The following is a 576,716-nucleotide window of genomic DNA, read 5'->3' as shown; positions in this document are numbered from 1 at the left end:
GGTGCTGTTACGCTTTCTGGTTTTCCCTTGACCTGGGTGATGGTTACACAAGCAATATTTCCTTTGTGAAAATTCACCCAGCTGTACATTTCTTATTTGGGCACTTTGGGATTTGATATTATGCTCAACTAAAAGAAAGTTTACTTTTAAAATGTTCTTTAGTTATGAAATGTGTGATCATAAACTATTTCATGGCAATTCCAATTTTGGGAGGCCTCTGCTGTTTAAGCTCCTTCATAAACCATGTTTTGCCACCATTTCTTTATTCAGTCATCAACTATCTACTGACCTCCTGCTCTGTGCACAGGCCTAGTTTACACTTTAGGGGGACATCGGTAAAAGAAACCAACAGAAATGTCTTTAATCAAGGACCTTACATTTAATTGTAATGTGTGAGAATCTTAAGTATGGGGTTATTTCTAGTTGAAAAAGTTTTGAAAATTGTCCCTTTCTAACATCCTTCATGCTCCTCACGGGTATATAAACTCTTTTCTGCCAATACTTTGAGCAATATAGTTATTGCTCCTAGAAGTGACCCTAGGAAACAGAATCACTCTGGAACTGGATTCTGAAATTTAATTGATTACACATTTAACACATGAACCTTCACCAAGTCTCTTCACCAAGGAAAAATGGGACAGGGATGACTTGCTGTGTGCTGCTAAATCACGGACACTTGGATTGCCTCTGCAGCTCTGTGATATGTGCAGGTGGAAGGCAAGATGCTGATTTAGTAATTGGCCATACCACTTAGTAGCTGAGGTTGCTACATAGTTGGCAGCTCCTGACCTGCCTGGAGAGCATATCTAGATAAAATGACAGACTTAAAAGCCTTGAATTCTCTACACAGGTTACAGGTAGAAAACAAAAAAAAAATCTCCATGGCAATTCCAAAGGTATCCCCTTCCCCCTGTATTTGCAAGTCCGTCCGATGTGAATGTGATTACATCCAGAGGCTGTTTGTAAGGGTCACGGAATTACAGTGACAATTAGATAGATGAATCTGCAAGTCTCTTCTCTCATGCCAAGTCCAGGGAACGGAGGGGAAGAGAGACCTTAAAGCATGGAACATTTGGGTAAAGACAAGACTGAGAACTGCTGAACTCTGCAATCCCTCTGAATACCCCTTACCACAAAAGCAGTTCTTTATCATGTATGAAGGAACCAGCTTCTCCCTGCATTTAAAAAATTAAAAAATATTTAAATTAAAATGTAGATTATAGTGGCCGGGTACAGTGTTTCACGCCTGTAATCCCAGCACTTTGGGAGGCCGAGGCAGGCGGATCACCTGAGGTCGGGAACTTGAGACCAGCCTGACCAATATGGAGAAACCCTGTTTCTACTAAAAATACAAAATTAGCCAGGCATGGTGGTGCATGCCTGTAATCCCAGATACTCAGGGAGCTGAGGCAGGAGAATCACTTGAACCCGGGAGGTGGAGGTTGTGGTGAGCTGAGATCACACCACTGCACTCCAGCCCGGGCAACAAGAGTGAAACTCTGTCTCAAAAAATAAAATAAAATAAAATAAAATAAAATAAAATAAAATAAAATAAAGACTATAGTAACTAACATCATATTGTATTCTCAAAAATAGCCGAGAGTACATTTTAAGTGTTCTCACTACAAAAAAGATCAGTCTGTACCACTCCACAATGGGTACATATCAAAAGACCACAGTGTGCATGATAAATATGTACATTTGTTGTCAATTAAAAAATAAAATAACTTGGAAATATCTATTTGTTAAAACTTTTGAATGACCCCACAAAGGGTGGCTCATGCCTAGAGGGATGGCCCCTAATGCCCCTTGCCTCTGAGCTGAGAACAAGAGCTTTATTCCAGCAACGGCAGGAAAGGAATGGAGGCCTTGCTGTAGGAAATGTGCCTCTGTACACCGAGTTATAGTCTTTTAATTCCTTATTGACACAAGCCCGAGAAACATGAGTGGGAAAGTGGGTTCTAAGATTGTTAGACAGGGGGGATAAAATTTAACATTGGATTGTGCCTACACTATTGATGTGGGAGATGTACCAGTACTCGCTATTCAGTAAGTCGGATGAGGTACTAACCCTCTGCTTGGTTAGCAAACCAAATGCTTCACACAACGATGGTGAACACTCAACCCAGAGAAGCCAACATGCAGGACTAGCCCAGATACAATGTAAAAGGAGGCACTTAGTAGGCTTAGTTGGATGGGATTTTAATGAATCTACAACGTGTAACTTGCTTAGATATCTTCTAGCTACATGCCCCAGGACTGAGGAGACATTTAGACACACCCATGGGTGACAGGCACCAGTGTTCTTGAACAGCTCTGTGGTGCCAAAGATGATGGTGAGAGATGCTGCCTTGAAATCGAGCTCCCTGGTTTGAAAGGGATGATGGAAACAGAAATATTAGAGGCCATGTGGTGGGCCGTAATTACCAAAGATAAGGTTGTGAAACCAGAGAGTTCCCTTATTCCCCTCGCAGGACATGCAACAAGGGTGTGGCTGGCTCCTTCGCTCACCCTGCTGCTCAAACCCCATGGGGGAGCTTGCAGATGGGCAGGTGCAGAGGCTGTGGGGAGTGCTTTTGGGCTCTGGCCCCAGGGCAGCGTCCAGAGGTGGGTGTCTGTGACTCCCGAAGCCCGAGTGGGTGTGTGTTACAGTGTGCTCTTTCAGCTTCGTGGTCTGCAGACAGCTTGTCCAATCAACTCCATAGACCCTCTGCCTTATTGCAAGGGGAGGGGGCCAGTGTGACAGCTTTTCTGTATCCCAAACTCGTGTCCAGTGCACCAGAAAAATCGATCACATGTGGGCTCAAAGGATGAGTGGAAGGTTTTTTTGAGTGGTAGAGGTGGCTCTCAGCAAGATGGATGGGGAGCCGGAAGCAGGGGATGGAGGGGGAAGGTGGTCTTCCTCTGGAGTCCAGCTGTTCTTGGCCAATGTTCAGATGCCTCTTCCCTCCTTCTCTACTGTGCCACTCTGCTGGTCTCCGCCACACTCCGCCACTGTGTTCCTCTGCTCCTCTCGGTGTTCAGCCACTTGTATCTATGCCCACTAAGGTCTTGGATTTATATGGGCACAGGATGGGTGTGTGGAGGGCCAAAAGGCAACTTTGGGGCATGAAAACAAATTCCTGTCCTCGCTTAGGGCCACAGGTCTTCAGGCTTGAGGGTGGTGCCTTTGCTGGAGAACAGCCCTCTTCTACCCAGTATTTTTCTGTCTGCTGTTAGTAGGTACAATTACCACAATAAGCCATAAGGATGAAGATAACTGTTTTGAGAGGCAGGACAATGTGATAATGGTGACTTAATCATGGAGTTACTGGGACTTAATTGTGCAGCCTCTTATGGTGCTCCTGAAATAGATACCCGGAAACATTCCAGATCTGGCAGACACCCAGTTGTTTTTGAGTCACTGTAGTAGGGATGTGTGGCCCTTTACCCAATTCCCAGAAATGAGCCAGTTTAGACACCCATTCACAGAGTGGGAAGCCAGTTCCTTTGAGAAGGAACTTCAAAATGCAGCCACAAGTGTGTACTGCAAATTGTCACAGACCATCTTCTTAGGAGAAAGAGTCCAGCATTCAGAAACATGGTCATGGATGTGCTGTATTTAGGGGTTTGGTCTTTGTCTTGTGGGGTAGGGGATCCAGTTTGGCATTTTGAATGACAATGTGAAATAGCCCATCAATATCTTATAACAGGTATTCTTGAGCTCATTTAGAGTGGTGCTGAGATAAAACATACGGAGACTTGAACCAAAGCAAGGCTCCTAAATACGCAAAATAGGGGTTGCATTAAAGAGACATTTGAAGATGACAATTGTCAGGTTTTTGTGTTTGGTTGGATATGAGGCTTACAGAAGAAGCCAGAGACAAGCAATGAATTCAAAGATGAGATCCTAAAGTGTAAAGAGCTCTGCATACACTTAGTTGCTTGAAATTCAGAGAGCAAAAGAGAGCCACTGAAGAATTATAAATAGGACAATTCAATAATTAGAAGTGATATTTTACCCTAAAGATACATGTCAGCTCCTACAAAATACTTCTGTTGGCAGACTGTACCATGAATCTCCATTACAGTATGTTAAGGTCCTTGGCTTTTCAAAATGACGGGAAATGCTAACATATTTCTGCAAAAATGCAAAGATGGCTCAATATCAGGAAATCTGGTAATGAAATTCAACACATTTATATACTAAAGGAGTAAAAAAGAGTGAGCATTTTAGTGGAAAAGGAAAGAATTGAACAAATTTAAGCATCAGTAACAAATTTATTCATGAGCAACATCTCTCTCCAAAATAGGAATAAAAATAAATTTCTTAACTAGTTTGAGTAAAAATCATATGAGTTACACAGCAATAATTTACTAGGCCACATTTATAGACTTTAAAACATTTAAATATCTAAAACTGGAATAAGAATGTCTTTGTGAATGCAAAGCAATTCAGGATAGTGGTTCCTTTAAGGTAGGGAGGGATGAGAATGACGTTGAAGTAGGGCATGGAGAGAGGTCACCATCTATCTGCAGGACCACTCTGTGTGTGTATATTTTTTAAAAAAAGAAATTTGAAGCAAAAATGTATTAGCCCATTCTCACACTACTATAAAGAACTGCCCAAGACTGGGTAATTTATTTAAAAAAGAGGTTTAATTGACTCACAGTTCCCCAGGGCTTGGGAGGCCTCAGGAAACTTAACAATCACGGTGGAAGGCAAAGGACAAGCAAGTACCTTCTTTACAAGGCAGCAGCAAAGAGAAGAAAAGTGAAGGCAAAAGAGCCCCTTATAAAACCATCAGCTCTCGTGAGAACTCAATCACCATCACGAGAACAGCATGGGGGATGCCGGCCCCCATGATCCAATTGCCTCCCACCAGGTCCCTCCCTCAACACCTGGGGATTATGGGAATTACAATTCAAGATGAGATTTGGGTGGGGACACAGAGCCAAACTCTGTCAATGTCCAAAGGATAAAAGTTGTTACTGAATCCATTATATTATTTTTAGTAATATTCTATACATTTGAAATTCTGAAAAAGCAGTAACACACATCCAGGTTAAAGAAAATGTCTAAACAGCACATAAGAGCATACAGTACAAAGTGAGTTTTCTTCCCACCTCTAACCTCCAGTGTCCCCATCCGCATCCCCATCTTCCTCCCTAGCTGTTTGTAGAACTTTGCAGAGATGGTCTCTGTGTAGGTAAGCATTTTACTAAATGGAGTCATACAATGTGAACAGTTCTTCACCCCAATTTTTTTCCTCATTAGTCATTGAACCTCATGCATTTCAATATTCAAGCAATGCTTAGCAAGGAAGGATGGGCTCCTCTCTTTAGCAATCGAGGGACTCCCCTCCCTGGCAGCAGGCTTCTGCCTGGTCTCTCCTCTCTTCTTGTCTGCCCTCCACAACCCTGCCACGCTCCCTGCCCAAGTATTTCAGAAGGCAGGGATTGGAGTCAGGAGACCTGGGTTTGACCCCTTTCCAGCTGTGAAACCTTAAAGGGTCACATAAGATGACTCACTCCATTTCTTACTTGATAGGTTTGCTGCAAGGATGAAAGAAAATCAGGCAGGAAAGTGCTAAGAACAGTGACTGATGGTTTAGCATGCAATGTGAGTTTGCTGCTATTATTATGATTATTTGTTAGTTCCTGATGTCTACTTACAGACAAACCATAGATTGGCATCCAGGGCCTTTCAAAACATGGCCTCACTGACTGCCCCCATACAAGTGTGTGTCCCCTTTGACTGTCCACTGCCTTTCCCTGCATGAGTTCCTGGTCTCACTGCAGGGGTCTCTGCCTGCACCAGGGTGGTTCATGGGAAAGCCGCCTTTCACTTCCCTTCCCGAGCCCATCCAGCCTGACATCCGGGCTGCAGTGGACTTTGCCAGCCTATTTTTCTTTCTGGACAACCTGCTACTCCTGACTCCCGGTGGCTCTCCTCACCTGTCCTGTTCAGATTTGCCTGGCTGCTCTCCCTGGCCTCAACACCCTTAAATGCCAGAGCTCTTTGAGTCCTTTCTCACTTCTAACCTCTTCTCTAAGTTTATTCCAACCCACCGTGGAATGGTTTGTTTGCCTCTCTCTAGGAGAACTCTTACAGCCCTCTGGCCACAGTTCCCTGCTGTTCACTGATGACTCTCAGAGCCCCCACATGTCCCGCCTCACCAGGGCGGGGGCACAGGCTTGTCTGCTTCCTGGGCTGCCCCCTTCTTTCCCTGCAAACCTGTTGCCTGCCTCTGTGCCTGATTGCTGTGAACGGCCCCACCATGCTCCTCAGCTTTTATCCAGCCTATCACCTGTGAATTATACCACATCCTGTTAATGATGCCACAAAGATCTCTGTAATTACAATAAAGATATTACTAAGAGTTAACATTTAATCAATAGTTAAGTATTTGGTAGACATCATATTATGCACTTGATGTGCGTTGATTCATTTAGTAACCATCTTACGAAGTGGATGCTATTATTCCTACCATTTTACACATTGAGCTGCAGAGGAGAATGTGCAGAGGTTAAGCTGCTTGCCTAGTGCAATAAGTGAAGGCTCTTACTAATAAGTGTCTCCTCTCCATGTCCCTTACCGGCATCTGCATTGCAGTTGCCAAAATGAGCTTCCTAAGACAAATGAGAGCTCTGCTTCCCTAGTTAAGCTGTCGTCTGTGGTCAACAGGCATTCTCCAGCAAGGTATATGGATTATCCTTCATCACCTACATCCTGCCTACCTGACCCAGCCTCAGATCTTGCCACTGATGCCCCATTTTCATGCCCAGAAATTCTTCCCCGGGTGATGCCTTCATGGGCTGGCTGCAGGGATGAGTACAGCACGTGGAAAGCTCTTTGCTGCCACCTACTGGTCATCTAACACTATTAATGAGGCCAGTGACAGGAAACCCACACACACAGCTGTGTGGATCCTTGGGATGTTGTGGCCAGTGGTTTCCATGGATTTTTATTTTGCACAGGACTCTCCTGATGCAGTTTAGTTTAGTGTAACATTTTCAAAATCAGTATTCCCAGAGATGGGACCCTAAAATCTGTGACTGCAGTGAGTGCCTCGGTTCACTTCTGTTATCAGCCAACGTTAGAGAAATCCTGTATAATGGAAAAAGAGCCTGTAAAATAGAAAAAGAGTCCTTTGGGGCTCAGGAAGATGGATTCCAATCTCAGCTCTGCCTCTGCCCACTGGTCAGTCCATCATTTCTCTAAGCATTCTCTTTATTTGCAAGATGTGATTAATTGGTACTTAATTTGGGAAGTTTTTGTGGCATTTAAGATCGTGTTGGGCAATTAACTCTGGTTCCTTTCCGTTTTTATGTGTGGAAAGAAAAGAGAACAAATACTAAGCATAATCCAGAAACCATAGCAAAATAAAAAAAGAAAAATCATAAATTGCTTGGCCATTCTTAGTAATAGCTCAGACTGCTAGAATTCCTATCTTGGACCTGAGACGTTTTCTTCCTCCGTTGTTAGGCACACAGCTTCAGAAATGCCTCAACTGTTACCCAAGAAACACTCTCCTTTTCTAAAGAGTCCTCTACGGCAAAGCTGTGCTGCTTCATTCAGAGCCTTCCTGGGCCGCTTGACGGGAGGGTTGACATCCAGGGAAGCAGGATCCCTGCAAGGGAAAAAGAGGACACAATCCCGAATGACGAAAAGCCTGAGAAAGAGCTGAGGGCACTGAGGTGAGGACCCTGAACAGGGCTCTCCCACCTGCTATCACATCATCCTTCTGACCCCCAAGCACCTGGCTGTGGTCTCCTGAGCTCCTTCTACGACCCCTTCTTCCCTTCCCTCTCTGCTGACAAGGTCTGTCCCAACGGCCTGGATTAAATTCTGAGAAAATGACTTCACCTCCAGTGATGCCATCAGCACCTTGAAATGAGAATAAAATTGGCAAGGAGATGATACCAGTGGCCCTGCTGCTCGGTGCCGCAGAATGCCAGGCTCTCATTTTCAGCATTGAGATTGCTTCTCTGCACCTTGCTGATGCCCACACCATGGGTTCTCTCCCAGGGCAGAGGGGGACCAGCCCCTGGCTCCTTCCCTCTGCTCTCTGCCCTGGCTTTTCCACTTCCTTTTGCAGCAGGACAAGGATGCATGGTGCGACTCTTTTCTTCCCCAGAAAGGCAGGTTCTGTGCCTTATCAGGCCCAGGTCACTGCAGTCACTTCCCAGGGGATGTGGGGACATTTCTGAGCTGTGTTCTAGCCCCCTCTCTCTCCTGGCCCTGGGGCTGTGGGCTGGACACTGGCATAGGATCATCATTCCCTTCCTTCACCACTTACTCATGGGTCTCTAAACCTTCACCCGGCAGTGCCCCCCTTCTCACAGACCCCACCACCTGGTGTCATGGAATGCAAAGTCCAGAGCGCCTTCTGCACTGTGACCCCTTCTGCAGTCAACCCGCCTAGCCTCACCCTGGCCCAGCCTTCACCTCCTACCTTTAGAGCCACCTGAATTGCAAAGAAAGGCCAGTGGCTGTGAGATGTTTAGTTCTGGTTTTATTACCATTTATTGCCAAGTGAGCCTGAGTCTTACCCAAGGACAGCAGTTAATGTGTTCGTAATTTTGGTTATTGTTATCTCTATTGTTGTTATTTCCTCGAAGAACTGTATAGCTACCTCATCTGCATAATGGATACTGTTATAACTTCCCAAAATTTTTTCGATCAGAATTTAATAATTTGTTTCCATCTCTATTATATACATGCATCTCTATTTCTGTCTCTATTATATATGCACATCTGGCTTATAAGTGCTTATTATTATAGTGTTTATTATTGAAACAACCCTGATGACAGAAATCATTAACCCTATTTTACATATGACAAAGAAAAAAATTAGCTATGAAACACACAGGCACAAACAGCAGAAAACTCCTCTAGCCTGTGACTTGTGATGATCTCAGGTGCATCCTGCCATCTTCCTACACCAAAGGGCAGTGATAGCCAGTGGAGGCTAGAGATCTGAGGAACCGGGAGACTTTCCCAGCTAAATGCCTACTGGGGCCAAGTCAGTGGCCCCCTGAGAATCAGGCACCACCCAGAGATGGAAGAAGAGACCAATGACAATTGTTGAACAGATTTGTAATGAGTGTTCTGGAGAAACATGTGTGAGACTTGTTGGCTTCCACCACAAGTTCCTACTTCTGGACTTGGCTGTGACGGTGGCCACTTCCCCTCTTTCCTCATCGCTAGAATGGGAAGGTGGACAAGGGCTGTCTCACACTGCCTTTAGGGGGTCACGGTACTGCTAGTGGGTTGCCACTGATTTTTTTTAATGTCTGGTCCCTTGGGGCCAAGTTGTCTGGCAGTCCTTGCTTAGCACAGTTTTATTCTGCACACATTGATCAGCACAGCCTACTTGAATAAGACCAGTCCCCTCCCAACATGGTTCAAATTCCAGTAGCCCTGGTGCATGGATGGTGGGGAACTCCATAACACACAAGAATACTTGACTTTGGCAGGCTGCTGGGAAGGTGATGGAATATGGGGGTCCTGCTGCAGTCACCCCACAGGTGCAGTCTCAGGATTTCTAATGAGAGGAATTTGCTGTGAAGGTCCCAGGTCTGACCTTACAAGCTCAGTGACTCTAAGCAAATCTCTCTGATCATCAGGTTGCTTCCCTAAACATTCAAAAAGATAGCAGTAATATTTGTACCTGAAGGTTGTTATGCATATTTTTATTTGGCAAGAACTTTGGTGGAAAGTTAAGCTAGCCTGTGATTCAATGGGAAAAACATGCTTTGAAAAGTAGAGACTTGGCACACGCATTGGTTCATGTACACCGGTTGGTTCACGTACATTGGATGGTTCATTCTTCTTCTCTGACACTCTTGGATCCACGGGACACTGATGCTTAAAAGATGGTGGGAGATTTGACTCTTAAATTATAGAAAGGAATAAGCATTGTGAAAGGGTCTGGCAACCTGTGAAATGGGACGTTGGGAGGTTCCCAAGGCAACCTCCGGGGGCCCATCGTATGCCTCCTCCACTCACCAGCTTCTCTTCCTTCTTGTACTTATTTCCATTCTTTATTTTTTCTCCTTTTGCTTTTCTCCATGTCATCTTTTGTCTCCTTTCTGCTCTTTCTTTTCTGTCTCCTTTTATAGAATACCGACCATGCTGCCAGATACAGGACAAGGCCACGTGAGTAAATGAGACCTCATCCCTCCTTCAAGAACCATCTCATCTCCTGAAGTCGAAGGAGCATGAAGGAAAATAACCCAGAGAGAAAGAAGGGGGTGGTCAGTCCCAGCAGGGGCCCAGCTTTCACCCCTGCCCTAGGGGCATGAGCGCTGAGGATCTGCATAATATACGAAAATGCTTGACCCAGGCAGGCTGCTGTGACGGTGGTGGGCTGTGGGCTTGAACTGGATTCTAACATTTTCAAGACAGGAAATTGTCCTGAAAAATATGTAAATTATTTCTATACCCTAAGTGTAGACCAAATTTACCATTTTGGGGGGAAGACTAAATTTTGTGCCAGGAGAGTCTCTACATGATAATGCACACATAAAGCAGTTCTTATCCCCATGTCTTAGGAAAAAAAAATTTTAATTCAGCAAAGTAACCTGAACAAGTTCTCTGAGACAGAATGAGAAAATATGTGTTCTGCTTAGTTATGGGAATTAATTGGCTGTGGAATAAGAATTTCTACAGACGTTGTCGCTTCTGTTGGAGATACGTCACTTTTCTCTGCGTGGAGTTGGACGTAGCACTTCACTTACTTCTTGTTCTTACGGAGTTGTGTGACTTCTCCTAAAAGCAAAGGTGAGATGAGATCCTGAGGGCTCCAGGAAAAGCCAGCACACTTGAGATTCCCCTCATGCTGAAGGTGAAAGTAGGAGAGAAAAAAACACAGTGCTGAGTACTGTTACTTCAGGCTGAGCACCAGATCAGCAGGTCAGCAGATGTCTAAGGTCATCAAAGGCATTTTTCATTTTTAATTATCCACAAGCTCTACCCTCAACCCTAACCCGACAGATTGCAGGCACAGTTGACTCTACATTCCTTAGCATAGAATCCAGTGCTCATAACTACTTGGATGCAATCTTGTAGCTTAATTCCCCACCTCTGCCATAATATGTTCTATATTGTTCCAATCAGGACCACGACCCCCCATTGTAGCAAATGTCCTACTGGCTCTGCTGAGAATAACCGACCCGTCTCTGTTGCTCCTGGTTTTTCAAATGATAATGACATTCACATCTGTGAGTAGTTTTTCAGGCTCAGCCCGCGCTGCGGAGCTGCATGCTTCCTTTTGTTCCTGCATTTTTGCACACACTTCTGTAACAGCACATCCTATTTTAGAAAACAGCACAGAATGGAGGAGGCAGGTGAGGGAAGTGCTTCATAGAACCCACCCTGGAACAAAAGTACTAACATTAAAATCCAGATTTCACAACTTGCTAGCAGTGGGACATTGAACCATTTACTTACTCTCTCTAAACCTCAGTTTCCTCTAAGTTGGTTATGCAGGTAATCAACAGGCACTTCTTAAAGAGTTGTGAAGAGTATTTCAAAGTGTTTAAATATCTAAGCACAGTGCCTGGCAAAGAGGCTCTGCTCGATTCCTATCCACTCTCATCCACATCACTAGCATCTCCGTGATCAAGATACCATCATTCGCATCAGAAGCAGCAGCCCCAGCATCCTCATCAACATCACCGTCATCATCCTCACCATCGCATCATCCAGCTCCCATCACCCTCATCATTGCCATCAATGCCATCGTCATCCTCCTCTGTGTCACTATCCACACCCCCATCATCACCGTCAACATCACTATGTCATCATCTACAGGCCCAGGGCTAGTTGACTTCTTAGATTTGTAATGTTTTGAAAGCAGGTCGATGTTTTATTTACCTTTATGTCTGCTGTAATAACAGAAAATATCCAGCCCTATACACAAGAAGGTTACCTCATTTGGGAGAATGCAAGGTTTTGTAATTGATTGATCTCATTTTACAGATGGAGAAATTGAGGCCGTGAAGGGACTGACTTCCCTGAAGTCCACAAATCATGTATAGTGAGCTGGGGCTAGTATGCAGGGCCCTCTTATTACATCATTACACTGCAGGCATTGGCTTAAGAAAACAAAAGGAAGTAGAAACCCTTGGAACCACAATGCTTCTAGAAAGAACTCTTGGCAATTGGATTTTAACATTTTAGCCACAATAAGCTGCAACAGACTTGAGCTGTGGTTTTCCAGGAGAGAGACAGAATACACACATAGACCACGTCCACAGACGCCAACAGGACTCAACTCACAACTCCTGTAGCAACCAGCTGGGAAGCCAGACCACAGCCTCAGAGAACATTGGCCCAGAATGATCAGGACTTGGTCAACAACTGCCAGTTTCCCTTATTCTGCTCCACTTTCGACTCAGGACCACTCAGATAAAGCTAAATATGCTCCTTAAGCCAATGACATCAGATGCTCTTTCTCTTCAGCCAGCACCTTCCCCAATCAGCGCATACCCCTGCCTCTCTGTGTTCCTGTTTAAAACTCTTCCTGCCTTTGAGTCTCTGCCAGATGCAAGGGCTGAACTTTTTGCTACTGCAAACTCTGAAGAAATCACCTCTGTGTGTTCTCATTTGGGTGATTTTTGTTTATTTCTACACATTTGAGATAAGGAATGCTTTCATCAGGGCCAAACTAAGTCAGGGGCTAACATGAGGGCTATGATAACAGAAATGGCAGTTCACCTAATGAAGCCAGCTGACTCCTGCACACCAAGGACATAAGCCTCTCTGACCAAACCCACGGCAGATGTTCTTACTGTCCTTTCCTTATCTACCGCCTAGGGTTAGAATGATGGGAACATCCAGCCAGGCAGCTGAGGAAAACTCTAAATGCATTGCTTAATGCAGTAGCTACTGGCTACGTGTGACCACCGAACGCTTGACATGGGGCTGCCAGGAATTGAGTTGTCCTGGGAAATCCTTGCCAGATTTTAAAGACAATTTAAAAAAAATATGAACTATCTCATCTCATTAAAAATTTTATATTCATGATACGTTTAAATAGGTTCAACAAAATATATTATTAAAATTCATTTCAGCTGTTTCTTTTTACTTTTTAATATAAATAAAAGAAAATTGAAAATCACCCTGTGGCCCACGTTATATTTCTATTATTAGACGAGGTGATCTAGACCACAGCGAGCGTCAACGCTAAACGTCCCAGCTGGGACCACACAAGCATTGATGCTAAACTTCCCAGCTGAGACCACACGAGCATCGATGCTAAACGTCCCAGCTGGCCACCTAGATGTACCATCATGTGGGGTGAGTCCACCTGTTTACCCTCTGATTACTGCAGAGTCTCCGAACTTCAAACATTTTCATGCCCCAAACCTTGGCCTATACCTACAATCCTCAAGGTTGTGTTGCTGGGTCAGTGACGTCAACATCTCCTGGGAACACTGCAGAAGTGAAGGCTGAGATTCCAGGCCAGGGCCACCATCCTTCAGTGCATGGTGGCCTGCAGTCCTCTAACGAGCCGTCTGGATGAACCTGAGCTGCACAGAGGTGCTCTGTCCAAAGCACCCTGGCACAGACATTGATTTTTACCCAGCCATTAGTCACCCATGCCTCACCCCTTCATCCCTGCTAACAAAACCCTGGTATCTCTCAGGCGGTGGTGACCTTGATTTGAGCCCCCCCCTGCCCCGAGCTGAGGCCAGTTCCAGCCTCCCATTCTCCCTTCCCCAGTGCCGCTTTTCCACTTGCCTTGAGACTCAAACTAAGGGTAACCAGTTGCCAGGGCTCTGGGTGGGGGTGGCTGGGAAGCCTGCTACATCTCTTCTGTGACAGCTTTTCCTCCTCAGCAAAAGCAAAGCCTCCTTTTCTGCCTGACCCGCTTCTTTCCTTCCCGAGGAGCTTCTGCATGAGGGCAGGGTGCTGGACCAGCAGTGGCTTCCTGCAACATGGAGGGAAAAGCCCGGAGCCCTGGGATGGCCAAGCTGCTGGAACAAGCCTGGCATTGCTAGACCCAGCACCTCTCGTTAGGAGGGATAACCAGGCTTTCTCCTTAAGCCTCTCTGTTAATTGGATATTCTGTGACTAGCAGCTGAGCACATCCCAAGTCATATAAACCTCACACCTTCTACAGCTGCTGAAATTCTAACTATCTGTGAAGGCCCACGCCACAGCGCTGTCCACTGGCAATGCTGGCTTTTACCCCAGCCGTGATGCTGGAAGATGGACACGGCTAAGGAACCTCCCCGTCCCAGACTGTCTGAGCCAGGAAACCACTTATGGCAGGAAGCCCCCCTTCCCAAACAAGGCGCATGGATGCCTCCTCTTTACCTATGGCAAGGCCAGGCACAGACCTCCACATTCCCATTATTTGCCCCCTAAACAATTAGCAGAACTGCTTGTCCTCACTGATTAATTAAAAAAAAAAAAACACCTAACATTTTAACCAAACTCTGCTTGTTGCTCTTTCCCCGCAGACCCCAGACCCCAGCCTGAGCCCTCCCAAGGGCCTCCAGGGAACAGGCTGCCTGAGTACAAAACTCCCACACACACCCGTTTCTTTCTAGACTCTTTCACCCTGTCCTTCAAAAGACAAACTCTTCTGAGAGACTGACAGATATCATGGTCCTTCTCTCCCCTGGCAATTATCCCTGGGAGTCATGTCTCCTTTCCTAAGTGTTGATTTGCTTTATATTTGACACCACCATCACACACACACACACACACACACACACACACACACACACACTGTGATAGGTAACCTGGACGTGGCCCCCAACAATTCCCTCCTCCTGCTTCTCACCTCCTTGTGTCAGCCTCATCTTGAGTGTAGGGTGAACCTCGGGACTCAGCTCTAATGAATACAATGCAGCAGAAAGGAGGGCATGTCTGAGTTTCGGTTATAAAAAGACTGCAGTTTCCACGTGGGAGACTCGTACCCCCTCTCTCTGAGGACTCATGCTGGGGAGAGCCAGGTGCTGTGTCCTGCAGACCCTGAGGACATCCAGGGAGAAGTCCCCATGCCACAGCCAGGGAGCAGCTGCCCACAGCCTTGGGAGTGGACAATATATGGAAAGGCACCCATCGAGCCTCTAGGTGACTGAGCCATGGGTTTGAGGAGTGCCTCACAAGAGACTCTGAGCCAGGACCCCACTGGTAAGCCACTCCCAGATTCCTGACCCTCAGAAACTCTGAGCAAATGTTTCTTTTTCTCTTTTCCTGAGAGACAAAATAGCCTGTGATTTCCTTATTCTCTGCCAGTTGGAACCTATGGTGTGTCTATTCTTTTATTAATATCTTCATTTAAAAATAAATCTCTATATTTAATTTAGTTTGTTATTATTAACTATTTCTGTCAGTTTCTACTCTGCTAAGAACATTTGTACGTGTTAACGTCACTGAACGTCCTTCCCCATCATTTTGTTTTTAATTTAGCTTTACTTTTAAACCTAACATAAAATATACAGTAACCTGAATATTCTAACTCAAAATTAATTTTTGTACTGTTCCATACAGATAGTTTAACTGAAATGGGCAGTATTTTGGCTTATATTATTGATTTTGTTGGCACTCTCCGTTAGCTTTGGTGATCATTAGATTTTCTTTTTTTTTTTTTTTAAACTTCTTTTAATGAGAAGTTTCCTTCAATAAAAAGTAGGTCATTCTGATTTGGTGTAGCTTGATATGGTTTAGCTGTGTCCCCACACAAATCTCAACTTGAATTGTATCTCCCAGAATTCCCATGTGTTGTGGGAGGGACCCAGAGGGAGGTAATTGAATCATGGGGGCCAGTCTTTCCCATGCTATTCTCGTGATAGTGACTAAGTCTCCTGAGATCTAACGGGTTTATCAGGGGTTTCCACTTTTGCTTATTTGTAATTTTCTCTTGCCACCGCTATGTAAGAAGTGCCTTTCACCTCCTGCCATGATTCTGAGGCCTCCCCAGCCATATGGAACTGTAAGTCCAATTAAACTTCTTTTTCTTCCCAGTCACTGTATATCTTTAACAGCAGTGTGAAAACAGACTAATGCATAGCTCATTCTACATAAGTTTACAGTACTTGTGTTTTGCTCTTCTAAAAAGTCAACAGAAACGTATTCATCCTCCTGTTGGTTATTTTCTGCCTGTTAAGACATACGTAAGGCATTGTACACTGTGTCCATTTTCAATGTTGTTTGTCTTAATAATAGTACTTTTCAGATTACAGTTACATTTTCTCTCATTTGATCCATATAATCCTGGGAGAAAACTTTATGATCTTTGTCATAAATAAACTGTTCTTATTTCCAGTTTACAAAGAAGGGTATGGAAGTTCTAAGAAAGGAAGTAAAATGTGTAAGGTCACATGACCAGTAAGTAGTAGGATCCAGTTATTTCTGCAAATCCTTCCCACCGTGCAGTCCCCAAGGATTTCCACCCCAATATACCCGAGAAACAGGGTCCTGGCTCCCTCTCCAGGCTCCTGATGTCCAGCCCCTGGCCAGGTCCCCTTCACAGCCCCAGAATCCCTGCCCTGCGGTGCTGTGGATGGCACAGGTGCAGCTATGGAGCTAAGGCCAGCTCCTGCCTCTCCTGCTGGGCTTTTCCACACCCGTTCCTTACGATGTCCCAGAATTCCTAAGGAAGATTTAGACTCAGGCAACATGTTGGCGGTCTCTTTATTCGGCTTAATTCCCTGAGCATCAAGGAAGTGGGTATGGGAGTGAACCTATCAGTAAAAGATGCTGTGGGTGCCCCAGGAGGCATCTCCTCCCCCACTGTGGTTTCAGCCACACCTACAGATGAAAGAGACTTGTGAATAGCAACACACTTCATGCACTTGCTGCGAGTTTTTTGTTATCTGCCTTAGGACCTTCTCTGAAGCCATGGGAATTCACTCGGCATCTGTACAAAAGTGCAGTCAGGAGGTGTCTGTTGTCTTTTCGCTATTGATTTCTTAGTATTTTTTATATCATAATGCAAATTCTTTGTTAGATACACATTGCAAGTGTTTTCTCCCAATCTTCTGCTTACCTATGAATTCACTTAAAGGTATCATTTGATGATCACATTAAAAAAACAATTTGCTGACACCCATTATTTCTTTTTACTCTCTTTTAGGGTTAGTACTTTTGTGCCCTAAGAAACTTTTGTCTACACGAAGACTGTGTATTTGAGACAATACATGTTCTTCTGTAAGTTTTATTGTTCTAGTTTTTAAAACTAAGTCTATGATTCATTTCAAATTTACATTAAATGAATTACTGTCTAAGGCCGGGCATGGTGGCCGTAATCCCAGCACTTTGGGAGGCTGAGGTGGGCGGATCACTTGAGGTCAGGAGTTCGTGACCAGACTGGCCAACATGGTGAAACCCCATCTCTACTAAAAATACAGAAATTAGCCGGGCATTGTGGCACAAACCTGTGGTCCCAACTACTTGGGAGGCTGAGGCAGAAGAATTGCTTGAACCCAGGAGGCAGAGGTTGCAGTGAGCCAAAATTGTGCCACTGCACTCCAGCCTGGGTGACAGAGTGAGACTTGGTCTCAAAAAAAAAAAAAAAAGAATTGTATTGTCAGATAATATCATTAAAATTAAAATTGCTTGAACCCAGGAGGTGGAGGCCACAGTAAGCTAACATCATGCCACTGCATTCCAGCCTGGGCGACAGAGCAAGACTCCACCTCCAAAAAAAAAAAAAAAAAAAAAAATTGCTGTCTAGATGATTGAAATAGTGATGGAGATTTTAAAAATAGGGTTATCCAGTTGCTTGGCAAGTTAACCTTGCTAAATTTATTGATCAGTTCTAGCGTTCTAGCTTTCTTTTGTAGCTTCCTTAGATATTTCTACATATACAATCATGTGACCTGAGAATGCAGAAAGCTTGAGTTCTTCCTGTGTAATACTGATGCCTTCCCTGCTTCTGCATGCCTGTCGGTCTGCGGTCTAAGACTTTCAGTGCAATCGCATGTAAGTCGTACAAGTGGTCACGCATGCCCAGTACCCAGTGACGGCAGGAAAGCATTCAGTATTTAACAATTAAGTATGAGGTGGGCTGTAGTTTTCTGAGGACCCTTCCCATCAAATTCAGCGCATTGCCTTCTATTTCAGTTTGGTGTAGATTTTTATCCTTAATAGTTATTAGATTGTAACAAATAATTTTTATTCTTCTACTAAAGTGGTCCTATGGTTTGTCATCTTAATTTGGTGAATGCAATGATTCTAACACACAAAGCGACCCTTACCTTACTGAGACATGCCTCACTTCGTACACTCCATATATTTCTAGATTCGTTTTAGTAATATCTTGTTATGAATGTTGGCATCTCAATTTATGAGAAATGTTGGTCGCTAGTAGTTTTCTTTACTTTTAATATCCTCCTATGTTGTCGTTTTCAGGCTTAAGCCAACTTCATAGAGTAAGTTAATTGAAACATTCCCTCCTCCGTTTTGAAAGTTATGTTTGAAAGATTGGTATAATTTCTTATATGTTTGATGTAATTCTCCAGGGAAGCTATCTGAGTCTTAGGTTTTCTTTTTGAGGAAGTTTTTAAATTATAAATTTATTTTTTTAATATGAGATATGCAGATATCCCATTTTGCTTGTTTTATTTGTTTTAGAAAGTTGTGTTTTTGAGAAAAAAATTGTCAAATTTGGCCAGGTGCAGTGGCTCATGCCTGTAATCCTAGCACTGGGAGGCCAAGGCGGGCAGATTGCCTAAGGTCAGGAGTTCAAGACAGGCCTGGCCAACATGGTGAAGCCCCATCTCTACTAAAAATACAAAAAATTAGCTGGGCATAGTGGCACACACGGGTAATCTCAGCTACTCTGGAGGCTGAGACACAAGAATCTCTTGAACCCGGGAGGTGGAGGTTGCAGTGAGCTGACATCATGCCACTGCACTTCAGCCTGGGCAATAGAGCGAGACTCCATCTCAAAAAAAAAAAAAAAGTCAAAATTTTGGCTTAAAGTTTTTAAAAATGCCTCATTATCATTTTTGTGTTTGTTGAATATGTAGTAATGTACCTTTTTTCCTGCTATTAGAATTCATGTTTTCTCCTTACTAAACCATTTGAAAACATTCTTTCATAGATCTATTTTGCTTTATTTAAGATAAAATGCATTCATTCAACATGTACAATGCAGTGGTTTAAGTATATACACAAAACTGTGCAAGTACCACCACGGTTTAATTTTAGAACATTTCATCATCCCCAAAAGAAACCCTGCACCCTTTAGCAGCCACTCCTCATTTCTGCTCCCTCTCCCGCTGCTCCTGGTAACTACCCAGATATAATGTCTGGATATTTTCTCACTATATGGATTTGCCCATTCTCTAATTTTTTAAACTGAATATTTAATGTTGAATGTTTAGGTTGTTTCTACATTTTTACTATGATTAAGGCTTCATTAATACCAAATACATACAATACACGTTTAAATGTTTTGCCCTATTATATTTTTGAGGGAGAAACTAATGCATATTAAATGTCTGTTATGTATTGAGTGTCTTCATGGGCATATCTTAGCTATTAGTCGTTGTGTTTTTAAGAAGACAATATAAAAATCCTGCACTATTCTCTCTGTCCTATTTCTTCTTATTTTTATTGCGGTAAAATATGCATAATATAAAATGTATCATTTTAACCGTCTTTAAGTGGACCCTTGGGTGGCATTAAACACGCTCACATTGTTGTGCAGCTGTCACCAGCTTCCATCTCCAGAACTTTTTCATCTTCCCAAACTGAAACTTTTTCCCTATTCAACAACAATTTCCCAGCCAGGCATAGTGGCTCACGCCTGTAATTCCAGAACTTTGGGAGGTCAAGGCGGGCAGATCACGAGGTCAGAAGTTTGAGACCAACCTGGCCAAGATGGTGAAACCTGTCTCTACTAAAACTACAATAGTTAGCCGGGCATGGGGGCGAGTGCCTGTAGTCCCAGCTACTCGGGAAACTGAGGCAGGAGAACTGCTTGAACCCCAGAGGCAGAGGTTGCAGTGAGCTGAGATCGCACCACTGCACTCCAGCCTGGGTGATAGAGCAAGACTCCATCTCAAAACAAACTAACAAACAAATAAATTTTTTAAAAAAATAATTTCCCATTCCCTTCTTTCTTTTGTGTCTTGCTCGTTTCACTTAGTGTAATTCCTTTCAGATTCATCCCTGTTGTACCATGTGGCAGAATGTAATTCCTTTTTATGACTGAATAGTATTCCACTGTCTGTATGTACCACATTTGGCTTATCCATTCATATGTTGATGGGCATTTGGGTTGTTTTCAAATTTGGACTATTGTGAATGATGTCACTGTTAACAAGGGTGAACAAATTTCTGTTGGAGTCTCTGATTTTAATTCTTTCATTTATATAACCAAACATGGAATTTCTGAAGCACATGGTAATTCTATGTTTAACTTTTTTTGAGAAATTGCCAAACTGTTTTCCACAGCAGCCACATCATTTCATGTTCTCACCAGCAACACACAAGGGTTTCAACTGTGGAACAATTTTTGCATAATACTTGTTATTTTCTGTTTCTGTTTGTTTGTTTGTTTGTTTTTAATAGTAGCTATCCTAATGAGTTTGAAGTGACACCTCATTTGATTTGCATTTCCCCAGATTAGTGACACTGAGTATCTTTCCATGTGTTTGTTGGCCATTTATATAGCTTATTTGGAGAAATGTCTATTCAATATTTTTGTTCATATTTAACTTGTTTGTTGCTTGTTGTCGAGTTGTAGAAATTTTAATATATTCTAGATAGCAATCCTTTACCAGATATATGATTTGCAAATATTTCCTCCCATTCTGTGGATTACCTTTATACTCTGTTGATAACGTGCTTTGATGCACAAAACTTAGTTTTACTGAAGTTCAATTTATCTATTTTTTCTTCATTGTCTGTGCTGTTGGTGCCATATCTGAGAAATCATTGCCAAATCCAATGCCATGAAACTTTTCTCCTCCGTTTTCTTTTAAGAGTTTTGTAGTTTTAGCTCTTATGTTTAGATCTTTGATCCAATTTGAGTTCATTTTTGTATGTAATGTAAGCTAAGGGTCTAAATTTGTTCTTTTGCATATGGATATCCAGTTTTTCCAGTGCCATTGTTGAAAAAAACTGTCCTTTCTCCATTGATCTAGGTGTCCTAGTTGGAAATAAATGAACCACATATGTGATAATTTATTTCTGGGTCCTCTATTCTATTCCATTTGTCTGCATGTCTGTCTTTATGACAGTACCACACTCTAAATCATTGCAGCTTTGTAATAAGTTTTGAAATCAGAAACTGTGAGTACTCCAACTTTTTTCTTTTTCTTGCCTGTTCTTTTTTGTTCTCAGTAAATCTTGCAATGGAGTTACTAATTTTATTTTGTTAACTTTTTCAAATAACTAAATCTTGATTAAGATTTTGTTTTTATTATTCTCCTTCTACTTACATTGAATTTAGTTTTTTTTGTTTGTTTGTTTGTTTTTTGTTTTGTTTTGTTTTTTTCTGTGAGAGGGAGTCTCGCTCTGTCACCCAGGCTGGAGTGCAGTGGTGCAATCTCAGTTCACTGCAAGTTCTGCCTCCTACGTTCACACCATTCTCCTGCCTCAGCCTCCTGAGTAGCTGGGACTACAGGTGCCTGCCACCATGCCCAGCTAATTTTTTGTAGTTTTAGTAGAGATGGGGTTTCACCATGTTAGCCAGGATGGTCTCGATCTCCTGACCTTGTGATCCACCCGCCTTGGCCTCCCAAAGTCCTGGGATTACAGGCGTGAGCCACTGCGCCCGGCCACATTGAATTTAGTTTTTTATACATTTTTCATATTCCAAATGTGAAAGCTTAGTTAATTTGTTTTAAACCTTATTTCTTTTGTAATATTGGCATTTGGTGCTAGGTATTTCCTTCTAAGCATTGCTCTAGCTGCATCCCAACATTTTGAAATATTGATCTTTTGTTATGATCTATATGAAAGTATTTTCTAAGTTTTTAAGATTTATTCTTTGACCCATGGGTTATTTCAAAGTTTATAGAATAATTTCCAAATAGTTGGAGCTTTTGGATATATTATTGCATTGATTTTAAGTTGTATTTCATGTAGTCAGTAAATATACTCTGTATGATTCTCAGTTGTGTGACTTTCATTGAATCTTTTGTGGTCTGACATTTGGTCTGTTTTGGGAAATGTTCCAGGTGAACTTGAAAGAAAGGTTTTTTCTGCATTTGTTGGGTACTTTTTTTATAATATTAATTAAGCCAAATTATTGGTAGTGTTGCTCAGTCTATATTTGTTGCAAGCTGAAAAAGTGAGGGTCCTGATCAACTCAGTATACCACTGGAGGCTATACGAGTAAACAGCAAACTGTTCTCATAAAGGCAGAATGTTGGCAAACTGACAAACTGCGTCTGCCGCCCAGAAGGAATGCTGAGGGCCGTCACACCCTAAGTGCAGTGGTGCTTGTGATTAGACACATCTGAAGCCTGTTAGCAATAATGTGAACCTGTGATCAATGAAGCAGTTGACCAATCGTTACCTCCTGCTCCCTGCTGTTTCTACCCAATAAATACGAAGGGCTGTAGGCGATCAGGGGTGCTGCCTTTGCTCACTAGAAGCAAGGAGCTCTCTTTTTCTTCCCCTGACCCCTTCCTTAAAACAGTTTCTTTTGTTTTAAGTTTTCATTCCTGTGTTCCTCCCCCTTCCTTCAGTCCTGTAATGATGGTCTCAAGCAGTAACAGTAGTAACCGCAGACAGTGACAGTCTTAAGTAGTAATTGTGGCAGTCGGCCACATATATTCTAACTCATTTCTTCTGATTGCTAAATCAATTACTCGGCTCCTGAGAAAAGCATGTTAATTCTCCAACCACAATGATGGATTTATCTATTTGTCCCTTTAGTTCTGTTGTCTTCACAGCAGTTGAAGCTGTTGCTAGGTGGATATAATTTAAGATGGCTATGGCATTATGATGAATTGAGTTTTTCTCATTATTAAATGTTCTTTATCTCTGGTAATAGTCCTTATCTTGATGTCTCCTTTTTCATATTAATAAAACTCCTTCTGCTTTCTTATGTTTAGTGATTGCAAGGATATCCCTTCACATCCTTTCATTTTTAAACAGTTTAAGTCTTTTTTTTTTTTTTTTGAGTTGGAGCCTCTCTTTGTCACCCAGGCCAGAGTGCAGTGGTGTGATCTCTGCTTACTGCAGCCTCCGCCTCTCAGGTTCAAGTTATTCTCCTGCCTCTGCCTCCTGTGTAGCTAGAATTACAGGCGCCCACCACAACGCCCGGCTAATTTTTATATATATATTTTTTAGTAGATATGGGGTTTCACTACATTGGCCAGGCTGGTCTCGAACTCCTGGCCTCACTCAGGTGATCTGCCCACCTCAGCCTCTCAAAGTGCTGGGATTATAGGTGTGAACCACCGTGCCCGGCCTGTTTATGTCTTTAGATTTAAGTTATGTTATTTTAATCACGATCTACTTGGATCTTGTTTTTTCTTTACACAATTTTATAATTTGGACATTTCATGTGGTGAACTTATCCAATTGCATATAAGTGTCATAATCACTATTTTTAAGTTTAGGGCTTTCACTGGGGTATTTATTTTCTACTAGTCTCATCTGTTGTTATTCTGTTCCTTCTTTTACATTTTTGACTATTTCTTGATATCACATTATAACTGTGTTATGGGTTGAAAGTATCATTCAAAAAGATTTATTCATTACTTGTGAATGTGACCTTATATGGAAATACAGTTTTTGCAGATATAATCAAGTTAAGACGAAGTGATGTTGGATTTGTGTGGGCTCTGACCCAGTGCGTGATGTCCTTATAAGAAGAGGATATTTGGACAGAGACAGAGACACAGAGAGAGCACCATGTGAAGATGGAGGCCGAGAGTGGAATAGTGCATCTTCTCATCAAGGTGTACCAAGTATTGTCGACATTACTAGAAGTCAGAAAGAGACCAGGAGGGGTCCTCCCTTAGTCTTCAGAGAGAGCAGGGTCCCCTCAACACCTCAATTCCAGACTTCTACCTCCAGAACTGTCAGAGAAATACATTTCAGTTGCTTAACTCATCCTATTTGTGATAATTTGTTATGGCAGTTGTAGAAAACTGATACGATATCCTTTATTGTACTGCTTTTTTGGTTTTCTGGGTTTTTTTTTTTTTTTTTTTTTGAGATGGAATCTTGCTCTGTCACCCAGGCTGGAGTGCAGTGGCATGATCATGGCCCGCTGCAACCTCCACTCCCCAGGTTCAATCAATTCTCATACCTCAGCCTCCCAAGTAGCTGGGATTACAGGCTTGTGTCACCAAGTCCGGCTAATTTTTGTATGTTTTTTGGAGACAGGGTTTCACCAGGTTGGCCAGGCTGGTCTTGAACTCCTGGCCTCAAGTGATTTGCCCACCTGGGATTATAGGCATGAGCCACCATGCCCGGCCCCTTTATGTACTTTTAAATTCAATGTATTTATGATATATTTGAGATGTGCTCTAAAGATTATTCCAGATATAATTAATATCACAGTCTACCTTCAAACAATCATACACGTTAGAAAAAATGTGAGAATCTCACAAAAATATAATTCCATTTACTTCCTTTCTGCCCTTTGTGCTCTGTACTTATAGATTTTACAAACCCCAAAATACCTTGTTATTTTTGCTTTATACAGTCAACATCTTAAACAAAATTGTACATGATCATAAATAAGATTTTTAAATATACTTATGTGCATATTTATAAATCTAATGATCTTTTGTTTTTCTCATAGTTCCAAGCTCCCATCAGGTATCTAATCTCCCTATCATTTCTAGTAGATTTACTCACGTATTTTTCATAGTTATGTTAAAGTCTCATCTCCTCATTTCAAACTCTGGGCTATCTCTGCGTCTGTTTCTAGTTAATGTTGTGTCACTTAATTTTGGCTGCATTTTGTTTGGTTTGCCCTACACATATCTTTACACTTTTTACAAATTATATGTATGCATTATATGCAAGGATACAGGAGATCCAAAGAACATAACAATTATGCTTAGAAAGTTCTTAGGATCTGACTACTTGTTAAACTCTAAAAACTTCTTTATGCTTTACTACCCATCTGACAATTTTCTGAATCAAAAACTGTCTCTGTCTGATTGAAAGCCTAGTCACCAGGTTTTTGTTTTCGTTTTTTTTTTTTTTTTTAGACGAAGTCTCGCTCTTGTCCCCCAGGCTGGAGTGCGATGGCACGATCTTGGCTCACTGCAACTTCCGCCTCCTGGGTTCAAGCGATTCTCTTGCCTCAGTCTCCCAAGTAGCTGGGATTACAGGGGTGTGCCACCACACCCAGCTAATGTTTGTATTTTTAGTAGAGACAGGGTTTCACCATCTTGGCCAGGCTGGTCTCGAACTCCTGACCTCAGCTGATCCACCCGCCTCGGCCTCCTAAAGTGCTGGGATTACAGGCATAGTCACCAGGCTTTTGAGTCTCTTTTGTCCTGCTTCTAGCCTTTTTCTTTTGTGGAAATCCATTTCCTTCCTTCTTCCTTGTCCCAGCCTTCAGCCAGCTGCCACCTTATACTTAGTGAAGGCAATCTCTGTCACCTCTCCTGTCCGCCTCCAGACTTTGGAAGATTGCTACCTTCCATTCCTGGCAGGCCACTCTAGGAGCTTTTCTATGTTTTCTGCCCTGCCTCCATCCAAAAACAAGCATTCACATGCAGCGGGAAAGGCTCCATCCAACTTGGAAGTTCTCTTTTAGCTCTCCTGCCTTCCTCCAACCTCTAACATATCATACACACTTGGAAGGCCCCCAAGGAAAATGCTGGTAGGTGATTGCAACCAGCTTTGTGATGCAGGCACCTAGCATTCCACTCCATCCTATCCCCTCACACATGGCCATGAAACATTGTAAAAATGTACACTGGTTTATTCTTGGTTCTCCTATATCAGATTCACTTCTTCTGTCCCAATCCTGGGGATGAAAACATATGTGGATCCTTCTCTCCTAGGAAGACTTCATTCCTTTTGGGATTTTAATTCTGGCTTTTTTTTTTCTGTGTGTGCAGATTTCTGATTTTGTAAAATTATGATAATTGTGTTTATTCAGCTTGTCCTTGGTTTTTAGGGTGTTGAGGACAGTTGCTTGAGACTTTCAACATCATAGCTGGAAGAAGATGTGCTCAGACTGGCCGCATCTTTATCTTACTCTCTGTACTTCCCTTAAACTCTGAAGTAGTGTGGCTCTTTCTCTAATCAATAACTCAAAAAACTTAACCATGGTTACACTTTTGAGATAGTCAGGATTTCTCATGTAGGACTTGTTGAGTCACAAATAATAATGTGGGTTGGCAGAACTGAACAGACCCTCAGAAGCTGGCAAGACAACCCCCCTCATATTTTAGAGTATAAAAAACTAGTGCATAGAGGGTGCAGAGGACTAGCCAGGGTCACCCAGCAACAGGTGGTCAGAACTCCCACTCCCCACTCTTGGATCTTTCCACTTTTGTAGCACCTGACTCTTGGAGCTTCAGTTCCATCATTAATAAAACAAGCAAGTTGGATTAGATAAATGGATGGCTCCATTCAGCCTCATGAGTCAATTTTTTTTCCTTGCCTTGTGCCTGCTTAATCTTTCAAGGATGTCAAGGACATGATCCATGTGACATCATCAGAGGAGCTTTTCTATTTATGCTTAAAGGTTTGCCAGAGCATGTATAGATCACAATTCCTGGGGGAAAAACAATGAGAGCTTTTTGTTAAAAATAATTCAAAGCCAAATGACACAAATTTTTAAGAAATGTATTTTGAAAAAAATCCAAACATGTTCGTGTAAGATATTCTTAAGGTATTGCCAAGTGTAGTAGGAGTACTATACTTTCATAGTTATTTCACTGCCAGAGATGACCACCGTAAAGAGTTTACTATTTATTTCTTACAATTTGTATGGGCTTATGTTTGTTTTATGTTTGTGTCCCTTCAATATATATTTCTTCCCTGTGCTAGAATACCCTGCTGGATATCAGAGTATGACAAGAACAAGACAGACAAGGCCTCTCACAGACTTCACCTTCTAGTGATGGAGGCAGACAAGAGGCAAACAAATGAGTCAACAACGACATCCCACAAGAAGAGGCGACAGGGTGACCGGGAAAAGAACTACTCCAGAAAACGCATCTCTCTCAGTAACAAAGGTCCAAATCATACATAAGAATCAGACATTTTAAAATATGAAGTAAGAGGGAGATGGTGAGAAAAATGCAAAGGCCCTGAAAAGGATCAAGTCAGCGCATGAAGCCCCCGGCGAGAGTGGCTCGAGTGTGGAGAGCAGGAGGGTGGCAGGACATGCCAGGGAAGGGAAGGCAGGTGCCACAGCCTGCAGCCTCTGAAAGTGGGCTTCAATATTTTCCAAGTGCAGTGCAAAGTGATTGGAAGGCTTTAAGCAAAGGTTTCACAGATGAATTCCTAATTTAAAATATAGTTAAATATAGACACACATTTATAATGCATACCTAACTAAAATAGACAGCATACATTCATTCACACATACACATTTTTTACTGAAAGTATCCCTTATTGTTTCAGAAGATTTTTTTCATACACTCCTCTGACACATCTTTCAGTTAAAATATGAAACATTTTCACTTGTTGGCTTATTGAGAGTGCACACAGTTCTTTTCAACAGCATTGCACAATTTCTTATTATCTCCTCTTTGAACAAGAATGTTAATTGAAATGGTGATCCCATTTGTGTAATTTCAATTTGCTCATTTAAGGTTTTAATTATTCACTTCCTCATTCAATTATTCAGCCATTGAGCATTGTTTGAGTCTCTATAATGCCTACCATGCTAGGCATTCAGAGAAATATGAACGAGTTAAGGGTTCTGTCCTTAAGAGGCATAGTCTGGAGAAAGGAGATCAACTGTACATGACCAAGGACCATTCAGTTCTTTGAGAGTGGGAGGGAAGTTTGCACAGAGAACAAGAGAAACTCTTCCATGCTGAATGCTTCCCTGATCCCCAGTCTCCTGAAACTTGATCTCAAATTCGATCAGAGGACAGACCAAGCTTCAGGAGACTGGGGATCAAGGAAGCATTCAGCATCTCTGATGCTCAGGAAGAATTCTGAAAGATGAGGGGGAGTAGTCAGCAGGCAGAGGACAGGACATGTCCAGAGAGGCCAACAGGTGAATGCACAGGGCAGGATGCAGCCCAGCCTGTGACAAGTAAATGCACAGGGCAGGATGCAGCCCAGCCTGTGACAGGTGAGTGCACAGGGCAGGACACAGTGCAGACTGCGACAGGTGAATGCACAGGGCAGGATACAGCCCAGCCTGAGACAGATGGATGGATGCACAGGGCAGGATGCACCCCAGTCTGTGACAGATGGATGGATGCACAGGGTAGGATGCAACCCAGACTGCAACAGGTGAATGCACAGGGTAGGATGCAGCCCAGCATGCGACAGGTGAATGCACAGGGCAGGATGCAGCCCAGCCTGTGTCAGCCCCCCTCACTTAGCCACAAGAAGACATCGTGGTGAGGAGTAAGAACCATGACCCACGGGGTCGTGACACCAGGGCTTCCCACTTGCTTTTTCCACCAGCTCCCTTTGTCTTCATAGTTAAGACCCTGTACCTCTCTGTGTCTCAGCAGCCACACCTCAGAGAAGTCCTTGGGCTTTTGCATTCTGTGACTGTTAGTAAAAAGCCCGACATATTGTGGGGAAATTATTTGCTTTGACTGCTCCTGACTGCTCCTGAGCTCTGAAACCCAGCCAAGTCCTTTTCCCAGCAGACAATATTGAGACAATTAATGTAATGAGAAATGCTGATCTCAGTGAGGACATCTTCAGCAAAATAAGGGGAATAATTAAGTAACACTGTAGTGATAGATTCAAAGTAACAAGGAGGCAATTGGGTCCAACTGCCTTCTGATAATTTGCTAGACCCCAACAGCTCTGCCTGGTGGTCATTTGGCCTTGGCTTGATCATTTCCAGTGAAGGATCACTGACCATGATCAGAAAATGAACCTTCTCTCCTGGGTGGTCAAGACCAGATGCCACTATTCTAGAGAAGATCTGTGTGTTCTAGGAGATTCGGGGCTTGTTTGCAATCCCAGCCTAAGCTACAGAGGTGTTTAAGACTGAAAGGTTAATTCCATCCTTACTGTGGTTCACCTAGGCCTCTAGATGCTTGAAATTTCCCTTACCATAGTGGGTGGTTTATGAACTTGGGATTTTGCAGAGAATCCTGAGAAACAGACCCTTCTTCCTCTCAATTTGTGGCTGCAGATACAAGGCTTGGAACTTGAAATACTGCTGTGGTTTCCCCACTGTGAGGGAAAAAAAGGCGGCAGACATGGGGGAGGAGCAGAGCAAAGGGAGTTGCAGAGACAGGTCTATTAAACCAGCTCCAAACCCCGCCTCCTTTATTGTCTAAACCAGTTTGATTTGGAATTTCTGTTACCTATAAGAAGATGTATCCTAAAAGCTCTCAAAGAAACCAAGTTGAGTGTATGCACCACATCCCTGTGGGAGCCCAGTGTCCCTGAGTTCTTGCTGCTTGGGGGACCTGCTGGTCTGGATGAGGTCCTTGGGCTAACTGGAGTCCTGAGCATTCTGGACCTACGAAGTCTGCACATCTTTATCCTCCAAGTTGCGTTTGCCCCACAACCCTCTCTGGGGAGCCTCATTTCACAACATGCATCCAATCATAGCCTCTACCCTACACCTGCTGTAAGGCTCTGCTTGGTCTTGCCCAGAAGTTTATTCTCTAGTCATCTTGATTTATGTTACCTCCTTCTAGACCCTGACTGCGCTAATCCACTCCCACCATGCACCTTGCTTCAGGACCACCCCTTGTCTGTCACCAACTCCTGGTGGATCATGCAATTCTGCCAGTGGGCATGTTTCCCAGCCCCACAAGCGCGCATGCCAGATCTACTTTTGCTCACCATTGTCTTCAGTTCCTAACACAGAGGAGGTGGACTGGAAAATTATGGATAAATTAATGGATAAATAAATGGTTTTACATCATTAACTGAAAGGCCAGTCCTTGCTAGGCCAAGTCTCTGCAGTTAACTCTATCCATCCATCCATCCATCCATCCATCCATCCATCCATCCATCCATCCTATAATATAGAACCCCCAGAACCAATAAATCAAATCCAGAGGTTTGTCCAAATGTTGGATGCCTTCAGAGAGGGTGAGAGAGGCACATCTCTTCAGTGGACAGGATCAGGGCCCACTGCTCTGTGATGCCTGGGGAATTGGCAGGCTGTGGAGTTATTATCTGTCACACTGGATTTAGGGAGATGCTGCAGCTGACACACTCCTCTGCAGTTTAAGAAACGTATCTAATTGATTTCAGGGGCAGGGAGTGGTTTTTACAAAATGCATTGCCAAGCCCTTGAAATAGATATATGTATGAATTGCACATCTCTATATTGAAATGATGAAGTCTGCTGAGATTCTCAGGACAACTCTCATCGCCTGCCTGGAAGGACAGGGGTTGTGCTGAGGTGGCAGCAGTGGCTTGTCACTGAGCTGTGCATCCCAAATCCTGTGTCTAAACATCAGCTTTACTGCTTGGGAACACAGAGGCAGACTGGGAAACGGAATGAATGACTGACCAGCTGTGCATTGGATTCGCATCCTTCCTGAGTCACAGTGGAAGGTGTCTCAGCGTGGCAGGTTAGAGCTCAGGCTTTGCGTTCAACTTGTGTGGAACACTGACTCCACTAAATGTGTAGCCCGGGGCCCTGTGCCTAAACTCCAGTCCTATTTCCTGATCTTTAAATAGGGAATAGAGAGTTGCGGGCATTAAATAAAATGACCTAAACGCAGTTAGCAGAGTTAACTCAGCAGATAACAAGTACTCAATTCATCTCAATTACTCATCTCCTCAGGGAAATCAAACTCCACCTCACTGTCTTGTTACCCAGCCCAAGAATTCTGAGCCCCACACCATGGAGCAGTGACCTGCCTGGAAGCCCCACAGGAGGCGACAACCACAGGCAGAAGGAGCTCTGTTTGTTCTCATTAGAAAGTGGAAGGGGAGGTCACGCCAGTCACAGGAGAAGGTTCTGTGTGCTTTGCTGCCTCTGCTTGCCTGTAGACTGAAGAGGGACTTAGGAGGCAGAACCAGACCCAATTCCTTGTGTTGTCTGCAAGGTAAGCAGTTCAAGACCCAATGCCCATTCCCTAAGCTCTGATGGGCTGCTCCACTGGCTTTTCAAAGGAAGCAAGAATGGGGGATGGTATAGCTTAGTTTAGTTTCTAATAATTAAAGTCAGGTAGATAAGGGCAGAATGCTCTGTGATCTGGGGGAAACAGGCTCTTTGTGCCACCTAAATTGCAAAATATTAAATGTGAAAGGGACCTTAAGGAGATTTTCATATTTTATTAAGGCCAGAGAAGGAAAGTAACTTCCTCACTCAGTAAGCTGGAGGAATGACCAGGTGTGGAATATGCTCATTTTGGCTCCAAGCTGAGTTACGTTCCATCATTCCACATAGTTTTCACTTTCCACCCCAGATAATTTATATGGCATTTCTTTCTGAGAACTGAATGTTAGAAAAATTGCAGGCCGGGCGCGGTGGCTCAAGCCTGTAATCCCAGCACTTTGGGAGGCCGAGACGGGCGGATCACGAGGTCAGGAGATCGAGACCATCCTGGCTAACACGGTGAAACCCCGTCTCTACTAAAATATACAAAAAACTAGCCGGGCGCGGTGGCGGGCGCCTGTAGTCCCAGCTACTCGTGGAGGCTGAGGCAGGAGAATGGCGTGAACCCGGGAGGCGGAGCTTGCAGTGAGCTGAGATCCGGCCACTGCACTCCAGCCTGGGCGGCAGAGCGAGACGCCGTCTCTAGGCCAAGTCTCTGCAGTTAACTCTATCCATCAAAGAAAAATTGCAAAAGATTTGCAATAAGGAGACCTGAGTTCTAGTCCTGGCTCTGTCCTGAGCTGTGCGATGTGAATGGAGTCACCTGGCACGCTGAGAAAAATGCTAAACAAGGGCCAGGAAGTCTGGCCTCCAGTCCTGTCTCTGGGGAACTTTGGGGAACATCACTTTGGCTCTCTTGTTCTTCATTTCAGCATTCGTAAATTGAGAGAGATAGACTGGACATCGATTAATTGATCAAGACTTCATCAATTTTGAAATACATGTGGTCCAACTTCCTTAGTGGTCAAAGACCAAGCATATTATATCTCTCTATCTGGAGCAGTCCACTCTGGACATAGTAAGCACTTGAGAGATATTTGGGGATAAATTTATAGAGGAAAGAAAGGAGCTTTAAAAAATTACACTAAATGAAAGAAACCAGTCACACGTGCAAACAAACAAACAAACAAACAAAACACATATTGTAAGATTCCATTGACATAAAATGTCTAGGGTAGGTGAATCTATACAGAAAAAAAGTGGAACAGTGGATGCCAGGAAGAGGGGGCTAGAGTGGGATGGGGAGTGACAGCCAGTAGGTAAAGGTTTTCTTTTGAGATGATATAAATATTCCAAAATTAGATTGCGATGATGGTTGTACAACTCAGTGAATACATTACACAACCATTGAATTGTACCCCTGAAATGGGTGAATTGTGTTGTGTGTAGATTATATCCCAACAAACAATCGATTTCTCCAAAATAAGTGGTTCTCTCTTGGATCCATCCAGTCTCCTGGAGCCACAGCCTGTGGGCGACTAAATTCTTCTTCCTCCCAAGGACTTGAGATTCAGAGGCTGCCGCTCATGTCACGATCATAAAGTTTTGTCCCCCGAGGTGCCTGATGGAGATCTAGAGATCTAAGGACGTTGCAAGTGCAAAGCTGTGGCTGAAGGCCCCAGCAGGAGGGCACTATGGGGGGTGGGGTGGGCTTAGGGCTGAGGCCCTGAGCAGAAGAGACTCACTTCGGGCAGCTCAGAAGTTCTGATCCAGAGCGACTTAGCTGTGCCCCTAAAAAGTAAACGGCCAGCCTGCTGGGCCAGACTGAGTGCAGCTTGGTAACCTAGGTGTGGTGGATGGGAGGCTGCTCTTCACCTACTGGCTCCCGGGGCTTAGATGAGGCCATTCCATTGGTGGCATTTTGGCTTCCTCTGAGAGGTCACTCAGTGCAATGGATTCCTAGAAGGCTGTTGTAATGGGCTGAGTAATGACACCCGAAGATACCCAGACTCTAATCCCTAGAACCTGTGAGTGTTACCGTGTAAGGAAAAAGAGACTGCACATGTGTTTAAGCTAGGAATCTTGAGACGGGAGCGTACCCCAGATCATCTGGGTGGGCCCTAAATGCAGTCACAAGTGTCTTTTCAGAAGGGAAGCAGAGGATGATTTCACACAGAAGATGGCAAGGTGTCACTGAAGTGACATGCTGCTCACAGGCTTTGAGGATGGCAAAAAGAGGCCAGGAGCCAAGGAATGGGAGACATGCAGCTCTAGAAGCTGGAAAAGGGAAGGAAATGGATTATTTTCTAGGGAGGGCATGTGGCCCCAAGGACACAGTGATTTGGGGCCAAGAAAGCTGATTTTGGACTCCTGACCTACAGAACTGTAAGAATGAATTCATGTTGTTTAAAACACTAAGTTCGTGATGACTTTTTGCAGCAGCAATAGTAAACAAATACAGCTGCTGATGCCATCTTCCCATACTCTACAGTATTTTGGAGCAGGTCCCATGTTCTTAGGGGGTTGGGGGAGATGGAGAAAAAGAGGAATCATGAGCAGAACGCACTAAGGAAGAATCAGCTGCCTGGGTCTGCATCCTGGCTCTGCCATATAACCAGCCGCGTGCACTTAGGCGGGTGATTTGTCTTCCTTCTTCCTTTGTTTCCTCACCTGTAATGTGGTAGAAATGACGGTCTCTGCCTCAAAGGCTTGTGGTGAGGAGTAAAGGAGCTAATAGAGGTAAAGATCTTAGAACAGTGCTGCATCAAGTAAGTGCTGGATAAGCATAGTGAGTGTACTGTTAAGCTGAGAGACCAAGCTCATATGGGCAAAACAACTATGGGAGAACTAGGATAGAGCAACAGTGTGGACATCAGGAGTGCGTGAAATGCCTGGATTAGGATCAAGCATAAGTGGTTTTGAGTTCTCCTGAGAGAAACACCTCCCTTTTGCTGGAGGCTCACAGCCCACCCTTGTGTACTTGCACACTGTGAGTTCCAGACACCTGCTATCAGAACCCAGGCATTTGCCAAACATGAGACAAGGAAGCAAGCCTTCACTTATTTGCTAAATCACCAGGCACCAAGGAGCGCCTACACTGCACCTGCTGCTCTATGGGATACTGAGATTAAGAACATAACAACCAGTTCCTATTGTTGAGGGCCTTATAATCCACCAGGAAACAGAAGAAATATGTAGAATCATTGTAAACCAGGTGGTATCTTAGCACGGGATTCTCTGAAAGCCTACATGGTGGGGCTGGTTGATGGAAGGTCTTTTATACCATGTAGAAAATTGTAAACTTTGTTGCACAGGGAATGGGGAGAGACATCCAGGTTTGAGAAGAGGTGTGGTGTGCTTCCATTTGTATTTGTTTGCATGACTCTGTCGGAAGTGAGCTGGAAGCTTCAGAGAAGAAATATAAATGTCACTAATTTGTTTATTTAACACACGCCACTTCACATTAACTAAGCTCACTGGGTGCGGGTGCCATATGAGGTATGATGGCAAATTTTTTATGTCAACTTTACTGAGCCACAGGATGCCCAGATATTTGGGCAAACATTATCCTAGGTGTTTCAGTGAAGGTGTTTTTGGAAAAGATTAACATTTAAATCAGCAGAATGAGTAAGGCAGATTGCCCTCTCTAATGTGGTGGGCTTCATCCAGTCAGTTCAGAAAGAAAATTCTTCCCAGTTAGAGAGAATTCTTCCTGCCTGATGGCCTTTGAACTGAGACATCAGCTTTTTGCTGCCTTTGGATTAGAACTGAAACATCAGCTCTTTCTGGGTCTCCAGCTTGCTGGCCTTTGTGCTGGAGCTACACCGCTGGCTGCCATGGTGCCCAGGTCTTCAGACTCAGACTGGAACTACGACATCCGCTCTCTCCTCCAGCTGCGGGCACACCCTGCAGATCTTGGGACTTGACAGCCTCCATAATTATGTGAGTTGTTTCTTCATAATAAATCCCTTCATATAAATATGTAAATCTGTAGAGAACAATAGCAGACTTTGCCACTTCAAAATAGAGAAATGGCTTTTTGAAGACTCAGTTACAGCACCATGTGGGTGGTGATACCTTGCAAGGCTGGGGCACAGTTCTCTAGGAAGCTGTCTATGCTCTGAATCAAAATCCAACAGATGGTACCACATCTCCCATAGCCAGAATTCATGGGTCTAGAAATCAAGGGGTGGGAATGGGAGTGGCACCACTCACTATTACACCTGGTGACACACTAGCAAAAGTTTTGCTTCCTGTTTCTGTGACCTTATGCTCTGCTTGCCTAGAGGTCTAGAGGGAGGAATGCTTCCACCAGGAGACACAACAATGATTCCACTAAACCGGAAGTTAAGTTGCCACATGGCCACTGTGGCCTCCTTTATTGCTCTGAATAAACAGGCAAGAGGCAGAGTTACTGAGCTGGCTGGGGTGATTCATCCTGACTACTCAGCAGATATTGGACCATGACTCCTCAGTGGAGGTAAGGAAGGGCATGTCTGTAATAAGAGATCTCTTGGGTATCTCTTACTATTCATCTGCCCTATGTTTAAGGCTAATAGCAAACTACAATTCAATCCAGGAAAAACTACTGAAAACCTAGACCTTTTAGGAATGAAAATTTGGGTTGCCCCATCAGGTAAAGAGCTATGGCCAGCTGAGGTGCTTGCTAAAGGCAAAGGGAATATAGAATGGGTAGTGGATGAAGGTGATTATAAATATCTGCTATGGCCACATGACCTGTTATGGAACTGAGGACTGTAGTGGCCATGAATATTTCACCTCTCTCTCTCTCTCTCTCTGTGTATGTGTGTATATATATACACATATATATACACACATATACACATATATGTATATATACACACATATACATATATGTATATACACATATACACATATATGTATATACACATATGCATATGCATGTATATGTATATAGGTGTGTATATACATATGCATGTATATGTATATAGGTGTATATATGCATATATGTATATATGCATATATATGCATGTACTCTATATACATACATATATGCATATATATACGTATACATATATACATATACATGCATATATATACACATATATATATGTATACAGGCATATATGTATACATATACATGCATATATACATATACATATACATGCATATATATACATATATACATATACATGCATATGCATGTATATGTGTATATATATGTGTGTGTGTATATATATATACACACCTTTGTTTTGTTCCCTCTCTCACCTCCCTATTGTGTAACATAAGATGTATTAACTTCCTATCATTGTATTTAAGTTACAAGATAGCAAGAAGAGTAAACACCACTGGAGAACTTTACCTCCTCTTCTGGGAAAGTTTGAATGCATTGTTGGTTGTACATAGGACAGTTGTATTATGTTAGTTGGAATGACCTTGTTATTGCATTTATTTTTAGATTAAGCATGGTTTAAGGAGATGCATATGGGTGCCAAGCTGTCAAGGGGTGGACCCGTGGTGGTTAATTTTGTGTGTCAACTTTACTGGGCCATGAGTTTCCCAGATCATCCGACTGTTTCCTCAAGATAGCTTTACATGGTTGAGCTCTCTACTGCTCATTTGAACAAAAAGAAACAGAACTCACTTGACTCTGAATGTCCTTCTGGAAGTTGGTCTGCTTACTCAGACCTCTCGTGTTAGCAGGAGTTACCATGCTCAAAGCAATAGAAATTATAAAAGGGTTTTCACATATGTCACCTAATTGAAACCAGGAAAGGACAATGCATGAAATGACAATTGTCTCAGTTTCATCCCATAGGACTGAGGTCTAGAGAGGAGAAATGATGGGAAAGATGATTTACACACCTCCTAATGTGGCAGCAAGGGGAGAGGGATTCCTAGCTGCTCCTCAGTCACAGCCTTAATGCCATCCACCCAAACCAAGGTACTACTTAATGATATGAGCAATAAAATCATGACCAAACCCAAAAGCTGGTTTCAGCCCTAATCTTACAGGGCCTCTGAGCTGCCTTTGAAATGCTGTTCACTCAGCCTTCCTGGAAACTCTCTTTCCCTTGGCACCCCTGAGCCACACTTTTCCCTTTTCCTCATCCCTGCAGCCTCCCCTCTGCTTCCAACCCATGATGATGAGTGTTCCCAGCTTCTGGACTTGCCAAACTTATCCCCTGACCCTTCCTTGCACTGTCTCATTCTGCCTGGTGGTTTTCTTTTCCCACTGTGATGGGCTCTGTTTTCAGATTATCCCCCTTCATGATCTCCAGGGCACCATCCCATGGGCCTCCTGAATTTCAAAGGGTGGATATCCCACAATCATGTCAAACTCAAATGTATCAGCATCTTTTCTCATCTCTGATCTTCATTTGAAGGTGTAAAGAGATCAGAGGAAGAAAGCTGAGTTAATTGTTTTTCTCAGTTCATGATGTATAAACACTCCGAAACCCCCACCCCATTCTCTCTTATTTTGTTTGAATTCTTTTTCCCCCTCTTCTTTGAATATATTCCTCACTTCCCCAACAGGTCACTGCTACAATGTGTTTGAGAAGATTCCCTGTGTGTGTGGATATCCTTGTAAAATGTGTGCTATTGTTTCCAGTGTCTGTATTTTAAATTTATATTCATGATATTGTGCTGATATTCCACTTAGCATCTCCTCGTGTTGATCTCCTTGTGTTGCTTAAGATCTCCTCGTGTTGCAGCATGTTCTTCTACTTTCTTTTCTTTTTTTTTTTTTTTTTTTTTTTTGAGATAGAATCTCACTCTTGTCACTCAGGCTGGAGTGCAGTGGTGCGATCTTGGCTCACTGCAACCTCTGCCTCCCAGGTTCCAGCGATTCTCCTGCCTCAGCCTCCTGAGTAGCTGGAATTATAGGCACCCACCATGACGCCTGGCTAATTGTTGTACTTTTAGTAGAGATGGGGTTTCACCATCTTGGCCTCAAGTGATTTGCCTGCCTCAGCCTCCCAAAGTGCTGGGATTGCAGGCATGAGCCGCTGCGCCTGGCCCATGTTCTCCTAGTTTGCCACTTCTGCCTACTTCATAGCCCAGAGTGTGTGTGTGTGTTCACACATTTTATCCATCTATTGCACCACTGATGGGCACCCGGGTTTCTTCTCACACCTGCTACCGCAAACAAAGATGAATTGAACTTCCTTATATTTGCTCCTTGTAGAGCAGTTTCTCTCCTGGGTCATCAGCTATGCACCTTCTTATTTTCAAAAATTATACCTGTCTTCCCTCTAGCAGCTGTACTGGGCTAGCCTGGCTGAACCATCAGCAGTTCATCCACTTCCCCTATTCCACATCCCCTCCAACATTCTAAAGTATACTTCCTTGTCATTTTTGTCATGGTAAATAGAGTTGCACCTTTAATTGTTTGAATTAGCATTTTTAAATTACTGAGTTTGAACACTTTCAATAGACATGTTAGCAATTTAGACTTCTTTATCTGTCAGTAGGCTATGTATAGCCTCAGCTCCTATTTCTACTCCATTTATTTTTTTTTCGGGAATCCTATTTTTTATTACAGTTATAAATTATGTGTCAGTTTCAGAAAGTGTGGAAAACATTTTCCTGGCTCATGATTAATTTAACTGCTATTATCTTTAATAAATAGTGATACGGTTAGGCTTTGTGTCCCCACCCATATCTCATCTTGAATTGTAATCCCTATAATCTCTACATGTCAAGGGAAAGACTAGGTGGAGGTAATTGAATTGTGGGGTGGTTTCCCATTGCTGTCCTTGAGATAGTGAGTGAGTTCTCACGAGATCTGGTGGTTTACTGGAAGGGCCTCTTCCCCCTTCCCTCAGCACTTCTTCTTCCTGCTATCTTGTGAAGAAGATGCCTTGCTTCCTGATATAGTTTTGCTATGTCCCCACCCAAATCTCATATTGAATTCGCATGTGTTGTGGGAGGAACCCGGTGGGAGGTAATTGAATCATGGGAGCAGGTCTTTCCCATGCTACTCTTGTGATAGTGAATAAGTATCACAAGGTCTGATACTTTTAAAAAGAAGAGTTGGCCGGGCACGGTGGCTCAAGCCTGTAATCCCAGCACTTTGGGAGGCCGAGACGGGCGGATCACGAGGTCAGGAGATCGAGACCATCCTGGCTAACCCGGTGAAACCCCATCTCTACTAAAAAATACAAAAAACTAGCCGGGCGAGGTGGCGGGTGCCTGTAGTCCCAGCTACTCGGGAGGCTGAGGCAGGAGAATGGTGTGAACCCGGGAGGCGGAGCTTGCAATGAGCTGAGATCCGGCCACTGCACTCCAGCCTGGGTGACAGAGTGAGACTCCGTCTCAAAAACAAAAACAAAAACAAACAAAGAAGAGTTTCCCTGCACAAGTTCTCTTTGCTGTCTGCTGCCATATGAGATGCACCTTTTACCTTCCGCCATGATTGTGAGGCCTCCCCAGTCACGTGGCACTGTAAGTCCAATAAACCTCTTTCTTTTGTAAATTGCCCAGTCTCAGGTATGTTTTTATCAGCAGCATGAAAATAAACTAAAACAGTCACTGGTACCAGAAGTGGGGTGCTGCTGAAAACATGCCCAAAAATGTGGAAGCAACTTTGGAACTGAGTAACAGGCAGAGGTTGGAACAGTTTGGAGGGGTCAGAAGAAGACAGAAAAATGTGGGAAAGTTTGGAACTCCCTAGAGACTTGTTGAATGGCTTTGACCAAAATGCTGATAATGACATGGACAATGAAATCCGGGCTAAGGTGGTCTCAGATGGAGATGAGGAACTTGTCAGGAACTGGAGTAAAGGTGACTCTTGTTATGTTTTAGCAAAGACACTGGTGACATTTTGCCCCACTGCCCTAGAGATTTGTAGAAATTTGAAGTTGAGGGAGATGATTTAGGGTATCTGGTGGAAGAAATTCTAAGCAGCAAAGCATTCAAGATGTGATTTTTGTGTTGTTAAAAGCATTCAGTTGTAAAAGGGAAGTAGAGCATAAAAGTTTGAAAAATTTGCAGCCTGACAATGCAATAGAAAAGAAAATCCCATTTTCTGAGGAGAAATTCAAGCTGGCTGCAGAAATTTGCATAAGTAACGAGGAGCCAAATGTTAATCACCAAGACAATGGGGAGAATGTCTCCAGGGCATGTCAGAGGACTTCACTGCAGCCCCTCCCATCACAGGCCTGAGGCCTATGGGGAAAAAGTGATTTCATGGGCCTGGCCCAGGGTCCCCAAGCTGTGTGCAGCCTAGGGACTTGGTACCCTGTGTCCCAGCTGCTCCAGCTGTGGCTAAAAGGGGCCAACACAGAGTTCGGGCCATGGCTTCACAGGGGGCAAGCACCAAGCTTCCACGTGGTGTTGAGCTTGTGAGTGCACAGAAGTCAGCAATTGAGGTTTGGGAACCTCCACCTCGATTTCAGAGGATGTATGGAAACACTTAGATGTCCAGGCAGAAGTTTGCTGCAGGAGCAGGGTCCTCATGGAGAATGTCTACTAGTACAATGTGGAGGGAAAATGTAGGGTTGGAGCCCCCAAGCAGTGTCCCTACTGGAGCACTGCCTAATGGAGCTGTGAGAAGAGGGCCACCATCCTCCAGACTTCAGAATGGTAGATCCACTGACAGCTTGCACTGCATACCTGGAAAAATCACAGACACTCAATGCCAGCCCGCGAAGGCAGCCAAGAGGGAGGCTATACCCTGCAAAGCCACAGAGGCAGAGCTGCCCAAGATGATGGGAACCCACCTCTTGCATCAGCATGGCCTGGGTGTGAGACATGAAGTCAAAGGAGATTATTTTGGATCTTTAAGATTTGACTGCGCTGCTGGATTTTGAACTTGCATGGGGCCTGTAGCCCCTTTGTTTTGGCCAGTTTCTCCCATTTGGAACAAATGTATTTACCCAATGCCTGTACCCCCATTGTATCTAGGAAGTGACTAACTTGTTTTTTATTTTACAGGCTCATAGGCAGAAGGGACTTGCCTTGTCTCAGATGAGACTTTTGACTGTGGACTTTGGGGTTAATGCTGAAACAAGTTAAGATTTTAGGAGACTTTTGGAAAGGCATGATTTGCTTTGAAATGTAAGAACATGAGATTTGGGAGGGGCCATGGGCAGAATGATATGGTTTGGCTGTGTCCCCACCCAAATCTCAACTTCAATTCCCACATGTTGTGGAAAGGACCTGGTGGGAGGTAATTGAATCATGGGGACAGGTCTTTCTCATGCTGGTCTTGCGATAGTGAATAAGTCTCATGACATTGGATGATTTTAAAAAGGGGAGTTTTCCTGCACAACCTCTCTTCACATGTCTTCTGCCATGTGAGACATGCCTTTCACCTTCCACCGTGATTGTGAGGCCTCCCCAGCCATGTGGAATGTCCAATAAACCTCTTATTTTGTAAATTGCCCAGGTATATCTTTATCAGCACCATGAAAATGGACTAATACACTTCTGCTTTGCCTTCTGCCATGACTGGAAGTTTCCTGAGACCTCTCCAGCCATGTGGACTGTGAATCAATTACAACTCTTTCCTTTATAAATTACTCAGTCTTGGGCAGTTCTTTACAGCAGTGTGAAAACAGACTAATACAAATGGGAATTATTACTTTTCATGTAGTGAAAACAATACCTGTTTCCCCTGAGACTGGGGCTGTCTGCTGACCCGTGCTGTCCCTCTCCACCTTACTTGGCAGCCCCAATATGAACCATCTCACTTGAGTCAAAAGCCACTCGTCATCCTGGACTGCTCTCTCCCGTCTCTACCAAATTCCAGACACCAGCCCTGCCAATTGCATGGCCTGACTGCAATTGAGTCCATCTCCTCTCACCGTCACCGTGGCTGCCCTGGTGTGCCCCTTGTCAGTCCTTACCCAGATGGTCTGTGGCATAGCCTCTAACCAGTCTTCATGTTTCCAGCCTCCTCCTACACCATGCCCAAAATTACTGACTGAATGATCAATTCAGATGCCCAATCCAACTGTAACTTTCTCCTGCCAGGAATCCACCAGTGGATCCTGTTGGCTCACACTGTTTCCCCTAATACGGGTGATTATCAGAATCATTGAGTGAGGCTTTTTTTTCTTTTAAATCAGAATTCCTAGATTCTAACCCAGAATTACAGAATGAAAATATCTGGGGATATGCTTTGGGGAGCTATATTTTCAGCAGCAGATGCAGAACAAACTGTCTTTCTGCTACACTCCATACCCTCTATCCTCCAAATCCTGGAGATGGCATGCCCTGCCCCCTAAAAAGCAGTATCCTGCCAACATCTTCTACCAGGCCCAGTCTCAAGGCCATGGAGGTAATGCTGGGATATTTGTTCTTCCCTGCACTAACTTTTCTTGCTTTTCTGCATTTGCAAGCTTTGTGCTATCCTCTTGGGAATTCTTTCCCTTGTATTAAACTTAATTTAATTCTTCAAGGGTTTTCTGAGTCCACTGCTTCTTCAGGAAGTTTTTTCTTGACCACCCAGGTTCACACAGACATTGCCCCTCCTTGGTGTCCCTATAGAACTTCTTGCCTTCATCTGCTTCACATATTTTTGCTGGTTTTCTAACTATTTGTCTCTGCCTGTGCCTTCATCAAACTCTGAGCTCCTTGAGACAGAGTTGTTTGAATTATTGCTGCACCTGGAACAATAGGTCTAGGATTTCAGACCTGAAAAGGAGGATGAAATCAGGTTAACACAAGTCTTCAGAATATCTACAGAATTGTAAGCAAGAACATGGCCATTTCCTAGAGATCCTAACAACATATTTTATATGAGTATAAACTTCCCAGCCAAGGGCTTAATGCCTACAATTATCCATTACTACTTAACAAACCACCCCAATTTAGTCGCATAAGAAACTCAATAATTTATTATTATTTTTATTATTATCAATTATCACCTCTTGGAGTTCTAGGGGTCACCTGGACTCAGTTAAATGGCTCTCTCTGGAGGTCTTTCCATCATTTGCAATCAGATGGTGGCTGAGATGGGGTCATTCTAGAAGCTCTCTCCTTCTAGTCTATATTAGTGCTGGTTGTTGGTTAGGACCTTAGCTGGAAACTGTCAGCAGGAACACCTACACATGGCCTCTTCATGTGGTCTGGGCCTTGGAACCCATGGCGGCTGGGTTCCAAGAACAAGTGTCTCAAGAAAGAGGAGTCAGTGTCATGGACTCAATGTTTGTGTTCCCCACAAACTTTGAATGTTGAAATTTAATCCCCAATGTGATGGGACTTGGAGGTGGGGCCTTTGGCAGATGATTGGATCATGAGAGTGGGAGTCCTCATAATAGGACTAGTGCATTTAGAAGAAGGCACCAAGGAGTTGACTCCCTCCTTTCGCCGTGTGAGGATTAAAGATGTCAGTTGTCTGTGAGCTGGAAGAGAGCCCTCACCATCACCCAGCCACGTGGCACCATGACATTGAACTTCCAGTCTCCAGAACAGTGAAAAATAAATTTTTATTATTTATGCAACCCAGTCCATGGTATTTTGTTATAGCTGCCTGGACTAAGAAAGTCAGGAAGAAACTCTATTTCCTCTCATATCCAAAAGCCACAAGGTGTCACTTCCACTATACTTCATTGGTCAAGGCAGTCACAAAGGCATAGAATTTCATGGTGAGGGATTGTAGACTCCTCCTCTTGATGAAGGATTGGCAGGCCACATAATCAGAAGAGCACGTGGAGTATTGTGATGGAATTTGGGAACTACAACTTGCAATCGGTAAGCTACTTAACATCACTGAGACTCAGTTTACCCATCTATAACATATGGACATCAGTACTAACCTCATAGGAATGTCAGTGGTGAGGTTTAAATTTGATATCTGGCTTCTGTTCAGTAAATATTAAGCATCTACTAAGTAAAAGCAGAAACCGATTGAAATTCCTGAGGTACCTGGCTATAATGAGCCCACAATAAATTTGGCATCAAACTTCCTGTGAAAAATGGCATTATATAGTGTTCAAAGTTGGAACCTCCATCTGGGAATGGGCCGATATTCAAGGGCAGGAAGCATCCAGCACAGGAGAAAGATGAAGGCTGGAAGACCCAGCAAATCTGCTTCTTCCACCTTCTCCTGCCTGCTTTTTCTAGCTCCTCTGGCAGCCGACTGGATGGTGCCTACCCACATTGTAAGTGGGCCCTCCTGAGGGTGGGTCCTTCTCTCCCAGTCCCCTGACTCAAATGTTAATCTCCTCCAGGCAACACCCAGTAATACCCAGATACATCCAGAAAAAACACCCTATATCCTTTGATCCAATCAAGTTGACACTCAGTATCAACCATCACAAATACCATAGAAAAAAATATGACCTAATGCTACTGTGACATTTTCCATTATTGGACACACAAAAATATATTCCATCCCACACATTTTTTCTTACAGTGAGAGGTTGGCACTTCTCCATTGAGACGTGATTTTTTTTTTCACTTCTCATTAAACTGGGCAAAGCTTTGTAGTTGCTTTGACCGGTATAATGTAGTAGAAATGATACTGTGTGACTTTCAATCAGGAGGCTAAGTTGAAAAGGAGATATGACTCTTGCTTTTCTCTCTCACTCTCTCAATAAGCTCAATTTTGCAACCCAGGCACCATATCAGAAGGAAGCCCAACTCACATAGAGATCCCACATGTTGCAGCTGAAGTTTCAGTGTTCAGCCGGAATCAACCAGCAGACAGGTGAATGTAGAAGACTTTGAACATTTTAGCTGAGGCCTCAGATTGTGGTTTGTAGACAAATCCTCCACACTGTGACCTGTCCAAAGTCCTCAGTCCATAAGTATAATAAATGATTGTTTTATACTATTACATTTGGGGATGACTTGTTATATGGCTATTATAACTGGAACGATTACACACAAACAAGAATGAACCCCACAAACATAATGTTGAGTGAAAGAAGCCAACATAAATGAATACGTACTGGATTAGTCCATTGGTAGGAAGTTCAAAATCATGAAAACCAGTCTACAGTGGTAGAAGTCAAAAGGCTGGTTACATCCGGGGGTGTATTGACCAGGAGGAGACATGAAAGGGGATTCTAAAGGCATAAGTGATTTCCTCTATCTCAACCCAGGTGTTCATTTCATGAGTATGTTCACTTGAAAAAAATCATCAAGCCTTATACAGCAGATCCAGAACTATTTCTTAAAAATAGTTTTGTAAAAACAAACTTTACAAAAGCAAAAGCAGAGCTGTTCTGATTGAGGTGGGCATGGAGCTCCTGGTGTTCACTGGCTCTCCTACCTCTTATTCCACAAAGAACTACCAAAGAACGCCAAGAGCTTTGTATGGAATGTGTTTTGAAAGCCTTGTGACTAAAGTCCTTCTCATTTTCCACATTCCATTATTTTCGTATCTTTAGTGCCTAGCATAGTGTCTGGTATGCAACAGGTAGTTAGCAAGTGCTGAATTCATGATTAAATGAGTGAGTGAAAGATAGCTTTCATTTGTCTATGGCCCCTACAAGGGTACTTTCTGGTAGACTGAGAAGAAAATCTGTTGGAAAACTTCTGGAACTGCATTAATTATTTTAGAAATTTTGGGAACACTTTCAAAAGTGACAAATTACTTTTTGACAAATTACTGTCCATTTTGTAAATTACTGTCTATTTCGTAATTTTTGTTCTTCCAAATAGCCTCCCTCATTGTCTAATGGAAGCTTAGATTGTGGTTGTTTTGTCCCATTAGTCCCAATTACTATTTATACGATGATATTTGAGGCAACATCCTCAAAGGAGTGCTCAAAAGAGCCATCAGTCACATTTAGGGTGTTAATAAACACTTACGTTTGTACACACTTTTTCATTTGTTAAAAACCTACTTGTTTCTCAAGACTTGCATCAAATATTATATTCTTTTTAATTTTTAAAAAACTATTTGAACAGGATTGGTGATCTTTATTAAAGATTTTTATTAGAGATCTTTATTAAAGATATTCTGTTAGACGTGGGGTAAGAGACATTAAGGGGACCATCTACTGAATACCTCTTATGTCCCAAGTGTTGCATTAGAGAGGTTGAAAACATTATTTATTTTATTACTACTGGAAAAAAAATTTAATTTTGAGACAGAGTTTCACTCTTGTTGCCTAGGCTGGAGTACAATGGCACAATCTTGGCTCACTGCAACCTCTGCCTCCCGGGTTCAAGTGATTCTCCTGCCTCAGCCTCCCAAGTAGCTGAGATTATAGGTATATGCCACCACATCTGGCTAATTTTTTGTATTTTTTAGTAGAGACTGGGTTTCACCATGTTGGCCAGGCTGGTCTCGAACTCCTGATCTCAGGTGATCCGTCTTGGCCTCCCAAGGTGGTGGGATTACAGGTGTGAGCCACCGTGCCCAGCCACTACTGGAAAACTTTCAGGGTAGGCAAGGTTAGAACTGTTACACAGAAAAGAAAACAAGGCTATCAGATCAGGCCAAAACTCTAAAATCTGGGTAAAATATATAAAACAAACATTTACAAACATTTGGCACAAACAACACAGAGCCCTCATTTACCCACACTTTCTCCCTGGGAATGATTTCCAGATCATGGCACAGGTAGGTGAAGGCCAAGTTGGAAGGGGCAACCTCGCTGGACAGAGGGGGTTGAATCCAGAGGTAGGAGATAATAAGGCAGCTGAGATTGGAAAGGAGGGTGCCAGAGGAGCAACTAGAAGAGGAAGCCCTGGGAGTCTGCATGGAAGCTACCCCCAGGTCCTTGAATAAGTGACACATTGCTAAATACGGGGAGTGACTCTGAGTTACCTGGAAACAGCAGCTGCTGAAAGGCTGAGAGGTGAATGGAATTTCTGAACATCAAACACTGTTGAAAACAATGCTTTGGACCCAGCCAGAGTGCTAGGCATTTACCCAAGATAAATGAAAATGTATATCTGCACAAAGATTTGTGCACGAATGTTCACAGCAACTGTATTTATAACAGGCAAAAACTGGAAACAACCCAGATGAACGGAGAAACAGAATATGGAATAGCCACACAATATAATACTTTTTCAGCAATAAAACAGAACCAGCTACTAATGGGAAAAAAATAACATGGAAGACTCTCACAATTACTATGCTGAATGACTAAAGCAAGACACAAAAGAATGCATACTGTGTGGTTTCATTTACATGTGAGTCTAGAAATGTAAACTAAGCTATTGAGTCAAACAGTGTATGTCAGTGGTTGCCTGAGAAGGATGGAAAGTGGGGAGTGGATGGAAGGATAGTTAGCAAAGGGGTTTTGATAAATCTTTTGAAAATGGTTGAAATGTTCTGTGTTTTGGTTGTGTTGCATGTGAGTGTAAAAACTGTCAAAACTTATTAAATTGTACATTGTAAATGGTTATTTGTTCTGTGTAAATTTTATGTTAAGTTATTTAAAATAAAAAATAAGGAATAAAGGACAAAAGAACATATGAGACACATAGAAAATAATAATGGTAGATTTAAAACTAACTATATCAGTGACATGAAATACAAATAGACTAAACACTCCAAATAAAAATGAAATCTGTCTGCTGCAACATGGAAAACAAAGCCTGACTATAGGCTCTTTGCAAGAAACACACTTTAATACGAAGAGAAATATACATTGAAAGTAAAAGAACTCACAAAATTAAGCATACGGTCCCCACCGCAAAAAGTGTTGGAATAGGTATATTAATATTAGACAAAGCAGGTTTTGAAAACCAATGTATTATAAAAGACCAGAAAAATATTTCATAATATAAAAGGGTAAATTCAGCAGGATAGACATATGTCTGTAATAATAAATTTGTATGACTCTGATTGCATAACTTCAAATGTGTTTTTTAAAAGTGATAGAATTGTCGGCCGGGCGCGGTGGCTCAAGCCTGTAATCCCAGCACTTTGGGAGGCCGAGACGGGCGGATCACGAGGTCAGGAGATCGAGACCATCCTGGCTAACACGGTGAAACCCCGTCTCTACTAAAAATACAAAAAAACTAGCCGGGCGAGGTGGCGGGCGCCTGTAGTCCCAGCTACTCGGGAGGCTGAGGCAGGAGAATGGCGTAAACCCGGGGGGCAGAGCTTGCAGTGAGCGGAGATCCGGCCACTGCACTCCAGCCTGGGCGACAGAGCGAGACTCCGTCTCAAAAAAAAAAATAAAATAAAATAAAATAAAAGTGATAGAATTAAAAGGAGCAAGGACAAGTCTGCCATCATAGCTACACTGTAACGCACTGTCTCAGGAACCCATAGAACAAGAATCAGTAGAACAAAACGATCAGTAAATTCAGAGATTTCAGTAACACAATTAACTTAACTGACCTAAAGGATATTTATGAAATATGACACCTGCTGCGGTTTGGATATTTGATCCTTCCAATCCTCACACTGAAATTTTATTCCCAACATTGAAGGTGGGGCCTACTGGGAGATGTCTTGGTCATGGGGATGAATCTCTTATGAATGAGTTGGTGCTGTCCTGGTAGTGAGTGAATTCTCACTACGTTAGTTCTCATGAGCTGTGGCTGTTAAAAAGAGCCTGGCACCACCCTCCCCGCTCTTGGGCTTCCTCTCTCTCACCTCGTGATTTCTGCACAGTCCAGCTCAACTCTTTCTGATGTGAGTGGATGCAGCATGAAGCCCTCACCAGAAGCAGGTATTGGTGCCATGCCTCCTGTACAGACTGCAGAACTGTGAGCCAAATAAACTTCTTTTCCTTGTAAGTCACCCAGCCTCAGGTATTCCTTCATAGCAACACAATAAATGGATTAAGACAACATCTAATAACTGCGTTCCTTTCAGGGCCTCTTTACCAAAACATAATAATAGATATAGAACAAATTGCCCCAAGTTTTGAAAGATGAAATAATACAGTGTATGTTTTCTGATCACAGGTGAATATAATTATAATTTAAAAAAAGAGAGATGAGAAATTTCAAATAACTGAAACTTAAGCAACACAATTCCAAATAATTCACTAATCAAAACTGTAGCAATATGCCAGAAAATATTTTATATGATGATAAAAAATCAAATTTTAAAAAACTGTCAAATCAAAAAATCATGCTATTCACTTAAAGAAGGGCAAAGTGGGAAATCTATGGCTTCCAGTGTATAAATTAGAAAAGAAAACAGTATTGAAAACTAATAATCTAATATTGCAATGCAGAGTTCTAAAAAATGAACAGGAAATTAAACACAAAGGAAGAAGAAATAAGGAAACAATAGCAAATGAAAAGGTAAATAAGTTAAATAGCTATAAAAGAAAGAAATGGCCAGGTGCAGTGGCTCACACCTGCAATCTCAGCACTTTGAGAGGCTGAGGTGAGCAGATCACCTGAGATCAGGAGTTCTAGACCAGCCTGACCAACATTGTGAAACCTCATCTCTACTAAAACACAAAAATTAGCCAGGTGTGGTGGCATGCACCTGTAATTCCAGCTACTTGGGAGGCCGAGGCAGGAGAATTGCTTGAGCCTAGGAGGTGGAGGTTGCAGTTAGCTGAGATCACGCCACTGCACTGTAGCCTGGGTGACAGAGTTAGACTGTCTCCAAAAAAAAAAAAAAAAAGGAAAAAAGAAAGAAAGGAAAAAAGAAATGAACGATGGAGAAGATTAACAAAGTCAAAAGTTGGTTTTTGAAAAGATATATAAAATTGTTGTCTCCAGCAACACTGACCAAGAAAGGCAAAGAGGAAAACAATACCAATATCAGCAATTAAAATGAGGAAAGAACAACAGATCCTTTAGGCTTTGAAATGATAACAAAACAGATAATTGTGAAAAAATGTATTCTAATTATTTTGAAAATTTGGATAAAATAGACAAATTCCTTGGCAAACACAATTTACTCAAAATAGATGAAAAAGTAATAAAAACATAAAAGCTCTAAATTGGTTAAATATGTTAAATCTGAAATAAAAAATTTCCTCCAAAGAGCTAGAGGACCAGATTGCTTCACAGGTGAATATTCAAAACATTTATGGTAGAAATTGTTTTAATCTTATACAAAGTCTTTTAGAAAATAGAAAAAAGAAACATTTCCCAATTAATTTTATGCAATGAGCATAACCTTGATGTGAAAAACTAACAAGACTCTTACAAGAAAGGAAAATTACAGGTCACCATCTCTCATAAACTTTGATATTAGAATCCTACAAAAGATTTTGTCAAATAAAATCCAGTGATATATGAAGAGGGTAACACAATTTGACACAGTGGGACTTATTCCAGTAATGCAAGTTTGGCTTAATACTAAAATTCTAATCATTTTAATTTACACATGAACAGAATACAATTGGAACTTTTTATGACCTTTCCTGTAAATATATAAAAAGCACTTGACAAAATTCAATACCTGTCAATGATCAAAACTTACCAGTAAATGAGTTAAATGGAACTTTTAAAATCTGTTGTAACATATGAGCTAAAAACTTTCTGCTAACCTCATACTCAATGATTAAGTATATATGCTTTCCCTCTGAAAAAAGGAACAGAAAAAATGATGTCTACTATCCTCACCTTTAATTGGCTGTGTACAGGAGATACTAGCCAGGGCAGTCATGCACAAAAATTAAATTAAAATTATGAGAATTTATAAAGGGATAGATAAAGCCATTTTTCTCTGTAAATGCAACAATTATGGATGTAGAAATCACCTACTCTACAGTTGGAATTAATAAATCAATTTAGCAAAGATGTAAGAAACAAGGTCTGTATCAAAACAATTATGTCGGCTGGCGCAGTGCCTCAAGCCTATAATCCTAGCACTGTGGGAGGCCCAGGTGGGCGGATCACCTGAGGTCAGGAGTTCGAGACCAGCCTGGCCAATTGGCAAAACTCTGTCTCTACTGAAAAATACAAAAATTAGCCAGGCATGGTTGCATGTGCCTGTAATCCCAGCTACTCGGGAGGCTGAGGCAGGAGAGTTGCTTGAATCCAGGAGGTGGAGTTTGCAGTGAGCTGAGATTGTGCCACTGCACTCTAGCCTGGGAGACAGAGGAAGACTCTGTCTCAAAAAATAAAAAAATAAAAAACAAAAAAAAAAGATAGTTATGTTTATATATATTGGCAAGAAATAATAGAAAAATAAATTTGAAAATACTGTTTGCAGTTACATAAGAACATATTAAAAAAATAGGAATAAGTCCACGGAAATGTATATAATATTTAAGTAGCCAAATATCTAAGAATAAATCTAAGGAAAGATGTGTAAGAATTCCATATGGAACAACACAAAATACTGCTGACAAAAATTAAAGAATATCTAAACAAATTGACAGATATTCTATGTTCATGGATTGAGACATTTAATATTATTGAGATCTTAACTCTCCCCAATCCATCTAAGGACTCAATATAATTCTAATTAAAATTGCAGCAGGTCATTCTTTTCATGTTAGTGTTGTGGGTATTGATAAACAAATTCAAAAGTTTTGTGGAAATGCTGTGATTATAGAATAGCCAAGGCAATATTTAAAAAGAAGTTAGAGAATCCGTAAGTTTCAAGATGTAGTATGAAGCTGCAGTAATTAAGTCTGTGTGACTATTGACACAAAGATAAATAGAGCAATAGGTCAAAATAGATAGTCAGGAAATATGTATGGGAAAAAATGAACTTTCCACACTATCCCACAGTATGCAAAAAACAATAATAATTGGAGGAAAACCATAAACATAAGTCTTAAAGTGAAAAATGATCTTCAGAATAAAACAGTAGAATATCTTTATAATCTGGTTTTAGGCAAAGATTTCTTAAACAAGCTACAAAGAACTACTCATAAAGGAAAAACAAGATAACCTAAACCTGGTGATAATTAAGAACTTGTGTTCATTGAAAGCCAAAATTCTAAAAGGTCATTAGTTAAGCCATACCTTGGTGGAAGTCTTTGTGACACATTCTTGTCTTGTGTTTCCCAGTATCTATGTTATTGGTGCCTGACACTCAGAGGTTGCAGGGTGCTTTCTCCCCGCCGCTCTTCCTTCCCCCATCTGGTGGCCTTATGCTTGTCTTGCTGGCATGAATTTCTGTATCAGCAAAGGGATCAACGTTCCACTATGCTTGATGTAAAGACTTGAATAAAGGTTCACTGTCTAGTCATGGGTCCTTTCTTTTGCAAATGTTCTAAAGAACACCTAACAGAGAATAAGGATAGAAGATTTTTTTTTTGAATATTTATTTATTTTTATTTTTTATTTTTTTTAAATTTATTTATTATTATTATACTTTAAGTTCTTGGGGTACATGTGCTTAGTGCAGGTTTGTTATTTTATATATACCTTGTGCCATGTTGGTGTGCTGCACCCATCAACTCGTCATTTACATCAGGTATAACAATGAAATCCCTCCCCCTCCCCCATGATGGGCCCCGGTGTGTGATAGTACACGCCTGGAGTTGGTGGTCTCATTGTTCAGTTCCCACCTATGAGTGAGAACATCTTGATTGTTTGGTTTTCAGTTCTTGTGATGGTTTGCTTTAAGAATGATGGTTTCCAGCTGCATCCATGTCCCTACAAAGGGACACAAACTCATCCTTTTATGGCTGCATAGTATTCCATGGTGTATATGTGCCACATTTTCTTAATCAATCTGTCACTGATGGACATTTGGGTTGATTCCAAGTCTTTGCTATTGTGAATAGTGCTGCAATAAACATACATTGTGCATGTGTCTTTATAGCAGCATAATTTATAATCCTTTGGGTATATACCCAGTAATGGGATGAAGCTGGGTCATATAATTTTATCTAGTTCTAGATCCTTGAGGAATGTCCATACTGTTTTCCATATGGTTGAACTAGTTTACAATCCCACCAACAGTGTAAAAGCATTCCTATTCTCCCATCTTCTCCAGCACCTGTTGTTTCCTGACTTTTTAATGATTGCCATTCTAACTGGTGTGAGATGGTATCTCGATACTTAAAGAGCTTCTGCACAGCAAAAGAAAGAAACTACCATCCAGAGTGAACGGGCAACCTACAGAATGGGAGAGAAAATTTTTGCAATCTACTCATCTGACAAGGCTAATATCAGAACCACAAAGAACTCAAAACAAATTTACAAGAAAAAACAAACAACCCATCAAAAGTGGGCAAAGGATATGAACAGACATTTCTCAAAAGAAGACATTCATACAGCCAACAGACACATGAAAAAATGCTCATCATCACTGGCCATCAGAGAAATGCAAATCAAAACCACAATGAGGATAGAAGATTTAACTTGAACAGCCAAATACATGCACAAACCAAAACCCACGTGGATAACAAAGTACTTTCATCAGGAGCATCAGCTAGAGCCAGACAGTGTAGGTTTCAGTTCCAGAGATGGAATGTACTTGTTGACTTTGGACAAAACACCATGCCTCCTGAGTCTCATTTTTCTTATCTGTAATAAAATAACATAACTGTATAGTAGATTGTTTTTAATAATTAAAATACCAAAATTTATTCCATGAACTACCAATTCCCATGATATAAATAAGTTATCCCACATATAAACTATTTCATTATCAAATATGTTTTGACAGTTCTGAATATAATTTTTTTTAACTTCAAGACTCCTAAAAATAGAAAACTACAAAAAAGGGAATTTTTTTTTTCCTAGTGAACATTGTAATTCTCCAAGGGAGGCTAAAGTATTGAGTTTTCCAATGCATCTCTGACCTATGGGAGTATTTTTCATGATAAAGGACTAGTGTTATATGGACATACTTGGGGAAATGATGATGTAGAATATAGTAGACATTCCAAAATGCTATCTGCTATTATGATGATGATGATGATTACTACTACTATTATTGCAAATATAACTGATTATTAGTTTTCAGCAATAATAATAATGCAAGAGTCCTAAATCTAAGTCACATATTAAAATTTATGAAGCATCATTTTCCAAACAAAATTTTGCCTGTTGGATTTTCCTTGACTCATCTCTGAATTCTACTAGTTTTAGAATAGACAAATTGGAAATAGAAAAATCCCTTCTCCCCTTCCTAATTAGTATGATGGACTATTGAAATGAGACTGTTCCATCACAGTAGAGATGATGCCATTGCTTTTAATTAACCATACAGGGATTTGAGCTGGTGGAAAAAAAAAAAAAGAGAGAGCGCGAGAGAGAGAAATCCCTAACATATTCATTTGCCTGGCTTGATGACTAAAGAAGTCCAAGAAATAGCATAGCTTTGGGCTTACCTTTACTCTTGAGTTCCTAATACGACAACAGATTTATACATACCCCTTTGCATATTTATAATTGTGTTTTCATGACATGGGGCTGATGAAAACATGGACAGAAAATGTTAGAATAGAAAAATTCTGCAGCACCAACCTTGCTTCCACTGTCTTCTTGGATTATACCATTCATTCTTCAGAAAGTTTAAATCATAATGTTGGTAGGTGATGAGTAATTTTCCATTATTCATGAGTGCATTCTTGTAAGCAAACACCCTCAGTGTGCCAGCATTTATTTTACTTACTGTGATAGAGACCCCAGAGCACCACACTTCTGGCTCTAGGCCCTTCCAAAGCATTCCAAAATCTCCAGGATGCATGGAATACTAGCAATAACCTGGGTCTGGGGGCCTGCCTTTGGGTTGCTGTTTGGACTCTTTCCCAGGGAAAATTAGGGCTAGGCTCTTGCCATTCCTTTTCTCTTTCCTAACAGTAGGCCAAGATGGGCATGACACCTTTCAATTCCAACACCAGAAGACCCCGTGGGTTCAGTTCACATTAAAATGACACCGCTGGGTTGGATAAAAAATATGAGAATATTCCGTTTGTCACCAGCCCTGGCTATTTTACCTCTATCCAATAGGCATGTACTGAGTGCCTACCTACCCAGCCCTGGGCTAGATACCGGAGAAACAGAAAAGCTCACAATTATGTTGGGGAGAAAAAGATATACAAACTGACATAGTGTGACACACTCAGTGTTGATGTACACATAGCATACTGAGAGCTGAGTGACTGCAGCAACTTTACTGAAGAAGTTAACTTAAGCAGAGTTTGGAAGGTTGAATACAAGTTTGGCAGCTAGATCAGGTGTTAGGAAGGGCCCTCTGGGCAGAAAAGACAGCACTTGTGAAAGTGCTAAGAGGCTGAATATACAGATGGACAATGGCCGAACCATATACAAATATAAAGCTCTGACTTGCAATTGGCAGCAACCAGTCCAGAACGCCAACCAATTATCTGCAGCAACCAATCCAGAAAGCCAAATAACAACCCCTATAACTGTCAGTCTAAGCTGGCCAGGTTTTGATAAATAACTGATGGTTTCCCCAACTTCCAACAACTAGAGAAAGCCTAAATTCACTCCTAAGGAATCACATGGGTTGCCCTACTTGTAATTAGCCCAACTCCAGCTTCCTTGTGCCTTTAATCAGGAAATACCTAATGCCTTACCTTTTCTTCCATTATACAGCTTTCCACTCCTCTGTATGACAAATATAAGTGATGGTAGCTGACTCTTTGTTATAGCAAACTCAGAATAAATAGCCTTTGTTTTTTCTCATTTGGTGATATTCATTCTCACAGTACAGAGGCATACAACCTAGCACTTTCTGTAAGGAATTAGAAGTAGATACTTATTGTAGGTGGTGTGTTTGTGTGTGTGTTTCTGTGAATGTATGCATGCATGAATTGAAGGGAGGGCAATGCAGATGAATTTGGAGAAATAGGCAAGAACAAAGCCAAATAGACTTCTGTACAATGTAGTAGTTAACAATTTCTGTATGATAACATTACCACAATCTTAGCTGCTTAAGACAATACAAATTTACTATCTCAATTTCTGTATGTCAGGGGTCCAGGCATACCTTGGCTTCAATCCAGGTGTGAGCCAGGGTTGCAGTCTCCTTTGAGGACTGACTGGGGAAGGAACTATTTCTTAGCTCACGTGCCTGGTGTCAGCATTTGTTTCTTGTGGGTGGTTAGTCTGAGGGCCTCAATTTCTTCCTGGCTTTTGGTTGGAAGTCACTATAGTAGGCAAAACTAATGCCTCCCCAAAAATACCCATGCCCTAATCCCCAGAATCTGTTACCTTACATGGCAAAACAGACTTTGTGGATGTGATTAAGGTTGAGAAATGGGAAGAGAACTCTGTATTATCCAGCTGAGTACAATCTGAACATGTGAATCCTGAAAGTATAGAACCTCTCTCGGCTATTGTCAGTTAGAGAGAAATGTGACAACAACAAGGAAAAAAAGCAGTCAGGCTGTTGCTGGCTTTGAAGATGAAGGAAAGAGAAATGAGCAAAGAAATGCATGCAGCCTCTAAAAATGAAAAGGCAAGGATCAGATTCTCCTCTTGGGCATCCTGAAAGCCCACAGCCTAACCAACACTGATTTTAGTCCTATGAGACCTGTGTGGGACTTCTGACTTCCAGAACTGTGGAAGAATTAATTTGTGCTAAATCACTAAGTTTGTAGTAATTTGTTTTGGTGACCCTAGGAACTGGCACAGTCGCCTTCCATTCCTTGCCATGTGGTTCTCTGTATAGGGAGCTCACAAGATGGTGGTTTATTTCCTCAAAGCCAGCAAGGGAGAGAGTCTCCTTGCAAGACAGGAGTTACAATCGTATGCAACATAATCCTGTGCATCCCAACACCTATGCCAAATTCTATGGGTTAGAAGAAAGTCACAAATCCTGTCCGCACTCAGAGAAGTGGCTACACAAAGGCATCAACATCATGAGGTGAAGGGAAATGATTTCTGGGATACGACACCAAAAGCACAGGCGACAAAAACAAAAATAGACAAATAGGACTCTATGAAACTAAAAAGATTCTGCAGGGCAAAGGAAATAATCAACAAAGTGAAAAGTCAGCTTACACAATGGGAGAAAATATTTGCAAATCATATATCTCATAAAGAGTTAAAATCCAAAATATGTAAAGAACTCATACAATTCAATAGCAAAAAAAAGATAATTTAATTTTAAAAATGGGTAAAAAATCTGAATAGACCCTTCTCCAAAGAAGATACACAATAGGTACACAAAAATATGCTCAACATTACTAATCATCAGGGAAATGCAAATTAAAACCACAATGAGATATCCCCTCACATGTGTTAGGATGGCTGTTATCAAAAAAACAATAATAATAAGTGTTGGAAAGGATGTGAAGAAAAAGAAACTCTTGTATACTCTTGGTGGGAATGTAAATATATACAGCCATTATTGAAAACAGTGTACACGCTGTTTGAAAAACAAAATGTACCATACTATCTAGTCATTCCACTACTGGGCCTATATTGAAAAGAATTGAAATCAGAATCTCAAAGAGATATTCTACACGCCCACGTTCATTGCAGCGTTATTCACAATAGACAAGATATGGAATCAACCTAAGTGTCTGTCATCAGACGAATGGATAAAAAACTGTGGTATATACATACAATGAAATATTACTTAGCCTTTAAAAATATCCTGCAATTTGATACAACATGGATGAACTTGGATGACATCATGCAAAGTAAAATAAGCCAGACATGGAGAACAGATATTACATGATCTCACTTACATCAGGGATCTAAAGTAATCAAACTCATGGAGACGGACAGTAGAATGGTGGTTACCGGGGCTGAAGAGAGAGTGAATCAGGGAGATGTTGTTCAAAGGAAAAAAAGCTTCAATTTTGCAAGATGAATAAGTCCTAGGGATGTACAGTATATCAAAGTGCCTAGAGTTAACAATACTGTATCATATACTTGAAAATGTTTTATGAGGGTAGATTTTATGTTAAATGCTCTTGTCGTCAAAAAAGAGGGAGGGAGGAAACTTTTAGAGATGATAGTCATGTTTATGACATTGCTTGGAGTGGAAGTTTCGTGGCTGTATACTTACAAACTCATCAAGATGTATACATTAAAAATGTATATGTTTTTATGTCAATTATACCTTAATTTTTAAAATCTGCAAGATTTCGAATTTGAACACTGCCAATGTAAGCTCACAACTTCAAATCCCTGTAGTGTTATGTGTCAGTCATCCTCGCACCAAAAATAAATTCAGGGTGACACATTCCTTAGTTAGCTACCCCTTCAAAACAAAATCCACTGGATAAGGGCTGGGGGAACCATCACATCTGGAGTCTGTGTGCGAGGACAGAGAGTGAGAAATTCACTTGCTGGCTCATTCCATTCTCATCTTCCTTGTTGGTCAAAGTACACTGTTCAGTGGGTTAACTCCCTTATGTTTCTGGGATTGTTGCCTAGACCCTTGAGTAAGCGGCTTGGAAGCCAGAGCATCTGGTGGTCCAGCCTAACCCATGCTCAGGTGCAGCAATTTCTCCCTTATCAGGTGATGCTGCACACAAACCAGGGCTCCTAGGCCTGTGGGAACTTGTACTACTGCAGCTGTGAGTAGAGTTTTCAGCAGCACAAAGTACATAAGCCACAAGCAGGGCACCTCCTTCAAAGACGCAAGGCATGAAGCTGAGCCAGGAGAAAGGGGAGCAGAAGGGGAGGAGCTGATCTAGGGTAAAGTATAATCCAGATTCAGTTCAATCTGAACACCTAAATTGAAGAAATACGTAGAGATACAAGATGTTGTGAGTAATGTATTGAAACAATACAATAAAATGATACCCATTAATACCACATAAACAATACATCAGAGTCAGTTAGGTATGATAATTAGCAGCATTAGGCCTCTAATAACTTCAGATAATTAGTAGAGTTTATGGATGAGCACATTTAAAATAAACAAAGAAATAAAAGGAGGATTCAAAATCACAGGAAACTAGTAATATGCTAGTGAAAACACTCCTATAAACTACATAAAATTCATCAGAAATTAAGGGAAAGGGAGCGCTGAAAATACACTCAGCTTGCAACACATTCAGCATTGATCATCAAGTCAGCTTGCTGTCTGACCGGCTTCCTCATAGCTGTTTGGTGCCTATTGTCCTAGAATCAGATAGACCCCGCTACAAGATCCTAGTTCTACTTAACTGCTCTATCAACAGCCACTTGAACATTATGAAATGTTAACTTTTCCTTTTGAGATATTCTTTTAGGTCTTGCATACTGGTGAAACTACTGACGTCAGCTGGTCTAAAGGATGCCACTTACTCCAGCTGTCTGAAGGACCCGATGAAAAGCTGATTCACCAAAGAACACAGTTTCCACATCTTGATTATTTCATACCCCCTACCTTGACCAATCAATGACCCCAACTGTCCAGCCCCTTGCCCTCCATGGTCCCCTTAAAAACTCCAGCCTAGAATTCTTGGGGGAGATGGATTTGAGGGTCTCCTCCCATCTCCTCACTGGGTGCCCTGAAATCATTGAACTCTCTCTCTGTTGCAAACCCTGCTGCTTCAGCATAATGGATTTGTTACTGCACAAGGGGCATACAAACCTGCTGGCCCTCTAACACCAGGACTAGAACATCAAGTGAGTAGAACATCTAGAAATAAAAATATAATCATTAAAATTTTAAATAAAATTAGTGAATGGGTCAGAAATACACATATGAAGAAAGTGGCAATATAACATGTAAACCTGATATTAGATCTGATCATATTGCCATATTACTCTAAACATAATCCAGAGAGAAAGAGAATGAAAATTATGAAAGATGCAACTTTACAGGGATCTCAGAAAAGGAGACATTATACCCACTATAATAATAGAAACAAGACTATGACTGGGTCAATAGGTAATGAGGTAATGGCCAGAAAAATTGAGAAATTCCCAGACCTGTTGAAGGACATGAGTCCACAGACTCAGGAAGCACAGGAGCCCCAAGACAGGTGAATAAATAGAAAATCACACCTAGACATATTGTAGTTAGGTAAACTAACACCAAAGGCAGAGAAAAGATACAAAAACAAAAGGAACAAAAGCACACACAACCTTTCAAGAGAAGAGAGTGATGACCTACACTGGGATGACATTTAGATTAAATTACTAGATTTTAGGAAAAATATTTTATTCATTAAGATATTTGAAAATGCAGGAGGAAGTGGGGTTTTTCCATCCTCCCAGCCTAGAGAAAGAAGACAGATAAGGATAGAAGAGATGCTTAACTAAAGAGTGGAGAGGCCACATAGTACCAAATTGTCCAAGAACTCTACTGTTCTTTGTCCCTGTAAAGTTTCACCCTCCTTCTGACAATGATGTTGCAATAAAGAAAACCATGCAAGTTAGCAACCAGGGGTGGAATGACACGTAGTTAATGAGGTCTATTTGACAGGATTGGCTTGGGTAGAGTGAGCAGAGTTTGCAAAGATAAGGAAGAGTTAGGCTGGGCGCGGTGGCTCAAGCCTGTAATCCCAGCACTTTGGGAGGCCGCGACAGGCGGATCACGAGGTCAGGAGATCGAGACCATCTTGGCTAACATGGTGAAACCCCGTCTCTACTAAAAAATACAAAAAACTAGCCAGGCGAGGTGGCGGGCGCCTGTAGTCCCAGCTACTGGGGATGCTGAGGCAGGAGAATGGCATAAACCCGGGAGGCGGAGCTTGCAGTGAGGCGAGATCGTGCCACCGCACTCCGGCCTGGGCGACAGAGCGAGACTCCATCTCAAAAAAAAAAATAAATAAATAAGGAAGAGTCAGCTAACTGGGAATGCACAAGGCATATGGAGGACTCTGTTGATCCTGGATCCAGGCCCCACCACATAAACAAGCTATGAGATTCTAAAAATTTATGTTGGCTGCTTCACATTGCCTCTCACTGACAGTTCCTACCTGATGAGGGTAGGAGACCTGTCTCTGCTCTGCATGGGGCACTGGGTTAGGGACTGTGGCTCCCTCAGGGCAAGTGCTAAGGTCTTGGTGGCATTGGTTTTCCCACACATCCCAGGCTTTTCTTTATCCCCAGACAATTTGTCTAGGTTCTAGTCTGCTCCAAACATCCAGTTCTCCCTTGTTCGCATAGGCATATCCCACTTCTGTTACGAGTCCAAGGATTGTGACACTGGGTGAAAACAGTACAGCTATCTACACAGTGGAGTCCACAGAAAGGAAATGAGACTCTGAGACTAAGGCAAGAGCATATTTTCATGACTTTTTAAGATGTATTGAGAATGGTCAATCTCTAAGTACTTGGCAGAACATAAAAAAAAAAAATCAATCAACTAATAAAAAGACATACAGGCTGAGGCTGGGTGCGGTGGCTCACGCCTGTAATCCCAGCACTTTGGGAGGCTGAGGCAGGCAGATCACAAGGTCAGGAAATCGAGACCATCCTGGCTAACATGGTGAAACCCTGCTCTACTAAAAATACAAAAAATTAGCCAGGCATGGTGGTGGGCACCTGTAGTCCCAGCTACTCAGGAGGCTGAGGCAGGAAAATGGTGTGAACCCAGGAGTTGGAGCTTGCAGTGAGCCAAGATTGTGCCACTGCGCTCCAACCTGGGTGACAGAGCGAGACTCTCTGTCTCAAAAAAAAAAAAAAAAAAAAAAAAGAAAGAAATACAGGCTGAGTCATATCCACAGGCTAATTGCTTTCTTTCATAGTCATCTCTACCTGAGAAGAGGTCCTGTCTGGAAGCATTTTTGACAAAGACCTTTATAGAAACTGAAGGAGGTCAAGCCATACTCACCCTAGCTTTCCAGCTTAAATTCTTCCTCCTTAAGAGTCTTTCTGGCTGCTCATTTTAAAGAAACAGAAATAAATTTTTCAATATTCTTATTTGAAAAAGCAATCAGCAGGGACAAAATCTACCTAACCAGGTGGGGACTCAGTGTACTTTCAAGTGTGGGAAGGTCAAGTGTGAGATGGAGTCGGAACCTCTCTTTAGGGACTTGAAGGGCCCCCAAAGCATGGAAATAAAGGAAAATCTTGAGTTCCTTCAAGGGACATTGCAGGCACCTAGCTAGTCTTGGGAAGTAAATAAGCAAGCTGGTAAGCCAGAAGGTAATAGTAGCCTTAAACAATAGCCAACAAAGAGCCATAAGTTGTTTGGTTCCTCCATAGAGACTAAAAATAACATTTTAACATATGTCTCTGGGTTGTTTTTCAGAAACCTGGGTCCCCACCAAATGGATACTCTGGTACACAGACCTCAGATGAGGGGGAGCTGAGGACTGAACTCTGCCCACCCTTCTTTATTCAAAAATGTCTCCCTGGGGGCCTGGAGAAAGTCATGCCCATGGGCCAGACCTAGCATTTCTTTCTGTTGTCCCAAAAAATTTAAACAAAGCTACCCTTCCTTAACCAATTGTAAATCAAACTTTAAATCTAGGCTACCCTTCCTTAACCAATTGCAAATCAAACTTTAAATTTAGGCTGGGTGCTGTAGCTCATGTCTGTAATCCTAGCATTTTGGGAGGCCAAGGTGGGCGGATCATTTGAGGTCAGGAGTTTGAGACCAGCCTGGCCAACATGGTGAAACCTGGTCTCTACTGAAAATACAAAAATTAGCTGGGCGTGGTGGCACGCTCCTGTAATTCCAGCTGCTGGGGAGGCTGAGGCAGGAGAATCACTTGAAGCCAAGAGACAAAAGGTTGTAGCGAGCCGAGATCAGGCCACTGTACTCTAGCCTGGGTGACAGAGTGAGAATCTGTCTCAAAAAGAACCCCAAAAAACAAAATCAAAAACAAAACAAAACAAACAAGAAAAAACTTTAAATCTACCTGTGACCTACCCCACTGCAGGAAATCCCACCTTTTTATGCCAAACTAATATTTAGCCTCCACATGTTGATTTATGATTTTTGCCTGTAACTTGTTCTTTCCTGAAATTGACCCCTGCCTTTAAAACCCTTGCTCAGATGCCATCAGGAAGCCTGGGCCTTAAGCATGGGCTGCCGGATTCTCAATGCTCAGTGCTCCACAAATAAACACTGCGAATGTGCATGTGGATGTTTGGCTTTACTGTGCCGAGTGAGTGGAACCCAGTTCAGTTCAGTAATAAGTAGAGAAGATCAAGGTATCTGACCTTGTTTTCCTCTTTAGGTTTGTTTCATTTTTTTAATTGGAAAATAGCTTTTTTTTTTTATATTTATAGAGTACAAAGTGATGTTTCTATTCACACAGATATTGTGGAATGATCAAATCTGGCTAATCAATAAATCCATCTCCCCAAATATTTATCACTTCTATGTAACACCCCCCTGCTGTCCAAGTGTGAACTCAAGAGGACAGGAAGCAGCCTCTGACCTTGGTGAGCTGAGCTGGTGCCCTCAACCAGGCCTTGGTGCTGTCCTGCTGAATGCAAACAACCCATAGAGCATCAACATCAGACAAGACCACTCTGTGCCATGATGGAGCCAGATAAAACAACACCCCTCAGTAGTCATGAACACAAACTTTGTCCACACCACAAAAATGACCAAGCAACTCCCTCTCCTGGCTCATGTGAGTGACACTGCTGCTTGGCCAAGCATAACATTAGCCTCACTCTGATTGGCCCTCCCTATAGACAAGACACTCTGGCATGGTGATGCCCCTGTTTCTTGATCACATCCAATCCAGAGCAAAGCCCGCTTCCTGAAACTCTCCCCGGTGTCACCTAACACAGGCCTAAACCCTGCATTCACCTTCTGTAATGCATCCTTACTGACATGACCCACGGTGCCCCATTCTGTGTGTTCTCCCTGCTACGTCATGAACCCAATTTGTTCAATGACAGGTGTGTCCCTGGCAGAGTTGTGCTGCAGGATATTGACATTACAGCCTCATCAGAGACCTTTTCTCTGCCCTCATCCCAGGTGAGGCATGAGTGGTGGGTCAGGGAAGAGTGTGCGGTCTTTCTCTCTGCTTTCCTGGCACTCAGAGCAAAGGCGTCCCCCGCCTCTTACCACCCAGGTCCCTTTCTCCATGCACCCACCCTTCTCTCCCTTTAAAAACTGTAAAGTTATTGGGGCATAAGCATTTGCTGGAGGACAGCTTCCCCCACACAACCAGCCAACAAAGGGAGTTTTTAAACTCCATATTTGAGTTTAAAAAGTGATGTGGGAATGGGACAGGCCATGATGAAAGGGTGCAGAGGAAGCACATGTGAATGCAAGACCTCCAGACAATGGGGAAAGGGATTCCTCCTCTTTTTAAAACTCTGATTGCTCTCTTACAAACCAACATAGTGGTCATGCCCGTCATGTGCCCCTCTCCCCAGGCTCCCTCCCTCTGAAGGCAGACCCCACTTCTGATCCTTGTTCGTTGATGACATTATGCTCCCTATGCCTTGTGCAGTGCCTGGCACACATCAGGCACCCAGAAATATGATCCATGAAGGAAGTGGCCCATGGGGCTCTCCTTGCTTAACTAGAAAGCATTCATTGCCTCTCTTTCATTGCCTTTCTTGTCTCTAACTCAATGCACAGGACTTCTATTCACCTCTAGGACTCAATTCAAATGATACCTCTCATATGAAGCCTTTTCTAGAATTCACCATGAGAAGGATTCATTCCTTCCTCTGTACACCCTGGTGAAGAGAGTAAATCTCTATGGAAAAATAAAAACATGGAAATGAATGAAGACCAAACACACAGTATGGAAACAGCTCTAAAAAGTCACCTTGATTCTACCCATTCATTGCATCAAAGCTCAGAGTCCCAGAGGGTGAAGTCCAGTGGTAGGCTCTTCCCTTGCTGTTTGTCCATGTCACTGCTCCTCCTGCGGTACCTCCTCCCATCACCATCTGTAAGAACTGTCCCCATCCTTCCAATCCAGTCCGCCCTGCCATGGAGCTTTGTCTGACCTCTGCAGCCCCACGCAGCTCTCCCGACTCTGGACTCAGGGAGCCCATTAGCTGTTAGCTGTAACAAGGTGCTGACAACAGATGATCTTCTGCCCTCTGGGGTTGGCAAAGGCAGAAATGTAAACAAACGATTATAGTGAATTGTAGAAATTTGCTCAATGGCGATACGAAAATGAGTCATTCTGTATCTAAGCAAGGATCAATTAACCCTCAGATAGATGTGTGTGGAGGGGTGCTTTATTCAAAACAAAAATCAAATCAAAGACTCTTGAATGTTAGATGCTGCTAAGAGAGAGAAGAAAGACCACCTGCAAAGCACAGAAAGAAACAAAAGCTCAACTGGTCAACTGGTTTCAAATCCACAGAAAGGAATGTCACTCACGCTGCTGAGTGCATGGGGCAGCCGCTGCCCAGGGCACTGGAGGCAGGCCCTGGTACCTGGGAAGCTTTATGCTGGGGAGGATGACAACACAGCTTGGAGATGTTGGTCTGCATCCTGCCTCATATACATGCAGGCAGCAGTGGGGCTAATGAGTCACTGCTGCTGTGCTCTCCACCCCGGACCATGGCTCATGCTCAGTGGCCTGAGCAACCCAGGAGGCTGAGGACAGCCAGGTGGACCAGCAGCCAAAGAGGCTGCAGGGAGCAAGCAGATGTGAATGGCTCTGTGTTCCCACTGGGCTGGACCTTGGCCACTCTCGGAATTCACTTTAAAACTTTGCTGGAAAAGTATCAACTTTGTCAATCACTATAGACTTAAACAAGGGCCTGCAGGTGGCTCCAAAATGGAGGGATGGGGGCTGGCTAGAGCTTTGGAGAAAAGGAAATTATAACTAGGAACATCATAAGAGCAGCCAAACACTTGGCCAGCTCTACATCAGCCTTTCAGGGGCTCTATTACCTCTGAGGCTCTCTGCAGCCCCAAGTGCAAGCCAAGCCTTGCTCACCCCACTTTACAGCTGAAGCATTACAAATATGTATGGTCTACTGGCCCCGAGCGGTTATTGTACTAAGCCTGTGACATGCCAGCCTCATTTGATACTAGGCAGAGCCCCCCAAGGGAAGTCCTGTTGCAATCCCCATTTAGCGGATGAACGACCAAGCCTATGGACTTTTAGTATTTGTGCACAATCGCACGTCGTGAGATGGTTTTGAACCCACATCTAAGTGACTACAAATGATGGGTAGAAATTCTAGGGGAAAGAGTGTATGTCGGGAACCATGGAGAGCAAGGGGGCAGAAGGGGCAATGAAAACATTCCCGTAAAGTAATTTCAGTCCAAATTAGAGTTCATGCTGAGAGTCAGAAAAGCAGCTTCACTTTTCATGGTGGCCTTGAGCAAACCAGCTCATCTGTTAGGCCTCCCATTTCCAGAGTGGGAACAGCAGTGCCTCTTGTGTTTATTATAAAAGAGAAAGAAATAAAGTATGGTTAATCCACTTTTGAAAACGAATGTAATGCTGCTGTATGCTACAATATGAATGAACATTCATACAGCCAACAGACATGCTTGAAAAGTACTCACATCATCACTGGCCATCAGAGAAATGCAAATCAAAAGAACCACAATGAGATGCCATCTCACACCAGTTAGAATGGCGATCATTAAAAAGTCAAGGAAACAACAGGTGCTGGAGAGGGATGTGGAGAAATAGGAACACTTTTTACACTGTTGGTGGGATTGTAAAACTAGTTCGAAAAGCCATTATGGAAAACAGTATAGGCGATTCCTCAGGATCCTGAACTAGATGTACCATATGACCCAGCCATCCCATTACTGAGGATATACCCAAAAGTTATAGTATGCTGCTATAAGACACATGCACACGTCTTTTGAAAACGAATGTAATGCTGCTGTATGCTACAATATGAATGAACCTTGAAAACATTATGTTAAGTGTGTGAAAGGAAAAAAGCGGGGGGCGGGGGAGGGGGGCGGTGGGCGGCAATCACTGAGCTAAGGGGAAAATTCTACCTGGAAATTGCTCAAGGCAAATCTGCCTCTCATTCTATTCAAAGCCATCCGTCTGCTCACTGAGATAGATGGATACTCTGGTTGCCTCCTTTGGAAAGGCTTGTTAGAAGCTTAAAAGAATGCAACCATTTGTCTCTCACCTACCTGTGACCTGGAAGCCCCATCCCTGCTTCAAGTTACCCCTGCCTTGCTGGACAGAACCAAGGTACTTCTTACATATATTGATTGATGTCTCATGTCTCCCTAAAATGTATAAAACCAAGACGTGTCCTGACCACCTTGGGCGCATGTCGTCAGGACCTCCTGAGTCTGTGTCACGAGCACGTGTCCTTAACTTTGGCAAATAAACCTCCTAAATGATTGAGACTTTTCTCGTGATCTTTCTCAATTGACAAGTGAAAGAAACCAGACACAAAAGACCACATATCGTGTGATGCCATGCATATGAAATGCCCAGAAAAGGCAAATCTATAGACACAAAGGAGATTAATAATTGCCAGAAGTGGCCAATCGCAGTGGCTCATGCTTTTAGTTCCAGCACATTGGGAGGTCAAGGCAGGCGGATCACGAGGTCAGGAAATCAAGACCATCCAGGCCAACATGGTGAAACCCCATCTCTACTAAAAATATAAAGATTAGCCGGGCATGGTGTTGAGCGCCTGTAGCTCCAGCTACTTGGGAGGCTAAGGCAGGAGAATTGCTTGAACCCGAGGGGTGGAGGTTGTAGTGAGCCGAGATCGCGCCGCTGCACTCCAGCCTGGGTGCCAGAGCAAAACTCTGTCTCAAAAAATAATAACAATAATTGCCAGAGGCTGGGGGAAGGGGAAAGGGGGGGGTGACTTCTAATGGGCATGGGGTTTATTTTTGGAGGTGATGATATGTTCTGGAATTAGATAGTGGTGATCCTGCACAACTTTGTTAATACACTAAAAAACCAGGAATTAGATAGTGGTGATCCTGCACAGCTCTGTTAATACACTAAAAAATCACTGAATTGTACACTTTAAAATGATAACTTTTATGGCATGTAAATTATATTTTAGTACAAAAAAGTCCATTTATGTTGACGTCCAGGCTGTGTACCAGGCTCCAGATTTTTTTATACCCTGGAGAAATCTGTAAGTGAAGGAGGAGAGAGGGGGAGGGCATCACACTGTTTGAATCTGGAGTCGTGTCAGCACTTTCACATTCATAAAATCACGAAACCTTGGCCTCCCATCTTTGAGTGCATATGTTTGTTTTAATTTTACTTACAGGAAATGGAGACTGAGAAAGGAGTGATTTCAGTGGAAAGTAATGGGAATATTACGCACTTTGCAGCCCCAACAGAACAAGGAATGTCAAGGGAACAGGGTTGCCAATGACTGTTACCAGTAGTAAAATTAATGACAGGCCGGATGAAGATGCTGACTGCCAGGTATGGAGAGGCTACCACATCCTGGAGGCCCCGGTAAGCACTACATATGTATTACTTGAGTCTGAAACAACTGTAGAGGCAGGTGTTAATATTATCCTTACTGTCTTAGGCTGTTCAAGCTCCTGTAACAATCTACCATAGACTGGGTGTCTTAAGCAACAAACATCTATTCTGACAGTTCTGAAACCTGGGAAGTCCAAGACCCAGGCACTGGCAGACCCTGTGTCTGATGAGGGCTTCCTTTCTGGTCTGCAGATGGCGGCCTCTGTCTTCCTGCTGTGTCCTCACATGGTGGAGAGCAGAGAGCCTACCAGCCCCCTAAGTCTTCACTCATTCTAGCAACAATCCCAAAGTCTAGAGTTCAAAGTCACACCTAAATATCATCGAAATCAGATATGGGGGAAGCTAGAGGTATGATTCATCCTGAGGCAAAAATCCTCTCCAGCTTGAACCTGTGAAACCAAACAAGTTATGTGCTTCCAAAATACAATGGTGGGATAGGCATGTGAACCCAAAACATCCGAGACAGGTCTCAGTCAATTTAGAAAGTTTATTTTGCCAAGGTTAAGGACAGGCCCATGACATAGCCTCAGGAGGTCCTGAAAACATGTGCCCAAGGTCATCAGGGTACAGCTTATACATTTTTAGGGAGACATGAGACCTCAGTCAAAATGTGTAAGATGTACATTGGTTTGGTCCGGTAAGGTGGAACAACTCGAAGTGGGGGCTTCCAGGTTAGAAGTAGATAAAACACAAAAGGTTGCATTCTTTTGAGTCTTTGATGAGACTTCCACTGAATACACAATTTAGTCTGGCTCAGTGAATCTGCATTTTTACATAAACAATAGGGCAGAGAAAGCAATCCGATATGCATTTGTCTCAGGTGAGTCTCAGAAGGATGACTTTGAGTTCTGCCTGTCCTTTGTCCACAAGGAATTTCCTTGTGAACAAATTGTGAGGGAGGTATGTAGCTCCTTATCTTTGTAGCTGTCTTATTTAGGAATAAAATGGGAAGCAGGTTTGCCTGACGTAGTTCCCAGCTTGACCTTTCCCTTGGCTTAGTGATTTTGAAGTCCTGAGATTTATTTTTCTTTCACAAGCATAGGATAAATCTTCCCATTCCAAAGGGGAAAAATGGGAGAGAAGGAAGGGATGACTGTTCCCAAGCAACTCCAAAATCTAGCAAAGGCAAATCCCATGAGATCCTAAGGCTCAAGAATAATCCTCTGGCTCAATGCTCTGCCTCTTAGGCCCACTTGGGAGTCGATGTCACCCCTGGGATTCAGTGGGCAGCTTTCCACACCATGGCTGTCTGTAGTGGTCCCGCCCATGATGTGGCTCTCTTACTTTCCAGAAGAGGCTGGGAGAAGTTTAAGGTTGTGTGGCCACTTGAAACCTAGAGGAATCCAGCGTGGTGGGTGGTGCAGTGGGAGGATCCTGGCTTCCAACATCATGTCTTCCCACTGTCAGAGTTAAGACTGGGCTAGTCAGCTAAAAGGTAAAGCCAGCTGTTTGCATCATTTCCCTTCAGAAAAGACAGGAACTGGTTGTGCGTGATGGCTTGTGCCTGCAATCCCAGCACTTTTGGAGAGGTGAAGGCAGGAGAATCATTTGAGGCCGGGAGTTCAAGACCAGCCTGGCCAACATGGCAAAACCCCGTCTCTACTAAAAACACAAAAATTAGCCAGGCGTGGTGGTGCACACCTGTAGTCCGAGCTACCTGGGAGGCTGAGGGATGTGAATTGCTTGAGCCTGGGAGGCAGAGGTTGCAGTGAGCAGAAATAGCACCACTGCACTCCAGCCTGGGTGACAGAGCAAGACTCTGTCTAAAATAAGTAAATAAATAAATAAATAAATACAGGAATTGCATAGTCCAATGTGATGAGACACATTATTTCTTAAGGAAACCTGTGATTATGTTTCACAATAAAATGATAAACAGAGAACTGGATGGTGAATTTGCCAGTTGTTCTTTGTCCCTGTGGGCATCGGGTCCCTGTGACGGCAAGCTGTGTGTATAAATTCTCTAACTTTTCACCAGTGGCTAGATATAGTATTATATTGTGTCGGTCTTTCTACAGCTGGAAGGAAAATGAGTCCCAGCGGTCCCCTGCTGTCAGCCTAGCCTGGCACACACCCATGCCTGACTACTGCATCTGTTCCTTTGAGGTCTCTCTGGGGAAAGAGGTTTGGATGCAAACACTCACTGTCTTCCAAAAAGAGAAGGCACAAGGACAGCTACTTATTTGGGAAATAGCTGTCAAATCAGTTACATTGTGATTAAATTAGCAGCATCAGAATTCTCAGAGATAGCGTGTTTAGCCTGTATTCCTTGCCAGGATAGCATTTCAAAACCAAAGACATTGTGAGAAGAGGAAACAACAGGAGTTCACCAGTATCGCATATCTGCAAATTGCTCTCGTGTTTCTACAGTGTTTATGCTATTCCTTATTTGAGCATCTCATGCCTGCATTATCCATTACAGTAGCCCGTAGCCAACTGTGGATATTTAAATTAAAATTAAATAAAATTACAGATTCAGCCCCAGTCACATGAGCCATATTTTAAGTGCTCAGTAGCCACATGTGGCTAGTGGCTGCCACACTGGACAGTGTAGACGTAGAACATTTCCATCATTGCAGAACGATGCATTGGATAGCAGTGCAGAGCCCTTGATGTAGTCAGAGCAAGGCCCAGGGGTCCCACTGACAATGTCCGTGGGCTTAAATAGCAACCCATTCCCCAGCCCATTCATCCCCAGTGCTGGGGGATGAATTTAGAAATTCATTTAGAAAATGGTTCACTGCATCATTGTGGCCTGCCTTGTCTAGGGATGAGACCCCCAACTCAGCACACTTCATACCACAACCATTGCAACATGTGCACATGCATGGTCTGTACAGGTGGCTTCAGCTTGCTTGCCACCATCCTCTCCTCCCTCGGCGCTCCTCATGTCCTGGGCCCCACCATGCTCTTGGGACCTTTGGTCATTAAGTCCTCCGGCTGAGACAGCTTTTGCCCAGGTTCTTTGCAGACCTGGCTCCTCCTCAACCTTCGGACCTCACCTCACTTCCTAGGAAGGCCCCATCCTGTTCTAGTCCAAAGGCACCTGATCATTATTCTCTTATTTTCCCTTTTCTCCTTCTGAGCACATATCACAATTTGCCATGACATCATTTTCCATGGATATATGTATTCTTTCTCACTCCCATTTGAGTATAAGGCTGTGGGCAGAAACCAGGTATCATTTTCACCACTCTGTCCCCAGAACAATGTGGCATTGACTGGCAATGTGACTCTGGGTAGGTTCCCGTGATTCAGTTTCCTCATCTGTAAATTGAGAGTGATGAGACTACCTATGTCAGAGTTGTATTTGGAGGATGCAACCCTTTTTTAGACGAGTCTAGGAATTGCAAAAATTACTTGGGACCAAAGTAGCGAAGTGGAAAGGACAATGACTACAGATGCCCACTCTTCCTTTGAATGTAATGACATCACGTTTTCATTGTCTTTCATTTATCAAGTGTCACAGACATCACTGGCTATCTCTTGGCTTTAGCCTCCATGACCCTTGCGTGATGTCACTGGCCCCATTCTCCTCTGCCCTCCATGAGGCCACATCCTCTCAGCGAAGCTTTGCCACTGTGGGATGTTGCTGTTACCCATTCATGCCTCTTTTCTCTTCTGGACTGTGAGATTCTCAAAGGCAGGGATGATACCCAGTTAGTGTCCACATCCTCAGCGCCTACATGGTGGCCAGGTGCAGAGGGGAAAACGCATCATGGAATTTATGAGTTCCTTCCTGGCTGCAGTGAGGGAGAGAGAGTAAGGAGGTAGAGAGAGATGAGAAAAAAAATATCCCCAAGGATCTGTATTAGTTTTCTATTGCTGCTGTGACAAATGGCCACAAACTTAATGGCTTAAAATAGCACACATTTCTTATCGCATGGTTGTGGAAGTCAGAAGTCCCGGCTGGTCAGCAGGACTGTGCTTCTCCTAGAGGCTCTGGAGGAGAATCTGTTTTCTTATCCTTTCCAGTCCCTGCGCTCCTTGGCTTGTGGTCCCTTCCTTCAACTTCAAAGCCAGCAGCCTGGCATCTTCCAGTCTCTCTCCCACCTCTGCTTCTCTGGACACATCACCTTTCTGAAGCTGGCGCTTGTCTCTCTCTTATAAGGACAAGCTGGGATAAGCCAGGATAATCTTCCCATCTCAAGATCCCTAATTTACAAGATCCTTAATCACATCTACCAAGTCTCCTTTACCATGCAAGGTAACATATTCACAAGTTCAGGGGATTAGGATGCACACATTTTTAGGGTGTGTTACTTGGCTGAACACAGGGCCCATTCATCTTGGCTGGAGACAATCCCCCCTAAGAGCCCCTGAACACTGGCGCAATCCTCCATCTGCCCTTCAGTCTGTGGTTTTCCTAACTTTGGAAACTAGGTCCTAGTGGCTACTGTCAGAGGGAAGTCCTTGATTGCAGAACCTCCAGGCATCTGACTTTGAGGACGTCCCCTAGTACCTGGATGACTACAGCAGGTGAAGAAAATGGGACCCCGGTTCTGTGCTGTTCTCCTTGTGACACCTCTAGGGGGTCCTGACTCCTACTTTACTTAGCTTATTTCTGTCTGGCACTCTTTGCTTGGTGGACCCAAGCCATGTCCAACCAACCCTACGGAAGCTCAGAAACCGGAAAACATCTCCTACTGGCGATATAGCACTGCAGGAGGAGCTGGGAGCAGGCCATGAAGGTCCAGTGCTGGTTTTCCCACTCATAGTGTGTCCTGCTGGGTAAATCACTTACCTTCTCTGAACCCCAGTTTCTTGTTCTATAAAATGGAGATAATGGTGCTTGTTCTGTGGGTTGTTCTGATGGCTCATTGAGAACACACACACACACACAGACACACACCACATACACACAGACACACAGACACACACAGTCCCTTGCACATAACTTGAACCCAGTGAATTCCAAATACATTCTGAATTGCAAACCAAAAAGTATTTGAAACAGGTCTCAATCGAGCTAGAAGTTTATTTTGCCAAAGTTAAGGACATGCTCAGAAGAGAGGTTTGTGTCTTTCTCCAAAGATAATTTTGGGGGCTTCAATATTTAAAGGGGAAAAGTAGGCTGGAGCAGGGAAGAAGGAGGGTATGGTCACATTACTGAGTCCACGTGTTGCAAGAGAAAATGGGCAGGTAAGAGAACAGTCAGTCATGTATTCATTTCATGCTTGGCAAATTGGCACTTTACATAATGTAAGGTGAACATAGAGTAGCTACCTGGGGAGATATTTAATCATTGGTAGCACTCTCTTAGGAACAAAAAGAAAGGCAGTTCCTTGCATGACTCAGCTTTCAGCTTAATTTTTTGTTTGTTTGTTTTTTGTCTTGGCAGAGTGAATTGGGGTTTTGAGTCTTTATTTTCCTTTCACAGGTTGAATTTTATTTTGGCTCTGGCTTTCATTCTGCTTGATATTGTTGAGGCTTTTTCACTTCCATAGGTTAGTGAGTGGGAGGCAGTGGCACCCAGTGGCTTCTTTTCTACCATTGTTCAACGAGTGGGAGGGAGTGTTACAGCTCTTTTACTCCAACAGCCCACAGCTCAGTGAGCAGGAGCACTACAGCTCTTTTGCTCTCATAGTTCATTGACTTTTGGGTTTTTGTACCGTGACCAAGAGGAATAAGGTCTATGGACACTGGAGAGTGAGTAAGGCAGAGTAGAATTTTACAGAGTGACAGAAGGAAAGCTCTCAGCATCAAGAGGGGACCCAAAAGCAGACAGTTGCCTGTGAGGCTGAGTCCAGGATTTTTATGGGCTTAGAATGGTGCAGTGCATGCTGACTGGTCCATGGGTGGGCTTGGAAAAAGCACCATTCAATTAGTTAAAAGGCATCATTCAGAAGGAACCAATAGAGAGAGAGTAGGTAAGATGGGGACGGAAGTTCTCATTCCAGTTGTGGACTCTATCTGGAACTGGCAGCTCAGTTTTCAGGCTTTAAACCGTATTGGCTTGAAGGTCAGGTTTCACCGGGAACCCATCTCTGTCTGCCTAGGAATCTGTCTATCTCCTGTTGCTATCAGCATCAGGGTTGTTTCCCACTTCCCATCAAACTGCAGGCCATGTGCCAGATGCAGGTTACAACTGAAAGATAGGTTCCATCAGAAAACAGAAACCAGGCAGAAGGGATTTAAAGTAGGTGTATTTATATTTTAGGACCGTCATAACAAAGTACCACACATGAATGGCTTAACAAACATAAATTGATTCTCTCACAGTTCTGGAGGCCTGAAGTTCAAGATCGAGGTATCATCAGGGTTAGTTCCTTCTGGGGTTGCAACAGGGAATCTGTCCTAGGCCTCTCCCTAGCTCCTGAAGGTTTTTCTGGCCATCTTTGGTGTTCTTTGGGTTACAGAGGTGTCACTCTAATGTCTGCCCTCATCTTCACACAGTGTTCTTCCTGTCTCCATGTTTCTCCTTTTCATGAGGACACCAGTCCTTATTGGATTAGGGACCCACCCATTTCAGGGTAACCTCATCTTGACTAGTTACACCTGCAACTACCCACTCCCAGATAAGGTCACATTCTGAGGTCCTGGTGGAGTAGGGCTTCAACAAATGGCTTTTGCGGGGGACACAATTTAACTCCTGAGAGTAAGGAATGTATGACACAGACGACAGTTAGCTGAGGGGCCAAAGAGGAGAGAGATCAGCCCCCGCCAGAAGGTATTGCTATCTTTGTGGAGTCCTAATTAAAGAAAAAGAGACAGGCTGGCAGAACCAGGGGAAAGCAAAGAGATAAAGCAAATAAGCTATAGGTCTGCCTTTCTTGATGGCCCAGGATGTATAACGCTCCTGCACAGATAATGTACATAACTCACAAACTTTCTGCTTATCCTCAAACGCTTCATTTTATCATCAGACATCTCCTTGGTGAGCAGAAGAATGCAAGTTAGCTCCCTGCTGCCTTGGCATTATCAATCAACCCAAGAACCATCCTATAAAATCTCCAGCAAGTCTTTGTTTCCTGGCAGTCAGCTCCTCTTCTGCTGATTCTGCGCATTGCTCCCTGGCAACGTGCTTTCCTACTTTGTCTAATAAATTTGACTTTCTTTACCTACAGGAAGAATTTACAGGGGTAAATTCTTTTAACCCCTCACCACTGGCACAGATACTTGCTGCTTACCCACGACAACCTTGACCAAGAGGAACCAAAGAGGTGGTATTTGATGAACCTGGAGACTAGGGTTTCCTAGCAGCAGCTAAAACCACGGCAGCTGCCATGGATCTAGCACTGTGGAGGAGATGCAGTTCTGGCCAGAAAGGCTTCTCCCTTCCTGCTGCCTTCCAGTCTTCCTCTTGGCTTCATGTCAGAAGCCAGGGACCGGGGTGTCTGCGAAATGCAGTGCCCTGCAATGCCCTTGAGGATGTGAAGGGGAGGTTGTGGATCTGAGAGCAAGGAGACCACAGTCAGTGCCATGCTTTTGTGTGCGTGCTCTCATCACCCTTCCCAACGTCCACATGGGGAAGGAATCACAGCCTTCATTTTACACATGAGGAAACCAAGACTCAGAACTCTTGAATACTTTACCCAAGGTCCCAAAGCCAGAATTCTGCATCAAAGCAGAATTCAAACTCGTTTCTGGTTGGCTCCAAGGTTGTGCTTTTTCTACTGCACTGGATCAGTCAGTTGAATGGCGGGATTGCATGGAATTCACACCTTATCTTTCCCGGGACCTAGCACAATGTCTACCATATATCAGACATCAGTAAATAGTGACCAAAATATAAATGATAGTAGGTGATTCATTACCAAGTAAGTAGCAAAGATGACAGGTGGTTTGGAATTTAGGGAAGAGGGAGAATGGTGTTAGCCAGAGTGGTTTCTGGAGGCAGAATATGAAATTGGAGCTGGTCTTGTGGCATAAGACACCAGAAGGACGGTGTCAGTGCAAAGAGTCAAACTCGTAATATATTTGAAGAGATTGATTCTGAGCCAAATATGAGTGACCATGGCCTGTGACACAGCCCTCAGCAAGTCCTGAGAACATGTACCCATGAAGGTCAGGGTGCAGCTTGGTTTTATACATTTCAGGAAGTCATGAGACACCAATTAAGTACATTTAAGAAATACTATGTTGGTGTTGGCCGGGTGCGGTGGCTCACGCCTGTAATCCCAGCACTTTGGGAGGCGGAGGCGGGCAGATCACTAGGTCAGGAGATCGAGACCATCCTGGCTAACATGGTGAAACCCCGCCTCTACTAAAAATACAAAAAATTAGCCAGGCATAGCGGCGTGCACCTGTAGTCCCAGCTGCTGGAGAGGCTGAGGCAGGAGAATGGGGTGAACCCAGGAGGCGGAGCTTGCAGTGAGACGAGATGGCGCCGCGCCACTGCACTCCAGCCTGGATGACAGAGCCAGACTCTGTCTCAAAAAAAAAAAAAAAAAAAAAATTAGCTTGGTGAAAAACTAATTGCAGTTTTCACCATTACTTTTTATTTAATTTAACCTGAGAGACTGTTTTAATGGCAAAAGCTGCAATTACTTTTGCACCAACCTAATACATTGGGTTTGGTCCAGAAAGGCGGGACAACTTGGAGTGGTGGTGGGGTGGTTACAGGTAAATTTAAACATTTTCTGGTTGACAATTGGTTGAGTTTGTCTAAAGACCTGAGATCAAACAGAAAATAATGTCTGGGTTAGGATAAGAGGTGTAGAGACCAGAGTTTTATCATGCTAATGAAGCTTTTAGCTAGTGGGCTTCAGAGAGAATAGGCTGCAAAATGTTCCTTATCAGACTTAAAGTCTGTGTTGATGTTAATGCTGGAGGGGTATAATGAGGCAAGTGGGACCCCCATTTCCTGTCATGGCCTGAAATAGTCCCTCAGGTTAATTTTTTTTTTTTTTTTTTTTGAGACAAAGTCTGGTTCTGTCACCCAGGCTGGAGTGCCATGGCACCATCTCAGCTCACTGCAACCTTTGCCTCCCAGTTCAAGTAATTCTCCTGCCTCAGCCTGCCAAGTAGTTGGGATTACAGGTGCCCACCACCAGGCCCAGCTGATTTTTTATTTTTAGTAGAGACAGGGTTTCACCATGTTGGCCAGGCTGGTCTCGAACTCCTGACCTTCAGTGATCCACTCACTTTGTCCTCCCAAAGTGCTGGGATTACAGGCATGAGCCTCTCCACCCAGCCCCCTCAGGTTAGATTTCAAGAGCCCTGGTTTAGGAGGATGTCCATTCAGATGATTGGGGGCCCTATTTTATTTTTGGTTTACAACAGCGTTCTCTAGCTTGTGCAGTTGCACTGTTTTGACTCTGATGATGGCTTCAGTAAGTTCTTTCCTCAGTTTCCCTCCCAGGCCTCATTTGCTTTATCTAATAAATGAGGGCTGTTTTAAAGCAGAGGTTGTAAACTCAAATTTACAAATAGGCCAGCAGGTGTTTAAAGTGAGAAAGAGGCAATGACAGAAATGCCAGCGTGAGGATGGGGAGATGACAGGGGTGGAACTCACTGTGGCAAACTGTGATGCACCCTCCCTCCCAGGGGCGGCTCCTCAGTTCTAGCTGACTGTGGCTTGTGGAACGTGTGTGCTCATTGTGGCCTTATACACGGCTTCCTCCAGAGAAGCTGGGTATGTGAGTTTGAATGTGAAATTGCAACATCCTTCAGTGATGGTAATTGATTCAGATTTTTAAAATGCCATGTGAGCAATAATAACTGTAACGATATGAATGATCATCTTAAAGGCCAAGTGTGACCTGCAGGCTACTGGTTCTGCCCTTCTCTCCCCAAAACCTGACAGGGTGTCCTGCCAAGCAGGCCTTTTGGTGGCCCTCATCTCGCCACTGTGCCTTTGGGAGGGGCTGATATTTTGTGATTTAGCTTTCAGAGGGAGAGAGGAAGGGAGAGAAGTTTGCACTCCCTTCCCCTGAAGGTTGAGATGGGGCTGCCTGGAGCTGACGAGCTCTTGGCTGCCCCCAGCTCAGTTAGTCTTCAAAGGACTGCTTAATTGTTCTTGGGCTGGCTCCAGGGAGCATCTGGCTCTTTGCTGGTGTCTGTTTACAGATTTTCCACATATTCTAATTGTGTTGCTCAACCTCAGAAAAGTGGCTTCAGGCTCAGGCTGGACCTGCATCCTGCAGGGAAAGGGTCAGGAGCTGAAAGAGCCTATCAGAGCCCTGGTGAGGTAGGAGAGAAAAGGTTGAGTGGGGCAGGAGGGAAGGCCCTGACCACCTTTTCCTGCTTCAGACATCAGCAGCAATGACCACAGCAGCGTGCATTCCCTTATAGTGTGCCTGCCCCCCGCCAGGCCCCTCACCTACGTCATCCTAATTCATCCTCACAGTAACCCTGTGGTTGAGGCATTGCTATTCCCCCATTTTGCAAAGGATGAAATTACAGCATAGAGAGGTTAATGTCTTGCCTAAGGAAACTGGTTTTTAACTGTCAGGGCTGCCAAAGTGAGTCATCTTCTGGATTGTCCACGTGGCTTCCAGTGACAGGTAACGGATGACTTGGCCCTCACACTGCTCTGTATGGTCCTTCCTTTCAGCATCCCCAGGGTTTTAACTGCACCCATCCCCATGAGGCCTGAGTCCTCCCCACGTATCTCTTCGTGTCTCCTTCAGGCTGCTCAGTAATCTGTGGCTGAAGGGAGAGCACTTGTTCCAGCCTGGGGAAGAACTGGGATCCAGCCCTGACTCTGATCACTCACTGTGACATGGAGTTGCCCACTTTTCCTCTCTATTTGTCCTTTTTCCAGCTCACTGACTTTGGCTCCATCTTAAATTTCATTGTATTTTAATTACTTAATATTCAATTTGCTCTGAGTTTTTGAGCTTCTTAATATGGAAGCTTAGTTGACTGATTTTACAATTTTTCTCTAATGTTTGCATTGAAGCTGAAAATTTTCTAAGCACTGCTTAGTCTGTATCCTGTGATATTTTTCTTGTGCTTTCCTTAATACTCAGTGCACACTATTTTCTAATTTCCTTTGTGCTTTTTCTTTTTGGACCCACAGGCTACTTAGAAAAGCATTGCTAAGTTTATAATTATTTGGGGATTTTCTGGCTATCTTATTGTAATTGAATTTTATTTTGTTCAGACAACGTACTGCTTATATATATGTTCAATATTTTTAAAAATTATGTAGACTTTTCTTATGTCCTGGTATATGCGCTATATAAATGGTTCTCAACTAGGGGAGATTTGCCCTGCTCCTCCTCCACCCAATCATTTGGCAATGTCTGAAAATGTTCGGTTATCACAACCGGGGCAAGAGTGCTACTGACATCTAGTGTTGGAGGCTGGGATACATTCTACAATGCCCTGCTCCGCCTTCCCCATGACCCACCATCCCCACCCCATCACCATCGCCCCTATCACCACATTTTCATCCTGTTGAAAATGTGAGTAGTGCTGAGTTGTAAAACCCTGGGAAATATTGTTTCAATATTCTATAACGTGATTGATTTCTGTCTACTTGCTTTATTTTTTATTCAGAGAGCAGCACTAAAATTTCCAACTCTAATTGTGAATTCATCTCTTTTCCCCTTTAGTTCTGTTAGTTTTGTTTCATAGTTTTGTTACACATTATACAAAAGTATAAGATGGTGAGAAGCTCTGTTCTTAAATGCATATGTATGTTGAATTGTTATGTATTCTTGATAAATTGAAACTTTTATCGTTATAAAATGCCTCTTTATCTCTTTGTGTTCAACTTAGTACTTTTTCTAATACTAATATGACAACAATAGCTTTCTTAGACTTACTGTTTGCATGATATATCTCTTCCTACATTTTTCTTTCTGCTGTATCTCTGTATTTAAAATATGCATATTAGAAACAGAATGTAGTAAGTTATTGCTTTCTAAAAAATCTAGTTGAACAATCCTTGTCTTGTTTTTGAACTATTTAAGCTACTTATGTTTAGTGTAATTATTGGTTTGATTGTCTTAAAGTTTAGTATCTTGAAATTTGTCTTCTCTTTATCCCACAAGTTTTCCTTTAAAAAAAACTTTTCCTGAATTCTTTAATGCAAATCTATTGTGTTTCCTATATTGACTTTTTCAAGTTTGCTTTATTTTATAAATTTATGCTAGGAAGTTCTTATATAACAGAAAAGTTTTACATATACATTGTAAAGCACACTTAATTGTGTCTATATATCAGGGAATATACTTTCTCAAGCATGGATAATGACACATTATATAAAAGTATAAGATATAAAGTCATGAAGTCAACTTTTCCACTACTGCCTCCCATAAATATTTAAAATCAATTTCAGGAAAAGACAAAATCATAGGAACAGAAAGCACATCAGTGACTGCCAGGGACTAAGGATGGAGTGGAGGAGAGGGAATGACAATAAAGGAATAACATGAGGGAATTTTAAAGGGCAATGGTAATGTTCTGTATCTTGCTTGTAGTGGCGGAAACATGACTATGTGCATTTGTCTAAATGAACCTAATACCCAAAAGCATAGTTGTATTGCTTGTAAATAAAGTATATCTTTAAAAAGGCAGTATAAAAAAATAAAAATATTTTTTCTTAAATGGGGGCTGGAGAAGGCTGTTACATCAAGAGATCAAGGCACAGCAAGAACATTTGATAAATGGATAAGAATGTCCCAGAAAAAAAGTTTTGTTTTCCTTTTATTTTAAATAATAAAATTTGTAGAATAAACTTTTGATTTGAAGAAATCAAATTTTTAAAATTTAACAAAAATAAGTTTACTTTGTATTGACTTCTAAACTCCGGTTCTTTGTGTTATTTTTTAGCGGTTGCACTACAGATAAAGTCTATGTCTTTAAAACATAAGTCTGATTTCAAATAACATACTACTTTTAGAATAATGTAAGAACCATATGAGAGGTTTTTTGGATAGACCTATAATTCCATTTAGAATACCTTTTATCCTTTGTGCTCTTCTGATACTGTTTTTAAATTCTGAATATTTAAAATCCATGCTTACTTTTGCTTTTAACAGCCAGTTGCCTCTGCATGTGTGTGTGTACATACTTGTCAAAACAGACACCTATATGAATAAATAAAAAGGTGCCCTATCATTATTCATTTATTTTTCTTTTCTCATTTTCCTTATGTCTCCTTATAGATCTGGGCTTCTTCTGGCATCTTTTTCCATCAAGCTTAAGCACGTCTTTTTAGCATTCCTTATAGTGCAAATATGCTGGATGTGAATTCTCTCAGGTTTTACCTATCTGAAAATGATTTTGTTTTGCCTCAATTTATAAATAATATTTTGATGAATTTAGTGTTCTTAATTTGCAGTTATTTTTGTCTTTTAAATTTTCATTTATTTTTAATTGACACATGGTAATTGTAAATATTTATGGGGTGCAATTTATGTGTGTATACATTGCATAATGATCAAATCAGGGTAATTAGCATATTCATCACCTCATACAGTTCTAAGTTCTTTGTGGTGAGAACACTCAGAATCATCTCTTCTAGCTATTTTGAAATATACAATGCATTTTTTTTTTTTTTTTTTTTTTTTTTGCTGGAGACGGAGTCTCGCTCTGTCGCCCAGGCTGGAGTGCAGTGGCCGGATCTCAGCTCACTGCAAGCTCCGTCTCCCAGGTTCACGCCATTCTCCTGCCTCAGCCTCCCGAGTAGCTGGGACTACAGGCGCCCGCCACCTCGCCCGGCTAGTTTTTTGTATTTTTTAGTAGAGACGGGGTTTCACCGTGTTAGCCAGGATGGTCTCGATCTCCTGACCTCGTGATCCGCCCGTCTCGGCCTCCCAAAGTGCTGGGATTACAGGCTTGAGCCACCGCGCCCGGCCTTACAATGCATTATTGTTAACAATAATTGCCCTACTCTTCATTAATAGGACACCAGAACATATTCCTTCTAAGTGTAATTTTGTACCTGCGGATCAACCTCTTACCATCCTCCTTTCCTCTTTTCCTCTGGTTCTGGTAACCGTTGTTCTACTCTATATTTTTATGTGATCAACTTTTTTTTTTTTTGAGACAGAGTCTCACTCTATCACCCGGGCTGGAGTGCAGTGGTGAGATCTTGGCTCACCGCAACCTCAGCCTCCCAGGTTCAAGCGATGCTCCTGCTTCAGCCTCCCAAGTAGCTGGGATTATAGGTGTCTACCACTACACCCAGCTAATTTTTGTATTTTTAGTAGAGATGGGGTTTCACCATGTTGGCCAGTCTGGTCTCAAACTCCTGACCTGGTGATCCACCCTCTTCGGACTCCCAAAGTGCTGGGATTACAGGTGTGAGCCACCACAACTGGCCTGTGATCAATTTTTTAAGATTGTACTTTTAAGTGAGATCATGGGATTTCTTTCTTTCTGTGTCTGGATTATTTTGCTTAACATCATGTTTCACCCATGTTGCTGCAAATAACAGAATTTAACTTTTAATTGCAAATGACAGAAACTTAACCTCCAGTTTCACCCATGTTGTTGCACATGACAGAATTTCATTTTTTGTGGCTGAGTACTGTTCCATTGTGTGTGTGTATGTGTGTGTGTGTGTGTCACATAGTCTTCATCCACTCATTGGTCATTGGGCACTTAGCTTGATTCTATATCTTGGCTATTGTGAAAGAGTATTGCAACAAACACTAGAGTGCAGTATGTCTTCAATGTACTAATTTCGTTTCCTTTTGATGTACACCCAGTAGTGAGATTGCTGGATTGTTTTTAATTTTTTAGAAACCTCCATGCTGTTTTTCATAATGGTTGTACTAATTTACAAACCCAACAAAAGTGTGTAAGGGTTCCCTCATCTCCATATTTTCACCAACACTTCTTATCTTTCGTGTTTTTGATGTTAGCCATTCTTACTTGAGTGAGGTGGTATCTCATTATGACGTTGATTTGCATTTTTCTGACATTTAGAGATGCTGAGGAATTTTTCATACACCTGCTAGCCATTTGTATGTCTTCTTTTGAGAGATGTCTATTAAGGTCCTTTGCTCATGTTTTAATTTGGATATTTTTATTTATTTATTCATGCCGTTGAGTTGTCTAAGTTCCTTATAGATTCTGTATATTAACTCCTTGCCAAATGTATAGTTTGCAGATGTCATCTCCTGTTCTGTAAACTGCCTCTTTATGCTGTTGATTATTTTATTTGTTGTGAGGAACCTTTATAGTTTGATGTAATGCCATTTGTCTATATTTTTGCTTTTGTCACCTGTGCTTTAGAGGTAATATCCAAAAGTCCTTGCCCAGTCCAATGTTGTGAAGTATTTTCCTGATGTTTTTCTCTAGTAGTTTCACACTTCTAGCAGGTTTTTCTAATAGTTTCATAGTTTCAGGTTTCACAGTTAGGTCTTTAATCAATTTTGAGTTGATTTTTGTATATGGCGAGAGGCAGAGGTCTAGTTCCATTTCTATGTGGTTATCCAATTTTCTCAGCACCATTTATTGAAGAGAACGTCTTTTTTCCAATGTGTATTCTTGGCACCTTTGTTGAAAATCGGTTGGCTGTAGATGTGTAGATTTACTTCTGGGCTCTGTATCCTGTTCTGTTGGTGTATGCGTCTGTTTTTATGCCACTAACATGATGTTTTGGTTATTAGAAATATGTAATCTATTTTGGGTCAGGTAGTGTGGTTCCTCCAGCCTTTTTCTTTTTGCTCAAGATTTCTTTGGCTATTTGGAGTCTTTTGTAGTTTCATATACATTTTAGGATTGTTTTTTCTGTTTTTGTTACCACCATGTCATCGATATTTTGATAGAAATTGCGTTTAAAAGAATGAAGTAGAAACACTAGAAATGAAAAATATGAAAGAAACAATTGATAGAAATGGATCAGAGTTTGCCCAGTTGTTGGGTTTTAAGACTGTAAGACAGTGACTGTAAAAAAAAAAAAATATATATATATATAAAAACTATATCAAAGGTGAAAATTATAACAAATTTTTCAACTGTTCACATATATCATACTGTGTGTTCCTGTAGACAGGAACAGTTTTATTTTAAATATATTATCCTATTGTCTTTTGGTTTTTGTTGTTTCTAACGAGAAATCTGTCTTTTTTTTTTTTTTTTTTTGTATCAGTGTTCCCTTATATGTGATATATCTTTCCTAGGGCTTATTTGAAGATTTTGTCTTTCTGTTTTGTTTTCAGTGTTTTGACCGTGATGTGTCTAGATGTGTTTCCGTTTGTAGTAATTTCATTTGAAATTATCTTGCTTTTGTGGGTGGATAACTTTCGGCAATTCTAAAACGCCTCAGTCACTATTTATTTAAATATTTCTTCACCTTTATTCTCTCTCCTCTCCTTTACTTCCCCTTTGAATACCAACAATACACTTTTGACTACCTGATATTGTTCTCTATCAGGTTCTCTGTTCCTTTCTATATAATCCCCTTTTTCCTCTGTGTGTTTCAGCTTGATATTTGCAATTCACCTGTATTCAACTGTACTTTTCCTTTCCCCTGCTATGCTGCCATTAAGCCTTTCAAATAGATTTTTTATTTCTGGTGTTTCTACTTCATTCTTTTCAATGCAATCTCTGTCAAAATGTCAATTGCTTTCTCTCTTGACTATGGGTCAAGTTTCTTGCTTCTTTATGTGTTTTATAATTTTTGACACAATGTTAAACATTGTCTGAAAATGAATAGCAGGGATGGATTTAAATAATATTTACCTTCAGATAATGACATACTCTTTTTTTTTTTTTTTTTTTAACAGAGTCTTGCTCTGTCGCCCAGGCTGGAGTGCAGTGGCACGATCTTGGCTCACTGCAGCCTCCGCCTCCCAGATTCAAGCAATTCTCTGCCTCAGCCTCCCGAGTAGCTGGGATTAGAGGCGCTCCCCACCATGCCTGGCTAATTTTTGTATTTTTAGTAGAGACAGGGTTTCACCATGTTGGCCAGGCTGGTCTTGAACCCCTGACCTCGTGATCCACTTGCCTTGGCCTCCCAAGGTGCTGGGATTACAGGTGTGAGCCACCGCACCTGGCCCGATAATGGCATACTCTTCATGACTCACTGCCAGTGTGGGAGGAGGGGGTGCTGAGTCTACCTAATCTGTATGTTAAATGGCATTTTTTTTAACACTTTTATTTAGCTTTAGTGCACAATTCACTTCAATTATTTCAAAAGAAGTAAGGAAAGCTTTCCTTGGGATCTGGACACTGAAAAAAAAAATCTCTAGAAATTTCTTTATGCTTTACGGCCTAGCTGCCAAATTTTGATTGTGGTGCATGTATCTGTCTGTCTGTCTGTCTGTCTGTTTTCTCTCTCTCTCAGATTTTAGAGTCTGGGAGTTATTTTTTTTTTCATAACTCTTGTCCTTGGATTTCTATACCTCTGGAGATGCCTCTCTCTGACTTGCTACCTTGGTCTGAGCCTTCAAAAGCACTGCATTTAGTACACTCAGCAACACCTTGGACCACTTCAGCGGGGTTTCTTTCCGCTCTCTCGCCCTGCCTTCTGTCGTTGCAAGTCCCCATCCTCAACCTTAAGAAGGTCTCTGTAATACACGGTACGAAGACTTGGAGTAACACAAAAGGGTTTCGCCCTGCTCTCCTGTCCTGCTACTATGTATGTAGCAGAGAAAGCACCATATTAGCATGAGTTGTTACTGAAATGATGGATTGCTGCAGCCAGCCCTTGCACTACTGTTTTTTTCTGTCTGGTGCATCCTTCTCTCCACTGATACACCCTAGCCTTGTCACATAAAGGTTTAGTTTGGTTCTCAGTGAAATTTCTCATATACTCCCAGCCTGGGTAAAGAGGGTCTCCACAGCATTTTCATATCATCAGATACTTCTTTCAACTAGTTTTTCTATATCTTAATAATCTGTTTACTTTGATGTTTCTTCTCAAAGCTGTGCTCTTTAAAGAAAGGGGCCATGTCTCTTTGTCTATGTGCCCCCAATGCCTGGCACACGGTAGGTGTTCAGTACATGCAGAAGCCTCATCACTGGGAGTTTAGTGCCACACGAAGCCATCCAGGATGTCAGCGCTTCAGATTTGTGTATGCCGCTGACTCATCCTACCAAACTGGTTTAACAAAGTAGTTATCTTTGAGATTTCAAGTTAGATTAAATGTCCATTTTTTTATTGAGCAAGAAGGGGAGCGAACCATTATAATAATGACTAAGAAAATCTTGATGAGATGACATTTAAAGGGCATTGTCAGGAATCCAGATCCCAGGTCATTGTCTCTTCATGTGACATTATCAAATGTGTATCTGTATGACCTCACAGAACTAAATAAGGCCTTGAAGCTAGTTTTATTCAATCTCTTCTTCTTCTTCTTCTTCTTTTTTTTTTTTTTTTTTTTTTTGAGACATAGTCTGGCTCTGTTGCCCAGGCTAGAGTGCAGTGGTGCAATCTCGGCTCACTGCAAGCTCTGCCTCTCGGGTTCACACCATTCTCCTGCCTCAGTCTCCCGAGTAGCTGGCACTACAGGTGCCTGCCACCACGCCTGGCTAATTTTTTTGTATTTTTTTAGTAGAGACGGGGTTTCACCGTGTTAGCCAGGATGGTCTCGATCTGCTGACCTCGTGATCCGCCCGCCTTGGCCTCCCAAAGTGCTGGGATTACAGGCATGAGCCACCCTGCCCAGCCTCAATCTCTTCATCTTAAAGAGGAGGAAAACCAGAACCTAGAAAGGTTTCTGATTTTTTTTTTTTTTTTCAAAGAAATGCAGAAATTTGGTAGAAAATCTTGGCCTGGAAACTGGAATCCTATTTCTAGCCTATAAGACAATGCCTCAAAATATTTAGTGCAACAAGTATCCCCACCATACCCAAATTCCTGGCCACTCCCTAAACTCATGCCCTCCCAGCACAGGAGCCTCCTAGCATGCACACCTACCTGAGTCACACTCCTGCCACTCCACTCTTTGAACCAATTCCACCCATTCTCCATCATGAATGCCGTTTGCCACCTCTTCTGTGAAGCCTTCCCTGATAGCCCAGTTGTCAGTCCCTCCTCTGGAATCCCACAGCCCCTGCCCCTTACCCAGTCCTAGCGCACATCATATTGTATTGCACAGCCCTTTTTCACATCTGTTTCTGCCATAGAAAAAGAGCTCCTCATAGGCTGGGCACCGTTTTTTTGGTTTTTTTTTTTTAATCTCTGTATCTAGGGCCCAGATCTGGCCTGGCAGGCTCATGGTGGGGATTCAATAAATACTAAATCATAGAAGAATGTAACTGCTGTTCTGTGTTAGGGATTGCTCCAGGACCTCCACTTCCATCCTCTCTAATCCTCACGAAACTCCTACCAGGAAAGGATTACTATACCATGGTTACAGGGGAGGAAGCTGAAGCTAAGAGAGTTTAATGAACTTGCCTGAACGTCAAGCAGGTAAAAGAAAACCAGGATAGTAACTTGTTTAGTTTAATTCCATATCCATTGTTCTTTTGATTGTATATTAAGGGGCTGGGAGTGGGTACTAAGAGAATGTGAGACACTAATGTGATATATTGTATTTTTGTGTATTGATGCTCTATAGTCCATTTGCATACTGCTATAAAGAGATACCTGAGACTGGCCAGGTGTGGTGGCTCATGCCTGTAATCCCAGCACTTTGGGAGGCCGAGGCGGGCGAATCACGAGGTCAGGAGATCGAGACCATCCTGGTTAACACGGTGAAACCCCGTCTGTACTAAAAATACAAAAAATTAGCCTGGCGTGGTGGTGGGCGCCTGTAGTCCCAGCTACTTGGGAGGCTGAGGCAGGACAGTGTGAGACTCCGTGTCAAGAAAAAAAAAAAAAAGAGATACCTGAGACTAGATAATTTATAAAGAAAAGAGGTTTAATTGGCTCATGGTTCTGCAGACTGTGAGGAAGCCTCTCAAAGTGCTGGGATTACAAGTGGGAGCCACCATGCCCAGCTAATCTAGATATATATTAAAATTATTGGCCAGGCGTGGTGGCTCATACCTGTGATGCCAGCACTTTGGGAGGCCGAGGCAGGTGAATCACCTGAGGTCAGGAGTTCGAGACCAGCCTGGCCAACATGGCAAAACGCCTTCTCTACTAAAAATACAAAAAATTAGCCAGGTGGGCCGGGCGCGGTGGCTCACACCTGTAATCCCAGCACTTTGGGAGGCCGAGGCGGGTGGATCACAAGGTCAGGAGATTGAGACCATCTTGGCTAACCGGTGAAACCCCGTCTCTACTAAAAATACAAAAAATTAGCCGGGTGTAGTGGTGGGCACCTGTAGTCCCAGCTACTCGGGAGGCTGAGGTAGGAGAATGGTGTGAACCCGGGAGGCGGAGTTTGTAGTGAGCGGAGATGGAGCCGCTGCACTCCAGTCTGGGCCACAGAGTGAGACTCCATCTCAAAAAAAAAAAAAAAAAAAATTAGCCAGGTGTGGTGGCAGCTGCCTGTAATCCCAGCTACTTGGGAGGCTGAGGCAGGAGAATTGCTTGAACCTGGGAGGAGGAGGTTTGCAGTGAGCTGAGATCACATCATTGCACTCCAGCCTGGGCCACAGAGTGAGACTCTGTCTCAAAAAATATTAAATAAATAAATAAACAAATAAATAAATAAATAAAAATAAAACAAATTACACATGACTACACATGAAATATCAGCCCTATTTAGATGCCAAAAAGCCCTGAATCTTTCTGTTCTGTGGAGACTGCCCGAGCAGTACCTCCTGTGTACACGAGGTGGAAGGAGGACAGTAACACACTTCCAGAGTCCACCTGCCTAATCCATTTCGCGTTTTCTGTGGAGACCTGAGCTATGTTCACCCCCGCCTTTCTGGTCAGAAGCTGTTCTTGATCAGGGCTGAAGTCCTTTAGTTTGACCTTCTGTCCCAGCTGCCACAGCAGAAAGCCATTAACCTGAAGTGAAATTAAATGACTGGTCCAATTAGAATCGAGGGGAAAGTCAGTAAGCGGGGAAAGGGAGGCCAGGCGGGCGAGGCCATGGCCGGGCATTTGTCACGCTTTGTGTTGTGCATCACTGCACCCAGCAGAGGAGGCTTGCGGTGATTTCTCCAATGGGAAGTAACCCTCCACCTTTGGAGGATGGGAGTCTGCAGGGCTGGGTTTGCCCACAGACCCTTGGGGATGTATGAGGCCACCACAAAACAGCAAAGGGAGGCTCAGGGAGGCCAGGAGTCTCACTCCATCTGAGCAGCATGAAGAGGACACCAACCTGGAGTTTGAATTCCGGACTGTGGGCCCATCTCCCCATCCCCTCACGTTGCCTCCAGAGATACTGGGATCCACCACAGTCACCCTTTACTTTCTGTTGCAGAGTCTTTCAAGGACACTGGGAAAGCTTCTTTCTCCATCAAAGGGTCCAGATGTTACAAGACATCTGATACGTTCACAGATCTAGCTACATCTTCTTCGGGTCTTGCGTCAATGAACGTCTCCCTCTGTCTCAATCCTACTCTTTCAGGGTACAGGGATCAAAGATCTAGGGACAAAGATATAGCCCCATTCTCTTAGCCTGGGAAGGTATGCACAGGAGGCTGCCTGCAACTCTGTGCCAGGGAAGGAAGGGTCCTTGACCCGTGGAGGGCAGACCAAGAATCAGAAGATGAGCCACCACTCATAACCAGCAGAAGTAACCAGTGACTCCCTGATGGCCCCTTGACAGGCTTGAGGCTTGTGTGGTCCTAGGGCCCTTACATCAGCACGCCCTTAGCCCATCTCCTTCATCATCATCAGCAGCGGCAGCACTGCCCCACTCCCACCCGCCACAGGACACTCTATCTAAGACATCCTGCCCCTTGGGGTCACCTGGCTCACTCCTCCTTTAGGATTCGGCTTTTATGAAGCATGTCACATGATCTCTCACGTTTCTCACAGTAACCCCTGTGACACAGGAAAAGTTATCCTCCTTGGAAAGACGAGGAGATGGGAGTTTAGTGAGAAGAGTGACCTGTTCAAAGTTACACAGTGTAGGCTGGGCATGGTGGCTCATGCCTGTAATCCCAGCATTTTGGGAGGCCAAGGTGGGGGGATCACAAGGTCAAGAGATTGAGACCATCCTGGCTAACACGGTGAAACCTCGCCTCTACTAAAAAATACAAAAAATTAGCCAGATGTGGTGGCATGCACCTGTAATCCCAGCTACTAGGGAGGCTGAGACAGGAGAATCACTTGAACCCTGGAGGTGGAGGTTGCAGTGAGCCGAGATTGTGCCACTGCACTACAGGCTGGTGAAACAGAGCGAGACTCCATCTCAAAACAAACATCCACCCATACAAAACAAAAAACAAACTTAAAGTGAACTCCTCACTTGCTGCAGAGGAAATCCAGTCAGAATAATACTGCAGAAATCTTCATGTTTATTTAGAAGTCTGGAAACTGAGGTTTCACCTAATTGAGGGAGACCATACCCTACTCCCTTTTCCTGCCAATGGCAAGTCAGAACTACATGCAGGCACACACACACACGCCTACACACGCACACAGGGACATGCACTTATGTGCACATGCTCAGATAATCATATAACTCACACAGTCACATATATGCGCATACACACACATGGACACACACTCACAACATGGTGTTTTCATGCCACAGCCACGCTTACATACACCACGGTCCAACATCAGCTAAACACTACCAGGTTGAGAGATCTCAATTTCCTTGAATACATCAAAGACTATGCAAAAGATATTATAGTAATATTCAGTGGTAGTAATTCAGTGAAAAATAATTCAAACACACCATCTTAGAACACAATTCTTTTTTTTATTTTTTTTTATTATACTTTATGTTCTAGGGTACATGTGCACAATGTGCAGGTTTGTTACATATGTATACATGCGCCATGTTGGTGTGCTGCACCCATTAACTCATCATCTACATTAGTTATATCTCCTAATGCTATCCTCCCCCTTCCCCAAACACAATTCTTAATACGTATAAGATACTCAAAACTGTTTACAGCCTTTAGATCAGTAGTTCCACTACAGAGAATCACTCTTTAGAAAATAATGAATACAGAAAAAGGCTTGTGAACAAAGACGATTTTAGCGAGTAGTAATAATAATGATTGTCTTCCCAGCACCATCTCTAGTCTCTTTCTCCTTGGCTGCCTTCTCCCATATAGTGGATTTAGGTGGATGCAGCCTTTCCTGGCCTCCCCTACAGCCAGATGGTCACAGGACAGAGCAATTTCTAACAAGACCAAAGGAAGTGCCTGCTTAGCGCTGGGCCTGGGGTAGGGAGGGTGAGGGGTAGGGGGTGCGGGGGGGTGTGTGGATGGCATTTGGGAAATCGAGGAGAGCCCCATGTGGTGCTCTGGCGTCCTGCCATTTCTTGTTGGTCTTTTGAGGATGTGATCCCTGGACTTACAGAATTCCTCTTGCAATGCTGAGGGGAAAGGAAAGGTAAGAGAATGGCAGAAGAGCCAGCCCAAAGAGCGTCCACTGTGAAGCTGCAGGAACAGTTCTTTAACTACTACCTCTAAATGCCTTAGGAAAATGAGAATTGTCTTTTGGGTTGAGCCTTAGCTGCAGGAGAAAGCAATAAAATGATGCAATAATTTTGCAGGATGTTCCCAATATAAAAAAAGAAGAAACTAACCAAAATATTCAGTGTATGGAGAATAATTTACTAATATACTATTTACATAAAGTAGAATTCGCTATAGGGATTTAAAATAATATTTAGGATATGTTTGTAGTGATTTTGGTCAATATTTATGAAATTCAGTGATCAACCCAGGATATATTTACTTACTGTATATTCTCAATAATATTCAAAATAACTTTTTCTGAATTAAAAAAAGAGTCTGAGAGAAAAACACACCAAATTGCTTGTCCGCAGTGAATATTCATGAAGGTTAAGATTTGTGAAGATTTAAATTTTGATATTTAAACTTTTTGGTAGACCTCACGTTTCCTATAGAGTTTGTTTTGCATTAAGAGAAAAAACAGAAATGTATAATATGAGAAAACTGAAAGCAAACATACTCCTTTAGTCTCCACAAATTCCTGGATTTCTGCAGGAGACTTTATAACTATAATTATAAATATAAAACTGTATAAATAAATAAAGCAAATACATAAAAAATCCATTCGTATAATTATAAATATAAATCAAATAATTCTCAAAGTAGACTTTGTTATAAATATGAATATGGAAGAATCAAATTTCATGACTTCAAAATGGTATTAACGGTGCCTCCTGGTAGCTGAGAGAACAGAGATACCTTTTGCGATGGGAATCTTACACCGTCCGGATCACAAGGAAAGTCTCCTATACTTGTCGAGGGCTTGCCTCTCTGATCTCTCTGTATCCCCTCTAATTTATACCTGCCAAATTATTGTCAGATTTGATACACTATGCAGGAAGCAACTGATTTTCCCAAGGAAAAAAATCACCCTATAAAACCAAGTATCCATCATCACCAAGGCTCTGTGCCGATGCCTCCTCCCCAAAGACCTCTTCCTGACCACTCTGTCTCGTGCCCCTGTTTCATGTCATCTCACACATGCACATGGGAGACAGGATTCTGTGCATTTATTTACCCACCACTGACTACTTCTTTTTTTTTTTTTTTTTGAGACAGAGTCTCGCTCTGTTGCCCAGGCTGGAGTGCAGTGGCGCGATCTTGGCTCACTGCAAGCTCCACTTCCCAGGTTCACGCCATTCCCCTGCCTCAGCCTCCTGAGTAGCTGGGACTACAGGCGCCCGCGGCCACACCCGGCTAATTTTTCTTTTTTTCTTTTTCTTTTTTTTTTTTTTATACTTTTAGTAGGGATGGGGTTTCACTGTGTTAGCCAGGATGGTCTCCTGACCTCGTGATCCGCCTGCCTCGGCCTCCCAAAGTGCTGGGATTACAGGCGTGAGCCACCGCAACTGGCCTACCTACCACTGAATTCTGCCATCCAAATGGGGAGTCCAGTTAGAACTCTGCCTAGCAGATAATAGGTAGGTGCTCAATCAACATTTATTAAATGAATAATTTAATTCATTCATGTAATAATGGAGCCCCCTCTGTACCTGGACCCAGTGTTAGGTGCTGGGGATGAAAAGATAAACACACAACCCAAACCTTATTTAGCATGAGGTTGCCTGAGACTTCAAAATGTGAAGCATTTGGGTAGCGAGTAGTCACCAGATTGATGGGTTCACAGGTAATTTTGGAATTTAAGTTTTAATTTTATCCCTGGATAAACGAATACATCCATGTCATAAATGTACTGGCACATGTACACCTATGTTCACATGTGTGGATACCCACAAATTGTTACCCTGGTGATTTTAAAAGCACAAGGAAATCCCGTTGAACACACAACCTTGCGAATATAATGTTGAAAATTCAGACTGTGATGGATAAGGAGGAAGCACCGGACTTTCTGTGCCACACACAGAGAAAGCTCTGACCATTTCTGGCCTGAGTTCCCAAATACAGCTCTCACATCTTCCTTACATAATGCTTTTAATAAAGAAGTTATGAGTACTCATAACCAGGTGCTAAATAGCACTACCAATTAAGTGTTATCATCTTTGGCTTAATTATCCTGCAAAATCCTGAAACTGATCTTACAACCAGAAAAAAAAAAAAATGTGATTTGTTGAATGAAGTAGAGTGCCAGTAGAAATTGTGGAGGGAGGGAAAGAAAAAGAAGAAATATTTCTTTTTCTTTTTTTTTTGTTGAGACAGACTTTCGCTCGTGTTTCCCAGGTGCAATCTCGGCTCACTGCAACCTCTGTCCCCCAGCTTCAAGTGATTCTGTTGCCTCAGCCTCCTGAGTAGCTGAGATTATAGGCATATGCCACCATGCTTGGCTAATTGTGTATTTTTAGTAGAGACGGGGTTTCTCCATGTTGGTCTCTCTGGTCTCAAACTCCCAACCTCCGGTGATCCTCCCACCTTGGCCTCCCAAAGTGCTGGGATTACAGGTGTGAATCACCACACCAGGCCGAAATATTTCTTTTTTAAATGCTGGTGATAAAAGAAGTAGAAGAGACATCATCAGCCAGTGCATTGATCACAGTTTCTCTCCAGAGGAAATAGGATGTAGATATATCTCGAAAGAGATGTATTTTAAGAAATTGGCTGAAGCACTTAGAAATGCTGGCAAGTCCAGAATCTGTAGGGTGAGCCAGCAGGCTGGAGACCCAGGAGAGTCAGTGCTACAGTTTAAGTCCCAAGGCATCCATCTGCAGAATCCCCTGCCACTCCCAGAAAGTCAGTCTTTTGTTCTATTCAGGCCTTCACCTGATTGGACAAGGCCCACTCACATTAGCGAGGGCAATATGGTTTACTCAAAGTCCACCGATTTCAATGTTAATCTCATCCAAAAACGTCCTTACAGAAACATCCAGCATAATGTTTGATCAGATATCTGGGCACCATGGCCCAGCCAAATAGACACATAAATTTAACCACCATAACCCAGAAGTATAACCAACTTCATCTCAGTACCCTTTGCCTCTGGTGTACCCCTTCCCTCTCTACACAACCCTTCAATGTTGGTTCCAGCAGCCCCTTGCCATGTCCTTGCTGGGTCCCTGTGTAGTAGATAAGCAAATAGGCTAGTATATCTACTATGCCAGTGGCATTAGGTATAGGTTGCTGGCATTCTGCAGGTGGCTACACCCAGTTCAGGTACCCATCATGGCCAGTCAGTGTAGTTGGGGTGGCAGTCATGGTGGGTGGTGGGGGACGTGGGGCTCACTCCCTCTTCTGCTCAGACCACAGGCAGAAATGGTCTCTGAAGGGGGCAGGTGCAGGCGGCCATGCAGAGTCATGGGGGTCATGAAAACCAGGTGGCATTGGGGAGTTCTCAGAAAGAAAGTGATGCCCACCCCTGAGGGCATCAGTTCACTCATTGCCTCATCTTTGGAAAACAATGTGCCTGTCATCAGGCATTTTATGCCACACGCTCACGCAAGAGACAGTGAGTCAGTCATGGGCTACCTGCCAGATCTGCTGCCCCAGGACCTGGATGTGCCCTAAGCCCACTCATGACTCACCCGTTAGCATCAGAATCTAGGGCGCAGAGTGGGATGCCGGATGAGCGACAGGAATGAGGTGGCCCACGAGCCATAGTGGATTTCTGGTAAGAGTGGATAATGACTCCAAAGGCACGGGGTGGGAGTCCATTTGGGTCTCCAAAATAAAGCTCATTCACCTCCCTGACCACAATTCACTCTGGCTGAATGCACTTTTCCTCACCATTCATACTAATGCCTGTGCTTTGAGGTTTGCAACAAGGATGTCTGCAGACCTTAGACAGCAGTCCTGTGCTTAGGACCCAGGCTGGCTCAGAAAGGGGACAGAGCCCTGGGCAGGGACGTTACCCCCGCCGCCCACCAGAGGGCCCACTTCCGTCAGAAATCAGCCCCTGCAGAGGCGCCCGTTGCTGCCCCGAGGCCTGGAAATGCCCATTTTGTGGCTGCCTCTTGGAAAGCTCTTTGTCTTGCTGTCCGGCTCAGCCCATGTGTCCCCTTGGCACTTTCCTTGGCTTTTTGTGTGGGTCCCGGGAAAGAGCTCCATTCTGGGAGGCTGAGTCCCTGGGCCACAGTCCCAGATCAGCCTCTCCTGGGTGGCCAGGAGAGACCCCAGGGGCCCCGAAACAGGAACAATTCTCTGCCTGATGCCAGAGTCCCCTCCTCCACATCCTTCCTCAGCACTTACCTGGCCTTCCTGGGGCATCTCATTCCCTCTGGAGGCAGCGCCATTCACTGAAAAGTAATAGGAGTCGGCTTTTACTAGGCGCCTGTCATCTGCCACATGGCCTCAGGCACTTTCCTTGCAACAGCTTCACCCCTCGTGGGATGCTGCTGTTGATACCCGGTGCTCCTGTGTGTAGCAGAACAAACACTGCGAATTAATGATGATGGATGAATAAGCAAATTAACTGATTGCAATCTACATTTTACAGACAAGGACTGGAGGCTCAGAGTTGTTGAGTAAATTGCCCTCAGTTATACAGCTAAAAAGGTGAAAATGCTGGAATCCAGATAAAGATTGGTCAGACACTAAATCCAGGATTTGTGCCTAGCAGTCTGTGATCCTTTGCTCAAACCCTTCCCAGGACATCATAATGAGAAAGTGCTTTCTTCTTCTGAGCAGAAATCTGTCTCCCCAGAGGTTCCATTACTAGGTTCAAAGGTTCGCTACACTTAGTGACCAAGCCAAAGAAACAGCCCAGTGCTTTCCTGTGGCCTTATAGCGAAAGGGAGTGCCAACCTCTGGGACTTTGATTTTCTACATATTACAGAATCTAGCAGGGAGCTTTGAGAGGGTAGTAATCGCGTAAGATACTGCGGGTTCACGAGGTTTGGTGCCGAGGAACATGGGTGGCGCGGTTCCCTGGAGTTCCGCTGGAGAAGGAAGATTTGGTTTTGAGGCGGGTCTCGCGCGCCAGCGTCTCGAACAGATTACGGTGATGAAGCGCGATCTCTAAACCGCAGCTCCGCCCACCTGGGTTCCGCCAGTATCCCGCTCAGCTCCCGGTGGCTGTGGGGCTGCGAGCACGGCTATTTTTAGTAGGACGGGGTTTTCACGCGTGTTGTAGGATAGTCTCCTGACCTCGTGATCCACCCGCCTCGGCCTCCCAAAGTGCTGGGATTACAGGCTTGAGCCACCAGCGCCCGGCCGAAGGCGGAGTTTTGAAAAGAGGGATTCAGCGAATAGCGTTGCTGCAAAATCACCTAAATCCTTCCTGAGTAGCAGACCTTAAGGTTCTTTTTGTTGTGCTGTAGTACCTTCAAGAAGTTTGGGCGGTTCAGGAGTAGTTACTCCTCCTGCCCAGTGAGCAAGAGGAGATTTGGAGAGAATGGCTATGGCGTGCAATATACTTCACCTAAATCGCCTTCCTGGTATGTGAGCCTTGGGTTCTTTTTGTTGATAACAGTACCTTCCAAGAGAAGTTTGGGCGGTTCAGGAGTAGTTACTCCTCCTGCCCAGTGAGCAAGAGGAGATTTGGAGAGAATGGCTATGGCGTGCAATATACTGTTTGTGCATCCAACTCCTGGGGAAGCAGGGCTGCGTCCCAGGAGAGCCGGGAAGGCTGAAACATGAGATGTGATTGGCCTTGGGCAGTGGGCCTTTCTGGCTTCTATCAGAGGCATGGGCACTAGAAGTGGCCCCCCTGGAATGCCCTGCTGACTGTTGTGTTTCGTGTCTTTGCATGGCCTGGCTTCCGTGGAAGCTCAATGCCCATCTGCAACACGGCAGCAGGGAGGTGCGGCCTTTGGGCCAGCGTCCTTCCTCAGGAGCAGCTGCATGCACGTCTCCAACCCATGCCTTTGCCTTCTCATGGTCTCGAAGCCCTGGGTTCCTTCAAGAGGCACTGGAAGGAACTCGCAGCCCCCTCCTGCCCCTCTGCCTGGCAGTCACAAATACCACATCTACAGACCAGCACAGTCTCATCAAGGGATCTCCATGGTGTGTCAGAGATCAAACTGGGCTGTGCTCTGCCGTGCTTTATAGAAAACCAGCTCCCTCTTAAAATAGGGTGTGGGAAATGCTGCCTGGAGAGTGACATGCCTGGGCCTGTATTAATGATGCTGCATGTTCCATTATGAAGAACCTGTTGAAATGTGTTTAACTTGGTATTTCTCAAATCGTCATGTTGTTGTTATCGATTTTCTTCTCTCCTCCCCCTTCTCCCTCCTCCTTTTCCTCTCCCTCCGTTTCTTTTTCTTCCTTTCCTCCTCTTCCTTCTTTTTTCATGAAACATCTATTTATATCTCATAGGGAGATGGTATTTTTTTTTTTTTTTTTTTTTTTTTTTTTTTGAGACAGGTCCTCTGCTCATGGGCCTGGAGTGCAGTGGCCGGATCTCAGCTCACCAAGCTCCGCCTCCCAGGTTCATCTCTCCTGCCTCAGCCTCCCGAGTAGCTGGAGTACAGGCCTCCCACCACTCCTTGGCTAGTTTTGTATATTTTGTAGTAGGGCAGGGTTTTGCCTTGTAGCCAGGATAGTCTCGATCTCCTGACCTCGTGATCCAAGCGTCTCGGCCTCCCCTAAAGTGCTGGGATTACAGGCTTGAGCCCGGCCAGGAGGTGATTTTGAAGAAACATTTGCCTGACCCATTTCTGACCCAGAGACCAGGGCTGAGGTGGGGATAGACACTTTCTTTTCTTTCTTAATTTTTTTTTTTTTTAAGATGGAGTTTCACTCTTGTTGCCCAGAGCTGGAGTGCAATGGCGTGATCTTGGCTCACCGCAGCCTCTCAGGTTCAAGTGATTCTCCTGCCTCAGCCTCCTGAGTAACTGGGATTACAGGCGTGTGCCACCACCCTGGCTCATTTTTTGTATTTTTAGTAGAGACGGAGTTTCACCCTGTTGGCCAGACTGGTCTCGAACTCCTGACCTCAGGCCTCCCAAAGTGCTGTGTTTACAGGCTTGAGACACTACCCCCGGCTGGAGATGAACACTGACACCAGTACAGGAGTCTGGAAACCAACTGCCTCCTGCCTGGAACCTGGGACAGGGATGGAAGAGTGGGGATGGGGAGGAGGGGATGGAGACAGAGGAAGCCCAGGGTATCTGCATGCCAAATCCATGTCCTGTCACCTCCGTCTTGTTCAGAATCGGAATTTCTGCCTCGGTTGCCTGTTCAATACTTGAGTTCCTGTCTGGAACTGGAGGCTGTATGACTGCCTGACCCTGTTCTAAACCAAATATTTGGAAGCTCCTCTGCCCTGTGGACGCTGGGCATTTCTCCAGTCCATGACTCCTTGCTGTCTGTCACTCCTACCCATCTGGAGAGGATTTCTTATCATCTTATTAAAGTGAGAGCTGCAGTATGTTCTAGATATTTTAATTGAATGCAATCCTTGTAGAAATAATGACTATTTCCCAGTGCTAGCTTTATTTTCCAGATGAGGAAACGGAAGTTCAGAATGTGCAAGTCACTTGCCCCAAGTTGTCCAGCAGAGGTACATGTGTGAGTGCCTGCTGTATCAGCCTGCGAGGAAGGCTGTAGTTCAGCACTGGGAGTGACAGCAGGGTGGTCTCAAGGCCATCACACAGGGCTGCCCATGCCTGGAGGGTCCTCTTAGTTGGTTGAATACTCTGCCATCATTGTCTGGCGACGCTTACCAGTGTTGTCATTAAACTTGCATCTTGTGAGTGAAGTCGGCTAAGTCAATGGAGCATGCAGGTGAACACAGATCTGACCACTTTTCAGCCTCTCCCCTTGCTTTTTTTTTTTTTTTTTTTTTTTGAGACGGAGTCTGGCTCTGCCACCAGGCTGGAGTGCAGTGGCGCAATCTCAGCTCACTGCAGTGCAGCCTCCACTTCCCGGGTTCAAGTGATTCTCCTGCCTCAGCCTCCCGAGTAGCTGGGACTACAGGTGTGCACCACTACGCCCGGCTAATTTTTGTATTTTTAGTAGAGGCAGGGTTTCACCATGTTGGCCAGGATGGTTTCGATCTCTTGACCTTGTGATCTGCCTGCCTTGGCCTCCCAAAGTTCTGGGATTACAGGTGTGAGCCACTGCACCCGGCTCCCCTTGCTTTTCATTTGTATATTACTCAAGGCTCCATGAGCACAGCGCTGCAGTGGGTCCCTGAGCTCCAGGCGTGCGTGAGGCTGAAAGGCTGCACAAGCAAAGCACCCTACTTCTAGGACTGGGTACGGGAGGCACGGATGGCCCTGAGACACCACTTTTCCTTTGGAACCAGAACTGGCTCCAAACATGAAAAGAAGGCAATGGAAACATGAACAACCAAGGGACCCTATCATACCCTTTCTTGCTCTTGTTTCTTCTCTGTTGGGGTCACCTATTTATGCTGAAAATATGATACAGAAGTCAAAGAATAGATGAGGGAACCTGCAGTTCCTTTCCCGTCAGTCTTTCCTTGCTGGTCAGCAGGCCAGAAGTCAGAGGTGGAGAGTGTTATGGAATGCGTGCAGACTACAAAGGGAAATAAAAACAGCTGAGTTACTTTTGGGGAGCACTTCCACTGCTTGGGTCAGATCAAAATACATTCGCACAGAGTAGCACGCTACGAAATACAAACCGTGTGGTTTTGGTAATTCTGTGTATGAGTTAAAGGCTCTTATTTGCATTTAAAATTGGCATGACACGATATAATAATGGTCAATAAAACTTATGCTAGTAATGTAAAAATCTAATTTTTCTTTACTTAGAATAATATTAAATACCATATAAAAAGTCTGCTAACTTGAGAGAGAGATTGCAGAAGAAAGGAAAAAACTTGATATTTCAGTAACAGCACCTTTGTCCTGCTTTTTGAACAAGACACCCTGAATTTTCATTTTGCAGTAGATGCAGTATTTGCTTTATTTTCCAGATGAGGAAATGGACGTTCAGAATGTGCGAGCCACTTGCCCCGAGTCTGGGACTGGTTTGTAGCTGGTCTCAGAAAGAATATCTTAAAGCTGAAAGGGAACTTGGAGGGTTTTCCTCTAACACTCTCATTTTACAGATGTGGAAGCTGAGCCCAGGGGCGGGGAGCTGTGTGAATGAGTGACAGTTGCTCAGATATCCACCTTCCTGGCCCTGGCCCTGGCCCCATGTGGCCCTGATTCAGACTCTGCAGGGCTGGCAAGCCCCACACAGGAGGGGCTTTTCTCAGAGGCTGCCTTGGGCCCAGCATTCTCTAAGGGTCTGCTCTGAGGGCAGAGGCTGCCTTTTTCACTGTTTTCTGAGAAAGTCCCAGAAACCCTTGCCCCCTCCCCAACAAAGTGTCTTTAGCCATGTGAAGTCCCATGCTGGGAGGCCCGTGGCCCACCAAAGCCCCTCATTATGGCTGACACAATGCAAGAACGTCCCACTCAGCCTGGAATCCCGGTCGTATTCACTGTATTGTACCCGAGAAAGAAGGGCGCCTTTAAGTATGGGGAAAAGAAATGGGGCATGTCTTACCGTGAGCATGGGAGCCGGTGCCCACCCTTTGGTGCCTGGGGCCTCTGCTTTCCCACGGCTCCTACTCTCTGGCCTTGGCCTCCTCCTACTGGCTTTGGATCTGAAGGGTGTTTCCCGGGGTGACCTATTAGAGCATCTTGGGTGCATGAAAAAGAAAGGTGCTTATGGTGGAGAGGAAACCGGGCTGTGGGCACAGAAGGCTGAGCTGGGGTGGGCCGGGCCTTGGGAGGGGTGGGGAGCAGGTGGGGGCTGGGAGGGCAGCTGGCCTGGGAAATTCTCTCAAGGGCCCACTTTGGAGCAGAGCTGTTGACTTTCCTTCACAGAGATCTTTTCCAGCACTGCCTTTTCTCCCAGATTGGAAGCCTTTCATTTGTTCGACCCCTAACCAAATCTGTTTGATCATCCCTTAAAACTACCCCCTCTCCTTCTTTCTTTCTCCCCCATCTGATTGGCCCTCTGCTCTTGGTTGGGTCAGGACAGCAAGGAAGCATCCTCTGCCATTTTCCCCAGCCTGCCTCTTCTAGCCCCAATCTGTCTCTCCCATAGTCCCTGACCTCTGTGCAGCTCGGAATCAGCGCTGACGTGGAGTCTGCCGCTAACCTAAGACAGAAGGGATTTCAGCTCCAAAGGTGCCCAGATGCTCACTCACACTGAGACTTGGTCTTATCTGCTACTCCAGTGCTGACGCTGAGGCCAACCACTCTCAGGTGTCTTATAGCCACTTTTTTTGTTTGTTTGTTTTCTTTCCTTTTTTTTTTTTATCGAGATGGAGTCTTGCTCTGTCACCCAGGCTGGAGTGGCATGACCTCGGCTCACTGCAACCTCCACCTCCCAGATTCAAGTGATTCTCCTGCCTCAGCCTCCTGAGTAGCTGGGACTATAGGCACCCGCCATCACACCTGGCTCATTTATTTTTGTTGTTGTTGTTGTTTAGTAGAGGTGGGGTTTTACCATATGGGCCAGGGTGGTCTCAAACTCCTGACTTCAAGTGATCCATCCACCTCTGCCAAAGTATTGGGATTACAGGCGTGAGCCACTGCGCCTGGCTGACTTTTTTTTTTTTTTCTTTTAGTGAAACTCCCTCCTTATGGTGTGTGTGGCCTCCTGGTATATGAAAAGACTCAGAAGACTCAGATGCAAGCTTGAATTTTGGATTGGCCACTTTCCAGCTGTTGGAACTTGGGTGAGTGTCTTAACTCCTCTGAGCCTCCAAATTAGGGTTGTTGAGAGGATTAAGTAGATCTGATCTTCTAAATTGTAACCTCTGGGGTGGGGACTTGGAATCTCTCTGTAATGTTCCAAGGTGATTCTAAAGACCAGGCAAATTCTGGGACCACCAACAAAAGAGACACACAAATAAATAGCAAAGAACCTCAAAGTAGTGACAAGGGAGGGGGATAATTCCTTAAGTTTAGATCTTTGGTTATCAAGAAAGTTAATTTTTCATGAACAGTAGTTACACAGGAGGGAAAGACAGTCGATCCTCTGTGAACCATCAGTGGTGTCACTAAGGAGGATGCTTGAGAAGGCAAATGGCAGTAGGTTAGATAAGGGATACAGCCTGAAGGACATCCCAGGGTCACAGAGCTTGCAGAAAGGATGAAGGCCAGGGCCTTCCCTTTACAAACCCAGACAAAGCCCTGGTTCACAGTGTCAGGTGCTGTGGTCCGAGGACAAATGCTTCAGAACCACACAGAGACTTTGTCAAAGAATGGATGACTAGGCTTCACCCCAGACCTCTGCACCAGCACCTTTGGGGTGTCTCTGCCAAGTCCAAGATCTGCTAATGTTGGATGGTGAATTGCCTGTAGTCGCTAAGTTCTCCTCTAGCTCTGATGTTCCAGAACAGTGTTCTCCAAAAGATGCCTTATTTGTGTAGAAAAATATGGAGCGTATATCCCAATGAATGTATTTTATTTTATAAAGTACACATGAGTATGTCTCTAAATGCTAACATACTTTTTATAAGGCATACTCACAAATGAAAACTTGAAAGTTGTTATAAAAAATAAAAAGAAAGTCAAATGCAATAAAATAACTGTCATAAGGAGACCAGCTGGCGCTCAAAAATTTTGATCATGTAAAATATGGGGTCTTGTAAAAGTTAAAGAAAAGCAATTTTTAAATTGGTCTGAAATGTCATAAAAAGCAAAAGGAAAAAAGATAGTAAACTTACATTATATCCAAATGACCAAGCACAAACAGAAAGTCTAGACCTTCATGAGGCTGACAGTCATTTCTTAGCACACATCTAATCCCAGCCCCAAAGAGGGCAGGAATTGTAGGTGCTTTGTCTAAGGGCGGGGGCTGGGCTGAGTGGACACTGATCAGCCATCGAGTCGCCCTAGCACACGTGTTGGCTTGGGGTTGCCCTGCATTTTCTCTCTGCACCTGTGTGTATCTTCACCCCCTCTCCAAGGGTTGCATGCACCCCATATGCAGATCACTCTTCTAAGACTGTCTAGCTCTCTAAGAGAGCTGTAACTAACTGTTTCGAGCACTTACTAAGTGCCAGGACTTGTGGCTAATTTCCCATAGGAGATTCCATTTGTATTTGGAATCTACATTGTAAGAGTTAGCATCCTTGAACCCATGTTCCAGGTACCACGATATGGGCCCAGAGACAGTGGATATATTGTCTAAAGTCATACACCCAAGTAAATGGCAGCACAGGGATTCAAAAAGAAATCTCGTAACTCTCTATCCTGTATCCTTCAAGGGATGTTGTTCTGACTTAAACATTTCTCTCTGAGACTGTGTGGTGGCCCCTCCCAGATCCTTGGAAGCAGAGTGAGGCCCCTTCCAACCCCTGCCTAAGCCAGGTAGCCTGAGGTCTGGGATTATCCAGGGATTGCAGCCTCCCACCTGAGTTTACTTTCACTCTGCAAATATTTGTCGGGAGCGTTTCCCACCCCTCAGCAAAAGGTAGGTGACTGCAAAGCCAGGCCGGGCATGTGAGCACAGGCAGTTTGTCAAAATAACTGATACTGTGAAGCAGAGGGCTGGGACAATGGATGTTTGCAGAGCAGATGGGGGAGGACGTGTAATTCCTATAATACAGACAGAGGCATGTAATTTAGGAAAGTGGATTTGTTTTTCTTGAATAACAGGGACAGATAATGCCACTCCGTGTAGCCAGGGCTGTCTCTGGAAAGTTCAGACATTATTATTTCTCTGTCCTGCCTTTCCAGCTCTCACTCTACAGGTGTTCATCATAGGATGCAACCCTCCAAGCCTGTTCTCACTGGCCTCCTGGCCCCAGTCTCCTCACCCTCCAAGTTGCTGCTATGGACACAGATCAACCTCTGGGCGCGGTGCCCTGGGCAGAGGTGTCAAGCAAGCCTTCAACTTCTCCCCATATCGATTTTCTCACCTTGACATTGGGGATCAGAGGGCCTATCATGTATCCACTCATCCGTTCATTTCAAGCATGTTCATGGAGCACCCATCACATGTCTTCCAAGCAATGACAGAGGAGATGTGAGGACCGACTGTAACAAACTAAGAAAGCACTGAGCAAATGAGAGATGCTCCACTCGGCCGGGCGCGGTGGCTCAAGCCTATAATCCCAGCACTTTGGGAGGCCGAGACGGGCGGATCACGAGGTCAGGAGATCGGGACCATCCTGGCTAACACGGTGAAACCCCGTCTCTACTAAAAATTACAAAAAACTAGCCGGGCGAGATGGCAGGCGCCTGTAGTCCCAGCTACTCGGGAGGCTGAGGCAGGAGAATGGCGGGAACCCGGGAGGCGGAGCTTGCAGTGAGCTGAGATCCGGCCACTGCACCCCAGCCTGGGCCGCAGAGCAAGACTCCGTCTCAAAAAAAAAAAAGAAAAAAGAGAGATGCTCCACTCACGGGGCTCTTTCACTTCCTCTCCTTTCCCACAACACCGGTTTATAAATCAGCATCACAGCTCCAAAGCCTCTCTGTGGCTTTTCCCCTGCCAAGGATAAAGTCCATATTTCTTTGCTGACCTTTAACATTTAAGATCTCTAAGACAAATCTATCTATTTATCTATCAACATTTAAGCTGTGCACACCCTTTGACCCCCTGGGGCCACTTCTTGGAAGTCCCCCACCTCCCATTCCACCCCAATATACACAAACATGGATACACAGCAGAGTGATGTGTGTGTGTGTGTGTGTGTGTGTACATACAGTTGTTTATGGAAGCACATTTAAAGAAACGGGAACAACCATCTATCTGCTAAGCAATCGTGAAGAAAACTGCAGTACTTCCACATATCAAGCTTAGTGAAGCTCTGCCTAGCATGGTATCTGGCATAAGGCGGACACAGAATATCAGCAGAAAGAAAGTACAGACAAAGAGAATACCAGGTGACCATTAGCAGGATAAGGTAGATCTAAATGAACCAACATTGACAGGTGCCCAGGATATATTGTTAGGCATTAAAAAAAATCATGCTGCAGAATAGGATGATATAGACAGTCTGTCTCTATTTTACTCAAAAAGATGTGTCTGTGTCTGTACCACACTAAGCATCTTTGAATGCATAGAAAACGTCAAGAAAGCTACCAAAAAAAAAATTGCTTCAGCAAGGATTCTTGGAAAGATAAATGGAGGATCCTCCTTTATCAGTCTGCTTTGTTTTATTTTTTCCAACTTAACAATGTATCATGTACGTCTCTACATAGTCATGAATGTCATCCCTATGTCACAGTTTAAGTGATTTACCATCATTTGTTTAAGCAATCCCCTAGTGTTGGACATTTGATTATTGCCAGTTCTTACTCTTATAAACAGTGCTGAGCTGAATGTTCTTGGGAATGTATCTTTGCTCACAGATAATATATTCCTGAAAGTATCGTAGTTAATTTTAATGAAGTTACTTCTGGCTGTCTTTGATCACTGCACGCCATTTGATTGATTTTACCATCAGGGATTGATTTCAATATCTCAGCTTTTTCCTAGCTCTGAGACAGAATAAACTGACCTCTGATTTTCCTTCTCTGTGAAATGGAAGTTTATAAATTGAGGTGTTGCCAGCTAAGATGATGTGGGACAATGACAGGGAAGATCCCTTGGCATGAGCAGTCATGCCACCCCTAGGATGCCCCGGAATCGTAGAAGGAAGGGAATCAACAGGGGGAAGGAGTTGTTGATGTTGATGTAACTGATTCAACTTCAAAAATAGGGAAGCCCAGGGCATGGGAACCCCGTAGAAGGGAAGAACCTGACGGGAATTAAGTGGCCTCAGAGGGGTCACACCATCAGCTAATGGCACTGTCGTTTTGGCTGAATTATTTTAAATGCTACCTGGGGTGAGACCAAGTAGGAAGGAGATTCTGATTAGCCAGGAAACCAGAATTTGATTTCTCAGGCAGTAGTCACAACTAACTTTTCAGAAATCAGAGCATCTTAGTGCTAAAAAGGAAGATTTTTAAGTCATTTTTCAGGCTGAAATAGAGATGACAGTGCACTTCTCTAGAAAACAAGTGACTTAGATTTGAAATCAGATTCTCACCCTTCCAGCTGATCAACTCTGGAAAGTTCTTTAACCACCCCGAGCCTTCATTTCCATATTTGCAAAACAAGGATGTTATCATCATCCTACCAGGTATGGAGCACATTAGAAATAAGACACATGATGTCTGGAAATGTATCTGAAACTTAACCAGTGACTGGAATTATTCATATTATGATGTTGCTTTCTTTTCTTGAGAAGTTAAAGACTCCTAGGAGGAGACATAGGTTAATGATTAAATCTACGTCATACAACAGTTCTTTCTTTCTTTTTCTTTTTCCCTTTTTTGTTTTAGATGAAGTCTCGCTCTGTCGCCCAGGCTGGAGTGCAGTGGCATGATCTAGGCTCACTGCAACCTCCGCCTCCCAGGTTCAAGAGATTCTCCTGCCTCAGCCTCCTGAGTAGCTGGGATTACAGGCGCCCGCCACCACGTCTGCCTAATTTTGTATTTTTAGTAGAGATGGGGTTTCACCATCTTGGCCAGGCTGGTCTCGAACTCCTGACTTCGTGATCCACCCACCTTGGCCTCCCAAAGTGCTGGGATTACAGGCATAAGCCACCACGCCTGGAAACAGTTCTTTCTTACTCTGGGACAGGTGCTGTCCTGGGCACTGGGGACATGGAAGTGACAGAATTTCCTGCCCTGCTGGACCTTTTTCTGGTGGATGAGACAAATAATAAACACATATATATAAGATCCATAGTCAGACAGCTCTAAGGGCCTTGAAGAGCAGAAAACCCTGTAGGAAACCGAGAAAGAGGTGGGGCTAGTGTGCAGTGGGTGGCTGTGACGTTCTCCCTGAGGAAGGCCTTTGACCTCAGGGAGAGAACAGGACCCCTGAGGAGGGCTCCAGCCAGAGGGTTGGCAGCGGGAAACTCAGAACCAGAACCTGAAGTGAGTCTACCTGGTTGGAGGCAAGGTGAGGAGACCATGGCGACTGCAGCCCCATTGTGGGGGACCCACTACAGTTTTACCTTTTGAAGGTGTCCAGATTCTTGGCGTCTTGAACAAAGAATTGGACAAAACACACAAATGGAGGAAAAGCAAAAGCATAGATTTGTTTGAAATGAAAGTACCCGCCGCAGTGTGGGAGCGGCCTGAACACAGTGGCTGAAGAGCCCCAGTTACAGAATTTTCTGAAGTTTCCAGACTCTAGAGGTTTCCCATTGGTTCCTTGGTGTATGCTCTATGTAAATGAAGACACAGAAGTGAAGTTACAAAGTCTTTCACTCAGAATGCACGCCCTATTAAATGGAGAGGATGTTACCCGGTGTGTGTGGTCTATGTAAATAGAGAGGATGAAGTGACGTTACAAATCCATTTGCATTCCCATCATTGCTGAAGTGCTTCCATTTGCTTTAGTTCTAGGAAGTCAGTGTGGGTGGGCCTTCTGCTCCCTGCCTCCAGGCCTTATTCTCCTGCCTCAATAGATAGGCCTTCAGCTGAGGAACACTGAGGCCTGGGCTTCTCCATTTCATTCTAAGCACATGGGGTGGGGGTGGGGGTATGTGTGGTGGGGGAGTAGGGAAGGAGATTGGATTTACTTTTTCCAAGCATCTCTCTGGTGGGGGTGGTTGGGGGAGAATCGCCTGGGGTAGGAGAGGGAGGAGGTTGACCAGACTCCCTTTGAATAGATCTCCATTTCAAACGCACCACCCCCCCTCCCCGTGCTCTAAAGAAAACCGGGGTGACAGGGCTTTTAGGCAACTAAAGCCAAAGGCAGAGCAGACACCTTTATCTGAAAGCACTGAGGCTGAGGCGTCCATGCTTGCCCGGGCCCTCCTGTGGGACGCAGCTGTGGGAGGTTCCAGCTCAGGATGGCTGATACAGGCAGGCTGGGCTGACCCAGGCTGGCCGCCCAGGGCCCAGGTGCAGAACCAGGCCCAACTTTCCAAGACCAAATGTTTCAGGAAGCTGTGGTTATTTGCCCCACATGGGAGGAATCAGGTTTCCAAAAACCCAAGAAACATTGCAAACCTTATTTTATATTTTTGCTAGATATCGATGTGGCTACATGAGCGTATAGAAATAAATGAAGTATTACTATAAGTAATTTGTTCTACTCTTTAAAGGAATAATGCAACAAAACTGAAGGCAATTTCATCAAGTAAAATATCGTAGCATGTATATTATTTTAAAAAACAAAATGTCATGTTAGGGAAACCTACTGAAGTTTTCACCTCTGTGAAATGTGCGTGAGGGATGGTTTTGACAGATCTCTCAGAAGGTTAAAAACCACTTAATGATTTGATAGAAATAAATTCTTAGCACATATTAAGCTGCTTCTGTACACGTGGCAATTTTGCTAGAGGCTGTGGGAGATCCACATATGCCCTGCCCTGTGGAGTTGTATAATCAACTTGAGGCAAACAAAATCTAAACTCATAAAGAGCTAGTTGGAATTCCAGTGCTCTGCCACTGTCAAATGGGTAGGTGTAAAATCCGTTTCATGCATTCATACAACATATTTATAGCAAGGGAGGAGGCCACCCCTCATATTGTCTTATGCCCAGTTTTTGCCTCCAAAGAATGAAAAAGTAAAAACTAAAAGGCAGAAATGAAATCCACAAGCAGACAGCCCGGCGCCGTACCCTGGGCCTGGTAGTTAAAGATCGACCACTGACCTAATCAGTTATGTTATCTATAGATTACAGACACTGTATAGAAAAGCACTGTGAAAATCCCTATCCTGTTTTGTTCTGATCTAATTACCAGTGCATGCAGCCCCCAGTCACGTACCCCTGCCTGCTCAATCAATCACGACCCTCTCACGTGCACCCCCTTAGAGGTGTGAGCCCTTAAAAGGGACAGGAGTTGCTCACTCTGGGAACTCGGCTCTTGAGACAGGAGTCTTGCTGATGCCTCCGGCCGAATAAACCCCTTCCTTCTTTAACTCAGTGTCTGAGGAGTTTTGCCTGTGGCTCCTCCTGCTATACTAGGAGTGCGGAACAATTACCCACATTGTTCTAGGCATTTAACAGTGAGTAAAGCAGCAACAGTTCCTTCCTTCAGGGAACTTAACATTTCAGGTCAGGTTTAGGGTTGGGGGTTAGGAGACCACCATATAATTAATTAAAGAACTGTAATAGAAGGTGTACAGTTTTCTAGAGGCCACCTACCATTCACTGAGCACTTGCCTATGTCAGGCCCTGCATTGTGTGTGGGAAGTCCACGAGTCGAGAGAGGACCCATGGCTTCTAGAAGCTCCCAGACTTGTGGACACAAGGGCTGAAGGGATTCAGGGGAGGAGGACAAGGGCCATTGGTATGTTGTTGTGTTAAAATGTCCTGCATGCAAGAATGGAGAGATCAGAGATGGCAGGGGTGGTCTCGGGGGTGTGAACAGAGAGGAGTCAGGCCTTGAGGTCAAAGGGCCATGACTACATGAGGGAAATCTGACGCAGGGTGAGGTGTGGGTCTGGAGGGGAGGGGCCACTCACTCAGGGCCTTGGCGAAAGCGACTGGAAGCTGAGAGTTAGATCCATGTGGAGGCTCCATCCAACCTCTCTCTCTCCTCCTTAACCAGGTGCAGTTTGGTTGCCTGGAACATCCTCCAGGCTTTTGTAAGGACAACACGATGTGGAGCAGAAGAATTCTGTTCTCAAGACCCAGATCAGCATCCCACCCGAGAAGGGCCAGGCCCTTCTCTTTCCTTCTCCGTGTCCCTGGTTCTTCATGGGTAAAACAAGGGAATAAAACCTGGTGGCTCCTAATCTTCTCTCCAGATCCACAGCCTGTGGTTTCTGTGGGAACTTTACATTTGCTTCACCCCCAACCCAGCCTTCCCACTGGATTCGCTGGTTTGCAGCTGTCATGTGGTCTATCAGTCTTTGCAGTATTCCTCCCTGTCTTTCTTTGTAAACCCTTGTAAAACTTGTGCTTCCTAAGCTCCCTTCCCCTGCACTCTGTCAAGGATCTTCAATTCATCCTGGAGTTCCTTTCTGTCTTAGTCTGTTCTCACACTGCTAGTAAAGACATACCCAAGAATGGGTAATTTATAAAGGAAAGAGGTTTAATGGACTCACAGTTCTACGTGGCTGGGGAGGCCTCACGGTCATGGCAGAAGGCAAAGGAAAAACAAAGGCACTTTTCACATGGCAGCAGGCTAGAGAGCGTGTGCAGGGGAACTGCCCTTTATAAAGCCATCAGATCTCTTGAGACTTATTCACTGTCACGAGAATAGCATGGGAAAAACCTGCCCCCATGGTTCAGTTACTTCCCACTGGGTCCCTCACACAACACATGGGGATTATGGAGCTACAATTCAAGATAAGATTTGGGTAGGGACCCAGACAAAGCCATATCACTTTCCTAATAAGAGTGTGAATTGCTAACAACAGTACATGCCAGCGCCAGAAGATTATTTAATAATTGCCATCCATCCTTAGGGAAAATAAACATATATGATAAAAAGCTTGAGGGCAACATTGAAGGGAAAAGTGATATATATGGGTCATTTTTCTTAGTTACTTTTTAGTCATAGAAAACAATGTAGAAACATATATAGCAAGCCTAAACAATGATTTGCTTTTGGTAATAGTATTATGAGTATTTGTTTTACTTTTGCTTCTCAATATTTTCATGTATTTTTTTCCAATGAAAATATTTTAATTTTGAGTTAAAATAAAATGTCTCATGCTTCTAGGGAGCTTCTCCATCACTTGAGCCAACTTTCACCATTTTTTTTTCTTACAAATTCTTAGGCGCCCACAAGCAGTCTACCATGTCTGCCAATTGTGTATAATCTTAGCTTTCTCTGTTGTGTTTCATTGTGTTTATATCTTGTTTCTCCAAGTAGATTACAAGAATCTAAAGAACAGAGGGAGCAGTATTTATTTGGCTGCCTCTATTGTACTTGGCAGATCCATACAGAAACCATTTCATGAGCATCTTCTATCTGCCAGGTCTGGGGCACCTGTTACATCATGACTCTTTTAAAACAGATCCTTAAGGGTGGAAGGTTATAGCCTGCACTTTCAGATGTTAAAACTGAACCTCAGAGAAGTTAAGGAACTTTCCTAAGACCCTTAAGCTAATCCACAGTACATGGTTCCAACAAAGAGCTTGTCCCTGGTTCCACGCCCAGGTGGGCAGCTCATGAGTGTTTGGTATTTTGAAACCTCCTATCGTCCCTGTGGACTGTGTGTCTCCCAACCATGTCATGGTCCCATCACTGTTTTGTGGCTTTCATATAATCTATCAGTCCTGTGAATCTTAAAATGTCAATCTCATATCTGATTGAGAACCTATAGGCCAGCCCTGTGTGAATCATTTAGAGTGGGGCTTTCTCCCTGCCATTCATTCTTTGTTTGTTTGTTTGTTTTGAGACACAGTCTCACTCTGTCACCTAGGCTGGAGGGCAGTGGTGTGACTTTGGCTCACTGCAACCTCTGCCTCCCGGGTTCAAGCAATTCTCCTGCCTCAGCCTCCTGAGTAGGGATTACAGGCGCCCCCCACCATGCCTGGCTAATTTTTTGTATTTTTAGTAGAGACAGGGTTTCATCATGTTGGCCAGGCTGGTCTCGAACTCTTGACCTCAGGTGATCCACCCGCCTTGGCCTCCCAAAGTGCTGGGATTACCGTTGTGAGCCACTGCACCTGGCCATTCTTTTGCTCATTTATTCATACATTTCACAAATACTGTTAACATCTTTCATGTGCCAAGCACCGAGTAAGGTGTGAAGATATAGCAGTGAACAAGATGATGTATTTACTGTCTTCATAGAGATTAAAGTCGAATTCAAATGCAGAAAATATAGTTTTTTGTTTTTGTTTGTCTGTTTGTTTAAAGGAAGAGACCGGGCATGGTGGCTCACACCTGTAATTCCAGCACTTTGGGAGGCTGAGGTGGGTGGATCACCTGAGGTCAGGAGTTTGAGATCAGCCTGACCAACATGGAGAAACCCCGCCTCTACTAAAAAATACAAAATTAGCCAGGCATGGTGTCGAATGCCTGTAATCCCACTACTTGGGAGGCTGAGGCAAGAGAATCACTTGAATCAGGGAGGCGGAGGTTGCAGTGAGCCGAGATCGCGCCATTGCACTCCAGCCTGGGCAATAAGAGCAAAACTCCATCTCAAAAGTAAATAAATAAATAAATAAAGGAAGAAAAAGAAGAACACAAAAGTTCAATAAGTGAGAATTTTTTAAGAGGGTTGGCAGGCCCTCAGGGAATACCGTGTCCCAACCACCAGAATTTTAGAATGTACAGAGATTCCACCCTGCGATTGTGTTATGTTGTATGGCACAAGTGGCCTTAATATAGGGGGATTATCTGTGTAGGCAAAATCTAATCACGTGTCTCCCAAAAAGCTGAAAACTTTCTCTGGCTGGTGGTACAAGGCAGAAAAAGAAAAGAGAAGCCGGGAGCGGTGGCTCACGCCTGTAATCCCAGCACTTTGGGAGTTCGAGGCGGGTGGATCACAAGGTCAGAAACTCGAGACCAGCCTGGCCAATATGGTGAAACCCTGTCTCTACTAAAATGCAAAATGATCCAGGTGTGATGGCATGTGCCTGTAGTCCCAGCTACTCAGGAGGCTGAGGCAGGAGAATCGCTGGAACCCAGGAGGCAGAGGTTGCAGTGAACCGCGATTGCACTATTGCACTCCAGCCTGGGTGAAAGAGCAAGACTCTGTCTCAAAAAAAAAAAAAAAAAAAAATTAGAATAAATAAATAAATAATAAAAGAAAAGGAAAAGGGAAAGGGAAGACAGCAGCCTCCAGTGGCCCAGATGAGGGCACTGTCAGCTATCCTTGGGGCTGCTGCCGCAGGGCGGTGACTTCTGGAAGCTGAGACCAGCTCCTGGCTGACAAGTAGCAGGAAAACAGGGATCCTTGGTTCCCCAGAGGCAAGGAACTGGATGAGGTCCTCCAACAACCTAAGAAAGTTTGCCAGCAGATTCTTCCCCAGAGACTTCAGAAGGAGACTTAGCTGGGCCAACATTTGACTGTGGCCTTGGGAAACTCTGGAGAGGTGACTTATGATAGATACAGACAGGTTTCTATTCCCACAGAGAATATAAATCATGACTGGCAATTACCTGAAAGTTATTCTGCTATTTACCTGTGACATTAATTATCACAGTGATAGAACGAGTGATAGAAATGAAAAAAGAATTAAGTCATGTGGGGACATTTTCTTACTCTCTGTTGAATGCATATCCACATATTTGTGTGTGTAATGATATATATGCAGATTTTCTGTTCCTGTTGAATACATCTTGGAAATATGTCACCCTGGCAAAGAAACAGTCCAGAAGAGGAAGGAAGTGAGGCAGAGTGATTTTAGGAATTGTCTTTCCAGAACCCGTGCCCAACCTCGTGGTTGCTGGTTGCAGAGATGGAAGAACAAAGTGAATGCCTCTTAATGCCTTTCTTTGTGGCAGAGCGTGATGTCTCCAGAGCTACGGATCCGTGTTCATGAAGATTTGGTTTTGGGAAGCAGCAGAGAGAAGGGCTTGGGAGCCAGTGCTGTGTATGCACCCCCAGTCCTGCCACCTCCCTAAAGCTTGTGCACTCAGGTGTGAAGGCAGGTGCTGTCAGGTGGGGAGAGGCCCACCTGTCTACACAGGCTCACCTGCGCTTCTCCAACCAGTAGAGGCATTTATCCCTGTTTCTCGGCAGCAGCAGATGGGAAGACTAGGTATTGAGGGGTTGCCTGGAGTGGGGTGTGTGGTGGGGAAGATCTAGCCCTGTCCACCATGGTGGGTGGTTCAGATAGAGGCAGTACCAGCTCAGGCTGGGAGCTGCAGGGAACAGAGTGTGCTGGGCCATGGATAGTGGCAGTGCAGGGGCTCATGGTGGAGAGCAAATTCTGTTCCCAGAGCCAGAACCTGGGCTAAATCACAAGGGCCATCAGAGGGGAGAAGCTGTTTTGGGAACCTTATTGTGGCTGCCCCTCAAATGTGCCAAGCTCATTTTCTCCGTGAAGACTTTGCTCTGGCTGTTCCACCGTGGCACACTCCCTTTCAGTCCTCCCTGTGTCGTCTGCCCTCATTTATGTCTCTGTTGAGAGGACACCTCCCCCAAGAGGTCTTCCCAGACTCTGCCCCCACCTTGTCCAAAACAGGAGCAACCCAAGGCATCTCTTTTTAACCCTGTTCCTTGTAACTACCTGGATGTCTGTGACACAATGGTTTGTATAATCACTATCAGCTCCATGGGTGGTACACAAGCCCCATGAAGTTCCTGTCAGTTCCTCTTGTTGTCACATCCCCTGTGCCTGGCACATGTTAAATGACCACCACAGAGCCTGCTCCTCTCCAGTCATTGCTATAGCGCCCTGCATCCAGGGATAAAGCAGGCCATGTGGGAACTGAAAGAGCTGGCACTAGGCTGTAATGCTTTGGGGTCTATGGTAAACTGAACTCTAGCCTTCAAATATGCTCAGCTTCAAAATCCTGTGAATATGCGTGTTCCTTTACATGGCGAAAGGAACTTTACAGGTGACAGGGAGTGATCTGGAGATGGGGTATGCTCCTGGGTCCCAATCTCATCACCAGGGTTTTTGTAAGAAGGAGGGAGATGGAGATTTGACTGCAGTGGTGAGAGCTCTGGCAGCAGAAGCAAGAAGTCAGAGTGATGTAGGGAGGGGCCACAAGGAAAGGAAAGTGGGAAAATTCTGGAAGCTGGGCTGGGCGTGGTGGCTCATGCCTGTAATCCCAGCACTTTGGGAGGCTGAGGTGGGCAGATCACCTGAGGTCAGGAGTTCAAGGCCAGCCCGGCCAACATGGTGAAACCCCACCTCTACTAAAAATACAAAAATTAGCCAGGAGTGATGGTAGATGCCTGTAATCCCAGCTACTTAGGAGGCTGAGGCAGGAGAATCACTTGAACCCTGGAGGTGGAGACTGCAATGAGCCAAGATCGCACCATTACACTCCAGCCTCGGTGACAGAGCGAGACTCTGTCAAAAAAACAAAAACAAAAAAACAGAAACAAAAAGCAAATTCTAGAAGCTGGAAGAGGGGCCAGGAACAGATTCTCTCTTGTATCCTCCAGGAGGAACTCAGCCCTGTCAACACCTTGATCTCAACCCTGTAGGACTCATTCAGGGCTCCTGGCCTCCAGAACTGCAAGATAATACATTTATGTTGCTTCAAGCACACAAGTTTGGGGTAATTTTTTACAGTAGCAACAGAAAATGAAAACAAGGCCCGAGACTGCTCACTCTGGGTGCCCAACTGGGAGTCACACAGGGACAACTTTCTTCTTCTCACTGTGAAACCAGAGGTGAAGCTCTCACAGAGATATGTGATTTGAGAGCAGCTCACAGATTCCCAGGTCTTGTGACTTTGGCCAATGAAGGTAGCTTGGGTCAAAAAGAGCAGCTTAGTTGTGAAGAGGCCCTGTGGGAATCCACCTGGGTTTCACAGCCAAGTCCCTACCACCACCTTCCAGCCTACCAAGGAGTCCCAGAAAAACTGTAGAGGGGACTTCTGCAGAGGGATTTTATTTTATTTTTTACTGGGCTGGGAGCTCAGAGCCCTTGAGATTCCATTAGCCGTGGTAGGATGCCTGCAGTCCCGTTGCTGGAACAGTGGCCCATGTATATTTCCTTGGTTTTAAAAGCTGATTCTATCCCTCCAGACTTTTGTTTCCTTTAGGGTCTGGATTATATTCTATCCAGCTATGGACTCCAGTGTCTGACATTAGTAGGTTCTTAACAAATGTTAAAATAAGTGAAGAAAAAAAAAAAAGCCCTTGGGGTCAACCATGGCTGGAACTTCAATTTCCCTTCTGATATCCCTCTTCTTTAGAGACCTCATTTTACCCGTGTCCACAAGTATGGGCTGGTGAGGCTCTACCTTATACCTGGAGATCATGCTAGTTCTCTCTTTCTCTCTGATGTTCCAGAACTTATTCAACTGAGTAGTCTCCCAGCTCACCTCCCCTACCACCTCCCAACCATGCCGCTGGCAGCAGGCTCTGCAAGGCCCCGCCCTGGCCATGCTCCTGCCCCTCTAAAGCACTTCTGTGACTCCTGGTCCTCAGGACCAAGTCTGTCCCCTCAGCAGGCCTCACCAGCCCCCTCATCTGTGCCCTGCTCCCCACCCAGCCTTGTCCCTGACCATGGCCCTCCACAGGTCCCAGGGCACAGGGGACTCGACTCTCCATGAGCTCAAGTCTTTCCTAGGCCTAGTGAGCTCCCAGTTCCCCTTCCAGCCCTGACTCCAGGGCCTCCTCTGCATGGTGGCTTCGTTCATTCTTCAGTCCTTCACCTGCTCAGCACACCTCTCCTTAGTCCTGAATATAGGGTTTGCACCCCTCACTTTGTTCTCTGACTCAGCTTTTTTTTTTTTTCTTCATAGCACTTATTATAACTTATTGTAATTTAATGTGGTGGTCTCATCCCTCTTTTCTGTCTGTGTTCCCACTGGTGTTACTGGAAAAGATTCCCAATCCAGACTCCAGGAGAATAATTCAAGGCAAGTTCATAAAATGAAAGCAAATTGATTAGGGAAGTAGAGAAACAAAAGGATAGCTATTCCATAGGCAGGGCAGTGGCATGGGCTGCTTGACCAGATATACTTATAGTTCTTTCCTGATTATATGCTAAACAAGAGGTGGATTATTTGTGAGTTTTCTGGGAAAGGGGAGGGGATTTCCCAGAACTGAGGGAAACTTTTAGACCATATAGGGTAGCTTCTGGACGTTGTCATGACATTTGTAACCTGTCATGGCACTGGTGAGAGTATCTATTAGCATGGTAATGCATTATAATTAGCATATAATGAACAGTGAGAATGACCATAGGTCACCATCTTGGTTTTGGTGGGTTTTGGCCAGCCTCTTTATTGCATCCTGTTTTATCAGTGGGGTCTTTGTGGCCTGTGTCTTGTACCTACCTCCTATCTCATTCTGTGACAAGAACGCAGCCCAGTAGGTCTCAGTCTCATTTTACCCAGTCCCTATTCAAGATGGAGTTGCTTTGGTTCAATGCACTAGTATGCCCAAAGGCCCACACGCTGGGCTTTCGCAGGTGCAATCACTCTCTTCTCCGCCTCCCGCCCTCCTGGTAACCGACAAGCAGGGCACTCATCTCAGCCTCTCTCCTTTCTCCTGATAGGGCCAGCCCTCTCCTCTACTTGATGGGCACCAGACACGGAGGAGGGGGGGTTCAGTCAACACATGTGAAATGAATTTCCACAAGAGTGGCTAGAAAACAAGACCGGAGAGGGAGGAAGCAGCTGGATTTTTGAGAACTCCCTGGGTCACAGAGGAGCCCGATTCTGCCTGTTTATGAAATCGTTGCTACCCAGCAGGCAACCAAATAAAGACACCCCAGTGTTTAGGAGACAGAATGGGAGTTGGGGGTGGGGGAGGTCACACGGATTAAGCCATGTTCTCATCTAGTTCAAAATACTCCTGCCTGGCCCATTTTTAGGAACAGTGCTCAGAAAGAAAAAGTAGAAGGGTGCCCCGGGCCTGCACCTGTTCATGGTCTGCCTTTGGGGGCTGGGAAGCCCATTAGCCAGGCGAGCGTCCTCATCAGGCCAACGTGGGCCCACATCCCTGCTCTGCTGGGCGCGCTGGCAGGCGATAAAGGCTCTCTCAGAGGCTTCACTGTTCTCATCCCCAAAACAAGGACGCGATGACTCTGTCCTCAGAGCTGAAGTCACAGCCAGCGAACAGGGCTGCCTATAGGTGGAACCCCTGGCACAGAGGGGTGCGGGTTACCTGCTCTCACCTGCTCAGACAGGAGGGAGACTCTCAGGTCTGGACAAAGAGCCAAGCGCGCCCCCTCCCCAGGCCCCCTGGTGGCGCCAAACTTCCCAAAGTTTCGGGCAGCTGCAGCACTAGTCGGTGGTCTATTTCAGACCAGCTGGAAAAGGGAGCAGAGTATCAGTGGAGTCTATAACTGGACAGAAAGTTGTCAGCCCCTCTTTTGGGCTTCCCAGGGCAGCCTCGTTACTGCCTGGACCCTAACGCCGTCCAGTCCGCCACAGCCCTCCCGAGGTCCCTGCCCACCTTTCCCCGCAGCCCCCTCGCCACTGTCCGGGCCCTCGTCGGCCTCTCTCGTTTTCTCTGGGGTCCGCCCCTGCACCTCCGGCCCCTCCCCGCTCCCAGCCCCCTGATTTTCCTCCTCCTTCGCGGCTTGGCCCCCGCCCGCTCCCGCCCGGCGCTCCTAGGCCCGCCCCCGCCCCAGCTCCTCCCCAGCCCCGCGCTCTTAGCCGGGGAATCCCAGCGCTGAGGCCAGTTTGCCCCTGGGGAGGCTCCAGACAGCTTTGTTCCTGGGCAGTGGCGGGGCTGGCCGAGGCTGCGGCATTTCTCCCCAAGGAAGTGTCTTCCCCGCTTTCCCTATTCTTCTGTTTCTCACACACTTTCTATCTCATTCTGTAACTTTCAAGGCTTTCTTTCTAACTGTATGTATTTAGTTACTTGTTTTCAAGCTGGTTCTCTCTCTGGCCCCCTGGCCTGGGGAAAGCCTCCACACTTACTGCAAGTCTTGTTTAGAGTCTGAGTTTGTGAGATTATTGGGGGGAGAGTGGTCGAGTGGCTGACAGGTGACCTCCAGGAGGAGGCTTCCTGGAGCTGGTGTCTTCTCCCAGCTGCTGCTTCCAGTGGGCCTGGGCCCAGGACTGGACCTCCGCGGGCATCCCCTGAGTGCCTCCCTGCCAGGTAAGAACCGGGTTCTCTTCGTTGCTGCAGTGCTGAAGGTCACAGACTTCAGCTGACGCCCGTCTTCCCAGATGACAGTGAGGGACGAGAGGCGGTGGAGGGGTGGATGCCGGCTGGGGAGATTGTTCTCTCCAAATACAGACGCGTTTCCTTCTGAAGCCTGAGCACACTTTGCTCTTTAGGGACTGACCGTAGTTGGAAGCAGATGTGTCTGTGCCTTGACTTAACTTCAGAGTAAAATAGAGGCAAGTCCGTGAGAACACACCTGCTTGATTCTAGCTGAGCCGTCAGGAGCCCAGCGATGGCCGCCGAGCGTCAAATGCAAGAGTTTGTTTTCGGGTTGCTATAATACTTTAAAGTAGTTGAGATGTACCAGCTCTTAAAACTTTCAAGTAAGAAGTTTGCAGTAAATGGAGAAAAAGATGCGGGGGAAATGGAGCACGGGGTGGGGGAAGAACAGTCTTCCTCTGGTTTTACATTTACTGTCAAGGAACTTAGCTTTCTTGATCTAGATTTAGATCTCGTTCCTATTTGAGCATTTTATCCCCCCTCTCCCAGCCTTCTCTAGATCAGAGAGGCTTTTTTGTCCTTCCCCCAACCCCTGCGTATCATATTCTGTAGCAGACCAGGGTTTCGTGTGCCACTTTATCGAGCACAATTTGAATTAGTTGTGTTATTGGAAAATGAGTCCTCACTTCTCCCCACTCAAGGCAAGACTCAGGGATGACAGGTGGACATGCTTATCAAGCATCTGCAGAAGGAGGCGCCGCCTGCCGGCTTGTCCCAGAGCTGTGTGCTGGGTCCGCCTCCTCAGAACTTCATTCCAGGACTTGTCATCTTCCAGAGCCCCATCCTGACACTTTTTTTTTGAGACTGAGTTTCACTCTTGTTTCCCAGGCTGGAGTGCAATGGTGTGAGGTGCAATCTTGGCTTACTGCCACCTCTGTCTCCCCAGTTCAAGCGATTCTCCTCCTGCCTCAGCCTCCTGAGTAGCTGGGATTACAGGCATGAGCCACCACACCCGGCTAATTTTGGATTTTTAGTAGAGGCGGGGTTTCTCCATGTTGGTCAGGCTGGTCTCAGGTGATCCGCCCACCTCGGCCTCCCAAAGTGCATTACAGGCATGAGATACCATGTCCGGACCCATGCCAACACTTTTATGTCTACATGGGTCATTCTCACTCCTAATCTGTCTCTGATTATTTCTACCAGGCAAATCATGGAAAGCTGAAGGTCACATCTTCAGACTCCTCCTGGTTGAGTTCAAAGGTTCCAGGAAAATTTGAAATTGCAGGGCTTCATTTTTAGAGGCCTACTGCATGGGGTGTGCTGCCTAGCTGCATGCAAGGTGTAGCTGAAGGGTGTAAGCTTTGCTGCTAATCTTGTCTTCCAGTGCTAACTCTGTTGTTCTCTCTGGTTGCCCTGGGTCATGTGGCTATCCTCAGTGAGCCTCAGTTTTCTCTTTTGCCAATGGAGCTGATGGAAGAGATAGGGATAGATAACACAAGAGGTATCTGGTATGTGGTAAGCATGCAATATATCTTAGCTTGCTTCTGTTTCACAAACCTGGGAAGCTTCAGCAGGAAGCACCCCCACCTCATTCTAGATTTCCTTGTTGCTGTGCTATTGAGGCACTGCACAACTGCAGGAAATGGTCACTTTGATATTGTTGGGCCTGTCTTATTAGACAAGATGTTGCATCCAATGAGGATATTCTTTCCTGGGATCCAGGAGTGGCTCCCAGGGATCCGTGCATCCTTTCAAATGTTTGGAGCAGAAGTTTGTGTCTGGTTTTTCTGTGGTTTCGTCAAACTTTCATCCAATTCACAAAAGGTTTTGTACCTATAAAATGATTAAATAAATGGCCCCTAGACGGATGCAGTCCACAGACAGTTTTAAGACTTTGTGTGTGGTTTCAGTTGTTGCCAACATAAAATGATCAGGAGATTCCATGTTACAAATCTTAGTCTCTGGCTTCTCTTTTGGCTTGAATCCCTGCAAGGCTGTCAGTGACTGGGATGAGGATTAGCCACCCACTTTAGACAAGGCATGTGCCCACTGGTCATCCACTGTCATCTGTGTGACCTGTAGGGCCTCTGAAGACCTGGGAGCTTGCTTGCTCTGAGCTAGAAGATCAGGGTTATCTCTCTCTGATTTCATTGTAGGAGAGTCACAGATAAGTGAAAGTGCATTTAGAGGAGACAAATCAGGATTTCCTGGGAATAGAAGTCACAGCCTATGTGGAAGGATACTACCATAGGAAGGTCTTCTAGTGCAGAGAAGACAGTGGCCTCAGCCATTTGGAGGGCTGCCCTGTAGAAGAGGCAGCTGGTCTGCTGTCTTGGTCCGCAGAGGGTCCAGCTAAAAGGATGAGTGGAGGAGCTTCACTGGATGTTGGATTCCAGTTCAGTTGGAAGACCTTTCCAAAGACAAGAGGGAGTGGTTCATTAGGGAGTGAGTCCCCCACTACAGGAGGCATCCGAACAGATCCAAACTGATCCAAACAGGTTTAGATCAGTTGTAAGGAATGCTTGAGCTAGGTAAGCTTTTAAGGTCCTTCCTAGCTTGAGATACTGCAATTACCAAACGCTTCCCTTCCAGCCTTAAGAGTCTGCTAGTTCCCTCCTGCATCCCTCTCTTCCTTCGAAGGTGCTTATGATGTTTTTGATAGAGGTCAACACAGGTGGTGTGGTTACTATGGGCCAGGACCATGGACTAGGTGTGTGTCATTCATATCTCAGTTTTAGAAACAAGGAAATGAAAGATCAGAGTTTGAATGATTTACCTGGGAATAGGCAGAGGGAATAAAGAGGAAGTGGGATTCAAAGCTCATTTTTGTTTCAACAGAGGCCTTTTCGCACATGCTGGGAATGACGCAGGCCTTCCGAAGAAGACCAGAAAATGAGAAAGGCCCACAGGAATGTTTTAGGGTAGGAAAGTTCCCTGAGGATTTTTTTTAGCCAACCCCCTATTCAAGAATTCAAGACGTATTTATCAGGTTACCAGAAAAAGATAACTGCAAAATCGAGGAAGACCAACCCTAGTAAGATGGGAAAAGTGTCATTCTCCTATTTCGCAGACCAGGGAACAGAGAGTTCTGGAAAGTGGGAATGACCTGCCAGATCTGCATTTTGAGACAGAACTGAGTCTCAAACATAGGTCTCATGAGGTACCAGGACACGGAGGGATTGACCTGTCACTCTTCCCACCTAGGATCCAGCATTTGTGTGTGCCACTGTGGTTCTGTGTGTGTGTGTGTGTGTGTGTGTGTGTGTGTGTGTTGAGGGGAAGAGTTGGTGTCCGAGACGTCCAGCCCAAGGCCAGGTGACTAGACTGACATCTCTTTGCACTTTGCCTGAGGCCAGCATGAGGTTCATTGAATCAATGAGTGAGTGAATAAGTGGCTACATGAATGAATAATTGAATGAATAAATCATATGACATGACCATTCCTCAGCTTTCTTATTGAGTAAAGTCAGCCCCTTGCTTTATGGTGTTACCGAGTTTCATTTTGTGTTGCTTCTTCACATTCTGCAAGCGGATGGACCATGATAGGTGAACCAGTCCCTTCCTGCCGCTGTGGTGAGCATTTTTGTTTGTGTACAATATTTCCCCCATTGGGCAATGATGTATCTCAGATTATTCTTAAGGAATAGGATTTCTGGGTCAGAGGGCATCGGCATTTTGATGGTTCTCAGGAGTTATTAGTTATTAGGAGCACTCATGAGAGGCCGAAAGCAGGGCTAACATCCTGGCACAAGCAAAGGGAAGTCCTGGCAGATACCCAGAGAGTGTTTGAGGGTGGCCCTGCCAGCCCATTGTGGTTGTGAAGATGCCCTGCTGGAAGCAGCTCAGAGGCCTCCTGGGACAAACTCAGCCATGCCAGCTCCCTCCTGCTGTCCACTTGCCTTAACTTATACACTCCCAGTTACTGGAAGCTCACTACTAGTTAACCCTGGTTGTGTTCTGATAGAGATTAGGGTATCTTAATTTTTTTATTTTTTAAGTTTGGCTTATAGTAAAATTTTTCTAAAAAATCAGAATTGATACCATCTCTTGGTTGAAACTGTATCCTAAGGAGAAGCTTTTCCTTTAACTGCACACTGGCAGGTCCAGGCCAATTGGAGCTGGCCTCACCTGCCCCGTGGCTGAGTTGTCAGGGGCACATTCTGCTCTTGATGCTATAAAGACAGAAAAAAAAAAAAAAAAAAAAAAAAAAGGCAAGTCAGCCACAAGTATAAATAAGGAAAAAATAAAATGTCATTTTAAAAATTAGGCATAAAACTTCACTTATGCAAGAGGAATAAGTTCTGGAGGTCTGCTCTATAACATTGTGCCAATACATAGCAATGTTTTGTTGTAAACTTTGTTAGGAGAGTAGATCTCATGTTAAGTGTTATTACTATAATACAACAAAATAGAACACAAGTACAAATAAAACAGCCACGAGCTTCATTGTGATTTTGCATTAAGGATGATCACATATAATTTTGCCGAATAATTATGACTATGATAGGCCCTTTACATCTGCAGGCTGCAGGACGTCTATCACAGGCAGCCTGTCCAGCTTCCTCATCTGGTGACTGGATCCTATTACCTTTCTCCCAGGTTCTTGCCCACCTTCTTCTTGCCCACCTCCAGGGGCAGAGGGATTGCTACCTCCCAAGGCAACCTCCAGTGCTTTGTTGGATATCTGGTTTAAAATTCTTCCTCTTATTCAAATGAAAGTGCTCTTTCTGCCATTGCCATCTGTCTGACCTTATTCCATCTTTTTTGGGGTACTTAGAATAAATTATATCTTTTTTCCTATGATAGATTTTGAGCTCTGTAAAAGCAAAAATAATATGCCCCCAACCCCATGTGAGACTGAGTGCCAGTTGGTGCCAGGCGGTATGTCAGATATTATCACATAGATCCTTTCCTCCTGTGAATTAACTATGCTGTTACCCCCTTTACAGATGGACACATTGAGGCTTAGGAACATTTGGTCCCTTAGCTAGTAAATGGCAGAACTGGGATTTAAACCCAAGTCTTGGTACAGAGCCCATGCTCTTAAACAAAAATTACAAACTGCCATAAGTGAATAAGATAAATGTACATAATTCATATGAGAAAGCAGATGTACTATTTGGACAGTTTTTTCTTTGTTATTTCTTGTTAGAATGTTTTAAATTTAAAAAGTAACAAAAGCATGTTTTTACAAGTTCAACAGTATCTGCAACTCTCCTGAGTTCTTATCCCCCAACTTAACCAGTAGTAACATTCTGGCTAATATTCTTTCACAACCGATGTATATCCAAACATCTACATTAATCAAAATCCAGCATTTGAACAGTGTGGGAACAATAGCCAACGAATATTTAAAAACATGGGTACCTAGCACAGTGTCTGGCTTTTAGGAGGTGCTGCATAAATGACTGAAAGGTTGAACTGTCGCATTTTGTTTTGCCTGGTTTCATGCTTGCTGCAGACCCATTGGGAAGTAGGGCTGTGGTCCCCATTGTTTGTGGCATGAATGAGCCTTTGTGTGGGGGAGGGGGAAGGGAGGAAGAGCAGAAAGAAATGTCTGCGTGGACGGACAGGTGTTGCGATTTGAGTGTGTCTCCTGCGAGTTCCTGTGTTGGGAACTTCATCCCCAATGCAGCAGTGTTGGGAGATGCGGCCTAACAAGAGGTGATTAGGTCATGAGGGCAGACCCCTCATGGAAGGTCTACTATTGCTGTTGTAGGAACAGGTTAGTTCTTGTGAGAGTGGGTTCTTAAAAGGTGAATTTGGCCTCTGGGTCCTCTCTCTGTGTTTTACATGCTTGCTTCTGCCTTCTGCTGTGGGGTAACCCTGGCAGTGCACCATGCGCTGGGATTTCCCAGCCTGTAGAACTGTGAGGCAAATGCATCCCTTCTTTTAATAAATTACCCAGTCTGTATGATTAAAAGAGAATCATTTTCAGTGCTTCTGTCTTAAGACAGTGGGCTAACACAATGGGCAAGTGAGCAGATTACGGAAAGAATGAATGAGAAAGTAAATACGTGATAGGATAAATGTATGAATGAGTGAGTTAGTGGATTAATTTGCATCAACAAGTTTGATCAGCCATTCCTGGATGGTTTTTCAGATCAAGGGGAAAGAAGGTGGGATTGCAGTAGTCCTTTGCTCAGACAGAACCTTTCAAGAGGCTTTTCTTGTACCCTTCCTGCTGAATTCTCCCACCAATAAATGCTCACACTATTTAAAAGCCTGAATTTGCTAGACACTGCACAGCACAAGGGTAATAAGCAGAGCTCCCTCCCACAAGCTGCCCTTGTAGGGGAATAATCCTGGAAGCTCCTGTTCAGCTTTTGTCCTGAAGCCCCACCACAGTGGAGCCAAAGCCACAGACTCCCCTAGGAAAAGAGCTGGAGAGCCGCACACTGTGATGGCTGAGAAATCTCTTTTGGTCCCTCTGTGTTGGGCACATTTGTGAGTCAATTTCCTGGGAAGAGAATATCCCACAAAGCCTCCATTCCTGGCCCCTTCCTGATACACACCTCACCTCTGTGTGCTCTTATCCAGAGTGGCAGGGTCCTGGTAGCATCTAGGCCATTTCTTGGAAGAAAAGAAACGTCGTTGTTGATTAGTCAAAGAAAGTCAGTCTTGCCCGGGAGTGGTGGCTCACGCCTGTAGTCCCAGCACTTTGGGAGGCCGAGGCAGAAGGATCGCTTGAGGTCAGGAGTTTGAGACCAGCCTGGCCAACATGGCAAAACCCTGTCTCTACTAAAAATACAAAAATTAACTGGGTGTGGTGGCGGGTTCCTGTAATCCCAGCTACTTGGGAGGCTGAGGCAAGAGAATTGCTTGAATCCAGGAGGTAGAGGTTACAGTGAGCTGAGATTATACCATTGTACTCCAGCCTGGGTGACAGAGCCAGACTCTGTCTCAAAAGAAAAAAGAAAAAGAAAGTCAGTTTTGTGTCAGTCCACATGTTTTCTATCTTCTCAGGAAGTAAAAGTTTCAATTAAAAAATATAAGAAAGAGCTCCCTCTTACTAAGTTAAATATCCCATTGAATACCCAGTTTAGACACTTAACTCATGTATTTGTTTCTCTGTGTTACACTGATACATGATACTGCTCTGTGCCCATCACTGTTCCAGGCACAGAGGAAGAGAGACTAGATATATAATGTTTAGGTTTAAGCAGCTCAGTTGAGAAGACAGACCAATATGTAGGTAATTTTAATATTACTTGTAGAGTGCTAAAATCCATGAGTCTGTGGGAGCCTCTAAGGAACATCGTGGAACACTCCCTGCCTGGGAAATCAGGGAAGTCTTCACTGAGGAGAAGGCACATAAACTGGGTTTTGAAGGATGAATAGGAGTCTGCCTGGCAAGAAAAATAAATTCTCTCTAAGGTAACGACACAGACAATGTCAGGAGTTAGGAAAATAAAATGCAGGTGTTCGAGGAAGGGAGCAGAGTCTTTGAGGTTGAAGAATAAGGTTCATGAGGTGAAATGTGAGGTGAGGGATCAGGTTAATAAAAGGCCTAGAGGGGCCAAGAGGAGGCTTTAAGCTGGGATAGAACATGAATGAACCTGTCTTGTCCAATAGCATGGATGTTTAGGGCGAGTGAGGTCCTTTGCAAGTTCACAGAGTGCAGTAAAGGGGAATTTATAATCTGGCACAGAGGGAGGGGTCTCACTCTCAGAATGGGAACTCCTCAGAGGCTGTGTGGAGTGTGTCCACCAGGGGCACAAATGGGAGCTTGGCTTGGGGACTGCAGGGTCTCTTAAAGTAGGAGCTCTAAACAGCCTGGTTGCCTGAGGTTTCCTGGTATGGAACACAGCTCCAAACTGGGACAGGGGACCTAGGGCCCAGTCTGAGCTCAGCCACTGGCCTTTCCTTCAGCTAAGACAGCCAGCATCTCGGAAGTTCCAACACTTTAGAATTCTGAGATGCACTTAGCATCTTGGAAAGTGGTGAGTTTCTGGTCCCTGGAGATATCCAAGTTTAAATGGGTGTATAGGAGGTATCTAGAGGGGATTCGAGCATGGGCTAATGGAGGTGATTGGGGTAGATCACCCCCTCTGATAGAGTTTTCTGAGTGGAATTTATATGGTGGTGCAAAAAGTGTCGTCAGTGTGAAGGAAGCACTGAAAAAGATTATTTGGTAATGACAGCTTTTTTTTTTTTTAAATTAAGTGCTTACAGTTTGTCATGTATCTAATCTAGTTGTCTCTCTGTCTATCCATCCATCCATCCATCCATCCATTGATATATATGTTTTAATGCTGCTATTGACTGGGGACTCAGCAACTGATGAAGTAGATTAGTATCCCCTTTTTACAGATGAGGCAACCGAGGCTTAGAGATACTAGCTGAGGCCACGTGGCTGGAGAGTGGTGGAGACAGACACCAGGCTCAAGTCTATGGGTCTCATGGCCCATGGCCCTCCTGCTGTGCCATCTCACATCTCAAAGGGGAGGCGCTGCATGTGGCTTCTCATTATTGTCTCCCAGAAAAAGGGGAGCCTGCTGGGATGGCACCTCCAAACTCAGTGTGGATGCTGGAGCACTATTTATACATATTGCTTCACCAGACCAGACGCTGCTCAAAATAAATTAAACAGAAATATCTTTCTGTGTCCTCAAGACTCTGTAATCTGAGACAATCTCTTGTGAAATGAATGGAGACAGTGTACTCAGTGGGGGGCTGGCGGGGGGAGAGAAAAAAATTGGGAATAATTCAATACTGAAAACGTGAAAGAAATAAAAATGGGGTTATTACAGCTCTACCACGTTTGAAGAAATGAATCAAACAATAGAGAGTGGTTAAGGTTTGCTTGTACTGATGGGCAGGGCAGGCTGAGGGGAGGCTGAGAAGGGCTGTCCTATCCTCCCATATGCGTCCTGCCGTCTGTGCCGCCTCTTCAACCCCATAGACCCAGGGAGGCTGCAGGGGTTGGGTGGGAACGGTGGTAAGGGTGTGTGTGGGGGGGTCTCTGGATTGCTTTTGAAAGTTGGCCCTCGGAGAGGGAAGTTGAATGGGGTAATTCTGGAAAAGCATATCTAAACTGAGTTGTCAATCAAAGATGAAAGGAGAGGAAGAGAAAACAAGATATAGAGCCCAGAAAGCAGTTTAAGAAGCAGGGACTCCCCGTGTGAGCTCCGCGATGAGGTGGCAGTGTCTGCTGGGTCCTACTAAGAGCAACAAGTGCCTGTCTGTGGTTTTGGAGTGGAAGAACTCCAGCTCAAATTCGCTTAAACTTAAAAAGCGGGAGTAGGGAAATATGTGTCTCATGCAATACAGTAGCTCTGGGCACGTCTGGACTTTGGACAAAGCTGGGTGCAGGGGCTCTAGGGACGCATCTTGTCTTGTTCTCAGCATCCAGTCTGCATCAAGATCCCCCACACGCTGACACATGGCCGTCGGCCCCCCAAACTCAGCAGCTCCAGCCGACGTACGCCTCTTTACCCAGAAACTCTAGCAGAGGGCCTGGGGATGCTTGGCTCTTGTCAAATTCCAGCGTTCAGGGGGATGTGGGGCCCAAGCCAGCTCATTCTGGTCCCCTGCTACCGCCTAGCTGAAAAAGCAGGGTGCACTTCCATGAACCCCATCAACTGATAGGAGGAGAGAGGTTTTTACTGAAAGCAAAAGACTGGCTGTGCCTTCTGAAGGAGGGAGGCTTGGAAGACAAAAGCAATTGTGGGCCCAGGTAGAAAATAGTCACTGGTGTCAGGAGCCAAGCAGGGGCGCCAGGTGAAAATGGCCTCCAGATGCTGTTTCTGTTCTGCACAACAGGTTGAGGTGCCCGCTCTTCTCTCCAACTCCGCTTAAAGCCCATTAGACCTTTATGGGATGCAACATATGATTTAAAATGTATGAGCATGTTTGCGACATGTTACCCCAAGCATAAAACTCAAACCACAGGGCCGGGCGCGGTGGCTCAAGCCTGTAATCCCAGCACTTTGGGAGGCCGAGATGGGCGGATCACGAGGTCAGGAGATCGAGACCATCCTGGCTAACACGGTGAAACCCCGTCTCTACTAAAAAATACGAAAAACTAGCCGGGCGAGGTGGCGGGCGCCTGTAGTCCCAGCTACTCGGGAGGCTGAGGCAGGAGAATGGCATGAACCCGGGAGGCGGAGCTTGCAGTGAGCCGAGATCCGGCCACTGCACTCCAGCCTGGGCGACAGAGCCAGACTCCATCTCAAAAAAAAAAAAACAAACTCAAACCACAACACTGAAGGCCCCCCAGTCTGCCCTGAACTGTCCCTTTCCATGGTTATCTCTGTTTCCTTCAGGAAGCTGCTGGTGATCCTGGGGTCGAGTGGCCCAGAATGTGAATCCAGCCTCGTTCATTTAATAGCCACGTGACCTGGAGCAATGTCGTGGCCTCAGGGTTTCAGTCTGTGAAAGGGACAGTAACTCGCACATCAGGCTATGGTGGGGATCCCATGTGACTGAGTAGACACATGTCCCTGCTCCACATTTGCTGTGGGGTGGATGCTCAATAATTCGTAAGTTAATTCCTGGATAAATCCATTCATATGAGGATGGCTATAGACCTTGAGACAATTCGCAATAAGAAGGGAGCATTTTTCTTACTCACGTGTTAGGCCTGCCAGTCTGATCTATGGGTGATTAGTAGTATTAGGACTAAAGTAACCACCTTTGAACAACCAGGGGTGGATGACTATAAAAACTTCGTGTTTCTATGATCTCTGAGACCAACCATGTTTGGTCAAAGCCTCCTGTCCTGTGTCTTCACAAGCCTTGACCCCATCCCACAACTTCCTGTCCACTTTCAGGCATAACAGAGACCAGCCCAGTCAGTTCTAGTATAAAAGTGCAGGCCTTCATCACAGTGAAGTTCTCTGCCCTCGCATCATAGCCAATGCTAATGCTAAGCCATTGTCCTGAAGGACCTGGCTGGGGCCTTTTCTCTCTTCCTCTCTCTTTCTCTGGAGGGTTGGGGTAAGGATAAAGGGAAAGGAGAGGGGCAGTGGCCTCTGCTTTGATGGTCATGGTAGTAGCTCCTCTGGCCACGTTTGCCACGAAAGCTTCATTGTGTTTCGGGCATCCACGTGGTGCCTCTCTCACGGAGCGCCTCACCTCTCCCAACTTGGGAGGTCTCATCCAGTGGGAACTCCCCCATACCCCTTCCTCCCCTGCGCCTACAGCAACCTTCACAGTGTCTTACAGCTGGAGTCTCCTATTTGTGCAGTTATCTCTGCTGGGCACCAACCCAGTAACTCAAGCCTCACCTCCTCCTGTGATGTCCATTTGACTCATGGGGAGCCTGCTCACCATGTCTCAGGGAAGCAGGGGAGTGCAGATAGCCCCTCCTTCCCCAGCACAGCCCCTATCCCTATTGTCTTCTCCTTCATTCACATAGGTGCAAGCAGACATGTACTCAGGTGACACCGGAGAGGTAAGTGCAAGCCAGCCCATGAAGGTCTGCAGTGAGCACTTGGACTTTATCCAAAGGTGACGAGGGATGCAGCAGGGTTTGTCCATGAGTCTAACGATCATATTTATGTGTTAGGCACCTCATTTGGGTCTTGTGAGGATGTATAGGACAGTCCCAGTAAAGACCAGGCATGGTGGCTCATGCCTGCAATCCCAGCACTTTGGGAGGCTGAGGCAGGCAGATTGCCTGAACCCAGGAATTCGAGACCAGCCTAGGCAACATGGTGAAACCCTGTCTCTACAAAAAATACAAAAATTAGCTGGGCATGGTGGTATGCACCTGTAGTCTCAGCTACGTGGGAGGCTGACGTGGGAGGATCACCTGAGCCTGGGAGGTAGAGGCTGCAGTGAGCTGTGATCACACCACTGCACTCCAGCCTGGGCAACAGGAGTGGGACACTTGCCAAAAAAAAAAAAAAAAAAAAAAATCCCTCCCAGGCTAGGTACAGTGGCGCACACCTGTAATCCCAGCACTTTGGGAGGCCGAGGTGGGCAGATCACCTGAGGTCAGGAGTTTGAGACCAACCTGGCCAACATAGCGAAACCCTATCTCTACTGAAAATACATAAATTAGCTGGGTGTGGTGGTAGGCGCCTGTCATCCCAGCTATTCGGGAGGCTGAGGTATGAAAATCAACCCAAAAGGCGGAGATTGCAGTGACCTGAGATTGCGCCACTGCACTCTCGCCTAGGGGATAGAGCAAGAGACTGTCTCAAAAAAAAAAAAAAAAAAACAAAAAAAAACAAAAAAAAACCTGCCAGTAATGAGTGAATCTGAGGCTGGAGGCCACATCCGAGGCTGTTGGTGGCAGGGATTCAACAACTGCTGGAGGCTTTTCACTCCTCACCCCATTCCCCTTTCCAAAACGCTCCATCCCATTAATCAGATCTCAGTTCAAGTGTCCCCAACTAAGATGAGTCTTTCCTTTTTTTTTGGAAAGCAATGGTGCTTTTAATGAAATTTCTTTCAAATCTGTGAGCATGCTAGCTGTGAAGTAAATGCTTTTCCATAGGACGTATTTCCAAACAATGATCACAGTGTTATGGCTAATAAGATGCTGGACAGATGAGTAGCCAAAGAATATTATAAAATATTATAATATAATATTATAAAACAACAAAATCTCATCAGTGATATATCGAGGAGTCTTTCCTTTTACAGAGTATAAAAAATGCCCTACGCAAGTCACCTTCTATCACATGACCCTGTTTTTTTGTGTTCAAATCAACTATTACTCTCTAAAACCATCTCCTTTATTTATTTGTTACTTTGTTTACTTTCTCCCTACTCTCTCTAGAAAGTAAGCTGGATGGAGGCAGGAACACTGCCACATCTGGTGATTAAGACAATGCCTGGTACACAGTCTGGGACTCAGCAAATCCTTGTTGAAGTAATTGATCAATGACTCTAAAGACCACAAAGCAGAGTGAAGAAGTGGGCAATGGCTTTAGAATGAAAGTGACCATTCAAGTCACTTGGAGCCCAGGTTTAAGACATCTTCATTGTCTCAAGAATAGACAGATATGCTTCTGTATCATTTACAGTTTCTAGCAGCTGGGAGAGAAACAGAAGTGGCATGCAGCCTCTTCTTAGGGAAGTGATAAAAATAAAAAATATGACTGATAATATTTTTGAATTCTGTAGCATAAAGAAGGAGGTCTGGAAAACATGTCTCACTTTTTCCACCTCCTCCTCCAATCATCTGAGTCCATCTGCAAGTTGGCAGTGTAGGGCTGAAGCCAATTCCATTGAAATCATTGGGATGTCTGAGTGGACAGGCGGCAAGGACTGAATAGTTGCTGTTGCTCGTTAGAAGGACCAAACACTCCTGATGGCCAGAGCTCTTTTTTTTTTTTTATCTCTGCACCTGCCAGTTACCTGATCAAGCACTGCCATTCTATAGAGTGACAGAGATCAAGCCTTCCAGTTAAATGAAAAGACACAGAATCTAGGATCATAATGGCCTGGGACTAAATCCCTATTCTACCCCTTCCAGGTGGTATAGTCTTCAGCACGTTTTTTCACTGCCCAGAACATGAGGTTACTCAGCTGTAATAACTGCTTTGCTAGCCTCTTGTGAACAAATAAAGCAATGCCACAGAAACAGCCAGTACAGTCCTGGCTGCTATTTATATCATCTGCGTCATCATACCTTTGCCATATCTGGTACCCTACAGTCAACTGGATCAGCTGCCATTTTTATTTATTTACTCGTTCAACAAATATTTATTGAGCAACAACTTTGTGCCAACGGTTAAGTGTCAGGGATCGTGATAGGTAAGACCACTTTGCTCATCAAGAAACTTATGACCCAGTGGCTCACGCTTATAATCCTAGCACTTTGGGAGGCTGAGGTGGGTGGATCACCTGAGGTCAGGAGTTCAAGACCAGCCTGGCCAACATGGTGAAACCCCATCTTTACTAAAAATACAACAATTAGCTGGACACAGTGGTGCATGCCTGTAATCCCAGCTACTCAGGAGGCTGAGGCAGGAGAACTGCTTGAACCCGAGAGGCAGAGGCTGCAGTGAACTGAGATTGCCCCACTGCACTCCAGCCTGGCCAATAGAGTGAGACTCCATCTCAAAAAAAAATTATATATTATTTTATATAATAAAATATAAAAAGACATATTAATGCACACAAGTTCAAAATACCAACCAGCATAATAACACGAGAATCTATTAACCAGACAGCACTGACTGAACCCTTGAGTGTATTGTGTCTCCCCATCCCTGGATTTTCTTGGCTAAACCAGATCTTCTTATTTTCTGCCTCATGTCCCCATTTAAAGGTCCTAGGATTTTCTCAACCTTTGTTATCCATAAACTGGCTCTGAGTGAATATACTCTCTGTATTCATGTCTGACATGGTGAAAGGTGGCAGGGCATGGTTTTGGCACTTACAGGACTTACATTGTGATTGGACAACACAATGGACAAAAATAAATGAAGGATAAAAAGAGGGAGGATAGAAAAAGGAGAAAGGGGAGAATGAAGATGAGGGGGAAGAGGAAGAAGAGGAGAGAAAGCAGCAGGAATGGTGTTAGAATAAGGAGTAACATATGGGATTGATGTGAGCAGGTCACATTTCTTTTTTTTTTTTTTTTTTTTGAGATGGAGTCTGGCTCTGTCGCCCAGGCTGGAGTGCAATGGCGCAATCTCGGCTCACTGCAAGCTCCGCCTCCCGGGTTCACGCCATTCTCCTGCCTCAGCCTCCCGAGTAGCTGGGACTACAGGCGCCGCCTCCACGCCCAGCTAATTTTTTGTATTTTTAGTAGAGACGGGGTTTCACCGTGTTGGCCAGGATGGTCTCGATCTCCTGACCTCGTGATCCGCCCGTCTCGGCCTCCCAAAGTGCTGGGATTACAGGCTTGAGCCACCGCGCCCGGCCCAGCAGTCACATTTCTAATACATCCTTGCATCTGCAGCATGTGACTGAAGCTGTACCTGTAGCTGGGTGAAGAAAGAAATGAGAAAAAATGGAAATAATCTGTGACTAAGTATTAGGTTTTTTTTTGTATTTTTGTTTTCTTAAAGATGATGCTGCTTCCTTGTAGGGAATCTAGTGTAGAGGGAAATAAGAGAGCAAGGAAGGAGACCAGTTAGGAGGCTGTTGCTGTGCTCCAGGCAAGAGAGAAAGGAGGCTCGGTCTCCACCAGCATGAGTGGAGAAGGGGAGGTATTGGCAGACCTGAGGTGTACCGGGGTGGGAGAACTGATAGGGCTATAGAACATATGTTCTATATGGGCAGTTAGCTGAGCAACGGGAACAAAGCTTGTCTTCAGGGGCCTCAGGGTAGTCTTTACTCTTAGGGACCCATTTCACTAAGTTGGTCTTTGCTTTCCCTTTATCCCTGGGGGATATTTTTCCTGGATAGAAGATTGTGGGTTGACAGTTCTCTTTCAGCACTTGAAGAATGTTGTGCCATTTGCCCCTGGTTTCTTGGTTTCAAGTAAGAAATTGGCTGTCATTTGTGTTTCCACCATAGGCAATGTGTCATTTCTCTCTAGATTCTTTCAATATTTTTTACTTGTCTTTATTTGGTTGTCAGAAGTTTGATTATGATGTATTTGAGCATAAATTTCTTTGGGTTTATTCTGTTTGGGGATAAATAGGATCGACAACTTCTAGGATCTCAGCCAGTCTGAGAATTTATCATCCATTATTTCTTTGATGTTTTTGAGCTCCATACTCTTCTCTCCCTGGATTGCTGTGATATGAAAGTTATGCACATTGTTATTGTTTATAGATTCCTGGGGCTCTGCTCATTTTTTTTTTCCAGTCTGTTTTCTTGCCGTTGCTCAGATTGGGTAAATTCTATTGGTCTGTTGTTTCAGTTTGCTGATTTTTTTTAGTCAGTTGTCTCATTTCCAGTCTAGTTTTAGGCCTCTGCTGTATGTTTTCTAAATGTTGTTATTGTAATTTTTTTTAGCTCTTAAATTACTCTTTGTGTCTGTTTTACATCTCCTATTTTTTTTTGCTGAGAGTTTCTATTTTTTCACGTTTCAAGAGTGTTTGTTATGGTTTATTCAAGCATTTCTATGACTTCTGCTTTAAAAATGTTTGTGAGAAAATTTGGGTTATTTCAGCATTGGAATCAGTTGATTGAATTTTCTCATTCAAGCTGTAATTACCCTGGTTCTTAGTGTAATGAGTTACTTTCAGTTGTATCCTCAACACTGGCCATTATTCTGATAAACTCTGGATTCTATTTAATTTTATTGTTTGGTAAACAGTCACCTCATTTAGGTATAGTAAGATGGCCTAGGTGAGGATAGACGTTCAGCTCCTGGCTGGGCCTTGCTGATACCACCCCAGAAAAATACAGGTTTTTTTTTAAGAGACAGGTTCTTGCTCTATCACCCAGGCTAGAGTGCAGTGGTGTGTTCATAGCTCACTGCAGCTTCAATTTCCCGGGTTCAAGCAGTCCTTTTGCCTCTACCTCCTGAGTAGCTGGGACTACAGGTGTGTACCACTACACCAAACTAACCAGGTTTTTTGTGTGTTTGTTTTTTAAGGTAAAAATACACCATACAATACTCTTTACCATAAAAGTCACAGGAAAATATTGGATCGGGGAAGAAAATTGAAGATACAGAAGTACTGTAGCATGCTCACTTACATTACAAAGTGTAGTAATTGAAAGTGAAGCTAACACTAAGGTCAGAGATGGGACATATGGGGCTCCTCTCCCTCCTCTGACTCACCTAAACACTGATACCACCGAAAGCTCTGTTTTCTACTCCTTCTGTACTTTTCCAGGAGTATCTCCAGCTCCAGTTTCTCTTCTGAGCCATAGACTCAAGTGTCCATCTGCCTTTGAGCTCTCCTTCTGACTGTTTTACAGGTACCTCAAATTTACCTCAGTATTTCCAGCCTGCACTCTTCACCCAGTCCCCTCACTGACTGGCTCCCTGATGCTCAAACTGGAAATCTGGGCTTGCTTCCAGATGTTCTTCTCCCTCAATCTCCTGCTCCCTGCCAGTCACCAGTGTCATAGAATCTGCAGCTGGACCACTTTGCCCATGGATATGTTATGGAAGGTTGTTGGGATTTCTGTTTGAATCGTTGCACTAGAACTCCTCATTGGTCTCTTTAGTCCATCCTTGTCAACAGAGTTTCCTAAATCACATTGGTATATGCCACTCGCATACATGTAAACATCCACTGGCTCCAGGGGCTATCCAAGCATGTCTGAACCTTTTCTCTGGGTCACTGCACAAGTCTCTAGACTTTCTTATTAATGTTCTTTCCTTACACTTGAATGCCTTCCTCCCCATGAATTCCTACCTTCTGCTCCAGCCTGAACTTTCATTGTTTTCTGCATCTTTTCCTCCAAACCACTGTGCTCCTTGGCTCATTCTATGAGTAATAATGGACGGGAGGTGGCCTATTCCTGGTGAAGGCAGCCCTTGTCCTTTTGCCTACTTCCCACTCATCTTTCCAGACTCAGCTCAGCATCACCTCCTCCAGGAAGCCTTCCCTGACCTCCCAGGCCCAGGATAGGTACTTGTCCACTCAGCTCCCATGACACCATGTCCACTGACCATATGGAAATATAAGCATTTACTTCCTTGTCTGTCTCCACCATTAGGCTGCAAGCTCCTTGGACACTGTGTAATGTAAAATGCCTACCATGCATTTAGGGCATGATTGAATTAGAGACTAAAACAATGAAATACACGGTACCCCTATACAGTCAACATCAACCGAGTTCTCTGAAATGCTCAGGTGAACGCATCTCCCCTTGATAGCCAATTACAGTAATGGAAACCTTTTACTTTATAAAAATTATCACATCCATTGTCTCATGTAATCTCTTTCACAGATCGCTGAAGTAGGGGATATTGTTCCCATTTTATAGTTGAGGAACCTAAGGATCGGAAAGTAATAAAAGTAGTGTGGCTTCAGCACCATCTATGTCCAGGTATATTTTAGGCTTTTTATATATAGTAACTCATTTAATTAACCCCCTCCAAAAAAAAAAAAAACCTGTGAGATAAGTATTTGAATCCCCACTTCATACATCAAAGAGTTGACGTCCAGAGTGGTTAAGCGAATTCCCCTAGTTTGCACAGCTAGTAAGCAGCATAATTGGAATTTGAACACAGGGATGCTGATTGAAAAGCTTAGTCATTATGCTAGCTGCCCCAAGAGTCGTCAGACACCTGTGACAGTGCCTGGTCTGGCGTGTAGAAAGTACTCAGTCTGTATTTGTTGACTGAAGAGGACTTGCTCCAAGCTCCACAGAGTTGAGTTTCAAATCCAGGATGCAGGCAAGCTTGGTTGGGCTCCCAGGAAGCCCTCTTAAGACAGAAGCCGCCTGATTCTATCTTCCCCTCTCTGATCAGCAAGTGCAGTTTGCATCACAGACAGCTCAGCAGGACTGTGCCAGTGGTTCCGAGCTGGGTGTGTGATAGAAGGACACAGTTCAGTGGTCTGGACACAGACGTACTATGCGTTTATGTCCCAACCAGATTCCTGCCCAGAGCATTGCCCATCACCCCAGCAACACATCAGCAGTGCCTCATTCCCCCAGCCCCCACCTCAATGGGTAGAGGCCAGACCCTCTGACTCAGACAGAGCTCGAACTCTGCCCAGGCTGCCCTAGCAATCTGCCGAATCTCATTCTCTCTCGAAATTGCTTTCTGCTCAGTGTTCTTCCTCCTCCCTCCTCTGGGTCTCTGAATGGGAATGCTGGTTACTATGGCAATGGGCTGGCTTGTGGAAGGAACTCAGCTCAGTAAATTAATTGCTGGACTTTTGGGAGACTAATGGCAGAGCTCTGCCTCCCAGGGACAGGGGTGTGGCCTACATCCTGCCAGCTTGGCAGCTAATCCCTGAAAACAGCTCAGGGCTGGGTGAGAGAGAGAAGATGGAATAATGGTACCCCATGCATGCTGAGGCTGCAACCTGAGATGGGCTGGGGCGTGTGGAGGGGATGAAGTTCCAGAAACCTCATGTTTGGTGAACACCTACTCTGTGCCAGGGCCTGTGCTGCAGGATTTGCAGAAATCATTTATTGTAATCCGTACCATATCCCCTGATAGAGTAGAGATCATCCCTTTCTAATGGTTGAGGAAACTGAGTATAAGAAATGTTCATTCGTGCCACCAAGCGGCAAAGCTAGGATTCCATACCAGGGCTTCCTCACTCAGTAAACATTTTGTTATAAACACTCCATTTATTTCTGGGTAGAAAGCTATTCGCTTTTCCACAATCTCTTCCAGAAGATAGAAGCAAAGGGAATACTTCCTAACTCATTCTATGAGACCGGCATGGCCCTAATACCAAAACCAAATGAGGACATTACAAGAAACTACAGACCAGTAACTCTCATGAACACGGGTGTAAAGATCCTCAACAAAATATTCGCAAATAAATCAAGCAACATAGGAAAATAATTATGCATCACAACCAAGTGGGATATGTCCCAGGTATGCAAGGCTGCTTCAATATCTGAAAAGCGATTAATATTATTCATCACATCAACAGGATAAAGAAAGCCATGCTCTTCCCTCTCGGGGGTTAACTGAAAGTTTCTTCTGCAGCAAATTTTCCCTTTCTCTTTCAATGCTCTTGTCCTCTCCTTCTTGTGACCTGGGTGGTACATAGTTTGATGTTTGACTATATCCTTTGCTTTTTTCTCTATTGTTTCTGTACTTATGAAGTAAGTGTTGCTCCAGCCAGATTGCAAACATCCTGGGAGAAGCAATGCTGCTGAGTGACTTGAATACGGACCTATGGTTAGATTGTTTGGGATTGAATCCTTCCCATGACTCCTAGATGTGGGAGTCACGGGAGGATTACTTAAGCCCAAGTTCTTCAGTTTCTTACTCTGTACAATGGAGCTAATTATACCTACTGTTCAGATTAAATGAATTATTATTTATAAAGCCCTTAAAGTAGCTACTGTACTTATGAGCATATAATGTACGTTAATGGTTTAGTGCTGGAAAGAGCATGGGCTTTGGCGCCCTTCTGATCTGATGCCAAAACCAGCTGTCATTACTAGGGCTGTGTGCTTAGGGAAGTTGTCTATCCTTCCTGAACCCAGGTTCCTCACTGGTAAAGGGGGTGATGAGTACTAATTTGCAAGTCTGCTGTGATTACTCTATTTCTAGAACATTTTCATCACCCGAGACAGAACATCTGTCAACCATTAAGCAATAAGATGAGATATCTTTCTTCTTATTTAGGTCTTTAACTTTTGTCACTAGTGTTTCATAGTTTTCAGTGTACATGTCATTGTTGATTACATTTTTTCCTAACATTTTATCCTTTATGATGCTATCATAAATGAAATCATTTTCCTCGTTTTATTTTTGCATTGTTCATTACTGGTATACAGAAACACAATAAACTTTTTTTTTTTTTTTTTTTTTTTTTAGATGGAGTCTCACTCTGTCGCCAGGCTGGAGTACAGTGGCACGATCTCGGCTCACTGCAACCTCCGCCTCCAGGGTTCAAGCAATTATTCTGCTTCAGCCTCCTGAGTAGCTGGGACTACAGGCTCATGCTGCCACGCCCAGCTAGTTTGTTTTTTGTTTTTGTTTTTGTTTTGTTTTTGTTTTTTTTTTTGTATTTTCGCAGAGATGAGGTTTCACCATTTTGCCCATGCTGGTCTCGAACTCCTGAGCTCAGGCAGTCCTCCACCTTGGCCTCCCGAAGTTTTAGGATTACAGGCGTGAGCCACTGCGCCCAGCCCGCGACAAACTTTTGAGTGCTGGTTTTGTATCTTATACTTTGATGAATTTGTTTATTGGTTCTACCAGTTTTGGGGAGATTATTTGGGTTTTTGCACATATACGATCATGCCACCTGTAGCTGGACATGGTGATATGTGCCTGTAGTCACAGCTACTTGGGAGGCTGAGGCAGAAGGATTGCTTAAGCCCAGGAGTTTGAGGCTGCAGTGGGCTATCATTGTGCCACTGAACTGTAGCCTGTGTAACAGAGTGAAACCCCATCCCTAAAAAAAAGATAATGCCATCTGCAAATAGAGATAATTTTACCTCTTCCTTTCCAAGTTGAATGCCTTTTATTTCCTTTTCTTGCTAGTTGCTCTGGCCAGAACTTCCAGTAGCATGTTGAGTAGATATGGCAAAGAAGCATCCTTGTTTTGTTCTTGGAAAAAATTTCAGTCTTTCACCATTGAGGATGATGTTAGCTGTTTTTCATAGATGGCCTTTATTACGTTAAGGAAGTTTTTTTATGGTCTTAGTTTATTTATTTATTTTTTATCATGAAAGGATGCTGGATTTTGTCAAATGCTTTTTCTACATCAATTGGGTTCACTGTGTGGTATGTTACATTGATTGATTTTTGTATGTTGAACCACTCCTGCATTCCTGAGATAAATCTCACTTGGTCATGGTGTCTGTTACTTTTCATATGCTGCCCAAATTTGATTTGCATTTCTTTTGGTAAATATTTTTGCATCTATGTTTATAAAGGATATTGGTCTTTAGTTCTCTCTATTCTTGAGTATTTAGAAAGATATATGACAAAGATTTCTCTAAAAACTTGGAGATTACAACATTGATAAAGCCCGGTTTCTGCAATGAGGGAAATTATCAAATTTCTAGAACCCGGGAAAATACTGAACAATGATGGATGATCCATTTTATTCCCCGCCGTCACCAGCCACCATCTTTCTTATTTCATAAGACAACAGTGGCTCAGTAGTTGCAGCTAATATTTGGATTTGTTGTATCCATTGAGTTCAGGGAGAGAGTGTGGGTTTAGTGCCCAGAAGAGGCCTAAGTTTCAGCCCCAGTCCCTTCTTCCACCAACTGAGTGACCTGGGGAGAGACACATACCTTTTCTCCACCTCAGTGTCCTCCTTTACCCAGTGGAAATGATGATGCCTGCCCTGAAGGGTCACATGAGCTCATGCATTAACCAGATATTGCCTAGCACGTGGTAGATAATAAGTAATAATCAGTTACTTTCATAGTTCCTTGAAGATGTCTATGTTCTTCTAATGAATGACTTCTAGCTACCCCAATGTAATATGATACTATAACAGCATCAGATGCTGGCCGTTCATCATTCATTCTCAATCTAATGCTTATTTAGGTGACCACTACATGGTAGGAGCTGTTCTAGGTGCTGGGCAATAGAATGGACAAGTCCAACAAGTCCTTGTCTCCATACAGCTGTGAAGCATAACAGGCTGGGCGATCAGCTCTGACTTGCTAAGATTCTGTGCCTCTCCCCTGGACCATCTGACTCCTGACCTTGGAACTCTGACTGCCCTTATGTGTTCCATTTTTGGACAGTGCCTTTCTTCCTGTTCCTGTAGCTGCCTCCTGCTACTCTCTGAGTATTGTCATTCAGACTATTATACCCTGTGCTCTCACAAGTGGCCTGTAGTGCCCTAGTAAGATGAGTGTACTTTGTCCTGAAGGTGGTAGGAACCAGATTATACCTCTCCTGAGAGCAACCTGCATACCTGTTGTGCATGGGGGATGTTCCCTAAGTATCACGCTCTGGCCCCCTCTGGGGCCTAGCAGATGCCATTCCTTCTGCCTGAAATTATCACCTACTTTTTGTCTGGCTGAGTCCTGCTCAGCCTTCCAAACTCGCTTTGGAAGGAAGTTGGGAAGCCTGAACTTCCCCTAAAATAGTCAGGTGATGGACATCCCCGCCTCTCTGCCTTCCCCCACAACCCCTTGGGCTTCCTTCTACCAGCATTAACTTGATCCTCCCTCCCCCAGTGTGTGTCTTACCTGTGTCACAGGGTCATTGAGAACCTGTGCAGGGTAGGCTCAGTGTCATTTATCTGCCTATCCTCAGCACCTGGCACAGGAGGGCAACTTGTGAATATTTCCTAAATGAAGAAATCAATAGTGAAATGTATATTGTTTTCCCTATCCGGGACATTGGCTTTAACAATGAAAAATACCTTTAGAAATGTACAGCCACATGAAAATAAAATATACAGAAGGGAAAATACACTTAGCTAAGAAGCCTCATGGAACAAAGAAATGCATAGGAAACAAGCAACAATGCCTCTTCTGTTGAGTTACCAAAGATGGAAGGAGTGATAATACTCAATGCTCCCAAGTAGGTGGTGAGAGGGGCACCCGCACACTCACACATTGCTGGAGGCGGTGGACATTGGTACAACCTTTTTGGAAAGCAATTTGGCGATACGAGTCAGGATTCTTGCAAAACCCTTATGACCCCCTAAGTGTTTTACTAAAAATCTACCCTTAGAAAATAATTACACATAGGTAAGACTTAGGTGCAAAGATGTCCTCTGTAGCATATTCAATAAATAAAATGGCCTACTAAATGTCCCAAAGTAGAAATTGCAATTAAAACAATAGTGCTAGTGCCACAGGTATAGTTCTAGGTAGCCAATAATGGTGACATTTTTAAGGCATTTTTAATAGGCCAGACATTGCTCAAGTTACAATCTTAAGAGAGATTGGCTGGGCGTGGTGGCTTACGCCTGTAGTCCCAGCACTTTGGGAAGCCAAGGTGGGTGGATTACGAGGTGAAGACTTTAAGACCAGCCTGGCCAACATGGGTAAGCCCCATCTCTACTAAAAATACAAAAATTAGACAGGCGTGGTGGCGGGCACCTGTAATCCAAGCTACTCGGGAGACTGAGGCAGAGAATTGCTTGAACCTAGGAGGCAGAGGTTGCAGTGAGCTGAGATGGCACCACTGCACTCCAGCCTGGGTGACAGAGTAAGACTCCATCTAAAAAAAAAAAAAGAGAGACCAGAGTCTGGGAAGGATAGTAAGGGGGTGGGGAGAGGTGGGGACAGTTAACAGGTAAAAAAATAGAATGAATAAGACCTACTATTTGATAACATAATAGGGTGACTATAGTCAATAATAATTGTACATTTTAAAATAACTTAAAGAGTGTAGTTGGATTGCTCGTAACTCGAAAGATAAGTGCTTGAGGGGATGGATACCCCCTTCCCCATGATGTGGCTATTTCACATTGCAAGCCTCTATCAAAACATCTCATGTACCCCATAAATATATACACCCACTATGTACCCACAACAATTTAAAAAAGTAAAAAAAAAAAAATATATATATATATATACAAGAGAGAAAACATCCCCAGCATGGAAAGGGGATGGAGAACAGCCTGTGACCTGAGGTCAAATCCCAGCACGACCACTCACAGCTGAGACTTTAATCCCCCCATGCTGTACTTTTTTCATGAGATATTGGTACCTAGCTCATAGCATGAATGTGAGGCTCCAATAAGATAATATGTGGACAAAAACTGCTTAGCCCATTTCTTGAAGCAGACTCTTAATACTCTTTTCTATTAGTAATAGGCACCGAAGTAATCTTTTACTGTTGACAAAATCAAAAAAAGAGATCAGGTTTGGGTGCTAGTAAGTCCTAGGCAGAATAGAGACAGGAAATGTGCTTGGATGAGTCTATGCTCAGAAACTGCCAATAGTCCAGATTCTCTGAGTTCAGTATTTCTCTAAGGTAGCCGAGTCATCGGCCTCCCTTTCTTTCTTTCCTTTTTTTTTCTCTCCCTTCCTCCTTTCCCTCTTCTCTTCCCTTCTCTCTTCCTTCCCTTCAAATATGAACATTAACTGAGCACCAATTCTGTGCTGGGCTTTGCACCGGCCACCAGTACTACAGAAACCAGTAAGACACAGTCACTGCTTTCAAAGACCCTCCTCACTAGGCCACAGGGGAGCCAGGCCCTGGGCAGACGATCACAGCCTGGCATGACACAGGCTGTGCCTGGGACCCCTGGCAGATCCCATGGGAACAAATACATGTTTAACCCTCAAGTGAGAAATATGACTGGATGCATCCATCCAATCATTCATCAGGGAGGTGGCAAAGGACCAGAGGGGAGAAGGTGATATGCGGAATAATTTCTCCAGATGTAAGCATCCAGATATCAGCCCAAAAGCCTGCAGAGTGTACCAGGAGATGTGGGAAAAAAGATGGAAGTCTCTGGGCAAAATTTGGAGGATAGATATAACCTGAATGGGTTGTTGGAAAACAAAGGTTCCATACAAAATTTTTGAGGCATTTGATATAAGCCCAGTGCAGGGCCATAAATCTGTTTGGTGAGATGCATCTAAAAATGCTGTACTAACAGCTGTGTGAGACCGGGCATGGTGGCTTATGCCTGTAGTGCCAGTACTTTGGGAGGCCGAGGCAGGCAGATCACCTGAGGTTGGGAGTTCGAAACCAGCCTTACCAACATGGAGCAACGCCGTCTCTATTAAAAATACAAAATTAGCCAGGTGTGGTGGCACACGCCTGTAATCGCAGCTACTCAGGAGGCTGAGGCAGGAGAATTGCTTGAACCCAGGAGGTGGAGGTTGCGGTGAGCCTCCAGCCTGGGCAACAAGAGTGAAACTCCATTAAAAAAAAAAAAAAAAAAAAAAAAGCTGTGTGACACATTAGCATTTGGTGAATATAGTGGGTAGGAGGGATTTGAGGCAGGGGAGTATCTCTAGACTTAACCCTCCAGGGGCTAAGGGGTTGCAGGTGCAGCAGAGACACTTAGACTTGATGTAGAATGGGGGTCTGGCTTTCCTTGGAGTAATGCATCTGCTGCTTATAGGGTATCCAGTGCCTGCTCCACCACTTCCAGGAGTGTGACCTTGGGCAAGTTATGTGACCTGGCTGAGATCAGGTGTAACATGCAGAATGGGAATGGCCACAGCCACTCCATAGGGAGTTGGAAGAACTGATTGAGCATCTGGAGGTCAAGTGGAGTGGGGGCATTACAGCGTGGAGAAGCAGCCTGGATAGAGTGCAGGGTGAGAGCATGGTTGTGTCCTTGGAGCCACTAATAATTCCTAGTGGCGGCATGTGACTCCGGGCTGCAGTGGACATGACAGTTCATAGGATGTCATTTCATGGTTCTCTGCAGAATTATCTGCACAATTATCTGCACAAATATTTGTGTCCTTGGAGCCACAAATAATGCATCTGCTGCTCCTGCAGCAGATGAAGCCCGGTGGCTCATAATTTCAAATATGCATTCAGCTAGCTTATCCTGTGTGTGCGTGTGTGTGTGTGTGTGCGCGTGTGTGTGTGTGTGCATGCACATATGCACATGGGTGTATTTCAGGGGGATAATCCCACAAATTGATTTACCTATGCTTGTCATCAGGCACAGCCCTGTTGATATTTTCTTCACAGTTAATCCAGGTCTTTGGAGGTTCCCTTTTGATTCATTTTAACATTTTAGATTGTCACTGATGAAGAGTGGAAATGTCAACATAATTTAGAGAAAGATCAGCAACAGAAACATACATACAGACACCCACGAGCTCACTCCCCTGCCACATGTTTTTTCTGTTTCGATAAGCCCTCCTAGCCCTGGTCCAGGGTGCTGGTGGTGGCACGTGACTCCGGGCTGCAGCGGACATGCCTGTTTATAAGATGTTATTTCATGATTCTCTGCAGTCTTCCTTCTGGTCATTGTAAATACTGGCATCAGTTTGGTACTTTACAAAGGGTAAATGAGTTTGCTCCCGACGTACTCCCTTGCCACCATCTTAATATTTTTCTGTTTATTAGAGTCTTTTAAAAACTATTCACCAGGCCGGGCGCGGTGGCTCAAGCCTGTAATCCCAGCACTTTGGGAGGCCGAGACGGGCGGATCACGAGGTCAGGAGATCGAGACCATCCTGGCTAGCACGGTGAAACCCCGTCTCTACTAAAAAATACAAAAAACTAGCCGGGCGAGGTGGCGGGCGCCTGTAGTCCCAGCTACTCGGGAGGCTGAGGCAGGAGAATGGCGTAAACCCGGGAGGCGGAGCTTGCAGTGAGCTGAGATCCGGCCACTGCACTCCCGCCTGGGCGACAGAGCGAGACTCCGTCTCAAAAAAAAAAAAACAAAAACAAAAAACAAAAAACTATTCACCAATTATTTGAAGCAGAATAACCCTTATGAGGATGGTTTGCCCAACTGCCTTTGAGATAACTTCCTTACCATTGCAAACACTGAGGTTCAGGAATCCTTTGAAGAATTCTTCATTAGTTCTTTCCTTCATAGGTACTTACTGACCATGTGTAAATGCTCTAATCTTCCATGCCCAGTGAAGTTGGCCTGGCCTCAGCCTCTAGGGATCAAGCCGTCCAAAGGGCTGACAATGAAGCAAATGGAGAATTAGAGTCATAGTCACCTGCTGAGGAGCTCAGGGTTCACTTGCAGGCAGCTGAGCAGTGACCCCCTCAATCCATAGGGAAGTGAGGGGTCTGGGAAAAATTTTCCAGAAGGGGAGCATCCGAGCTGAGCATTGCCAGAGGCTCCCAGGGTAGGTGTGAGGATTTTAGTAGAGGGAAGCCCTCCCACGGGGGCAAAGGGAGGTGTGGTGCACCTGGAACCTGCAGGAAATGGCTAGAAAGTTCATGGCTACCAAGTGCGGCATGAGGGAGTGAGGCAAGGTGAGAGGCCAGGCTGGACAGGGGTGGGTGGAACATGGCAGGCCCCTGTGCCGTATTCAGATGAGGACAGTGATACTGAACGATTTTAGGTGGTATATTAGTCCATTTTCATGCTGCTAGAAAGAACTGCCCAAGACTAGGTAATTTATAAAGGAAAGAGGTTTCATTGACTCATTGTTCTGCATGGCTGGGGAGGCCCCAGGAAACTTACAGTTATGGAGGAAGGGGCAGCAGGTGCTTCTTACGTGGTGGCAGGCAGGGGAGCGAATATGTGAGAGAGCAGAAAAAACTACCATGTATAAAACCAGCAAATCTCCTGAGAACTCACTCAATATCACAAGAACAGCATGGGGGAAACTGCCCCCATGATCCAGTCACCTCCTATCATGTCCCTCCCTCGACACGTGGGGATTTCAGAGAGGGAGATATGGGTGGCAACACAGAGCCAAGCCATACCAGGCAGGATGTGGTGTGGAGTCCTCAGGCACAAGGCCCTCTCCTACTCCCTTCCGCAAGCCCATCTGCTAATTGGATGGCTGGGGGGACCCAGGCATACATCCCTGAAGGGAGGTCACACTTGGCTCTGCTCTGGAAGGTTACACATTGGCTGCCTGGAGTTGAATCCGGGAGGGAAGATGGGTTGGAAGGCTGGGCGTGGGGGAATCCCCCTGGGCGGGGCCCAGAGTTTGCCTCTCACAGACTTTCAGCTTGAGAGCCTTCTCTAAGGGTGTCTTTCTCCACACAGGCCATGCTGCAGTAGACCCTCACAGCGTCTCTTCCTGGCCAAGAGAAGCCTGTCCCCAAGAACAGGAGAGCCATGGTCGGCCTCCGAGGGAACGCTGTGGCTGGCCTCCTCTGGATGCTGCTGCTGTGGAGTGGGGGCGGCGGCTGCCAGGCTCAGCGGGCAGGTGGGGCCAGCATGGGCTGTGCCATGCTCTGCTGGGGACAGAGCAGACAGCATGTGTCTGTGAGCATGGGCTGTGGCGTGTGCATGCAAGTGAGCCCACAACTGACTGTGAGAGAGAGGGAGAGTCTGGAATCCAAGTGTGAGTCAGCTGCCCTCCAACCTAGGGACAGAAAATCACCAGCTGCTCAGCAAGGGCCTGTGTGTGTCAGAGTGTGTGTCTGAGTGTGTGAGGGTGTGAGGGCGATTGTGTGAGGGGGTGTGAAGGAATGTGGGGGAGTGTGTGTGGGACTTGGAAGTGTGTGAGGGGTGAAAATAATGTAAAGTTAAAAGAAAAATCATCTCAAAAGAATAAGTTAACTCAAAATAAGAGGAAGAGAAACAAAAGGGAAGAGTAATAAAGGGGGAAAGAAATGTAATTTAAAAAGTAAAAAGTAAAGAAAATCTCAGAAATGTAATAAAATAAAGAAATTTAAAAAGAAAAAGTAAATTTAAAGAGGTAAAATTAAAAATGAGTTTGAGGAGTGTGTGGGCCACGATGTGGTGATGTCAGTATGCATGTGAGTGTGAATGTTAGGGGATGGGTGTGTGTTCGTGTGAGAGGAGGAGAGAGCGTGACAGAGAGAGGGAATGAGTTGCTTTAACATGTCGTAATCAGTCACATCCTGGGTTGTGAGCCTGTCTCTATCAAGTGTGTGCAGGTTTGGAGCTCGGGGAGGAGGCCCGGGTGAGGACCTGGCTGTGTTGTCCTGTGGAGGTTCTGGGACACATTCTGGGGGACATGTACACACTGGAGCCCACTTAGCAAAGGCATCCAGGACAGTGAGAAAAGTGTGTTTATGTAGTAGACCCGGTAATTGGGGAAGTTGACTGGAGATGAGAAGGCCCGGGGCGGGAGGGGAGAGACATGGCAACATGGTTTTGCTAACCTGTGTGAGGGCCCCTGCCCTGGGGGAAGGCACAGGTCAGTGCTTAGTTGTGAAGGAGGGATCAGGGTCCACAACCTCGGCATGGAGCCTGCACACTAGGGTCCTCAATACACAGACAGGTGCGGTGTTTTGTGTACTGCCCACAAGGCGGCCAGGGAGACTGCCTGTCATTAGATCCAGGAAGCAAAACGCTGGGCCCATCTTACAGAAAGTGATATTCTAAGGCTTTTCTCCCTGGACTTAAAAAAGAAAGGTTGACATTATTTCTTTATTGAATTTACAGAGTCGTCTCATGCTTTTTTTTTTTTTTTTTTTTTTTTTCCCTGAGCCTCTCAAAGCCTGGCTAGCTGGAAGGGCAGTACTAACTGTAGACGTCCTGTTTTACATGCAGGGAACGTGAGATTTCTGCGCCCATCTAGCCAACGCCAAATGCATAGCCAATGCACAGGATTATCATATTTAAAAGCAAAAAGATCCTAGGGTGGTCTCCTCTGTGCCCTCATTTCAGAGTGGAAAATGGTGGGCCCAAGGAAAGCACTCACCTGCCAGCAGTGGCATAGCCCCTGCCTTAGCAGAGTCAAGGCCAGAAGCCAGGGCACCCGCCCCAGTTCAGATCTCTTCTCTCCACATCGCACTGCAGCCTCACCGGCACACAATCCCGCCTGTTCCCTGGCCTCTGGGAGAAAATATGCCCTGAGCTCAAAAGGGCCCCTTGGGGAGGCCTCCTGAACAAATGAAACTTCTGTAGCCTTCAAACAAATTTGCTCTAGGATTAAAGCCTGCAGGCCGGGTTCTGCCTGGCCCTCAGCAGCAATTATCCTGAACAGCCTGGGACATTATTGTCCCAAGCACAAAAGAATGACCTTTTGTGTCAAGGAGAAAAACTCCCCAGGAATCATCTCCAAGTCTGCACATCTGGTCAAACACACTCCAGAGTTCTAATCCTGTTAGGGATCAGTCCTGCTAAGGCTGGGATATAACTCAGTGCCTGACATGCAGATTGTCACTTGGATTTTTAAAACTAGAGGTAAAGGTAGGTGTGGAACATTCAAGGGTGGCATTGGCTCAGACCACATAGGGAAGCATTTGTGGGAGTATGTGTGTAAATACGTATAGCTTTATCGTTTTTCTGTTTTTTGAACTGTATTGCTTGCAAATATAAAAGCAAAAAATACAAAAAATAAAATTCACTCATAGCTCTGCTTGCCAGAGGTAAGCAAGTATTTCCTTCTCAGGTTCTGTCATGCATACATGCATATACAATCGTGTGTGCACACACACATGCATAGGTTTTCTTTCCAGAAATTCTATGTTATACATATAATTTTATAAACAACTTTTCACACCCAGTGCTATATTGGAAAAGTGTATCCATGCTGGTAAATAGGGATTCTTCTGCAGCCGTCACTGTCATGGCTGCCTAGCAATGAATACGTCATAATTTTTCTTTAAGTAATTTCTTTAATTCCACATAAGTGATTGTGTAATTATCTACAGCATTTTTTTTTTTTTTTTTGGCCATGCTGCTGTGAATTTCTTTATACATCTTTTTTTTTTTCCATTTATCTGATTGTTTTCTGGGGATAGATCACTAACTTTGGAATTGGTGGATAAAAAGATACCCTCCTTTATGAGGCTTCAAAGCCCCTGAGAAAGGGTGTGACAAATCCACGGTCACTTGCTGAGCAGGCAGGTGCATTCTCCTCCAACTCTCATGCGCCCAGGCCACTACCAGACCATTTTACCTTTTCCAATCTGGTATTTCAACAAAGTGGTTTTTTGTTTTGTTTTGTTCAGTTTTGTTTTCATAGCCAAATGTTTGTGCCTGGTGTTCCCAGAGGCCTGGTCAGCTGCTTCTGTTGGGATGGCCAAACCCCACCTTCTGGAAGAGTCAGACTAGGGCTTCTTTTTTTATTTTTTTTGAGACAGGGTCTCACTCTGTCACTCAGGCTGGAGGGCAGTGATATGATATTGGCTCACTGCAACCTCTACCTCCCGGCTCAAAGGATTCTTGTGCCTCAGTCTCCTGAGTAGCTGGGATTACAGTCATTAGCCACCATGTCTGGCTAATTTCTGTATTTTTAGTAGAGATGGGGTTTTGCCATGTTAGCCAGGCTGGTCTCAAACTCCTGGCCTCAAGTGATCTGCCCACCTTGACCTCCCAAATTGCTAGAATTATAGGCGTGAGCCACTGCGCCCAGCCTTAAGACCAGGGCTTCTTGATAGTTTCTTGTATATTTGTGCAGCGTTCTAGAGATTGGAAAACACTTCCCCTTGTATTATCTGATTTTAAAGGGCTGAGTCGTTAAATATCTAACGGGAGAGTGCTGGCTAAATCAATTATGTTCATCCCTGCAGAGGACTCTGTGCAGCCATGGAAACCGGCATGATCAAACTAGAAATGGATTTCTACCTTATAACTAAATGCAGGGAGAACAGCATAAGTGTCAGTGTGTCTGGTACAGTCCCATTCCTATTAATAATTATATGGAAATAAAAAATAATCAAGTATATATACCATGCTTTAATAGTGGTTATCTCTGTGTAAATGGGAATACGGCATTTAAAACATCTAAACATCTTTTTTTTTTTTTTTTTTTTTGAGACAGAGTCTTGCTCTGTCGCCCAGGCTGGAGTGCAATGGCGCAATCTCGGCTCACTGCAAGCTCCGCCTCCTGGGTTCACGCCATTCTCCTGCCTCAGCCTCCCTAGTAGCTGGGACTACAGGCACCCGCCCCCACGCCTGGCTGATTTTTTGTATTTTTTAGTAGAAACGGGGTTTCACTGTGTTAGCCAGGATGGTCTTGATCTCCTGACCTTTTGATCCGCCCGCCTCGGCCTCCCAAAGTGCTGGGATTACAGGCGTGAGCCACCGCGCCCGGCCATCTAAACATCTTTTGATTACATTTTCTGACTTCTCAGAAATGGGCATGCATTATTTGTGGTAGGTTGAAAAATAATGAAAAAATTGAGTTACCTTTTAAACAAAATAAAAGTGAAGAGATTGAGGCATAGTGCTGTGTGGTGGCTGTTAATCATTTTAATGTGATGCTACCTATTGTCAGTTGAGCCTCACAGTAGTCTTGGGGAAAACTCATCATTATTGCCAACTGAAAGTTTGGAAACTGAGGCTCAGGCCCTTCTGGCAGCCCAGGGCCCCTGGGTCATGAGAAACAGGGCAGGCAGGCATTTGAGCAGGTGTGTGTGACCCCAGTGACCTTTATGCCCCAGGACAGTGTCCTTTCCATGCCCATTTGCCCTATGCCACCCCTTCTCTCACCCCTGCAGGTTGCAAAAGTGTCCACTATGATCTGGTCTTCCTCCTGGACACCTCCTCCAGCGTGGGCAAGGAGGACTTTGAGAAGGTCCGGCAGTGGGTGGCCAACCTGGTGGATACCTTCGAGGTGGGCCCCGACCGCACCCGTGTGGGGGTCGTGCGCTACAGTGACCGGCCCACCACAGCCTTCGAGTTGGGCCTCTTCGGCTCGCGGGAGGAGGTCAAGGCAGCCGCCCGGCGCCTCTCCTACCATGGGGGCAACACTAACACGGGTGACGCGCTGCGCTACATCACGGCCCTCAGCTTCTCCCCGCGCGCCGGAGGCCGCCCCGGGGACCGCGCCTACAAGCAAGTGGCCATCCTGCTCACCGATGGCCGCAGCCAGGACCTGGTGCTGGACGCCGCGGCGGCCGCCCACCGCGCTGGCATCCGCATCTTCGCTGTGGGCGTGGGCGAGGCACTCAAGGAGGAGCTGGAGGAGATCGCTTCAGAGCCCAAGTCCGCCCACGTCTTCCACGTGTCCGACTTCAACGCCATCGACAAGATCCGGGGCAAGCTGCGGCGCCGTCTGTGTGAAAGTGAGTGCGCCCGGGCCCCACGCGGCCCCTGCCAAGAGTGACGCCACCTGCTGAGCCCACGGGAGGGGTCCTTGGGCAGATAGGGACCCTGCGGCCGGCTCCAGGAAGGCAGGGGAAGTAGCAGGTGCAGAGGCGGAGGGAACCCACATTCTTGGGTTTGGCCACACGGGGAACTTAGTAGCACGTGCACCCCCTGGACATCCCTGTTGTCAGGTAGATGCGATGTCTTCTTCCATCCAGAGACAGAGGTCGCCAGGGGAGGCAAGAAGGGGTTTGAAATAAAAGAGGGCTAGGTTCTAACCACCCTGCCACCTGGGAGATACCTGGTGTCTCATCTTTACCTCTGATATGGGAACATCCTCTACTTACTGCCGGGAGCTGTGAAAGCTAGAAACTGTGCATGCAAAGTCTGGCCTGAAGCACTGGGCATATAGCAGGGTCTCCCAAGGGGCTGTGATGAGGGATCATGCAAGAAAATGGGCACATACAGGCTCCATCAGCTGTTCCCAGCAGCCCAGAGTCAGTCATTTAGACACTGTCAGGAGCTGCTTATCCCACAGGCCAAGTGCTGTTGACCCGGTGCCCTCTGAGATAACCCAAGGCCTCTAGCTTATTTGTCTGGAATCTGTTGATTGTGGCTGGCGGTAGGGGGAGGGGAGGCAGAGAGCTGATGGTCCCCAGGGCTCTGACCTGGAAGCCTGACCTCCGGGATTTAGTGGGGGTCATTCTGAGGACAGCCCCCTCCCCAGGACAGGAAGGGTGAAGTGGGTTTCTCATGTTCCATACTGTCTCCAGCTTCTGCCTCTGCCTATTGCATCGGGGTGACATTTGTCCTTCTTGGGTCACAGTGGGTGCTGAGTAACCTTCTTCTCCAGGCCTAGCAGGAGCTGTGCTTTGAAGCTGGTCAGGTGGAGTGTGGAGCCTCAGCCTCTGTCTTTCTGATTACTGCAGGGGACTGAACAACCCCTGACTGGGAAGCCGTGGGTTATACGTTGGCCAGGGGCAGGGAAAGCCTTGGGGGGCTGGGGCAGCATGGAAGGTGCTGGCGGTGTGAGCAGCTGGGTGTGACTCAGCAGGGGAGGCAGCGGCCTGATCCTGAGGCTGTGCCTGGCTTGCAGCCCAGTGAGAACACAGCTAAACCATTTCTGAAACTGGGGTGGCTCTAGGCTGCTGTACCACAGTATGACCCTTTTCTCTGTGTTGGCTCTTTTAATCTCCACTTATTTCTTCAACAGATACTTATCAGATACTTATCTACTTACAGAAAAAGATAAGACACAGCACCCATTCTCAGGGTGCTCATAGTCTAGAAAGCAGGAAAGACACATAAAAGGGAATATGGTACTGTGCAGGTAAACTTGACTAAAGGCACAGGCAGCCAGGTCCATGTGTGACTATGGTATGTGTGAGGATACAGAGAATGAGGGAGGGCTCCCTGGACGAAGTGGTGCTTAGGTTATTTAGAGCAGGAGCATGAACTGCATGGGATTGAGAAGGATGAGATGGAGTGGGATTAAGGGATGCCATGACATGGTCAGTGAACCATGATGGGCCCATGCAGCTGGGGAAAAGGAGGGGATTAGGGCTGCTGGGTGTTGCCAGATTGTCAGGGTCCCCATAAAGGGGGGCCTTGTGTGCTAAGGTGAGGACATGCTGGAGGGTTTATGCAGGGGTGCGACATGGTCAGATCTCTGTGGGGAATGGAATGCGACTGAACAGCAGGACAAAGGGAGGCCTTTCACAAGACTGCTGGAGAAATTCAGAGAACTGTGGTTCAGGAGAGATCCAGCATTGATGACTTGGCCCATGTTACAGAGGTGGAAATCGATGCCCAGAAGGCTAAGTGAAGGTAATCTACCCTAGAGTATGCAAGGCATTGGCTGTGGACTTTCCATAAGTGACTTCACTGACCCGTATCACAACCTCATAGGATAAGGATTCTGTCTTTTGTATAGATAAGAGCACACAGGATGCTGAGATCATGGAAGGCACAGCTTCAAGGCATGTTGGGCCCTCAGTTGTAGGCCCGAGAGGGGATGGGTCAGGTGGGGAAAGAGGAGTGACAGGAGACAGCCCAGGCAGGGCTGGAGCTATGGGATTGATCCAGGTGCGTACTGGATGAATCAGAAATCTGTGCAGGTAAGATCTAGGCACAGGGTCACAGCCCCAGCTAAGAAGTAGAAATTCAATGTGGTAGCTCAGGAACAATGAATTCTACCTGTCATTCCAGAATCCAGAACCCCTTGATGCAGAGTGCTGGGAAACCAGGTTACTTCCAGATCCTTCCCACTGTTTTTTGTTTGTTTGTTTGTTTTTGCCGTCCTGACAGTTTTGGTTCAGAGTGGTTCTGGATCTCAGCAGAGACAACTCTAGACTTTGAAGCTCCTTCATGCCCAGGGATGGCTCTGAGAATGGCAGAGACAACCCCAGAGAGGTCAAGTCCCTGGGATGTACCGCACAGTTAATAGACACCAGGGGTGGGAGCAGAACCCAGGCCTTCAGACTCCAGGCCTCTCCCCCGTGCCTCCAGAACATGGGCTTCACCATCATTGACCTTGGTAAAGCAAATTTGTTAATATTGGGACTTTCAATTGAAATACCAGAGGTCAGGCAGCTTCAAGCGATAAAACCTCGATCCATTCATTCCACTCTCCGTTTCCGGGTTCCTCTGTCTTGGTGTTAACTCTGTTCTTGGCTTGACTTATGTATCAGAATTATACTGGTAAATGGGTTTCAGTGAAGAGACTCTGATGAAGGGTTTATTTAGAGGAGGGTGAGATCAACAAGGGATACTGAGGTACGCACGAACTAGTGATGGGAGAAGCCAGCTGAGAAGGGATGGAGTGTGTCACTAGAGTCCATGAGGGCTGAGATTGGGTGGCCCTGTAGGACCCTTAGTCATGAAGGCGTACAGTTCTCTTGTCAGACCACAACACACAGGCAGAGAGGGAGCAAGAAAGAAGCCCCTGCCCCTTATCTGCTCTTGCATGGCTGCTCCTTCCACTAGCCTGGCAAGCAAGGCCAAGTGATGCAGTCACAGTGGCTGGCCTCCTGGGCTATGGGCAGGGCAGAGGGAGAGAATGGACATGGGAGGGCAACCTGGGGACACCATGGCAAGACACCTCTCAGTGAACCTCAGAGCCATGTCTGCCTGCAAACCCGGGAGGAGAAGAGACTATTACCCAGCAGGCCTGGCGCTCAGTCTCATTGGACTAGGGTAGGTCATGTAACTGTCCCTACACCAATCACTAGTCTGGGAGTGGAAATAGGTTGAATATTTTGGGCCTGTCACAAGCCCTTGTTTAACATTTGGGAGTGAAGTTAGTTCCTAGCCCAGCTCCCTCAAGGAAAGGGATTTGATACATGAAGGAAAACCAGTGAGCTGTTACCAAGAGAAAGGGAAACCTACGCAGGCCAGCCCAGAACACACGTCCGCCCTGATCTCGTCAGGAAAAGCTCATGGATTCTGTGAAGACAGGGCTTCTCTCCAAAATCCTAAAATAGATGTAAGATTTAAGTGAATGCTCAGTCATCTAAAGGGAATCAGTTTTTGTAAATACAGCTGTGAGATGAAGAGGGCCTGGTCTATTCTGGCTACAAACGAAATGAAATCCCCTTACAATTGCTTCAATTAGAAACAAAGCAAAACAAAATAAAAGAGCTAATAGTAACATATTGGAAAGCAGCTAGTGCGATTGAATCAGGGAGCATGGCAGAATTTGAACACCAGAAATCTCTTGGTACACAGAGGATGCCTGTGGGGGACTTAACAGCCTGAGGAGGAACTAGTCTCAATAGGGGCCACTTATTGATGAGCTGGAAAATGGTAGACTAAAAATATCAGGATTTTTTTTTGATGTAGTAATCATTCAGTTAGATCCAACTCATTCATTCATTCAATAATCATGCATTAAAACAGCCATTTGATTCAATCTCATTTATCCATTCCTTCATTAACAGTCATGCATTGTAGTAAACATTCACTTCATTCATTCATTCATTCATTCATTCATTCATTCAAGCACATTGAGTGATTCCTCTGTGCTGGACACAGGCCAGGTGTCCATGATGCAGTAGTGAATCTGGCATCCTCTTTGTCCTTGAAAGGGAAACTCTTGTCTACTTGGGGCAGCAGGAAAATGGCAGACAATTACACAACAGAGTGTGTAATTTTATATATGCATTAGTTTACTTGCCTAGTGTATCTTCACACACAAGCATATAAGCTTCACAAGGGCAAAGGCTGTTCCTTGTGGTACCTCAGTGCTTAGAGCAGAGACTAGTATGTAGGATGAGCTCCTAAATATTGTTTAAAGGAAATCAAGGGCAGTGGCCTGACAGTTAATTCTGTGCTTGCTGTTGTGATGTGCACATTAGAAGTTCATGGGCAATGATCTATTTCACTCCCCACCCCACCCCCGCCAAAGAAAAGAATAAGAACATGAAGCAAATCTGAAATTATAGCCAACAATAGTGGAAATATTGAATGTGTTCACACTTTGGTGAACAGAGACAAATGGTTAGATTTTGAAGGCTGGTGCAGATTTAGAAAAGGCAGGCTGGCTGTTTTATGGTTGATGGCGCAGAGGCACACAGGGGCTGAGTGGCCTGTCCAGGATTGCAGGGGACAGGTGTGGAAGTCTTTCTTTGGTCAGAACCTACTGCCTAACAGTGAGTGCTTTCAACCATCCTTCTGGAATCTTACTGCATATCTAATAATCAAACTACACAGTGTCTAGAACAGATGTGGCTCAGACCTGGTGGCCAGTGGCTGTTTGTTGAATGAATGACTGAAACGAACTTGAAAAAAAATCATTATTCCCATTTTACAAATGAAAACAAGTATCAGCAGACTGAGGAGTGGAATAACAACAGTAACAACAGTAACACGTGGCCAGTGTTATTACAGGCACATTTCAGGCATCATCTCTGGCCTCCCTAGTGGCCTGACCTCCCCGGTGGCCTTCCCTAAGGTCTGCCATGATGCTGGTGGCCATGGAAGTGCCTCTGTGTCATGGCATCAACTCCTGCTTCTCCATCGCCTGACAGAGGCTCCCGGGGGATGCAATCTCAGCCTCAGCTTCCTGCAGTGTGTGGGGTGGAGGCCGAGGACAAGGCCAGCCCCAGAGCATCGGCTATAATTAAGAGTTTTCTCCACCCCAGGCTTTGTCGTGGCCACAAAACGAGCTTTATATAGCTTATCGGGTCACTGTAAGTGAGCCTGTGGAATGCCAGCTGGCGACGGCCGAGAAAGCCTCCACCTACTTCTATTTTGGGGGCATGCTATGGTGGTCCTCTCTCTCCTGTCCCCACAGCCAGGGAGTCCCTTGCTGCATCCTGTCTTTTGCGCTTGGACTTTTGGGCTGAGATGTTGGTCTGGATTAACGCAAAGAAGGAGCCTCTCCCATGCTCCCGTGGTGTTTTCTCTCTCCGGATGTGTGGTCATCCCCTCCCCTCTCCCACCCTGTTGTGAATATGTTCATAGTTAGCTCTATTCTTGTTTAATGAGAGTTTTGACTCCTGGGTGCTTACACTTGCCAATACGACTGAGGCTGGGAGTAGAGCGAGGCTTCTTTTGTGTGAGGAGATTAATTTTCCCATTTTATTGTTCACCTGTGGTTCTCCCTGGGAAAATGTCAGCATTGAAACTCCAGCTCTGCATTTTGATGAGAGTGTCATTCTGTGCGGTTGACTTAGCCCCCTGCGTCTCAGTTACCTGTAATGTGGAGTCAGTTCCTCCTTGCAGACGGGTTTGTGGCCATGATCAGGGAGATTAGTCTAGTGGGTGGGTGCTGACACTGATGGAGGGGCTCTGCTTTGCTTTCTATTGTAGTTAGCAGGCAGAGCACTTAACCTTTTAAATAAATTCATTATGAGGTTCACTTAAAAATCTATTGTGCACATTTTTTCTTTCTGTAGTTCAAAACACCTTTAGTAAATAATACAACTTATGTATATAGTTGGGAATGGACTAAATAAACATTTATAGGTAATATCTCACAACACTGGATGCTTTTACCCACTCTTTATACATATTATTGACTTATTTTTTCAATGCCTATTCATTGAGCTTCGGTTGTCTTTCAGATACTGTTCTGAAGTGTGAGAGTTACAGGGGTATGCAACATATATGATCCCACTTTTAAGGTGACACTTTCCAGAAGGGAAAGGAGAGGGGCAGTCTATCAAGTGATGGGTGAGGTCATTTCATGTGGGGATAAGTGCTTCAAAGCTGAGAAACCCAGGGAACTGGGTCTCCTGGAGGAGAGAAAAGTTGCCTTGATCTTGGAATGGTGTGAAACAACTGTGCAAGCCAAGATTGACAGGCTGAGTTCCAGGCCTGGGGAACAGGGACCGCAAAGGGACTGAGTGGGGGTGGACTCCACATGATGGAGGAGCCCAGTGGCTGGGGTGGAGGTGGGGTGGCAGCCAACAGTGCTTAGCAGGAGAGCGGGACTGTTCCCATCTGTAGGAGGCAGGACTGGAGCCTCAGCCATGTGGCTTACCTTTCCCTGTTCACACAGCTCGGAGGGGCATCCAGGGGGCAGCTCTGAGTCTTCCCTCAGCGGGAAGAGGGCCTACCTCAGAGCCCCTGCAATTATCTTTCCCTTTGAAGACACAGCCACACGTGTCCCAGGGGACGGCAGGGAGGCTGGCTGTTGGCAAGTCTGGGTGGCATGTCTGGCCTGGGAAATTCCAGGCACTGACTCCCTCTAAACAGGAGTGTTGTACAGGAATCAAAGTGGGCATGGCCCTGCTGGTGGCATCACCCCCTGTGACCGTGCCTTCCAGGCCACACTCCCACCTCTGTCCCCACATCCCTCTGCCTGGCCTGAGACTCCACGGTAAACTCAGGGTGCACCACACCCCACTCACACACACCCCCCCACACAAACACCATGCGTACTAGGCACATCACACACCCTAGATAGAAGCACATACACACACACCCCTCGCAAACCACACCCACTCACACCCACACCCACATATGCACACACCGCACACACTCTCCACACTACACATACCACACACACCATGCATGCTACATGCATACACACATACACAAACACTATGCACACCACACATACCACACACATGCCACATAGATATGAACCACACACCACATGCAAATACACGTTTTGCACGCTGCACATGAACACACTATGTATACCACAGACACTCCGTATACACATCACACACATACATGAACACATACACAAACACCATGTACACCCTGCACACCACATGCACCACATACACACTATATATAGGCACATGTGCACACACACCACACACGCCACACTCCCCACATACACACACTTCACATACACACCCATTCACCTATGCACACCACACACACTGCACACTATATATAGCACACACACCCCACAGAAACACAAACCATGCGTACCACACACACTGCACATAGGCCACACACAGCACACACACACCACATACACACTACACACCACACACCACATGTATACAGCTCACATTCTATATACACATGCTATACACCACATACACATACACAATTCACACACACCATATATACAAACAGCACCCATACAGACACCACGGATGCACCCACCCACCTACCTACATACAACGTACACAGCTCCACACACCGTTGGCCATGTACTCAACCCTCCACACACACACACAGGCACCCCATGCACATAAGACCCTCCACACAAACACAGATCACACACACGCTCCACGCACACCACATGCACACTCATCACACACACACATGCATATTGTATCCATGTGCCCACATACATAATACTCCACATATGGCCCCATGTGCCACCCTCCACATACATACCAGGCACATAACACCCCCCACACATATACACACTACTCATACACACATGCAGCACATATATCACACACACCACACACACATCTGGGAACATGTATGTGACCACAAAGTGACCCACCCAGCTGTTCCCTCTGGGTGGACCTGAAGGCTGGGAGGGATGGGCAGCAGTGTGGGTTGTGGGTTTGGAGCCGCCACGTAGAGGTCTGTGGCCTGGCACTTGGGACCATGTCAGCCTCAAGAAGTCAGTCAGTCCGGGCCCCGCCCTCCAGCTGCAGGTCACCAGGAGTTCCTCTTGGGAGGCTTATTAGGACTGAGGTCACCAAATAGAAATCGTAATTGAATGACTTAATTATGATTATGTGCTGTGAAATTTTATGTGAAAATTACTGAAAATGATGGAAAACTAAAACTCCCTCATCATTTATTCTAAATGTGTGTACTTCAAGGAAGAAGAATAGTCTTCCAACTCTGCCCAGCCAGACCTAAGCCTGGAGATGACCGCTAGAACCACTGGATTCATGTCACTGACTCCTGCCTCTGCCTAAAACTATACGACCCACGTATTAGAAGCAAGGAGCTTGTGTGACACAAGTGCTTCGCTGTCAGCGCATTTCAAACCAGGGCATGCAGTCCATCTCATTCTCAATGGCACAGGTCTCCTTTGGCTGGGGGAGCTTGCACCATCACCTCTTCAATCATTCCCAAATTGATGGTGATTTATCTTGCTTCCAGGTTATGGTTTCTTGCGACAATGCAATATGAGATTTTCTTGTACTGAGCTCCTTATGCACCTGGGGAGTTATTCCTGCAGGTAGATTCCTAGAAGAGGTTTCCACAGTCAAAATAGCTCCACCAGTGGCTGAAGCTGGTTAAGCCACAGCCTCTGGAGCCAGGTCACCCAGCTGGGTCTCCCAACTCTGTCTGCTTCCTCTCTGTTATTCTTAGGCCAGTTCCATAAGCTTTCTCTGCCTGGTCTCTTCATCTGTAAGAAAAGGATGCTGGGCTGGGCACCGTGGCTCATGCCTGTAATCCCAGCACTTTTGGAGGCTGAGGCAGGTGGATCACCTGAGGTCAGGAGTTCGATATCAGCCTGACCAATATGGTGAAACCCCATCTCTACTAAAAATACAAAAATTAGCCAGGCGTGGTGGCGGGTGCCTATAATCCCAGCTACTCAGGAAGCTGAAGCAGGAGAATTGCTTGAACCTGGAAGGCGGAGGTTACAGTGAGCCGAGATCGTGCCACTGCACTCCAGCCTGGGCGACAGAGTGAGACTCCGTCTCCAAAAAAAAAAAGAGGAGGACAATGTTGACACTCTCTACCTTGTGGTGTGTTAGGATCTATTGAGTCAATACCAGAGGAACTGCTGGTGCAGTGATGGCCCTGAGTGTGGACTCTTACTGTATACATTTACACACATGATGTATTTGTGTGTGTATTTATTATGTATATATACTTTCAGGAAGAAGATCGAGTTAAATATCTTTCACTTGGCACAGTGTTTCTCAACTTTTAAATTATTATTATCTACTCCCAAAGGAGCCTCTGTAAATACTTTTTTCCTAACTATCCCCCTTCTCTGAAACTGCAATAGCATACATGTATTATATACCCCTGTATGCTGTTGGGTAGGGTAGCACTTTGGAGGGCCTAAGGCTATTGTGATATCTAAGATTCTCTCCCACTCCTTCCCAAACTGAATTTTGCCCCCCTTGGAAGTGATGTTGCCCCCTTTGAGAACCCCTGACTTGGGATGTATGAGAAGATCACAGGATGAGAACTCAGGGAAGGCCTGAGGTTGGAATCCGTTCCTCTCTTCCTCGGAGGCTGTGATTTCATAACCTCATCTTCAGCAGGTGGACTCAGGTCTAAAAGCTTCAGTGAAATCCAGGCTTTCTTATTTATTTTGACAAATTAGTCTTTTGAACTTTAGTTTTCCACATAAAATAAAGACAATAGGCCAGGTGCGGTGGCTCACGCCTGTAATCCCAGCACTTTGGGATGCTGAGGTGGGCAGATCACGAGGTCAGGAGATCGAGACCATACTGACCAACATGGTGAAACCCCATGTGTACTAAAAATACAAATATTAGCTGGGCTTGGTTGCATGTGCCTATAATCCCAGCTACTCAGGAGGCTGAGGCAGAAGACTTGCTTGAACCAGGGAGTCAGAGGTTGCAGTGAGCCAAGATCGTGCCACTGAACTCCAGCCTGGCGACAGAGTGAGACTTTGTCTCAAAATAAATAAATAAATAAAGACAATAATAATACTACCTAGTCTCTAGAGCAGAGGGAACACACACATAAAATGCTCCCACTGCAGCCTGGCACATCAGTGCAAATCACAGGTTAACTCTTGTTATCACATGTCATTGCTAAGACTCGTGGTCTAATGTCAGTGGGGCTAGAGTGGAATCCCAGGTCTGCCATCTGCCAGCCAGGGATCTCAGACCTCAGTCAGGGACTTCACCTCACTGAGCCTCAGTTTCCTTGTCTGTAATCTGAAATGATAGTTACCAATCTGGTAGATAGTTACCAAGTTGTGGTTCTAACTGTGGTTCTTACTGTTATCCTACTTAATATTTTTATGGCAAGTCTATATAAAAAAGAACATGCCGCAAATCAAAGTGCTTGGCAATACCGTGACTGTATCTGAGCACCATGTCACAGGGAGGGAGTTGGGCAGAGTCGAGAAGTTCACCTGTCTTGAGTTCTGTATGGGAACTGGTCCATTCAAGAGCAGAAGACCCTACATGGTCGAAGTCAGAGGATAGCAAACTACAGCCCAAAGGCCAGATTACTGGCCAGAAACCAATTTTACAAATTGTGTTACTGGACAACAACCATGTCAACTTGTTAATGTACTGTTGATGGCTGCTGTCACACTGGGATGGCAGGTTAAGTTGTAACGACAGAGACCGCATGGTCCAAAGGCTAAAGTGTTTACTATCTGGCCCTTTACAGGAGTTTGCCAACATTTGATAATATACTCTGAGGTGATGACTGAGAATCTGGAGTTGCTGCCTCCAGCTCCTGAGGTGCCCTTGGCTAGGACATTTTGTGGGGGCCTCAGTTTCCTCCCTGGGGTGCTGAGTGGTGTGGCTCCTCTTAGAGGGTCCCTCTTCTCTTCCCTTCCATGTCTTGGTCAAAATGCATGACCAGCTGCCCACTCTGTGTGACATCTAATGACAGATACTTCCCTACCTCCCATTTTTAGGGGTTAGCCATGTATTCTCAAAAAGCATCACACCCTCCTAGGTTTTGGACACAGATTCATGTCCCAGTGGAACTAGAATTGGCTTGAGGTTTGATATGAATCAATGCTGCCTGGCCATGGGGCCTTGTGCCAGCCACATCACTCTGTCCTTGGTGCCATCCCAAGTAAAGTGGAGACTGCACCTTACAGGTGTGACGATCTCATCGACTAGGATCATGCCATGCCCAAGCCTTCAGCTCATGGAGACTCTGCATTTCACATGGGGGTTTTCATTTTGAGTTGAGAAAGAAATGAAATATAGAGTGGCTACAATTAAATAGGTAGTTGTAAAAGGACATATGCATAAACATAGACAATCCCTATATAAATACATGTCTCTATATAAATGTGCATATATATAATGAAAGTCATAGAGGAACTCTGCGCTTCTGAGTGCCTCTCATGTCCTGCAGCTAACCTTATCCTGGCAGAACTTGTTTTACACTTGTCAGAGAATGAGTAGGGATGTGGGGTTATGCGATGTCTTGGGGATTTCCAAGAAATGTGGTTGATTAATTGTGATGCTTCTGACACAACCTCGCAGTTACTGGAAGACTGAAGGAAAACAAGTGTCAGGAAATATGGGTTTTAGATTTGGGCTTGTTTTAACGGCGGATAATGATGGTTCTGTCTTTGATCACGGCACGGTTATGTTGGGCCGCAACAACGGTTGCCCCACCGCGGACGCATGCTGCAAGTACGCACGCTCGGCCTGGGCATGCGCGTCAACACGCTCACGGACGCCTGGAAGCATGCACGGATGGACGCACGGGCAATACCGACGCACCGCACACTCCGCATGGGCGTACAGGCATGCACGTACGTTCGCACGGGGCGTACAGGCATGCGACGCGCACGCCTATGCATCACGCACGGGCGTACGGAAGTAATGCGCACATGCTCATGCGTGGGCGTACAGGCAATACGCACGTACGCTCCGGACATGGGCAGCATGCACTGCGGCTCACGCACGGGCGTGCAGGCAATACTGCATGCTACCGCTCACGCACGGGCAGTGCAGACACAGAGCCGCACACGGACGTTCAGGCATGCACGGACAATGCCTGCGCGTACTGCGCTCTTGCCGCGGACGTGGACGCGCCTGATACCCATCGTAATGCGGACGTACAGACCGCGCACGCTCACGGACGTATGCGCACGGACGTGCAGACGTTCGCGTATGATGCGCACGGATCGACATGCGCATTACTGTACGCACCGGACGTGGAGCCTGGGCCGTTCACGCGGACGTACGTACGCATTACGCTCCGCACGGACGTGGGCAATGCCGCACGTAATATCACGCACCGGACGTACAGACGTACGTACGCATTACACGTGCGTACCAGACGTAAAACCAGGACCGCCGCATGCCTCACGCGGACGTACAGGCACGTGCGTATGGAGCGTACTGAATAGGACCGCACGTACGCTCACGCACGGATACCGGACGTACGCATGCGTGCGTACTGGGCATGGGCGGAGGACGTACATCACGCACGGACGTATAGACACACACATGCATACAAATATACACAAACAAGACATACACACATACACTCACACACGGGCATACAAACATACACACAGATACACATGTGCTCACATACATACTACACAGCCCCACTCATATACACATACTCAGATGCACACACACAGACAGCCAAACCTAGAAAGGGATGTTCAGGACAATAAAGACCACTTCCTTTTGCCCCTTACCCTGGAACAATCTACATGTACTTGCCCAGAAAAAAAAAAAAAAACTTTGTTAAAACTCTGTCTGCATTTTGAGTGTCTGTCTACTCTTGTGAAATGTCTACTTCCATTTTCTGGGAATCCAACCAGTCAATTTTGCTTGCTCTGTCATAGACACATGGGATGTCTATTAGTTTATAATAGGTTCTTATTTACATCAATCTAACAACAGATGTAAACATAAATGGCCGAAGGGGTGGAAGGTAATAAGAGGAGCTCATTGGCACTGCCCTGGGGTGCCACGACCCCCTGCAGGTGAGTTCTGGCTCCCCTGAGCACCCAATGCCATGTGTGTTTTCTACTGAAGACATTTTCTGTCTTGGACCCTAAATCTGGGGAATAGAAAGACATTTTCCTGCCTGTGCTCAGGTTGGGCTGAGAGTGAAACACCTCCCAGCTGAGAAGGACTGTGCTGGCTGGAGATGAGGTTGGAATGTGGAACTGAGCACCTCCATCCATTGCCTCTGCTCATCTGGGCTGAGAGGTCTGGGCTGCACCTGGCTCTGCCCTCAGATCAGCCCTAACCAGAGTAGCCTAGGGCAAGACAACAAAGGGAAGCTTACATATTATGTGCAGCTCCTATTTATATATTGTAGATCAAATTTTAAAAGTGTCCTGGAAAAATCACTTCTTTCCTTCTAACTTGACGAATTTGCCTGCACAAAAACCTGGGAGGTGGGTTTGAATTCAGCATCCTGGGACTCTTTAAAGTGACATGCAAAATCATGGTAGCCCAAGGAGAGTCACACCCAGGCTCCCAGCCCCAGTCCACGGCCTGGCCTCCTTCTGTTTGTATCTCCTGCTTGGTCTTGAGCCAACGACGGCTTCATCTGCATGTGTGAGGACCTCCTGATATATAAGATCAAGCTCTGTCCACAAACCTGACAGACAGCTGCCCCTTAAAGCCCCCTGGGCCCAGGAGACCCCAGGAATGGTCCAGTCCACCCTCAGGAATACAGATGGACAATGAGGCTGTACTTTAGAAGGAGAATGGGCCAGGTTCAGATCGTTTGGGTGGGGAGGTCCAAGGTCCAGATCCTGAAGTGTGGTCTAGAAGATGAGCATGGGGTCCAAATGGGAATGGTTCCCTGGTCCCTCCTCTTCCTCTGTGGCATGAAGTAAAACTGGAGGAGGTCCAGAGGAAGGCCCTAAACTCTTCTGTGCCCAAGAACGGCGTTGCTGTTTCTTTTTTTTCTGGGGAGGGGGAACAAATGGAATTGAAAGAATACAGTTTGTGAAATCCAATAGGCATAGGTTGTAAACCCTTTTCTGCTGTTCGCTGTGTGGATTTGGGCAGAAATCTGGAAAACAGCAAGCAAAAATCTCCCCCACAGATATGTTGCAAAGATTCAATGAGAGAGCATTTGTAGATTATCTATCATAAGTGAATCTAGACTCCACCTCACTACCTCCTGCATTGCCCACTTTAGAGAGGGGTTAACCAGAGCCCAGATAAGGCAGGAGAGCAGTCAAGTAAAACTGCAGGAGGCAGAGCACAGCCACGGAGCCCTGCAGGCTCCCTGCACTCACTGCTGTGTTGCGTTCTCACCCCTCCTTCCTGGCAGCCCTTGATGCAGAAATGTACCCTTAGGGAGTGAAGATGACTTGCTCGGCGCTATTGCTTTGTAGACTGGGATGTAGGTAAAATGAACCACAGAGACTTCGATCTATGTACCCCAGGCCCCCAACACTATCCCTGAGCAGAGATGGGGCTGGGATGGTTTTCCAGGCTGGAAGTCAGCTCCTTACCCTCCTCACTGTGTCACGTATAGTTGACAGCAGAGTCCACAACCAGGGAGGTAAGAGTAGAATTGTCTCATTGGGAACTCTGACCGAGCAACAGATTATTTCAATGTCAAAAAACAAACGGCCTGCGCAACGTGCTATGCTGTCACTAGATGGGCAGCAGGGACTGGGTTGAGGCATGTCCAAGGCTCCGTGGTCTACAAGGTTTTGCTGCTTGGAAGCCACAAGTGGCTTTAGGCATCTACAAGGAAAGAAACTGGGAGCCAGTAAGCCTTCACTGAGAAACATTAAAAATCTGGGCCAGCAGAGGACTTTATTTTATCTTTTAAACATCTTAACTCCTGAGACCCAGCAGTTTATATCCTGGTTAAACACTTGGAAGTTTAGACTGACAGACCTGGGCTTGAATTCTTGTGTTTGCCCTCTGTCCCCTCTTTACTTATGGCTGGTCCTCTGTGTGTTTAATTTCAGCATCTGTGAAATGGGTAGAACAAGCCCATGTATTACTGCGACGATTCAATGCATTAACACAGGAAAAGTGCACCAGGGGGCGCTGGGCACAAGTCTCCTCCTCTCTGATTGATGCCTGTGCGTCCTTGAGGACATTACAAGCGTTCTCTGACTCAGTTTCCTCACCTGAAAACATGAAAACAAAAACAAAAACAAAACACCTTGTATTTTTGCTGCAAACATTTTGTTCATTGATTCAGGAAATATTGATTAAAGGCTTACTAGAAACAGTATCTGCATGGGTCAAGGTAGTATAATAGTTAATATAAGGGAAAAAACAAGAGGAAAGACAGCACTTAAAATTATAGCTGACTGTTATAGCTGGAAGTTATAATAAGTGCTCTGTAGGACATAAACAACAGTGGGAGGGTAAGAAAAAGGAAGAAGGGTTCTGCTCGGGTCAGGGAATTAAGGGACCCCTCTGAGGACACAGCCAGGCAAAGGGCACTCCGGGTGGAGGAAACTCTATATAAAGGGACAGCAGTGACCTCAGCTCCAGCCTCCAGAAGCCAGTGCCCCACAGCTTCTGGAGTAAACACAAAAGCGGTGGAGGACAGGAGTGGGGCGTGGACAGAGGCCGACTTCCCTAGGGTGTTGTGGCCACGGGAAGAATTTGGAGTTCTATTGTGATTTGAATGGCAACCCATTGAAGACTTTGCTTTGTTTTACTTCAAACTATTTATGTATTTATTTTGAGACAGAGTCTCGCTCTGTCTTCCAGGCTGGAGTGCAGTGGTACTATCTTGGCTCACTGCAACCATCGCCTCCTGGGTTCAAGCAATTCTCCTGCTTTAGCCTCCTGAGTGGCTGGGACTACAGGCGTGTGCCACCACACCCGACTAATTTTCTTTCTTTTCTTTCTTTCTTTCTTTCTTTTTTTTTTAGTAGAGACAGGGTTTCAACATGTTGGCCAGGCTGGTCTTGAACTCCTGACCTCAAGTGATCTGCCCATCTTGGCCTCCCAAAGTGCTGGGATTCCAGGCGTGAGCCACCGCACCCCGCCTACTTTAAGCTTTTTAGTGAAGGATAGAAAACATCCAGATAGCTGAACACATCTTAAGTGTACGGCTTGATGAATTTCTCACAAACTGTACATCCCCTTCCGCCCAGTGGAGCAGTCTGAGCAAGAGAGGAGTACTGCTTTACTGTGCTTTAAGTTCACTTTGTTTTGTGTGGAAAGCAGGTTGCGGCCAGGAGACACAGAGGCAAGGAGAGAAGCTGGGAAAAGTCTTAGGCCAAGTGAGAGGTGCCTGTGGCAGGGTTTCTGTTCTGTTGTTTATTGTAAGGTCCAACCCCAAAGCAGCAAGAGTGAGGGGAAGAAGGCGAGGCCTGGGAACACGTACAGAGAGAGTGTTACAGAGATGGCAGTAGCTGCCCCAGAAAGCAGCGCTGTGCGTTGAATCCTACAGGACATCAGCATTGCACAGAGGCCAGCCTGCAGTGAGTGCTCTTGGAATAGTCTACCTGGATAGGGGATAGTGTGGATAACTGATTTGCCAGCTATCTTGTGTTTCTGGCTGGTTAAATTCCAGCCTGAGGAGTGTTAAGCCCTCTATAGTTCCAGGCTGTGTACCCAGTCCCTCTGTGCAGCTGTGGGGAAAGCCAGATTCCATGTCCCATGAGCTTCATGTGAGCTTGGAAGTGGCAAGTGGAGCTCTAACCTCCTTGGTCCAGTTGGTCTGCTTAGGACCCAAGACCCCCGAGGCCCCTGTCCCCAGCAGGAGTGATGGATGCCCTGTGGAAGTGCAGCCTCCTGGGTCAGGGCTGAGGATGCTGGTAGTGTGAGGAGTTTGCAAACCAGCAGAAGGGGTTGGGATCTCCGCTAAACAGATGAGGACCTGGGGGTGGGGTGGGGGGATGGCAGCAGGAGCTGAGCATATCTGGGGAGGTGCACGAGAGATGACAGGGCAGAGCCAAAGGGGAGGCAGTGGAGATGGAAGTTCGCAGAAGTAGTATCTGGAGAAAGAACATATGGATGGAAAGCAAACTCCTGGGTGCAGAGCCACCCTCATGGCACTTAAAGTTTGGGGGCAATAGAGGGAGAGAGGTACAGTGGTGCGGGAGAAAGTGAGTGGTCTTTTTGTTTTTTGGAGACAGGGTCTTGCTCCATTGCCCAGGCTGGAGTGCAGTGGTGCCATCATAGCTCACTGCAGCCTTGACCTCCTGGGCTCAGGTAATCCTCCTACCTCAGCCCCCGGAATAGCTGGGACTACAGGCACGCACCACCATGCCATGCTAATGTTTGCATTTTTGGTAGAGATAGGGTTTCACTATATTGCCCAGGCTGGTCTTGAACTTCTGGGATCAAGCAATTTGCTTGCTTTGGCCTCCCAAAGTGCTGGGATTACAAGCGTGAGTCCCCACACCTGGCGAGTTGTTGTCTTGAACTCATTGTATCATTGGTGGCTTTGAGGTCATGCATATAGAAAATTCAAATAAAGCTTGAGATCCAGAGAAGCAGAGCAAGATGAGAGGGCGAGAAGCACAATTTGAGGAGGTGCTGGGTCGCTTAGTCTGGGTGCAACATCAGGGTGGCCACCTGGAGTGAGGTCTCTATGCTGTGCCTCTGGACCCTCCCTGGCTTAGCCCAGTCCCGGCTCTGCCACGGAGAGGATACACGTGTGGGTACCTCTTACACAGAACTGAATGAGAAATCGACTAGATCAAGATAAAAGAAGTGAAAAGAGAGCCAGGGTGAGCCCAGAGGTCTTGTGATGTGTGGAGGTCTGATGGAGGAGGGTGAGCTAGCAGGAGGCTGGCAGAAACCTAGAGAGGTGGGGTAGAGAAGAGAGGGGAAGGGAAAGAGGGTTTAAGATCGGGGTGGGGTGGGTGAAGGGGTTGACTGGTTAGTTGGGAAATGTGAGCAGATAACTGATCAGAGAGCACAGCACATAGTAATGGTCTGATGAGGAAACGGAAGATGGAAAGAATGAGCAGCTTGTTCTCAGTCGTCCAGGGGGAAATGGAAAGGGAGCTGCTTGGAGGAGCTGAAGGTGAAAGCCTACAGCCACCGTTGCCTCACTCTCAGGGTGTGGGGATGGGCATGGCAGGGGTAGCAGAGCCCAGGATACAGTAGCAGCTCAGCCATGCAGGGATGCAAAGGTGGGAGGCCACACCCCTTTGCTTGCAGATCCTCAGAGGTGACCTCAGTCTACAATGGGAGGTATAGCGCCCCATTGGGTGCCCTGGAAGGAGGAGAGTAAGTGTGTGTGTTGGGGGGGTGGCGCCACCTCTAGATTGTATGCTATACCCCCTCACTTGCCTTCTCCAGGCCTCAGCCCTGTGCGCAGGGACAGCTCTGATTCATGGCTGGTTTTGTACTTGGGAAGGCTGCACCAGATGCCAGATGTTCCTCACGGACATCTGGCTGTCATTCCCCACAGCCTCACCAAAGCTGCCTCAGGGATGCACCAGTTCCCATTCCGGGAGCCCACCTCCACCAGCCTTCCAGGGAGGGCCATGGGCAGCCACGTCCAGTTCTGCCCTCTGACCTGAGGCCCAGTGAAGGGGTCCTGGTGTTGCCATCTGCCTCTACATGGTGTTCAGGGGACCTGACAAGGTGGAGGGCTGAGCCCAACCTCTTGCTCTTTCCTGGGGGCTCCATGCTCCTGTTCCTGTGGCCTGCCTTTGCCACTGGTACTGGTTTTGGGGTCATGACTGTGTGAGTTTGGACACAGACCACATGCCCAGGCTGTGTGCTAATGGAGAGAACGTGGCTGGAGGTAGCACAAATATATCACACCTTATCTTGTTCGCATGTCTTCCCTGAGAACCACAGACTAAAAGAGGCAGGATACGTGGGTGAGGAGGCATTCTGGGCTCATTCGGCTAGTCCCTTGTTTTCTGGGGACTGAGAAGGGAGATGGTTTATCCACAGACATGGAGTGACTTAGGGTCAATGCTGAGAGCAGGCTTAGCCTCCTGGGGCCCATCATACCATGTTTCTGACCTTCTCTCCTCTGACCTCTGCTAGGGAAGGCCTATCTCCTCTCCAGGGGCCGCGTGAAATATCTCTTCAGCCATCCTCTGGATTGACGTGATACTCTTGCAATGTGCCACTCCTTTGATTTTATGCAGCTCCTTCTATTCACAATCCATGTGGGGAAGCAGGGAGGTGTTTTGCTTTGTTTTGTTTGGTTTTTCCTCTCACCTGGGGTCGAGCGCTGCGTGATAAAGACCCTGGGGATCTTCAACTCCTCCTCTCTGAGCCTGTAGAAGCTTAGGGTTTGGAGGGTAATGGACTGACTAGGTTTGGGGAAATGTTTTGCTTGGCACCCTCAGGTTCCATGGTCAGAATCTCCAGGGGAAAGCTGGACGTGGTGGGCACGTGCCTGTAGTTCCAGCTACTCAGGAAGCTGAGAACGGGGGATCACTTGAGCCCAGGAGTTTGAGGCTGCAGTGAGCTGTGATTGCACCACTGCACTCCAGCCTGGATGATAAAGCAAGACCCAGCCTCTAAACAAAAAAAAAGAAAAAAGAAAAAAGAAAAAAAATTCCAGGAGGACTGTGCTCTGTGTGACTTGGAAGTCCTCCACATTGAACTTGGTGCTCTGTGCACCTTCTCTCTTCCAGTTCCCATTAGAACCCTGAAGAGCAGATATTGAGAGTTTCCTTTGGTTCTAAAATTGAGCAGAGTGAGCCTTGGAGGGTCTGAAAAGGCTGGAGGTGCCACACACATAAAGCACAAGGCTTTCTCTCTGTTAAGGAGCAAACAGAACAGAGGCAGCAAGGACGAAGCCTAAAGAGATGTTAGTTCACACTGTACTGATGACGTCACCACCCAGGGCCATGACCTTGGGTCAAAGGTTTGATCAAAGACAGAGGGCAAAGCCATGTGCTGTCATTCCAGGGCCAGTTTTCCTGTAAAAGCCAATTATAACTGGAGGAGCAGCTCATGAAGCTATACCCCTCAGCAGGCAACCTCTATGGGTTTGGGTTTATGGGAAGGAGGTACTGGGCCAAGTGCCTGGAGAGGAGGCCCAGTGCTGGCGCGGTCTGGTGGGAGCTGCACCGTGAGGCATCTCCTCTTTATTGACATCTGATGCCTTATCTGTAAAACAAGGGAGCTGGACCGCAGGGTCACTCAGACTTTCTCCTGATCCTGAAGCTGAGTCCGTGTTGTCAGAACATTGATTCCAGAGGGAACCACTGTTCCCGGTTGACTCCTTGCAGCTCAGCTCAGCTTTTGCCCTTTTTGTGGTTGTTCCTCTCCACCCACTCCCAAGATTTTCAGGATGGGGTGGCAGATTCAAGGGGCAGGAGGGGCCTGGACATGGTGGGCAGAGTCAGGAGCAGCTCCAGGCCCCAGGATTGGCTGATTCCCTCTAAGCCTCAGGTGCCTTGCTGTGAAATAGGGAGACCATAGGTGCCTGGGCACGGATCTGCCTCAGGGGCCAGGTCAGCCTTGAACGTCCAGGCGAAGCTGTGTCTGGCCAGGGCATGGAAGGTTGTGGTCATGCCAGGGGCCACACTGAAGTCCTGCTTGGCACTGACCCGTCCTCATGTCCATCTTCTGAAGCTTCTCCCCAGATCTAGGGCCCGTGGGGGCAGAGCTGTGGTGAGGGTGGGCTCTGAGTGCGAGCAGTGGCAGTGGACCTGGGCCCAATATCTCTGGGGCAGGAGGTGCGCAGGATGAGAGTGGGTAGGCGGCAAGCTGGAGGTGGGCATGGGGTCAGCAGATAGAGGTAGGGGCAAGTGTGGGCAGAGGCAGGAGTGCAGGCGGATTCAGCCTGGAGGAGAGGGGAGGAAGGGGGGATGCAGACAGCAAGGCCAGGAGGAGACAAGCAGGGAGAACCAGAGGGGCAAAGGTGGCCTTTCACCAAAGAAAGAGGGGCAGGCACAGGGTCAGGGAGAGTGGGATGGGGACATGCAGGACAGGTGAACACCCAGCTGTCCCAGGCACACCAGCAGGGCAGGGGAGCAGCCAGAGAGGTCACTGGGAGCCCGGGGCAGGCCTGGCCCTGCCTCCAGCCCTGGGCCTGTTGGCTGGGGTTTTCCATGTCTGCCAGGCTGGGGCCCTCTTCCTTGTCAGGAATGTGTCCCTGGCAGTATGCCCTAGAAGGCGCTGGCAAGAAGGGACCCACTGGGCCATCCTGGGAGTGTGTCCCACAGGCCGCCCACACAAAAACTCCTCTCTCTCTGTGTCTCTCTCACTGCCTCTGTCTCTCTCTCTCTCTGTCCCTCTCTCTTGCTGTCTCTACTCTGTCTCTCTTGCTGTCTCTCTGTCTCTCTTTTTTTCTCTTGCTTTCTCTGCTTCTCTCTCTGTCTCTCTTGCTGTCTCTCTCTTTGTCTCTCTCTCTGTCTCTCTCCCTCTCTTTCTCTTGCTGTCGCTGCTTCTCTCCCTCTCTGTTCCTCCAAGGCCAGCACCCCCCACTGTAGAAACGCCCAAAAGCATTCACACACAAATGCACACGGGGCACATGCACCTAATGGTTTCACACAGTGAACAGTGCAGCCCTGCACACACATGCAGAGACACGCAGAGTCTGCTGGGAGCGCTCACACACAGGTGCAGTGACGGGGCCACACCTTGACTGCCCTAGGGAAGCCTCGGGATGAGAGGCACAGCTGGCGGGTGCAGAATTGCCATGCCCTCTTCATTCCTTTGCCATTTGTAGTAACTTCTGGAGCTGCTAATGAGCAGGCCCCCCTCCGAAGCTCTAGGCATGGCCCCCTTTTCTGCAAGTCCCCCACCCCAGTCCCCCTGTCCAGCTCTGAGCTCCTTCCATCCTGCCCCTGCTTTGTTTAAAGTCTCCCTCTAAGAAAATCAAAGTCAGCCTGAGCTGTGATGGCTCCAAAGGCCTCTTCTTCCACAGAAGGGAGGGCCGGAGCAGATTGAAGGACCCACTGTCCCGCACCCTTGACAGTGGGTGGCTTGGGAACAGATCAGAAGCTATGTCGGTGGGGACAGGTGAAGTTGCTGAAGCAGCTCTGCCTGGGGGTGGGGTGGAGGCTCCTCCAGAGAAGGAATTAGTGTTGTTCATGGAGCCCTAATCTAATGAGTAAAGCTGGGCTGATTCATAAAATCCTTTCCGGGCACAATCCTGGCTCAGAGAACTCAAGGGCATTTCCTGCTCAGAAGGTAGGAAGCTCCTTGTTCCTGGGGAGATTCGAAAAGGGCCACTGCACAGGGGTTGTGAGTAGAAGGAAGGATTGCTTTGGGCAGGGAGTTTCCCAGCTGGCTTTGAAAGCTGTGGTGCTCCTGCTCCGATGCACAAGAGGCCCCACTGCACTCGAATGGGGAGGAGATGTTCAAATGAGGAGCTGAGAACACTCTGCCCCAGCCCAGCAGGCAGCAGCTAGGAGCATACAGGGCCCCTGGAGCCACACTGCTGCTGCTTGAGATCAAATGCTGGCTCTGTCGCCTACCCATCCTGTGACTTTGGATAAGGGGCTTTACCTCTTGGTGCTTTATTTCCCTCATTTATTCCAAACAAACAATAGCCATGAGAATTGCCACTTTATGGGGCTGTTAGAAGGATTCAGTTAATTGATATGTATGCAAAGTGAATTGAAAGATGGTTGTCACATAATAAGCACCATGTGGGCATCAGCTTCTGTGTGCCAGGCACCGTATTGGACATTTTTTCTTTTCTTTTATCCTATCCTTATCAAAATTCTGAGAGGTAGTTTATTATTTTATAATTGAGGAAGCTGAGACCCAGAAGGATGCTGGAGGCCATGCAAGGTCACACAGCAAGTGGATAGGAGAGCCAGCCTCTTGACTGCTGGCTACCTGAGTAGACCCATCCTCCCCTTCCACTATCACCGTCACCTCCTTCATCACCATCATCACCATTGCTACCACTGTTGCCATCACCACCACCTCCTCCATCATCACCACTGCTATCACCATCATCGTCACCATCACCACCATCACAATCACCACCACCTCTATCAAGCCATCTCTAGGAGAAGAGAAAGACATTAGAATCTGATGGGGTCTGGGAGGCCAAGGCTGGGGCAGAAGGCCTCTTAATGTAACTGGAATAGAAATAGGTAAGTATGAGAGCCAAAGGGATTGCTGTCCCTCTGGGGGCTCCAAAGGTGACATTTCTTGTTGGTGATCATCAGTCACGGCAGTGAGCAGAGACCCAAACAGTGTGCTGAGCAGGCCAAAGCAGAGTGCCATGGGAAGGGCTCCATCACCTTAGTTAGACCTGGCCTTGAGCCCTGCCTCTGCTACCTCCCAGGAGAGTAACCAGGAGCAGGTCACTCGTCCTCTTTGAGCCTCAGTGTGTTTGTGTCACTGGGAATGTCAAAACCCTTCAGGAAAGCTGTTGAGAGAATGAAATGGAATCCACTGAAATTTTGGGCTTCAGGAGGGCAGAAACTCTTGTTCTCTTGTCCTTTCTGTTCCCTGTGGCCTCCCTCGGATCCAGGTAGTGGTCATGTCCCAGCAGATAGTGGACACCCAGGATGTGTTCACGCCTTCACTCCTCTGCTGTTTAGTGAGGTCATCAGTCTAATGATCATAACCTCCCAACAGAACACGAGCATCCCACAGTCACAATGATGCCTTCCCTCTGTCCCCTGCACACACTGTCCTATGGCCAGACACCCTTGCACCATCATCCCTGCCCCTCACCTGCCATGTGACAGTCACAGGCACCATCTCTATCAAGCTACCACATCCTGCTCATTTAAGGAGTTCTTAAGGGTCTCCACACCCTTGCTCAACAGATGGATCATTCTACCCCACACTGGTCTTGTGGTTCACCCTTTCCCTTGGCCATCTCCGCAGGTCACACTGTTGTGCGAAGATGGGAGATTGGGTGTCAGACAGACTTGGGTTGGAATTCTGGGTATTAATGAGTTCTGTTACTTTGGAGCAGTCTCTTACTCTTGTAAGTGTTCGTCTTCCCCTCTGAGAAAATCAGAAGGGCTGTTGGAGGTCATGGTGCGTGAATGTGCTTGCTGAATCTAGGGATTCGGTAACTGACACGTCTTTCCTTTTTCTTTTCCTTCTTACACTACCACTGCCTTAATCCCAAATGTTTGGAGGTATTTTTCAACGCTGTTGAGCTCCTTGGAATAATGAACTTGTTGGTTTCGAGCTGAACCAGGTAACCATCAGTCCACGTGTTCTCTCAGGGTACCCCAACTTTGAAGTAGAGTAATTAGCATCTTGCTAATTTTCTTGGTGAAAATAATTTTTAAATCATTAAAGAGGGACTCTCTTCTAATACATTTTTAAAAAGAGAGAGACCTGTTGTGGAAGCATTGGGAGTAATGTGTGTTTTCCTGAAACTTCCCAAGACAGCTCCCTCAGGAGTCATTATTAGAGGACAGTATTAGAGGTTCAGACCGTCTCTGAAATGAGGAGTCAGGGGAAGAAGAGTATGGGTTTGACATAGTTGCTCTACCTGCTGTCTCCAGTTGCTGCCCAGCCATTCTCCCTGAACCTGCTCCAATGGGGCCCTTGTCCCATCATTCAGGGCACCAATGACCTGTAGGATGCCAAACCTCACCATAAATGCTGCCCCTTCTTTTTTGAGACCAGGTCTTGCTCTGTCACCCAGGCTGGAGTGCAGTGGTGTGATCTCTGCTCACAGTAGCCTCTCCCTTCTGGGTTCAAGTGATTCTCTGCCTCAGGCTCCCTAGTAGTTGGGACTACAGGCACGCATCACCACGCCCTGCTAATTTTTGTGTGTGTGTACACACACACACACACACACACACACACACATATATATATATATATATATTTTAGTAGAGATGGGGTTTCACCATATTGGCCAGGCTGATCTCAAACTCCTGGCCTCAAGTGATCCACCCGCCTCGGCCTCCCGAAGTGCTGGGATTATAGGCCTGAGCCACTGGGCACAGCCTGTTTCCCTTCTCACTTGACATTTAAGAACTGGTGCCTTGGACTGCTCCCTGCTGTATGAAACACTCCCTCCACACACCCTGCGGACCTCCCTCTCCCTGGTTCTCCTCCCACCTCACTGGCCACCCCTTCTCAGTCTCCTTTGCCAGCTACTCCTCATCCCCCGCATTTCAATATTGGAGGCTGCGAGGACCTAATTTGCAGACCTCTCTCCTCTGTCTCATGTATCGCTGAATGATCTCACTCACTCCAGATGCTTTAAACACTATCTCTGCTCCAGCAACTTCCAAATGGAAAGCCCCAACCAAGCCTCATGCCTTGAAATCTGAAAGCCAAGCTTATAGATCCAGATGCTTGCTGAGCACCCATAGGATATCTTACAAGGAAAATGTCCACCACTGGACTCAGGTTCTGTGGCTCCAGCATTCCAGCTGCACAGGGCAGAGCATTCACTTTCTCAGACTCTCCACATCTCATCTCCCTTCAGAGCCTGCCCAGTCTTTCAGGATAGATCCAGGGACTGTCTATCTCTCCTCTCCTCTACCCCCACCACAAGGAATAAGCCACCATCATCCCTTCCCCCTGACCACTGTGGTGGCCTCCTGGCTGGTCTCTGCCTTCACCCCTTCCCTGTCACAGCCAGGCCCTTCTCCTGCTGCAGGGTGACACATCTTACCAGGGTCCATCAGCCCCAACCCCAGCCTCTGGCCCCTTCTACCTCATCTCACCATTGCTCTTCCCTTTGCTGACCATCCCAGCCATGTGTCCCCACTCTTCCTCACCTCCAGGTCCTTTCCCAGACCTCCCATGCGTCACTCCCCCAATTCCTGCCTCCTTGTATTTGCCTCCAATCCCTTCTTCCCCGAGTAGAGACATCCAACACTTCCAACCACCTGCTATGCCACCCTCTCTTCCATCCCTGCCTTCGCGCTTCCCCACTACCGCCCCCACCTGCTATCATTACAGACATTTTGGAGACCCCGGTGCCTTGTTTGATCAATTTCCATCTTTTCCACTGGATGGCTGATCCTTGAGGACAGAGAGCTTGCCACTTTGCCATTATTTTATGCCCAAGATCAGTTCAGTGCCAGGTGCATACTGGGTGTTCATTAAACAAGAAATGAAGGAAGGTTTGGTCTTAGAAGGTCTGCTGGCTCTCACACAAAAAGGCTGCAAAGGCTCTGCTGCCCCTGAGCTCCTCTTGCTCCTCCATCTCCTCCCCATCGTCTCCTAGAGAAAGCTCCACACAGTCTCTGGTGACACCTACTGGTGCTTGGTTCTTGGGCCATTCCTGGGAGGGAAAGGAGGTCCGAGGAACCCTTGGGCCATTTGAAGTCATGGATGATGGCTGGCACCCAAAGTCCTTGTTGGACAGGTAGCACTTATATGTAGTAATGACCATGAGCAGCGCCTGCCGCTACCTAGCCTTAATCGCGTCCACCTTGCACTCGTGGGCAGAGTGAGCTCTCCATTTCTCTGAATTCCAGACTCGGGCTTGGGCCACGAGGCTCTCCATGGCATGCATGGCATTTTCCCATTCCTCTCCTGTCCCTCTCCTCCTGCCACTGTAGCTGTGGGGCTTGGCCCCTCCTCACCCCCATGATAAACAAAACCCCTCCAGGCTCAGGCTTTGTCCTGCTCTTCCCATGACTGGACTGGTCTCCTTCTTAGCTCTCAGCTCAGATGTCACTCACCTTAGAGCTCTTCCCAGACCAGCTTATCCAGCGTCCCTGCTCCCAAAGCCCCATTATGTCGCAGGCATATTTCCTCCATGGCAAAGGCTGCACGCCATGGCTGGCTTTTCTCTCTGTGTCGGCTTCTGTGCTGTTCTGCGTTGCTCTCTGCTTCCTCCACTAGCACGGGAGCACCAAGAGGGCAGTAGCCGCTCGCCTGTGTGTACATGTGTTTGCACTTGTTCCTTGCACTGAGACATATGTGCCAGGCACTTGGAAAATACGTGTTGAGTAAATGAAGGAATAAATGAATGAGCACTTATTAGATGCCAGGTTTCATGCTGAGAACTTCCCATCCACTGTCCATCCTATTTAACCTTTAGGACAACCGTGGATGGAAAGGGGAGGGACTTTCACCCCTGTTTTTGAGTTTGGAAACAGACACACAGGGGGCAGCTGACATGAAAGAGGTGAGGCCTGTCTTACCCCAGAGCTTCCTCCCATCAACCTTGGGGCTCAAGCAAGATTCTTTCACATGGTCTTGTCCTTTTTTGGCTTCTCCGTACACTGGTGCACAGCTCACACTTGGCTGGGAAAGGAGAGATGGCCCTGGTAGGCCCTCACCTTGTTACTCTTTCTTGTGCCTCACCAGTCTCCAAACAAAGATAACTGCATCCCCAACTCCCATCAGTTAGCGCCCAGCTGTGCCAGAGCCCCACCCTCATTCTTCGTGCTGCATCTTCCTGAGATAGAGAAAAGGAAGGGAAGGAGGGAGGTGGCCCTGATCCCCTGAGTCAGTGTTTGCAGCTGTCAGCAGGTCCAGGGGGATTTCCCTTTCTGGCGATACTTTGTCTACCGCATATTTTACAGACTTCCCATGAAACACTTGCATAAACATTTTCACAAAACATGCAGCACCCTGTCCATGCCCTCTCTCCTGCCTAAAGGATCTGGGAGATGTGGATTGACCACCCAGAGGATCTGGGCCTTCTGGGGAGGCAGCTGGTGCTGGTACACTCTGGCCTAGAGGAGAAATGCAAGCCAGTAATCTGCAGAAAGTTTCAGAACAGGTGGTGGAGGTGGAACTGCGCATAAGAACCAATGTCTGGACCCTGGGTTGTCTTCATCTTCTCACAAACTGCACACCATGGCCCTGAGATGTGGTTAATAACAATTTCCCTCCCCCTTTCAATTACTAGGAAAGTTACTTGCTCACCTATAAAATATGGATAATAGCATCTGCCCTGCAAACCACGAGGAGGATTAAGTGAGAGCCTGTGTGTAACGCTGACACAGTATAGCCATTCAGTGGTTGGCTGGTTATCATAACCAATGTGGTTTCCAATGCGGAGATTGTGGATAGTGGTTAAGAGCTCAGATGCTTACATCTGACTCCCTGGGTTCAATTCTGTGCCTCTTGTCAGCTGTGTGATGTTGGGTAAATTACTTCACCTCTCTGAGCCTTGGCTTCTCATTGCATAAGCCAATGAATCCTATAGGTACAGAGTGAGGAAGATTCTTCTACAAGTCAAGACTGTTAAAAGGCAAAATGGGCTGCTGTAGAAAGTAGCAAGCTGGCCATCTGCTGGTGCAGGCTTTGGAGACAGACAGACCTGAATCCCTATTGGCTGGGTGACCTGAGGCAGTTGACCTGGTCCTTGGAGAGGCTACATCATGCAGTGGCCAAGAACTGGATACCAGAGCCATCATGCTGACATTGCCACCTGCAAGTTATGTGGGCTTGGGCAGTTGACTAACTTCTTTATGCCTTTCTTTCTACAGAAAGAAGTTAGTCCCCCTTTCTTTCTTTCTGTAAATAATAGCACCTACCTCGTAAAGCCATGGTAAGGATTCAATTAAATGTGTTAATGTATTCAACATGCTTGGAACAGCGTCTGGTGCACAGCAAGCCACCTACATGTGTCTGCTGCTTATAGAGATAACTACATCCCTCCCGCAGAGCAGTCAAGAGGCTCAGAAACAATCCACATGGCATTCCCAGTGCAGCACCTAGCCATTGGGCACTCAGTCCCTGGGAGCCATGACAGTGTAATCCTTGTTAACATGATCCCTGGGCCCTTGTGCCTGGCATGTGTCTGTTGCCTATCTGAAATGGAGATGTGTGGAAAATTCCTTGGCTGGTCTTGGAGCAGCGGAGGAACTGGACCTTGTGTCTGCTGGGCGTCCACTTCAGCTCTTCCCTCCTCCGCCTCTTCCCCTTCCCACTTGGATGTCATACATCTTGTCTGTGGTTAGCTGCACTCAGCAGCGGCTGCTGCGAGGTGATGGATGAGCCATGATTGCTTCCTGCCTGGTATCCGGCAGGCTGCCCTGGCATCCTTCCCTTGTTTCTACCGCTCCTGCTGATCTCCTAACATGGGGCCACCATGTCTCTTCCTAGATGCTAGATTCAGGTAGGCATTTATTCAAATACAGAGACATTTCTCCTATCTGACGAGTTTCTCATCTTGGACTCAGTTTTTATATCTGTGTAATGGGAACAAAATCTACCTTCTAGGATGGTTGTTGTGAGTTAAATCCAAAGCCAGATGATTGACCCACGCTGGGTACTCAATAATTGCATGTACCCACCTTTCCCAACTGGAAAAACTCTTGGCCAAGAGCCAGGGGATGACAAGGCTGTGTGTTCTGCAGACAGAACCATGGGTGCACCAATATAGAGCACGAGGATGTCAGACACCATGTTGTGCAAGCCCTTTTCCTCCCCTCAGGGACAAGCAGATGCCTCCCTTTTGCCATTTGGTAAACTGAGGGCGAAAATGGATGTGTTTTTCCAGAAAGACTACAGTAAATTCCTGGTGTTTTCCCTTAGAGCAGCAGCTCTGATCAATCAATAGGCTTCTGGTAAGAAGGAACCCACGCTGTGTGAAGAGATACCTTTTTTATCTTCAGAAGTCTGGAATATTCCACTTACCTAGAAAGTGAAGGAAAATGATTGTCAATGGGTAGACAATAAATGGACTTTAAGGAAGCAGTGTCTTTGTCATTAGACTTTTTCGTTTTTGTGTTCTCATGTTTTCAAAAAGGGAAATCAACCAGTGAACCAGCTAAGAACAAATTAAATCCACATTTTTAACTCATAAGAACTTACCCTTGTCCTTTATTTAGAACTACTTCTTATGCTGCTCCTGAAGGATTACCTGAGAATTTCATATTTATTGGGATAGAGAAGATAACTCAGTCTGTATTTCCTTTACCAAGGAAATAATGCACCATTTCTCATCACCCTCATTAACTGTCCTTAGACATCCAGAAAGAGAATCTGACCTTCAAGCTGGTTACCCTGGCATATCAGTGAGGGCCACAGGAAGGAAATGCTTGCAAATTTGGAATGCACTCAACTGCAAGTAAAGAAAACCCATGTATGGTGGCTTAAACAAATAGAAGTTTTTTGTTTGTTAGTTTAGTTTAGTTTTGTTTTTTAAATCTTATGCTTCCCACCTAGGATTGGAATTGCTGGTTTGATATTTCCTCCATTCTCCTAGACAGTCCCCCAAACATTATGTTTCACATGCAAAGGGAGAAGAAGGGAAAGTAAACTCACCACCCCATCCACTTATCTATTCCCTTACATAAAGAAAACCAAAAGCTTTTTAAGCAATCCTTTCCTTCATCCACAGCAAACTTTTGTTATTTGTTTCCTTGGCCAGCCCTGAATCACACATCCAGCCCTAGCTGCAAGTGAGTCTGGAAAGGTGGGGAATAGAATAATCATAATTGGCCGGGCGCGGTGGCTCAAGTCTGTAATCCCAGCACTTTGGGAGGCCGAGACGGGCGGATCACGAGGTCAGGAGATCGAGACCACCCTGGCTAACACGGTGAAACCCCGTCTCTACTAAAAATACAAAAAAAAACTAGCTGGGCGAGGTGGCGAGCGCCTGTAGTCCGAGCTACTCGGGAGGCTGAGGCAGGAGAATGGCATAAAAACCCAGGAGGCGGAGCTTGCAGTGAGCTGAGATCCGGCCACTGCACTCCAGCCTGGGCAACACAGCGAGACTCCATCTCAAAAAAAAAAAAAAAAAAAAAAAAGAATAATCATAATTGACTTAGACCAAGCAGCTACTGTGTTTCTGCTCCATGGGCTGACAACTCTGTCTTTCTGAACTAAGGTGGCATTTATTTAGCAATTAAAAAGTGGGAAATGGATATGGGGGCTGATAAGAAATGATGCCTGCTACACCTCCAGGGCAGGAGCCCAAGGGCCCATGAAATACTCTCAGTGGCTCATCAAAATCATAACGAACCCCATGCCTGGGAGGCTCCACATTCCGCCAGTCAGTGTTTACTTCTCAGTTCAGTTGTCAGAAGTCATTTCTGCTCAATAACTGAAGGCCTGTTATGGTTTTGGAGCTAGAAAGACAGTGGCCATACAGAGGTGAGCTGAGGTCCAACCGGTCTGAAGACTCCCAGTCCCTGGGGAGACAGGCATGCCCATTAGTGACTTCAGTATGGTGCCTTCAGCTCTCAGACACTGGGACCCGAGGAAGGGCTCCCTACCCAGGCTGGGACAAATGGAAACAAGCCCCTGGGGTTGTTGAAGGCTGAGCAGTCTCTAAGATTCAGGAGGAGGAGCCTTGTTAAGCATGGAGACACAATGACTCCCGGTAGCACTGATCCTTTCTTTCACTCACATGTTTGGAGTCTGTTGTATTAGTCAGGCCTGCAATGCCCTAAAGGCAGGGACTAGGACGTCTCTATCATCCACTTCTGTGACCCTAGAGCTAGCTCAATGCTTGGAACATATCTGGAGCTCAGTAAAGAATTGAGTTTGAATAAATGAGTGAATACAGAAATAAACAGATCATTCTCCAAGATATGGGGATATCTTGGCCAAAAGGACATGCAGAATGGCTTCCAATTATAGGCTAAGAGGAGCCATGGATGCTAACCCTACCTCCTTGCCAAGCAAGTAAACCCCGAGGGCCCCACCATCCCTGGGAAGCCTGGCTGCAGGGCCATTTTGGAAGCCATTTGTTCTGACTTAACCAACTCAACTATAAACTGCCCCTTGAGCCTGGTGAATGTGTGAGGCTTAGTGATGGCCCCAGAGGGAATTTGCAGGTTGTTTTGAGAAAGATTCCTTAAAGCAATTTGAGCAAGTTCTACTATCTTTGAGTAGAATCTCCATCATTTCTGTGTTCGTGGTCCTCCCCTTGGGAAATTTGCAGAGATGATGTGACTCAATGGAGCAGCCTACTCTGAGTTCCAGCCGCCAGCCTCCAGAGATTTGCTCATCATCAGAGATAGATAGAACCTTCTGAGTCAACCCGTCTTAAATTTTAAACTCATTAAAATGACACACAATTCCCAGCCTGTCTCTCTGGCAGGCTGCCAAACTTAAAGCAATTGATCGTCACCCCACAGCTGCCGCTGTCCTGGGTAGAGCTGTCTAAATATTGTGCTGTGCCTGCACCCGTTCCTGTATGTAGTGCTAGACAGACAGCTTGGTGCTGTTTCCAAAATAACCCCTTCCATGGTGCTTGTCAGACCTGGTGGTGCCTCTGAGGATAAACATTAAAAATACCTCCTTCCAAATCAGGAAAGATCTCATTTGTTCCCGTGCACTGAGACACTTATATCCTCAAATATGAGAACAGGCCATTGTATATGGAACTAATGGGGTGGTGGAGCTGCCTAATAATGTGTGATTATAATAATAATGTGTGATAACCAAATTGCTTCACGGGCAGGGCTGGGTCTTCAGGGAGGTAAGTGAGGTGCTTTGGGTGCTAAATTTATGAGAATACTGAATCTCCTTACAGCCTCTCAGTGCTGTTGTAGGCATAATCTTGCCTAATCCTCAAAGCAGCCCTGTGACAAATGTGTGCATTTTAAGGTCTCCCATGCCACAGGTGCCCACACTAAGACACACAGATTAAGAGACTTCTCTAAGCCACAGTGGTAGGCGGGAGTGCAGTCGGCATGGACTCAGCACATTAAAATTCAAAGTTAATGCTCTTTCCGAAATTGTTAGAGGGACTGAAAGAGTTCATTTTTCTTCCAACTTTTTATTATTTATTTATTTATTTTTGAGGTGGAGTCTCATTCTGTCACCCAGGCTGTTGTGCAGTGGCACGATCTCAGCTCACTGCAACCTCCGCCTCCCAGGTTCAAGCGATTCTCCTGCCTCAGCCTCCTGAGTAGCTGGGGTTACCGGTGTGCACCACCATGTTCGGCTCATTTTTGTGTTATTAGTAGAGCCAGGGTTTCACCGTGTTGGCCAGGCTGGTCTCGAACTCCTGACCTTAGGTGATCCACTCGTCATAGCCTCCCAAAGTACAGGCATGAGCCACGACGCCTGGCCTTCTTCCAACTTTTTAGAAGTGAGGATTCATGAAGACTTTAAGATGTTTATGTAATATTGTATAATAATTTTTTATTGTATGACTTACTGAATTGCTTTTGTATAACTGAGTTTTACTTATTTGGAATTTGCCTTTTTATGGAACTGGACCTGAAGCTCCATTAGATGACTTATGGAACATCTTTCTGGTCTGTCCCTGCACACAATTTCCATTTCATTGACATCCTACTGACTTGGAGGTTTCATGCTTTCCTAAATGTGCATGCTTTCCTAAATGAAGTTCCCTCTGCCTGTATCACCTTTTGGTCTTTTGCCTGTCTGGCTAAATCTTACTGTTCTTTCAAAAGGAATCTTTCCAAGAAAGCTTCTCTGTCCTCCCGCATTAGATTAGGTAGTATATCTGTGTCCTGAACCCCACAGCAGCAGGCACATGTATCTACAACTTATTCCACTTTGTTGATAATATTGATGTCCATGTCTGGCTCCCTCGGACAAGGCTGTGAATTCATTGTAGACAGAGACAAAGCCTTGTTCATATTTCACTCCGGTACAGAACACGGTATTTGCAGAGTTGATGCTTAACATATACATGGGAAAATGAAAACATGAGTGAGTGCAGAGATGCCAGCTGCCTCCGCATCTTCTCCAGGCATTGAACACCTCACATGCTGCAAGGCAGGGTGGGGTCTCGTGTGCTGTCATATTTCACAGGGTGACGATGGATCACATTTTCTCATCAGTCTCTGTTTCCTCTTGCTTTCCTCAGATGTGCTCTGTCCTAGCGTTCGTGTAGAAGGAGATCGCTTTAAGCACACCAATGGAGGAACCAAGGAAATCACAGGTAAGGAAAAACAGCAACCACACGTGCTGTCTTTGGTGTATGATTTGCTGAGCCTGAGCATGACCCTAGTCAATTCAGGGCGGCCTCACTGACCCTGTTCTTGTTCCCATATTTCACCAGAGTCCTGATAAAATGGTTTGAATCGTGCAGGTGGCAGCTCTCATCAAAGAACCATCCAACAGGAAAGAACATACATTCACATTTTCCATTTGGCAGGCTGTGGATATTCTATAGGAGTCACTCAATAATGCATGAGAATGAATGAGTTTGTAAAGAAGCTGGTGAATGAGTAAGCAAATGATTGGCAAAGTGAGCAAACGACTGAATAAATCAATGTGTTTTGGAGTGAAAGCGAGAGTGAATCAGAGTTATAAATATATGAGTGAATCAATGGGTGAGAGAACAAAGAGACACGTGACGACAGACCCAGCAGCAGAAAGAAATATCGCAGAGTCTCACCAAAGGCTGTCAGGCATATGACAGAATAGAAGGCTGCGAGATTGCGGGGGACAGCCGAGGCGGCTCCCCACCATCCCAATAATATGGATCCAGCCCTCCCTGTGGCTGGGCACCCTGCTCAGCACTTCAAATACATATGACAAAGAAGTTTTCTTCTCTCCCGACTCCCAACCAGGAAGCCACTGCAGGACAGCAGCCCTGCTTTTCTTGCCAATGACCCTGCGTTGGGCGTCCCTCCTCTTCCTCTTGCATCATCTTGGGTCCAATTCTAAGCACTTATGTGTCCCCATCCGAGCAGGGAACCATGTGAGGTCAGGATGAGGGTGTTCGGCAGGCCCTGGCATCCCTGCTTGTGTCCCAGGGACCTAGCCATGTCACTGTGCTCTGCTGTCTTAAAGATGCTGGCATCTGCGTCTTGTGCCGGGGGGATTTTTCTGGAATGGTGGAAGGATGCTCTGCCTACGTGCACAGTGGGGAAAAGTTGCCAGGGAGTGAACAACCCAGGAGCAGCTCTCAACCAGCGACCCTTGGTATAGAAGCACCCCGGCTCTACTGCTCCTTCGGTGGGATTGTTCTGAAGTCCACGTTTGACCCCATGTCCCCGAGTTTCCTAGGGGCAGTCGTCCATCAGGGTAACTGGCTCATGCCATACTCTGTCAGCCGCTTTCTTTCCCTGAATCCTGCCTCTACTCCCTGCTCAAGCACCTCCCCAATAAACCAGCACTTTCAGAGGAAACCAGAGACAGTGATATTCTTCAGGTGGGGCACCTGGTGTGAAGCTGCTGCCCAATGGGGTGCTATTACTGTCAGGGTTTATTCGTCTAATACATGAGATAAAGGTGACTTTCATCTTCACTTTGTTAACTTAATTTCCTTGAAATAAGTATATTTATATCTGAGCTATTAGGCTGGTGCAAAAAAAATTGTGCAAAATGTTAATGGCAGAACCGCAATTACTTTTGCACCAATCCAATACTTTGCCCAAGGTGTAACACTTCTGGGCATTTTCACTTCAAGGCTCCTGCTTTTTGCCTTGGAAATCCCCAGCGAGGCTCTGGCTCTCGGATAATCTATTTTTTGTCCACTGGAGTGTGAATGTGTCTGCCCAACTTTTCCCTGAGACCCCTCCCATTGATATCCATCTTCAAAGCAAATTCTTACCTTATTGCATTATCTACCTGTGGCTTTGGAAGCTATGAGTCCTTCATAGCAGTATCCCTCAAGTAATTCATTATCTAACACACGTATCCATAGAAGGGAATCCTTATGACAGTAATGTGATTAATAAAAGCAATAGTAATAATGAATGCCTCCTGAGCACTTACTGTGTGCCAGAGGGTTTACATACATATCCCCATTTACCCTCATAGCATATGAGATGCATTCCTCTGTATTTTATATAAGATGCACTGTTGCACATTTTACAGTTGGGAAAACTGAGGCACAGAGAGACTGAGCCACTTGCCTGAGTTTGTGGCGGAATCAGGATTTGCATTCAGACCACCACTCAGCAAAGCCCACATTTGTCATTGTTTTGCCACATGGAGTGGCCAGTCTTGGAGCTTGGACTGTACAATGTGTATTTCTAGGTAACTGATTCAACAGAGTGAAGAAATGAAGTCATATTTGTCTTAAAAATCAGGCAAACTTACTCTGACCCTCAAAAGTTAATCTCTTTTCCTGTGATAAGAAGAGAAAAATAGGCTGTGTTGCCATGTAAATTCTGAACTCTTCCCCTTGGACTGGCCACCCCCAGACAGACTGCCCAAGAGACAGGACATAGCACTTCTGCTGTCATTGCATCTACTTGGTGGCTGGAAGAGTTAAAAGAAAATTGCACTTTCCTTGCTGCCACCAGGCCCATCCAGACCACTATTGTCTTTTCTCTGGAGTGTTATAGCATCTCTATAACCAGCACGTCAACCTCCAGCACTGCCCTCTTCCCTCCCCTTCATCAAGTGCTGTCTTTCTAAAACCTGGATTCCTTGGCTCCTATAATCTAGTCCATGCTTCCTACTCTGCAGGAGAGGTTCTGACTCTTCTGTCCTAGCTTACTCATGAGTCTATTGGAATGCTTACTAGCCCCCAAAGATGTGGTGCTCCCCTTAGCTGATGATATTACCTCTGTGTGGTGTGCCCATTCTCACCTTATTCTGGCAGTGAACTCCTATTCATTCCCCAAAGCCCAACTCAACAGTCACCTCCAGGAAACTGCTTGAAGCCCCACAGGGTGATTAGTTGCTCTTTTTGCATTTTATTCTATTCTGAGAACTCCAATCTGAAGGCATTATAATTATTTGCTTCCCTGTCTACCTCCCCAGCAATTATATGGGCTGTTTGAGAGCAGGACTTGTTTATACTTGGGCTTTATTCTATGTGTCTTAAGAGTAGAGGACAGTACCTGGCACTTAGGAGGAATGTGACAAATGTTTGTTGAATGAATGGATGGATATATGAATGAATTAGTGAAAATAAGAAGCATTCATCAAAGGATGAAAACATGAATAGTTGAATGGGAGGCTGGATGGAGGGATGTACAAAAAGATGGATGGGAGAAGGAGGAAAGGAAAGGAGGGAGAAAGCAAGGGTGGAAGGCAGGCAGGCAGACAGACAAATGAACAAACAAATCTGTCTGCATCATCAGTGACTCAGAATGAATTTAAAGCTTTTTCGTCATTCTATAGACTGAAGAATAGCAATTATTTTCTACTTAAGAATAATTCTGGCTGGGCACAGTGGCTCACGCCTATAATCCTAGAGCTTTGGGAAGCCAAGGCAGGTGAATTGCTTAAGCCCAGGAGTTCAAGACGAGCCTGGGCAACATAGTGAAACCTGGTCTCTACAAAAAATACACACGAAAAAATTAGCCAATTATGGTGGTGCGTGCCCTATCTCTACAAAAAATATGCATGAAAAGATTAGCCAAAGCTGAGGTAGGCGGATCACTTAAACCCAGGAGGAAGAGGTTGCAGTGAGCTGAGATCACTCCACTGCACTCCAGCCTAGGTGACAGAGCAAGACCCTTTCTTAATAATAATATTGATAATAATAATAATAATAATAACAACTGATTCTTGCTGGGAAGATTCAAGTGTGTGTGTGTGTGTGTACTCACACTTGAAAATGCAGGACTTTGAACAGATTTCTTAGTCTATGGCATATGTGGAAGATCCTTCCAAAGTGTCTGTTTGGTGACTGGGACCTCGATTATGGGCCCTCCTGTGTCAGTCCACAGCCAGAAGAGTCTTGAGGCCTCCCCTCCCTCTTTGGAGTCTTCCTGGAAAAGAAATCACAGTGCCACCTGGGCATCCTTCAGTCTGCAGAGCAAATACAGTTTGTGCAGTTCTGAATGCACAGAGAACCTGCTTTATCTACCGTCTCCTCTAATTATAACCAGCCCCGAAAAACTGCTCCAGCCATGTTCAGGCTGAAGAGTGAGTTATGAAGAGATGGAGCCTCAGATTTGCCAGTTTAAATGCAGTCGGGTAATAGGGACAGCTTTTGTATTCTGGAAAAAATGCAGTCCCCAAAAGCCTCACCTCCAGGCTTTCCCATAAATGACTCTGGCTATTTTTAGGGCATATCTGGGCTGGGACTATGAGCACAAGGATGGGAATACACGTAGGAGATTGGAGGCATAGGTCTTAGATGGCCCTGCTGCTCACCAGCCGGACAGCCTTGGGTCAATCTTTTGACATCTCCGAGCCTTAGTTTCCTCACCTATGTAGCAGTGGATCCTACAGAATGTCTTCAAGAGTCCCTCTCAGCTCTAATAACCAAATGTTCTACAAATTCTAGCCAATAAAAGTGTTAGGCAACTTTTCTAGAAGTTTAGCTACTTAATGCTTAAAGCATATGTTAGGCATGTGCAGGTCTCAAATTTGGCCACAGACATCCTGGATTTCTTTCTCTTCCCACTTGGGTCCCCCATCCAGATAGTTACCAAGTCCTGCCCATGGCAGCTTCTAAACAGCCCTCTAATTCAGCTGCTTCTTCCATCCCTGCCTCCTCACTTGCCCTCATCTCTCCAGGCCTACTCCTGGTTGGTCTTCTTACCCGTCCGTCCCCTGCTGCCAGAATGACCTTGGAAAATAGAAACCAGATGCTATTTATCCCTCACGTTAAAGCCCTCTGTGGCTCCTCTTTGCCTGAAGGAAGAAACCCAATCTCCCCGATGGGGCCGACAGAGCCCAGCCTGACCTGCCCCAGTCCACCCCATTCCCAGCCCGTGTACCCTCGCCGTGGGTCCTGATATCCCACAGTAGCCCAGATGCCTGTTCATGATTGCAACCTGAGCAGCCCACGCATCATCTAACACATAGGACGCCCGTCACAGTGGGTCATGAATTCCTTAATTCTCTTCTTCTCTCCTTCCACAAACGACCCTCAAATTCTCAAACAGGAACAGCAAAAGCAGCAGGCATTTTAAGAATGGAGAAACAGATCAAATCATCCCTTTCCTCAAAGAGCTCTCCATCTACTGGAGGAGGCAGCCCCATAAACATAAGCTCTCTGCATCTTGCCCAGACCCATGGAAATTCCTAGAGGAACTAAGCCAGCTGGGCGGAGGGGCGGGGAGAGGGGGCGGTGTGAGGGCAGCAGCAAAGTTCCATCCAGGTCGGCCTTTGCTGGATGAGGTGAGGAGCGCACAGTAGGTGCCTGGCACAGCAGGTGCAGCCAGTGACCTGGGCCGTTGCTAAGGTCTCCTGACACCATGTGGTCCAGTGGCTTTCCTGGCTTCAGCGAGGTGCTCCCTCTATTTTTTGCATGAAACAATTGCTTTTTTTATCTCACAGTGCCTTGCATCACAGCCTGCTTTCCTCGGGAACATTTTTTATTCTCCTTCCCAGCCCTTATTTATTTTGGGCAATTTATCTTTTTTTTTTTCTTGGTGCCCTTTGCTGCCACCTAGTTAATTCCTTGTTGTTCCAAGTTTTGTTGTATTCGACTCTTTGTTTTTGTTCACTGAAACCAATAAAAGTGGAACCAGAAAGCAGAGCAGAGGCTTGCTGTTTGAAAACAAGTCTGTTTCATGTATTCTCTCCAGTATGACCGCTGAGGGGGAAAAGCAGATGAGGGTGTCAGTTTTTAGTGGTGTTTGATGGTGCTGTGAAGTAGAGGCCCAGCCCACTTTGCAGTTCCCGGCTCTGACTTTGCACCTCCCACTGCTGGGGCTTCTCAGGCCCCAGGACACTTCCAGACACAGGGGCTCCAGTACAGGGGCAGCCCAGTGGGTTGTAAAAGGCCCCTCGTTATATGGGGCCCAGTCAGTTCCAACAGCTGCTCCTCACTGGGCCTGCTTGGGAGCCCAGAGCTGTGGGGACTCTTCATGCTTCTGTCTCTAGGTAATACTGAGACTGCAGCCTCTGGGGCATTGAGGCCCTGTTCAGGTGGGCTGGCGGCTGTGCCAACTGCAGTGCAGTGGGGAGATAAAGGAGAAGGGGTGCTCTCAGCTTGGGTTCGGCAAATGTTTCCCAACACCCAACTTAGGATCTCTGGGACTTCCCAGGACTCCCTCCTTGGTGGGCGTGGCGACTGTTCCCAGTCATGTACCCTGGAGGCCTGGTCCTTATAACCAGAGTGAGAGACACGGGGCTCTGGGGTCATGGCAGAGCTATTGCCAGGGGATCAAGCTTCACTTGGGTCAACAGGTTCCCATTGTGGTCCCCAGGTGGGGACAGTGGGGTTGACTGAGGAACTCCTGGGTGCTGATCCCCCAGGTATTTAATCCCGTCATCACACTTAGGTCTTATGACACCCCTGCAATAAATTATTCTCTCCATTTTTCCAATTACAGAAACAGGCTCAACAAAACCAGATGACTTCCTCAGTCTCCTAGCTGGAACTCTGTGTGGGAGCAGAGTGCCTTGGGCTGCGTTAAACATTGCTAATGCCCAGTGTGCATTGTACCTTTACCTGGGATTAACCCCATGGCTTTGAGTAGGAACTGTGGCTGTTCTGTTAACTCCTGTCTCCTGGCATACTGAACAAAGGGATTCTTCACTGCATAAAACTGCACATTCAAATGAACTGTTATGCAAGAAATGCAGTTTGACTGGGACTCCTTCCAACCATGGCACAAATTGGGGGAAATATGATCAATAGTTTTTGGTGCTAAAAACACAAGAGATGATCCAATTGCACCCGAAATTCTTCCGGTTTACAGATGAGGAGACTGATACTCAGAAAGAAAGTGACTCAGCCAGGATCACAGGATGTTGGTGTCAGGGAGACCCACCCACCTCTCCATGCTGCATGTTTGTCTAGAGCTTGTGAAGGTTTAGAGGAGTCATCATGCTCTCATTCAGGGCGAGGGACCCATTAGAGCATCCAGCATTTCGTGAGCAACTATTGTGTTTCAGGCATGTTCCTACACATTTTCTCATTTAAAACTCAGAGTGATTTTCCAAGACATGAATGTCTAATAGTAGAGTCAGAGTGTATTGCCACTGGCAGACAGGCAGACACTGTGCAGGGCCATTGTCCTGTCCAGGCCTGGTGACTGGTTTTTCCTTTTCCTTCCTTCCCCTTCCCCTTCCTCCTCCCCCTCCCCTCTCCTCCCCTCCCCTTCCGTCCCCTTTTCCTTTTCCTATTCCTTTTCCTTTTCCTATTCCTTTTCCTATTCCTTTTCCTTTTCTTTTTTTCTCCTTTCCTTTTTCCTTTCCTTTTTCCTTTCTCCTTTCCTTTTTCCTTTCCTTTCCTTTCCTTCTCTTCTCTCTCTGTTACCCAGGCTGGAGTGCTGTGGTGCGATCTCAGCTCACTGCAACCTCTGCATCCCGAGTCCAAGCAATTCTCCTGCCTCAGCCTCCTAAGTAGCCGAGATTACAGGAACCCACCACCACCCCTGGCTAATTTTTGTATTTTTAGTAAAGACAGGGTTTCACCATGTTGACCAGGCTGGTCTTGACCTCCTGACCTCAAGTGATCTGCCCACCTTGGCCTCCCAAAGTGCTGGGATTACATGCATGAGCCACTTGCTTGGCCAACTGGTTATTCTTAATGTCCCATTTGGTGGATGAAGACATGAGGTACAGAGAGGTTGAGTAAACTGCCTGAGAGCTGGCAGGGAGAGAAAGTGTGGGAACAGGGATCTGCATGTGAATTGTTATCATAGCCCTTACTTGTCTACTACACTGTGTTATTATTATCCCAATTTTACAAAACTGCAGAGGAAATAAGCCCAGAGAGGTTGAGGCTTGTGCTCAAGACCACACAGCTCATTAGTAGGACTTCACTCAGGATATCTGGTCCACGTGCTGAGTGTTGTCTCCTCCACACAGTCTCTCCCAGGGACCAAGCCTGTGTTACAGCTCAGAGTGAGACCTGTGTTCAGTTTGACAAATCTGCACTGTGGGCTGGCCCTGCAGGTCCCGAGGATGGGGGATCGAGTGGCAAACTTAGCAAGCCAGGTCCTGTCCTCAAGCAGCTGGGAGGTGAGGAAAGCTGGCCTCACTCAGCCTGTGCCCAGTGGCGGCCTCTCAGCTGGATCAACCCATGCACCACAGGGGACCTCGGTTGTGGGACTGTGGTGCCTGCTCCCTCCCACAAACCAACCGTCTCCAGAGATGCTGAATCACTCACGCTAGTGTGTGTAAACAAGCACGGTTTGGAGGGGTGCTTTTTCCATCTATCATGAAGCTTCTAAATACTGTTCCCATCTTAAGGACCCAATATCATTTAACATTATATCATGAATTCCATTAAATAGCTAGTGTGTGAAATGCTATTTAAAAATGACATAATGGCAGCTCTTAGTCATTTTCCGAGAACTTGACAACCTCAGGATGGCAAGGGGCGGGGAACGGTCCAATCCAAAAAGTACAGGGCTTCAATCCCAGAGCAACCTTGCCCTGCTCAGAACCCCCTTCCCAGACCATCGCAGGCCAGAGCAGGCCTCTACCTGGTAGCTTCCTCCCCGAGCACCTTCCCTGTCGCCCCAGCCCTGTTCCTCTCCAGTGCTGCCCCTGCTCACTGATTCTTCGTGCCTGGAATCGTACTGCACATTTGCACTGTGCATTTCCTTATTTCCTGGGGTCCCCACCAGTTCCAGTTCTCCTGGAGCCAGGATTTTGTGTTGGCGCCTGCTGCAACCGTGGAGCTCACAGGGCTTGGCATATTGCAAGCTCTCAAAAAGATCTATTGAATAAATACATGACATCTATAGACAAAATTTAGCGTTAGAGAATGCTGCAATTGTGATGAGAAAACAGTAAATATGAAAAGTGCTTTGTTGGTGATTTACTGTATGTCAGGTACTTTATGAAGAACTTTGTATCATTTAAGTCTCATAGCGATGAGGTACATTCTAAAATAATCCCCTTTTTACAGATGGGAAAAACCAGTGCTCAGAGATGTCAGGCAACCTGCCTAAGGTCACCCAGCAAAGACATGGTGATTAGGATCACAACCCAGACCTGTCCGATTCTAATACTCAAACTTTGCATCAGGACTACCTGCTTCCCTCCCTGGCATTTCTTACACAACGCTTGGCATGGACCTGGCTCTCAAAAGCGTATACTGAATGAATAAATAATCTCTTTGGGCAGAATTTAGTGGTAAAAGAGGCCAAGAGGCTTCAATCATTATGTTAGTTCTACAAGTTCATTTCCTGTTTTTTTTTTTCTTTTTTCTTTTTTTTCAGCGGTGCCTTAGAATACTGGAAACAGTGAGGAACTCTTCCTAAAGTCTCATAGGTTAGGTGCCAATACTGAGAAGTATATTATCCCTGGGGGTGCACAGATGGGTTCAGCCTGGTGCCTACCTTTAGCCAGCTTCCCTGTAACCTGCTGAGAGCTTTTGCCAGTGTCTGAGAGAGACAGTTTCAGGCGGGTGTTGAGTCACAATGTTAGCCTCCAGAACAAGTGTTGTCCTCAGGCCCCTCTGAGAACCTGGTCTGCAGAAAGCATCCCACTGTGGGGGAATGTGGACGAGCATGTGCTGGTGGTTGTGGGAAATAACTCGTAAAAAGAAACCCACTGTATGAATTTCTCACCATATGCTGAGTACGCATATTTAGGGTCTTACACAATTGTCACAGAGCCCTACCCAGTAGGCATCATTGCTGTCCTTCCACGGTGAAGTACGCGAGACTCCTGTGGGTCATGTGACTTGCCCAGTGTCACATACACATGGCCGCTCAGGATCAAACTTCTGTCCTTACCCTTGACCCTCACCCAAGTCCAAAGCCCCTGATTGTTCTGTTACTTTACATTGACAATGCATATAAGGTCCTCTCTTAGAGGAAAATTAAACTGAACTAAGGAAAAACAAAACAAAATCCTTTCAAGTAATGCAGTCTCATGAAGACAGTTCATTCCTCTCTGATGTTTCTCTCTTTAAAAATCATGAAACTGAAAAGCTGCCAAACTATCACCCAAGTAAAGTCCAAATGCAAGGCAAAAATACGGCTGCAGAAAGGAAAGCCCTCGGTGGCCGTTTGCCCGCCGAGCCAGCCTGCGTGAGCGAAGAGCACACATCTGGGCTTCGTGAACACCAGGGCCCTGCGGCACTCACACCACCAGGACACCCTCCATTTGTCTCACACTTAACCACATGCACACACATTTTCTTGAGAAAGCCAGTGTCTGTGTTCTTCTGCACCTTTTTCCTGGAGTTGAAGCCGAAGCTGTACATCTCATTACTCCGGTGCTTATGTTTTCTCCCCGAATGTGTATTTGAACAATTCCCTCCCGATCTGTTCTCCTGGGGCAGGAGGGGCAGGCTGCCTTTGCAGAGAGCAGATGTGATTTTTCTTTGTCCTTTATACTCTTCCGTCTCCAAACTCACTCCCAGCTTTTCTCTTTGAACAGGTTTTGACCTGATGGATTTGTTCAGTGTGAAGGAAATCTTGGGGAAGAGAGAGAATGGCGTGCAGAGTTCTTATGTACGGATGGGATCCTTCCCTGTGGTGCAAAGTACTGAGTGAGTGGTCACTTCTCTTTCCAGACCTGCCCAGGGTGTCGTGGGAAAGGGCAAGAAAGGGGCCAGCAGCCTCAGTTTCATACTTGGCACTGAGCCAGGCTTTAACCTACTCAATGCCTGGTAAGGTTGCCCTGTGATGAAGCAGCTGAACCACTGGACCAGGGAATTCAACCTGTTTTTTAGCCAATCTATTATCATTGACTTCATTGGTTCTCTGCTCCTTCTACACCCATCTCTCCATACACATTTGGCATTAGCCATTCATTCATACATGCGTTTTTCTGTCCATTCATGAAATAACAAATGAGTATGGTTTGGTAGTGCATAGCACCTACTAAGGACCTGACACTGCATTCATGGCAGGTGTGGCTTTGCCAGAATCATGGAGTGGCTTTGGCCAGTTGAGACTGAGTATCAGTGTTGACTGGTTACTTGGCTTTACACATTTCTGAATTCCCTTGTGCCTCAGTTTTCTCATGTTTTCAATCCAAAGTGAATGTTCCTGCCTTGCAACATTATTGAGAAGACATCATGTAAAGATTTGTCCAGTTCCTGACACTTATTGGGCCTCCAGTCAGGAGCTAAAGATGATACCAAAATGAACACTCTATTCTTCTTATCACAGGCAGACAAATCTTTTGAAAACAAAAATGATACTGTTACCCGATCCAGACCCCAAGAGAGCGTTCTTGGATCTTGTGCAAGAGAGAATTCAGGGTGACTCCGCAGTGCAAAGTGAAAGCAAGTTTATTAAGAAAGTAAAAAAATAAAAGAATGACAGAGCAGCCCCAGGGGCTGCTGGTCGCCCATTTGTATGGTTATTTTTTGATGATATGCTAAACAAGGGGTGGATTATTCATGCTTCCCCTTTTTAGACCATATAGGGTAACTTCCTGACATCGCCATGACATTTATAAACTGTCATGGCACTGATGGGAGTGTAGCAGTGATGACAACCAGAGGTCACGCTCGTGGCCATTTTGGTTTTGGTGGGTTTTGGCCGGCTCCTTTACTGCAACCTGTTTTATTAGCGAGGTCTTTATGACCTGTATTTTGTGCTGACCTCCTATCTCATCCTGTGACTTAGGATGCCTTAGCCATCTGGGAATGCAGTCCAGTGGGTTTCAGCCTCATTTGACCCAGCTACTGTTTAAGATGGAGTTGCTCTGCTTCACACGTCTCTGACAGTATCGTCTCATGCGACCTCTCTTCCATCTTTAAACTATTAATATTTAACTGCTTCCAGTGTTCTTAGTAAACTAAAAGGCCAGGAAGAGGAAGGCCCCTGTGTGACCCGGCCCCATCCTGCCTTTGTGGTCTCCTGGCTCATCCTCCAGTCTTCCCTGTGTGTCTCCTGTCTGTGTTCTGGGGCCTCCCAGGCACTCTCCTCCCACTGGGAGGCCTTAGTTCATGTTTTTCCTCTACCTGGGACACTTGACCTGCTCATCCTGCAAAGCATGCTCACCCATTATGCTCTCTAAATGCCTTCCTTGAATCCCCAAAGTCAGGCCTTCCCCTTACCTACCCTCCTTCCAATTTGTACTTCTGTACAAAATGTGTTAAAGTTGAAGTTACCTGATCCATTGTGCAATAGTCTTATCTCCCCTGCTCAATGAGAAGTCCTAGTAAGGAACTGAGTCTTGGTTTCTGCTACAGTCTCGGCACCCAACTAAGCCCTGCCCAGAGTAGGGAATGAGGAAATATTTGCTGAATGAATGAGTCAACAGCCCGTAAGGAGTGACAATGTTCTTTCAGATCCTAGTCTGGCGAAGACTGGCTTTGAATGCCAGCTCATAGAGTATGGGTTTCTGCATGTGTGTGATCCTTTTTGTTTTTTTAATTCAATGAGCATTCTCTGAGTGCCAGCCACACACAGGCACTGTTTCAGACCCTAAAGTCATTTCATCCATGGTTCACAGTGTCTGCAATGCAAGAGCGATTTTACAGAAGAAGAAATGAGACAAGTCACTTCCTCTCTGAGTCTCGTTTTCATGAAACAAAGACAATAATCACTGTCAGCCAACTCTTGAGACAGTCATCTTCCCAGACAATGAGGTTCTCCCTCCACACACAGTCAGGTGCTGGGGGATGTTGTTATGAATCACCTGGCCCCATGCTCATGTAGGGGGTGCGCAGGGATGAGCAGAGTCTACAGCCTGTTTTCTCCTTCACTTCCCCTCACTTCTTTGCCTGATATGTCCAATTCACCACCCATTCTACTTGTAAGCAGGAAAAAATCGCGTGGAACTTTAAAAAAAAGTGCAAAAGAGAATGAACAAAATAAAGAAAGCAAAAGTGACACAAATCTCGTGGAAGGGTCTAACCAAGGACCACTCTGTTTGTTAGCCTTCTAAGGAGGCACTTGGATCAAAGAGCAAAGCAGCCGTATTCAGGCAGTGCTCTGTGGAACACAGCATGGGACCCCGATCCTGGCTCATGGATTTGGGCTCCTTCCTGTTCTCTGAGAGTTGCTCTGAGGAGGAATTTCTACATTTGTTTTTATGGCAAAGCACCCAAAATAAAATCAAATGGGCAAAGTTCTTTCTTTTCAAGAAAGGATATTACACTTTTAATTTCTAAAGCTTTGAAATTTAAACACACATACATACAATTTTAGTTTGCAAGTTAATTTTGTTCATAAAGAAAAGAGATGTCACTTTCAATATTTATATTTTTTTCTCACCTGTTTAACATTTAAAGGGCACCTTATCTAATTTACTTCTCACGACAATAACGGAAACGAGCAAGACAGGTATTATAGTTTTCACTTAGCTGGTACAACATTTGAGACTCAAAATGGGACAGTGATTTGTTCAACACCTCACAGATCAGAGGAAGCAGAGGTTGGCCTCATACTCAGGTCCTCTAATTACACACCCTTTTCCCTTCCACTATCATCTCATATCTGCTGTATTATTTGTGGAAAAGATTGGATTCAGCTATTTCCTTTCTTTAGATGTTTTCTGTTGATGATCTTTTTTCTCCCTGATTAAAATGACTGATACACATATGTGTGTGTGTATAGATATATATATCTGCACATATATCCACATATGTGTGTGTGTAACCTAAGCAAAAGTTATTATAATCAGGGGAATAAAAAGTCATTAACAGATACATCTGTACTTTTTCTTGTGATATACTTGTCTGTGTGTATTTCAAAGGCATAAGAAGAAAGTGTGTTCAGGGGAAAAAAATAGCATAATTGGATTCATTAAGAAAATAAGGAGAAAATGGCCGGGTGCTGTGGCTCATGCCTGTAATCCCAGCACTTTGGGAGGCCAAGGCAGGCAGATTACTTGAGGTCCAGGGTTTGAGACCAGCCTGGCCAATGTGGTGAAACCATGTCTCTATTAAAAATACAAAAAATTAGCTGAAACCCTGTCCACTAAAAATACAAAAAAATTAGCCAGGCTTGATGGTAGGCACCTGTAATCCCAGCTACCTGGGAGGCTGAGGCAGGAGAATTGGTTGAGCCTGGGAGGTGGCAGTTGCAGTGAGCCAAGATCGTGCCATCCATTGCACTGCAGCCTGGAAGATAAAGCGAGACTCTGTCTCAAAAAAAAAAAAAAAAAAAAAAAAAGAAAAGAAAGAAGGAGAAAATGAAAAACAAAGCAACATATTGATCTGTGGCTACAAAGCCTGTGTCTGTGGACGCAGGTGGGGAGGTCCCATCTTCCTCCTGCATGGGCAGTGACTAAGGGCGTCTCTGAATACTGAGGGAGGCCAAGGTGCTATGAGTGATGGGCCCTGTTCCTACTACCTGGATGTGATCCTGGGTGACATCCCAACTCAGAGAATGACTTTGAACAACTGGGCCATCATCTCCCAGCCTGGAGCTGTAAACAGAATCAGAATCTTGCTTGCAGGTCCTACAGCCAAACAAAGTCCCTGCGGATCTGCAAGTCTGAGAACCAGGAACTCAGACGCCTCCCCACTTCCCTTCCTGTCTGTCTGGCCAGGCAGGGTCCACCTCCTCCAGCAGGGAAGTCAATGTCATGTACATTCCTGAGGCAGCCCCCAGCCCCCAGGGCAGGACTGGGCTCCCCTACAGCAGGCTCTGCAGTTAAGAGTGCAGTCAGCTGATGATTAAGAGAAGAGTGCAGGAGAGCAGATCCCAGCTGTGTTTTCCTCTGCCACTTGGTAGCCAAATGGCATGGAGTTAACCCCTCAGAGCCTGGGTGCCCTCAGCTATAGCACGAGGATCAAAATACCGATTTTTTTTTTTTTTTTTCAGACGGAGTCTCGCTCTGTCGCCCAGGCTGGAGTGCAGTGGCGTGATCTTGGCTCACTTCAAGCTCTGCCTCCCGGGTTCACACCTGCAATACCTTCTTTATACATTCTCGTGAGGAAGAAATTAGGCAATATGTGAAAAGAGTAGTGGTGAGCTTGTGTTAAGCTCTCAAAAGATGTGTATTTTTATTAAATCCTAGAGTCTTATGTCAAATGAGATCCTATGTGTAAGTGCTTTATTGAATCTGAGAAACACTACGAAAAAGTAAGCTAAACTTTATTTTGATAGGATGTAAGTCTAGGATAGATCAGTGGTTCTCAACTAAGAGAAATTTCACCCCCACCCCCCAGGGGGCCTTGGGCAGTATCTGGAGGCAATTTTGTTGTCACAACTGGGTGAGGGGTTGCTACTGCCATCGAGTAGGTGGGGGCCAGGGAGGCTGCTCAGACTCCTACAAGGCATGGGGCAGCTTCTACGTCTGTGTTGTCTAGGATGTGTTCTCCAGGAAGATCAAGCAGGCCCTATACTAGCTCTGGTGAAAGAGAGGTTTCTCCATGGAAATGGCTGTTGACAGTTTTCAAAGTTCTGCATTCCTTCAACTTTTATGAAGTGCCTGCCATGCTGCAGGGACCCGAGTGGGTGCTGAGGGACAGGGATTTGTCAGTGTTTCCTCTCCAGGGACCTCAAGGAAAATGTGGGGAGCCTGGAGAGCTAGAACACAGGTGGCCGTGAGTCGAGCAGATGGGAGAGATGAAGAAGGAGGGGGTGATGTCAACGACGTTTTCCAGAACTCTGTTGTGAAGGGAAGGAGAGGAAGAAAGAGAGGAAATGGGAGATTCCTCAGGTCCCGACTGGGGATGTGCAGTCAGGGGAGGCTGTGTGTTGGTGGGGGTGGCGGGGTTTTGTACTGATATGCAGGAGGCAGAAGGGAGCTCAGGTGCCCTGTTCATGATACAGAGGAAGATGGAAGAGCAGTGCTCCGAGGACAGAGGGACTGAGGGATGGCATCTTGGTTCTTGGTCGGGGGATTGATCCTCCACAGAAAGGAATGAACAATTTTCATTTCTGAATTTGGAAGAGGAAAAGCAGCCCCAGAACTTGGCGGGGGTGGAGCAACAGGGAGCTGAGGCCTCCCCAAAGTGAGGGTCTGGCTCCACAGGCCAGGCAGGAACCTGGGCCTTGTGGGAGAGAAGAGGATGTGCTACATCCCAGTCTATTCTGGCTGCTATGACAAAGCACCATAAATTAAGCTGGGTGGCTTATACACAGCATTTACTCCTCACAGTTCTGCAGGCTGGGAAGTCTAATATCAGGGTCCTCATAGACACCATCCTTCCCTGCACTCTCACATGGTGGGAGGGGTAAACAAGCTCTCTGGGGTCTCTCTTATAAGGGCACAAATCCCATTCATGAGCCTTCTGCCCTCATGACCTAATCACCCCCCACCAAAGCCCCATCTTCTGTTACCATCACCTTGGTGTGAAGATTTCAACATAATGAATTTAGGAAGACAGAAACATTCAGACCATGGCATCCTGGCATCTGGGACAGGGCACCCAGCAGGATAAGGTATATCCATTTGTCCTGGCAGAGGAGGGATGCAGCAGGGAGCAGCGAAGCTGGGAGTTTCTCCATATTTGATCCCGGAACCGTGACCATTTAATGTTTACTGTGCATGTCATCAGTCATGGTGGTAGTGGAGAGATGGAGGCAGACGTACCATAGGGATGGATTTGAAGATGCTGAGGCTGGAGCCTCAGGGGCCATGACGATGGTCTAGGTCACACTGAGGCCCTGACCTAAGGAGAAAGCAGTTAAGGCAGGCCAAGAAGGTGGATGGTGGAAATATTTAGGAAGTCAACTTGGCAGGGCTTGATCACTGGTGGGTTGTGTGGGCTCACTTTGCTGGCTCCCTGCTCTCATTGCCAAGCCTGGTATGTTTGTCTCCATTTTTCTCCAGGGAGGTGTTCCCCCAAGGTTTACCTGATGAATACGCCTTTGTCACAACCTTCCGGTTCAGGAGAACCTCTCGGAAGGAAGATTGGTATATCTGGCAGGTCATCGACCAGTACGGCATCCCACAGGTAAGGACAGCACCGCCTTATCTCAGTGGTCCTGAGCTTTCTGTTTCCCTCTCACAGGGATTGGCATCACCCACCATGTTTTCTCCAGGGATCTTATCCCTGGGCCTAGGGAGATCGAGAACCTGGTATATGGAGGCTCAGAGGACCTGCAGGGGGAATGTCACGAGACCCAAGAGGTCCAGCTTCTTGTCCTAATGATATAGTACCAGGCCTTCCAATGGGGGTAAAGGAGACTGAGTTCCTGTCCTCCGAGACTCTTGACCTAGCCAAGGAGATGGGTGCCAGCCCTGCTGTCCTGTGACACCTGCTGTATTGGCAGCATGAGTGACCCAGCTTCGTGACGCAGTGGAGGGCACTGGCCCAGGGTCACATAGACCTGGGCTCAGGTCTCGTGTCTACTCCTTTATTGGTGTGGGTCCTGGGATGGGTTACTTTATCTTTCTGAGTCTTGGTTTTCTTAGCTGTAAAATGGAAAACAGAGTACCTAGCATGAACAGTTGGTGGGAGAATCAGATGGAATAATGGTCTATAAAGCATCTAGAACAGTGCCTGAGACATAATACAATCTCATCATGAGAAGTTTCCTTCAGTGTTCTTCTGAGTGAAGCTCTGGGTCCTGTCTTTACTCACCTCTGGTGTGTTTCAACTTTCAATTCCCACAAAGGTAGGACAGCTCTCCATCAGCACACGGTCTGGTGAGGAAAGACAAATCTGAAATTCAAAGCCTTCAACACCATCTGTTGGTCTGAGATAAAAGCAACACTACTATTTGTTCTCCGCCAAATCCAAATCCCCTTGTTCTCAAGTTCGTAGATGAACCGTTTCTTTCTCCTCTCCTAGAAAAATGAACTGGGTGAAGATATTACTCACTTTCAGCTGGGAGATACTGACTAAACTTTTGCTAGGGGCTAAAATAAAATAAAAGCATCCTCAAGCAATTGGACTCCAGCAATCACACTCATGGCCTGCCATCAGAGAGGGCAAGATACTCTTAAACAGTGAGCTCACCTTCCCAGGTTGAGGCTGGGTCCTGACTTCAGATGCATTTGCTTATCAATGTGTACATGCTCTTAGTAGGAGCTGGGGATTGTTCGGAGGACTTTACAAATACTAATTCATTTAGTCTTCATAATAATTCTATGAATATGTTCTACTGTTAGCATCACAGATATGAGGAAACTGAGCCAAATATGAGGAAACAGAGAGGCTAAGAAATTTGCTTACCTTTTGACAGGTAATAAAAGCAGAAGCTGAGATTTGAACCCAGTCATTCAGGTTCCCACATCTGTGTTTTTAACCACATGCTTAGCTGGCTTCTCTTCCAAGCCTGTCCTGATCAATTAGTCCTGTTGAATGATTTTTCCATAACATCCCTGGTCATACTGAGATGCAGAAACATTTTCAAACTTAACTGCTGAGAGGCTTGATTTTGTAAGTGTGGGAGGCTGAATGGAGGAGTCGAGATTCTTCTCCAGAGGCCGCTTTTCTGGAGAAGTCCATTGCATTCCCATCCAACGTCATCTCCAATTGCACAGGTCTTGCTTCTCCATTTTCTCAGGGTCTGGTGCAGTGGTACTGGGCCCCTGCCATGACATTCTTGTGGGTGAGCCTGCACCGCCCCCTCAGTCTGGGATCTCTTCCTTCATGGCATTTGCAGAGCTGTCTGTGCCCTGTCTGCCATGTGTGCGTCCTCTCCTCCTCCTGTCAAAATGAGTGATGGGGTGAAATACCGCAGAGCCATGCAGAGATGAAGTCTGTCTTGAGATCTGAGATTCCCGTTTGAAGAGGCACCCGGAAATTTACCCTTGTTAAGCCAGGCTTGGTTGGGTGCCCATCACCAGAAGTGCCAATGATGCGCACTTCCATGCCCTGGGGAAATACTGGCTAGACACAGGAAAACTGGATAAAGACCCGTAAAGAAGATGATCTGTGAGCAGAGTGGTGTTCGGTGCATGCCCATACACTCTGTCAGTCATTTTAGATCTACAGATAGAGAAGTTCATCTATAGATACAGATGCTCATGCTTTCATTTGCCATTTACAACCACCCTTAAAAGCTGACATGTTCCCCATTTGTCATTTGGGTAAACTGAGGGACATTCACTCATTCCAGATATGATAAAGGGACAGCAAGGAGGCCGGTACAGTTGGAGCAGAGTAGTGTGTGTGTCTGTGTGTGTGTGTGTGTGTGTGTGTGTGTTGGGGTTAGTTAGATATGAGGTTCTAGAGGTGAAAGGAGACTGGATTTCAACAAGTCTTATAGGCCAGTATAGGGACTTTTTGTTTGAGAAGAGACTCTGTGGAGTTGCACAGGCCCAGAAATAGGAGGACAACTTAGGAGAACATGGTAGTGATCCAGGCAAATGTGAATGCCAGCAGTAATAGTGAGATTAGGAGAAACCATCAGGTTATAGATTAATTTTGAAAATAGAACCTACTATTGGTCCCATTTTACAAATGAGGAAGCTGTAGAGAGGTTAAATAACTTACCTAAAGTCACACAGCTAAAAAGTGATTAATTGGTTTAGAGGTAGGCTGGCAAGAGACAGCCCCCACTGGGCCCACATTTTTGACGAGTGCTCATTTTTTTGAGTAGCAAAATGACTGGGGTTAAGGGAGCTGATGCAGTTAAGGGATAAGGGTTAAGGAAACCAACAAGAAATGCCAAGGCATTCCAGGATCAGCCACAGGAGGAAGCTACCACCCGGGCCTGGATGGGCAGGGGAACAGGGAGGAGATGGTGAGTTCTAGAGTCACAGAGGAGGATATACTTCCGAAGAACTGGGGCACGTGGAGAAACAAAGCCACTCAGGAGCCACAGGGAAGCCAGGAGGGGTGGGAGGAATACATGCCCCACCTCTCTCTCTTCCCGCTCTTCGGTCTCCATTCCAATGGACTTCCCATGGGCCAAGCTCAAGTAGAAGCCAAAGGGCCCAGGAGCCAAGATGAAGAAGTCCTAAAAGGTCAGATCCTGGGAGCAGGGAGCCACAGGGAAGGGGCAAAACATGAATATTAGAGCAGATTAAGACTAACCTTGCAGAGACGGAACAAGGAAATACTCATTCTTTCATTCACTCAGTGGATACTCATGTTCTGTGCCTTCTATTCTGTTCATACTTTTGTGCACTGATTGTGTATCTCTTGCCCACTATTGTGTTCCTGACACCCGGCGTGTTGCCTGCTGGGCGCCCAGGATGTTTGATGAATATTCTGGAGGGATGACAAAATGAGTACATGGATGAGAACATACTCACTTATTCATTATTAAAAAGCAATCAGACACAATCAGGTGCGGTGGCTCATGCCAGTAATCCCAACACTTTAGGAGGCCAAGGCGGGCAAATCATTTGAGGTCAGGAGTTTGAGACCAGCCTGGCCAAAATGGTGAAACCCTGTCTCTACTAAAATCACAAAAATTAGCTGAGCGTGGTGGTGCACACCTGTAATCTCAGCTACTCGGGAGGCTGAAGCAGGAGAATTGCTTGAATCTGGGAGGCAGAGGTTGCAGTGAGCTGAGATCATACCACTGCACTCCAGCCTGGGCAACAGAGTAAGACTCCATCTCAAAAAAACAAAACAAAACAAAAACCAGCATCAAAAAACAAAACAAAACAAAACAAAACAAAAACCCAATCAGAAGTAAAACAGTAAAACCTTCTCCAGAATTTGCCCATTGCAAAATACCTGTGCATTTTGCAAAGGCTACCCCAATGACCCAGAGAGATCAGACTCCTACCATCAAGAAACATTATTTTACAGGCGCTCCAGCTTTATCTTCAAATGAGAGACAGTGTAGTTTAACAGATCAGGCCAGAAGATGTGTTTGGTTTAACCAGCCCAGGGTTTTAGACACTGCAACTAGTTAGGATTTCTGGCTGGTCTTACAACTCAAGCCCCTCTGTGCACCAATTGTCTTGGAGTCTCACCAAAGCTCTCTTACCCACATAGCCCTTCCAGACAGTTGAGGCTGTGACCCCTGCATTAAAGTATGAGTGCAATCATTCCATTTAATACCAGGTTTAGAATAGCCTGCAAGGTAGACATCATTAACACCATTGTGTAAGGAGGAACCCGAGGCTCAGAGGTGTGAAGGAATTAGTCCAAAGTCAGATGGCAGGTGACCAGCTGGTAAGTCACAGCCAGGATCTGATGCAGGATTGCCAGGTCTGACTCTAAACTCCCTTTTCCCATTCTCTTCTTTTCCCTTGGCCCCAAGAAACTCAAGGAGTCTCTGGTCCTTTCCTCCCCAGGTCTCCATCCGGCTGGATGGTGAAAACAAGGCAGTCGAGTACAACGCTGTGGGTGCCATGAAAGATGCTGTCAGGGTGGTCTTCCGAGGTTCCCGGGTCAATGACCTCTTTGACCGGGACTGGCACAAGATCGCCCTGAGCATCCAGGCCCAGAACGTCTCCCTGTACATCGACTGTGCACTGGTGCAGACACTACCCATCGAGGAGCGGGAGAACATTGACATCCAGGGCAAGACTGTGATTGGCAAGCGCCTCTACGACAGTGTGCCCATCGACGTGAGTACCAGGGGGCATTCCGCAGCTCAGGTTCCAGGCCACTGGGGAGAAGCCTTGGGAGCTAACTGCCCTCAGTGTTCTCCACACCTACATGAACTGTGTAACAAATCATCACCTTGGACCGTCTTAGAAGGAAAGACTCTGACTCAGAAAGCTGCCATATTGGAACCCCAATTCACCATCACCCATGTATTAATTCATTCAGTTATTCAGCCATTCCATCAGTCATTCATCACATATACATTGAGCACCTACGATGTGCCAGGCACTGTGCTCAGCACTGGGGACACCAGTATCCACAAAAGAGAGCAAGACTGACATGGCTCTGGCTACATAAATAATTTTAGAGAAAGGTAGCTCCTAGGTCTGCAAAGATCACACACACATATACATATATGTGCATATGTATATGAATATATATATGCAGGTAGGTGGATAGATATATAATAGTTTCTGAATAATTTAAATATAGATTTTTTCTTTCTTCCTTGATTGTAAAAAAGAATTGGAAAATATGTGGAAAATAAACAACAATCATCCTCATTGCACCAACTAGAGATAACAACTGGTGATAACTGAACATTTATCCTTCCATCCTGAATCAATGTTCTTTCCTTCTTTTATTTTTTCTCTTCCCTCCTTACTTCATTTCTCTTCTGTTTTTTCATTCCTTTAAGTTTTCTTTCTTCCCTCAAGAAATACCCACATCTGTAGCCACAGAGATGCATACACCAGAAGTATGTACATAATACAATACACACAGACACCTTGCACAGTGATCCATATGTTCCGTCTTCAAGCTGAAGTCAACCTTAGCTCCCATGCCCAAGAGCATCCCCCACTGCCTGCAAAGTAACAGGAAACATGATGTGGGGAAAGCTCTTTCCAAAACCATTCTATGTGTCCACGTATACATAAGCATAAGCAAATACAGTACCATTAGGCATAGGTTAGATTCTTGGAAGTTTATGTAAATAATGGACTACATCTGGCTTTTTTTGTTTTCTTTACTCAGAATCATGTGTCTAAGCTTTTATTTTTTTTTAGCTAATGCATAATACTTTGTTATATATTCATTCATAAATCATTCATTATCCTGTTAGTGGTATTTAGATAGTTTCTAATGTATCACTATCGTAATTAGCAAGCCTTGGACTTTGAAAAGGGGGGTACATCTTCATGCACTTTACTTATGAGGAAAATGTGAGCAACACCTGCCCTTTAAGCTTGAGATATAGATGAATTGAGAGCATTTCTTGGAGGTATGTACCCTCAAGTTTAATGACTGGGCTCTGGGGTACACAATTTTTAACCTTCCCACGTATTTCAAATTGCTCTAGAAAGTGACCTTTATATGTGTGTATGTATGTTGTATGTATACAACATATAAACATTAAACATTATATAAATATATACATACATTATAGATATAAATTATATAAATAATGTTTATTTAATCTATATCTATATAATTATATATAATATACCATTATATATAACTATATGTAATATATAAATATATATAAACATTATATATAGATCTATATATAGAGCTATATATATCTATATAAGGGTACATCATATATAAATGATATGTGTATAATGTTTTGTTGTTGTTTTGTCAGTCTGCTGGGCATACAGGGTTATAGTATGGTTTTCTTTTTTCTTTTTGTTTTTTTTTTTTTTTTTGAGACGGAGTCTCACTCTGTCCCTCAGGCTGGAATGCAGTGGTGCGATCTCGGCTCACTGCAACCTTTGCCTCCCAGGTTCAAGCGATTCTCCTCCCTCAGCCCCTTGAGTAGCTGGGATTACAAGGCGCACGCCACCATGCCCGGCTAATTTTTGTATTTTTAGTAGAGACGGGGTTTCGCCATGTTGGTCAGGCTGGTCTCGAACTCCGGACCTTGTGATCCGCCCGCCTCAGCCCCACAAAGTGCTGGGATTACAGGCGTGAGCCACCGCACCCAGCCTTGCATTGTGGTTTTCATCTGCATTTACCTGATTACCGTTGAGACTGGAAATCCTTCCCTATGTTTTCTGATGGTTCCCACGTCCCCCTTTGGTGATGCTAGGCCATCTCCTTTGCCTGTTTTACTACTACGCTAGTTTTCTTTACTGAATGATTTCTAGATAATCTTTTCATATTTTGTATACTCATTGCTTATTTGTTATACATGTTGCAAAATTGTTTCCTGGTATGTCAAACATAAACCATAAGAAAAAATGAGTAAGTTGGGATACATAAAATTTTAGGAAGTAGCAGTCCAGCAAAAGGCATCGTAAACAAGTTTATAGACTTTGTTATAACTTGCTTTGTTAACAGAACGATCAGTCATCAGCAACCCTGTGCATACCGATTTTTAAAACTTAAGCTGAGAGTGAGCTGGTCAGAGGTAGTGGGGAGAGGAGAGATTGGGGGTTGCAGATGTGGGAAGGACAGACACACGCAAACTGCAGCTCATGTGCCAGCCCTGCCAGCCAGCTGCAACACCATCGCCCATGTCACACATTGTTCATGTTTTCCAGGCTTTATTTATCTGTTAGTTTGTTTAATCTCTGAAATGGGAATCACACCCTGTTTGTTTTTATGTGCAGTTGCTGAGGGATGAAATAATAGATGTGGAACCAAATTAAGCAAAAAATAGTAAAATCAAAGTAAAGCTATAAAAATCATTATTCAGTCTGCTACTAATTCTAGCTACTTGTGCAGAGACTCTGTGCCAGGCATTGCACTCAAGTGCCCCTTTACCTCATTTCTGACCAAAATCTTTACAACTTTAGAAAGTAGATAGAGTGGACATCCTCATTTCATAGATGGAGACTCTCCTGGAGATATTGAGTACTCTTCTGAGATCACAGAGCCAACAAATGGCAGTTAGGGTTTCCACTCACACAGCCTGTCTTCCAGGTCCATTTGCAAACCTCTCCCTGCCTAAGATAACAGACATCAAAGGGCTGGACAAGATGGAGCTATGGGGTATTCATAACACAATAAGGATCACTATTATCTCCCTCAGAGTGTGCATCACGGTCACAAACACAACCCCTCTTAATCCTAAATTCAGGCCAGGTGGGTGGATGCTCCTCACATTTTATAGGTGGGGAGATTCCACCTCAAAAGTATCAGGTGACTTGCTTAAGTTCCCTGCCTTGGGCAGCCAGGCTAGGACTCTGGCTCTGTGAACTCCATGGTTCTGCTGTCAGCCCTGAATAACAGTCCCTGAAACAGATACCCTCTGAGCTGTAAGGAACCCAGAGAGCATCTTATCCAGCCCCTCATTTACTCAACAGACAAGGATACGGAAGCTCAGAGGGAATAACGAACATGTCCAAAGATACAGAGCAAGATTAGATCCTTCTAACTCCAGTTCCAAACATCCAACAATGAGATTTCCACTATATTTCTATTTGAGGTAGTGGGAGACTATATTTGAGTTAAAAGTCTCCTAAAAACAAGAGCCAACTTTAGCACATAGCCCCACATCCCTAAAACTGCCTGTCCTAGCCTTTGAGTTAAACAAAATTGTTTTGGAGTCCAAGCTCCCCTATAGCCTCTCTGATGCTGTTTCCTCAGCTGTAACATGAGAAAAATGAGCATTCCCTCCACAGGGTTGTTGTGTGATTAAATGCTGTATCATATATGAAGTGCTTATAAAACTTCCTGGAGTACTGCCGGCTTTCAATAAATACTAGTCATCGTGAACGTCATCACCACCATCTTCATCACATTATCATGGTGGTGGTGTCAGGTTTTGAAAACAGGAAGAGGATTAGCTTCCTGGTACTCTCCAAGGTACCCATTTGTATTATATGGTCTACCCCAAGCAGGGGATTGGAAATCAGACCTGAGTTTCCTTCTGGACACATCCCCACCACATACAACAACCTAGTGTAGCAGAAATGGTTGGTTCCCCACCTACATTCCCCTGAGTCCTCATCATTTCAGTGCATAACAGCTGTGCTGCCAACTGCCTGCACCTGTCTTGCCTGAGGGCTTTCCTTCTCTGCCAGAGACAGTGCTATCCATTATCAAGCAGGCTTCAACACCCCTGGGAGCAGCCCTCCGCCAAGGACTGGTGGCAGTTGGAGTATCAATACCCCAGCTCCCTCACCTCTTGGCACCCTAACTCTGAGTCACATATTCTTGATGGGCTCCAGAGTTCCCCAACACATGTAAACTGCAGATGCTCACAGTGGTAACTCCCTTGATAACAGCCCTTTACTGGCTAACTTCCTTTCCCTAACTCACTTTCCAGCTCTGCTACCAGTGCTCTCAAATTAAATAAAGATGCTACTTCTTGAATAGACGTTTCTAGGTCTACTAAACTAGACTAAAACACTCAGGCCAGTGGCCTCAGCTCTCTGCACCTTCACTTTTTCATCTATAGACAGGAGACAGCGGACTCACATCTGTCAGAGCTACTGTGAGAATTGAGTGAGATCACTAGTATGTAAACACAGCATGTAACAATGCTTGGCACATGGGGAGTTCTCTGCTGGGTTAGAGGCAATAGAGAATAATGAAGAGTGTCCGTGGGGGTATTACACCCATTGACTGTTCCATGCTGCATTTTTATATTAAAACCAAGTGTCAGGAAAATATACATGAGAATCAATACATCTCTATCTCTTAGTAAATCTTCCGGAATCATCATCTGTGGCACTTGTAGCCACATGGTTTAGGGCATCCTACGCATCCTGCACTGAAGCTTCATCTGTGGCTGACACTGTGCTCTCATGGGCTCTGTTTCCCTTGGTCCCCACCGCAGCTCTGTGAGTCCATCTCACAGAAAGGAAAACTGAGGTTCAGTTTTCCTGACTTGAGCAGCTGATATGAGAAAAGTAGAGTGAGACTCAGACTGGGTCATGCTGAATTCAGCCTTCCAGCTGTCTCTGCTCCCTAATAGGTTTCCACACTGCAGCCAGCAAAGGGTCTCTAAGCTGCTGATGGGTAGGACATGGAAGGAAGCTGGGATCCAGGGAGCCAAGCAGACCCATGCAGCAGTTCAACCCATAATTGCTGAGGGCAGAAACCTGAGCAGGACTTCCAGACAGGAGTGGGGGAGCACAGTGATGTCACAGTGGAGTCAGGAGGTAAAATCCCAGGGTGTGGAGCAGGGAGGAAAGGGAGAGAAGGATTGAGTGGCTGGGGCGATGCTGGGATTTTAGGCAATTGGAAAGGGGCCCCTCTTGGCTCAGAGGACCTCTCACCCCACCTGAGAACGCCTCTGTCCCAGATCCCAAGCCAGCATGCTCTGTCCCTGGCCTGCCTCCTGCCTCCTCCTTCTCCTTCCCTGTCCCTGCAGCCTTGCCAGGCAAGCCCAGCTGCTGCGAGTATGTTTGATAATGAAGAAAGCAGGGCTGTCTTTGAAAGTAGGCTTTGTTCAAAACCACAGTTTTTCATTCTGTCATTTTCTCTTGTTTCTGGGCTGGTGTCTCTACAGGAAATAAAACAGACGGATGAATGGTATTGTTATTGTTTCTGCTGAACAAAGTCAGTGGGGTGAGTGGCTATACTTCGAGGGGCACTTCAGTGTGCAGGGGGACTCCTGAGGCAAACATGGGCCTGAGAAGGGACCGGGGGGGGGGCAAGTCCAGGGCGCTTCACATCAGTGTTTAATGCAATAAGTGTTCCCCCCTCCACTGACTGAGCTCAAGCTCCATTTGATAAACGCCCATCCATTCATCCACTCGTCCACCCAGCCATCGATTCTATGGCACTTTTATGAGTCAGGGACTGCTGTAGTGAAGGACAGAAGACAGGAGAGCCTTGCCCTCATGGTCTATGTTCTATTAGGGATGTTTAAAAAAGTGAGCTAAGAAACAGACACCATCATGCATTGTGGGAAGTGCTGTTAGGACCACGTTCAGAATGTACTAGAGTGACAGGGAGGACCTGGGTGTGGACAGGTGGCTGAGGAACAAGTGCAGGAGGGGTGGCAGGAGGAAACCAGTATAGCTGAATGAAAGGGAGCAATGAGCATGGCAGACTAGGGGTGAGCTTGAACCATGTCCTGCAGGGCCTGGGGAGAGCGAGAGATTGTCCACAGCTCTGATACATTGGCAAGAGTTCAGCTTCGTGCTTGAGAAGGCAGCACTGCCTGGGATTTTGTCCTTGCTCTCAGAAGTCCTGGAGCCTGGAAGGAAGAGGGATATACAGATGTCTAATTATCCTGCAGTCTGCTGTGTCTGATGTTAGCTGTCTGTGCAATGTATTAGTCTGTTCTTATGCTGCTAATAAAGACATACCCAAGACTGGGTAATTTATAAAGGCAAGAGGTTTAATTGACTCAGTTCCACATGGCTGGGGAGGCTTCACAATCATGGTGGAAGGTGAATGAGGAGCAAAGTCACATCTTACACGGCAGCAGGCAAGAGAGCATGTGCAAGGGAGCTCCCATTTATAAAACCATCAGCTCTCATGACACTTATTCACTACCGTGAGAACAGTATGGGGGAAACTGCTCCCAAGATTCAAGTATCTCCACCTGGCCCCACCCTTGACACATGGGGATTATTACAATTCAAGGTGAGATTTGGGTGGGGACACAGCCAAACCATATCATGCAAGGTGCACATATGGCAGAGAAGAGGGCCTGATGGATTCTTGGCTATAGAGGGAGGTGTATCAGTTACACCTGTGGCTGTGTAACAAGTTATCCCATTTCCCCAGCAAAAGCAGGTTAAAACAACACACATGTACTGTCTTATAGATTCTGTGGATCAGGAATCTGAGAGTGGCTTAGCTGAGTGGTTCACTCAGGGTCTTTCACTGTGCTGCCCTCAAGCTGCTGTCATCTCAAAGCTCAAATAAGGCTGAAAAGCCGCCTCCAAGCTCACTAGGGGGCTGTTGGAAGCTTCTTATGAGCTGTTGAATGGAGGACCTCAGTTCCTTGCTAGTTAATGTTTGCAGCCACCCTAATTCCTTTCCACCTGTGCCTGTCCACTGAGTAGCTCACAACATGCTAGCTTCTGTGCCCCATGGTGAGTGATGAGAGAGAGAGGGACAAACAGGAAGAGAAGAACACATTCAAGACATCAGCCAATCTTCTTATGACCTGATCTCGGAAGTGACATGCCATCACTTCACACCAGGGGAGGGGAATTAAGTTCCCAATCTGTGGACGTATTTGAAAAAACAGCCTCAAAAGGGGATGCCTGGGTATGGATCTGGGTGGTGACTGGGAGATTTCTCATTGCTCAAGGGCTTTCCTAGAATGGGCACCACGTGCCAAGGTGTGAATGTGCAGGTGTGGTTTGTCATGCAGTTAGATGCTGCAGAGTTCAAGTGCAGAGTGAAGAGAGGGACACCTGGGGAACCAGGCAGAGTCAGGCCCTGGGAGGTGGGGTGTCCTAGAAAGGACCTGGGCTTTGTCTGTAGACTCTGTGTGTGTGAATGTGTTCAAGCATGTGGATGTTTTAGCACCACAGTCCCTTTAAATTTTAGTTTTTTTATGTGTTATGTCTTTAAGTTTAAGGGGCTGTCATATTAAAGGTAGTGATAGAAGTAAGTTTTTATTTTAAAAATTCACTGAAACAACTGTGGAAATGACTGGAGAGGCTGAAAATAGGGCTACGTGGAACCTGGAGGCCTTTGCAATGGCATCATTAAGGGTCTTGTTCAATGCAGTGCTGGTGACATGGAGAGAGGATGATGGTGTGCCCTGTGTGCAGAGCAGAGGGCAGAGGCCATAGCACCTTCAGCGTAGAAAGAAACACTGGACTTTAACATGTGTCCTGAAGCCCCTTGCAAGGGGGGGCTCTCCCTTATAGAAGGAAGGGGTTGTATTAGTTTGTTCTCACACTGCTAATAAAGACATACCCACGACTGGGTAATTTATAAAGGAAGGAGATTTAATTGACTCATGGTTCCATATGGCTGGGGAAGCCTCACAATCATGGCAGAAGAGCAAGGGACATCTTACTTGGTGGCAGTCAAGAGAGAATGAGAGCCAAGCAAAAGGGGGAACCCCTTATTAAACCATCAGCTCTCATGACACTTATTCACTACCATGAGAAGAGTATGGGGGAAACCCTCTCCATGATTCAATTATTTCCCACCGGGTCCCTCCTGAAACACATGGGAATTATGGGAACTACAATTCAAGATGAGATTTGGGTGGGGACACAGCCAAGCCAGATCAGGGGTGTGAGCAGATGATGCTTAGCTCCTTGTGAAAATCCAGGGTGGAGCCCAGGGTAGGAGTGGCCCAGTGGTGGGTTCAGGAAGACCACGAAAAGGAAGTGGAACCAGATACCAGGGCAGAGCCTGTCTGTAACCATGGAGGTTTCTGGGTTCCAAAGTCCCTAAAACTTATCCTCTCTCCTTTTTCCTTTCCAGTTTGACCTACAGCGGATTGTGATCTATTGTGACTCGAGACATGCAGAACTGGAGACTTGTTGTGATATCCCCTCGGGTCCGGTGAGCAGACTCTCACACAGGGAGGATGGGAGGAAATGGGTGTGTGGCCTCCAGAGGGAAGGGGAGTCCAGAGCTTAGGGATGGGTGGTCGGGGGTCAGGGACACATCCACCATCAGAATATGGCCTGAGGGGGAGCTTATGGTGTGGGTTGGGGGAGCCAAGCCATGCAGGTTCCTCTGGGGCTATTGTCATTTGTGCCTTAGTCAGTGTAACCCCAGTGCTGCTAGCTGAGTCATGAAGCCTTGCTCTAGGGGATGTGGGAGGCAGGGGCTGGGAGATGTTTCTAGGGAGGGGATGACAGTCCGGGCCACCAGTGCCCAGAGGCCACAGTGCCCTGGGCTGGTCCGCAAGATGGGGAGGTCAGGACATGGATGGCCCAAGAGACCAGGGTTTGCCCCTTCAACCCCTCTGTGCGGGCTCTGCTCTATTCTCAGACCTCAGTCCCTGCCCTGTTTTAGGCCTCTCCCTTTCCAACCCTCTTTGCCAGGTCCTGGTCACAAGGCTTGCTTGAAAGACGGGAATAATAATGGAGGCTACTTTCCGGGCTGCAGGGTGAGATCCATGCAATGCCTGGTTAACCTCATCCCCAGGACCCAGTTCCAACTCAGCCAGTGCACCCGGCTCAGGGCTCCTGTGGTGTGCAGGTAGACAGCAGGTGCTGGGAATGTGGAGCCAGATGGACCTGGTTGTGGAGTTAGAGGGTGAGGGAAGAAGAGAATGGGATGAAGAAGGAAAAGGAGGAGGTGAGAATAAGGACAGCAAGAAATGTTGAGCACTTGTGAGGTGCGAGACCGTGGGCAGTTCCCCCAGGTTGCTGAGCCAGCCAGTGAAATGGCTGAGTCTGGGCTGGCCAGGCCTTCTGCCCCAAGGTCTCGGGAGAGACATCCTTAGCGTTTTCTCAACCTTTGCCTGCCTGGTTCCGAGGAAGCACCCGACACTGTACTTCTGCCAGGGAGTGCCTGCTGAGTGAAGAACCAGGTTCTGACCTCCTGGGCTTTCCTTCCAGTGCCAGGTGACTGTGGTGACAGAGCCTCCACCTCCACCCCCACCCCAGCGGCCTCCCACCCCAGGCAGTGAACAGATTGGGTTTTTGAAGACCATCAACTGCTCCTGCCCAGCTGGAGAGAAGGTATTGTCTGCAGTCCACCCTCAGCCCCAGTCCACCCCTGGGTGGTGCAGTGGGAGTTTCCCATCATGCACGTGACCTGCCAGGGCAGGGGGTCACTGGGAGGCCCATGGCTGTCAGCTCTCAGCACCCTGTGTTGTGCCTTGGAGCTCTTGCTTCTTGATTTTTGTGCACACTGGAAGGGGAGATCTGCACACCAGGCCCTGATGAACGCTTTCTAGAAGTAGAATGTACATTCCCCAGGCTTCCCAGGTTACTCCTTTATGATCTCCACTTGGGGTGACTGAATCAAATGAGATGCTGTTTGAGAATAAGACTCAGAAGAAGACAGTGAGTGAGAATTTCTGTGTGCTTTGCAAGAGCACACCCTCATTCCTCTCTTCTCAGTGTTTTCTTTGATTAGCCATTCACTATCATTCATACATATATATACACACATATATATGTGTGTATATGTGTGTGTATGTATGTGTGTGTATATATGTGTGTGTATGTATATGTGTATATATAAGTGTGTGTGTGTATATATACACACATATATAGTTTTAGTTTTATCTATGTGTTTCTATTTTTAAAAAGTGGTGCATTTCTGTGAACACCACCATGACTGTCCTCGAATGGACTGAGACTAGAATAAATATCTCACGGTATGCCCAGGGCTGTGATTTGTTTTGTTTTTCTGTAGACGGTCACCCTTGATAAGGGGAAAAAAAGTTCTTCTGCATTTGAGGAGAAGGAACAGAAAGATTTACAAAAGGCGGACGCCAAGTAGCACTGTGCTGGGGAAAGCCTCCGCGAAGTTCTGCTGAGCCAGTGGCCCCTGGGTCCTGCATCTCCCACACTGGGCTGTACTGTCCCCCTCTATCTGTTCCTCTCAGCTCAGTCCCTGCATGTGGGAGGTGCTTGGTGACTCTGCCGGGGACAACAGACGCGTAGACAAAAAGACGAGATGATGGTGGGAGTTAACTGGAGTGGGCCTGCTCTGAGTATTGCAGCACAGTCTTCTCTTCAGAAGCCTATCCTGGTAGACCGACTCGCTTCCTTCCCCTCTCTCCTCGTCTCCGTTCTCCTTCACACTCTGCCTTCCTTCTTTTTGTGCTACCCAGAAAACCAAACCCTGGGGTACAGGGAGCCCTCAGGGAGTTCTCAGTTAAGTCAGGCATCAAACTCTGGCCTCCCTTGCTGGAGGCCCAAGCTGGAAGCCTGCTGTGAGCTGAGGCTCTTTCTGGTTAGAGGGTGACCTTAAGATCCCCTCAGCCTGGGACCCGTGTAAGGGATGAGAGGGGGTGGAGGCAGGAGCCAGGGCCGGTGCACACCGTGCCAGGCAGCAGCTCCTCCACCCACCCCTGGCAGGCTAAAGTCCACCACAGTCAGGCTGTGGATCTGTTTTTTACATGTCAATGAAATAACAGAAGCAGCTGTTGAAATCCAAATCCATTGGAATCCTGTTTAAAGCAATGAGCAGGATGAGTGATGGCATGGTGAGGTTTTGGTCACAAGCCAGTGTGCACACAGATGGACTGCGCCAGGAGCGATGCCAGACCCAATGCCTGCTCTTCTTTCAAGAAGTCCTAAGGAATTCTTTTCTGCACGCATTTTTAATCTGTGTCATTTCCCTCTTCCCTCCCTCATGTCCTCTCCTTCCTTCCTCCTTCCCTCCTTCTCTTTCCTCCTCCTTTCCTTATTCTCCATCCATCCATTCAATAGTTATGCATTTAGCACCTGCTATTTTCATGACAGCATCTTCCTTTTCCTCCCTGTCCTTCTATTTATTATAACAATTATCACACTAGATTGAAAATGTCTCCTGATCGTTACTTCCATAAAATCATAAGTTCCGGATAGGAGAGATTGGATCTTTCCATGTCTGTATTTTCAGCTACTAATATATAGCCTGGCACAGAGAAAGCCAATAAATAAGAGATGAGTTGATATATAAGTCAATCAGGGTATGAAGACATGGATGGACAGAGAGATGGATGGATAAATGGGAGGGAGGGATAAAGAAATATACCCTCTTACTTTGGGAGGCCAAGACGGGCAGATCATGAGGTCAGGAGTTTGAGACCAGCATGGCCAACATGGTGAAACCCCATCTCTACTAAAATACAAAAAATAGCCAGGCGTGGTGGTGTGCGCCTGTAATCCCAGCTACTCAGGAGGCTGAGGCAGGAGAATCTCTTGAACCCGGGAGGCGGAGGTTGCAGTGAGCCAAGATCACACCATTGCACTCCAGCCATGGCAATAGAGTGAGACTCCATCTCAAAAAAAAAAAAAAAAAAAAAAAAGAAATACACCCTCCCTTCCTTTAGGCGGGGCAAGGTCTGGCTGTTGCCCTTACATATTTTCAGCCCCATGCCTAGGGTGGCATGACTCAATGATGACTTAATCACTCCTTCATTCCTTCTTCTAATGTCTAACCATAGACATTAAGCACCTGCTATGTGCTGTGTACTGTGCTGTACACTGAGGTTTTAAGACAAATAGAATGTGGTCCTCAAAAATTCTGTAGTCTACACTCTGGTTAGGGAACCAGGAGCTCTGAGGCCTGGCTGGGCCCCAAGGAGCTCATAGCAGGCCTACTAGAGAACCTCCCAAGCACAGGTGGCTGAGAAGGGAGCCTGCTGCTTCCCTCCCCACAAAATAGCCCCGTGGAGTGGAAGAACTTCACAATGACCTCATGAAGCAGGTGTCATTTCTGTCTCTTCCATCTTCATTTCAATTTAAAAAAATACAACACAGGGGGCCTAGGAAGTCTGAATGTTTTCTCCTAGGAGGCAGAGCTGTGGCCACAGACGGACATTGTTTTCAGTGGTTTAAATCTTCTATTGGAGTTGGAAAAACATTTTCATTATTCAGCTAGGTCAACATGATGCCTGGTGTTGCATCTCTATAAGCAAACATCATGGGGAGCGTGAACTGTGTACCAGGAGCTCTTGTGGGCGCTAGGTGAGGAGAAACACACAAAAAATTATTTATCTTCATTTGCCTGAGCAAACAACATCTGTGAATGCATTTGAAAGTGTATGTTCCTGAGTTGGCCAAGTGTGCAACTTTTGGCAGAGTGTAGATTGCCTTTAGCACGAAGTGCACACATAAATGGATATACTGCTGCCTTTTATTTAATGTGGTGATATTTATATCTGTAAAATTATATTAATCGTGTTGCATTTGTTTTCAGCATGGCGACATTTACATGTATCCACCACGTACAGATTACATTTATAAATCCAGTAAGGTGATCTTTACACATTGTTAAATTGAAACAAAGTTCACATTTAGAAATAGCTTACATATATGTCTTCTTTTGTATTTTAGTGAACAATAACTATATGAACCTCTAGCAGTCAACATAATTTTCTTTTTAATTGAAGTGATGATATATTCAGGTAAAAATAGCTAGTGAATACCACTTTGGGTTTTTTAATGTATTTACGTATTTAGTTTGGATGTTGACAAACTATATAATTGCATAAATTTATGGGGTACAAAGTGATGTCATAATACATGTATACAATGTGGAATGATTGAAATTAGCTAATTATCATATCCGTCACCTCAAATCCTTACCATTCATTATTCCTGCTGTTTGAGACATGTAGTCTTTGACAACATGTGTGTATTCCTCCCACTCCACAGCCCCTGGTAGCCACCACTCTGCCTTCTGCTTCTCGGTGTTTCATGCTTTTACTTATACAAGTAAGCCGAAACGTGGCATTTGTCTTTCTGTGGCTCAGTTTGCTTGTTTCTATCTTGTGTCCACTGGTAGCTGCATCTGGAGGCTGTGTCAAAGCTTCCCGTATAGGTTTGCAGTTCGAGAGCAGGGACTTTCAGCACAGTCAACCAATTTCCTTGCCCAACTCATTGGTTGGCACTGGGCTTACTAAGCCATTGGCTTCTAAGCATGTGAGGTGGATAAGCATCCAGTGATGAGAGAAGGGGAAAATTGAAATAGAAACTTACTTTTTTTTGTCTTTCTTCTTTTAGGGTGAAATGGGATTTGCTGGCCCCATAGGGCTCCCTGGTCCAAAGGTCAGTACAGGTGTGGCAGTGGTGTAGTTTAGAACCTCACTAGTCCTCTGTTTTGCTCTCTGTGTAAGACAAAAGATGGTATGTGGGGATGCTGTCTTGCCAACATTTTTCCTCAGAGCTTGTTAAATTAAAAGGATAAGAGCAAGTGGCATTAAGTCTGAAACCTGGGAGCCTCTTAACTGCCCAGGACCTCCAGTTCTCAGTCTGCAAATATTAGCAAGAAAGGGTGAGATTCCCAGAGCCCTGGCTCAGGTCTCATTTGCTCCAATAGGCTCAACTCTCTCCATGGTCAATTCACTTTGCAGCAATTGGTTGAAGCTGCTGTATTCCAGAAACTTTTAGGGGTTGGGCTTTTAAGATTTATTAAATTGCATGACCCTTTAAACACACGATTTCCAAATTCACTAATTGCACTAAGCCAGGTAGGGCCTCTCTGCCCTCAGTCACTGAGTGGTCTCCTTCCTCTCTATCGCTTCCCAGGGTTATACTATTTATCAAGGCAGAGTGGAGAGTTCACCATCATCCCGTGTTTGAAAGAGGAACTGAGTGTGCTGATGAAAATCACTGGAAACTGCTGGGCCTCTCCCCTCCCCTCCCTTTCTTTCCCTTCTCTCCCCAGTCTCTGCCTTTCTTTATGTGTCACTGTATCTGTCTGTCTCTATCTCTCACTGTCTGTATCTCTTTTCACCTTGCTCTTCCTTCCACTCTGTTCTCCCCCCTATTTCTCCTCCTGCATTTCTTAGTTTGAATTAATACATTCAGCATATCATTAGTGAAACCTGCTAAGGGCCAGGCACTGAGGTCAATGATAGGGTTAGAGGATGGTTTAGGCAGGACCTGACCCTCACAAGCCTGAGTCTCATGGTATAGACAGACCAGGGAGTATATGGAATCTCCTTCTTTTTGCCCACTTCTTTCCCATCTTCCATCCTCCTCTACTGAACTGCAGCGACAATGACTGTGCACCTGCTGTGTGTCAGGCTTGAGCTGGGAGCCTACCTATGCCTCAGACAGCAGGTGCTGTGGGGTAAGGATTGCCGTTCCAGTGCCCGCTGTTGTGAGCTCAGGGCTGTGCACATTGCAGGTGGTCCCTACTTGTTGAATGAGTGATATCAAACCCTAACCCAACCCTGCGTGAGAGGCAGCATCAGTCCCACTCTCCAGATGAGAAATCAAAAGTCAGAATGGTGAAATGACTCGCCTGAGCAATGCTTTCTTCCTGTCCACCTTTGCTGGGCACTCTTCCCTTCCTATGTGTCCCTCCTCACTTCCTCTCTTGCCTTGTCTGTTTCTCCTCTCCTCTCCCTTTTCTCTTTCTCTTTTCTCTCCCTCCTGACTGTAAATACTTCCTTGGCCTCCCTCCCTCATCTCACACCCTTCTCCGCTATGCCCCCACACTGCTAGGATGTGACACCACGGACACACACACAAACCATCACACACACACACGCATGAAGCACACCACACATATATACACACACACCATCACACACACACACCACACGTACAGACATACCATCACACACCGTTACTTACACCATCACACACACACACCATCACACACACACACTATCACAGACACACCACACACCATTACCTCCACCATCACACACACACCACCACACACCATTACCTCTACCATCACACACCATTACCCACACCATCACACACAATTACACACCACCACACACCACAACCCCCACCATCACACACACACACCATCACACAGATATCATCACACATACACCATCACATTTACCTACACACCATCACACACACCATCACACACCATTACCTACACTATCACACACACACCACCACACACCATTACCTACACCATCACACACACCATCACACACTATTACCTACACCACACACACATCACACACACACTATCACACACTATTACCTACACCATCACATACACACCATCACACACCATTACCTACACCATCACACACACACACCATCACACACCATTACCCATCACACACACACCATCATACACCATTACCTACACCATCACACACACACCATCACACACAACCACACTATCACACATACACTGCATAATATACCATCACACACACAATCACACACCACACACACCCATCAAACACACCATCTCACACACACACTATCACACATACAGACACACACCATCACACATACATACCATCACACACCGTCACCACACCATCACACACACACCATCACACACACCATAATACACTATCACATACAATCACCATCACACACACCATCAAACACATCATCTCACAAACACACACCATCACACATATACACCATCACACACACCATCAAATACACCATCTCACAAACACACCATCACACACACACCATCAAACACACCATCTCACACACACACCGACACACATATACACACACACCATCAAAAACACACACACCATCACACACACCATCACACATATACACACACACCATCTCTCTCACACACACACACCCTATCACATATACACACACATCATCACCTACACCATCACACACACACCATCACACACCATCCCACACCATTACAAAAACACATACACCATCACACATAGACACACATACCATAACACACCATCACACATACCACCACACACACACCATCATACATATACACACACATCATCACACATACCATCACATGCCATCCCACATCATTACACACACACCATCACACACACCACACACCTTCCCACACCACCACACACACACTGTGACACACCATCACGCACACCATCACATGCCATCCCACATCATTACACACACCATCACACACACACACACCACATACCTTCCCACACCACCACACACACACTGTCATACACCATCACACATACCATCACATGCCATCCCACATCATCACACACACCATCACACACACACACCACACACCATCTCACACCACCACACACACTGTCCCACACCATCACACATACCATCACACACCCACACACACCATCACACATACTATCACACACCCACACTAACACATACAACAAACACCATCACACATCCACACCATCACACACCATCACACATACACATGCATGCCCACATCATCAGACAGCATCACATACTATCACACACATACCATCACACACACGCAGACACACACACCATCACACACCACACACACCACATATACACACACACCATCACATACACACACAGACATATGCACACACACACCCCACATCACACCCCATCACACATACACACACCATCATCACACACACCATCACACACATGCACCTTACCACACACACCCATCACACACACACCTCTCATCACACACACACACACCATCACACACACCCCTGCTGCCCCCTGAGCTCTTCTCCCCTGGTGAGTCCTCTCTTTGTGCTGACGGAGAGCAGCTCAGAGTGGCCCAGGTGCCAGCTGGTCACTGTTAGGAGGATGACAGGGGTTTCTGCATCATTGAGCTCCTCTGAGAAGTGACCTCAGATTCTCGGCTGTGACAGGAGGGAAGACCAAAGCTACCTGGGGTTTCATAGGCCTCTCAGTAGAAGACATTTGTATGAAACAAGGGCTGTTTGGTAATGGCTGCCTCTGCTGTGCTTGAGCAGAGCAGGCCCCAGGCCCCACAAGGAGAGCAGAAACGATGGGAGCAGAGGAGCACTGAAAAGGGAAACTGATACAGCCACCTGGAGATGTGCCCAGCTCCCGCAGAGCTCACTTGCAATTGTGGTCCTATAGTGTCATCCATCACATTGTCCCAAACCATGGTTAGGACCCTAAGTCAAAGGCTGGGGTTCCTGGTGGTTCCGTGTCCCTACAGAGAGCTTGGGCTCTGTCCACATGCATAAGCTGAGTATGCTGGGTGCAAGGCCCAGTCGTGATGTGGGAATATAAAAGTGACTGACTGAGAGCCTGGTCCCCAGGACTCACAGGCCAGGGGGAAGGGAGGCAGGAAAGAGAGGAGTGGGATAGTATGAAGAGAGTCAGGATAGAGGGGCCCAGGAGCTGAGGCGCTGAGAGAAGAGTCCCCATTGCTACCTGGTAGGACTTCAGGACACCTTTCCGCTGATGGCCCTGACCAGCTGGGTCCAGTAGAATAGACAAGAACTGTCCAGGACCAAGGAGGCAGGGAAGGGCATCATAGCCAAAGGGAACAGCATAAGCAAAGTAGCCATGTGTTCTTAGAATATAAAAGATGAGATGGGAACAAGAGAGATAAAGTTCCAGACCAATAAAAAAGACAAAAGAGTAGAACTGAAGGCTCTGTTTCCTGTGCCTACACCTCTCTTGGATTGGCTCATGAGATGGCAGGAGATTTGGGCTCCGGTTCAACACTTGGCTTGTGATGAGTTTTTCCTCCTTTGCAGACACAATTTTTTCCTCTACCTGCTCTCTTTCTCCTCCTGGACAGGTATGAGGGCCCCAGGTGCACAGGGATGGACTTGTTATACAAACGGAATGCCCAGGGGACTCTGGTTGACACTTGAAAGTTTTCAAAGCACCTTTATGCTCTTAATCTTGTGTGCCTGCGTGAGGATGTGCCTGTTTATAGAAGAGAAGCCTGAGGCCCAAAGACCGTAAAGATGTGCTCATGTGAAGTGGCAGAGCTGCTGTTCACACCTGGAGCTTCCACTTTGCCTTCTGAGGCCCTGGTGGTGGGATCAGTGGTAGGCCATTCCCAAGGATGAATGTGCAATGCTTTGATGCAGTTGCTTTCCTCAAGAAGTCCCTGGTTCCTGCAATTGTGATGTTGGGGGATGACTTAGATGCTTCCTCCTTTCCAGGGGTGGGACACATGGCCTCATTGCAGAAATGGCAAAGATGAAATCAGCTGCTTCTAGGGAACTGGAGCAAGGTTGGCCATGAGGGTCCTGTCTGTGCAAGAGCCCTGTCAGTGAACCTAATCTGATGCTTGTCTCTGGTCTCAACCCCTCAGGGAGACACAGGAGCCACTGGGCCGGTTGGTGCTCCTGGACCTAAGGGAGAGAAAGGTGATGTGGTGAGTAGATGGCTGCCCTTCTGCATGGCTGAACCTCAGGGCTGGTGTGGGGGACCCAGGGCCCTCCGATCATGCAAATCAGCAAGTGTGGGCTGAATACCTGGCAGGGGCCAGGCACTACCCCCACACCACCCTCGGGATGAAGCCCTAGCTTCTCTCCATGGGCATGGAGGCCTGCTGGATATGGCCTTGGCGGACTCTCTAGCCTTGTCTCTTGCCACCCCATAACCAGAATTCTCTGCTTTGAATCATCACAGTTACTAACCCTCTAATTTGTCATTTTGTTGTGCCCTTCCTGACTCTGGCCATTACACAGGCTCTTTCCCGTGTCAAGAATAATGCTTCCTTCTCCCCACCCCTGTTTTCCCTTCACCACACCTTCCTGCTTGGCTCATGAGTTCTCATCATTCCTACTCAACTATGTCTATTCTCCAGGACATTGCTCCAAACCCCAGCTCTGTGTTCCCACAGCACCTCCTCCATCCCAGCGTTAGAGGACTCCCAGGTGTCCTGACTGTAATTTATAGTCACAGCATTTCCAACACCTGGCCTAGCATGAATTATATTCATGAATCTTTCAGCTGATGAGGGAACACAATTAATGATGGCCGGGAAAGAATTGCAGAGACGAAGAAGTCACAGTTCAGGGTGGCCCTCAGGAGCTGAATGGCTGAGAAGTGGATTCTGGCTTCACCGAGATACTTAACCTTTCTATCCTTAGTTTTCTCATCTGTACAATGGGGATAATAAAACAACCTATTCAGTAGCATTATGAAGATTAAATAAATTAATGCATGTAAATGGTTTAGAACAGTAGTGAGTGCAGTCAGTCGCTGTCCTGGTGGAAGCACTAACCCCTGCCCTCCTGCATGGAATCATGTAGCATCGATAGCACAAGTTTGGTGTCAAATGAGCCTTGGTCATTGTCCTTCGCTGCAGCCTTTTTTAGCTGTGTGACCTTGGGCAGGTTTCTTTCTTTCTTTTTTTTTTTTGGAGACGAAGTCTTGCTCTTGTTGCCCAGGCTAGAGTACAGTGGCATGATCTTTGCTCACTGCAACCTCCGCCTCCCAGGTTCAAGCGATTCTCCTGCCTCAGTCTCCCAAGTAGCTGGGATTACAGGTGTGTGCTACCACGCCAGCTAATTTTTATATTTTTAGTAGAGACGAGGTTTCACCATGTTGGCCAGGCTGGTCTCGAACTCCTGACCTCAGGTAATCCCCCTGCCTCGGCCTCTCAAAGTGCTGGGGTAAAGCCTCATTTACACATTAGCAAAATGAGGAGTATAACTACTTGGTTTACAAAATGCCTGGCCTATAGTGGGTGATCAGTGAATGACCGTTGTCTTTTTTGGTGTATGTGATTATAATTAGTTCCTTCTATGTTCTCAGTGCTCAGGAGGAAACCCAGGAAACAAGACAAGCCTCTTCCCTAGAAGAATTAGCCTGGCAAATGCAATTCCCTCAGCGCCCCACACTGTCGCCCTCTCATGCTGTAGTGATGCCATCTACCCTTCTTGGCATGTGTATCGTGTGGAGTCTAACATTTGCTCCATGCAACAGCTTTTGACATAGTCTCATGACGTCTCTAATGGGGATGACACTGGTTTCTCAGGCTTGGATGACTTGCCCTCAGTCACAGAGGCTGGATGTAGCAGAGACACAATTTGCACCTGCATCTGCTTTAATCTAGGTCTTGTGCTCACTTGGCTGTGCTTCACCTTCACTTACACATGCATATCTACCTCCTTTGTGTAGGTAGGAAGCACCTGTTGTGTGCAAAAAGACATGTAAATAAGGAGAGCTGGTCACATTTACCAGCCCTTACTGCACTGCTGGCTCTGCCTTACATGCTTCACAGGCTTGAGGCTCACCTAACTCACATCAGCTTAGTGAGGTGAGGCCTGGTGAAATGCCTACCTCACAGATGAGCAAACAAGCTCAGAGAAGGGTGGTAACTCATACACATGTAGTTTTTTAGGAACTCACTTGTCAGGCAGTAGGTGTAGGAAATGCCCAGCCCATTCCTCTCTCCTCCATGTCTGGGACAAGACCCACTCTAGCACATGTGCTGTCACTTGTAGCTGGGTTCAAAGGAAGGGAGATTGGGAGGACATTCTGAATTCAGAGAAACCACCAGAATCAGCCAGAGAACAAACATGGATGTACTCTGGAGCCCTGAACTCCGGGCAGTGTTCCATGGCATAATTATGATCATGATTGCCTGCCTGATGTCATCAGCAGCTCTATTGAGGCCAAATAGCCTGTGATTGAGGAAGCAGCACCAGCATCAGCAGCCTACATTCAAATTTTCGTTCCACAACCTACTAGCTTCAAGAACTGAAGAATTTGCTAGAACTTTCTGAGCTTCACTTTTCACATTTGTGAAACATACATAAAAATAATATCTGTAGGGGTTCTGCTTCTGAAATGGCAACAAGAGGAACTCTGTGAATCTACTCCCTCCAAAAAGATAATACCTGGTGAAATTCCAACACTTTTCACCTTCTGCATCTGGAGTTTCAGAGTCTAAATTCTTGGCGGATGCAGCTAAGGGATAGGGCTCGCTTCCTCTACCCAACCCCCATTCACAGGGTGGAGGCACAACCTCAGGCATGACAAGCCAAGAATGCTGGGTTTCTGATCAGCCCTTTCCAAGCTCAGTCATAAGGTAGAGGCTCCCCAGTGAAGGATGCAAGTTGAAAAAAGCAGACACTACTGCACCTTCCCAGCCAGGGCACCATTCCAAGAGAAGAGGGCCATGGTCCCAGCTCCCAGCTCCCAGTTCTAGAGCAGGGATGCAGATATTTAGCCCAGGATACAATCCTTAAGAACAAAGAACTCTGAAGCTCTCCCCAAAGGCATGGACTTTGAAACAGAATGTGGAGAAGTATAAGTGTAAGGGTTCTCTAGAAACAAAGGAGATGTTGGCGATAAGAAATTAAGAGGAGCGTGGTACTCTATAGTAAACCATAACTTCACCATAGCTAGCTTATCAGAAAGAATCAGGGAGAAAACACCACAAAGAAGACTGCTCCTGGCATGAGCAAAAAACCTCAATGACTGCCCACAACAGCTACCCATGCAAAGGGGACCTGATTCAGTTTGATCAGACTATGGAGCAATGAAAGTCTATATAGCATTGTAGAAAATAGTAAAGGAATCAGTTGGAAAGTAATGGAACCTAAGAGCTAGATTGAATGTCAGCAGAGGCAGACAGTTTGACAGAGGAATCAAGAAAAGAAACGTTCAAAATGAGCCTTGTTAAAACCATTGTCATCCTGGGGTGACTGTGTACAGGTCCAAGGCCATGTCCTCTGAAAATTGGCCTCAGAGTTGTAACACTGGGGAAAGGGAATAGACTTAATTAAAATAATCGAGCCAAGTCAGTGAGCAAATAAACAAGAAAACAACAAAAACAATTTTTGTAGGGGAAGTGTCTGTATCCAGGACTGCTATATTTTCTAAAATGTCCAATTTTCAACAAAAATTATGAGACATGCTAAGAAACAGAAAAATGTGACACATACACCCAAAAAGGCAGCAGACAACAGAAACTGCCTGAGAGAGGACACAAATATCGGATTTAACAGACAAAGCCTTCCAAGCAATCATTATAATTATGATCAAAGAACTAAAGGAAATTATTCTGATGTAAGCAAAAGAAGGCATAATGACAATATTTCATCAAATACAGAATATCAATAACGAGTTAGAAATTATAAAGAACTAAATGTAAGTTCTGGAGTTTAAAATTATAATAAATGAAATTTAAAAACTAGAGAGGCTCAAAAGACAGATCAGAATTCTTAAAGATAGATCAGTAGAGATGATGTAATCTGAAGAACGGAGAGAAAAAATAATGAAGAAAAATGGACAGAGTATTGGAGAAATGTAGGCGTTCATAAAGTGCACAAATCTGCACCTACTGGGAATTAAAGTAGAAGAGGAGAGAAAAGAGCAGAAAAGTATTCAAACAAATAGTGGCGGAAGGCATCTCAGATTTTATGAAAAGCAGTAGTCTACATATTCAAGATGCTCAGTGAACCCCAATTAAGATAAACACAAAGAGCTACACTTACAAACATCATAGTAAAAATTCCAAAAAGCAAAAAAAAATTGAAAGTAGCAAGAGAAACAAATGACTCATCATTTACAAGGAAACTCCAATAAGATTAACAACTGAGTCATCAGAAATGGTTGAGGCTAGAAGGCAGAGGGATGGCAAGCTATGTATAATAATACATTACAACCATGTATGGTTGGTGTTAACAAACACGCATGTAATATGCATAGCAATAGCATGAAAAAGGGGGAAGAAGGCATAGAGCTAAGAAGGAGTATGTTTCTATGTCTAACTGGAAGTAAGTTTTTATAAATCTACAGTAGACCCTATTAAGTTACGCATAAGATAAACTCTAGAGCACCCTCTAAGAAAATAACTCCAAAATATATAGTTAAAATATCATGAAAGTAGTATAAATGTTACCCTAAAAAGTACTCAATTCCAAAAAAGATCAGTAAAGGAGCAATAAAGGAACAAAAGTGGGACAGGAGACCTGTAGAAAACAAAAACTAATATGGCATATATAAATCTAATTATATAATAATATATGTGAATATACTGCATGAACCAACTAAAAAGCAGAAATGTTAAGACAGGTTATAATAACAAGATCAAACTGTATCCCGTCTATAGAAGACATACTTTAGATTCAAAGATACAAATAGGTTGTATCTTTTGTATTCAAAGATACAAATAGATTTCAATAGGTTAAAAATAAAAGGATGGAAAATATACATCTTGAAAATAAAAAACATAGAAAGCTGGGGTGACTGTGCAGTATTAGACAAAATAGACTTTAAAACAAAAAAAATCAATAAACAGAGACATTTCATAATGATAAAAAATTCATTCTCAAAAATATAGCCATTATAAACATATATGCACCTAACAAAGCCCCAGAATACATGAAGCAAAAACTGACAGAATTTAAAGGCGGAATGAAAAACTAATTAAAAATAATTAAAGACTTCAATACCTCCTTTTCAATAATGGGTAGAACAACTAGGAATGTGGAGAAATTGGAATCTTCATGGATTGCTTGCATAACTTGGTGCAGTTGCTTTGGAAAACAGTCTTGCAGCCCTTAGGTTAGAGACAGAGTTATCATATGACCCAGCAATTCAATTCTACTTTTAGGAATACACCCCTCAAAAATGCAAACATATGTTTACACAAAAACTTTCACAAAAATGTTTATAGCAGCATTATTTACAATAGCCAAAAGTAGAAAACCCAAATGTCTATCACCTGAAGAATAGGTAAACAAAATGTATGTCATATCCATACAATGTCATATCATTTTGCAATAAAACGAAGTACTTATACATGGTCCGACATGGATTAACCTTGGAAAGACTTTGCTGAGTGAAAGAAGCCAATCATAAAAGGCCACATATTATATGATTCCATTTATATAAAGAATGTACCGAATAGACAAATCTATAGAAACAGAAAATAGATTAATATTTTCCTAGAGCTGGAGTAGAGGAAGTATGGAGTCATTGCTAATAGATACGGGTTGTTTCTGAGGTGATAAAAATATTCTAAAGTTGCTTGTGGGGATTTTGTTGTACAACTTTATAAATACACTAAAAATCATTGAACTGTACATTTTAAGTAGGTAAATTATATGGTATGCAAATTATATTTCAGTGAAACTGTTATGGAAACAAAGAAGAGTAACTATAATATTGAGTTATTGGAAACATTAAGTGAGATGATACTCATGAGAATGCACACTCAGTTAACAATAGTCATCATTTCTTTTAGTGGCTACTAGGCAGAGCTGATGAGAAAATATCTAATCCTTTCAAATCTCAGGATGATGCTGCCATTTGCAATGTCATGCCATGGAGATGCTCTGTAGTGAATCTTTGCCTTCTTCTTTCATTTTTCTAGGGCATAGGACCTTTTGGCCGAGGGGAAAAGGGTGAAAAGGTAAGAATCTTCCTTTTATCACACTCCTTCAAGGGAATGGGACAGAGGACTTGGGTTTGGGGGAGCTGTATGCTACTATTATGTTGCCTGGAAACAATTAGAGTGGGGGAAAAGAAGTGTCCTGGGCTGTGTAACTGGCCTCAATGTGTGTCCTCTGTGACTTGGGTGGTTGAAGCGTGTACTGTACTCAGCAGAAAGATAGAAGGTGGAGGCAGAAAATGGTAAAATGGTGGTTGGAATATTGAGTAGGACACATATATCTTGGGGAATTCCGGGCATATTCTGTTGAAAATGTTGATGTTTGAACTATACCTGAGAAGTGGAAATCTGGGGGCAGGTTCTGCTAGGTAAAGTAAAGGACATCAGAAGAATTTGTGGGAAAAATAAAGATGTTCTCCACAGCTATGCATGTTGCACCTTCTTTTACCTGCAGTAAAACATGCACAGGCTTGACTGATCTGGGAAATATGGGATTCCTCCTAAAGAAGAAATTCTTCTTAAGAGGTTAGCCTATAAGGATAAATAAAAAGCAGAGAGCCACTAAAAATGCTATTTTCTACTCATACCAGCTATTTAAAAAACAAAAGGAAAAAAGAAACAAAAAAATTGTCATCTTCCTGGAGAGGCAGCCACGAGACTTTACAGTGCAAATGCATGTTGATACTTTCACTGGAGTCCAGGCACTTGTGGACTCAAAATGTAGTGCTGTTGGATCCGGAGAGGTCATTCATTGCTCAGAGGGGGTCACGTTAGTCCCTTGCATAGGGCTGGTTATGTAACACATGTAACACTCCATTAAGTTACAGTAGAAACAGGAAACAGCTTTCATGTGGCCAGCTCATTCTCTCCCTGTAGGCACTCTTACACATCTAGTTCTGCTCTAAGGAGATAAATCAAGGATATGCACAAGTACATATCCATGTGTACTTTATAAATGAGACTAGAAATGACACAATGCTATGTAGTGGGCAAAATGCATTATTGTACACCTCAATAATGCAAGTTATTTGATGATGCAAAATGACATTTAGGAGAAGAACTAATGACCTAGAAAATGCAGTCAATACTCTGTTCATTTTTAAGCACGTTGCAAAATGTATATACAATATGACACCAGCTGTGTGTGCATGCGTGTGTGTGTGTGACTGAAAGGGGGGGGGGACAGAGAAATTAACGATGGAGACAAATCCCTATTATTAACCACTGGTTGTCTGTGGGTGAAAAAGTTATGAGGACATTTATTTTCTCCCTCATATTTCTTTATGTCGTTCTTTATTTCACAATGAGCTCCTCCGTTAAAAGCATAGGCGCACATGTAAAATGACTACCTCACAAGAATGAAAAGCAGTTTGGATGTAGCACAACACACAGCATAACTTAAGTGGTACAACCAGGCAGATGTAGTTCATGTCTCCATTCTGCCACTCTCTGGCTCTGCCATCAGTTTTGAGCCTCCATCTCCCGACTTAAAATTCTCCCACCACTTTTCATGACTTCTCTGTGATTTAAAAGCACAACACCTGGAACCTAGATGCTCAAATTCAGTAGCTACTCTCTTGGTTTAAGTTTTTTTTTTGTTTTTTTTTTTTTTAATTAGTTTCATTTAATTTTGGTAAGGACACAATATGAGATCTACCCTCCTAACAAACTTTTAAGTGTGCAGTACAGTACTATTGACCATAGGCTCAGTGTGGTGCAGCAGATCCCTAGAATGCATTCGTTATGCTTGAGATTTTTTGCCCATTAATTGGCATCTCCCCATTTCCTCTCTCCCAACCCCTGGAAGCTACTATTCTACTCTTTAATTCTAGGAATTCGACTATTTTAGGTACTTCATATGTGGAATTATGTAGTATTTGTCTTCCTGCATCTGGCTTATTTCAGTTAGTATAATGTCCTCCAGATTCATTCATGTTGTTAAAAATGACAGAATTTCCTTCTTTTTAAAGGCTGAATGGTATTCTGTTGGGTATTAAAAATAGAGCTACTGTAAGATCTAGCAATTCAGTATACCATGTTTTCTTTATCCATCCATCCACTGATAGACATCTAAGTTGTTTCCATATCGTGGCTATCATGAATTATGCTGTTGTGGGTATCTCTGTGAGATCCTGATTCCAACTCTTCTGAATAAATAGTCAGAAGCAGAATTGCTAGATCATACAGTAGTTCTATTTTTAATCTTTCTTTTGAGGAGCCACCATACTGTTTTCCACAGTGGTGATACCATCTGCATTCCCATCAACAATGTTCAGCAGCTACTTTCTTTCTCTAATTTTTTTTTTTTTTTTGAGACGGAGTCTCACTCTGTCACCAGGCTGGAGTGCAGTGGCACTGTCTTGGCTCACTGCAATGTCCACCTCCTGGGTTCAAGCAATTGTCCTGCCTCAGCCTCCTGAGTAGCTGGGACTACAGACATGTGCCACCATGCTCAGCTAATTTTTGTATTTTTAGTAGAGACGGGGTTTCACCATGTTGACCAGGATGGTCTCAAGCTCTTGACTTCAGGTGATCCGCCTGTCTCGGCCTCCCAAAGTGTTGGGATTACAAGCGTGAGTCACCGTGCCCAGCCCAGCAGCTACTTTCATTGTTACTTGCATGCTCGGTTCCAGTGGGCAGAGGTTGAGCACAGGGTATGAAGAGGGTGCCCAGGTGTGCCTCCAAATCAGGATCCAGGGCTGCCGGGGTCTGGAGGTCAGAACACTCGATCTGGGTGGTACCTGCCAGACAATACCATGCAGCTCTGTGGCCTCCTTCCCATGTTCCTCTGGGACCAGCCTTTCCTCTCAACGAATGTGTTCTTCACATGTGTTCCTGTCACCAGGCAGGGACTGGCAGCCTCCTTCCTCCCTGTGGACTGTGGGGCATCTCTGCCTCATTGGCTCTGGGGTGAACTCACAGTGGGCAGCCTTGGATGCCTGTTCTCCTCACACCTGAAGGCACCTTCTGGTGACAGGAGTCCTACCTGCAGCATCACATTCAAGGGTCTAATGCTGTGAGGGCATAGTTGTGGCCATGGAGACCTCCTCACATCTTCAATGTTGGCAGGAGAGACAGGCAGCTGAATGGACGCTGGCACTTCTGGCTCTGTCCTCAGTTGACATTTTCCTGCAGTTGATATTTTTAGCGAAGTCTGAGTCTAGATTCCACCACATATTAGCTGTGTGATTTGGAGTGAGTCACTTCCCTCTCTGGGACTCTGCTTCCTCCTCTGTACAATGGAGGAGGTGGGATGAGATGATGCATAAAGTCGCTTTCAGGCAGCAGCTCTGAGATTAGGGAATCAGCCCACCCCCAGCTTTTGCCCCCTAGGGCTCTTTTCTGTAACTTGAAGTCTCTGCTTCTCCTCCAGAAATGAGGAGACCAGAGTGGGCTGAGGGGATTGATAGCGTCTAGAGAGGGTAGAAGGCTACTCGTGACTCATGCATTGAGACTAGGCTTAACCAACTGGCTTCTTAGCTGACTGTTGTCTCCAAAGTAATTGCCACACAGGTTGGATTGAGTTTGGGGGTATTGGGTAGACCAGAGCTCGATGGGTCCAGGGATGGTAATACTCTTATTCTGGCTGTGTGTTTTTATATATATTTGGAATTGTAATTAACCACTGCGGCAATGTACATTGGCTTCTGCATGTACCAGGCATCCTGCTAAGGATATTTCATACTTACTGTCCCATCATTAAGACAATATTTCAGGGAAGGCAACGCTGTGCCCATTTCAAGGATGAGGAGAACATGGCACTGAGGTCAAGTGACCTGCATAAGGTCACGCAGTTAGTATATGCCCAGGAAACACAATCACTGATTGTTACTAAAATGAAGAGAAGTTGTAGAGCTGATTGAATCACTGTTCTTTGGCAGCTAAGGGAACTGAGGCTTAGAGAAAGTGAGTGACCTTGGCCCATACACGGAATATAACAGTAACAACAACAGCACACTCTCGTTAGCTGATGTGAGGAGTTGGCAAGTTTATCCATGGGAAGAGATAGCAAGGGACCTGGTAAATGAAGCAACTTCAGAAAGACTGAGCAAGAATCAGGTCTGAGTCTTCTCCAAGCATGAGGATCAGTTCAGGCACGTTCTCCAGGTTAGTCCCATTAGAACGGACTCAGTACTTTCACTTACAAGGACCAGGACAGATGCTATTTTCTCCCTGGGCCCAAGGATGTAAGCATGAGAGCCTTGAAATTCCCATAGCCATGCTGGTAGCATGAAAGGAGCCAGTTTAAAGAAGATGAAGGTGATCCTGAGAAGCTTGGCCCTGAAACGGATCAGTTGCTGCGTAGAGAGCAGGCTCACCTGAGGCAGATCTCCAGTGTCTTAGAGCCGCGAGACAATGCATTTCCTGCCAGTGGTCTTAGCTTTCTTTATGAACAGTAGCTATTATTAATATTGCAGGTCAAGTTGGGTTGGGATGTTGATGGGAGTGGCCTTTCAGGCAGGGATTTGCCTAGACAATGACCTGGAGGTGGGACAGTGTTGGGTCCTGAAGAGACCCATCTTTCCTGGAGTGGACAGGATGGACCTGATGGAACCTGGACCACATCTTACAGATAGTCAGGGGCCCTGACACCCACCAGGAATGAAATGGGGGCAAAGTGTCCCACAAAGCCATGCTTGGATCAGCAACTAGGGACTCAGCATTTGGTAGAGGGGGAAACAAGCACCACCAAAAAGTCATTTCTTAAGCTTTTTCACAGAAATCCATATGGCAATAAATAAAACTTCATATGGATTTTCTGCTCAGATTTCACAGTATGGTGCCCCAGAAAAAAAAATCAGCAAGCAAATATAAGAAACTCAGCTAAATTGTATCGGGTTCGTCGACTCAGCAGTAGATAGAACTTTGGGTCACAGAAACATCAGTTCATTGTCTTTTATGGTTTTCTTCCATTTTACTGGCACCATAAACCTGACAGGGGATGAACGTGGTGAAAGGTGAGTCTCTGAACCAGGCAAGTAGTCCAGGTTCTTCCAGCTTCCTGGGATGCAGCCTTCTCAGAGCCTTGGCTCCACATTCTGAAGAGGATGCCATGTGTGCAGGAAATCCACCTGAGAGTTCCGAAGTCACGTCATGGGAGGGTCTTTGTGGGGTGGTTTGCTAAACAAATAAGATGCTAATTACCAAATGGAAGAAAGGTCAAGGTGCCTGGAATTCCCCTGTTCCAGATGTCTTTATTTGGTTTACATACACTGTCCCGTTTGAAACATGCAAGTGCTCATAAGTTTGCATTTGACCTTAAACTGCCACTGGAGTTATGCTGTTCTGTGTTGCTTGGCAGATGGAGTCCAGTGTGCTTGGTGTGCACATCCTACCGGACATGATGGGGCCCGCGGGATCCTTCCCCAGTGTTTGTCTCCTGCTGATTCTGGGTTTATCTTTCTGTGGTCATGCTCAGGATATCTCTGCCTCCCTGTCATTGATTCCTCCTCTTTGCACGCCCAGCATCCCCCTTTGCCTGCTGAAACCTTAGGGGTGTTTCTAATCCAGTCACCATCAAAGTGCCCAGCATCAAGCCAGGCATTTCTATGGGCATTGTCCTATTTGTCCCTCCCGTAGATTGTAGGTGAAAGGCATCGTTATGCCCATTTCACGGAAAAGGGCACTGAGGCTTGGAAAAACATGTGCACACATTCATGGGACTGATTTCATTGTAAAAGGATATAGGACAAAATACTTTATAATGAGCTCTGGCTTTTTTGAAATCACAGCAAGTACTAGCTGAGGACCCAGCATGGTGCTGGGCGGCTAGGCAGGGACAGCAAATGGGGGTGTGAGCTTTGAAGAGTGATTAACTTTTAAGAGTAAATCGGAGAATAGGGATGTAGGGTGTTCTAAAAAAATCACTCTGGCCACTGTATGGCTGATAGGGCACAGTCATTGGAGAGAAGGTATGTTCCTACTCAGTCCTGCTTCTCATTGGATTGGGGCCCTTTGGGTAACAGTCGGGTCTGCAGTCACAGAGAAGTCAGGTCTTCTCTTATCCCAACACGACAGACACACCTTGTGCTGTCCACACTGTTAAATAATGGGTCCTTCTGATCGGAACCAGGTTCTTTCTTCAGTGTCTTTCAAAGGCAGACTTTACCTGAAGTTATAAGAAGATTGCTTGGAGGTAGAATTGGACTGCAGAGTGGGAGGAGAAATGAAAAGGGAGCTCCACGACATGTGGGTTTTCTTCCTGGAGCCCCTCTCCCAGAGTGGTGACCAAGAAAGTTCTCCAGAAACCACAAGGCACTTCTACATATCAGGGGAACCATGGTCTGAAAGTGCGTGCTCCCCAAATCCATATGTTGAAATCCTAACCACCAAGGTGATGGTATTGGGAGGTAGGGTTCTTGGGAGGTGATTGGGTCATGAGAGTGGAGCCCTTAGGAATGACTGGATTGGCCCTTATAAAAGAGATCCTGGAGAGCCCATTTGTTCTTGCCACCATGTGAGGTTACAGTGAAAAGACAGCCATCTGTGAACCAAAAAGCAGGCCCTCATCTGACACCAAATCTGATGGCACCTTGATCTTGGACTTTTCCAGCCTCTAGAACAGTGAGAAACAAATTTCTGTAGTTTACAAGCTACCCAGTTTATGGTAGCCCCAAAAGACAAGGGGTTTCTGCCACTGATGAAATATTTGGCATAATGAGGGACGGCACACACACTTTTGATGTTTTTAAGTTCTCCCTGAGGCATAAGATGAGCATGTTTTAGCAATAGCAGCCATGCAGAATTTATTGGCCAGCACTGGTGATTTTATGTGGAATGGTATAATGACTTTGAAAAGGAAGTGCCATGTACTGGGAAGAATCATGACATCAGTCTTTTACTGACCTCTTAATGTTCCAGGCTATTCAGTTTTACGAGCTTCAGCCTCTGACAGTCCCTTTAAGAAGGCTGGGCTATGGCCAAGGTCACAGAGCTGGTTAGTAAGTAGGGCCAAACCTGTGTCTGTCTGATACAAGACACAAGAGTGGGGATCCCCCACTTTTGACCACAGCATTGGTCAGTGTCAGTTCCCTGCCCCTCCTTCAATGTGATACTGATATCTGGGAATTCTTGACCTTCAAAAATCTTATAGGAATCAGCTTTATATAAAGACTGCATTATAGAACCCCTGAACCAGAAAATATAAATTAGACCTTTGTCTTTATATTTGTGAAACTAGATATAGATATATTTATGCCATTTGCCTCTAGCTTTGGGTCCTTTTCTCTTTGTTCATGGCTGGCTTAATCAGCACCCCCATCTCCTATTCTTAGCCTGTGCATTAATGTGCATTATTCATGGTTATCGAGTTGGATAAGTGTGGTTGAGTGCCTTCTATTTTTACAATAATTAAAGGGTTTAAGGGGAAATTAGTTTAGCTGCTTATGTGCCCTCAAATAGCCTTGTAGGTTAGGGGCAAAATGCCCAGAGTTAGAATAAATAGAGGTGCTGCAGGTCCTGTCCATGGTGCTGAAGGACACACTGGGGAAGTTCTGAAGTTCACAGCACTGCAGGGCCTCAGGCAGAGCTGGGATAGGAATCTGCATTTCTCCTCTAGCTCCATCTGACACTCAGGTGCTTGCCAAGTCTAATGGACCAGTCACAAAACCAAGGGCTTCGTACAAGAGGGTGAGAGCACTTACGGGAAGGGTAAATGCTGGACTCCTGAACTGGGAGGGCAGGGGAAGCTCAGAGTGCAGACCCCGGTCACAGACTGGCTAGATCTAGACCTTGGCTGGGTCACTTAGCAGCTGTGTAACAGTGGGTCAGTTACTTAGCCCTGTAACCCTTGCTTTCCTCATCCATAAATTAACAACTATAATAGTACTTGCCTCGGAGGGTTTCTGCAAGGATTAAATGAGCTAATGAAAATAGATGACTTATGTTTGTAAAAAGTGCTCATAAACGTTAAGCATAATTACCATTACACCAGCATAGTGTTCCACCATTTTTTTATAAACCAAATGACGTCTTCTGCCCTCTCAGCATTAATGAGGTCTTATTTCCAGAGGCGACCAGCAGCTGCAAAATGTCAGAGTTCTTCAGTCTCCCCCTGAGGAGGACTTCTATAACTCCTAAAACCTCAGGAAACCTAGAGAGTGTTATTAGAAAGCATGTTCTAGGACGCCAACATAAAGAACCTTCCCTTTCTTCAAATTCACCTAAAATAATTCATAGATCATCTAAGAATCATGATAGTACCTCGTATTTACAAGGACTTGCTATCTGCTAGGATTAATGCATGTGCTATTTAGTTTAACTTTCATGGTAAATATTGCTGTCCTTGTTTTACAGGCTATTCATTATAAAATGAAAATTCACCTGGGACCAAGCACAGGTGACTTTACCTCTTCATGGGGATGAGCCAGGATTTGAGTTCATGTTTTCTGACTTCACAGCCTGCATTTGTCTGTGCTGACAAATCATTCTCAAACTTGAGACAACATCCAAATCACCTGGAGGACTTTTTAAGCTAACAGGCTGGACCCCACTCTCAGAATGTCTGATTTAGTATGTCTGGGGTGGGGCCCGAGAAGTTGCCTTTCTAACACAATCCCAGGTGGGGTTGATGCAGCTGGCCCATGACTATGCTTTCAGAACCACTGCCCAGCATATTCCTAAGACCCCACTAAAGTGCATACCAAATGGATGAAGAATGTTAGTAACAGCTCCTCTAGCAATGCAATGGTCTTTTTGTTAACATTTAGAAATAGGGCCTGATATTTAATTAGCCAAAAGAACAGCAGAAATATTTGTTCTCTCTTTTCTCTGTGTCTTACTTGATGAGGTAACAGGATGATCCCTGGGGCTCTGGATGCTGACAACTAGGTGTGGGGAGATGGATAATTTCCTGCTAGATGGTTGTCCCCCACCCCCGTATGCCTCCAAATGAGATCATGAAGGAAGTGAGTTTGTATGCAGTGGAGGGAGAGGCAGGGGTGGAAGAGAGGTCAGAGTCTGGACTTGGAGCCAAGCCCTGATTTTGAGTCACAACGGCCATTGTGAACAGAGGGAAGCCCCTCTTCTCTGAGCCTTGGTTGTCTTCTGCAGTGGCTCTCATCCATTGTCATTCTCTTATACCCTGAGTGTTGATTTTCTTTTTATAGGTGGAAAATAGAGGCTTGGGTAGTTTACCCAAAATAATAGTATCTGATGCTTGTTTTGAATTTCCCTGTATATGAAGCATTTCCCAAGTATTTTCTCAAGGCCTCTTACCAGCCATGTTGAGCCAGAGGTACTCCTCCTCCTTGTGCCATCTCCCTTCCAGGTGAAGGAGCTGAGACACAGGAGGGGAATGAGTCTGTTCTGCTCTGCTAATATGAGACAGAGGCTGCATGCAGATCAGACCCTCTCCTCCCAGCCTAGGCTTTTTTCCTTCTCTTTCTCTCTCTTCTTTGCTTCCTTCCTGCCCTTTCCTTTCTTTTCCTTTTTTTCTTCTGTGCTTTATTGTGGATCCTTAGCTTTACATATTCTTTTAAAGATCATTCTATGCCTGACCTTACCAATTTAGGGGCAACCTCCAGTCTTTTCTCACTCCTCTCCCTGACCCATCCCATGCACTTGGATGAGTGTTCTTACTTATCAAGAGATACAATGAAAGAGCTCACATTTCAATAATACTTCATAGTCTGTAAATTATCTCTACATTTAATTCTCATCTGAAAGCGTTGTAAACCTCTACTTTAGAAATGATGAGAGGCTCATAGAAGTTAAATGACTTTCCTGGTGGAAGATGAATAGGCAGCTCAGAACTATAACTTTCTCTTTTCTTTCTTTTATTTTTTTATTTTTTATTTTATTTTATTTTGTTGAGATGGTGTCTAGCTCTGTCACTCAGGCTGGAGTACAGTGGTGTGATCTTGGTTCACTGCAACCTCCACCTCCTGGGTTCAAGTGATTCTCCTGCCTCAGCCTCCCAAGTAGCTGGGATTACAGGTGCCCACCACCACATCCAGCTAATTTTTGAATTTTTAGTAGACATGGGGTTTCACTGTGTTGGCCAGGCTGGTCTCGAGCTCCTGACCTCATGATCCACCCACCACGGCCTCACAAAGTGCTGGGATTACAAGCCTGAGCCACTGCACCCAGCCTAACTTTCTCTTTTCAAAGCTGCTGTGGGCAGCTGATGGTGAGTCCAGCTGGGGGATTTTGGAAGGTCTATCACAAGGGTATGATAAGGGCGTTTTGTAATGTTAAGAATCAGTGGTTTCAAAGCATATCTTTATTTCTGCCTTCATTTCGTTATGTACCCAGTAGTCATTCAGGAGCAGGTTGTTCAGTTTCCATGTAGTTGAGTGGTTTTGATTGAGTTTCTCAGTCCTGAGTTCTAGTTTGATTGCACTGTGGTCTGAGAGACAGTTTGTTATAATTTCTGTTCTTTTACATTTGCTGATGAGTGCTTTACTTCCAACTATGTGGTCAGTTTTGGAATAAGTGCGATGTGGTGCTGAGAAGAATGTATAATCTGTTGATTTGGGGTGGAGAGTTCTGTAGATGTCTATTAGGTCCACTTGGTGCAGAGTTGAGTTCAATTCCTGGATATCCTTGTTAACATTCTGTCTCGTTGATCTGTCCATTGTTGACAGTGGGGTGTTAAAGTCTCCCATTATTATTGTGTGGGAGTCTAAGTCTCTTTGTAAGTCTCTAAGGACTTGCTTTATGAATCTGGGTGCTCCTGTATTGGGTGCATATGTATTTAGGATAGTTAGCTCTTCCTGTTGAATTGATCTCTTTACCATTATGTAATGGCCTTCTTTGTCTCTTTTGATCTTTGATGGTTTAAAGTCTATTTTATCAGAGAAGAGGATTGCAACCCTGCTTTTTTTTTGTTTTCCATTTGCTTGGTAGATCTTCCTCCATCCCTTTATTTTGAGCCTATGTGTGTCTCTGCATGTGAGATGGGTCTCCTGAATACAGCAAACTGATGGGTCTTGACTCTTTATCCAATTTGCCAATCTGTTTCTTTTAATTGGACCATTTTATCCATTTACATTTAAGGTTAATATTGTTATGTGTGAACTTGATCCTGTCATTATGATATTAGCTGGTTATTTTGCTCATTAGTTGATGCAGTTTCTTCCTAGCATCGATGGACTTTACATTTTGGCATGTTTTTGCAATGGCTGGTACTGGTTGTTCCTTTCCATGTTTAGCGCTTCCTTCAGGATCTCTTGTAGGGGCAGGCCTGGTGGTGACAAAATCTCTAAGCATTTGCTTGTCTGTAAAGGATTTTATTTCTCCTTCACGTATGAAACTTAGTTTGGCTGGATATGAAATTCTGGGTTGAAAATTGTTTTCTTTAAGAATGTTGAATTTTGGCCCTCACTCTCTTCTGGCTTGTAGAGTTTCTACCGAGAGATCTGCTGTTAGTCTGATGGGCTTCCCTTTGTGGATAACACGACCTTTCTCTCTGGCTGCCCTTAACATTTTTTCCTTCGTTCCTAACATCACAATTAAAAGAGCTAGAGAAGCAAGAGCAAACACATTCAAAAGCTAGCAGAAGACAAGAAATAACTAAGATCAGAGCAGAACTGAAGGAGATAGAGACACAAAAAACCCTCCAAAAAATCAATGAATCCAGGAGCTGGTTTTTTGAAAAGATCAACAAATGATAGACTGCCAGCAAGACTAATAAAGAAGAAAAGAGAGAAGAATCAAATAGATGCAATAAAAATGATAAAGGGGATATCACCACTGTCCCCACAGAAATACAAACTACCATCAGAGAATACTATAAACACCTCTATGCAAATAAACTAGAAAACCTAGAAGAAATGGATAAATTCCTGGACACATACAACCTCCCAAGACTAAACCAGGAAGAAGTTGAATCCCTGAATAGACCAAGAGCAGGGTCTGAAATTGAGGCAATAATTAATAGCCTACCAACCAAAAAAAGTCCAGGGCCAGACGGATTCACAGCCAAATTCTACCAGAGGTACAAGGAGAAGCTGGTACCATTCCTTCTGAAACTATTCCAATGAATAGAAAAAGAGGGAATCCTCCCTAACTCATTTTATGAGGCCAACATCATCCTGATACCAAAGCCTGGCAAAGACACAACAAAAAAAGAGAATTTTAGACCAATATCACTGATGAATGTCGATGCAAAAATCCTCAATAAAATACTGGCAAACTGAATCCAGCAGCACATCAAAAAGCTTATCCACCATGATCAAGTGTGCTTCATCCCTGGGATGCAAGGCTGGTTCAACATATGCAAATCAATAAACGTAATCCAGCATATAAACAGAACCAAAGACAAAAACTATGTGATAATCTCAATAGATGCACAAAAGGCCTTTGACAAAATTCAACAGCCCTTCATGCTAAAAACTCTCAATAAATTCAGCATTGATGGAACGTATCTCAAAATAATAAGAGCTATTTATGACAAACCCACAGCCAATATCATACTGAATGAGCAAAAACTGGAAGCATTCCCTTTGAAAACTGGCACAAGACAGGGATGCCCTCTCTCACCACTCCTATTCAACATAGTGTTGGAAGTTCTGGCTAGGGCAATCAGGCAAGAGAAAGAAATAAAGGGTATTCAGTTAGGAAAAGAAGAAGTCAAATTGTCCCTGTTTGCAGATGACATGATTGTATATTTAGAAAACCCCATTGTCTCGGCCCAAAATCTCCTTAAGCTGATAAGCAACTTCAGCAAAGTCTCAGGCTACAAAATCAATGTGCAAAAATCACAAGCATTCTTATACACCAGTAATAGACAAACAGAGAGCCAAATCATGAATGAACTCTTATTCACAATAACTTCAAAGAGAATAAAATACCTAGAAATCCAACTTACCAGGGATGTAAAGAACCTCTTCAAGGAGAACTATAAACCACTGCTCAGTGAAATAAAAGAGGACACAAACAAATGGAAGAACATATCATGCTCATGGATAGGAAGAATCAATATCGTGAAAATGGCCATACTGCCCAAGGTAATTTATAGATTCAATGCCCCATTAAGCTACCAATGACTTTCTTCACCACATTGGAAAAAATTGCTTTAAAGTTCATATGGAACCAAAAAAGACCCCACATTGCCAAGACAATCCTAAGTCAAAAGAACAAAGCTGTAGACATCATGGTACCTGACTTCAAGCTATACTACAAGGCTACAGTAACCAAAACAGCATGGTACTGGTACCAAAACAGAGATATAGACCAATGGAACAGAACAGAGTCCTCAGAAATAATACCACACATCTACAGCCATCTGATCTTTGACAAACCTGACAAAAACAAGAAATGAGGAAAGGATTCCCTATTTAATAAATGGTGCTGGGAAAATTGGCTAGCCATAAGTAGAAAGCTGAAACTGGATCCTTTCCTTACTCCTTATATGAAAATTAATTCAAGATGGATTAAAGACTTAAATGTTAGGTCTAAAACCATAAAAACCCTAGAAGAAAACCTAGGTGATACCATTCAGGACATAGGCATGGGCAAGGACTTCACGTCTAAAACACCAAAAGCAACGGCAACAAAAGCCAAAATAGACAAATGGGATCTAATTAAACTGAAGAGCTTCTGCACAGCAAAAGAAGCTACCATCAGAGTGAATAGGCAACCTACAGAATGGGAGAAAATTTTTGCAATCTACTCATCTGACAAAGAGCTAATATCCAGAACCTACAAATAACTCAAACAAATTTACAAGAAAAAAGCAAACAACCCCATCAAAAAGTGGGCAAAGGATCTGAACAGACACTTCTCAAAAGAAGACAGTCATACAGCCAACAGACACATGAAAAAATGCTCATCATCACTCGCCATCAGAGAAATGCAAATCAAAACCACAATGAGATACCATCTCACACCAGTTAGAATGGCAATCGTTAAAAAATCAGGAAACAGCAGGTGCTGGAGAGGATGTGAAGAAATAGGAATGCTTTTACACTGTTGGTGGGACTGTAAACTAGTTCAACCATTGTGGAAAACAGTGTCATGATTCTTCAAGGATCTAGAACTAGAAATACCATTTGACCCCGCCATCCCATTACTGGGTATATACCCAAAGGATTATAAATCATGCTGCTATAAAGACACATGCACATGTATGTTTATTGCAGCACTATTCACAATGGAAAAGACTTGGAATCAACCCAAATGTCCATCAGTGACAGACTGGATTAAGAAAATATGGCACATATATACCATGGAATACTATGCAGCCATGAAAAAGGATGAATTTGTGTCCTTTGTAGGGACATGGATGCAGCTGGAAACCATCATTCTCAGCAAACTATCGCAAGAACAGAAAACCAAACACTGCATGTTCTCACTCATAGGTGGGAATTGAACAATGAGATCACTTGGACACAGGAAGGGGAACATCACACACTGGGGCCTATTGTGGGGAGGGGACAGGGGGAAGGGATAGCATTAGGGGATATACCTAATGTAAATGATGAGTTAATGGGTACAGCACCCCAACATGGCACATGTATACATATGTAAAAAACCTGCACGTTGTGCACATGTACCCTAGAACTTAAAGTATAATAATAATAAAATTTTTTTTAAAAAAGAATCAGTGATACTAATATTAATACTAATGAAATATTTGGGTTGAGTTGAGTTTCTCTTGGAGCAAAGTTTTCATAGGGCAGAAATCATTCTAGTAAAGTGCTTGGATCTCAGGATGACTTGAGGGTGGACATTTCTTAAAATCTATGTATTTGCAGTGCTGACTTGGTTATCTTAAGCATGTAAAAAAAGATTCAAAAAGAGATGTTACCGTCTCTGACTCAGAACATATTCCCTTCTACAGAGACCTCTAGTTCGGTTCTTAGAATATACAGTAAAGGTGGCCACATCCCTGAACAAAGCAGAAGGGACTTTCTTCTACTACCTTAGCCATCTAAAACCAACACGCCTAGTTTTCCGTGTCCTTGGGAAGCACCAATTCTGAAGCTAGGTTGACCATCCCTATTTACAGATGAAGACTGAGACTCAGAGCATTTCGCCAATTTGGCCAAAGTCATCAGTACTTAGTGATGGGGAGGCAGGGAGGGTGGGGGGTGGACAGTGTGAAGCTGTGGCTCACTGGCTCTAAGGACCATTACCTCTCTACCATACCTGCTGTTCACTTTGTCTCTAGGGCTTACACAAGACTGATTTTGAAGTAGGAGAGTCTTACATTCCCTTACAAGCCCTCAGGGCTCTTGACAGAATTGAAGCACATGGGGCAGTGTGGACACTATGTCAAGCCAGACCCTGGAAGTGCAGAGGTGATTAAGTCCTGCTCTGCATCTCACAGAGCTCCCACCTTGTGGATGAGAAAAATCCACACAGATATCTACTGGGCATCTATCTAATTGAAAGAACCAACAAGGCTAGAAAACTGGCAACTGGGAGGAGAGGCCAAGGTGTCCTGCTTCCCCCTACTTTATTCCTGAGGCAGGAGTCCATCCCATCAAGACGTCCCTCCCTCTGCATTCAGCTGCAGCGTTTCCCAACGCACCAGAGCCAGAAGACAGACCGGTCATTCGAGGACCTGCCATCGTAAATGGGTAACCGACACCTCAGGCGAGTCACCCCCAGAGGCCTGATTCTGGAAGGATGCACTATCTAGCGCATGCCCTCAGAGGAAGTCCTCATCCTTTTGTGATGCTCCCTGCTATTGGAAAATCTATAATTGATTCCTAGGGTTGTAGGGACATGGCTTATGGACTGGTGACCCTGCCATCAGGAAATGGACACACCATTTGTCCAGGTTAGTGCAGGAGGCAGGTAGAGGTCAGAGCATGGATCTTGGAGACACAGGCTGTGTGGGGAGCTGAGCCCACTCTATTGCTCACCACCATCTCCTGGCTCCACACAGAGCTTCTCCACCTGTGAGGCAGTCAAATGAGTCTTCCTTCCAGTATTCCCAGGGGAGCAGGGCTCGTGGAGGCTGAAGAGGAAGGTCAGGATCCCTGGAGAGGGAGAGCTGGATGCTCAAGTGTGAACTACCCCAACCTGCCTCACTCTACCATGTAGACTCCCCAGTAGTCATGAGAAAGTCATGCACCTGCTCTGTGCCCCAGTGTGCCTGAATGTAGGGTGAGGATAGCAACACTTAGCTTACAGGGCTGCCAAGCAACCAGGGAACTGATGTGAGTTCGGACACCACTAAGTGTTGTGAAGACGTTCGGAAGCACACTCTAGGGCCTGGAGTCTGGCTCTTCCACAAGCACTGTAACTTTGGACAGATTAAATCTAATCTAATCAGCTGTAATCAACGGATTAGATTAGAGCTAATCAGCTGTCCGTGCTTTTGTTTCATAAACACTGAAATGGAGATGATGATTCTGTCTCTTTCCTAGAACTGTTGTGGGGAGGTGTTGAATGCAGTGATGGATGTAAAGTGCTCAGTGCCTGGCGCCTTGTAGAACTAGATAAACTATCCTCAGCAACATCTGTACTATCACATTAATACACTATGATTAATATTACTTTACTCTGACTGTTGTTTCTGCTATTATTAAACATGCATGTGTGTTTAATCGGGGAGAAATCACCTCCTCCTGTACTGGTTACCTCTTTCAATCTCAGAATTTAAAATTTAAATTCCAGAACAGCCAAATGGGGAAGTAGAGGGGGAGGTGGCTCCTCATTTTTCCGATGTGTAACTGGAGGCTGAGAAAGCAGCTGCCATGACAGCATCCCCCAAGGAAGATGCTTGTGATAGTTTAACCCACAAAAGCAACCCACTGGCCCCTATTTTCCCGGAAACAACTGATGACAGAAATCCCTTATCCTTCCAATTGAACAATCCTTTCTTTTATGAAATATTCCCAAACCATGCACCTGCCCCTTTCTATCCAGCCAAGGATGGACAGGCATACTGGAATTAGAATGTCTCCCGCCTTCCAAAAATCACCCCTAACTACAACACTCACCAATCTGAGACTGTCTCAGTATTTCCTCTTTTAACCCTAGAAATAAGGTTGATTCTCTAACTAACATCTTCAAACCCTCTGCTGAAATGAAAGCAATGGCAGCCTGCTCTCCATCACAAGTTTAAGAATAAACAGCCCTTGTTCATTTTGTCTTGGACCCAGTTTTACCCGAGATGAGGCTCCGAGAAGCAGCAGCCCCTCTCCCTGCATGGGCTCTGGGCTCTGAGCCATGGCAGGTCCTTCCATGCCTTTGAAAAGGGTCTGGTGGGCCAGGGCCTTGTGGAGAATCATCAACAAGGGCATGAGTAAGCCTTCAAGAAAACCCACTGTAAAGGAACTTGCTTCACTTGGTTTAACTCTGCATTTTTTTCACAAAGTTGTTTGATCAAAGAATCCCCCAACCTTCCTGCTACCATAAGGCCTGGTGACTGCAAATCAAATTGTTCTCATCTAGAGGAGGCTTTGGGAATGATCTATGAAGCTCCTGGGAGGACTTTAATACTTATAACAGCTTTTCACAGTGGCCATGTCTGATGGTTAATACTGAGTGTCAACTTGACTGGATTGAAGGATGCAAAGTATTGTTCCTGGGTGCGTCTGTGAGGATGTTGCAAAAGGAGATTCACATTTGAGTCAGTGGACTGGGAAAGACAGACCCACCCTTATTCTAGGTGGTCACTGTCTAATCAGTTGCCAGCACAACTAGAATATAAGCAGGCAGAAAAATGTGGAAGGAGAGACTGGCCCAGCCTCCTAGCCTCCATCTTTCTCCCATGCTGGGTGCTCCCTGCCCTGGAACATTGAACTCCAGGTTCCTCAGTTTTGGAACCTGGACTGGCTCTCCTTGCTCCTCAGCCTGCAGATGGCCTATTGTGGGACCTCGTGATCTTGTTATTGTTAGTTAATAAACTCCCCTTTGGGAAAAAAAAAAAAAAAAATATATATATATATATATATACACACACACACACACACACACATATATATTCCATTAGTTCTGTCCCTGTGCAGAACCCTAATACACCATGATTGTCCCTATTTTATAGAAAATAAAACGAAACTGAGATTCAGAGAGTAAGGAATTTGCCCCAAAGTACCCACCCTCCTCTAAGCGAGGGTCGGACGAGTGGTGTTCAGCCTGCCCTGTCCATGAATGGCTGCTCGCTAGGCCTCCTTGCTGGAGACATCCCCTCTGCCAGGCCCGACCCACATGAAGGTACTACCCCTCAGGCCCAGGATTAGACCCTCCTGCTCCCGAGCCTGAGAACCACGAGCAACTTACAAGCGAATCAGTGTTGTGCCTGTGCATAGTCCCTTTGTCTCCACTGTTGAATTGTCAGATAAGGGCAGCAGAGCAAATCCGTGTGGCTGTCCCCAGAGGCTTATGGTGCCCACAGCAGCTGGTGAAGGTGTTCTTTCCCAGGCCACAGGTGCGCTGGTGTGGTGCTTCCATTTGATCCTTCTGTCATCATGGGCCTGGGTCACTGGGAGAACAGACAGTACCAGGAAACTCAATTCTGTCCCCACAGCAGAGTGTGTGCACTTCCATTTACCAAACCTTGCCTCCCCTTGCAGCCATCCTGCTGCTGGTAACAGTATCCACACTTCACACCTGAGGTCAGTGGGACCCTGAGCCTTCCAGGGTGTGTTTAAGGTCTCACAGCCAGGGCCGGGCACGGTGGCTCACCCCTGTAATTCCAGCACTTTGGGAGGCCAAGGAGGTGGATTGCCTGAGCTCAGGAGTACGAGGCCTGCCTGGGAAACATTGTGAAACCCTGTCTGTACAAAAAAATACAAAAATTAACCAGATGTGATGTGCGCATCTAGTCCCAGCTACACAGGAGGCTGAGGTGGGAGGACCGCTTGAGCCCAGGAGGACAAGGCTGCATGAGCCATGTTCATGTCACTGTACTCCAGTTTGAGTGAAAGAACAAGACCATGTCTAAAAAAAAAAAAAGGTCTCACAGCCAGGAAGGTCTAGAGTTGAGATGGATTCATGTCTGTCTCATGCCATGACCAGAGACCTCTGTCATGTCAGTCTTTCTCTTCAATATCACACTGACTTATATTAGAAAGAATGTTGAGGCCGTGGAAGGCATTTCATAGTCTTAAAAGCATGTGTGTGCATGCATGTTTGTAGATAAAATCTAGAAATATCTGATATGCTTTGAGAAAATAATACATATCTCAGGATTATAAGGAGGATTAAATCAGATGACATATGTAGAAATATACTTTGGCATATAGTGTTTTCTACACTTTACATAGAGATTCATCTGTTCATTCATCCATTGAATACCCAGCACCCTCACTGTATAGATGGAAACAGCCCAGAGAGAGGCGCAGCCTTTCTCAGTGCCACAGAGACACTGATGGAGAGCCAGGAGCTGGGTGGGAGGTCTCAGGCAGGATGCTTTGATTGGCACCAAGTGATGTTGGAGCTGGTCGGGAGCTTAGAGGTGCTTGAGTTACCTGTTTCTAGATTCCCTCCCCAAGCCTTCTCTGGGAAGTGTGTGGAGTAGAAAGTGGGGTGAGGAGCTGGTCCAGCCCCGGACTTCCCACGGCTGCTCCATGTTTATTCATGTCATGTGTGTCTGCGTGAGATTCCTTAGAAAGAAGTTTGTCCCAGCTAAAATTACAAGTCGAATACCTTTTCTAGCCCAGTGGTTCCCAACCAGGAGGCGTTTGGCAATATCTGAAGACATTTTTGGTTGTCACCCCTGGAGGGTGCTGCTGGCATTTAGGGTGGCAGCCGAGCATCCTACAGTGCTCAGCCCCTAGCATCCTACTGCTCAGCCCCATTGCAAAGGCTTATCCAGTTGGATGTCTATGATGCCAAGGTTGAGAGCCCCGCTGCAGCCCAATCCTCTACTTTACACATATCACACCAAGCCCAGAGCGAGGAAGGGCCGCACCTCCAGCTAGTGAAGGACTGTGGACCAGAGCTGCTTACTCCCACATCAGGTGCAGACAGATCTCCTGGGTATGTGGCTACAACATGGACCCTGATGTAGATCTGAGGTGAAACCTGGGAATCTGCATTTTATACTCTCCCAAGTGATGCCCATGCTGCAGGCTTGTGGATTAGTTTTTGAGTAGCAGTCTTGGCCACAATTTCCTTCCCTTCCTGGCACGTTCTCCACTGCACTAGCATTCTGAGAGCCTGTCTCAGTTATTCTTTACTAATTGCTATTCTCTTTTTTTGGCTCTAGGGTTCCCTGGGCCTGCCCGGCCCCCCCGGGAGAGACGGCAGCAAAGGCATGAGAGTAAGTTCTGTTCCGTCTGCCCTGGCTCACAAGGCAGTAGTGGGCTGGTGACCTCCTGGTCAGAACCCCGTGTCCTCAAGTGGGGTGGCATTGCCAGGGCCAGGCTTGAGCAGGGACTTATTTGTATCAGGATCCTCGCAGATCCCAGGGGCTCAGCCTAATAGCTGTGATAAGACCAGCAGCAGCTTTGCCCCCGGGTATCGCCTGCCTGTCCTTGGAAATGATTTTTCATTTAGTTAACAAGTAGTTCTGCAAGGCAGCCTTGTTTTACCCCATGCCTAGACTTGGAACTAGCCCCAGCGAGGCAATGGATTTGCTTAAGACCCCAGTTTGTAGCTAGAGGAGTCAGAGTGAGACCCAAGCAGCACCCTACACCCTATATGGCAAGCCAGCTTTCCTCTGATCATTACCCCCAACCCCACCTCTTCATCTCACCTGCCTCTGAGCTGCAACATCCTCCAGCAACCCAAGCTCAAAGTGATCTCAGCTCCGGTGGGTAAGTCTCCTCTCCACCAAGAATCCAAGTGGACATTAGTTCTGTATTCTTCACCTCTCTGATCCCTTCGCCATGTCCAGCCACATAAAATCAGGTCTCAGAGAGGGAAACTGTCTTGTGAGCAGTGCTGAGGTCCACAGCGGGCAGCCCTTTGGGACAGATGGTCTACGATCCTGGAGACAAGGGAGAAAGGAGAGTTCCATGGACCCTAGGCTCTCTTCTCACTCCACTCTAGGTGGCCAACATCCTTTCCATGAAGACAACCATCAGGGTGGCGCCAGTTTTTACACTTTTCCCCTGCTCTCTCCAAAGTTAAAGTGAGTGGGAGTGGAGATAATACTGTGTGGCCGGGCATGGTGGCTCACACCTGTAATTCCAGCTCTGTGGGAGGCCGAGGCAGGAGGATCGCTTGAGTTAGGAGTTCAAGACCAGAGTAGGCAACAAAGCGAGAGTCTATGTCTACAAAAAATAAAGCAACCTGGTGCAGTGGTGCATGCCTGTATTCCAGGCTACTTGGGAAGCTGAGGCAGGAGGATCACTTGAACTAAATATTTTGAGGTTATAATGAGTGAGCTATGATTGTGCCACTGCACTCCAGTCTGGGAGACAGAATCAGATCCTGTTTCTAAAGAAAAAAAAAAATACTGTGTGCAGCAAAGGTCAGCTTCTTTGCTTATAGAAATGGCATCTGAGGGGAGCCCAGGCCCTGCTCACTGATGGCTACCTTGTTTCTGTGATGAGTTCTGAGCTGCAGGAAGCCGAGGTCCTGGGAGGTTGTGGGCTGCACTGGTGTACCTAGGCCTGTGTCCCACTGCCTATGACTTTGTGCTGTTTTGTTTGTTCAGGGGGAGCCAGGAGAACTGGGAGAGCCGGGGCTTCCGGGTGAGGTCGGCATGCGGGTAAGTGTTGCTGTGAGCTGGGCCCTTCCGTTGTTCCCAGGCGACAAGGCCCAGTGCAAAGCCAATTGCTTTAGGTGCAGAAGAGATGCTCAGATAGGCTCCCTGCCTCCTCTTCTCATATAACTGCATGCACATTTGTGTGTGTATATCCACACATAAATGATTTTTCCTAAATTTTTACAAAAATGTATTTATATCATACTTGGTCATTTATCTTTGTTATTTAACAAGAGATGAGAGACATATTTCTATGTAAATACAGATAGGCCCCACACATTCTCGTAATTAAGACATAGAATTGGATGTATTGGATGTATCCAATCATACATGGATATATTGTAATATATAACATCCATATGGATGTATTGTAATATATAACATTCCCTATTTATGGTCCTAAGGACTATACTAATGTCATTTGTTTTCCACTAAAATTAATGAAGCACTGAATATGCATGCATGTGTACATTTGTGTGTTTCTCCTTATCTACTATATTTTTATTACAGTAGCATAGATTAAAAATTGGGATACCCTTGGCCGAATGAATGTATGTTGTTATTTTAGCAGACTTTAATAGGTATTTCCAAACTAGTTGTTGAGAGGCAATAGCATTTCATGGTCTGGTTAGCAGAGGCACCTCCAGGTCTGCAGACTTCTGCTGAGCTCTTTGTCAGGACTTGTCCAGGCTGTACTGAGCCCATGGCAAAGTGTGAATGATGAGCCACAGGAATCAGTTGTAATGTTTCAGAAGCTGTGAACATATCCAGGCCAGGTCATGGGGAGGCCGAGGGGCACAGGGGGAGTGAAATGGAATAGTAGCATCTGGCCTCATGGTGGTTCATATGCACACACCTTTCGCTGTTCCTTGAAGTCAAGAGAATCTGGGTGTGAATCAGGGCTCCACCAGGAGCAGATGGCATGACTTCTAAATAGAGAAGGGAAGCAGAGGTCGAGGGGGTGTCTGCTGGCGAGATCTGTGCCAGCAGCATGGGCAGCACTTGGTGGGATGTGAGCTAGCAGCTCTTGTCACCAAACATGGGACTGGCTGAGCTGTATGGCTGTACTTGCCTTTCTTTTCCATCCCTGAAACTTTTCTCTGTGAATGCTCTTCGGCAGGGGCCCCAAGGACCGCCTGGACTCCCCGGACCTCCTGGACATGTTGGAGCTCCTGTAAGTGAAGGCACTTTTCTGGACAGGGGTTCTACCCCTTCTCCAGGAATCAAAAACCAGGTTCTAGCAAGTTCCTCCACCTGCATCTAGACAATAATGCTGTTTAGCCTTACTGATGCCAGTGAAGTGTTGGTATCTCCTTTCTTAGACCAGAAATTATTAGATGTTACAGTACATAAGAATCACCCAGAGAACAGGTTCAAATGAATATTCTTGGGACCCCTTTCTCCCATCAAGAAGCAGGGTAGATCCCAGGAATCTGCATTTTTAACCAGCACCAAGGATTTTTGACACTTGATCTAAAGAATTCATTTTCCCCAGCCTGTCCAGTACTGTACTCTTGGAAGAAGAATGGAGTCTACTTAATTCTTAGCCCCTGGAACAGTGCCAGACACATAATACGTATTCAGTAGGTCCAGTGAATAAAGAGGTGAACAAACAGATATGGTGTACAAGGAGCAAAGTAGCTTCTCGAACATCTAACACTATTCTTGATTCTCTATAAAGTCACATGCTCACATATGTTTATTGTAGCACTATTTACAATAGCCAAGACTTGGAACCAACCCAAATGCACATCAGTGATAAACTGGATAAAGAAAATGTAGCACATATACACCATGGAATACTATGCAGCCATAAAAAAGGATGAGTCCATGTCCTTTGTAGGGACATGGATGAAGCTGGAAACCATCATCCTCAGCAAACTAACACAGGAACAGAAAACCCAACACTGTATGTTCTTACTCATACGTGGGAGTTGAACAATGAAAACACATGGACACAGGGAGAGGAACATCACACACCAGGGCCTGTCGGACATTGGTGGGCAAGGGGAGGGAGAGCATTAGGACAAATACCTAATGCATGCAGGTCTTAAAACATAGAAAAATGGAAGAAGCAGTGTAAACTGTCATTTTCAAACAAAGCAGCTTGAGTTGCCAGGGAGACATTGAAAACCTCTGATCTCTGTGTGTGTGACCAAAATATTTAGATGAAATTAAAACAGCAAGGATGTTCACTCACCCTGTAGGTCTGGATGGCCCTGCAGATGCTCTACTCTTTAGGACAGCATCTTGTGGCCTTGGCCCTGTACCCTCTCTAGGTCAAAGATATGTGTATCATTCCTGATATCAACAAGGAGGCCTGGGTGGCACCTGCTATCTTTACCATCTTTTCCATAGAACGCCCCAGGGTCTCTTCTCCAAGAAAGGAGAGAAAAGGGAGTGGAGTCCACAGGGAGCTCATATAGTTACATAGGATACATTCCTGCTCATCTGGCAGGTGCCTGCCCTGTGCCATTGCCTGGCCTGCAGGCTGCTGCCCAGGGAGGAGCTGTGCTTTCGTCAGCTCATGTGGGTGGCCCCAGTGCCTCACGGTGTAATCTGTGCACCTGGGAAGAGCAGGCACATGCACTGCTGAGCCTTCTGCTTCTCAGAGTAGGGCAGTAGCCTTCAGACACAAGCTCTACCAGATTCCTGTGCTAAACGAGGGATCGTCACAGTCACTCACTGGGTCAGTTAGTCATTCAACAAATGTGTATTAGTGCCTACCAAGTGACAGGCTCTGTTCTAGACTCTGGGGATATCATATTGAAGGAACTGCCCTGGTGAGGCTTACATTCTACCTGGGGGAGGCAGAAAATGCAGCGTCCAGGGCTGAGTACTGTCAATAAAGTAAAATGTGGTAAGAGCATCCAGTGACGATGGACGATGGAGTGGGGAGAAGCAGGGGGATCATGTTTTGGATCCTGCACTCAGAGAAACCCACATCCTGGCTGACATTCCCACCTAGTCTGTACACAGAGGGGCAGGGAGTCCACAGCACAAGGTCTGGGTGCTACTCTAGACAAAGGCAGGATAAGCAGTGGGGACAGACAGTGACCCTATCCCCGAGGGAGGAGGGGTGATTGGCTTCAAGGAGCCATTCTCTGATTCAACGTTGGGACCCTTCCTGGGAGCCATGGTCCTGCGGCATCATAGGCATAGTGTGGTGGGGGGAACTGACTTTGAAGCCACATTTCTGTCCTTGGCCACTTGAGTTCAGGAGCCAGGCTATGTCCCAATCTATGGCTATGAGGACCTGGATAGCCTAAGCCAAGGGACAAGCCCAGGAACTCATGTCATACTCTGGAAGTGGCCTGCCTCTGCTGCCTAGAGCCAGACCACACAGCAGCTGCTTTGTGGCCTTAGACTACACAGGGAGACAGGGTCCTCACCATCACCATCCCTGCCACCCTGGGCTGGAAGCTGCCAGGCAGTTACTCCATGGACACCCCCATGGTGAGCACAGAGAAGTCAGATTAAGATGTTTGGTCACTGCTCTTTCTTTTTCCCCCAGGGCCTCCAAGGAGAACGAGGTGAAAAGGGAACTCGAGGAGAAAAGGTATTTATAGTCTGCTCTCATTGATCAATACAGCTTTCCATAGAAGAGAGGGTGCATGAGACCATCTGCTCTGTGTATGCTTGTGTGTGTGTGTGTACACATTTGTGTGTGCACACGCACATGTGTGTACATATATGTTTGCGTGTGTGTGTGCATGTGGTAGGCGAGGGCTGCTGCAGACAGTGGTACTTTCCTACCCTGAATGTAACTTGTGCCGGGAAGGCTGTGGTCTCAGTACCTGCAGGCATTGCCATCCTCTGCACCAAGGCGGAGTTTAGGGTTTCCAGACCAGACAGGTTTTAAGAGAGCCCTGGATTGGACTCTGAAGTCCCAGTTGCTGCCTCATAGGACTCCTATCTTACTTGGCAAGTTACATAACTTCTCTGCTCCTCAGTTACCCTGGCTCTCAAACAAATGGGAGAATGAGTGGTGACAGGAGTGACATTGGTGACCTGCATTTGAGCCACAGTCACCAAATGTGAACTGGCCCACACTCGGGCTCTTAGATGCAGATTGCCATGCAACCGACACGTCTGAGGAGGCCCAGGTGGAGGCTCCTTAGTGACTGCTGCCAGGTAACAGTGGAAGAGACCTCCGATTGGGTTCCGCCACACGTGCTGGCATCGCTGATGGTTCAAGGTTCCCCTGTGGGGTGGCGGGGGTGGCTGCCCAAGCGCGGCAACTCCCACCCAGCTCCACCTTCCCAAACCGCGGCTGCTGCTGAATTTTCAGTTTCTCTTCCCGGGCCCATTCATTGAGTTCCTTACGATCTGGAGCAACGTGTCCCAAGAGCTGGGGCTAGGCCCTCTCACCTAACCCATGTCTGAGATGCTTTGTCGGGGTCTGCCCCATGCAGGGGTTGTCCTGCACTATGTGACTGTCTAGTTCCACAGGAACTTGTTCTTCACCCTTAATTTACGTTTAAGATATTTGAAAAATAGTGAAACAGCCTGTGATCCTGCCATCCTGACACAACTACAGTGGGCACGTAGGCATATTTCCTGTGGGAATTCTTTTTTTTTTTTTTTTTGAGACGGAGTCTCGCTCTGTCACCCAGGCTGGAGTGCGGTGGTGCGATCTCAGCTCACTGCCAGCTCCGCCTCCCGGGTTCGGGTTTACGCCATTCTCCTGCCTCAGCCTCCCAAGTAACTGGGACTACAGGCGCCTGCCACCACGCCCAGCTAATTTTTTGTATTTTTAGTAGAGACGGGGTTTCACTGTGTTAGTCAGGATGGTCTCCATCTCCTGACTTCATGATCCGCCCACCTCTGCCTCCCAAAGTGCTAGGATTACAGGCGTGAGCCACCGCGCCCGGCCTCCCGTGGGAATTCCTACGCATGGGGAGTGTCCCTCCACAGCCACATCATCCTGTATTCCATGCTGCCTCCTGTTTTCTGTTCCGACATGCAGTGTTTTCTCCATGCTGCTGTAGAGTGTTTAGAGTTTGTTATAAATGACTGCACAGCATTCCATTAAGTGAATAAACCATAATTCAGGTACCCATTCCCCTGGTATTGATCATTCACAATTGTTTCCAGTTTTTCACTTTCAAAAAGAATGCTGCCGGGCGCGGTGGCTCACGCCTGTAATCCCAGCACTTTGGGAGGCCGAGGCAGGCGGATCATGAGGTCAGGAGATCGAGACCACCCTGGCTTAACACGGTGAAACCCCGTCTCTACTAAAAATAACAAAAATTAGCTGAGCTTGGTGGTGGGCACCTGTAGTCCCAGCTACTCAGGAGGCTGAAGCAGGAGAATCGCTTGAACTCGGGAGGCGGAGGTTGCAGTGAGCCGAGATTGTGCCGCTGCACTCCAGCCTGGGGGACAGAGCAGGACTCTGTCTCAGAAAAAAAAGAAAAAAAGAATGCTTTGGCATTTTAAAGCTTATAGCTTTGTTTATTTATTTTCATATTTATGATTATTTCCTTAGGCTGCTTTCCCAGAAGTGAAATTACTGGTCAAAGCCAATGAACCTGTCTGTGGCTCGCTCACATTGCTTTCCAAAAGGTCCTTTTTCATTCAGGGAGGCAGGGACTGGCCTTGTTCCCCAACGCAGGCTCCCAAACATGATTTTTGTTTGTTTGTATATTAAATTTTAATCATTTTTAACTTTAATAAGCAAAACCCTTACCTCCTTCGAGAGCTTTCACATGTTTCCGTAGATTTGTTTGCCGGTCAGCTCTCTCTGTGGACCCTCTGCTCCCTCCGTCACATGGTGAAGACATAAAAGTGGCATTTGGAGTAACCGAGGCTCTGGGCACACAGGCGCGTGGGTTGCTCTGCAGCTCTGTTGCTCGAGGGAGCAGGGGTCTTCTTTCAATCCCTGTGTAGCAGAGAGTGGAGTTTGAGGAACTGCCCCACAGCAGGGCTGGGCTGTAGAAGCCAGAGGAAGCTTGAGACTCACATCCGAAGTGTGCAGCTCGGCAGTGATTCGGGCAGAAGGCCCCAGGCATGTGGGGGTCACACGCTGGCTGTCACCTGAGGGTGCAGTCAGAGGTGGAGCCTGACCCTGGCTTGGAGTCTGAAACAGGCTGTCTTCCCTCAGCGCCCACAGAGTGCCTGGTGCAGGCCCTCCATCAGAGTCCCAAGAGTTTAGCAGGCAACACTTGCCAACACATGGCGGAGATTTACGAAGTCAACTCAACACATGGCTGCAGGTGTGCAGTGCTTTACTGTCGAGCGGGGGCAGAGGTGCCTTTGATATGCATTTGCTAAATCAATAAATGAATAAGAGATGACTCCTTCAAATCACATGTCCTACGGCTAGATCCCCTGTAAGGACAATGGATGAATCCAAGGATGGGACCCACCCAGAGGACAGGAGCACAGGCAGAGCCAGGTCGTGTCAAGACAAGAGACAGCCGTATTTGAAGGGGATTTGGAGGCCAAAGACCCCTAGTGCCTTGGTCATCAGAACCAGATCCAGTACCAGTGCAGTGCCTTGGGGGGCAGCCAGAGCCGGGATCAGCCTGGGAAAGCGCTCCCCAGACAGAAGGTGGTGGCTTCTCCACTTGTCTGAGTCCTGGGCTGGGCCGAGCCTGTCAGGGGAAGGTCACTCGGGGGCCTGTGGTGGTTCTGCTCCTGGGGTTTGTTTACCTCATCTGGGTTTGCTGTTCCATGAGCCAGCAGTCCAGGAAAGTGAGTGTAAGTCACACAGCACTCATCTGAAGTGCAAAAAGAATGTTTTTTGTTTGTTTGTTTTGTTTGTCTGTTTTTTAAAGAATATATATTTTTCAACTGGGGGGCCTGTCCCCAGCCTCAGTGTCTGCAGCCAGGCCACACGCAGCGCCGGGGCTTTGCAGAGGTGCCTCGCAGCGCTCAGTGCCCTCTGCCTCATGAAGAAACATTGAAGACGTTCTGAAGAAATCCAAAACTATGGGTTTTCTGTTGGTGTTTTTTATTTTATTTTATTTTTTCTGAGACGGAGTGTCACTCTGTTGCCCAGGCTGGAGTCAGTGGTGTGATCTCGGTGCACTGCAACCTCCACCTCCCGGGTCCAAGCAATTCTCCTGCCTCAGCCTCTCCTGAGTAGCTCGGACTACAGGCACGCGCCACCATGCCTGGCTAATAAAACTATGTTTTAAGTACTATTTTCTTCAATGTACCATAAAGAATCCAAAAACTACAAGCATAATCTCTGACCTAAGAAACCTACAGTGTGATTAGAAATGTGTGAAAAGGTGAATGGATGTACCCGTTCCTGTATTCTATTCATTGCTTCAGTCAGGTGCCCACCCACCCAGCCATCCAGCCACAAAGATTGGTATAAAAATGTTTTTCTCTCCCTCAGAAGTCTTCCTGGGTTTCCCTGGACCTGTGCTGTTAGAACCCCTACCCTCTTCAGCTGATGACCTTGGTCGCCCACATGGTATTTGTTTGCCTTTCAGCCACCCACCCCCACGCACATATGTAGACCCTTGCGTTTTTTTTTTTTTTTTTTTTTTTTTTGTGTATGTGTGTGTGTGACAGAGTCTTGCTCTGTCGCCCAGGCTGGAGTGCAGTTGCGTGATCTCTGCTCACTGCAAGCTCCGCCTCCCAGGTTCACGCCATTTTCCTGCCTCAGCCTCCCGAGTACCTGGGACTACAGGCGCTCGCCACCTCGCCCGGCTAATTTTTTGTATTGTTAGTAGAGATGGGGTTTCACCATGTTAGCCAGGATGGTCTCGATCTCCTGACCTCATGATCCACCCGCCTCGGCCTCCCAAAGTGCTGGGATTACAGGCATGAGTCACCGCGCCCGGCCGACCCTTGGATTTTTAACATAAGGCACCTTATTCACCTCTGGGTCTTCCCTGCCTGAGCTGGTACCTGCAGCGCGGTCTGTGGCCAGTCCTCTGTGGACACACGTGTGAGCACTGGGCCCAGGTGAGAGATGATGCAGGAACCAAGATCGAACTCAGTGTGCAGAGTGCCTTCACCCACAGGTGTGGACTGGGACTTTTTGGCGATGTACAGATGGGTTTACAGCATGTACTCCACGCTCAGGCTTGGTCGAAGCCCTGGGAGTGGATGAGACGGCCAACAGGAAGCTGCCTGGACCACGGTACGTTAGCCAGGAAACATCACAGGGAGAAAACGCTCACCAAGGGTCCAGAGCAGGAACCGTCTCCACTGGAACAATGATCCCCGCGCTTCCTGAAGGCTTTGGGGGCTTCGGGTGAGCTTCTAAGGTGCGGCGCAGTCGGCTTTCCCAGAGAAACGAAGAGCTCTCCGCAGGCCCTGGGGGACCAGGTCTGCCACTGGGACAGCTGCTGCAGCTACTGGAGCCTCAGTTTTCTCACTTGCAGGATGGAAATATTAATGTCTTCTCCGAAGCCGGTTGGAAGGTGGATAACAGGAACAGTGTCCGGTCCATAACCGACACATTCACAAACATTTATTTCTTTTTCCCACTTGCTTCAAGAGAGATTCAGTCTGTACACACTCAGTGTTTTATTCTTGCCAAAACACTGTTTGGAAGCAATAGGCTTTTTTCCATGGAGCGTTAGACCTTTTTCCAGCAAGCTTTTAGAGTCTTGCTTTAAGACTTTTGTTCAGTCAAGAAACACCGCAGTTCTATCAAAATCCTAAGTTATCAGACTTGGAAAGGGCTGTAGAGAAGCTGGGGGAGCACTCCTGATTGTAAAGCGGGGGAAACTGAGCCTAGAGGCCATGTGTTTCCTGACGCCCTGTGGCCTGTTAGAAAGCCAGCAGGATCCAGAAACTCCTCATTCCCGGTTTGGGCCTTCCCATCAGTGGCTTACCAGGCCTGAAGTTTCACCAGAAATGTAGAATGCTGGCGTGTTTCCCCTAGACTGTCTCCTTTCTGGTCGGGCCATAGTTCTACCTGCTGCAGGAGGCTCCTTTGGGGTAAACTCAGGAAGGGAGGACCACCCGCTGGTGAGGTGCAGGGAGTAACCTCAGCCATGCCCCCATCAGCCCCTGAGTCCCTGCAGCCTGCACCAGCTGATGCGGCCACGGCTGGAGCAACCCTGCACTGTGATCCTGGAGCCTGCATTTGAATTCCAGCTCGGGGCTCTGCGAGCAGTGTGACCTGTGCAGCATTATTTAACCTCCAAGTCCCAGGTTTCTTCACTGCAGAGAGTAATTTTATCTGCTTCGTAAGGATATGATGAGGATTCCGTGAGTTAATATTTACAGAAGGCTTAGAAAGGTTCTGGGCAGCATGTGCTTTATATATGTTGTTTGAGGACAGGGAGAAAGGAAAGCAGACACCGAGAAGCGGTGAGGATGAGCCCGCAGCTCTGAAGGTCAGCTTTGCGCTGGCTCCGACTCCCTTGCTGATGTGCAGGTGACTCACAGAAGAGCTGGCTCCGCTCTGTGCCTCTGTTTCCCCACCCGTCCAAGGAAGAGCCTGAGTTGCGTGATGCTGAATGCCCCTTTTCAGCTCTCCTATGGGTGGGTGCTTACAGTTTATTTTCTCAGGAACCTCTCTGATTTCTTACATCAGCAAGTAGGTTTCCATCTTGCCTTGGAAAAAGCCGTTCCAGCTGCCTGGCCTTGCCCGGCATGGGGTGGGACAGTGTCTCAGCCCTGCCTTAACAGAGACAGCCACCATTGTCCAGCACTGAGGCCACCTCTAACAGAACCCAGGGCAGGGCGTTCTCTGTAAAGCGGGGAGACAGCCCTTCATTTGGGGGTTTTCCAGATCATGTCTCTGCTGGCACAGTGCAGTGACTGAAGGATTTGGAGGCATGAGGAGGTCCAGGTGGCAGAGCCCAAGTGGGCTGTCCAGGAAATTGTAAGGTGGATCCAGCCAGGCACAGAGAGGAGTCTACTCATGAAAAGGGCCAAGCACTGGGCATTGAGGGTCCTGTTTCCATCTAGAAAACCGTGTCCCCCAGACAGTGTAGGGTGACTGTAAACATTCCAGTCCTGAGGCTCCCCAGGTGTCCTGCCCTGGCTCAGAGCAAAGGGGGGGCCTCAAAATGGGAAGAGCGCCAGCCTTGAAATCAGAGGAACTAGGCTGTCCCCCTGGCTGGGCCTCCACCAGTGCAGGTACCTTAGATAAGCTTTGGACCTTGCTGGCCTCCATGTCCGTATTTGACATTGAGGGGTGGATGGTGATGCTTCTCCCAGTTAGTGGCTCTAAGGATCTGATGAGTTATGAGAGCAAGCGCAGGGCTTGGCACCTGGTAGAAGCTCCCTAAGCAATTAACAAAAGGGAGTTGGTGTTTTGAAGGAACCAAAGCCGCAATCCACCCTGCAGACATGGGCACCTCTGTCTTTTCCATCTGGGCTCTCAACTCAGCCTTATAAAAAGTCATCAATAAGTCTCACCCCCAATTTGTGTTGCTCTTGAGGGGTTGGCAGTGTCACACACTAGGTGTGACTGTGATAAGTATTTGCTGGGTACCCGCTGTGTGCTGGGTGCCTAGAGATGCCCACATTCATCTTCACACAGTTGCCTTTATGGAGCAGCCACTTGGCAGCTTGAGATCTTAGGTACCAAGTCCATGGGTAGCTCTAGGACTCATCCCGAGGTACCTTAGGATGTGCTTTTCCTAGAATAGGGTGGTGGTGGAGTCCCCACTGGGAGGTCAGGCAGCCCTTTGGGTGGAAGTCCCTGGGAATGGCCATCATCAGCTTGGAGGTGTCTGAGTGGGGGCAGCCAAGGTGGCTCTCAGCTCCTAAGATGCCATCTTTCCCCTTCCCAAGGAGACCACAGGGTGAAGGCATGGATTCTTTTGTTGGGTGAGCACAGTAACATAATTGGGTGGGTGGGAGCTGCCTGAAGACTTATGTGTTTCATTCATCTTCCTCTCCTGAGGCCACATTATGTGATCTGAGTACAGCAGGGAGCTCACTGTTGAACTGTTGAGATCACGTCAGTCCGTACAGTGCCTGCATCTGTTCATGTCATGAGCATCACTGTATGCCAGGCCCTGCAGGGCGTAGAAGACAAATCAGATCCAGGCCTTGACTCTTAAACTCACTACCTAGAGGGGAGGGTAAGATTTGCAAAGTATAGGACAAGGAGAGCCTACGTGTCAGGAGAGAGGAAGAGATGAGATGGAAACTGAATTCCAGAAGAAAGAGAAGCCACTTCTGGAGGGGGCTGGAGAGACAGGAGACAGAAGAGTCTTCGTGGGGAGGTAGCCTCTGAGTTGTGTTGTAATGGCTTCCTCTTTTTTTTTTCTTCTTGAGACGGAGTCTCACTCTGTTGCCCAGGCTGGAGTGCAATGGTGCGATCTCAGCTCACTGAAACCTCTGCCTCCCGGGTTCAAGCAATTCTCCTGCCTCAGCCTGCAGAGTAGCTGGGACTTCAGGTGCCCACCAGCAGGCCCAGCTAATTTTTTTGTATTTTTAGTAGAGACAGGGTTTCACTATGTTGGCCAGGCTGGTCTCAAACTCCTGACCTTGTGATCTACCCACCTCAACCTCCCAAAGTGCTGGGATTACAGGCGTGAGCCACCGTGCCTGGGCCATAATGGCATTCTTTACCATGGGTAAAGAATGGCTTGTTAAGTACCCAGAATTGCACCTATATTATCTCACAAATTTGAACCAAAAAACAACAAATGAAGGGTACTTTACATATCCCTATTTAATGAACGAGTCCATTGTGATTGCTAGGGGTTTGAGTTCTTGTCAAAGCACAGGACAGAGCAGCACCCACATGTCTCTCCCAGAGCGCACGCCCTTCCCCCACCCTCTGCTGCCTCCAGATGTTGGTTGGCAGAGAGGAGAATGGAAGGTGGACTTTCTAGAAAGAGGCGATCCTGTGGCCAAGCCAGGGGCAGGCTTGGACAAGAGTGTGCTTCAGTGACAGTGAACAGTGCCGGGCAACTGCTGCTGTGGCTGAGAGTGAGCAAGACAGATGCAGAGGGTCCCACGCTGCCAGGCTGAGGAGGCGGGTGCATCCTGCAGGCCTTGGGAACCATGGGGGCCTGGGAAAGGAGGGATGTCCAGAAACGGATTATGGGGAGACCACTTTGACAATGGGGGAGGCAGTGGATTGGATCGAGGGCGGAGGTGGAGGGCCAGGAGGCTGTGGGGAGGATTTATGCAGGGTGGACTGAGGCTCTCTCTGCATGAAGTACCACAGGGACACCTGGGCCATCCTGCTCATCGAAAGCACGAAAGGGCTGCAGCTGATTTCTGGGGAAAACACGCAGTACGTTAACTCAGTTCTGGCACCCATGTTATATGAATGGTTTATTGTATGTGAGGGAGAAGGAGAAGAAAGACACCACGTGTCTTCCTCCCGCACTGAATGTGCCAATCAGCAGCGAAGTCTCAGAGTGGTCAGGCAGGGCAGCCCGTGGTTTGCTGCTTTCAGTGGAGTGGGAGCGCCCTCTGCTGTCAGCAACTCAGAACCGCAGGAAGCGGCCTTGGCCCGGAGAGGCTCTGTGGGCTTTGCAGCCAGGATGGTGCACTGTGTGGAGGCTCGGTTTTCTGTCGTGAAAATGGGAATGATATCCCATACGACTGCTTGAAATGACAAATGACGCAGTGCCTGTTTCAGCACTTGGTTCGCAGAGCAGAGGTCCAGTCCTCTTTCATTTGCATAAGCTTACATTTCCGTATTGATTCCGGATATGAGAATCAGAGTAGAGTTCTCTTAAAACAGCTGCCTTTTTGCTTTTGTGTTTTGTTATCTCATCCTGGTGGGGAACTGGAGCCCCAGAGAGGGGCAGCCTCTCTCCAGGTGGCAACAGACAGAGTCAGGATTAGAATCCAGGTCTGGCCACTCCTCACTCAGTGCTCTCCAGGCCCTTATGTCCCCAGCACCTGTCCCTTCACCCCTCTGCTGTTCCCCTGTTGCTGGTCCCTTCCAAATGATTTTTTGGTCTTTCTTTCCCCTACCCCAAGTCCATTCCACACAGTCAGCCTTTGTTTGGCTTCACTGATTTTTAATGCACACCTTCTGCGTGCCAGGCAGTGTTGTCAGCATGTCACGTAGATGAGCTCATGTGGTCCTCACAGCAGCTTTACTGGGTAAATATTAATATTATGCTGCTTATTTGTAGAAACTGAGTGACAGAGCTGCTAAGGAACTGGTCCAAGGTCACACAACTGGAACGTGGGAGAGCCAGGGTTTGGGTCTGAGTCGTGCGGTTAACCACCACCCACGGCCCCTCCCCCTGGGAGCCCGGGATCTCACTCTCAGTCTGCAGGAGCCGAAGCCTTCACTTAGCTGCGTTTGTGTAGCCAGTGCAGTGCTAGCAAAGCCAGCAAACCCATGCAACAGCAGAAAGTCTGAGTGGAGGGCCTGCAGGGTACATGGGTGCCCCAGTATGGCCTCAGGATGGGCCCACACTATGGCATGGTTCCACTACCTGTCCCAGATGCTGTGGCGGGCATTTCAGCTTGAGACGGCACTCTGAGTGCCACGTCTTCTGTCTCTCTCCCTGTCCCTGTCTGTGTGTGTCTCTCAAACTCTCTCTTCTGTCCTGTCTCTCTCGGTCTCTCTGCATCTGTCTCTGTCTGTGCTTGTCTGAACTGTCCCTCTGCTTCTCTGTCTGTGTCTCTTTGTCTCTTTCCTGTCTGTCTCTGTCTTTTTCTGTCTCTCCTTCCCTCTGTCTGTTGCATCTCTTTTTCTTTGTTTTTCTGTTAACTCAGTCTCTGTCTCTCTGTGTCTCTGTATCTGTCTCTGTCTCTCTCTGTCTTCCTCTGTCTCTCCCCCACCCCCACTCTTCTCTTTCTCACTTATTTCTTTCCCCCATGTATCCGCTCGCATTCCTCTTGCCCCTGCTAATGACCACTCATCCATCAGGCCTGCAGCCATGTCCGCCTGGCTCCTCTGTCACGTGCCGCCCAGCAGTGCAGACTGCCGCCACCAGGTCCAGCCAGGCCCTCTCTGTGCACCTGCAGCTGTCCCAGGCTGCAGTGAGAGGAAGTTTTGGCTCCAGACTCCACTCATCTTGGTGCACAAGTGCAAGGAAGTAAGAAACAGGGACTTGGGCAACAGGCACACTTGGCCTTGCTCTGAGGCCTGTGGGAGAGCCAGGTTCCAGGGTGATTGTCAGGTCCATGGCTATGCCAAATGTCACGCTCGGGGTTAGGGTCCAGCCCATGCTGAGGTCCGAGGGGAGTGGATGGATGAGCAGATAGCTGCAAGAACACTCAGGCCATAGGCAGGTGAAATGTGGTTCTTCTCAGCAGCTCTCCCGTCAGCAGCTCACTCACATTAGCTCTCTTATGCTGCTCTCCCGTCAGCAGCTCACTCACACACTGTCTGCTCTGTCTCAGCTGCTTAGCCCTTTGGCTCCTCTCTGCTGAGAGGACACACAGCTGTGCAGCCAGCTCTCCCTGCCTTCAGGGTCGGCAGCTTCACTCTTTCTCTCTCTGGGCACAAGCAAGCGGAGCTGTGTCCTGGCTCTCTCCTCTCTGTCTGCAAGACAGACAGCTTTGGCTCTCTCTCTTTCTCTGGGTGTGACTGCACCTGCGCAGTGTCAACAGGGCAATTATACCTTTTACAGACAGTAGCGGCCTAGGGCCAAGGGATGGCCTTCCCATGTTGTGACTCCATAGCTGTGTTTCCAATATACATGGAATTGTGCGCCTGCATTCCAAACTCACTGGGTCACTCAGGCCCAGATGTCTGCCCCAGCCTATTCCTTGACCAAAGCACAGCCATGTTCTTTACAGTGATCTTCAGTAGGGTGGCCTGTTGCAAGGAAGCATGCTCAGGACTGGAAATCAGGAGACCTCGATTTGAGTCCTGGTGCCACCACTAAGTTTCTATGTACCCTTGGACAAGGTGCACCCTAGGGCTACCAGTTTCCTCATCTAGAGGTAGTGGGTGAGAGTCCGTGGGCTTGGAGACCCTTGTCCACTCACCAGCCCGGGCCCCACAGCGGGAACCCTGCCTGCTCCTTCAGGGACTCTGCTCTGACCCTCCTGCTCCGAGGCAGTAGAAAGAAACCACAGATGAAAGGACTGGGGGGCCCGTTCTGGCGCCAGTGCCAGCACACGCAGCTGGGGTGAAGTGGCTTCACCTCCTCGGGCCTCAGTTTCCTCATCTCTTGTTGGTGCTTTGGGCCCGCCAACCTCACAGAGTTTGAAGGAGATGATATAATGACAGATGTGGAATCACTTGGCAGAGACGAAACCCAGGCAGCTCCTCTCACCATTCGCCCGAAGTGTCATGTGATGGAAAGACTTTTATTTTTATTATTTTTATTTTATTTTGAGACAGAGTCTCATTCTGTCGCCCAGGCTGGAGAGCAGTGGCATGATCTCGGCTCACTGCAACCTCTGCCTCTCAGGTTTAAGCGATTCTCCTGCCTCCTGAGTAGCGGGCACTACAGGCTAATTTTTTTGTATTTTTTAGTAGAAATGGGGTTTCACCATGTTAGCCAGGCTGGTCTTGAACTCCTGACCTCAGGTGATTTGCCTGCCTCGGCCTCCCAAAGTGCTGGGATTATAGGCATGAGCCACCGGGAAAGCCTTTTTGAAAGATTAGTGTGTAATTGTGATTGAAAATACATGTATACATCAATGTTCTGGAATTTTAAGATAATTTCTGAAAGAGAGAAAACATGTAGGATTAAGTTTGCGTAGATGCAAAGCCAGGGGCCTGCAAGCTGAACTGCAGAGCCCAAAGAGGGTCGGGGCCACCCCCAAGTGGACATCAGTGGGGATGGGGAATGGGGGCACCCTGGGGCAGGCGTCAATGACTCACTGGGTTCCTGCGCTTGGAGACGCAGAGTCAGGCAGCCCCTGCCCCATTCCCTGCCTATCCTGGGCAGTAGGAAGCCTCAGTATTTGTTTCCAGATGAAGGGAGAGACCCAGTCTGCAGGTAGTCAGCGAGCCCTGGGAGGGATAGGAGCAGCCACACAGGAAGAAAACCTTCCTTTGCATGCCACCCGCGGGAGGTTCCACCTGCCCTGCCATCCCCAGAGCGGCAGTGAATAGAATCAGTGTCCACCAGCGGGCGGCCACCCACGGTGAGCACAGCAGCCCCGAGGAGAAAACCGGGAATCTGTAACCTCTGGAAGAAAAACAGCATCCTGAGAGAGGAAGCAACCTTTAACGGAAAAAGAAGCAAAGAAATCACCACTTGGGAAATGAGGTTACAAAGAAATCGAAGGAGAGTTCAACAGAATTTGTATGTATAATCTTCCAGTCATTCAGTAAACGTCAGCGGGGCTCACACGGAGGCTCTGGGAGCGCAAGAACGAAAAGAGTGAACGCACTTCCTGTCCTCGTGTGAGCGGGGAGGCGCGTGTGCACGGATAATAGATGCAAATTGAATTAAGGGAGATGAGGGGGAAGAAAATGAGACCATGCTGCAGCCGAAGAGAGCCTCTCATTTAGATTAAAAGGTCAGGAGGGGACACTGAATCTGAGTCCCGAAGAGTACAGAGGAGGCAGTGGAGGGAACAGGAGGCAGTGAAGGCAGAAGCGGGAACAAAGTGGCCGTGTCTGAGGAGCCTGAAGAAGGCAGTGGTGGCTGCTGGGATGCGGGTGGGAGACCGTTCACACAAGTCTGAACCCACCGTTTGGAGTGTCTGCCCAACTGAGTTCTTGAAGCCCACCTGAAAGAAGGACCCCAGCTGGGAACACCAGGCCTGAGTTAGCCCAGGACTTGAACACACCAGCACCTGGGAGTTGGCTCAAGAAAATCAGGGCACAGCTCGGGCAAGACTCTAGCACTTACTCACTACCCATCTTCGCCTATCCTCGCCTATCCTCGCCTATCCTCACCTGTCCTCACCTGTCCTCACCTGTCCTCAGCAGGAGCGTTCTCTCTGGGGACTTGGTCATAGGGATCTTTTTTTTTTTTTTTTTTGGAGAGAGTCTCACTCTGTCACCCAGGCTGGAGAGCAGTGGCACAATCTCGACTCACTGTAGCCTCTGTCTCCCAGGTACAAGCGATTCTCATGCCTCAGCCTCCCAAGTAGCTGGGATTATAGGCACGCGCCACCACACCTGGCTGATTTTTGTATTTTTAGTAGAGATGGGATTTCACCATGTTGGCCAGGCTGGTCTATAACTCCTGACCTCAGGTGATCTGCTTGCCTCGGCCTCCCAAAGTGCTGGGATTACAGGCGTGAGCTACTACGCCTGGCCTTTTGTTTTCTTTCTTTCTTTTCTTTTCTTTCTTTTTTTTTTTTTTTCAGAGTCATAGATATCTTTTGAGGAAGGGGTTATTATCATCCCCATAGTAACCAAAACACTCTCAGAGAGGTGAAATGACTGCCCACGATCCCACGGCTAGTAAGACAGTCAGCTCTGTCTGAATGTACACAGATGAATGTGCAGATGGCGGCTTACCGCTAGCCCGCAGTTCACTCTGACGTCTATGTTGAGCACTGAGGACGTGGTACGTGTTCACGTATGTTTCCTGGACAAATGAATGATGCATAAAACACACCTGCAATTTTATGAACTGCATTACAGACCCCGCTCACCCATGGCTTTGTTTGACCCCCATGAAAAACCGTGAGAGGAAGAGACTGCGTGGCCCACAGAAGCCACGTGGCCATCTCTTGGCCACAGATTCGAAAAGTAAAAAGCAGAGAGATGACTCCAGTTGTTCTGACCTTTGACCTATGTTCCTTGTCCTCCAGTGCAAATCCTGTCTAGGGCTGCTGTGTGTGTGTGTGTGTGTGTGTGTGTGTGTGCGCGCGCGTGCGTGTGCGTGCGTGCTCGTGTGCGTTTGGCACCTTCTCCCCGCCCTCCTTGTCCATGATGGTCACTGCGGGGATGTGCGCTGGGCCACTGCCTATCGTCACTTACCTGCTCTTTATTTCTCCATTTTCCTTCTTTTGCCAGGGAGAGCGAGGCCTGGATGGATTTCCCGGGAAGCCTGGGGATGCAGGACAGCAGGTAAGTGTGTGCTGGCACTGTTGGGCTAGGTTTCATCAGTGGTCAGAGGATGGGGATGACTGGACCCCACATGAAGCTCCACAGAGCCTCAGCACCTGGGCCTACTCCTTGCTCAGCTGGAGGCTGCAGGAGGCTTAGGACCAGACCCCAGCTGCGTAGCCGTAGGTTGACTCTGCGTACCCCAGAGCTGGAGGGATCCCAGTGCATAGACCACTTGAAATCCATTTTACATCAGGTAAGGTGATGCGTTATCATAATGTAAAGGCCTCTGACCACGCGCACGTTTTCAAGGTGATGTGTGTAAGCAGCGCTCATTGTCATCTTGTCCCCAGAGGGAAAGATTCAAGACAGCCCCAGTGCTCCTCAGGACAAAGCTAGTTAAATAAATCAGGAGGCATTGACACAGAGAGTGCTATGGGGCTGAGGACATTCATGAAGAAACTCTGGATGCACTGATGTGAGGGGTCTGCAAGACGTGGTTCAGTGGAAAATAAAAGTGTTCGGAATGGTGTGGGGGAAAATGCATCTGTGACTTTCAGAGACTGTCTCTGGAAGAATAAACAAGACGATGATAATCTTATGGCCTGGTTGCCCCCAGAAGGGGGCTTTAAATGTTTACGCACTTCAATTTCGAACCAGGTGAACGTATCATCTATTCCAAAAGAAACTACATTTACATATTTAAATTTAAAATTCAAATGAAATAAAGCCTAAAATCATACATTCGTGTTAAAGCCAATTAGTCAAATGCTATGTTGCATAGCGTAATTTAACATACATGTCAATTAATATATTTATTTATATAAATATGAAAACATAGATAAATATATATACATTAATTATATCCAATGTCAATGAATTACAATAAATATTAATTCTGATACTATATTAATATAAATGAAACTTATAGTTCATTCCATCTCCCACAAATATCTGGATTTGTATTTATTGTTGTCATGTAACAAATTGGAATCATACTTTTTATATCTTGCTTTTCTTCCCTCGACATTGTATCATAAACATGGAACCATTTAAAAAAATATTCACCAAAGGCCTGACTCAAGTGACCAGTTAATGGTCTATGGTGTGAAAATAGCACACAGAGCTAACGCTGGTGGTGTGGGGTGGCCGGCGAGGGTCTCAGGGTGCAGGGGAAGCCAGCGCAGTGGGGTTACAGATCTTTGCTGTTCAGAGTAAAGAGGAAGTGAGGGTGCTTTGCATGCATCCTTGAGCGCATGTCTGTGTCCTTAGGATCTTTTCCTATACAAAGCCCTCTGTCCATGGACGGAGATTGACTGTGCAGCTGCCCTCCAGGCCCTCTCTGGGGTCTGTGAGGACGCTGGCTGAGGACTGCCCTGTGCTCTGTGCTGTGGCTCCTGGGCTGCTCCCGCACCCTGCTCCTGCAGGAGGTGGAGAAGCTCAGGCATTCTCTTGGCAGCTCGTGGAAGGCTTCCCAGTGGGGACATTGAAGAGCAGGAGGGACAAGTCTTCAGCGTCCCCTGTACCAGCCCTCTGGGACTTCGGTTTCCCTGTGGCCCTAACTATTCCTGGCCAGAGTCTGGGTGGCCCTTCCCTCTTCCCTGGTGCCTCACCAGTCCTCAGCTCTAAGGATTTCCTTCGACTCCACCAGACTCTGCCTTCTGTGCTCCCTGGGCCGGGGCAGGTCCTGATTATGCGCTGCTTCTTTCTCTTGCCCAGGCCCTCATATTCCTAAGGAAGGGGTTCTTTGTTTTCTCAGAATGTGTTATCCATGCTGCAGAACCAGCGCAACTGCAGACGAGAAAGCATGGAGGTAGGGAGCTTAGGTTATTTGAGGAAGAACTTTCTAGCAATAAACGCAGTCCAGAAAGTCAGGTCTAAAGGGACTTTGGCTTCTGAAGAAAAGTCCAGCCACAGTGGGGAGCTGTCTTTCAACTTCTTTCTCCCCAACTCCCCACTATTGTATCCCTAGTGCCCATCATAATCTGCCTTTTCTTTCTTTCCTCCAGGGCAGGCCTGGCCCTCCTGGTGTGGCAGGACCCCAGGGAGAAAAGGTGAGCAAGCCTGGGGCTGTTGAGGGCTCTGTGCCCTGGGCAGTCAGGTGCGGGGACTGCCCACCTTGGCAAATCAGGTGCAGGGAAGGGGCCTGGGTGGCAACTCTGGGAACAAAGCATACACAAAGGGTGGTGGCTGGGGCATCAGGAACTTACATAATACATTTCTGGCTCTCATGTTGAATTTTTTTGTCTACTTTTAGGAATAAAAATTCATTTGAAAAGCAAAAAAAAGTTCTATTATATAATATTTAGATGCATTAAAATATTATGCTACTGACAATGCTTTTTGAAATAGGGAGGCTATAAATATTAAAAAATCTTACAAAACCTTTTTCCTTTTCTCTTCCTCGTCTTTTCTCCTTCTCTACTACATTTTGCAATTTTTAAAAATCAGAATCAGAATCCTGAAAAAGGCCTAGGTATTTAAAAAACAAAATAAGGGTCGTATCTTATTGTATTGGTCATCTATTTTAGAATATCCTCCAGGCTTAATGAAGTAAATTTGCTGCTAAGAATTTCTGCATCTCAGATGCAACAGTGGCAGGTAAACATTCTTTGCAAAATGTGAAGGGCCTACAAAAATGTCCATGAAAATAGCTTTCCTAAGCATTGAGGGTAACAAAGAAGGAAAAAGAGAAGGTGCGATGTTGTGTTCTGGATTGGCATAGGAGGGGTGACGAGACATAGCCAGCGTTCAAGTACAAGAGGATGACATTCTTCCAGCTTTCTAGACAGGCCCTTAGGAAGGCATCAGACATTGGGTTGGAAAACAGCTGGGGAGAGAGAAGGGGCTGAGACAGGAGACATCCTACTCAACTCAGACAGCTGAGACCCGAGCTGCATCGCTGCTTCTTGGAGTGGCTCACTGCAGAGTTCAGGTGAAGGTCGTTGTGTGACTCATCCTGGTTCCCAGCATATGCTCTAAATGCGGGAGAAGTCTGCTCCAACTCCTTATGGAAGCAGACAAGGTATCTGTTATAAATAAATAAATAGTACAGGCTGACAAAGACCTCAGCTTAGGATGGGGGCTGGAGAATGTTAATGTCTTCCAAACTCACTCACTCGGGCTTCAGTGCTAGCCGAGTTCATTATTCTCTCTCCTAAGTATTTTTAGAGTTGAGATGTACATTGTTATATTATCCTGGTGTCAGGATTTTAATATATTCTTGCAGTTCCTTGACAGGGGATGCTAAGTCCTAAAATAAGTAGTTTATTTCAAGTCACGAAGAGGGAATGAGCCTTGAAGTCTGGATCTAGGTGATGACTCTATTTCTTGCTGCCGCGTATGTGTGTGTTTGTGTGTGTGTGTGGTGTGTGTTATAAGTTTCAACCTTCCACCTTATTTAGAGATTTGGTTTTGCCCTTCATATTTGGGAAATTGCCGAGTTATTATTTCTTATTATGATAAGTGCAGCAGAAATGGGAGGAGAAGGTCAAGGACCATGACATGATTTTGGGATTTTCATTGAAATAATTAAGAAACCAGTGAGGCTAAGGTATACGATGCCTCTCATCTCATTCTGAGATCACATCCTTGAGACAAATCTTAGATGCTACACAATTTGGGAAAGTCACTGTAATTGTAGAGTTGGTCTTTTTAAACTGCTTCATTTTACAGATAATAGACACAAGTCTAGAAAATTACAGTTTCTTGCCCAAGACCCAAAATGAATCTGATTATCGACCAAGGCCTATCATATTATCTGCCTGTCCATTCGATGATTTACTGCAGATCTAAATATCACGGGATGCATTTTTATGCCCTTTTAATGATTTTACTAGATTGGGTCTATGATTGCACTAGTTACCTACTGCTGTGTAATAAATCATCCTGAAACATAGTAGTTGGATACAATCATGTGTGATCTCACACGATTCTGAGGGCAGGAATCTGGGAATGGCATGGCTGGATTGTTCTGCTTCACGGTCTCTCCTGAGAGGCAGTCAGGCTGTCAGTGGGGATGCATTCACGGTTATCTCAAGGGTGCACTGGGGCTGGAGAATCTACTTCCAGGCTCACTCATGTGGTCACCGGCAGGCCTGAGTTTCTTGACAGCTGTTGGCCAGAGATGTTTACTTCCCTATTACATGGGCTTCTCCATGGTACTGTGCACAGAAAGGGAAATTGCTCCCCAAAAGTGAGCAGTGACTGATTCAAGGTTGGGGGAAAGGAGGGAGTCTGAGACGGAAGCCACAGTCATTTTTATCACCTAATCTTGGAAGTCACCTCCCAGCACGTCTGCTGTTGCTGTTAGTCACATAGAGGAATGGGGATGGTGTGGGAAGTCCCTGCACAAAAGTACATGGAGGAAGCAGGGACTGCGGGGGACCGTCGTGGAGACCGGCCACCACAGTGGCCACAACTGATCTTTACAAAAATGTGTCCCCCATATGGTGGGAAGAAACTGATTCTAGGAAAGACTTTTGATCCTATTATTTACTAGAGTTCTGACCTCGGACAAGTTACTCAGTGCCTCTGTGCCCCAGTTTCCTCATCTTTAAGACATGAGTATCATAGGGAAAGATAGTATCATAGGGAATGAAAGTGAATCCATGTCCAGTCCTTAGAGAAAAGCCTGGAAAGCAGAGTTTCTCCAATAACTGTTAGCTGTATACATACAGTTGTTAGGGATGGATACTAGGGTCTTAGTTTCCTACCCAATTTGTTGGAACATTGGCGCTTATATGGTGAGTTGAAAGTAATTAAAGCATGTATTGATTAACTGATTTCATAACTGTTATTGGAAGCTCACTTTTTGTGGTGTAATATAATAACAATATTATGAGAAATACAACAATGAAACCAACAGAAGTGAATGTAACAGTGACACAAAGTAGTCATAACAAAAGACATGATTTTGAACCTCAAAAGATTCATTATTCAGCTGTTCTCTCTGTCTCTCCCTACACACACACACACACACACACACACACACACACACACACAGAGTATAGCTCAGAATGTTTTCTAACAGTCCTGTATTACCAAGATATGAATAAGGTTTGTGGGAGTCTAGGGAAAATCTAAGTCAGCTTGGAGGAGTTGAAGGATGTTCATGAAGAAATACCTTGCTATCTGCGCTGGGATCTGAGTGTTTGGAGATCTTCACTCGTTCCTGTCATGGAAGTGCCTGCAGGGGCTATAGAGTGGTAAATGCAGTGTGTGTGCAAGCATGCGTGTGTGAGAATATGTGCTCGTGTGGGTGCACATGTGTGCAGGGGTAGTGGCAGCATGGAAAAAATAAAGCAGAAGAGAAATGTTTCTGAGGCAGGACTCAATTTCTATATGTGAGAAACAGGAAGGTACAATAAAGAAAACTGGCACTCAAGACTTTTGACATAAAATACGATGAATTGGGAGTTTTAGAAAAACACTGGATGCTGTGAAAAGCAGGTGATTCTTCCAGGTCTCGGGGATGGGGGAGACAGGGCGTTGGAAGGCACATTGTGGATGTATCCATTTTGGTCTCAGAAGAAACATTTCCTGTCCATGGAATAGAATCCCCAAGGCAGTGAGGGTGTGTCTTGAGCCATTCACTCTTCCCCCTTAGCCTTAAGACCTAATAGATGCCTTCAGCTTTAATTGGTGATTCATTTATTCATTTACCAGCTTCATTAACAACAGCTTTTGAATGTTTGCCATGCTCCCTGAGCTAAGCTCTAGGTAAAAGGAAAAGATATGTCCCTACGTCATGTGTGGAGACATTGGCTATAAGTATTTCCCTTGCTTTAGCCATAAGGCATCGTAGAAACTAAAGATTTTTCTGTGATCAAAATTGACAAATACGCTTCATTTAGGACCAAGTTGTAGCGCACACCCTGGAACATCTGGTCAGGCCACAGCCGTCGTAGCCCAGGGGACCTGGAGACCAAGTAGGAGGAGGCAGGAGACAAGCCTTGTGTATAAAGTGACGTAATGAAAATGGATGAGAAGCAGTGCCGCATTTTTAGTTACTTATTTGATAAATACTTACTGAACGCTGATTGTGTACGGAGCTATGAACCTGGCACAAGAGACATGCCAAAATATATCGTCACGGCTCTCACAGTGCAGAGACAGTGGCTGGTGTGGGCAGGGGTTCGATGAGGCTGCTTTCAGGCAGCAGAGGCTGGTGAAGGCCATGAGGTGTTCATGGAACATGACCCAAATCTAGGCACTAGATTGGATGTGCACAAAATAGAAAATAAGACTCCTGCCCGCAAGAAGCCTAAGACCTGAGGCAGAGATGAGGATCAGACCCCGAACTTTGAGAACATCACAAGACAGCAGGCCCGGGCAAGATGAAGATATGTGTGGTGGTGAACAGGGAAGGGTGCAGTCCCCTGGGCTTGCAAGAATGAGCCTTGGAGGGATGGGACCGCCGCAGAAGGTGGCACCAGTAACTACGCTGAATATTTGTTGTTTCTGTGCAGGGTGACGTGGGACCTGCGGGCCTGCCTGGTGTACCAGGCTCGGTGGTGAGTCACCAGCGGTTGGAATCATGGATGCAGGCGCTGGTGGGATTGGGTTGTTGGATGATCTTCACCGCTAAGAATAAGGCAGCGCTCTTCTAAGGACATGGGTTGGATAGGAGACTTTCAACACTCAAAATGGGGCAGAATCAGAGAAAAGTCAGGAGGCACGGCGTGACAGCATGGCTTGTGAATGAAAGGCCTTAGTGCAGCTGAGAGAGGTTGACTGTGGGTGCGGAAAGGCCAGCACCTTTGCTAATGCTTGCTTTGTCTCTCAGGTGCAGCGAGAGGGCTTGAAAGGGGAACAGGTAAGAGGCACGCGCGTCCTCTTCTCATGGGGATTTAGGTCACAGCAGAAACAGAGAAGCCACAACCATGATCTCAGGCTGAGCTCAGATGGAGCCTTTCAGACTCCCATTGCCTTTCTGCCAGGAATGCAAATACCCACTCCCAGACCCCTGCTCCCTATCGAGAACTTGGAAAGTAAACTTTGAGTCAGGAAAGGGCCGTGGGTGGTGGTGGGCCTGATCATATGGAGGAAAAGTCATGACTAAACACATGTTTGGCTTGTGTTACCAGGGAGCTCCAGGACCCAGAGGTCACCAAGGCCCCCCTGGGCCTCCAGGAGCTCCGGTAAGTTGTCCCTCTCCCACGCAGGGTTTGCTCTGCACACTTCTGGGTTTGGAAGATCATAGTCATTCCCGGTGCTGAGCATGGCATTATCTCAAGTGCCTCCGCATCACCTGAGTGGGAGGTGCTGTTGTGGTCACATCTCACATAGGAAAAACTGAGCCTGGAAGAGGTGGGATAACTCTGCACATCACACAGTTGCCATGTGTGGAATGAGATTGAAGTGCAGGCACCCTGCTTTCAGAGCCCCCAGTCCCCAAAGGGCTGTGGTGGGGGTTTCTGGGGATTCAGTTTGATTTTTTATTTTCCTTTCAGATGAAGTAGAATAAAAACATTGGTCACTTACATGCTGATTGAATCATTTCCAACCTACTCACTTTCCCCATGTTTCTGGTCAGTTCTGACTTTGCAGTGGCCTGGGACATTTCAGCCTCTGGTTTCTCCCTCTGTTAAGAATTTAATGTTATGCAAATAACCAGTTGGGAAGAGGCCATCCAAAAGGCCCTTGTGATTATCTTATGATGTGAGTTCAGATATCGAGGATAATTAATGAGAATACAGTACACTCCACAGGGTCACTGCTTTAAAGTTGCTTCTTCTGGCAATGTGCTGCTGTTGCTTTCAAGTTACTGTATTTTATTGAAAGGAATAAAATAACTGACTTATAAATGAACATAGATCAGATTTATTTTAAGCTATTGAGGCCCACTCTTTATGAGGATGTATTTATATGTTTTTGCTGGGGTAAAACTGGAAGAAACTTAAGGGATGTTTACTTCTAGGAAAATTGGAACAATTTTATATCAAAGATTTTGGATCAGAATATCTAACTTATGTCTCTGTGACCAATCCAGGTTCAGTTTCCAGAGCTGCCCACAATTGTTGTAACTGTTGAGAGATTTAAACTAGATAATGCAGAGAAAGCAGCATGTTTCAGTATTTACCTTTCTATGCATATATACATGTATATTTCAGATCTATTATTGGCAAATATTGAAGGTCTATACTATAGTATGTTTTCTTTTTCTTTCTTTTTTTTTTTTGTTTGAGATGGAGTCTTGCTCTGTCACCCAGGCTGGAGTACAGTGGTGTGATCTCAGCTCACTGCAAGCTCCACCTCCCGGGTTCACACCATTCTCCTGCCTCAGCCTCCTGAGTAGCTGGGACTACAGGCGCCCGCCACCACACCCAGCTAATTTTTTGTATTTTTAGTAGAGACGGGGTTTCACCGTGGTCTCAATCTCCTGACCTCGTGATCCACCCGTCTTGGCCTCCCAGAGTGCTGGGATTACAGGTGTGAGCCATCATGCCCGGCAATAGTATGTTTTCTTGTGCAAATATATGCCTATTAAGTTTGCAAGGGTAAAGATGTTATTTTGCATGTTTTACCAATGAAAACTTAGCGCACAGACATTGAGTGGTTTGCACAAAGTCACATAGCTATTGAGAAGCAGAACTGAACTTGAACCCAGATCTGACTGTGCAGCCTCTGCTGTTTTCACCATGGAGTTCACAATACTTCCTCTGAGCTGCATAAGGGGGAATTACTTTATTTCATGGCCCCCACTACAGAAGCAGCAGCTAGAGAGAGCTAGTTCTGCTTAATCATGAGGCAAACTTCTTGGCCTCTTCCTGAGATGAAAATATGTGGGTAGTCCTTTCCCTTTACCTAGATTTTGTTATGGTAAATGAGGGAGGGAGAGAAGGAAGAAACCTCAAACGTTTGTTACCACCTACCTTATATCAAGCAAAATACTGAGGCTGAAGATACAGGGATGAGGCAACTTCAGAGTCTGAAGAAGCAGCTATGTGAAAAAAGAAATAACTGCAAATAAATATTTGCAAATTCTAGATGATGAATGGGAATCCCCTGCTTGTACTATTTCTAGGGTCCGTTATACAGGACATGGGGAGGGTCTTGAACCTACCTACTTTCAAAATTCAGAGTATCTTAGCTTGTTGTCCAACAGGGTTGCCCATGGTTCTGAAGATGTCCTCTAGCCTAGACAGAATGGGATTTAGTACAATACATGATGTTATTGATAAGACTCCCCTGGGAGTGTTCAAAAAGCAAACAGCCTAACTAAAGTCCTTATTAAGAGAAGAACAGTAATGAGAGGCCCAAGACTATAAGATTCTTTAGGCGAGGACCAATATCTCTCCCATCTCTCAATCCACAGAGTTTATCACATGGTGGGAACTTAACACACGCTTATAGAGCTAGCCCTGCAACAGGTGTTCAAGAGGGCCACGAAAGTGAACCTGACTGTAGTGTGAGCTTACAGAAATAGAGCCATGGAAGGCACTTGGGATTAGGAACTAGAGCACCTGATTTCATGGTCCACCAAGTAATTTTGTGGCTTTGGTGACATTGCTTAATCTCTGATCCTCATTCGATTCACCCCTAACTTGGAAATCTGCCGCAGCGGCATCTTATGTAAGCATACTATGAGGTTAAATGAACTGCTCTCTGAAGCAGAGAGCCATGGAGCCTGACTGAGCCCAATGCTGATATCAATTGTCACTTCTATCTGCTTTTGAATCCCTGGCAGCACCTAGCTCGGGGCCTTCTGCAGAGCAGTTACTTTCTAAATATTCATTGGATTGAATTGAATTGAGAAGCTGGCTTCAGTGACTTCTGTCGAGAATGGAAAATTTTGAGTTTGTGTTCAGCAATCCCAGAGAGAGGAAAATATATCCCATTCTCGAAATGGAAACAGTGTTCAGCATTCTGCATCCAAATGCTGGCATCTTTCATCCTTTCCCCAAGATGAAAGAGGCTCTGATAGTTTTACCAACGTCTGGTGGAGCCACTAAAGGGCCAGCCATGTAGATCAATGCCAGGCATTTCTTGACGCTTAAAAGACACGTGCCTTTATGGCCTTCTCTTTCTGTGTGTCCTGAGCTCAACAGACTCCTTGTTAGGAAGAGAGATCCACACCTTTAATTACTGCAGTTTGTCCATTGATTTATTCATTTACATGGCGTTATTAAGAGAAAAGACCTTTTACCTAAATGCAGCTTGGTCACGTATAGTTACGCAAAATTTAGCAGCAGTAGCTATTAGTATGATCATCAGGAAAATAATATTTATTGAAGGTGGGGAAACTGAAGTGCAGAGAGGGCATTTCTGGCCAAATTCACCTGGAAGTGGTGATAGAGTCACAGCTTAAGCTTAGGGTTTCAGTTTCCCACTCACATGGTATGCCTCATTCTATGGAAAAAATCAGGGTTCTGTCAGGGGACCTGGGTGCTGTGCCCCAACTTTAGAACCCATTCATAACTGCTCAGTAGTTGGTTGTATCATCCCCACTTCAGAGGTGAGATAACTGAGGTTTAACGGTACCAAGTGACTTGCCTGAGCTCATGCGGCAGAATCGGGGCAGGACGAGGGGGCAGGATGTGAATGAGGTCAGTATGACCCCTCCCTGCACCAACGTTCCTTGGTTAATTGAAATTGATCTTTCCTAGCAATTTCATTCATTTGTCCAGACTGTCATGTTTTGCATATCACCATTGCCTGAGGGTCAGGTAGTCTATGCCAATTCTTTCTGAGCCAGCAGGCTACAGGGAAAGGGCACTGGGCTTAGAATCAAAGACACTTAGGTTCCAATTTGTTTCTGCGTGCTTTGTGCAAACCACTAAAGCAAGCTATTGGATGCTTACAGTACTCAGTATAAATATGAACTATGTTTCTTACATCCTAACTGTTCGACATACTTAATCAGATCAGATAGATGTACATGTTTTAAAATGTTATCGGTTTGAGACAATGGGACCTCCCAATTTCCCCATTGGAACGGGATGGTATTACACTATTCAATGAGGGTGAGATTCTGAAGCCTAAGCTTTGGAATTTAAGCCCTGCATTTACCATTGTGTTTCTCTCTCTTTTTCCTTTGTGTTTCTCCTAAAGGGTCCAATAGGCCCAGAAGGCAGGGATGGACCTCCTGGTTTGCAAGGTCTCCGAGTAAGTAAACTCTCTTTTCTTTGTGATTCCTCAGCTCACCCACACTGGTCCCTATTTTATAATGCCATGCAGAGAAGATAGACAGTGTCAGTTTCAGGGGCTTGAAATGAATATTGGAAGTAGAATGAAGGGTTGGATTCAGTTCATCAAACATGGTTGAGGTTCTACTATGTGTTCTGCCTTGAGTTGGGCCTCTGGGACGTAGAGATCAGTCAGTTGTCTGCCACGAGTCATATAGAGAGACATGAATCCACTGGGTGATCCCAGCCCCACAGCAGGGAAGCCCAGTGCTGAGGGTACACAGAGAAGAGGCAACTGACCCAGCCTGGGGGGCTTCTTGAAGGAGATGATATTTGAGCTAAGTCTTGAGAAAAGTGAGAAAAAATAGGAGTGAAATGATATAGCTGTGCATCTAATATATCCATACTATTGAATATGATATATCATGGCATTTAATTAATTTAATTAAGCACCTGTTTTCCCATCTAGATTGTGTACACTGTAAGGGTATAATTCACCAGTAAGTTCAGCTCTTGAAACAATGCCGTACATTCTGAGGAGGGCTGCAGAAGCATGCTTGGGTTGTACCCCCATCCCCTCCGATGCTCCCACAGCAAACTGGACTGAAAGCCAGACTCAACTCTGTCCCCAGTTCCCACCAAGGTGCCTGGCACAGGGCAGGAAGTCAGCTCACATTTTTTGAACTGTAACGCTTAAGCTTGTATCACTTTTTACTAGTTCACATGGTTAACAATCTGAGGGCCAAAGGCATCCACAGACGGGACAGGTAGCTCCAGGGACCAGTGAGCTTCCTGCCTCTGGAGGTTTACACCACTGATGGGTGGGTGGGAATGGAGTCCTGGCATCTGGGAGAGGCAGCCCTCATCCCACATATGGCCTCTCTTAGCCTGGACAATCTGTAGCTCAGTGACGTGGATGGTGCCATATATTTTGCTGTGGATTGACTTCATCTAAGGGGGTTGCCTCCCTATCACACTTCACATCCTCAGTTCTGAAAGGGGATGGCTTGCTCTTCTAATTCAGCGCTGACTCCAACCTGTACTTACCCACTAGTTAACTTCAGTCTTTGGTTTTCAAAGAACTGTGTCTCCTATAACCCTTTTGAATTCTCAAGATTCTACAAATAATTTATTTTAAGGCTAGGTGAGATGCAGAAAGGCATCATGAAGGTGCACTGGGTGAGAGAGATTGTATTAGTCTGTTCTTACGCTGCTGATAAACACATGCCCAAGACTGGGCAATTTACCAGAGAAAGGTTTAATGGACTTACAGTTCCACATGGCTGGGGAGGCCCCACAATCATGGCAGAAGGCAAGGAGGAGCAAGTTACGTCTTACATGGATGACAGCAGGCAAAGAGAGAGCTTGTGTCGGGAAACTCCTGTTTTTAAAACCATTGGCTCTTCTGAGGCTCATTTACTATCATGAGAACAGCATGGGAATAGACATTCCCCCATAATTCAATCACCTCCTACCGGGTTCCTCCCACAGTATGTGGGAACTGTGGGAGTTACAATTCAAGATGAGATTTGGGTGGGGACACAGTCAAACCGTATCAGAGATTCACTCACCCCCACGTCCCATTCAGCATCCCCAGTTTCCCTGTCAGTCAAGTGAGGCAGGCAGGTGGGTCAAAGCCAGGTGCCTCCCTCCTCCATAGAGTGGAAGGATCCTGGACTTCAGAACAAGATGCACCTGGGATTGGAGCACTGCTCCACTTCTCAGCAGCTGTGTGACCCTTGCAAGTCACCTGGTCTCTCCAGGCCGGTTTACTTCTTGCTACAGTGGGGAAGGCGTCACCAGCTGTGTTGTTAGGAGAAAAAGTGCTCAGGAAGGAACTTGGCCCTGGTTGGGCAGCATGATGTGACAGCTGACATGGCTGTCATTCTCTCAACATGCTCCTGCACAGTCTTAAGAGAAAACAACAATCTTTGTGCATTTATGTAATGAATGTTTACATGAAGCTTTTTTCATTTTGCATTGAACTTGGGCAATTGTTACTTTTCCAAAGTAGACTTAGATGATGGGTGGAACTGTTTATATAAAGATGACTGTGAAGGTTTTTAAAATCTACATCTTTATCTAATTTACTCTTATTAAGGTGGGGAGGGAACATCTTGCCCAGAGCTCACTCATCAGGCTCATACCTTCTGTATTAGTCAATTTTCGTACTGCTGATAGACATACCCAAGACTGTGTAATTTATAAAGGAAAAGAGGTTTAATGGACTCACAGTTCCATGGGGCTGGGGAGGTCTCACAATTATGGCAGAAGGTGAAAGACATGCTTTATGTGGCAGCAAGGAGAGAATGAGAACCAAGTGAAAGGGGTTTCCCTTGTAAAACCATCAAATCTTGTGAGACTTATTCACTGCCACGAGAACAGTATGAGGGAATTATCTCCCACCAGGTCCCTCCCACAACACATGGGAATTATGGGAGCTACAAGTCAAGATGAGATTTGGGTGGGGTCACAGCCAAACCATATCACCTTCTTAGATACAACTTCTTTAAACCTGCTGGGTGTGCTTCCCAGGGTGACTATTGTCATCTTCAGAAATACTTTTTACCCTTCTGAGCAATACCAGCCACCCATGCAATGGTGCTTGGCCTGGTCTGAGCCTAACACAATCCACAGGCCTTGGAAATTGGGCAATACACCGGGGTCTGGAGATTTGAGGAATAAAACAAGGAGATCCAGAGAAGCAAGCAGGGTGAGGGTTTGGGGTACAGTGATGATGGGCAAAGGTAGGATATGGTGTTTATTGAGCTCCAATTACATGGCAGCTCCCATAACAGCCCTGCTATCCCCATTTCTGCAGACGAAGGACAGGCTCTGATACAGCACAGCCATCAGTGGCCCCTCAGGGATTCGCACAGGGGGTTGTGTGTCCCCAAAGCCCGACTTCTCATTTTCTCCCTTCTTTCTTTCCATGTGTCAGTCTGTCCAAAAGCTCATGTTGAGTTCTTGTGATGCACAGACACTCTGCTAAATGCTTTGGGATTTTCTGAAAACATTAAGGTCTTGGCTACCAGGAGCTCACAGGTCGGCTAAGGAGCTCAGTGCATGTAAATAGGTGACCTCAATGGAGACTGAGGAAGACTACAGATGTTCAGAGGATAGAGGGGATCTCAGCTTGAGGGAGTCTGCTGAGAGGAGCACGGGGGCTGGAAACTGGCACATCCAAGGGAAAAGGTGATGTTTGAGGTGGCCTTGCAGGAGTGAGTGAGTTTTCCATGGGAGTCAATGGGAGCATTGAAATCAGTGTTTTGGGTATGGAAAGTGCCCCCTTGAGAAGGCATCCTGCCTCTGCACACTTGCTTACACCCATCAGCTTTGTCCTGGACTTCTTCCTCTTCAGTTTGGAAACTCATTGGTATAATTAAAATGGCTGCAGACATGGCTTCTAGTTCAGGCTCTGCTGGCATCATACTGGGGACTCTCAACCAGTTCCTCTTTTCTTCCTCTTGTGTTCCCTTTTCCAACTTTTTTGCTGTTTTTCTTTTACTTGCTCTTATTCCTTCCTGCCCCTTTTGTTCTCACCTTTCCTTCCACAGATTCATCCATTCAACAAATATTTCTTCTTCTGTATCTACTGGGTACCAGGCAGTGTTGTAGGCAAGTAAGTAGTTCAGGAACAAGAAGGAAGCTCCTGCCCACATTGTGTTTATATTCTGGCAGGCAGGGGGAAAGAGACGTAATAGCATGTAAGCAGGTGATGGAGGAAGGCCCAATGAAGACAATTTTCCTTGAACAGGCCCTTTGGGGGTGAGGATGTTGGTCAAACTGATAGCCGGGGAGGAGCCTGACAGGCAGAAGGTCCTGGGGCAGGCACAGGCGCAGAGTGTTAGAGCCCAGAGGTCCATGTGGCTGGACCCAGCAAGGGGCCTGGCAGGAGAAGAGGTTCATTTCAGGCCTCGTGGGCCATCATAAGGACTTTGGCTTTTACCGCAAGTAACCAATGGAGCTTTTACATGTTTTCAAAAAATGTTTTATGATGAAAAACAAATTTACGATGAAAAAATGTTTTATGATGTAATGTTTTATGATGATTGATCATCCACAAAAGTAGAAAGGACAGTAAAATGAACCTTCATATACCCCAAACCCACTCAACACTTATAAGTGATTAAAAAACTTATTTTATATAAACCAACACTCACTTCTACCCACCACTGAATTCACTGAAAGCAAGTCCTAAAATCATCACATCATGTTGTTTCTAAATATTTCAGTATGTTGTCTCCAAAAGAGAAGGAATCTTAAGAGACACAAAACCATAATACCATTATTTTACTTAAATCTATGAACACTGCTTCTGGAAGCTACATCAAATAATTTCATGTTCAAGATGGGCTTATCTCATACATTTCTGGTTGTGGTTGCTCATTCTGGGGTTTCGAGGGTCGCAGTGGCGGGGCCCGGGTTGTGCCCTAAACACATTCACGTGTCTTGTTGTGTTGAGAACAGACTGCAGGAAGGAGGTGAGTTAGGAGGCTCCCACGGTGATCCACTGAGAAAGGGCAGGGGCTGGGCAGAGCATAGGGCTTCTGAGCACCCATCCTCGTTCAGGTCGGATGCCAGGTGGAGGCCATGCTGAGGAAAGGGCAGAAGTCAGGCTCTGAAGGGCCCAGCGTCTAGCAGAGGAGAGTGAACCAAGAGTGACAAGGCGGGATGGCGGGAGCATTAGCACAGGGTGCAGAGCAACACAGAGGACGGCTCCCTGCTTGTCCTGCTTCCTCTAGTGAATCATGGACGATGAGCAAGTGGGTTTTTGGGGGCCCATGGCCTTTCAGTCATCATGGGTAATTCCCTGATTCAGGTTGTGTTCTGTCCTGTGGATATTGCTAGCTCAGTGCCTGCATCTATGGAGAAAAAGGGAGTAGAAGCAAATTGTAATCTTGTGGGCTTGGAAGCAGCTTCCTGTTCAGTCAGTCTCTGGCTGAGTCAGGAAAATGCGAGACAAAATGACTTATTCAAAAAATTATCTCTCTCCTTCCCTTGCCATGACCTGTCATTTCCTCCTCATCAACTTCAATTGAAACATCACTCAGAAGAGCTCCTGGGCATCACTGCACATGCTGAGGCTGTGCAAGGGGAAGAGACGAGGCTGATGGCTGACAGCAGGCAGGAACTTGGGCATGGAGAGACAAACACTAAACACGGGGTTGGGGGCAACAGAACCCAGGCCCTTTATTTTAGAGATTAGCAACAGGCAGACAGGATAATCCCCAGCAAAGTAAATGCATTCATTTTGGACAAAGCTGGTATTTTTCCACATTGACATGGTGAAAGGGAGAATTGAGAGCGAGGCACGCTCCATGCCATCCCCGGAGCTGCAGGAGACGCCCGCCCACCCACCCGCCCGCCTGCTGGAGGGCGGTAGCAGTCACCAGGCAGAGAGATAGAGAAGGACTGCATTTCTCTTTCCAAGGCTTTAATTTCCTGCCTGTTGTCTGAGCTCGGCATTAAGGAGGTTGATCAGGGAGCGCTGTCACCTAGCTGAAATGAGAGATGCTGCAGTTGCATCTGAATCTGGAATGTTTCGGCAGAAGAACCAGCCTGGCTGAAGGCCACTGCAGCAGTGGAACCTTTCAGAGCTTCCAGGAGGCTCACTTTTCCAATAAAAAAATTGTCATGCCTGAATCATCCACCTCAAAATGGCTGTCACTGTTATTCTCACACCACCCCATTTTAATTTTCTGCAGATTTATCTGATATTTTTCTTATTTGAGAATTTGTTTTTGTTTTCTTCAATAGAATGTAAGACTGTGAGAGGAAGGACTTTTTCTTATTTATTTTTGTAACCATAGTAATGAGAAGAGTCACTCACACCTGTAAAACATACATATTTTATAGACACATACGTAGTTATAAATACAATAGGAATATGCATATAAAATATGTGTAATAGATAATGGCATTAATATAATCTCCTACAGTTAGGGAACATAAGTGAATGACTAGAAGAGGACAAGATTCAGAACTGGGTGCCTGGTCACCTGTGTTCTCACCTTCTACAGGGGATGCCTCATTTTGGAGAAGAGAACGTGGTCCCTTCTTACACCTTGCCTTGCTCTGTGGCACTGAGTCTCGGCTGAAATCACCTAGACATCATCTCTCATCTTCTCTGGAAGATTAAAAAAAAAAAAAAAGAAAAATTGCTAAAAAAAATTGTATATTGTGACACATTTCAACAAAATGTAAAATTTGGAATGTCTATGGAAGCATTGTGGCAGCAGGGATCTTTGAGACTCACAGTGAGAAATACATCCAGAAACGTGAATGACCTTCTCAAGGTCACTTAGATCTTTGTCATTGCTCTTCCCACAGTGGGTGACAACCTTTTTGGTTCCTCTGATCATTTTCTCAATATCTTCTGGTTTCTCTTCCCTCTCATCAATAGATGAGGACTGGAGAGGTGATCCTATCCAACAAGATGTCCCCTCTTACAAAGATGGCAGTACTCCCCACCCATCCCACGGTGTTCTTGACTGTGTGTCATTTACTTTAAGAACACATGTTAAAAATGGAATCTCTCTTTAAAGGTGTATAGCTAAGAGAAGGGAGAAAGGAAATAACATTGATGGAATAGTCCCTGCATAGCAGGCACTTCCCTTGGGAACTGTTTGCACCCATGATTCTTATTTAATTCCCACAAGGATTCTATGAGATATGGTGGTTTTAATCCCATTCCACCAATTAGGAGTCTAAGACTTAAAGGTATACATCAAATTACTGAGTGTCACCCAGGCTGTAGGTAATGGGGGTACTGATACCTGGGGCATGAGATCTGCCTGGCTCCAAATTCTCCACCCTCTTTGCTTCGATATTGTGAGTATGAGTCTGTGTGTGTGTGTGTGTGTGTGTGTGTGTATCCATGTGCATATCAGAATTCTAACATGGAAGTTAACTGTCCTTGCTGTGCATGCTTTGAATAGATCTAGGGTGCTCAATACCTGACCATGCCTGTCCAATAGGATGCACTGGGCACGCATCAGCTTAATCCCTGGCTTTCCCTTGGAACCAAGGGTCTCATTATTGTCGAAGTTTATCTGGCCCACCACCTCTGATTTCTAGTAGATTTGAGGAAGGAAACATGGCCAGTCTTTTTCTGCAGTGGCATCCTAGGTTGAATTTGTTTTCGTTTTTCATTCTAAAATCTTTTTCCTGCCTTTTCCTGCTTTACCAGATGGTAACAGTGTTGTTTGGATCCTAGGCTACTGTTTGATTCATTTCATGGCATGAAGCCAGGGTTTATATTAGGACACCCTAGGTTTTCCCTGCACACCTGATTTCAGCTCTAACCAGTAGAAAATAATCATGTTTGACATTTGGAGGTCTGGAGAACAGGAACTGAGCAGAAGACCATACGGCACATATTAGAATCCGTTGCACAAGCAATCTTTTTATCTGTTAATGGCCCCTCAGATGACTGTGTTAACTCATCCTGGCTGGGAGAGAATTGGTGTTCTGAATTTCTAGGCTTCCCTCCTCTCTGTGGGCAGACAGGAAACCTTGGAAATACCAGTTCCGCTCAGCAGCTTGGCATTCAGAATGGCTTGAAAAATCCGCCCTCTTGATAAATTATAAACACTTAATCCAGATATTGTGCTGGGTAGCAATTTAAAAGAGAAAAAAAGAAAAATGACAAGAAACAGGCCTATTGTTAGTAAAACAGCTCTTTATTTCCACAATATTTATTTTTTCTAGCATTTTTCAAATCTCTGCAACCAGTTATGGGACAAAACTGCAGAGGTTACATAGCCGCTGCTACATCTACCTTTATTAGAGTTGCTGCTATCACCACCACCACCAATAATGTTAGCAGTATCACCATCACCATCACCATGATCACCACCACCATTACTACCATCACCATCAACTCCACCATCACCATCATGATCACTACCACCATCATCATCAACTCCACCATCATAATCACTACTACCATCATTATTGATGTATTTATTACGACATTTACATACACTGCATTTCATTATTTCATTTAATGCATGACATGACACTTGTATTTATTACGAGCTACTTATTTATTACTTACTATTTATATTTACTTATTACGACACTGCATTTATCATTTATTAATTATTTATTTACGACATTATTTAATCTTTTATGACATGACATGACACTTTACGACATTAGCTGCTAATTTACATTAATATTAATTTATTTATTTAATTATTTACGACATTACGACACTTATTTATTATTATACTCATTTACTTTACGATGACATGGCGATATTACGACATTAATTGCATTTATTACGACATTACGATACTTAATTTATTTATTTAGTTTATTACTTATTATTAATGATACGATGACTACTTTATTAATTTTACATTACGATTAATCTCTACGACATTTATTAATTTACGACATACTATTATTACTTTATTAATTTACGATACGCATTACGATACACTTTACGAGCATGATTATGATTACGCATGACGACATGACATTAATCTCTACGACATTACGATGACATTATTTCACGATATACGATATTTATTTATTATTACGATACTTTACGACATTACGATACACATTTCTGATGACATGACATTTACGACACGATTACACTGACATACGATTATTGATGATGCATGACATTATTAATTTTACGATACGACACACTTTATTTATTTTATTAATGACACTTCAACATTATACATTACTTTACGCATTACGATTAGCTTTGCTTATTATTACGACACCATCACCATCATCAACTCTTACCATCACCATCATCAACCCTACCATCACCATCACCATCGTGACTATCATCACCACCACCATCATCATCAACTCTACCATCACCATCACCATCACCATCACTACTATCATCACCATAACTACTATCATCACCATCACCATCAACTCAGCCATCACCATCACTACCACCATCACCATCAACTCCACCATCACCACCATCACCATTAATGCCCTCACCATCAATGCCACCACAAGACCCCATCACCACCACCACCACCATCATTATTATCAAAATCACCAACTGCTACCACTGTCCTCACCATAACCACTATTACTAAGTACTTTGTGGACATCATCTAATTTAAACCTGTGGCACTGCTAGGAGGTTGAGATTTTGAAACCAGATCTATTTGGCGCACAGTCTATCACCCACTACAAGAACACAAAGGAGCCAGAATATGACTCTCACTATTTCTTCCTCATAGTCATTATCATCTTCCGCCTCATTCTCATCACTGTCTGTTATAGTTGAGGGATGCTTTATTGTGTTTTATAAATAGCTTCCTCAAATATTAAATCATTTCTTCTCCTATTATCTTTTGAAATAATTATCATGATTATAATCTTCCATGTGGGAAAACAAAGACTCAGCAGGTTAAATGGCTTATCCTTCCAATGTACCTTAGATTTAGACTTTTTTTCCTTACAATATCATAGAGGAAAGGGGTTGAGAGAAAGAACACAGAGAATTCCTTTGATTCTACTCACTTGGAGCTTTGTATCCCACCCCTGGCAATTCTAACTTGTTAGCTCTTGGGTAGCCCTGGGGAATCCATGTCTCAAGTATTTATTTCTCATCAATTGAACTGTTATTTGTCATTACTGCTGAAGCTTCGTGGAAGAGGTGGCACTGAACTGGGATGTGATTTTGGTGGGCTGAGCTGTGAAGGGAGGATTACAGACAGAGGGAGCAGCATGGCAACGGCTCAGGCATCGGAAGTCCTAAGCAGGTGTTTGGGGCTGAGCTAAGCAGTCCATTTGGGCTCTTGCTTGGGAGACAGTGGTGTGAACCCTGGACACCTAATTGAAAAGGTAGGTTAGAACCCCAGGACTTGGAATTTCCAAATCAAACAGCTCAGATATGTCTTTGGGATAATGAAGCTCCTCTAACTACTTAAGAGAAGAGAAGGCGCCTGTGGTCCCAGCTACTCGGGAGGCTGAGGCGGGAGAATGGCGTGAACCCGGGAGGCGGAGCTTGCAGTGAGCTGAGATCCGGCCACTGCACTCCAGCCTGGGCGACAGAGCGAGACTCCGTCTCCAAAAAAAAAAAAAAAAAAAAAAAGAGAAGAGAAGTGACTTGGACAGAGCTTCTTTCACCCTTTGGGAAGGATAACCTGCCTGCACAGGTTGGCCCAGGAGGGCCTGAAGGAAGAGACTGGGCCTGGGAACCGGGTGGGTTCCTGTGGCTACAGAAGGAAGCCACCACCATTACCACTATCACCATCCACCAATTGATGTGGCTACAGAAGGAAGGCCAGCTTTGAGAGACACTGGAATGGCCCATGACGCTGGGGGAGTGGAAGGTACAGAGGCCAGAGAGATGTTACCCTGAGGCTTCTCTGGGTGATGCCCCTTCATGGATGACCCATGAAAGACCTGCTCTGATGCTTTTCTTTCTCTGGCCTCTTGCCACCTTTTTGGTTTTTTTCTCCTTGCTGAAAACCTAATGCTTATGATGTTTGCTTCCATAGATGTGTTTCTTTGCATTTCTCTCTAGTCCACCACGTGCCTCCTACTTGCCCATATGCCTGCTCTTCCAGATCAATTGATTCAACTTTCCTGGCACAGGAACACCTCCTGCATTCATGCCTTTTACAAATCCTCTTGTTAACTTAGGTGTTCACCTTCCTGAGCATGAGTAACGTTGTTACATAAGATCCTGGGGTCAGCTGAGGAAGCAAAGAGCTGCTGAGACCTTGCTGCATCCCCAAATGGTGATCGTGTCACCCCAGAGAGGGAACTGATGCTTCATCCCCCGACCACATCGGCATCTTAATGAGTCATTCTGCTCAGTCATGGCCCTGCATCCCTTCTCTCTCATCCTTTCCTACTAACCATTAGATATTCCAATCTCTCCTTTCAGTCTTTCCTCTCAACACAGTTACGTTGCTGGCTTGGATTCTAATTTCTGATGATTATTCACCAGTTCCTCCCACTGACCTTGAGGGAAAATGGTTTATTCATCTTGTAAATAACCAGTGACTCTCTATAGAGTCACCTGGAAGCAATTGGAGGGGGTGTCTGTCTAGATAGAAAATGGAAGGTGTCTGGTTTCCTTTCCTTGAGGAAGGGGAACTGACAACTCTTAGCTGTCTTATGATCAGCTTCCCGATGTCTGCATTAATCAGAGCAGGATCAGATGGATGGAGAAACCCAGTGCCTCCAAGGCTTGGCTGTCTTCTGAAGGTATCTGTGACCACATTTTGAATTCTACCTGGCAAGTATCAAGAAACTCATTGTGACCCAGACATCATCGCACCCTCCAGCCCGATGCATTCTGTAGCTCAAAGGTGTGGATCCAGGGGCTTCTACACCAGGCTCACTCACTCTCTCTGCTAGTCAATAAATCTCTAAGTTGTATCTTCCCTTCCTCCCTGATATCACTTTTCTCTTACTTTTCACTGCTCTCCCCAGTGCCACTGTCATAGCTTAGGACTGCGTAGTTCTCAAAGGGGCAATTTATTCAGCCCACAAATGTCTATTGAGTGTCCACCATGTGGCAGGCACTGTCCAGAGCCACAGTATATAGCATCAAACAAAAACAGAGCCCGACTCCACTTTCAGGTGGCTTGTGTCCCAGTAGGGGTAGACACACAGTAAATAAGCACAAATGCCAATGGTACATCTGGTGAGGATCCACACTAAGGAAATTACAGCAGGGTGAGAGGACACAATGGGACAGTGGGAGTGCTATTCTGGTGAGGCTGGCCAAAGAGGACATTCAGTTAAAGGAGCATTTGAGCAGAAAGCAAATTGAATTGAAGAATTGATCTGTGTGGATACCTGGGGAACAAACCTAGGCAGAAGGAAACGCCAGTGGAGAGATATTTAGTTTGGAATGTATTTGGCAGATTCAAGGTGGAGGTGGGAGGCCAGTGTGGCTGGAGGTGGGAAGAAAGTACATGGAAATGAGAAGAGGGTTGGAGGAAATGAGTTCGTGGAGGGCAGGCTGGAGGTCATTAAAGTTCTGCTCTAAGTGAGCTGAGAGGCATTGCAGTGTTTTGAGCAGAGGAGACGTGACATGATTTATGTTTTAATGATATCATCCTGGCTGCTTTGAGGAGAAAAGTGCAATGGCCAAATGTGTTCAGGGAGGCACTGTTTAGGAGGCTATTGTAGTGGTTCTGGGGAGAGAGAATGGTGGGCTGGCCCAAGGCGACATTATGGGTTATGCTGGGCAGTGAGAGAAGCAGCTTGATCAGCCTTAATTCATCCTCCCCATTGCTCCTAGGACCAGCATAGATTGGACCAGGTTGTGTGGTCAGTTGAAACCCCTGACCCCTTGCGGGGCTGTGCTTGGTCCAGGCCATTCAAAACCTTCACGACTGCTTGCTGACTGCATCCTACAGCCTCCCATCCTGGGTAACACACAGTCTTTGCCAATGTCTGGCTCTCAGCTGCCTCTGTACACTTTCCTATTCTGTTCCCTGCAGTCAGTTTTTGTCCCACTGGAAAGCTCTTCTTTCTCCTTCCATCATTACATCAGCACCACCTCCCTGGGACATCTGCTTAAGCCATTTAGGCAGAACCAGGACCTCCTGATGCTGCTGCATGCCCAGCACAGTCTGAGTGGTTGTTGCATGGGCTTGTGTCTACCTTCTTAGCAAACTACGAGCCCCTTATCGGCAGAGGCCGTACCTTAATCCTGCCGGTGTCCCCGGGGCTCGGCATTTAGGAGGATTGAGTGTGTGGACAACTAAGCAGGAGAAAGAGGCAGAATTTATCGTCCACTTTCAACCACAATGGGCTAAGTCTAATGTGTGAGACCCCTGAGATTTTAGGGCTTGAAGCTCTGTAAAGAACATTTGCCTCTGAGCTCCACCAAACTTCCCTCATGTGCAACCCTAGTACCTTCGTTCCCTTAATAAAGAGGCATCAACCTCCTCGAGGATTATGTGTAGAATACAGACCTTGGTTTGATGGTGGCATTCGGAAGTGGAGGCAGGAGAATACGGCAACACTGTAGACCATTGCGCCTGGGGAAGGGCTGCTTTTGGGAGGGTGTGGGTAGAGGGATCACAGCCTATTTCCTAGGTTCAACACATACTAGTTGCTCATTAAATATGAGAGGAAGGAAAAAAGGAGGGAAGGAAGAAAGGAAAAGAGAAAAGGAAGGAAAGGAGAAAAGAAGGGGTGGAGAGAGGGAAGAAATGAGAAAGATGCGGACCAGTGGGGAAATAGTGGGATAGTCTGGGCACAGTCTAAGGTAAGAAAAAGGCCTGGCTGGGCACAGTGGCTCACGCCTGTAATCCCAGCACGTTGGGAGGCGGAGGTAGGTGGATCACAAGGTCAGGAGTTTGAGACCAGCCTGACCAACATGGTGAAACCCCGTCTCTACTAAAAATACAAAAAATTAGCCAGGCGTGGTGGCATATGCCTGTATTCTCAGCTACTCAGGAGGCTGAAGCAGGAGAATCACTTGAACCTGGGAGGTGGGGGTTGCAGTGAGCCGAGATTGTGCCACTGCACTCCAGCCTGTTCAACAGAGTGAGACTCTGTCTCGAAAAAAAAAAAAAAAAGGCCTTATTAGTGTGCATAGAACTTATTAGTCTGCATAGAACTGGGTGTGGTCTGAACTCTGCCCCTTACTAGCTGTGCAACGACAGAGACATGAGCTCTGAGCCTCGATTTGCACACTCATCAATGGGATGAAAACATGGGCATTCCGGGATCCTCTTGCAGAGTAAATTAAGAAAGGACCATGTGGGAAGAACTAGAAAGAGAGTTTGCCATGAAATAGGCACACACAAAAAAAGGTAGATCTTATCAAGGTCTTATTTTACTTTCAATTTCCGATTGCAATGCTTTCATTTAATCAAAAATCCACCAGGACAACGCCAAAAAGGGCTGTATTCTGTCCTTCAGATAACCTCTGTTATACAATATATGCCATTACCACATTGTGTAAACTAACCAACACACACCTTACCCCTATTTAAGGAGATGGCCCACACCCCTATTTAAGGGCCCCACAACATCACCTTACTGGATACTGAACATATATGCACTGAAGTGTGGATTCCCACAGCAGAAGAGCAGAAATGCCCTCGGTAACCTCCCTGGCCACGAGGAGAGGGTTGTTTCAGTGTATCATGCCTCATTTGCACGGGGAAAACCATGCACCTGTATAAAGGATACCAGCAACTCTCCATGTGATATGGGATGTGGCTTACATACATTAAATGGAAACAAAGAAGCAAAGTTTAACAGATTGAATGGCATGCTGAAGTCTGTGGAGAAAAGGGGGACGGGGGAGTGTGTGTGTGTGTGTGTGTGTGTGTGTGTGTGTGTAAGGCTTACGGATACATAAAATCTCTCTAGGAGAATTAACCGACATCTGGTAAGATTAGTTGTTTCCAAGGAAAGGAACTGAGTGGCTGAGACTGGGATTAAAAGGAGGCTTTTCTCGGGTATATCTTTCGGTACGTTTTGAATACGGGGCCGTGTGTTACCAAACACATTTAAGTACAGAGCTGGAACCCAGAGCCTTACTCCTGAACTCAGAAAAAGCCTGAGTCCATTTTCCGATTCCACATTGCTCCTCTGTGGGGCGCTCCTGAGGGACAAATGTTAATCCGGGAGGTTGAGAGTAATAAAGACCCAAATGTCCACCGAGACTCATTATTAAACCAGCTCTGGTTGATGATTGCCTGCTTGTTAATTTTAGCTTCTTCTTTTACACTCAGGGGAAGAAAGGTGATGTGGGACCACCTGGAATCCCTGGATCGCTGGGGCCGCAGGTAACTACCTTTTACATTCTCTTCCATAGCAATGCTATGGAAATGCTAAGAGAATGCTAAGAGAAAATGCTAAGAGAAAAGACAGGAGCACTCAGGTGGGCAGTCAGAATCCTGCTGGCCACCTCATCAAACTATTAAAAAGAACGGCCAGTGGGTCATGTGACCTGCCTCCCTCCTCCTCCGCTGTCCTGTGTGGGAGCTGAATGACCATTGTTGGCTATCCTGAAGGAATTGCCATCTGGAGGAGGCAGACAGGGGTGACAAAAGTGATGAGCAGTTCTAGGAGAAACAGAAGTGCTGGGAGGCGAGGGGGGAACCCCAGGATGAGGTGGTGGGGAAATCAGCCACGAGGAGGCTTGTCTCCCCTTGGCAGACAAGGCACTGCCAGCCAGGCAGGGGCGAGAGAAGGGAGGACCTTCCCTGGGTCACAGCTCTGCAGGGACCTGGTGTACCACAGCACAGCACTGGGCAGGAATCGGGCAGCATGTGGTGCCGCCGGAGCACAGGGCACCCAGCAGCAGGGATAGGAAGATGAACCCAGTGAGAGTTGTAACGGGAGCTTACAGCCCCCTTCAGCCACAGACGCCGGAAAACCAAAAGGGCGGCCACTGTCATGGGAGCTAAGAGGCCTGGTTTGGGTCTCAGTCTGTCCTCCAAAACACTGGGACATTGGCCAAGTCCTTCCCCTGCTCAGGCCTCAGTTTCCCCATCTGTAAAATGATGGGGTTAGGGCCCCAGTCACAGAGGCCTCTGTTCCTAGGCAGGTGCTGTCCTAGCTCCCTGGATTCTCTGCCTCCTCCTCCTTCCTCCAGCTTCTCTCGGTCTCTTAGGACTCAGTTCTGGTGTGGCTTCCTCTGTCCTCATACTTGGCCCAACTCCCACGGGCCATACTTGGCCCTGCTCCCACAGGTCCAGCTGTGCCATCCTAGTGATGGCCTTGTGGATCCTGACAACCACCCATCTAGACAGGTACCCTCAGGGTCCTTGTCCCCATGTCATAGATGAGGGGTGAGGCACCAGGTGCAGAGGGCTTCACTCAGGGCCACCCTCTGCTAGGCAGACACCTGGCTTCAAATCCATATCCCTTCCTCCCTACATGACCGAGGCCCAACTCTCTTAGTCTTCCTTATTTGCAAATGCAGTATCACCATGCATTCCCCACAGGGTACCACAGTGTGGACAAAACAGGGCAAGCCCCTGAAGCTCTATGCCTGGCCTTTGCAGTGTAAAGAACTCCCTTCATCCTTTCTTTGACCCCCCCCCCCGCCACCCACCGAATCTTCACTCCTATCCCCCAGTCTGGGCCTCCCCTGTCATCAGTAAGTTCATGCTGAAGCAGGACCAGCAAGCAGAAGGCACAGAGGGAATGGCAGAGACCCAGGCTCAGCTCTCACCACAAAAAAGGAGGGCACATCCGAAGGTTGAGAAAGAGCAGTGACTGTGAGAGGTGATAACGAGGTCCCGAGGCATAGTGCACACGGGGTAGACAGACATGGCTGTCCCTGTTCTCCTGGCCTCTTTGGCACCAAGTAGGTAAGCACGAGTCACTGCTGGACTCTTCTGCTTTGTCCTCCCAGAGCCGTGGTAAAGCAGCGGCTTCAGCACCACCTGGGACTGGACAGCTCCCCCCCCCCCCCCCCCCCCCCCCCCCCCCCCCTGAGGTGGCAGTCACACTGTCCGTCGGCATTGGCAGGGAGGCAGTCATCCGGAAAACACTGCTCACTGCACTTCAGAAGCCCGTTTTTCCTGCTGGCTGACATGAAAGCCTTCTAGTGAAAGATGGCACCTTGGATGCAATCTGAGACTTCATTTCTGCACCCTTCATTTGGGTCAGGATGCAGCAGGGAATAGGAATATATGATCCATCATAATTCACCATGTTCTAAAGATTTCACATTCACTGTGGCATTTTGCTATTAATAATGAAAAACAGAGTGGGTTTTGCCTTATGTTTTATTACCTTGCTTCATAGTGAGTCAACCTTGTATATTTTAAAATCACCATCAATGCAGGTCTATCAAATTATTTTAAGCTATAATTTTTCCCCTTACAACTCTTTGTTTGTTATCTGGGAAGAGAGATTTCATTCTTTCATTTTTAACTTTGAAGTCATTTTCATTCAGTAAATCTTTACTGAATGCCAGACATTGAGCTGTGTGCTATAGATATAAACATTACCAGGCTTTTCATGGCAGGGAGTTGCACCCTGTAATTGTGCACTCTAATGTGTTCAGGGATCTCAGTGGTTAAGAACCAGGCAATATAGCATTTGCAGTATGCACCACCTGGTGGCCTGGATGGGGCCACTGCCTGATGGAATCAAAGCTGTGTTCAGGTCAGCCACTCTTATGCTAAGGGGCCAGGTTTCTTTTTTTTAAAGTTTAATTTATTTTACTTTAAGTTCTGGGATACATGTGCAGAACGTGCAGTATTGTTACATAGGCATGCATGTGCCATGTTGATTTGTTGTACCTATCAATCCGTCATCTAGGTTTTAAGTCCCACATGCATTAGGTATTTGTCCTAATGCTCTCCCTCCCCTTTCCCCCTACCCACTGACAGGCCCCGGTGTATGATGTTCCCCTCCCTGTCCACATGTTCTCATTGTTCAACTCCCACTGATGAGTGAGAACATGTGGTGTTTGGTTTTCTGTTCCTGTGTTAGTTTGCTGAGAATGATGGTTTCCAGATTCATCCATGTCCCTACAAAAGACATGAACTCATTCTTTTTTATGGCTGCATAGTATTCCATGGTGTATATGTGCCACTTTTCTTTATCCAGTCTGTCATTGATGGGCATTTGGGTTGGTTCCAAGTCTTGGCTATTGTGAACAGTGCTGCAGTAAACATACGTGTGCATGTGTCTTTATAGAATGATTTATAATCCTTTGGGTATATACCCAGTAATGGGATTGCTGGATCAAATGGCATTTCTGGTTCTAGATCCTTGAGGAATCGCCACACTGTCTTCCACAATAGTTGAACTAATTTACACTCCCACCAACAGTATAAAAGCGTTCCTGTTTCTCCATAGCAAGAGCCCGGGTTTCAATGCATCTCAGTCATTTCCTCTGGTTCACTCTTCCTGACATATCCATGTGTCTACCTTGCCTGGGCCTTGCCTCTGTTTTTTTCCTGCTTACCATCATGCATTTGCTTCTCATTCATGGATTTATTCATTCAATAGGTTTTTATTAAGTTCACACTGGGTACCAAATTCAGCTCTGGGGATGTAAAATCTAAGTAACTGCTGTCTATGCCATGAGGATTCATACATTAATGGGCCAGAAAGAGACACAGATAGAGACGGTGTTTTCATCTGAATCCTAAATCTTGTATTTATTCAGGCAAGGGGAGGCCCACAGATCAGGAGATGACTGTCATTGGAGATGGTTTGCTCCTCACGGTTTCAATGGACGGGAGTGTCCGTTTCCTGCAGAGCTGTCGGGGAGCAACAGAGGCAGTCTGGAGGCAGAACAAGTGAAAGGCAAACTTGGGCAGGAGCCTCTACTGGGCAAGGGTGAGGCAAGGTCAGTTGCTGAGCAGGCTTAGGATTGGACAGTTTGAATAATTTCTGCAGGCTCCAAGCTGTATGGGTGGTTTCTCACGGTCTAGTACCTGATCCAGGGGTAATTTAGGGCAGAGAGTTAGTGTTCTGTCCCAGACCACAGGAGCCTGATTGAAGAAGGTGGACTAGGGATGGGCTAGTTTGCGTATCAGAGTCCTACTCTCAAGTAAGTCCTTTGCGATCTCTAGGAATTAGCTAATCCTGGAAGGGGAAGGCCCTCCCTACATCCACAAAGCCTCAAGATGTCAAAGCATCATCAAACAAAAGCACAGGATTAATCTGGAAGGAGAATCCACTGAGCTGAACTTTGGAGAGGAAGTCAGGGCTCTGTGGAGGCCCAGAGCAGGATCTTGACACTGACCTGGAAAACTGAGGTTGATCCCATGGCAGCCTGTCCCTGAAAGAGCAGCGGGGAGAAGTAAAGGGAAACATGTGTGTTTGCTTTCTGCTGTTGCCAAGCATTCTCTTTAGCTTTCATACATAATCGTGTCTATTCTTTATAACTGCCTGTGAGCAAAATTTGCTTACCCTCATTTCAAATCTAGAGAAACCAAGCTCAGAGAGTTTAATTAGCTTGGCATTATGGGAAGAGCCAGCACTGCCATCTCAGACTGTGCAAAGCCCCGGGGTGGCTGGGATCCTATAAGATGCTTTTCATGCCTTTCTTTCAAAATGAAATATTCCACCTGCTAGAAAATTTTACAATAAATCTACATATCCATGATGTCCTATGTGGTGACTCCCGTGTCCTGGCAGCCTTTTAGGAAAATTGGAAATCTGGTGTCTGGGCTGGCCAAGTGTTTATGCACAGGCAGTGCGGCTTGGTGCTGTGCTCAGGACGAAGTTCCTTGAATTGGTGGAAATGCAGGCAGGGGAGGCCTTGACCTGAGAAGAGGCTGGGTGGGCTGTGGGCCTGGGCCTCTGTGCAGAAACCCCTTGAAGTGGGAGATCATAGGGTTAGTGCCACAGGGATCTACCATCTCAGAGGAGGATAGCTTCCCCCCAAAATAAACATGTCCAAGTCACGAAGAAATTTGATTGTCATGCTAATTTATGCAAGTAATTTTCATCCATCTTCAAATTCCATCTAACTTTATAAATCCAATTGGAATTAGGTGGTTATTAGGAATCATTATTATTTATTAATGATAATTAGGTTAATTGGTCATTCATGCATCATCGTTGTAACTACTAATCATATTAAATAGTCACTGTAGTATTAGAGGGATCAAGTGTTGTTTCATTAATAATCGGACTGATTGGTTAATTAATAAGTGGTTAATTACTTGTTTTCATTACTAATAATGAAAACAGTCATATTTTGTTGTTAACATTTATGTCTATTGACTAATTTGTTACTCATTGATAATTAGATGATTTGGTTGTTTATTTTGTTAACAGTTATATGAGAAGAAAGAAAAGTAACATTTGTGATGTCCTCCGTGTTCTGGGCTAGTTCACACTTCGTTAATCCACACATAGTGATTTGAGGAAGGGACCTCCAACCATTTTATGGCAGCTGGAAGGAAGGCTCTGAGAGGTGAAGTCCATTGTCCAAGTCCATTGATGTAGTATGAGGTCACGTGGGATTTGACCTAGGCCATCCTCAACCAAAGTCCTAGATTTTTCTTACATAAATTTCTACCTATCTGTTCCCCGGCCCACAGGGGAAGAGTGACTTGCCTGCAGCATCTGCGAGTGTTCCGGACAGTGTCACTTCTTGCGTTTTATTCTCGACCTTCCTGAGTCCCATTCTTTCTTGAAAGTCTGGAAACTCTGATATCCTCATGTATAAAAGGACAATAATGTGTAGAATCTTTGGCTTTCCAGAAGTTTGTTTGGTGGGAGGAAGTGGAGGAGAGGAAAGGAAAGGGGCTTTCTAGTCCTTGAAAACCCAAATGCCATTCAAGTATATGCAGAAAAAGATAGAGAATGAGTTCAGTGTTGCTCTCCTATGATTTTGCAATTAGTCTTCTGGTTTCATTGGGAAACTTACCAGGGAGGTAATTCAAATGGCTGTTCTGTTTGAGGTGTTGTCAACTTGATTTCCAGGAGAAAAAAGGACATAAAATGAGGGTACTGCTTAATCAGAAGGCCAAAGAAGATTGGTCTAAACTCAACAGTAGTTATCGAGGCTCACGGTAAGGTCCCCCAAGGCCATGCAAGATGCTGAAGTGCCATTATGTCATCCAAGAAAGCTGAGATGATGTAGAGCCTCTGTTACAGAGTGTTCTCTTATCTGGAAAATGCAAGGGCTTTCTGGGATCCCTCAGCCAACAGAAACACGGGTAGACCAGTACTCTGTTTACGTTCACAGTTAGCCCTGGAAATCTCTCTCTCTCTCAATCTCTCTCTCTCTCTCTCAATCTCTCTCTCTCTCAGGCCTTGCAGACTTTTTAACTAAACACACCAAATAGATGAAAACTGAATCTATCATCCCCCACGGCAGCCCCACACACCTGCCCATTTCCCTGCAGAATCATTCCATTTAAAGGCCTTCCCCTTTTGAGTATCTTAGGTTGTGTCCCAGTCCCAATCCAGCTGGTCACTACGTCACCACTGAGGTCTCGCTCAGATCTGCCCCTGGTCTGTCCGCATCCCTCCCCGCATCACCTTCCTCCAGTGCCGGCACTGGCTGCCTTCTGCCTGCTCTCATGTTTGACTGTCTCGTGGTCTCTCATTTTGCAAGATTTCCTCCTACCATTGACTGCTAAGGACACTAGAAATGTGTCCTTGTTTTTTATGTTTTTTTGAGATGGAGTTTTGCTCTTGTTGCGCAGGCTGCAGTGCAATGGTGTGATCTTGGATCACCGCAACCTCCACCTCTCAGGTTCAAGCGATTCTCCTGCCTCAGCCTCCCGAGTAGCTGGGATGACAGGCATGCTCCACCATGCCCAGCTCATTTCGTATTTTTAGTAGAGATGGGGTTTCTCCATGTTGGCCAGACTGGTCTCGAACTCCCAACCTCAGGTGATCTGCCCTCCTCGGCCTCCCAAAGTGCTGGGATTATAGGTGTGAGCCATGCCCAGCCTAGAAGTGTGTCTTTCTAAGCATAAGTCTTTTTGTGTCACTCTTTGATGCCACCTCTATTATTTTTGTGCTCCCTGGAAGACAAAGCCTTGTCTTTCTTGCCCCAGGTGTGGTTTCTTCCTCCCCTCCCCCTCCCATCTAGCCATGGCTCAGCTGCTCCATCCTCCTGTGGCTTCCTTCCTCTCCTATTCCACTCCCCTCTGTTCAGGTCCTATTTAGCCCTTCCACACCAAGCTCACCCCACTTTTCGAGATGCTCCTGATTTCTCCACCATGCCTTCCTCTGAGCTCCATGGCCTTCAAGCACCTCTTTTGTCTCTCTGTTTTCATTCTGTTCAATAGGTATCTCATGAATTCTGCTATATGCCGGAAGCCATGGTTTTTATACCAAACAATTCTGCAAAGAAAGTATTTTTGTACCTACTATATATTTTTAGAAACCAAATCCCTTGCCGTAAGTCACACAGCTGCTCAAAATATAACCGTGCCTTCGATCCCAAGCCCTCTGATGCTTTTCCTGGGACACCGGAGGCCTGTGTTTTATGTGTCTTACTAGGTTGTAATTTTCTGGAGTGGAGGGCTGAGTTGTCTTAAGACCCCAGAGAGAACACGGTGGTACATAGTAGGCGCTGGCTGGGGGAAGGAGCCCTGCCCACCGCCATACTGGGTCTCCAAGGATAACTTCTTCCAGGAGCTCCAGGATAATGCAGGTCCTTGGCTTTCAGGATCCAAGCTGTGCCTGCCCACTGCCCCTCTCCCTTTAAAGGCATCACCCACACCCTGTCACCTGTTGATACCCTCTTCCATCCAAGGTGTGGATCTTCCCAGATCCTGAGTGCAGGGACCTGCTCATGGGCAGGGAGACAAATACTGTCCAGGGGCCTTGTGGTAATATGGACAAAGTCCTTGTAGGATGCGAGGCATATAGTCAGTGCTTTAGGAAATTAAGTTTTCTCCCTTCGTTTTGGGGGAGTGCCAAAGTAGAAATAGCTATCCCAGCCGTGGGCTGAAAGGCCCTCATGTCCAGGTCCTCCCAGGATGCTCTTGCCCACCCGCCCCTCCCTTGCCAGCCCTCCCCATGGCTGGCTTGAGGCTGTGTCAGAAACAAAGTGAGTTATGCCGGAGCTGAAGTCCCAGCAGCAGGACCTGTGGTAATCAGGACAAGGCTGAATGTAACCCTCAGGGCGAGGCAGCTGCTCTGTTTAGAGTTTCTGCCCCCACTGGGTGCCTTTCTGTGGCCATCTGAAGGCAGAGCACAAGCAAGAGACCAGGGTCCGGGGCAGGCTGGCTGCAGCTGCAGCCCGAGGGCTGTTCCCCCCTGCCACCGCACCCAGCGTTTCCCACTTGGACTTGTGAGCAGGTCCCCTGTAAACTGGAAAAGAGGCTGGAAGCAAATCACCTCACCCTTTTTGTGATTCCCCCTGGAAGAGGTTTCCAGACTTTCAGACAGTTGCTTCCAGCTTCTCTCTCTCTGTAAATGGCTACCGCAGTTGCTAGGTTAAATGACTGGGTAGGCTTTCGCTCTCATTCCTAAGTGTACAGCATCAAACAAGCAGGCAGTGACTCAACCTCTACTGTGTGCATAGCATGGAACCAGGTGCTGTGGTCTTGCCAGGAAGATAGACTTTGAGATCTTCAAACCCATATTTAAAGCCCTAAGTTCTAGTCTCCCTTAACATGCAGAGAGTCTTTTAGGAGATCACATTGTGTTAAAGGGTGGAAAGGGGCTATAACAGCAGGGTGAGACCCGTGTCCTTGAGTGGGGACTGTGTAGACAGTTTGCGAGTCTGGGGTACTGGGCTCGGGAGGAGCGAAGGGATCAGGGTGCTGTATCCACATAGGAGCTTTATCTAATATCAGTTCATTTTCCTCTTCTGTAAATTTAATGAAAAAGCCCAGCCTCCCATGGCCAGTGGAGGGCTGGAATGAGCTGGTGTATGAAGCACAGGTGGAGCCCACGCTGAATGGAGGTGGCCGAGCCCCTTGCCCTGCCTTTCTGGTTTTTCCTGTCTCCTGGGTTGTGTTTCTTCCTGGGATGTTATGCTCACAGGTTCATTAGCAGTGCTAGTGGTGGTGATGGTGGAATACGGAGCTGGCCTAGACGAGTTATGCCCAAGCCTGGCAGCTCACCAGAATTACCTGGTGTCTCAAAAGTCACTGACCCTTGGGGCCTGTCCCTGACCTGCTGCCTCTGAACCTAAACAAGAGTTGTGTGCCTGCATTTGGGACAGGCCCTCAGGTGTGTCTTCAGTAGCCAGAGATGATAGCTGTGTGACCTAAAGTGGGCCTCAGTGGGCCTCTCTGGGCCTCAGTTTTCCTCATTGTCAGACAAGGTTTAATTTCCACTAGGAGACCACTAAAGAGCCATCACCTGTAACATGCTGTGAGACTCCAAAACTAGCAAGCAGCAGTAGGCCAAGGGTGTTTGCAAGGGGCAAAGGAGGAAGGCAAGCAGGGCCAGAGCGAGGGGCCGGCTTCCTGGGCTCACCATTTTGAAAAAGCATAGAACACTCCAGAGGCCATCTGCATCCTTAAACATGTAAGGAAGGAAGAGAACTGAATTGCTCATTCAAACTGCTAACAAAGAGACTCCTGTATGGTTGGGAAGGGCCCTCGGATATGCTCTGTGGGCTTGGGGTGCTGTGAGGCCTTCAAAGACCATGTTGAGGTAAAATTAGATCACCTGTCACCCTCATAAGCCTAGCACTTTGGGAGGCTGAGGCAGAGGATTGCTTGAGCCCAGGAGCTCAAGATCAGCCTGTGCAACATAGCAAGACCCTGTTTCTACAAAAAAATCATAAAATTAAACAGGCATGGTAGCACATGCCTGTAGACTCAGCTACTCAGGAGGCTGAGGCAAGAGGATCACTTGAGCCCAGGAATTGGAGGCTGTAGTGAGCTATGATTGCACCACTGCACTCCAGCCTGGGCAACAGAGCAAGACCCTATCTCAAAAAAAAAAAAAAAAAAGATTGCCTGGAATGTGCCTCTGGAGTGTGTGGGAGCTGTGTCACTGCAGGGCTCTTGCTTCGTTGAGAGAGGTGAGGGGGGCCAAACTGGAGCAGCCTGTGGAGGTAGTAAGGCCTTCCAGCAGCCCTTGTCCATTAGGGAGGACCCAGGTTGGAACCTGCCCAGGGCACGCTGCAGCCCTGCTTGGCCCTTCTGTCGCTCCAGCTGTGAACAGCTGTCTCCCATGAGGGAAGATGCTACCCCTAAGACTTGCCAGGACGGAGCGAGCTGTCGAGAAAACTAGGTCCAGGTGTCCCCAAATCCTGTTCAGTAAATGGTCCCGGTCTATGACTTTTTTTTTTGACTCACGGGTGCCCCCAGAGGAAGAAAGGGGAACAGTTCACCGTTGCGGCCACCTCTGCCATTTTTTGGTATTTCTCGCCCTCTAGTGGCCATACAGTGTTGTTCTTTTTGAATGCAAAGCTAGTCTCGGCGTCTGGCTCAATTCAGACTTCCTCAAGCATTTACTGAGCGCCTGCTGGATGCTACACCCTGGGATAATCCCTGTGTGAGGTGCAGAGGGAACAAGAATGTCCTGCCCTCGAGGGTCTGTGGGTCAGATCAGCACAGTTAAGTTGGTCTTGAGCATGGAGCAGGGAGAGTTTAATTCCACTGGGGAATTGGAGACCATCTCAGAAAGGTGGAGATGGCTCAGAAGGGAGGTGTGGGAGGAGGGGAGGGGGTATCCAGAGAGAAACCTAAGCTAGAAGAGTCATCTGCACCTTCTGGAAGCTGTGTGGAGCAGTAGTCTGTGGTGCTGGAGCTGAGGGAGGAGGGCGTGGTGAACTCGCTCGGAAGAGCACTCCCCTTTAGAAAAGCAGAGCCACTGAAGGTGGGTCAGCTGTGGGGTCACTGGCTGTTCTAAAATGAGCAGTCCCTGCATGAGGACTGTCAGGAACCTGGCTATATGCAGCACGCCACATCCACTCTCCCTCCCAGCCCTGGTGTTGTGTGATTCCAGCTGGCCCCTGCTTATAACCCCACATCCACTCTTCCTCCCTCTGCTCTCCCCAGACTGCAGGCTGCTTTCCTGGGCACACATGTGACCATTCATGTCTTCTTGTGCTTCTTCAGTTATTCCAAGACCTTCGCGGCAAAGTCGCTCCTCCTCACTCTGACAGCCCGTGGCCTCTGAGGTCTTGGCTCAGCCTCCATCTGCCCTGTGCAGGCCCACGCTGTCTTCATATGGAACTGTTGGCTGTCATTCAAAACACAATACCTTCAACAGCAGCCGGCTTTTATGAATGCAGCCCACCTGCCTTGTCTGCCTGACCTGTTGTTTATTTCTCGGGCTTTCTTCAGTACTCAGATGCCTTCTCTGCCCGCTTGCCTTCATCCCTCCGGGTGCATAGCGTCACTCCCAGGTGTGACCTGGGACCTGGATCTGTGCTCATAGGTTTAGTTGAACAATTCATCTTTTATTTTTTAATTTTTTAATTTTTTTATACAGGGTATTGCTCTGCACCCAGGCCAGAGTGCAACGGCACAATCACAGCTCACTGCAGCCTCAAACTCCCAGCCTCAAACAGTCCTCTTGCCACAGCCTCCTGAGTAGCTGAGACTATAGGCGAGAGCCCCTACGACCAGTTAATTTTTATTTTTTATTTCTAGAGAGATTGGGTCTTGCTGTTTTACCCAGCGTAGTCTCAAAATCCTGGCCTCCAGTGATCCTCCCGCCTCAGCCTTCCAAAGTGCTGGGATTACATTTGTGAGCCACCATGCCCAGCCCTTTTCTACCATAATTATTTGTCTACATGTTTCTCCCTTCCCTAGCCCTCCCCGTCAACCAAGAGAGGAGCTTGGAAACAGGTCTTACATTTTTGTTTGCTAACAGTACCTGCTTCTGTTCCTGACCCTTGAAGATGCCCCAAAGTTTAAGTGTAGGCCATGAATGACTTAAATAGCACATGAATCTACATATGTCAAGTGGCTGTGAGGACTGATCTCTAGAAGCACGGAGGAACCTTTAGAAGTACAGATGCGAGACACACTCACCCCAGACCTACAGAACTAGAAGGCCTGGGCGTGAGATCCCTTTACACACCCCTGGCAATCCTGACCCTGACGCCAGCTCTGCTCTATGACTCATGATTGAGAAGCAGTCTTCTGGAAGACCTTTACGCATGGGTCAGACTGTGTGTGTGTGTGTCTGCACATATGCACACACATATGTATTTACATTAAATGTCCAAACATTTTAAATATATAGCAGAATAGATAATATTACAGGCGATGGTATACCGATCACCCAAATATGAAATGTTAGTGTTTTGCAAATTTTGGTTCAAATCTTTTCCTTTTGCTTTTGTTTATTTTTGTTTGAAAAGTCAGGCATTATAAATAAAGTTAAAATCTCACCTCATCCTCCTGTCCCCTTCCCTTTGCCTCGTTCAAATGCCCACTGTCCCTAGGAGGCTCGCCTGGGCTCATCTGTCACCCACCCAATGCTCTTTCTCTACAGGGCCCTCCAGGACCACCTGGTGTCCCAGGCCCCCCTGGACCGGGAGGTTCTCCGGTAAGACTGGCTTTGATTTTCTACAAGGGCACTTAGATGGTGGTTTCCTGGCCTGTGGGACCTGGGGACATCTTTGTGAATGGCCTCTTGTCTTTTATCCACCCAAGTCCAGTGCAAAAACACACACAGAAGGACCCCGATACGTAGAACCCCCAGCCTCTGGACTCTCAGACCTTCGAAACCCTTGGGTTAGAGTATCACTGGAGCTAATGTGGCACTTTGGCGGCTGCCTCCAGAGTCCGGCGTGCGGAAGGCACGTTAGACCGGGGTTGCCCATTCGGGTGTCTTTTCGTAGTTTGCGATTTGGCTTTGAGGCAAAACAGAGGACCCAGGCAAGCATTTGCTAACATTTCCCCTCCCATCTTTTGGGGCTGCTGAAAAAGTGTCCTGAAAGTGGGCGTGGGGGAGTGGGAGTATCCACACCCACCCACTGAGTGGGGCAGGGCCTGCCATCAGCAGAGGGAGGCAGCTCCATCTGTCCCGGCAGGGGGCAGTGGATAGGAAGCCTGCCCCGACTGCAGGCCACACACGCTGTGGATGTGTCAACTTCAGAGGTACAACAACTCCGCATTTCACAGCAGACAACCGAGGACAGTAGAGGCCCCGGGGTGCCCTCTTCAGACCCAGAGGCCTGGTCCCATGCCAGGAAAGAGGTTGAGTCAATGATCTGATCTCTGAACAGGCCAGGCTAACATGTCCATGTGGTCCCCTTTCAGGGTTTGCCTGGAGAGATCGGCTTCCCGGGAAAGCCTGGGCCTCCTGGGCCCGCGGTGAGTGTCCAGAAACATCTTCCTGCTCCCCTCCTCCCTCTCCCCATTGCTCTGAGGGGAGCGCTGAGCCCTTGCAGCTGGCCCAGGGCCACTTTCCTAGAGCTGAGGACTCCTTGGCCAGCAAGGCCTGCAGCCCTGAAGCTCAGCCTGGGTCTTCCTTCTGTGGTGGCTCACTCTTGCTAGTGCCCTGTCTGCTGGGAAGGCTTCCTGTGTGCCCTGGCCAGTGTGCAGATTAGGACCACCGTCCCCAGGCCACTGCCCTTTCTCTTTTCACCAAAAGACACATTCAAGGGTCCTTTGCTGCTGAAGGCGTGACCACTTGTCCTTGAGGAATTCCCAGAGGGCCAGAAGCAGTGGGTGGGGAGCCGTGTGGCAGCCTTTCCCATTACAATCCTGATCATGTTTTCTCCCTTGCAAACTGAGAGACCCTGGTGCTCTCAGGGGGCAGGTGGAGCTTAGAAAACATTAATGTCTCCCCAGATAGGAGAGGCACAGTTAAAGTTGGCCTGTAGCTTTTCAGGGCGGGATGATGGATGACGTGGGCTGAGACCTGGGTAGATGCATGATCTACCCTCAGGGAGGCCCCTGGGCCCCCTTAAAGGGATTTCCTTACAGCTAGTTCTCCCCCATGGAGCCCGGATGGGGAAGGGCCCCGCCGGGAGGATCCCGATGCGGGAGGAGGGGCGAGGCGGAGGTGAAGTGGATCGGGCGGCACACGGGGCAGTTCCCACTTCTCCATGGAGCACAGATCCACGGATGAATGTGGATCAAGGTGCCCAGGCGCCCTGTGATTGCGGTAACACCAGCATCCTCCCCAGCTCTGTTGAGCCCCAGTGCAGCATGCCAAAGGGTACTGGACATGAATTCAGTGCCGTGCTAGACACTCAGGTGATCTGGTCGCGTGTGGGAGGAACACTGGGTGAATGCCGCCATCAACGGCAAACGTTTCTAAACACACAGTCAACTGCAATGTCACCAATAAGCGTTTTCCATGAGTGACAGGATCATCTGAAAGCTCACATACATGAGCAGTCTCATGCAATCCAAAGGGCTCATCAGAAAGTATGCAGATCAGTGTGAACGTTCAGAGGAGGGGAGCGTGTTAGAGGAAGGAAGGCACTGTGAGCATTTCTCATCTGTCAAGATGTGGCTGTAGCTACAGAAGGCTTGAAGCACAGCTTCCGGCCTTAGCGTTTGCTCCTGGTCAAGATCCTGCTTTCATTGACTCAGGCAGCCTTAATCCCCCCAAAAGCCCTTCCTTCTGCCTTCCTAAAGCCTTGGCTTCCAGGACACCTGCTCTGTGCAGGTAGGGCTTCATTAGTCGCCAGTCCAAGCTGGAGGCACAGGGAGAGATGAGTCAAATTGGGTGGCAGCAGGTTCTATGGGTGGAAGAATCACCAGAGTTATGAAAAACATTCACTTTTGAATAGCACTAATAGCTGTGAAAGCAATAGCACAGGAGAGATCCCTAACGTCAGTCACAGGGAAGGGTGTGTGTGCCTGACACATTTTTTTTTTTCCTTCAACTTTTAAGTTCCAGGGTACATGTGCAGGATATGCAAGCTTGCTACATAGGTAAACATGTGCCACAGTGGTTTGCTGCATAGATCAACCCATTACCTGGGTATTAAGCCCAGCATGTGTTAGCTATTCTTCCTGATGCTCTCCCTCCCCCGCACAACCCCCCTACACCCCGACAGGCCCCGCCCCCGTGTGACCTGACATCATTTAAGACACAGAGGGAAAGGAGAAGATGAAGTGTCTCTGGTGTAGTGGAAGTAGCCCAGAGGCGGAGTCAGTTAAACCTTGTGGGTCCCTATCACCAGCCCTGTGGCCTTGAGCAAGTCACTTAGCCTGCAGAGCCTTCGTCTCTTCACCTGCAAACAGCTGCGGTAACACCTGGCCTGCCACATCCTGATGGTAGTAGGAAACTCCTGGTGTTGGAAAATATAACATGGAGCTCCGCAGTGCTGGCATTAGAAATAACAGGCAGTAATGCCAACCTATGCCAACAGATTGAAGTCTTGCTTTTTTGAAGGATAAGAGGAATGGAGGATAGCCGTGGGAAGGAAGATACAAGATGGCAAAGAGATTCTGGAGAGGAGAGAGGAGGAGCAGTGTGGACATTGTTGTCCCCAGGGCCTCTTGGAAGCTGAGGGTAGAAATGGAGCCATCAGAGCAAGATTTGGCAGGTGTCCTCCCACGCCCCCACCCTCCATGCATGGCCAGTGTACTGAAAATCAGACATTGCCCAGAGGGTGATATTTGCTTCAGTAATAACAAAGGGAAACATGGTCAGACAGAGACAACAGTGGCTCTGGAGACAGGGCCCTGCTGATCAAAGAGCAGAGGCCCAAGCCTCCTGAATTCTGGCTGCACAAACAGCTCCTGGTTTGAAATGACTTAATGTAAGCCTTTCCTAAATATGCCTTTCCTTTTTATTTTATGTTTCCCCCTCTTGGCCCAGGGACACCCCGGAAAGGATGGGCCGAATGGACCACCAGGCCCACCAGGAACCAAGGTTGGTCACTGATGCGATTGGCACCGGTTTGGGAACCCAAAACACAGAAACTAAAGAGATTCTTGTTTGTTGGTGAATTCTAAAACAAGTCGGTTGCCTGGGTCTTCGATCGGGACTCAGTTGAAATGTTTAGATTTATGGGGTCAGATGGGGGAAAGCTCCTTATTTCTTCTCAGATAACTGTGGAAGGATTTGGAAGCCCCAGGCTTTAACATTTAGCCAGGCACAGTGGCTCACAGCTGTAATCTCAGCATTTTGGTGGGAATTAGCCGGGCGTGGGGTGGGCACCTGTATTCCCATTCACTTGGGAGGCCAAGGTGGGAGGATTGCTTGAGTCCAGGAATGCGAGGCTGCAGTGAGCTGTGATTGTGCCATTGCACTATAGCCTGGGCAACAGAGTGAGACGCTGTCTCAAAAAATATTTGATCTGTTAGAAATATGTTCATTTATTTATTTAATTTTATTTTCAAGGAGGAAAACTTCAAAATACTCTTACTAATATAATAAGAGATTTAGATTTTCACAATGTTCTGGCGGGGCTTTTTATGGTAGAATTATTAGGATAAGAGCCAAAGGTTAAATAGCATAAAACTGGGGAGCAAATACAGGCTTAATACTTTAAATGAATTATCGTACAACCATACCAGTATTTTAACAAATGAACAAATGAACTCTTCTTTCCTGGTGAGCACACCCAGACTCAAGTAAGCACCTCAACAGTCCTTGAAAGGCAACTTGGAAAGGCAGCTGTTGAATATTATGGGAAAATATGTTGTCATTTTCAATAAGCAAACTTAGAAGGTCAACTTCTTCATGGCAAAATACAGAATAAGTATGGATTTAATTTAGTTTTCTAGGCATTGAATGTAAATATTGTGCATTTTTTTCTTTCCCATCTTTTGGGACAAAGGATCATGGCTGACCAAGTCTTTTTTTTTTATTCTTAGAAACACTTATGCAACATCTTCCTTCTTCTAAATCTCTCAGTAAGAGAGAGTGCCAATTCTCCTCAATTATATTTTTCTAAATCAAAATTACAGCTATTGAGTATGGAACCTAGGAGGCCGAATGAGCTACTATGTTTGATGACTGTGGTTAGGTAATCGCAGAGTTGAAGGAGTTCAAAACCACCCTAGTGCGGGTAGTTCTCTTCCTTACCAACCTGTGCCTAGTACTTTGTCTGTTTAACCCAAGCATGGCCCCCGTCTCCTGTTAACTTTGCTGTGTATTCCTTACAGGGAGAACCAGGAGAAAGAGGGGAAGATGGTCTGCCTGGAAAACCAGGCTTTCGGGTATGGACTTTGCCTCTTTTTCCCATTACGCTTGTTATTCTAAGTGGTCTATTTGGGGTGCTGTGTGAATCTGGATTTATCATAGGCATAGCATCTGTACATCAGCCGGTACGTGGCAGGAGACCAATCAGTGAATTGAAAAGGGGCAGGGTTAAAGGCTCCAACCAGGATGGCAACCTGAGGCTGGCAACAACAGAACCAAGACCACCTCTAGGACAGAAGGTGCCAGAGGAGGGAGTGGTTCCTCAGAACCAAGATATGCAGCTGGAGGAGAGAGCCCCGACCCCCATGAGAGCCGTGGCCTTGGGAAGAAGAACATCATCAGTATCAGGCTTATCCTGGCAGGGAGGGAGTGGGAGGAACAGATATAAGTGCTCGCTCTCTCTCTGAACTGCGTTCTGCCTCCACTGCGGTGCTTCCTAATGCCTTGACCCTACAGAAAGCCAGAAGGCAAGGAAAGCTAGCAGATGCTTTCCTTGCAATCTGTAGAGTTCAGCCTTCTCGGGCCGGCTTCCAGTGGGTGGTAAAGTGTGAAAAATGGACCTGAGCGGGAAATGGAGGCTCCCCAGCATGTGACCTGGACAGGGCAGCCCCTGTGAGTAGAGAGCCCCCAAGTGCCCTGTGTTGATGGTCACGCTTTGCCCAGGCTCCCTCCAGGTGTGACTGCTGCCCTGCGAGGCTTTTCTGCTGGACCATGTGTGTGTGGTGTGAGTGTGCACGTGTGCATTTGTGTGTGTGCACGCATGAAAACCTGTGGTGCTGAGGAGACAGTGGCCAGACAGGAGATTGTGGGGAGTTCTGCTCCTATCACCCTCCACTCACAGGGCTCCCGCTCTACTGGGATATGAACTACTGAAGGCCAGTGACTGGGTCTTAGTCAACTCTGCACCTCCCATTCCCCACCCACAGGCAAGCATTGCTTAGATATGCAGTACGGGCTTGTCAGGTAGAAAATGCATGATCAAATTCAGCCCAGCCAGAGCACAGGAGTGGCCTGGACCCCACACAGTGGGGGACGCTGGCCCCGTGGGAGGGCACACCTTAGGGCATCCGTTTGCTGGCCAGGGAAGGTGCTGGTGGGCACATCCTGGGCCCTTATGTTCCCTATTGTTTCACTCTTTCATAAAGTGATCGTTTTTAAAAGACCCAATTAAAACCAAGCAGAGAAACACACAGATTAAATTGCATCCAAGCTGTCTCAAGCACACCCAGGTTGACTCAAACTATGGAAAGAGTATTGCCAAGAGCCACTATGAGCCTCCCACTTCCTGGATTCCACATCCTAAGAACTCAGCCCTCACGTCCCCCATGAATGTACCAGTGTGTTCCAATAAGTCTCCCCATGACCACCGACAGGCACCATATCCTTTGTATTTTAAGATTCAATATTGACATTTAAGTATACATCTATACTGATCCCCATGTCATTGAAATGTGATGACATGTAATTTGCTGTTTTTTTTTTTTTTTTTTTTAATGCATGTCCTGAGGTGGTTGTGTGTGTAGTGGAGTGAATCATGTGGTCTTAAAAGTACTCAGGCCACCTTTCAGTGTTGGATTGATTGGATTGAAATTCTATCATCTTCCAGAATGGATTGAAAGCATTTATCTAGGTTTGCTGTTCTTGACTTCACGAATTTCATGGAGTCAACCATACCTCATGGTTGTGTTCTCTCAAATTTGTGAATTGGCAAATCCTTCTGGGTTTACACTGTATAAACCCCACCTTTCTATTCCGTAATGAAGCAATCCATTCCCATCGAGTTTCTCATGCAGGGTTCTGTAGATGAAGCGGATTGATTATGACAATTATTGGGCGAAAATTACAGGAACCCTCTGGGATGACTCCAGCTTTTCAATCTATGTGTTTTCTATTTCTGATCATCACTAATGGTTGAAAGATTCAGAGAAGCCTACCGCTTTATTTCATGTGTCATTTTTATTCAATTTCTAAGGCTCTGTGTTCAAAACATTTCTCTGAAAAGTTTAAAACTGAATTTCTGCAGTCATGATGCTTTTCCAGCATACTCTCGTAGTCCTAGAGGAGCCCTGGCAGAGGGTCTTGTTACTTTATTTTGACAAAGCATCAACTGAAGATAAAAATTCTTTTCCAAGGTGATGATGACTAAGTCATGGATGGCAAATTTGTAAGAGTCCACTTAGGGGGTAAAGCTGTCTGCAGGATGAGCAGAGGCATCGATGTTTTGAGGCTCATTTCGAGAATTCAAGAAGATACCGTTTCACCTCCATTGTGCCTTTGGATTGGTGTTCATGACCCAAATTCAGGGGGCACTTCAGATGGTCTTCAATGTTTTTTTAACCAAACTCAGCCCCTTATCCTTTCTCAGCATGTAAGAAGCAACGCCCACTGCAAATGTGCTACTATTCTAGCAGATTGAAAGCGACAATTTGAGTGACGAGTATTTGCACAATTCTGGTTAGAGCAATTCTTACTAATTGTGCTTGTAAACATTGGGAATTGATGGGAGCATCGGAGTGTGTCTAGAATTTTAATAAGTGCTGACTCCAGATGTGTGACACCAGCGCTACAGGATAAAATGTGTACTTACACTAAGCAACGCTTTTAATTACTTTTTTTTTGTCTTTCTCCTTGATAAGTTGGTAGTTCTGGCCTTCAGTACCAACTGAGTCTGGCATAGCTGCACACAAAATATAGCCTGCATACCACCTGTTCATTCATTCTTTCTTGCATCCATGCATTCATGAGAAAACCACATTTCCTTATTAAAATCCACACTGAAGGTTTCAGTAAATAGCATAATTAATATTAGAAATACACTGTCATTCAAGAAGCTAGTTATTTTAAAGACACATGGTTGGATAAAGATGATAGTCCACACTCACCACCACCACCATGGCAAGGCTCTTTGCATCAGTGATTTGTGAGAACCTGGTAAGTGCAGCAGCCTGATTGATGCTCTTGGATCAGAGATAAAGCCCCTCTGGTCCTGTGTTCCCCACTTCACCCTGACAACACAGTGCTAATTAGGAACTGTTTTAGTCCCCCCAAGGGACTAAACCTGGGCAACATAGTGAGACCCTTCCTCTACAGAATTTTTAAAAAAATCATTAGTGCATGGTGGTATGTGCCTATAGTCCCATCTACTCAGGAGGTTGAGGTGGGATAATTTTTTGAGCCCAAGAGCTCAAGGCTGTAATGAGCTATGACTGCACCACTGCACTCTAGCCTGGGTGACAGAGTGAGACCCTTTCTTTAAAAAACTAAAACTAAAACTAAAAATGGGACAGTTCTAATAGTTGTTTCTTTTGGGGAAATCAAAAGACAATATGAGAAAGTGGATTCTGCTCTGCAAAAAATGCTAAACACTTTGGTCTTCAGAGCCCATGACTCTTGGGCCTCTAACCATGCTGTATATTTGAAAATTAAGGGTTGTGGCTGGCAGGTGCTGTGAATGTGTGAAGACAACTGGGGAATGGCAGTCATCTCTTTAAAGTGAATGGAGAATAATGGGGTATCTTTTATTGCGTTTTCAGGGAGAAACTGGGGAGCAGGGCCTGGCAGGCCGACCTGGAGAGAAGGTCTGTTTGTTCGTGCTTTTATTTATTCATTTTATTCATCCATTCATTGTTATATGCTAGGTCTCGTATAAATTATTTAGATGCCAAGAGGAATTAATCCTGGTTTTTGGGAGCTCACTATATGTCCAGGATAAAGTGGACATTGAAGAACAATTGAACAGATGTCAAGAGTGGTGGCCTGCAGGTGTTGGGGGCAGAGGAGAGGGCTTTCCAGACTTGGGGACTGTCAGAAAGGATGGTGAAAAGGGTGACATTGTTGCTGAGTCCCAAAGAAACAGGAAGGATTAGACACCAGGAGAGGCAAAATAAGGGTTCCTGGGAGAGGAAACAGCTGAAGTAGACAAGAGCTTGGGGATGCTCCAGTGAAGAAAATTCTCTAGAATTCCCCTTCTCCACTTCATTGCTTTCCATGTGATGTCCACTACGCCAGAACCACCGGAACATCTCCAGTTCCTGGAGAGCAGGAACTGAGAGCACATGGCCTGCAGCTTGGCCCCTGGGAGAGCCTTCCCGTTGACGCCTCGTGAATATTTTGTTCTCACAGGGAGAAGCAGGCCTCCCAGGGGCTCCAGGCTTCCCAGGTGTGAGAGGAGAGAAAGGAGACCAGGTAAGTGTGGCAGCTTCCTTCCTCCCACGCAGACACCTGGCCCATCTCCACAGAAAGCAGCCCCCTGTGGAGTCTCAGTCCCTTGGGAGAGTGGTCACTTTGACTGGGTGAAGAGTGTATTTCTCAGTGTTGCTGGAAGGGGCGGGGAAGGGTAGAAGACTACTTGGGTCCTTGAGCTGGGACAAAGGACCATTGCTGGGAGATGTCTCTGGAAAGGGCAGAGCATTTTCAGAGGAGACGGATGGGGTCGAGAGGTGGAAGGCACCATCTGTCAGGGACAAGTGGAGAATGAGGTGCTTCACGCCTAACTGACAGGTTCCCCTCTGAGTTACACTTCACTGTGGTCACTGTGCTGATGAGGCAAGGACAAGTGAGAGAGAGAGAAATATATACATGTATGTTTTTCCAGAGTCATGTTGCTGTTACCTGGAAGAGGCAGGAATTCAGCTCGGTGTGGGTTCTAATGTTTTCTAATTTTATCTTTTATTATAGGGAGAAAAAGGTGAACTGGGACTTCCAGGACTGAAAGGTGACCGAGGTGAAAAGGTAGGAGAAACTCGCTCTCATTCTGATCATCAATTATTATTAGTTGATTTTTTTCTAAAGGAAGAGATTTTCTGCAGAATATAGTGTGTGTGTGTGTGTGTGTGTATATATATATATATTTTTTAATACAGAGTCTCGCTCTGTCACCCAAGCTGGAGTGCAGTGGCATGATCTCAGCTCACTGCAACCTCTGCCTCCTGGGTTCAAGCCATTCTAGTGCCTCAGCTTCTACAGTAGCTGGGATTACAGGCATGCCCCACCACACCTGGCTAATTTTTGTGTTTTTAGTAGAGATGGGATTTCTCCATGGTAGCCAGGCTGGTCTTGAACTCCTGCTGAATTCCTGACCTCAAGTGATCTGTCTGCCTTGGGTTTCCAAAGTGCTGGGATTGCAGGCGGGAGCCACCATGCCCGGCCTATACTGAACCTTTACATTTCCGCAGAATTTAGTTGTGTGCATGACTCCAAAGCTGCTTTTTGAGAAAATAATACGTTAGACATAAACCTCAAACTTTATTGTTTGCAATTGTAAACTTACAAAGAAGATAATAGTATTGGAGTTGACACCTTCATCTCACTGTCCATCCGTCCATCCACCCTTTTGTGCCTGTGACACTCAAGCTCTGCCTGAGCTTCTGTCCTGTGCTGAGTGCTCGGTGTGGCCTGTTTATGTTCAGCCTCTGAACACCACTGCCCCTTTCACAGATATAACAGATATGGTTAGCCCAGGTGCGAGGGCAATGGAGGCGCCAGTGGAGTGTGAAGAACGTACTGAGCAAAAACCCCCGTGTGCCCTGACTCCTGTATCCTTTCCCCTGCATCGTTCATGAGCCCAGCGTGTCACTGCTTGTGTGGTTGGCCCAGGAGCCAGCCTGAGTCAAGGCAGACTCTGTCTAAATCAAGGGGGCATCATTGCATTTGCGGAGCCCTACTGTGTGCCCTGAAGTGCACAGAGAGGCTTCGTCGGCATTGTCTTCCAGGCATATACCATGTCCGTTAGGAGCAGCACAATCAAAATGGACAATGGAAGAGAATTCAATGACAGAGTAATTGCAGGTTGTGGACAGTGCTTAGGGAAGCCGATGGGATGTGGCCATACCCTCCACGGCTAGGAACAGCAAGAGTGGGAAAGGACAAGAGGAGGGGGCTGTCCCAGAATCCAGAGAAGCTGGCAGCCATAGAAGGAGCCTGGCAGTCATTCTGGGCAGAAAAGCAGACAAAACCAGCTCCCCTGGCCTGACATCCTCAGCATCTCGTCCTGTCCTTCTCTGTCCTCTCCATCTCCTACCAGACCACTGGGAATCGGGGGACGAGGTCGATGAGACCATTGAGGTTGCCTCCTGGGTTGGAGAAAGGAACAGGGGTGGATATAAAGGGACAAACAGAAAACAGTCACTGGTATCCATAAGCATGTTTTGCACATGAAAAGAGCTGAGACTCAGAGAGATTTTGATGCATGCCTAATCTGCAGAACCACAGGTGGAGCTGCATGGCCAGCCCGGCCCACAGGGTCTGACTCTGATTGCTTTGGAGGGAGACTTCAGACCACCACTTGCCTTTAGCAACATGCAGGCAGGTTCGAGGAGGAAAAATGCACTTTTAAAATCACAGTGTAACAGAGGATGCATGCCTACTCTCTCCAGCCTTCTTTTACAAAAACAGGATGGGGAATATGATGAACCCTAGTTTGGCACAGGTGGTCTGGGAAAGAACGTCCCTTACTATTTTCACCTCCTAAGGAATCGGATCCCTGGTCCCAGCCCCTTCTTAGAAGAGCAGCCCCCACTCTGAAGCCAAGCAAGCACCCAGGATAGTGCCTGGTCTAGAGAACCACATAGGTGCTTCACCTATAATATTTCAACTCATGTCAAAGCTCCAGAGAAACCTGTGCTGATCAGGAAGCAGAACAGAATTTTTACAGACCTGCTTGGTGAGACAACTGCAGTTGCGTGAACCCCCTGTGACAGGTGGACTCATAGGGTGTGGTGAGATTTTGTTGTGGATAGAGTCGGGTTGGGTGGGGGTTTAGACTGGAGTCAGCATGTGGCCCTCAGCCAGGATTTGGTCCGAATTTGTCCACTGGAAAATCGCTGATTAGTCTGACACATGCGTGAGCTGTTGCCGAAACCGCACATGCATGAGATGTTTGTCCATGGTCTTATTTGTCTGGAACACAAGATCCTTTGCTAAAGCAGCGTGAGCTTGAACGGTGTGCAGGGAAGTCCTTGGTTCCATATACTTGGTATGTTTTGCAAGTTGCAATTTCTTGAATTTTCCATTTCTCACTCTGGTAATCTTCATAATGATGAACTATGAAGTCATTTCCATCTTAACCCCCAGTTTATAGATGAAAGAACTAAGGCATAGAGAGATGTACTGTCTTACCCACACTCACAGAACCAAATCCTGGCTGGGACCACATGCTGACTGCAGTCTAAAGCACGCCCCCCGACCCCATCCACAACAAAACCTCATCACACCCCAAGACTCCACCAGACAAAGGGGGTTCACACAACTGCAGTTCGTCAGTCAAAGGGCTCTCTTGCCAAGCAGGTCTCTCAAAATTCCACTGTGTTTTCTGCTCAGGCCTACAGAGTGAGGGTGGGTGTGAGTTCAGACAGTTGGATTCTAAAATACATACTTTTAACCACAATGACTGACATCCTTTCTACTAGATTCTAACTTTTGCTTCTAGTTCTTACCCTTTCACCAAAGATATATCCATTTGCTCTGACAGTCATTGTCTAAGAGGACTGATAGGACTTGCCTTCTGCTGATAGAACATGTACCCTCTGCTGATAGAACATGTACCCTCTGCTGATAGAACACGTACCCTCTGCTGGTAGAACACGTACTCTCTGCTGGTAGAACCCTTAGTCTCTGTCGGTAGAACACTTACCCTCTGCTGATAGAACCCTTACTCTGTGCTGGTAGAACCCTCACCCTCTGCTGGTAGAACCCTCACCCTCTGTTGGTAGAACCCTCATTCTCTGCTGGTAGAACATTTACCCACTGCTGATAGAACCCTCACCCTCTGCTGGTAGAACCCTCACTTTCTGTTGGTAGAACATTTACCCACTGCTGATAGAACCCTACCCTGTGCTGGTAGAACCCTTACCCTCTGCTGATAGAACACATACCCTTTGCTGATAGAACATGTACCCTCTGCTGATAGAACACATACCCCCTGCTAATAGATGCTGATAGAACCCTTACCCTCTACCAGGCCATCACGAAGAAAATGACAATGAACAAGACATGGCCTAGCATTTAGGGATCTCAGGCTCTACAGGGGGTACAGGCATGGACAGGGTTGGGAGTCCCACCCTGAGTAAGACACTGTACCAGGTGTTTGCTTTTCTTGCTGTTTCATGCTCAGCCTCTGACCAAATGCAGCTCTAGTTTCACGGCAACTTTATAAGCACCCGCCCCAAACCCCTCTTAGGAGTTTATGTGTGCATGCCTGCAGCTTAGTGGAAAGAGCACCATTCTTGGAGCCATAATGCTGGCCTGGAGTATGGTCCTGGTTCTACCTGCTGTGTGGCATCTTCTCTGACCTTCCTGTGCCTTGGTTTGCCAGCCCAATAATGAGCCTCTGGGTTGTTAAAGAGCATAAGGATTTCCTGTTGGTGGATGACTTGTGGCAGGCTCACCGAGTGTAGGACTGTCCTGAGCACCGTCTGTGTAGGGACTTAGGCAATCTCAGGCCAACCCTGTGAGGGGTTGCTGCTGTCAACAACATCCCCACTTGATAGATGAGGAAACCAAGGCACAGAAAAGCTAAATCGCTTGCCCAGAGCTGCATGAATAGAGGTTTAGAGTCGAGATGTAAACCCTGGCAGTGCACATGGAAAGTCCTGGCTCTTAGCACACCACGCCACACCCTAGGCCTGCCCTGGGGCTGCCTCAGGAGGAATGGCGCCCACACACCCAGAGGGGTCTTGCATCCTTCCTCCTCCTGCATGACGCTTTTCAGGGTGCCCCATTCTCCCAAGTTTACTTTCTCCCCTCCAATTTCCAGCTCTCTTTCTGCGCTGGTGCTTTCTGGGCTCCAGGCAGTGTCTCCCATCCCCCTTCTCTGGGGCTGGAGGCTGAGGACTTTACTCAAGGCGGACTTGTGGTCTATAAATAGAGAGCCCAGAGTGGAAAAGGCTCTGCCTCAGTAAGCCATTCAAGCCTGCTGCTGCCGTGGACTTTTCAGAAATGCAATTTCTATTTGAGAAACTCATTTCCAGAATGCAAAGGCTCAGCGAGACCATAAAGCCCCTTTGATTACTTGGACAGAATTGCCAGGGCCATGGCAGTCACATTCAAGCTTCCAAAGAATCTGGTTTGCCTTTCTTTTCCTCCGGAGAAATATGTGATAATTGACAATTTTGGTCAGAAAATCCAAAAGAAGACATTAAAGCAACATTGCCCTCTTCTGACTATGCCTTGCCTGTCTCTGCCTCTGCTTTTCCCTTCACGTCCCCTGCTCTTCCCCATTACTGGCACTTAGGCCTACAGCGTCAGGGAAGGGTGTGTCTGATGCCCCTGTCCCAGCAAGGGGTGCTGACAGTCAAACACCTCATGGAGGAGCTGGGATTAGAACCCAGGCCTGTTGCATTAACCCTAACACCCATTGATCCTTCTTAGTCAAGCCTCTTTTCCAAAGGCAGAGAGCCCCCATGGGTCTACCTGCTCCAGCTCGCTGTTCTTCCCTTGCCCACAGCCCTCAGGATGAGGAGGCTGTTTCCAAAGGGCAGTCTTCGTGCCCTCAGGGTGAGAGACACATCTCTCCTCCAGCCCTCTTCTCATTGATACCCGTTCATGCATTCGACTGGGAAAACACTTAACTTTGGATCATTTGGACGTTTTAATTGAGAGTAAATTGGTTTAGATGAGATTGGTTCTGGAGCTTGAGTTCAACAATGTCAGGAAGAAAATTGGGTAAAATCAAATAATACACAGTAACACCAAGAAAGTGCTTTTCTTTCGGAAGCTACTGGAACTTTAATCAGAGCAACGCCACACAATTGTAAAGGGCATGCATTCTGAGCTTAAAACCAGGCTCGGTCATTTGCAGAATGTGTGACTTAGGGCAGGTTCATTGACGTTTTTATGCCTCTTCATCTGTGAAATGGAGATATATACATACATTATGGGCATTGCTACAAAGATGAAATGCATTCACACATGTAAACTACTTAAACGAGGAGCTGGAATCAAATGCTAAATAACAATAGAAATAATGGTAGAAAAGGATACAACATTTTATAATTACATTATTGTTGTTGACTAAGGGCGAACTTGTCCCTCTCTAAGCCAACTTTATTCATGCATTTATCTATTTCGTAACCATATTTAGAAGGCTTGCAATAGAGCCAGTCCTGGACTGGTTTGAGAAATGGATCTAGACATAGACACCTGTCCCCTGGGACCATGTGGCACACATGAAATGACAGGCTTTGGAAACTGTATTCACTCACCGTGGGCAGTTTTGTGTGGAACATCTCAGTGACGTCTTTTCCTCAGGCCAGATGCAATAACACCATACTACTTATGGTCTCACTCAATCTCTGTGCCATGCTGTGAGCTGTATATATTATCACCATCATTGTTCTGCAAAGAGAAAACTTGCCAAATTAGGTAAAATAATTTATGAAATGATATAGTTAGGTTTCCAGCTCAGGTGATTCAACTCCCTAGCCTGTGTTGCTTATAGGAATGTAACACTGTTCCCCCCAGGTTCCTGAGTAGAGTCCACTCCTTCAGGGGGGTGAGGCAGGGTCCACTGGCATCCCTAAGATAGCTGGCCTTCAAATGTGTCATTGTACTCAGGGCACATGTGTGGGAATGTTTGCTGTAACAAATCAACATTAGTTATGATTGCAATCAGAGGAAAACCACATAAATGTCATCAACGGGAAGATGGATAAGAAATAACTTTATTACCATTTTTTAAATTATACTTTAAGTTCTAGGGTACATGTGCACAACATGCAGGTTTGTTACATATGTGTACACGTGCCATGTTGGTGTACTGCACCCATTAACTCATCGTTTACATCAGGTTTGTCTCTTAATGCTATCCCTACCCCTTCCCCCTACCCCACGACAGGCCCCAGTGTCTGATGTTCCTTACCCTGTGTCCAGGTGTTCTCATTGTTCAATTCCTACCTGTGAGTGAGAACATGCAGTGTTTGGTTTTCTGTCCTTGTGATAGTTGCTCAGAATGATAGTTTCCAGCTTCATCCATGTCCCTGCAAAGGACATGAACTCATCCTTTTTTATGGCTGCATAGTATTCCTTGGTGTATATGTGCCACATTTTCTTAATCCAGTCTGTCATTGATTGACATCTGGGTTGGTTCCAAGTCTTTGCTATTGTGAATAGTGCCACAATGAACATATGTGTGCATGTGTCTTTATAGCAGCATGATTTATAATCCTTTGGATATATACTCACTAATGGGATGGCTGGGTCAAATGGTATTTCTAGTTCTAGATCCTTGAGGAATCGCCGCACTGTCTTCCACAATGGTTGAACTAGTTTACGGTCCCACCAACAGTGTAAAAGCGTTCCTATTTCTTCACATCCTCTCCAGCTCCTGTTGTTTCCTGACTTTTTAATGATCGTCATTCTAACTGGTGTGAGATGGTATCTCATTGTGGTTTTGATTTGCATTCCTCTGATGACCAGTGATGATGAGCATTTTTTCATATGTCTGTTGGCTGCATAAATGTCTTCTTTTGAGAAGTGTCTATTCATATCCTTTGCCCACTTTTTGATGGGGTTGTTTGATTTTTTTCTTGTAAATTTAAGTTCTTTGTAGATTCTGGATATTAGCCCTTTGTCAGATGGGTAGATTGTGAAAATTTGCTCCCATTCTGTAGGTTGCCTATTCACTCTGATGGTAGTTTCTTTTGCTGTGTAGAAGCTCTTTAGTTTAATTAGATCCCATTTGTCTATTTTGGCTTTTGTTGCCATTGCTTTTGGTGTTTTAGTCATGAAGTCCTTGCCCATGCCTATGTCCTGAATGGTATTGCCTAGGTTTTCTTCTAGGGTTTTTATGGTTTTAGGTCTAACATTTAAGTCTTTAATGCATCTTGAATTTATTTTTGTATAAGATGTAAGGAAAGGATCCAGTTTCAGCTTTCCACATATGTCTAGCCAGTTTTCCCAGTATCATTTATTAAATAGGGAATCCTTTCCTCATTTCTTGTTTTTGTCAGGTTTGTCAAAGATCAGATGGTTGTAGATGTGTGGTATTATTTCTGAGGGCTCTGTTCTGTTCCATTGGTCTATATCTCTGTTTTGGTACCAGTACCATGCTGTTTTGGTTACTGTAGCCTTGTAGTATAGTTTGAAGTCAGGTAGCATGATGCCTCCAGCTTTGTTCTTTTGGCTTAGGATTGTCTTGGCAATGCGGGGTCTTTTTTGGTTCCATATGAACTTTAAAGTAGTTTTTTCCAATTCGGTGAAGAAAATCATTGGTAGCTTAATGGGGATGGCATTTAATCTATAAATTGCCTTGGGCAGTATGGCCATTTTCACAATATTGATTCTTCTATCATGAGCATGGAATATTCTTCCATTTGTTTGTGTCCTCTTTTATTTCATTGAGCAGTGGTTTGTAGTTCTCCTTGAAGAGATCGTTTACATCCCTTGTAAGTTGGATTCCTAGGCATTTTATTCTCTTTGAAGCAATTATGAATGGGAGTTCACTCATGATTTGGCTCTTTGTTTGTCTGTTATTGATATATAGGAATGCTTGTGATTTTTACACACTGATTTTGTATCCTGAGACTTTGCTGAAGTTGCTTATCAGCTTAAGGAGATTTTGGGCTGAGATGATGGATTTTCTAAATACACAATCATGTCATCTGCAAACAGGGACAATTTAATTTCCTCTTTTCCTAATTGAATACCCTTTATTTCTTTCTCCTGCCTGATTGCCCTGGCCAGAACTTCCAACACTATGTTGAATAGGAGTAGTGAGAGAGGGCATCCCTGTGTTGTGCCAGTTTTCAAAGGGAATGCTTCCAGTTTTTGCCCATTCAGTATGATATTGGCTGTGGGTTTGTCATAATTAGCTCTTATTATTTTGAGATACATCCCATCAACACCTAGTTTACTGAGAGTTTTTAGCATGAAGGGTTGTTGAATTTTGTCAAAGGCCTTTCCTGCATCTATTGAGATAATCATGTGGTTTTTGTCTTTGGTTCTGTTTGTATGATGGATTATGTTTATTGTTTTGCATATGTTGAACCAGCCTTGCATCCCAGGGATGAAGCACACTTGATCATGGTGGATAAGCTTTTTGATGTGCTGCCAGATTCGGTTTGCCAGTATTTTATTGAGGATTTTTGCATCAATGTTCATCAGGGATATTGGTCTAAAATTTTCTTTTTTTGTTGTGTCTCTGCCAGGCTTTGGTATCAGGATGACTCTGGCCTCATAAAATGAGTTAGGGAGGATTCCCTCTTTTTCTATTCATTGGAATAGTTTCAGAAGGAATGATACCAGCTCCTCTTTGTATCTCTAGTAGAATTTGGCTGTGAATCTGTCTGGACCTGGACTGTTTTTGGTTGGTAGTCTCTTAATTATTGCCTCAATTTCAGAGCCTGTTATTGGTCTCTTTAGGGATTCAACTTCTTCTGTTTAGTCTTGGGAGGGTGTATGTGTCCAGGAATTTATCCATTTCTTCTAGATTTTCTAGTTTATTTGCATAGAGGTGTTTATAGTATTCTCTGATGGTAGTTTTATTTCTGTGGGATTGTTGGTGATATCCCCTTTATCATTTTTTATTGCATCTATTTGAGTCTTCTCTCTTTTCTTCTTTATTAGTCTTGCTAGCGGTTGTCAATTTTGTTGATCTTTTCAAAAAACCAGCTGCTGGATTCATTGATTTTTTTTGAAGGTTTTTTTGTGTCTCTGTCTACTTCAGTTCTGCTCTGATCTTAGTTGTTTCTTGCCTTCTGCTAGCTTTTGAATGTGTTTGCTCTTGCTTCTCTAGTTCTTTTAATTGTGATGTTAGGGTGTCAATTTTAGATCTTTCCTGCTTTCTCTTGTGGGCATTTAGTGCTGTAAATTTCCCTCTACACACTGCTTTAAATGTATCCCAGAGATTCTGGTATATTGTGTCTTTGTTCTCATTGGTTTGAAAGAACATCTTTATTTTTGCCTTCATTTTATTATGTACCCAGTATTCATTCAGGAGCAGGTTGTTCAGTTTCCATGTAGTTGAGTGGTTTTGATTGAGTTTCTTAATCCTGAATTCTAGTTTGATTGCACTGTGGTCTGAGAGACAGTTTGTTATAACTTCTGTTCTTTTGCATTTGCTGAGGAGTGCTTTACTTCCAACAATGTGGTCAGTTTTGGAATAAGTGCCATGTGGTGCTGAGAAGAATGTATATTCTGTTGATTTGGCATGGAGAGTTCTGTAGATGTCTATTAGGTCTGCTTGGTGCAGAGCTGAGTTCAAGTTCTAGATATCTTTGTTAACTTTCTGTCTCATTGATCTGTCTAAGGTTGACAATGGGGTGTTAAAGTCTCCATTATTATTGTGTGGGAGTCTAAGTCTCTTTGTAGGTCTCTAAGGCCTTGCTTTATCAATCTGGGTGCTCCTGTATTGGGTGCATTTATATTTAGGATAGTTAGCTCTTCTTGTTGAATTGATCCCTTTACCATTATGTAATGGCCTTCTTTGTCTCTTTTGATCTTTGATGGTTTAAAGTCTGTTTTATCAGAGACTAGGATTGCAACCCTGCTTTTTTTTTGTTTTCCATTTGCTTGGTAGATCTTCCTCCATCCCTTTATTTTGAGCCTATGTGTGTCTCTGCATGTGAGATGGGTCTCCTGAATACAGCACACTGATGGGTCTTGACTCTTTATCCAATTTGCCAGTCTGTGTCTTTTAACTGGAGCATATAGTCCATTTACATTTAAGGTTAATATTGTTATATGTGAATTTGATCCTGTCATTATGATGTTAGCTGGTTATTTTGCTTATTAGTTGATGCAGTTTCTTCCTAGCATGGATGGTCTTACAATTTGGCATGTTTTTGCAGTGGCTAGTACCGGTTGTTCATTTCCATGTTTAATGCTTCCTTCAGGAGCTCTTGTAAGGCAGGCCTGGTGGTGACAGAATCTCTCAGCGTTTGCTTGTCTGTAAAGGATTTTATTTCTCCTTCAGTTATGAAGCTTAGTTTGCCTGGATATGAAATTCTGGGTTGAAAATTATTTTCTTTAAGAATGTCGAATATTGGCCCCCACTCTCTTCTGGCTTGTAGAGTTTCTGCCGAGAGATCTACTTTTAGTCAGATGAGCTTCCCTTTGTGGGTAACCCAACCTTTCTCTCTGACTGCCCTTAACATTTTTTCCTTCATTTCAACTTGGGTGAATCTGACAATTATGTGTCTTGGAGTTACTCTTCTTGAGGAGTATCTTCATGGCATTCTCTGTATTACCTGAATTTGAGTGTTGGTTTGCCTTGCTAGGTTGGGGACGTTCTCCTGGGTAATATCCTGCAGAGTGTTTTCCAGCTTGGTTCCATTCTCCCCGTCACTTTCAGGTACATCAATCAGATGTAGATTTGGTCTTTTCACATAGTCCCATATTTCTTGGGGGCTTTGTCTGTTTCTTTTTACTCTTTTTTCTCTAAACTTCTCTTCTTGTTTCATTTCATTCATTTGATCTTCAATCACTGATACCCTTTCTTTCACTTGATTGAATCTGCTACTGAAGCTTGTGCATGCATCACATAGTTCTCATGCCATGGTTTTCTACTCCATCAGGTCATTTAAGGTCTTCTTTATGCTGTTTATTCTAGTTAGCCATTCATCTAATCTTTTCTCAAGGTTTTAGCTCCTTTGCGATGGGTCGAACATCCTCCTTTAGGTTGGAGAAGTTTATTACTGATCGTCTGAAGCCTACTTCTGTCAGCTCGTCAAAGTCATTCTCCATCCTGCTTTGTTCCATTGCTGGCGAGGAGCTGCATTCCTTTGGAGGAGATGAGGCACTTTGATTTTTAGAATTTTCAGCTTTTCTGGCCTGGTTTTTCCCCATCTTTGTGGTTTTATCTACCTTTGGTCTTTGATGATGGTGACATACAGATGGGGTTTTGGTTTGGATGTCCTTTCTGTTTGTTAGTTTTCCTTCTAATAGTCAGGACCCTCAGCTGCAGAACTGTTGGTGTTTGCTGGAGGTCCACTCCAGACCCTGTTTGCCTGGGTATCATCAGTGGAGGCTGTAGAACAGCAAATATTGCAGAACAGCAAATGTTGCTGACTGATCCTTCCTCTGGAAGCCTCGTCTCAGAGGGGCACCTGGCTGTATGAGGTGTCAGTTGGCCCCTACTTGGAGGTGCCTCCCAGTTAGGCTACTTGGGGGTCAGGGACCCACTTGAGGAGGCAGTCTCTCTATTCTCAGATCTCAAACTCCATGCTGGGAGAGCCACTACTCTCTTCAAAGCTGTCAGACTGGGATGTTTAAGTCTGCAGAAGTTTCTGCTGCCTTTTGTTCAGCTATGTCCTGCCCCCAGAGGTGGAGTCTACAGAGGCAGGCAGGTCTTCTTGAGTTGTGGTGGGCTTCACCCAGTTCGAGCTTCCTGGCCGCTTTGTTTACTGACTGAAGCCTCAGCAATGGCAGATGCACCTCCTCCAGCCTCGCTGCTGCCTTGCAGTTTGATCTCAGACTGCTGTGCTAACAATGAGCGAGGCTCCGTGGGTGTGTGGGACCCTCTAAGCCAGGTGCAGGATATAATCTCCTGGTGTGTTGTTTGCTTGGACCGTTGGAAAAGCACAGTATTAGGGTGGGAGTGTCCCGATTTTCCAGTTACCATCTGTCATGGCTTCCCTTGGCTAGGAAAGGGAATTCCCCAGCTCCTTGCACTTCCCAGGTGAGGTGATGCCCCACCCTGCTTTGGCTCACACTCTGTGGGCTGTACCCACTGTCCAACAAGCCCCAGTGAGATGAACCCAGTACCTCAGTTGGAAATGCAGAAATCACCCATCTTCTGCATTGCTCACACTGGGAGCTGTACACTGGAGCTGTTCCTATTCAGCCATCTTGGAACCCCCCTTACATTATTACCGGTTACACAATAGAATAGTGTATAGTGATATAAATGATCTACCACTACACATATCAATATGGATACTTCTCAAAACAATGTTTTTGTATGTCTGAAATAGTTTATAATTTGGAATGTATGTATGTAAATTTGTATATATGTATATATGTATGTATCTATGAAGGTAGGTGTAGGGTGGGTGATTCTGTTGTCTCAGGAGAACAGTGTTAGCTGATCTGTCACAGCATAAGCAGAGTTGGGAGGAGGATTAATGATCGTGGATTTTCCATTTCTCCATCTAGGGTGAAGCTGGTCCTGCAGGCCCTCCCGGGTTACCTGGAACTGTAAGTTACTCTGCTTCTAATTCTTTCTCCTCTGAATTCCTATGATATTGGGATTCATACTCTCCCTCCACCAACCACCACTACTTAGTTTTAAATATCTCCCCTATTGGTGTTTGCCAATAGCTAGGCCTATTCCTAGGTCCTACAAACCAAAAATATATATACTTCTCTAAGAACCATCCTATGCTTATTGACTTATTCAGCAAAAGCACAATTATTTATCAGAATGGGTGCTAGATACTGAGAATACATATCTGCCTGTCACATTTGGGGAAACTGAGGTCCAGAGACAAGAAGCAGTTTGCCCGGGGTAAGACTGTACTACCATGACCCAGGAACTGGCCTTCATTCATCTGCCCTCTATACGTGTTAGGGTGGGCACGGCAAGTTGGTGTTGAGTATCAGTAAGAGCGTGGGCTTTGAGGGCATGAAGACCTGGCTCCCAGCTCTGTCATTCACCAGCATTGTGGTCATAGTTATGGTCTAACAAAGTCAGTTTTCTCGTCTGTTAAAAAAGATTATACCCAGCTATCTTGTACATATGGAGTGAAAGTTAACTGAAACAGTACAAAATATTTAGCAGAGTTTCTGGTGCATTATAAATATTAAAAAGTTTAGAACCTGCTATTATTATTATTTATCTTACTCCCAAGAACTGTATAAGGGGGAACATTTTTCTTTTTTATTTTTTTCCATTTTAATGTTTCTTCCTGGTCTTGAGATCCTCTGTTTTGACCACCTGATTTCAGGGAAGTTTGCACATGGCTTCTTGGGCTGGCCCTGACCCTATACATGTATCGGGAGTTGGCCAGTTACTATCCCCCTCAGGGGACACCAGGAGAGGAGAGAGCCTGTGCACTCAGAAATCCCATTTGTAGTGTGGCAAAGAATCTTACTCTGTGTTTTTCATCAAACCGAAATCATTATTCCACAACTCTGTCTCCTCCCCAGCAACACTCATCAAAATGAGACTCAGACATTCCATAAGGGTGTTGGAAGAAATTGGAAACATAACTTTAGAGTTGGAATTAGTCATATCAAATTTTTGTTTAAGGTTGATAACCTACAGCACTGGCAGGGGTGCAGAGCAGCAAACACTCTCATACCATTTTGGTGAGAGAACAGATTGGGCGTACCTATTTGAGAAGTTACTTGGCAGTACCAATATATCACAAGGTGCCTGCCCCTTAGCTTAAATATTCCATGTCTAGGCATTTATCCTGCAGAAATATTTGTATGTGTGCATTTTTAAAAGCATGTATAAGGATATGCATTGTAGTGTCACTTATCACAATCATAAGCATAAAATTAAGTGAATCACAAAATATCTGTATCATGGAATTCTACAAATTGATATGCATACAATATGTGTATGGTCTTGAAAAGATAGTGATATTCAAATGAAATGGAACAAGGCGAATTAAGTGGAAAAAATTGATTAGTCAATCACTGCATATTGAAAGATGAAGAGCACAGGCTCCCCAGGCCACCTATGTGGATGCCAGTTCCTGTCCTGACATTCACCAGCAGCTTGAACTTCATTCTGTGGTTTGCTTCTGTGTCCTCCAATTTTCTTATCCATAAGGCAGGACAGAAACAGGTAGTCCACCTCTTAAGAGTTATTGTGAGACCACATGAGTGAAGGCCTGTCAATGACTCTAAGTAACCATGTATAGTCGCTGTTACTATTTGTATAACTTGCACAAAGTTATATATTTCTAAACACTTATAATTGTGTGGAAATATATAGGAAACATTTAAAAATATGGTAAACTGAAAAACAGTGCCTTCTGGAAAACGGATGGGAATTGGGGACATGGAAGGCAAGGTATAGGAAGCTCCTTTTTTCCTTCTTCTTTTAATGTATTGTGATTTAGGAACATTATCTATGATGTTTTTTGTGCATTTACGGCTTCTTTTGGGCCCCTGCTGGGACCCAGGCATCTGCATGGATCAGATCTGTCAGAGCTTGTAGCCTAATGAAGAAGATAAACTAATCCTACAGTGGCAAAGATACACCTACATTGCAAATGATAGTAAATGTGATCCAGGAAAAGAACAAGATGCATCAACAAGAATCACATGAGGACCCAAGTTATATTTGCATAGTGGAGAGGGAAGAGGGATCCGTGAAGACACAACATTTAAAAGACAGCTGTGGGTCTCCATATGACCTTTGTTAGTCATAGATACGGAGAGGACAGTATGTTCCAGGTGAGGGGAACAGTATTTGCAAAAGCTTTGAAGCTGGAGAAAGTGTGACACCTAAGAAGCCTTAAACACAGCCTAGGTGCGGGTGGCCAGACTGAAGGAGCCTGCAGGGGTCAGTATGCCAGAGTCTTTGTAGTCTGGGCTCTGTCAAGTGGGATTTCCCCACCCCTGCTTCTCTCCCCAACCTGGTCTACTATGCACCTGCATCCCTGCCTGATGCCCAGCAGATGGCAGTAGTGAAAATAAGACATTGTGACATGAATCCAGTGTCCCAGGCAGGGCTCTTATGGACACCTGCAGGGAAGAATGTTTCTTTCCCATTTTACTGATGAGGATGTGGAAGCTGAGGAGACATGTCCAAGGTCACATAGGGTTTGGAGCTCAGGTCTTGTGCCTCCAGGGCTCCTGAATCTAACCACTGTGCATTTCTGCCTTCATAAATAAATAGCCAGGGATTTTAAAGGACGATGTGAATCTAATTTTCAAAACTAATAAGCGTTCCAGGAAGCTTTGGGGCTGTATTCTTTCACTTGTAAATCTCACCAAGGCAGGTTTTAAAAATGAAACACTGGGTTCCTTGATGCCCATCTTTCTAATCTCTGTGGTTTCCTTTTCAGACATCCCTGTTCACACCACATCCACGGATGCCTGTAAGTAGCAGTGGTGTCTCAGGGTGCCCAGCATGCCTCGGCCTGGCAGGCGATGTCCAGTGTGGCCTGGGAGCCTAGACCGGGTGGGGTGGGGACTCAGCCCCATTGCGCTTGTCACTATCAGGCATCGGGGCTGCTGGGCTTGCCCTGAAAACAGGTGGAGAAAGGGCCTTGCAGGGAACTGGCTCCAGGGTCAGGCAGGACATTCCAGGGGCCTAGAAGTCACCTCTCATAGCCAAGAGCAAAGGCCGGGCCTCTCTGGGAAAAGTTAATTCTTCAGTAACACAAAGAGAGGCTGGTGGTTTTGAGGAGAACAGAATTATTTGAGAGGCCAGAAGATGAGAGTCAGAGAGAGGCAAAGACGTTCCCCGTGGATAATGGCAGTGAAGGAGACCAGAGATAGGGGTGTCAAGAGAGGACCCCATTCTCAGGCTGTTCAGGGGACTGGAGCCTGAGATGTAACCAGGGGTGTGCCAGATGGACGGAGGGCGATGCTGGCTACTTCCACACACAAAAACATGTGGCAGGACATAAAGCTTATCATCACTGTGACCTCTAGAAACCTTTTTCCTCTCTTTTCATGAATGACTCTTCAGAAAATAGGTGTTTTCAGGATCTCTTTATGCTGTTGGCAACACTGCAGCCAGAAAACATGACATTGTTTCTTTTGCTGCCTTTGATGCAGTTCTGCTATTAGGGCTTGACCTGCGGGACAGCTGAGAGGCTGGGGTAGATGTCCATTTCAGCTGTTGCTATCTTCGTGTATTCAATATTAAGTCGATTCCATTTTAAAAGCTTAAAAGAATCCTGTGTGTGATGCAAAAGAAGGAAGCAGGTAGAGAGACTGAGTCGGGTGCTGAAATCACTGCAGGAGAAGGAAGGATTTTGTGTTTGAGAAGCATCACGGGGAGGTGGGGGCATCCTGGGGCAGCACAGACTCGGGGAGAAGTGGGTGAGAGACTCTGCAGGAAAGAGCAGGTGCACAGGGCTCTGGCTGTGAGCCTTTCCTGAAGGGAGAGAAGGCCCTGATGTGAAAGGAGCCCTCTTGTCACTGAGCTGTCAACCATTAGAGGGCGCTGCCTCACTGCCCACCTGTCCTTGAAAATGGTCCATCTGTTTCTTCGCTGAGACCTAATTTTCTCAATTATAAAATTGGGACAATAAAAATACGCTTTCAGGATTAAATACAAATAACAGGATATTTGCACTTTATGTAAAACACTTAGAACTCTGCTCCGCTCTGGCAGAGACAGGCACTCACTGCATAAGGGACACAGCCCCTCTCTCACCTGCAGGGCAGCACTCACTGCCTGAGGAGCTCCCTTCCCTGCCTACCACCCTGGTTTCTCACCTGCTCTCGCAGACAGGGGCTTGGAAGGGCAGAGCACCCCATGCAGCAGCCCAGCTCCGAGCATTTTCCTGGCACTGCTACAGCCAAGGCTCCTAACAGCCTTGAGGGAGTGGCACCTGTGTCCATCTTACAGGTGCTGGTCCTGCAGCTCAGAGGTGCTAGGGAGCTTGCCAAGAAGGCCCTACCTGCGAGATAGGAATGAGGGGCTAGTGTGTCAGTCATAGCGCACTGGATGGAGCGTCTGTACTGCCTTTGCTTCAGCTCGGGCTGGCTGTCCTGTGCAAGGGGCTTCCCATCACACTGCGTGTCCCTTCCACTGGTCGCCTGCCTTTTCCTGGACCACCTCCATGTATTACCTCGCCATGCCCCTGACGTCTGTGGGCCTCCCTCCCTCAGGTCCACCCTGAGCCCCTGAGGGTTGAGACAAGCCTACATGTCCAACCTCTCCTTAAAGGAATTGCTCTGTAAAAACACAATTTCCAGAGCATTCCACTGGGAAGGCACATGAGGGGCCTGTGCCACCCTCCCCTTTGAGTCCCAGCACTGACATCCTTCCTGCAGGCTCTGCATTGCTACGGGAGCCTGGGAGCCAGGAAGTCACTCTCAGATGCAAACAAGGAAATTATGCCTATGAAAAAAAAAGTTTCATTGTGGACAATTGCCTGAGTCTCCCTGGGACTGTCTTCATCGCCATGGCAACCCATGCTTGTATTGATGGGTTTGGAAAGTGTTATTCTGTTTGACTTCTCCCTGCTCTCCTCAGGCACATGCCTTTGAGTCCCTGCAGTGCAGGAAGAGGCTGGGGAGAGAGCAATTTAGAGGGGTGTTAAGGTCTGCCGCATAATGAAGGAAGAGAATGGAAAGGAGAAGAGGAAGTAGAGGGAGAAGCCCGACTCATTTTGTTGCCCTCTCTGGGACTGAGGAGGCTCCTGGGGATAGCTGGTGGCTGCACCTGATGAGGTGAGAGGGTGCTGGTGGTTTGCAAAGGACAGAGCAGGCATATCTCTGGGGTCTGCAGATGTCAGAACCTTTGCTGGAGGATGGAGGGACAGGCAGCCTCGTGCTTGGGGAAGTTGCAGTGGAGAACTCAAACAAGGTTTTGTAACTGGAGGCTCATCAGTTGTTCCAAAGCCGCTGTCTTAGGAAGGCTCTGTCCAACCGGCCTGATTCTACCCCTCACCCTGCTAAGGAGGCTTCCAGGATGCCCAGGCAATGACCAGAGCCTGCAGAGATGATCATGAGTCCCAGAGATGCTGTTTAACTTGGCTGAGGTCACCAGGGGGCAGTGGGGAGGAGACAGAAGCCAGCCAAACGTATGCATTCAATAGCTACTGATAGAACTGTTCCAGAGGGCTCCTAGGGGGAAGGTACTGCCTCCTGACTCCTAGGCTCTGGGGCAGAAATGTCTTGAGCATCTTGATTCCTTCTCTGGCCTGCCTGAGCCCCCATAGCTCCTCACTTTGTCTTCCTGCCACTGCAGTCCCATTCACCAACACTGGCAGAATGTGCAAACGTCTTCCCTGTGTGTCTCCTGAAGCAATCCCATAAGCCCTTTTGTCTTTACGCGTTGTGTTGCCAATGACTGGAGGACCAGAAAAGGACTTGCAAATCCCCACCATGGGTAGTTTTCTAGGAGGAAAACATGCTAGAAATAATGGTATTATTGTCCGTGGTGAATGGGGCTAGACATGTCTTCTGAGCTCAATGGCAATGGAGATTCTAGGCGGAGGAATGAGCTGGCATCTGTTGAAACCTCCTCTGTGTTGGGCACTGTGAAACACTTTGCAAAAGCAATCTCACTGAATCCAGGTCACAGCTCTATGAGGTAGACCATGTCGGTTCCATGCAATAGGTGATGCTGAGTGAGGAAGCCAGCTGCAGACCACGCGGTGTCCAACTGCTGTATCAGAGAGAGGCTTGGGAAGGGAGGGCAGGTAGGAACCATGGCTGCAAGGCCTTCAATATTTGTGTAGGCATAGAGAGAGAAAGTGACATGAAACCCTTAGTAGATAGTGTCTTTTATGCTGATTTCTCCACCAAGTAAAGGTTAGAACTAGCCAACCTCAGATTCTCTAATGTAGACATTAGACTCTTTCTTCCAGATGCATCCAGGGTCCTCCCTTCATCTCCTGCTCTCTGAAGCTGTGTCTTGCAAACACCCCATCCATGCAGGACTCCCTTCTACACCCAAGGCAGATGCTCATTCCAGCTCTCTTTGGGCTTATCTGTGGCAGGGGAGCCCGATGCCCCCCTAAACAGGCTGTGGGGATTTGGGACAGTAGCAGGTTCTGCTCCTTGAGAAGGGTCGTACACTGCCTTTGGGTATGCGTGCTCTGGTTGTTATCTGCCTTCCTGGAGAACTCTGCAAACCCGTGCCATTTCTCTTTGATGTCTTGTGTCTGCTGCGCCTTCTCTGTACCATTGACCTGCAGCCTATGTGAAAAAGAGACCACCTGTTTATTTTGCAGATATGGAAACTGCAAAGGTCATAAGGGGTCAGTATGGGTAACTACTTTGCCCAAGTTTATACGGCCAATAAGTTAGAGGGCCAGGGCTCCCAAGACAGGCTGTACGGGTCTAAAGCTGAGGCTGTGTCCACCCTGGTCCACTGGCCCCACTCCTCTCCTGCACAGTGGCCACAAGCTGTGGAAAGATATGCCCTTGAGCTCCTGGAGGGCTGCCCTCACTGTAGTCCCCCATCTGCTCATCTTCTCCTTGTTCCATATGAATTGCAGGCTGAGGATCACATGTCCCTTCAGCCCTCCTGGGCGATGTGTTGGGCACCCTGGACGTGGTTCCCTGGAAGTGAACCTGCCCTATCTTGGATCATTCCATCCTGGGCCCACCCAGGGCACTGCCTGTCTAGCCTATGTCTCATCCTTTCTTCAGCAAAAGTTAGACGCACCATTCTGGCCATCCAGAGTCCAGGGTTCAACCCCCAGTCTGTCCCCAAAGGTCTGGGTCTCCTTAGTTAAGCACCCCTCCCCAGCTTCTCCATGTAGAAAGGGGTTGGAGCTGGGCACGGCGGTGAGGATCTGTAGTTCCAGGAGGCAGGTACACAGGAGGCTATGCAGGGAGGATCGCTTGAGCCCAGGATTTCAAGAAAGGTCTGGGCAATATAGTGAGACCCCATCTCTACTAGAAAGAGAGAGAGGAAGAGAGGGAGGGAGAGGGAGGAAAAATAGTGTTTGGGCCAGAGGCCCTTAAAGACCCTTCCTCGTCTCAAAACTCTTTCCATCATTATTCACTGATGATCTTCCACATGCCAGGCTCTAAGCTGGAGGGACATGAATCAAACCACACAACTAAGTGTAAAACTGCTGCCGTAACAGGGGGCAGGAGGAGAAAGGCACGGTACACTGGCCTACTGTAACAGGAGGGTTGGGCCCATTTTAGTGTTCAGCTTCCCTGAAGAAGTGATTCCTGACCTGAAAGATGAGTCAGAATCAGTCCTGGGGAGTAGGAGGGAAGAACCCCTAGGCAGAGGGAACAGCCTTTGGGGGTGGGAACCTATCAGGTGATACACAGGACTGGAGGTGGCCTGTGTGGCCAGAGCTGGGGGCATGTGCTCTGTGATGAGGGGAATTCTCCCTGAAGTCCACTCTACCCTGTGCTTCTCACCAACAGGGAGAACAAGGGCCCAAAGGAGAGAAGGGCGATCCAGGCATGCCTGGGGAACCGGTGAGTCCTTGTGTCCCCCTTCCTCCACAGGGCTGGTTACCTGAAGATCTGGACTCCAAAGGCTGCCCAGCTCTACATCTGCACCATGCAGTCCACACACAGGAGCCCCACTGAATGGAAGGCAGCCCTTTCTCCTCCTCAGGACACTAGCCACTTCCCCTCCTTGGATCTCAAATTATACCCATTGCAGTGTCCCTGCCCCACCCACCCATCTGCTCAGAACCAGGAGGATGAGCTGGTTCATGGCAACTTGTGTGCTTACAGGGACCGCAGGGCCGTCCTGGAGAATTGGGGCCTCGGGGACCTGCTGGACCACCGGTAAGAAAATCATCCCTTCCCCTGCTGACTCAGAGACTTGGAGATCCCAGCCACGCTCTCTCCCTCCAGGCCACCCTCCCCAGTTCTCTCCCCTGGCATTTTGGGAGTAGACGCTGGGGAGAGCTGCCCTAAGGTGCTGTAGAGGCTATGTGGCCCTCACTAAATGCTCCAGACACAGCCATGGGGCCAGGCCCCACCTCTGTACCCCTGGATGTGCCTACTCTGTCACTGAAGGGTTGGTGTAGGCGAGCTCCGGGTTTCTGCCATGCTCTCCCTTCTGCTCAGTGGGATCTGGAGAGCAAGGGCCTCTGCATACAGCGGGCACCTTGGTTCCCAGAGGATTTGCAGAACAGGAAATGGATCCCAGCCATGGAGTGGCAGTGCTGGTTTAGATGACACCTGGTGCATGTTAGTGCTTTGATTTTGTCATTTTGCTCGGTGTTAGCCTCTGCACTGGATCTTGGTTCTCTGGGAGACTCTGTGCTATGGTGGGAGACCCTGCTGGGGTGACTGGGGACCCTGCGTGGCTGTGTGAGCCCCTCTGAGCTACATTTCTACGAAGGGTTGGTGCTGACCCCTATACCCTGGGTCGGCGGTGAGGAAGGAATGAAATCGCGATACACCCAGCTCCAACAAGGGCCAGGAATTAGTGGTTTTCTTCACCTTTTAGACAGTGCTCCTGGCCCCTTCAGTTTGGAATCATACTTCTGATGAGCACGGTATCCCGAGACCTCCCTGGTGTGTGGGAAGACAGCATCACTGAGGGTCTCTTACCCCCGCCCCTCTTTTATTTCCTGTGCAGGGTGCTAAGGGACAGGAAGGTGCACATGGGGCTCCTGGAGCAGCTGGAAACCCTGTGAGTCCCTATGATCCGCCTGCCTTGTGGGGGACCCCCGGAGGGAGGCCCCACCCAGTGTCTGCTCTGTGGCTTACAGCTCTGGGCTAGCTAGGGGGACGTGGCCCAAAAGGTCCACCCACACTCGAGTGGTTGGCTAGAGTCAGCACAGAGAGAGGTTCTGGCCTCCACCACCTTCGTAGCATTTCTTGGCTTTGTCCACATGCCCAGCGAATGAAAGAAATCTCTTTCTACGCACATGTGGATGAGACACACACACACCACCACTCGCAGGTGAGGTTGTTACTCTGGTAAGTGTGCTTACATGCACAACCACGTACACATACTCTACAAACCAGAGAATACACATCCTATAATACACGTGTGCACATGTACACACACACACAACCCCAAACACACAGATGCAGCCAGGAAAATACACGGACACCTTTGCATAAGCACGTAAGCACACTCTTCGGCTGCTCCTGGCTCCCCCATCCTTGGGGCCAGATCCAGGGTGTATTTGATCCCTGTGGGGGCTGGCACTTGTTCCTGGAGCTGATTCGGGTTCTGTCTCATGGTGAAGAGCCAGAGATCTCAGACTGGACTGTGGAGCTGGTGGGAGGCAGGATGGGCTGACTCATCCCCGGGTCTCTGTGGAGCGGTGCTGGCAAGAGGAGCAGCTGCAGCACACGTCCAGTCTGCTCCTAGCACCGCCGCTGGGTGGCTCTGTACCAGCTAGAGGGTGCTGATATGACCAGGCCACCATGCATATGGCTGGATCGGAACTGGGTGTGCCAAGGTAGTGACAAGTGTGGATGCCACAGCGGGAACAGATGGCAGCTCCTCCCTGCTCGTGAAGACAGCCCTGGTTCCAGCCTGGCCTGGAGGGGAATGGAAGTGGAGTGTAGGCAAGGAGGATGCTGGGAGTGTTCTCCATGAGTCCTGACCCTGGAGACGTGCAAAACCCAGGGACAGTGGGGAACAAGGCCTGGAAGAAACATGGGCAGCCTCCAGGGCCATGAGAACTCCCTGCTTCCCCATGCCCATAATGTTGATCCACCTGGATGTCCTCACCCACATCTCCTTTCATGGATCATTGCCCAGCCATCAAGTTCTAGTTCAAACCCACTTCTTACCTGATTTTCCAGTTGAAGCCAACACACACACCCCCACAAACATGCACACACACACATGCGCACACATACACCTCCACAAACACACACGCACACATACACCTCCACAAACATGCACACACGCATGTGCACACATACACAAACCTCCACAAACACACACACACGTGCACACATACACCTCCACAAACATGCACACACACACATGCGCACACATACACTTCATTAAATCCCCACATTACTAATATCGCACACATACACTCCTCCATTAGCCTCCCATCATGCACACATGCATCGCACACACATATGCACAAACTTCCCATTAAACATGTACTAGCCATGCACACGCACACACACCTCCACAAACATGCACTCATGCACACGCACACACACCTCCACAAACATGCACACACACCTCCACAAACATGCACACACCCATGCACACACATACACACATCTCCACGAACATGCACACATGTATGCGCACATACACAACCTCCATGAACTTGCACATGCGCATGCACACACACCCCTCCACAAACATGCACACGCGACATGCATTTAATAATTCTCCACAAATATGCACACCTATGCGCGACACATATAATTAATACCTTTCCATGATCCGTGGCGACATGTATGCACACAACCTTCCATGAACATGCATTACGCTTTTGCATTACTAATAATTCTCCATTAAATATATGTATGTAATGACACCTCTCCATTGCAACATGACACGCGACATGCATGTATTAATTCTCCAGCATGCACACAATCTATGCATTACCACATACATTGTTGACTCCATGAATGTGCAATATTACGCGACACATTAACCTCCGTGGACATGTAATACGCGATGCACAAACCCTTTCCATACAAACATGCATGCCACCACCCGAGAATATGCACACGTGCACATGCACACATACACCTCCACATTCACACACGCACATACATACACTTCCCATTAACATGCATCAAAGATGTGCCACATCTCCACAACAATTTTGCCACGCACACAGTCTCCACAAAGAGCACACCATGCACAATTCCATGCCACGGACATACCCTTTTCTCCAAGCAGGAACATGCGCACGTGCACATGCACACACACATCTCCACAAACATGCACACACCTGCATGTGCACACACACACACCTCTCCACAAACATGTAATAATATCACAGACACATAGCCACCTCCCTCCACAAACATGCACACACAGGCGCACACATACACATACTTCCACAAACATGCACACATGCACCCACATTAACCCTCCACGGACGCACATGCACACACGTGCCCACACACACCTCCACGAACATGCACTTACGCATGTGCACACACACCTCCACAAACATGCACACACGCACACATACACACCTCCACAAACATGCACGCACATGCACCTCCACAAACATGCACACACGCACATGCACACACACACCTCCACAAGGATGCACACACCCATGTGCACACATACACATATCTTCACAAACATGCACATGCACACGCACACACACACCTCCACAAACATGCACATGTGTACACACATACTCACACCTCCACGAACATGCACACGCACACACGCACACATACACACACCTTCAGAACCGTGCACACGCACATACACGCACACACACATCTCCACAAATGTGTACATACCCATGCGCTTCCACACACACCTCCACAAACATGCACACGCACGTGTGCACACACACCTCCACAAACATACACACCCACACGCACACACACACCTCCACAAACATGCACACACGCACAAGCACACACACCTCCACAAACATGCACACGCACACGAGCACACATACCCACATCTCTACAAACATGCACACGTGCATGCGCATACACACATCTCCACGAACCTGCGCACACACACACACGCACACACACACATACATATGCCACTGAGATCTGAACTGTTTCTTTTTCAATGTTTCCTTTACCTCGGGCACTTAGGATAAGGCCAAACCTCACCTGAGATCCTCTTTTGTGGTTAGGTCCCAGCCCTTCTCTCTGCCCACCCCCAGGCTCCTCCACACCCCTGTCCCTTAGCTCTAAGGAACTTCCAGAGTCCTCCTGCCCTCCTGCCTCTCACCTCTGTGCCAGAAGCCCACTCACCTGAGGCTTGGTGCTTGGGACACCGCGGCCCTCTAGGGAGAAGATTCACGTCTGCAGGGGCTGTCAGGTCAGCAGCAGTTCCAGCACGTCGTGGTGAATTGAGTATGGACAGGTTTGCAGAGAGAGTTGGAGCAACTACTTATAACCAATGCGTTTGGCCTTTCCAAACTTCTGTCTCTGAACAGGGTGCTCCTGGACATGTCGGTCCCCCCGGTCCCAGTGGCCCTCCAGGAAGTGTGGTGAGTAATGGGGAGAGGGCGTGGATACCAGCGCTGGCTGTGCATATGCACTGCCCAGCCACCAAGCTAGTTAATGTATCCTCCCCAAAAGCCAGAGGTGTAGGCATCCTTACTCCCGTTGTCCAGATGGAGACACGGCTGTCCTAACATAGACCACCCAGAGAGTTCACACACCTGAGCCCTAGGCAACTCGCCAGCTATCTAGAGGGTAAATGCAGCTGTTGGCATCTGCAGAAAGTCTTCACATTTCACTGTTGTTGGAATCAACACCCTAGTTTGTTTCAGAAGAAACAAAATGAACCTAAAGAAGTCAAAGGTCCCTTGACGGCTGTTGGGAGACCTGGATTCGAATCCTAGCTCTTCTATTAGTTGACTTGACGATCTTGGCAAGCTACTCCTTGAGGTCTCTGCTAGTTTATCTGCAAAACGGAGACAATAGCTTGGTTGCTTCACCTTTAGGGTTGCATCTTTTTTGGCCTGATGAGATTCTGCCTTTTCCGTGTCGAGGCCCAAGGTGTCCGCTAAAGGACCAGCTTTAAGATTCACCATAAACACCAATTTAGACTTGAACATTGTTCAACAAAACACTCCATGACATCTAGTCAAGGGCAACATTTCCCCCCACACACAATAGATTTAGGTCAGTCCTGTTTCTTCATCAAAACTTTATAGGTAATAAGCATAGTAGCTTAGAGGACTGAGCCTTTATACATGCCAGACATCCTTCTAAGCATATTACATGTGTTTGTTATTTAATCCACACAGCAACCCTGCTGGAGGAATGTTACTCTTTTACATAGAAGCTTCCGGCAGCCCAGCCTGCATTCTTCTGGCTGGGGATCTTCTCTGGCCTCTAGAGTGCATGTGATCAGGCCATGTGATGTGTGGCCAGCAGCAGCACCAGCAGAATAGCTCGGATCGCTTGTCCTCAGCTGTCGTCACTCTGAGGGTATATCCTGCGTAGGATCCCAGAGTCACAGCAGGACAGCTCCAGTGGCCAGCAAGTGTATTTCTTGCTGCCTGTTCTCCCTTGCTGTATTTATTTTTATTTTTATTTATTTATTTTTTTGAGGTGGAGTTTTGCTTTGTCGCCCAGGCTGGGGTGCAGTGGCATGATCTCGGCTCACTACAACCTCCGCCTCCCAGGCTCGAGTGATTCTCCTGCCTCAGCCTCCCAAGTAGCTGGGATTACAGGGGCATGCCAGCATGCCCAGCTAATTTTTGTATTTTAGTGGAGATGGGGTTTCACTATGTTGGTGAAATCCTGGTCTGGAAATCCTGACCTCAAGTGATCCATCCGCGTTGGCCTCCCAGAGTGCTGGGATTACAGGCATGGGTGTTCTCACTTTCTACTTCTGTTTCCCCACTGTTGCATCCATGGGACACTTGCACTTAAACCATGTCTCAAAGTCAACCTTTGGGGGACTCCAAAGACACTGTTGGAGCAGATGCCACAATGCTAAGGCTGGGTTCTTAAGGCCATCCTCATCCTCCCAGAGTGTTCACTGTGCCAGGCTGTGCCTTCTGAGAGTTCACAGCCCAGAGCAGGTGGCAAAGCTTCCACCAGACCATCCCTGCTGTTAAGAGCTCTTATGTGTACGGTTATAAGGCCAGGCCCCCTGGGAGAGCAGCAATCACGGGCAGGGAGGAGATGGAGCTTTGGGGAATTTAAATAAGGGATGGGATTGGGTGGGAGCTATAGTCATTAACTTCAGGGGGACCTGATGATTCTTCCCTGGGGGTCACGAGCCACCAAGAGTGACCAGTCATCTTTAAATTCACCACATCTATAACCTTCCTTTCCACAGGGTGCTCCTGGCCTCAGAGGCCCCCCTGGGAAAGATGGGGAGCGTGGTGAGAAGGTAAGACTAATGCGATCTCTCAGCACACAAGCGAATATCCTCAACTTGTTACAGGCACTGAAGGAGCAGCTCATGCTGCAGTCAGAAGGGGTTTACCAAGTAGGAGGGAGAGGAAGACCGTGCCATCCCATTGGCTCATTTATTTCTCACAACAGACCTGAGAATCAGACAAGTGCCCATTCGACAGATGTGGAGACTGAGGCTCTGAGAAGTTAATTAGTTTGCCCTGTGTCTCATAGCAAATGAGCTACAGGGCTAGGTCTGTCTGACTCCAAATCCTGTTCTCTCTCAACTCAGTGCACCAACTTATCCATTCTACATCTATGCTCACACATGTAAACCTTCCCAAGCTATGAGATTTTTTTTTTTTTTCTTGAGACAGGGTCTCACTCTGCCACTGAGGCTGGAGTGCAATGATGTGATTTCCACTCACTACAACCTCTGCCTCTGGGGTTCAAGCAATTCTTATGCCTCAGTCTTCTGAGCAGCTGGGATTACAGGTGTGCACCACCGCGCCTGGCTAGTTTTTGAATTTTTTGTAGAGACAGGGTTTCACTATGTTGCCCAGGCTGGTCTCAAACTCCTGGACTCAAGTGATCCACCAGCCTTGGCCTCCCAAAGTGCCAGGGTTACAGGTGTGAGCTGTCGAACCCAGCCTGAGATTTTAATTATTAAGAAGAGAGACACATGTTCCCACCCCAATTAAAAAAACAAAAACAAAAGCAAAAAAGACCCAGAGGCTGAGGAGGAGAATCTATACCCTTTTAAGTTCCGTTTTGCATTTCTGTGACGTAGCACCTTAGGAAATGACTCTGAGGTTAATTGGTGACACTGAGCCAGTGCTCAGGAAATCAGACGCACTCATTTGAATGATTCAGGGCTTTGGACCTGAGTCAAATGCCAGCTCCCTTGCCCTAGTTACATTGATATAAGCTAGGGTGACAAAGGTGATTCTCAGCGGAGGATTTTTACCCAGGGAGATATTTTTTGTTGTCACCACTAAGGGGAGTAACTGCTCCTGGCATTAGTGGGTAGAGACCAGAAAGCCTGGTAAAAACCTCACAGCGCATAAGACATCTCCCTAATAGGAACGATCCTCCCTGAAGGTCAATAGTGCCAAGGTTGAGAAACCCTGATCTAAATAAAGGGCACCCTCTTTGCACCTGCGTTTTCTCTTCTGTAAATTGAGGATGATGTCACATTGATCATAGGTTGTGAGGATTAGCAGAGGAATTGGGGAGGCGTGTGCAGTGGGCTCAGCAGATAACAGGTGACATGTGGTTGTATCCTGCCTTCCCTGTGTGAGCAGATCACGCTTATATCCATGGACAGGAAGAGACGATATTGGGGCATGGATTGTCCACAGAGGTCCCTCCTAGCACACACATGGCCAAACTTCTTAACATGAATTATTTCAAGTTCCAGTTCACTCTACTTGGTACCTCTTAAAGAATCACTTCAGTTTTTATGTTTTTGTATAATTTAACAAGAGGAGATGTCATTTGCCTTTTGGCAGGAAGGTTCAATTTTAAGCTACATGTCTCCCAGAAAAAAAGAGCTTAGTGCAGAGAAAAATGATCAACACATCCATGAAAAATATCTTGAGTTTTTGGAGTGTTGATCGTAGGCTTAATAATAACCCTATGGGCCACGTGTGGTGGTCACGCCTGTAATCCCAGGACTAAGAGGCCAAGGTGGGCAGGTCACTTGAGGTCAGGAGTTCATGACTAGCCTGGCCGACATGGTGAAACCCCGTCTCTACTAAAAATATAAAAATTAGTTGGGTATGGTGGCACATGCCTGTAATCCCAGCTACTTGGGAAGCTGAGGCACGAGAATCGCCTTGAGCTGAGATCACACCACTGCACTCCAGTCTGGGTGACAGAGTGAGACTCCATCTCAAATAATAACAACAACAACAACAACAACAACAATCAATATGTAATCCAGGTGCAAACAACAACAACAACAACAATCAATATGTAATCCAGGTGCAAACATTCATTTTTTGAAAAAAATAATACCATTTCAGACTGCCTAGATTAAGCAAAGGAAAAACGTCTGGATTCATCTGGTATTCCTTAATTATACCATGTCTGAAGGATGGCACATTGTAAGTAGGACATTGGTAATCTGGAAGGGGATGTCCAAGATGTTAGGCATCTTAGGAGGACTAACAGGTGCATGTTCAGAAACCAGAAATCAGTGGGCTATTGCCATATTGAGCCTCTAGAGGGAGCCAAATGCCTTCCCTTGGCTGAGCAGACGCCCAGGCTGAGGGCCGGGCCTGGGACTTCACTTGGAGAGGAACCTCCAGGGCTCTGCAAAGTGGTAAAAATCCCGGACATCGCAGCATGCTTTTTCCCTCTCACACCATGTGCAGGGTCTGTCCTGGGGCTAGGGGAAGCTGATCCTGCTCCAGGCTTGGAGAGAGGCCCTCTCCATCCTTGCTTTGCCCATCCTTGGCTCATCTTACCTTACCCCTGCTCCATCTGAGAATGTCTGGAAACATTGCGATTGCAGCTTCCGCCCAGGGCAGCCCCGTCTGGGGAAAGGAATCCATCTGGTTCGCGGGGCTCAACCTAGTGTTCCACAGCCAGGGCCGCCACAAGGACTGCTCAGAGCTCTGTGGTCAGAGAAGATGAACACTGGCCTGGAGCAAGCTTAAAGCCCAAGTCCCTGAACAGACCCTGGTGCCCATGCTAGCACTCTCATGCTCTCTCTCCCTTGCTCTCTCCGTTGTAGCTTTAAGCTCTGTTCTTATAGTTGAAAACCTAACTGTAAGAGGGATTGGATTGTGTCTGCAGGGTTCAGGGAACAGACTGAGTGTCCAGTGTTGGGAAGATTTCAGAGAAGGCTGAGTGTAAAGAAATGTTACGTAACAGAGCTGCCTAACAAAGGAATGCCCAGTGTGGAGCAGTAGTGAGGTCTCCGCTCCCAGAGGAGTTCAAGCATAAATGAGGGCCAATCTGTAAGAGATGCACCGGAAGTAGATTTGCCCGCACTGGGTGGGAGGTCCTCATTAACGTCCTTTCATTTTCCATGCTTTTTATTGAATCGATTGACTAAGGCCGCAGTAACAAAGTATCATGAACTGGGTGGCCTAAACAGCCAAAATGTACTTTCTCCCAGTTTTGGAGGCAAGAAGTCCTCAGTCAAGCTGTTGGCAGGCTGGCTCCTTCTGAGGGCTGTGAAGGAAACATCTGTTCCAGACCTCTCTCCTTGGCTCCTTGGTGGTGTCTTGTCCCTGTGTATTTGTGTTGTCTTGCCTCTATGCATGTGTGACCAAATGCCTCTTTCTTTAAAGGACACTACTCAGATTGGATTAGGCCCATTGGAGGGTCACACTCCAGTATGACCTCATCCTAACTTTAATCACATCTGTGCATTGAAGTAGTAGGTGTTAGGACTTCAAGACACGAATTTTGGGGGACATGATATAACTTATAATATGCATTACACAGTCCATCTTTCTGTGTCCCAGAAAGCATGGGCCTTCTAAAATCATAAGGGCAGTCCCAGGAAACCTACAAACCTACTCAGGCTGCTTCCCCATGGAAAAGCTTCGTGCTGAGTGTAATTGACCCTGGGAAATGTCTACTTTTCTTTCCAGGGCTCAGCGGGGGAAGAAGGCAGCCCAGGGCCAGTTGGTCCCAGGGGAGATCCTGGTGTTCCTGGGCTCCCTGGGCCACCCGGAAAAGGGAAGGATGGAGAGCCGGTAAGTGGAAGGTCGGGAGTCCCTGTGCCTGTAGAAACCAGGTGAAAATTAGAGAAGGAAAAGGAAAAACATCTAACTGCCAAACTTTACAGAAATTGAACCGTGGCCAATGAAAGGGGCCTGGTGGGGAAAGGGGTGGTGTGTGGGTCCAACAGTCTGCTCTAATGTGGTTCAGGCTAGGGCAGCACATCCTCATGGACTACTGGCCAAATGCCAGCCTGGGCCAGTGCTGGGGACACAGAGATGGATGAGACAGTCTGCACCCTGGAGATGCTCCCATCTCATGGAGAGACAGTCAGGTAAGCACATCCCCACAGCTCAGGACAAGTGTATGCATAGAGAAGGACTTCTGGTCTACTCTGGTGCTTTCAGCCAAGACTTCCTAGAATCGTGGTTTTCATTGTGGCTGTGAGTGCCAAAGCCCTTCAGCCTGAAGTGAAGGTTTCAAAGCCTGCTTTGAAACGAGGCCTTGCCCCTTACTTGCTTCAAGTCTATACAATAAGGCTCTTCAACGGGAAAGCAAACAGAGAGGCTAAGAGATTTCCAGAAGGCCACACAGAGGCAGTAGGAGGCAGAGTCGGAATTCATATCCAGGGCCTTGGGGCTCAAAACCGGATTCTGTTTCTTTTGTGCAAATCAGGTCCTAGGGAGAGTCTCACCCATCTCTGGGTCCCCAGCAGAGGATGCAGTCAGCCTGGCACGGGGTGGATGAGTCAGTGTTCACCCTCAGCTCCATGATTGTCCTTGTATTATTTATTTCCCCAGGGACTCCGTGGATCACCTGGACTCCCTGGACCCCTAGGAATCAAGGTGAGTGCTTGTCCAAGAAAACCGTGGGTGCCATGAGTTGCCCTTAGAAAGAGAACATGGAAAAATTAATTATAAACATCTCCGGTCACTTCAGTCCACTTCCATGTTTCCTAGCTCATTGCATTCCATTTGACTAAAGGTTCTAGTACTGTTTTTTTTTTTTAATTTTTTAATTTTTAATTTTTAATTTTTTACAAAGTCTCACTCTGTTACCCAAGCTTGAGTGCAGTGGTGTGATCTCAGCTCACTGCAACCTCCACCTCCCGGGTTCAAGTGATTCTCCTGTCTCAGCCTCCCGAGTAGCTGGGACTACAGGCACGCACTACCATACCCGGCTAATTTTGTTTTGTATATTTTTAGTAAAGATGGGTTTTACTATGTTGGCCAGGCTGTTCTTGAACTCCTGACCTCGTGATACCTGCCTCGGACTCCCAAAGTGCTGGGATTACAGGTGTGAGGGAGGATAGAACCAGTGCACCTGGCTGGTTCTATCACTCTTAACTGTTATATTGAAGTAGTTGCCATATAATCAGTACTTAATAAATACTTACCATTAATTGAAGTGGCAGGAGACACTGACTTTCGATCGGCAGAGCAATAGGTCTAAGCAGTTCTTGAATTATGAGTCTTATTGTAGTACCAGATGATTCCAAAATTTCAGAGGCTTAACACAGTAAAAGTTCATATCTCATGGACACTAGGTCTATGGGAGTCTTGCTGCGGGAAGTTCTGACCCGCATAGCCATTCGGTGGTCACATTCGAATCCCATGACTCTTCCATCCTCTAAAGTTTCAGAATCTTCTACTGAATTCTTGGAGTGCAACAATAATAAAGAGAGAGGGGAACCCTGTGGGAAGATTTTATGGGCCAGGCCTGGAGATTGCTAATTCATTTCTACCAACACCCAATGACAGTCACACGGGGAGACTGGGGCATGTTGTCTGCCGAGGCACACAGGAGGAAAAGAGAAATGCTTGCTAAATACCAACCAGTCTCTTCCTCAATTCGGTTGCACCCACAATTCAGAAAATATGACTTTTTTCATGGGGAAGTGTTCTTATGAGAAATTTCCTAAAATACCTTCTACATTGAATCATTCATTCATTTACGCATCAATTACCAATCAATTACCAATGCATTCATTACTTTATTCACTGCATGTCTACTGAGTTTCTTACCACATGTGTCAGATTTTAAGGTGGGCTATGGGATGACAGCAGTGCATGTCCTGTGTTTCAGGACCTCCAGTGGCTCACAGTTCAGCCGGGAAAACAGATATGTAAACAGACAAAAAGTAGACGAGTGCTAGGACAGAGGGTAGCTCAGGGCACGTGTGGGCTCCGAGGGGGCTCGCTAACCCAGCTTGGTTTCGTTATCATGGCTTCTTGAAGGAGGAGATGTTGTCCCAGTTTTAAAGTGCATGTAGGGCCAGGTGCGGTGCCTTACACTTGTAATCCCAGCACTTCGGGAGGCTGAGGTGGGTGGATCACAAGGTTAGGAGTTCAAGACCAGCCTGGCCAACATGGTGAAACCCTGTCTCTACTAAAGATACAACCAATTAGCTGGGCATGGTGGTATGCAGCTGTAATCTCAGCTACTTGGGAGGCTGAGGCAGGAGAATCATTTGAACTCAGGAGATGGAGGTTGCAGTGAGCTGAGATCATGCCATTGCATTCCAACATGGGCGACAGGGGAGACTCCATTTCAAAAATAAATAAATAAAAAAATAAAATAAAGTGCATTAGCCATTAGCAGGGGAAGAAGTTGAAGGAGGAGTCATTGGCAGGGGAATTAACAGGGCAAGACACTGAGGCCTGAGGCAGAATGTGTTCAGAGAAGACCATGAGCTCTAAGTATGCCCATATCCAGTGAAAATTATTTGACTAACTCAGATGCATCAACTTTTAAAAATATGGGTGAAACGGTCAATGACTGACTTGAGAATATGTACATTTTGGGCTTTCATTTGATGTGCATATTCAAAATATTAATAAAAGTGTTATTGTAAAATTACATTACTTATTTTGCACTTGCATATGTCTATGAAAACAATTTTTTAAAGTTCCTAGATGCCTTCAGTGTCTTCTGTCATCATCCCTTGAGCCACCGTCTAAGTCAGCTGGCACTTCTCCAAAGCTTATTACCATGCATTCCACCTGAGTGTTTAAAGATTCAACACTTCTGGAATGCACACACGCTGCTATTACTGAAAGTTTTATTCTACCCCAGAAACCATTCTCCAAACAGTAGGAGACCTTTTTTCCCCCTTTTTATTTCTTTCTTTCTATGCTTGCACCTTTGGGATCTCAACAACATAAACACAGAGTGTATTGCTTCTAAAATTGTATGTGAAAGGCTTGCTTACAATAACGTGCAAGATATGAAAATTTGAGGCTCCAGGAATAATTACTGTTATCTATATTACATTTCATTGCTTCATGGTTTCCCCTTATTCAAGCAGGTGAGGTGCCCTCTCTAAGCATCTCAAGCTTACACTAATTTGGTCAATGTGGACCCATGTGCTTTTTCCTAATAGTGATACTCACAATCAAAATATTTTTCAAAAGGGAAAATGTTTTTGTGTGTTATGAGTAAACACATAACCACTCCTCATTTTCTGAGGAATAAAATTGGGACTAACGTTGCCTGACTGTGGGAGCATATAAAATAGTTCCATATGCCTGGAACAGTGGGTATATATGGAGAGGGGCAGATGAAGGAATTAGGACCTAGATTCTGGAGGATTTTGTGCATTAACCACCAATCTGAAGATATGTGGCAGGCTCCCCTGTGATGTGGTGCACACAGTCCAGTCCGATCTGCAGTGCTCAGGCACTCCACTTCTTTCCCCTTAGAGGAGGAGGACCTCAGGGACCCTCAGGGCCTAGAGGGCGTTAGGATCTAGAGGGCATTGATAGCCTCTTGGAAGACAGGAAGGTGAGGGCACCAGAAATGGTGGAGGAGCAAAGTGGCTTCAAATGCTCCTTCTTTATGACCATTGATCTAACAGTAGGAGACCTTTTTCCCCTTTATACTGTTTATTCTGTAGCTGTATCTTTGGGATCTTAATGGTCTGTTGATGGGTAGGCTCAGAGTCTATTACTACCTAACTCATAGGCAGAGTCTGGGGGAAAAATAAATGATGTCATACAAGTATATATACATACAGTTGCCTAGCATGGTGCTGGTCACAGTTGCGTGCTCAGTAAATATTCATGATCCTTATTATTGGATCCCCCTGTGGGGTCTGCTTTAGACCTTATTATTCATTATTATGATTATGCTTGGATCCTTACTATTAGATCACTCTGTGGAGTTGCAGCAAGAAGGCAGGGGTCTATCTCTGCAGGCACGCAGTTGTTCCAGGAAGCCTGGGGGAAGTGGGGGAGGCAGCATGAAAGAGCAGAAGCAGGCTGAGACTCCCCTGGGGGAGAAGTGCAGACACTCCTGACATGGGTCTAGTTGACCAATTGGTTTTAACTCCGTGAGTCTCAGGGCAAGTCATACTGCCCCTTTGGCCAAATGTTTCCTCCTATTTATTTTTATTTTTATTTTTGAGACGGAGTCTTGCTCTGTCGCCCAGGCTGGAGTGCAGTGGCGCCATCTCGGCTCACTGCAAGCTCCACCTCCCGGGTTCACGCCATTCTCCTGCCTCAGCCTCCCCAGTAGCTGGGACTACAGGCGCCACCACCACGCCCAGCTAATTTTTTTTTTTTTTTTGTATTTTTAGTAGAGATGTTATGTTAGTAGAGATGTGTATTAGCCAGGATGGTCTCGATCTCCTGACCTCGTGATCTGCCTGTCTCGGCCTCCCAAAGTGCTGGGATTACAGGTGTGAGCCACCGCGCCTGGCCGTTTTTTCCTATTTAAAATGTGAGATGTCTAAACACATGACCCATTCCAGTGTTGATATTGTGTAAATGTGTAAGTCAGAATGTGGCTTAGAAAGCTTTCCGTAGTCAATTGGCATTGGGAAGACAAATTGGAATTTGAGATCATCTTTAGTTGTAGAATGGGTTGCTCAGCCAGAAGAAGAAGAAGGTAAGAAGTAGGGGAAGCTAGGGAGAGGTAGAGAGAGAGATCCCAGAGAGGGTGACTGGAGCAAGGCTTGCGCTGGTACTGTCCCATGTGCTGATTGAAATTAAGGAAATTTCCTTAGGAAATCAAGGAAGGGAGTTATTTGAAGGTTTTCTTTGGCTGCCCCTTGGCCCCTCCTAATTCCTTGTAACTGCAGGAAGACTCTTGAAGATGCCAGTATTTCTCTTGAGTGGCACTTGTTTCTAGCAGGATAAATAAGCTTTGGCTTCATGCAGAACTGGGTTAAAATGCCAGCTCAGCTACCTACAAGACAGATGACTTGAAGGCAGGTGGCTCAAGCAGCTCTGTCTCTCTGAACCTCAGTTCCTTTCTGTATGAAGGAACAAAGAGTGTTTAACCCCTACAGGGCTCCTCAGGAGATCCATGATCTTATGACACACAGATGTTGCTCAATAAATGTCATTCTCCATCTACAACCCCCACACTTCCTTCCTCCCACATCTCTTCCTTGGACACTGTGCTGCAGATTCTAGCTTATGCGCTCTGTTCTTTCTTAACCATTAGCCTTCTGGCTTTTCCTGTCAGAACGTTAAGGTCTTTTTGCTCTTCTTGGAGCCATTTTCTGAAAGTATCAGTTTATGAAATTGTAAGGTCATTTCTTTGGGGAATTTGTTAGCATCACAGTGGACCATAAACATACAAATGGAGCCAGACCTAGTGTAGCAGAAAGCAGTCAGTGACTCCACGCTTCCAGACTGGGCTGGGAGAGTCCTTTCTATCATGTTCCTTCCTCTGAAAAAGTTTATTTTGGTCAAAGGCAGAACCCAATGCCTGACACAGAGTGACTGATACAGGATTCTTTTGTTCCTGCATCCAAGAAATGGTTACTAGCTGCCACCTGTTTCAGACCCTAATCTGGACACTGTGGATACAGAGATTCATAGATCCAGTACCTAACAGAGGGGCTGAATTATTTTAGGTAAAATAATTTGGTAAACATTTGTTGGATGAAGAAATGAATGAAGATTTTCTACTTTCAAGCTGCTTGCAGAAAATTCAGAGGGTCAGACAACTGTGCACTGGGAGGGCAACATGTTAAGGTCAATGAAGACCTATGCAACCATTTGCAAAAAGACAGAAGGGCAATACAGGCAGAGGCAGCTTTATAGCTTGTTGTTACAAAATAATGGGACTGAGTCTTAGTTGATGGGTAGGCTTTGGAAGCTTAGAACATGGATGGAAGAAGATCTCAGACAAGGGGAAATAGCATGTATAAGAAACCGAAGAGCAAACAAATACCATGGAAGCATACAAACTAGGTTGTTGACATGACTTAGCTTGCAATGGTCAGGGTTTGCGGATGTACACGGACCATGGCCTTGGGACAGGAAAGGGACAGTTTCTGTTTCAAACTAGAACAGAAAATAAGAACAACAGGAAGAGCTGCATTAAGATTTTTAAAGTAAAACCAAAGGGCAAAAGAATATAGATTTATCTGACATTTATATGTGTTTAGTTCACTTTCTATCTTCTACCTCTGCATATAAGGTAATAATAGAGGGAGGATTGTTTGAGCTCAGAAGTTCGAGACTAGCCTAGATAACATAATGGGACCCTGTGCCTACAAAAAATTTCAAAAATTAGGCAGGTATGGTTGTTCACACCTGTAGTCCCAGCTATGAGGGAGACTGAGGCAGGAGGGTTGCTTGAACTTGACAGGTCGAAGCTGCAGTGAGCCATGATTGCACTACTGTACTCCAGCCTGGGTGACAGAGCAAGACCCTGTCTCAAAAATAAAGAAATAATAAATAAGTGATAATAATGCAACCATAATATACAGTGTATTTCTCAAGCGTATATAGTTGTTTTTAAATGTCTTCATAAGATACATGGGGATTTGGTAGAACTTTTTTTTAATTGATGAGGACCCAATGATGCAGAGAGGTTATGGGACTTACCCAAGGTCACAGGATGAGGTTGACTTGGCCCTGAGACTGGACCTAGTATCACCTCACTACCAGCTTGAAACCTTCCTACATGCCCCTCTCCACTGCTGCGATGAGCTGGTGACAGATAAATCATGGGTCATGATGGTCATTCTTAGTTCATGACACTTGTTTCCATATTTGTTTTATTTTTTTTACTCCCTCTATTCCCCAACCTCCCCATAGAAACGAGTTAGATTTTCTAGGGATCCAAAGTATCTTGAACTCCCAAGAACCATTCATATTATATTATTCTAAAGAAACAGATTACACTAATTGAGAATATACAGAAAATTTGAGGGAACTCCTGGCAGAGATGAGGGCAAGGCAAGGGATGTTGCTGACTCCTAGGGACTCAGAAACAGCACGTACCGTGACTCAGAGGCCCAGAGGGACCAGGGGAAGAAATGATGTCAAGGAGACGTAGTGAGAGATTTAGATCCTGGTTTGTATCTTTTGTGAGAACTTTGCAAGGTCTGTTCCTTCATATCCCTATGAACGTCCCTTCTTTTCCAAACTTAGCACTGAGTATTGACAATGGGCAGGACTTATGACTGAGTAATCTTCTGGGCTTGCTATCTAGATTATGGTTTTCAGTGAATGAATGAGCATTAGTTGAGTGAATATATAGCTTATGTACTCATCCAGGCAACGGTTGTACTATAGGAAAGGCAAATCATCTTAGAGCCATTAATGAGATATTTTATAATGCACAATACCCAAACCTTAATAAAGCAACATACTACCTAGCAATATCGAGTTCTGTCATAATGAACTGCAACATTATCTCATTGGCTCTTCATAACAAGCTTCTGAGGCTGTTTCTGTTTGTCATACGAGTTAACTCATTCCAGAGATATTAAGTGACTTGAGTAAGATCACCTGCCATCTTGGTCTCAGGCTTGACTGTGGTTCAGCTGGCTGAATAAGCTCAGGATCACAGCCTCCTACACAAAACTGTTGGGGCCATGTGTGTTTTGGGCCAAATTTAATTTCACTTTTGAAAAGGTAGTAATATGCAAAATATACATATAATGACATTTATGGTAGTATCTGGGGCAACACCCCAATCAAGCTCATTCATCCTTAGGCGACGAAAATATGTAAATGTTCACGCAAAATGGAATAACCAAAGACTGCAAATAGTGTGTGTCAGCACAAGTCAGGTTTTGCTGCCAACTGAGTTGAGGTAAACACTTGTGTTTAAGGGCTGAGGATTTTGAAATTATGAATAAGGTGTGACTCTGCCTCAGCTTTGTTCTCCAGGAAATGGCAAACAAAATTTCTTCCCTTTTTCAATTTCTTCCTCCTTTTTCCTTTTCCATCAAAGTCCAGCATGGCAGTACAATGAGAACAGAAGCAAACACAACTCCTAGCTCATGTTGAGTGCTGTGCTAGGCTCTGTGCCAAGCACTCTCTCTGCATAATCTCATTGAATGAACACAACATCTGCAGACCTGGCAGCTCCTGTCCTGTTCCCCTTGTAGGTGAGGAAACTAAAGCATAGGAACTCATCACTTTCCTAAGTTAACAGTTAACAGGTGTTGAAACCAGAACTTAAATCCAGGCCTCTGACACCCAGGTCCACACTGTTAACTATGCTTGAAGGCAAAGGTCTTATCTCGGTCCCCTTTAGGCTCCTCACTCCCACATTCGGAAGGGTGATGTGGAAAATGTAGGTACTTGGTAAATTATTGGTGAATTGATAAATTAATTTATGGGTGATTTGGGATCTAAATTGAAATGTGGGTGCATGTGTAAGTCTGGGGTATAGTTAGGATGAGGGTTTGATGCGGTTTTAAGAAAGCATGGTAGATTTGGACAATGCTGACATGGGGAGGGCCATATTGTTATAATCACATTTGGAACCATGGTCAAGGTTGGTCCAGGAATGGTCATCCTTGAAAGGTATATAATCTGAATTGGTGGCTGTGGTCCCTGAATATTGGGCTGAGTGGGATGATGGGCTGCTTGGGTAGACTATAGCATGGCCCATGGAGGCCAGGTGGCAGGAGAAGCCTGCAGTCAGGATTCTAGAAGAAGCATGATTCATTTTGCACCCTAGCCCTCTCCTTCCTGGCACTGACCTCTTGATCGTGTTTTTCTCTCTTTCTAGGGGGATCGAGGAGCTCCTGGGATCCCTGGTTCTCCTGGCAGCCGTGGTGACCCAGGCGTAGGGGTTGCTGGTCCTCCTGTAAGTCCTTATTTATCCTGCTCTTACTTGCTTTCAGGACATACAGCCATTTCCTGTTGGACCTGCCTGCAGAAACACTCTTTTTTTTTTTTGAGGTGGAGTCTCATACTGTCACCCAGACTGGAGTGCAGTGGTGTGATCTTGGCTCACTGCAACCTCTGCCTCCCAGATTCAAGTGATTCTCCTGCCTCAGCCTGCTGAGTAGCTGAGATTACAGGTGCCTGCCACCACACCCGGCTAATTTTTTGTATTTTTAGTAGAGACGGAGTTTCACTATGTTGGCCAGGCTGGTCTGAACTCCTGACCTTGTGATCCACCCACCTTGGTCTCCTAAAGTGCTGGGATTACAGATGTGAGCCACCACTAGTTTTAATGAATAATTCACATCAGTCTATTATGTGTTAGTTTACAAACTCACTAGGGGTGATAGCTTTAAGAATTGCTAAAACTTTGAGTTATAGGGTCTTAAGAATCAATGAAGTGTGTCCCCATTCAGGTTGAGGATTGCTGTCAATATCTTTGGCCTCCACCTGAATGCCTCTAGAAATAGAAGGCATGCTTCTTTCAAAGCCAGTGCATCTGGCTCTGAGTTTAAAAGTATATTTCCATAGATAATGGAAATTCAGTAGAATTTTTTTTTTCATTGAGAATAAAATTATGGTATCCGGTAGTTTCCACCCAGTGCTTTTAATTCTCCCTTTTGTACCACAAAGAACACATATTTTCTTTCCTCCTTTACTGAGTGATAGTTTTTGGGACATAAGACCAGTTTACAATCTTGAAGCCTTTTCTTCTGTTTAGTCCCTTCTTTGATAGACATCATACCCTCTTAATGCACCTTAAAAGTGCATTTACTTTGTCCTTAAAAGCCCTGTCTTGCAATTGTTTAAAAGAAGCTCAAATACTCAATCCTTTTCAAATGCCATTGTTAAACCATGGAATACCTAAACTATCCATGTATTATCGTTGTTGTTACTATTATTTTAACCCAAAGGCACAATCCAACTTTATCTTTATTAAATGCAACTTGAATATAAACTGGAGTAACACATGGTCTAGTTTCTGTCTGGTCTTGCATTCAATAAATGAAGGCCATGACCAAGAGTGATTAAGAGTAATACCATTTTTCATGCATGACTCTCAAAGAATGAGAAGGAAAATCCAATTTAGTACCCAAAATATTACCTGTGAAATAAAATTCCCCTTTCCTTTTCTTCTGTGGTTCTCTTACATCCAGAGTAGTTCTTGGGCCTCTCACTGTCTCCCTGAAAGTCTCCTCTGTCCTCCCATTTTCAAGCAGGCCTCCTGGCTTCCACACCAGAAATCACCTCCTCACTGTTATTTCTACTCACTCGCAATGAGGGATCGTTTCCTGGTGGCAAGAAGACCAGGTAGCTCTGTGCCTTCTTAGATCTGCCTGAAAACCGTGGAAGGAGGCATGTGGAATGCCCTTGGGAATGTCTAGTTTGGTTAAACTGTTTTCCTTAAAATACATTCTCGGCTAAAATTGCCCACTTCATTACATTCATTTTACCTGTGTTCTGTGGCTATTTTTGTTCAGTCTTTTTGTAACTGGAAGGAACACTGTAACAAAGAGTGCAGTGAGAGAACACAATAGATTGTGCCTTCTTCCTTCTGAAATTCTCCTTTAATAGGGCCCCTTCTGCTGGAGTTAGGATGCTGCTTCGTGTAGCAATTGCCACTTAGAATAGAGAATGGATTGTAAGTGAAACTACAGACCCATAACCGGAATGAGGCACCCCCATCACTTACCAGGGTTCTACATGACCCTGTCTACTCCTTGCAGATTCACCTTATCAGCCCTTACAGAAAGCTGGCTTTGGAGGCGGACACAATTCACCTCACCTGCCACCAAAGAGCCAGCAAAAATCACCCATGAAATATGTTCCTGCCTAAGTGAATCCACCTGAAAAGTCATTGGCTGGCTCTAGTCAAGAGGCTGTAAATCAACTGTTTTTAGTGTCTTGGCTACCACTTGGACTTATTAAAAGCTTCCGTGGTGGATAAAACCTTATTGAATTTTCATAAATCCTATCTCTGGCCACAGCCCAGGCCACTAATGGCCTGGGAATCTGTATAGAGGGTGGAGAGATATGCTGAGCTAAGCAAAGGTGTGTGGGGGAGGTGAAGAAGGGGTCAGCCTGGGGGTGGGTACATGTTAAGTTCGTTGGGGATGCAGTTGCCTCTTTACAGGAACATTGCCGTTTGCTGGGAAGTCCTGTGTCATATCTTGTGCTGGGCCTCAGAGCATCCACATCTACCTCCTCACTTGGTACTGGGCGGGTTGTTTTATCCTTTGGTTAAGGCTGGGATCCCATGAAAGTAGCCCCTAAGAAGGGGATTCGAGAGCAAGGAGTTTGTTTGGGAGGTGATCTTAGAAATCACTACTTAGGAAGTAACAAAGTGAGACAGATAAAGCAAGCAAGCCAAGGGAAGGGTATGTTACTGAGCAGATGGCCACTGTGGGTACCTGGGACTCACCTGTGCGACAGCCCCTGAGTGACTACATGGCATTGTTGCAGAGTTGTTCTGCAAAGGGAGCGAAAGAGCTGGGGCGTTTCTGTACCACCTCCTGCCTGTATTTGGTTGGAGGCTGCTCCCTGGGGAGTTGACTCCCAGAAACTCTCAGCCTTCCCTGTGGTTGGGCCAAGCATTCACCTGTGGCTAAAGAAAGCCCTGGGCAGGTGCATGCCCAGGGAACATGGCAGGAGGGAACGGACATGTCCACTACATCACTGTTTTCCAGGTAAACAATGTGAGGTTCAGAAGGTGACGTGATTTGGCCAATGCTACGTAGCCAGCCCAGGGTACAGACCCGCTTCCCACAGCCTCTGAAACCAGTCCTTTTCCCCCTGCAATACCTTGCTTTGGGGCTTCGGCAGGATGGGCAGGATTTATTCATTTCCATTAATCTTCTGTGAGGTCCCTCAAAGAAGGCACATTAAGGATAGATCTGGCTGTGGCCAGGCACGGTGGCTCATGCCTGTAATCGCAGCACTTTGGGAAGCTGCGGCAGGCAGGTCACCTGAGGTCAGGAGTTTGAGACCAGCCTGGCCAACATGGTAAAACCCTGTCTCTACTAAAAGTACCAAAGTTAGCCAGGCATGGTGGCGCATGCCTGTAATCTCAGCTACTCAAGAGGCTGAGGCAGGAGAATTGCTTGAACGTGGGAGGTGGAGGTTGCAGTGAGCTGAGATCCGCCGCTGTACTCCAGCCCGGGCAGCAGAGCCAGACTCTGTCTAAAAAAAAAAAGAATAATAAGTTACTCTTTGCTTCCTTCCTCCCGTAGTGTCATGCTCCCATGCCTTTGGCATCCAGGGCAGCACTGACTCCCTGGAAGGGAGCCAGGAGCTCTGTCTGCCAATCTCTGCACTGTCACAGGCAGGGGGGTGAATGATGAGGCCGTTGTTTGGGGGTTTTGTCTTGCTGCTTCAAGATATTAACAAACAAACAAAAATCCCTTTAATCTTCAGGTTGCCTCTGATGTTCCCTTAGCAATGTTTAAGATGCTTACAAAATGAGCCTACTTAGGCCCTGGGACAGATTAAAGTCCAAGTTAGTTTGACTGAAGGAGCTGGGGTTTGTAAAGACAAGGTCCCATATGTAACCCAGGACTCGCTCCTTCCTACTCTGGCCCTCAGTTTCCTGATGGATCAGGTGCCAGCAATTTCTGCAGCAGCATCAAGGAAACTGGGAGGATTACAACATGATAATACTGGTGATAATACCTGCTTCCCTGCCTTTGCCCTGGTGATGTCATAGCAATTCTGTTTGCCTGATGTCTTTCTCAGACTTTGCAGCCTGAAATGACCTCCCTTTTTGAGCCTCTCACCGTTGCTCCCGGGAATTAGTTGTACTGATGCATTACATCAGTTGGTCCAGGCATTGAGGACGCACGTACAAAAGGGACGGAATCCCCAGGCTCCTTGCCCTCCAGTGGGCCTTCTAGCCTAAGAGTGACAGGAAGCACGGCCCCATTATGTGCAATCAAATATCTCAACTGCCCTAACAGAAGGGTTTTTTTTTCATTCCCCCACTTTCGAAGTAATAATATATTAATAATAAAGATAACAGCGACTGAAATATTAGAATAATAGCAATCACAGCCAACATAAACTGCCTACTTGCAGGGATAAGAGTGAGCAAAGGCCTCCATGTCTACCTCTCATTTATCTCACAGTCTCTCATTTGTTTCTCCCAGAAACTCTAGCAGGTGAATTCCACTTTTCTTTTCATTTTACAAATGATGAAACAGAGATGTGAAGTCACCATTAGGACATGGTAGAGCTAGGACAGGAACCCCAGCATTCTGACTCCAAGAAAATGCCCTTAACCACTCTTCCAACAGGGGTACCATACAGTTGAACCCCTGAATAATGTGGCAGTTGGGGTGCTGACCCTGCACAGTTGAAAATTTGAGTATAACTTTTGACTGTCCCCGTGTTTAACTAATAGCCTACCGTAGACTGGAAGCCTTACTGATAATTCAAAGAGTCAAGTAACACATGTTTTGCTTGTTATATGTATTATATGCTATAGTCTTACAACAAAGCAAGCTAGAGAAAAAAGTTATGAAAAAAATCATAAGGAAGAGAAAATACATTTATAGTACTGTACAGTATTTATCGATGCTATAAGTTCGTGTTGTTTGCTTGCAAGAACAGTCCACTGGAAAGGGCTGTAGCCACAGCTGCAGACCTCAGTGTAAGGTACACATCAAGTCATTCAGCTTTTTTCTTTTTTTTCTTTTTTTGAGATGGAGTCTTGCTCTGTCGCCCAGGCAGGAGTGCAGTGGCGTGATCTCGGCTCACTGCAAGCTCCGCCTCCTGGGTTCACGCCATTCTCCTGCCTCAGCCTCCCGAGTAGCTGGGACTACAGGCGTCCGCCACCACGCCTGGCTAATTTTGATTTGGTATTTTTAGTAGAGACGGGGTTTCACTGTGTTAGCCAGGATGGTCTCGATCTCCTGACCTCGTGATCCACCTGCCTCAGCCTCCCAAAGTGTTGGGATTACAGGCGTGAGCCACCGTGCCTGGCTGCTGTTCAGCTTTTTCTTGTAATATCACGACTTTTCTCTGCTCCCTGGGAGAACTTCCGGCATCACTTGTAGTGCTTCATATGGGTTTTCTGGTGTTCTTCAGTGTTTACAGTATTGCAATAAACATGACAAAAAATAAAGAAAAAAAACCACACACAAGAACCGTGAGAGAACACTTTTTACTTGTTCGCATTACTTGGTAATGCGATTTACTGGAGAGAGAGACTGCTCACGCAGAGATGATTAGAATCACACAGCATTTAAGCAGATACTCACAACACGTGAGCTCACAATCGCAACAGGAGGTGGCTATAAAATTATTATAGTACTACGGTCTGGCTATAGTTAATTTTATGCAGTTATGACTTAATGTTGCATGTATGTTCCTTTACATTTCTCTCAACAGTCACGGTGCCATGTATGGTCTGTGTTTGTGTGCACACATTTTAAACAAACTGTAGCTTTTTATTATAGATTTGTGTATATTTTTTGATACTAAATGATACAACAGACTAGTATCTCTATATTTTCTGCGTTTATGGCATACCTTACTTTTGCTTAATTTTTCAATATTTCTAGGCCACTGGGTCATTTGACAGTTTTTTTAAATTGTTGAAAATATCCAAAGTATTTTCCACGGTATTTATTGAAAACTGCATTTAAGTGGACCTGCACGTTCAATCCCATGTTGCTTAGGGGTCAACTGTAGTAATGAAAGTTCATGTTCACTTAAGTCTTCACACTCACCGGTGACTTTTTTTTTTTTTTTTTTTTTTGTGACAGGGTGTCACTCTGTCCCCCAAGCTGGAGTGCAGTGGTGTGATCATGGCTCACTGCAGCCTTAACCTCCTGGGCTCAAGTGATCCTCCCACCTCAGCCTCCTGAGTAGTTGGGACTACAGGTGTGAGCCACCATGCCTGGCTAAGTTTTGTATTTTTTGTAGAGATGAGGTTTTGACCTGTTGCCCAGACTGGTCTCAAACTCCTGAGTCTAAGCTATCCACCTGTCTTGGCATCCCAAAGTGTTAGAATTACAAGTGTGAGCCACCGTGCCCAGCCTACCAGTGACTTTTTACATGCATGATTACTCCTGTACAATTGACTTCCATGTCTAGCCCGTGTTTGTTTGTTTGTTTATTTATTTAAACTCATGTCTTATCTGCCTGCTTTAGTAGTCCAATTCCTTTGATCATAAGAATCAAAGTCACTCAGGCTGTCCCAAGAATTAGGCTGGCTAGATTCCTTTAGGTGTGAGTACCCCCATCTTGTCTGGATACTACTTGGGAACACTGGGCATTTGTCCATGGTTACCCCAGGGTCTAGCTCCTGGCCTTGCCCCTGTGGCCGATGCTCAAGGAATGTACAGCGCTTGATTCACTGAGATCCATTCTCACCCTGCCCAGTGCACAGAGCTGCGTCCTGTGGGCAGTGAAGGAGGAGGCTGAGGAAGGTGTAAAGCCACACACCACCTCCCAGACTCCAGGGCTCCTGTATTGCTTTGTGTATAACCAGTAGCTGAGCCTCCCACAGTTTTTATAGTGAAGTGTCAAGATGGCCGGGCGCAGTGGCTCACACCTGTAATCCCAGCACTTTGGGAGGCTGAGGTGGGTGGATCATCTGAGGTCAGTAGTTCAAGACCAGCCTGGCTAACATGGTGAAACCCCATCTCTACTAAAAATATGAAAATTAGCTGGGTGTGGTGGTGGGCTCCTGTAATCCCAGCTACTAGGGAGGCTGAGGCAGGAGAATCGCTTGAATCTGGGAGGTGGAGGTTGCAGTGAGCCAAGATTGTGCCACTGCACTCTAGCCTGGGTGACAGAGCAAGACTCCATCTCAAAAAAAAAAGTCTTAGGAATTTCTTCTGTTGGTGGAGATAGAAAATAGTTAATAGTTTTAAAATAAGTTTCTACTGCCACTTCTGATTGGGAACTCTCCTTTCTAAATGAAACGAACCATTTTGTTGTTCTCAATAATAATTCCTAAGGCACACTTAACATGCTGGGCACTTGGCTTGACATGCCACTGCCTTCTCTAGTGTTCCTAGCGGTCCAGTAAGGTGTTACTATTATCGTCTCCAGGTTTCAGATGAGGAGACTCAGGCTCAGAGAAGTTTAGGCAGCTGGCCTTGGTCACTCTGCTGGTGAGAGACAAAGCAGGCATTTGAACCTGCATTGATCTTGCCCTGAAGTCTGCACTCTTTGTTTCTAAGCTAGAAGACAGCCTCTGCTGTCCCTGTGGCTCCAGGAGCCTCTTTCATGACATGGTGGGAGGAGCTGGGCTGTCCTGGGCTGTTTCTGGTTCTGTACAGTTAAAGCCAGCACAAGAAAGGCTTCTTGGTACCAGACACGGGAAAGGCCAGATACTGCCCTGACCGCCTCCAGGACCCTCATCTCTGCTTCCTTAGCAGACCCCACGGCCATGGCCGAGCCCTCTCCGGAACTCCCTGCTCTCCATTTCCACATTTCCCGCTCTCCATTTCCACACTTCCCGCTCAGCTTCACTCAGCCCCTGCATTGCTCGTGGGTTTTCCCGCTGGTCTCCCCAGCTGCCTGGCATCTGGGCCTCTGGTCTGTTCCCTCTGACCCCTTCTCCACTCCGCACCCACAGCTGTCCTCCTAAAGCCTGGATATGAGCCCACCTCTTGCCTGGTGGGTAGCTTCAGAGGCCTCTCCAGCAAGGTGCTTGGGCCCTTCTCCTTCAGACCACAGCTTCCCCGGGACATTCCTGGAGGCACCCCTGCTGCTCTCTGAGCGCAGAGTCTGACTTCTCCTCTTGGCCTAGTGCTCTCCTCTGCCAGGGATATCTCTGCCTCATCCTCTTCTCTACCTGTGAAGCCCCCACCCCACTAAACCTCTTTTCTCCTGTCCCCCTCTGGGTGAAGATTCCTCAGACTCTCTCGGGCTGATGCCAGTGGCTCTAGGTATCCCGTAACCCTGACTCACTGAGCCTGATCAATCATTACCACAGAGATTTCCCTCTCACCTGGAGCGCTTCACATAGGCGGGCTCCATGCCCTGCAGCCACTCGGCCACCCACCGCAGCACGCAGCAGTAGGCCTGTGCACACGTGAGGCACTCAGATCAAAGATTACAGAGAATAAAAGTTCACTTTATTTTCAGATCTGTGCCTTTGGTAGGAGGAACAAAGAGGTGATCAATTCTTAGAGAAAGGAAGCTGGTTTTTAGAACAGCCTGATAGCAGAGAAAGAAGAGAACGTGTTTCACATATCTAAAGCCATATGGGACTTTCAGTTTTGTAAAACTACGATAATTGTCAGAAAACACCAAAGCATGACTGTGCATGTGCATCACATGTAAGTGTATTCAGATGTAAGTGCATTCATATGTGTGGTATATGTGTGTATGTATGTGTGTCTCTGTATGTATATCTATAAGTTTTTATTATGGAGAAATTCAAATATACTAAAAGTAGTAGAATAGTAAAATAAACACCCATATAGCCACAACTAGTGCCAGGATCCCACAGCCAATGACCATGGTTTTCCTCTTGTCCACTACCTTCCATTATTTTGAAACAAATTCCAGACACATTTTGTCTGTAGATATTTCAGTATATGTTTCTAAAAGATAAGAATTTTAAAGAACAGAACCACAGTTTTATAATATACCCCTTAAAAATCCATAACACCCTGAAATATCTAGTCAGTGTTCAAATTTCTAATTATTTCATACATGTCACGCTTCTGTGTTTTTTGTTTGTTTCTTTAAGATCCAAATAAACGTACAGCAATTGATTGGATGTTTCAATTTTTTTTTTTTTTTTTTTTAGTCTCATAGAATTTTCCACCATCTGGAATTTGTTAATGTAATAGCTCAATGCGTTCCTCTGTCCCTGTGGTTCAGCTTAGTTGGTACTCAGACCTAGAGGCTTGATCGGATTCTGGTTTGATGTTGTTGGCAAGACTTCACAGGTAGAGTGTTCATCCAGTAGGAGGCACATGATGTCTGGTGGAGCCTCTTTGTGGTGCATTCACCCTGTGGTGTCTAATGCTCCCACCAATTAGTACATCAAGGGTTGCAAACTGGCGCTATTCTAGTTCTATTCATTCTTTCTTTATTAGCTGGAATAGTTCTATATAGAGAAATGTTCCCTAAAGCACCCTTTGGATACGCAGTGGTACAAGACATATGGAAGGCAGAATATAAATGCTTGAAGTCTTTCCCTTGTTTTCAAATAATGACTTGGTTCCCTAGCATCTTGCAAAGAGGACCAATTAGATGCTTGTTGTTGTTGTTTGTTCTAAGAATAATTTTGAACTTGGGGATATAAACACATTAGATGTGTTTTAAATTATTGCAGCTAGTCTTCCTTTTGATGCTCAGTTTGTCTTGTCTTCTGCCAATGGAGGTCTATTTAAGTTGATCCTGATTACCTTTGACACAATTTAGCAGTCTTTGATGCTTTCCTTGCTCTAGGTTTGTTGTGTACATTTGTTGTCCAGGTCTCTGATCAGTCATTTCTTCAAGAAGTCATAGTAGTTTCTCTTAATGGAAACTGGTATCAAAGGCCCAAATCTGGGCATTAGGGTAAAATGACTCTTGAACAAACACATCAGAGGCCGTAATTTCAGAGAAGAGGTTTGTAATTGTTGAAAACGTATTTGAGCTTCAGATATAGGAATGACTTTAGAAAGTCTTTGTACAATCCCCTTCTTCAACACACCTTTATCGTTCTTAAAGTAAACTAACAGGATAGACATGGGAAAGGCTTTTATGGTTGGGCACTGCCTGCTTCACTACTTGTAGTATCTTCTTTTATTTCTGATAACACAAGGCAAGGTGATACTCTAGATTTGTATTACAGCTGAGAAAAGTGAAGGTCAGAGAAGCTGTCTAAGTAACTTGCTTAAGGTCAAACAGCTGATGATTGATAAGCTAAGATTTGAAATGAAGACCTTTAATTTAAAAACACATCCTTCAATGTGGATTTTCTATTAAATGACATAAGAAGATAATTTGGAGCCTGGCATGGTAAACAAGTTAAATGCTTAAAGTGGATTCTGGGATTTAACTTGAAAACAAAGGGTGACTCTCAAATGACATGACATTTCCCAGGCCAATAACAAACCATCCCTCACCCCCTTTCCTTAAGGAATACATATCCATCCTCCCTGGGATCTACTGTGAAAGGAACACAGTTCAAATGCAGGTATGGTGGCCCATGTGCACCACTGACCTACACCGTGACAGAAGCAGTGAGGTAGAATGAGGGGAGCACTGGCTTCTGAGTCAAATAGACCAGAGGTGGAATGCTGAGTCCATCATTTTTTCTGCTTGTCCTTAGGAAAGCTATTTAATGAATTTTAGCTTTAGTTTCTCGATCTATAGCAATGAAATGTTGATAATACCCAGTTTGTAGGCCTCTGATTGGGGTTAAAGTGAGATGATCTGTGTATGGAGCAGATAGGACCACTCCTGGCATATAGACCAATAGCTGCAGGTCCCCTTTGTGCAGCTGTGAGTTATTCATTCATCTCTGTTTCCCTAGCCAGACCTACCTGTGTGTGCGTATGACTCTTTCAGCCATTTCTGGAATGAGATAGAATTCTGAGAAATGGTGGGAGATTTCAAGAGAAAGAGAGAAGCAAATGTGCTACATTCTGGTGATTTATCATTCATTTGGTCAAGAGGGAAAAATGAATAATTTCAGAAATTTACTGTGATTTGCACTGTTCAGTCATGATCATTGTGTGTCTTAAGAAATATATATATAAGTTCAGTTGCCAGTCTGCGTAGGTTCTTCAGGAAATGACATTTGCCATGATTCTTAAAGACAATTATTCTGGGAAATTCCTATTTTATATTAGTTTCAAATTAATCTGGTTATTACAATTTTTTTTTATTTTAATGACTACATTTCTATTTCTAAAAATGTACTCTGGCTCTTTTCATACCTACCAGATCTTTCTGGATAATGTCATGTTATTTTCTCTGTGTTTTCTTTCTTTTTTTCCTCTATATATAATCATTTTAATAGACCTTTTTTATTGCCTGTATCTGACCACCCCATTCTCCAAAGTTCATGGAAACTCAGTTCTACCACTCGTTATGTCCTTATGGTGAACAGCCTTGTAATTTGAGATTGCAGTTCTGTGCCTTTGGGAATCTTTCTGTGAAGATCCTTTCGCTGCTCTGTATGCTCCTAGGGGATTTTCTTTCTGGGTGCCCAGACGTTGACTTGTGTGTAGGCACATTGGCTTTGAGCTGAAGTTCTGCAGGACTTCTGACTTAGAGCTCCCAGATGCCTGTGAGGGCAGGGCCCTGAGGGTGAGTTCTCAGAGGAGGCTTCCGTCATCATGCACCTGCATCCCAGACAAAGATGGGTGAGCGGGTGAGCTTCCTTGACATAATTTTCTTCTCTACCCCTTCACTTTACTATCTGTCCCTTTACAGAAAAAGCCGGTGGACCCCTGCTATAACCTACTGAAGGATTTGACTTTACTTACTGTTCTGAGTTTCAATTTCCTGATCAAAAGGGCCTCCAGCCTCGTTTCCCGTCCCCGCACAGCTCTCAGAGTCCTGCTCCCCTCCAGGGCAGGTCTGTGTAGATTTAGGGCACTGCTTCTCAGTTGTCTCTTTCTCTAGACCTCTGGAGATTTTCTCTACTTTCTCTAGTGCCCAACTACACACTTAAAATGTTGCTTATTCTATTTTATATTAGACTGCTCTGGGGCATATTTAATGGGTAGACTTTTAGGTTACCCCTGCCACCATACTGCAGGAACCTTGGCATTGGTGTGAAATCATTTTGCTCTCTCGGGAATACCTAAGGACATTCTCATGGGCTGTGCTACAGGGAGATGCAGGGCACATGGGACTGAGGGCAGAATGTGAGACTAACCTCATCCTGGCCAGTGATTCCTGGCATGTCTTGGGCACGTCTCTCTCTCTCCTCTGGACTTAGTTTGATCATCAGTGAAAAGAAAGGATGATTGGCACTGGTTCTCAAGTTCTCCTTGTGCTTTAAATTTTTCATTTTGATCAAATGCTATTTGCTGTGCTGTAGTCTGCTATGTTCTTGCAATGCACACGGCGCTTGCTGAGTGTGGAGAGAGCATGGTAAGAATGCAGACTTGGCAGCCACCTCATGGGAGCATTCAGTCCATTCAGTGAAGAGGAATAGGCCAACAGGCAGTAACAATGCTGGACTTTCAGTCTTAGGCAGGGCGCGTGCAGGGGCGGAGACTATCCAGTGAGCACCCTGGGAGAAGCCAGAGGAGGCTCTCCACAGGCAGGGATTTCTCAAAGGAGAACCAGAGGGCGACAAGAATGTTTCCAGGCAGAAAGGCAGGACAGAGTCTTCATGGAAATGCACAAGCATAGCAAAGCCTCAGGGGCAAGGGACGATCCCATTCGCTGCAAGACTTGGGACTGCATGTGAATGCCTTCCAGTCAATCAATGAACAGCATCTTAAGCATGATATCTAGAAGCCAAATTCTGTCTGGGCAAAGAACTGGGCACTGTGGAGGATGCCAGGCCCATGTCTGTGTGTCTGTATGCGTGTGTGTGTGTGCACGTGTGTGTGCATGCGTGTGTGTGCGTGTGTGTGCGTGTGTGTGTGTGTGTGCATGCACCCCTTGTTGGAGAAGGGAGCTTGACTACTGCAGCCTCAGCCACTAAGGCTATGGCTGGGGAATGTGGTCGTTATCATGACCATCCTTTCCTGAGCAGAAAGAGCCAGTGCATGTCCAAGGGGGTGCAATACAGGGAAGTCGGGGCTGCCGGGTTCAACCTCACACTAGAGCTACAAAGTAGAGTTGGGCCCAGGTGTCAGGAGCTATGCAGGGATGATGATAGGGTGGCATCAGTTGAGGGGCAAGTGGAGGAGCTTCCAGAGAGATTTTCATGGCAACATTTGTGGGTGGGTAGGTGGCAAGAGGGTATGGCAGGGTGGCTTCAAGGTAGGAGGAAGTTAGTAACTCCTTCTGGGACAACTGAGGACCTGTCTAAGGAATAAACACCATAGCTTGTTTACATCAGCATGTCATTTCTACTTTGCTTACATACTTGTTTGTTTGTTTCTAGGGCCCTTCCGGACCACCAGGAGACAAAGGCCCCCCGGTACAGTATGCTTTAAATAAAGGGATGAGTTTCTATACGGAGAATCCTGCTCGAATCAAAGCAGTTTTAAATGGGAGGCACCAAAAACTGAAGTAGATTCTGAAATTTGCTCACATTATTGAACAGGGCAGACTCCAACGTACGAACTCTGACCTGTGGAACAGAGTGTGATTGATGTGCATATGAGCAGAGAAGGGATGCCATGCCCGTATTATAGTCGGGCAAACAGACTGGCTTCTGTTTTGGGCATCTCGTCAACACAGAAGGGTGGCCGTGGTTTAATGAATTCAGCCAAGAACTAATTTTGAATCCTGGTTTCACCAACCCCAACCACACGGCAGTGAGCCAATGTGGGAACTGCTCTTAATCTGTCATGTGGGCAGAGCAAGACCCGGGAGCCACTGTGGAGACCTGATGGACTGACTTTATGCTGAAGCAACAGGAGGGCTCTCAGTAAGCCTTCATTCTTAGGAGCAGCAACCATCCATGACATGCCTGTGTATGCGTTTGCTGGGAAAATATGATTTCCTATAAATTCACCCCAGGGGAAATAGCTGCATTGTAGCAACTGGGATGATACTGTACCTTGTGTCTTGTGAACATATTTTAAATAACCTTTATTTATAGGATTTCTGAATTCAGGACAGGGATTGCTTTGTGTGTGTGTGTGACAGAGTCTCGCTCTGTCAACCAGGCTGGAGTGCAGTGGCACGACCTTGGCTCACTGCAATCTCCGCCTCCTGGGTTCAAGCAATTCTCCTACCTTACCCTCCCCAGTAGCTGGGATTACAGGTGTGAGCCACCATGCCCAGCACAGGGCTACAGGGCTCCTTATACCCATTTTTATAGATGAAGAAACTGAGGTACTACGTAGTGAACTGATAGACATGAGATTTCAGAGCAAGTTATTGCAAAGCAGAGGCAAACAGGTGGGACTCTAGATGGAGGGGTTGGTGTGAGAGGAGGTCTGTGAAGGCCCAGGAGACACAGGGTCAGCTTCTGAGCAGCCCTGTAGCACAGTTCCAGCAACTGCCAGGAATTCCCACTTTTAGACCTACTTAAGGAAAAATCTTATAGGAAATGAGATCCATACTGAAAGATACGTGTGTCATTTCCTGATGTTGTCCAGAAATTTGTAGCTAGAAATTATTTTCTTACAAAGAGTAGTAATCGCTGGGCATGTGCTCAGTATTGTGCTGGGTCTTGCATAAGGAAACTTCTTTAACCACCTGGTTAGCAGCTCTTGGGGCTGGTTATCCATAGGACATGAAAGGAGTGAGCCAGCGTTTGAGCTCAGGCCCATCTCACCACAGGAGCTGTCCCCTTCACTCAAGCAAGGGAATTATACAAATGGGGTCCAAGTTGTCAGCCTCAAAATGAAGGTTTTCCAGAGCATTCTCTCTGTGTGTTGAGCACGTACCCCCACGTGGTACCGTCAGTTGAGTAAGCTCTGAGCAGGGTGCTTTGGTGCACGTGTTACATCAGATTCCTTATAGCAACAGACCACGTGTCGAAGGAGAGCCAACTATTGCCAAGGAGGGAGTGTCCTTATTTGCTTACAATATTGTGGGGTGTCAGTGTCTTCTTTTCTTTTTCTTCAGGGATCACGAGGCTTACCTGGATTCCCCGGCCCCCAGGGCCCAGCCGGCCGGGATGTAAGTACAGAGAAATGGCGTGGACTCAGTGAAGGCCCTTACATGACCCCTGAAAGCCCACCCTCCACCATCTCCTGGCCTCCTTTGACCATGTGGCCAACTTCGTAGCCCGGTTGAGGATTTCCAGGAAGCCCCATGGGCATGCTTTTTATTTTTGCTGTTCAATTGAGTGTGGCTCGTAATTTTCTATTATCCAATATTATTTCCTGTGTTTATTTGTGTTAAGTTTTCAAAATCTTTTCAACTCCTGGGTATCCCACACAATGTTCCCTAATTTCTTAATCAAAGTCTTACATACCCCAGTCAGTTCTGCTTGAATCAGGCACTACCTTCTCCAGGGACTTGTCCCCCCGACCCTTCCCTGGAACGGCTCTCTCTTTTCCGTGGAATTCCACAGATGTACGTGATGCTTATTGTGCAGATGGGTTACTTCCCACTTTGTGACAATGACAGTCATCTCGTATCTCCATTGTTTGGCCTTTGTCCAGCCATCTCTGAGCTCTAAGAAGGAGCCCCTGTGTCTTATGCATCCTCATGGTCCCTGGTGCCTAGCAGCATGCCAGGCACATAGAAGGTACTTGATCCATACTCATCGACCAAATGGTAAATGACAACCATGAGTCCTTATAGGACAAAGGTGTCTGGCACTAGTAAGCAGTGATATTTATTGCTTAGACATACATCTTTTCATCTCTATAGTTTTAGCTCATTATAAGCAGGAACAACAAAATTCCCTTCTCTTCCTTGGGTTCTGTTTCCAAAGAGAAGGTTACTCTCTCATTCCTGCTTCCAAATATTCAAATTTCACTGTTCCACTCTCAGCATTAATTCTTATAGCCAGTCTAATAGAAGTATTTTTCTACTTTTCAAAGCCATTCCTTCCACTTGTGTTTGGGAAAGCACTGGGAAAATTTAAGACAGGGTGTGTGTGTGTGTGTGTGTGTGTGTATGTGTGCGTGCATGCACATGTTCTGTGTGCATGAGTTGTTTTTAGTTTTGTGTTTAGGACAGGAGTTATGGGGGTAGTTCTAAACATTTGCCATTGTCAGATTCTTCCTGGGAAGCCTTGGGTATTCAGCTGAGATTGGAAACCATGCATTTTTACTGGTGCCAATCCTCATGGTCTGATGATTTTTTTCCCACTGAATTACACTTAGCAGATAGAGAGGTTGGCAGAGGGTGTGGGTAGAGTGAGTCAGGACTGTGTGCTTACCACAGTTAATGTTTTCTTTCCTTCTTCTCTTAGGGTACACCAGGAAATCCAGGAGAAAGAGGGCCTCCTGGCAAGCCAGTATGTCATTTTATGGTTCTGGATGAATATTGACTATCAGTCAGGGCGTAAGCAAGATAAAAAATGCAACTTAGAAGGTTCAAGAGGTTTTAACAAAGGAACCTTTGACAAAACTGTGGGCAGAGGAAACTAATATGGGATGTTGTAAGACCCAGAGATAAACCATAGTGGGAAGTCATTACAACCATTATGCCTGTTTTCAAAGCCCAGGGAGAGTGGAATGGTGAGAGAAGGATTGCACACAGGAGCTCAGTCATGGGTTCAACACTGCTGCAGAAGGTTTGGTCCGAGGCCAGGAGGTAGGGATGTCTCCCACCCTCCGGTTTCCTGACAGTGCCTCGAATTGGGGAATTCAACTGTGGGCCAGCAGGCAAGCCAGCCTGGGATACATTCCAGGGGTTTAACCTCCTAGGCATGGAACAGGACAGAGAATGGTGAAAAGTCGATCTGGGGTGAATAAATGAGCAACAGCAGCACCCATTGCAAATCCCTGACTTGCCCGTTTCCTAGCACTTGACTGGGTGATGTCAGCCTTCCCAGTTGCCCTCTGTTTAACATGGAAGCAATGTTCTTTCTTGCCTCACAGTGAGAACAGGGGAATTTGTGAAAGATTGAGGAGACAGGGACAACCCTGAATGTTGGGTTTGTGGCAATGTGGCTTTAGTCCAGCCCAAGAGTCCTATAGGCTTCCCTGATGCAAGGCACCCTCATCTCCTGGGACACCCTCTGACTGAGTTTCTAATGCCAGAGAAGCCCCAAAGGTTTAGCTGAGTAGCCTGGTCATAGGTGGACCCTCTAGGGAAGGAGTACTGGAGATGCGCTGGCCTGGGAGAGTGGGAGGCGGCTGTGCAATGGGGAGAGAGATGAGTCCTGGGGAAGAAGCTGCCTAAGATGAAAGAGACAGCAGCAACCAATACTGGGGAATTGCAGGCCTCAAGGATGAGGCTGTAAGTCTGGTTTCAGAAAGCAAGATGCTCACCTGGGCAGAAGCTTCACCTTGAGATGGATCTGAGAGGTTGCCTGTCTCTTTTGCAAGCCTGGCCTGCGACAACTTCCAGACAGGGACCCAAGGCACAGATGTCCCTGTGGGTGTGGGTGACCCCCCATCCCTTATCTCAGTTGGCGGGTATGGCAGAGACCTGGACAGGGATCCTGGTCTGCCATTAAGGGTCCTGAAACTTTCCATTGAAGATCTTCCAATGAGAGGAGTATAAAGTCTTGTTGGAAGTTAGGGACACCTTAATTACTCATGTTTCCTCCCCTGTGGAGTCAGCTTTGCAAGAGCCAAATAAACCTCACAGAGGCCACTTCATTATCAAAGTACAAAGCTCTGGTGAAGTGCAGGGAGAGTGAGGTTCAGACCAGAAGTCAAGTGGGGGTTCAGATGACCTCTGCCAGATCTGGACTTTGACATCTCCCTGCAAAGATAGTTAAGTCAGCATAATGCAGCTGACAATGTGGATAATCATGATTATCTCTCAGGTGGTCAGCAGCAGAACGGAGAGCTGAGGGGAGAGAGACAGGGAGAAGAGAGAAGAAGAGAGAAGCGATAAGATCTATTAGATTCACTGAACATACTCCTCCAGGATGGTCCCAAGTATGGCCCATTGGCTCTCGGGTCTCTCTGAGCTCACTAATCAGATAAGACATAGTTGTCTCAGGGATTCCCTCATGTTCAGTGATTTCCCAGGAGGACTCACAGGACTCAGAAAAGTTGTTTTGCTCATGGCAGTGGTTTATTACAGTAAAATGATACAGATTAAAATCAGCAGAGGAAAAGGTGCACAGGAAGGAGTCCAGGAAAGACCAGTACAAGCTTCCATTTGTCCTCTCCCAGTGAAGTTGTACAGACAGCACCAATTCTCCCAGTCACAATGTGTGACAATACTCACAAGGTGTTGCAACCATGGAGGCTCACCAGAGCCTTGGTGTCTAGGGCTTATTTTGGGAGTTGGTCACACAAGCATGGAGTGCCCACATGGCTGATCTTAATTACTGAGTCTTCATCCTCTCTGGAGGTCAGACTGAGGTGTGTGTCCAAGGCACCCACCATAAATCACATTGTTAGCATTAACTACCTGGCTGGACCCAAGAACACAGGTAAACAAAGACACTCTTACCAGGCAGGACATTCCAAGGGCATAGAGGTAATTCCCAGGAAGCAGGCAGCAGCTGGACATTTCTTTGGAATGTGCAGGGTTTGGACAACACTGGCCTGCTGAGCTAATTCTTAATTACACAGCTCCATCCCTCAGAGGGTGGAGAGAGTGACCCAAAGTGTTTCCCCAGTGCTGCACCCACCTGGAGAGAAGCATAGAATTCCTGTTCCAGGATCTTCCTTCTGTGTCAGATTGAGTTCTCTGGAAGCACAGCCTGCAGTGGGGATTCTTAGGCTAGTGACTGACTGAGGGAGTGCTCTCAGGAGAAACTTACAAGGATGGAGGGAAGCAGGACATGACAGGGGAAAAAACAGACAAAAATGTGGGTTCAAGTCAAGCCTAGTCCCTGCCTGATCCCACATGGAACTCTGGACTGTGAATGGAACCACAAAGCTGTCCCACTTTGAGGCCAGGCCCAGCTCTTTTCACCCTGCCATCAGTCAGTTATCGGCTGTGTAACCAGCACCAGGGGTAAGGATGCACCAAGAATGGGGAGGATCTAGGTAGGATGGAAACTGACATCTACATCCCCATGCTGTCCACTGTTCTCTGAGCCCACTGGGCCCAACAACAGGTGATATGAGTGACTGACTCATAGAAGGCAGAGATGGCAGTCTGCCGTATCCTGAGTCCACCTTCACAAGGCCACTGCCTCCATCCACATGCTGGTTCTGTGTGTCTTTTGAGACTTAAGAGGTTTGCAGAAATGAGACATAGGAAGATGTTAATGAAGTTGTATCCAAGACCACACTGTACCTAGACTGAAAATCCACTCCTCGTTCTCTCTCCCTTTGTAACTGGTGCCCAGCCATTGTGTCTGATATAACTCACTCTAATTACGCTAAAGGCTCAATGGCAGTGTAAGAATATCCCTAGTAATACAATGCCAGCAGCATTACAATGTACCAATTTGAACCATATGAACCCTTTCCTATTATTAAACTTCCCAGGGGAAACAAATGCGGCTTCAAAATAAAACACCTTTCCCTTTTAAAAGTTTTAATAAATTACTATAGCGAAGGTTGCCTTTTCTTCAGAGGACCTCACTCAGATAATTGAGGAGGGGGGCGGGGCGGGTCTTGGCCTTGACTTTAGCAGCTGCATCCTAAGTAAGTTCTTACTGCAGTGTGGGTAATTCCTCGAGCACCTCCAATCTGATTTAATTCAACCCCCGTCTCTCTCAGGGAATCCCATCTTGCAATAGCCCAGAGCGTTGATTGAATTTCTGATCGTATCAACACAGGAAACACCACCAGCACGTTTCAAGCCACTGTGGCAGTTACCCTGAGCGAACTTGTGTTTCCTGTTTCATGGTTTTGCTAACCACAGGTTGGGACAGAAAGCCCATGGGGTCAGGGATGGGGAAGTAGCCTGAACAATTGCCTTGGTTTCAGCCTCCCCAAAATGACAGACTGGATTTATAATTCGTACACCTAAACTCAAACTTAATGAGGAGAAATCACCCACCATGCATTTAGTTGTTAAGTCTACCACCTTGTCTCTGCTGCCTGGGTCCTCTGGTGTTCCTTTTTCTTTGTAAAATTTAGAATTTTGCAAAGTAGCACACCAGTCTGGAAGTCCTACCTAAGAATCCTTTCTTTCCTTTAGGGTCTGCCTTTTAATTCCCATTTTCCTTCCTAAACTTATGTTCCTGCACCCAAATATTTTCTGAGCCTCCACCCTGTCTTGGGTTCCAGGATGGCCGTGATTGTGAGACACAATCCGTAGTTCCAACTCACAGTGCGTTTGAGCATGAGTTCAGCCGCCTGCAGACTCCTACATACCTTTAGAGGCTCTGTAATTACTCCTGATTTCTGAAATACCCTTTCTGGAATTAAAGACTTTTAACCCATAATGACAAATGAAGTTTAAAGTGCTGTTTCACCTGGGAGAGCTGAAGACATTGGCTTAAATTCATACTAGGTTGTGAATGACTGATAATAACAGCTGTTGCTCATTTGAGGCATCCACGACCATCCAGATTGCCAACAGTTTGCCACTTTGCCTCCCACAGTGCTCATATGACCTATCAGGTTTTGATTGTGGTGGGGAAGAGGGACCAGTGGGAGAAGAGAAGGGGCAAACAGAAGGAGAGTAGGGAAGGAAAAAGGCCGAAGTCAGTCAGACTTGGCTACAAATGGCAGGCTGTGCAGTTGCTGTCTTGGAGGAGTCTTCTTTCTGTGGCTCCCAGGCTTAGGACATCCACTGGCTGTCCTATCCCATGCATGGCACAGTGTGCCACACATTATGTCACACTTTGAAGGCCTTTTGCTTTCTCAAGATGCCTGGGATTTACTGTATATATGCGTGTATGTATGTGTTGTTTGTTTTTACTTTGACAGGGCCTCTCTTCACTACTGTCTCCAGGGGACATAAATCTCTTGGCTAAGGTAAAAGCATACAATAAATGTGCATGTGTTTTGAAAATGGTGATGGTGGGATTGGAGATCTTGATAATAAGTTGGGTTTTTTTTTTTTGTCTTAACAACTATTTGGTAGTATTAATAATAATAGCAGCACCATTAGTTGAGAAATCACCATGTGGCTGGTGATGTGCTAAATCCACCTGTCCAATACAACAGCCATTGGCCACATGCTTCAATCTAAATTTAAATTAATTAAAATTAAATACAGGCCAGGCACAGTGGCTCACCCCTATTATCCCAGCATGTTGCGGGGATTGCTTGAGCCCTGAACCCAGGAACTTAAGACCAACCTTGGCAACATAGAGAGACCTGGTCTCTACCCAAATTTTTTGTGTTTTTAATTAGCTTGACTTGGTGACATGTGACTGTGGTCCCAGCTACTCAGGAGGCTGAGGTAGGAGGATCGCTTGAGCCCGGAAGGTAGAGGCTGCAGTGAGCCATGGGTATGCAACTGCACTCCAGCCTGAGTGACAGAGCAAGACCCTGTTTCAAAAATAAATAAATAAATAAATGCAATTAAAAATTCAGGTGCTTGATCACACCAACCTCTTTATACATACTTAATAGCCACATGTGGCTGGTGGCTGCCTTATTGATCACTGCAGATGTAGAGCAGAATATTATCTGGAGCTGCAATGTACTAAATGTTTAATGTGCCTCCCTTATTTAATTTTCACAAATATTCTATGGGGTTAATACTATGTGTTGTGTTGTTTAGCATATAAGAAGGCTGAAATACTGTGAGAGTCAATGAATGGAATGGAATAGAATAGGACATCCTAAGAATAAAATCCTTCCTTGCTAACACCAGAGGCTGGCCTTTAACCTACCCAGGACTAACTTGTGTTCTCAAAGGAGGGCCGGTGGCAGAGTCAAACAGCCTGGACCTGGGTCCTGCTGAGCCAAGACCAGAGCACAGGCTCAGTGAGGTGACATGGGCTGCTGGGCCTTTTAACCAGGACAAACCCAGATCTGAGTGCAGACTTGACAGGTTTCTAGAACCACATTTGCTTTCCCCATGAGAGGAAAAGGTCCTAAGAGGTTGAACATAACTTGGCCAACATAGGGCAGGGCGTGGCTGGAGTTACGCCTGAAAGCCAAGTTGCACAGGTGTCCAGGTGCCTGACCAAGGACCTGGGGTCTTCAATGTTGAGAGCTGGGAAAGGTTCTGAACGAGGGAGAGAGAGGTAGGGTCTGTACTTCAGAAAGAACCAGCGTGCTACAGTGAGTGAGGAGGCCCCTTCTGCTGCCTGTACTTGAAGCCTCTGTCATAACTCTGGGTGAAGGGTTGGCACTGCATTTTATGTGACTAGTGCCTTCCTTCCTTCTTGTTCTCTAAAAGACACTTGGGTGATTTCAGAAAATCTCTACGTCATGCATGAAGCCAAGGGAAGAAAACAAAAGAAAAAGAAAACCTTCTTGGGAGTCTGGGGTGTTCAGTCTCATTGCAAATTGAGATGCCTTGATGGGAAAATTACACATTTTATTAAAAAATAAGTAGCAGAACAATCTTTACCAGTTTTTGTTGACAAGTGCGATAGGTTCCCCCCCCCCCCCCCCACCGTCAAGGACATGACAAGAAATCATTATCTATTGATTCCATCTTTTGTTTATTACAGGCTTTTATTAGCCTGGATTATTTTTCTTAATTCCCTCACTCTAGAAGGAGCTGGGGTTTCATCAGCCACCAGCCCTCTCCACCCTTCACGCCTCACCCAGAGGATTTCAACCTCAAGATGTCCCAATCTTTATGTCAATAATAAGAGTGAGCATTGAAATGGCTAAGCATCATTCCTCATGGCCATAGCACTGAGGCAGATATTTAGTCAAATCGATATTTCCTCACTATGAAAGTATGCAGCTCTGCTTATCAGAGCAGCTGGAAACCCCAGAATGAATGAAAGCGCCTACATGCAGGGTGGCCTGTGGAGTCTCACTGGTGTCACAGAGCTGAGCTTAGCCTGGAAATTCCGTAGTCGACAGCCTGGGATGAGTGGATTTGGCCAGGTCTGGGGAGCAGACTATCTTCATCTCCCTGTTTTGTGCACTCACTGGCTGCCATCTTGATGTTGTAAGTTAGAGTCTGCTGGTCTGGTCTAGGTGGTTGGGTGGCAGGTGTCTCCCCTGCTGAGATTATATTACGGAATATTTGTCCCTGCCCCAGAGAGTTTTATAACTTCATACATCTCTTTCTGATAGTTAGAGAACTTACTGGGTAGTAAATTCTAAGAGTTCCTGTTAAATGAATGTCCATAGTTGGATCCGTTCCCAAGGAGGTCCTCTTAAAATTGTCTCCATTACCTGACTCCCTTGCAGAAATATTATTTCATTAAATCCTCACAAACAATCCTGTGAGAGGATTCTGTTGCTGTCTGCATTTTACAGATGAAGAGGTTGAGGCATAGATGGGCAAACCACTTATTCAACGTCACAGACCTGCTAGTGGCAGAACCAAGACTCAAACCCAGTGTGACCAACTCTGAAGCTTTATGCATAGCCTCTGTACTATCCGATTTCATCTTTACATGAGCCAGAACTTCCTGACAACTGTCTGATGAAGTCCAGGCAGCTAGTGAGTTCTCTGCCTGTCACATAGAGATTTGGAGATGAAGGCTACGCAACTCTTTGGTAGAAATATAGTAGCGAGGATTCAGATGTCCAGTGAGAAGGTGGATCATTTCTCCTGGGAAGCAACGACGGTTTTTTTCTACACACCAAAGACTGTAGCATTCCTCCATGTAGTCAGCATTTTGTTGAGTGCTTACTTGGTACTTCACACCACGCAAAGTACAGTATTACATGCAATGACATAACAAGCTGAGTTTGTTGAAAATAGTTTAGCCCGGCAGGGTGCGAAGGCTCATGCCTGTAATCCCAGCACTTAGGGAGGCAGAAGCAGGTGGATCACTTGAGGCCAGGAGTGCAAGATCAGCCTGGCCAACATGGGAAAACCCCTGTCTCCACTAAAAATACAAAAATTAGACGTGGTGGCATATGCCTGTATTCCCAGCTGCTCAGGAGGCTGAGTTGGGAGAATTGCTTGAACCCGGGAGGCGGAGGCTGCAGTGAACCTAGATTGCACCACTGCACTCCAAGCTGGGTGACAGAGCAAAACTCTGTCTCAAAATAAAATAAAATAAAATATAAAATAAAAAGGAAAAGAAAAGAAAATATCTTAGACCAGAGGAACGGGTGGAGACCAGAAGGAAAGAACATTTATAGATTACATACAATGAACCCTGAAATACGCTAGGCACTTTGTATGCATTATTTTATTTAAATTTCACAACAATCTCCTAAAGTAGAAGAATGATCCTTGTTTACAGGTAAGGAAATAGACTCAAAAATATTAATTGACTTGCCTGAGATAACTCAGAACGCCCAGAGATTGGGAGCTAGTATTGATGATCAAGGTCATCTGATCTGCAAATGGGACAAGGCCACAGATTTGGGGAGGAAAAGAAACAAACCCGTAATGGCACATGTAGCAGCTAAAAGTCACTGTGTTTTCACTCTGTCAGGACAGTGTCAGGCATTTTCCACTCATTGTCTCATTTATCATAAGACTTTGACATCCCCATTTCACAGATAAGGAGACTCAGGGAGATGAAGCCATGATTCCAGGTGGACAGAGGTTTAAGTGGAATATGGGCAAGCCCATTTGGTTGGAAACACAACCCTATCCAGTTTCAATACATTCAGAGAAAGTGTGAACTGCCCTCTGAACTGGACTTTGGTGCAAAGCCAGGAGGGACTGGGGGGTCCCAGGAGCTCTGGAGCCAAGGTGAACATCTGTAAGACTGCAGATTGGGGTGATCTCACCCTATGCTCACTGGATTCCAGAACTGGGTCAGTGAGTTGAGTCTAGCTCCCTCACAGGTAGGTCTGTGTCTCCGACAGTTCTGGTCTTCAGGAAATAATCCTGCATAGTGTGCAACAGGCCCAGGTTGAGAACCCTGCCAGAAATTAGAAAGAAATAGGAAAGTTGTGAGGTTTTTGTATTACTCAGATATAATCTTTTTGTGTTATGGATCCCACTGCAAAGAATGGCTTCCAATCACCGGGGCACGCTCAAGTCCAGAAATATCTCAGTGGCTAGAATTTTTGGTGTCATCAGGCTAGTTCTATTTGCATCCATCCATCCATCCATCCATCCATCCATCCATCCATCCATCCATTCATCCACAGTTGCAATGTCTCATGGATGCATCTCATCTTAGAGTACAATAAGAGAAGGTCTACAAAGAGGTGAGCTCCTTTCAGCTGTGCTACTCTTCCAAGCAAAACACAGTTATCAAAAGCAGCTCATCTAATTAAGCTGAATATCTCATGCACTCTTGCTTTATATATCCCAATATTTAACTCTTCCCACCCTCCAAATCACCCAATCAGCTTTGCAAACTACCCGCTAAAGGAAGATGGCCCCAGTCGCCAGAATGTCAGGCGGACAGTTAATTGGTTGGTTGGTCAGTCAGTTGGTTAGTTGGTTGGGTTGCCTGATTCATTCATTTATAGCACTCATGCCCTGTGGAAGAATATTTGCTATGAATTTGGCATGTAAAGATAATTCTACCTCTGTCATCTGGGTGCTTACACCTTCAGTTTGCCTGGTGGAGAGAGGATGGAATAAAAGACCATTCCAACAAGGAGATTAGTACTTCAGTAGTGAGGATTCCTGAGATTTCTGGGAGCAGGAGGAGCCTGTCCCCATCCTCAGGCAATCAGGAAGGCTTCTTGGAGAGGAAGATTACTAAAGAATCTCCAAAGACTGAGTAGGTGAAACAAGTAAAAGGAAGGTAGGCCATTCAGAGATGCTTTTGTGATGGAAAAGTTTTACCATCCTGAAATCGGAGACCAAGATGAAAACTAAATCACCTGCAGCTTCACCTCATGGACTGTGAACAGTGCAGCTTGCACAGATTTTTGCAGATCCCTTTGGTAGGGCTTTCAAAAAACCATAGTTAGTGCATGTGTTTGTGTCAGTTGACAGTGTTGAACTGAGAGCTCTTCAAGACACACACCCACTGTGGTCCCAAACTTATCACAGTGCCCGACACATAGTAGGTGCCTTTCAAGTATTTTTTCAATGAGTGAATGACTGAATGAATAAATAAATTAGCAATAATGGCTAAATGTGTGGGCATTATCTATCTATGTATCTGTGTATCTATCTATCTATCATCTATCTATCCATCTATCTAATCTTTCTTGAGAGTATTCTAAGTGCTTTACTTGTGTTATCCATTAAATTCCTATTACAAGGAGACAGGCAGGGTGGATGAGAGGGAAAATTAGAGAGAAGGGCATGGAGGAGGTAAACCACGAGGCAGGTGGAGGAGGCAGGCTGGAGTACAGTCAGGTGAGTTTTGTTTAGCGCATAGTGTGCTCCAAACTGTAAGATCCGACAAATCAGAAAACACATGCTCTGGGCTCAGAGGACTTTAAATTTACTCAAGGAGTAGTATTTACCTGCCGTAAAGAAGTAGAACAAAGGCCAACTCCAGGGACCATTTATTAAGTGCTTACCTTGGGTAAAAAATAAAGCTAAGCATGGTCAGAGCCTGGATTGTGTCACAGAAACAAAGTCCCAAGGGTGTGTGCCTGTCGCCTTGTTTATCCTTCTTCCTTGTTCGGAAACCACTTGGCTTGGGCAAACTGAGAACAGAGAATTCAGCTCCCAGCTTGGCCTCTAACATCAGGGACAGAGCATGCTATTTTTAGTAATACTAAATGTTTGTATTAAATCTGCTCTGTTAATGTTTTCAGCTGCTCACAGATCATTTTACATGAATTTTTGACATCATTTCCTCAGGCTATCCTTCCAGAAGTCTGCGTGGAAGTAGGAGGAAATGGAGGAATAGCCAGACATGTCAGTGCCGAAACCTAACTTTCAGTGAAGAAAGGGAAAATGCAAAGTTTAGACACAAAAGTATTTGGATCATGACTCAGTCCACCTATTTGCTTTTCTATCTTCTCTGGTATTTAAAAACAAAATCTCCATCTGGAGAGGTAGCAGCCGGGGCTACTTTGCTTTGCTTTGAAACTGTGTTTGCTAGTCATTCTCTGTCCCTCCCTCTCTCCCCACTCTCAGGATGTGTGCAGTGACTGCCCTCCTGGCCCCCCAGGCCTCCCTGGTCTACCAGGTTTTAAGGGGGACAAAGGTCTCCCAGGAAAGCCAGGGAAAGAAGGCACAGAAGGGAAAAAGGTAAGGAGAAAAGGGGAAACTTGATTTTTATCATCACAATGAAAATATCATTCTGGAGATCTCATATTGCCCTAGCTGCCTCCAAAGGTGTTCAGGGTTTCAGGGGTTCAAGATTCAAGAGAGATGAGGAATACGGAGTTGTGGGACACAGCTATGGAAATGATAAGAACTGGTATCTATGGGTCTTCGTTACTTTAAGAAGATGTTGATTGTGACTTTCCAGTACATGCTGACACCTGGAAACATATACTCATTCAGATACATTCCTTGCCTCCCCATCTTTCTCCCTTCCTTTCTTTTATCATCCAACAACTTTGCCTATCTACTATGTAACAGGCACCAAGATAGGCACTTCAGACTCATAGATCAATCAATGGATCCGTCCATGCATGCATGCATTCAATCCCTTGTCATTGCCTGTTTATGACACCCCATTACGTGTGTCTTATGTGTCAGTCAACATGTAGACAATGGGGAGGTTCAGAAGAAAAAGGCTGAGACTCTATTCTAAAGGAGTTCGTGGTCTGTCCTGGGGCAAAACAGAAGTAGGGAGTTTCATGGGTGCCGGGGAAATAGAATTAAAAACCAAATCTCCTCCCAACCCAGAAAACTTCTTCACAAAGGTAGAAGAGGAAGAAAACCATTTTAATATTTAATTAAATTTAAACTCGAATATCACGTGCATTACAGACAATCTGTTAAGAGGTGGTAAGGACAGGAAGAAATCTCACTCTTTTGTATAGCTAAGCAGATAAAGTCCATTACAGACATTTTCTCAAGGTAAGCAATAATTGGTCCTCAAGTAGGAGGTCTTGACAGTGCTATTTGTCACATATGTTCATCTTAGATTCACCTGGTAATTCAGATGGCCCTCTGTCTTAGCTAATTGGCTTTATCTAAAGTGAAAATAAACGTCTTGCATGTTTATGTAAGAAGGTAGTGTTGCAACTTGGGGAGATGCCATCCCCTAGAAATTGGGAGATAGAGGTGGATCTTCCTTGCTGATCATATTTCACAGAGATGGATCCTAACTCCTAGAGAAAGACATTCCTGGGTCATCAAACTGGAAAGAAAAAAAAAAGTCTTCTTTGCCTTTTAAAAGGATTTACACACATTTCAAAGAGACAGATAAAGAACTGACAATGATCCGTTTTCTAAAGTAAATGCTTTAAGAAAAAGACTTAGGTGAGATTCTCTTTCTTTTCAAAAAAGAGAGAATTAAGCCTCTTATTTGTAGTTTGTATCTTACCCATACATGGTACAGGGAATACAAACACAAATGTGAAAGATGACCTTTATTCTGACTCTCTGAGACTTAAGCAGCGCTTGTTCCCTTTCCACTGATTCAGCTACGCAGGCTATTTGAGCATAGACCCCACGGGTGTGCCACAGTCCTCGAAATTTCTCCATACACTCCGGGACCCTGGAAGGGACAGAGGCCAATCCTAAAGCTAATTTGACTAAGAATAATTTCACCTAATTAAATTCTCCTGGTGATCAACTTATTAAAAACAGGCATTTATTTGATTTGCAGCATTTCTTGTATCATATTTTATCAGATAGTAAATAAACATGTTTGAATGTTCTTACATCCATGTCATAAGCCTTTTCCATTGCCTTAATTTTAAACAGCTCGGAAGATCATTTAGTTCATTAAGATAAATGGGTCTTTAGGAGTTTATTCCAGGAGTCTTGACCTCAAAGATTCTTGATATCAGTGCAGAGGCTGTCAGGATGGCATTTCTGAATCACTTAGGGAAATGTTTAGATCAGTCTTTTCCAGACCTTTCTACCACAGTTGCTTTGCTTCAAATCACTGGGAATGAGGTTTGTATTCTGTGTGTTTACTGCAACTGCTACACAGTGATTCTGATGTTCAGAACCACTCAATGCTCCACGACCCCTGGCAGGACCTGGCGGGGGACCGAGAACCCCCACCCTCCCACCTGGGTGGTCCTTTCTCAGAGTCAAGCAGCTGACACTCCAGGTATTACAGAGCTTGAAGTGAAAATAACCATAAGAAAATGGCTATGAAAATAACTACAAAGACCGCTCAATATGTGCCAGTGTAATTATACATGTACATATATTTATAAAGCACAAACACACACACACAAATGAGATGCTCCATAATTCAGACTCTATTTCTTAGTGCAGCACACTTTTTCTCTCTTCTCAACTATATTAGTTATCTATCACTACATTGCAGATTGCTCCAAAACTGAGTGGCTTAAAACCACAAATATTTATTATCTCAAATTTCTGGGGCAGAAATCCAGAAGTGGTTTCGCTGGGTTGTTCTGGCTCAGGTCTTCCATGAGGCAACCCTCAAGCCCTGAGCTTCAGTCATCTCAGGGTCCATCTGGTGGAAGATCCCCTTCCAACCAGGTTCACTCTTGTGGCTGTTGATGGAGACCTCAGTTCCTTACCACATGGGCCTCTCTGCAGAGCTGCTTGAGTGAGATCAAGACATGGAAACTGGTTTTCCCCAAAATGAGTGGTTGGATAGAAAAAGTGCAAGCTGGAGGGGGCGGGGCGGGGGTGTGGCAGGCCAGGGTGGGAGTGAGCCATCTTATACCCTAATCTTAATCTCAGCAAGTACACACCATCACTTCTGCCATGTCCTGTTGGCCATATAGACCAACCGTGGAACAAATGGCAGGACGGCTGCTTCAGGTTGCAAATATGGGAGGCAGGGGCCATCGCGTCATCTTGGAGACACACCAACTAACCACATCAATGGTGGGTTACGCCATGGTTGCACAGCCACACTCAGTACTACCACTTGCCTATAGCCTTTGCTCAGACAGGCTAGGGGCAGGGGTGGCTGCCAGGAAGTCCCAGTGGAAAATCAGTGAATGGAGGTGTGAGGGTGATGGCTTGGTGATGACCCTGGATGTGGGCCAGATACTCATTCTTGTTTCCGTTTTTTTCCTTGTGTCCCTGATATAGGGAGAGCCTGGACCTCCAGGCCTACCAGGGCCCCCAGGAATAGCTGGACCACAGGTCAGTGAGACTTCATAACCATCTGCATGGGTCTATTCTGCTCATCTCAATGGTTAATCTCAATGTAAGGAAGAGTGATGGCCAGCCAGTGTAAAGGAGTGGTTTTGAAAATCAGAAAACCCCTGTTCTGGGTCTAAGCATGGCACTGACTGTCCTATTGACCATGGGCAGGTGACTTCAACTTGTGGAATCTCAGTTGCTCATTTACAAACAACTGCGTGTTGGAAAGTATGAAATGCATGGAAGAATTGGACTGTGTGGGACCTGCTCGTTAAGACGTGAGTTTTTTGGTCAGACACCTCCACAGTAATGACAAAAATACAAATGGTGTCAGGGATTTGTTAAAATTGAGTGATACGATACATAAAAAGAACGTGGCACTCAGTTGAAAAATACTAGGAAAGTGCTTTTTGAATGCAAGCGAGCACTGTTATTCTCATGTGAGTGATAAGGCATGTCTAAAAGCAGCTCTGTGGCTCTGTGGTTTCCCAAAGCCAGGGAGGCTGGCCTGAGAGAAAGGGGGGTATAATCTCAAACCTAGAATAGGCAGGGAAGCTCTCTGACTGTCAAAACAAATGTGCTGGGGCTGGAGCTGTTTGAGCTGTTGGTGGTGATAGTATTTAACTCTAAGAAGAAAGTGCCTGAGTGCTGGTATGGGGACAGATAGACCCACACCCTCATTCCCTTCCCACTGTCATTGGTGCTCCCCAGAGTGTGTTCCCTTATCTCTCGTGGTCTCTGTGCTGCTGCAGACTAAACACCTTCCCCACCAACACTTGGGGCCAAATGTGTCCCCGTGTCTCTTCCTGAGGCCTGGCTGGACATAACATGCCTCATCTGATAGAAGAAGTGGCATAAAATTGTCACTAGGAGAGAAAGTTCAGAAGCCAGGCCTTGGGGTGAGAATTCCATCTCAGCTGTGTGACTTTGGGATAGTTTCTTAACCTCTCTGGCCTTTTGTTTCCTAAAGTTAACAAGGGACTATAAAAACTATGACCCTACAGGCTTATTACTGTGCCAACTGCAGGCAAAATGCTCCCATCAGTGCCTGGTACTTTGTATCAACTGAAGAATGACAAAGTGTGGCTATTGTGATACCTCAGTTCTTGGTTGAAAATAATTTAAACAAGAGACACACAGCAAAGGAGATGCAGCATCATGTAATTTATTGCAAAAGAAAAAGAATACTTTGAAAGTTAGGGGCAGAACAGACAGTACACCTGAGAGAGAGAGGATTCAGGGTGGGCTGCTCGTGAGGATGAGACAGCAAAGACCAGCACTAGGGAGACTCCCTTTATGGGAGCCTTACATGATTATTCATAAGGAGGTGGGAAGAGGCGTTACTCATAAGCATGTTCTGAGTGGTCCTCTGGGTGCACATGTGCAGTAGCTGTACGTACTTGTTCATACGTCACATGTCTCATTAGCATCTTAAATCTCCACCAAGGGGTATGTTTTTTACTATTATGAGCAAAGGGTCAGTTTGAGGTTGGGCAAAATCAAACTGCACATGCTCTCTAGAGGGGAAAGTCCCTACTGAAGATAGCTTTGCATGGATGAGCTTAATTATAATATGAATGCTGAGGCTTATTGTGTTGCTTGTCCTTACTGTCACTACGGACGGTTGCTGTATCCCGAGAACATGACTACTTCCTTGATTGCCTATCCTGTCTCAGGCCCACAGACTTGGAAAGGAGATCTTTATTTCTCACATAGGATTGCACTTGCAGGCTGTCCATCCTGCAGGCTGGGAAGCATAGCCTCCGGCAGAAACCAAGAGCAAGTGCCTCAAGGGGAGGGTAGAAGCAGCAGGATTTATGCTGAGCAGGCTGGTCAAATGCATGTATTTAAAAAGCTATAGGAGAAGTCATGAATCTTTATGGAAGGAGAAACATGTGCATGGGAAATTGAGTTTCATGCCTCATCATGGGTCATGTGTTCAAAAAATGGCAGCATTAGCATAATCCAAGGGTGGAGTTTTTAAAGTTTTGAAACCTCTGACATCAAAAGGTGAAGCAGAAGACGTGAAAGCTTTGACTACACATGCTCTGTGAGTTGGCCAAAACCAGTCCAGAGATGGTGGTCAGGCTGGGAACTCAGTTTTTAAGGATTTTCTAGGTCTCCTTGGCCAAGAGGGGGTCTGTACAGTTGGTTAGGGGGCCTAGGATTTTATTTTTATTTCTCAATTGTAAGTGCTCATTTGACATTAGCTTTTTTAGCCCTTGTGGTCACAGTGGTGGCAGCCCCATATTTAGGGTGAGGATTTGGGAATAAAATCGAAGAAGTCAGAAACCTCAGCAACCTAGATAAATAATACTTTAATGCATTATTATTATTATTATTTTTTGAGACAGAGTCTCACTCAGTTGCCCAGGCTGGAGTGCAGTGGTGCAATCTCAGCTCACTGCAAGCTCTGCCTCCCTGGTTCACGCCATTCTTCTGCCTCAGCCTCCCGAGTAGCTGGGATTACAGGCACTTGCCACCATGCCCGGTTAATTTTTTTTAATTTTTATTTTCTGTATTTTTAGTAGAGACGGGGTTTCACTGTTTTAGCCAGGATGGTCTCGATCTCCTGACCTCGTGATCTGCCCGCCTTGGCCTCCCAAAGTGCTGGGATTACAGGTGTGAGCCACCGTGCCTGGCCTGCCATATTTTATAAAATTTAAAAGTAATGCAATCATTTCATGAGGAACAAAATATCAAAATTTAAAATAAAGACATGACCCCACCCTCCACTTGAATGACCTACCTAACTCACTTCTGCCAAATACCAGCGGCGTCAGATACCTGTGTTTATTTACATTTTGCTACTTCAATCATCTTAAGTTATTTTAGATTGACTTTGACTTTTTAAAATATTGCATAGGGGTCAGGCACAGTGGCTACCACCTGTAATCCCGGCACTTTGGGAAACTGAGGCAGACAGGTCACATGTGGCTGGGAGTTCAAGACCAGCCTGGCCAACATGGTGGAACCCCGTCTCTACGAAAAATAGAAAAATTAGCTAGGGATGGTGGTGCACATCTGTAATCCCAGCTACTTGGCCAACATGGTGAAACCTCATTTCTACTAAAAACAGAAATTAGCCAGGTGTGGTAACACATACCTGTAATCCCAGCTACTCGGGAGGCTAAGACATGAGAATCACTTGAACCCAGGAGACAGAGGTTGTAGTGAGTGAAGATCGTGCCACGGCACTCCAGTCTGGGTGACAGAGTGAGACCCTGTCTCAGGAAAAAAAAAATTGAAAAAATAATATATATAAAATAACATCCCTATGCAATCTATTTATCTGTCTATCTATCTATCTATCTATCTATCTATCTATCTATCTATCTATCTATCTATCATCTATCTATCTATCTATCTATCTATCTATCTATCTATCTGTCTGTCTATCTATCTATCTGTCTGTCTGTCTGTCTCTCTATCTGTCTATCTATCTATCTATCTATCTATCTGTCTGTCTATCTATCTGTCTATCTATCTATCTATCTATCTATCGTCTGTCTATCTATCTGTCTATCTGTCTGTCTGTCTATCTATCTATCACCATCTATCTATCATCTATCTATCTATCTATCTTTATCTATCTGTCTTGTCTGTCTATCATCTATCTATCATCTATCTATCTATCTATCTATCTATCTATCATCTATCTATCTATCTATCTATCTATCTATCTATCTATCTATCTATCTATCTATCTATCTGTCTATATTGCATAGGGATATTATTTCTCTTGGCTTCTCAGCAACAGGTATTCAGTACCCAAGGTGAGTGATTCACTTTCCTTACCATAGGCCCAGTCCTGGAAAAGGTTGTTGGCACTGTTATCGTGACTGTAAAAAAGCAAGCAAAAAAACCAACCATTCTGTGCTGTGACAACAGCACCAGCTTTGTGGTGTAACAGAATGGAAAACACCCAGGTCTCCCAGACGCTAGCTGGCAGGTTAAGACGTCTAGCTATCATGACCCGTGGACTGTGAAGATTTAGAGGTTTTGACAGAGGCAAGACTCCCGCATCAGGAGTTATAGATATCAGATCTCAGTGCAGATAGAACAAGAGATTTCCCCGGGGCAGTGTTAGACTGAAAGGCATCAGGAAAGTGCAGCATCTTCAAATGTAGGAGCTCCTTACTGGGCATGACCTTCTCTTTCTGGGATCGCCAGATGAGGCCAAGCTTCTCGCTTTGTAATTTCAAATTTTACCTGATCCTTAAGTAATCTTTGCTGTCAACTTGCTGGCTGCTGGGCTTAGCCTCTGCTGAGGAGGAATTGCCTTTTTTTAAAAAGGTGGAGTCTTGCTCTGTTGCCCAGGCTGGAGTGCAGTGTTGCAATCTCAGCTCACTGAAACTTCCACCTCTCAGGTTCAAGCGATTCTGCTGTCTCAGCCCCCTGAGTAGCTGGGACTAAGGTGCATGCCACCACATCCAGCTAATTTTTGTGTTTTTAGTAGAGATGGGGTTTCACCATGTTGATCAGGCTGGTCTCAAACTCCTGACCTCTTGATCTGCCCGCCTTGGCCTCACAAAGTGCTGAGATTACAGGTGTGGGCCACCACACCCGGCCAGAATTGTCTTTATTCAAAGAAGTAAAGCATATCAATTAAACAGATAAGGAGTTAGCTCCATGAAGTATGGACTGTTTTCTCCTTCAGCCCAACCCTGCATGCAGTGCTGATGTTTTTAGTAATGGCCCTGCTTTTGTTCCCTTATAATTTGCTTCAATGGAGGGTTTGCTCCTTTAAGTACCCTGAGAATAGAAAGCTTCCATCGAGAAAAAAAGAAAACAATTAGTGCTGCATCTGAAAGACAAGGGTTCTTCTTGCTCCATTTAGGAGTTGATGGTCACTCCAACCACAAGAAGTCCTTGGGGCATGTGGTCTAACCCTGCATGATGAGCCCCAGGCAGTTGCATTGGGCAGGGTGCTCAGTGTTCCAAGGAGCAGGTTAGTATCTCCTGCAATGGTCAGCATGATGCTAGGAGGCAGAGCTGTTGTTTCACTTTACAGATGAGGAAACTAAGGTTTAACAAGATTAAATGCCACAGCTACAAAACTAGCAGGTACTATAACTGGGGTTGACCCCTGCTAGTCCAACTTCAGTACCCCAAGTAGTTATTGTCCTGTCATACTCTTTAGTAATAGCTGATACCAACACCAGCACCCAGGACAGCTCCTAGCGGGGTACAATGCTTTAGTTTACACTATATCTGCTAATGCTCCTGTCAGCAATAGCTGCCCCTTATCACCACTTATTGTTGAGAAAATGCGTCACAGAAGGGTTAAATGTGTCCTCCGTGGACTCAGTCTATTGTGGTTCTTGGCTTCAAAGCCAAGCCAACTTCTATGCTTGTCATTTACCCCACACCACTTTCCAGAAAATAGACAGAAGGACTGTTTCATTTCCTCTCTGTTCAACTTCATTTATCAAATAGTATCTCCGCTAGACTTGGGGATGTGAAGATGAGTTTGTAAACTGAAAATGCTACCCTTGATGGAGTACTTACAATTATTGTCAGCATCCTTTCACAACCAAAGGCTCTGGGCGTTCATTGGTCTCATGCACTGCCAAGAGGGTTTGGTTCCTTTGCAATTGCGGCACAGCATCAGGGAAGCAGCTTCCCCAAGATTTATCTTACAGATTTGCAGCTGCTCTCTTCAGTGGCCAGCATGAGGAGATTCATGCCACATGGTCAACTACAGAGCTCCATTCTAGCACTATGAACTCGCATAAAACACTGACTTTAAGATACAGGGTCTGGAGATTGTTGCTGCAGTTGTGATTATGATCCGTGTAAAAGAGAAAGAAGCAACAGGATGGTAACCACAGCAATGACCCTGGGAGCTTGTATTCTACAGAGTCAGATGTAAATGCCTTGTCTGGGTTGGAAATGATGACCATTCTGTCCCCTACAAAAAGCGTTTTTATTTCTTTCTCATCGCATGTTACCAACCAGTAGTAGGACCTAAAGGGGGCCTGTCGTGGACCCAGAGACACCCAATGAGCAAAAGTCCTCATTTGGAGGGTATGGATGACTCCGAGGAGGCAGAGATAATACCTGCTGCCATTGGCACTACCTGAAAAAGGCTTGGGATTCCCATCCTGCCCAGAAAATAACCCGGAGCCACTTACTCCATGTTCTTTCCCACAGCAGAAAATTCTTTCCATCCATAACTGCCACAATTCTGAAAGATTCTCACCAAGCATCACCTTAACAGTTTCCTTTCAAGTCAGGAGGTATATAGAGAGGTCAGATATGGGCCATTCCTTCCATAGCCTGATTCTGTGACAGAGAAGAAAGACCCACAAGCTTGCAGCGAACACTTAGGAATGTATGATGGAGGCAGGAAGCCAAAAAGGGCCGTGGACACAGGCCTGGGATCTGGAAGCCAGTGGTCCCCAACCCGCTATGCCTTTTATTAGTTAAGTGAATTTTCCTTGCTAATTATAGGACTTGGGCATTTATTTATTTGAACCTTGGGTCCCTCATCAGTACCTCGTGTCCCTCATCTGAAAAAGAACTGTACAACCTGTCTCAGAATGAGAATGTGAGAACTGAAGAAGGGGAATTTACAAATCACAGCAGGTAGGAAGCATTTAATACATGTAACTGCAAGTGGTCCTTATAATACTTGCTTCATTTGAGTTAACAACAACCACAACAAATTGTCAGAAGAAGAGTAAACAACTGAAAGAAAACTAACACCATGGAACAAGGGGTAACCTGTGAAGGCCACCTGGAGGAGGTAGGATTTTAACTGTCACCTGGAGGAGGTAGGATTTTAGTTGTCACCTGGAGGAGGTAGGATTTTAATTGTCACCTGGAGGAGGCAGGGTTTTAGTTGCATTGGAGGGTTAGTCAGGAAGTTACCAGCTATCGATGGAGAAAGTTTTTCCAAGCAGGACAACAGCACATAAAAGTTTAGGAGAAGGGTTTGTTCTGAGAGTAGTAGAGAGTTACTAACTGGGGAAAGTTTAGTCCCTGCCCTCAACAGTTTGAAAACCTTTTGAGAAAATCGCCTGTTCAGTGTATTCATGAAGGACAGCACTCTTAGAGCAATTACTGGTATGAATGTACCTTCCAAATGATTGTTTTATCATGTGCTTAGCACATGATGGTGCTGGAAAAATGTAATTAAAAACAAAATCTTCTCCTAACTCAGAGAGGTTTTCCATGAAGGTAGAAGAGAAAGAAAACAATTTTATTATTGAATAGCATTAAACCAGAATGTGATTTGCATTACAGACAATATGCTAAGAGACTGCAAAGACAGAAAGAAATCTACTCTTTTAGATAGCCAGGCTGATACAGCCGCCTATCACGTACATGTTCTCAAGATAAGCAATAACTAGTCCTCAAGCGAGAAGATTTAATGGTACCACATGTTCTTCCTAGATTCACCTGGTAATTGCGGTGGCTGTCTGTGTGTCTGTGTTAACTAATTGACCTTATTCAAAGCAAAGGTAAACTTCTCACATCTTCATGGCAGGAAATGGATTTGCAACTTGGAGCCGGTCATCTGCTGAAGTTGGGCTTCTACTGTTTGACAGGAACTGGGAGATAGATAGGAATGCTATCTTCTTTGTTGATTCTATTTCAAAGAGATGGTTCCTAGGTCCTTGAGAAAGACATTCCCGGCTTCCTGGGTCACAAAGCTAGCAAAAGTCTCATTTAGCTTTTAAAAGTATTTACATACCTTTCAAAGAGACCCCCCACCACCAAAAAAAAAACCCAAAAATCTCACAATAACAAGTTTTCTAAAGTAAGTGTTTTCAGTAAACAGAGTGGGGCAAAGTTTCTTTCCTTATTTTCAACTGGGGGAATTAAGCCCTGGGAATGGCTCTTTAATAAACCTCTTCTGAAGAGGACTAAACTAACAAAATGATGAACTGGTAATCTCCCTGGAATATGAATTCCCAGTGGACAGGGTTTTTATCTGTTTTGTTGATTGTTATATCTCCAGTGTATAGAAAGGTATCTGGCCCATGCTCAGCATGGTCACTCAGTCTTTCTGACTATAAATCCAGTGCACTTGACGTTTTGAAACTAGTTGGACAAGGCATCATGGTCTAGGAAAATAGCCGGAAAAGTAATACGGGCAGAGAAAGCCAGCTTGGATATTTGATCATCAGACAAATGGATCTGGATTAGATTCCAGACCTTGCTTTCTATAAGCTTTGTGAGCTCAGGTGAGTGACTGAACTGGGCTGGACTTCAGATTTATTATCTAACACTCTGATAATAAGCCCTACCTCATAGAGTAGACTTACTGGCTCAATAAGAGAATAAAGACGTATTAAATATTTTTGCATTAGTTCAGGATATAAACAAGGAAATATATGTAATGGGATATCATGTGGGAAGCCTTGGCAGAGTTCCTGGAAGAGTCGGGGCTCTGTAAATGTCAGCCCCCTTCTCTGGAAGGAAGTGAGTCAGGCTTGGGGGTGGGTGTGTTTGCTTTGATCCCTGACTACGTTGGAGTAGGAGACAGGGACAACTGTGGAGATCCTTGAGCTGCTGACATTTTCCGTGTTGCTACATGAGTGTTGAAAGTATTCTAAACCCAGACTGAGGACTGGAATTTGAAAGGAAGCCATTTACTTTTAAGGTAATTGTCCTAAATGTTAAGGAAGCAGTGGGCTATTCTATGTCACTTCTTTTCATTGAGTACAACATGGTCTGCAGACGGTGTGCTGCCTTTATTTAGATTTAGAAACAGTAAAAATAATTACATAGAAAAATGTCAGAAGAAATGCTCTTTCTCTCTGACTCCATTTTTTTCTCTTCTAAACAATAGTATTTAGCACTTCACAGATATGAGCTCGCCTAACCCTCCTAATATATCACAGGAAGAGAGGGGTGATTATTGTGTAGTCACTGTCATCAGTGGTCTGCTGAGGTGGTAGAACAGTCTGGATTGAAAGAGAGCTGGACTTGATGTTTCCATGAGAGAATTTGGGGGCACTGGACCCCTGGAAGGACCCTCCTAGATGGACCTGCCCCTCATCCTTTATTTACTAGATGAACAAACTGAGACCAGAGAGGGAACATTATATGTTTAAGAATGCAAAGATAAGGGGCGACAGGCATGGAACCACAGCTAAGATTGACCTGCTGCCACAAACCTGTTTACTACATAATGCATTCTTTTAAAGGAATTGAAATGCTTTTGTTTAAAAACATTTTACAGAAACACACTCGTTAACAAAGGTAGAGCTAAGGTAGATAATAGTTAAAGGATTGGAACCTTTGGCTGTTACTTTCATGGGTGGTCTGTAAAATGTATTTTTGGTAGGTTGTATATTTTGAGCATCTTGATGACCATGATGATGATGACAATGGCAATAATGATGAGGATGAGGATGATGGTGATGATGACCATAGTTGTGGTGTTGTTGATCATTATGATGTAGACAATGATGATGATGGTGAAGATGAGGATGATGATGGTGATGGTGACAGTGATGATAATTGCTCTGGTCGTGCTGATGTTGATGGTGATCGTGATTATGATCGTGATTATGGTGATGATTGTTATGGAATAATAACGATGGTGATGGTGATGATAATGATCATGATGATCATCGTGGTGATAATGACAAAGAGAGTGATGATAGCTAATGTTTATTGAGAGCTAACACACAACCTGTTATAAGTCTAAGCACTTTGTCTATTGTAGGTCATTTAACTCTCACAGCAACCCCATGACAAAGATTATTTTATGATTCTCGAAGCAGACAGAGTTTAATTGTCTTGTCCAATGACACACAGTTAGCAAGTGGCAAAATAATAAAGATAATAATTATACCTAAGATATTGAGCTCTTACTGTGTTCTGGGCTCTATGCTAAGTGTTTCCCATTTATTATTTTATTCTGTAACATTTCATGGGGTAGGCATCATTATTTTCTTGTTCTTGCAGGTTACAAAACAAACAAACAACTTGAGTAATTTTAGTGAAGTGGCTCCTCAAAGTCTCACAGCTAGTAAGGGAGGGAGCAAGAAACTTATGTGTGGATAAATTCTTCCAAAGCTTCCTGTGTGGTGCTGCTGCTCCTCCTGCCACCATCTAAACTTCTGCTTCTCCCTCACCCTCATACCTATTCTGCAAGGCCTGCAGACCCTGGTTTTTTTCTGCCTCTTTTCCTGCCACACCTGGAACACCACTTTTTTTTTAACCGACCCTTTTCTCTATAGCCTGGACCACTAGCCTATCCCACACTACACCCACAGGTAGAACCTAGGACAACTACTCATCCTTTTAATGGTTTCCAGTGCCTACAATTAAATCTAACATCAGATGTTGACATGCAAGGCTCTCAAAGAAATGAACCCTGCCTGCCTCTCCAGCCCCATTTCCTGCTGCCCCCTCTCCAACCCCGTACTCCAAATCCCAGTTAAGCCATTTTATCACACATCCTCAACAAGGCCCTGTTTCTATCTATCTGCTGCCACCGTGTCTGAGCTACCACAAGAACTTGATAAGAGGTTTTTGCGGAATGAATGAATGAATGAATGAATGCATGCATGCATGAAAATGCTTTTTGTTTCTCTGTTAAAGTTTCCAGTGACATCTTTCCTTTCTGTTTTTCCTTTCAAGGGAAGTCAAGGAGAACGTGGTACAGATGGTGAGGTTGGACAGAAAGGTGATCAGGTAAAAATTCACTTTATAAGGAACCATTCACCCTGAGAAGGAGCACTGTTTCTCCGAGGTGGCTTCCATTGTATAATGTCATTCCTTGTCCTGTGGCATTCCATTCCACCCCTCCACCCTTCCTTCCTTCCCTTCCTTCCTTCCTTCCCTTCCCTTCCTTCCTTCCTTCCTTCCTTCCTTCCTTCCTTCCTTCCTTCCTTTCCTTCCTTTCCTTTCCACTTCCTTTCTTTTCCTTTCCTTTCCTTTCCTTTCCTTTCTTTCCTTTCCATTCCGTTCCTTCCGTTCCTTTCCTTTCCTTTCCTTTCCTTTCCTTTCCTTTCCTTTCCTTTCCTTTCCTTCCTTTCCTTTCCTTTCCTTTCCTTTCCTTTCCTTTCCCCTTTCCTTTCCTTTTGTTTCTTCCTTCCTTTTCTTTCCTTTTCCTTTTTCATTTCTTTCTTTTTGTACTATTTTACCTTTACTGTTTTTCACTGAAATGGTCATTCATTACAAAATACCCTCTTCTTCCCTCCCATCATCTCAAGTTACTGTTACCTTGCTCTCTTGGTGCTAGCTGAAATGCTTCACAGACACTCCATGCTCTGGTCAGTGCATATCCAGGCCTGCTGGACCACTGCTCCTAACGTGCTATAGGATGGTACCAATGAGGGCTCGCTGCTCTCTCTGTGGATCTGAGCATGTCCTCCCTATCGTCCTCTATCCAGTGCAACCAGCTGATTTCTGCCCAGTACAATTCTACCAGCTTTGCTGCTGTCATCCTTTTCCCTGTTCTCTTTTCTCTCCTCTCCCAACTGCCCTCCCCTTTACTTCTCCCTCTCTTCTGCATCTCACAGCCAGTGCTCATTGTCAGCCAATTCCATGCCAGGTACTGCACCTGGCTCTGAGATCTGGAATGACTCGCGGACAGACTCCTGACCTCACTGGGCTTGCAGTTCAGTGAGGGCATGAGGGACATGAATGAGTAACCCACAGGCAGTGAGATGAGAGCTGTGCTCAAAGTCTGAATGAGCTCCTTGGCTAAAGTCTCTTCTATATTTGGAAAAACAAAATGTGTTTGGATTATTCTTATAAGAATGACTTATTAAAGGCAATGTACTCTACATTGAATGGTGTAGCCTGTGGTTTCAGTGGTAAGGCTTGGAGGTGGAGGGCAGAGAAATCATTTCTTTCTTGGTGGTTTGTTTGGTTTCATAACATTGTTGTACAAGACTAAGTGTTAGATTCCAAGCTTTGTTCTATAACTTTTTCAGCTTATTCTATAATATGCAATAGACTTCTCTACACATGGAGAAACAAATCTCTTGCTTAAAATAACTGTAATATTGCCGGGATATGAAGGCTGTAATTCAGTTAACCTAACCATTTCCATTGTGTACATTGTGTTTGTGTGCATTTATTTGTGTTTTATGTTTTTATTATGAAACACTTCAAGCATATGTAAATAATAAAGACTGTAATAAAATGAACCTTTATGTACCCTGCACTTAACCACAACCACTTTCAATTATTATGACCCCTCCTGTTTTCATTTATATCCTCAACCATTTCTCCACACCCCCTGCCCACACCTTATTTTGAAGCAAATCCACTTTCAGGATATATTTGTTTTTATAAATGTTGTCAGGTACTATTGAGATACATAAAAAGAAGTCCCTTTTATTGTCAGTGTCTTTAATCAAAATTGTTTGTAGGGTTGGAAGGTGGATTCTGGATTGTTTCCTGAAATTTGATATTTGCACAAAGTAAAAAGTATTTTTTAGAGTCATTTTAAAGAATTGCATCTTTTATTTTCCTAGGGTCATCCTGGAGTTCCGGGTTTCATGGGGCCCCCAGGGAACCCTGGGCCACCAGTAAGTAATCATTTTTAATCCCCTCCTCTTTTGGCCTTGACATTTGAATGCATATCTGTACTCACCAGGCATGATATGATGCTGAACATGTCTCTCATTTTAAGGGATGGGCCAGTACCCAAAAGGTGACAGAGATGACCCAAAAATGCAAGTCCCATAGGTGTGTGGGGGAAAGTGCAGAGGGTCTGGAGTAGGCTTGAGGGACCATGTAATTAGAGTGATGTCGGGATTGGGGGACATTGGCAAAATGACAGATTTGCTTCTTCTTTTTTCAAATTGAACTTGGGTGGGTAGGAAGCCAGTATTTCAAGGTTATCATGTCAAGCAAAGAAGGTAGAAAATGAGAAATCGTAAGCAGCTTTCCCCATGTTATAGGGAACCTGTCTTGTTATTATCTCAATGATCTCCACTGGTCCCCCTGAGCAGATGTTCTCTCTGCTCTTACAGTAGCTGTAGCCTAGACATTGACTGGTGCCCTTCTCAGCATTTCCCTCTCCCTTCAGTGTAGGCTGCCCATAGATTAGTCATGTTCCTCCTCTGATCAGAGTCCACTGCCATTGCAGCCCACATATCCATCATGGGTAGCCATGGCAACAGGTACGGGAAATTAGTGTTCCTGCCAAGCCCAGGATCAGTCCCCTGGGATTTCCCATGGGTTCCGCACGAGACCCTTGTCCCAGACCTTGCAAGGAGAGGATTTCTGGAATGACTGAAAGACCACTGAAAAGGAATCCCCTTCAAATAGGAAATACCCTGTTCAAAAGTATAGTGAAAAGAGGTTCAGTTAGGAGTATAAATTTAAAATATATGAAATTAAGCTTGCTTTGTCTTCTTTTTAAACAACTCGACTTCTAGTTGTAACTGTGTGTTAATTAGGAGAATAAATTACGTTGTTTTAAGTGTATATTTTCAATAAAATCAGATGAAAGCATGACATGGTATCTTTCACTTCATGTTGACTTTTAGAGCAAACTCACAAAAAGGTAAATTATCTACAAAAGCACTATTCAGTTTCCCAGAAAGCCTACTTTAAGTCTTTAATATTCAACACATTTTCCTCCCAAGTGCCTTTGATGTTAATATTATCTTTAATTTATCAGCCTCACATCTTACCTGGCCCAACTCTGCCATGTGCACATTTGTGAAGAATATTGTAGGGAATTTATCAGTTTGCTATCATTTAACTTCACAAAATTCTACAATTCTTTCAAGGTTTATAATTTCACTTAGTAATTTCTTTGCACTGTATTTGCATATTATTGGATTTTGTAGCATCTGACAATCAGCAAAAAGAGAAACTGATAATGATGCGGATACAATCGGTAGTCGGGAGAGGTGTTAGTGTTAAGCAAAGAGGGGCATTTGAGAGGCAACTAATTTTACTTAAAAATAGTTTATTCATGAATAATTTTATATTATGATGACATTAGCTTCCTTAATGACATTGTACACCTTAACAGCTGCGGATCTCGGCAAATGAATAATGGATTACAGCCTCATCCCCACTCCACCCTGGTAGTTCCAAACCCTATAACATGTTCCCAGTGAAACCAAAACCCTGATCTCTTCTCACTGGAAGCTGCAGTATGTTAGAACTCTATGACTACTGTAGGAAATGACTCCTGGCTTATTATTCTCATGCTAGATGATGTATCGGAGGCCCAGAAACAATCATAATCAGAAGCCAGCTTGTCTGTCTCCAGCTGATTAATGCTTTCAGTTCACTTGGCAGATGTTTATTGAGCTTCTATTTTGTGTTGTGCCTTGTACTGTTAATAGACTGTGGGAATGGATGCTGAGGCAGCTGCCTGTTTAGGTTCAGCAGCCAGTCATGCAGAAGCAACTCCGCAGCAGAAAATTAGCCTTTCTGGTCATGGATGCATTGTTTTAGTTCTACTCTTTGTTGTTGCTTGTTTTCAAGTGCTTATTAATTGTCAGGCCCTGTTGGAAATACACAGGGATATGGGTAGCGAGCTGACAAAGCTCTTTCTTTTGGTGTTTATTTTCTGGTGCTCAGTCAGCATCCTTATTCCAGATAAAACCCTTACCCCATCCCCATATGCAGGAGGAAATTTTATTCCAACTTGGCAAGATTCCAGACTCTAGGCTGCCAGAAGGTTTTTATCAAAGTTGTGTAGAAAAATTTAGATTTGTTATATTAGCTTTGGACTAGATATTTAATTAAAGCATGAACCTTAGGCTACTTGTTAAAATATTATCACTATCCCTTTATTTCATGAACATTTGCTGGGTCCCTACCTAGTAGAAGCGATAGAGACACATCCAACTGCATCCTGCCCTAGAAGTTTGTCATACATGGAAAACAAGACAGATCTTCTACAGCTATCTCAAATTTCCTGGAGGTCCAAGACCATGATGTAGTCATTTTTGTATCTCTAACATGTGGCTCGTACCTAGTACAATTTAGGCACTCGATAAAAGTATGCAATGATTAAATAAAGGCTACTGGAAAGACGTCAATAGAGTACTGTGGGAACTTGCTTGTTTATGCTTTTATATTTAGTTAATATCTGCAGGATTCCTTGTCTTGGGGTGGACAATAGGCACTTCTATTTATGGAAGTTCCCTATTGGACAGCCCTTAGCATTTCTCTGGTGCTAACTCCTTATGTGTCATGAATTCCATTTTCTCAGCAACCCACATAAAATAGGCGCTGTTCTTTTCCTTCATTTTACAAAAGAATTGAAGCACAGAGGGGTCAGGTAACTTTCCTGAGCTTATACACCTGTTCAGTGGAGAAATGGGGTATCGGCTCAGGAACTCTGACTGTAAGAGGCTACACTCTGACCAATACCCTCTCTTCTAAGCCTAGCACCTTGTAAGCATTGCCTCATTACTCCTCCCCTTCCTAATGGCATGTGCAGTTTCCAGCCTTTCACTGTTAAGGAAACTAAAGCTTAGAGATGTTACATGACTCAACCAAAGCTAGTAAGAGGCATAGGTGTGAATTTGTCTAAAGAACTGCTGCCTTTATAACCCAGTTAGTTCGACTTCTAATTCATTCATTTATTCAAGAATATTGGATATTTACTATATCCCAGGTACCGTTTTAGTTCCAATGAGGAAGGAAATAAAATGGAAGTTCTTGACCTCATGAAGTAGGAGGTGTGTGGAAGGAGATAGACAATAAATAAATAAGAAATAAATAAACACTAGCATGTCAGATGTTTGCAGGTGCTGTGGAGGAAGGTAGACAGAAAAGGACAGGGATGATGAAGGGTAAGTCTTTCAATTTGGGGTCTGGTAGGCAGAAAACCTTTCACTGAGAAGCTGATATCTAAGCTAAGACCTGCAGGATGGGAGGGTATGAGGCCTGTGCATATGTGGGGGACTAGAATATAGGGGGAAGAAACAGCATATGCAAGAGCCCCCAGCAAAAGTGTGCCTGGAGCTCACTTTGAGCTGCTTGCTCAGCTGCATAGAAGTCTTCTTCCATTCATCCATCTGTGCATCTCTTCACCCTTGAGTTGACACAGCAATTGCCTTCCTAATCTCCTGGAAGATAAATCTAGTTGTCCATGTATTGCTTTTTGTCCTGAAATGTTACTGGATACTAGCTGAAAATGCCCATCCTGAAGTGAGTTCATTTACTGTTTTCAAAGGGGTAACTGCCTGGCTAATGCATTGGCCCTTCCTAAACTGTGGATGCTGTTCTCCCAACATCTTGTATTCCCAGAGAATAGCTCAGCCTGATGAAGAGGCAGAAGCATGTTTGAAATATTTATGGTTCAGGAAGCTAGGAAGGGGCACAGAATGTAAGATCTGCATGTTGCTATATTAGGCTGTTTTTACATTGCTACAAGGAAATACCTGAGGTTGAATCATTTATAAAGAAAAGAGGTTTATTGGCTCAGTTCTGTAGATTGTACAAACATGGTATCAGCATCTGGTTGACTTCTGATGAGACCACAGGGAACTTCCCATCATAGAGGAAGGCCAGTTGTGTCACATGGCAAGAGCAGGAGCAAGAGAGTAAGGGTGGGGAAGTCCTAGACTTTTAAACAACCAGATCTTGCATGAACTGAGTGGGAGCTCACTTGTCACCAAGGGGATTGTGCTAAAGCATTCGTGAGAGATCTGTCCCCATGATTCAATCACCTCCCACCAGGACCCACCTACAATGTTGGGAACCACATTTCAACGTGAGATTTGAAGGGGACAAATAACCAACCGTATCATTTGCTTTGTATTTAAAGCAGAGGGTGCTAATGACCTCTGTCCAGATGCACAAGAAACTAGCTTTCTACCTTGTCTTTTTTAGGGGGCAGATGGAATTGCAGGAGCTGCTGGACCACCAGGAATCCAAGGGTCACCTGTAAGTTCCTCAAGGAATGGGATCTGTTTTTAGTCTATCTTTAGCCTTTCTGGAACCCCAAGTGTCTACCAATCCTGCTCTGGTCCCGTGTTACTCCTGTGGCTCACATATTTTTGAGGTTCTTTTCACTTCAAGTCTTGCAGTGAAACTGCAGGAGGGTTTGCTTTCTGTTGGACCCCTGGTTACTTTGCTACTAAAGTAAAGGTTTGGTTGAAATGATATGCAAATCTGTGATTCCAGAATTCAGTTTACAACTGTCAATGCAAATAGGTCCTAGATTTAGGCGCCATATCTCAACTTCTTGTCAGTGTGGTTTCTATTTTGAGCAGGTGCCGGGAAATGGAAAAGCTCAGCACTAACTCACTTAGGACTATGGTGTGCACCAGGGGAATATCAGGCAAGAGGCAGCTATTGTTATCCCAACTGTTCAAAAGAGGAGAGTGGAATTAAAAAGAAGTCACTAGTCAAGGACCCCGAACCATAACTAGTGGAGTTGGCTTTTGAACCCAAGGCTTTGATCTCAAAATCCAGATTTCATTTCGTGAAGTTGCCAGAACCGTTCTTAGTTTCAATGCCATAAAGGGTGAACCACAGTTTAGTAGGTATTATGTTATTAGCCAATACATGCATGGCATGTAAATGAATATACGGTACATAAATATTCCTTACCTCATCTGACAGCTCCTCCCACTTCAGCCCTGTAAGTTAGAAAGGCCGTGAATCATTATCACCGTTTTATAAATAAGGAAAGTGGGAATTGGAGAAGTGAAATGTCCAGTTCGGGGTCACGCAGTGAGGGAACGTCAGAGCCAGGCACAATTCCTAGGCCACAGGAATCTCACCATCATATTCCAAGGCCAGCTAGCAAGCAGGCCATCCCTACCCTGGTATCTCTGGAGTTCTGTGTGAAGGGCATGTGCAAAGGACATTATTACTTAATAAGACTTCCTCCATGTCAAAGGAGGAGGTCAGAGTCCCATGGGGTTATGTCACTTGGTCAGAGTCATACAGGAAATTAGTGTCCAAGCTGGGAGTTGAGTCAATTTGAGATTTCTCAGTTCAGTGCTCCTTCTGCTATTCCACATTGACCCACCGTGTGGGTGGTCCAGGCAGCCAGAGGGATGCTGAGTCTGAAAAATCACAGCCACCTGGTTCTGTTTAGGATGCTCATCTGGTCAGTCCTCTTGAAGCCACCCATCTAGAAGTCCCAGGATGAATAAAATATAAAATATACTGGGCTGGGCACAGTGGCTCACGCCTGTAATCACAGCTCTTTGGGAGACCGAGGTGGACAGATCACGAGGTCAGGAGATTGAGACCATCCTGGCTAACACAATGAAACCCTGTCTCTACTAAAAATACAAAAAATTAGCTGGGCGTGGTAACACATTCCTGTAGTCCCAGCTACTCGGGATGGTGAGGCAGGAGAATCGCTTGAACCCAGGAGGCGGAAGTTGCAGTAAGCCGAGATTGCACTACGGCACTCCAGCCTGGGCAACAGAGTGAGACTCTGTCTCAAAAAAAAAAGAAAAAAAAAAGTGGATCTCTGATATAAAACTTTGACATTCTTAGAAATGAAACTGTACTAAATAAGATTTTGATTCTGTCATGGGACTGCTCCTCAAGCTATGGCAGCACTTGAAGCTGTCCGTGGTGCTGAAACTTTACCATAACCGTCAAACCAGAATATAGTGTAAGTTTTCTTTGCCCAGTGAGCATTGGTAGTTTCAAAATAGAAGTAATTTTTTTTTTCTTTTTCTTTTAGACAGAGTCTCACTCTTGTTGCCCAGGCTGGAGTGCAGTGGCATGATCTCGGCTCACTGCAACCTCTGTCTCCTTGGTTCAAGCGATTTCTGACTATTTTTTGTATTTTTAGTAGAGACGGGGTTTCACCCTGTGGGCCAGGCTGATCTTGAACTCCTGACCTCAAGTGATCCTCCTGCCTTGGCCTCCCAAAGTGCTAGGATTACAGGCAGGAGCCATGGCGCCCAGACAATAGAAGTAATTTTTAAAGGTAAATGGGGGCAAAATTATAATAAAAAGATACATACAAACCTTAGTTCTGTTATATTTTGAATTAAAAGACAAACTGTTTGGCAGACTTTTTGACACAAAATTAAGGCCTTTGCTTTGATTTTTGATAATGAATGGAGTCCCTTGTCATCAGTCACGTAAAAAGAATATCCACTGATCACTTTTTGTTATGTTTTGAAAAGCGGTTTGAAAATATAACAACATATGTGTAACAATATGAATGTGGAGTTCTAGATTTTTAGAAATTTTTTCCTAATCTTTTGTAGGTGTCTTATATTATAGCTATATCGATTTAGATGGTGAGTGCTGAATGACTCACTTTTGGCCAGTGTCTTCAAAACCCTGCCTTAACTTCCATAAAAAGTGTATTCTTTTTTCCACCTAAATTTTACTGGATTGTTTAATCAACAATTGTATGACTTTCATAGCAAATAACTGATGCAAACAGGCTTAGGAACAAGCACACTGACCCCTTGCAAGCCTTCAACTCATCCGGTAGGAACAGTCAAGCAAGGGTGTACTGCAGGCAAGGGTGTACTGCAGTGTTGTGAACAGGCATGGATGTTTGGAGAGGATGGGGAAGCTGGTTTATAATGGGGGCTGGTCAAGTGGAGGTTGGTTAAGAGTCTACCATGCTTTAATTTTCAGCTTCTCTGCCAATGGAATTGGTTTCTAAATAAATAAAAGTATAGTGATGGCAAGAAGACTGAACAGGGAGTCAGAGGTGGAGTTCTTTCCTGGATCTGCCACATTCTTATTATGGGACCATGCCTTCCTCACCTGCGTTTTAAGAGAATGGTCTAACACAGTACTTGGCAAACTTTTTCCATAAAGAACCAATTAGCAAACACTTAATGCAAAATCAGCCTTTGACAACATGCAAACCAGTGGGTGTGACTGTGTTCTGATAAAACTTCATTTAACAAATCTGGTAATGGGCTGGAGTTTGCTGACTCCAGTCCTAGATCACTGGTGTTTCCACACTAGGGAATTTGAAAAATAAGCATCCAGGAAGGAACCCAGGAAGCTCCATTATCAATAATTAAAAATCTGTAGTAATAGCTCTATCTTTGTCTCAGGTTGACCAAAAATATCCACTTAGTTTTCTTATGTGTTTGTAGGTGTTGTGATGTGGGGAGGGGTGAATATTTTATTTTTTCCTGGTAGTTATGATGCATTGGCCTAAACCTTAAGAATACCTCATTTTGTTGGCATGTGAATTAGAATGTAAAACCTGGCATCCGTGTCTTATCTCCCAGTAAATACTAGTAGGAGATTAGAAAGTTGTCAGCTCTAAATACTCACGATAAAGACACGGGGTGATATGATAATACTCACCATGATAGGAATTAGGGCACTGATTAGATAATACTGATTTATAAGCTCTGATTGATACTTATGTAAGTCTTTGATGAATAAAATGGGAAATAAAATATTAATTAATGAAATTTGGTACAACAGTTTTTCAAATACAAGAAAAGAGAGAGTAAAGCAATTATTGGTAAAACATGTAAGAGCCTCTGGAAAAAATGATGAAAATAATAAACTATCCACTATGCATGCCACCGGTCTTCTCCCCACTTGTGTACAGTTCTGTATGCACAACACCTCAAGGTCCTGAGGTATATGCTATATGGGTAGAGAATGTGAACTTCAGGAAGTCTGGGGACAAATACAGAGTTGGATCTGGACTCAGGTCTTGTGGATACTAAAACCCCAATAGCTTCTTCCCACAGGCATTCCAATATTCAGTTTTCCCTAAGCCTGTGTATTAATAATATGGCCAGAATGAGTCCTAGTGTGTGTACCAAGAGGGGTGACTATGCTCAGTCCCAGGGAACCTGACTGCCTTGGGGGAAACACAGCTCAGAAAGCCATGAGGCTGATACAGAAGCACCCTTTGTTTCTTACCACTCACTCCCCAAACCCATGAATGCAGTTCCGTGTGAAGTCAGTCATTTACTTCCAAAAAATCCAGCAAAGGTTTTCATGGTGTTTTTATGTCTTGGATCTTTTAGGGAAAGGAAGGCCCTCCTGGCCCCCAAGGCCCATCTGGATTACCTGGAATCCCAGTAAGTGGCTTTTATAAAAACAAACAAACAAACAAACAAACAAAACCTAGTTTCTTTTTATAAAAACAGGGAAACAAAAATATATTCTGCTGTCAAAACAAGTCCTGGCCACTAGTGGAATTTTGAATGTTGTAGAAAACTAGAAATAAAATAATCACTAACTTGTTTATCAGTCAAAGCCAACTAAAATTAGGGTAGAATCAGTCTTAATCTTGTGCTTCTTTTAGGCATATATTAGTTGTTTCTTATTTAAATAGTAATTTTTCTCTCTGTCTCTACATATATATGTATGTGTACACATATATATGTTTATATTGTTAAAACACACACACACATATATATAAAACTGTGATAATTAACTATTTGTGGTAATGTAAACATTTTCCATTTCCCAGACTAGTGTTAAATGTTCATGAACTTTACATGTGATATATACAATGGATGTACCATAATATATATGATCATTTCTCAGTTGCCTCATAAACTTAACAATTATTTTAAAAAGCAACTACAATGGACAATTTTGTATGCATAGCATTTAAAAAATTTCTTTATGATGATCCTCCAAAATATGATTGGCTTGCCATAGTAGAGAAACATCTAAGGTTCTTGATACATACTGCAAAATTGCTTTCCAAAGATGTTATCCTGAACTTTTCAATTTAGTATCCTTCTCATTAGAGTCGAGCTGTTCAAGGCATTTGTAATAAATTCCTCCACAAAGGCCACGCACTGCCTTCTGCACTGAGAGTAAATTATTTTGTGGTTCTTTGTCTGGCCTCTGCCTGCTGCTGTAGCACTTACTGTTTACAGTCCCCCCAACCCCACTCTCTGCTGTGCCTTGTTTTGTTCCAGCCACACTGGATTTTTTTTTTTTTGGTTCCTGGAATGCGCGGAATTCTCTCCTGCCACACTCTACACCCCTTCCCAGGCTACTGGGTGCCTCTTCCCTTCTTTCACTAGTAGATGCCTTTGATCTTCCCCATCTGGTCTCAGCTATCACTTCCTTCCCTGCTCCCTGCCAGGCTAGGAGAGGTTCTCTCTTCCTTTTCTTCTGAGTGCTTATCTCATCTGGTGATCGCATTTTTATTGATGTAATGGATTGATTAGTTCTCCCATTATTCATTGGTCTGGTTGAATCACTCATTCAACAAACACCTCTGTTTGTTAGACCTGAGGACATAACATTGAAGCATGTGTGGTAATTAATCACGGGGTCATATTCTGTGCTGTAGGTTCTGCATGAGCTGGAACTACATCTGCTTTTGTTTAGCCTTGAGTCCCCACACATAATGAGCACACAGCAAATATTGACGAAAGGAACGTGTGTATGAATGAATCGCTTCTTAGAGCTCTTTCTCCTACAGTATCTGATATGTACTGCCATTGATCAAGAAGGCATTTCCAGGGCATCACTGACAGTCCTGTCTGTAACTCTGCAACCTGGAGGTTAAGTAACTTGTCCAGGGCACACAGATCTGAAGTGACATGCCGGGATGTTGGTATGAACTGCAACTCTGGAGACTAGGATGCCATAGCAGCTAGGAAATATATATTGATTTAATTTTAGCAGTGGTAAAGCTAAGGAGAGAAAACTCCAATTTGGATTTTGTGTTAACCCCTTATCAAAGTTCTAGAGTACTGGAGAAGAGAGATACAACCTACCTATGATTATGCTATTTTCTTAATAATATCAATTTCTCTCTCCCACCCTTCTTCCTCCCTCCCCCATCCTTTCTTTCCTTCCAATGGAAATCTGATCATGTTACTTCCCTCTGCTCACCTTTGTCCTTAGGCTTAAGCCAAAGACTGGGCCCTGTTACTTCCCTGGCACCTTGTGAACAGCCCCAGCTTTGTTCTGTTTCTTTATCACTCTGTTTCCACTTCAAGGAAAGGAATGAACAATGTTATAGCCTTTCTGTGACCCAAAGGTGCTCCTTGCTGTGTCGTTCACCGAGCTCCTCCTGTGCTCACAGCGGTAAACCATGCTGAGTACCTTCCTGCGTGTTATTGAATGTCCTCATTATCATCGTCGGCATCCACATTCCCCCGTCACCCATCACTGTGCTCACCCACGAGGCCCAGACACCGGGCTCTCATGTTCTACACTTGAATTCATGAAAATGCCCGGGAGAGGCTTCTTTAGGTCAATAGCAATCATAATAATGCTATTGCAAAATGTATTGCTTTCCCACTGTGTGCCAGATACTGCAAGTCAGAGATCCACAGCCAGAATCTTGGTGTTAAGAAAGAAACCAGGAAATCAGAACAATTCCATCTGTCGAGACGCTGCCTTAGCTGCCAGCTGTGAATGCAACTGCTGGAAGCTGGGCAGAAAGACGTGCTGAAACTGCCTTTGTCTTTCCATCCCCTTGAATCTTCTTTGACTTGATAACCAATTTGAGTTTCTCTTGCAGGGAGAAGAAGGCAAAGAAGGCAGAGATGGAAAGCCAGGTCCCCCTGGAGAGCCGGTAAAGGATTCTAAACTTCCTATTATATCACATACCAAATCCATTACACGTCAATAACAACTATTTTGTGTGGGGAGCTACTTTGAACCAGGTTCGAAGATAGGCATTTTCTGTGCATTATTTCATTTATATACTCCGACAACCCTGCATGGTAAACACTGCTGTCCCCATTTTAAAGCAGAAGAAACCTGGGCCTCGGGGAGGTGAAATGGCCCCAAAGTCACATGATGGGCTGGTGACAGATTCTGAACCTGAGCTCAGGGCTCCTGTCCCTGTTCCACATTTTGCTGTACTGCCCCCTGTAGCCTCAATCCTATTGATATGATAGAGGAACCTGAAGTAGATAAGCATGGCCTGGAGGAGAAAGCTGATATCTGGAGAGACCAGGATATTCCAGTAAAATCTGAGTTGGACTTGCTAGCTCCAGACACTGTGGGATTGCATACACACACACACACACACACACACACACACACACACACACACACACGCACATACTTGTAACTCTGGCATAGATTTTTCTCATTTTGGTTTCGGTTTTGGTTTTCTTTAATGTCAGCTGTCCAGGGACACACAGTGAGATGGAGCACGTGCTAGTGAGAATGTCTCGGTAGCTGGCCCCAGTAGCTGTTAGTTGGGAATGTGCAGGGATTTCCAAAGACCCGGATCTGTGACTTCAAAGCTGTGCTCACTGAGCTTGGTCAGTCCTTCTTGCCTATGGATCAGAGATTCATCATGATGATGATTCATTGGTTCCTAGCAGCTCTTATGTCTTCCCAAAGCCCTTTCACAGACACTACACCAAGGGGAAGATGAAGGATGGCATCAGTGGTTTAGAGACCTGGGTTCTCCAAATGCCCACCAGTAAGAGACTAGTTAAATGATGAGCTGTCCACACCGTAGAATATCAAGAGCTGTCAGAACGAATGAGGATGTTCTCTAGATACGGATGCAGAACTGCTCCTACATAGATTGTGAAGTAGAAAAGCAAAGAGTAAAACAATGTGTATAGTCTGTCCTATTTTGTATAAAAATAGTTGTGGGCCTATTTTTTTTCAGTGTTTATCTAAAGGAACTCTGGAAGACTCCATAAAACACCCATAAAAGTAGTTCCTGTCCATGGGAGGATGATTGTCAAACACGGGGACATAGCAGTAGGAAGACAACTTTCTATTCCATGGTATTTTATTTTACGGTTATCTTCTTAATTTTTTGGAGCCATGCGTATGCACTACTTATTGATAAAATTAAATTTAAAATATAGTGATTAAATAAAAATATTTTGTGCCAAAATTACAACAACAATAATAACAATAGCAATAAAAGCTGGCTTTGGATTCTGGCCCCACTCCTTACTAGGTTTTGTGATCTGAGTGAGTCAGAAAGCATCTCTGAGCTTCAGTTTCTTCTGAAATAGAATGAGAATAATATACCAATTTGCCAGAGTTGCTGGTTAATCATGTAATGCAGAAAATGTGTTAAATGCATCAGGCTTATCTAACTATCAATTATTTTAGTAAGCTACTTTTCCCAACTACCCTAGTTGTGGCTCCTGGTGAGGCTAGAACTGCAGAGCCTTTAGAACCACTAAGTGGAACTACATAAAAGTTTCTACAGTGAGGTTTATGTTCCATTTAATTTGTTTGATCATAAACTATTATGACTCATTCTGAATCTCACGCAACTTGCTGGAAGCACCTTCTTTATCATTTTACACTGTTTGCCAGATGCTGAAACCAAAATTCACTGCTGACAGCAAAAGAAAGAGCTTTTAGCAGCTGAGCAAATTGAAAAGTCTCGATGAGGTGCTGTGGACTGACACCCAGCAGAGCTGCCCATGGTGGGCAAATGGCATTCAGCCTGGGGAAAAATGTGGAAAGGGTAGAGAGAAGCACACATATTACACCGTGGCTGACAGCAACTGTGTGTGCGCCTGGAGGGGGCACTGAGCACTTCTCTACATTTTTCCACTGTAGTCCCCAGAAGAACCTTATGGGCTGTGGGTACCATTATTTCTCCCAGATGAAGAAACTAAGACACAAAGAGGATGATAGCTTGATCAAGGGCATAGGGCTGGTAAATGAAGCATCCAGGACTCACACTCCTGGAGGCCGACCCCGGAGTTTGCTGCTGCAGAGCAGTGCATTGACCTTTCTGCCGAACGTGTATTATGCTGAGGGGCTGTTGTTTACAGTTCAGAATAACTGAGGACACTGGTCTTCATTCAGTCTGTCTATTCAATGCCTAATTTGATGCAGGTAGAGTATTTAGGAGGTGATCCCATGAACCAGTGATGGAGGGATGAAGGGAATGGAACTGGGAAAGAAGGAAAGGGAGGCTGGCAACTGGTGATTCCAGGCTGGGGCCCAGTCTCACTGGGGATCCTCTGACTGCTCCTGGAGGCATTGACTTCCCTGCACTTGGGCCTTCCACACCTCAAAGTCAAGCATCCTCTAGGGTCAGGGAACATCTTCATTCTATGTCTGCCCTTCAACCTATGCAGGAACTGCTCCACAAGGGGGCAGGCACTTTCCTGGGTGGGCCCCAGGGGATGTGGTTGGAAAACGGCAGCATCTACTACAGGTACTCGGTGGCCCCTCTTCAAGTTGACTTGCCCATTCAGAGTTTATATATGGGAGGAGCACAAATGGTTAGACAGACCAACCGGATAAATAGAACATAGGATGGATGGATGGAGGGGTAGAGGGATGGAGGGAGGATTGGATGGATGGATGGATGGATGGATGGATGGATGGATGGATGGTTGGATGGATGGGTGGATGGATGGATGGATGGTTGAATGGATGGATGGATGGATGGATGGATGGATGGATGGATGGATGAATGGATACACATGGATATATAGACAGCCTTTTGTGTTGCCTGTTGCTTAATTTTTATTAAGAGATATTTGAGCATTAATTATAGGGTAGGATGAAGTGCAGACTCTAGAACCAAAATGCCTGGATTAGAACCCAAGCTGTGTGACCTTGAGCAGATGACTGAACCTCTATGTGCCTCATTGTTTTGCCTGAGGGTTAACAAGAGTCAGGCGTCAGTGACATCATAGTGAAAACCTTCAGTAGCTACTGGTTGTTCCATTTTTCTGCTGGTGCCTTGGGCCAGTGATGGCCATGACAGTTGACTCTGAGGCAGGAGCCAGGCTATGTACACCCTATATCACAAAGACCTACAAGGGAGGACTGTCCCAAATTTACAGATTCAGAGATCCAGAGAAAGGAAATGACACTTTAAGATCACGGAACTAAACTAAGAAACAGGCAAACCTGCAAGTCAGGGCTTTAGGCCCCACCCTTCTTTCTACAGTTTTTTTTGTTTTTTGTTTTTTTTTTTTTCTAAATCCAAGGATGTTCCTTTCTCTCCCTGCTCCCTAATAATGGGCTGCATATAATTTCCAAGGTTTATAACTTGTAAACATGAGGTGGACAGAATGTTTGGGAACAGGCGTGTCCTCCAGGCCCAGCGTGCTGCCCCTTCTGCCCATTCATCAAACTTAGCCTTTCATCTACTTTCCTCTGCCCCTCCTCCCCTCATTATTCCCCTGACCCCATCTTCAATTCATATGGACCTAAGTTGCCAAGCCTCTAGTTGTCTTCTATTCCTGGTTTGGTTCTGTGCAGGGCAATGCCAAGCTGTGGGCAGTAAAGAATTTTAAATAACAAAAGTGTTCTGACAAGCTCTTTTAAGATGATGGGGTGAGTAAAAGGCTGTGTACGTCACAGGTCACCCTGCCAGTATGTACTGCGGCTGACCTGGAAACAGCATCTGCTTGGGTGTGGCACTCAGCTGGAATTCAGCCTGTCTTTGCTATTTAATAGCTTCATAAAAATATAACTTCTTTGAACCTCAGTGTTGCCATCGGTAAAGTGCAAGTGTTAATAGCAGCCTTGACATGTTTTTTGCAAGTGGGCATAAAGTCATCTATGAAGCTAAGATGGCCATATAATTTCTCATTCACACGAAGATGCTTCTGATAGTGAAAGGGGGGGTACTAGGCATCATTAATTTGGAGATGAAACCTGTGTAACCAGCACCATCCCAGGAAAACCAGGAATATAATAGGCCTGAATACATGGTGGAGATCTGTGTAGATTAAGATGGACCAAGACGCCAGGGGAAAGGGCTGACAGGGTGGACAGAGACTGGCTTGTGGGAATAGAATGGTAGGAAACACAGAGAGCCAGGAATAGGAAGATTCTTACAATGTTGTTCTCAAACTCTTCTTTTCTTCCTACTCTCAGGGCAAAGCAGGAGAGCCGGGTCTACCAGGACCAGAGGGTGCCCGAGGCCCACCTGTAAGTGTGCAATGTGTGTTGGGAACAGTAGAACCAAGCCCATCAGTCACATGGCTTTCACCACTGTGGGCAGGGCTAGCCCAGACTGCCTGATCATGGGGTCCTGGAAGTCCTTCTCCTCCAGACGGCTGTGCTTCTGTGCAGTCAGTTCAGCTTTGTCACATTACATAGCTGTGAAATTCATTTTCACAATTGCAGCCATTACCTTGTTGTTGCTAAAAGTTTTCTTTGTTCTTATCCAATTTATTATAATTTCAATGGGTTTTCTCTGGATAATAGAGCCTAGAAATGAATCTTAATTTTAGTTTTGAACACTTTCCATAGCTAAGGTTTTTTCCCAATTGTAAAAGTAACCCATTCTCATTGCCTAGTGGTATTAATAGTAATGATGATGGTAATAATAAGAAAAAGAACACAAAAAATGGTATAGAGAAGAAAATTAATTTACTTCTAATTCTACAACAGAGAAGTAAAGTTTTTAATATTCAGTGTATTTTTTCTAGTCCTTTTTTCTATATATGAACTCTAGCGTCTATATATGTACATCTATATCTAGCTATCTAGCTATTATACATATAAACAGACACAGATTCTATTTACCTACAAAAATGAACTCTATGTATTTTAGGGTTATTGGGTTTTATTGCTAAGTGTTTCATCTCTTCATAATTTCAAAATTGTTTTCACAATTTCTTAAATTGCTTTTAGAAAAAAATATGATTTTAAATGATTATCCTAAAATTATCTGGATTTTATCCAGCAGATCAAAATCCTAGCTCTGTTTTCTTCATGTTTTTCTTTTTAAAAATCAACTTTCTGGCTAGTATTCAATAAGAAGGAAATAAAATACAAAAATAAGTTTTCTGTTTTCCTAAATCCCCTTGTTTTTCACATGATTGCACCAGAAAACACCCGAGAATAAGGAATATTACCTCTTATGGGGATTGCAACACTGAGCTAGTGATCAATTTATTAAAGGTGGTTCCTGGAGTGACAGGGGCTCCCTTTCAGCCAGGAAACCCATGGCACCTGTATTGGGGGCAAGACCCATCTCTCAACTGGGAGTTGTAATGAAAGTACTGAGGTTTGAAAGCCAGGCAGGGAAAAGAAGACCAAGTTCGTCTGGCTGACATAGAATAAGTCAGGATAAAGCTTTGTAGAATGGAGTGGGTTTTCAGATAGAAAGACCTGGATTCAGCCTTTACTTTGTCATGTATTGACTTTGTGACCTTGGTCGCAATGAGGACCTTTCTGAACCCCTGTGTCTTCTTCTGTGAAACGGCAGTCATAATGACTCCCATTCTTGCAGAGTGGTTATAAGTACTAAAGGAGAAGGTTGGACATGTGACATTCCCAGCAGAGTGCCTGGCTCGTTGAGTGTGGCTCCCCCCGTTGGTGCTTTTGTCATGATTAGATGGGAAGAGAGCACACCAGAGTCTGTTCCTCTGGGCTGGCTGAATTTGGAATTCTGGAGTCCTTAAGGAAGATGCGGAGCCCCACGAAAACCCCAGCCCTCTCCAGGGAAATGTAGCTGGACTGTTTTGAGCAACTGGAGAGCACTGTGCAGTCCTTATTTAGTCTTATTCAGTCCTGATGGCAACTCTGCAGAAGTAGGTTCTATCCTAATTTTACAGGTGTGGAAACTGAGTCCCAGAGAAGAGAAGTAGAGCTCCCAAGATCCCACAGCTACAAAGTGGGAGCCATGGCCCATCCCAGACCTAACTCCGAAGTCAGCGCAGTTCCATGAAACTTAAGAGCATATGGCAATCCTTTCCATAGTTTAATACTGCAAAGCTATGCCAGGCGGGCATTTTTTTATCCTTGAGCTTTAGCTTTACATCCACCAGGTGAGGATTTCCACACTGTCAGATTGGTCTGGAGATTAAAAATGATGGTCTCAGCTCTGCTAATGGTTTAATCTTCACTCACAAGGCCCGAAGCTCTGTAGCGGAGCTTCAGGTAATATGCCTCCAAGGTGCAACTCTGGACAAGGAGACCCCAGCGCTATGACTCGGGGTGTAACTCCCAGAGCTGAACGTACTCAGGGGTGTTGGTAGGACCAGCAATGGCCACAGGAACAAGGAAGGGGCCACAGGACCTAACTATGGGTGAAAGCGATGTTCCCTACAAGGGAATCACCTGACTCAGGAGCCGTGCAGAGAGGGCCCGGCCAAGCCATGTGCTGTGAGCCTGGAACAATCAGGAGGAACAAGGAGTGCAGGAGACACCTGAACCAGTAGGGCAACGCCCCGACACTCCGAGGCATTTGTGGGATGAGGCCTGGCAGCCCGGCCCACAGTACAGAGGGGGCTGGGAGGAAGGGCTCTTGGTGTCCAGCCGTCAAACCTCTGGCACCAAGTGTGGCACCAAGTAGGGCTCAGTATCCTGCAAATGGTAAAGAATGAGTGGGGGCAATGTGGGTCAAAGCAGGCGGGGAGGGATGCCTGCCTTCTGCCCCAAGAGCCTGCTCTGTCATGGGGTAACTCCATTCTCTTCCTTCTAGGGCTTCAAGGGACACACAGGCGATTCTGGTGCACCTGGTCCCCGAGTAAGTGGGCGCCTCTTTGGAGGTCCCCTGAGGTGGGCAGAGCTTACACTTCCCAGACAGATGGTTCTTGCAGCCTGCAGGCCATGGCAATGCCTTACCCGAGAGAGGACACGGAGCACACCAGCATGGAACAGGCCAGCACAGGGACACCTTGGATGCACCATCCCCACCTCTTGGCCTAATTCCCTCAGGTGGTTTTTCTGGGGTCCAGACATTATCATGGCCAACCAGTTTGGCCGAATCAGTCTGGACTCAGGTGTGTCATACACATCAGCCCTGAGCCTTGTGAGGCGGTTGCTGCTATTATGTTCATTTTGTGGAGGAGGAAACTGAAGCCCAGAGGACATGGGTAATTTCCCAAGGTCCTAGATCTTATATATGGAAAGCATCACTTTTACCCTGGATGGGAAGACCCCAGAAACTATTTTCTTATCCTTTAACTCCTCTGTCTCCTCTGAATGCCCAGAATGGAAGTGACATTAGGGGTCAGCTGGTTGGATCCCTTGCATGATCTAGTCACCAAGGAGCAAGCGCAGGTGTAGAGAGGGTCAAGTGCATGAGCAGATGAGGAGGCAGCGCTCCGAGCGTACATGCCAGAGCCTTCAGCTGCTGTTCTTCCTTGCCTGAGCTGCACAGAGAGGCACAGCATGGCTCCAGGCACTCACAGCTGGCCTTGGGTGCGCCCCAGACGTCAACTCAGGGCCAGGCTCTGCGTACAGAAGTTGACGGGGCCCCTGGGTCTCTCCACCTCTCCCAGCTCCTCAGATGCCCCTGTGGTTGAGGCAGCCAGTGGCTGAAGCATCTCCTTCCCTAATGGCAGGCCTTTTTGTTCCTAGGGAGAGCCTGGTGCCATGGGGCCTCCTGGTCAGGAAGGGTTACCAGGAAAAGATGTAAGTGGGGTCCTATGGGGCCTGGCTGGGCTGGGGCTGGGGGTATCAAGGAAGTGACACCCAGAAACTGCCCCGCAGTGGTTGGTGGCAGCACTGCCAAGAGGCACACAGATGACGTCACAGGATTGGTTGGCAAGGATGAGATTGGAGCCTCCAGCCTAGTGGGTGGGTACCTGGGCTTTATGGTTGATAAGGAAGCTTTTCTGGATCAGTCGTGATTTGTCCACTGGTACAAATGATAGGCCTGTTGGGTCCAGCCTTAAATGGACTTGAGAGGCATTTCAGAGTTTCTCCCGGATTATTTCTCCATCTCTCGGGCTCTGCAGTGCTCAAAGAAACTAAACACTCCTCACTGCCACCACCATGTGCTGTGTTAATTGTACACCGCTTGAATGGCTCTCCCTTTTATTTGGTGTTGGTATCTCAGCAGAACAAGGAGTCTCACTCCATCACCCAGGCTGGAGTGCAGTGTTGTGATCTCAGCTCACTGTAACCTCCACCTTCTGGGTTCAAACAATTCTCCTGTCTCAGCCTCCTGAGTAGCTGGGACTAGAGGTGCCTGCCACCACACCTGGCTAATTTTTGTATTTTTAGTAAAGATGGAGTTTCACCTTGTTGGTCAGGCTGGTCTTGAACTGCTGACTTCAGGTGATCCAGCTGCCTTGGCCTCCCAAAGTGCTGGGGTTATAGGCGTGAGCCACTGTGCCCATCCAAAACAAGGGAAATTTTGACCCCAGGTGTACAAATGAAAAATTTGAGATCCAGAGAGATTAAGGGACTGACTTATGGTCACCCAGAGAGTCAGAGGCAGGAATAGCTTACCTGGAGTCCAGAATCCAGCAGCTCCACATCCCCTAGGGACCAGCCCTTTGCATATGGCATCCTGCAGGGTGGCTGGACATATGGGTTGCAGAGTGGCATCATGGAACTGGCCGTTTGGTCAGACGCAGAGGCACCAGGTACTGAGGTACAAAGTGGTCTCATGCCCACCATATGGGTCCTTCAGGATCTGCCTTTAAATTGATGAAGTGGACTCTTCCCCAATGGCTCTTGACACACCAGAGCACATGGTCCCTGTGGCTGATCTGCTCCCAGAAATGGTGGAGCTGGAAAGGATACTTAGGAGAAATCTGATCTAGTTCACATGTGCTTTCTTAGCTGTGGAATCTGTTTTACAAGATCAGTCTAATGTGTGGAGCCCTATGCATATGTTTAAAAAGTAACTGAATAAATGGATGCACAAATGCAGGCTTGCATGCATTTACTCACCCACAGGAAGGGAGTTTGTTCATATTTGGAATAATGGACAATTGATGATGAAACATGCTGGACAGTTTGTTGGTTCCTTTGGGTAACTTGGCGAGGTTTGGTTAATATTTGAAATTGTGATGCCATCATCTTCACACAGCTACTTGGTGATGACACCACCTTTCTCTCTTTGTTCCAGGGTGACACTGGACCCACTGGGCCACAGGGTCCCCAAGGACCAAGGGGCCCACCGGTGAGTTTTGCTTTGCGACTAATGTGCTTCATGTTATTGCAGGGCCTGTTACCACGATGATATTTAGTTAGTTCCCTCTGGTGCCACAGTATATATTGTTAAAAAATTGTAATATGTTTTAGCAGTTGGTAAATAGTGCCCCCTTAAGTCCCCCTAGTCACCTCCCCCAACACTCAGATTGTTTTCTGAGACCATCCCCCACAACAATAGAAAAATTACAAAGGTGCCACCGGGCACCACTGGAGCTCTGTAGGACTTTGCCCCGATGCTCTGCTCTAGCTCTGGGCCACACTAGGGGTTGGTGCTTGCTAGAGGTTAGTTTCCCGAGGCTGCTGTAACCAAGTACCATGAATGGAATACGGTACATGGCAGAAATGTGTTGCCTCATGGTTCTGGAGGCCAGAAGCCTGACATTCAGATCAACAGGGTTGGTTCCTTCTGAGGCTAAGACAGAATCATTCCAGGTGTCTCTCCCAGCTTCTGGGGCTTTGCTGACTCCCTAGGGCATTCCTTGGCTTGTGGGGGCACCACCCTGGCCTTTGCCTTCATCTTCACATTGTGTTCTCCCTGCTTGTGTCTCTCTCCAAATATCCCCCCCGACTTTTTTTTTTTTTTTTTTTTGAGATGGATTCCTGCTGTGTCACCCAGGCTGGAGTGCAGTGGTGCGATCTCAGCTCATTGCAACCTCTGCCTCCTGGGCTCAAGCGATTCTCCTGCCTCAGCCTCCCAAGTAGCTGGGATTACAGGTGCGTGCCACCATGCCCCTAATTTTTTTTTTTGTCTTTTTAGTAGAGATGGGGTTTTGCCACGTTGGCCAGGCTGGTTTCGAACTCCTGACCTCAAGTGATCTGCCCCACTCGGCCTCCCAAAAGTGCTGGGATTACAGGCGTGAGCCACTGCGCCTGGCCCAAAGTTCCCCTTTTTATAAGAAAACCGGTCCTTATTGGGTAAGGGGCTCGCCCTATTCAATATGACCTTATTTTAACTAATTACATTTGCAATGACCCAATTTCCCATTGTGGTCACATTCAGAGGAACTGAATGTTAGGACTTAAAAATTTGGGGGGGACACAGTTGAACCCCATAGCATTCCATATGATTGATAAATATTTGGATGTTATCTCTGCCTGTTTGTGCAAAGAGGCAAATCCTTCTCTTATCTAAGAGCAGCCTGAAAGAGTATGGAGAAGGTCAATAATAGATATTTAGGTGCCTAGTGCTGTGCAAAGACAAAAGCATACATTATCCCATTTAAGCCCAGGGGCCATCTCAGAAACGCAGCTTTGATATCTGTGTCTCTCTCTATATTATTATCAATATAATTCATGCTAATTGTAGAGGCAATCAGACAGAATTGAATGTTACAAAGTAACAAGAAAATTCCCTCTTCACCCCCACCCCAATCCCACCTCCAGAGGAAGCCACTATTTAGAAGCACTTTGTGTATCTTTTAAAATATTTTCAATACGCCTACGGGCATACAGAATACATATTTTGTACACAACACTTTATCTTTTGCAACTGGCTTATTTTGTATTGCTTGTATGTTGTGTATTTTTTGAATGAGTGATGGAATAAACAAGTGAATGAATATTGGTTTCCCAAGTCTAGGTCACACAGCTTGTAAGAGCTTTAGGTTGGTTTGAAACCAAGACTTTCTGATGCCAAATCCTGTATTCTCCACCCTACTGTGGACAAGCGTGGGCTTTGGCTTCGAGATCCTAGGGAGTGGGTGTGTGGCAGATCCTATGAGCTTGGATGTCCCATCTTTTCAGAACTTACCAGGTAGAGCCATCTTCTCCCCTGATGGGGCCACAGTGACTCAAATGAGCTGAAGCCCAGGCTCCCCAGGTGTGAGCTGTCAATGGGGTGTTATCAACCCCATGGGGAAAACATTGATTCTTGAGGTGTCAAAGAGTATGTGTCAAATATAGATACGAATACAGTACATAAACAGATGTATAGCTTAGCTGTGATATTAAAGTCTCATATGGAGAGATTAGGAAAAAATATGTAAAAAGGCAACTGGAGAGGGAGTAATAAGGACAAAAATTTGAGAAACCCTGCTCCAGAGCCCCCCAAGAGTGAGGTGGCCCTGACCGGGTCTCCCCGGCTCCCTCACTGGGCTTTTGCAACCAATTCTGGAGCTCAGCCATCTGGGCTTGATTTCTGCCTCTCCCACATTCATCACATGAACTAGGAGAGTTTCTTCACTTCTCCCAGGACTCAGTTTTCTCATCTGTAAAACGGAGGCAATCTGGACAGAACAAGGAGACTGTAAGAATCCAGCATGGTAATCCAGTGAAGTGAGAGACCAGTGCCCAGCCCTTGGAATGTGCCCCGAGCCAGGTCCTCTTCATTCCTGGAGGCAAGAGGGGCCTTTGCTCTGCTTCTCTCCCTGGCCTCTTGGCATCGGGCAGCAATCAAATTATTGATGAGTGCAAACACATTCAAAGGCACAGAAGAGGGAAAGGGAAGTGACTTCTTGTTTTGAGACAGGCTCTCACTGTGTTGCCCAGGCTGGACTTTAGTGGCATGATCACGGCTAACTGCAGCCTCGACCTCCTGGTTTCAAGCCCTTCTCCTGTCTCAGTCTCCCAAGTAGCTGGGACCACAAGTGCATACCACCATGCTCAGCTATTTAAAAAAATGTCTGTAGATATGAGGTCTCTCTGTGTTGTCCAAGTTGGTCTCAGACTTCTGGGCCCAGGCAGTCCTCCCATCTCAGCCTCCCCAAGTGCTGAAATTATAGGTGTAAGCCACCATGGTTGGCTGGGAAGTGACATTTGGCGAGCAGCGAGTACTCAGAACAGGTGTGTGAGGTGGAAGAAAGCAGCTGGCCTGGTGAGGTTGTGAAGGGCTTCACATACCACATGCTGGCTGGGGGGTGGCCCCTAAATCCCAAGGCCCCCAAAGGCTGCTGTGTGGTTCTAGCTTGCTCCTATCAATTCTCAGGTACATCATAAGGCATTTGATACTAAAAATGAGCTGCTGAAGTTCGCCAAATATCTACTTTTTTAAAAAACAGAATAGTTCTGAGTTCTTTCTCTGACAGCCTCATTCTTACTCCACTGTAATTTCTGTGCTTTTCTGAGTTAGGAGAAGGATTCTGGCAAGTTCACACAACTTTGAACTGGACACGGAATATGTATAGAGTGCCTCCATCAGTAGTTGTGGTGATTGTGAATGTATGTGTGGCCTGAAAACTTTCATTTTGCTTTCTCTAAAATCTACAGCCACCTCGGGGTAAGAATGACCCATGTGGCAACCACCTCACAGCCACTAGCTTCCAACAAGCACCAGTGGAGTGGAGTTCAGTGCTGGGGACTGCAGGAGGCATTTACAGGATTCCTTCATTTTCTCCCCAAACCCTGTGAGACAGGTGTCATTGCTGTCCCCATTCACAGATGAGAAATGGAGACACAGAGAAGTCTAGTAACTTGCCCAAGATCACACTGCAAGTCAGTGACACAGCCAGGATTTGGACCCCAGCATTCTCATTCAAGAGCCTGCAGCTGCAACACCCAGCCTGGCTGGCATGTGCTAGATGTCCTTGTCAGGAAGATCATCCTGGAAGGAGGGGTCTTAGAATAGGAGTTTGGAGCTCAAAAGGGTTGAAAAGGGGAGCTGTAGTTTCCATTCCTGGCAAGCAGAGACCCAAGGGGCTTGGCGAGTGAGAGCAGGACACAGGAGTGGCTCTGTAGCCTGGGAGGGAACCAGGTCCCAGCCCCAGTAGGCCTCAAGTGCACAGAGCACAGGCGGCCGCCCAGAACCACCCACCCTGCCTTCTGTGCACATGGCCTGTGTTGGCACTGTATGCTACTGGGTCTTGGCCCTTATCCTCTCTGCAATGTCTTGGCCCTTATCCTCCCTGCAAAGGGAAGATTAGAGGAAGAAGGAGGAGAGATAGAATTTCCATAGGGATAAGGCGAAGTACATATTTTTAGAGGGACACAGATGGGTTGGTGGGCGGAGGAAGGTGCAGGGAGAAGCGTTATGCAGCGTTCGCGGAAGGGCCGAGTACGGGTAAGCAGTCCACAAATCCAGCTGGCTGCTCTGATTTTAGACCTTACTAGCTCAGCGATCCCTGGCAGGTCTGTTAAGGGGGTTCTGGGATATGGGGAGAAAGACGTCTGTGCTGTATGATTCCTGGCAGGATCCAGTGACATGAGGCCATGGCCATGCATGTGCTTTGGAGGCATAAGGTGGAAGCTGTATTTATGATCGCTGACCCATAAGGCATGTCCTTAAGGAGGGGCAGAGCAGTAGGAGATGGAATCAGTGCTGCCTGTGTTCAGATCTCAGCTCCTCCCCTTGCCTCAGAGGCAGGTGGCTTAGCATTTCTGAGCCTCAGTTTCCCCATTTGTAAAAGCGTGATGATGTTTGGGTCCGATGTGAGCAGTGAGTGAGTTAATGCATGTGAAATGCAAAGCTCTTAGAAGTCTGGTATGTAAGAAGTGCCCGGTCAGCATCAGCTACTTTATACTGGAGCATGCTTCCATGAATCCAACACATTTGTGAATACATGTTTCACAGATTGTAGGGCATCAACACTTTTTGGTTAAAGGATCAATGGAGAGTGATTCTCTAGGACGTCCTTGGTTCATTATTTAGCAGCAAACCTCCTGTGTGTCTGGCACAGCATTGGAGACACACAAGGAGGCTCTCTTCTCCTAGGCTGGAAATATAAAGAATGACAAGGCATAGACTCTGCCTTTGGGTTACTCATGGTGAGGAAGAGAGCCAGGTAAAGACACAGCAGCCAACGGGAATGTGCCCTGAGTGGGGGAGTGTGGTGGGCAGAGGAAGAGACTGACACAGTCTGGGGAATTGAAGCTGTGAATTTTGGGCTTAATAGAAATTTGTCTGATCCTGAAAGGGAGTAGCCAGGAACATTCTTGAGCTTTCTTGTTTTTACTCTACTGGGATCCTATTTGTTAAATGTGTTCGCCAAAACTATGAATGTGCACAATATCTCTGTGAAGTTAGAGAGAATTAGACTTGGAAACCTCAGTCCTGGAATCTGGAGTGAATGGACCTTCCATTTTGTAGCTGCATGACTCTGCACAGGCCGTTTTTCTTCTCTGTGCCTCAGTATCTACCTATTTTAAATGAGAGTATAATGATCTTCTCAGTCGGGGAGTCCAAGGAGATAAGGGCATGGACATGCTCCCTAAGCTGAGACCAGCACTGTGGCAGTGTGAGCAATTGCGTGTAAGCTGGGTTGTGTTAGATGGTTTGCTTGTTCTTCAGCATAGCAACTGAATGGAAGGATGAATAGATGAATAAGTGAATGTGGTCATAATTATTTACTGTGCCTCAGCTGTGGGCACCACTCACCAGGCTAGACTTTTTCATGCCCACGGACTCATTTAATTTCACAACAATATTATGAATTAAATATTACAGTTCCTTTTAGAAGTTGAGAAACATCCTCTGAATATGAAGTGGTTGACTGAGAGCCACACTGGCTAGAGTAACAGATTCTGTATAAAACCAAGTCCTGTGCATCAGTCTATCTCTTTGTTCCACGTCCTGCTCTTTGATGCCCTGGCAGGATGATTATCCCTGTTTCTTCCACCAGGGCAAGAATGGATCACCGGGATCTCCAGGAGAGCCTGGCCCTTCAGGAACCCCCGTGAGTTCTCTTTGGCTGCTATGTGATGGCATTGGGGTGAGCTTTGAAAGGGCTTGTGGCTCACATTACAGATTGTCCAGCCTCTGTCCCTAGAAGCGTCAGTGGGGAAATACGGGTTTGAGTGGTAGAAATAAGTTGGAGGTAAGAAGCTCCATGGGGCCCTTTTTTAAGGTTTAAAGTACATATGATCATACTCTTGGCTCTTTGTTGACTATAACCTTAGGCATCTATGGTCTACATCCATAGGCACCCAAACAAATATTTTTTAAAAAAATGTTTAACGAGGTTGTAGGGTAGAAGTTTGATGTTTCCAGAGGGTGTGAGGACAAGGTCAGATCGAGCAACCCTTACCACCTCGAATGACAAAGTGTGCAGCATGGAAATGGAGGTAGGGACGGAGGTGGGAGACCAAAAGGATCAACAGGTAGGTAGCAGAGAGAGCTCAATGGGCAGGTAATAGAGAGAGGGTGCGTACCAATTGGCAGAGTCCTGGTCAGCTAGATAGCAAATACAAGATTTGGGGTTCAGTCCTGGTAGGTGGGGAGACATGGTGGGGAAGATGGTTCCTTAATGGGTTCTAGGATTGGATGAGAAAAGCTCTGGCCACTAGTCTCCTTCCAATCTAGTCGTCTTGTATTTTTAGTTGCTAAAATTGGCCGCCTGACTCAGAAGGCCACCTGCAAGGTGTGAGTCAAATGTCAATAGTATTGGACAATGGGCTGACCAGGCCTTGGTACTTCGGATACTGCAGTGACCAGTGCATCTCAGTTTGTGAGGAACTTTCCCAGTTGGAAAATCCTGCATCCTGGGAAACCTACTGGTTCCAGGCAAACTGGGCATTTGATTACCCTAGCAGAGACCCTCTTCTTGTTGGACTAGGGACAGCTATGCAAAAGGAATCCAACTTCCTAGCAAACATAGTGACCTCCCTCAGGGGCTATGGTGTGAGACCTGTTGCTGCTGGTGAGACAGAACAGAGGAGGTGGGGTTGGGTCATGAAACTGGACCCATCACCTCCCCTGGTGCAGAGTTGATCCTGGAAGTACTGACCCATGCATGATGGCTCCCCAGAAAAGTTGAAGCTGAAAGATTCCCGAAGTCCTTTCCCAAAATATGATTCTACCAAGTGAGCTTTGGCCACCTCATGGGCAGTGGTATGCCATCTCACTAGAGCACTCCTTGGAGAGCTCCGCACATCTCAGGGTCTTTGTTAAATACCTGTCCCAGTTTGTTTTAGTTGCTTCGAACGGAAAGACCCTCGGCTGTCTACAGGGAGACTTCTCATCTTCTTCCCCTCCTATGACAGCACTACCAGGAGTCCCAAGACCCTGTGTCTTTTTCTAACCCATGCCCCTCCATCATGGGAGGATTTGTGTGTTGAGTGGATGTCTCAGGCCTTTTGATTTCAGAGTGGTCACAAGGTTTCCGAATCTGCTTGAGTTGGTACATGACCTTGAGGAATTAATTCTCAGTTTTCTCTTTGCAGGGCCAGAAAGGAAGCAAAGGGGAAAATGGCAGCCCAGGACTTCCTGGCTTCCTGGGTCCCCGTGGGCCTCCGGTAAGCAGAGAACCCCAATGGAACCCAAGATACCTGGCTCCAGGTTGTAACGTTCACGTGCAGTACCTTCCCTGCCACCTCCTATGTCTTCAGTTCTGTCTGCTCAGGCCATGGTGACCTGGTGTGGAGTCAAAGTTGCATCACAGTTTATGAGACAGTGGAGTGCCCCGAGGTCACACCTGCATGGGAATCTCAGTGCCATCACTCCTTAATCACGAGATCTTAGGAAAGTGTTGTAACCTCTTATGCTTTAGCTGTCTCATTATTCAAATGAGGATAATGACAGCATCTACTTCTGAGGATTAAATGAAATCATTCATATAAAGGGATCAGCAATGGTTCCTGACCATTGCAGGTGCTCAGTAAATACAAACCATTGTAATAATGCATGTGGTGGGACAATGGTGTTGATCAGGATCCTAGAACTTGAAGGATGCTTGGAAATAATTGTAAAGGTGAGCAAGTTTGAGCCATTGGGTCAGAACACGTAGGTGATTTACTCAAAGCCACGTGGTAGGTTTGCGCTCCAGCTCATCCTTGAGTCAAGGTCTCTTGATGGCTTAAGTTAGGGGGAAGCTGTAAGGTAATCTTTGCCAAGTTTCTGGACAGAGAGATGCTAAGGGATTCAAACATTTCCAAGTGGAGCCCTCTGGTGTCATTTGCATATTGCAGTCCACTGCTTGGACTGCTGACCTGATGAATGAGGCTTGCATGCAACATGCCAGAGTAGAGAGCTTGCCCATGTTCTTGTACATTCTCTCCAATTGAATTCTGACCCCTCTGCATGCCCCACTGCCAGCCAAGCCCAGCCTGTTGGAGGTGGTAGCCCCTCTTACCCTTTTCTACCATGCTGCCCAGGCTTTGCATGGTCCCATTCACTGATTTTTACATGGGCCTATGCACTCCCTTGCTAAAGGTCAAGTCTCCTTCTCCATGCCCTTGTTAATAATGTGCTGCCACTGAGCAGCCAGGCACCCACTCCTATGGATGCCCTGCAGCAATTGCTCCTGAGTCATGATAAGAATGGGGTGCTTGTCCAGCCCTCACTACATGCCTGCTGCTGCCCAGTGTGCTTTAGGAGAACTAACACATTGATACCTCACAGTAATCCTTGAGGCAGGTGCAACCACTGTTCTCATTTTACAGATGAAGACACTGAGGCACAGAGAGCTTATGGAAGTTGTAGGAAGGTTGTTTTAGGTCACAGAGCCAAACAGTGGAGGAGCCAAGAATTGAACCTGGAGCCCCGTGTCTTATTGGCTTCTTGTTTCATACATTGTGAGCCTGCTTCTGAGAGAGGCCTCCTGACCACAACAGGACTATTTGTAAAACTGATACCCTGGAGGCCCTCCTGGTGGAGTCATACCCATCCCATTGACAAGGAGCTCTTAACCTGTGGCTCTTCTTCCTAACCTGGGGCGATTTTTGGCTTTCCCCTGCACAGGCTGGCCAGAGAGCCTGTCTGGGATGTCCTTGGCCAGATAGATCATCGATTGTTGTCTTTGCTGGAACATGACTTGAGTGGAAATGCCAGTTTTAAAGACAGTCTTAGTACTGACATTGGGCTGATGCTGCAGAGCCACTGATATTCTGTTCTGTTTTCCAGGGAGAACCAGGAGAGAAAGGAGTCCCAGGCAAGGAGGCAAGTATCACATGCCCACTCACCCCTTGGCAACCCTTTCCCATGGATGGGCAGTCTATGCAGGCTCAGGCCCTCGGCTTAGAAGGGCCCACACTTGCCTTAACACTGGCTACCTTCACTGTTTTGAAATCCTTAATGCCTTTTGAACAACTGGCTCATGTTTTAATTTTGCCAGGAGCCCCACAGATTATGTAGCCAGTGCAGGGGCCTCATCTTGATATGTCTGTTTCATTTGTTTATCCCTCAGCATCCAAGCTATTAACAAATCCTGTCAACTCTGACTTCAAACTACCTGTTGGTTTTGTCCAGTTCTCTCTGTCTCTGCCCCTGGGACTCTAATCTAATCTGTCACCTGCTCTCACTTGAACACTGCAGTGATCCCCTTATGGATCTCCCTTTGTCCAGTCTTGCCCCTTCACAGTCTTTCACCCGGCAGGCAGAGGGTCTGCAGAGCATAAGCATATGGAGACACTGCAGTACAACCTGCAGCTCAGCCCTCCCCCTGCTCTCTCCGTGGAATCAGGCTGCCGCAGTCCCACCACTCCCCTCCTTCTCTAAGCTCCAGTCACTGGCCTCTTAGCTCCTGAGACACGCCAAGTTCTTTTCCAAGGGCCCACTTTTCCCATGCTTATTCCTACTCACCCTGAGGTCTCAGCTGAAATGTTCCTTTTGCCGACTTTCCTTGACACTGAAGCAAAGCAGACCCCCCACGATGCTTGGTTTTAGCACCCTGCTCTGTTCTGCTGTAGCCCAGGAGACCAGCACAGACTAGATACCAAAAATATTTGATGAGAGATGAACAGAAGAATGATTGAATGTAGAGAAAGTAGGTCTATGGAAATTAGCTTCTCCGTTTCAAAGCCTGCATCCTCCCACTTGAATGAGGAAGATGCATTTTTACTCTGTGCCTTTGGGTCACGTTCTTAACTGCGAGGAGGTGGTCACTGGCTTGAAGCTGAATCGGATAGCTTCATGCTTGGAAAGTGTTTGCTCCTCACCCCAGCCACAGGGTGCCACTCACTGGGTGTATCATCCACTCATTGCCCAATCACTGTTTCCTCTGCTGTCTGGATTGAGGTAAAGAGGAAATACCTGCAGCTCCCATTTCTGAGTGTGCATCGGCCCCGTGTGCTTGTACTTGGGCTGCTGCTTAAATGAATTCTCTCTGCATTTCTCAAATAAATTCTAGGCTAAGCAGGCATCGTAGGTCTTCGAGATCTGATCTAGCTCTCCCCTTAGAATGGGAGCCTCCTGCTTCCCCATGCCCAATATGTCTCCATCTTCTCCCATCCAAGGCTTTGTCCTCACTCTTCCACCCATGTGGATTGCCTTTCCTGCCACTTTTTGTTGTTCAGTTTTATCCAACTTTCAAGGATCCGTGCTTCCCAACTTACAGATTCACCCAGGAATACCGAGGCAGTTTTTGATAATTATGTTACAGAAATTAAATCAGTCTGCCTTGTGTTAGAATCAATTCATGCCCACCTCCACCTCGTGGACAGGCTGTGAACTCTGTGAGAATGAGGATCATGTCTTATCCCTGTCCTCTGCGTAGGTCTCAGAGCTGAACATGGCACCTGCATGAAAGCGATGTAGTGAATGTTTCTGGGGCTGAAATGGCCAGGCTCAGAGGAGGTCAAGAGTCCTCTCTTTGACTTTCTTCTCTTCAATCTATCAACCAAGTCTATCAACCAAGAGATGGGACAAGAGCCCCTGGGCTGAATTTCCTTTCCCAATATCAAGCTCTGCTTTCCAGATGTGTGCTGTCTAAGAGGCAGGCAGACAAGCATACCTTGGTCATCATATCTGGGGAGAAAGACAGGTGTCAGCTGGCAGGAAAGTAACCCATGCATGAGAATGGACACTGGCCAGAGGGATTAGCCAATGCTTTACAGAGGAGATGGCAGAGGAGCTGGGGGCAAAGGGGCAGGAAAGAGACATTCCAGGTGGAGACTGTGACAGAAGCAGTGGGCACTGTGGGCTGTGTCCCTTGTTCCCTGATATGACTGCCCTCCAGGAGGGGGTGGGGACTGTGGGAACATAGAAGAGGGCCACTTCTCTAAGTGCTGGGTGGTCAGGGGGCTTCCTGAAGAGGAGACCTGCAGGCCAGGTGGGAAGTAGGTGTCTGGACAGGGAGGTGGGGAGCATGCTGCAGGCACAGGGAAGACAAGGAACAGAGGCCATGAGATGGCAGAACTGTCTGTCCCTTGCACTAGAGCCATCCAGGGCAGTGACAGCCTGTTGAAGACAATTGGTGCAGGGCCTCCTGGGCATGTTAAAGGGAGTGGGGTTTATCCCACAAGAGGTAGGGGAGGAATCTGGAGGGGCCAACCAGGGGCTGCTGCCATCAGTCAAAGGTGGATAGTGCCAGGAGGAAAGGAAAGAAGACGCAGTGTGCCACCCCCACATAAATCAGAGGGCATAAATCAGAAAGGAGCCCTCGGGGGACCTTATCTCTTGAGGATCCCTTGTCCTCAGCATGCAGGACTGTGAACAATATCCAGCGAGGCAAGGACGCCAGTGCAGAGGGTCTGGGGCAATGACTGTCCTTGCTTTCTCCTTGCAGGGGGTCCCTGGGAAGCCTGGAGAGCCTGGATTCAAAGGAGAAAGGGTGAGTGGAGAGAGCACGGGCACCTTGAACACGCCAAACGTGACCTTTGCACAGTGGCCACGGGATGTTGAGCCTGGCCTTTGTCCAAAGCACTTAGTAAACACCCGCCTGGATCACGCCACCTGTCGTGATTTTGTTCACTTTTTCCTGGATGATCACCAGCCCCACAAAGGGAGGTTCTTTTCCTCCCGGAATTGTTTGTACTTGATGTTATTATTATTTTTTTCCTTTTTTCCTTTCTGGTTATTAGTTTAAGGACTAAAATCATCACAATTAGAGATTCAAAGGCAAGCCTTGGGAGACATTGACAGATTTCTTTCTCCCCATGTGCGAATGCCCGCCGAGATGGGCTCGGCTCCCGAAGTGCCAATTTGCCAGGAGCCAAATTTGTCGCTGGAGGTGACAAGGGAACAGATTTTCCCATAATGAATTGCCTTGGCATTATACTCAGAAAGCCTTTCTTTACATTTCATTTCTCCAAAAAACAACAGGGGAAAAGACTTCTTTTTTCTTCTTTTTCTCTCTTTTTTTGCTGAAGAGCCTGTGGAAGGCGGACGCGTTCTCACACTCACGACTGCTGCTCCCTTTGGAGGCTTTCTGTGTCTCGTTTGCCCACAATCCTGCGTTTGGTCAGCCTCACGCTGTCACACTGTTGCACGACAGGGACACGGACGTCCCAGGCACCCCCAGCCCACCCCCGCTTGTTTTCCATGGTCCCGAAAAGAATTTATCTCGGCTTTCTTCGCAAGTGGGGTGGGTGGGGAGCCGGCTGGCTTCTCCCACAGCCAGAGGAGTGAGAAAAGTGGGGGCAGAGTCTCAGGGATTCTCCCCCTTGGATCTTCCTCCTGTCTCCTTCCCATGACTTTGATTCCTCTATCCCGTGGCTGTTGGTTCCTGAGCCATGGAGCCAGGGACATGAGGGACATGTGGCTGAGAAGGCATTGACGTTCCCCCCTGCCCCTCCGAGAATGCGACTCAGGCGCCCGTGGGAGCTATTGGCGTAGGATATAGGCTTGAATTTTGGTTGAGAGCCAAGGAACTCAGACCACCAATGGCATCTCTTCTTTAATACCTAATCAATACGCGGAGAGCTTGCCTTTTGCCTGTTAAGTGCTTTCATGGCACATTGCCAGGGAGCCATTAGACTACCCTTTTCTTTGTACTCTGGGAACATTTGAAATATGGGACAAGTGCTGTCACCACAAAGTGATTGTGAGACATTTAATGAATAGAAAATGCTGTACCACACATGAGATAGGGCCTTGGCATCCAGGTGTACAAATACCAGGACTTTACTAGACCCCTGAATTCAAGATCACTGACAGAGATTGCAACGTCCTGTGAAATGCATCACACCTGGAAAACTGAAGTGACTTCTTTGGATCTGCTCAATTGTTATTTTTGAATTCATTGATTTTGGGTTATTGTTGAAATATTAAAAGCAATACAGGTACATTGTTCAACAGTGAAAACTGCAGGACAAGTGAATGCAACGAAAATTATGTGCCTCTTCTATCTCACCCCTTAGCCCCACCCGTCTCCAGGGTCTATCACAGTGCTTTTCCTTTTTATCTTTTCAGAGGGAGTCTATGCATACAGAATTGTGTGCGGTGTGTGTTATAAATGTGCATTTACCTTGTATTTAACCCCCTCCCCACTCTGAGCATATCATACGTTATCTATTGTCTCACTCCTTGCATTTTTCATTTAAGTGCCTATGTTAGAGATGGTGTGGTGACTGTACCGTTTTCCTTTTCTGTGGCTCTGGGTCATGTTGTCAGCCATGCCACACATTTACAGTTACCATATGGTGTCTCTTCTTTTTCTCCCTGAGCCTCCCTTTCTCTGCTACATCCCAGCAATGGAGTTCCATTATCTCCGAGGCCATTAATGTGGGTGCCATATTTTCAGACCAACCAACCATATGAACTTGCTGGTCAAACACACAGTAGCACATAAAGGCGGAGGACTGGACTGCCCTGGGCTTGCCATAGTTACCAAATCATTGGTCCAGCACTTCCAAGTCTGGGTCAGCTGTGGGGAGAGATGAGCCGTAGGCAGTGTTGGAAGCCATTGGATAATCCTCTGTGAACTCCCTAGAGCTGAGAGAAAGGAGAAGGAGATGACCTGGGAGGGAGTCACCTCTGTTGAGAGAGGACCACTGTCTCTAGAGAGCAAAACCAGGCCAGAAAGGGGTCAGCAGCTCCACCATCAGTCTCAGTTGCCAGGGCCAGCCTTCTCCAGGCAGCCCAAGGAGCTGTACTCTTGGGATTAAGAATAGGATTGGAATTCTGCAATCAACATTCTTATCCTGTTCTCTATAGACTAGCTGTGTGACCATGGGCTGGTGGCTTTCTGTCTCTGGGCCCTGCATGTTTTCTTTTTCTTTTTCCTTTCTTTTTTAAAAAACAGAGTCTCACTCTGTCACGCAGGCTGGAGTGCAGTGGCATGATCATAGCTCACTGTCGTCTCAAACTCCTGGCCTCAAGCGATCTTCCCACCTTGGCCTTCCAAGTAGCTGGGACTATAGGCAATTGCCACTGTGCCTGGCTAGTTTTTTAAAAAATTATTTTTGCTAATGATGGGGTCACAACATCTTGCCCAGGCTGCTCATGTTTTCATTTGTACAATCAGGATGGTGCATGTGATGGATTCTGGGGCTCTTGTTACCCCAAGCCACACATGGGCCACCCAGGGCCAAGGTCTCCCTTTCAGTGATCTAAGAGGCAGACTGAGGGAACCTCTTTTGCAGCCGCATGGGGTACAGTTTCCAGCCCTGAGACACACGCTAATATGCTTCTTGCCTCCTTAGGGAGATCCTGGGATCAAAGGTGACAAAGGACCTCCTGGTGGAAAGGGCCAGCCTGGGGACCCTGGAATCCCAGGCCACAAAGGCCACACAGGCCTGATGGGTCCCCAAGGACCACCTGGGGAGAACGGACCAGCTGGACCCCCAGGGCCTCCAGGCCAGCCGGGATTTCCAGGACTGAGGGTAAGGATGCTGGTACGGCTTTGGACTTGGGGCTCCTCGAGGCCTTAAAGGGAGCCAGGGAAGTGTGTGGACTTCAGAGGCAGTAGGCTACAGATCCCAGTCTTCCAGTGACTGAAGGTGTGACCTGGAGCAGGCTACCTTTCCTCTCTGAATCTGCCGTTCCTTGTCTGCAAAAAGGAAAAACAATCCTCTTCTGATTTATGATGATCAAGTTAAATAATGTGCCTAGCTTAAGAAATACTCAAAAATAGTCCCTCTTCTGTTCAACCCTCTTCCTCAGTGGTAATGAATCCTTAAGACTTCATTTCTTGGGCTGTAGAACTCTTCTGCCCAGGACCTTGTGCAAAAGGCAGTTGAGAAGACACCCAGTTCCCAGGGGTCTGAACTTCATTGTGGGATGGTTCACCATCCATTTTGATGCCTGGCTTTGCCACTCTTGTATCTGCCAACCTAGAGTACTCCTTCTTCCTCCTGCATCTCTCTTTTTCCAAAGCTGGGAATAAGGGCTTCTTTAGAGTGATGTTTTTTTCTTTCTTTAAACATCCTTTATCCTAGTGGCAGAACTTTCGTTTACACAATCTCGTGACACAGGCATACATGGGCTATAAAAAGATAGACGCAGAGCTCCCCTGGTGGAAGTCCATGTGACCACCCCTTCCTGCTCAGCAGCCCATATGGTCTTCTGGAGACCCTTGTATTTCTCAGAGCCCAGGTCTGGATGACCTCCATGTCCCTGCCACTTCTGATGCTCTGCAGTTGCGTCAGTTCCTGGTGGCTGTGGTCAGCCTGGGTTTCAGCTGCCCTGAAAGACGCCAGGCAGCCAGAGTCTGTCTCTTGGCCAAGTCAGTGGAGAGGCTGGAGCACTCAGCTGGCTTCCAAAGCCCTCTTGGAGCTTTGCCAAGTTCTGCCAGTCCTGCTGCTATGGGCAGTGATGAGAATTCTGGGACTAATAGAAAAGATTCTTGGTCAGAATAAAAGAATAAGGAAATGGAGTCTATCTCATTGCCAGGTATGGGGCTACAGAGATGAGCACAGTAAGACCCCTGCCCTTGAGGGGTAGACACTGCCCTTGAGCAGTCAGACAGAAAGGGACCAGCTCTGTACAGCTTGAGGACAACTCCTCTAGGTTCTTCTAAGAATCACAGGCCACTGTGTGAGCTTGGAGACAACACTTGCTCCTCTGGTTGGCAAACTCATCAGCTTCTGTGGACCAAGCACCAGAACTTGGTGAGAAAGTTGTTTAGAGCCACAGTGGACCTAAGCAGGGAAAACCAGACCGCAGGAACCAGAGTGGCCAAGTAGCCAGGCAGAGGAAATCCACACGAGTTCACATAGAAGGCAGCCTGTGGGCTATGTCCGAAAAGTGGACACAACTTTGGCAGGGAGAGATTAGGGGCCAGATCGCCCAGGTCCAGTGCTAAGAAGGGAGTATGAGTGGAATTAATGGGCACGGTGGCTTGATCAGGAAGGAAATCCAGTGAATAAGCTGGAAGGATATGGAAGGAACGACAGCAGTGGCTCGGAGAGCCCAGAGTCCGGGTTGCTGTGTAAAATGGGATGCTGCTGCCTGCATAACAGAAGGGAGGAAGGGATTTGAGACATGGAAAAGATTGGGTTAGGAACATGTGCTTCCCTGTGTGGGTATATACCACCTACGAACTTCCTGGCTTCCTGCGTCCTCGGGTTCTTAGGTGGCAGAAGTTACTGGGAAGATGAATGACTCCACCTTCCCTCCCTCCTAGGGGGAGTCTCCATCCATGGAAACCCTGCGTCGGCTTATTCAAGAAGAGCTGGGGAAGCAGCTCGAAAGTGAGTATCTGGACTGTGTTACGGTCTTGCAGAGAAGAGCCCAGGAAGCAGTCCTTTCATTCAGACTTGAATGCTTTTGCATCCTGGAGTAAGAAAAGCACTTGACTGGCTGCTCAAGTGTAGACTAACAGGGTTGAGGAACACCCTGAAGACTGTCTGTCCTTTATCTGACACATACGTTCTCTAGGACTAGTCCTTCAGCTTTCCCTTGATTACCTCTAGTGAAGGAGAGCTCACTGTCTACAAAAACAGCTCTGCTATGATCAATCATTTATTCTGTGCATTGAGCCACTTATCTAGTCTGTAAAGAATTTTGGTTATTTACTGCTATGAACCTCATGAAACTCACAGTCCAGAGGAGGAAGTAGATAAACAAATAGACAAGATGATTTTAGTAAAGTCAATAAAAGTTCTTAAATTTTATTTTTCACAGCAGGCATTAAAAGAGGACAGATGAACATACCTGAGATAGTTCAGAGGCCAGGGAGTGGATTAATGAAGGCGTCCTAGAGGAGGGGCCATGTGAGCTGCAAGTTGAAAGATGAAATGTAACCCCAGGTCTATGGAACAACATGTGTGAAGGCCCTGAGTGGGGCAGGCAGGCCTAGTGCTTTCAAGGAACTAAAATCCTTTCAGTCCTGTTGCATTGACTCATTGTTACGTCCCCAGGTCTAGCATGTGCCTGTGCGTAGCAGATGCTTAGGGAGGGAGGAAAGTAGGAGGATGGTAGTAATCATGCCAGCATGTTGGCATTTGCCAAGATCAGGTGAAGTTCTCAGCACTTGCAAGTGTTAACCCAGAGAAGCCTCCAAACAATCTCATGAGGCTCACGTAATTATTCTAAGAATTGTTAGAAGCAGAATTATTAGGGGCTAAGTAACTTAAGGTTGATGAGCTGGGAAGATCTGGCCAGGATTTGCACCCGGGCAGCCTCACTGAAGGTTCTGTGCTCTTCATCACCAAACTGTCTTGAACAACAGCCATTCCCATTCCCTCTGCAATGGGAAGTTAGAGGAGAAGAAAGTCACACAAGATCTTGTTGCAGCGAAGAAGAGAAATCCATAACTACTTTCCAGGCGCACAAGGACAAAAGGGGAGGGCACGTTTATTTACATGATCATGTCTCAGTTATTTTGCACCTCCCATTGCGAGATTCTGTGCTGGGAGCAAGGACACAGCTGTAAACAAGACGGCCCTCCTTCCTGTCCTCTTGGAGTGTCCAGAGGAACACGGTCCATTTCCATACAGGAAAAAAAACATGGTCTTTTTCCTGTATGGAAATGAGGGCAAAGGACTGTTTTCTGGAGCACACATCAATGAGTGCGTGCTGGGTGGGAGAAGGAGGTGATGAGAGGAGGGAAATAAGGACCAGATTGGTGGGTACCATGGGTAGGTGGTGTTCTGAGGTCTCATGTGTGTAGATCTCTGAGTTCTACCTTCTGAATGTTGGATTCATCAGTGACAGAAATGGCCTTTGCTTTTGGGGGATCTCTAGCCCAAGAGCAGAGACAAGACCCCTTTCAAATTGGGTTGGGTAGAGAATCTGCTGGGCTAAGTCGTTTCTCTCAAACAGGCCTTTGAGGAAAGAGTATCCACTCCACTTTAAAGATGACAGAATCAAGGCTCAGAAAAGTTGAGCAGTTTGTCAGGTTGCAGAAGTGGACCACCTGTCCTCCTGCCGCCTTGTGAGAGGAGAGTAGAAGGGAGGTACTCTGGGAAGTGATCAGCCAGGCAGTCAGAAGAGCCTGACTCTGCCTTGGTTTTCCTGTCAAACGCCGGGGGCCTTGGGTAGCCTCCCAGCCTCTGGTCTTGGTCACACTGTCTGCAAAATAGCAGTTTGGGCCTGATTACCTATGACTGCATGGCAAACAAAGACTGCCCTTGGTGGCCACCAGATGGGCATATATCCCTGTCCCATTGAAAGGCTGCCAGACCAGCACTGGACCTCTGGGTCTTTAAATCAGCTCTGTCATATTAACATTTTAGATGTATAGGATCTCCAATGACCATCGTGTCCCGCTCTTTAGCTTATAGATGAGGAATTTGACATTGGAGAGGAAAAGTGACCAACATAGCTTTGTGTAAGCCACTCATCTCCTCCATCCCAGCGTCAGTTTCCCCAACTGACCACTGCAATTGCTACTACTGCTACTGCTGTCCGTGCTACTATGGCTTCCATTGTTCTGCCCCTGGGGTAGCAGCCAGCATCTCCTGAGCACTTAGCAAGTGCCAGGCACTATTTCACGTATATCATCTCACGTACTCCATCCTCATTCCAGCCCAGTGGGGTAGGTGCTAGTTCGTTGTCTCCATTGCATAGAAAGGGACACCAAGGCTGAGAATGGTCAAGTAGCTTGCTCGAGGCCACCTGGCTGGCCGTGGCAGTCCTGGGATCCCAGCCTAGGCAGACCTGCTCCAGGGTCAGTGATGGTCACTACTGATTAAGTCACCCCATGGCCAGCCACAATCAGAAGGTGCCCATACAAATGCTGCATATATGCCAAGTGACGTGTCATCGATATTGTTTCTGCAGCTATTATTGGCCCCTTGGTTCTGAGTTGGCAGTGAGTAGCCGTCCTGTCCTATGTCCACTATCCATTCTTCATGAAATGCCTCTCTTCTTCCTACTCCACAGCCAAACTCGCCTACCTCCTGGCCCAGATGCCCCCAGCGCACATGAAGGCATCTCAAGGCAGACCCGGGCCCCCAGGGCCCCCTGGAAAAGATGGGCTTCCAGGTCGGGCCGGCCCCATGGGGGAGCCAGGTCGTCCTGGGCAGGGTGGTCTGGAAGGACCCTCTGGACCCATAGGTCCAAAAGGTGAGTGAAGACCTGGAGGAGATGTGCTCCATGTACTTCTGGAAGGTAGAGAAGGAACACGGCTGGGAGGTGGCACTGCATGCATTATTCATGCCACTCTCACTGCCTGTAGCTTGGTAACACCCAGAGTTTTGGCATCATATAATTTTATCATATGCATAAGAGGCTTTCATATTTGACATTTCTACAAAATTATGCTTCTGCTAGGAAGATTGAATCAGTTCCCTCCTACTTTCTTGTTCTCTCTCCATCTCCGCTGCTCAAGTTTCAGGGAGGTAAACAACATGCCTCCTTCTTCCCCTACCGAGTTTAGCACTGAGGAATCAGACATTTCATCTCAATGGAGATTAAATGCCAGCCTTAAAATTGGAACAAAACAGCTGTTAACTGCCCAGGTCTCAAGGCAGTGACTTATCAGGACATCAGAGCTCCAGCCAACAGAAGGTCTCTCTTTCAGAGGGTGGAGGCTGTACCATTTAACTCATCACACAGTGGCAAACAGGTCAGAACACTTACTCTCTCTGCAGGAAGACAGATGTGAGAGAGAGAGGGGAAGGATTAAAAAATAAATTTAAAAATATTATTTTTTTAACAAATAAAAGTGTGTTTTTTTGTTTTGTTTTTTTTTAAATTTACTTCAAGTTCTGGGATACATGTGCTGAATGTGAAGGTTTGATACATAGGTATATATGTGCCATGGTGGTTTGCTGCACCTATCAAACCGTCACCTAGGTTTAAAGCCCCGCATGCCTTAGGTATTTGTCCTAATGCTCTCCCTCCCCTTGACCCCCACCCCTCAACAGGCCCCGGTGTGTGATGTTTCCCTCCCTGTGTCCAAGTGTTCTCATTGTTCAGCTCCCACTTATGAGTGAGAACATGTGGTGTTTGGTTTTCTGTTCCTGTGTTAGTTTGCTGAGCATGATGGTTTCCAGCTTCATCCATGTTCCTGCAACAGATCTGAACTCAATTCTTTTTAATGGCTTCATAGTATTCCTTGGTGTCTATGTGCCACATTTTCTTAATCCGGTCTATCATTGATGGGCATTTGGGTTGGTTCCAAGTCTTTGCTATGGTAAATAGTGCTGCAATAAACATATGTGTGCATGTGTCTTTATAGTAGAATGATTTATAAAAGGTTGTTTAAAAAATATTTGATCTACTTTTTAAAGCTTGCCTGCTTTCAAATAGCTTATACAATTAATAATTTTTGAATAAGGCAATTTCAAATAAAGATAAAAGACAGGAGACCAGCCCATAATTCACTCCTGTGCGATTAGGAGTAAGTGTGGGGCAGGGAAAAGAGCATGTGGTGTCATTTTAGCTGCTCTGGAGTGACTTGTTGGAGTTAGGGAGACGGATGCCTCTAACATTGTCCTCTTTTGATCTCCCATTTTCTTACTAATTCTTAATTTGTGTATCCATTTCCTATAATGTTTCTCCTACTTGAAAGGCTTTTTGTTAAATTTGTATATTCTAGTCCTACTCATATGATTTCATAAAACAAAATATATAAAATAAATGTCAACAAGAAAGCCTAAAGCATAGAGAACATCAGATTGTGGCAGAATACTCACCAAACATAATTATTATAACAATAAAAGTGAATGGTCTGAAGTCCCTGTGAACCAGCAGAATTTCAATTGGGGTTACAAAAGAAAATACATTGCATGCAGCAGATATTCTGGAAACAATATGGCAAAACAAGTGATTGATTTAAAAAACAAGGGTGAGAGACAGTTTACTCCCATCTCCACCATCTTCATTCAAATATGATCTCAAGTGTCCTCCCAGGGGAAATGGATCACTCTGTCTCCTCTGCGTGCGTGGAGTGGTTTTTAAAATTCCTATGATGGTACTTATCGCACATTCTGTTTCATACTAGAATGTTCTTCGTGCCCTATTTTATTTCTCTTATTAAAGTTCAAGCTTCTTGAGAGTAGAGCTGTGTCTTACTTATCACTGCACATGCCTATGTGAGTGTTGAATTTGTTTATATATCATCCCGTTTCTTCCTGATAAAAGTTCAGGTACAATGCTTGGAAATACAGGAAGCATGGGCATATAAGAGGGGATGCATGTGGACTTCTGTGTGTATGGCATATGAGAGAGAGTGTGTAGGTGTGTACATTTGTCTGAATGAGTCAGTATGTGTATATGAGTGTATGTATACAGTTGTCAATATGGTTTGAATATATATATATGTCTGTATGGAATTGGGTAGATGTGTGCTTGAGCAAATGTTCATATGTAAATATGCGTTTTTAGGAGGGAGTGTTTGTTTGTTTTGGTGATTCCATGTGCATATTTCTGAATGTGACTGTGTGCTGAAGTGTGTGTGTGTGAATGAGTATGTGAATGGGAATTGGGGGTACTGTGTGGCATGAGGGTATGTACACAGGGTGATTTAGACTGGAACACTGCAGCAGCCCAGTGTTGCACCTGGACATCCCGTTGCGGGATGTCCAGTTTCTGTTGTCCCCGGGGGTCTCCACCATCAAAAGTGCATGTTTTTCTTCCCAGGTGAGCGAGGAGCCAAAGGTGACCCAGGTGCACCTGGAGTTGGCCTCCGAGGCGAGATGGGACCCCCTGGCATCCCAGGTATGACTCATTCTGGAGGCTCAGGGGTAGGGTGTGAGCTACCTGGAGATGCAGCACTCCTGCCCGTGGCCCCCCAGGACTCAGCAGTGAGTGGAGAGGAGGGGTTAGGCTCTACAGATGAGGAGGAGACAGAGATCACTTACTTAGTTTCATTAAATATTTCTAAACTACGACCTTCTGGACTTACTAAGAAAACTATAGTGTATTCTATGAATTGTTGAAGTGTGTCCTATGAATTTAAAATTTCATGAAATGGTCCTAGAGAAAGCAAAACAAAACAAACAAAACAAAACAAAACAAAAACTGACTTGGGCTAAATCAGGAACTGCTGGGGACTATGTTTCTCTTTCAGACATTTCTGGTGCACATTCACTATGGTAAGTGCTGAGGACTCACATTTTAAAATGTGTCTATTTTGTTTAACCTAGCACTTTTGAAATTCACTTGAAAGAGGAGTCCTTTTTCTTTCACTGTGCAGTTGTTAATATCCCTTTAGCACTTCTCAGAATATGTTTTGGGAAATGCTCAGCCAGTGGTAGGATGGTTAAGCTGTCCCAGGGCTGAGGACGTTTCTGGGACCTGGGAATTTCAGCTTTAAAACGAAGACATGACTTGAGAAAACTGGGACAAGTTGGTCATGCTACCCAGTGGCCACGTTGGAAGATCTCTACAATGCAACAATAATCACGTTCCAAAATGAGGTGTATAGGTAGAAGGTAGAAGAAATTTGACTGTTGAGGCTTCTATGTTTTATTTAACTTTAATTTATATGTTTGCCTGAGGTCATATCTGAATATTGATCTTATAGAGAATTTCAATTTTAGTATTTATACCTTCATGATTTTCCAAATTTTCTAAAGTGGATATTTATTATTATTTTCCTTAGAGAAGATAATTAGAAATACATTGTAAATATTTATTTTTATGGCTCACCTATTTTCAAATAGCTTATAATATTAAGAGTAACATTTAAAACCAGGCAATTTCAAATCAAGAGTAAATGGCCGAACAGAAACCATTGAAAAGGAGGAAGTAACTGTACCAATGTGGAAGTGAGATAATTATCACATTTCAGTGGCTCTTAGCCCAAGGAATGAATAACACTGAGGCCTCCAAACTTGATCTAGGCAAGATTATAGATTAAATAGCTATTACCAAAGCATTAATAGAATTAATGAAATATCTACCGATCTTTTTAAGTGAAAAGTTTACTTTGTGTTTATTTTATATCAGATTTTCTGATAAGATGATTACTAAGACTTAAGAAGGGATGTCACTACTAGGGTTAAACGCAAGACTTAGCACTGACCTTCCAAGTTCCCAAAGCTAAGAAGAAAGATAGGTTGATTATATATGATGTTATGATGTTACTAAGTGAAGGGACAGAAGTTTGTCTATAGGCAGTATTTTCTGGATCTCAATTTTGGACTATTTTAAGTGTCACTTACTTGCATCCTAGATGTTGTCTTTGGCCATGATTTTGCAGAATAGCTTAATGTAATCCAAATATGTGGTTCAAATTTAATGTGTAGATAAAGCTGAGAAAATAGAGATTTGGGACAAGTTGGATGTTGAGTAATGGAATGTCACCAGGTGTCTCTAAGGTCATGTGAATTGGGGCTAAGGGTTAATGATTAGGACTTGGTGTCTACTCTCCATTCAGACACGTTCCCTAGACCCATGTAAGAACCCAGAAGGCCAGGTCTCTCATCTGACTCTCCAGTGGAAAACGTATACCCTACCTGGTCTCAATCTACCCTTGTTTCTTTCTCTCCAGTGGTACCTGGATTACTATCCCAGGTCCAATAGTTAAAACAACCCCTCCTTCTGCATATTGAGGTGCTCCTGCTACCTTGTGTTTATGTGGACCACTCTAGTTGCTCAGAGCTCCCAGACCTTGGGGATGTTCCATCTGAGGACGTTTCAGGTCCTGAGTTCATAGTGAATGGAAGCTGTGAGGTCAGGGCCCATCCCCTCCCAGAAGGATCTTGAACCACCTTCTGTTTCTTTTGCTCCTTGGGCCAGGTCAACCCGGGGAACCTGGCTATGCTAAAGATGGACTTCCTGGGATCCCTGGCCCTCAAGGGGAGACAGGACCAGCTGGACATCCTGGCCCCCCAGGACCCCCTGGTCCCCCAGGCCAGTGTGACCCTTCCCAGTGTGCCTACTTCGCCAGCCTTGCTGCCCGGCCAGGTAATGTGAAGGGCCCCTAGAGGACTCTGGAAAGCCGGAAGACTGCAGTGGATTTCTGAAACTTGAACTCGGAGCCCAGTGGGAAGCCAGAGGTCTTGAAAGACTTCAGCCATGTGTTCCTTTTTTTTCTTTCTTTTATTGTTTGCTTTTTGTTTTATTTTCTTGAGAGACCTCAAAATTATTAAATCCAACAGATGCTGCCGGTCGGTCAGATGATTATTAATATTATTCTTGTTGCTAATTATTATTATTATTTCATATGCTGATGCTTTGTGAGTTCTTTCCCACTCCTTTGAAGTTGGGAAAACTTGATTTGTGGGGCAGGAGATCGTTTCTTCATTCTTCTGACAGCCCCCGTCTGATGTGTAACTGCCCATTTTAAGGAAACTCTTGGTGCTACAAAACCCTGACCAGACACTTGACAAATTTACCTCTTTCTTCAAAAGAAAAACTTTAAGAAAATGAGTCAATGGGCTTCATTCTCAGTCATGTCCAGAGATCACCCAGGGAGAAATAATACAAACACTACCACTGTCCAGAGAGGGAAAAGAAGCAGGAAGAGAAAGAATTTGCAACCATGAGGAATGTTCCCACCTCCCGATGGGACGTGCATTTGGAGAACACAGAATCAGCCCTCAGGGTGCACTCCAGCCATCTCAGTGCTCCGAGCTCACAGAAATGAAATAATGTCTGTGGTTGGCAATGGCTTTGTGGGATCATATGTCTTGGCCAAAGATGGGAAAACCCATGTTGAAGAGGCAGCCCTTGAGAGTTGATTTGTCTTCTAAACTGTGGGTAAGGCCCCTTCAAGTTCCTCTTGTAGGTTTCAATTATATTAATTATAAAACAAGTGGATGTGGTGACCATCCACTTGTGTTCCCTAATGGTGGGCAGTTGGCCAGAGCACTGAGCAGAGCTGGGAAATTTGTATCTCCAGGGCTCTGTCTCTGAAATAAATGGCATCAAGTTCATGTGTGTATGTGACCTGCCCTGCGCGAACAGGTGCTCAATAAATCCAAGTTTCCTTCTCCTGAGTTCTTCTTGATGACTGATTTCTTATATTCAGCGCCCACCTGAATGTGAACTCCTCAAGCACTGGGATGTATCTTTTCTTTCCGAGAACCGTAGCACAGAGTCCACATGTTCAGCCCACCTGGTGAATGAATGAGGGAGTGAATGTGTGTGCCTGACTGAGCTAGTCCAGGGCCATTCATTAGCCTGCCCTTCATATGGAAGCAGACATTTAGATGTGCACATTTATGCAGGATCACAGTGAAGAGGGAGTGAAGCAAGTCAGAAAGTTTTAGCAGAACCTGTCCTGTTAAACTGCATCTAGAGGCCGAGTGATTCACCAGTGGTCTAAGAGATGTACTCTTCCTGCATTTGTTCTTGACTGACAGATTGACTGACTGACTGACTGATCGATCCATTGATCAGTTCATCCATCCATTCATTTGTCCATTCACCCAAGCTGTTAGCCACTTACAGACTAATGCAGCAGATGTTTATCAAGAACTTCCTTTTTGTGATTCCCTGTTCTGGATACCTCTAATTGATTTAGAAACCAGGAACATAAACATTTCAAGAAGTTTGATGTTTCCATGGGTAGAGAAGTATTATTGCGGTGATTTAAAAGTGAAATCTGATACCTGTTCCTTGTGTTCAGTCTGCTGGTGATTCTGGGGCTGGATGGGTGTCAGGGGTCCAAAAGAAGCCATTCCTGTCAGTGCAGAATAAGACTGTCTCCCTCTCAGTCTTTTTCACATTGACCATCTTAGTTGGTTCTCTCAACCATTAAAGATGCAGAGGTGTTACTCTAATACCCTTTTTCATTTGAAGAAACTATCCCAGGGACCTTGGAAATACTCTCATCCAGTGACTGTTAACATTTTTTGACCATAACCCACAGTAAGAGGTATAATTTCTTAGTGATCAGTACATGCATACATATATAAAGCAAGGGTTTTGAAATAAAGTATCTACCTCATCAAGCACAATGCCCTCGAACATTTACTATTCTATTTCATTTTTATTGTTGTTGTATGAAATAGACTAAGTTTTAGAGCAGTTTTAGATTCACAGCAAAATTAAGAGGAAGGTACAGATTTCCATGTGCTCCCTGCCCCCCCCCCCCCACCACCCACACACACACACAGCCTCCCCCATCCACCCACCTTTCAAATCCCACACCCTAGCGGTACGTTTGTTACAGTTGATGAATCTACAATGACACATCACTATCGCCCAACAGCCATAGTTGACATGAGGGTTCACTCTTGGTGTTGCACACTCTATGGGTTTGGATGAATGGATACTGTAATGCCATTATCCGCCATTATAGGATCATACAGAAGAGTTTCACTGCCCCAAAAAGTCTCTGTGCTCTGCCTCTTCATACTCCTCTTCTCGCCTAACCTCTGGAAACTGCTGATTTTTTAAAATTGTCTCCATAGTTTTGTCATTTCCAAAATGTCATCTAGTTGGTGTCACACAGCCTTTTCAATTTACCTTCTTTCACTTAGTGTTTTGCATTTACGTTCCTCTATGGCTTTTCTTGGCTTAATAGCCCTTTTTTTTTTTAAGTGCTGAATAATATCCCATTGCCTGGAAGTTTCAGGATTTATCTGTTTACCTACTGAAGGGCATCTTGGTTGTTTCCAAGTTTTGGCAGTTATGAATAAAACTGCTATAAACGTATCTGTGCAGGTTTTTGTGTGGATGTAATTATTCAACTCCTTTGGGTAAATACCAAGAAGCACAATTGCTACATCGCATGGTAAGAGCAGGTTTAGTTTTGTAAGAAACTGCCAAATCAGTCTTCCAAATAGCTGCATCCTTTTCCATTTCCATCAGTGGTGAGTTGCTGTTGCTCCACCTTCTGACCTGCATTTTGTGCTGTTAGTGTTTGGGATTTTGATCATTCTAATAGGTGCATAGTGGTATCTCATTGTTGCTTCCATTAGCAATCCCCTAATAGCATGATATCCAGCATATTTTCGTACACTTATTTCCCACTTGAATATCCTCTTTGGTGAAGTTTATGTTCAGATATTTTGCCCATTTAAAAAAATTATCTGATTTTTATTTTTGAGTCTGAAGAGTTTTCTGTATATTTTGGATGACAGTTCTTTGTCAGAAACCTGGCAGTCACAGGCCTGAGGTTCCCAATTACTGGTACTGAGTTCACATTCACAGGCAGAGGTGTTCATTTGCCAGGTGGGACGAGAGGTCAACAGTGTGAGCTGGACAGAAAACCAACCCAAATGTGTCGCATTGGAAGGATGACCTTTCATTCTGAGACTGCAATCTCTCTAATTTTTATAGTTTAAAATGATTCATACTGTGAGAAATAATAGTGAGAGGAGAATGTGGGGTGTCTGTGTGTGTGTAGGGTAATATTTACTTCTTTTTTATATCCTTACTTGACAAAATAAAGATCTGGCTTACCTACCTTATATAGTTCCCAATAATTATTATTTTGTAAGTACCAGTTCATAATTCCCACACTTGGGAATATCTGGTGTCATCCAAATCCTTATTTTTCTCCCACAAATGGGAAAAACAAGGCTCAGAAAGAAAGAGTGATTTTCCCAAAATTCTAAGTGTGGAGCCCAGGATTTGGATACAAGGGTTTGTACCACTTCTCTGGTGATTCCCTTGATATGCTGATGGTAAAAATTCATTGGGGAACTTTATTTCTAACAGTATAGATTCTAGGGAACTGCTCCAGAGCCACTGGATCAGGGTCTCTGGGAGATGGTATGGAATAATCAGTGTTTGAAGTCTCCCCAGCAGATTTTAGAGATCTGTGCAGATTTTAGAGATCTCCCCACACTTCCTTTGCTGTCTCCCTTCCAACCTAAGCACCATGGAGGCCTCCTGCTGCTCAGTTTCCCAGAGTCCCATATATTTCAACCCAAACCTGGGGCTCAGAGTTCAGGTAAACCCAGAACAAGACTCAGATGTCCCCACAGATTTTAAGATCTTCGAAGATGAGATGCTTCATCCTCACTGCTGTGAGCTTGAAAAGATGCTTTCCTGGGTTTGGAAGAGACAGATAATTCACTCAAGTAGCCCAAGGAGTTGGGCTCAAACCTGGAGTGACCAGCACTTTCTAGCCAGACCTTCCTACTTGCTTTCTGCCAACTGCTACAGCCTGAGGGTCCATCTCTGCAAACCCCTTCTTTCTTAGAACGCCATGGGGAAGGTGCAGAAAGAGTTGATTCTGTGTTTTGGAGAAACTCAGCACCTGGTTCAGTAGATGCTCAATAAATACACAGCAGATATTCAATAAATAATGGATGAGACCAGGGGTTTCCCAAAGACCTCCGGGGTGTGTTTTGGGATGCCTGGGCCCACATGGGCTTTCTCCCATATGGGGTTGGTCATACAAGCTCACTCCTCTTCCAGTTGGAAGAAGGGGAATGAGTAGAATCCTGTCATATTTGCCTTGGCTCAGGTACCACTTTGCCTTCTGCACAGGGCACCTGCATGCTTTCTTGTTGGGGGCAGGTTGGAGACCTTCTGATCAGCAGCCCTGGCTTCTGTGGGCTAGAACTTGGAAGAACTTCCCCAGCTTGAGTGCAGCCAGGCTGCAGTGCTGGGTGACCCCCATTCATTTGTTGATTAGCCTCTCTCTGGTCCCTAAGAACTGCCCAGCTGCTTGGCTTTAGTGTTGCAGCCCATCCCCTTGCTGCCCAATGTACTCCAGCTGCTCGAAACTGGAGACATCAAAGGAATAACCAAGTAACCTCAGTTTCCTCCTCCATTAAATAAAATCGACAACATTAATTCACAGGATTTGGGTGAGGATTAAATTTTTTAAAAGTAGGGCAAACTAAACCATCCTTTACAAGAGTCTCTTTGCCGTCTTTTAAAACACTTGAGTCAACCTTGCTCATTTGTTCACTTTAATTCAAGGAGAGGAGCTCTTTTTAAACCAGTGGGTGCTTACCTATTTTTCAAAGCATGTTCCCTTAAGCTTTATCATTTATTCCTTGCAACACAACTGTGATGGGCCAGGCGTAGATCTTTGCCCCTCCATTCATTAGGAAACTGTGTCAGAGGGGTGAGGCAATATGCCCAAAGTCATGCACAATACTCCTGTCTCCCACTTCCTGGAGAATGCCCCACCTCCCTGCTCTGTGACACATGACACAGAAGCATGCTCTGAGCCAGCAGACAGCAGCCTCACTCTGGGCCGCCTTTGCCTGTGTCCCTCCTGGACTCTCCTGGTGAGGTGAAGAGAGCTGACTCCAAACCTGTGTTTTTTAGAAATGTTCTCCAGGGCAAAGGAGAAGCTGTTTGTTAAATCATTAAAAGGAGGGAGGGTGTATTTCTGGCTGCATCTTTGACGTGGTTGGGGAGATGCTATTTTAGGGGAATCATTTTTTTTCTCTTCCTTTTCTTTTCTTACCAATTGTGAACATTTGTCTTCAGGTTGCTTTGATGGTGCTATTTTGTGAAGCCAGGGTTATGAGGGTAATGTATGTGGTTGAAGATAGTGGGCTCTCTGTGAAGCTGGTCTGAACGTTCATTTGGGAAGAGAGGGAATGTGGGGTAAGCGATGTATCTGTTCTCCAGATACTTGAGGCCTGAAAAGGTGCATACAGTGAAGTAATACCAGACACAGACATTTCCAGACCAACTAATTCCCCATTTCTTTTTTTTTTTTTTAATTATTATACTTTAAGTTCTATGATACATGTGGACAACATGCAGGTTTGTTACATATGTATACATGTGCCATGTTGGTGTGCTGCACCCATTAACTCGTCATTTACATTAGGTATTTCTCTTAATGCTATCCCTCCCCAGCCCCCCATACTATGACAGGCACTGGTGTGTGATGTTCCCTGCCCTGTGTCCAAGTGTTCCCATTGCTCAATTCCCACCTGTGAGTGAGAACATGTGGCGTTTGGTTTTCTGTCCTTGCGATAGTTTGCTCAGAATGGTGGTTTCCAGCTTCATCCATGTCCCTACAAAGGACATGAACTCATCCTTTTTTACGGCTGCATAGTATTCCACAGTGTATATGTACCACGTTTTCTTAATCCAGTCTATCATTGATGGACATTTGGGTTGGTTCCAAGTCTTTGCTGTTAGTGCTGCAATAAACATACATGTGCATGTGTCTTTATAGTAGCATGATTTATAATCCTTTGGGTATATACCCAGTAATATGATCACTGGATCAAATGATATTACTAGTTAGATCCTTGAGGAATCGCCGTTCTGTCTTCCACAATGGTTGAACTAATTTACACTCCCACCAACAGTGTAAACGTGTCCTAATTCCCCATTTCTACAAGCATTGTTCCTAAGGTGTTCTTGGTTATTGCCTTCACTACTTACAATCCTGATGTATGGGAAAGAAGGAGTGAGAATGAGGAAAACTAGCCTTGTTCTGAGAGGCGTGCTTGGCTAAGAGGCCCCACGCTGACAATTTGACCTTTGGCGGCATAGTTAGCCAGGATCCTTTGTGTGCGGCAGGACAAGCTGTTGCCATGGAGACATTTGTGAGGTTGTCTGGCCTGGTCTCACTTTGGTTCCCTTCTGGAATGCCCCCTGTCGTCACTGAAGAATAGAGAAGTTGACAGGGATGACAGAGCTCCCTGCCATTCATAGCGGGGCTATTCTCCATGGTCAGAGTGGATGGGGCATAGTGGGCAAATGACAGTCCTTCACTCTGAGCAAACATGGGCCAGGTGCTGGGGATACCACAGTGAACAGGATAGAGGTCCATTCTTAAGGAGCTCACAGTCTAGGAGACTGGTCTATAATTAACTCCCAAAGTGTGTTTCTGGGCAACATGTACAGGGACAGACACGCATGGAACAGAATCTGGCAATTGAATTTGATTAGAGATATAAATAAAATTTATAGGTATTATAGAAGACTCCACAGTAGAAATAAAGATACTATCGTCTGCCAGTGAGTGTGCCCGTTGAGTGCTTGGAGCCTCACACACTGTCTCTCACCACAGTCCTGGGGAGCAGGTGTTTTTAGCCCCATCTTTACAGGGAAGGATGTAGCAGCAAGACAGAAGAAGGGCCACCCCCAGGCTTCACCGCAGCAAGGCCAAATCCTGCTATGAAATATGAAGTGTCTGCAGCTTGGCCTTTCCCACCCGACCACTCCACACACTGGATGTAGGGTGAGGCGGAACTGCATTTGGGACCTCTCCTCGTCTTATTCAGGAAACATGGAGCTCTTCCTTCTGTGAGACTCCACCCTGGGGACCCTTCGGTTCTGTTTTTCAGAATCTTGTTTTCAGGGCATAAGAGTTGCCTGAGTTTCACGGGAACCTGTTGAGATGTTCCTTTGAGGACATGCAGGAGGCCTGCAGAAGGCAAAATGTATCCCCTCTCAGAAGCGATACATTTAAGGAATTTGATCCTATAGAAGGAATCAGGACACACAAACCCACTCAACTCCCCACCTGCCACAGCACAACGAGGGGTTCTGAGGGCCACGAGGAGGAATTTAGACCCACGAGGGTACATTGGAGAATGCTGGGTGGACTCAACCCATGGCACACAAAGAACTGTGATATTCGTCTTGAAAAACGAACGTTAGATGCCTCACAGCTGAATCTGGACACCTGAAGGGAGAGTCCAAGAAAGGAGTGGATGAGTAAAGTTAGGAGATGATGGTTCTCAGGGTGGTGTTCATGAAAACATTTGGTCAGAAAGGCCCAGAGACGAAGAACCTGAGCCCCCTCCACCAGAGGTCTTCAAGCAGAGAATATTCCAGGCACAGCAGGGGCTCAGGACACATCCTTAAATGGGGTCAGCCTAGGGAAACTGTGCTAGCTGCTGGGGATTCATAGTTTGAAGCTGAGGAATGGGACTTTGTTTTTTGGGAGGATAATGAGACCAGCATGCTGGTTACCAGGTGGTAAGCAAGAGAAATATGGTAAAGAAACAGGCCACACAGCTTGTGTCAAAGAGAATCTTTTAGGTCACAGTTGGGTAGCAGCGGGGGTGGGGTGGGGGAAAAAGAGAAGTGACAATGATGAATCATCTTCTACAGGGCAGATGTTGGCCTAGACACTGTACAAACGCTGTTTCATGTGGCCCTCGTGGCCAGCATCTGAGGCAGGAATTGATACCTCTGCATTTGAAAGATGAAGCACTCAAGACTCAAAGTCGACGCTCCCCAGGTCCAGTAGCAGGGCAGTGCAGAGATGGAAGAAGAGCCTGGGTGCTCTCTCTCTTTCTCCTGGGCGGTGGGGTTGCCCAGAGCTCCAGGTGAAAGGAGTTCAAGAGCAGGTGCCACTGGAATGCAAATCAGGAATTGCTGCTGCTTGCAAGATAAAACACTAGGAGATGAGGAGGACGGAGGCCTAGCCCTGGCCAAGCTCCGAGGGGGCTTATACTAAACTCTACCCACTGGAATGGACGCGAGGGATGGGAAGACACAGGCTGGGTTGTCATCATCCCGGGGCCTGGGTGGGGCCGAGCCTCTTATATTACCAAGTCTGACACTGTTCTGGTGACAACCAGGAGCAGCCAGACCCCAGGTCGGGCACAGATGATACCCAGGGCCAGCCTGCTGGGACTCCTAAGTAGCCACTGTTCCCTGAAAGGAATTAAGAGAGACAACAGAGAAATGAGTCCCAAAGCCCAAGAATGCTGACGCTGTAGGGTGGCTTGGAGACCCATTCTGTAGTTGCAACAATTAAAGGTTCAGAAAGGGAAAGCCACTTGGCCAAGATCAAACAGCAAGAAAGTGCCCTCAGACCCCAGATGGCTGCCATGTCCAAGAAACATCTCGACCATTGTTTAATTCAACACCTTGATTTTTTGCCTTAATTTTTATTTGACTTCTTCATGAGGCATAATATCTATGTATTTTTTAATCAGATGATAAAATGAAAATAAAATGATTACACTGAAAAATGTGTTTACCCATGTCCACCAGTGGGTTATGAACCCCCTTAGACAGATACCACTGGAAAGAGCATTGTGGGGTAAAGGATCAGACAGAACCAGTGTCCAGTCAATTATTGGTCCCCAGAAAAAAGGCACCTGACTTCTCTGCCTGCAAGCAGGGAGACATAATCCTGACCTCCAAGGGTGTTAGTGAGGTTTATCGGAGATACTGTGAAGGACACAATTTTAAGTCCAGACAGGATCAATAAAGGGTGCTGTGCGAAGCGAGGTTAGTGCTAGAGGCAAAGAGAGAAACTGGCAACACTGATTCTTTATTTAAAATTTGATATTCTGTTCATCATGGATTTTTGGCATGAATTCCGATTTTAAAAAAATACTGCATTGACATATTCATCTTGAGAATATCTGTGGCTCACCCATACTTCTCCCCCAAGGCGAGCTCTTCACTTGTCTCACCCCTAATCCCTGTCGTGCTGGAGTGGGGCTGATGAAGTGCCAGGGGCAGCCTGTTTTGGCAGGAAAACCAGATTGTCCCCAGGGCTGGGCTGGGCTGGGCTAACTCTGAGACAGCACCAGGCAACGTACAAGTTAACCCAGCTAGCAGACCAGATTACTTGGGCTGAGAAGCCAGGGAGTTAGACAAATATCTGAGGGATGATTTCTTCCCACCTCCTCACCACAGGGACAGGGAGATAAAGCCCAGAGAAGAGAAGGGGCGTCTGAGATGACTTGCCTAGGCCAGGCACGGTGGCTCACACTTGTAATCCTAGCACTTTGGGAGGCTGAAGCAAGGGGATTGTTTGAGCCTAGGAGTTTTGGTCCAGCCTGGGCAACACAGTGAGATCCCATGTCTACAAAAAATCAAAATAGCCTACTGGTACATGCCTGTGATTCCCAGCTACTAGGGAGGCTAAGGTAGGAGGATCACTTGAGTCCAGGAGGTAGGTATGGTGAGCTATGATCATGCCACTGCACTCCAGCCTAGATGACAGAGCAAGACCCTGTCTTAATAATAATATTAATAAGATGGCACACGCTAGTGCAAGAGGGAGGCAGCTCCTAAGGCGTGCCTTCCTTTCCTCTCCAAGGTCCTATGCTGGAGGGTGCCCAGCATACCTGCCTCAGGGGTTGCTTCGACTAAAACATCTGCAGGAGCTAAGACTGAGCCCCAGGGACAGAACTGGCTCCCAGTGGAGTCTCTCTAGACTCCCAGGGGAGAGCATCCACCTGCACAATCTCACTCATCTCTACCTGGGGTCCAACAACCTTCAGGAGCTGCCCCAGCAATGGTCTCCTTGGGGAAGCTTGAGCATCTCATCCTCCCTAACAGCTGCCTGCAGTCTCTGTCTCCTGAGCTGGGACCATGTGCGGAGGCCTTGAGCAGCCTCCCTGAACTGCTGCCAGCTGTAAGGGTGCTGGGAAAACCCTGGACCTTCTAGTCTGCTGACCCCTGGAAAGGAAAGGTGATAACCTTAAGATGGATCGTTCAGCTTCTGTGGTCCTGTTTTCATTCCTGTGTCCTGGAAGCCCAAGCTTCACCTGCCTTTGGTTCTTTGGGCCTCAGCTGCAGAGGCCCAGCCACTTACTCAGCAGGTGGGAGGAATTTCCCGGCTGGAGCAGTTTTCTCCTGAGAGGGAAGCCCTGAGTGGTTCACTCCCCACACGTGGCCTGCCCTGTGGCTCATTCCTTCACTGCAGAACTAGATGAGATTCAGAATGCATTCCTTATTAGCCGGAAGCTACTCGATTAGTCATTTATTTAATTACTTATTTTTAAGTCTAAGATAGTCTGTTAGCAGTGTTAGATGAGTTTCTTAGCCCTCTGGTAAAAACAGGGGCTCTTTGTGTGATGTACTTTTCACGGGTTTTCTCCATTTAGCTGGGACCTCTGGTTAGGAAGCCTCCTAAAGGTGCTCATTAACAGGCACATTCTCTGTGTCTGGAACATTCAAGCAATTGATGATCTTGCTCATATACCCCATGGGACTGAGTGACAGAGATGGGGCTTCCTCCCCCTCTGGGGTTAATTTCAGCCCCCTTTCCTCTGGTGCCCACCTAAGAAGGTGAGTTCCTCCCAACTTTAGATTACAGCAATACCGTGGTTTCCTGCTGTGCATTTTCTGAGTCTGCCTATGCCAAGATTTGGAAGCTGTAGGTAGTGAGTCTCCTTCCATGCCTGTGGCCATCTGGTCTCTGAATGGCCTGACAGGCATTTGTGGTCTGTCCTCAGCTGCCTCTTCAGGCCCAGCTCCATGATACACCTTCAAGTCCTTCTCCATAGACACATCCAAAGATCTTCAGTTCTCTGAGTGCCCTACCATCCCCCGCAAAGCTGCCCTTCTGGCCAGGACATCCTCCCAGGCCACTACTGCACCCTCTGCCCTGACTCACTGGCTCTCACTTGTCCTGAGGGTCAACTCAGCTCTACCACTACTGTGGGAGTGGCGCCAGTGCAGTCGGACAGATGGTAAGCAAACCTACAGTAAGGGTCCGACTCCTGACTTGGAAGGACATGGGCCTCCTTTCCCACTTTCCAGCATATGCTTTGGACAAGTTTTAAAAGCATCCCAACATGTTGATTTCCCCCTCTCTTAATGGGAACCTAAATAGTGCCTTCTTTATAAGATTGGTGGGAAGTGTAAATCAATTATTCTATGAATGGTATTTCAATATCTGACATGTAGGAAATATTTTTAAAAAGCTGGTGTTATCAGTAGCATCGCCATTATCATCATCATTTGCATTATTAGCATTGATCTGAGACAGCTGTTCTATGACCACTTTTCCTTACAGTTCCTGGAGCCTCCTGTGGCCAGGTAGCTTTCAGCAACAACAACAGGCAGGGAAGGCTCGTTCACCTGCCTGTCCTCCCCCGTCCCCCGTCTTAGATAACGCACAGGCAGCCTGCCGGGAAGCTGGACTCAGATGGTATAGGGGCTCACTGCTCTTTGGATCTCCAGTCCTCTGGCTAAACCCCTCTTTCATGCTTCCATTCCTCCACCCTCAAGATCCAAAGGGCTTCCTGTCCCCTCCATCCAGCAGTGAGGACAGGAGGAGTGGAGGATGATGGAAAACCACTCAAGGAGCCTGGCAAAGGGAAGAGGAGATGTGGGAAAGGGGCTGGTGGGGGGGGGATGGGAGTAGATGGAGATGATAAGAGCTTCTGATTGTTCAGAGTGGGGAGAGGTGGTGTAGGAGACTCAGAGAAGGAGAGTTCAGGGTGAGTGGTCTCTGCCCACCAAGAGGATAGCCCCAAGCTCTGGCTTCAGTTAAGCAAATCAGAGAAGTCATTCTCCCATCCTCATTCCACCTGGAAATCCATGTGAGTTGAATTGTATCATTTTAGCATGAAATAAAAAGTGATGAATCTTTCCTTGAGATCCCATATTGCATCTATATTTATTTTTTATCTATCTATAGATAGAAAATGGCTTTAAATCAATACCTCAAACTGCAGCCAAAAACCACCAGGTTCCTTCTAGTTTTCTCTTTCCACATTTGTAACTCTCTCCTCCAACAATGAGAAATGGACCCCATCATCCTAATATCTTTATTTATTTCACCCATTCGCTGTATACTCCCACTGCCACTGCCATTACACCCCCAACCTGATCCAGGCTCTGACACCCCCAGGCCACCTCCAACCCCTGTGGCCCTTCCTGGAAGTCATTCTCACCCACTGAGGCTGTGTCATCCTGAGCAGGCTGCCCTCTCCCCTCTCTGCGTGGCTCTGCCTCCACACTGTGTTTTTCTGATCTTGACTGGGCTCTGACACCTCCAAGCAGGCATCCCTACCCAGCACAGGCTCTGAGTTCTTTGGCCAGTCCTGCCCCTCTGTGTGGACACCTTGCTCACCCTGCTGGGGCTCTGACACCCACACACGGTGCACCCCTCGCCCTGCTTGGGATCTGTGCTTCTCTGTTTTCAGAATCCTTTCATATCTGCCTGGTGGATTGTTAATCCCTGAAGGTCAGAGTAGACCCATCACAAAACATCACCCTGTGAGACTGGGCATCAGACAGTGGCCTTTTCGTGTGAACAAAGCCACCCAAGTCATCCAGGTCTGAGTGGAGAAAGACTCTGGGAAGCTGCTGGAGATCGGCTTCCATGCTCTGACCCCAGAGCTCGGCCCTCTACTCAAGATCCCCTTCAGTTCCACTGCCCTCCCAAGCCAGGAAGCTGGGCCCTCACCATTTACTGCAGAGGGCTCTTCAGAGCCCGCGAGAGAAGAAAACAGTTCCAGGCACCGTTTGACTACATATTGAGTGACAAAGAGAGGACAGAGAGATGAAACATTCAGGTGGTCTGCAAGGCTGGAGGTGTTCACACTCTAGTTCTGCTTGATCAGCTGCCCTGCAGCCCCTAAAGCTCATCTGGCTTTTACAGCACCACCCAGGACCACACTGTCACCAACCAGCTGGTGCCCACGTGGGAATAAGCATCCCTGGACATATTGGTCCCTTTGGAAATGTGAAAACTTCTCAGGTGCTGAGATGGGTGACCTCTTTATTCCACCACTTCAGCCCCTCCCGTGCTTCTTCTCCGTTCATCCTCAGCCACTGCCTCAGTGTGGGTTCGCTCATCTCCCACCTGGAGGAGCAGCAGTGTCCTTTCTCTGGTCTTCCCCTCTCAGTCTTCCTTCCCTCCTGCCTCCAGGACACTTATCCTGAAAGCCCATGCTGAAGAGTCCGCTCCAAGGCTCAGCACTTTCTAATAACCTTAGATTGACTGAAACCTTCCACAACCAACCTTTTCTGAGTTCCTACGTATGCCCAATACTCTGCTGGCATCTTTCACAAATGCGCCTTTATCAGACTCCTTCAGCCACATAGTGAGGCGGATTTTCTGATAAGCTTTTATACACTGCAGACAGTGAAGAGGTGGAGCGACATGTCTAGGAAGAAGCCCATGCTGAGTGGAAGGGTAGGAATGGAATGCAGGCCTCCTGGCTGCAGGTCCAGAGAGGTCATCTCACCTGGGGAAAGCACTGCCTTTTAGCCAAGAATATTACATTACCAGCACTGCCTTTCGGAAACTGGGCCATTTCCCTAAGGTGGTATAGATTCGTTTTAAGCAGAAAAAAAAAGTTAAGCCAGGAAGGAGTCACTCACTTATTTTTTTCTCTCTGCGGGTCAATTAGCACTTATTCAGTGAGCACGGTTTTTCGGCTCAGCACTGAGTGAGGCCCAAGAGAACCGCAAGACTTTATTGCTGCATAAAGGACCTACGAGCCCAGATGGAGAGAGGAGGTGAAGCAGTCAAGTGGCCTCTCTGGACTGGTTGACATGACTCCAGCTCCACGTGAAGGTCTGTGTTGCCGTCCGCGAGTGTGCGTGATCAATAATTCACGAAATGACTGCCCCTCCTGTCCTTTCCATTGTCACCGCTAGGGCCACATGTGGATTTTATAGAAGAGGAAGCCCAGGCATGTGGGAGCCAGTGTTTAACGCTCATCTGCCTGGCTCCTGCAGACCGGGCAGCCTTCCTAACATAGCTGTTTCTTTACTTGCAGTCCTTCAGGTATTGGGGGACCACGGTCAAGTAGGCCCTGTGAATCACCTCTCCTCCTCCCCAAGAGGCGTGCCAAAAGAGCAGTTTCCTTCCGTAGTGGGTGGTGGAAGTTAGGAGGAGAGATTGGGACAGGAGAGCAGTAAGCTTTGCTACAGTTTGAATGTTTTTGTCCCCTCTCAAATTCATGTTGTAATGTAATCCACAATGCAACAGTATTAGGAGATGCGGCCTTTGGGAGGCTATAGAGTCATGTGGCCTCTGTTCTTATGAACAGGATTAGGTGCCCTTTGAAAGGATTTGATTGGCAGAGCTGTCGGCTTTTTGCCCTTCTACTTTCTGCCATGTGAGGACACAGAGTTCCTTCCTCCAGAAGATGCAGTGTACCAGGCACCATCTTGGAGGTAGAGAGCAGCCCTCCTCAGACACGGAACCTGCCTGTGCCTTGATCTTAGACTCCTCAGCCTCCAGAAATGTGAGAAATAAACTTCTGCTCTTTGTAAACTCCCAGACTCAGGCAATTCTAGTAAAGCTGCACAAGCAGACTAGAACAAGCTTCTTTTGAAGCCCACTCTTGGCTGATTCCTGCCTCCTTACATTCTCCTAGAGGGACCTTCTGGGAAAAGGGGAGTTGGCAGGAGGGGGTGGAGCTTCTGTCTTCCTTGCAGTTCAGTGCCCTGGACCCTACCAGTTCACGACCAAAGGGAGAAAGCTCTTATTTTTCAGAGAAGTGAAAGTGAGGGATGGCCACTACCGTGCCTTAACCACATAAAAATGTATAATCTTTATAGTCAAGATCTCTGATAGGTGAGCTTATTATCCGCATTTTACAATGATGACCCTGAGGCTCAGAGGTGATACCTGTTGAAGAAAAACGACCTGACCCAATGTTCACACAGCAGTAAGCAGAGGACTCAAACTGAGGCAAGGGGGTCTTTTCTCTCCAGGCAGTAGGTTACTATGGGAGTTTTTCCCCCCTTATTTTATGGTGTATGGGCACTTGATAGCACATAAAGACGATGCACTTATTCATGTATATCGGTGGATGCAGTTGAACACATAGCTGTGAGCTTTTCAACTGGCTTTGTGGGTTACATCCAGGCAGGCTGCCTTTGGCCTGTGGCTCTATCACCAACCACATGATCCATAACTTACTAGAGAGGAATGTATTACTCTAACAGGCCACTGTTGTAGGCACGAGAGATACAATAGTTAAGAAATAATTATGGCTCCTTTCAAGAAAGTTTTATTCTAGCAGAGATAGGCAGTATAACTCTTAAAGACACACAGACACACACACAATACATAGATATTGAAAAGGGCTACTAGTAAGACAGAGTATGTTAGTATGATAGAGTACTTGTCTTAGGGAGTTTGGGGAAATCTTTGAGAAGATTACATTTGAACTGAAACTTGGATGTTAAGAAAGAAACTGACAAGCACAAGTCTGTTGGGGAAGAGAGGGGATTTAAAACAAAGAAACGCGATATGCAAATTTCCTGTGGTAGGAAGCATCGTGCCTTGTTTGAAGGGTATTGAAGAGAGCATCTGTGGGGTAAAATAAAGACAGCTGAGATGAAAGAAAGAGAGGAAACTGGTTGGGAAGGCCCGTAAGGGACCGAGTCAGGGGCTTGGGTTTTATTCTAAGAGTAATGACATGGTCCAAATAATCATGTCCCCCTACAATTCATATGATGAAATCCTAACCCTCAAAGTGATGATGTTAAGAGGTGGCAGCTGTGGAGGCGATTGGCTTATGAGTGTGGAGCCCTCACGAATGGGATTAGTGCCCTTATAAAAGAAGCCCAAGGGAACTTGTTTTCCCTTCCTCCACATTAGGATGCAGTGAGAACTGGTCCCTTTATAAAGAAAGAAGGCCCTTGCCAAACACCGCATCTGCCAGCACCTTGATCTTGGACTTCCAAGGCTCCAGTACTGTGAGATATAAATTTCTGTTGTTTATGAGCCACCCATTTTATGATATTTTGTTATAGCAGCCCAAATGGTCTAAGAAAAAAATGAAAAACCAGCAAAAGTTTTTCAAAAATATTCCTCTGGCAGATTTAGGGGAGCAAAATGGCAGGTGTGGGGGCCAGGTGGGAGGTGGCTGCCTGAGTCCAGGTGAGGAGGATGGGCTGGGACAAAGGTGGAGACTGTGCAGGTGGTAAAATGGGCTACTTAGGGAAGGTTTTGGAGATGCCACTGAGGAGCATTACTGATACATGTTGTGGGACAGGAGAGGGGTACTCCTATATTTTGGCCTGAGCATTGGGAATACATATCTGGAGTTTAGGGAGAAGACCCAGCTAACCATGTAAATTTCAGAGTTTTTAGCATAGAGATCGTGTGCTGGTCTGGATTGGGGTCCCCCGCAGATTCTTATGTTAATCCTAGTCCTCAACATGAGGATATTTGGAGGTGAGGCCCCTGGAAGGTGATTAGCACATGAGGATGGAGGCCTCATGAATGGCATTTAGTGCCCTGGTGAAAGAGGCTCCAGAGAGCAGCCTTGCCTCCCTCCTCCATATGAGGTTACAGTGAGAGATGGCCCTTCCCAGACACCGAATCTTCCTGCCCCATTACCTTGAACTTCCCAGCCTTCAGAGGTATAGTAAATGAATTTATGTTGTACGTAAGCCATCCGGTCTATGGTGGTTTGTTATAACAGCCCAAAAGGACTAAGAGACAGGGTGTGTACCATCTGACAATGGATATAATCTCTTCTCCTTATGCACTCACTCCTCAGAAAAGAGAGCTGAGCCCCAGTCCATTGCAACTCCTAGAGGTCCTAGAGGAGGAGGAATCTAAGAAAAACTTGAGAAATATTCAAGTAAAATATGCAGAAGCCAGCTTGGTTGGTGTCAAGCAAGCCCATAGAACAGAGTTTTTCATAAAGCAGTGAAGAATAGACATGTCAACTATTACTGAGAGGTTGGTGTATTATTAGTCGGGGTTCTCTAGACAGACAGGACTAACAGGATAGATGTATACATGAAGAGGTGTTTATTAAGGAGTACTGACTCACATGATCACAAGGTGAAGTCCCACAATAGGCCGTCTGTAAGCTGAGGAGCAAGGAAGTCAGTCTGAGTCCCCAAACCTCCAAGTAGGAAAGCTGACAGTGCAGCCTTCAGTCTGTGACCAAAGGCCTGAGAGCCCTTGGCAAATCACTGATGTAGGTCCAAGAGTCCAAAAGCTGAAGAACCTGGAGTCCGATGTTTGAGGGCAGGAAGCATCCAGCACAGGAGAAAGATGGAGGCCAGAAGACCCAGCCAGTCTAATCTTTCTACATTCCTCTGTCTGCTTTTATCCTGGCCACTCTGGCAGTTTATTAGATGGTGCCTACCCAACCTCAGGGTGGGTCTGTCTTTCCCAGTCCACTGACTCAAATATTAATCTCCTTTGGCAACACCCTCACAGACACACCCAGGAAGAATACTTTGCATCTTTCAATCCAATCAGGTTGACACTCAGCATTCACCATCACAGTTTGAGGAGGAGAACAGAGAATTGGTCCTTGGCTTCAATCAGCAGGAAACCACTCATAAGGTTAATAAGGAAATTTCAGAATCGTGATGGGTGTGAGGCCTAATTTAGTCACCCGGGGACACATCAAAAGTGTGAATGTGGAGAAATTAACACAAACATCTCCCTTAATGGGTTTTTGCTGGGAAGAAGAGCAGAGAGGGATGTGGGGATGGATATGTATCTATGTATCTGTATATATATATCTATGCAGATATCTATATCTATACTTGTACCTATTCAAATATACATATGTCCAAATATATATATTCAAATCTAGGACCTTAGCAGTGCAAATTCATTTCCTTCAGCTTTTCTAGTCTTGCTTTTGGCCTCTTTCCCAAGGGGTGTTATCTGTTCTTCCGTGTCACTCTTATCAGTGCGGGTTTCCCATCTTTGTAGGCCCTGTCAGTCGTTAGGGCCTTGGTTCATGTATCAAACAAAATAAAGAAGGTTAGGTGCACAGCGTTTGGGTTTCTTGCGAAGTGTGACAGCAAAGACTTTTGAACAGTAAATAGCGGCTGATGATGGAGCATTTGGATAGACTGTTATGAGGCTCTTATTCTATATGTTAAAGCCAGTAAAAGGTTTTTTTAAGCAAGTAAGTAATGTGATTAGCTTTGTGTCTTAGAAAAGTAGTCACTACATGTTAGGTAAGTGATCTACTGAGTAAATGAGAGAAAGATTAAGAGATGTTAATGAGTGAGGACATAATTGAGAGAGCTTTAAAAATAGAATAAAAGCAGGGTAGCAGGTCATTCTAAAAACAACTAGGAGGCTGGAGTGGACGGGAAGAGACCTGAAGCCAATTAGGAGGCTCCTTAGAGATGGAAATTGAATGTGACATGGACAGATTCATTAATCCAGGTTGTCTGAAGAGCAGAGAGCTGGAGAGGCAGAGTGTGCTGGGTGTAAAAGCTCGGAGAAACAAGCCACTTTCCCACTGGAAGAACAAGTCTTTCCTGCTTCGCACCAACCCCATTAGTCAAGAACTTGACCTTTTTTTTGTTGTTGTTGAGATGGATTCTCCCTCTGATGCCCAGGCTGAAGTGAAGTGGCATGGTCTTGGCTCACTGCAACCTCCACGTCCCGGGTTCAAGCGATTCTCCTGCCTCAGCCTCCCAAGTAGCTGAGATTACAGGTGCCTGCCATGATGCCCGGCTAATTTTTTGTATTTTTAGTAGAGATGGGGTTTCACCATCTTGGCCAGGCTGGTCCCAAACTCCTGACCTTGTGAACCGCCCGCCTCGCCCTCCCGAAGCATTGGTCTTGCCCTCTTCTCTTGCCAGTGTGACTTTTTATTCCCAGCCTTCTCAAGCACTGAATAATCACAGCTCCCTAGTTGAGAGAGTTTCGTAAGAAGATAAATAGCATAATTACCTATGTGTCAATCCACATGACGTTATTGCACCGAGCAAACATTAACTTGAGCTGCTGCTGCTAAAACAAGATTAAAATCTAATCAGGATGTTCAAGAACTACTTGTCCTACCTTCAATTTGTGGTATGAATCATGGTTAATGTTTCTTTTTTTCCCCAATTGCTCATTATAACCTATGCCATTCATTTCAGAAATGCAATTATCCACTACACTAGCCCCAGTTGTAAAGACCAAGTGATATTTCACATTTTTATGAGTGGAGGGGTTAAGTGTCTTTTAATAGTTCCTGTTGAGAAACTTGACCGGGAGTTGTCCTTGGTCCAGTCTAGGGGACATTCTCTTGTGCAGAGCGAGCAAGTAAAAATATCAAGCAAAACCCTGAGCATGCTATCCACCCAGAGCTATTGATTTAGAAACAGCAGTAGGACATCTGAACCGGGCCAGGGTTGAGGAAGAGATTCAAGGGAGGGAGGCAGATAGGAATCCTGTAAAGAATCCTACCAGGAATGCCTTTGTCTAAGAGGAAAGAACCATGGGGCAGTCCAGAGTCCAGGCCAGGAAGAAGAATTGGAAGCTTTGACAACAGAATAAAATGTGAAGTCCTTTAAAAAATGTTGACTGAGTTCCCACTCTGCATGATACCTTCGGTGTTGCAGATTTAGGGAAAAATGGAAAATTCACAGTCCCTGTTTTGATGGAGTTTACATTCCTTAGAATGGAAAAGCCTGGAACAAGTCATTATAAGTGTGTTGACCATTAGAAACTTATTCAGAATTAATTCTCTTGTAGCTCAATGGTGTTTAACACCTCTTTTGAAGACTCCAGAGTTCCTATTGTCTGACTTAGCATTCAGACAATACAGGGGCATTCCAGAAACACAGCTCCACCCTTCACCAGGTAAAACATACCCACCATCCTGAATGTACTCCTGCTCACAGGCACAGACTACACTCATCCAGACCCTGGCAACACCCCTACCTGTGCTGCCCCTCTTAGTACTCAAAGTTGCTTCATCTGAAAATGATTTACATTCCTATTTCTTCCAGAAACTTTCTTTAAAAAATCGTGATATCATGAATATGTTTTCTCAAGTTTTATCTACTTACTTCCCTCCTTCAGATGATATTTGGCACATAACACTTGTTCCATTATGTGTGTCTGTCTATCCATTTATCCATCTATGCATTTACCCAAACAATCACCCATTCATCCATCAATCCATTCATGCAACCACCTATCCTTCCTTCCTTCCTCCCTCCCTCCCTCCCTCCCTCCCTCCCTTCCTTCCTTCCTTCCTTCCTTCCTTCCTTCCTTCCTTCCTGTCTCCCTTCATTCCATCTATGTGTCTGTCAATCTATCTATAGAACGTTTCTACATTTGATATCTCATTTTCTCTCTACAACAACTTCCCCAGTACAGCAAGGCAGGAACAATGCAATTATGCCCATATCACAAAGGAAGTTGGGGTCTCCAGGCCACTGCTTGGGAGAATCATTAACTGTTGTTTTAAATATACCCCCCAGCAAGACACTGGAATGACCAAAGATCTTGTATGAAATTTAGACCACTTTTGTGACTTGATTGGGGGTTCCTTGTCAAACCCATGTTGTTGTCCTTTGACTTGACGCTCTGGGCAGGGTGATGAGGATTCCCTTGTTTTCTGGATATGCTGGGAACTGATTGCCTGTTCCCATAGAAGTGTTCCCAGGACCTCCCGTGGTAAATTCCTGCAGGCCAGAGTTTGAATTTTAAATCAGATTTTTAAAAAATGTAAAACCTGGTTATAGCTTTCTGAAACATTAATGCTTTAATGTTTTCTAAAGTAAATTGTGAACACTCTAGGCAACATATTTTAGATCAGATCATCCCCAAACTGCTTTTATTTAAAAAAAAAATCTGTCCTTGATGGGATGACAAACAAATAAATAGTTCAGAGAGGTTAAGGGTATTGCTCAAGGTCACAGCTAGTAAATAGCAAAGCAAAAATTCAAACAAAGCTCTTTTGTTTCTTTTCTTTCATATTCTGGTGGGTCTTAGTGTTCTGAATGGCAAATTTACCCAGTGGAAATGTGTATTTGATTTATAGTTTGAATTTTCAATGCTATAGACTTATGGCACCTGCAAGTAAAGTGTGGAAATGACAGCACAGTTCTAGAGTAGGCAAATTTTGTATTCGGTTCTAGGGTGGGCAAATTTCGAATTCAGTGTTCCCCTACATATGTGATATTCCTGTTCTTTGGAAAATCATGTAAATAATTCTGTGCATATCATGATGACTTGACATGAATTTAAAAGGCAAAAATTGGCTTCATGATAAGCAGCATGAATATGAGCAGATAATCCAGAATAAGGGAGGTGAAGGTTCCCCTATGGCTGTGGCTCATCCTCAGACCACATCTAGAAATGGCTGCCATTTGGGGTCACTAGTCATCAGAAGGACACACATTGCTATGCATACTCCTGAGAGCTATCAGAGGAGAGGGTCTGAGACCCAAGACAGTGAGTGATGGCTGTAGAAAATGGGATTGTTTAACCTGGACAAAAAAAGGCAGGTGCCAGCAGGAGCATGGAGCTTGAGCTTCAACAGCTTGATGGCCATTACCTGAGGAACAGACTAAAAATCTTGGTGTGTGTGATTTTTGAGGGCAAGGATATAAATGTACATTTTTTGGATCAATGTAAGAAATATATGTCCAGCAACTAGAGTTGATTCACAGTAGATTAGGCTGTTTTGTGAAGAAACAATCTTCCTGATACTGGAAGTATCTAAGCAGAGCCTGGAAATCACCCAGCATGGAACTTTCAGACCTGCTGAAGAACGAGACTCAATAATCTCTCCAAGGCTTAAAATGGAACCATCCCTTCTCAAGCACGAAAGAAGATGGGGTCCCAGAGTTCTATAGCTTATGGCCAAGACTCTGCAGCTCCAACCTCCCAGTGTCATTCCTCCAGCCCTCTTGTAGCACCATCTGGGCGATCCTTTCCTGCCTGAAACTCTGGTTAAGTGTAGTTAACACGGGAAGCCTGGGATGCCTGGTCATTCCTCTTCTGGACTCTCATTCCTACTGGCCATATGTATCCTCTGATCTGATCAAAATTCTTTCCCTCTGCAGCCACTGAAATCATCCACTCTGCCCTCTGAACTTACTGTTGTCCATCAGATAAATCTCCTATACCCTCAGTGCTTCCTCTGAACATTCCCTTTACTACTTTCCCTTAGACACACACACACACACACACACACACACACACACACACACACACACACAGTTTCCTCTGCAGCTCTCCCCGTGGTAGCTGTTTTCTCTTCTAGCCTCGTGCTATTAATCCAAGAGGAGGAAAGCGTGACATTCCTTGTGTTGCTGCTTCCAGTCTATTGTCACCTCCTCTCCTTACCCTCCCGGCTAAATAAGTCTGTGAAGCACGTGTTAGCAGACCCTCCCTCCATCAAGCCTCCTTGTTGTAGTCATCTTCAGATGTCCTTATTCGTTGATGACTTTAATGCTTTGTTCTCTGTTGTAATTGTTGGTAATTTCACTGTCCTCATAGATGATCTTTCTAATATGTCAGGCCTGCTGCTCCCTAATTCCTTCTCCTCTTATGGTCTTAATTTCCACTCTGCTTCAGTCAGTCACTCCAGTGAGACTTAGTCTAGCTCTTTACTGTGACAATAGCCCCCTCTCCATAGTCTCACCCTAAACATTCCACTCTCTAACCACCTCTTCCTTTCATTTGAATCCATTTTCTCTGCTGTTCCACACCCAGCCATCATTCCACTGACAAAGGTCTCCAAATCTGTTGAGCCTACACTTCTCTCCTTCCCAAGCTTATATTCCACAGTCTATCATCATCGCACCCTCCATGCCCTGGGCCCCTTCTCCCTCATGTAACTCTCAGGAGAAAATGCCAGCTGTGTTTAGATTCTATTTTTTCCTGTGTTCTCTGTACTTCCCCTACAACAGCTGTTCATGATAGAGAAGAAGTTTAAAGTCATTCTGATTGGCTGCCTCCTTTAAAATTAATGATCGCTAATACTAGATAAACTCTTGGCTACCTGGCAATGCCACTTATTTTCTTTGTCTAGTCACCATCTCATATTCCTAGATGACTGTTTTATATGCTTTCGTTGCCCACAAACTTCTGACACCTTCTTCTCATCTTTGCTCTCAGATGATGACTTTAATTTCTGTTTTATTCAAGGGATGAGACAAAAACTTCCACACACTCACCACCCTAGCTAATAACCTCTTACATCTGTGCCCATCATCTCCATGTCCCCTCCCATTGCTTTGGATGGATTGACTTTGTTCCTTTTTTTTTTTTGAGAGGGAGTCTCGCTGTGTCGCCCAGGCTGGGGTGCAGTGGCCGTATCTCAGCTCACGGCAAGCTCCGCCTCCCCGGGTTCACGCCATTCTCCTGCCTCAGCCTCCCGAGTAGCTGGGACTACAGGCGCCCACCACCTCGCCCAGCTAGTTTTTTTGTGTGTGTCTTTTAGTAGAGACGGGGTTTCACCGGGTTAGCCAGGATGGTCTCGATCTCCTGACCTCGTGATTCGCCCGCCTCGGCCTCCCAAAGTGCTGGGATTACAGGCTTGAGCCACCACGCCTGGCCGACTTTGTTCTTAAACACAGCGACCCTTCTACATATGCCTTAGTTCTATTTCCATTTCAAATAAAAAAGGGCATTTTCCAGCTATTTCCACCTTCTCTCTTGCATTAAATATCTACCCTCCCTTTAGATGATTTACACCAGCACACGCTTTAGTATCTCCCAACTTCAAAACAATTATCACTTCTCTTGACTTCCCTATCCAGTTACTGCTCACTTTCTTTGCCCTCTTTTATAGTACATTACTCGAAGAGTCGTCTATATTAATTGTAGCTCAATCTCTTTTTAACGTGCTCCAGTCAGCCACTATTCCAATAAAATAATTCTTGAGATGGTCATTCATTCTGTCTCATTATTGCTATTCCAATGGTCAGTTCTCAATTCCCATTTCACTTAAAAAATCAGTAATGTTTGACACAGTGATCACTATTTTTCATGTCACTGGAAGACTATCTTCATTTGGCTTCTAAGAAACCATCTACCTATCATGTCACTTTAATCTCTCTCTGTCCCTCTCCCTCTTCCTCTCCCTCTTGTTGCTTCTTACTGTCCGCAACTCTAAACACTGAACAGAACTCAGTTCTTAGACCCCATTTCTGTCTTTATGACCTGTTTCTTGTGTGACTTCATCCATCTCACCGCCTGCAATGCCAAACGCATGCTGATGACTTCCACATTTATGCTTCCAGCCGAGACTGAACATCATGTGCTTTTTTTTTTTTTTAAATCTTATTGTATGGCATCTTCATTTGGATGTAATAAAAGGCTTCTAAAATTTTAATGCGCTTGAAGACAATCTTCTGGTCTATTCCCATACACATGCACATATTCATGCTCTTCATACATTCTTGCCCATCTGTTTTGACCACCTCTTGTTCACCCCATTGGTGAAGGAGTGATCCTCTGCCCTAAATAGTACATGAGGGCTGAACACATGACACTCAGCACTGGGCAGATGAGACTGGCAGCAGTTTATTAGCTGCAAATACTGACAGCCTGGGGAAGGCGTACACCACAACACCCATGCAGGGCTCTACTGGGGTTGCATTTAGGAGCAGAGTGGAATGAGTAAGCAGAAGTTGTGGGAGGCAGGCTTGCAGTGATCAGAGCGATTGAAAGGTGAGATGCACCTGGGCACAGTGGTTCATGCCTGTAATCCCAGCACTCTGGGAGGCTGAAGTGGGTGGATCATTTGAAGTCAGGAGTTCAAGACCAGCCTGGCCAACATGGTGAAACCCAGCCTCTACTAAAAAAAAAAAAAAAATTAGCAGGGTGTGGTGGTGCATGCCTGTGGTCCCAGCTCTAGGAAAGCTGTGGCAGGAGAATTGCTTGAACTTGGGAGGCAAAGGTTGCAGTGAGCCAAGATTGTGCCATTGAACTCCAGCCTGGGCAACAGAGCAAGACTCCATCTCGCAAAAGAAAACAAACCCAAACAACAACAACAACAACAAAAAACAGTGAGATGCTCCCTGGCTCCAGTGGGAGGATATAATAGGCTGGCAGGGAGATGAAGCCCATTAGTTTGAGAACCCAGTGGAGTGCAGCTGGTCCAGCTGATGGAGAACTAGACAGTGAGGAGCCTTTCCCTGTTAGTGGGGGCATATCTGGCAGAAGAGTGGAACTAACAGGGAGACCTTTGCAGTCCTGTAGGGGCTCAGAGATGTCAAAGCAACACATGGAGCAGTTAGGTCTTACAGTACCGTCCACGTTGAACAGCTGCATCCTCCTAGTTGCTTAGCCTAAAGTCATGACATCATTCCTGACCTCTCTTGTCCTCTGGAATTCCACATCTAATTCCTCAGCGAGTTAGCTTAATTCCCATGACAAATCTCTGAGTTAGGTTTTACTATTATTGTGTCTTGTTTTACTATTATTGTGGAGTTTTTTTTTTTAAACTAATAAAGTAAAAGAGTAAACAAAGGCACAGAAAGGTTGGGTGGCTTACCCCAAATCCCACAGCTAGTGAATGAAAGAGCGCAGTTCCAGAGTCTGCCTTTTTATCCACAAGGGTGACTGTAAGTGCTGTCACTAAAGACTTCCAACTTTTCTCTTTTTTGAGCACAGGGTGTAATTTTATTTCCCTAAATTCCTGGAAGTTAGCCAATGCCATTGGATTCTCTTTGGTCAAAGAAATGTGAGCTGAAGTAAGTGGTGCTATTTCCTGGGCTGAAGTTTTCAGCATGTTTTAGTTGCCTCCCATTCGCCCCAGTGTTGAGGAGGGATTCCCAGGCTAGGGTTATGGGGATGGCCACACACATGACATGCAAACTGGATAAAGGAGATAAACAACATTTATTAGTCACATACACTAACAGCTCAGTGGTGAGGACACTGCACGCTATGCAGAGACATAAAGTGGTTACCCAGAGAACAACCAGGGGCTGTCGGAGGCAGGCTTTGTAGTAACAGGCAGGGGAAATGCCCCCTGGTCCACAAGGAGAGGCAATTGGCTTGTTTGAATAATTCTGCAGACTGGCAGGGAACTGAAACCCACTATTCAGGATAGGCAGGAACTGTGCCTGGTCTGCACAATAAGGACGCTGGGAGACCTTATTCAGGAGAGCAGAGTGGGGTGGGAAAATTGGAATGAGGCCATTCAAGGTCCTCTTTATCTCACCAGATGCCAAAGCAGCACATAGCATTAAGCCTTGATTTTAGCCCTAACACCTTGCAGAGCCAGTGTGGGGCTGCTTGTGCCCTTTCTACTCTTGTGATAATCATGGAAGTACACAGGGAGACAGTCTATGGCCCTCCCTCTGGCTGACTATGGTCTGCAGAGTAGCCTCACAGATCTAAACCAAACCAGACTCATGCTGTGAGAGGCAACTACACTTCTGGTGTCGTGACAAACCTTCTTCTAACATGGCCCCTAAATTCCTGCCCCCCCCAATTACACACCTTCTCTTAGTTATTTAATGAAACCATGGTCTAAGTGCTGCTATGAAGGCATTTTGCAGTTGCAATTAAGGTCCCTAATCAGTTTGAGTTAATAAAAAGGGAGATTATCTTGGATGAGCCTCACCTAATCAAGCGAGCTCTTAAATGTGACCAGACATTTCCCAAAGACAAAGATTCAAAGTGTGGAAGGGGAGGGGTTCACATGGCAAGCACCTCAGAGCAGCCTCTGCAAGCAGAGAGTGGTTCTGGCTGACCACTATCAGGAAAATGAGTGCCTTAGTCCTACAACCACAAGGCAATGAATTCTGAATTCTTTCAACAACCTGAAGGAGCTTCTAAACAGGCTTTTCCCTAGAGGAGCCTACAGATGAGAATACAGACCCAGTTGACAACTCAATTTCAGCCTTGTGAATTTCTGAGCAGAGGACCCAGATGAAATGCTCTGGACTCCTGAATGAGATGACAAATTTGCATCTTTTTAAGATGCTAACTTTGTAGTTACACAGGTTAATTTCCTATGAAGAGGTTTTGCCAGTTAATTACATCAGCAAAATCTCTTCATAGTAACATATAAACCATGGTTTTATTAAGTAACTGGGAGGAAGTGTGTAGTCAGGGACTCTAGGGGCCACCTTGGAAAGGGGCTTGTTGCAGCACCAGAAGTGTAGTTGTCTCTCACAGCATGAGTCTGGCTTGGTATGGGTCTGAATCTGCTCTGCAAGCCATGGTCAGCTGAGGCCAGTCCGTAAACCTTGCCTCCCTATGTCCTTCCATGATCACATTACACATTACACGGTGATATGGATTGGTTCTGTGTCCCCACCCGAATCTCATCTCAAATTGTAATCCCCATATGTTGAGGGAGGGATCTGTAATCCCCACACATTGAGGGAGGGAAGTGATTGCATCATGGGGTCGGCTTCCCCCATGCAGTTCTCATGATAGTGAATGAGTTCTCACGAGGTGTGATGGTTTTATAAGTGTTTGGAAGCTCTCCCTTCGCTCTTCTCTCTCCTGCTGCCTTGTGAAGAAGGTGACTGCTTCTCCTTCCACCATGATTGTAAGTTTCCTGAGGCCTCCTCAGCCATGCAGAACTGTGAGTCAAATAAACTTCCTTTCTTTATAAATTACCCAGTCTTGGGCATTTCTTTATAGTAGTGTCAAAATGGACTAATACACAGAGAAAATGGTAAACTACTATAGTTGTGTTAGTTGTGCTAAGCAGTGTTACCACAGCATAACCTATGCATTTGACTGGTGAAAACATTGTAGACAATCACCTTCTCTGAAGCATTTAAAATGCTTGTAGTTATACAATAATCCAATTATTTATTTTTCCAACTAGATGGTATGCTCCACAACTTGAACGTATTCACCTTTTTATTCACCTTTGCATCCTCAATCTGTTTTATTCACCTTTGCATCCTCAGTGTTTATCAATGAAGTTGTCACATGATGGACATTCAATAATGGACATATGAAAGGAGATGAGAAAATCATATCCAGCAGTGACCCAAGCAAAGATTAATCAATGCATCCTGGGTAAAGGAAGCATTCAGGGCGAAGATCACATAAGAGGTGTGAAGAGGAGAGAGAAGGTAGACAAGATGGAGAGAGGATTCTGGGCAGAGGTGACGACACATATGGAGGGGGCTGTCAGTTGCCTGTCCCATGCGAGCCTTTGACAGAAGTTGAGTAGGGCTACAGTATGTGGAGTTGGTGAAATGCAAAATTAGTTAAAGCCAGAGGCTTAGATTGTGAAAATCTGCCTGTGCTCACTGAAAACATCAACATTTTAAAAATGTCTCACCTCGTCTCTCAATGACACACTCAGAATTCCAATCCAAATAGTGAAAGCTGTCAGAAGGTAGCAAACAGTAGCAAGCAAGTGTGAAATTACAGAGCTCTTTTCCCAATAAAAATACATAACTAGAGCTTGACAAATATTTTAGGCCAAGATTTTAAAAAATGTCTCAAAGCTGAAATCCTGGTAAGGACTATTTTGGTCTGACAATTGTCTGTGATGTGACACTCAAATCACTTGGGCTGCCAGGACACAAATATCTATTCCTTTGCAGTATGGTTGCTATTTCTCGTTATCTGTTCAAGACTCCAGTCTAAAACATTAAGCCTAGTCACATGTTTTAAGAATGCACCCCCCAAGACATGTGGCTTAAAGAAAAATGATAATTTTATTCCTCTATCCCCTACCATGTGTCAGGGGATTGCATGCATTGTCTTATGGCATCCGATTGTGCTTTGGTTTAAATGAGTCCCTCAAAGTTCATGTGTTGGACATTTAATCCCCAATACAACAGCACTGAAAGGTGGGATGTTTAAAACATGATTAGGTCATGTGGGCTCAGCTCTCAGAAATGCATTAATGTTGTTATCTTGGGAGTGGGTTCCTGAGAAAAATAGGAGTTTGGCCTCTTCCCTCCTCTATCCTTCTCATTCTCAAACTCTATCCTCCCAAGACGATGGAAACATAAGGCCCTCTCAAGATGTCAATACTTTGATATTGGACTTCTCAGCCTCCAGAACTGTGAGAAACAAATGTCTTTTCTTTATAAATGTGGTATTCTGTTATAGCAACACAAAACAGATTGAGACATATTGGATCCTGTTTTGTAGTTTGGAAAATGAGGGAGTGGGGAAAAATCCAACTTTCCCAAGGTGGTAGAGGGGCACACATTACACCAAGGTTTTGACTTAGGACTGATAAATTGCCAAATCCCTTTTCTTTCCACTGTAGCAAACTATTCCAGAATTGTCTCTATTTAAATAATAATTTTTGATGTATGAATCATGTTTATTTTCTCACACAATTTTTTGAAATATTTTGGAATAGGCAGAGCATTTTAAAGATGAAGAAATGGATTCTTGGGGATGTTAAACTCTCTATTCTCAGTCTTCGATCCTTCCTTCCTTCCTTCCTTCCTTCCTTCCTTCCTTCCTTCCTTCCTTTTCTTTCCTTCCTCCCTCCCTCCCTCCCTCCCTTCCTTCCTTCCTTCCTTTTCTTTCCTTCCTCCCTCCCTCCCTCCCTCCCTCCCTTCCTTCCCTCCCACAGTCACTGATCATCTAAAATGGATTAGTCAATGTGCTAGACAATAAGCGTTTGGAAATAAAGAATACAGTCTCTCAACTCAAGGAGCTCGGAATCAGTGGCAACGACTGATTTAGAAAATCAGATAGTTACAGTACAAAGTGGCAAATGTTGTGATAGAAGAATGTGAAATATTTAGTGGGACCACAGAAGTGGGAATAAACAACTGAGTCATGATATCAGTGAAGGTTTCAGAGGGTAGCAAGTAAGTTACAATGGATGAATGGAGCTCTCCAAGTGGCTAAAACACATGAGGGGCTGTCCCAAGAAGAAGGAAAGGCATGCTCAGCATCAAAGACTCTTCATTCATTCACTGGTAATTTATTGACTACTTAGTATGTGTCAGATGCTGTGTGAGGTCCCAGGGCCAGTGGTATCCTAGAGGGATGCTATCTCCTGACCCTCAGGGAGTTGAACGTACAGTCACAAAAAGGAACTGTATTAGTTCAGGTTCTCCAAGAAACAAATGCCAGTGTGAGATTAAGTGTGCAAATATTTAGTTAGGGGAAAGGCCTCTGTGAACAAAAATAGAGAGGAAGCAGGGAGAGGCTAGAGAGCTGCAGACGATTATATAAGTCCAATCTTGAGTGACAGCAAAAGAAGAGAAGGCTGGGCAAAAGCTTCCTAGACTGCCACATAGTCTAAATAGGGCTTGGCAAAACTGCTGGGGGTGGTCCTCGAGCCAAAGTCAGCTGTCTGAGGAGTCCTGTGTCTCCCAGGAGCAAGCTGGCTTTAGCTTCGCTTCTGTGCCCGGTTACTGGCCAGTGAGTAGTTGTCTGTTGGAGGCATGGCCTTGTTGCAAACACAATGATGGATATCAAAGCACAGGAGCTGGAGCCCTAGGTCTTACAGGGGTTCCCTGTAGTTGGAGGACAGCAAGGTGCAATTCTTATGGCCACCACAGGGACATTAACCAAGGAACCACACAGAAGCTTGTGAGAGTCCATCCACATTAAGCACTGGGTACAGACAGAAGGTTCTATGAAAGCCTATGATGAGACCCAACCAGTGAGAAGGACAGAAAGGGCTCTCCAGGACATGACTGAGTTTAGGTAAGAAGGATTAGGCAAAGGGATGGGAATAGAATGAAGGAGGAGAATTTCAGCCAGAGAGGACTGATGCACAATGGACCCATAGAAGGAAGGATCTCATTGGAGGAACTTAAAATATGCCTGGTGGGAGCAGAGACAGCAAGGGGTGAGTGGGAGCTGAGGTTGGCAATGTAGACACTGGCCAGCCCTGCAGAGCCCTGCATGCTGAGGAAATATTTTTAGTTTCTCTTGTAAAGCAGTGAGAAAGCATTGGGAGGTTATACATGTAATCAAACATGCATTTGACAAAGAGCAAGGAAGCCAGTAGTGGCTCAGTCTGAGTCCTGAAAAGAAATTGTGTTCTTTTCTGTTAAGCTATGGAAGGAGAAGTGGGAAGATTTAGAAGTATCTATCTGCCTTCACTGCTACGAGAAGTCTCCATGTGATCTACAAGTAGTCATAATTAACTATCTCTCCACAAAATACATTCATATGAACAATACTTAATGACACATCAGTGAAAAGCAAGTAGACAGCTGTCCCCCAGTCATCTGACTCTCCTCCAACGGGCAGTTGCTCTAACCTGGTTCACGTGCGTGCCTCCTTCAGAGCTGCTACACACATGAACAGCAGCACAGGATGATTTACCCTGGCTCTGGCACCTTACATTTTTCACTGAATGTGTCCTAGTGATGCTGGAAGTCAACATGGTGAGGATCACTTCCACCTGCACCTTGGACACCAGCCCTCCGTAATAAACCCTGGGGTGCCTTGAGAGCCCAGATTTATGTCTGTGTGTGGAACACTGAGCCAGGCTCTCTTAAAGCTCTGCCTGGCCCATTTCCTGGCCTTTTCCCCTCTACTTAGATTCTGTAGTTTACTGGAGGTCCCGTGGGAAACACCATTTCTCCTCAAATCAGCAAAGGTTGCAACATCAGCTTCCTCTCTCCAACCTGTCTTTGGTGATCTCAACCTTTATAGAAAATTAAGTCTTTGTATTCTTCCCAGAAATGGCAGAAAGATTCCCTCTGTGGCTTAGGGTAGGTGGAGGAAGCTAGGATGCGAATGAGGTGAAATATGAAGCAATTTCTTTCCCTTCCTCATTTCTTCCCTCCCTCCTTTCTTTCCTCTTTCCCTCCCTTTTTTCCCTCTTCCCAGGATGTTTCTTGAATACTTCAGACTTGAGTCTAGACACTAAAGAAAAAAGACTATAGTTGACACCATAGCAGACCCCACAAATCATGCTTCTGTCCACATGGAGTTTATATTACAGTTGTGGAGAAAGACAAAAAAAAAAGTTTTCAGGAAATAAGTCTCCTGAAGAAAAATTAACTAGAGTAAGTGAATAGCATACACCACCAAGGGCTATTGTTTCAGGAAGACTGGTCAAAGAGGCATCTGTACTTTATGTTCATTGCAACACTGTTCACAATAGCTGAGATATGAAAGCAACCTAGGTGTCCAACATCAAGCGAATGGATAAACTATGATTTTAAATCTATATAGTAGTATTTCATGTCAGTTTTTAATATTTCCAAGTCAGGGGCCTTGGGTTATTGAAGGTTTGATCAGAGAAGTAGGACAACAAGAAGTGATGGATACTAAATAATTTGCTATGGGGTAAGACCTTTATACCATTATGGGGGCTGGTGGAGAAGCCTATGCAGTGCTGTTGTCTCAGTGACCGTCACTATAGCTCATTCAGGGCAATAGATACAATTGTATCCCATTTGAGGGATACAAAATATCATTTTGGCAATAGATACATTTCATCTCATTTTTTTGGTCTCAGTTGAAGACGAAAGCTAGACTCAAGGCAGAAAAGGACAAACTGGAATCCATAAGGCCATTCCTTCCAAGCTCAATGATTTGATGACTATACAGGAGAACTTTGCCAAGGGGCTGTGCACATACCTGGCCCAAGACTCGGGGAAGCCTAAGGAAATGATCTAGTGGGAGCTTCGGGAGTCATGGCCTGGGTTCTGCCTCCAGAAGATTTTTGAGGATGTGAGCAAGCTGTCACAGAGCCTGGTGCCCTGCGGTAACCTTCAGAGGAAAACAATGGGTGCTGCTTCTCGTCCTGTTTCCAAACCCCATGGAGACTTATTGTTGCAAGCCCTAGATGAGAACCAGGCAGAGAAGGGAATTCTGAAAAATGTGGCTCCTGTTTGCCGAGTTGACACAGTACAAGTCTCCACAGACTTGCATTTATGTCTGAAGTAGCTTCTTCAGAACCAAAGCCAAAGGATGGAGGTCTCCAAAGAGCCATTCATAAAATTGGCTAATTAAGGGGGTTTGTCACAGGGGGAGACTATTTTGTTTCCTAGTAGGAAGCTCTTTATGCACTGGGCTTGATGACATGGCTGATGTTCTTGGAGCAGGCAATGAAGCTTTGGGGGATGTATTAGTCCATTCTTACACTGCTATAAAGAACTACCTGAGACTGGGTAATTTATGAACATAATTTTACTCATAAAGACTTTAAAACATTTCTTGTTAAATGGATTCTTACATATTATTTTGTTGTCATTGTAGGTAGGGATTTTGTGCATAATGTTTCCCAATTATTTGTTGCTTCTATCTTTAAAGAGGATTTATTCTTGAATATTGATTTTATACATCAACTTCTAATTGAATTATCATTTGCAGGTTTTTTGTTTATTCTCTTAGAATTTCCAGTTTTATAACCAACTCATCTATACATAGTAATAAATATACTTCTCTTTGAAATATTATACCCCTAATTTATACCCAAAATTGGGATTGCTGGATCACATGGTAATTTGATTTTTAGTTTTCTGAGGAACCCCCATACTGTTTTCTATACTCATTAATAAGCTTGATTTAATCATTCCACATTGTAAACATATATCAAAACATTACATTGTATCCCATAAACATACACAACTCTTATTTGTCCATCAAAAATAAGATATTAAAAAATTAGAAAAAAAGACGATAGTTGACACATGCCTAAATCCATGAGTCTTCAAAGAAGAGAAGTAGGTGAAATAAATACTATGCTTTATACATATGTATATACATAGTTCTGCTATAATGTTATACATGTGTTAATAAAAATCACTGTACTATTCACAATCATAGAACAAAAATCAGAGTCACAACACTAAAAAACTTTATCAGTGACACATTAGAAAAGAAACTTAATCGAAACTGTAGCACCATTTTATATGTACAAAATGGTTAAGAAGTAATACTGTAATAAATATGCTTTACATGTTTATTGTACTTGTTTACTGTGTATGGGTTACTGAGATGTGTAGAAGGAAGATGATCTGATAGGAGATGAGTGCCCCAGTTGGATGCCCCTATCCACAGGCTTCAGCGACGTCAAGGACCAGGAAGGAGGTCATTGTCATACTTCCTCCAGGTGAGAAGTAGCACTGGCTCATGACAGGCTTGTGGCTGTGGAGGAGGTGAGGAGTGAGGGAATTGTGGATGCATTTGATGGTAGAACTAATACGATTTGTTGATGAGTTGGACACGGAGTGTGGCAGAAAGGACAGAGTTGTAGCTAATGTCAATGACAGGGAGGAGTAAAAAATTTCAAGATCTTTGCACATGTTTAATCTCTAGCACAGCTCCCCCTGTTCATAAAGGGAGATGGGTTTAGCGTATAAACTCATATAGAGTAGGTCACATGGCAAAGATGCTGAGCAAGCAGGTCCTGGCATCAGGTAGATCTGGTCTTTAAATATTCTGGATCTGGGTGACCTTGGGCAACTTATTTCATCTCCTCAAGACTCTCAATTTCTTCAGATATAAAATAGGTCACAATAGTCTCTACCTCACAGAGCTTTGACAAGGATCAAATTCAATAATGCCATAAATAAACAAAACTATGCCCTGCACGTGGGGGGATACACCAAAAAAACAAAACAAAACAAAACAAAAACACATTATAATGATTAAGAATGAGAGAATTCGCATTTTGTTTGAATTACATCTTGGGACAGAGTCTGACTATCAAAAAAGGGAGAGAGATCGATCTGGCAAATGCTCAGGATTGGACAAATGATCAGGAAAATGGGTTGACTCTGTCCCTGGATAAGGCAATTTGTTTCTCTGGCATCGGTTGAATCATCTGTAAGTGCGTTATGAATCGCTATCTCATGTGGGTTTGGGTGACCATCAAGTAAATACAACCCCATTTAAAGTGCCCAGCACCATGCTTGGCATATAGCACTTAGTTGATGTTAGCTGACTCTTAAATTAAATGAGTACATTAGGCACAAGTCAGGGACCTTTTATGTGGTTTGATGAGAGGAACATCCTGAAACAGGATTTTAAAATCTGCACAATGTAGCCTTTTCCAAATGACCGTATTTATAATTGCTAATAACTCTGCCCTGGCATCCCCTAGAGCCATAGTCCTGTCAGGTTGAAAAAATAATAATATTTAAAAAGATTGGTCACCAGACCTTAATATATTTATTTTGCAAAGTCTTCACGCTGCCTAGCAACCATTGAAGTTTCTATTCTTTCAAATTATTTTCCAAATGTCACCCAGTCACTAAAACCCACGTTCCATCCTGCTCGAGGAAAAAAGAGTGTTTAGTGGTTCGTGATGCTGATATTACCACTCCACTTCCCACCCTTCATTAGGGAAACAAAATCCTGCCACAGGGAGCACTATTGATTAGCAAGTCTCCCTCTGAATTAGTATATTTCATCTCTGCCGTGTGTCCCGTTCATGCGTTGATTATTTATTCTGCTTCCTAGGGTGATCTCTGAATGGCACTAGAGAAAGTATTAATAAGTACCTCACATGTAAAGGTAGAAGAAAAAAACCCTCCATCCTATCTGTACCTCCTTCAAGGCACCACATGGAACTGAGGCAGAGTGGGTATTCCCAGAGCACCTACTCAGCTCACACAAACTGAGCCCCGGAGAGAGGAGGGCCCTTGTCTGGGTAAACTTACAGATCCAGTGCTAGAATTGAGGTAAGGATTCATGCCCTTTGACTTCAAATTTCCTAGTGTTCCTGTGATCTGTTCTGCCTTTTGGAATATGTATAGCATTTTGAGGAGCTCAGTCTTGAAGATATTTGGGCATGAAAACTCGGTGTGCACGTAAGCTTCCGATATGACCAGAGTATAAGCTTGTCAGGGTCGGAAAGCAGTCTTATTCATCCATCTTTATGTAACTCTGATATTGGATGGAGCATCCCTGCAGCTTTCTAGGTAAAATTATCTTGGCATCCCAAATTCCACAGCCTGTGGAAGTCCAAAAATCTCCCCCAGCTTTAGACAAATTTATAAAAAGTGTTAACTTTCTCCTCCTCCTCTTTCCATTGGGCTCTACTTCCTTGTATTCAGTCTTGTTATTCTACTGTATTAATTCAAATATGGCTCATTCCTTAATCTGTTTTCCCAGATAAACAAAAATACACAAATTTCAACTGCAAAATACACTTCATAAGAAGAATTGGTTCTACTGAAGATCTGGGGTGGGAAGATTGATGGTGATAGCAGGAAGAACTCAGGTTGCTTGACACATCATAAACAAAATCACAGTAAATATTTGAGTTTAAAAACGTTATCTTTGAGCATTATCCCTGCAGAAATTCCACTTTAGTCTGTGCTTCTCCTAGTACAAATACTTTTGGGTACCACTGAAAGCCAGATATTAGAAGCTGAATATATAGAAAAAAATAGGCAGGATCCCCCTGTTCAATAAATTTAAAATATATTTTAGGGGGCAGATCTTAAGCATCACATAAATAGCAACACAACTGTAAATAGTTCATAAGTGCTGGGGAGAATTCCGAGAGTGAGAAAGAGTGCACAAAATCTCTTAAGGTCTAGGCTCAGATGTAACACAAACTTCTACCACATTCTATCTTATTGTAAGTTCAGCCCATGCTCAAGGGGTGGGAAATAAATGACACCTCTGTACAAGAGGGGCTAGCTGAGGGTCTGATTGAAAAGGGCATGGCTTTGGGAATGAGTGGAGAACTGGGTGAAAATCCTAGAGTAGCTTCTTCAGAACTAAAACCAAAGGATGGAGGTCTCCAAAGAGCCACTCGTAAAACTGGCTAATTAAAGGGGGTTCTGTCACAGGGGGAGACTATTTTGTTTCCTAGTTGGAAGCTCCTTATGGCACTGCGCTTGCTGACATGGCTGAGGTTCTTGGAGCAAGCAGTGAAGCTTTGGGGAATGTATTAGTCCATTCTCACACTGCTATAAAGAACTACCTAAGACTGGGTAATTTATAAAGAAAAGAGGTTTAATTGACTCACGGTTCCAAGGCTTAACAGGATGCACGAATGTGAGGCCTCAGGAAACTTACAATCATGGCAGACAGTGAAGGGGAAGTAAGGACCTTCTTCGCATGGTGGCAGGAGAGAGAGAGAGAGGCGAGTGCCATCCACCTTTAAATAACAAGCTCTCATGAGAACTCACTCAATATCATGAGAACAGCAAGGAGGCAATCTGCCCCCATGATTCATTCTCCTTTCACCAGCCTTTTCCCCTTACATGTGGGGATTACAATTCGAGATGAGATTTGGGTTGGGACACAGCCAAACTGTATCATTTTTGCCACTGGCCCCTCCCAAATACCATGTCCTTTTCAAATGTCAAAACACCATTATGCCTTCCCAGGAGTACCCCAAAATCTTAACTCATTCCAGCATTAACTCAAAAGTCCAAGTCCAAAGTCTCATCTGAGACAGGGGGAGTCTCTTCCACCTATGAGCCTGTAAAATAAAAAAACAGTTCGTCACTTCCAAGATACAATGGGATGACAGGCTTTGGGTAAATGTTCCCATTCCAGCTGGGAGAAATTGGCCAAAACAAATGAGCTACAGGCCCCATGCAAGTCTGAAACCCAGCAGGTCAATCATTAAATCTTAAAGCTCCAAAATAATCTCCCTTGACTCCATGTCTCACATCCGGGGAACACTGATGCAAGGGGTCAGCTCCCAAGTACTTGGGCAGGTCTGCCTCTGTGGCTCTGCAAGGGACAACCCACATGACTGCTTTCACAGGCTGGCATTGAGTGCCTGCAGCTTTTCAGGGCTCAAGGTACAATCTGTTAGTGGATCTACCATTCTGGGCTCTGGAGGACAGTGGCTGTCTTCTCACAGCTCCACTAGGCAGTGCCCCAGTGGGAACTCTGCATGGGGTCTCCAACCCCACATTTTCCCTCTTCACTGGCCTACTAGAGATTCTCCATGAGGGCTCTGCCCTTCCAGCAGACTTCTGCCAGGACATTCAGGCATTTCCATACATTCTCTGAAATCTAGATGGAGGTTCCCAAACTTCAACTCTTGCCTTCCGTGCATCTGCAGGCCCAACCATGTGGAATCCAGAAAGGCTTGGGGCTTGCACTGTCTGAAGCCCAAGCTGTACCTTGGCCCCTTTTATCCATGGCTGGAGCTGGAGTGGCTGGGACACAGGGTGTCATATCTTGAGTACAGAGCAATGGGGCTGGGATCATGAAACCATTTTTTCCCTCCTAGGCCTCTGGGCCTATGATGGAGAGGTTGTGTGAAAATCTCTGAAATGCCCTGGAAACATTTTCCCCATCGTCTTGGCTATTAACATTCAGCTCCTCATGACCTATGCAAATTTCTGCAGCTGGCTTGAATTCCTACCCAGAAAATAGATTTATCTTTTCTACCGTATGGTCAGGCCACAGATTTTCCAAACTTTATGCTCTGCTTCCCTTTTAAATGTTAAGTTCCAATTTCATGCCATCTCTTTGTGAACACATGTGACTGTATGCTGTTAGAAGCAGCTAAGCCACAATATGAATGCTTTGCTGCTTAGAAATGTCTTTCTACTAGATACCCTAGATCATATCTCTCAAGTTCAAAGTTCCACAGATTTCTAGGGCAGGGACAAAATGCTGCCAGTCTCTTTGCTAAAACACAGCAAGAGTGACCTTTATTGCCATTCCCAATAAGATCTTCATCTCCGTCGGAGACCACCTCAGCCTGGACTTCGCTGTCCATATCACTATCAGCATTTTGGTCACAATTATTCAACAAGTCTCTAGGAAGTTCCAAACTTTTCCACATCTTCTGGTCTTCTTTTGAGCCCTCCAAAGTGTTCCAACCTCTGCCCGTTAACCAGTTCCAAAACTGCTTGCACATTTCCAGGTATCTTTATAGCAGTACCCTACTGCCTGATACCAATGTTTTATATTGGTTCATTCTCACACTTCTATAAAGAACTACCTGAGAGTAGGTAATTTATGAAGAAAATAGGTTTTTAATTGACTCACAGTTCTGCAGACCTAACAGGGAGCATGGCAAGGAGCCCTCTGGAAACTTACAATCATGGCAGAAGGTGAAGGAAAACCAAGGACCTTCTTCTCATGGTGGCAGGAGACAGAGAGAGAGAGAGACAAAGGGAGAAGTGCTGCCCACTTTCAAACAACCAGATCTCATGAAAACTCACTCACCATCATGAGAACAGCAAGCGAGAAGTCCACCTCCATGATTCAATTCCCTTCCACCAGGTGCCTCCTCTGACATGTGGGGATTACAACTTGAGATGAGATTTGGGTGGGGACACAGAGCCAAACCATATCAGGTGAGGTTGGTCTGGTAGCAAGTTCAGGCAGAAAAATGAAAGAGGACCACTCTCCTCATGTTTCCATTCCCAAGAGTTATAGAAATGGACCCTACCAATTCATAGGCCCCAGAGTTTGGGTACATGATGGTGTGAGATTGGAGGTTTCAGGCTGGCTGAGGACTCCCACACATGGGGCTAAGAGGTGCTTGCAGCAGTGGAAAGGAGTGCACCATGAGTCAGCCTTTAGAGGGCGAACAGGAAAAAATAGGCCTGTTCGTGAGGGAGACCCATGCAAAGCGGGAACTGTGAAGCCAATGCTTGCCTTCCTCAAGCCCATCAGCAACAATCTCATCACAGGCAATCACTTATGGAGCTCCCTGCTCTTTGCTGTTTTCCCCGAGATGAATGGGAAGGAGGTGAGAGAATATCACATTCTTTAGCCTCCCCATTGTGTTTGTAGAGCCACTAATGAAGCACCACTTGGCTTGCACAGAGAGTAGGGTGGCAGGGTGGGGTGTAGGGAACCTTGAGTAGTATATGAAGTAGAAGTATGAAAATGAACAGATGAGGTGTCATAACTTAAACATGATGGCTTCAGTAAAAAAAAATGACTGAAAATATCATTGAACCTTATTCGGATGCTAAGAACAAAAAACAATGACCTGAAACAGTGCTCAAGGGAAAGGAAGATTTTTAACTGGAGAAAAAGTAAAGCTATTTCATGTCTGTTTCCAGCATATTTAGGCTCCTTCCTAAAACTGCAACTTAATGATTATAATATTGATTATCATCATAATGATATGTCAAGAGGCTTTCCTGGGTAACATCAATCTCTTATTTTCCTCTTTTGAAATTATCTCCAAGTTTATTCTCTTTAAATATCTACAGGTATAGACTACAGGGAATGAATGAGGACTTTTGAAATGGAGTTACATTTTTTTCTCTTACACTTCTGCTGTGAGTTTTAAGTTACCACAAAGTAGTAGCCTTAAAATGTCTTATTTTCTGACGGTTTATCATTAATCATAATATCCATGAATGTCTTTCTGGAAAGAAGAGGAGGAAAGATATTTTCCCATCAGCAGAAGAAACTAATGGAAAAGTAGATGAATATCAAGGGAAAGATTAGTTCTGCTGGAAACAAAACAAAAAATCATTTAAAAGACAGACATGAATAAAAGGCAATGCAGACTCTTGTGGAAAATTTAATCCACTTCTCACAAAGGAATCAAACTACAGAAGAGTGAGGACTGAGGGCATTCTTAATGAATTCATCACTTTTTGTTCATTAAAAATTTAAAGTTGATAAATACTAGATAGTTAAAGTAGTAAGTGGAATTCATTACATATAATAAACGGATACTTGAATACTTGATGCATATTGAATCTGGCTGGTGCTGATTTTCTATAAATACTAACATTTAGTGATTGTCCCTGAGCTATTCATTAAATTTCAAATACCAATGAATAATGAATAGAAAATCCATTTGTTCATTAACTTAGAAAATAAAAAATATCTTTCCCTCCCTCTTATGTCTTTGATTAATTTGGCTTGGAAACAAGTTAGCAGGTCCATAAATATGACTTCAGGGTAGTATCTGGCTCAGGAACCACTGTTTTGTGGATTTGAGAAGGGATGTGAGCCTGTCTGTACTTAATCAGTTAGAACCTGGCCTGGCAAAGGTGGGCTACCTACGGTTTCTTTCAAATGAGTTTTGCTACAGTGAAGAGTTGAGGATCATCGCATAACACAATTCAGTATGTGCCTCTCTGGCACTGCTTTAGTAAAGGATGGTCATTTTTCCAGAAGCAATTTACTGTCTTTAGTGGTGGAAATCTCCATATGGATTGGCAGTAGGAGCATATTTCAGATGCATCCACAGATCCAGATCGAATATAGGGCACCTCTGCAGACTCCCTTTATATTTGTCGTTGCAAAGATGCCCTCACCACTTTGGTCTGGTTTAGTTTTATTAAAAACTCTTCCATTGATGTGTCTATGTATTGATCCATCCCTCCATCTATAAATCCATTCGATAAAACAAATACTTGTGGAGCACCTGCTGTGTGCAGACACTCTTCTGAGTACTGTAGCAGAGCCACAGACAAAATAGGCAAAGTCTTTGACCAAAGAAACTTACATTCTAGTGGGGACAAGTGATCAGAGAAATAAACCAGACAATTTCATGTGGTGACAGGTGCAAAGGGGACTGGGATAACAGGGGTAGACTGTTCAGACTTCAGGGCATTGTGTGGAATAGCCAGAGCTCAGAAGTGGGGAACATCAGGCTGGTCCCTTCCTCCCTCTCCAGCCAAGCTGAAAAGAGGTAGCAAAAGAGATGGGGAGAGAACAAGAGAGAGAGGGAGAGGGTAAAACAGGAGTCATGGAGAAAGGTTAAAGAAAGCAAGGAGATGGGATGAGGGGAGAGAACAGAGATGGAAAGCATTTAACACATTGTCCTTTTTAATTATTACAAACCAGAGAAAAGAAAATTGAATATCTGAAAGAGAAATCAGTTTCTAAAGACAAGGTAAGTAGGAGGGAACCAGATGGGAACATGGTTTTCAAAGGGAAGAGAAAGGGAGAGAAGGAGAAGGTGAAAGAGAAGCAGGGTAGTGAGGACTGCGCAAGAGGTTGAAGGGGAGCAGAAAAGGGGAGGAGAAAGGACGGGGAAGAGAGGAGACAGAGGGAGAGAGAGAGGAGAGAGGGAAAAAGAGAGGGAGATGGAGAGAGGAAGAGAGGGGAGGAGAGAGAGAAGAGTGAGGGGGGAAATGAGAGAGAGAGAACATGAGCACAGTGGAAAAGGAAGAGTCAAGTGAGAGATTTTAGAGAAGAAATGATAAGAGAAAATCCCAGTGAGGAGGATTATTTGGGTGGGAGATGAGAGAGTAAGAGAGGAGCAAATTAAAGAGTGATGGAAAGAGAGACAGTTTATAAAAGTTAAGGAAGAAAGAAACACATAGAGGTAGCAAAGGAGACATTGGGATTTAGACAATGAGGCAAAGTAAGGGAGAGTGGGATAAAGAGAAAATGGAAATAAGAACAAGAGGGCTAGAGACTTAGAGCAAAACCAGGGGCGTGGGCATTGTTAGAATTTCCTGGGGAAGGCCCGGTGGCTCATGCCTGTAATCCCAACACTCTGGGAGGCTGAGGCGGAAGATCTTGAGGTCAGGAGATCAAGACCATCCTGGCCAACGTGGTGAAACCCCGTCTCTACTAAAAAAAAAAAATAGAAAAATTAGCCAGGCATAGCAGCATGCACCTTTAATCCCGGCTACTCCTTGGGAGGCTGAGGCAGGAGAATTGCTTGAACCTAGGAGGCAGAGGCTGCAGTGAGCCGAGATCGCACCACTGCACTCCAGCCTGGGCAGCAGAGTGAGACTCTGTCTCAAAAAAAGGAAAAAAAAAAAAGAAAAAGAACTGGGGAAGGTAGAGAGCATAGGACCATAACCAGGGCCATCCCTGCTGTGCACTGTCCCCACCAACACTGTGCCCCCTTTCCTGCTCCTGTCATGTCCTCTCCTTCTCCCTAGATTATTTCTGAATGCCCTATCTCAGCCTTTCCTTTGTCCCCAAGCATGATCCTCCTGCCTTCCTGGGGCTCAAGGTTAGGCTAATTCTCCATGCACCCCAGGCCTCACTGAGGCTGCATGGCTGCTGTGAGGTGGAATTAGGCACCAATTGCAAAGAAAACAATCAGAAACTTAGAGCAACAGCCCCACTGGAGGCTTCCCTATGACGAAGTGGTATGGCTTGGATGCTTGTCCCCTGTAAATCTCATGTTGAAATGATCCCCAGTGTTGGAGGTGGGGCTTAGGGGGAGGTGTTTAGGTCATAGGGACGGATCTCTCATGAACAGCTTGGTGCTGTCCTCACAGTAATAAGTGGGTTTCCACTCCATTAGTTCACTCAGAACTGGTAGTTGAAAAGAGCCTGCCACTTCCTCCTCTCTCGATTCCTCTCTCACCGTGTAATGGACTTGCTTCTGTTTCACCTTCTGCTATGAGTAAAAGCTTCCTGAGGCCTCATCAGAAGCTGAGCAGATGCTGGCCCATGTTTGTACAGCCTGCAGAAATGAGAGCCAAATAAACCTCTTTTCTTTGTAAATTACCAAGTCTCAGGTACTATTTTGTAGCAATGCAAAACAGACTCATACATGGAATTAACCTTTCCTCCAGCCACAGCGACTCATGGTCCATGCTAGAGTATCCTTTCTCCAGCCCCAAGGCTCACCAGCTGTTTCTTCATTTGTGTGGTTATTGTCTTTCTCCACCTGCTAGGATTTCATTTTGTCTGTTGTTTGTTCACTTCTGTATCCCTAGCACCAAGACCACCACCCGGGGCAGGTCAGATGCTTAGTAACTATACGTAGGCTAAACAACAGGAAATTCTTTCCACTTCAGGTTGGATAAGATATAGAGTGACTTTCAGCTGGAATATCCTACCAGGCAGAATTCTAAAATGACCCTCCTCTGACTCTTTACCTTGTATAGTCCCTTCCCCCAAGTGTGAACAGGACTGCAACCTGATTCTAACCAAGGGAACTTTGCAAAGCTGACGAGGTACCATGCCTGTGACTATGTTCCCTTACTTGGCAAGGGCCGAAAGGTTTCATAGACATAATGAAGGTCCGTAATCAGTTGGCTTTAAGCTAATCCAAATGATGGTTGTCCTGGGTGCTCATGACCTAATCGAGTTATCCCTGTAAAAGAATGTCTGGAACTCAGAGACTTGTTCTCCTCCTGACCTTGAAGAAGCAGGCTTCCATCACTTATACAGCTTCAAGGAAATAATTTTTTTCCAACACACTGAGAGAGTCTGGAAGTGAATCTTTCCAGATGAGAAGGTAGCCCAGTCCAATCTTGTGGAGTTCTGAACTTATGCCCATACTCCTGACCCAAGCAATAGGTCAGGAGACAATAGATGTTATTTTAAGCCTCTAAGTTTGTGGTGATTTGTTACGAAGCAACAGAAAAGTGATAACACCATTCTATTCCATGCTGTCCATTGTGAATGGGAAAAGGAGAAACCTATTTCCCATTGCAGGTCAGAAGGTGGGGAGCCATGATTCCTAGATTCTTCCACAGAGGTTATGTCAAGCTGATGGCAGGTGTATGTTATACCTAGGAATATACAGATTCTTCAAAATGTGACTTTATTCACCCCAAAGATACACATTTGTGGCCAATAATCAGTTAGAGGTGGACTGAAAAACACAGATTGTTGTTGATAATAGCTGATAGATCTTGGTTATGACATTTCGTTTTCCTGACTTTCCGTTTCCTCATCTGTTTTAAACAGCAAGAAAAGGAAAAATAAATGTGTGATTTTCTATGGCTGCCATAACAAAACTACCTCAAATGTAGTGGCTTAAAACAACACACATTCGTTATCTTTTCTGAAATTTAGAAATTGTGCATGTCTCTTGCTGGGCTGAAATTGAGATGTGGGAAGGGATGTGTGCTTTCTGGAGGAAAATCAGTTTCTTTACTTTTAAAAATCATTCTCCGGCTTTTAAAAGCTGCTACACTCCTTGGCTCATGGCCTCTTCCAATATCTTCAAAGCCAGCATCAGCAGGTGGAGCCCTTTTCACATCTCATCATTCTGACCTTGCTGCCATGTTATTGTCTCTTTCTTCGACTCTCTTTTCCTTTTCTAAGAACAATCATGCTATTGTAGGGCCCACCTGGATAATCTCCCTGTTTTAAAGTTGGCTGATGAACAACCTTCATTCCATCTACAACCTTAACTTCCCTTTGCTCTGTAATCTAGCACATTCACAGCTTCCAGGGATTAGGATGTAGCCTTCTTTGGGAGTGGTATGATTCCACTTACCACATCTTACAGAATCGCTATAAGAATCAAATGAGCCGTTGAAAGTCAAATGCCTTGTATAGTGTCTGGCACACATTAAGGGCTTAATAAATTGTAGCAGGCATTGCTGTTTGTGGTTTCCATATCTGATCCTCTTATTGAACTTGGGAAGTAGGCTGCCTAGGTGTTATCACCCCCATTTTACAGAAGAATATATTGAAGCTCAGAGAGGTGATAAATCTTGCCCAAGGTTACCAGCCTGCCAGCAAGTGGAAAGGTAGGCTTTTTCAGATCTGCCACAATAAATCTTGCCTTAGAATTCTGGGGCAGGATGAAAGGAAAGTCCTGAATGACAAAGCAGTTTCTGGCTTTTAAGAAATGACTTCAAAGCCCCCAGTCGTGCCTCTCGGCTGGGCTGTGCCAAAGCTCTAATGGAAGGCATTAGTCAAATTGGAAACAGGCTGTTCTCATTAACCACAGAGAAAACCCTATTTCATGCCCAGATGGAAAGCATCCCGCTGCTATCATCAAGCCCTGCTTCTCTTGCCTGCAGTCTCTCTGGGATTTATTCCCCCACCCTTACCTCTGGGCATTCACCGTAGACCCCACTGAGGATGTACAGCCGGAGTTGGGGAGGCACTCGGGGAATCACATGGTACTGAGTGTCCGATCCTCCGGGCACCATCCTGTGCTAACAGCAAGTTCTTGGAAGGGTTTGGAGTGTGGGCGACATGCTCACAGCGGGGCTGCAGGAACTGGGGTTTGCTGACAGCAGGATAAGTGGAGGCACCCTATTACAATAGACACTGGGAAAGAGAAGAGAAGACAGAATCGTGAAGTTTTTCACCAAATACTTGAGTGCCATCTTGGGAGCTGAGTACTGGGGATGTGGAGATATTGAGACTGTCTTGGCCCTGAAGGAACTCACAGTCCAGTGTCCATCCAGGGCAGACAGATCTCTGTACCTAAGAAAGCCTGTGGAGGCCAGCCATCAGCTTTCCTCCTACAGGTTATGGGGTGGAGAGTGCAAGGAAGGCAAGAAAGCATGCTGGGTTTATATCCAAACAACAGGTTTCAGTATCATTCTGTCATTTGAATCTCTAAACTCTGCATGCCTGAAATGGCAATGACAGCAAGTCCCTGCAACCCTAGGTAAATGTGATGGCTGAGGAGAGGCTGTGTTCCATCTTTCCAGAACCTGTCATGATCCAGGAGTCCAGGAACCTTTTCCACTGAATTCTGTTATATTCCTAGTCCCTGGAGAAGTACCTTGCATGTTTCTCAAATGATGGAATAAAATGAACCCTGTGCAAACAGTAACATGCTCATCAAATGCAAAGAATTTCCTAAATTTTAAAAGAAAAACTATGCACAAAGTTGCCTAGGTCGTTCACTCTATCATTACTGAAAGCAATAAAATGTGGAAAAAACTTAATAATGATGATCAAATAAAAGCAGGCATATACACTTGAGATGTTTTGTAGGCAATAGCAATTACGTTAAAAAATCTAGCCAAACATGGAGAAAACATTTATCTTAAAAAGTAAAGTGAATAAAATGTAGAATGTTAAATCTTATATAACATATTATCACTGCTGGGTAAAAAAAATTCTACAGCGTTTCTTGTCAAAATTTATAAAGAGGAAAGTAAAAAGCTAAAGGAAAACATATTAAAATGTTAACAGAGTATGTTTCTGGCTGGTAAGTGAGTAATTTTATTTTCTTCTTCCTGCTTTGATATAATTTCCAGATCTCATTAAATGAATATATATTACTTTTGGAATGGAACAAATAATGAACCCATTAAAATCATTGCAATGTTTCTTATTATGGTGTGTACAGTGAATATTTTCTTTATGCTCAGCTAACTAGGTGTTCTTATGCTCTGACTCACTGAAGATTGTACCTCCTTTACCAAGAAAATAAATTATAGACTCAACCACTCAACCCATTAGAATTTAGCATTCAAATCACTAGCATTTATTTGTCATTGAACCATAATAGCAGTTCTACATATTATCTCATTTGAGTCACAGTTTCCTGCGGGGTTAACCTTCTTTCAGTATCATAACTACCTTATTTTTGAGTTTTTCTCGTGTCCTTTCTGTACCAGGCATTGTTTATAAGGGATTATTTTTATTCTGATAACAAATATGTAAGTAGAAAACAGAACGGATGCTCACAGAAGTGACAGAGTCAAAATCATGAAGCTAACTGTAGGGCGCTGATAGGGTTTGGCTGTGTCCCCACCCAAATCTCCACTTGAATTGTATCTCCCAGAATTCCCACGTGTTGTGGGAGGACCCAGGGGGAGGCAATTGAATCATGGGGGCTGTTCTTTCCTATGCTATTCTCGTGATAGTGAATAAGTCTCACGAGATCTGATGGGTTTATCAGATGCTTCCTCCTCATTGTCTCTTTCCACTGCCGCATAAGAAGTGCCTTTCACTCTCTGCCATGATTGTGAGACCTTCCCCAGCCATGTGGAACCGTAAGTCCAGTTAAACCTCTTTCTTTTGTAAATTACCCAGTCTCGGGTATGTCTTTATCAGCAGTGTGAAAACAGACTAATACAGGTGCAGAACTAGGATTTGGACACAAACATTTTGTCTTCATTCATTCATTCATTCATTCATCCATGATTCATCCATAAAGAATGAATTTTCCCCTATTTTAAAGGGCTGAATGTGTATCATGCTGAGAACTGTGTGAATTATATGAAATACCCAAGGAGATGGGCTTGGTGAAATGTTACCTTCCATCACCGTGAGCCTCTCTTGCTGCTTAGGCTGATGAGCAGCTGCCTTCCAGGAGTATTAGAGCAGGGCTCTGCCAAGTATCATAGGAACCCCTGGCTTTAGAGCCTTTCACTGTTGCAAGATAAGTTAGTAAACATCAAGGTCATACACTGGCATGACTGAGCCTAGCGAGGAGGTCTATCACTGGAGTCACAGTCTTAGGGATCTGGGTCCTTAGGGAATCCTGGAGCTCCTTAGACCTGAGAACTAGACTCAATAAGACATTCCCACACTCTGGAACTGGGCCCACTCCCGTGCCTACCTTGTGCTAGGTGCTGAACTAGCTCCTCATATTCACCTTCCTGTTAAATTTCAACAGCCCGATGAGACAGGCATCATCCCCATTTTACAGATGAGAAAGATCTGAGAGACGTGACGTGACCTGTGCAGGTTCATGGGATCTCTAAGGGTCAGATCTGGGATCCAATCCCAAATCTGCTGGCTACAAAGCTGATGCTCTTTTTCTCATTCCATGTGACCTCCACCAGGCAGTGCCCCAGGGAGCATTGATCACTGGGTGGCCGAGAGGATGCTGAGTATCTCTCCAGGCAGCTTAGGACAGCCCTAGCTTTGATTTCCCTTGTTTGAATTTCCTGAGGTTTAACCCTAATACGTAATTTTAAGAGCTACTGTTCTTCTTGCCTATTTTTGTTGGTGTGGCTTTCATTGCTGCTATTGTTTGTTTGCTTCTTGAGGGGATAAAACTGCAGGCCTTACATGGGAAGCTTTTTGGTTTAATGTTGGTTCTTTGTTGTTTGGGCATCTGCTTGCATCTGTCAAGAACCAAATCAGTTATACAACGTATCGCCATAGACCTCTGCACTCTTAACAGTCATCATTACCATAACTCCAGATAAAGACCTTAGAAGGTTGTAGACACTGAAAATAGGAGAATGCTTTATGTAGGATTAAAATAAAAGCAGTAATAAACTATACAAATAAATGGAGAAAAGTCTCATTTGTTCTAATTCTGCTGCTGCTTTTGAGCATTCATACATAAAATCTCTCCAAAAAAGCTTTTTTCAAAGATTATTTTTAATGCCTCTGCTTTGCTGGTATCCCAAGCATGGAGTGTCATTAATATTGAGTGATTAAACACGAATGAATTGAAAACTTCACAATATAATTTTCAATTAATTATTGTTTTGTTTGTCCCAGAATGTAGATCAATGCGCACAGGCACGTGAGTATCACACACACAAACACACACACACACACACACACAAATGCACACACAGGCCAGGGGTTTCCTCCAAGGCCTTACTACAACTCAGAATGCACGGTTGACTTTTCACCCCACTGCACTAAGGATCCTCTAGAAGAAGGAGATCAGAATAGATGACATATTCCTTGTAATCGTAACAGTGTCTGTTGATTGAACATACGCTATGTACCAGTCCTGGTACCAGGAACTTCTCATTTTCCAGCTCATATAATCTCCATTACTTGCATTAAGGGATGTGGTTATTAAGCTTTCTTGTAGGTGAGAAAATTGCAGCTCAGAGAGGCCAAGGGAACTTCTCACTCATGGGCAATTTCTCACCCAGCAGAGGTCCTGAGTGGGGCCTTTGGGACACCAGGCCCACCCACTTTCCCTTTAAGTTCAGTGAACTCCTTCCAGCTTCCTGGGATCACAGCTTCCTCTCCTAGGCTCTCATGCTTCATGTCTTTGGTGATTTCTTCTACAACACTAACTAGGGGCATCCCCCAGTGGCTTCCATCCCTTTCTTCCATAGAATATGGGGTTGGCTAATACACTTTTTCTATAAAGAGTCAGACACAAATAGTTAAGGATCTGTGGGCCACACAGCCACTGTGACACTACCCAACTCTGTCGCTGTAGCAGAGATGGCCAAAGTCAATCCGTAAATGAACGGGTGTGGTTGTGCTCCAAGAAAGCTTTCTTCATAGAAACAGGCGACCAGCCCACCATAGTTGGCTGACTTCTCTCTAGAGGGGATCATGCAATGAAGCTCCAATTGAGATGAGAGTGGGAGTCAGTGTCAGCTTCCTGCCATTTTCCTTAGAGAGGGCTGCCTCTTCTCCTTCCCTTCCTCCATTCTGTGGCCTAGAATCCAAATGCCACCGCATTGCACTGTGTGGATCACACCACACTTTTGGTTAAGCGTGAGTTGCCAGGTGCCTGGGTCCCTGAAATCTTTGTGAATCCAAGCTGGACTGTAAGTCCTGAAATGTTTCCCTCATGACTGAATAAAATTGAGAGAAATAACTTTGCCTTTTACCAGCCACTGCCATTTTGGGTTTTCCTTCACCTAGAGCTGAACTGTATCCTAATTAATATTTGGGTGAAGCCAGGTTCACAAGTCCCCAACTTACAATGGTTCAAAAGATTTTTCCCTTTTACAGTGGTGCATAGTGTTACACATTCAGTGTGTTCCTCAACTTACAATGGGGTTATACCCAATAGATTCATCATTAATTGAAAATATCCTAAGTTGAAAATATGCTTCTATAAGTTGAGTAGCATCTGTATGGGTTTTGTAGAATCCACCCTCTTCAGATCTTTTAAATACCTAGAGTGATGTTTCAGCCATCTCTGCCCTTCAAGCACCCTCTTCATGATTTCCTAAACTTCAGCTTAGCAATTGCATTTGCACATTCTCCCAGTGCCTTATAATATCCTGCCTTCCTTTCACTCTTGAACAAATATTTATAGAACATTGTACGCTGAGCACAGCTCAAGGCGTCAGGGACATAACTACAAATGAGAGAGGCACGGTACAGATTCTCATGGAGCTGCCTCCCGGCAGTCCCAGGAGTGACTCGTTTCATTTTCCTACTGCTCTTGGTCTTGTCATTTATTTATTGATCTCATTTTTTTCTGTTCATTTTTTTCCTGTTCCCCCTTTGTAAAGCCTTTGCCCTCTGACCTTGGTATGGCTCTAACTCACTGTTGTATCAAAGGTTCATCTGTTTGTCCTTCTTGACCTCACTCTTTCCATACCTGTGATCTTCACAAAACATAAACCAATGTCACTCAGTTGCTTAAGACCTTTCAAACACTTTCCGTCACACTAAGAATAAAATTCCAAAATCCTACCACATGGCCTATAAATGTCATGCAGTGTCACAGTAGCATAGTGTCTGGTATAAAATAGGTGCCCATTAAATACTACCAAATGTTGACAAGGTAATGATGAGCTTGAAAAGGATTATCCAGATCTAATATCTGAGATTCTACTTTTTTCCTTTCCTTTTTCTTTTCCCTTCCCTTGCCTTCCCTTCCCTTCCCTTCCTTCCTCCCCCACTCTCAGTTTGTGTTTGTCTGTGAAGGAGAACATAATTTGATGGAAAAGGATGTTCCTTTCCCCTTCTCCTTCCCCTTCCCCTTCCCCTTCTCCTTCTCCTCCTTCTCCTTCCTTCCTTCTTTCCTTCCTTCCTTCCTTCGTTCCTTCGTTCCTTCTTTCCTTCCTTCCTTCCTTCCTTCCTTCCTTCCTTCCTTCCTTCCTTCTTTCCTTCCTTCCTTCTTTCCTTCCTTCCTTCCTTCTTTCCTTCCTTCCTCACTCTCAGTTTGTATTTGTGTATGGAGGAGAACATAATTTGATGGAAGAGGACGTCTCTAGGCTGAGCCACTCACTTCTCAGCTGGTGGTAGAGGTAGTAGCAAGATTTTGAACCATGGGGTCAGTGATATATATTCTACTCTTCATGTCTGAGTGCTCCCGGGCTGGTCATTACATTCATAAGTCTTGCTCTCCTCATCTCTTAAATGGGTATGGCAATGTCTACTTCACATTGTTAGTGGAGTAGTTAAGAAGATTTTGGATATGTGGCACTGAGCATAGTTTCTAGTAAGAGTAGGCCCCTAACGTACACCCTTCTGTGCCTCTTCTGGCTCCAGTTTCTGTTCTTTATCAGCCATTCAAGGCTGAGATGCAGCTACTTAAGCTCTCTCCAGGATGTAGCTGCTGAACAAGCTCCTCTCCAGCTTACCAAATCAATGGAGTAGGATGACTTGGAAAGACCTCCCCCTTCCCGTGGAGTATAGCGTGATACCAGACCAGCCTAAGGGAGAATGGGGTATGGGAAGTAGCACTTCAAAGACAGGGCTGCAAAAACCCCAGGAATCAAAACATGTGGTTCACCTTTTTGAGTTCCTTGAGTCAGGAACTGTTAGTTACCCATCTTTGTACCCCTGTTACCTGGCACAGTGATGATGTTGAAGCCACTATTCCCAGGCAAGGTCACATAGGTTGAAGGCTACGCAAGTCAACAATTGCCACTCATTATTACAGACCGTGGGAAAGGTGCCCTCCCAGCTGTGCAAGCCACAACCTCTGTGGCTGTCTGCTGCATCCTAGAATCAGTGGTAGCTATTGTTGTTATTCCAAAGTGCTGACACTGCCTTGGGCATGGGAGATGGGGGAGTTGAAGTAGGACTTGGGTTTTGCTGAGATGTTAATGCTGATGGCATGACTCACTGTGGCCCTGGCCAGTTCTGTCAACTGCTCCCAATTTATTCAGATCTTAGCTCAGGGGGCCTTTTCCTGGCATCATCCAATGGAAAATCTCTCTTAGATGTTAATGACTTTCATCCATGGTAACTGGAGTGCATAAGCCCATGTATTCATCTCCTATTGCTGCTGTAGCATGCTACCATGATCTTAGTGGCTTAACACAAATTTATTCTCTAACAGTTCTGGAAGTCATAAGTCCAAAATGGGTCAGAAGGTCAATGTTCCTTTTGGAGGCTGTTGGGAAATGTCTGTTTCTTGCCTTTTCCAGCTTCTAAAGGTCACTTGCATTTTTTGATTCATGATCTTGCATTAATCCATCCTCTGCTTCTATCCTAACATCTGCTCTGATTCTCACTGTCTGACCACCCCTAGTAAGGACCTTTGTGATTACATGGAGCTCAGATATTCAGGATAATCTCTCCATCTCAAGATAATTTCACTGAATCATGCTGGCAATGCCTCTTTAGTCATGCAAGGTCACATAAACAGGTTCTGAAAATTCGTATGTGGATATGTTTGGGGTGGGGCGTTGTACATAGCCCAACTGCCCCTCACCCTCTCACTCAAATCAGAGGGTTCCCCTTTGTTTCCCATATCCAATTTCCAATTTAGATTTTGTTCAAATAAACAATTATGCAAGAGGAAAAGCAAGCTTGTTTGAAATGTCAGGTGTCCGGGAGACCCACAGCTCTGAGATTACAAATCTCTTTGATTCAGAGACTCACGATGCTGTCTTTGCCAGGCCTCTCCTCCAGAAAATAAGAGTCTAGTTCAGTGTGTTTGGGATGGGGCATGGGGCATAGGGCATGCTCATTACATTTGTAAGAACCCTCAAGGGGATCTTAGCACAAAAGGAGTTTAGAAGATAACTCTCCTTGTACGGAGCATCCACATGGTTCCTCTCTGAACCCCACCCTCTTGCACACCACCTCCTGGAAGAGGAAGGGGAAGGGGCAGGGGCGTGGAGATGCATTTCCTAGAACCCACTGGATGCAGAGCACCTTGTCATACATACATAAACAATTTCATCCTCTTCTTACAATAATCTGAAGTGTTAGCATTGTCACCTCCATTTGAAAGAAAAGGGATAGGAGGTATGTGGATCTGCCCCCAGGCCACACCAAGTAAAGGGTGAAGCTGCAACGAGACCTGTGTCTGTGCAACTTAAATCACACTCTCTTTCATTCTGCAGAAAACAGCAAAAATTTCAAGGGAATCTATTCCTGGGCAAACAGACATTAAACTGAGGTTCATATGTCATGTACAATAAAGTCTCTGACTAGATAACCTACTAGAGAAAATCTATGGAATAAATCATTGGGAAAATGAATTTGACTGATACAGACAGCCCATTTGTATAATGTCTGCTGAAACATGCATTATTTTCCACTCGATTATTGTTGTCTCTTTAGCCAAAATTTTCTGAATAATTGTGTCAATTTTCCACTTTACTCATTGTGTTTAAATATAGCATGGCTTGCTGTTGCTCTCAAAAGAAAATTGGACCACAAACAACCAAGCAGAGATTGGACCCCTCATTATCCAGAAAAATGGATGGGTTGGTAAGTGATGTAATTTCAGCCAAACCTGAGACCTTGATTTCATTCAGAGAGTGAAGCAGCTTAATTGAAAATCACTATTTGTAAATGGACAAAGAGGGAGTAATAGGTAGGAGCCCGGTTGGAAATAATCGCAGGGAGCTGAGTTTCTTAACCAGGTATTTTAAATTTATTTGTAATTTCTTTAAAAATTAAGGGAACAAATGGCAGAATAATGTACCTTTAAAGTGAATGGTTAAAACTATCTGCATGGATTTCAGAAGAAGCACTGGCATAATAAAACTGTCAATTCAAGCTCATCCTAACCAGCAGTATGTATAGAAAACAATTTTTCAATACTTACACATAAGCGAAGAATGACTGCATGTCCTTGCAATGCCAGGCTGGAACATTGCCTAACAGGCATGCCCAAGAAAATGTCATTCTCTAGAGGATGTTTTTTCTGGCTTACTATTCACTATTGAGGGCCCAGACTCTGGAGATGCATGTTAATTTTTAGGTTTTTGCCCAGTAATGTAAGTGATTTCTTTCTGGTAAGGAAGATAACTACAAAGCTTAAGGTTTTATTGACCTATAGCCCATTAACAAAACATTAAGTTTTGTCTTTAACTTAACAAATTTGCTTCATATAACATAAGTTTGTTCCCATAAATACACACACACAGAGAAGGTAATATTGTTAGATGGTATTACTTCCTCTGTGTATGATATATATATATGTGTGTGTGTGTGTGTGTATACATATATATATATTTGTTTTTGTTTATTGATTTCACATTTAAACCAGCTTTAATACCTTGCCAGTTTCCACATGAATGAGCTAAATGCATCTTTGACACGTTTGTTTTTATATGTGTATGAGATCCATATTTCATATTTTTGAAAATAATATTTTGACAGATGGGAAACCTGTAAATTTATAGGGCTAGATAGGTGAATCCATGCAGGAAGTAGGGTAATACAATAAAGGGTGGGTTGGCCTTGGGAGGATGATGATGCAGAGTGTGTTTCTAGTGTAAAAGTCAACCACTTATCAACTCCAGCGAATAGTTGCCAAGGTGAATTGTCATTCAAGTATTAACAAATCTGATTTTTTTCCAGAGAATACAAAAATCGAAATGTTTTACGTAAAATTTCTTTTGCAGTACAAAACAGCCTGTCAGTTGGCAGAGTTCTTCCTGTAATTCATGTATTTATAACCTGTCATCTAGTTCTGCTATGTCAGCTAAATGCTTTTCCTTGCCTCTTCTCTATGTTCATTCTCAGAGTTTCGTAAGTTGGCCCATTTACTTCTGTGTCCACCACCACTGACTTGGTCTGCCCCATTGCCCAGAGTGACTTCAGAGCTTCCTAATGGGTATAGCCAGGGCTAGTCTTGGCCTTGAACATAATAGCCAAACTGTTGTCTTCAAAAAACAGATCTAATCCTGGTCTTCCTTCTGAACTCAGTATTAAAACACACAAGGCCATCCTATTGCTTTTAGGATAATGTACAAAGCCCTTGACCTGGAAGGGCCAGCCTGTTTCCAGCATTATTTCTGGCCAAGCCCCTGGATGGCTGTGCTCTAGAGATGCACTCACCTTCATTGTGTTCCTCAAGCTTGCCAAGATCCAACCTACCAGGAAGCATTGGCTCTTATTCCTCCCATTGTCTGCAATTCCCTATCCTACCTGCCAGCCCTTGCTGACTTAGCTCCTGCTCATTTTTTAAAAATCTGAATTTAATAATCAATTCTTTTACTATGTCTATTTTACCTGCTAAATGTCGCTATAAATATATGAGATCCCCATACTTATGATTTAGCCTTGATTAACATTTTATTTAAAATCAGAAACTACAGTTTTCATTGGAAGTGTATGAGAAAATTTAAAAGGATGAAAATGCAAAGCACTTAGCCTTTATTCTTTGTTCAGGAAGATAAGAGAGAGAGTCATAGAATTTTAGTCTGTATCTTGTCATCTTAAAGTTTAATTTATGTCTCTTTTCTAACAGGACAAAGAACTTTCTGTTATATTCAAAGATATATTTTTAAAAATATCTTCAGACCTATTTGTTTATAACTCTTAGATTATTAAAATGTATTTGTTGTTGTGAATTATTTTTGTTTATTTAATATGGCTATATTTGTCAAAAAAGGTGAAATTTATTATCCATCCTTGCAATAATTAACCTGCTTACCCTGAACTCACTGTACTTATCATAAATTACTAATCATATATGAATTGCTGACTCTATTTTATTTTTTGAGATGGAGTCTCGCTCTGTTGCCCAGGCTGGAGTGTGATGGCACGATCTCGACTCACTACAACCTCCGCCTCTCTGGTTAAAGCGATTCTCCTGCCTTGGCCTCCCAAATAGCTGGAACTAAGGCACGCACCACCATGCAGAGCTAATTTTTGTATTTCTCGTAGAGACAGGTTTCAGCATGTTAGCCAGGCTGGTCCCAAACTCCTGACCTCAAGTGATCCGCCTGCCTCGGCCTCCCAAAATGCTGGGATTACAGGTGTGAGCCACCATGCCCAGCCTTGAATTGCTAACTTTAAATTAACATATGAACATTATTTGAAAGCTTTCTTTCTAGCATAAGTACTAGCTAGTAAAAAGTAAAGAAAGGTCACTAACAGATTAGCAATCGAATCTTATTATTCTACATTGAATGATTCTACATTGAATGATTATCTCTGTCATAACCTTTATTGTGCTTAGACTTCCCTGTGGTAACATTACAACCGATAGGAGAAACTTATCCAAAACTCGAAAAGCAGGCCAAGAGCAAGAAGCAAATCCTTCAGTGTCAGAATGGGGCATTTTTTTATAAGTCCACTCAGTCATTATTTAATCATCTGGGGGAATTGACCTCTGCTTCATTTTGAAATTTGGTATTTAAGGTATCAAACTCTGTGTGGCATTTCATGTCAACTTGTCGACCTTTGCTAGTAATGATGCAAATGACACTTGTCCTGTAGAGAAGATGACTCCAAATGTCATGGTTTTATTACATTGTAGAACGCTAACCCATTTTTTTTTTTGCTAATGCAGACAATTTATTTTCAGCAGGACTTCCTGGGGGCCATTTTGCCTACTCCATTAGAAAAGTCTGCTTGATGAACATGGCCAGATAGAGATAAACAGAACCAAATTGCGATTAAGTCCTCTCCGGGCTTCACCATGGGGCTTCCTAGTTACAGGAGCCAACACATTTCTATTGATTTGTGTTGTTACTTTGAAAAATATGGTTTTAAGTATTTTAAGTTAGGTACATGCAATGATGACTTTTTACTTTCACAGTGCATAGCAAATATGGCAGGAAATCTTATTGTTTGGCTTTTTAAGCAAGAGAAGTCATCAGCTACTTCTCGGCAAACATGAGAAAAATAATCTTGAATCACATCTTCATCAGTCTGTAAAGATGCACTTGACTATTCTCTTTCATGCAAGTGGAGTAAGTGTCTTCTGTTGCAGGAGACATAATATGCAAAGCTGATCACTACAGAAGGGGTGTAATGATCTGTGGAAGCAGTCCAGGTAAACTGGAGGCGATCAATAGGAATGCAGGGAAGGGCCATGAAACTTCTGAAGTCAAGTTAATCTTGAAGAAATGAATAAAGCAGTCTTGCTCCTTGATCTTAAGTCAAGGGCTCACTAAGGAGGGCTGTGATGGATCGATTGTATCTTAGCCCTGATTTGTATATACCTCCCTGTTGCCCTTCCATTTGTAGTGCCCTTCTACATTGAATCTGAACTTGGGGCCATGTTTTTGCTTTGGTCAAAAGAATAGTAGCAAATGTGACATTAGCAGAGATTGAAAAGCCCATGCGTATTGGGGCTTGCTTCTTATTGCTCCTGGAATTCTACTGCCATGTCAACAAGCTCAGGGTAACTTGCAAGAGGACACAGGACAGAGGCCCTGTTGCTCCCATTCCCCCCATTCCCCTATAATCATAGTTAAAATTAATATCAGAGCCCCCAGAAACAGAGCTTTGTAGCTGATCTGCAGCTGCTCACAGATACATAAGTGAACCCAGCTGAGGCAAGCAAAAGAACCACTCAGTTGAATCCAACTTCCCAATGCATAGACTTATAGAGGCTTTAAAGCCCTGAGTTTGAGGATGTTTTGTTATGAAGTACAACCTAACTAATACAAGAGCTGCTTGTGGCATGTGGGTGGCTGAGGCTAGAATACCACCATGTCAGAGTCACCCTGCCACAATACTGTGCCTTGAGGAACAGAATTGTGAGCAGTAACCATGGAATCTGGAGCACTAAGATGGCCCAGACAGGGTTCTTGTTCAGAAAGTATACCACAACAACAATAGGCAATATTTGTCCGCAGCATGGTACAGCCACCATCTTCATCTGCTACATTCCCTAACAGCATGCAGTAGTTATAGGCTGATCTGATCCAAGTTTCTTCTCCACCTGACAGTTAAATTCAGGTTTTTAAATCCTTTGAGACCAAGTAAATACATGGATATCTAGAACATTCAACTTTGGGTGAGGCAGGTTCTAATTGTACATGCAAGTATCTGAGCAATAACTGAAAAATAGAGGAGATATAACCATATTTGGAACATGTAAAACTAGCACCAAGTACTGTTATTTTATTGCATACTCTGGAAATGGAATCTTGAGTGAGATAAAAGGGGGGAAAAAGCAAAGACTAGTGGAGGCTTTTAACTATAAATGAGAAACAGTGGGGGATGAGGAATAAGACATTCAACATCAGGTATATATCTAGCGGAGGGAAGAAGGCTACTTTACAAATAGCTTGAATCTGTAGAAACACAGAAAGAGACATGTATTAGGAAGGTGGTGGGGGTGCAATGGAAAGAATAGAGGGATTTAGATTCAAATCCAAGTTCTGCCGTTGCCAATGTATTAATATGTATATAGAAGAAAATTAATTGATCTGAGTCTCCAGTTAGTCATTTGTAAAATAGATTTTATGTATCTCAGCAGTGGGAATGTGACAGATTTGGAGAAAACACATATGGACATGTCACCTGTGGGGCATGGGGCAGAGCAGCTGCTCAGGAGATTTTGCTTGGAACTGCTGCTGCTGGAAGGCAACTGCATCGGGTATTTTTGCAGCAGAGAAGGCGATGGCGGTCCACAGAGTTAGAGAAACTTTGCCTATACATAAGAGAAAAGTGAATTTAGGTTCATGGTCAGAACCAGATAACAAAACCTCAGCGGTCAACATGTACTCAAGAGATTTTAAAGGTAGAAGCCAATGACACAGGGAAAAGTAAGCCTAAAGAAATCTTGAAGCTCAAAGATGTGTGGTGGATAAGTTCTAGAGTGGTCTCCGTAATACCTGCCTTCTGGCCCTCTTGAGTGTTGTGGGCAAGACCTGGGACTTGCTTCTAACCCAAAGAATATAGCAAAAGTGATGGGGGTATATGTGATTCATGCATATGATTACATTACAGTATGTTGAAATGCCTGCTCATCTTGCAAGGAGACTGGCTCTCCCTTGTGAACTTTGAAGAACAAGTTCCCATGTTGTGAGCTCCCTCAGCAGAGGACCATGTGGCAAACACCTAAGAGATGGAACTCAAGTTTTTCCCCAGGGCAGCCTCAGATGAGCTGTAACTTGATTACCACCTTGTGAGACCCTGGAGCAGAGGGACCTGCTAAACCATACTGGAGTTCCTGTCCCTGCAGAAACTGTGTGATAAACATATGTTGCTTTATTCCTTTAAAGTTTTGGTAATATTATTATGCAACAATAGGTTGAAAATAAATATTTTTTTGTGTCTAAAAGTGGGGTCCTTTCACAACAAATGCCTAAAAGTGGGAGTATTATTAAAATCAGGTAGTGAGTGGAAGATGGAAGAATTTTGCAGATCATGATACAGAAAGCCATGGACAGCCTATTTTTAATCATGAACAAAATGTAATTGAGAAGCACTTTGCCAGAAAAGGAATCAGGGTGCACAGGTGGTGGCCTTTCCTCTAGACAGTAAAAATTATCATTCTTGATCTAACACTTGCACATTTTTTTTCATAATTTTAACTTGCATTTTGGACTCAGGGGGTACATATACATTTTTGTTACTTGGGTATATTACATGATGCTGAGGTTTCCGGTATAAATGACCCCATCACCCAGATAGTGAGCATAACACTTGCATTTTTGATAGAAAAGTTCTTCTTACTGAAATACATGTACATAGGTTTCATTATAATTTTAAAATGAAAAAATAGAAATGTACATAAAAATAACAGACACTAAGGCACTCACCACTCAAGTCTAACAAAGGTGAATATTTTATTGTATTTGCTTCAGTTATTTTTTAAAAGAAATAGTCATTACAGCTAAATTAGCAAAAGCCTTAGCTCTCATACCTTCACTTCATCTACTTCCCTAAATGCAACCACTATTCTGAAATAGTTGTGTACCATTCCCATCTGCAGTTTGAACTTTTGCTCCATAGATATTTAGCTATAAGCAATATCTTGTATTAGTTGGTGAGTTTGAAAGTTTTACAAAAGTGGCATTATATTTTATAAATATCTTGTAATTTCTTCTTTTCCAACCAATAGCAGATAACGTAGGTCAGTCGGTTTAGCTACTTTAAAAATAATTTATATATAAACCACAGTTTATGTCTCCATTCCTTGATTTTTTTCCCCACATTAACGTCGTTCAAATCAATTTCCTTGTGCTCTTTTGCAAGGCTGGTAGGAGTGTTAAAAAGCACAGCTGTAGTGGATAGCCTTTGTCAATACTCAGTAAAGTCACATAGTCCCAAACAACTGGCAGTCTACTTGTAGGTGTCTAAACATGTCTGCAACGAGTTTTAATTTCACAAGTGATTGTTGCTTGATAGCATGTGTTGACTCATTCCCCAGAGAGATAACAACCCCAAGATTGTCTTTCTTCCTTCATTTTCTCAGTCCCCCTTTCCGCAGATTCCACCCTCCTGTCCTCCCTGTCCTTTATCCAATCTTCAGGGCTCAGTGGAAAATAAAGCACAGACACATGTGAAAGCTCATAAGCTTCCAAGCACCGCATTCACGGTTTACAGTGGAGCCAACTGAGAGTCAGAGGCAAAACTTGCCCCAATCACAAAGGCTGCAATGCATGTAAATTTTACACATAGATTTCACATCCACAAGTGCCTAACGGGAAACCCAAACTTAGTCCACCATCACTTTTCTGACTTTCAAAGGCTGGCTACTAAAGGGCTGGCTCACAGGAAATGCTCAACAAATCCTATTGGTATGTCATGTCTATATGTTGGCCTGACACATTATCTTCTGTTTTGTAGATTTTTCAATATGTATACATACATATCTACATTTATACATATGTATGTATAGATATCTATTTATATACATATATATCTTTTTATGAGCATATTTTTAATCAGTTTTAGACATAATTCTTTGCAGTAGGAGCTTGGCCCTTGTGAGTTTCAAATCTTGTTTAAGAAAAAAAGACTGTAGCATTTTGTTGAGGAGATAACCAACAGTAAATGCTTTTCTCTTACAGATAAAGTGTTTTTGGCTTTCCAATACTTCACCTGATCTCAAGGAATTTAGCACTTTAATGTCAGACTCTCGTGAAATTGTTTATTATGTCCTTGTGGTGTGAAACTGTTAAATTGTTAGGACGAAGTGCCATCTCGAGTCTGTTGCTTTGAGACGGGCTACACGCCACTCCTTTCCACCACATATCCACAGTCACACCTCCCAAATTCTTGTAGACACCTACACACAATTCAGCTTTACCTTCTGAATCACTGGCACCACCAAATGAGTGTGCAGTAAAATTACTTACTACACATGGAATGCACGAACACACTTTCACATTCCACATTTAGGAAAGGCATCACTAATACGTTTCTATTTTTCAATGAACTTTCTATTTCTTAAAGTTAAAACAATTAAGTAGAACCTGTAGTAGCCTATTGCTGGTTTTGCCGTTATTTATAAATTAAATAAAATCTGTGACCTATAAAAGCCATGATTTTATCCTTTTAAAAATAATATCATTTTATAGTTTGGGAAGTCGTCCATTGAGATGCCCCTGGATTCACCTGACAGAGCCAGGTAAGCTGTGTTACCAGCAATGGACCGCTTAAACCCAGGTGCACCTTTTCTTGGCTTACAGAGGTGAATTGTAAGCCTAGTGAAATTTTGCTGACCCTTTGTTTTGTGATATTATTTTCTACTAATTTTGTGTTTTGTTTTTGGTTCATTGACAGCTGATAAATTTGCTTCCTATTGGTGACAGCAGTGACTGGGAATTTGGTTTTATAATCTGACCATTAGGTGGTTTCCTTAAATGGATTAGTGAAGTATAGAGCTCTATTCTCTGTTGGGTGGGAAATGACAGATAATACAGTTTTTAGTCTCTTTGTTTGTGTGTCTGTTTATTTAGGCTCAAATTTAATTAAGAATTTTGTGCCCATTGGGAAGAACTGCTGTTTGATATTTAGATCTGTGAGCTATGTTTCAGTGTCTCTTGTGTCTCTTCATCTATGGCTAAAATGGAAGCTGAAAACCCAGCTCTCTCTATACGCCTGTAATTCAAAAAGGACTTTACTTCTCGTTATGTGCCTGGGTGATACTTTCCTAGTACTAATCAATTAGATTGTGAATTTTCTTAAATTAAAAGTACTCTGTTCTGATTGGTTTATAGAGATGAAAATTTGCTCATATGAAATGAGTATTCTTAAAATTCCCAGAAAGCATGAACATTGAACTTCAAACACTTTAAATGTGCAAGATCTAAAAAAAAAAAAAAATCTTGCTGGAGCTAACTCCAGTTAACTGAAATGTTTCAAAATGCAAGGTAACAATACAATTCACCATGAATTGCCTTTGACATTATGAGCTCAGTTTGAGTCTCAAATATTTGTCCAGGCAAGGGTACCTCCTTGTGATTTCACCATCGTCTAGAACCCATCAATTACCTCAAGGAATACCAACAATTCCTTAAAGTAAATTAAGAAAATTTTATTTGTATATTAAGTAACAGTAGTATTGGTTGTTTTATTATTATCCAATATCTGAATAAGATGCCACCTTCAAAATGTAACTCAAATAGAAATATCTTACCATATATACATATGAGATGAAGACGCCAGTAGTCAACTAAAAACTTCTTGATGACAAGATTGCTTTTTTTTTTTTTTTTTTGAGACAGAGTCTCGCCCTGTCACCCAGGCTAGGGTGCAATGGCTCACTGCGATCTTGGCTCACTGCAACCTCTGCCTCCTGGGTTCAAACGATTCTCTTGGCTCAGCCTCCTGAGTAGCTGGGACTACTTTCTTCTAAATTGTATCTTTTCTTTATTCATCAGGCAGTATAGGAAACACTCAGTATTTGCAAAATTAATGGAAGATGTCGCCTAGTATGGGAGCTGTTTAATTGGTATTAACAAAGCTCTGAATCAAACTGGTTTAAGTGAAAAGGAACCTCTACTGGGTCCTGTAATGGATAAGTCCAGGAGACAGAGCTGACTTCAGACATAGTCTGATTCAAGGTCTCAGTTATGTCATTGGGTCTCTCTCTTCATTCTCAGGTACAACTTCTCTGAGTGGCTGCACAATGCTCCCAGCCCTGAGAACAAGACAAGTCCCAAGAAAACCTCGGGGGCTAAATGGGGCTATTAAGGATGGAGGAGGGCTGGCATTCCATAGCAAGGAATCCTGAGTAGGTTTAATTAAAAGCCTGTATAGAGCACACCTTATTTTTTTTCTCCAAGTTATGGTTAAATGCCTTTCTTCTGTTAAGAATTTGCTCCTTCCTCTGGTGCCTATAAAATTGTATCCTTTTTTTTTTCTCGCTGCTTGGGGATTATGAGATCATCTTTCTTTCTCCATGAATAGAAGATGAGAATAGCGTCAGAAGTGGGCAGCTAGCTTTTGGTGAGTATTATTTTTGCTTAAATGCTCACTTCATTTAAATTAATTTTAAAACAACCTGGTGGGAATGCACTCGTATGCCCATTTTCCAGATGAGGAAACAGGGTCGGTGAAAGATCAGACAGCTTGAAGATAGCAAAGACAGCGTTTGAAACCTAGTATAGAAGGTGGCCTTTTGGGGTCCCACTCATCTTTACAGCTGCTGGTCATAGTGCCACATCCCAGGAACATAGGCACATTCCAGGAAGTCAACAAATATTGAATGAATGGGAGGAAGGGAGGACAAGGAATCAGGATAAAAGTTAATTTTACTTTTCCAGAGTCTTTGTGCTTGTTTCCTTCTGTGTAACGAAGTCAAGTAATCACACGGTGCTTGTGTCCATTTCTTGGAACCCGCTGTTCTTCCCAGGTGCTCTCTCATGGCTACTCCTCGTGGCCCCGTAGCAGACACCCAGATTCTAGGGCAACCGCATATCGATGGTGCAAACTAGCCATGATGCGTTCTGCTTTTGGATCTGTGTGGTGCACCCATACCCTCAGAGACAGAGCAGACTGCAGGTGGTATGGGGGCCAATGCAATGCCGTGCTTCGGGGAGCATTCTGTAGGGAGATAGAGTGTTGTGGTTTTTGTTTTTGTGTGTGTGTGTGTGTTTTTTTGTTTTTGTTTTTGTTTTGAGACGGAGTCTCGCTCTGTCACCCAGGCTGGAGTGCAGTGGTGTGATCTCGTCTCACTGCAAACTCCGCCTCCCAGGCTCACACCATTCTCCTGCCTCAGCCTCCCTAGTAGCTGGAACTACAGGTGCCTGCCACCACGCCCGGCTAACTTTGTTTTTGTATTTTTAGTAGAGATGGAGTTTCACCGTGTTAGCCAGGATGGTCTCGATCTCCTGACCTCAAGATCTGCCCACCTCAGCCCCCCAAAGTGCTGGGATTACAGGCGTGAGCCACTGCACCCAGCCAGGAGATAGAGTTTTGTGTCCTTCTGGTGTAGATTTACCAGATAAAATAGAGAACACCCAGTTAAATTTGAATTTCAGGTAACTTTTCAGTATATTTCTCATGCATGGTTTGGAGCATATTTCTATTAAAAACTATCCTTTACCTGAAATTCAAATGTGATTGGCCATCTTTATTTTTATTTTCTGTAATTGGAAATCTTGTTCTGCTGAGAAGAATGGATGGTGGGCTTCTTTGGGGTCCCTCGGAATCCTATCCCCAGAGATCATTTGACTCCTTCCATTCCTTTAACTGCCATCGCCTACAGGGAGCCAATTTCAGAGCCTTTCAGAGCCTTGTAGGAATTACTCCTGAGACAGCTGAGGCCTTTCCCTGAGCCCTAGATCAGGGCCCTCCACCTCTTATGTCACAAAGTGAAACAGCTGGCTAAGGCCTCCTGCCTCCATAGTCTCTATTGCAATCCTTCTCCCACAAGGACAGAGCTTGCACAAATCTCAGAGTATCTTGCACTCATTTCTGCTCAGACATCCTGAAGGGCTCAGGGTTCTCTACCAATAGAGGTGCAGGTTGTTCTAGGTCATCTAGAACCTGCTTGCAACCCACCTTCACGCAAACACATGTGTGCTAAGCAGCCCACCTGGACAGCGCAGAGATCTTGCTCCATGCTCTCCGCCTCTGTCTGGAAAACTGTCTACCCCACTGTCTTCAACCCAAGGCTGTTCCATCCTCCCAGTCCTTTTAAATACCACGTGCTCTATGGAGCTTTTTCAGTCCCTGTCGCTCTGAAGCTGCTCCCACCCAGAGCCGTGTGAGTATTCTTCGTAATTCACGTGAAAGGAAGCAATAGAGGTGCAGGTTGTCCACCTTGCTAGCCTGGAAAGACATGCACCTCCCATGGGCATCTGGAAATTTCCAACTTGCTCTCTGCCTCAGTGATATCCCAAGGGCTGCAAGGGACGGGGCCAACAGCATGAGATACATAAATGACAGAAAGTGGGCATTTTAATCCAGATGATTCTTTTATTGCTTCTATCACCTGTTTTGAGTACAGTGATTCATCTGGCTGTGACTCAGTTTTTTGTTTCATGTGCAAAATGGAGCTAATGATACCTATTACATACTATTGTGCTGAAAATTAAGTCAGACTATATGTTTAAAGTAATTGTTCATAGTAGATCCTTAAAACTCTTTTCCTTTACTCATTTCTGCCTTTTTCCCAAAGGGTTTAAAGCTAGACTGTATGAGGACAATCTGTGCACTGGTCTCATAAATTTTCTGCTTCATAGTAGTGGAGATATCCCCTTGAAGATTATAAACTCTGTAACAATCTCTCCTTGCACACAACAGGTGCTTAATAAATAAAAATGGCCTTGGACGGGATATTATACTTTTAGATAAATAGCAGACCTCTTTTTTTTTTTTTTTAAAGAAGCATTGGAACAATCAGTCACATGGTTTCAAATCTGTTCCACACACTCCATGGGAGATGTGATGATGTGTCAATTAAATGGTTGATTATGCAGTGAATATATAATTTTCATATTCATAAAGTAATCATCTATTATTAAGATTTCTTCTCTATTTAAATGAAAAGAATCCTTTATGTAGGAAGTCAGTAAATTGCTTTTACATTAGAAGAGATGGTATGCATTTTCTTTTAGACATCAAAATCCTAATTGGAGCCTTCACTGATTCCAAAAATGCATTTATATGAAAGCTATTGTTTGTGGAATGGTTTGGGTTTCTGCAAAATGAAGTGGGTGAGCATGAAACCTGCTTGGAGAATGAAAAGTGCAGGTCACACACTTGGGGAGTAGAAGCTTTGAATGGGTTTCCCATCTGTAAGTCTTTTTTTCTCAAAAGAATCATTAAAGGCATTCTAGGCTGAGGCCATTGTCCCCATTCACAGATGTTTTAACTGAGGACAGAGGTTGAGCTATTCTTTGGCAGTCAGGATGCCAGTGAGTAGTATTCAGTATCAGTGGGATCCTGGGGAGGGAGGTGGGGATGGGGGTTCTCATCAGGACCTGCCCTCCCAGGACTTGGGGTGCATGGTCTCTCTGAGTTTCATTTCCCTCCTTGGTATAAATGAGAGGTTTGAACATGGCTAGTGAAGCTCAGGGGCCCGAACCTTGTCAAGGGCATGGCACCATTAGTTATCACTGGCACAGCAAACTCCTACTTCTGACACTCTCATCTAGCAACCTTTCCACTGGGATTAATGGTTTCCTAAAAGTCAGCCCAGAGTCTGCCTCAGAAATCATTTAGGACTTTCCCATTGTGCCTGTGCCACAGTTCCCACATCCTGCTGCTCCCGGTCTGCTCTTGGCAGCTGCTGTCCAACCTGTGGGGATGGAGCAGAAGGCCCCTGTTTATTTTGTGTAGGGCCCTCAGGTCTCAATGCAAAGCAGAGCCAGCTGCAGAGGAAGGGTCCCTCCACAGGCCCAGCACCTCCCCTGCATATCTGCAGATCTCCAACCTGCTCTCTGCTTCAGTGATATCCCAAAGGTTGCAAGGGACACAGCCAACATCGTGAGATACATCAGTTTTCTTAGGATGAATGAATGGATGGATGGATGGATGATTGTTAAAATAAATGAAAGTCTAGAATACAAAAGTTTGAGTCATTTGAATCAAGGTGATGTATAAAAACACATTTATTTTTGCCTGGTGATATAAGGAATGATTTCTTATAGGATATTTAGAAAATGTAGAAAAAACCATCATAGAGAGAATTAAAATCACCTGTACTCACTGTGCCCAGAGCTTCTGTTGGCTTTGTATACTTCCAGGGTGCTATGGTTTCTTCAATTAGGTTTGTACAAAAATGAGATCCCACCATGAAGTATTTCATAAATCTATTTTTTCTACTTAATAGAACATTTCTCTTTATTCTTAAGTACATTTAAAGCATCACTTTAATTGTTGAGTCGTAGCTTATTATCTATTATTCAAACAATCTCCTCTAATACTGTATATTAAAATGTTCTTCCCTGTTTATGTTACTGCAAAGAACATAGAAATGGACATCCTTGTACTGCACAAAAGGGTTATCCATGAGTTCACTGCCCTGTGTTTCACTCTGACTGAGAATTTGCAGTTAGAATCAGGAACATGAGACCTAACCAAGACTCTTTCAGAGCCTCTGGGTTATCAGAACCAGGGGGCTTCTTGAAAAAATGACTTAAAGGTTGTTTAGTGAATTTAATCTTTCCTGACTTACCTTGAGGTCAGACAATTTGTCTAGAAGACACAACTAATGGTAACTAATTTGTGTCTGTGTGGATGCATATACGTGTGGGATGATAGGAGATGTCAATTCTGACAAGTAAGCATGTATTTGCCAAACAGCAAGGGGGCAGGCATCCAGGGTGCAGGGAGCAGGCGTAGAACATGGCCAGGTATGGATGGCTTGAGAAACTGTGCTTTGCCCTATGTATGTAGAGAACAGACCGCATGGCATAGTGACATAACCTGAGTCAGATGTTTAGCTGCTTTGATTGTCATGCTAAGGAGTGTGAATCATATCATGCCCCAGAGCAATCACCTTCTTAATAATAATTAGCATTTATAATGCAGTTGCAGCATACAGAGTGCTTCTGTAATTCTCACGATTCTCCCAACCGTGCTGTGTGGAAGAACTTGCCAAGAGTTACGCAAACAATAAATAACCCAAATCCCCCCTTCTGAAATCTCTTTGGTGGGCAGGAGCTGAGTGAGACGCCCTCTGGTGAGCTTCCCTGCAGCACGTGTGTCCATGTCCTGGTGCCATTTCTGTTGGCTGTGACAATCCTGTGGGTTCATGGTCAGTGCCCCCACCCAGACAATGGGCTCTTCTGTGTTCTCAGAGCCTCCCACCATGCAGGGGACATGGCACACCCTCTAATACAGGAATAAACAAGTGCATGGACATGGCATTTCCTCCTGCATTCTAAAACACACCCACGCACACACACTCACTGAAATCAGTCTGTCAAATTGCTCTCCATCCATCATGCCCAGCCTCCCTCCCTGCAGCAGCAGAGACGTGAGTTGCCTTCTGAGGTGCAGGCTCTGCTGTAGTGTGAAGGCAGAAGGGACTGGCAGGGGGTGCATGTGCGCTAGATACGAGGGCCACACATTGCATCACAGATGGTCAGAACTGAGAGACTTTAACACATTTTTTGCCATCCTCTTGTTTGTTGGCATGCCAAGTGTTACAAAGTCCCTGGTCCTGAAAGAAAACCACAATAATGGACAGGAGCTCCACCTCCTCATGCTGACCCCATTCTCTGAGAATTGAAAGGGAGGCGTGTTACTCTGTCTTGGCCATTTACCTATAGATAAGAAGCGCAGGCACTCCATGAAAAGGAAGTATGGTTGGCCTTAGGATAAAGGGAGTGGGAAAAGGCCCTGGAGAATAGCAGAGGAGATCAAATGCATCCAAGCATTGTACATTATAGATACACAGAAACAAAAGTGTTTTTGAGTCTTTTGGGGTTTTCCGTACATGGAGGTGGGGCACAGATTGGGTCAAACTCAAGTCTGATCTCTTTGCCCCCAAGGAGAGGGGCTCTAACCACCAAATTATATGATGCTTTCCACTGAGCACTGCTCCATACCGCAGAGAGACAGGGTTGATACCTATATTACCATCCCTGGCTGCATTTTGGTCAGATATTAATGTCTGACCAAAATCACATGCTGGGGTAGTAGAGCAGGAATTCCTTCACTCAGTGCTCATGGGTCTGACCAATTTTGTAACAACATGAATGGACCTAAAGACATGATACTAAGTGAAATAAGCCAGTCACAGAAAGACAAATACTACATGTTTATACTTATAGGAGGTGTTTAAAATAGTCAAACTCATGGAAGCAGAGAGTAGAATTGTATTTCCCAGAGGCTAGAGGAAGGGGGCAATGAGGAGTTGTTTTTCAAGGGGTATAGAGTTTCTGTTATACAAGACAAATAAGTTCTATAACCACCTAGTGCCTATAGTTAACCACATGATATTGTACCCTTCAGAATATGTTAAAAGATAGACATCATGTTAAGGGTTCTTACCCCCTCCCCCGCCAAAAAAAGTAGAGCACAGAACACAAGGAAATCTTTGGAGGAGATTGATACGTTTAGTATTTTGGTTGTGTTGATGGTATCATGGGTGTATGCATATGTTTAACCTCATAAAGATGGATATATTACATGTGTGCAATTTTTTGTGTATCAAGTAGACCTTGTATGATGGTTAATTTTAGGTGTCACTTGACTGGATTAAGGAAAACCTAAATAACTGGTTACACATTATTTCTGGGTGTGTCTGTGAGGGTGTTTCTGGAAGAGATTGGTATTTGAATCAGTGGTTTTCAGTAAAGAAGATCCATCCTGATCAATGTGGAAAGGCACCATCCTGTTGCCTGAGGGCCTGGATATAACAAAAAGGCAGAGGAAAGGCAAATTTGTTGTCACACCCTCTCTAGAGCTGGAGCACCCATATTCTCCTGCCTTTAGCCTTCAGAACTCCATGTTTTTAGGCCTTTCAACTTGAACTAAGCCTTACTACCAGCTCCCCTGGCTCTCTGGCTTGCAGATGGCATTTGAGGGAACTTCTCAGCCTCCATAATTGCATGAGCCAATTCCCTAATAAATTCTCTCCTATCTATCTATCTATCTATCTATCTATCTCTGTACCTATCTGTCTATCTATTATCTATCTATCTGTCATCTCCTATTGGTTCTATTTCTCTGGAGAATGGTAATACATCTTGATACAGCCTCTTCAAAAACCAGCTCTATGAAAAAAATGTTACAGGGGTTGTCATTTTGCAGAAGGAGCCTGAGGGCACAGCAGGCTGGTGGAACTGTGTGATGTTCCCTGTAGAATATGTGGAAAAGGTTTAAGGGGCTTCTGCTCTGGATGTTACACAAACAATAGGCATTGACACGAAGATTTCATCAAACTCTAGCAACAAGGCACTGCAGTAACCATGCTGTGTCAGTAACAGCTGATATGTTTTAGCATCTTTTCTCTGCCAGAATCAGTGACAAGTGCTTCTTATGGGCTTAATTATGAGCCCCCAAAATTCACATGTAGAGGTTCTAACCTCAGAATGTGGCTGTCTTTGGAGATAAGGTCCTGTTTTTTTAGATAGATTCTTGCTGTGTCACCCAGGCTGTAGTACAGTGATGCTATTTCCACTCACTGCAACCTCTGCCTCCCAGGTTCAAGCGATTCTCCTGCCTCAGCCTCCCAAGTAACAGGTTACAGGTGCGTGTTACCATGCCCAGCTAATTTTTGTATTTTTAGTAGCGGTAAAGTTTCACCACATTGTCAAGGCTGGTCTTGAGCTCCTGACCTCAAGTGATCCACTCGCCTCAGCCTCCAAAGAGCTGTGATTATAGGCATGTGGTGGTTAATACTGAATGTTGAATTGATTGGATTGAAGGATGCAAAGTATTGATCTTGGGTGTGTCTGTGAGGGTGTTGCTGAAGGAGATTAACATTTGAGTCAGACCCACCCTGGTGGGAACTGTCTGGAGTAGACAGACCCACCCATCTGGTAGGAACCATCTAATCAGCGTCTAGTGAATATAAAGCAGGCAGAAAAACGTGAAAAGGCGAGACTGTCCTAGCCTCCCAGCCGACATCTTTCTCCCATGCTGGATGCTTCCTGCCCCTGAACATCAGACTCCAAGTTCTTCAGTTTTGGAACTCAGACTGGATTTCCTTGCTCCTCCGCTTGCAGATGGTCTATTGTGGGACTTTGTGATCATGTAAGTTAACACTTAATAAACTCCCCTATAAATAATATGTATATTATATGTTATATATATATATAATATGTTTTATATATACATATGAGCTGTGCCCCGTAGAGAACCCTAATACAAGGCATAAGCCACTGGGCCCAGCCAAAATTAAAAGTAAGTTTTTTTGTTTGTTTGTTTGTTTTGTTTTGTTTTTGAGATGGAGTCTTGCTCTGTAGCCCAGGCTGGAGTGCAATGGCATAATCTTGGCCCACTGCAACCCCCTTCCAGCTTCAAGCAATTCTTCTGCCTCAGTCTTTCAAGTAGCTGGGACTACAGGCACCACACTCAGCTAATTTTTTTATATTTTTAGTAGGGATGGGGTTTCACTATGTTGGCCAGGCTGGTCTCAAACTCTTGACCAACAGGATCCGCCTGCCTCAGCCTCCCAAAATGCTGGGATTACAGGTGTGAGTCACCACACCTGGCCTAGGAGATAAGGTCTGTAAAGAGGGAACTGAGTAAAATGAGGCCATTAGGGCAGGCCCTGCTATGGCTTGAACGTTTGTGTACCCTACAAAATTCATGTTGAAACTTAGTCTCCATTGTGGTGGTATTAAGAGGTAAGGCCTTTGGGGTAGTGATTAAGCCATGAGGGCCCAGCCTTATGAGTGGATTAGTGTCTGATTAAAGACCTGGAGGAAACTAGCTTAGGCCCTTTTGCCTGTCAGCTTTCTGCCATGTGAAGACGCAGCAAGATGCCATCTTGAATTAGTGAGCCCTCTCTAGCCCCTACACCTGCTGGAGTCTTGATCTTGGACTTCCCAGCCCCCAGAACTATGAGGAAATATGTTTCTATTCTTTATAAATTACTTGCCCTGTGGAATTTTGTTGTAGCAACACAAATGAACTAAGACAGGCTCTAAGCCAACATGGCTGGTGTTCTTATGAGAGGAGGGAATTTAAATACAGACATGCACATGCAGAGGAAAGACCAGGTGTGTGAGGATCCTCATCAGGAATCAACCTTGCTGACACCTTGATCTCAAACTTTCAGCCTCCAGACCCATAAGAAATTAAATTTCTGTTGTTGAAGCTGGTCAGTCTGTGGTACTTGGTTATGGCAGCCCTAGCAAACTAATACAATACTTTACCCATATTTACCCCAAATTGTCCTCATAAGAGGAGGAAGTTTGCTGGGATGTAAAACACAGAGTTTTAGATTCTGGCTTGGTGTGAGAACTTGGAAATTCTATTGACTTCTCTTATCTCAGTTTTCACATCAGTTTAAATAACAATAATAACTATGATTATTATAAATGATGATTATCAAATGCTTATGTTTAAGGAGCATTTGTCATCATAACCCTGCACAGTAGGAATATTGCTGTAAATATTTTAAAACAAGGAGACTGAGGCATAGAGAGGTTCAGATCCTACTCAAGAACATGTGGCTAGTAAATGACTTTACCCGGTGACTTACTGCAAGGGGCTGGGCTAGCTGGTTAGTAAGATGCCCTCCTGCTGTCAAGTTTCTGAGTTCCAAAGTTGATGGGTACCCAACCCTGCCTCTGCTCACACTATTAATTTTTTCCAGTTCTCCCAGTCTCGTGTCACTGTTTTTGTCTTGCAGATCTTTCCAGATTTATGCACAAAGTCTTCCATGTTTTCTGAGTGCCGATGCCTGCAGCCTCAGCTGGATTCTGAGAGCCCTTTACAGGCCTTCCCTTAAAGCCCTACTGAGAGTCTGATTCCTGTCTAAATCCCTGTTTATTTCTCTGTGTGTCTGATGTCCTCCTACTGAGGACCCCTCGGAGACAGGGACCAGAGGCCAGGCATGTGTACAGAGTCGCATTCAGAGGCAGTGCTCAGAAAATATTTGGTTGGATAAAGGAGAATGTAAATGGAAGGGTGCTCTTTTTACAAGGATTAACCCAGCTATGGAACTGTTGAAGTATCTTCCTCTGTGCAGAATGAATGTGAATTCTAGAACATGGAAGGCCCAGGTTGGCATTCGAGCTGCATTTTCTTGGCCAAATTATTTCCCCTCTGAGCTTCTCTCTCAGTATTCGTGTTATTGATAATAACAACAGCAGACACATATCGAGTGCTTGCTATGGGTCAGTTATTCTTCTCAATACCTTATGTGTAATAATTTATATAATCCTCACTGTGGCCTTATTATTATTAGTCTTTCTAGTTTATAAATGTTTGTGTTTTATAAATTATTTTATAAAATAAAAGTTCAGGGATATAAACCTTTTACAAACACTTACGTGTTTTAGAGTAGTTTTAAGTTTAAGGTAAAATTGAGCAGAAGGTCCAGAGACATCTCATATAGTCTCCCCCTCCCTCTTCCATCGCCTTCCCCCATTATCAATGTCCTGTACCAGAGTGTTATTGTTACAGTAGATTAGTGATATGGTTTGGCTTTGTGTCCCCACCCAAATCTCATCTTGAATTGTCATCCCCAGGTGTTGAGGGAGGAACCTGTGGGAGTTGATTGGATCATGGGGGCAGTTTCCCCCATACTGTTCTTGTGATAGTAAGTGCATTCTCATGAGATCTGATGGTTTTATAAGTGTTTGGCAAGCTCCTCCTTCACTTGCTTCTCTCTCCTGCCGTCATATAAGATGTTCCTGTTTTGCCTTCCACAATGATTATAAGTTTCCTGAGACCTTTCCAGCAGTGTGGAATGGTGAGTCAATTTAATCTCCTTTGTTTATAAATTACCCAGTCTTGGGTAGTATCCTTATAGCAGTGTGAGAATGGGCTAATACAATGAGCCTAAATTGACACATTGTTATCATAACATACATTACTGTTCACTCTTGGTGTTGGACATTCCATAAGTTTGGACACATGAATGATGATTTAACACCATTATAGTACCATACAGAGTACTTTCACTGCCCTAAGATTCCTCTGTGCTCTGCCTGTTCATCCCTTCATTCTCCCTAACCTCCCCCAACATGCACTTTTAAGCTCCAGTTGACCAGTTGGAACTGGCAGGTTCAGAAATTACTTCTGGGTACTCAGACTCCAAATCTGTTCTCCTCACTTTGTTCTAGTCCAAAAAAGTTGATAATCATGATGCAAGTTTAGTGAGAGAAGTAAATGAAAAAACAAAGCACTCTGAAAGAGCTCAGTAGATGGGTGGCTTCTTTTCTTAGCGTGCAACACAGACCCACCCTGAGGTGAACATCTCCATGCTGAAAACCTCAGTCTCTCAGCGCCTTTGAACTGAATCCGCTAGACTAACGCCCCTACCTTATCCTTACTCCTTTATCAGTCACTGGAGAATTCTACCCTTTGCCTAAAGAGGAGGGGGCCTTTAGGATGCAGGGCCTTGGCATTCTCTCCTCTGATCTGTGCCTGACTTCCGCAGGACCCACTGGTGGTCCCTGAACTGCCTCTTGAAGTAATGGTGAACCAGGACATAGGGAGGGAGCCCCACTGAGTGCCAAATTTTCTGGAAGCCCTGAGCCAAAGTTATAAAATTTACCAGGTTTAGCCAACATTCCTGTATGAAGATCTACCCTTTACTTTTGGTTCTGGAAGTACTACAGTGATTCTTGTGAAAATATCACAGGATAGCAAGCCAGAAGTCCAGTATTTACTGGTGACATGTCTTGGAGCAAGGGGCACTACTTCTCTGCCAATGGAGATAACACAAACAAAATCAGAGATTATGGATACAAAAGCATGCAGTAAATATTCCCTTTTAAAAAAGGTCTACAATTGCAAGGGATGTTTGTACATCACCAAATCTCTTGATCTCTCTGTGCTTAAGTATTGTGGCTTGTAAAATGAGGATAATAATATCTAACTGATGGGGTAGAAGTAGGGATCAAGAAAGATGCTAAATGTGGAATGCCTCATTCGGTTCTCTCAATATTGGCAACTAATAAATGGATTGTAGATGACATCAAGGACCAAGAATAGGAGGCTTACTTTCCCTTGGGAGGAAATAGGGTAGAGGAGGGGAGACTCTCACATCATTTATATACAAATATGCATGGGACCTGGGTCTAAACCCACAGGACCTGGGTCTAATGGCCCTATCCTCAGAACCTTAGTGGAAGAAATGTGGTGTCATGTAGGGCAGGCTCACTTTGCAGATGGCTTAGGAAGGAAATACACACAAGGATCTATTGTGTTGCTGCTGGGTCCACCTAAGCCAGGAAAGAGGATGCTGCCTTAGCCGGCAGGTGTGTGTTTTCACCTCTCAGTGATGCTTCCTGGGAACTGGAAGGTTCCCTTCCCAGCCACATTTCAGTGCTCTAGCATCCTCTCATGGGGAATGTTTTCCTCACCTTCTGTTATCTGCTTGGCACTCATTCATCTAGCATCTTTTTAGATTCTGTGGAAATATCACCTTCTCTATAGAGCCTTGCAGGCAAAGCCACCTCCTCACAAATGTCTCCAGTGTTCCTGCTACAGTGGACTGTTCTTAGCTTCTCTACAATTCACACTGCTCTACACCCCTAGGTTTCCTCTGTCTGTAATCCCACTCTGCTTCCTGGAAATGCTGATGCTTCAAGTCCAAGTTCAAATGTCATCTCCTCTGGGAATCCTCCCTTGACCTCTCAGTGCAGAGTCCCAACCCAGGATCCCAGGCGAGCTTGTCTTGGCTGCCATTGCACATTTTCTGTAGCATGATGACTGCTTGTTAGCCCATGCGAGGAGTGCTCATACAGGAGCTTGAGTTGGTTTGAGTGATGAGATGTCCCTTGAGAGCTCCTCAGGACAGGGCCCCCACCTAAACTGAACCCTGACTCTCCCTTGGGGATTCCTTTTCTTCTCTGCCACCTCAAGTGAATGGAGCGCTCTCTTCTGTCCCCATACTCCAGTTCTCCATGGAGTTCCAGGTCCCTGTCCCTGGCCTTCAGCAGAGGCTCTTGGAGACTATGGCATCTGCTCCTCCACCTTTCACCTGCCCTCGCTCTGGCATTTGCTGGCTCAGGGGCTTGCTCTTCACCCAAAGTCCTGCTGTTTCTCTGGGAGATTTTAATGTCTCAGGAAGGAGTTACTAAACTTCATGGCCTCTCTAGCATGTGGAATACTGGTTAAATATCATGACTTTGGGATCAGAAAGATGTGGAATTAAATCCCATCTCAGAAATGTCCTAGCTGAACCTGGCATACCAACTTTCTGAGCATCAGCTCTCCATCTGGAAATTAGACATAATATTAAAGCCTACCTCATTACCCTGTTGTGAGGATTAAATTACATGATATATGTAAATTTCTTAACACTCTTTGGGGCAGATGATAAGGGCAAAATCAACTACTCACTGCAGATGCTTCTCTACAGCCCTGGCTCCAGTCTATCTTGCCACAGAATCTCCTTTCATTTCCCCTCCCACGATGTCCCTGGGTATTTACCCTAACCTTAACCCAATCCCAAACTCAGAGCACTCCACCTTGACAATCATATACATTGAGATCTGTTCTTTCTGATCATAGTAGCTGCCTTTTTAAAAAAAATTAATTGAATTTAATTTTAAGTTCCGGTATTTTAGCATCCTCTTTCTCTTCCACTCCACCTCTTTTTACTTTAACATCACAGACACCTCCGGCCCCCACTTCCCTCATCCTCCTCAAGCCTATCACGATTCAGCTCTTCAGTCAGCATCCGGTAACTACCCTAATTCATACACTGAGCTCTCTCCACTCCAGTCCTGCTGTAGCTCCCCTGGAATCCAAGCCACAGGCCAGTGACCTGCCCATATCTGTCGTATCAAGCCATCAGCCTGTCTCTGATCACCTGTTCTCCTACACCAATCCAGGTTTCCCATTTTCCTCAATCTCTGATTCCAAATCTTCCTCTCTAGCAGGCAAGCCTTCCTCAGGACCTCCCTATTCTTTCTTCCCTCCCTCTCTTTTTCTGAACTCTCACTTTTTCTGGTTCCTTCAGTTTATAAATTTGCTTCAATCCTGGAACGTCCCTCTTCCATCTCTGGAGCTTCGCCTAATAACTTTATTCTCCCATTTAGAAACTAAATCCACAATTAAATCTCTTCCTATAAAGAAAATTTTAGACCCCCCCCCCCAATTATTTTACAGTTACATACTGGAGAAGTAGATATTATTAATATTGTATAAAATATTTCAAAAAAGTGAAAAAGAGAGTGTTGGTATAACTTTGATTCTACAGCCAAGCAAGATTAGTAGAGTCAAGGAAAATTGTATTTAAATCTCATTCATAAACATAATATAACATTTCTAAATAAAACACTGGCAGTCTAAATGGAAGAGTGTTTGCAAAAGGATGATGAATTATGACCAATTGAGGTTTATTCCAGGAATGCAAATTTATATCAGTATGATAAAACACATTAATGTAATCTACTCTATTCACAGAAGTGAAAAGAAAAATAACCTCCTTATCTTAATAGATGTAGAAAAGAATGACAAAATTTCAATAATCATTTGATATTAAAAAGTTTAGTAATATAAGAATAAAAGAAAACTTTCTTAAATAATTTATGAGTATCTACAGATAAAATAATGGAATGATATATACAACATTGAATTATTTAAAAGCATTCTCTTTAAAATGAAGATCAGTGGGAGACTGCTCACTGTCATCTCCTGCATTCTATGTTCAGCCAGGGACCTATGACAGGAAAGACAAATAATTTGTATAAAATATGAAAAGAAAGAATCACAACTACCATTATTCCCAGCTAACACAACTGTCTACATAAGAAACCAAATGAATCTATAGACAAATAATTGCGATTAGTAACAGATTATAGGAATATGGGTGTCATGGTCTGAATGCCTTTGTCTTCCCTAAATTCATAACGGAAACCTAATCCCCAAGGGTACTATTAAGAGAAGGGCCTTTGGGAGGTGATTAGGAAATAAATGAAATTAGTGCCCTTATAAAAGAGGCTTAAGGGAGCTTGTTTCCCCTTCCTCTACGTTAGGATGCAGCGAGAAGAGGTTCCTTTATAAAGAAAGCAGGCCCCTGGCCCCCACCAGACACCACATCTGCCAGCACCTTGATGTTGAACTTCCAAGCCTCCAGATATAAATTTCTGTTGTTTATAAGCTACCAATTTCTGTTTATTATAAGCTACCAATTTTATGATATTTTGTTATATCAGTCCAAATGGACTAAGAAGTAAATTTTTTTTTTTTAAAAAAAAACAGTGTAAGTTCTTAAGATACCTTTCTCTGGCAGATTTAGGGGAGAAAGATGACAGGTGTGGGGGCCAGGTGGGAGGTGGCTATGCAGGTGGTGAAGTGAGCTGTTTGACGAAGGTTTTGGAAGTGCCCCTGAAGGGCGTTACTGTTGCACGTTGTGAGGCAGGAGAAGGGTGCTCCTATACTTTGGCCTGAGCACTGGGTTGGGCGTTGAGACATTTGCTGAATCACAGAAGCTGTGAGTGAGAGGGATGTTGGGAAGTGGTCTGGTCAGGGACCAATAGCTATGCTTTAGAACGGTTACTTTGGGACACCTGACGACTCCTAACAGGACCTCCAGGGAGTTGGTTATACATATCTAGATATCAGGGAGAAGACCTAGCTAACCATGTAAATTTCCATTTTTTGCATAGAGATGGTGCAGTGGTCTGGATTGGGGTCCCCCCTCAAATTCTTATGTTGAATCCTAGTCCTCAGTGTGAGGAAATTTGGAGGTGAGGTCCCTGGAAAGTGATTTGTTCATGAGGATGGAGGCCTCATGAATGGCATTTAGTGCCCTGGTGAAAGAGCCTCCAGAGAGCAGCCTTGCCTCCCTCCTCCACATGAGATTCCAGTGAGAAGATGGCTCTCACCAGACACCAGATCTGCTCAGTTCTTGATCTTGAATTTCTCAGACTCTGGAACTAAAAGACATACATTTCTGTTGTTTATAAGCCCACCCAGTTTATGATATTTTTGTATAGCAGCCTAAACAAACTGAGTAGACAGTAAAAGACAATGCTATAGTCAGTTGCATTTCTATCTACTGATGGATAAAAAATACCTTTAAAATAGCCAGGCCGGGGCTGAATGAGGTGGCTTACTCCTGTAATCCCAGCACTTTGGGAGGCTGACGCTGGCGGATCACGAGGTCGGGATATCAAAGCCATCCCGGTCAACATTGTGAAACCCTGTCTCTGCTAAAAATACAAAAATTAGCTGGGCGTGGTGGCGTGTGTCCATAATCCCAGCTACTTGGGAGGCTGAGGCAGGAGAATTGCTTGAACCAGGCAGTGGGAGGTTGCAGTGAGTCGAGATGGCGCCACTGCACTCCAGCCTGGCGAAAGAGTGAGACTCTGTCTCAAAAAATAAAAAAATAAAAAAATAAATAGCCAGGCCGGGCGAGGTGACTCATACCTTTAATCTAAGTGCTTTGAGAGGTCCAGGCAGGCAGACTGCTTGAGTACAGGAGTTGGAGACCAGCCTGCGCAACATGGCTGAATCCCATCTCTACTAAAAACACAAAAAAATTTGCTGGGCATGGTGGCACATGCCCATAGTCCCAGCAACTTGGGAGGCTGAAGTGGGAGAATCATCTGATTTCAGGAAACGGAGGCTGCAGTGAGCTGTGATCACGTCACTGCTCTCCAGCCTGTACAAAGCAAGACCCTGTCTCATAAAATAGCCACAAAAAAAATCGTACCTAGGTGTAAATGGAATAAAATGTTTTCAAGTGGTCTAAGCAGAAAATTGTAAACTTTATTTGCATTAGAATATTGAAAAACATGTATACTTATTTTTGTAAATATGTTAGTAACCGCCAAATTGCTCTATGTAATTATCAGAAATCTCAAAAAAGAATCCTAAATGGTGTTGTTATGAAACTTAGCAAAGCCTATTTTAAAGTTTAAAGGGAAAACTCATTTTTATCCTATTCCTTCCAGAATCCTGCAGTGGTGTGTTGTCAGGAATCACTGACATACCTGAATAAATTCTTCTTCCTGAAGAAGAGCCAGATGAGTGGCAATACTGTAGGAAATAACAAGATTCATTGCAAAACTATAGTATTATGAACAGTAGCGTATTGTTTATAAGAGGGGAAGCAAACTACACTAATGGAGCAAAATTGAGAGCCCAGAGCCAGACCCACTACACTAATGGAGCAAACCAGAGAGTCCAGAGCCAGACCCTGCATGTATGCAAACCTTATCTGTCATAGAGTTGGTGTGGCCGATTACTCGGGGGAGCATGGCCTGGACAATGAATGGTGCTGAGTCATTGGATAGAAAAAGTAAAAATCAAAGTCCTATAATTAAAAAATAATATAGGGGAAGATCTTAATGGCTTTCATGATAAGGAAGTGTTCTTAAAAAGCACAAAAAGCAAAGATAATGAAAAATATAAAGATCAACATATTAACACAAAGTTCTATTCATCTGAAGACATCATGGAAATGTGGATAAACAAAAACCACACATCGTGAGAAGGTATTTGAACACATAATACCTAAGAGATACTATGACTACATAAAAAACTCCTGCAAATTCATAAGAAAAAGACGAATGAACAAGTAATAAACATCAGCAAAACAGTAAGCATTTCAGAGTACAGGAAACATGAATGGCCAGTAAGCACCACAGGAGACCTGAATATCACTTATAATCAGAAAAATGCAAAGAAAAACCATTTCTGCACAAAAGGCCATTTCCAATTCATTAGACTGGCAAAATCAGAGTCTGACCTTATCAGCTATTGGGAAGACATGTAGCCATGGGAACTTGTGCCCCCTGCTGATGCAAGTTTAAAATGATACAATCCTTTCAGAAAATAATGTGGGACTATCTGTACATTGGAACATGTATGTACTCTATAATTCAGCAATTGTCCTCTTAAATGCATAGAGAAAACAGCCATAAGTATACCAAGAGGAGAATGCATTGTCATAGCACCCTTATTGGAAATGTGCATGCTCAGACACACACACACACACACACACACACACACACACACACACAGTCTCTCTCACACACACACACTCACACACATTCACACACACTCAAACACACACACACACTCACACACATTCACACACACACTCACACACACTCTCAACACACACACACTCACACTTACACACTCACACTCACACACACACCCTCCATACTCAGAAGAAACTGAATATAGCTGTGGAATCTCATAAATTCTGGTTTATTCTTGTAATAGAATATTATGCAGCAATAGCAATGAGTGAATTTAGAGTTACTGCATCAACCTGAATGGCACCCAAAAAACATGTTCATAAAAAAAAGACAAGCCTCAGAAGAATACATATAACTTACTTCCTTTGACTAAAATAAACAATCATTTTATGTGATATATACGTATGGTAAAATATAAAACAGGGAACTTAACACAAAATTGAGAAATGTCACCTGAAGGGGGAGAGAGATGGGAATGGGATCAGGAAAGGGCACACAGGACACTGCATAGGTACTCTGCTCTCGTCCTGAGACTAGATTGGGTGTACCAAGTTTTAATATTGTTATAATGAAGATGTATGTGCCATCTCTGTTTTCTCTGTCTCTCTCTCTCATATATATAGAGTTACATATATATGTAACTAGTTTATTTGTTTGATCCATTTCATTTACAAATTTTAATTTTGAAATTAAATTTAAAATGTTTATTTAAGAATACCTTAAAACAATAGATGTGTTTAATTACATTCAGTTAGGGGGAGACAGCATTTATATTGAATAAGAGTCATATATTTGTGCTGAGTTTTGTATTGAACTTGTACTTTTTTCATCTAAGACAACAAATGTTTGCATGGAATGGAATGCAGGTCTGATGACACATTAAATGCAAAATTAGAAGGGAACTTAGTGCTTCTCTTATGAATACTGTCCCTTACATGGATGAGAAACTGAGAGAATCCAAATGATTTTTCCAAGGTCACTGAGCTGATTACTAGCAGTTCTCAGTGCTAGAGCCAGGCTCAGGGTTTCCTGTCTACAGTATTCTCAGGGGGTTGTTTCCTGGTAACTGAGTCTTTTATAGGTGAGCCACAAGGTGCTAGTGGCCGAGGAAGCAACACGAGACTGTAGGAGCCTGAAAGGAATGGGCCGAAGATGTACTGGATGCCTAATAGGTGCCAGACCCCATCCTGAGCCCCAGCTTACACACTGTGGTGCCATTGAATCCCCCGGTGCACCCAGCTAGGGCAGTGCACCTACTCTATTACACAGAGGGGGAAACAGTCTCAGAGCAAACACACATAGCAACTTTGTGCTGAAGATAAATTGCTCCCCCTTTATAATTCACCAAGAGCAGGCCTTGGAACAGGGCCTGAAGTTTCTGCAGACAGGAATGATATTGAAGACTTAAACACTTTGATCAAGAGAAGAGAGAATGCCCTGGGCAACGCCCAAGGTTGTGTCCTTTATAAAAGGAAGAATTTGTTCCCAAAGTACTGTAGCCATTTAATATAATAATTCACCAACTTAAAAGAATGAATATGTACAAATATATTCATCATTTCAACTCAATAAAGAAGACATATATATTTATAACTTTAATATATACATATCTTCTTTATTGACTTGAAAAATAATATCATTGTTTGACTATTTACTAAGGACATTTGCTTTTAATGTCATTAGGCTCACTATCAACTCAATAGACATCCTCACCTCCTTTTCTTCAAAGTTGCTGACGTTCTCAAAGACACAAATGATTTATTTGTTACCAACTGACCTTTTTTCTTCAGTAATGAATCAAGCTCTTAGCAGTAAAGAAATGGGCATGATTAAGTGTGATAAGTAAACACAACTTCATGTACCCCCAATTCTATCAGTCATTCATTACTCGAACCTTTATTGCGGCTTCCCAGAGGAGAAAATCCTGGAATTAGACTGCTAGGGTCAAATTCCAGCTCTGCCACTTTCTAACTTGGAGAAGTGCTATTAGCCAGCTATGCCTATTTCCTTATCTGTGAAAACACTGGATAATAATAAAGTCTTGGTGTTGTTTTCAAGGTGATTGTCTAGTGGTTTGGGAATCTGTGATTCTCTACCTAGATTACTCGGAATTGGCAATTATATGCTACATAAGCAGATGAGCCCTGACATCTCAGTGACGTGAAACTGAAATGAGAGCTAACTTCTTGCCCCATCATAACCCGATGCAGGTCAGGCAATTGTCACTAGGAGCCTCAGAGGTAACTTCAGGGGCCCGACCTATCTCTATTTTGAAATTTGCTGTTTTATTTTGTTGTTGTTGTTGTATATTGTGTATTGTATATTTCTTTTTTTGTTTTCATTTGTAGAGATAGAAGAGAGGGTGTGTGTGTGTGTGTGTGTGTGTGTGTGTGTGTGTGTGAGATGCCCACTATTTCCTCACACAAAAATGTTTGCTCATTGACCACTGACTAGTGGGGAGTCATGCAGTTCCCATCTGGCTACAAGGGGGGCTGGCAAATGCAGGTGGTCGCTCAGCTGAATTAGAGTAGCGGCCGTTACTGAGAACATGCCAGAGGTTAGACCTTTTTCATATAATGATTAATTCTCATGTAAAGCAGCAGAGGAGGAAGCTGAAGTTCAAGGAGATTTTGTATCATGCATGAAGTCACACAGGTAGAGAGGCTAAAGTTGGGGTCCCATTGGGTCCCTTTGATTCTGCTGCCCATGTGCTTTCCAGCAACTCTGCTGATCTTCAGGTTGCAGGAGTAGGGGGCTGTGGACAAGATTTCCTATATTTTAGAATACACAGCCAGAATATGTTAAACTATTCATTTATATTGAACTTTGTCTTAAAAAGGAAAATGGTTTAATTTCATGGATGTTTAACATAAACATCGACAGCAGCACCATAACTCCGTCGCATTTCGGTGGGCACCTGAAATGTGCCCACTCTTGAGGAATGCTTGCTTTGGAAAACCACATGTGAGGGGAACTTGGCAGTGGTTTACCCCCTTCAATGCAATGGGGATATGCAGTTGGTTGTGCCTAATTAAATTAAAGACGATAAAAATGCTATAATTAAGCTAATCCCTGCAAAGTGGACAAATGGTTTAAAAAGACCCCTGCAAACAAATTGAATGAAACACACACACACACACACACACACACACACACACACACACACAGAGATTTAAAAAGAATGCACAATGCACATGGGCCGGGTGTGGTAGCCCATGCCTGTAATCTCAGCACTTTCAGAGGCCAAGGCAGGTGGATCACGAGGTCAGGAGTTCAAGACCAGCCTGGCCAACATGGTGAAATGCCGCTTCTACTAAAAATACGGAAGTTAGCCAGGTGTGGTGGCAGGCACCTGTAATCCCAGCTACTTGGGAAGCTGAAGCAAGAGAATTGCTTGAAACAGGGAGGCAGAGGTTGCAGTGAGCCAAGATCGTGCCATTGCACTCCAGCCTGGCCGACATGAGCAAGACTCCGTCTCAAAATAATAATAATATTAATAAAAAGGCCAAAGAAATAAAAGTAAAGAATGAACATGTAATGGAAACATAAGTGAACAGAAAGAAAAAGTCAAGCAAATACATCTACCAGGAAAGCCTTTGCCAGCCCAAACTACAATTGAAAACAGTGTTGATTCAATTACATCTAACAAATATTGGCCCCTTTTCTGGTTGGGGGGAGGTCTTGCTATATCACCCAGGCTGAAGTACAATGGTTCAATCATAGCTCATTGCAGGCCTCAAGCTCCTGTGCTCAAGAGATCCTCTCTCCTAAGCCTTCCAAGTCGCTGGGACCGTCGTACCTAGCTAATTTGTTTTTTTTTTGGTTTTCTGTAGAAACTAGGGTCTTGCTATATTGCCCAGGTTGGTTTCAAACTCCTGGCTTCAAGTGATCCTTGCTTCTCAGCCTCTTAAATGCTTAGATAACAGGTGTGACCCATGGCACCCAGCCAATACTGGCCTATTTGAAAATATCAGTACATTTATTTAAGTTGGTTTTATATTCATTATCTTTTACAGTAAATGCTAATGCCTTAAATCCATTTTTCCGATTAGTGGTTCTCAATATTTCAACCCAGAGACATTGCCAATGTCTAGATACCATTTTGGTCATCACAGTTGAGGGTGAGGGAAGGTGCTACTGCTGGGCGGAGGTCAGGGAGTTTCTGAACATCCTGCAATGCATGGGGAAGCCCCCTCTGGAAGAGAATCACTGGGTCTCAACTGTCAATAATGCTGAGGTTGGGAAACACTGTGTTAGATAATGATAGTAAGACACCTGTAAAACATAAATGTAAACCACACGGGAAATGGAAGCCAAGCTCGAACAGAGGATGTAGGTGGTGATGTTTAGTCGGAGTAAACAGGGACTGGCTGTTGAAATCCTCCACCTTTGTCTGTGTTTCCTCATAACAGGCTTGTTGACCCTAAGAAAGATGAAATGAGTTCCACACAATGTGTTTAGAATAGTATCTGGTTCCTGGTAAGAATACTGCTCCCTAAGGGTTTGGCTGTGGTCACCGTTACATGTGCCGCCAAATAAAGCACTGATGGAAAGAAGTGATAAACATGGGAATACCTCTGGGCTGAACTGCTGAAGAAGTATTTTCATTCAAGACCTGCCCCAAACATTAACAAAGTTGGCCTTCTCTTAATTCCCCTTCCCACCCCGCTGTGCCAATCAAGCAGGTTCTTAGGTGAACCAATCCCTCATTTCATCAGTTAATAAAATTAAACGCAATAACTGAATGGCTATCATAAGTATATTGATGTTTAAAACAAACTTTTGATCTTTGGTTGGCTGGCAAGACAAGTCAAATACATGATATATTAGGCCATTTCACATTGCTGATAAAGACATATGTGAGACTGGGTAATATATAAAGAAAAAGAGGTTTAATGGACTCACAGTTCCACATGGTGGCTGGGGAGGCCTCACAATCATGGTGGAAGGTGAAAGGCATGTCTTACATGGCAGCAGGCCAGAGAGAATGAGACCCAAGTGAAAGGGGTAACCCCTTATAAATACGTTAGATCTCGTGAGACTTATTCACTATCATGAGAACACTATGGGGGAAAACCGCCCCCATGATTCAGTTATCTCCTACTAGGTCCCTCCCACAACATGTGGGAATTACAGGAGCCACAATTCAAGATAAGATTTGGGGACACAGCCAAACCATATCACATGAGAAGAAAATCAACCTCAAATCTATTTAAATACTTTTATTTTTTTTTTTTTGAGGCAGAATCTCACTCTTGTTGCACAGGCTGCAGTGCAATGGTGCAATCTCAGCTCACTGCAACCTCCACCTCCCGGGTTCAAGTGATCCTCCTACCTCAGCCCCCTGAGTAGCTGGGATTATAGGCATGCACTGCCATGCCTAGCTATTTTTTTTTTTTTTTTTTTGCATTTTTAGTTGAGACCGGGGTTTCACCATGTTGGCCAGGCTGTTCTCGAACTTCTGACCTCAGATGATCCACCCACCTCAGCCTTCCAAAGTGTTGGGATTACAGGCACGAACCACCACGCCCGGCCTCAGATAATATTTTTGACATGTACTAAGAACATCTGTATATTCCAAACACTGTGCTATAGTTTGAGTAAAGAAAGATAAAAAGACACAGGCCCCTTTTATAATAACTTAATTCAAAGACTTCTCAGTCTAGTGTGGGAAATCTATTTTTATATTAAATAATTATATTACAGGCTCTGTGTGTGAGGTTCAGAGGCAGCTCCATGGAAGAAGGGATTAACCCTAAGGTAGGTCTGAGAAGCTTTCAGGAAGGAAGTAATGTGGTGACAGACGTTTGAAGGATGAGTAAGAATTCATGGATGTTCTAGACAGCGTGGGACTTTCTGGGAAGTTCAAACACTTGGGTGTTGCTGAACCAAATAGAGCAGGAGTCAGACCTTAGCTGCCCCTGAAGGCCAGACTCTGGGGCATGGAACTTATTCTGGAAGTCCAGAATCACTCCTAAAGGATCTTAAGAGGAAGAGGATGGGATCAAAGTTGCATTTTTTTTTTTTTTTTTTTGAGACGGAGTCTCGCTCTGTCGCCCAGGCTGGATTGCAGTGGCCGGATCTCAGCTCACTGCAAGCTCCGCCTCCCGGGTTCACGCCATTCTCCTGCCTCAGCCTCCCGAGTAGCTGGGACTACAGGTGCCCACCACCACGCCCAGCTAATTTTTTGTATTTTTAGTAGAGATGGGGTTTCACCGTGTTAGCCAGGATGGCCTCGATCTCCTGACCTCGAGATCCGCCCATCTCGGCCTCCCAAAGCGCTGGGATTACAGGCTTGAGCCACCGCGCCCGGCCCAAAGTTGCATTTTTAAAAGGTCCACAGGATGTATACAGAAGAGTATTAAAGGGGACAAAACTAGAATTGGAGAGGTCAGATAAGAAATTATTTCAGATAAGAAGCAGGATGGTCCTGGGTCAATGTGTGGCTAGATAAGAAAGTATAACTAATAAACATAGTACCCAGACATCTGTTTCTTCAACTCATTTCAGTATTGAAAAAGATCATAAAAACAGCTTTCTGGGTCTGAGGCAGGGTTCTAAGTTTCAATCCATTTGCATCCATATGTGTTAATCCATTTAATCTTCACAACAAAGCTATGAGGTCCATTTTATTATTATCCTTGTTTTAGAGAAATGGGAACTGAGATGTAATTAGGTCATGTTGCATCTTTAAGGACAACAGGAAGACAGCACCAAAGCCAAGCTTCCAGGCCTAGCAAATTGTTTCCTCTGTGTCCTTCTATTTGCGGGAAGTGAAGGTTCTCCCTCTTGGGGTCTGTTCTTCCGGAATTGTCCTCAATCTGCCGGGGTTTGCACACAGTCCAGTCCCCAGGGAGGCTGCTCAGACTTTCTCTCTGATATGTAGAGCTGTGGAGTCTGATTAGCATTTTAGGACAGTTGCTTCTTGCTACCACAGGATGTCACCATTGAAAACCTGCCTTCTGCAGGAAGAAATGCTGGCCTACTTGGCTGTGATCCCTTGCTCACCCTGAAGGGGCTCAAGCCCCTGTGGTCCCTATGAGGGAGGACAACCTCACACCACACCCTTGAACCCCACTCAGCCAAAGCATCTCAGGGGAGCTCCCCAGACTGTACCTCTCAGCACTCAATTCTTTCCACTGGGCTCACCTTCCACCTGCACCAGAACCAGGGCCTGGATTTGGCTTGTATCCGTCTCAGAACCAATGTCCATCTGTCCTGTTCATAACTGCTCATCCCAAAACATCATCCCGAAACACCGTTTCTCTTGACAGACACATCATCACTCATGACCCCTTTTTGAAGAAGGTTTTAAAAAATCTCTCAGGGAGCCCCTGCTATAGATGACTCTGAGAGCTATTTACATGGTGGAATTGGCAGAAGTTGGCAATTAATTCGGTTGAGGGAGATGAGAGGAGTCCAGAGAATGGGAGAGAGGGAGAGACTAGGAAGCCTAGGACGATGTTAGGTTTCTGGTTTCTGTGATTTGACGGGCAGTGGGATATTTTCTTGGTGGGAGATAACAGTGGAGGGCTATTGCTGCTTTTGAGTCAGTTCCACCAAGGCCCAACCTGGGCAGTAGCAGAGGCTTTCCCTTCCAGACCTCCCCCAGCCCCCAGCTGTTCAGGGCCTTACCTTGCACAAGGCCCATTCATTAAGAGGGTAGTGGGTAAGGGGATCTCGGAGCCAACAGTGCATCACTCCAGCTGATTGATTAATGTCATGCTGGGCAGTCCATGAGCAGAGTTTGAAGAATACTTTGCAATCATAATTCATAATACTATTTTACCACATGGGGAACAAGGATTGGGGGCATCTCTTGGGACATATCTCACTGGCATATGTTGCATGTTGCCTTTGAGGTTATTTCAAGATTCACTGAGATTCTAGTCACAGATTATATATACAGATTATGTATATGTGCATATATATATATACACACGCGTACATATGTGTGTGTTTATATATATGCACATACACACTCATATATGTGTGCAATTTCTTTTTGGCTTAAACATCAAAATGTTTTATAAAAGTGTATGTTGAGATCAAGTGCAGTGGCTCCCACCTCTAATCCCAGCACTCTGCAAGTCTGAGGCAGGAGGATCATTTGAGCCCAGGAGTTTGAGACTAGCCTGGGCACCATAGCCAGACCCCATCTCTACAAAAAATAAAAACCTTACCCAGGCATGGTAGCCCTACCTACTTGGAGGGGCTGAGGTGGGAAGATCACTTGTGCCCAGGAGTTAAAGCCTGCAGTGAGTTAAGATTGTGCCACTGCACTCTAGCCTGGCTAACAAAGTAAGACCCTGTTTCAAAAAACAAACAAACAAAAAATAGTATATGTCAAAATTCTCACTCTCACTCTAACCCCATCAACCTAGTTCTTCCACCCATCTTCACCCTCATAGCTAATAGAAACTTCTCCAAGTTTCTTACATATCCTTCTAGCATATTTTCATGCCAATGCAAGCAATACAAATATGTGTATCTGTCTCCTTGTTTCACAACAGTTGTCTTATTTTAATATGATCTTATTTTATCTATTCTGCACTTTGCTTTTTCACTTAATATATCATGGAGCTGTTTCATCCAGACAATTGAAACACATCCAATACAAGCAAATCCTATGCCCCTGGCATATCTCTACTGCTGGGGACTGGAAAATGCAGAGGAAAATATTGAGTGCTTGCATTGACTTTCAAAAATAAGGTTGCATAAAAATGCAATGTCAATAGCAAAATAAATGCCATATGATTATGATCACATATAAGAGACAAATATTGTAAAAGAAAAGCATCCATTCTCTCTATAGAGAAATACATATTTATTTGCCATTCACCAAACCTTTACTGAGGGTATGCATTGCCCTGGGCTTGCTGGGTGCTGTGGGGAGGACAAGCAGGGTGGATAGCTCAGAGCCTCCATCTGCCCAGGCCCACTATGTCAACAGCCTCCTTAGGACACCCCTTTCTGCAGCCTTAATCCCCACCCTAGCCAGCACCACACACACTTCAACTAAGGTGACCTTCCCATCATTTCTACCCAGCCTTTCTCCTGCTTAAACTGCTTTACTGTCCTCCTCCCCACCACCTTCCCCATTCCCCTCCCATCGTAAGGGTCACATTGTCAAATTCCAACCCCTTCACTTGGATCGCAAGGCCTTTGGTGTGCAGTGCCTGTCCTGTAAACCTCACCACTCGCCTGCCTCACCTCTCCTTGCCTGCTGCTGCTAGGTTCCAGCTGTTCTGTCCTGACTCCAAGCCTCTGTACGCTGCCCCTCTGTCCTGGAAAGAGCAGTCTTCTCCACCCTTCACCGCCCCACTCTTGTTCTTATGCCTTTTTTTCAGGTATCTTTCCCCAATTACCTGCCCCAGACCCCAACCTGACTGGGTTAGAGGCTCCTCCTGCTGACTGCAATTGCCTGGTTCCATTCCCTGCTTCCTCCTGGGGTATGAGTTAGTGCAGCCCAGTCTAGTGGGTGACATAGTCATCCCCTAATGCCTGGTTCCATTCCCTGCCTCCTCCTGGGGTATGAGTTAGTGCAGCCCAGTCTAGTGGGGGACATAGTCATCCTCTAATGCCTGGTTCCATTCCCTGCCTCCTCCTGGGTGGAGTTAGTGCAGCTGAGTCTAGTGGACGGGTCACTGGGCTTCCGAGTCCCAGTCTTGGCTCCTTCTCTAAGGCTGTTTTGTCATCTGCCACAGGCATGCCACAAGAACTTGCCAACACAGTGGTGGTGATAATCAGAGTTCCCAATGCCCCTTAAGAATGCTCAGTAGACAGGAGTTGGCTTAACTCTCCCTGATCTTCCTCTCCCTTCTCCGTGGACAGAATCTCACACGTCTGTGAACCCCCACGTTCAGCATGAAGTGAGGAGCCCATCGGATGACGGGCCAGCTGGCTGGTTGAAGGCCACTGCTGACTTCGCATTGGAGGTATGGGTTGCTCAGCGCTTTTACCCTTTCTCAGGCATCTACTTGTTGCCTAGTCTTCCCTTCGAAGTTCAACAGCCCCCTCCCGGCCAGTTCTCCGCCGCGCCCCGCCCCCGAGGGTCTGCAGGGACCCTTTTCCTGCCCGAGGCCTGGGGTCTTGGCTCGGGAGGGCAGCCCCGCCGCGGGGACTGAGCATGCTCGCGCCGGTCGGGCTGGGAGGGCCGCACGCGGGCCCGCAGCCTGCGCCCTGGGCACCCGGGCGGCCGGGCGGGAGGGGTTTGGCCGCTGGGCAGCCCGCCCCGGGCTCCCATCAGGGCCTCGCGGCGAAGAGGGACCGAGGTGGGAGCGCGTGAGCCGCGCTGCCAGCCAGTCGCGCAGCGTCTACCCCCGCGGTGCGCAGCGGCTGCGGAGCGGAGCCAGCAGGAGCAGCAGGGCGGGCTCTCCCGGCCGCGAGGGCGCGCGGCGCGGCGCGGCGCGGAGGTCTGGCCGCGTCCAGGCGGAGGAAGTAGAGGAGCCAGGGCGCCGGAGGTGAGCGCAGCCCAGAGGCGCCAGCCCAGCGGCGCGGGCGCAGCTGCTCGGTCCTTGCTCTCTTGCAGCGCTGGCGGCTGCGTTCCCCCGACCGCGCTGACAGCCTAGCGTCCTGGCGCCCGCTCGCTGGGGCTGCCCGGAGGCCGCGGCCGGGCAGCTGTTGCACCGAGAGGGGGCAGCTGCGGAGTTCCATAACCATAGCAACCGCATCAGCACCGGCGGCGGCGGGCGAGGGCAGCATCCGCTCGCTCCTCCTCCAGGCAGCCTCGCCGCGGGGACCCGACACCAGCTCGCAGGTGCCGCGGACTTCCCAGTCCGCCCGCCGCCGCAAGTGTTGGCGGCCAGAGACGGCGAAAGAGGAGAGAGAGGGACCCAGGAGCGCGGCCCCCGGGGGAGAGAGAGGGGAGCCCTGCAGTGGAGACAGGTAGGTGAGAGCGCTCTGGGGTCGACAGCTGCAAAACTCTCTCGTCGGTGGCAGTGACGCTTCTGCAAGCGTGGTTGCCAGTTGGATGGCTTTCTGTCACGGAACAGCGATTCCGCCGCAAAATGTGGTTTATCTCCCTCGATTTTCCCCAGTCTCTCTGCCCTCCAGGTTTGCTGCACAGCTGGGCAGGTCTTGAGGGGATAAGAAGGGCCAGGGCTGTGAGAGAAGCGGAGAGGCTGGGTTAATGAGGGGGTCCCCCCAGGAGTTCCAGATGGAGGCTGAGGGGGCGCGTGCAGACCTTGGCCATTGGGGTCCTTGGAGCCAGGGAAGCCGGGGGCCAGGCTCAGGAGAAGACCGCACTGGGATGGAGGGGACAGTGGCAGCGATTCTCTGCGATCCAGGCGAATGCACAGACCCATTCTTCCTGTGGCTTGGCTGGGGACAGGGGTGTGCGGGGACACTGCAGCTCAGCTATGACATGGAAAGGGACCAGCTCTTGATCTGTAGAGCCACCTTCAAACCCAATCACTGGAAGGGATGTTTAGACGAGGCAAGTAGTAACTGTTATTATTTTGGGACACAGGAGTATCACGTTATGGTCGTTGACTATTAGGGATAGGAGGGGAATAGAAATTTTGAGCTAGCAGACAAGACGGTGCTCTCCCCTTCTCCCCGCCTGATTTCTAGCTCCCCACCCCACTTTGCCAGCAAAACAAGAACCACATCGCGCATAGTGACATTCCTTGCTGCTTGGCCACTGGCAAACTACCTCACTTTCAGACAGCTGGAGACACCCGCTTCAGTTGTCCATTTGAACCAGGGGGCATTGTTTTCCATCAGGTCATGATGCTCTTGATGTTAAGTGATGTGTCAAAGCCGAGAGGCACCTGGGCTGTCCACACAGTGTGATGGACTGTTAACTACATCTGCAGGCTGGAGAGAGGGCCAGAGCTTGGGTAGTGATTCCCAACTCAGATCAGCTGGGACCAGGGCCCTGGAAGAAGGAAGATAGCATGTGAATAATTAGGGTCTGAAAGTTCGTGCATGTGGGTAAGTAGGTCTCTGAGTAATAACCAGGATAGGCAGCCATTGACTTTGAAAAGGCTCTTGCTTTATATCGTGGCCTCGGGGGACAGTCTAAGTCCCAGTTAAATGGCTATGTTCTTTAATTGGGCTTTTAATTTATGGTGTCATTATGTTACCCAAGGGGATGTGATTTGGCCAATGTCTCATCTGGAGATTTATGTCATAATATGGATGATATTATCAGAGCTTAGGCAGATGGTTAGGTGTAGAGGAAAGTGGACCAGATCTGAGGGTCAGAAAACATGGATTTGAACTCAGATTTCCTCATGCACCTGCTGTGTGACCTTGAGTTGTTCCACCTCACTGAGGCTTCTTTCTCTCATCTGGAGAATGGGGCTACTAACAAGTCTTGCAGTTTATCAGGCTCAGTCACAATCCAGTGGGATGTGGAGAGGATGTTTGGGAAGGGCTTTTAAAAACCTAATGTCTTGTGCAAGTAAAAGGGATTATTGTTTTCTAAAGAAACTCTCTTCCTCAGATTGGCAAATCATTAAACATCCATCAGCTATGAAAAGAGAGTGGAAATATTAGTCAGTGACTCACAGTGGAAACACTGTAGTCTGGTCCAAGATTCACTCAGGGCAACATAAAGAGGGCTTCTCAGGGGAAAATGCTGCATGCCATCCTCCTTGCCTACAAGTGCTGAAGGTCAAGTGCTTTGCCATCAGATGCAACACTCATCTAGTTTGAAACAGTGAGGTCTGCTCACCACAGGGGTGGATTAATTTTTTTTTACAGTGTAAACAGAGATTTACACAGAGTAGGGACGCATTTAACTGTTCACCTCGGGTTGTGGGTTTCTTGTGGGCAGGATTACTTTCATCCAACTCTGCTCTGTAATGTCAGGTGTTTACCAAATGTTTGCTCAATTTGACTGAAATAGACTGAATGCTTCCAGCTTGATTTTATTGCTGAAGGAATTATAATTTCTGGAAGGAACCAGGACTATCTTGTACTGTTCTCTGCTCTTTTATGCCCCTGACGTTGCTCATGGTGGTCTCCCTGCCTAGAATAACCATTTCTCACTTCTTTCTTCCCTTAACAACCCGATTCAAATGACCCTTCCTATAGGAAGCCTTCCCAGATTCTCTCATGTGCTCCCACAACACTCTGGACCTGCTTTGTGATGGACTGTGCTGTGTCATCGCTTGCACACATACCTGTCCTTTCTGTTGATTTGATGCTTCCCGATGACTGGTGCTTCTCCCTATCTGACTTTGGTTGTGGCTGCAGCACCTGGTGCAGCCATGGCCATGATGGATGGTTGTTGAATGAGTGAACGAGCCTTACTTACAACATGACCACCTGTGCAGACGTAGGCTGCAGAAAGGCCGTTCCTGGCTGCTTTCGCCATCTCGGTCTGTGTGGCAAGCCTGAAGGATGCTCCATGGCTTGTTGTGTATTATTTAGGGTCAACCACTGAGGCAAAGTGAAGGAGAACAGAAGCACATATTTTGCTTTAAAATGCTCATTTTTTTTTCAAGTGGGCACTTTAGGATAACTGAAATCTGGTGTTGAATGGCCTTCATGTAACATTTGCTGAAAACATCTGATGGAATATTTTAAACTTGAAATATCTTTCTCTTGCTTCAATTTCTTTCCTTGATTTCAGCTCCAGTATAGTAAAAAAGCACAAGCATTGGGATTTCAGCTCCAGTATAGTAAAAAAGCACAAGCATTGGATTAAGATAGCCTAGATTTAATCTCAGTTCTCAGGGTACCTGGAACTAGGGCACTTGATTGTCTTGTGCCTCAGTTTCCTCATTCATAAAGTGTTGGTGTGAATACCCATCTCACAGGGATGTCGAGTGCTTGGAGCAAATTAATACTGTGCCATAAAAGTAGTTCATAAACTGTAAAATATTAATACCCTAAGTAAATTCATTCTTTTCCTTAATTTTTGTCCTAGAAAATGAGCAAAATCCTTGTCTAATTTCACAGCATCACATGGGCTTCAAATGCTAGCTCCTTCACTCATTAGCTCTGTGTGACCTTCAGTAAATCATTTTGCTCCCCCAGCCATCTGCCTTACCTGCGTAGCATTGCAATGATAGCCACCTTTCAAGATAGGTAGGGAAATGCACAGAAAGAAAAATGCCATGCCAGGAACTCAATACGTAATATCTGTAATTTGCAAATGATTGATGTAATTGTCAATAATAGAGGGTTCCAGAATTTTTTGAAATGCCCCAAATGAGTCTCCTCCCTCTATTTCACCTACATTTCTACAAGAGAGGAAGAACTAAGAAGATGGCCATGGTCCCAACCACCCAGAACCTCTTTTGGTTAGACATAAGAGACACCAAGAGGGAGCAGAATGACCTAAAGATTTAGATTCAGGGACCGAGTCCTCACTCCAGATCTGACACTAACTATTTGCAGGACTATTGATCTGGTCACCTTACCTTTCTTGACTCAGTGTTTCCGTCTGTAGAAAACCTGGGTGATGTCAATGGCCTTCTCTAGCTTTATTTCAGTGCTCGTATATACTAATCCGTGTTTCCTCTTACCAAGTTTACATCTGTAGCCCTCAGACCATTTTGTGGTTGTTGTTATTGTTGGGACTCACAGCTTATCCAAAACTCTACATTTCAATGCACTATATACCCATAGCCCTACCACCAAATTTTTCTTCTTTTTGCATTTTCCTTAGTTTGGAAAGTTAAGACTGGGTGTGGTGGCTCATGCTTGTAATCCCAGCACTTTGGAAGGCTGAGGCAGATGGATCACAAGGTCAGGAGTTCAAGACCAGCCTGTCCAATATGATGAAACCCCATCTCTACTAAAAAATACAAAAATTAGCCAAGCGTGGTGGCACACATCTGTAATCCCAGCTACTTAGGAGGCTGAGGCAGGAGAATTGCTTGAACCCAGGAGGCAGAGGTTGCAGTGAGCCAAGATTGCACTACTGCACTACAACCTGGGCAACAGAGTGAGACTCCAACTCAAAAAAAAGGAAAGAAAGAAAAAGGAAAAGAAAGAAAGTTAAAGTGCCTAAGATGACCCAGGGACTTAGGGAGTTGTTCAATACTCCTTGTCCCAGTCCAATTCTTATCCTACTCTAGGCAGGAGGTTCTGCTGCTCAGTCCAGTCTGGAAGATCTCCTTAATTTCAAATGCAAGAAATTGTGTGTGTAAAGTCTGATCTTACCTGAGAGATCTGGCAGAGGTTCATGGATATCGCTAATATCTGCTGAGCTACCCAGACAATGGGTGCTCAAACATGTCAAATGTTTCTGCTCAAACATGAATCATTACTAGGTGGCTGCACACCCATCTCAGGAGTGACTCGTGAGGGAGATCTTAGGAAAGTGGCACTGTAAGCCTAGGATCTGTGGCCCTCCCTCCACCTCTGGTGTGGATGGAGTGGTGCTGTGATGTGCCTGGTACAGGACATTTGCATAAGTAGCCTGCCCTGTGTCATTCATCATGCCAGACTGAGAATCAACTGTGGACAACACAAAGTCCTTGCCTTTCAAGAGCTTAATATGTAGTTGGGGGATCAGTCATGGAAATGGGCAAGAACAAACCAGACAATGCAGGGGGTCTGCAGGAGCAAAGAGAAGGAGCCTATGGCGTATTTCCTAGGTGGTGGCCGTCAAGGATGCCTTCTCAGAGAAGAGACTGTCTAAGCTGAGTCTGAAGGAATCTCCACATGCAGACCTGAGGGAAGGGCAATCAGAAAGGGAGAGCAACATGCAGAGACTTGGAGACAAGAAGTAGCAAGGAAGAGAAAGGAACGGCAGGGCTGGAACAAGAGGTCAAGGGGTGAGGTGGTGTCCATTGAGGCTTGAGAGACAGTAGGGTTACATGTTTGAGAGTTTTGCAAGCCAGTCTTTTCCTCTAATGGAAGGCCATAGGAAGTCACAGAAAAGTCTAGACCTGGGCAGGATGCTCTCCCCAGCTGTGATAGAGGCCAGGTTAGCGAGATCCAACAAAGATTTTATGGCCTCTTAGGAGGCTCTGCAGAGGTGCTTGACTTCAGGTAATGAGAGGTGGGAGAAAGAGAAGGACAGAGAAGAAATAGTGTGAGAAGGAATAGTAGAGAGGAACAGAAGGAGGGTGTCAGAGAAATGAACAGATTGCATCCTATCTCACAAAAATATCAGTGAGACATTCTAGGGACCTTTGACCATTGATAGGTCAAGAGGAAGGAGGGGTCATGGTTGATACTCAGGCTTTCTATCCATCCTCCCACCATGAGAGAAGAAGGCAAGGATTAATAAACCAGGCTGTGAATTGACATCCTGCCTCTATTCTGCTTCCCAGTGTCTACTCTGCACAAGGCAGCCAGAGAGATCTTTATAAAACTGAAATCAGATTAAACTCTTTGCTCAAAGCCCTTTAGTGGTTTTCTAACTCAGAGTAAAATCTGAAGCATTTCCCATGACCTGCAACCTACATGACCTTCAGCCCCTGTTCCAACCCTGCTCACGACCTCGTGACCTGGTCTCCTCCACAGCCACTCACCTCTACCCACCCTGGCCTCCTGGCTGATCTTCAGCAGCACGTGCTACTCCTTCCTCCTGGGACATTCTTCTCCCTGGTAACCACCGGTGTCCCTACTTTATTCTGGCTGCAACTCAAATGTCACCTTAGCATATCATTAACCCACCCTTACCCCCTACTTCTACAATGACAGTCCTTATTTTGATGTTTCTTTCTTTATCGTACTCATCAATATATTACATAGTTCACTGTTGAACTCCCACCGGTAGAACAAATCCTCTCATATAATATGCACTCAGTAAATGTTTGCTGAATGAATGAATGAATGAACATAGGATTGCCTTGGTGCCAGAGTAGATGCTGGTCCCAGCATTGACTGGGAATTAGAAAATGAGGAAACGATTGAGGGAGAAACAATGACATGTTCCAAATTGTGGGTTAGAATTAAATGATGATTTCCTACATAGCTCCAATATTCCAGGTATAACTAGACAGTTGGATAGCAAGACTACCAAGATCAAATTTCTTTTGAAACATTTCTTGGGACACAGAAAACTATAGATTTATTGTTAGAGGAGTCTCCAGCTAGACACTGGAGGGTGTGGGCCTGGTTGAGTTCTGCTGTTCACTTTCTCTGTCACTTTAGACATATTCTTTCCACCCCGTTCTTTAAAGTCTTGCCCTATATTTAATTGATGATATAGCGTTTGTTGTTGGGCTTTATGATATAGGAAATATTTTTCTTTTCTTTCCTTTCTTTTTTTCTTTTTTCTTTTTAGACAGAGTTTTGCTCTTGTTACCCAGGCTGGGAGAACAGTGGCACAATCTCAGCTCACTGCAATCTCCACATCCCGGGTTGAAGCGATTCTCCTGCCTCAGCCTCCCAAGTAGCTGGGATTACAGGCATGTGCCACCATGCCCAGCTAATTTTGTATTTTTAGTAGAGACAGAGTTTTACCACGTTGGTCAGGCTGGTCTTGAACTCTTGACCTCAAGTGATCCACCTGCTGCGGCCCCCCAAATTGGTGGGATTACAGGCATGATCCACCATGCCTGGCCTATTTTTCTTTCTCTTCTAGAGTTTTGTCTCTAATTTCATTATATTTAGCAGACGTTGAAGTGACGTCATATTCTCTAAGTCTTCAGTTACTTAGAATAACTGTAACTTACAGTCTTTAGTCTTTAGTTATTGGAGGGAAGATGGGCAGGGAGATTGAAGAGGTGAGTGTCATCCCAGGTAGCTGGAGGGAGGTAGTGGTGGGATGAACTCTTTGCATATGGATAATCTAGAGGTAGAGTGGTGTAGGCTCCCTTTGTGAGAGTGTCTTCCTGGCGCAGCTCTTTCGGTAGGAAGTTCCCGTGGTGGAAGTTCTCTTGCTGGGATGGCAGATGAGGCCCTTATCCACCTGTCTGTCTGTCTGAGCATGGCTGACTCTGCTCTCCCAACCAGGCACACCCTCTTCTATGTCTCCAGGGCTGGGCTCACTTACCTGATGGGCCCTGCAGGACCCTGTGTTCCTCTCCAACACTCAGTGCAACCCTGTGGCTTGACCTGTCTGTAGCTTTCTTGTCTAGATCTTGAGTCCCTCCTAGACTCTGTATTTTTGAGATTAAGAACTGGGTTTTATCTTTTATGAGGAGTCTGGTATCTGAAATAAAATCGTATCAAAAATTGAATACAGGTACTCTAGGGTTAACTCTGATATGAAATAACTGTGTTCTTTAAGCAGGAACTTAACCTCCCTGGAGTTCTTTTCCCAATTGTGAAGTGAAGGCAGTCAACACAAATTTTATTTCCTAAGTGCCTGTTATGCCCCATACTCTGTTATAGCAGCTTGAAGGGGGCCAAGATAAAGAAGATAATGTTTATGTCCTTAAGAAGTTTATAACTTTTAAAGAAGACAAACAAGTAGAGAAGCAGTTATAATGTACAGTGACAGATGTACAGTTATAATGTACATCTCTGTGATAGAGATAAGACCTGATAACACAGAAGGACACCTAAACCCACCTGGGAATGCCATGGGGGGCTTCCTGGAGGAAGAGGTATCAAATATGAGACATGAATGGAAAATAGGAGTTACATAGATAAACGTGGGACAAGGAGTTGGGGGAGCTGTTTCACATAGAAGAAAGCCAGTGTGGAGAGCGGGGGTTGAGAGAGTATTGCAGGCAGTGGGATGTGTGGGCTCAGAGAGAGTGTGGGTGAAGAACTTGAGACAGGGGTGGGAAGCTGAAAGGCTGGAGAGGTGAGTAGAGGCTGGGTGTGTGGGCCCTTGCACACTTTGTGAATGGATTTATTCTTTATCTGGAAGCTAATGGGAAGGGTGGGAAGATCTTAAACTGGGAGATGAGGGATACAAGCATGCATTTTGGACTTGTCCATTCTGGCTGCAACATAAAGAATGCATTGGAGAAAAGTAAGTTAGACAGGAGGCATGGAAACTAGGTGGGAGTCTATTGCAGGAAATTTAGGGTACCTAGACGTAAGGATGGCCTAAACCTAGGTTAGGGTAGTAGGGATGGAGACAGGAGGACCAACTTGAGATTTATTCAGTCAGTAGAATCTTGACATACAGTGTCCAAGAGTAAAGAATACCTCTGCTCCAGGCTGATGCTCCATTTTCTGACCTAGTCTGATGGATTGGCTTTGCTGCTGTTCACTGGCCTGGGGACACAGGGGAAAGAACAGGTTTTCAGGAGGAAATGGTGAGTTCTGTTTCGAATGTGTGGAGTTTCAGGTCTCCAATGACATCCATATACATTTTAGGCAGTATCAATCAAACTCAGAAAAGAGTTTGGCTGAATACACAGACTTAGGGAATCCTCAGTACATAGATGCTAATTGAGAGCCTGGGAGTAGCAGTGATCGGCTAGGAGAAGTATAGGGGTAGAGGAAGCAAAGGTGTTCTTTTAGACCGACAAGGTCTACACTACTGCTCGTTCAAAAAATCAAACACCGGGTGCGATGGCTTATGCCTGTAATCCCAGCACTTTGGGAGGTCGAGGCGGACAGATCACGAGGTCAGGAGCTCGAGACCATCCTGGCCAACATGGTGAAACCCCATCTCTACGAAAAATACAAAAATTAGCTGGGTGGTGGCGCATGCCTGTAGTCCCAGCTACTTGGGAAGCTGAGGCAGGAGAATCGCTTGAACCTGGGAGGCAAAGGTTGCAGTGAGCTGAGACTGCGCCACTGCACTCCAGCCTGGCGACATAGTGAGACTCTGTCTCACAAACAACAAACAAACAAACAAAATCAAACAACAACACACACACAAAAACAAACAACAGCACACACTATCTGGCTTCCTCTTGCCTTAAGGATTTTTCCTTTTGTGTCTACCCTGTTGGTTGGGACAGATCATCCCTTGATGTTCCTGTGGCTCACTCCCTTTCCTCATCTAAGTTCCCTCTTTGTAGTGATCTCTCTGGACAACCCTAGTTAAATAACCCTGTGTAGTCTCTAGCCACAGAGCTTGCTTTCTGTTTTTCTCAAAAGAATTCATTATTATATCATTATCTGAAATAGTAGAGATGCGTCGGTTTATTTGTCTTCTGTTATCTCCTCTGCAAGATGTGACCTCCCATGGTGCAAGGACTTTGCTGTACTCATAGCTGCACAAAACCCTTAGAATAGTTCCTGACACCCATTGAGCATGCAATAAATATTTGTCAAAAAATAGAAGAATACATGCAGAAATCATCAATAATAAAAATAATACTTTTTACATTTAAAAACTAATAACTACAGCCCTATTTAAGCACCATTTACAGTTCCCTATTTAAGCACCATTTACAGGTCAGAAGGTAGCCTTCCAGTTCAGGGGCACCTTGCAGCCTGGTTGCTTGCTGCTGGGCACCTGCCCCCCTAGGATGACCTCCCCTGTCCATCTCCTCAGATGACACTGACAGGTCTTTTCTTCATCTCAGCTCACTGCAACCTCTGCCTCCCGGGTTCAAGCGATTCTCCTGCCTCGGCCTCCCCAGTAGCTGGGATTCCAGGTGCCCACCACCTTGCCTGGCTAATTTTTTGTATTTTTGGCAGATAAGGGGTTTCGCCATGTTGGCCAGGTTGGTCTTGAACTCCTGACCTCAGGTGATCCGCCCACCTTGGCCTTCCAAAGTGCTGGGATTACAGGCATGAGCCACTGCGCCTGGCCGACAAGTGACAAGTGTGTTTTAAATTTCAGTTGAAACAGAAAAGAAGTACCACCCCTGCCCACCCCACCCCCGCCCCCCACCGCACACACACTTAGGGCTAGGATGAAAGTAGCCTGAGGAATGCAGTGGACAACTCCCACCCACCATGCTGCTGTGAGTGCACGGGTGGGTGCTGGGCCATTTACTGGGAAACAGCTCTGCTTGAGACATTAAGCATCAGATGTAAGTACAGCACCCCACTGTTCTGCTTAATCCAGAGATAAAAGCAATGTTTTTTTAGACAATTGTTCTTAACCTTAATTATGTCCAGGATCGCTTTGAGCATCTGATAAAATTTATAGCCACTCTTCTCAGAAAAAAAAAAAAAGTAATCCTATGGGAGTTGGGGGGGAAGTATGGATCTCCTGAAGTCCTCCGTGACCAGCTAAGAATGCCTTTTCTACAAGTGGGATGGGGCTGCTTTGGAGCCTACAGACATCCCTGCATGAACATCACAAAGTGAACGTATTCTCTGGTGAAAACTAAACGGCAGGTCTTCTGAGTATTAGTGAGACAGGGTCATGCAAATGAAAATCACAACCTTTAGAGTGAGGCAGACTTTGGTTTGAATCCAAGTTCTGATTAGAGTAATCAACTTGTAACATTTTGAGGGGGACTGTTCCAGTTTGAAAACTGAAAGTCTTGCATCCCAGGAACCTTCTTGGTCCTGGACAACATGGATGAGTTGGTCACCCTAGTTCTGACATTTGTTAGCCCAGGGACCCCAGGCAGTTACTAGGTCTTCGTGGAGAGGTCCTGCACCTTAGGTCAGGTTCCTAAGATGCAGAAACTGAAATGGAGATTCTTGTGCAAGTGATTGGCTGAGCAGGTACCTTCAGTTGAAATTTCAGAGAAAGAGGGAAGCAGGATTAGACAAGGGAGAGGCCAGTCATGGATATCTAGTCTCAGCCTGATGGCACAGGATGCCCTGGGACACACATGGCCCACACAGTCTTCCTCCTTGTGGCCCGGGCCCAGGCTATTGTTACTGCTGTAGACTCAGCTCTGGCAGCATATCCTCCCAAGTATTTCTGGGAAAAGCAGCTCCTGTCAGCTGTGGGCAATTCTCAGAAGAACAAAGCAACTGCAGGCTACTAGCAGCCAAAAAAATCATCTGGGTGATGGAGCACCAGCTCAGTAGAGGGGACCAGGTGGGTCAGCAGTAGCATCCACTACATTAATGGGTATTTCAATTACAGCCCTCCATGTCTTCCTTTAAGACACACACATTCCCCAAGGCTTATTCTTTGGGACTCATAACATTCAGCCCTACCACCCTCTGATCCTTTGAAAATGCCTGTGCCCTGAGGGAATGAGTCATAAAATACTATAAAAATGTCTCCCGAAACTTTGCCATGCTTGGAACCCGAGGAGCCCTGCTGTGGATTTTCATCCCGACTTAGCCACTCCTCCTGCTCGTCTCTTAAAAGCATCTGCTGACCAGCAAAAGTGCAATGGGATGCCAGCTACACCAGTACCTTCCAGCCTGGTGGGGTTGCATTAGCTGTTCACACATTACTCTCCACTCACTGATAATTTTGGTACCTGAAGCTTGGTTTTCTTTACCACCCACTTCTGCAATTACCTATGAGGCTTTCCAAGTTTAAGTAGATGACCCCTAGACCATCCTGAATCCCACCTTCTACTCAGATAGGTTTTCCTCTACTTCCCTTAGCCGCACACTCACTCACATATCATACTTGTTCTTCATTCCAGATGATCTGTCGAACATAGCCTCGTCTCTTAGCTTGCTTTTTGAGTTTTCCTGCTATTGCTGTTCTTTGATTGCCTGGATTCCTCTGGCCCAGTGATCTCTCCTATTTCCCTCAATATTTTAGCCCTCTTTTTTATAACTCCCCTCCTTACCCACATAGGTTTCATGGTATGGAATTTCAGCAGTACTTTTCCCAATAATCTCATTGTAACCTCAATTTCGCCCCAGGAGACTGTAAGACTTCACTTATGTTGCTTTAACTGTATTGACCTTAGTTCCTTTATCTCTAAAACAATGATAATACACAACCTATGAGGAATTTTTAATAAAATTTACATAAAAATAAAATTAAACAGCTTCTATTGTAATACTTGGCACATAGTAGATTAATCAATGTTTATTCTGACTAAAGGCTGATCTGTGTATGTATTTAATATCAACCAAGAGGATGGCGGGATTGTCATTCCACTCTGAAAACTGAGGAACCTCGATGCGATGCCTTAGGGGTCTTTGAGGCCATCAACCCATGACAACACTGAGCAATAGCTTATGTTCAGAGGCGTGACAATGAGTCACAAAAGAAAATCAAAATTACAGTCTGTAAACTCTGCTGAAATAAGAGTATAATTTCTAAAATAGGTTACATCAGAAATTACTAAAATTAAATATAAAAGTATTTGGTGTTTAAAGAACTTGATATTAGTTATCTGGAAAATTAATTTCTGGGGCACACATCATCTTAGCTGAGGTGTTATTGCAGGGGAAGAGAAGGCAACTGAATTGGTGCCTTTGGTGAAACTTCGTTGATTTTAATCCAGAATATAAAATGCACTGAAGAATAAATTGCCTTTTTAGTTTGTTTAAAGGAAATGTATAAAGATAAGATTATCCTTGGAATCTTGTGCCCCAAGTAGAATTCATCAAGCTTGGTATTTTAACAGATTGGCTTGTGTTGGCCTTTTGGGAGAATAAAATGAATATTAATATAATTGCTTCTGAATAACAGAATGAGATTCTTCTAGGTTTCTTTTTTTTTCTTCCTTTCCCCACCTTCTTTTCAAAAGCATGCAGATGTTGGAGACAAAGAATGATAATAAAACCATCTTTCAGCGATGGATTAACATTGAATTAGGAAGTGGTGTGCATGAGAGGAAAAGGAAGCTCTTTCTTTTCTTTTTTAAACAAATTATTAGCTTTAATTAAATGTGAAATAAAACAAAAGCATACAATAAAGAGCCCTTTGGTGTAAAGAGCTGATACTACAATAAGACCAACTTGAATATTCACAACTTTTCTATAATAATTGATTGCAAGATAATCACAGTAAAATTTCAGCATACTTTAAGTACATTTAATTGTATAAAAGTAAATATATAATTCTGAAATTATTAACAAAATACTACCTAAGTATACTTTGTAAAAGTAAACTTATATTTTATGTAGTCTGACCATTTTTCCTTGGGAAGCTCTTTCTAAGCCCCTACAATGAGCTGTGGACTGTAGAAAGTACGTTCCCAGGTGAAGCTCTTACGTCATCTTCATGCGGGGCCATCATTAGCCCTAAAAAATAAAAGCCAAGAGGGTAAAATACTTGTTCACAGTCACACAGTCAGCCAGAACCTGACCCCCAAATTCGTTTGATCTCAAAACTTATTCCTTCCTGGCCGCACTGTAGATGTCCCTTGTGCAGGGTATTCAAAATTCAGCTATAAATCATCAAAGTAAAACAAACTATTTCCCTCTCAGCCAATAAAGAAACCCAAATAAAACCTCAAAAAACCCTATTTACTCCAGATTGCTTGCTTTTAGCCACTCAGCTGTGTGAACTTGAGAAAGGACTAGAGCTCCCGTTTAACTTAGAGGAAGGGATTTATTTGAGGATCCCTCATATCAGGTCTGGTTCCAACATTTTTTGATTCTAGAACACGCATGAAGGGTTGCAGGCACATCTACTTAAAAAAACTCATAGAATTAGAATCCTGCTTAGGCTAAAAAAAAAAAAAAAGAAAAAGAAATCCAGAGAAATCTGTGTCCTCCCTACTTACTCAGATGAGCAGTCAAAATATTAGGTGTTCATCCTTTCACTTTATACTTTATTGACTTTCTTGAACCAAACTAGAAGAAAGGAGCATTTACTAAAATTGTAGATCTGCCCTTTCTTGTTTGTATGGCTTCATTCAGTGTCCCCCTAGATATTTTTATTCAAAATTCAGTGATTAATGGATGTGTCGAAACTCCTGGGATGCAAATGTAATGTATAGTGTATATCTAGACTGAAAATCAATATGCTGCTTTAAGAGGCATCTCATTCTAAGTTAAAACTGAGGCTGGATTGACACCCAGTGTAATCCAGTTGAGGCTTGTGTAGGGTCACTGCAGGAATGAGCAGTGTGCCCTGAGCTGGAAGTTTTCTTTGCAAGTATTTTTGGGGTCCTGATCATGGCTTCCAGGGGTGCAGAGGGTGAGGTACCCCCAAAGAAGGAGCTGGTGCATCTATTTATAATTTAAGCACAATATTATATTATTGCCTCTCCTGTCTCTCCTCCTCTCTCTGTTACACAGGCATGCATAAACACACGTACAAACCCCATCTTCATCTGGGCAGCCTCCTCATGGATTCAGATTCACCTCAGTTGCCATCGTTTCTGAAAAGGCATTTCCCACGCCTCTGATGGTTGAATTCATTGTCTTTCTCTCCCACAGCAGCTCGGCTAAGACCCCAGCTTGGAGGCGTGACAGCCTGTGGGTTGTGTGGTAATACGTCGCTCAAAGCCTCGCTCCTCTCCTGGTTGGCTGTGTTACCCAGGACAGATTGCTCAGCCTCTCTGTACTTCCATTTCTTCACGTGGAAAATTGGGATAAAAAATAAAATGGTGCCTCCTTCACATTTTTGTTAGAATGAAAGAACAAACTCAAGAAGAAATGTGGTTAGAAATGTGATCCATAGCAAGACTCAAGAAATGTTAACTTTTGCGCTTTGAGCATTGATTTAAGTCCATCTCTGTTTCTTATTTGGGACAGTGAGTTTTTTTTTTTTTTTCCTTCAAATTTTACATTCATTGTTCCTGAAATATAGTCTGTTCTATTCATTAAAGCAAAAGTCACTGAGGCACCTAAGTCTAGGTACTATGTTGGCACAGGTTTTATAGGAAAATGCAGTTTATGGAGTCATTAAATGAATGCTTGGGTAGATGGATGGATGGGTGCATGGGTGGGTGGATGGACGCTAAAATAGTTTAACAACTTTTTCTTCTAAAAATGTGGGTATCTCAGAGTACTACTCCATGATGAAAATATAAAATGAAGAGACCCAGTGTGAGTGGATAGGAACGCTGGCTCTGAAGCCAGAAAACTGGGTTTAATCCTAACTGTGCTACTGGCATTGGTCAGGTTTGTTAACTAATCTGAGCATAAATCCTTTCATCAAACAATGCAAGAACAATATGTCTACCTAATGGAGTATTTTGAGGATTAAATGAGTTAATATACGAAAAACATTTAAACAGTGACTGGCATGCTATATAGAAACACTAGGAAGTGTAAGCTACTATTACAGGTAGGACCTGGGATTGACTACAAAACTTGTAGGGCCAGCTGCAAAATGAGGAGGTGGAGCCCATTGTTAAAAATTAGTATTAATATCAAGATGGTAACAGCAGAGCAATTAATCGAAGGGAGGGGTCTTCTAAGCATGGTATGGGATCCTCTGTGACTACGTAGGGCATGCACTCATAAAGTCAACCCTGGTAGGATGCTCATTTCCCTAAATTACAGAGTCTGACAAAGATTACAGGCATCTTCTGAGCAGGCTCTTGATGGCCCCTGTGGCCACGTACTTCAACGCACTCTTCCCTATCCTTCCTCATCCCATACAGATATCCTATGGACCTTGTTGTTCCCCACATCTTTGGAAACCAGCAAGGTGTCACTCCTGCACAGACTATACTCATCCCCACTCTGCTGAAGTGGCACTTCCTTTCCATTCTCCCTCTACAGTCTGGGAATCTCTTTTGCATCTTTCAGCTGAAGCTTGGGCATGATGTGGAATGGACTCCTCTGCCTTATGTGCTGACCATGTAGCCCATACTAATGTCCGTCTTTGAAATGAACAATTTCACACCCTTCTTCTCCAGACGGTGAACTCCTCCAGGGGAGGCCTTTGACTTATTTATCTTGTACTCCCATCTAATGCCTGACTATTCCAAACATTTCTTCTAAAGTTAGGTCTGGCCTTGGCACTGTTAGATGCACAGACTCATGGTAAAATCTTGGTTTCTGGAGCTGGTTTTATAGAACAATTCCCTGAAGTGGCTGGGAGAGACCAGTTGAACAGACACTAGGTTGGATGTAACAGAGGCAGGAGCAAGTGGAAGGTAAAAATGATAGAGTGGAGGAGTTGTCATTCTAGCGAGAATAAAGCAATAAAGCATGAGCAAAGACTGGCTGTGTTACAGTCGCATAACCAGGGCAGGCAGTGTGGAAGGGCAGGCAGCCTTGAAGGGCTAACTCCCAGGACTGTGCTAAACACGCCCAGTTCAATCACTGTCCACCTAAGGGAATGGTGCAGCCATCGGTGCTTTCCCAAGAGCCTGCTTCGTGGGCATTAGCTTAGACCCACTTTCTGCCCTGCTATGCTCAGCTGTAATATGCAAACTAATTGACCTGAAGGATGCAAGCAGAGTATTTGAATTCAAAAAATCCTGTTCCAATTTCAACTGTGCCAGTCACTAGCTTTGTTTTGGAAAACATTTAACTTCTTCAAATCTGTTTTCTTATCTGTAAAATGGAGATAACAAGACTTCTTTTGTCCTAGGTGGCCTGGATGATTGAATGATGTAACCACTGCATACACAGACTTAACAAAGTGCCTGATACCGTGAGACATAATTGAGAAAGAATATTTATTTTATCAGTAAATGAAATTTAATCAAGTCTATAGCATGTGCCAAGAATCATCCTGTGTGCTGGGGATGCTGTTGAGAGCAAGGCAGGCATGGTCTCTGTCTCCTCAAACTTAAATTCTTTTAGCAGGGCGAGTAGGGAGAAGTCAGAGGTAACAGACAGTAGTTCCTTTTCCTTTTCCCTTGTAAACAATGTGTTCAAACACATGTTCATTCAACAGACATGGGTTTTCTCCTGTAATCTTAACAACAGTTTTATCAGATGAAGGCATTCTTACTGGTCTCTTCACAAATGAAGATTCTGAAGCTCAGAGAGTTGAGTGTCCTGCCAAGAGTCACACAGATGATCAGTCTCAGAACCCAAATTCCAACTTAGAGGCATCTGATTCCAAAGCTGTTTCAGAAGGCTAACTTGTTAAATAGAGACGGACTCACAGTCCTGCAGAGCAATCAGTGCAAACTAGGACAAGTTGACTTGCTTCTCAAAATGATGAGAGATGCAGAAATCATCCTAGTGTTGTTTCATGTTGGCTTTCTTCCATTAGGAAATATTCTTCTCTTTCCTTTGAGTTTGTTTCTTCCACTGAACCTCTCTCATTTTTTTTCCTATTTTCTCATATATTCCTTATTTCTCTATTAGTAGAGATACTTATTTACATTTAAAAAATCCTATTTGAGTGTGGACAGCTTGAATATTGAGCCTACTTCATAATCTATCTTTCTCCACAGTGCTTCCACACCATAGCTGCACAATAAGTGTTTATATAATTCTGCAATTAGGATTTTATTGTACAACCTGATGACAACAGCCTACAGAAACAGAGCAATCCCATCATGTCAAGGTACTGATGTTTTGGAACCAGATAGTTCAAAATAACTGACGTTGAGGTTTCCCCTGAGTTACTAGCACAGGCTGAGAGCTGGTCTCCCAGCTAGCCTCTCCTAAGCTGAGCACTAGTTATAAATGACTGCTCACTTCTCTCCAGCCCTTGTCCCAGGGAGTCCCCATGGAATTCACATGAGGAAATTAAATTGTTCAGAATGGTGGGGCCAGAGCTCAACTCCCAGAGGCTCATGGACATCCAGATCCGATGAATGACCGTGTTGTTTAGCTGTGTTTGTTACTGACCCAGTCCTGTCAGCACAGTTGGCACCACTGAGAACCTCCCCGCAAAGTGGCTGCCCCAGGGCTTCACTGTGCTCAGAAACAGACTGTCTCAATGAGGCATTGAGCCTGCCTGATGGGGTAAGCCTTGGGGGATAAACATCAGGAGGTATTTTTGTGGGAAAATTAGGTACACAGGGATATCATTTGATTTTGTGTCCTTTTGTATTTAGATGTTAGAGTTCGGTGTAATTTAGAAGCAAGAACAAAAGACGTACATATTGTTTCATTTATTTATCTAAAAAATATTAATAAGCACCTACTATAGTCCGAGTCCAGTGCTGAGGATATAAAGATATAATCATCATCATCCCTAAAACTAATATCTGTTGAATTCATTTTAGCAGGCATTATGTTAAACACTTTGCATGTACTACCTACTTAATCCATAGGGTGCCCAACTCCAGGGTTGTATGATATTATGATATAATAAGAAATCTGCATTTTTATTTTAGTCCTCAGTTATGGACACAGAGCTCCTAAAACCTTTATAATTTCCTAAGTGATAAGAGCAATAAAGATGAAAGTAGCAACTTTTGTGATTCATAACAAGCCTCTATCAACATTGCCTGAGTTGATATCAATGGCATGACTTTTGGAAAGCCCCTAAACGGGGGGGGGGGGGGGGGGCTAGTTGCCAAGGGGATCAACCATGTGGTTAGTGGGTTAGAACTGCCAGATCCCCGACCTCCCAACCTCCAGGATGGGGTGAGGAGAGGGACTGGAGACTGAATTTATTACCAATGTCGATGTTCTAATCAATCATATCTATGTAGTGAAACTGCCATAAAAACCCACATGGACAGGGTTCAGAGAGCTCCCAGGTTGGTGAACACCTGGAGGTGCTGAGAGGGTGGTTGCCCGGAGAGGGCATGGAAGTTCCACATCCCTTTCCATACCTCACCTTATGTATCTCTTTTTTTCAGTGCTTTTTGAGTTGCATCCTTTGTTATAAATGGCTACATGTAAGTAGATGTTTTCCTGAGTTTTGCCAGCTGTTCTAGGAAATCATTAAACTAGATGAGGAGGTTGTGGGAACCTGTGACATAGAGCTGGTCAGTCAGAGGCACAGATGACAACCGGACTTTCCATTGGCATCTGAAGTTAGGGGTCTGAGCCCTTAACCTGCCAGGGTCTGCACTGACCCCAGGCAGTTAGTGTCAGAATTGCTCAGTGTGCAAAACCGACACGTCTGCCAGCAGAAATGTTTTCTCTGTGAGCGTATTGAAAAATGGTTTGTTTTTCCCTCCTTATGAGAAATGTCTTTTCATGTCTTCCTCAACACTCACCCAAGGGCAGGGCCCTTATTATTTGTAGTATTATATCCCTAGGGTCGTCTTATGTGGCTAACCTAGTGCCATCCCGAGTTTATCCAGAGTTAGAGAAGATCAGGGTCACCGCTTTGGTAGGTAGAGCCAGTGTATTTAGAAGCACCCTCCCACACTAGATTGAATGCCTGATAAGGCAGGATCGCTGCTCTCTCTCTGGTTTCAAGTTCTGGTGGAGAAGGGAGATGATAAAACAAATAATTTGAAAGTCATTTATTAATTGCTGCGACAAAAGCAACCATAGGGTGCTCTCTGGAAGTTCAGGGGAATGAGGGACTTGGGATCAAGGAAGGCTTTAAAGAGGAGGTAATATGCACCCCCATGTTGATAGGCCAGTTGGACACTTTCACGGGAAGCTTGTGGGGAAAAAGGCATTCCAAGGACAGAGAAGAACCTTTGCAATTGCAAAGACAAGGACCTATAGTAAGGGCCAGGGTTTTCGGGGGCACTTGTTAACACATATTTAGAATGATTAGGGCTCAGAGAGCGTGTGGTGACTAGTGGCAGGAGGTAGGACTGATAAGGTATACAGACCCTGAGATGCAGGGAGTGTCAGGGGGATGGGCTGAGATTTCATCTTGTTTTGGGGGAAGAAATTATATATAGTTTTCTTCCAGTTAACACGGGGTTCCGCTGGAATAACAGAAACCTCATGACGAGGCTTATCCAAATAGGGTTTTATTTTTCTCGTGCAACAAGAGATCTGGCTCATGCTGCTACTTGTGGGAAGTCATCAAGAACCCAGGCTTCCCAGGATCTCTTCTCTGACATCTTTACTGTGTGTCTGTCTTTTTCTGGTTCATGACCATGAGATCTCTGCTCTATAATCAGACATGATGTCTGAAGTCCATATTCCTGATATATAGGAAGCAGGAAGGGTGAAGAGCAAAAGCATATGTCAGCAAAGTTTATCTCTTTGAATCAGGACAAAGTGTCTTTCTCCTAATTCCATTCACTAGACTTTCACTAACATCTTCTTAGCCTGAACTGACCCTCGTGGCCACCACTGACCAAAAGGGCATCTGAGGAAGTGCCTGTCTGAGTATAGGTGTCAGTTAATATCACCATTCTGTTTAGCGAGAAAAGGAGGATAGATTTTGGCTAAGAAACTAGCAGTGCCTGCTAGTGTGAGCAACAGGATCAGCTTACATTTACAAAACTGGCATTGTCAGCCATCAAGGTTACCATGACCTTGTAGCCATGGCGATCAAGCAGCTCATAATGAGGCAACAGATAAACAAACAGTTGATGAAAACGTAGGGTAAGAGGGATTTGTAGTGATTTGGGAGCCAAAGGAAGGAGCACTTCACCCCAGAGAAAGTGACTCTGTGACTGAGCTTGAAGGAAGATAATTGGTAGGTGACAAAGAAGAGGTAAGGACGTGCAAGAAAGCTCAGGGAAAAGAGATTACATGATCCTGGCTGGCAACTGTAAATAGTTCTATTGGAGAAGGGTAGAGAGGGAGTGGGTTCTTCTTAGTCTCAACTAGACACATAGGACAACCATTGGTGACACTTGACATCTGCCTACTCAGGAACCACAGGTGTTCCTCTTTAGCAAAAGCCTTTGCAGCAGCCACATGGCAGACAGCTCAGATGCAAGGAAGAATGATGTACATTGGATGGTTCAGGTTCCATAGGGCTTAAAAGTCTCATGCCTTTCAGGAACCATTTATCTCTCATAAGAACTCCGTAGGCATTGCTTGTTGCTTCTTGGCTTCTCTCTCATGCTAACTATAGAAGTCTCCATAATCAGGAAAACCCCAAATAAGGAATCTTCATCATGTATCTGTAGTTATCCCAGTCCAGCTCCAGTCCTCTTAACAACAGGGGTCATTTTACAAGAAGCACTACTGTTTTGTTTAAGTGATATATCTGTTTCCAGGAAAACAGCTTAAAAACTTTATCCAGTGGTCAGATTCTTAATGCACAAGGGGAAAAAATGCTAACTGTTTGCCCAGAGCTCTTTAATGTATAGGCTATGAAAAGCATGAAAGGGTTTTCTGAAAGTAGATTATGCTGATTATATTTTTTATTTAAAAATTATTCCTGAGTTATGCAGGAGATTGATTCAATAGGTTCATGATGGTTCATATGGCTAGATGAAAGGCTATTTTGTGTTTACTTCCTTTTTTGTTTTTAATAGACTTAATTTTTTAGAGTAGCTTTCAGTTCACAGTAAAATTGAGCAAAAGGTAGAGAGATACCCCACATCTCCCATCCCCATACATGCACAGCCACTCATCAGCACCCACCTCAAAGTGGTTCACTTCTTATAATTGATGAACCTACATTGACAAATCATTATCACCCCAAATCCATAGTTTACATCAGGGTTCACTTTGATGTTGCATATTCTCTTGGCTTTGATAAATGTTTAATGATATGTTTCCACCATTGTAGTATCATGCAGAATAGTTTTACTGCTCTAAAAATCTTGCCCTCTCCCTTTTCATTTTTCAATCCCCCCAGACCCTTGGCAACCACTGATCATTTTACTGTCTTCATGGTTTTGCTTTTTCCAAAATATCATATAGTTAGAATCCTACAGTATGAATCCTTTTCCTATTGGCTTATTTCATTTAGTAATATTCATGTAAGTTTCTTCCACATCTTTCCACGGCTCCTTAGCTTATTTCTTTTTAGTGATGAATAACATTTCATCATCTAGATGTACCATAGTTTATTTAGCCACTCTCCCACTGAAGGACATATTGGTTACTTCTAAGTTTTGACAGTTATGAATAAAGCTACTATAAACATTCATATGCAGATTTTTGGTGGACATAAATTCTCAACTAATTGGGTAAATGCAAAGGGCATGATTGCTGGATTGTAAGGTAAGAGTATGTTTAGTTTTGTAAGAAACAACCAAATTCTTTTTTCCAAAGTGACTGTACCATTTTGCATTTCCACCAGCAATAAAAACGTGTCTGTTGTTCCACATCCTCACCAGCATTTTGTGTGGCCAGTGTTTTGTTTTCAAGGTAAGAGAATACCTATACCATCAATGAGGTAAGAATTGGTGAGGTCCTGAACTAAGGCAGTGGCAGTGGATATTGAGTGACTAAATTCTAGAAATATTGCCAATTTAGAATTGACAGATTGTGGTGATAGATTGACCTTGGGTGTTGAATCTTGGTTGACTCTGAGGTTTTGGGTTTGATGACAAGATGATAGATGGTAGTGATACTACCTGAAGACATAGGAGAATAGAGGACACTACCTGCAGACATAGGAGAATAGAGGACCAAAACTGAAGTTTTGAGAGCTGGCAATATGGTACCTCATTATGAGCTATCTATAGTCTGTGGCTTTGGGCGATGTCTGGGTTGGAAGTAGAAATTCAGGGTTTATGGATGTGAAGATTGTAGCTGAATTCATGAGATTTGATGTGACTCCCCAGTTAGAGCATTTCCTGTAGAACGATAAAAGAAAGGGCAGGAGACAGAATTGTGGGTGGTGTGAAAACCAACTTGCAAGGGGTTGGGAGAAAGAAGAGCCTACAGAAACCAACAGTGTCTTGCACAAAGTTTGTTGCCTCAGTTAATAGATGTTGACTTGAACTACCCAGCTATTTCTGTCTCCCTGTTATCCTTAGCGAATATAAGCTATGGCTTTCAAACTGTATATTTTTCACTAATCTAGAAGCAAAAAAGAGCAAATGTTACAAAACTTGGTAACAGCACAAGGTTTTGTCCAAAAGTGAGTGATACTGAGAATGCATGTCACACAAACAGGTCTGGAAAAGCATTCTGTAAGAGGCTGATAATGAACCAGGTAGTTAAGGGTTAGTAGTATGTGAATTACTTTATTCATTTACTGCTGGCAAATACTTCCTGGTGCTTACTCTGGGATGGTTGCTGTTCAGCACATTGGGAATAGAGAGGGAAGAGTCCAGACAACACCTTCATTTCCCCAGATTCTCAGCCCTAGTGGAAGGAGTCAAACAGTGCATAAATATTTACAAAATATAATAGAAAGTAAAATGCATAATGCAGTAAAGTACAACAAGGGAAGAGGAGGCAGAGAATTTCTGCTTTACATAGAGTCGTTGGTTGAGCAAAGACCCAAATAAAGTTAGGATTTGAGCTGTGTGACTGTGTGTAGGAAAGGCATTCCATTCAAAGGAAAGCAGGCCAGGGGATTCTCAGGATGACAACTTCAATTCTTCACAGTAAAATCATACCTATGTCCCCAACAAACTTGCATCTTTCGTAGCTGGAATAACACAGAAATAACACTGACATGAGGGAGGAAGTTATGATTGATCTCTACTATGTGCTGGTGTCTATACTGAACACTTGACCTTTTCTCACTTGTTCCTTACAACCATGTATCATAAGTCATGCTGTTGCTCTCATTTTGCAGGAGAGAAACTGAGGCTCAGAGAGAACATAATTTGCCCTAGGTTCCACTGTTAATGGCTGGTAGAGCTGGAATGTTCGTGGGGGTCTTTCTGGCCTCAACACCCTTACTTTTCGTTCATCCATCTATGGCATCCTCCACAAATGACTCAGGTGACACTCCCAACTGTGTATTCCACAGGACAAATTTAAACTCGCTGCACTGCAAGGAAGGAACTAGGGCTATATTTGTTTTCTGTTGACTGGCTGACTCCACAATGGTTTTGCAAACCTCAGATAGAATCACTGAATCTATTTAAAGTTCTGCCTGAGACACGTTGATATAGTCAAATAAAAGATGGAATGCTGATCTTTATGTAGCGTGCATAACAAACAAATGTATCCCAAGGCACTCACTGTAGTGCCAAGGTCCCCAGGGATGGCTTCTGTTTAGTTTTATGCACATTTACACAATGCTTGGACTGAATTAAAACAATAAAATTACAATTGAAAAGTCTCTCTCTCTCATATGAGTGGATAAAAAATTAAGCACTAGTATCAATAAGTCACGAACAATTCTGTTCTTATTTGTTTTCACTGTTGTATCTGAAAGCTGTTGGTGACTGGGTTGATCTCCTGATTGTTTACTAGCGAATTACCAGTGCATTATTCTCATTGGCAATCGATAGCTGTCTTTAGCATCTGGAGAGGCTTTAGGAAATTACTTTTCAGGGTGACGATATTAGGCTGACTCTGGTTGGAGCAATGGCTTTTACTGCTTAGGGTATTGTTTCTATTTCAAAAACTACCATCTTTTAGAAGTTAGGAAGGAAGTGGCTGTATAAGTTTAGAATTCTCTGAGATATGTATTTCCATGTTATAGGAAGATGGGATCTGTGTGGGAAGGAGCAGGATGAGAGATTGGAGAAGCAGCAGAAACTTTATCCTCTTATCTAGGAGGGTTGTGTAAAGCATTCTACGGATGCTGGGCTTGATTCTGTAGGCACCATGAATTCTTGAAGGATTTTTAAGCAAGGGAACGCCATGAGAAGACTTCAGATTTTTGTGAATTATTCTGGGGCAACGAGGGTGTGGCTGTCTGTTGGTTCAGGCTAGACGTTAGGTCAGCATGTTTTATTCTTAGTGCTCACTTTGACATTCTCCTACTAGATCGTGCTATCTCTCATTATTAATGTAAGGCCTTAAGTGATCATGAGCAAAGCAGATCACATGATCACAATCTAATGTGGAACAAAAGGTGAAAATGGTTTGAGTTGAGAAGAAATGATTCATCTCAGTTTATTCTTATTTTTCCAGAATGTAATAATTCATATTAATGACTGTGCTTCTGGCTAGAATTCCTGAAATCCACGTGCTCTCTCATGGATTCGCAGGACTTCTATATGACCTCCAGATAAAATGTGCTCTATTTGTGATAAAACATGCATCCTTGGTCTTGAGGGCAGACATCAGGCGGTGTCAATCAATGCATCTGCATTAACAGACCAACCAGCAGAGACAAACCATGATACCTGCATCTGGTAGTGCTCAGTCTTGAGTCCTTCTAAACATGGGACTCCCCTCGCTGAGGCTGTCAGGCTGCCAGTGGAAATAACATGCACATTGTGGAATGGTGCCAATTGAAATCCATAGTCTCTAAAACTTAGCGCAGTTCTTAACATTGCTGGATAACCCTTTAACACCTCCTTCCTCTGCTCTTATTTCTCCTTCTGCTCTTTCTCTACTGGAATTTGAGTTGTTAAAAATCTTCCAAATTATACCCTCCTTGCATTGTCTACCTCCCACCACGTGTCCTCGGACCTAGCAGGAGACCCACTTCACCTTCTGCACTAGGAAAACAAAATGAAACCAGAACAGCGCGGGGACCATCCCTATGTAATCTCCCTGTACTCCTGCATACCACTTCATTTGTATGTAGCTGCTTCTGGAAAGAATGAGCCTCTTTCTAAGGCCAGATCCTCCCTACTTCCTCCTATTCTGGATCTCAGCCTCCTTCTCTTCTTCAAGGAACTTGTTCCCTGTGATATTCCTTCTTCCTTCAGAATGGTCAACCTCTTCCTCTTTTCCTGCCCTGGTTCATTATCTCATTAACATATACATATGATAGAAATTTCTCTGTCTTATCAAACCACATGGCCATCCCTACATTCCTCCCCAACACACACTGTTTCCCTTCCTGTCTCTGTCCTCTCACTCGGTCCTGCACACCCAGTCTTGACAAGGTTGTCTCAACTTGTTGTCCCCATTTTCTCATTTCTTCTTTTCCCACTGAACATGCCCTTGTGCAAATCACCAAACAGTCTTCTAATTGCCCATTTCACTGGAAACATTTCACTCTTTAGATCTTTGGAAGGATGCCTCTTTGCATGGTGACCAAGTTGACCATGTCTTCCTTCTGTGAATCACTTCTCTTCACTATTTTTTCCTTGATTTCGTTCTTTCCTCAATTTCCTCCTACCTGTCATATAATACTTCTTTTCCTTGTAGTGTACGTTATCTCTAATTCTTTGCTTACTTCTTAAATGCTAAGTTCCTCTCTGGTATATACTTTGATCCTTTGATGTTTTTATGGTAAATGCATATCCCAGGTGTTCTTATCTACTTCAGAGGTTTAAATTACCATAGGTTTCTGACTTTTAAGTTGTGCTTGATCCGCTTCTATAAATCCATGCATCCTGCTGGATTTCTCTAGGAGTGCGTTTCAAAGCACCTTAAACTCAACAAGTTCGAAACTTACTTCTACAATTTGTGCTTCTTTGAGGTTCTCGTCTCAGTGGGTAAATGGTACTTTTGTCCATCTGTTTCCCTAAGCTAGAAGCAAAAGTCATTGTTTCCATATATGCCTGTGTCACCATCCCATCACCTGTCCATCTCTGTCCTTCTAATCTTCCTCCATCTTCGTCCTTCCCTCGATGACCCTGGTGAGGCCACCATCATCTCTCAGCTCTATTGCAGTCATATTCTTCCAATGATTTCCCCATGTATACCAGCCACACTCTGCCCCAAATCTGTGGTGCATTTGATATTCTCAGAATGGAGACGAGATCCTGCTCCTCTCACCTTTCTGTAGGAACCCTACAAGGCTTTGCAGTTTCATGAAGACTACAAGCATACATTTCAGCATTGTCTGTGTGCATGATAACTTGTTGCCAGCCACATTGTGCCCCAAATCTGTGGGGCATTTGATATTCTCAGAATGGAGAAGAGATCCTGCCCCCTCACCTTTCTCTAGGAACCCCACAAGGCTTTGCAGTTTCAGGAAGACTAACAGCATACATTTCAGTGTTGTCTGTGTGCATGATAACGTGTTTACCTCTCAGCTCCATACAGTGCTTTTCCAAAACAGTGGCTTCCAGAGCGAGAGGCATGTATTTCAGTGAATGCTTAAGAGAGTTCATTGGAGCACAGAGAGAAAATGCTAGAACTTTCCTTTATATTGGTTTTGTAATTATAAAATAAGTGAGAAATTGGGCTTTTTAATATTCATATTCTGCATGATTTCAGTACCCTTGCCTGTCTACTTGTCAGACATCACATGTAGTGTGACCAGTGTCCTGAGGGAGGGGGACTCCTCACAAAGCAAGTTGGAGTGATGTCCTCACTTGTCCTTTCAAATCCAGCTTTATTGTGACAATACATTGTCTCTAGTACCCAATTGTGTAGATATGTGGATTATAGTATTTAGTTTTAATTAAACAGACTTCACAAAATGAACAAGTGACTCTGAAAGATTCCCTCAAGGAAACGGCAGATTGAAGACAATGCTGATTTTTACACAATGAATAGAAATCAAGTAAAAGCTTTTTTCCAGACATATCACAAGTTAAAAAACAAATTCGATCTAATTATATTTGATAATACATTATAAAAATATCCGCAAGACCATTTGAACCAGGGCTTTACACTGATTCATAGCCACAGTGAGCTCCTGCCTTTAAATATACTGAGACTTAAGATATTAGTTAATGTATAAATATAAAATGTACAGAGAATATAATATCTGTGTCTATGTATATGGGTGTGTATGGTTTTTATACCCCCCGGTCACATTGCCTTTCCCGGTACATTTGTTCCTGCTCTTGTTCCTGGGCTTGTGATGTGTGTTCTAAAATGTTTAGGAGACATTTCTCTAAAGCTTGGTGTTTTCTCCTGTCTTAGGGCTCCCGCCTGAGAGTCAATGCTTCTTTCCACTCATGTCTTTTATATTTCAGTTCAGGTATTATATCTTTCAAAGCAGTTTTCCTTAAGTCTTGCGTTTATTTCTATAATTATTTTGTTTCCTCATTCACTAGCCTGCATACTCCATGTTGAGGAGAATGTGCCTGCTTTTGCTAATCTCTGGAATCCAGCCCTTAGCCCATTGGCTAACCACATCCAAGGTGTTGAGTTAATAACGAATGACTGAATGGATCAGTGCATACATGTCAGCCGCTGTGCTAGTTGCACTGCATTTATTTTTATATTTTCCCAATTAATGCTGCTAGTTTCAGAATGTGCTGAGAGCTCTGTGTTGGGGACTGTAAATGTAAGCCTGTTAAAAAGCCAAAAATAAAATCTCCACCCCTTCTTCTCCCCAAAATATTAATCCTTAGTTAGGTAGCATTAGCATGACAATTCAGAGAGGTCGTATCTGCTTTCTAATCTTGTGTTTGTCCTGCTATGCCACCTGCCTCAAGACATACAGTTACATAATTAATTGAGGAATCTCTAATATTTCTTGGCAGTGGTCTCTGTATTCATCTCTTGGTATCAGTATAAGCCCATTGTCCAGTTGTAACAGGTGAGCTTAATGCTTTCTTTTTCCCTGATTTTTTTCTTCCTACTTTGCTTCCCTAGTTCCTAAGATGTTACGTATATATCCTGCTCCTTTCTCAGGGTCCTCAATCAACATTGGCTTTATATTAAATTAGTTGTCACCCGAGACACCTAGGTCTGTTCAGAGATGTGCCTAGTCACTAGTTGCCTTGTAAAAAATTATTTGTCTTCTGTTTCCTAGGTCTAATCAATCATTCTAGTTCCTTTATAACCTTTCATCATTGAGTTCCTTAATCCCAGGAACTTGATTACCTTTCATGTTTTCTTCTTCTTTTCCTGTAACTCTCTTTCTCTCTTTCTTTCTTTCCTTTCTGAAACTTTAAAAATTGAATATTTAAAAATTTTAAGCATTTTTTCCATTACTTTCAAAGGGAAAAACCACAATCCATCCTTCCTTCCTTCCTTCCTTCCTTCCTTCCTTCCTTCCTTCCTTCCTTCCTTCCTTCTTTCCTTTCCTTCCTTCCTTCCTCGCTCACACGCTCTCTCTCTCTTTCCCTCTCTTTCTTTTCTTTTCTTTTCATTCTTTTTTCTCTCTCTCTCTCTTTCTAGACAGAGTCTTGTTCTGTCACCCAGGTTGGAGTGCACTGGCTGTATCTTGGTTCACTGCAACCTCTGCCTCCTGGTTTAAGCAATTCTCCTGCCTCAGCCTTCCAAGTAGGTGGAATTACAGGCATGTGCCACCATGCCTGGCTAATTTTTGTATTTCTAGTAGAAACGGGATTTCACCTTATTGGCCAGGCTGGTCTCGAACTCTTGGCCTCAGGTGATCTGCCCGCCTTGGCCTCTCAATGTGCTGGGATTGCAGGCGTGAGCCACCGTGTCTGGCCTCCAATTTTTAATTAATGTATTTATTAGATTGGTACAAAAGTAATTGTGGTTTTTCCCTTTGAAAGTAATGGAAAACATGCTTACAATTTTTAAATTTTCAGTTGTGATGTTTAAGAGGAGGCTCTCTGGTTAGAGCTGGCTGAATCAAAAGCAAGTTTTGACAGATACAAGAGAAAGGTGCCTGGTATTTAATGGGGAAATGTAAATATTGCATGTAAATTGCAACACCCTATTCAAAAAGAAAAAGGAAGAGTGGTGGGTGACAAATAAAGAAAGTTTATCACGTGGGCTCATAATGAAATTGCTTGGCTTGGGATTGGGAGACACATGTTGAAAGTTTCATATCAGTAAAATATGCAGGCTTTCTTCTGTCCATAGATAGTCATGAAGAGCTAACAGCTGACTCAGAAAACGCAATAAAATTATTCCTGTCATTTGATCTCCTGACACCCATGTAAATAAAACAGTGTTAGAGGAATGGAAATGTTCCATTACTAGGTAAGGAAAGCAAAAAGGGCTTTCAAATACGAATTGCCTTGGAGTTTTGACACATGTCAGGCTCTGTAAATTCCATAGGGATGTTGTTTCACAGAAATTTATGATGAAAGTTTCAATCATCCAGAAATGTTGAAGAAAGGCATGATGAATACCCATAGTTCCTAGTCCCAGGTTTAACAGTTGTTAACATTTTGTAATATTTTCTTTATCAGCACATGAATGCGTATTTTGCATAAAATATGCATATGCATATTTTTCTAGATCATTTGAAAGTAAGTTGCAGACTTTAAGACAGTATACTCTAAATACTTTGCCAGGCTTCTCCTAGGAATAAGACATTTTTCAGTGGAACTCCAATGACATCATTATACTGAAGTAAATAAATGATATTTCATAATACTATTTAATGTATGCTCTACATTCATATTTTCCCAATTTTTCAAGAAATTTGCTTATAGATATTTTTGAAGTAGAATCCAATCTAAGTACATGAATTTCTTTTGATGTTATATCTTTATTCTCTTTAAATCTACAACAGTCCTCCAAATTTCCCTTCTCAACACCGCACCGATAACGTTGACTATTTGAGAGTGTGAGCCAGTTTGCTTATACAAATTTCCACATGTTGGAGTTGTCTGTTTTCTCAAAGTGTCATTTACTGTGGTTCTCTGTACCCTGTATTTCAGAAGCACTAGAAGTGAGGTCTAAGGCAATACTGTCCAATAGAACTTTCTGTGGTGATAAAACATATCCTATACGTTGTTTATTATGGTGGCCAGTTGCCACATACGGTTACGGAACACTTGAAATGTGGCTAGTAAAATAAAGGAAATGAATTTTTAACATTTCATTTAATTAATTTTAATGCAAGTAACCCCATGTGGCTAGTGACTACCATATTTGACAACACAGGCCTAGGGCCTTGAATAAGTCAAATAGTCCAGCAACTATGCCTCCGAGATGTTTGAAATTTGGTTTCCAATTTTAAAGGTTCTAGTTCTGTTCATTCTCTGGTGAACCCTACGGTTAGACTGAGTGGCAACTGGTATAAGATAGCATGCAGTGAATCACATACTATGTTCTCCAATTTCTTCTGCACATTTATAGCACAGGCCAGATGGGATCTTCCAATCATATTTCGGGAAGACAATGATTACCTAGAACTTAAAGTGACTGATGACTGATTTGGAGTGTGTTTTTTTGAGTGAGGGGATGAATTATGGGAAAACAACTAGATAGGATGTTTTATCACCATCTTTAGTTCTGGGGTCTGCTTGGGATCCCACCTTGTCACACCTCCTTAATCCATATTTCTACATGTTCATAGTCAGCATTTCACTAATGACACAACTGCCTGGTCCTGAATCATCAAAGTAAAGTTTCTATAAATTTGCTGCAGTATACTTATTCAGGAAAGGAAATAACAAACTTTTAACTGCTGAGGTTGACGTAAAACTTTTAGCTCATCTCCTGAACTAGACATGAAGTAAATTAAACAGAACATCCCAGCCCTCCATATAGTTAACCAAGAGCTTTAAAAATAGAGTAGTTTTTGATACATCACTCATTGCATTGGCATAGATTATTAATTTGTCCTTACTTCTCATCTTGTAAGACACAGCGTCATTCTTATTTAAATTCAGTTGTTCAGTCATTAATTTCTCCAGCTAACATTAGTGAACACATTCTAGTGCGAGGCCCCCGCTCTTCCCCGAAAGCATCATCAGGGAACATGGTGCTGGCATCCTCCACTCTGAATCTCAGACTCTGGATGCAGCTGCCCACCTGGTCACATTGCCTTTCCTAGTGCATTTGTACCTGCTCTTGTCTACTCACAGGCATCATCTCTTGGGTTTTCCAGTTTCATCTCCAGGTTTGCTTTGCTCTCAGCCTTCCACTGACCTACTTCTCTCTCCTGACCGAGATTCTGACCCACTCTCTTTAACTGGGTCACAGTGCAGCTCTCTTGCTTACTTTGATCTGTCTTAGTTTCAGTGCCAGACAAGAGGAGTCAAGAGCAGGGTCCAGTCTGTCTTCTTGACTCAGAGGGCCTTTACCCTCCAATGCAGGCCCCTTCCAGGTCCTCTGCATATAAGCAAGACCTGGAGCTCTTGTTGGAAGAGGGAAGAACATACTGTCCAGGCTAAAGCCATAGATCAGATTTAAAAGATCAGGTGAGGCCAGGCACAGTGGCTGACGCCTGTAATCCCAGCACATTGGGAGGCCGAGGCAGGCAGATCACCTGATTTCAGGAGTTTGAGACCAGCCTGGCCAATACAGTGAAACCCTGTCTCTACTAAAAACAAACAAACAAACAAAAAAAACAATTATCTGAGTGTGATGGCACATGCCTGTAATCCCAGCTACCTGGGAGGCGGAGGTTGCAGTGAGCCAAGATTGTACCACTGCATACTCCAGCCTGGGCAACGGAGAGAAACTCCATCTAAAAAAAAAAAAAATCGGGTGAAACTTGCACCAGGATGTACAGCGACAAGTCAGCAGCCAGGTGAACATGAGATGAGGGCTGAGCAGGAGGCTGGGTACAAGTCACACTCAGCTGAGAGGGCAGAGGCTTTTTGCTGTTTGCAGGGCTGGGCTCTGGGAGCTCTGCTGGCTGTATGCAGTTGCATTATGCAAAGAGTGGGTTGGGCAAAGGCACAAGCCTCAAATGATGACACCAAGAGAGGCTAAAGAATGGACATTGCATTTCTGGGGGATTAGAAAGCACACATGGGCACGAGAGAGGATTTTAGAGAGGAAGATCCATCAGTGAAAAAGACAAAGCATTTGGATTTGATCAGCCCTGAGTTTGCTTGTGGTACCACCCCTTACTTACCGTGTAATCTTAGGACAAAGTGACCTTGAAGCCTGAGATGCTCCATCTGTAAATTGGGGATATGATGGACTCCTTGCAGCGCCTGCGAGATCTGAGTGTAGGGCCAGGTGCAGAGTGGGCACTTCAAAAACATCTACTAGAAAAGGATCATGACGGGCAATTGGCAAATGATCTTTGGGTCTAAACACCTGATACGTGCAACGTCAATGAATGCCGCTCCCTTCCTTTCCCTCTACTTCAGAACTACCTCAATCAGGTCTCAGCATTGACTTGGATACTACAAGAGCCCGGCTCGGTTTGCGTATCCCTTTGTCTTCCCGCTTTTGACTTGACAGTTTGTCTCCTGAAACAGCAGCCTCCAATTTTCTTAATTGCAAAATTGCCCTCAAGCCTGTGATTCCAGCTTGTGGCTGTTTCTTCACTAATTGTTTTTTAAGTAATGAGTAAAGCTGTAGTTCTTCTCAACTTCCGAATGTATTCTTCTGCATTCGCAAAAGTCTTAAAATATGGCCGGGTACATTCAAAGTGCCAAGGTACAGAAAGACAGTGTCTGTGGTGCTGAGGGCCACACTCCAGGGCCAGCGTAGGGGACAGGGCAGCCGGGGCACTTACTGCGGCAGTACAGAATGATTGGATGCCTTTCCTGTGAGGATATGTGCTGACTTGTTTTTCTCTTCTGATGTTCTGGGCAGTGGGCCCACTGTCATCCAGCCGCAGGATCTCTGTTGGGATGATGGAAGAATATCCTGAAATCCTTCCATTCTGGTTTTTTCCATTTCGGAATTTCACTGTCGCTTTGGCAAACCTCCTGTCTTCCTCCCTCCTTTCTTAGAATATTCACTTTGTCCAGAATTCTGTGGCTAATGCTTCATGTGTTCAGAAGACACCCAAGAGGACCCTGTCTATGGATATCACTGAGGCCAGAGGGCTCAGCAATGCAAATTAAACCTCTGTTCTAAGGGGTGGGTATTGTTTTGCTCTCTTTGCATCCTGCACCATGTGTTGGGGGAAGGTTTTTGAGAGGCCTGGAGGTCTGAAGTCCTGGATCTGAAAGGAGGCTATTTGGTAAGCCCCACCCTAGGAACAAAGCATACAGACCAAAGAGAGGTCCATTTGCGTCTCAGGAGGGAGTGAAGAATCTATCCTGAGCATCAGGTCCAAGCCAGGTATCCACTGGGCTGATATTTGCTCAGTGACATCTCAGCCATCTCCCCATTCACCGTGATAGGCTGCAACCTTCTTAAAGTCAAGGATGGTATGCCCCTTACTCCTGTCTTCACTTCCATTGTCTAGCAGTGCCTGACACATGGCTCTGACAGCCAAATACTACCTGATGAAGGAATGAGTGAATACAGACATTGGCGCTCTCGGCCTCAGTCTCCTTTTCTGTGAAAATAAATGCAAGGTACTGATATCTCATGCATTGTAGACAAATCAAATGAGATCATACAACTCAAAAATGCAGCATACTTTCTATTTTAAGCTCCTTATACATGTTGGTTATTTTAATAATGATCATTACTACCCATCGAAGGGTTTCTTGACTAATGGGCCTTTCTTTATATCTTAAAATCTCATTCTACTTGACCCTTCTCCTCAGGGTTGCTCAAGGGTCAAGTTCCAGCCTTCTCCTTCTGAAACTTCCTTCCCTTCTGCAGCGTCTTAGATCACATCTTACTACTGCTTCTCTCTACTAACTCCCTCCCTGAAAGAGGTGCCCATGCCAGCTACTTCCTCTTTCTCAATGCACTCCTCCTGAGTTGCCACTTGGTTACAGGACCTTTGGTATTTGTGGAGTGCTGTATATTCACCCCAGAAATTATGCCATGGTGTCTTCAAAACACTCAGACAAGCCATTTACCCAGAGGAGCTGAAGCACAGGTGCCGCAGCCTGGAGGTCGTGGAACTGGGATTCCAGGCTCTTCCTGCTTCACCATGGCTATGAAACTTCTTACAGTGGACTTTGCTCTATCTGGAGGCCCCAACACCCACGCCCTTTCTTGATATAATCCTCTCCCACCCTTCTTGAGTTCCTTGGTTCAGTGGTCTCTCCCTTTTCTAACTCCTGGCTGGCCCTGTTTTTCCTACTGTCACTGCTCTAAGTGTATGTGTTCTACTTTGAATTATAATCATTTGGTACTTGCACTTTTCATCCCCATTCGCTTTGGAAGAATCTGAAGATACTTACTATCTCTTTTCTATCTCTCTTTCTTTCAACCCGATTAGCAACAGCACCCGATGAAGCAAGGACTCCATATGTGCTTTTCACCAAAAACTTAGGAATAGAAACTTCCTTTTAGAACTGAGATCTTCAGTTTTATTTATTAACACAGATGTGCCGGTTGCCTGGGATCACAAACATTTTGAGTGCTATGATGTTCTTTTGGGAATAATTTATTATTACTTCTTGGTCTTTCAGTTATTATGAAAATGTAATGTAAATAGCCTGCTGTTAGTTAATTTTTGGATGAGAATACAGAGGAAATTATAGATACTGACCACTCAGAAACATCAGAGAAGCCGTGGTTGAAAGTCAGCCAGGTTGGGCTGAGCAGTGACTTTCCCCAGATCTGGACCTAGCTTCAGATTTTCTCTGGACCTCCCTCCTCTCATTTCCACATCTTGACCTACCTTGTTTCTTTGCACCTCACACTGGTGCTTGCCAGATGGGTAATTCCCTAGCATTTTCTTTTTTATATTAAAAGGCACTGACTCCCTTTTTTTTCAAATGATGTTGAACAGAAAACTCCTATATAGAAAATGGACACAGAGAAGAGCTACTCGGGTTAAATTATGAGTTGGGGTCCTGAGCCTGGCTCAGTTGTCCTGGCATTTACCCTACCCTCCTCTCCCCAGTGACTCCAGGAAGCATTCTAGGACCTGCACACCCTCTGGTGAGAGTTGGAAACCCACAGCTCTGGAGTTCTTTCTTGACTCTCTTTAAACATACGCACTCAGCAGTAAAACTGCCTCCCTTGGAGTTGACTTCATTCATAGCAGGACGTTGGAACCTTTATCGAACCCTTGTGAATCCTTGAAAGAACTTCGATGTGACTTGCTCTACCAAATAGGAAAGTATTCTGCACAGTTATGAAAACAAAAATAAATGCCAAGAGCAATGGAACAATGTGTTGTCCCCAGATGGCCTTGGTATATGACAAAGAAGAAATCAGTAGAAAGAAAACAAAGTATCCCACATATATGTACATATAAACATATATGTGGAATACTTTTAACGTATATTATTACATGTTACATATATATGCAATACTTTGTTTTCTTTCTTTTTCTTCTCATTTCTACTTTGTTTCTGGAAGTATTTACATTGATGGATTTATCATCATTATCATCATCATTATTATCATCCTCTATCAAGCCAACCTTGGATAATTGATTCAGCTGGTCATAGAGTTGACTCAGGCTTCTGAGAGAAGGCTGACAGCTCATATGTGTCATTCGGGCAGGATGACAGCCACATGAATCATGCTGCTCTGGGTGGGCGGTTATTAGCAACCTTCTCCTACCCTCGTGGGTTGAACGATACAGAGAGAAGATCATCATTTTTGAGTATGTACTGGTTTTAAAAAATCAAGGGGCAGTGGCAATGTGGCTATGTCTTGTAGAGGAAGGCAGGCCTGGGTTTAAATCCCAATAGTCATGGTTGACTGTGAGGTCCTAGGATGATTTATATAGACGACTGAAGTCTGAGCTTCATGTTTTATCAAAGAGAGTGATCCTACTCATTTCATAGTGTTCTCTTCAGGGTTAAATGCAATATGTATAAGGAACCTTGCACAGGTCCTAAATAACTAGCCCTATGGAATTACAGTATTGGCCTAACATTTCGTTTGCATACCTTGACATGGACTTGAAAACCAAGAGAAGTTAAATGTCAATCCTGAGGTCACATTTAAATATATTTGTGGTAATTTATTGTATGTGTTCTCTGCTTTCATCATGTCACTGGGCTTCTCAAATCCTCTGGGAAAGATTTTTTTGTAATCTCTTCATTACAGAAAGTCGTAACATCTTAGAACTGAAACAGACCTTTGCTGACATCTGGCTTTTTTCCCTTACTTTACAAATGAGAATTGGTGAGTTGTTTCCTTGATGACCAGGATGTGTCCCTAGCACCTGGTCCACTTTCTGGCTCAGGTGTGTGCTTGACACCCCTGCAGATCTCAGCTGCCTTGCAGTGTGAGCCAGGACTGCTGTCAGCTTTACATAAGAGGATACGTGGCGAATAGTAGCTTCAACTCCTGTTAACTAGCCTGGAGGTGACCTGTGACAGGATGTTAAAAAAAAAAAAGAAACTTATAACAAAGGATTGACTCCGTGTTTTTTAAATGAGCATCTGATCCTTATCTCACCAGTTCCCTTTGCTGTGGATTGGAAGAGAAAATAGGAAAACCAAGCTCTCTGAATACAGGAACTTTGGCTGTACGATGCCAGGGCCCCCTCTGCAGGAGTTTGAGCCCTACCTCAGTCCAGATCCGAATCACGGTCTGTAAAGAGCTGAGGTTCAGGGTAGAGTTATTCTTTGCCATCCTTAGCTATTGCCTTGTTGTCACATTGTTGTAGTAGAATAACCACAGCTCCCAACATCACGTCTGTGTTCAGGGCAGAAGAAAAGAGGAGTACAGCACCAGCCATTTTTCTTCCTCATTTGCTCTTTTTTAATAGAAAAAAAAATCCTTCCAGAAGCCTCCCAGAATATTTATTCTTTTATTTCTTAGTCAAAACAGGGTTACCTAGAGGACCATCCTAGAAGAAATGCTGGAGAATGAATAACTGTCTTCTTTTCCACAATCTTAATAGTCTGAAGCAGGCACAAATGTATACTCCAAGGCATGGGGACGCCTGCGAATGAAAAGCTCTTGGGTTAGACAGTCCCTGCCATGTTTGGGTGAAGCCCCTGTTGGTGTGAATCGGCTCTGGGACCTTTGCCATGTCCCTTTATCTCCACTTCCAGGGTGTGTGTGTTTCACCCTCCAGGCTGTTGTTTTGCATTTGGAGGAAGGCGTTCGCTTCTGGAGCTGTGGGTGTCTCAGGCACTGCAGTATAGCACTGGGTTGTTGAACTCGTAGGCTTTGAAGCCAGACAGTCTATGGAATCTTCCATTCCCAGCTCCACTGCTTACGAGCCATGTGCCTCTGAGCAAATTATGTCCCTTACCTGTGCCTCAGTGTTCTCATCTGCAAAACGTAGGTATTGTGTCTGCCTTCTAGTAAAAAATGTGATAATGAATGGAATGGATAATGAATAGAAACTGCTTAGCATGATGTATCACCCAAAGTAAGGGCTTAAACTATTGGTACAACAACAACAAAAAAAACAGTAGTTAATCCTTACAGGATGCTTCCTACAGGCTGGCCTCATTCACAGTGCTTTGCATATATTAAATCAGTTCATCCGTATCGCAAATTGAGGAGGAAAGTTCTATGGTTCTATTCATTTTACAGCTGATGGAGCAGAGTACAAGGATGTATGAAGTAACTCCCTTAGGCCGCCTGGGATTTAAACTGATGCTTTCTGGACCCAGGGTCCATGGCCAATCTCTATTTTAAAGTGACTCACAGACTTTCAAAGGGGGCTTGCTTCTTAGCTCTCCAGTTCCCTTTGCTGTAGATTGGAAGAGCAAACAGGAAAACCCAAGCTCTCTGAGTATAGGAGCTTTGGTTGCACAATGCCAGGGCCCCCTCTGCAGTAGTCTGAGCCCTACTTCAGTCCAGATCGGAGTCAGGGTCTGTAAAGAGCTGAGGTTCAGGGTGGAGTTATGCTTGAAGAGGATGAGACAGAGAAAAACTGGCCATTCACCATCATTATCCCACCAGTTTGAGTATTGAATCAATACAGCCTGTGTTTCTCATGATCGGCTGGTCCTTGAGAATGTTGATAAGGCATTAGAGAGCTTCATGGTTGTTGATAATCTGAGGAAAGCCCTCGCTAGTGACAGACTGTCACGGACATGGAGGATTTTTTGAAGTGCCTTTTCAATTTTATGAGTTCAGGATCCTGCAGCCTTGGAGATTTATAATTGTCCCTGCCACTGCTGTTTTGTGCCTTCTTCTAGTTTCTGCCTTGTTTATCTGGTTTTCTTCCCTCATAGTATTTTGGCAATTGTGAAAAGTGGTTCTGGAAAAATATCAACAAATCCTCTTACTGCCCGATAACTGACACTTTTGGAGACCACTGATGTTTATGGCAACATAGCCTGAGTCCTTTAATGTCCTTCTGTGATTGTTCTTCCAGCTACGATTCCTGCAAATCCCTGTCATTCTTCATCACAAAATTATAGAGGAACTGTGATCATAAATTTCCCCAGTTCCTTTTGCTCTGAGCTGATTTGGGGATGGGGAGTGGGAGTGCTACGTGGATTCAGACGCCCAGCCTCTGCTGTATTCCCTGGGCTTGCCTGTATAGGGAATTTCACACACATGCACTGTGTGGCCACCAGTACATGCTGGCAATTTCGCAAGTCAGAAATCCCACACTTCACTTTGCCTCTGCTTAAATTAGCCATGTGCTGCTGGAAAATTATCATTTGCTACTCCCTCTGAATTCAGCGTAACTTCTACAACAGCAGAGAACTAAATGAGCTCCTAAATCAGGGGTCAGAGTACATTTTCTGTAAAAGGCTAGATAGATGGTACATATATTAGGTCTTCCAGGCCATATGGTCCCCGACTCAACTACTCAACTACTCAGTTCTGCTTTTATAGTGAGAAAGCAGCCACAGACAATACATAAATAAATGGCTGTGTTCCAATAAAGCTTTATTTACAGAAACAGACCGTGGGCCAGAGTGGTAGTAGATTTGGTACCAGGAAGGTAGCATGGAATTCTCTGGACACATGTACTAACTCTTTTGATCTAATGGCCATCCGTGTCAAATCCAGGAAATATTTTCAGATTCTTTCTACTCTGTTCCTTCCTTCCCAAAGCAACCTTGACCATCTTATTTCAGGCCTTACCCGTCTTAACAAGTTTACCTGGATTATCCAAGTTTTCCACCTTGCCTCAGATCTCCATCTTCTGATGTGTCATTTTGATTCCTGACAGACTGAATTTATTTGTGAATTTTTTCACTTAATAAATATTGAATTCCTCATGTGACAGGTTGCCATTGTGTTAACTCTTAAGGCTTTAAAGGTAAACGGAAAAAAGACAAGGTTCCCACCTTCACAGAACTTATAATTTAGTATGGGAATATGTAAGTATGCTACTATGTGCTCATAAGAATATATGCTTTGTTTATTTATTTATTTGAGATGGAGTCTCGTTCTGTCACCTAGTCTGGAGGGTAGTGGCATGATCTCAGCTCGCTGCAACCTCTTCCTCCCAAGTTCAAGTGATTCTTGTGTCTCAGTCTCTCACGTAGCTAGATTACAGGCGTGTGCCACGTCCAGCTAATTTTTTTTTTTTTTTTTTGAGATGCAGTCTAGCTCTGTTGCCTAGGCTGGAGTGTAGTGGCGCAATCTCAGTTCCCTGCAACCTTTGCCTCCCAGGGTCAAGTGATTCTCCTGCCTTAGCCTCTCAAGTAGCTGGGATTACAGGTGCCCATCAGGGTGCCTGTCTAATTTTTTGTGTGTGTTTTTAGTAGAGATGGGATTTTGCCATGTTGGCCAGGCTGGTTTTGAACTCCTGACCTCCTCCAATCAGCCTGCCTCAGCATCCAAAAGTGTTGGGATTACAGGCATGAGCCACTATGCCTGTGCAAGAATGTATACTTTATATATGAAATAGATGATTGTTGTAAATCCTATAAAGCATAAA

General features: G+C 45.1%; 1 protein-coding gene across 1 annotated transcript; it reads left to right on the top strand.

Annotated features, from left to right (window-relative positions):
* The first annotated feature begins 118,529 nt into the window (after positions 1-118,529).
* On the top strand, positions 118,530-445,290 carry COL22A1 (collagen type XXII alpha 1 chain). The gene is made up of 64 exons (XM_009213647.4): positions 118,530-118,984; positions 147,088-147,250; positions 151,464-152,030; positions 185,716-185,790; positions 196,059-196,170; positions 202,365-202,488; positions 206,739-207,014; positions 215,356-215,436; positions 216,444-216,566; positions 220,551-220,595; positions 225,541-225,603; positions 231,565-231,603; positions 251,693-251,746; positions 253,088-253,141; positions 254,259-254,312; positions 256,653-256,697; positions 270,924-270,977; positions 272,966-273,010; positions 277,427-277,471; positions 277,744-277,773; positions 278,045-278,098; positions 282,012-282,065; positions 296,797-296,850; positions 308,918-308,971; positions 309,688-309,741; positions 312,209-312,262; positions 313,501-313,554; positions 317,071-317,115; positions 317,660-317,722; positions 318,215-318,268; positions 330,626-330,667; positions 333,496-333,528; positions 338,507-338,560; positions 338,825-338,878; positions 339,681-339,734; positions 343,180-343,233; positions 345,042-345,095; positions 348,709-348,813; positions 349,579-349,623; positions 357,764-357,841; positions 370,946-370,981; positions 372,583-372,636; positions 373,883-373,927; positions 378,429-378,476; positions 384,604-384,717; positions 387,670-387,723; positions 398,329-398,382; positions 400,176-400,229; positions 404,512-404,565; positions 408,618-408,671; positions 411,089-411,142; positions 415,405-415,458; positions 417,962-418,006; positions 418,843-418,896; positions 420,344-420,397; positions 425,982-426,035; positions 427,522-427,593; positions 429,200-429,235; positions 431,802-431,846; positions 434,659-434,838; positions 436,581-436,647; positions 439,283-439,465; positions 441,986-442,063; positions 444,089-445,290. The coding sequence occupies exons 2-64, from the start codon at positions 147,160-147,162 to the stop codon at positions 444,274-444,276; spliced, it is 4,821 nt and encodes a 1,606-aa protein (XP_009211911.2). The 5' UTR covers positions 118,530-118,984; positions 147,088-147,159; the 3' UTR covers positions 444,277-445,290.
* The last annotated feature ends 131,426 nt before the right edge of the window (positions 445,291-576,716 follow it).

This window comes from Papio anubis, chromosome 8, assembly GCF_008728515.1.
Source record: "Papio anubis isolate 15944 chromosome 8, Panubis1.0, whole genome shotgun sequence".
Lineage (NCBI taxonomy): Eukaryota > Metazoa > Chordata > Mammalia > Primates > Cercopithecidae > Papio > Papio anubis.
This window is presented reverse-complemented; position numbering and strand designations above follow the sequence as displayed.

Bases quoted from the DNA above. Each gene is read 5' to 3' on its own strand.
- COL22A1 (XM_009213647.4), top strand. From the start codon at position 147,160: ATGGTCGGCCTCCGAGGGAACGCTGTGGCTGGCCTCCTCTGGATGCTG. The intron at 357,842-370,945 runs GTAAGTCCTTAT...GTTTGTTTCTAG, and splicing joins TAGGGGTTGCTGGTCCTCCT to GGCCCTTCCGGACCACCAGG. The intron at 408,672-411,088 runs GTAAGTGGCTTT...TTTCTCTTGCAG, and splicing joins CTGGATTACCTGGAATCCCA to GGAGAAGAAGGCAAAGAAGG.